Here is a 576,716-nt window from a genome sequence, read left to right on the forward strand (position 1 = left end):
CAATAAACAAACAATGCAACACATGTACACTACAGTCAAAAGGGATTATTGCTAAAAGCGACATAAACATCAACTCACTCACGAACGTGATATAAAGTTTATGATAAACAACTTTGCTCTCAAGGTAGGGGTTCTGGCAACTAGGTGTAAGAGCCCGTCACTAAAATTTTCACGGTTCGAGGATTTTCAATTCAAAGCATATCGTGTTATAGATTTCATTTAAACCCCACCTCCAACAAAATAACTGAATATTGTTTTACGCCACTTTATTCCATCAATATCACGGCGGGGGACACCAGAAATGGGCTTCACACATTGTACCCATGTGGGGAATCGAACCCGGTCTTTGGCGAGACAAGCGAACACTTTAATTACTTGGGTACCCAGCGCTCCTTTTACATTCATCCATGAGTCATCACCGAAATAGTGTTACATGTTTTAGGATATGTTTGAAGTAAAAGTAAACTATTCTATCTAAGATGTATAATTGTACAACCTACTTGGCCAAAGTACCTCGTTTTCATTTTACTAATCTGAGCAGAAATTCTGTAAGCAATAAGAAGAGATCATCATTGATATTCATTGAGATGCCTAAATACCTCACCCCGTAATTTTACAAAGATTGTATCTGTCAGGAAATCCAGCATGTTACGTCTTTTTTCAGTAAACTTTACGTGCCAGTTGCTTTCATTCTGACAAATTGTCCTGAACCTCTAAAGATGGACGTGTAACTATAACACTGCAAAAGAAGGATATTTAACTGCACCACGTTTCTTATATAGAACGACTTGGATTAAAGGATGTTGTTGGTGGTAAATGAAAATGTTGGTGATTCTCAGTGTTTGCCCTTAACCCAGAAAAGCTGCAGGCCCTAAGGACCCAGAACCATAAAAGGTTATAGGTCCTGATCAGAATGTGTAGGCTCTATATTTTAATATAGAAACAATACTTATAGTTATTGGGTGAAAAAAAGGTCGGCCTTAAGACCTGCAGAAAACAAAAGGTGTGGGTGGATCCGAGTGTTTCAGAGGGCTTCGGGTCTAAGGAAGAAACGTAATTTCGAGTGCTGGTGATTCTTGAAATCGGAAATATTGCTGATCATGGAGGGGAACTGATTTTTGTCAGAGAATATTAACGTCAGTTAGGTATAAACTCCCTTAAAACATTTCTATTCAAGAACCTGCTGTCTCTTACTGATTTACTGGAGTATGTTTCTGGTTTAGCCAAACGTTTTAAAGCAATATAAATAAGTATACTCTCTAGTGGATGCTGAGGTCTCTTACTGTTTGTATAGACCAATCCATGAACAAATAGTAGACTTTGTATTTAGATATAGTGCAGCTTTCTTCTTTCCTTGTGCGATAAAGAGAGGCACATAAAGTCTTCCTAACGATTAGTATCGTGTGGCCTTCGTCCTTTAAACATATTTATTCACAAGAAGTGAACGGATTGGAAGGGGAGAGGGGGAGAGACATGATCTTCAAATTTTCCAATTCTGATTACCATCTCCTTGACATTTACATATAAACTTACTAAAACAGTAAATATGAGAGAGAGAGGGGGGGGATATATAGACAGAGAGTGGTGTCACCTGTTATATTGCTCTCTCTCTCTCATATTTACTGTTTTAGTAAGTTTGTATGTAAATGTCAAGGAGATGGTAATCAGAATTGGAAAATCTGAAGAATACGTATCTCCCCCTCTCCCCTTCCAATCCGTTCACTTCTTGTGAATATATATATGCTTCTAAGCCATGGTGAGACACTATTCTTGTACAGCAGTTTATCTGGAACATAACACAGCAGATGAGCAAACTGGGCTTCCATACACTGTACCCTTGTCAGGAATTAAATGTATGATGAGCAAGTGGTTGAGTTTGGCGAGGGAGTGCACTAAATTATCGTCGTCCTCAAATATATATTCATTTTCTATAACCGCAAGACAGAGAAAATGAAGCCTTTGTGTCTTCTTATCATCAGTTGACTTGTTTGGGAAGCCAGACTCAGTACATTGAGTGGGATGTTCGTTAGGTAGAACACTGCTGAAGTCTTCTTATTTTGCCATTCCATCCATATTGCTGGACTTTGTACAACAGTTCAATCAAAACATTTTCTCTGAGCATCAAATAATAATTTTTAAAGTTATATTATTTTCTGGAAAAACAACAACACCAAAGTAGCATAACATATTTATTAACAAAATACAAGCAAGTGTAAATTCAAACATAAAATCATATATGAAATATAAACATAACAACAGATTCAATCATTGTCCTGGTTTAAAACAATTCAATAGATAATGCGTTGAATGAAGTTTCATGAAGAAGTCAAATGGTCACTAGGTGCATCTCAAACCTGACCACCAAAGCTAGAGACTCCAGTTTCCTAATCAGTTAGGACAGAAGCAAGGAATAGATGAAGATGTCACAAGAAGAATAAAAAGCCTCTAAATCCTAAAATAATCAAAAAAAAGTAAAAAAACATTAAGTAAAAAAGAATCGCCAAAGAAACCATAAGTAATATTCTCCATTATATATATATATATATATTAATATTTTCTCGTATTCTCACATTAAGCAGCATCCACCATTCACTAATCATGTCACAAAATACAAGGAACATATGAGTTGAGTTTCACTCAACATTTCAAGGGAGGTAAGGTAGCCTAGCGGTTAAAGCTTTCGTTTGTCACACCAAAGGCCAGGGTTCGATTCCCCACGAGTACAATGTGTGAAGCCCATTTCTGGTGTCCCCCGCCCTGATTCTGCTGGAATATTGCTAAAAGCGGCATAACACTATATTCACTCACTCACTCAACATTCAAAATTTCATCAAAATTGTAATAAAAAAGGCTGAGTATTTGCCATAGTTGACGGCTATTATGCATCAGAGATTCCTTTCTTTCAGAGTATTGCCTTGTTTCATTTGAGAATGACACACATGATACTAACACAGTGGTCAAATTCAATGGAGCATGAGTACATATATGTGCATGCACAATATGTCATTGTCATGTATCACCAATGTAATCACAGTCAACAGGAATTTGACACGCAAGCATAGGTTGCTAGTGTGCCCAAGGGAGGCAACTCTATTCTTCCTATAATCTTTAGAACAAAGTCTAGTGTAATCATTGGTGGGTAAAAAAACTAATTAAAAATTGCACAAAAATGATTATGTATGTTGTTCCTGCTACCAAGTGCACCGTACCTAATTGTATTATATTTACACCGATCCTTCATGTGAATCCATTGCATATGTCTTAAGAGTAAACACCAACGACAACACGTATTGCCAGTATAGGAAAGATAGCCCGTCCCAACGTCCGAGACGGGTGAATTTTGTGGAGGACGGGTTAAAAATAAATCTAGTCCGTCCTCATGTCGGGTCAGTTTTAGAAAACCAATGACATATATATAATGATTATAACCTTTTTGAATATTTACTGCCGAGGGATACTAGAATAATAAAACAGATAAATTGCGCATGTAAATGATATCTTACAATAAAACAAACCAGTTTTAAGTCTTGAAATGGTGTTTTATTTATATTTGGAGGACAGGCTAGATTTTGGCAGGACTGGTAAAAAATTTGACCAGCCAGTCCTGTGGACAGGCTAGATTTTCTACATCTTTCCTACACTGGTATTGCCAAGGTTTTTTAGTATGTAAACCATGATAAAAGTCTGAATGTCAAGTTCAGGGCTTGAACTCCTCAGTAGATGCAAGCTGTTTCTTTTTGATTGACTGCCACAGCCAGTCAGGGGTCACGACCTTGGCCTTGCTACTACCGGTTCTAATCTGGAATGGAAACCCACAAGTGAGAGGTTGGGAACATTTAGAGCAATGAACATTATGATTATCTCATTAGTCCACATGTAGACCACATTAGACTGGGGAATGTGTGAGTGGACAGGGTGGAATCTTATATGCCAGGCTAGAAAAAACAGTGGTTGTCAGAAAGGGAAGATGTCAATATTTCAGGTTTACAATGATATAGTTTCCAGGCTAATGTCATTATATCTCATTATATACTTTCTAAGTTTGTTGGAATGATGACATAGGCTCTATAAATTGTGTTAGTGAGTGAGTTAGCAATATTTCAACAATATCAAGGTGGGGGACCCCAGAAAAGGGCTTAACACATTGTGCCCATGTGGGGAATCAAATTCCTGTTTTCCTCATCACGAGCGAACGCTTTAACCACTAGGCTACCCCACTGCCCCTATAGGCTCTATATATTGCATGAGATTGCCTCTGGTTCTTCAGGTGATTTCACAGTGTCTTGTGTTAGTTATAATCATACAGACACATTGACTTACCTTTCCTTTAGAAGAGACAATATGTGTAGCTGATCCCTTGCTGGTCTCGTCCAAAACTTCCCCGTCAAAACTAACGACAGTTAAGGTATCCTCAAAATCAACAGAACAACATGTTCCAGGAAAATATAATCTGAATCAGGACATGTATGTTTAATGTGGGTCGAAATATTACATGTGCTTCTGTTCTACTAACTACAGTAATGATTTAATGTTTATACAAAGGCAGGGTGTTACCTTGACCAACAAAATTAGGGGTACATTGGTCCATAGGAGCCCCACTTACTAATTTCAAGGGACCTTACATGAAATACATGGGGTCCTGTAGCGTGATGTAGCAGACTGTACTGTAAGATTTAATGATTACTGTAATTACAAGAACTTTATATTATTTGAACAATGAATATTATCATGCATCCCATGGGACACAGTATAATAATAATAATAATAATAATAATAATATTCTCGGAAAGTTCTTGGTGGGTTCGACTAGGCAGCGTTTTTCTGGGAGAAGTCCCATTCGCTGTCTGGGCTGCGTGTAGAGGGGGCAAGGGCCCTGAGCTGATGATGAGCCTTACCTGCCTGACTGTGCCAGGATCACCCGAACCCTCTCTGCTGCATATTATCTTTAATCTGTAAAACATAATAATAATAATAATAGTGCATTTATATAGCGCTATTTCCAAACATAAGGATGCTCAAAGCACACAAACATGGTTTGATATTATCAAACAGGGAAAGCTTGGCGGAAGTGGAAAGTTTTTAGTAAGGATTTAAAGGATGACAACGTTTGAGAGTCTTTGAGTTCTTGGGGCAGATTATTCCACTCAATTACGTATTTTTCTGCATTTATTCTATACATTTGTGCATATTGGACGCACATTTCTGCGTCATGTAAAACCCTACAAAGGTCATTCACAGAGGAGAGTACATTGAACCTGCCATCATTATAACCATCTTTTTCACTAGCTTTCGAAAATAAGTCACTTCTCCACCAGCATCAGGAACAGTGTTCGAACCCGTAAAGACCTGACTCTGAAGTAAAGGATACTCTATTATATACTGCTTGAGCTCTGAAGTAAAGGATACTCTATTATATACTGCTTGAGCTCTGAAGTAAAGGATACTCTATTATATACTGCTTGAGCTCTGAAGTAAAGGATACTCTATAATATACTGCTTGAGCTCTGAAGTAAAGGATACTCTATTATATACTGCTTGAGCTCTGAAGTAAAGGATACTCTATTATATACTGCTTGAGCTCTGAAGTAAAGGATACTCTATAATATACTGCTTGAGCTCTGAAGTAAAGGATACTCTATTATATACTGCTTGAGCTCTGAAGTAAAGGATGCTCTATTATATACTGCTTGAGCTCTGAAGTAAAGGATGCTCTATTATATACTGCTTGAGCTCTGAAGTAAAGGATGCTCTATTATATACTGCTTGAGCTCTGAAGTAAAGGATGCTCTATTATATACTGCTTGAGCTCTGAAGTAAAAGGATGCTCTATTATATACTGCTTGAGCTCTGAAGTAAAGGATACTCTATTATATACTGCTTGAGCTCTGAAGTAAAGGATACTCTATTATATATACTGCTTGAGCTCTGAAGTAAAGGATACTCTATTATATACTGCTTGAGCTCTGAAGTAAAGGATGCTCTATTATATACTGCTTGAGCTCTGAAGTAAAGGATACTCTATTATATACTGCTTGAGCTCTGAAGTAAAGGATACTCTATTATATACTGCTTGAGCTCTGAAGTAAAGGATACTCTATTATATACTGCTTGAGCTCTGAAGTAAAGGATACTCTATTATATACTGCTTGAGCTCTGAAGTAAAGGATACTCTATTATATACTGCTTGAGCTCCTGGAACTTGTCTGTGGTTACAGGCAGGAATATCTTGCAGTCTGTGAAGATGTTGGACATGGAAGGGCAGGCTGATGGTGCTGTCTTGCACTGAAATACAGTGGACATGAGGATTGACTTCTCATCAGACACGAGGGATCAGTCTAGAGGCAAAACGTTTCTATGCTGAACAGTGAGTGAGTGAGTTTAATTTTACACCACTTTTAGCAATATTCCAGCAATATCACAGTAGGGGGACACCAGAAATGGGCTCTGCTGAACAGAAAGAAACAGCAGTTCTTTCATTCATTCATCGCTATATGGTGTGCACATGGTTTTGCAAATCACATGCTACATCCTACAGTCATGCAGGGAAATGAATCAATGTCTTCAATATTATTGACTTTGCATCTGTAGTTTGCAGACATCTACATACAGGTATGTACACAGACACACACATACACACCCACACCAATACATTTTCTTTCTGTTGGCGTATGAGCACAAACATTATTTATTGTGAAGATTTTAATCTTTACTGCAAATTTAATGGAAATCATTTTACATGATGAGTCAATGCTCTAACTATTGGCTATCCCAGTGCCCCTTTTACATTCAGCCATGGGTCATCACTGATTCAGGATCTCTGGCCGAGACAGGAGCAGATCAGACATCAGAGACTAAAATCCGCCATGGAAAAGTATGGACTATTCGACCTGGTTGAGTGGATGGTGGCAGTTGGATGAGGAAGTGTTACGCCATGCGAACATCAGAGACCCAGATAAGCTGCGTATCCGGGTAAAATACGCATTGAAAATTCCCATTTACGCATTGAAAAATAATTGTTGCGTACCAATTACGCATTTAAAATGTTAGATACGCAAACAGTTTAAAACAAATGCGTACGGGATATATTTATAAAAATCGCTTGCGTAATGAAAATGACATCGATTGCTATCAAGTTGTACTGTTAGTATAGGGCAAGTGTTGTACTGTCAGTATAGGATGCATGATTTCCTTTATATTTAAGTTGGTTTTGATTAGGTATGACATAAGGCAGAACATACCTGCTTAGTAAACTTACTCAATGACGTAACCTTTAGGTGAGTAAAGTGACTGAAATACGCACATATTTGAAAGCAGTGGGTAACGGAAATTGAAATACCCACTCAACATTCATAATACCCACTCCAAAATAATACAGTGGGTACAGTACCCACATGAGCTAAATCTTATCTGGAGCTCTGCGAACATACAGACCATTCATCCCAGGTGAGTCATTATCTACTGAATGAGACTTTGTATGTGATTACATGTCCACAATTACATACAGATGTAAGACACCATGTAGCTTCCTCCATCACATTCGTCTGATACCTAGTTTCTGGGTCATAACTATTACTGGATTAAATGGTCAGTAGTTTGGTCACCTTTTTGGAAGGAGTTGTCTGCCCTTCATCCCTCTGTCGGTCTCTTGACCGGTGTTTTCTTCTTGGAGACGCCAACATCCACGCTGTCACTACTGCCACTGCTGCCTTGCTTTGCGCCATCACTTTTACTGTGATCGTGTCCAGTCTTTTTGTCAGTCTTCTCCTTCAATCAGTAGAAAAGTAGGTATGAGCCACAAGAAAAGGGAGACTGACAATATAGGACGTATGGGAAACTGATGTTGGAAGTATGGGAGACTGACAACATGGGAAGTATGGGAGACTGACAACATGGGAAGTACAGGAGACTGACAACATGGGAAGTATGGGAGACTGACAACATGGGAAGTAAGGAGACTGACAACATGGGAAGTATGGGAGACTGACAACATGGGAAGTACAGGAGACTGACAACATGGGAAGTACAGGAGACTGACAACATGGGAAGTATGGGAGACTGACAACATGGGAAGTATGGGAGACTGACAACATGGGAAGTATGGGAGACTGACAACATGGGAAGTACAGGAGACTGACAACATGGGAAGTATGGGAGACTGACAACATGGGACTGACAACATGGCTGGTACATGGGAGACTGACAACATGGGAAGCAGGGAGACTGACAACATGGGAAGTACAGGAGACTGACAACATGGGAAGTATGGGAGACTGACAACATGGGAAGTATGGGAGACTGACAACATGGGAAGTATGGGAGACTGACAACATGGGAAGTATGGGAGACTGACAACATGGGAAGTATGGGAGACTGACAACATGGGAAGACAACATGGGAAGTATGGGAGACTGACAAACATGGGAGACTGACAACATGGGAAGACTGACAACATGGGAAGTATGGGAGACTGACAACATGGGAAGTATGGGAGACTGACAACATGGGAGAAATATGGGAGACTGACAACATGGGAAGTATGGGAGACTGACAACATGGGGTATGGAGACTGACAACATGGGAAGATGGAGACTGACAACATGGGAAGTATGGGAGACTGACAACATGGGAAGTATGGGAGACTGACAACATGGGAAGTATGGGAGACTGACAACATGGGAACTGAATATGGGAGACTGACAACATGGGAAGTACAGGAGACTGACAACATGGGAAGTATGGGAGACTGACAACATGGGAAGTATGGGAGACTGACAACATGGGAATGGAGACTGACAACATGGGAAGTATGGGAGACTGACAACATGGGAAGTAAGGAACTGACAACATGGGAGACTGACAACATGGGAGTATGGGAGACTGACAACATGGAGAGTATGGGAGACAACATGGGAAGTATGGGAGACTGACAACATGGGAAGTATGGGAGACTGACAACATGGGAAGTATGGGAGACTGACAACATAGGGGAAGTATAGGAGACTGACAACATGGGAAGTATGGGAGACTGACAACATGGGAAGCATGGGAGACTGACAACATGGGAAGACATGGAGGGAGACAACATGGGAAGTATGGGAGACTGACAACATGGGAAGTATGGGAGACTGACAACATAGGAAGTATGGGAGACTGACAACATGGGAAGTACAGGAGACTGACAACATGGGAAGCATGGAGACTGACAACATGGGAAGTATGGGAGACTGACAACATGGGAAGACTGACAACATGGGAGACTGACTGACAACATAGGAAGTATATAGGAGACTGACAACATGGGAAGTATATGGGAGACTGACAACATGGGAAGTATGGGAGACTGACAACATGGGAAGTACAGGAGACTGACAACATGGGAAGTATGGGAGACTGACAACATGGGAAGTATGGAGACTGACAACATAGGGATGGGAGACTGACAACATGGGAAGTATGGGAGACTGACAACATGGGAAGTATGGGAGACTGACAACATGGGAAGTACAGGAGACTGACAACATGGGAAGTATGGGAGACTGACAACATGGGAAGTATGGGAGACTGACAACATGGGAAGTATGGGAGACTGACAACATGGGAAGTATGGGGAGACTGACAACACAGGAAGTATGGGAGACTGACAACATGGGAAGTATGGGAGACTGACAACATGGGAAGTATGGAGACTGACAACATAGGAAGTATGGGGACTGACAACAGGGGAAGTACAGGAGACTGACAACATGGAAGTATGGGAGACTGACAACATGGGAAGTATGGGAGACTGACAACATGGGAAGTATGGGAGACTGACAACATGGGAACATGGAGACTGACAACATGGATAGGAGAAGTATGGAGACTGACAACATAGGAAGTATGGAGACTGACAACATAGGAAGCATGGAGGAGACTGACAACATAGGAAGTATGGGAGACTGGACAACATGGGAAGTATGGGAGACTGACAACATGGGAGACTGACAATGGGGAGTACAGGAGGACTGACAACATAGGAAACATGGGAGACTGACAACATGAGGAAGTATGGGAGACTGACAACATAGGAAGTATGGGAGACTGACAACATAGGAAGTATGGGAGGAGGAGAAGGAAACATGGGAGACTGGACACCTATGGAACAGGAGACTGACAACATGGAAGTACAGGAGATGGTAAAGGAGACGGACAACATAGCAGAAGTATGGGAGACTGACAACATGGGAAGTATGGGAGACATGGGACAACATGGAAGTACAACAGGAGACTGACAACATGGGGAGTACAGGAGACTGACAACATAGGAAGTATGGGAGACTGACAACATAGGAAGTATGGAGACTGACAACATAGGGAAGTATGGGGAGACTGACAACATGGGAAGTATGGGAGACTGACAACATAGGAAGGATGGAGACTGACAACATAGGAAGTAGGAGACTGACAACATAGGAAGTACAGGAGACTGACAACATAGGAAGTACAGGAGACTGACAACATGGGAAGGAATGGGAGACTGACAACATGGGAAGTATGGGAGACTGACAACATAGGAAGTATGGGAGACTGACAACATGGGAATATGGGGACTGACAACATGGGACATCTGGGAACTGACAACATGGGAAGTATGGGAGACTGACAACATGGAAAGAAGAATGGGGAGACTGACAACATGGGAAGTATGGAGACTGACAACATGGGAAGTATGGAGACTGACAACATGGGAAGTATGGGAGACTGACAAATGGGAAGTATGGGATGGAAACATGGGAGATGGGAGACTGACAACATGGGAAGTACAGGGAGACTGACAACATGGGAAGTATGGAGACTGACAACATGGGAAGTATGGGAGACTGACAACATGGGAAGTATGGGAGACTGACAACATAGGAAGTATGGGAGACTGACAACATGGGAATATGGAGACTGACAACATGGGAAGTGGAGACTGACAACAGGAAGTATGGAGACTGACAACATGGGAAGTATGGGAGACTGACAACATGGGAAGTACAGGAGACTGACAACATGGGAAGTATATGGAGACTGACAACATAGGAAGTATGAGGAGACATGAAATTATGGGAACACCAACATGGGAAGTATGGGAGACTGACAACATGGGAAGTATGGGGAGACTGACAACATGGGAAGTACAGGAGACTGACAACATGGGAAGTATGGGAGACTGACAACATGGGAATACAGGAGACTGACAACATGGGAAATATGGGAGACTGACAACATGGGAAGATGGGGAGACAACATGGGAAGTATGGGAGACTGACAACATGGGAAGTATGGGAATATGGGAGACTGACAACATGGGAAGTACAGGAGACTGACAACATGGAAATATGGGAGACTGACAACATGGGAAGTATGGGAGACTGACAACATGGGAAATATAGGATGGGGAGACTGACAACATGAGAAGTACATGGGAGACTGACAACATGGGAAGTATGGGAGACTGACAACATGGGACAGGGAGACTGGAGACTGAAAACATGGGAAGTATGGGAGACTGACAACATGGGAGAGTACAGGGAGACTGACAACATGGGAAATATGGGAGACTGGACAACATGGGAAGTATGGGAGACTGACAACATGGGAAATATGGGAGACTGACAACATGGGAAGTATGGGAGACTGACAACATGGGAAGTACAGGAGACTGACAACATGGGAAGTATGGGAGACTGACAACATGGGAAGTATGGGAGACTGACAACATGGGAAATATGGGAGACTGACAACATGGGAAGTATGGGAGACTGACAACATGGGAAATATGGGAGACTGACAACATGGGAAGTATGGGAGACTGACAACATGGGAAATATGGGAGACTGACAACATGGGAAGTATGGGAGACTGACAACATGGGAAATATGGGAGACTGACAACATGGGAAGTATGGGAGACTGACAACATGGGAAATATGGGAGACTGACAACATGGGAACATGGGAGACTGACAACATAATAAGTGTGAGAAAACAACAATGTTTGAAATATTGTAATGAGTGACCGTCTCACCTTCTTCTCCATGCCTGGCATGTGATGTAATGTGTTAGACTGAACCCTCTCCACGACGTCCTTCAGGTTTTGAGAGACCTGGAATGCTTCGTAAGCATCAGGGTGAAGACCTCTTAAACTGTAATCAAAAATAAAAAGAAGACAAAGTCATCAATATCCCCAAGAATGGCAAAATACTCTTCATGATTATGTCTACGAAGTTATGATTATGTCAAATATTTAGGTGTGTATATAGAAATATTTAGGTGTGTATATAGAAAAAGTGGAAGGAGAGTATTGAAAGGTTTTTAAAGTTCTGCTCCAGAAAGCAGCACTATCACCAATTTCAGTCAAACTTGTTGCCATGGAAATGCCAAAAATATTTTATTCAGAATTCCAAAACTACCAAAAGGCACCAGTACACCACCAGACCAATCTATGTGCCAAGTTTGGTGAAGAAACATTGAACGGTTTTAGAGTTCTGCTTCGGAAAAGAGCACTACTACAATTTCAGGCTAAGTCAAACTTGTTGCCATGGAAACGCCAAAAATATTTTATTCAGAATTCCAAAACTACCAAAAGGCACCAGTACACCACCAGATCTATCTATGTGCCAAGTTTGGTGAAGAAATAGTGAACAGTTTTAGAGTTCTGCTCCGGAAAAGAGCACTACCACAATTTCAGGCTAAGTCAAACTTGTTGCCATGGAAACGTCAAAAATATGTTATTCAGAATTCCCAAACTACCAAAAGGCACCAGTACACCACCAGATCTATCTATGTGCCAAGTTTGGTGAAGAAATATTGAACGGTTTTAGAGTTCTGCTCCGGAAAAGAGCACTACCACCAATTTCAGTCTAAGTCGAACTTGTTGCCATGGAAACGCTAAAAATATTTTATTCAGAATTCCAAAACTACCAAAAGGCACCAGTACACCACCAGATCTATCTATGTGCCAAGTTTGGTGAAGAAATATTGAACGGTTTTAGAGTTCTGTTCGAAAAAGACAAATGTGCACGGACGGACGGACTGACGGACTGATCGGACGGACGACGGATCGAGTCCATTTTAATACCCCCGCAAAACAGCGCTATGGGGATAAAAATGATCCCAACTCCTTATGAAACATATCAAAACCTAAGCTAACACTACATTTACAACTTTCTAAATCATTTGGTCAGGATAGATCTGAATTTCTTTCCATTTGAGGCAAATATATACAAGTTTGAATTATTACAAATCTATTATGATAACACCCTGGGCCTTTATGCTTTGCTTTGTGATCACGGCCATCCAATCAAATTTGACTGCTTTTGCATGATTAAAACAAGAGTCATCAGAAGATGACATATCCCCCCCCCCCATCTGACAATTACTTAAAGTCCGAATCGCTTCCATGGAAACCGGAAAAAATAAAAATGCCAAAAGTCTGTGAATAGCAAAAGGCACCACATTAGGTCCTGTTTGATATATCTACAACGTTTTGATGAAAGATATTGAACGGTTTTCGAGTTGTGCTCCGGAAATGAAACCAATCCCTCGTTTTTGAGACTAAGTCCGAATCGTTTCCATGGAAACCAAGAAAAATAAAAATGCCAAAAATCTGCAAATAGCAAAAGGCACCACTTAAGGTTCTGTTTGATATATCTACCAAGTTTTGTTGAAAAATATTTAACGGTTTTTAGTTATGCTCCGGAAACGAAGCCCACCCCTCTTTAAGACTAAGTCCAAAATGTTTCCATGGACACCGAGAAAAATCAAAATGACAATTATCTGTAAATAGCAAAAGGCACCACCTTAGGTTGTGTTTGACATATCTACCAATTTTTGTTGAAAAATATCAAACGGTCTTTGAGTTATGCTCCGGAAACAAAATGATTACGGACGGACGGACGGACAGACAGACAGACAGACGAGGCGCTGACTATATCCCCCCCGCATTATTGAAACAAGCAGCAGTAGTTGTCTCCCCTTGTTGGGCATGTCTCTATACAATTGGGAGTGCGTCAGACCTTCATCTCTATAATACTCGTCACTTCTCTTGATATAATCTTTTCTGCTAAAGTTTCCATTTTGATCATCTTCAGATAAGAGAAAACATAATCGGGCTGGAGGTTCTTGAGAGGCATTTAGAAGTTGGTTGGTTTCAAGTAAAAGGCAAATATTATGGATGACAACTTCTTCTTTATTGTATGTTAGAACGTTTCTGTGTTATTCCTTACCCCTTCGTCAGGTGAATTGTGAATTGTGAATTGTGACAATTCATCTGACAAAGGGGCAAGGAATGGCCCAGAAGCGTTGCGACATACAATAAACAAACAGTTGATATCCATAACATTTGCCTTTCACTATACTAGGGCTTGCTATTTTGATGGGCCATGATTACAAATGAGGCTGGCTGGCTGAGTATGGTTTTACGCCGGTTTTAGCAATATTCCAGCAATATCATGGCGGGGGACACCAGAAATGGGCTTCACAAGTTGTACCCATGTGGGGAATCGAACCCGGGCCTTCGGCGTGATGAGCGAACGCTTTAACCACTAGGCTACCCCACTGCCCCTACAAATGAGGACCTCACCCAGAAGTGTGAGAGTATTGCTTTATGCCACTGTCAGGAACATCACGACAGGAGACACAAGAAACTGGCTTTACACACTGGACCCTTGTGGGAACTGAACCCAGGCCTTTGGCATGACAAGTGATGGCTTTAACCATTACTCCTAATGTTTCAATGAGAGAAAGTGCAAAGTTGATAATAACAGAGATGTTACTTCCAATACAAAGTTTTGCTTGTGAATGGGTCTAGGGTATATATAATGATATACTGTAGACATGATGAACTGGTCAGTCAAGTAGGATATAACTTACATATATTTTGCCTTTGCGTTGATGCCAAGGTCATGTGTGATGAAGCGAACCACCATCATCAGATCATTGCTGGTACATCTGAAACAAACAAGCCCATATTCAACCTCACTGGAATGAATGAAGGCACTGTCTTTTGGGTAACTGTTGGATCTGTGTCTGTTTAGTGAATGTTAAATTTGTGTCTGCTTAGTAAATGTTGGATCAGAGTCTGTTTAGTAAATGTTGGATCAGAGTCTGTTTAGTAAATGTTGGATCAGAGTCAGTTTAGTAAATGTTGGATCAGAGTCTGTTTAGTAATTGTTGGATCAAAGACTGTTCAGAAAACATGGATGACCAGCAATGGTTTGATGCCCATGGGTTTACATCTCCCAAACAATATATCTCAAATCACCTTGCAACAATTTTTGTGAGCATCTTGCATTGTTCACTCTCCTTGGTGACTTGAGACAAAGAAGTCAGGAGGTCGTCTGCCTGAAACACAAGATGACTACAGTCATGCAAAGCTGAGTATAACGACACATTTAAACTTCCATAATTAATGGAGGCTACATAAACAAGAGTCATCAGAAGATGACATATCCCCCCGGCCCCCACATCTTTGAAAGAACAAATCATCTGACAGTTACTTAAAGTCCAGCTTGATTTTAGACTAAGTGCAAATCGTTTCCATGGAAATCATGAAAAAAATAAATGACAAAAATCTGCAAATAGCAAAAGGCACCACTTCAAGATCTGACTCACATATCTGCCAAGTTTTGCTGAAAGATATTAAGAAGTTTTCGCGTTGTGCTCCGGAAACAAAACCTACCCCTCCCTTTTGAGACTAAGTCCGAATTGTTTCCATGGAAACTGAGAAAAAAATAAATCACAAAAATCTGCAAATAGCAAAAGGCACCACTTCAAGATCTGCCTCACATATCTGCCAAGTTTTGCTGAAAGATATTGAGAAGTTTTTGAGTTGTGCTCCGGAAACGAAACCCACCCCTCCTTTTGGGACTAAGTCCGAATCGTTTCCATGGAAACCGGGAAAAATAAAAATGCCAAAAATCTGCAAATAGCAAAAGGCACCACTTAAGGTTCTGTTTGATATATCTACCAAGTTTTGTTGAAATATATTGAACGGTTCTTGAGTTATACTCCGGAAACGAAGCCCACCCTCCCTTTGGGATTAAGTCCGAATCGTTTCCATGAAAATCGGGAAAAATAAATATGCCAAAATTCTGCCAAATAGCAAAAGGCACCACTTTGGCATCTGCCTCACATATCTGCCAAGTTTTGCTGAAAGATATTGAGAAGTTTTCGAGTTGTGCTCCGGAAACGAAGCCCACCCCTCACTTTTGGGACTAAGTCCGAATCGTTTCCATGGAAACCGGGAAAAATAAAAATGCCAAAAATCTGCAAATAGCAAAAGGCACAACTTTACGATCTGTTTGATATATCTAGTAAGTTTTGTTGAAAAATATTATACGGTTTTTGAGTTGTGCTCCGGAAACGAAAGCAATCCTTACTTTTTGAGACTAAGTCCAAAATGTTTCCATGGAAACCAGGAAAAATTAAAATGCCAAAAATCTGCAAATAGCAAAAGGCACCACTTAAGGTTCTGTTTGATATATCTACCAAGTTTTGTTGAAAAATATTGAACGGTTCTTGAGTTCTGCTCCGAAAAAAGCCCACCCCTCACTTTTGGGACTAAGTCCGAATCGTTTCCATGGAAACCGGGATAAAAATAAAAATGCCAAAAATCTGTAAATAGCAAAAGGCACAACTTTAGGATCTGTTTGATATATCTACTAAGTCTTGTTGAAAAATATTGAACCGTTTTTGAGTTATGCTCCGGAAACGAAGCCCACCCTTCTTTAAGACTAAGTCCAAAACGTTTCCATGGACACCGAGAAAAATCAAAATGACAATAATCTGTAAATAGCAAAAGGCACCACCTTAGGTTATGTTTGACATATCTACCAAGTTTTGTTGAAAAATATTGAACGGTCTTTGAGTTATGCTCCGGAAACAAAATGATTACGGACGGACGGACGGACGGACGGACGAGGCGACGACTATATCCCACCGCATTAAATGCCGGTGGGATAATAAAGGGGGATTTGAGTCATTAATGCGAACACCTCGGCTAACAAGGGGAACAAGAGAAATGCACCCTACATGTTAGCAGGGGACATTGAAAATAGCAGAATGTGTGTCAGCCAATCAGAATCTGCCATTCATAGGTCAGGTGAAATAACAGTAATTGATCACCTAGGATGATGAGACTGTAAGACTTCTGTAACCTTCTACCTCACCGGCAGCTTGGGTTGTATATTTCCCAGGGAGCTGAGAAAGATTTTTTCCCATTTTTTCCCACTTTACAACATTAATAATATAGTCATATATATGTGAAGATGTACATATCTTTCCTTTCAATTAATTGGTAAACATACAATACGGATACAGCGGAAACCACCTAAGCAAAGACCGCTTAACTAAACAGACCTGATAAATAAACACTTTTCTTTTGTCCCAGCAAATTTCTTCATTAATTATCACTATTAGAGTCTGGTTAACTAAACTCGGATAAGTAAACAATACCGCTTAACTAAACGTCTTCTCACGGTCCCTGGAAGTAAATTACTTAACAAAAAAGACTGGATAACTAAATTAGCGATCACCACATAATCCGACATGAGGGGCAGTCGTGTCAGTCTCCAGTCAAACAAACATCCTACTTACAGCTCGCTGGCGTCAAGCAGTTGACAATACACTGACAACTGGAGGCCAGCCCTGATATGTTGTTCATTGTTACATATGCGTACATATACATGCATATGGTTGTCATTTGCAGGTTTTTATAAGTTTGGATAAGTAAAATACCTGATAAGTAAACAATATTGGCGAGTCCCTTGAAATTTTACTTATCAGATTTCCACTGTAGGTATTTTAAGTTCACACAGATATGCACATACATCAAGCAGGTTGGCATCAGTAAATCTCTTTCACCATATGTATAGTAGACAAAAGATATTTCAGATTATAAGCATACCACAAACGACATACATTGTTCATATCTAGGAGAATTTAGAACATAGTAGATCATAGTGCATTTAGATTTCAGCTTCAAATAATTTGTGAAAAGATGACCAGAACTAGAAAAACTTGCTAGCATGTTGAAAAGGCTTCATATTTGGAAGCTGAGAAAGAAATTTAATTGTTCATTGATCAATACAAGGTGCTGAGAAACTAGTGCTTTGAGCATGCACCAGGCTTTGCTTTTACATAACACAAACATACTCCATCGTCATGATCAGTAGACTGGCATCTGAAATGAATATGGAAAGGACAGTCCTTAAATTTTCTTGATAAAACACCTTTTTTCATATTCAGAAACAGCAGTAATCTAGAATTACTAAATATCAGAGACTTGCCGAAAGGGTTACACCCATGATTCTGATATGATGGGCACAGGCCCTCGCGTCTTTGTGAGGATTAAAGATTTTGAAAAAATATAAAAAATTTGAGATGACCCCCGACTCGAAATGCCAAACAGTACAATACATGATGACAAGGCCGGACACTTCGGTGTACCCCACCCGCCTGCTTTGCCGATCGCTACGCTACCATCGCATCCACAAATGGATGACGATATGTCCGGACAAAATGGTGGTGTGGTCGAAGCAAGCCCTCTGATTGGTCAACGCTTGCAAATCTGCACATTCTTTGTATATTCGATGGAATTTTTCCTTTCATCGACTGCTTAATGTATAATATTTTTCGAGCAATGACTTCTCAAAAGAAAGTATCAGTTGTAAATGTCACCTTCACAAGCATCAACCAACCAGAGGGCTTGCTTCGACCACACCCCATTTTGTCCGGACATATCGTCATCCATTTGTGTCAAGATCGTTTAGTTGAGGGTCAAACTCGGGTTTCAGTCGACTTGCAGAAGTTACAATAAAGAATTGGTAGGTGTCATGAGTGGTGATCGATAGGCCAATCATCCATGATTATGATTACATTAAGTTTTATTCGATTGCATGCGATGGTAGCGTAGTGATCAGCAATGCAGGCGGGTGGGGTACACCGAAGTGTCCGGCCTTGTCATATTGTATTGTACTGTGAGGCATTTCGAGTCGGGGGTCATCTCAAAATATTATTTTTCTTAATCTTTAACCTCGCAAAGACACGAGGGCCTGTGATGATGGGATGTCTATATTGAAAGCGAGAATATCATATTACATAGCCTTTTCAACCCTGGTTAATAGATCAGTCTCATCTGCTTGGAAAGTATACACAACCAAGCTGCCTGTGAGGCAAGGTTAACAAATGATTACCATCTCATCCCACCGGGTACCCATATACAGCGGTTTGAACAAATATATATTATGAGCAAGTCACTTGTCTTAGGCAACACATCATGTAGGGCTCTCACGAGTCCAAAATTTGGGACTCGAGTACTCGAGGTGTCAGACCCGACTCGGACCAGAGTACCCGACAATTTGGATGCTTATCTGAAACCAACATTCAAGCATACGCGTAGCTGTTCCAACTTCCAATCTATGAATAATGCAACATGTATATGTGAATCCAAACGTTCCTGAATAAAGCAATTGATATTCAATGTCAATGGAAGTATCTATTACCTTTTTATTTGCAAACAGAATGTGAAGGCAACGTAAGTGTCACTGTGACCCAGTTCTACGCGATCAATTATGTGATTAATATTCATGAGCTGGGCGGTGATACCTTTATTACGCCTGTAAATGCTGTAATATGATTGGATGTGTCCGGGAAAAGAAACCAATCAATCTACTTCTCTTTTCTTTTGGTTTTAAGTTTGACTGCGCGCTTTCAAGATTATCTAATATTAATATGTCGTTGCAGTTATGACATATTAGCAACTTTTAAACATTCACCTGGACGATAAGTCACATAATCAATTAACCTTAATCACGGTTTCAAAGCTGGAAGATACATAGATAAAGCAGTCATTGATTGGTACTGCATTAGATACTAGTATCTTGTAAAGATGGATCGACTATGGAACTTAAAGAATATGTAAAACAGGATTGATGTTTATTTGAGACTTCTTATAGTGAAAACGGTTTGGTTTCAAACTAAAGGCTAACCATTTATTAAGTAACACTACGCTGTATTTCTTCTTCCGAAACTCTGCTGAACGGAGATCACGTCAATGTTATTCATTGTGATTAAGATTTTCACTATTAAGGATATAGGTCTCCAAGTGTGAATGTTATTTTGAATGCGTATGTATGTGTTGATTGTTGAATATGTAACACTGAAATACGCTGGATAAGAACGACTGAATATCTATGTAGAAAACAAGTTGTTCAAACATAGGTATAGTGGGCAGGGACAGTGATACAGCCGTGAGTGGCTACGGCTTGTCCACGCGTCCGTAGTTAGGGCAACGGCAGGTACTGTTTTGGGTACTGATATTTTGTTCTCCTTGCAAACTTCATACCTGACTTTATGAGGTAGTTGTGAATTGTCGCTAGTACATGGGACCTGGTAATTTGGGTTCAATGGTTCACAGAAAGCCCTGAAACCCTCCCCTTTAAACAAGACTTAATGGTCGATATCCTTAACGCATAAGCATTGCATTTTTGGCGTAATACCTTCATACCATTTCCTGTCAACAGGCTTGCGACTTTTGCTATCAAACTTACCAAACTGCCCCAGCTTTGCTTGTTCAGCTGTTTTTCTGTCTACAGTGCTTATTGTGGGTGCTTACAGGACAAATGCTTGCGTAACTAAGGGAAACGCCACAAAGACGGCATTTTGTATTTTGGCCACTAAATCAAGATAAAAATGCGCCCAGACATTGGATTTTTCTCTCACGATCATCCATTTTGATTGCATGAGATGTTTAGAGGTATCTCCCCTGCGAGTCCTCGAGTCCTGCTTTACGAGTCTGACTCGCCCTAGGCGAAAGTACCGAAAGTACTCGCGGAGAGCCCTAACATCATGTGGTACATGTGCTTCATTGTTGGGAAGGACTAAAGTCAAGTGGCCATTCTTCAAAAGCCCTATAAAAATAGGAGCAACCCCAACCGATAGTATAACAAGACACAACCTATATTTTCTTGTACATGTATGTCTATTCTTATGAGACAAACTGCCCAGTGCAGTCACCCGTCCAAATCTCCCAGTTTGTCGATCCCTATGCTCTGCATGGATCCAACAACGCTCCAGCACACACTTCCTGTCATGACTCGGCTGATAGAAATGATACAGAATATTTCACTCACCTCTTGTAAGGTAAGGGCACTCTTCTTCAATGGTGTCACTGTTTTGCTTTTATCAAAACACACCCTGACTGTTTCCGACACATCACCCTGTACAGAAACACACCGACTTACAGACACAAGTGAGTGAGTTTAGTTTTAAGCCACTTTTAGCAATATTCCAGCAATTATCATGGCTGGGGACACCAGAAATGGGCTTCACATATTGTACCCATGTGGGGAATCGTACCTGGGTCTTCGGCGTGATGAGCAGATGCTTTAACCACTAGGCTACCCCACTGCCCCCTTACATACACAATGTGCATGGAGTAAAAAATGTAAATAAAGAGTATGGAGTTGTCCTCAATGGTCGACACATTTCAGTGTATACATAATTCCACCATGACACCAAAGAATGTTTGATTCTGATCACACTGACTGGTCAAAATAAGTGTAAACTCAGGTATTTCACTCAATTCAATAATGGATCGTCTGGTCCAGACTCGATTATTTACAGACCCCCGACATATAGCTGGAATATTGCTAAGTGTGGTGTAAAACTGAACTCACTCACTCACTCCACCAACAATCATCGAGTTTATGCTAAACATAATTACATATCAGGTTTGTCCTCTAGGTTTTATGCAATTTGTAATTAACAGTGTCACCATAACTACAACTTTGGTAGCCAATCAATAACTACAGTGAGTGAGTGAGGAAGTATTGCTTAACACCACAAGGACTACAGTTACAGATAACAGTTAACAAGACTACCTCCAATTTCAAACCACAGTAGATAAAAGAACCCTGCTCCTAGCTCCTCCTGGCTGTCCATCACTGAACACACTGAAACTAAATCAAACACTAAAACACATACCTGCTCTAGATCCTCTTCCATTGCTTTAAGATTTGTACCGAATATCTGCAGACAAAATAATTTTGTAAACACGACACTATCGGCCATTATTTACATTGATCCATCATTAAATTTTCTAATTCACTTGGAGTCAGTATCACAATAGTTTTACAAATCATACATGTTTAATCTAACCACAACATTTACAACACATTTAAAAAGATGACTGATCCGAATCGTAAAGAAGAACCACAACAGCTCTGTAAAGGCTCTCTCTTCATATTAAAGGGTCCGGTGTACATAACCTTGTCAAATCTTAAAAACATTTACCAACCTGACTGAATAACTTGATAAGGTCTTTGTCGTTGAGGTTATACACGGTCTTGACAACACCAGGCAACAAGAACTTCATCAACAGATAGACATCGCCCTTGAAGCCAGCTGCAAGTGTTAGGAATTGTAGAGTGAGTGAGTTGAAACTGACAACAAAGCCATGTATAGCAATGGCAATGTGTATTGTAAGTAATTTGTCACCATGAGATATCTCTAATTTATATACATGAAACCTCGGCAAAAATGCTTGGGTCCAAATTAAATTAGGAAGTACCTAATCTATTAATCTAACCTGGCATTTCATTAGTTTTTTCGCCGCTTTAAGCAATATCATGACGGGGACGCCCAAATAGGCTTCAGACATTTTACCCACGTGGGAAATAGAACCCGGGTCTTCCACGTCACGAGCGAACGCTTTAACCACTGGGCTACCCCTTCGTCCCTAACAAGACAGAGCCGACAGTTGGTGAAAATTAGTAACTTGCACACACAAGGTATGTCTACAACATTTGACCATTTGAAAAATTGGTTTTCCTTTACATATTCAGAAAATTTCTGTTAGTTTGTCATGTTTTTTGTCATGCAGTTGAGCTAAAGAAATGCAGGTTTGGTAAAATATAAATTACAAATATATTTACCTGAATGATGAATTAGAAAATAATCAAAACTGATCCACAAAACATGAACCACTTACCTGATAAAAGGTCAAAAACTATACATGATTACCCATCGGTTAATGACATAATTACAAGGGACAAAACAGGAGTGTCTAAACCATAATGTCTTGAGAACAGTTAGGATAATCTGTATCAACTTACTGCCGGCATTTCCCTTCTTGAGGAAGTCCGACACGATGGCCGTCTTGCCAGCACCCGTGTCTTCGTCAGATAACTTTGCACAGAGACAACGGAACTGTCGGAATAAGTTGTCCCACTTCACATTAGCATCTGAAATTTGGTGAGGCATGTCAGTTAGTATCAAAGTTTGTATGAGGAACTGTAGCAAGTGAGTGAGTGGGTGAGTATCAGAGCTTCTGTAAGGAACTGTAGCGAGTGAGTTTCTAAATGAGTGGATGGGTGAGTGAGTGGGTGAGTATCAGAGCTTGTGTAAGGAACTGTTTACAAGAAACAAAAACAGATTCACTGGAGGAACTAGAAATTGATGGCTATGAATTGTATCTTCACCACCGATCAAGATTCATAAGGAAATCTGGTAGTATTGGGTTAGCTGTTAGAAAGTTGTATTCGGACTTCATTTCATGAGTGAATGATGAATGTGAATATGTTATATGGTATACCATATCTAAAGATTTGCTTAACACTGAAAATGATTTGTATTTTGGAATCGTATACTGACCCTCTGAAAGCTCAAAATATGCTACAGAGGATATGTACCCTGTTCTGGAGCAATCAGTTTTACACATGCAAAGTAAAAGTGATTACCTTTTGCTTATGGGAGACTTTAATGCAAGGACAAGTAATCTGAAGGACTTTTGTACTAATGACAAACATATCATTGAAGAACTTGGTATTGATATTGATACAATGAATGATATTTATGAAGCTGAGAATATCCTTTGTACAGCCTGCCTACCTATATTAAAGGTCACATGCAACGTAAAACACAACTTTGCAGATTCTGATTACCTTTCGGTATAGACTTACCGAAACAAATCATCAAAAATGCAAATTCAACTTATAAAGTTGAAAAATAACGCATGATGAAAAAAACCGCGCGAAATCGTTTTGATTTTCGATATTGGAGTCTTGATTCAATCATTTTCAATTCGATTCAATTCTTCATACAAGTAAAAACATCAGATTTCATTTAACTCTCAGAGTCAGGTTTTTTAGCGTGAAATCCATCGTCAACTTGGCGATGTCTACTAACAACAATTCTCGTTGGATAATTAGTTCGATGTCAACCAATCACGTTTTGCCTTTTTTCAGTGCTCGAAACTGCTCGAGTTGGAGTCAAAATTCCGTTCTCGATGTGTGGAAATAATTAAAATAGGTATTCAAATATCGAATCGAAATACATGTAGTCACAATGGTTATCGAAACTCGAAACTGAGGTGTCAGATTCGATGTTCGATGAATCGAACCGAATCGTTGCAGCCCTAGTAATAAGTAGTGAAACATTCAGGGGTTACTAACAAAAACCGCATACTAAACATAGCATAGAGGTGGCCCATGAATAGTGATGTAAACTGTGCATACATTGTGTAAATTAAAACTACATTTTATCATGTCAATCACACAATGTTTATATTGATAATCATAAATAATTCTTCCCATCACCGATATTTTTAAGTATCAATAAAAAATCTCAATAAAAAAACCAAAACAAATGGGTTATCACACAAATATGTCTTGAACCATGAACCATGATATACAACAGGACTCACCCCTAGTGGTGGTCCGATTAATTGAAATAATCGAAGATTGGTCGCAAAAACTAAACAACCAAGCAATCGATCATGTTTTCTCATAATCGAACACAAACAATTTTGGAACACTTGTTTGCATTAACAATATATTGGACAAGGTTGGTTTTGTTTGTTACATTTCATAAGCACTACAAGGTCATTCCAAGTCAGGATTGAACTGGTCTTAAAGAACATACTAGTCATCCTTTAAAGACTTACAATTTTTAAATGCATTTTGTGCAATTTGCAAAAAAACTGAAAGAACTACATGTTTTTTCTTTATTTTTTTTGCATTAACAGACATATAGAAACAAGAGTCATCAGGAGATGACATATCCCCCGCCCCCACATCTTTGAAAGAACAAATCATCTGACAGTTACTTAAAGTCCAGCTTGATTTTAGACTAAGTCCAAATTGTTTCCATGGAAACTGAGAAAATAATAAATCACAAATATCTGCAAATAGCATCTGCCTCACATATCTGCCAAGTTTTGCTGAAAGATATTAAGAAGTTTTCGAGTTGTGCTCCGAAAAGAAGCCCACCCTCACTTTTGGGACTAAGTCTGAATCGTTTCCATGGAAACCGGGAAAAATAAAAATGCCAAAATCTGCAAATAGCAAAAGGCACAACTTTAGGATCTGTTTGATATATCTACTATGTTTTGTTGAACAATATTGAACGGTTCTTGAGTTATGCTCCAGAAATGAAAGCAATCCTTACTTTTTTGAGACTAAGTCCAAAATGTTTCCATGGAAACCGGGAAAAATAAAATGACAAAAATCTGCAAATACCAAAAGGCACCACTCAAGGTTCTGTTTCATATATCTACCAAGTTTTGTTGAACAATATTGAATAGTTCTTGAGTTATGCTCCGAAAAAAGCCCACCCTCACTTTTGGGACTAAGTCCGAATCGTTTCCATGGAAACCGGGAAAAATAAAAATGCCAAAAATCTGTAAGTAGCAAAAGGCACCACTTTGGGATCTGCCTCACATATCTGCCAAGTTTTGCTGAAAGACATTGAGAAGTTTTCGAGTTGTGCTCCGGAAACGAAGCCCACCCCTCACTTTTGAGACTAAGTCTGAATCGTTTCCATGGAAACCGGGAAAAAATAAAAATGCCAAAAATCTGCAAATAGCAAAAGGCACCACTTTAGGATCTGTTTGATATATCTACCAAGTTTTGTTGAGAAATACTGAACGGTTCTTGAGTTATGCTCCGGAAACGAAAGCAATCCTTACTTTTTGAGACTAAGTCCAAAATGTTTCCATGGAAACTGGGAAAAATAAAAATGCCAAAAATCTGCAAATAGCAAAAGGCACCACTTTAGGATCTGTTTGATATATCTACCAAGTTTTGTTGAGAAATACTGAACGGTTCTTGAGTTATGCTCCGGAAACGAAAGCAATCCTTACTTTTTGAGACTAAGTCCAAAATGTTTCCATGGAAACTGGGAAAAATAAAAATGACAAAAATCTGCAAATACCAAAAGGCACCACTCAAGGTTCTGTTTCATATATCTACCAAGTTTTGTTGAACAATATTGAACGGTTCTTGAGTTATGCTCCGGAAACGAAGCCCACCCCTCACTTTTGGGACTAAGTCCGAATCGTTTCCATGGAAACCGGGAAAAATAAAAATGCCAAAAATCTGTAAATAGCAAAAGGCACCACTTTAGGATCTGTTTGATATATCTACCAAGTTTTGTTGAGAAATACTGAACGGTTCTTGAGTTATGCTCTCGAAACGGCTTCCACCCTTCTTTAAGACTAAGTCCAAAACGTTTCCATGGAAACCGAGAAAAATAAAAATGACAATAATCTGTAAATAGCAAAAGGCACCACCTTAGGTTATGTTTGACATATCTACCAATTTTGGTTAAAAAATATCGAACGGTCTTTGAGTTATGCTCCGGAAACAAAATGATTACTGACGGGTGAATGACGGACGGACAGACCGGATTTAGGCGACGATTATATCCCACCGCGATTACATGCGGTGGGAAAAAATTGATAAATGACGCTAACCAATTATTTTCGATGACTGGTCGCTTGTAACGAATCAATCATCAATTATGAGATTTTAACCAATTCCCAACACTACTCACCATTAATGAGTTCCAGAATGGTCTTCTTATCTTCCTGTTTTAAGTTATCGAACCCATAGCTGATATCATCGGGAGACTTGATCTTCATGTCCTTTGGTTTGTCCTGGTCGAACTTCTTAAACATGCACACAGCATGGTAATAATATATCAAGTTATCCCACCCCCGATTATCTTCATCATAATGGTTGGGAATAGACTGACCTATTCGTAATGCTTTCTTGTCAATATACTTGCGGCAATGTCGACAAATTGATCGAGCAGATAATGCATAGCTGACATTGAAACCAAGTTCAGTCATGGTGAAGTCAGAACAGAATATCAAAACTTCATCTGTGTCTAGGTGAAATGAGACGAACGGTTTCAGTACAGGTTTATTGCTGCTGAATCTGAAATTGAAAACTGATGCATGGTCCAAGCAACATGGCAGGATTCTGCTGTGAAGGTTGCTGTGACTCAGACGATGAAACGGATCATGGATTGTCTTCTGATCATTCACTCAGTCTTCATCTGAAAAAAGGGAAAAAAGAGAAACTGATATTTGCTGGATATTTTTATGGAACTGAGCCCTATGTAAACCTTTGGGTGAGTGAGTGAGATCGGTTTTACACCGCTTTTAGCAATATTCCAGCAATATCACGGCGGGGGACACCAGAAATGAGCTTCACACATTGTACCCATGTGGGGAATTGAACCCGGGTCTTCGGCGTGACGAGCGAATGCTTTAACCATCAGGCTACTCCACCGCCCCTAAACCTTTGGGAGGATGGGTGGCACAGTGCTATAAGGTGCAGCTATACACAGTGTCAACTGTTGAGGCCAGAAACCTAGAGTCATGGGTTCCAATACCTGTTCATTCCACTCGTTTCCAGGTCTGTGAGCACCATACCATGTTCAAGTGTTGAATATGTAAGACCTTCACTACTCTGGGGCAGCCGTTGGGTAGCCTAATAGTTAAAGCGTCCGCTCGTCACACTGAAGACCTGGGTTGGATTCCCCACATGGACACAATGTGTGAAGCCAATTTCTGATGTCCCCCTGCCATGATATTGCTGGAATATTGCTAAAAGTTGCATAAACCCATACTCACTCACTACTCCTCACTTTCCTCCCGGGGCGGTGGGGTAGCCTAGTGGTTAAAGCGTTGGCTCGTCACGCCGAAGACCCAGGTTCGAATCCCCACATGGGTACAGTGTGTGAAGCCCATTTCTGGTGTCCCCCGCCGTGATGTTGCTGGAATATTGCTAAAAGCGGCGTAAAACCAAACTCAGTCAGTCAGTCACTGACTTTCCTCCTACACAAAGTGAGTATGATTTACGCCACTTTTACTGATTGACTCGTACTAGATGAGCCTGCGCTGTACACGTGTTTGTGACAAGTAGGCGGGGCTGGGAATCTAGACGAATACTCTTGGTTGCTACAGGTAGACTGGAGATTAAGCACATGCAATACATGCTGACCGTGGCGTGAACTGAATACCGCTTCTGTTTAACACGTGTCTCGTACAGCAGTGATTGAGTTCAGCAAGTCACCATCTCAACGCTGTTGCAATATAATGATTACTCCCTTATGAGTATTTTTGTGAATGCAAGGACTGCTCCCGGCATCCGGGTAGTTGTACCATCATGGCTGACTAAAGTGCAAGCATGGATTGCTTTGTTGTGTTATCATTTAGGTTTGGGTAACTTAACAGGATATTGGTGTATGAAACAGACGCGAGTCAATTTTTGAATGTTTGCAGATTTTAATTAATTTAACATGTCCAAGTTAGGGAAGCATGGGCAAATTGTACACATACTTAGTATGAGATAACAATCAAAACATGATTCACACGAAATTGAACTTTTCAAGTTTTAGACAACAACCTGTTTCCCTCATTTTTCACATGGAATGTTCTGGAACGCGTTCCCATATCTGCAAATTGGGGTCATTTGTCAGGTCGTGGCTCATCAAATAGTAGTACATCAGTAGCAACATATTGGGCTGAATATATATAATTTTGATAGTAACAAAAAATCCTTTTAAAATTGAAAAGGAGCCCCAGTAAGTTGGGAGATCCTGAACCTGAGACAATCGAGACTTGCTTCATTTACACCTTTAGCATTGAAGGGAGGGCTAGGCAGTAGGGTACATAATGCGGTTCAGGGACTGTGAGACAGACTAACCTCTTTAGAAGCACAATCGTGAACCTGCGTCGTCAGGAACAAGAGCTTGAATCTATGGGGGTTTCAGTGGGGGGATTCGTTAGGTACGCACCGCCGATAGTTTTACAGCAGCAGTATACTTATCTTAATTCATATACCTATCAACCCAGAAATGATTTATCTGTCCACCTACCCAACTGTCATGTGTTTGTTTTGCGTACTTACGAAGAAAAGCAGTCCTAAAATCACTTCGAGATCAACATTTTGTAGTCTAAGAATGTACTTGTTTACATACTCTGCGCATGCGCCAATAATCCTATTTCATTCAGAAAGAAGTACAGCGGTACGTGTGCGCTTCGATTTGCAAGTCTGGGGTTACCCATGTCCCCTGCATGCCAACACTTTGATGGGGCATAGATTCGATTAAATATGAGGAGGCATGGGTTTGTTTAAAGTTGATGCTACGGAAGAACACAATATTTTAGACAGGTAGTCTGGAGTATGACGTACGTGTCAAATGTATACACCGGCCCACTGGTACTTGTGGCACGAGACATCGTTACTATAGGAACAGGTTCGATTGCACAAGAGAACGGTCACTGCATGACATTTGAGATCTCACCTCAAGCAGGCCTGGTTCGTTGAGAATACTGCATCGGTGAATCGTCTTAAACGTCTATCACATACCATGTCTGTCAATGATTTCATCAGGTCGACCAATCAAAACGCTGATACTAGCATATTTCCGCGTTTGAACACGACCACGCCCTCCGTGAAATAGCAGCTTCGTTGTTGAAACGACACAGCGAATCCGCTGGAACTTCTTTGAGTGCCATTTTAGAAGTTGGGAAGTACAATATAGACAGTTAAACCTAATGGGTAACAACCTAGGGGTTTAGGATCACCAGCTTCAATAGGATTCATTAGGGACCGTTCATAATTTATGGCTAGAGGGGGTGATGATGATTTTTATGGAGAAGCATGTACAATGTGAATGACACCCCCTAAAATTTATGTACAAATAAGTACACCCCCCTGCATGTCATGTACAAAATCACCCCTAATTTCATAGCATAATTTTAAACATATTTTGTGTACAAAACTGATGACACACAACCCACCCACCCTAGCTCCCCAGAACAAAATGGTCGGGACCCCCTTAAAATCATCATCACCCCCATAGTCATAAATTATGAACGGTCCTTTATAGACAAACTTTAGGGATAACAACTTCTTCTTGTACCGTTGTCAATCACTCACGAAATAAAGAAGTGACAACGGTACAAGTCTGTATCGAAACGTCGTACTCACAAAATAAAAAAATTGTTATTGTTTGTCCACAGGTCCACAGTAAATCCGATAGTTCTAAGCAAACAATCTCAAACCGCTAGTTACAAGGTGTCATGGCCATCAGAATCTCAGGACAACTCTGATTAAGGTCCAAATCAGGAAAGCATTATTATTAGATCTCCTAAATACGTAGTAATTTCTTTCCGTACATGTGGTCGTTTTTGCGCATGTGCAATGCATTTCACCAGGGAAACAACACATGTAATGAATTTCACCAGGGAAAGTATATAACAGTAATGAAATTCCTGACGTTTCCGATCATAGCAATACAGTATCATTGGGAGACTAGTAGTGCTTGCGTTTTGTTTACAGTAATTAAACCCCTACAGGGCAATTTGTTTACCCCTGCAGTGTCTCAAAGTTGACAAGCCCTCCGTTCCTCCGCGATGTCGGTTTAGGCTAATTGTTGTTTAACGCCACATTTAACAATATTCCGGCGGTCTGTAAATAATCGAGCTTCGACCAGATAACCCAGTGATCAACATCAGCGTCGATCAACGCAATTGGGATACGATAACATGTTACGATCATAGATTTAAATCGCTATTATTGGTTTGTATTACAAGGGGGTACGCGCAGTAGTTGTAACAGTGAAACAATTAAATGCACGTGCGGTACGTGTTGAGCGTTAACTTAGACTACCGAGAAATCAACCGTTCTTGTTCTCGGAGTTGCATACCCCATTGAAATACAATCCAATAATAGCGATTTGAAACTATGATCGTTTGTTAAACACCTTTTATCCTAAGTTGAATAAAATTCTGAGATTTTAACGTTCAGTTGGCAAGGTAAAGTTATGTGGATTCGCAATCTTAATTTCACTTTATTTGATTTACTTTTTAGTTAAAAGTGAAATTCATCGGTACGTTTTCACTGCAAACAGACTATAGTCGCCTCTTACTACAAGCATGGGCTGTTGAAGATTAATTCCAGCCCAATGTTAACGGGTTACAAATATTAAATGTGACGTGACGTATTCCATTCGTGAATACCGTTACTTCTAAACTTGACCTATAATTCATTAGTTATTAATGTTTTTGTCCTTTTCGTATTTAATCTCTGGGTTTAGATTTGAATGAAAGGTTTATCTACTTAAATGGGTTAGTTTCATATAACTGTTTTAATCTTTCATAACGGAAATTTCAAAATCGAGACTTACAAGAATGTCGACTGCTTATTATTTTCATCATCTATAAATTGAATATATTTGAATATGTAATAGAACAGCGCCTTTTTCGACAAACAATTGTAGCGGATTTCTGTTATCACAACCATAAAATTTATTTTCAGGACCTTAGTATGTAGAAAACATACTCTGCATGTACAATCAATGTCATTCACTGAAGCTCCCAATATATCGGAATACCGGTGAGGTGAAATTGGGTTTAACGTCGTGCTTGAGAATATTTCGCTCATATGACGACGTGCATGCGTGTGTATGTGTATGTGCGCCTGCTTGTACTAGCCCAAACTTAAGCTGGTTTTATAGTGCTAGCCCACTGAGATACCACAGTGAAGCATGAATACACCACTCAGACACATTATACTGACTCCGAGCCGACCAGTCCTTGTTGTACCCATTAATGCCGAGCGCCAGGCCAACAAGTACCATATTTTAACGTCTTTTGGTATGACGCGGTCGGGGATCGAACCCGCGACCTTCCGCTCTCCGGGCGGACGCTCTAACCGCTCCACCAAGGAGGCGGTCTCAGAATACCGGTGCCAGAATCGCAATATATACTGCAAAACAGTTTTTTGCCTTAAACATGATATTGGTTCATCTTGGCCTTCAAGGAACTCTTCTTTAGAAAGGATAAGTTAAGAAAACACACACACACACGCGCGCGCGCACGCACGCACACACACACACACACCACTTGTCACTAGCCTTATATATCCTGATCAAGATACTAAAGTTGAAAGAGTATATAACATTCACATCATCATGTATTCTTGAGGGCGATGGGCTAGCCTAATGGTTAAAGCCTTCGCTGGTCACACAGAAGACCCGCTTCCATTCCCCACATGGGTACTATGTGTGAAGCCCATTTCTGAAGTCCCCGCTGTGATATTGCTAAAAGCAGCGTAAAACCCAACTCACTCACTCCTTCATGTATTCTGTCAGATAACAGTTGTTCTCTTAAGGTGAGTTTGGTTTAACAGCATTTCAGTTATATCAGGGCCGGTCAGCTTTATGTAGAACCGACCAAACTGATGTCCCAGAAATCCTTGACACACTTGCAATGGTTTGGCGCGGTGGGCGAACTGGCTAAAGCGCCAGGCTAGTGATCCAGCGAGCTTGAGGTGACGGGATCGAGCCCACCTGTGACCGGGTGTAAAAAACCTTGGAGTCAACTTTGTGTGCAGACTCTTTCAGTGTTGTCACAACCCCTAGTGTACAGTACACAACCCTGTGCACTTAAAAGAACCCATGAATCCGTTGGTATATGACCAGATGGTGGCCACATGAATACGTGCACACACCTATTTGTGGGTACAGCAACGTGCAGTGAACTTGGACAAAGTACTGTGACTGTGTCCCAGTCCACCCAGCTGTGAATGGGTACCCCGTAAAGATGGGAATGCCACAATAACTCGGTGCACCTAGTGGCTGCAAGAGTTGTATACTCCCCAAGGAGTTGAGATTGACAATACGATGTGCCGTTGACATCCAGTGAAGAGGGAAAAACAAAGCGCCTTTGAGCAGCTGAGTTGAGCTGGATATCGGCGCTATACAAATGTTAGCATGTATGTATGTATGAGGAAGAAAGAATCAATCAGGGCAAATCTAGATGAAACCATGATCATTGACCTCTGGTGTACTCAAGGGACACAACTCTTCACAGCTGCAACACATTTCACAGGACCACCCCTGTACCTAAAACCTAATGCTCATGTCAGTAATATATTCCACTGAAAGTTGAATTGGTACTTGTTTTAAGAGTTTACCATATCCTGTCAAGTCTGAAGATATCCCAACAGATTACACTTGATCCTCTTGAGTTCAGGAGGTGTCATGAATCATACTCTTGTCCCAGATAAGGACAAACTTTATGGATGAACAGTTTCTTTATCTGGAGAGAGTGAGTTTAGTTTTAGGCCGCACTCAGCAATATTCCAGCTATATAGCCGCGGTCTGTAAATCATCGAGTCTGGACCAGACAATCCAGTGATCAACAGCATGAGCATCGATCTGCACAACTGGGAACCGATGACATGTGTCAACCAAGTCAGCGAGCCTGACCACCCGATGCCGTTAGGCGCTTCCTCGGCAAGCATGGGTTACTGAAGATCAATATTCTAACCTGGATCTTCACGGGTATTCTTTATTGGGAGATGCGATGTTTCGATACAGATTCTTGTATCGTTGTCAAGCAAAAGATTATCGAAAACATCGCATCTCCAAATAAAGAAGTTGTTTATCCATAAAGTTTGCCCTTATCTGATTCACCAGCTTCTAAATATGCCACTCAAAGAAGATACTATTGTCTCATTTAACCATCATTACCAGGTAGCAACTCCCAGACAGTTTGTGTTGTATTCTCCCAAGGAAGTTGAGAAAGAAGTTTGCGTGCACAGCTTGCCTCAACAGATGCACCATGGCCATTACAAACATCCATACATCAGCACAAAAAAACAATGTCATTACAAGCAACAAACACAGAATTATTCAACATATTTATTAATAACACCGACAAAATACAAGCATATTTAACATGAAAATATCAGTATGAAATATAAGCACAACAACAGATTTAATCATTCTCCTGTTTGAAAAAAACCTGATTAAGTAGATCATGTCATGAACTGGTCAAATGGATTTTCATGAAAGAGTAAAATGATCGCAATAGCTTGCACTGGATTACACTTGCATCTAAAAAAGACAATGCTCAACTAAGTTCAACACATAATACTGTAAGCTAGACAATACTTATGAAACTAAGGCAGGGAGTAGCTTCTGCTATGAACACATCAATACTGAATCATAAATCTCTACATGTCTCGTTCATAGTTACAGTCCTTCTAGTTCAAGTGAGAACGATGAAAGATTAAATAAACTATAGGGATATGTGCACATAAATAAGACACATGGTGGTGAAACCTCTGTACCCAACAGGATCTGAAATCTGACGTTTTATGAGTGAGTTTAGGTTTACTGTCTGTAAATAATCAAGTCTGGACCAGACAATCCAGGGAACAACAGCATGAACATCAATCTACCCAATTGGGATACAATGACATGTGTCAACCCAGTCAGCAAGCCGGACCACCCGATCCCGCTAGTCGCCTCTTATGACAAGCATGGGTTACCGAAGATCAATTCTAACCCTGACCTTCACGGGTGACATTTTATGATCGATTACGGAAAAAGTTGTTCAAAAAGCACCAGTCATTTGTCACTCCATCTGTGTGGAGTGTGAATATAGAACAACATTGCATGATGGTTTGACCATGTGACTTATTTATGTTTTGAGCACATATCCCTATTTCGAGTTATTTAATCATTCATCTTCTCATTTTGGGACTGGTCAACCTATTGAATCTCTTGTAGATTGCATTGTAATGTGTGACCATGCAATCAGTGACATTCTGTTACTGTGGCCTGTAAATAATGAAATTGGACCAGATGAACCAGTGATGAATAGTATGAGCAAGGTTCTCTGGTGTGAGGGTATGATGACATACAGTCAACCAAGTGCTGGAGTCTGGATCCCACCCATCAAGTTGCCTGGCATGTAAAGTGTATGTTGCTAGACTCATTAAAACCCCTGTATTTCCAAGACATGTGCTTATCTTCAAAGGAAGCCTGATGTCATGCAGTTGGATTTATGGATTACGCAGCAAAAACTTTATTGATCATTCAGACATCCTGATGTAATGTTTTTGCGTGTTTGCAAAAGGAAAAGAGAGAGAATGAGAGAGAGATGGAGAGAGAAAAGAGAGAAAGAATGAGAAAGAGAATGAGAGAAAAAAGAGAGAGTGAGTGAGTGAGTTTGATTTTACGCCGCTTTTAGCAATATTCCAGCAATATCACGGCGGGGGACACCAGAAATGGGCTTCAAACATTTTACCCATGTGGGGAATCGAACCCGGGCCTTCGGCGGGACGAGCGAAATGCAATGCTTTACCCACTAGGCTACCCCAATCACCAAAAAAAAGAGAGAGAGAGCAGGGAGGGAGGGAGAGAGGGAGAGAGAGTGTGGTATTCCATGCTCCAAATGTGAAGAAAATCCAATGCAATCACCAGCTTTTACCATTTTGGTTAAACACACAGTGAGATTGAGTGAGTGAGTGAGTCGGTGCCACTTCAGCTTAATTCCAGGTTTAGTCATCAGGTTGTAAAACATCCAGCGCAGCTGGAATTGCATCTTTTGAAAGTCAGAATCAGTCAATAAGATCATACTCCTTCAACATGCGACACTCAAATTAAATTTTGTACCTTGAAAACCATGTTTGATTACTTATGTTTCTCTAAAACATTTCACAAAAAGCTTATGAAATAGAGCTACTGAGCATATTGAAATCCAAAGATAATCCTTGCTTTCTCTACCTGCTTCTGAGCGATAGTGAGACACTATTCCTGTACAGCAGTATATTTGGAACCTAACAACAGGATGGTGAGAAAACTGGGCTTCCATACATTGTACCCTTGTCAGGAATTAAATGTATGAGTGAGTGGGTTTGGTTTTATGCTGATTTTAGCAAGATTCAGGCAACATCATGGCAGGGAAAAGAAGAAATGAGCTTCACACATTGTACATCGCGGTGATTCGAAACCCAGGCCTCTAGCGTGATGAGCGAACGATTTAACCACTAGACTACCCCATCGCCCCACACACAACAATGATGTTTTGAGTGAGTGAGTGAATTGGGTTTTATGCTGCTTTAATATCATGGAGGAGGGGGGAGGGAGAGAAAACTGGGATTCACACATTTGTACTCATGTACAAAAAATAAGCCAGGAAAAGCTTTAACATCTTGGCTACCCTACTGCCCCCGAAAACTGTATCAAAGACATTAAGGTATGACAAACAATGGAAACAGTGTTCATGATTAGGGCAGCTACAGCTATCATAGTGTCCCTGAACAGGTTTTCTTAAATTATGATTTAAAATGAGGCAACCACAATACATGAAATAACAAGTCCATTCATACTGAAGAAGTTTCAGCTTGGATTCAATTAAACCAAAATTATATATATCCATGTTAAGGCAACTATAGCCAGCATAGTGTCCCTGAATAGGTATTTTTAAACATTGTTTTAAATGAGGCTACAATACTACAACACATGACTAAAAACAGTCCTTAATTAAAGTACTGAAGAAATGAAGGCATGGTTTCGATTTCAAAGTGATAATTATCCATCATGAGGGCTACTACAGTCAGCATACCATCCCTGAACTGGGATCCTAAAATTCCTGCATTGCGGATTCTGACCTGCCATAACAAGTATGAAATGAAATGAAGTATGAAAACAGAAAACGCTATTCATAATTCTGAATTTCAAGTACAGAATTAAGGCACAAAATAAGTCAGGGAGTTGGTCCATCAACAACATACCAACAAAACACTAACGACCATTGCTTCCATAAACAAACAGTTTGGAATGACTGTCCGATAACACATCTGTCAATCTCATAAGGGAATTTGGGTTTACATCCAAATAATACAATATTTTGCCATGAGACTAACAACAGGATTTAATTAGGAATCAACCCAGGTCATGATGGGCAAACACATCACCACTGGGCTAACCATACTGGAAAAAACAGTCATGACATTATTCAACCAGATAGCTATTGTGAAGTGAACAAGAGCAAAACAGAAACTGTACATCAATGACTGAACATGAGGACATACATCACAAATTATACATTGATGTACAGTCCGTTTGAGTCAGAAACGGACCGATGAATTGCAAATTTTATCATTGTACAAAATTGCAACATAAATATAAATAGTACACGTTTATCATTTACTAATACCCAACAGCTTTCTTATATTTGAAAATTTTCCGGACTCCACCAAAAAAGTTCTTTAAGAAACTATCATTAACATTTGACACAGTTCACTATTTGTTACGAGGGAGGAGTGCAGAGAAAGGGACATCCATGTGTTAGAGAAGCATGTGCACAAGTGCGCACCAAGTTATTGATTCATTAGCCTGTGCTGTGCCGTCTCCATCCTTTCTCGCATAAACATGGGTACTATTTATATTTATGTGGCAATTTTGTACAATGATAAAATTTGCAATTCATCGGTCCGTCTCTGACTCAAACGGACTGTAGTAACTTTCAACCTCAATATTTCATATTAAAACCTGTTTTGAGCAGTGTCATTGTAGTCTTATTTCGTTGAAACCAGACAAAGTGATGCTAATTCTGACTAAGTACAGGTGTCAACATACCTAGGATCATACAGACCATAAATGCTGCAGATTTCTGGGGCCCGATCCACAAAGTGTTCACAACATTATGACCTGTCAGAACTCTATAGCTTACTAGTGGTGGTCCTATTAATTGAAATAATCGAAGATTGGTCATAGTGACTAAACGACCAAGCAATCGATCATAATTTCTCATAATCGAACACAAACAATTCTGGAACACTTGTTTTCATTAACAATATTTTTCACAGGGTTGGTTTTGTCTGTTATATTTCGTAAGCACTACAAGCTCGTTTCAAGTCATGATTGAATTTATCTTAAAGATTCCAGGAAATTTATGTTCCTAACATACTAGTCATCCTTTAAAGATATGAAATTTTGCCAAAACACCCCAAAAGAACTACATGTTTTTTTCCCTTATTTTTAAGTGCATTAACAAATTTCATAAATGACGCTAACCAATTATTTTCGATGATTGATCGGTAGTAATGAACCAATCATCAATTATGAGATTTTAACCAATGCCCAACACTATAGTTTACCATAGGCTTACAAACGTCGTAGTGCTACAAACGCAGATCAGGACCCAGGGTCCCGATCCACAAAACGTTCGTAGCGCTACGACATTCATAAGCCTGTGATAAACTATAATGTTACGACAGGTCATAACGTTATGAACGCTTTGAGGATCAGGACCCAGAAGTCTAAATCCATAATGTTCCGAACAGAACCAGATTCCTCCTCAAGTAAATGAGATGGGTTAACTTGCATTGAACTATATTCCAGTTATGTCATGGTATGTAAAGTTTATGTCGGGGAAAAAGACTTAAAATATGAAACTGACCTCTTTGGTGAACACATCAGCAGCTGACAAAACTAGAAAAATAATCAGGGCTAACTGGGATTTGAAAACAAGATCACAGGATTCTGACTTGCCAAAGGGAGACAACTCTGCACAAGTTGTTGTGCCCTGGATAACTGATCCACCCCTGTCTCCAATTCTCCTGAAATATAGGTTGATGTGTGCCAGTGATGATGATTATGATATTTTGATATTTAACGTACGCTTTCAGACATGATGCGTATTTGTGTACTGGTAATGACGTTTGCACGTTTGTGCACAGCCGTGGACCCTCGTTTAGACCAGTGACTCTGCAACATTCCATACCAGAGTTACACAAGTAGCACACATTCCAAAGGCATTCGCTTGTACCAATACATGAATTCTAACATCACAGAACAAAGCAAAGAATGCACAAATATTGGATTTCTTCAGCCCTGTTCGCACAAAGAATGTCAGTTATTCCAATAACTCCAAAACATTAACAGAAATACAAGATCAATTTATGTCAGGTATTTAATACTTATTCTTAAAGTCAAATGGATAATTGTAGAGAAAGTGCAGTTCGCTGGAAATGCCAATCAGAAGGATAAAACAACATGTATATGAAACTATATCTGAAATGTGTTGTCATGATTGCAAACTGAAACAACATTCTTTTCACCATGTAAACACAAAACATTACAATCAAGCTCAACACTTAACTAAGAATGATGCAATGAAACATTTAAGTACAGGTCTCCCACAGATGAGCAAATATATAAATTGTATAAAAATTGATTTCCTTAAATCAATGGGGCCATGTCAAAAGTTCATTTCAGAAACCATACAATGGTATAACTGAGTTATATGCTGGACAAAAAAGTTAGGTATCATGAATATTTTGGGGATTATTTTTGTGAGTGAGTAAATATACTTAGTTCCAAAAGAAACGCGACATGTCCATTTGAAATGAGAACTGTTATCCCACATAAGTGCTTCCAGCCACTATATGCTTTACACAGAACGCGCCAAAGAAAGATGAAAGACAACAGCAACGACAGTGGATTTAAGATCGGATGAAATTTTTATTGTGCCCAACCTATAGAGTCTGCATTAGACACGTTTAGAAGCTTAAGCTGATATTCGATGTTATCAGTACCTGGTATGACCACCATTATTGTTTATCACATGAGTACACCGTCTTCCCATGGACATGAACAAACGTCGAATGAAAGCTCGGGGAGTGTTATTGTACTCATTCAACACTGCATTCTCCAACTGCCGCCGATTTTGTGGAGGAACTGGTCTTTGACAAAGGCCAGAGATGTTCCACTGGATTCAAATCAGGACTAAGAGGTGGCCAAACCATTGTCTGGATGTGGTGATTGGCCAGAAATTGTCCTGTGATAAAGGCGGTGTGGGGGCGGGCATTATCGTGTTGGAACTGCAACTGTGGTCTGGGTCTAAAGAACAGGAAGGTAACAGGCCTTAAAACTTAGCGTCGTGCAGTTACATCCCGTCCACGACCTTGACCATTGTTTTGGAAGATTACAGCTGGCACAAGCCTTCCCCAGCTTATTCCACACCACATCATAAGGGATGGCCCACCTCAGCGGTCACTTTCCAGGACACATGGGTCTCTGAAATGTTCATTTCGTCGATGCCATACGCTCACTCTCCCATCTGCAACGTGGACACAAAAACGTGGACACAAAAACGACACTCGTCTGGGAAAACAGAGTTCTGCCACTGTGCATATCTCCAATGCTGATGTTGGAGAGCCCATGCTAAGTGCAGATGATGGTGACATGGCGTCAAAAGCGGTCCAACATAGGGTCTCCTACAGTGTAGCCGGTGTGCTCTCACACGTCGACGCAGAGTGTTTCCTGAAATTGGTCTGTTGTGAATCCCAATTGTCTGACATGCTGTAACAATTGCTGGAAGAAAACGGTTGCGAAGATGTGACGTTACAATGTAACGGTCTTGCTTGTGTGACGCCACTCTGACCTGCAATCTCTCACCGAATTGGTTTGATTTGGGCGCTCAATCAGTCGGTAAATTGTCGTCCGATGTACTCCCATATGTTGTGCAACGCTGACAACACTGGAACCAGCATCAATCATCCCAAGACCACGCAGACGTGCTTCATTGCTCAAACGTGGCATATAGTTTTCTGAACCATTCAGAAAAAGAACACAACAGAAACTACCGTGGCATGTTTTCAAGGGTTCTTTCTCTCGTTTTTCTTGAAGAAAGTGTCGTATCATTAAATTCACATGCACAAAACGTCAGGGCATGCGCTTATGTGATTCGTTTCTGTTGTTATTTCCCATAAAAATATTCAATAATTAGATTCAATCATTACGGCTAATCTGACGTTAAAAGTCTTGTTTCAGAAGTTTAATTTCGAAAATTGTTTTCAAAGAACATTTAACATGCACATTCGTTATGATTGTGAAGTAGATAAGACAATTATGGAAATTTCAAAAACAAACATGAATGTCGCGTTTCTTTTGGAACTAAGTATATAATTTAAGCCTCCTTTTGTAATATTCCAGCAGTATCATGGCAAGAGACACCAAAAATGGGCTTCACACATTGTGCCCATATGGGGAATCAAGGCGAACACTTTAACCACCAGGATACTCCACCGACACAAGTATCTTAAAATATATATGGCATATCAAAATATTTACTCTCCCTAACTTTCTCTGCTCAGCATATTTTGTACCTGAACAAATGAGCGAAAATGGACAGAACAGAAGTTCACCTGTTCCTTATACAACAAGAAGTTGAAATGAAGTTTAAACATGGTCCATGTTACTGGTAGGACAGGGTAAATTGATGTGACCTTGAGCAGTTTCAATAGAAAAAACAACAGTTTTCATTCATCAATATATCCAGCCAGCATGCTGAATCTGCAGCGAATGCCGCGTAATTTGAATAATCCTGCTACACAAACAGTTAACAATGAATCAACAATTTAACAGTACATACACTGGTGGGTTCAATCTGATGTACTGTCAGGGTTCTACACAGGTCCCAGGGGTACCAAGGTGGGCGTGTCCAGTACATACACTGGTGGGTTCAATCTGATGTACTGTCAGGGTTCTACACAGGTCCCAGGGGAGGCGTGTCCAGTACATACACTGGTGGGTTCAATCTGATGTACTGTCAGGGTTCTACACAGGTCCCAGGGGTACCAAGGTGGGCGTGTCCAGTACATACACTGGTGGGTTCAATCTGATGTACTGTCAGGGTTCTACACAGGTCCCAGGGGGGCGTGTCCAGTACATACACTGGTGGGTTCAATCTGATGTATTGTCAGGGTTCTACACAGGTCCCAGGGGTACCGAGGTGGGCGTGTCCAGTACATACACTGGTGGGTTCAATCTGATGTACGATCAGGGTTCTACACAGGTCCCAGGGGTACCGAGGTGGGCGTGTCCAGTACATACACTGGTGGGTTCAATCTGATGTACTGTCAGGGTTCTACACAGGTCCCAGGGGTACCGAGGTGGGTGTGTCCAGTACATACACTGGTGGGTTCAATCTGATGTACTGTCAGGGTTCTACACAGGTCCCAGGGGTACCGAGGTGGGTGTCCAGTACATACACTGGTGGGTTCAATCTGATGTACTGTCAGGGTTCTACACAGGTCCCAGGGTACCGAGGTGGGCGTGTCCAGTACATACACTGGTGGGTTCAATCTGATGTACTGTCGGTGGGCGCCAGTGGTCCAGTACATACACTGGTGGGTTCAATCTGATGTACTGTCAGGGTTCTACACAGGTCCCAGGGTGGTCATGTCACCAAGGTGGGCATGTCCAGTACATACACTGGTGGGTTCAATCTGATGTATTTTCAGGGTTCTACACAGGTCCCAGGGGTACCGAGGTGGGCTTGTCCAGTACATATACTGGTGGGTTCAATCTGATGTACTGTCAGGGTTCTACACAGGTCCCAGGGTACCAAGGTGGGCGGTCATGTACATACACTGGTGGGTTCAATCTGATGTACTGTCAGGGTTCTACACAGGTCCCAGGGGTACCAAGGTGGGCGTGTCCAGTACATACACTGGTGGGTTCAATCTGATGTACTGTCAGGGTTCTACACAGGTCCCAGGGGTACCGAGGTGGGCGTGTCCAGTACATACACTGGTGGGTTCAATCTGATGTACTGTCAGGGTTCTACACAGGTCCCAGGGGTACCGAGGTGGGCGTGTCCAGTACATACACTGGTGGGTTCAATCTGATGTACTGTCAGGGTTCTACACATGTCCCAGGGGGACCAAGGTGGGTGTGTCCAACAAATAATATGCTTACATACATGCACATTTGGCACCATCAGCAGTTCAGGTTCAAATAACAAAAGCCGTACAAGTCAATACTGAAGTGAAGGTAAAGTAATAAAATACCAAAATAAAATTTGTCAAAAATAAGAAGCAAAAACAGGGCACACCTTTGGTGAACAGCAGCATGTCAGCCCAATGAACACATGGACATTTAAGGCCTCATGTTATGGAAGTGTGATTAGACAGTGAATCATGAAACATCATTATCTGAACAAGCTTAATGCGATTAATATACAACTGTAAAAAGTTAATGAACCCCTGATATTTCATGACCACAGTTCAGCCGTCATGTCATCACAGACTAACAGCAGTCATGTAAATACAAAATCACAAGAGAAGTGAATCATGATCAAAATTATCCAAATAGATCTATGTAAGGGAGACAACTCTTCAAAACAGCTACAGCAAAATTTGCTTTGAAAATAAAAAAGCTTTAAATCTATTTCCATTATGATTCATATTCTCTCCTGAATTGTTTTTGTTGTTTTTAAAAGGCAAAAATCTGTTTTTATATGGAATTGTCAAATACACGAATAAGGGAAGAAATGCACACTGAGTCAAAATCTTTCCATTCGTAGAGAACAGAGGTGTAAGGGCACTCATTGGAGCTAGGGACTTATTACCGTAAATAAAATATGTTTTTTAATCATTCATAACAATTGTTCAAGATAACAATACTTCACTGATCACACGTGCAATGGTTTGTCAAGGAAAATGTTGTCCTGAAGTGAAAATGACTTATTGAATGAAATATTGCAAATGATGAAAATCTGGGTTATAATAGTGATGAATAAAAAAATATTAAAAATTCACAAATTAATCATCAACAGCCCTTCAATATCAACCTATAAGCATGCTGCACGAACAGACATCTTTTCAACAACACACTTGCTCCACTTAATACAAATGATGAAATTTGGGGGGGGGTCACAATACATAGTGAGTGAGTGAGTATGGTTTTACGTCACTTTAAACAATACTTCAGCAATATCATGTCGGGGGACACTAGAAATGGGCTTCACACAATGTACCCATGTGGTGAATCAAACCTGGGTCTGGGGGTGAATGAGTGGACGCTTTAACCACTAGGCCACCCCACCGCCCCTCACAATACATAGGTCACGATACTGCATGTATCATTTCACATAGGAAACGATACTGTTTCACCTCAATGAAATTTTAGTTGAACCTCATAAGGTCAGATGAATACAAGTAGTAAGAAATGAATATTCAACAGCAATTTATCCCACGATAAGAATGGAGTCAGGTACAGCATCAATTTCCTGATTAATTTTACTGATATCAAACTTGAAGATATATCCAGGAGACCTGACAGTAGCAGTCATCACAAACCATTACATACATAGACTTGTACCCACTGCATTCTTCCATCACCCTGAATACAAACAACCCATTGCTACTTTTAACCATCTAATAAAAACAAGCGTGAGTGAGTGAGGTTTTCAGTTGCTTTTAGCAATATTCCAGCAATGTCATGGCAGGGGGCAACAGAAATGGGCTTCATCCGTTGGTTTCACATTAATTTTCGACTCGCTGTTCAAAGTTGAGTACATCCATCCATTTGCCTATGCTATTCAATAATTGATGTCCGTCCTATTTTGGTGGCAACTGCATCAGAGATGTGGGTTTTTTTAGTTGTGAGAAGGGGATGTGCAGGAAGGAAGGTGGACGGGAGGTGGTGAGATGTGTTCATACAAGAGCTTGTTAACAAACGTAAAGCTATTTATTTAACTAACCCTGGTCCCTTCCATTCATAAATGAAATGAGATCAGTTAAATTCGACATAAAACCATATATCTGTTTTGATTTGTGCTTTCTTTAGAGTGTGTTTACACTATCGGTAAAGCTTACGACCAAACCGGAAGTTGTCCAGTGGATAGTTTTTACACACTCTGCGCATGCCCACACCGAGTCGAAAAATAATGTGAAACCAACGAACACATTCTACCCAAATGGATAGCAAGCAAACGCTTTAACCTCTAGGCTACTCCTAATCAAACAAGAGGGAAACTTGTGCTGAAATTATTTCGTACAAATGGCAGTAGAGTCAAACTTAAGTCTAGAATGTTTGGCCAAGTCTAGTTTGCCTCATACTAACATTAAACTTTCTTTGGGGCTGTTTTTGGGCTGAACTTTATTTGTGAGACTGTCAGTCTACTACAAGCCTTGTTCACCCTCACTTGCACAGGTCATCAGAATCAAACGAGGCTTATTTTACTTAAATAAGTTTGTTCCACAGCTTTACTGACTGACTTGCAATAGACACATGTCAACAGTGACATGGTAGGATGTTCACATTCTAGCCATAGGTATTGTTATTCTCATATTACTGGAGTATTGCTAATAGCGGTGTAAAACCCAACTCACTCTCACTAACGGGTGATAGAGGAATACAGTGTGTACAAACCTGTGAAGTACTTATGATTGTGGAGATGTCAGTATCTCTTCAATGCATCTACATCTACAAGGAAGGTTACAAATTCATCATTAACAATAGATTAAGCATCAAAGGAAATCCTCCTCTTTTTTAAAAATCCTGTATTTATATATTATGGTTCTAAAAAATAAATAAATTGACATCAGAAAGGTTTTGTATTTCTGGAGAAAAAGAAAGAGTCAACATCCTTGTTTATCTAGTGTTCTATGCATCTCAACTGTATTATCCTATGTTAGGGAATTGGTTTTATTACTGCTTGGAGTGGTATTCCAGTTATACCATGGCAAGCCATATGATATGGTAGTTAGCCTGAAGTGATGCAGGTCAGTGGCCGTATGCATATGTCGGGCGTAAATTCTAGTCCGGGCGTAAGTAAAATGTGCACCTGGGCGTAACATTAAGCCGGTATGCATATCTTAGATGTAGCTAAAGTTACACCAGTTGCGAGCGCTCTATATTTACGCCATCTACCCAGCAGGCGTAAGCCAGGTGTAGCCCTGTAATGGTGGCAGTTGTGGAAATGAACTGGTAAATTGTCCGGATACATTTGGACACAGATGATGCTTATGTAATAGAAAAAGTGTTGATTGTGTGCAATATTTAGTTAAAATCAGGTACTTGAGTCCAATTTTTGTTTACCCGTTAGACCCCAAGTTCTTCATGTAACTGAATCTGTCCCAGTACACCACCACTGATAGCTGCAGAAATTGACCGGCAGATATACAAATAGTCTTCAGGCAGCCAGTATAAACAATGTAAATGGCACACAGAAATCATGAAAACAATATGCTTGAACTATAAAAATAACGTCAAAGGCATGACAACAATCTGAGACAGTTGATATCAATCTAAGCAACCCTGATATCGATCTAACAGTCTAAGACACGCTGGTATCAATCTGAGACGCTGTTATATAAATCTAAGACACAATGGTAACAATCAGAGATACATTGATATCTGTCACTCAATCAAAGATAGTCATATCTATCTAAGAGACAATCATATAAATCTAAGACACTATAGCAATGTAAGACACAATATGACATTAATCTAAGACACAATGACATCTAAGACACAATGACATCATAGACACAATGTGATCAAAGACACAATGGTATTCAGCTTGAATGATGAAGCAGTATTATGCAACAATAAAAGCACCTTTCTACACACACTGATCTCTATTTTACAATGAAACTACTACTATTTTTTTAAGTAGGTTTACACAGAAATAACTGAATTTGACAAAACAAGACTATTACTGAAATATTTACCAAATTACTAACAATAAAAAACATTTTCATTCTCATTAATGCTGTTTTCCTCTTTTCCCTACTTTCATTAGTATTTTCCACAGAACTGTTTCTGTAAAGTTTCCTTTCAGGTTCCCTGGAACCATGGTAACACATTGAAATATGTACACTCATCTAAGTAACAAAAAACATGGTGGGGAAACTTATATCATCACATCCAACCTCGACAAAAACATCTCATAGTTACTTCCCCTTTGACTCTGGAGGTATTACTCAAAGCATATTTGACTATAGTTGTGCAGAAAACAGTCTCAGTAGCAGGTATCTAAGAGCAGATAACTCTAATCACCATCTCATCTCACTGGCCAAGAGAGTACTGTTATTATAACTGAGGCAATTTTTCAAGAGTTCAAAGGGGAGGCACTTAAGAAATACAACACATACAAAAGTCCAATGTATGAGGACATTTCACCTGAATCAAATTTATCACAATCTAAGTAAAATGAATTTTAAAGCTATACAATGCAATTAAATACATCATTTTGAACATACATCTTCCAACAATAAGTGATTCTTCTGAAAACAGGATATATGTGATGTAGTACCCATGAAACCATAGCAACACAGAGATGCAGCTGATCCATGTATACAAGAGCTCTCATAGCCAAGAGGTGTCTATAAATAGCAATGTTTCGGTGCCATAGCTATTCAAAGTTTAGAAGAAAAATGAGCTGACACATGTATGCTAATAATGTAAGATTTATTGTTGATTTATTTCTCAAAAATTGATAACCAGGTTGCATTTTGTAATATTGGTTGCCCCAGTGCATGTAACAAAGCCCTAAATCAAGCCCTGTGGTAGTCAATACCAATGTGATTGCAGTGTTTAAATTAAGTAAAGGGAGCCTAAAGGGATCCTCCCTATTTCTAGCACTGAATAATGATATGAGTAGTATCTACCGGACAACTAATATTGCTATACCTTGAAGGTCTATTGCACGACTTAGTACATGCATACAGAGTAAAGTATTTTCTGCTGACTCTGTTGCAATTCAAAGAATGTCAATAAAAAGTAAAGAATCATCTAGAATGCCAAAGAACCATTAAACATTTCTTGGGCTACTACTGGTATCAAGCTACACATTCAACACACTGTATTTGAGTATTTAGCATCAACTGGTCCAGTTTGTCTAAAGTACATTGACAATAGTCATTAGACATTCCTCAAACATCTGAAGGGATGTGATCAACCAAGTCTCATAACCATGTTGAGATCTTATATCTGAGTCTGATCCTGAGATCCAAAGTCTTAAGTCATGATCCTGAGATCCTAAGTCTTAAGTCATGATCCTGAGATCCTAAGTCTTAAGTCATGATCCTGAGATCCTAAGTCTTAAGTCATGATCCTGAGATCCTAAGTCTTCAGTCATGATCCTGAGATCCTAAGTCTTCAGTCATGATCCTGAGATCCTAAGTCTTAAGTCATGATCCTGAGATCCTAAGTCTTAAGTCATGATCCTGAGATCCTAAGTCTTCAGTCATGATCCTGAGATCCTAAGTCTTAAGTCATGATCCTGAGATCCTAAGTCTTAAGTCATGATCCTGAGATCCTAAGTCTTAAGTCATGATCCTGAGATCCTAAGTCTTAAGTCATGATCCTGAGATCCTAAGTCTTAAGTCATGATCCTGAGATCCTAAGTCTTCAGTCATGATCCTGAGATCCTAAGTCTTCAGTCATGATCCTGAGATCCTAAGTCTTCAGTCATGATCCTGAGATCCTAAGTCTTAAGTCATGATCCTGAGATCCTAAGTCTTCAGTCATGATCTCCAGTCCTGAGAAATGGACAAGCAAGGTGTCTACTGGGCATCATATCCATGGTATGTCTTACTGACAGAGTATAGTTAAGTACATTTGCAGAAAGGGGTGTAGATACTTAGATTGATTGAGTCTAGACCAGACAATCCAGTATTCAGCAAAAGGAGCATCTGTAAATAATCAAGTCTGACCAGACAATCCAGTGATCATGTGTTAACCAAGTGGGCTAGATGGCATGTGTTAACCAATCCAGCTAGTCTGACCACCTGATCCGCCTTTCACGACAAGCATGGGTTACTAAAGATCAACATTCTAACCCAGACCTTCACAGATTGGAGTAATAATGAAGTAACACTATAAACATAACTGCAGCCACAGAATTTGGCAGCATAGAATTATTCCTTGGAAAAGTGGAGCAGTGTAAACAGAAGTGTTACTCATTACATTGAAGTGAAGATTTAAGAAACTTAAGACCAATCAATATCAGGTCATGACCAGAACTGTCCATTTTCAAATGTTTCAGACTGTCTATATGGTTATCTCCATGGCATGTCAATGGTCAGATCTAGAATAATGCCTACCCTTGCAATATCAACATTAGAACTTGACAAAAGCAACAGAACTTGTTTCTACTGTAAGAAATCCAGCAACATTCACCAACCATTCATAATTAGACAGTAACCATGGAAACAGGCAGTAAACAATGTTAATAATTGTTGAGTATTTATGGACTTTGCTCAAAAGCAACAAGTATATGTTTGAAAAATGAAAATGATTGACTGAACTTCGATTGAAGATTATCTGTGAAGTATATGTGCATCTGTGACCTTTTGCTATCTGATCTCCTCAACATTGGTCCTTTGAACTCTGTGAACTATCCACAACCGCAGTGAAACTGCTTTGTTGAGTCTTTGATGTCGTCATAGCGACAACCGGCACACACAGTATGGAACCATTTGTCACAGTCATCACACTGGACCTGTAAAGGAAAACAGAGAAGGAAAGTGAGGCAATATTGTATGGTACTTTAAACTGTATTGGATGAACATGCTCCAATTTGGGGATTGATGAACCTAAACTCGTGCACTGTCTGGAACTGACAGACCACCTGCTCTGAAGTCTTCGATTGACGGACAAATGACTGTTGTCCTGTATGGAACTGACCACCTACCCTGATGGTCTTGGATCGATGGACAACCTACTATTGTCCTGTCTGGGACTACAGTCCGAGGTGGACCTCTTAGATGTAACCTATCTGGAATCAATAGATCACCTTCCCTGCCCGAGATTGCTGGACCACCTTCCCTGCCCTGCCCGAGATTGCTGGACCACCTTCCCTGCCCTGCCCGAGATTGCTGGACCACCTTCCCTGCCCTGCCCGAGATTGCTGGACCACCTTCCCTGCCCCGCCTGAGATTGCTGGACCACCTTCCTTGCCCTGCCCAAGATTGCTGGACCACCTTCCCTGCCCTGCCCGAGATTGCTGGACCACCTTCCCTGCCCTGCCCGAGATTGCTGGACCACCTTCCCTGCCCTGCCCGAGATTGCTGGACCACCTTCCCTGCCCTGCCCAAAATTGCTGGACCACCTTCCCTGCCCCACCTGCTGGACCCTGCCCTGCCCGAGATTGCTGGACCACCTTCCCTGCCCCCGAGATTGCTGGACCACCTTCCCTGCCCTGCCCGAGATTGCTGGACCACCTTCCCTCCCTGCCCTGCCCGAGATTGCTGGACCACCTTCCCTGCCCTGCCCAAGATTGATGGACCACCTTCCCTGCCCTGCCCGAGATTGATGGACCACCTTCCCTGCCCTGCCTGAGATTGCTGGACCACCCTGCCCTACCTGAGATTGCTGGACCACATTCCCTGCCCTGCCTGAGATTGCTGGACCACATTCCCTGCCCTGCCTGAGATTGATGGACCACATTCCCTGCCCTGCCCGAGATTGCTGGACCACATTCCCTGCCCTGCCTGAGTGATGGACCACCTTCTCTGCCCTGTCTGAGATTGATGGACCACCTTCTCTGCCCTGTCTGAGATTGATGAACCACCTTCCTGCCCTGTCTGAGATTGATGGACCACCTTCCCTGCCCTGTCTGAGATTGATGGACCACCTTCCCTGCCCTGTCTGAGATTGATGGACCACATTCCCTGCCCTGCCTGAGATTGCTGGACCACATTCCCTGCCCTGCCTGAGATTGATGGACCACCTTCTCTGCCCTGTGCCTGAGACTGATGAACCACCTTCCCTGCCCTGTCTGAGATTGATGAACCACCTTCCCTGCCCTGTCTGAGATTGATGAACCATCTTCCCTGCCCTGCTCGAGATTGATGAACCATCTTCCCTGCCCTGCTCGAGATTGATGAACCACCTCCCTGCCCTGCCCAAGATTGATGGACCACCTACCCATTGTACCCTGCGGTCAGTTGGCTTGCTGCAGTCCTGGGCTGCACAGGTCTCTTCCTCATACCACTCCACACCTTCCTCCAGCTTCTCATCATTCTTCATCCTCATCCGTGTCCTCTTGGTGCGGGGTGCAAAACGCCTGGCTGAAAAGACAACACAGATATCTCTGTAAGGTCATGTTGAATCTACAACCGACTAAATACTTACTGAGCTTTCAAACAGCATTGGATAGGTATTGAAAGCCATGAAACACAAGGATGGTGAAATGGAATTCTGCTATGACCTACATGGCAAGTTAGTGGTCAATATAGCATTATTTTGCCAGAAATTCTAAATATTAAATTCCTATTTTTTTTAATTCTGAGATTTTCTCACTAGTCATATACAAACAAGCAATAATACTATTTCTAATTCATATCTTGAGGTTGATTAATAAACACGAATCAGAACACTAGTATTTATTCCAAAAACAATATTTTATCAATTCCTCATTTTAAGCATTGAATGGTTCAGCCTTGTTCATACTTAAAATTCAATATATCAATTTCTGAGTCAATATGGGTGCTTTTATCGATGCATATACAGTGTAATTAGTGTTATAATTGAATGGTATTTCACCATGTGGTGACACTTTTAAGTTTCAATATTGATACTCAAGTTACCAATCAATGACTTAATTCATTCTCTTTGATGATTGAATACCTGAATGGCAGTGTAGAGTGATCGTATCGTTCAGCTTTGTATCACATTGCTTCACATCACATCACATCCTATTGTGTACAGTATCATGACCTCAGTGTGGACATATGCATAATATCTCAGGGTTTTTAAAAGCCCAGATACAAGTGAGTGAGCATGTTCAGTTTTATGCTGCTTTGAGCAATATTCCAACAATATCATGGCAGGGGACACCAGAAATGGGCTTCACATTTTGTACGCATGTGGGGAATCAAACCCAGGTCTTCGGCGTCTTACAAGCAAACGCTTTAGCCACTTGGCTACCCCACCGCCCCAGCCTAAATATGAAGACCTAGGAACCAGGGAAATAGGTAAAGCACAAAAAGTATTTTGGGGGATAAAAATATCATTTACACTTATCCAGACTCATACTTATCGCTATGGCACATGAGTCAGGAAAAGGTAAAATAATAGAAGTGGCCTGGTTCACAATCGCATCAGAGTGGATTTATGTTTTCCCTGAACTTATACCATGAGTACTGTGTAATATTGATGCATACCTTTTCTCCTCTTGTTGGGGTTGGAACCTGACTGATTGCTGGTCCTTGTGTCGGAGGATTTGCCTGGAATACGGGAACATATCACATCACAGGAATATCACAGAAATAACACGGAATACCATGTGTATATCACATGACTATAACATGAATATCACAATCCGTAAGGCAGACATGTCATTTGTCAAACTGTCAACAATGTTCTACATGTATGCTGGGAATATGATAGTGAGCTATATCAGGATCAATAAATGACACAATACAACATTCAAGAAGCATGTCCATAATTGTTCTTCTGTACGTTTTGTGAGTGGGTGAGTTTAGTTTTACGACATTTTTTAACCAATATTCCAGCAGTATTAAAGTGGGGACACCAGAAATGGGCTTCACATAATGTACCCATGTGGGGAATCGAACCCGGGTCTTCGGCGTGACGAGTGAACGCTTTAACCACTAGGCTACCCCACCGCCCAGCAAGTTGTGAATATTCTTATAAACCAGTCCTCGTTTTATGTCCGAAATGTGCCAGGGCAGGGTAACAAGTTTTAATGTATATTGGTATGACATGTCCAAGGATCGAACGCCGCAACAACAATCTGCTCTGCAGTGAGATGCTCTATCACAGCACAAGGAAAAGATGGCTGTACATTAGTAAAGTATTTTCAAGTTGTCAGACAAAGAACAGTATAACTGCTAATATTAGTGAGTGTTATAAACCATTTACAACCAAAAATCATTCATATGGTGAAACCAAACACTGAAGACATTCAGGGTGAATTGGGATTCAAACCCAATACCAGAGACCTCTGGCTCACAGGGAATGGAAGCAGGGACATCAGCTGCAACTCAAGAGTATTGTAGCATTCGTCATATATCTATTTGGCATCTGCAATCAGTGTACTTAGGCATCTCCAATACCGAGCAACTACTCCACGCTATAAGTCATTGCACAATGAAATATGTTATTGAGAATAAATAATCATCTTTTACCATGTTTACTCTGCCATTTGCTCCTTTTGGGTCATCTTCCAAACCAAAGAACCCGATTATAACGGTCTTCATACAATGTCATGTTAAATGACCACTATGCAGGTTTAGGTCCTATTTTCCCCACTAATCTAAGCGTCACACCACATTATATTGTGAAATGTTTCTGTATTGTAAATATTGTTAGGCAGGAATACAGCCATTGGTGAAAACCAAGAACTTATCTTGGATTTCAAAACTTGAGTGAGTGAGTGAGTTTAGTTTTACGCTGCTTTTAGCAATATTCCAGCCATATCAAGGCGGGGGGACACCAGAAATGGGCTTCACAAATTGTACCCATGTGGGGAATCGAACCCGGGTCTTCGGCATGATGAGTGAACTCTTTAACCACTAGGCTATCCCACTGCCCCTTCAAAACTTGAACTATCATCAATCAGGCATTTGATAACATAATCATTTTGTTCAAATTTGGGATTTTGTTCAAGGCGTATTTCCTAAGAATTCAAATATATCCAAAGGATTCTTTCAATGCAAAAATGTAAAATTTAGTACCAATGCCTTTTCTTGAATGGTGCTTATCAAGGGTAGTTCCTGTCATGTAACCATATTTGCATACATGTTGGACAGTGATATGAGATTGTTCATCGCATTGACAAAACAATTATTTAATGAACATGTATAAAACTTTACCCTAGAGTGACTGAAATCAAATTTTGGAATGTAAATATTGAATAGTAACAGCATTCCAAGTTCCCAGAATTCCTGCCCTGACTTAGACAATCTGCCTGATAACATGGCTGATTTATTGTGTTGAACAGAAACAATGCATCATACAGATCAATAATGACTGAAAATATGCTATACATGTACTTTGACATTTAACAACATCGACTGACCTTAATGTAAATGGTACAAAATGAGTGTTTTTGCTCGTGTCAGTCATCTCAATAACTGTGTTAATTACCCCATTCTTATAAATATAATAGTATTATTACTTCCGTTCAACCTTGATATTTGAAGGGTGATTTTCGTAAAATATCATATTCCAAATTATTTGAACGAATTGAATTTAAATTGATGACTGCACTTTTGAAACACTATATTTCTAATTAATCACAGCATTATAGCATGGACAACTGTGAGTGAGTGAGTGAATTGGGTTTTACGCCGTTTTTAGCAATATTCCAGCAATATCACGGCAGGGGGTTGGACAACTGTGAAGATCAAATGGTCTTCAGCAAGCCATGCTTATCGTAAGTGGCGACAAATTGGATTGGGTGGCTGGGCTTACTAACTTGGTTTGCACTTGTTATTGTATCCCAATAGCGTAGATCAATCACGACATCAATCACTGGATTGTCTGGACCATGGCGTCCATTAAGATGCTTCTTATTTGTTGTTTATACACCATACTCAACAATTCTCTAGCTAAATGACTGTGGTTTCCAAATAATTATGTCTGGACCAGACAATCGAGTGATCAACAGCATGAGAGTCGATCTAATTGGGATACGATGACGTGTCGACTTTCAGCGACCCTGACCACCCGATCCCGTTAGTCGCCTCTTACGACAAGCATGGGTTACTTAAGACTGATCATAACCTGGATCTTCACAGGTAAGATGCCTCTTATAACCAGCAGAGGTTGCTAAGGACCAGATCTAATCTGGAATCTCAGGGGTGGAAATAACTTTAAAATTGATAGTGTACTCCGGTACAGTGGCACATGTAAAGTCACTTGCCCTGATAATTTTTTCACTATACCGACTGTTTTCTTGCTGATTTTTTAAATAAACAATATTATTAACATTGGAAAGTCAGCTGGACACCGGTACAGTGTGATATACAAATTTGCTAGCCCAACAGATAAAAACACTGGACTCAGACGTCGGGCAATGGGTTATTTCCACCCCTGAATCTCACTCGTTGCCAGGGATCAATTCTAAGAACAGCACTGGTTGCTAATAGGGACCAAATCTAATCTTGATTCTCTGCACTGAGTGAGTGAGTGAGTTTAGTTTTACGCCGCACTCAGCAATATTCCAGCTATATGGCGGCAGTCTGTAAATAATCTGATCAGGACCAGACAATCCAGGAATCAACAGCATGAACATCAATCTACGCAATTTGGATACGATGACATGTGTCAACCCAGTCAGCGAACCTGACCACCCTATCCCGTTAGTTGCCTCTTACGACAAGCATGGGTTACTGAAGATCAATTCTAACCCGTATCTTCACGGGTTCTCTGCATTGAGACCAGAATTTGTTGCTGAGACCAATTCTAACCTGGAACCTCCTTGTGTATCTCATGTCAACAGTGAACATGGTGAACGGCAATAACATTCCAAAACCGGCATCTATTTATTTTAGATTATTTTGCAGTAAAATAATGTTAATGTATTTATTAGTTAATGCTCTGTATTGTTTTGCTTGATAAATAACTCTGTACACAGGAATATTCAAGTTATATGAACACAGCCTGAAAGCTTCAGTCAGGACCAGAAATTCCAGTGATTGATACTGTAGACAACCAAGTCCATGAGCGGCGCCACTTGATCCTTAAGACGGAAGAGGATATATTCTTCAGGTTTATTTCACTGCACTCAAGAGAATGTTAAAATACCGATAAATGTATTAAAGCAAATACATAACACAAACATATAACCTGTGCTCGTTAGAAACCCTCCTCCATGGGAAGTGTGCAAAACAGGGTCATGGTCGACCAAGTTAAAAAGTGTCAGGGTCATATTCAACAAGGTCAACAAAGTCGAGGTGAATTAAGTGAACATTGTACCGGTCTTATCATCATCTGTACTGAGTGATCTCAACAAACTGGACACTTCTATGTGGAACAACTTGAGATACTGCTCTCCTTCATGGAACAGAAACGAAACCGAAAACAGTAAAGGAGAAAATTAGGGGCTGCTTTCTGGACATCAAGACAGGGAACTTAACCACATGAGAATCAAACTCTGATCTTCTATCTCAAGCAGACAGCTTATCATATTTACTGTTGTCTTTGTATATTCATAACTTTTCTGAGCATACATGACATGTTATATGGATGACAACTTCTTTTTATTCTTTATACGATGTTACAGAGCTGATTCTTGTTCCTTCATCAGGTTAATGCCGATGTATCATGTATTCATGTTCATACAACTTCTAAATGTTTAACCGCCTCCGTGGTGTAGTGGTTAGAGCGTCCATCCAGAGTGCGGAAGGTTGCGGGTTCGATCCACGACCGCGTCATACCAAAAGATGTTAAAATATGGTACTTGTTGGTCCCTGCCTGGCACTCGGCATTAATGGGTACAACAAGGACAGGTCGGCTCGGAGTCAGTATAATGTGTCTGAGTGGGGTATTCATGCTTCACTGCAGCGTGGTATCTCAGTGGGCTAGCACTATAAATCCAGCTTAAGTCTGGGCTAGTACAACCAGCCGCACATACACATACACATACACACGCATGCACGTCGTCATATGACCGAAATATTCTCAAGCACGACGTTAAACCCAATTTCAACTCACCTTTTAAGAACTCCTTTTCGGAGCAAGCATGCACTTAGACAACCTTTAGTACCATTGAAAGTTCTGCCATGTTATGATTGGAAATTAACATTTTTCTTAAGGAATTCAATATACTTGAATATGTAGTCACTCAGTCTGGTCATTTATAAACCCAGGCAGTTGGGCAGCCACATTTCAACAAAATTATACAGCAAGTGCTCAGGAACAAAACTAAACAGTTTGTTATCAAATGGTTCTGTTCATAGGTTCATTAAAAGTGGGGTAGCTCAGTGGTTAAAGTGTTTGCTCGTCACACCAAAGACCCAGGTTCGATTCCCTACATGGGTACATTTCTGGTGTCTCCTGCCATGGTGTCACTGGAATAATGCAAACAGCGGCATAAAATCCAACTCACCACTTATATACCTGTCAACCTGGGTTTTTTTACATACCAGCCAGTAGACATTAAAATAATTCCATAGAATGATGTCCCAGACATTGCACACATTACTTGTGTCCTGGGTCAGTTGGATGTGATCACTGTTCATGGCCAAACCAGCCCTATTGTACTTTATTCACAAAAGAACAACTCAAATATCTGCCTGCACCATGTCTGTAAACAAAACATTGAAAGGAAACAGTATGCATGATGTATTGGGATTTCGATTTGTTTTCTTACATATTCTAAGTAATCCGATATGAAACAATTAGGTTATGGCGTATTTATGTTGACACAGTACACTGATATGTAGTATATCTAGAGGTCTGGACCTGAATCACCAAACTCTAATCTTGTCACTTGACAAACCACTTTGTCAGATCATAGGATAAGATAAGCATACACTTGACAAGTAAGACAAACAGTCAACATATTTTTTAGAGATCTTTAAGAAAGCAGGCAGTGTTTGCCTTTAACAATGAAAAGCTGCCAGCCCTAAGGACCCAGAACCATAAAAAGTTGTGGGGCCTGATCAGAATGTGTAGGTCCTTTATTATAATATGTAAATACTAATTGGGGATGGAAAAGCTGTCAGCCATGAGGACCTGCAAAATCCCCAAAAAAGAAACCCACAAAGGGGAGAAAGAGAGGAGAGAAAAAAAAAAAAGAGACTTGGTTTGCTGTTTATAAAATGATCCTTTATATGCAAAGACTCCTAAGAGTCAAGGGTAATCCCTGCCTGCTGTGACATAAATCAGTGAGTGAGTTTAGTTTTGCGGTGCTTTTAGTTTTAGCAATATTCCAGCAATATCAAAACGGGGTACACCCGAATTGGGCTTCACACATTGTACCCATATGGAGAATCGAACCAAGGTCTTCAGCATAACATGCAAACGGTTTAACCACTAGGCTACCCCACCACCCCAGTCGTTAAAGGAACTTATACCACATCACACGTTGTACCCGGGTCTCAGGCATGACGAGCGAATGCCTAGACCACTAGGCTACCCCACCACCCCGGTCGTTAAAGGAACTTATACCACATCACACGTTGTACCGGGTCTCAGGCATGACGAGCGAATGCCTAGACCACTAGGCTACCCCACCACCCCGGTCGTTAAAGGAACTTATACCACATCACACGCTGTACCCCGGTCTCAGGCATGGCAGTTTAACGCCTAGACCACTAGGCTACCCCACCACCCGGTCGCTAAAGGAACTTATACCACATCACACGTTGTATACAGGTCTCAGGCATGGCGAGCGAATGCCTAGACCACTAGGCTACCCCACCACCCCAGTCGTTAAAGGAACTTATACCACATCACACGTTGTACCCAGGTCTCAGGCATGACGAGCGACGCCTAGACCACTAGGCTACCCCACCACCCCGGTCGTTAAAGGAACTTATACCACATCACGCGTTGTATCCGGGGTCTCATGCATGATGAAAGCGACCCGCCTAGACAGGCATGATTTGTTTACCGCTTCAGACCACTAGGCTACCCCACCACCCCGGGTCGCTAAAGGAACTTATACCACATCACACGTTGTATCCGGGTCTCATGCATGACGAGCGAACGCCTAGACCACTAGGCTACCCCACCACCCCGGTCGTTAAAGGAACTTATACCACATCACACGTTGTACCTGGGTCTCAGGCATGACGAGCGAACGCCTAGACCACTAGGCTACCCCATCACCCCGTGACATGAATGAGCTGGAATGTGAAGCACACACATTCTGAGGGTCCCTATTTGGTGGGTAATTGATAGAAATATACTTACTATCGCTGTCCTCGCTGAACATAGAGTTTGTTTCACCATCATGGTCCTTCCTGCAATGAAAAGGACTTGTCACTTAGAGGACAAAACTTATTGTGGACTATCAAAATTGTCTTTACAATTGTAACATATGTTATATAAGGGATTACATTATTTTTTACTGTTTTTGGTTGAATAGGGTTTATTCCTATCAGATTTGAATCTACGATAAACGCTGACTCTTGTATCATCAATATATACAGGGATGAGAATGAAGTTTTGAGAAAAACTCTGAAAACTAGCCGAAGCTCCGGATATTTAGGCATTTTAGACCTTTAAAACTGGCTCAGAAATGACAATATCATGAACACAGCAACCATTCAAAAACTTTAAATCTGCTGAAGCACATTCATACAATTGCAACGGATTTAGAAGATTCACAAAAATGACCCTTGGCCTTATGAAATTCCTGGAATTCCGCGGATCCACGGAAAATTCTCATCCTTGTATATAGGACAAGGACCTTTGATCCGCCCATAATCCAGAGGGAACGTTTATGACATAATTATGAGGATCTATTAATACACAAGAACTTTACTTCTCTCACTCATCGGCCTCTGTAAATTTGACATAAAAAGTATGACAATAGTGTTTTACTACTTGGCAATCCTATTGGTTAATTCTATCTTCTGAATCAGATCCTTGGTTCCAAAGGGTTTATTTCTATCAGATTTGAATCTTCGATCCATGCTGAATCTTTTATTATCAATATACAGTACAAGGACACTTTGATCTTCACAGTGACTTCCTTGCTTATCTTCAGAAAAGGCAGAATCTTTGGATGGTGAACTAAACTCCTGAACAAGAAACACTCCCTGCCCAGTTTGCAAGTAACGAATGCTATTTGGTGAATAGGTCCCGAGTCTATATCCAAATTCAGCGCAGGGTTTTACATGACGCATGATTCCTGCGTATTTGACACAACAATTTTCTAAAAGACTCTCAAAATATTATCATAAGAGTCAAGCTTGACGCAAGTTTTATGAGTGACCCTATGAATTCAGTTCAATAAATCGATTTGATAAGAAAACAATGATAGCATTCGTTTTATTGCAAACTGTGTTGAAAATGCTGGTGATATTAACAGAAAGTACGGGAGTGGATAAATATAGAGCCATGCTAGAATGTGGTAAAGATACCAGCCAATAGCATTTGAGTATGTCATTCACTATATTTAGACAGCCAATAGACTCCCAGATATTGAAAATGACTCCCAAACATAAATACTGTGAGTCAGCATGACTCCCATTTTTTACAAAGTCTGTGTAAAACCCTGTCAGCGTCAACATTAAGGGAAGACATGTTACCACAAGGTCATGATACAAATAGTATCAAGATATGCATGTCTCTTAATAGTCTTATTTATGTCAAATTGTGTGGAAACGTCTTGACTATAAGTATTTCAGAGCAGGTTCTAAAGGATAAACTGTTCGATGCAGTTATGTTTTTCAATATTTGACCGGCCAAAACACTGAGGTAGGTAGGTGGGTTACTGAAGTGTTGCAAGTAAATTATCTTATAAAGTGTATATCGTGTCGGCTGCCAGGGATTTACTGAACGCAAATTCCTGCATCCTATACTCATAAAATTGACAACGGACGTAACAAAATTTATTAGCGTGTCCACAGGGACGCAGAAAATGTCCAAATAATGTTTGTAACAATTCGATCAAGTAACAATAAGTTATCACTGAGTTTGCTACTAGCTGGGTTATGGTATCATTTGCAATTTTATTACTGTAACAATGTCATGATCACAATACACAATACAATAACAGTAACTGAATTACAACAATATTACAACATAGTATAAATAATAATATTTAAGTGCCTGGGACCCCCATTTTGTAGTCCAGGACCCTTGAAAAATAAGAGTATGAGTCCTAGGGACCCTCAAATACAGGACTCAAGGTAAAGCCCTGGGCTACCTACCTGAAGTGAGAGTTCTGTACACCATCAGTGAAATACGGCTGTCCAAAGCCAAGAGTGTGATTGTTTGTTGGGTTGTCAAATGACTCATCTTGTTGATGAGTGACCGGATCGTCAGATTGGTCAAAGGACGACTCTCCAACAGGACTAGGAGCGGAGCTGTCTTTCATGGTTTCATCGTTACTATCGGACATAATACTCCAAATATTGCGACCACCTTTGACGTCCCCATCACACTCATCATAACTACTGGAACTCTTAGCACTATTAGGTCGGGAATTGCACATCCGTTTCGGATTTGTTGGCCCCTTTGTTTCACATGGTTCAAAACTCGTAACGCCCTGTTTGCATGGTGACACATCTGTCTTTGACACAGGCACCTCAAAGCCATTTTCATTTTCACTTTTGTTTAACTCACAGTCGTCACTGAAATTTGATTTCTTTTGGAATGTATCAAGTTCTTCTTGAATGTCTGTAACGAAATCTTTAGGACTGTCCAAATTGTCATCTTGACTAGATGCTTCTCCTGAATTTCCATTGGTTAACACAGGACTTTTGCACTGATTTGATTGGTCGACTTCACATACATTACCACAGTTACCCACAAAACATTCAGCGTGACTTTCGATTGAATTTGCTGCTCCTTGAACCTCCACTTCTTCCACGAAATGTGGCACTTCAGGTGTCGGTGGACTCTTCTGCACATGACACAAGTTTTGGTTTGGACAAACAGAACTTATATTTTTCAATCTACCCCTTTCTAAATCATTTTCCTCCCTACAAATGACAGGCATTTGTGGGCTGGCTGGCAGTGTGTGTTCCTGAATAGTAGGAGATCTAGACGTCCGTAAAGCACCCTGTTTGTCCACTGTGTCACAACATTCGCTGCGGTCGTACTCCGGCGAAGACGGCAGTTTGCGGGTGCCACAACACGTCCTAGTTTGGTGGTATTCCACACTGTCCAGACCCTGCTGTTTGGTGAGCTCATTGCGCTTCTGGAACTTCTCAAACTACAAACAGATGGAATGAAAGACATTAGTTAACTGTTGTCTAAAGTAGTGGTGGTCCGATTAATTGTAATAATCGAAGATTGGTCTCAGTGACTAAACGACCAAGCAATCGATCATGTTTTCTCATAATCGAACACAAACAATTCTAGAACACTTGTTTTCATTAACAGTATTTTTCACTAGGTTGGTTTTGTCTGTTACATTTCATAAGCACTACAAGCTCGTTCCAAGTCATGATTGAATTTACATGTATCTTAAAGACTTAGAAATTTATGTTCCTCCATACTAGTCATCCTTTAAAGATGTGAAATTTTGCCCAAAAACCCCAAGAACTATTTTTTTCCTTATTTTTGTGTGCATAAATGATGCTAACCAATTATTTTCGATGATTGATCGGTTGTAATGAACCAATCATCAATTATGAGATTTTAACCAATTCCCAACACTAGTCTAAAGGTGCCGCACAAAACAGGGGTGTGGTCGAAGCAAGCCCTCTGATTGGTCGATGCTTGTAAATTCTGCACATTTTTCATAAATTCGCGGGGAATTTTTAATTTCAACGCCTGCTTGACTTGGAGGCAATGTAAGAAATATTTTCCAGCAATGGCTTCTCAAAAGAAAGCATCAGCTGTAAATGTCTCCTTAACAAGCGTCGACCAACCAGAGGGCTTGCTTCGACCACACCCCATATTGTGCAGGCTTATCCATTTGTGACTAGATCGTTTAGTTGAGGGTCAAAATCAGCTTTCAATCAGCTTGCAGAAATAACAAGAATCGGTAGGTATCGAGTGGTGATCGATAGTGTTTGAAATTCACAATCCCCTAAATTTGCAAGTTTAAATCAATATGGTTATGAATTTACTTTCATGATCAATTTTACACTGCGATTTAATAAAACGAAACTAAGCCTCAAGCATATCAATTGGTCTTGTTCTCAATAAATTATAAGCAATACTTTGAAAGATTAAATATTGTTATGAATAACTCATAACCTGAAACAGGAAATTCTAAATATCTCAATAATTTGCTGTCAAATTGAATATAAGCCTCTGAGATATGTGATCATATGGCACTTAAAGAGCATGATAACATTTAATATCTGTATCAATGTGTATGGTATGACCTCTATTAAAATAATTGTACAAGTCAGCATTTCAGTTATACAACGATTGATCGGGACTCAAAATTCTGTCAGAAATAAGAAAAAAAAGGAAGTATTTCTTGTTTAACACAGCTTTTTGCAATCCTCCGGCAACATTAGGGCTTGGGACACCACAAATGGTATTCGCACGAAGTACAAATTTCAGGATTTGAACCTAGAACTGAGAGGATGAAGAGCAAAACAATTTCAACACTAGGCCACCTCACCACAAACCAGAAAACTTGGGAATATATTCTGATAACCTCTTTGAGTGGCATTTTAGAAGTTAGGAGTCAGAGAGCAGAGGCCCAGATAAGCTGCGTATCCGGGTACAATACACATAGAATAACGCACTGAAAAATAATTGTTGCGTACCAATAATGCATTCAAAATGTTAGATACTCAGAAAGTTTAAAACAAATGCATAGGGAATATATTTATAAACATCGCTTGCGTAATGAAAAAGACATCGATTGCTATCAAGTTGTACTGTTAGTATAGGAGAAGTGTTGTACTGTCAGTATAGGATGAGTGATTTTTATGAAATCATTTCCATTATAATTTATATTTAAGTTGGTTTTGATTACCGCCTCGTTTTCCATTGACTGCTAGTTTACGGTAACATCGGTAAAAATGTGTGAATTTAAATGGCTTCCGTATTTTACCCCATTCCATGTGAGTACAACTTCTGCTTACCACGTTCATGAGGGTCCGTATAACCTTAGTGTTGATTATATATATTTTACATAAAAACTGTAATTAAAATTACATAATGCTAGGTTATATTTCTCTGGGTTAAATAATAGTACTCAGTATTATATTTTACTGATGACTGCGTCAAAATTCGTCCCGTTATATTATTGTGCATGTTTGAACTTGAACGCCGGGAAAGGTGCACAGCTGATTGCTATTCCCGGCTCAGATACACACGGTATTCTTTATCCCTGCAAATAATACAATGCCCAACAAAAACAACTTAGAACTTAAAAGGTAAATAATCTTGTCTAGTGAAGTTAAATTGCAAATTTGACGTCTCTACTGACAAAGTCGTCTTCTGTTGTTTGTTCATGCGAAGTGATACGATATTGTTTTCTTACCCCTGGAAAAAAGTTTGACGAAAGCGCAACCCATGGATAAGACGACCCCTTTCTACAGACAGCTTTTTTTGGTCCTCAGACTTTGGCTTATAGACGGTAATATACAGTAGGTATGACATAAGGCAGAACATACCTGCTTAGTAAACTTACTCAATGGCATATACTTAGGTGAGTAAAATGACTGAAATACGCACATATTTGAAAGCAGTGGGTAACAGAAAAAGAAATACCCACTCAACATTCATAATACCCACTCCAAAAAAATACAGTGGGTACAGTACCCACATGAGCTAAATCTTATCTGGAGCTCTGAGATAGTACATCGAAGCATCGTGCTCTAGAATAAAAGAAGTTGTCATCCATATATACTTGTTCTATCTATATTCTGATACACTTAAACATACAAACAAGCTGATTCGGCCATTTGAGGATTTGAACCTGGAGCTTGGAAGACGAAGATCAGAAAGATTTCAACACGAGGGCACCTCATCACATAAAACCATAAAACTTGACACTGTACATACTGATACACTTAAATATACAAGCTAATCTGACATCCTAGGGACCGATCCACATGACTTTCGTAGCACTATGCCATTCATAAACCTATAATACAGTATAGTGTTACAATAGGTTGTAACGTTACGAACACTTTGTGGATCGAAACCCGGCATGTTTTTCTCACCACAAACTGGAACTCCGAGTGAGGCTGGCGGGAATACTGGCCCGGCTCAATCTTGTAACCATTTGTGTGTCCGAACGTGATCTTGTCACCCTCAGTAAGAATACTTGATCCCTTGATCTATGAAACAGAAACGTGTGTGTAACAAACTGTTTTATAACTGATTCTACTGGATTGGTTCCGCAAAATTTCTGGCCAATCAACAGCACCAACAAACAGCCTATCATGAAATTGTTCAAGAAACAAATTTCATAGACCTGAGAAAGTTGATGAAGCAAATCGTTACCGTGACACTGTTTATAACACTGCTACAATTATCTACATGAATGATGAAACAAGCCCTTTCCTTCATATCACAAGCAATTACTTACCTTAACATTGATGCTGAAACAAAAAACGTGGAAATAGACATCATGGATGAAACCAGCACTTAATCACCTTGACATCGTGGATGAAACAAGCACTTAATCACCTTGACATCATGGATGAAACCAGCCCTTAATCACCTTGACATTATGGATGAAACCAGCACTTAATCACCTTGACATCGTGGATGAAACAAGCACTTAATCACCTTGACATCATGGATGAAACCAGCACTTAATCACCTTGACATTATGGACGAAACCAGCACTTAATCACCTTGACATCATGGATGAATCCAGCCCTTAATCACCTTGACATCGTGGATGAAACCAGCAATTAATTAATTGACAACATGCATAAAGCCATCACTGAACCTGACATCATTTATGAAACCCCAAAATCACCATGAGATTATCGATGAAAACAGCACATAATACTAAACATACTCAATGAAACAGCACTCACCCTGACATCGTTGATGAAGGTTCCGTTCAAACCCTTTTCCTGAAGGAAGAACACATCACTTCCGCCCTCTCTCGTTTCACCTATTATAACAGCATGATGGCGGGAAATGAAGTTCTTCAGTATTTTAGAATCCAAGAAGAAATCATTATTGGGACTTCTACCGAAAGTGTTGATGCCGATCTTTAACCTGAAAAAACAGAAAGGAAGTGTTGACCCTGATCTTTAACCATGAAAAATAACAAAGTGATTAAAATATTTTGACGGACACTTATTAAAATAACAATCAAGGCAATTAAAATGGTTTTAACATTGACACCAGATAAATAATTAACTGTAAGGAAAATCCAGTGAATGTCCAGTGTACATTGAATGATTAGTATTTCTAATATAACCTCTGGATTCATAATTATTTTCACAATTTTCAGGTTTAGATTACCGTAGATAAGCCGACCCCATATATAAGCTGAACCCCTATCTTGACCCTTAAAATCAGTGTCAAAATGGCATGTTTCATACATAAGCCGATCCCCCGAGATGGGGTCCTAATCACAGCAAACAGAGACCACAGACAACTGGCAGTTACCGATAATTCAGTCCGCATTATTCAAAGAATTCACAATCATATTGCGTCTACTCACGCCTCGAAATGAAGTGTAGTTTACAGAATGGATAATATATTTTGTTTCGTTAAATATCCTACTTATTGTAGTTGGACGATCACATGTCAACAAACTGGCTTGCTTATTCTACCCTATTCCATGTGCGTACAACTTCCGCTTACCACATTCGTGAGGGTAAGTTTTTCGGTAATCATTTTTTAAAACAATTTCTATCAAGAATCATGTTCCTTGTTAGCTTATACTAGTAACACTGTTATTATAAATATATAAACTTGAATGTACGCCATGAAGACTGAATATGTTTATCACCAGGTATACTCAAATAAGCTTGCATGTTTGCCATAAACATCCTTTACTACTAATCATGATTTTTATTTGAACTTGAAAAATCGATAGCAGAGTTGACTGCCTGCAGCAGGCCACATTAATGAGTGAGTGAGTTTAGTTTTAAGCTGCTTATTGCAATATAACAGGAATATCACAGCAGGGGACACCAGAGATGGGATTCACACATTGTACCCATATGGGGGATTGAACCCAGGCCTTCGACGTAACAAGTGAACTCTTAACCACTAGACCACCCCATCGCCATTCATGAACAGTTGGTGGTGGTGGTGGAATTGGGTTTAACGTCGTGCTTGAGAATATTTCGCTCATATGACGACGTGCATGCGTGTGTATGTGTATGTGCGGCTGCTTTTATTAGCCCAGACTGAAGCTGGTTTTATAGTGCTAGCTCACTGAGATACCATGCCACAGTGAAGCATGAATACCCCACTCAGACTCAGTATACTGACTCCCGAGCCGACCAGTCCTTGTTGTACCCATTAATGCCGAGCGCCAGGCAGGGACCAACAAGTACCATATTTTAACGTCTTTTGGTATGACGCGGTCAGGGATCGAACCCACGACCTTCCGCACTCCGGGCGGACGCTCTCACCGCTACACCACGGAAGCGGTCTCATGAACAGATGGACAGAACAAACTGTTTAGTTTTGGTTCAGAGCACTCGTGTATATATTAGTCGAAATGTGTACAAGGCGCATGCTTATGACAGACTGACATATAATAAACTGTTTTTCTGTCCTGAACATTTGTCGTAAATTTTAGTTTGAATGAGAAATCAACGACAACAAGCCATTGGACATCTAGATGCTGGTCAACATTCTTGAGTCATTGCTAATGACTTCAATTGCAGCGTACAAACAATAGAATGTCTTAGACAGTGATACAACACCACCAACAGCACTGATGACCGACCACGTAGTGGTCGCCCCCCGTGTAACAACACTTCGCCAGGACTGTCATATCGTCCACCAACACCTCTCGCTAACCTAGCCATAGCTGCTGTGTTCAGAAAACAAGTGAACAATGCGCATCTTGATTTCAATGTTGTGTTTGTGCGAACTCTTGCCTTTCCACAAACAAAAACATTCTAGCCTCAATCTCAAACAATACTTCGTAGGGCAAAACAGGCTATACGACCACGATTAAATGTTGTCCTCAAACTTGACATAAGTTGTATATTAAAAAATACGAAGTTCAAATATTCCATGGATATTTAAATGTCACTTCCAAATTACATCATTTCTTTTACTAATCAGCAGGGATTTACCTTGACTGCTTCACTGAGGGTCCCTGGGACTCATACTCATAATTTTCAGGGGTCCTGGACAACAAAATGGGGGCCCCAGACACTTAAATATTATTATTAATACTGTTATTGTATTATCCTCACATGAATTGTTTCTGCAATTAAATTGCAAATGATACCATAACCCAGCTAGTAACAAACTCAGTGATAACGTATTGTAACTTGATTGGAATTTTTACAAAAAGTATTTGGACGTTTCTGCGTCCCTGTGGATGCACTAATAAATTTTGTTGCGTCAATTCTCAATTTTTAAGCATATAGGACGCAGGAATTCGCGTCCTGTAAATCCCTGCTTTCAGTATACTTTTTGCACGAAATTCTCAATCATCATCAATGTTCCGGCTATTGATTTGTTCAAGTTATTGCTATCAACCAATCTAAGTTTAACTCACATGACTGGCTAATTAACAGATGAAAGGTTATCTAATGGTACTATGCAACCAAATTTAGAATTATCTTTCAAGAACATTGCAATGTAACCATGGTAACAGGAAACTAAGTCTTGCCAGTTTTCATCTTATTCAAAATTGATACGGAATTTATATATTCACCATGACAACTGTTGACACATCATTTACTATCAGTAGTGAATAAATGGTCTTCATCATCCAATACTGGTTTCTAGAGGACATATCGCTTGTACAAGATCAAGCGATAACTCCTAGGAGTAGGAGATATAATTTTGGTAAGTTTTGAGCTAATTGCTGATTGGTCAACATTTTTGGACTACTTTCATGTCCCTTAGCTGTAAGCAAAGATGGCCACCGCAAATAAGTCATTTTTGTTCTTGATTTGTTCTAATGACGTAAAAGTTAACTAAAATGCTACGAAGAAATGGGGAAACTTATGCATTGCAGAATTCAAAGCAATACATGTAAGCCCTACATTTTTATGTGCTTGTTTTCTAAGACGTAATGGTGTCACTCTATCCCTCTTCCATCACTCTTGTTCACTTGGATGTATTCATATGCAAGTCTTCAAGTGAACTTGTTACAGGTGACGTTTTGTTTTTAAATTCTCTTGAAAGACAAATTAAGTGAGTGAGAGTGAGTTTAGTTTTATGTGACACTCAGCAATATTCCTGTTATAAGATGGCAGTCTGTAAATAATCAAGTCTGGACCTGACAATCCAGTGATCAACAGCATGAGCATCGATCTGCTCAATTGGGAACCGATGACAGGTGTCAACCAAGTCAGCAAGCCTGACCACCCGATCCCGTTAGTCGCCTCTTACGACAAGCATGGGTTACTGAAGATCAATATTCTAACTCGGACCTTCATGGGTCAAAAGACAAATTAAGTATGATGTTGGATGATAAATAGAATCTCACCCTTGTGTCTTGTGATATCAAATATATCACCACTCGTTGACAAGAGTGAGAAAACTAAGGCTTGGATGGGATTCTCTATACTGTATATACCACATGTGTTTTATCATGTGTTATAAACACCCCATATATTTACACACCTTCGTAGACATCCGGCACTTGGATGTTGCTATGGTCCCACGTCTTTATGAAAAAAGACACAGAAATGAAGCTCCGAGATGTTTTCCTTTCTCTAACATAAGTTTCTCAAATCTGAATTCATAATTTCAGTGAACTAATGTATAGTTCGGCAAAGGTTTGATATTGGGAACAACAATATACTAGTATTTTCCAAACATTGTGATACGTACTCATTACTGTTTCAGATTGTGATATACCTGTTATATTGCACACCTTGATTTGTTAGGATTAAACTCCCCTACAATTAAGTAAACATGACACTCTTTAATGTTATACTTCAACATTTAAGCTACTTGTCTAAATGTCCAAGATATTTTTATGGATTAAACTTCTTTATAATTTCCCTCACGACGTTTTGAGACCATTCCAGGTCCCTTCATCAGGTGAACTGACAGTTGGGACTATGACGTCGTCACTATGACATCATAACTGAGTTATGACGTCACAATGCAAGTGACATCACAGTACACAAGGGTGAGAGACATCATACTTGTCTAAAGCCGAAATCTAGTAGTATTACCCGATTATACTTGGCACAGACTGATAAACAACAAGACTATATTAGTGAAAGATCGTGATATAAATTTAACGACCAGATTTGACTTGCATTGGGTCCATTGTTGACATCAAAAACTAATTGCACAATACAAAACCAGGTTGCACCCTGCTTCCATAAAATGTAATGACATCAAGCCCATCGACATGAACCCATAACACAGGGAATATTAACAGAGAATGCCAAGCAGTGAGTGTAATCCATTTTTAGCAATATTCCCACATTATCACTTTGGGTACACCAAAAACTGGGCTATACACATTGTACCCAAGTGGGGAATTGAACCCAGCTCTTCAGCATGACATCAAGCCCACCCAGAATGACAAGGACTGACTGAGTGAGTGAGTGAGTGAGTTTGGTTTTACGACGCTTTTAGCAATATTCCAGCAACAATACGGCGGGGGACACCAGAAATGGGCTTCACACAATGTACCCATGTGGGGATTCCAACCCGGGTCTTCGGCGTGACGAGACAACGCTTTAACCACTAGGCTACCCCACTGCCCCAGCATCATAATTAACATTGGAAAGTCAACTGGACACCGGTGCAGCGTGATATACAAATTTGCTTGCCTGACAGAAAAAACACTGGACTGGGACGCCGGGCAATGCGTTATTTCCACCCCTGCAGTACCCTTTAAATATGTAATCCTGGACTATACAATCCAGTGACTGACATCATGAGCATCCAAATACACAATTGGGAGAAGATGACCTGCATCATATAAGTCAGCGAGCCCGACCACCCAAACCCATTAGTTGCCTCTTATGACAAGCATGGGTTGCTGAAGACCAATTCTATACCAGATCTTCACAGATCCAGTTATAAATCATTTTCCATCAGTTATGGTATTCTCTAACATGCTTCTGTTGTATCATCCATGTGAGCGAGAATGGTTTTACGCCGCTTTTAGCAATATTCCAGCTACATCACGACAGGAGACACCAGAAAAGGGCTTCACATATTGTACCCATGTGGAGAATCAAACTCGGGCCTTTGACGTGACGAGCGAACACTTTAACCACTGGGCTACCCACCACCCCTCATCTATGTGAAGCCTCAGTAAAGCTAGTATATATACCCAATATATATGAAACTTTCTTTTCACCAAGAGGTTGCCTAACATATCAGTAAACAAAATGTCAAATGCAGATATATTCGAAATACAGACCTTGATGCAAATATACAAAATGCAGCCCTAGTCTAGAATGTGTGACAAGTCTAGATTACCAGTTTCAGAAAATGAAATTTTTATATTTTATTATATTTTAATTTTTATGAACATAATTTAGAACTTTTTTTTTTTTTTTTTTTTTTTTTTTTTCAGAGACACTGGTTCTTGAGCCTTACTGATAAGATTATCTCAAACGTTTCCACAGCCACATTTATCATGGATATAATGATGCTATCCAGCTTGTGATTAATATTTTACACTTAACATTCAGCATGTGTAATGATTTTATCTCAAACTTTCAACTTTTTCTCAAATTCAGGAACAAGGCTATGGTGCTACATGGCTGCTAGTTAGAGATGATCGATAAGATTAAAGGCCAGGGTTTAAACCTATACACAAATGGGGTTTGGTCATGCAGTAGTCTAGTACTGGTACATTCAGTGAGTGAGTGAGTGAGTTTAGTTTTACGCCGCTTTTAGCAATATTCCAGCAATATCACGGCGGGGGACACCAGAAATGGGCTTCACACATTGTGCCCATGTGGGGAATCGAACCCGGGTCTTCGGCGTGACGAGCGAACGCTTTAACCACTAGGCTACCCCACTGCCCTGTACATTCAGTGAAAAATCACAAAATTGACCTACTGGTTCGTGATGATAGCAAGCCATAGTATAAATAGTGAGTGAGTGAGTTTAGTTTTACGCCGCACTCAGCAATATCATAGTATAAAGAAGTATGTTATGAAGACTCACTGCTAAAAGTATCAATGCAGGGAACCAACAAAACATACGTTTTGAAACTATATTTCTCTTTTGAAATTCAGATTTGAATTTCCCACCATCAGTCAGAGGAGGTACATTTCCATAACAAGACTGACTGACTGAGTTTGGTTTTACGCCGCTTTTAGCAATATTCCAGCAACATCACGGCGGGGGACACCAGAAATGGGCTTCACACATTGTGCCCATGTGGGGATTCGAACCCGGGTCTTCGGCGTGACGAGCCAACGCTTTAACCATTAGGCTACCCCACCGCCCCCGTTTGTACAAAGAAGCCTGCTGCTGGAGGAGAAGCTTCTTCAGGGTTTCATGTACTGAGGGAAACAAATAAGGGAACACCACGTCATAGCAGTGTTCCTTTCATTTTATTCTCAGATTTCCTCCAACAGCGCTATTCAAAGCTGGTGAAGGAAACTGGAAAATATTAAAGGAACGTGTGTTGCTATATTTGCTTCTCTCAGTATACTTCATTTTTTTCCCCAAGGCAGGCAATGGCCATCTCACCACTCCCCTGACTCCCTGCTATGCAGAGCGCCTCCGTGGTGTAGTGGTTAGAGCGTCCGCTTGGAGAACGGAAGGTCGCGGGTTTGATCACCAACCGCGTCATACCAAAAGACGTTTAAATATGGTACTTGTTGGTCCCTGCCTGGCGCTCGGCATTAATGGGTACAACAAGGACTGGTCGGCTCGGAGTCAGTATAATGTGTCTGAGTGGGGTATTCATGCTTCACTGCGGCATGGTATCTCAGTGGGCTAGCACTACAAAACCAGCTTAAATCTGGGCTAGTAGTACAAGCAGCCGCACATACACATACACACGCATGCACGTCGTCATATGAGCGAAATATTCTCAAGCACGACGTTAAACCCAATTTCACCTCACCTCACCTCACCCTCCTGTGCAGAGTTAAGGTTGTACACTGAGTATAGTCTCAAGTTCTCCCAGGTATTCTGTGAATCTATGTTGTGTAAAAGTCAGGCAAGACAGGAGAACATCTGAGGACCATTGTGTGAACTATATTCAACATGCTGAAATCTTCAAAGTGTCGCTGTGACCTTGACAAGTACCTGAAGGTCACCAAAATCAACTGGGCCCTGCGTCTTCCCTAGATGAAGCTTGGTGTCAAATACAGAGAAAATCTTGAGATATCTTGCTGACAAGGGTAAAAGGTCAAAGTCCCCTTGTGACCTTGAAATGAAGGTCAAGGTCACCAAACCTGACTGGGACCTTTTGCATACTGTGATGAACCTAGGTACCAATATGAAAAGAATCTAGTCAACAGTTCTTAAGATACTTCAATTCGTACGTACGGACAGAGCCTAATACTATATCTCCCAGTTCGCTCTAAACCTGCAGCGGGGGATAAAAATAAATGGACGTGAACAACACACCGGACTTGTAATTGAATACCAATCTCAAGCACCATCGGGGTGGTGGGGTAGCCTAATGGTTAAAGCGTTGGCTCGTCACGCCGAAGACCCGGGTTCGAATCCCCACATGGGTACAACGTGTGAAGCCCATTTCTGGTGTCCCCTGCCGTGATGTTGCTGGAATATTGCTAAAAGCGGCGTAAAACCAAACTAAGTCAGTCAGTCAAGCACCATCATCCCCAGACGAGGGGAGTGGCTAGGTGAAGTGGCTGAGACAGAAGGGTACCACACCCTGAGACTTCCGTTGACAGATGACTTCAACATACTGAACATTTAATTTTCACAAGAAGGGGTGAACACTTTAACTAGTTAAATTTAGTTCTGTTTCACGGTAAACATTTGTTGTACTAAGTTATGTATAATAACATATAAACTCACAAGATCACAGTAATCACAGATCACTCTGTAGAAAACGCCACAATTTTGGAAAAAGCATAATAATATTAGGCTCAAACTTTTAGTTTTAATTGCAGGCATTTCTGTGTACAAGGTATAAATGGATGACAAATGCTGTACAACTTGACAATGTAGGCAGAAAAAAGGCTACAAACAATCCATCTGCAGGGATAATTTTGGACCGTGCATTGAAAACATCAGGGAGCCCTATTGTGTGTATTAATCGCAAATGGTGCAATGAAAATTAACACGCTGGCCTCACTGGCCTAAATATAAATCATATTCACATTGGTAGTGTTCATGAATGATATTTCAAAGTAACAGGACGTTGGGCCCTGTAAGTTTCAGATGTCTGTCCGACACACTGAAAATTCACAGGACCTATAGTATAAAAATTAAACACACATTTCAGATTAAACATTTCTTGTAATTGGCATTGAAATTATTAACAAGCGTAAACTTCATAAACAGCAAACAAGTGTCACTTATAACAACTTCATTCAAAGTGACATATTCAGTCAAACACTGGGGCTGGCGAATTGTAGACTTCCATCTGATCGCTGGTTAATCTGTCAGATTTGTATGCGGGTCTGATGCTATTTGTGAACACTGTTACTATAATCATGTTTATGTTGTACTGATGTGACAGGAAGTACAGACTACTCAACAATTTCCTTCTTCTTTACTTTAGCTTTGGTGTGGATAAACGAAATGTAATTCAATCTTCCGGTACATTCATCAGATAAAATCCAAACTGATCCCTCCATCAAATTATTCAGTTTCCTAAATACATTGTACACTCATGTTCAACTATAGTTTTAGTACACAACATCTAATATATGACTTATGAGAATTGGAGAATTTTGTAAAAAATTATGACGAAAATAGTATAAAAATGATATTTATTCACTTTTTTCCCCAAAATTATGGAAAACATAAAATATCTGATAGGCCTCTCGAACTTTATTTAATTAGAATGCTATAAGCTACAATCATGCCAAATTTCATGCTTGTAACACAAAGTGCACAATTCAGTGAAAAAATTGCACTTATCCGCTGGGCTATAGTCCAATTTCTGGTAGTCGATATTTTATCTCACCAATGAGACAAAGAACGTACACAATTCAACATCTTGGTGCACACCTTCCAAAGGTTTTAGGGGCGGTGGGGTAGCCTAATGGTTAAAGCGTTGGCTCGTCACGTCGAAGACCCGGGTTCGAATTCCACATGGGCACAATGTGTGAAACATTTTCTGGTGTCCCCCGCCGTGATGTTGCTGGAATATTGCTAAAAGCGGCGTAAAACCAAACTCAGTCAGTCCAAAGGTTTTATGTGAAGCACTACTGTGCTTCTAGTATGCACAAATAGAGAGAATGGACTCAGAAAACCCAACACACCATGTCCAGAGAGACGTTAAAAAAACCCAGAACGTACCAACAACACATAAAGACTAGTTATCAGTGTCTGTTATTTCCCCCATCAGTCATCATGTCCACTGTCCACATGGTCATCAATTCATTCCGGGCTCTGAAGTAATTACAGTACAACCAGAAATTATTGAGAATTTAAGATTGTAATTTTTTTTTTCACTCATTACTCACGTATTAAATGTGAATATTAGCAGAACATAACTCCAGATTCAAAGACAGGTGAACAGTTAGTATTTTGTCAAGTCACCATGGGCAGCAATGCAGGCTTCAATGCGGCGGGGCATACTACTTGATCAAAGAAGTTAGAAAGTCGTGGTCCATGCTGTCCCAATATCGGAACACCTCTTCTTTCATTTCAGCAATATTTGTCAGATTTTTCTTATTGACACTTTCTTTCATAAGTCGCCAAACATTTTCTATTGGATTTAGGTCAGGGTTATAGCTTGGCCAATCTAATAATGTCATATTTTGGGTCCGAAAACAGGCCTGTGAATGCTTTGAACGATGTTTTGGGTCGTTGTCCTGCTGGAAAATCCAAACATTTCCATAGAACACGTGAGCAGATGGAAGTAAATGTCCCTCGAGAATATCTGTGTACCGCTCACTGTTCATATTCCCTTCAAATACACAGAGGGGCGTTGCCCCTAACACAGATATGCCACCCCACACGTTAAATTTCGGACTGTACTTTGGGTGCTGGTACAAAGGTTTTTCAGTTTGTTTGGTCCAGAATTTCAGTGTATTAGGAAACAGCCACACAGAACTTTCATCTGAGAAAATCACATTGACCCAGTTAAAATTTCTATGCTGTAAACACCAGTTCAACCTTCGCTCCTTTTGTTCAGGTTTCATGATCGGTGATGGAATTCCTCGACTTTTCTGCCAACCCATTGCATGCAGCTCAGTTCTAATTGTCTCCTTACAGACAGTCACAGTTCCTCTATCAATCATATCCAGCCTTAAGTTTTCTAAACTCCTTCATTTGTTTTTAGAAACAAGAATACCAAGCCACCTCCTGTCACCGACAGTCAATTTTCTGGGCCTACCTGCGCCTCCCTGGTGCTCAATGCCATATCCATTTGCAATATTTTTCAAAACACGATAAACAGTGGACAAAGGGATGCCTGTTCTACTTGAAATCACTTTAGCTGATCTGATGTCCTTGTTATAATACTCTAAAATCAACTTCCTCTTTTCTAAATCATCCATACTGAGGATCACTGAAAATGTCGTCTGCTAGCAAAGTAAACGAAGGGGGATAACTCTTCACAAACTGATGAAAAAGGGTTAACAGAGTTGTCTCTCTTGAATGAAACCAAGCACTTGATACCTGGTCACGGTTGTTTATACTAGAAATCCAATTAAACATATTCCTAAAATTCTCAATAATTTCTGGTGATACTATTTCTGAATGTACTCTACACTACACCATTTCGATACTTTACCCTCATAGTACAAGCACCCGTGAAGGTCCCGGTTAGAATATTGATCTTCAGTAACCCATGCTTGTCGTACCGGAATTTCCCGTATTTCTTTAAGCCCACTCCAAATTATGCCCATGGGCTTAAAAATGGGATATTTTCCCGTTATTAAGCCCACGGGCCTAAATTAAGATTTCAAATTTTATTGTTTAGAGTGACGTCCCTTTGCAAAAGCACATGGCGAACGTCAGCTTATATAACGTTTGTAGTGCAGTTAGAGGTTTTCAGTGTACAGAACGTTTTGGAGTCCCAAGAGAGGTCAGGTACTCTACACTCAAATAGACAATATCAATCCATATGACTAATGGGATCAGGTGGTCAGGCTTGCCGACTTGGTTGACATGATTCATCGGTTGCCAATTGTGCAGATCGATGCTCCTGCTGTTGATCACTGGATTGTCTGGTTCAGGCTCGATTATTTACAGACCGTCGCCATATAGCTGGAATATTGCTGAGTGCAGCATAAAACTAAACTCACTCACTCACATTACCAGCAAGGACAGGACCAATAAAATTTATTGCAGGGAACCTCTCTAATAGATGGCGGTTGTCATAATCGTGCTACTCTCAGGACAACTAACAAAATAGTACTAACGGTAGTTTTGGCTTTTGTAAATCAAGGTAAAACCTTGCCGTTGTTTTTTCTTTGGTAGACCCCATTACGGTTGTAAGCTGTAGACGTAACAGGCAATGTTTCGATGACAAAAAATCAATAACCGGATGAAATCATTGATCATGTCACAATCATCAACTGATACATTGTAATGATGTAGAACAGCAGCAGAGGTGTTTCTTTACTCTGTCAGATCACCATGGTTACATCTGATTCAGGCATTAATTACCAACACTAATGAATCCTGCAACCAGAGTTTACATTACCATCGACGATATTTCTCGCCAGCTACATTTATCATGGTCATCATAGTTATATTCAAACTCATTCACTTTTTTTATTCAGAGGGTAGCCTCATGGTTAAAGTGTTTGCTTGTCAAGCCGAAGACTCGGGTTCGATTCCCAAAATGGGTACAATGTCTGAAGCCCATTTCTGGTGTCCTCCACCGTGATATTGCTGGAGTATTGCTAAAAGCGACGTAAAACTAAACCCACTCACTCGACTTGTTTTACCATTCAAATGGCAACGTACAACCAACCATGTACCTAGATAATTCAAGGCATATTATCACACAATAAAACCCACTGAACAGAGACTCACATATGAATAATGTATCCAATTCAATGTTTCACTTGCAGCAACACATGCTGGCCAACACTGAATAGACTGCAAAGATTCACTTGTGGATGCATGTTTTAGAATGTATCGAAGCAGTCATTGCAGCTAAGCCATATCTATTTGCTTTGTGAAAATTTGATGCCTGTATGTTTTTACCTGTATATTTGTAAGTAAACAAATCAATACTTAATGGGTTATGTAGACTTACACAAATGCCACGGTAATAATTAATAGTCAAAATGAAAATTTCTTAAAATATAAATAACTGACTGGCATCCTTTGTGCTGTCCGCATATCTAGACTTGACTCTTTAAAGGATACAATTCAGGGCTCGATTTAGTGCTTTGTTATTTGCACTGGTGCAACCCAATATTACAAAGTGCAACCTAGTTATTCGTCTAACTTGCACCAGGTGCAAGTCAATGTTTGAATGGGTAAACTTCTGAATAAAACATGTAAATAATTCAATAGCATATTTCTTTACATATTGCATTAAAAGCAGTGCAAATGGAATTTAGCTGGTGCAACTAGGTTTGTATTTTAGGTTGCACCTGGTGCAAGTAGGTTAGCATCTCATAAATCGAGCCCTGCAATTACTATACATCCATGGGCTTAGCATTCAGTACAGCCTTGGAGCAAGGCTAGTGGTCCACTTATCTAGACTTGCCTCTTTAAGGGTAGATGTACTATACACCCATGGGTTCAGCATTTAGTACAGCCTTGGAGCAAGGCTATGGGTTATGAACTAATGGCAATGCATTCAATGTAGGTTGTGAAGATCACTGCTTGTTTGGGGCTCTGCAATATGATGGCAGTTTACTTCCTTACTTACCATGCTTACCATGATTCATTTAAATTGGATCTGACCAGTTCAAACTATTCAAAACTTATTTTTGCATTCCATCAAACAGCTTCTCGCAGGCACTCTCAGTCTCACAGCATAACATGGGCTTGGCCATTTTGAATGCCAGTGTGCATGACAGCAAATTCCCTTGTGGCTGATAACATAGTTTGTGGGTTCGTCTATGGGTCCTCTACAGATGACTGACTGACTGAGTTTGGTTTTACGCCGCTTTTAGCAATATTCAAGCAACATCTTATGGGGAAACCAGAAATGGCTTCACATATTGTACCCATGTGGGAAGAACCCGGGTTCAATTTCCCACAAGGGTACAAAGTACAGATGAAGCTGAACTATTCTTACAACGGTGGCGATATGGTTAAACCATCACGATACTACAAAGACCCGGGTTCAATTTCCACAAGGGTACAAAGTAGTGCTGGTATTGGCATACAACTTGCGATATGATACATCACGATACTACAATTTTAATCACGATGATATATTGCCAAAGTATTGTGCACTGAAGCTGCGATACGATACGAATCCCGATATGAAGGAGGCGATACAAATCACGATACTAAGATCTTTAATTCTAACACCAACTATAAAACACCTTAAGATCATAACAAACAATTTTAAAGTATTTCGTCAAATTCTGCCATCGTATCTCAATGTTCATTCAGAAACAAGATAATTAAGTTTATACACGGACTTTGTGAATGTGAATTTCTGAGAAAACGTTTACTTATGAAGGGAAAATAAGTAAGCACATATTTTTTATGATCAAACAAAAGGTTTTTTTCTTGAAAGATATCGTGATTCGCAATATTCAAAGTTAAACATCAATGTATCGTGGCCCATTTGAAGCATCGTATCGTGATATACGACAATGTAAAACTTTGTATCAATTCACTATATAGGCGGCCCATGGATCGATGCGTCTGGTGTCTCCCACCTGGAATATTGCTAAAAGTGACGTAAATCATACTCACTCACTCACTCATTCTTCTTGCATTCATGATTATGATGATAGTGCCCAGGAAATCCAGCTCTCACATTTACTGGTTTACATGTTTACTGAGTTATTAAACAATATATTGAAATGATTGTTGTAATGGTAATAGTCAACACTCACATTCAATCTGACAGTAAAGTGGTCACTGGTTATTGTCACTCTGGATAACAACACTGTCAGCACAGTCAAAACATGTGAAAGCATGTAATTACGACTTGCAGTGGTACCGGTATACTGACTGATACATCTCAATACCCCTTTCGAACTATACGTATTGCAAAGGGTTTCTTTCTCAGTACCGGTATATTGGGTAATAAAAAATATATGAAGCTTTGTGATTATCTGTATAGTTTAAGTTAAAATCTATACACACTTTCATTCACACTGAAGCATTCCATTGTAATTACATGTATTTGCCAAAAACAGCATTCTTTAATACAATAATTTTTTATTAAAAGAAGAATCAAAATCTGAATTCGAGATTTCTGTTATCAATATCACAAACATAACATATATTTTAAGGACTTTCGTATTGAGAAAATAGGCTCTGCATGTACAATCATTGTCACTCACTGTCAAACACTAAAGCTCCCAAAACATCGCAATACATATTGGAATACAGGTACCAGAATCAAAATATATTGCAATCCAATTTCTTTGCCAACACCCAGCCGTTTATCATGTTATTGTTTTACTGAATACAATGATTAATACATCAACTACTGACATATTATATTCATTATTCAGTATTCCATGGTGGATTCGTTGGAGCGGCAGTGACACAGCATATGCACAGGAGACTTACCAAGGTATCAAATGAGCAGTAGAGGTTGTAACATGTACGCTAGACGGTCCCCCATTACCTGTGTTCACGGATAGCGTCTGACCCTCTGACAAATCCAGCAGATTCGCCAACGGTCCGATAGAAGAGTACAACCCGCTGGGCCCAGTGTCTGGCAGCATATTTCACAAAGATTTTGACTGAACTTGCTGTTTATAAATCTTATGTTTGTTAATAATTTCAATGCCAATTATAAGAAATGTTAGATCTGAAATGTGTGTTTAATTTATTCTATGGGTCCTGTGAATTTTCAATGGGTCAGACAGACATCTGAAACTTAGCGGACCCAATGTCCTGTTACTTTGAAACACCATTTGCCTGAGAACACTGCATGACTGCCCGACCACAGTACAAGTGACTGCCTGAGAGTGGGATCACTCACAATTGGCGCATGACTGTTGTTGACCACGGACAAGGACATTCTGCATGTCACACAAAAACATATTTTCAGAAACTGTCTAAAAGTGTTATTTATGAAAATGATTAATCACAATTGGCTACAGTCATTGATAGTTGTTCAAGTTATTGAATGAGATGAAAACCAAAAGAGTTCATTACAACCAATCCATCATCAAAAAAATGAAATAGTCTGGTTATGTTTGTTTGTAAAAACAAAAGAAAATGTGCTATTCTGGAAAATTGCACATCTTTAAAGGAAAATATTGTTAATGCAAACAAGTGTTCCAAAATTGCTTGTGTTCGATTATGAGAAAACATGATTGATTGCTTGGTCATTTTGTCATTGTGACCAAACTTAAATTATTTCAATTAATCGGACCACCACTAGTTGTATCACACGAACGCTTCTTGACTGAGAATATTTCCAAAGGAAAAACCAGATGTGGCCAAAGGTCATTATATTGTTTTCAATTGCGATTACAGGTATAAAGGTTCTTTCTATTGGCTCTGTTATCAAATCAAAACCATCACATTAGATATAACTGCATCAACACGAATCAGGATAAATTCCAATTTGGAAATGATTAGTCGAATTTGCGGCTGAAACAAGGTCTGTTTTCAGGCTCTGATGAAGATTAGAGACATCGCTGTGTAATCCAGTGGCTTAAAATACCAGGATACTGACAAACGTAGGAATTTATCTAGAATTACACATAAACCACAAAATAATAGTCATGTTCAAAATTGGGATTTTTAAAAGATTGTTAAACATTGTTTAAGTTCTTATTTTACAGAATTCTGAGGAAGGCCAATTTGAACATATTTTGCAATTACATGCACTGCAGTAACCTACACATCACAATCTCTTCCTAGTCATTCCTCCTGTATCATATCAATGACAGAGACTACTTCTACATGCAATAAATGTAGCTATTTGTTTATATACAGTCAAATCCCGATGAGTCGAATGCCGGTGTCTCGAATATTATGCATAACTCGAAGTACCTGTCGGTCCCGACCATTCCCTGTTATAGTTGTCATCATTTGAATACCGGTTACACGAATTCGTCTCATAAATACACATGATGACTAGAGAAGGAAATTTGGTCCCATGAGATTCAAACAACAGCAATCTTGTATACATAAGCCGAAGTCAGTCAATGAGAAGTTGATTGGTGTAGCAAACTGATCCAATTAACAAACCAGCGCCATTGACGGGTGAGTTCAAAAGGCAGATTAGTGATTTTACGGAAATCACTGTCTGTGCTTATCAGACTGGAACTGATAAGGTGCCCCTATTAGTGATATGGAAATCATTAGATAAACAAATGCTTAGGCGGAGGAATTAGGACTGGATCATCATTTTTTCTACCCTCATAGACATACCTATGTCTCGAATACATCGATAAGTCGAATATATTACTTGGTCCCCAGTGATTCGACTCATCGGGATTTGACTGTATTAGCAAAACTTGGGATATTATTAATTCCATTTGGGGAATTATAATGGCATCTTAGAGGCTGGCCTCTGAGCAGGTTTTTATTAAATTCTTGTAAAGCTCAGGCTCAGGGTGACACAGGTCATCGTATCCCAATTGGGTAGATCGATGCTCAAGTTGTTACTTCAGTCTAGGGTTGGCTAAGAAGATTTCTAATTGGAAACATTGACGATAGGAAAAATATTAATGATTATCGATATGCAAATAGTGTCATCGATAATATTGTACGAAACCTTTTGTGATAGAATAAATACACAAAGTTAGGTTTTTAATCATGGACTGCTTCTAAATTATGTTCACCATGCATAAATATGTCACCTTTCAACATTGGTGTGAAATGTAATCATTTCTTTCAGACATTTTTTGCTCCAAGTTACTTCTCTGATAATTACCGATAACTGATCGATATTACGACTGAGTTAACAATTATTAATTACTATTATGTATATTGATATCCAGCTCTACTTCAGTCACTGATGCATAGCCTAGTACATTTGTGGGGTGTTATAAGCATTGCTAATTAACATGATTAAGTTGATACACTAAGACTGAATCACTGATTTGAAACACATGATACACAACAAGCGGCTGATTTAAAGGGGCACTGATCCAGAGCAATTTCCGTGGACTGGTTGTTGCTTTTGTTATTGTCTTTCTCCCGTGAGTACCCAGATGAAATCCCAAAATTATTGACTGGTTCGTTACCTCTGCTGCGCCACTCTCATGCGTAATCGATAGTATAAGTATAGACTGATCAGCAAAGATGAAATCTGTTTTACTCGATAATATTTCAATCTTCATAATTTTGATACCAAATGGTAACATTTTGAAGTTTAACCATCTGCCAGTGGTAAAAAATGTTAGGACTGAAAAATAACGAAGTCAATGTAGGTCTTTATATTTTGTCTTATAATCCTAATTAGTTTATCATCATATTGGTATGCATTTTGAAACTTAATAAAATGCACACAATCTGCTAATACTTTATTTAATTCATAACATGACTGTAATATCTAGACATATTATAGATTGCCAACGTGAATCATATTTCACACACACGCCCTAAGTGCGACTTAGTGTATGTTGTCTGTCTCATTACACTTCACTGCGAACAAAATTATTCTGTTGAATGCAATAACAAATGAATAAAAACAAAATGCAAATATTAAAATTAAAACAGACTTAAGTTATAGCAACAATATCAGGCTATTACCTCGTTAAAGGAATGTATCCATCAATATCCACATAAGAAAGGAACGAAATGCCTCAATCAATCAGCATATTGGAGGTTAATCCTTTGAAGGTAGGACGTTGTTTTTTACAAAGACACTTTAGGACAAGGTGTATGAAGTATAGATTAGTAAGTCTACAAACACAAACACTACCTTTGACAAATCCTCTGTGCAAGATAAAAGCAATTAATTAATCAGTGTGTTATCGGTTAATCCTTTGATCAATGTTTGTTTTTGTAACTCAGCTGATAATTCCTCTTGCTGCACTCCCATGTGCATATAACATAACATGTAATCCACTTGCCACATCAAACCTGAATTTATAATGTTGAGTATTTACTCAAGACACGAAATGCCAAATTGGAACCTTTGTCGGGTAATCTGAGTTTTGTTATCACTAATTATACCTGTTATAAATTATAAACTGACCATCAAATGAATGATGACAAACAACAAGTGTAGGTTTACCACCAAACAAGGGGTACAGCACAAGAGTAGTAATTGCTGTATTGCATGCAAGTTTGTGTGCCTGAATAAACAACAACTTATGTCCGACACTGATTTGAGGATGCGAGCGGAACTTCATGCTTGCATAAGAAATACATATACAATTGTAATTGCTGTGTACTTAGCTAAAAACTGTATATACCTACTTACCTAAGTAAATTTTCATATTTTTTTAGCAATGGCAAAGTTTACGGATTCAAATACATCAAAAGTGTGTTTTTAATATCATAACATAGGTAATAGACATAATATTTTTACATAACATGATTAAATATCAAGGTAAAAAGCATTCTGATCAGATGGTCATGACAATATTTGGACCAGTCATTATACCATCTAAGCATTAGAAAACCTGAAAATGCCTACACTACTGGGATACTACAATCAGACAAGAACTGATATTTTCAAATAACAGCATCTGATGGGCATCCACACTTCCTAATGTCCAAATGTTTAGGTTCAAGAAATTCTGCTATGGTGGACAGTAGCCCAGTCCCCGTGTCTGTCATGGTCGAGGGAGCAGGTAGTCACCACTGCCTCAGGCAGAATAGAAACCATTATTAGTCATCCCAAACTGTTAACATGCTGTTCCTCATTGTAAATAATGGAAAGATTTACGCCTGTAACCCCCGTTTTTTTATCATTCTATGCCTAAGAATAGATGGGGGTTTTAAATAAAAAGCCTCACCCTAAACAAAAACCTCAAAATCCAAACTAGGTTTATTTGACAAACTAACGAAACAAGAAAAATACGATCCAGTTTACACACTATATTTGATCTGTGTCAGACTTGTTATTTGATACCACTGGTTTGCAACATCAATTGTGCAAAACATGCGATAAATGGATTTAGGTCTATCTCATAAATTGTTAATCACATGTGATGCAAAACCAAATGACAGCTGAGCGACACGTGTATCTACCATGTTTGACCAAACGTATCATACAAATGAAGTTGCAGGCTGCCTTCTCAGCTTCAAATGCGTTATTTTGTCTGCAAAAATACTTCCAAACTCAAACAACGTGTTGTCGACACGTGTTCATACACCATGCAAAACTATACACACAATAACAACTCAGGTGGAAGGCCGTTCAGCCACACGGAAGCAAATAATGTAACGTCTTACTGTGTCTAAAATACTTACTTCATGATATTAAGTACATTCCGACACGTTGCAGCAGGGCCTACCCTGCGTATCTGCCAAGTTTCACCTTCCTTCGGGTCCATTTGGGGGGTCTGTGGCCGAATTATTGACCATGACCCGAGGACTTTGAAATTGCCGCGAAAATGGCGGCCACGAAATTCCGAACAAATGTGACGCTTTTGACAGCTCGTTTTTTGCCGTCCTTGTACGGGTTCGCGGAAAACACCGGACGGTGCCGAACATTCACGAATGTATGGGGAGCGGTTATTGAAATGAAAAGGTTGAGCAGATATTTCATTAAAACTGCACGTTTTATGTATTACGGAACACTATCGTTATATAAGAAATGGTTAATCTCTTTGTATCTCTTTGCTATGCAATGATAGTGAGATAAAACTTTAGATGGGGGGAATGAAATATTGCAGGTACTGCACACTCAATGTAGGATGAGGAAATGAATGGCGACCAAAACAGAAACACAGATGTCATTTGACAGTGTCAACAGCGAACGTTCCACGATTAATATGCCAGGTCAACTTCCAATGTATAACGGAAATAACAGAATAGATCACAACAAAAGTCGGTACCCTCACTGCATCGTGTGGACACCGATACCTTGTTTAACGTAAGTGAAATAATAACAAACACCGTCAAGCACAATACATCTTGCCAAATCATGGCCAGATTATTTTTTTCTTGTACTTTTATAATTGTTAAGCAATTAATCGCTCGTGATTTCACAAACAAAAAAGTTGCAAGCAAACCGAGTTACAACCTAAAGATGCCCTTTGTGTAGATTATTCTGTAGGTGGACATTTAGTTAAGGCCGTTGTTGGCACACCTAGCATGTATCCATACGCTTTAGAGCATACAATAGAAGTACACGTACGTACATACTGAATCTGAGAACTAACCCTGGGCACTTACATGTAGCAAGCCGCCACATACCTGGAATACTGCTGAGTGCGGCGTAAAACTGAACTCACTACATGTAGCAAACTTCATACATAGGTCCAAGTGTGAACCATGCTGTCAGGTTCATGTGGATCGTTTTCTTTTAGTTTCATGTAGGCTATGTATGGTGGGCATTCTTTCATAAACAATGTTTGGAATTGAACTGTAATGTTGTAAAAGTCTCAGCAGAATTTATTAGAATATTACTGGGTACTTTTAAGTGCACAGGTTATGTTTCATGGTTTGGAGATTGTGGGTACTTTCTAGTATACTCGAGAATATATGGGTACATGGCAGTATACAATGTGTCAACAACGACCATTATCATGATTATATGCTCTGATTACCAGCTGATTCTTAATTCCATAAACATACCTCTCTTTCCTTGCTGCTGCCATCACTGTTTTCACTACCAGTGGGCTGATATTGATATGAGAGAATTTGTATAAGGTCATTGAGTGAAAAATTGACGTTTTCATCATTCACATTCTCTGGTAATGCCATGGTGGATACTGCTAATGTAACAAACACTACCCAGAAACTCTGTTTATAGTTTTTGTTACTATCATTGACTTTGTTCCTATTATTGAACAGTTTGTTGTTTCCTTTTCTTTCAGGTGGCTTTTCCCATTCATTGGACACATGGGAATTGCAACGACATCCGGTGTCATTCGAGACTTTGGTGGACCATATTATGTTGCAGTATGTATCTCAAAGGAGATTTACGTCTTGAGGTTGATAGCCTTTAGTGTTTTATTCCTAAAGTGCAGGAATTACCTTTGGTTGTATCAGTGTGTTGCTCATGCTTAGTTTGAATAGGTTTTTTACATATAATAATAATAATAATAATATACAATTATAGACTCTTGTAGAGGTCGATATCGGTTTTTATTGACCTGAGTAAAACAATATCAACCGAGCTTGTGAGGTCGATATTGTTTTACTCAGGTCAATAAAACCGATATCGACTCTCTACAAGAGTCTATAATTGTTTTATTATATAATGAAAGAGAAACGGGTTTTACATAAACTTTTAATGCACACACTGTGCCATCTATCCGAGTGATCTGATTGGCTGAAAAGCGGGGGAAGCCCCTTCTTACGGGATTCCTTGTCTATTTTTAGTAACCCAAGTCAATATCGTAATTTATCAGAAAACTCAAGTCAATATCGTGTTTTGTAGTCAATCATGTGACGGTATTTTGACCAATCGTGGTACAGGAAAAATACTACCTATATAATAATAGTGGGTATTTGTAACCGCGCCTATATCCGTGCATTCAATGCTCGCTCAAGGCGCTACAAAAGGAGTAAGTCTATGTACGATGTTGACACGAGATTACAAATAGTTGTAGTTAAAAGGGAAGAAAAGATCTAAGAGAAGGCTCTGGAGAAGTAATAGGTTTTTAGAAGGGACTTGAAAGAGTTCAGTGATTTGGCACATTTGATGTCAACTGGCAGTGAATTCCAAAGCAATGCTGCAGTGTAGGCAAAGGTCCTCTGACCATAGGAGACAAGTCTGACTTTAGGGACTGTAAGTAAGTGCTGATTTACAGATCTTAGACATCTTGCAGGGGTGTACAGTGTAAGGAGTTCAGACAGATACTCTGGAGCCTGAAAGTGGAGACATTTATACACAAGGCACAGGATCTTGAAGTTGATGCGGTATTTAACAGGGAGCCAATGCAGGAAAATGAGTGATGGACTGATGTGATCACGCTTAGATTTCAGACATACAATACGAGCAGCAGTATTTTGAATTGCTTGGAATTTCTGTACTCTGTACTTATTTACTCACAAGCAATTAATTATCTAACATAGATAATTACTCTGATATTTTTCAAGATATCAAATTGTAAAGCTTTCCACTTCAGTTGTAATTGCAGTGAATGTTTGAAGAGAATACTATAGCTAAGATGTGGGACATTTCCACAAGAATTTTGAAAAGTTTGCTTATATTTTTACAGGAAGATGAAATGGCATTTGGTAACCCAACAAGGTATGTATGTTCATATTGAACTGTGTTGCACTGTCTAAAAACATAACAGTGTAAATGTGTGTTGTTTTGTTGTTTTACTGCTGGTCTATGTGACAGCAGTCTTTAAGGAATATTGCCTGGTTTTGCTGAGGTTTAGAGTGATGTAAGGGGGATAACTCTCATTCCTGGTAGTGATTCTATAGTTACATGTGAAACAAATCAATGTTATTGTCAGTTGTAAGCATTGTATAGTTATGTAAAGTATGGTATAGTACAGTATGCTAGCTTTGTGTCAAAATGATGTCTCAATTATATTAATGGATGCTAACAAATAATATCATTTACTTGAAGGATCAGCTTTAGTTTTAATTCATTTCTTCAAACAATAGATAACTTTGCTTGTATTTGGTTTGCAGCTTAAGTTTGAACAAGTACAGTCAACTCTCGTTAATCCGACACTTGTGGTTGCAGAGAAATATGTCGGATTAACGAAAATGTCGGATTAATGAAAATGTCGGATTAATGTATTTGTGTGAAAATATCAATGTTTACTAAATGTCATGATCGTCATACTGTTGCATGCATATCAGAAATGGTAAGGCACACGCTAATTATCACTCATGTGTGATTGTTTGTATACGGTCGGATATACGGTCGGATCATCCGACCGGCTGTGTTGATTGTCGGATTAACAAATGTTTTTACACTGTATTTACAATAATCAGCTGCTAGATTGGTGTGTCGGAGTCGGAATGCGAGAATGTCGGATTAACGAGAGTAATTATCACTGTTTTAAATGGTTCCCTAATTTTTTGTCGGATTAACGTGATTGTCGGATTAATGAGTGTCGGATTAACGAGAGCTGACTGTACTATTATGGCAGTTCAGTCGTCATTGCTTCAAACAATAGATAACTTTGCTTGTAATTTGTAAGCACCTTAATTTTAAACAAGTACTGTTTTGGCAGTTCATTGAACAGTGAGAAGGACCATGCCTCTTGAAAACTGCTTTGGTGTGGAATAAAGATTTAGTCCATGATTCATTACAGGTACTGGCAGTTAGAACTGGAAAAGGTTCGAGGCGGCAAGGAGTCCTGGGACAAGGCTGTTGCTGACGCATCTGAAGAGTATAAACACAGAATGGTGAGATTTTATCTCATGTAGCCAGCACTGACTATTGTCGTGGTGTGGGTCTGTAAGGTAGCCTTGTGCCATGTGTCATGGCTTTTTCTCAAATTTCTCCCCTTGTGACCTATGAATATCTGGGTTAGAATTAGTCTTCAGTAACCCATGCTTGTCGTAAGAGGCGGCTAACGGGATCGGGTGGTCAGGCTTGCTGACTTGGTTGACACATGTCATCGGTTCCCTATTGCGTAGATTGATGCTCATACTGTTGATCACTGGATTGTCTGGTCCACACTCGATTATTTGCAGACCTCCGCCATATAGCTGGAATATTGCTGACTGTGGTGTAAAACTAAACTCACTCTCAACACCAAGCATCTGTAGATCTTTGGATGCATGCAACTGGGAACAGTAAGTGTAGAACTATTGTGTGTAATAACCTTTCGTCTGTCTGTCCGTCCATAATCATTTTGTTTCCGGAGCATAACTCAAAAAACGTTCAATATTTTTCAACAAAACTTGGTAGATATATCAAACAGAACCTCAAGTGGTGCCTTTTGGTGTTTACAGATGTTTGGCATTTTTATTTTTCTTGGTTTCCATGGAAACGATTTGACTTAGTCTCAAAAGGAGGGGTGACCTTTGTTTCCAGAGCACAACTCGAAAACCATTCGATATCTTTCTTCAAGACTTGGTAGATATATCAAACATAAGCTCAAGTGGTGCCTTTTGCTATTTACAGAGTTTTGGCATTTTTATTTTTCTTGGTTTCCATGGAAAAGTTTCGGACTTAGTCTCAAAAAGGAGGGATTGGTTTCATTTCCGGAGCACAACTCAAAAACCGTTAAATATTTTTCAACAAAACTTGGTAGATATATCTAACAGAACCTAAAGTGGTGCCTTTTGCTGTTTACAGTAGTGGTGGTCCGATTAATTGAAATAATCGAAGATTGGTTGCAGTGACGAAACGACCAAGCAATCGATCATGTTTTCTCATAATCGAACACAAACAATTCTGGAACACTTTTTGCATTAACAATATTTTTCACACGGTTGGTTTTATCAGTTACATTCCATGAGTACTACAAGCTCGTTCCAAGTCATGCTTGAATTTATCTTAAAGACCCCAAGAAAGTTATGTTCCTAACATACTAGTTATCTGTTCAAGATTTGAAATTTGCCCAAAAAACCCCCAAAGAACTACATGTTATTTCTTTATGTTTTTGTGCATTAACAAAAATAACCAAGACAAATTCATAAATGACGCTAACCAATTATTTTCGATGATTGATCGGTTGTAATGGAGCAATCATCAATTATGAGATTTTAACCAATTCCTGGCACTACAAACATTTTTTTCATTTTTATTTTTCTTGGTTTCCATGGAAATGAGTTGAAGTTCATCTCAATGTGCAAATTTATCAATGCTGATTGATCAGTTGAAACCAGTTACCATATGACACAACAGTGCTTCATTGTTGAAAAAAACATATGCTATGACATTCATTGTTCATGACATCACAAATTGATCATATCACATGTCTGAAAAATGAAGCTTTGCTGTAGGGTTGAGATAAGAGAGATAATTCTTTATTGTTATTTGTTTTAATAGTCTTTATTCTTAGAGAAGTGAAAAGAAGTTTTTAAATTTCAGTGAACAATATCTTGAATAACCTACTCAAAACCGTAAATTACAGAATATCTGTCCCTCTTCAAAGAGGGATTGGGTAATCAGGCTTGCTGACTTTGTTGACACATGTCATCGGTTCCTTATTGCGTAGATTGATGCTCATACTGTTGATCACTGGATTGTCTGGTCCACACTCGATTATTTACAGACTGGAATATTGCTCGATTATTTACAAAAAGCTGGAATATTGCTGAGTGTGGTGTAAAACTAAACTCACTCACTCACACACTCACACACTCACACACTCACACACTCACTCTCAACACCAAGCATCTGTAGATCTTTGGATGCATGCAACTGGGAACAGGAAGGTTAGAACTATTGTGTGTAATAACCTTTCCTTTTTTATCCCCCCGGCATGTAATGCGGGGGGATATAGTCGTCGCATCGTCTGTTGGTCGGTCCATCCGTCCGTCCATAATCATTTTGTTTCCGGAGCATAACTCAAAAAACGTTCAATATTTTTCAACAAAACTTAGTAGATATATCAAACAGAACTTAAAGTGGTGCCTTTTGCTGTCTGGAAGTCCTTCACCAAAGGATAGGATTGAACACCATCCTTTTAGTCAGGACAGTGAGTGAGAGAGTGAGTTTAGTTTTATGCTACATTTAGCAATATTCCAGCAATAGGGCGGGGGACACCAGAAATGATCTACACACATTATACCCGTATTGGGAATAAACCCGGTCTTCAGCATGACTAGCAAACGCTTTAACCACAAGGCTACCCCACCACCCCAGTCAGGGCAGACAATCCTCATAGCTTATCTAACATATAGGAGTACATTGATGGCAGGTGCTCCAGATAAGGGCCGTATCAGTGTATGTACGGATATAAAATAAGCACGATATGGTAGGAAATAATTTAGAAAACATAGCAGATGGTGTACGGTCTTAGAATCATTTACAGACGTATTTATCTGAAAAGTATTGTTTTATTGTTTATTGACCTGTTTACACAAGACTAGCAATGTTGTGGTGCATAAGTGAAACACAGATTACTGATACTCCATTAAACTCCATTAAATTCCATTCAGTATCTTAAATGTACTCTTATTGTTTTCCATTGCTGGGGTACATTTGTGTGGCATTGGATGCTAGCAACAAACCCACACAGGTGTGAACTGTGCTCACCACAGCGCTACAAGTAACAGATATATATAGAGGTGTTCTCAACACTTTGTTCAGGCTCGAATTAACTTTTGCCAACTCTATTTTCAGCATAACCTATGTTGTGACAACTGTCATTCTCACGTTGCCATGGCGTTAGATCTGATGAATTATGGGAACAGTCATTCCTGGAACATGATCAAGCTGTGTTTTTTGATGTTGTGTAAGGGGAAGTTTGTCAGGTATGTTTGTACCCAGTGGTGTTGTTCATATGACAAATGATCTGTACGGTGGTCGTTATGTTTAGACATTCTTTAAACAGTTTGCTAAAGTGTGAAATCCTTTAAGTTTGCTCTTACAATGGACATATGGATTTACTGGAAGAGGTGACAATCAAAATTATTTTAAGAAAAACTCATGTATAAAATAATCATTATGATAATAATAATGTGTATATTTATAATGCACCCGAAATTCTCACTCATAATGTTGTTCACTGGTCTATATGGTCCAGGCATAACTATTTACATGCTCTCATAATTTGAGCAGTGAAGTCGTATTTCACACCATGCTTGACGATTTGCGACCCGTGAAGATCCGGGGTAGAATAGGTCTTCAGCAACCCATGTGCTTGCCATAAAAGGTGACTATGCTTGTCGTAAGAGGCGACTAACGGGATTGGGTGGTCAGGCTCCCTGACTAGGTTGACACATGTCATCGTGTCCCAATTGCGTAGATTGATGTTCATGCTGTTGATCCCTGGATTGTCTGGTCCAGACTCGATTATTTACAGACCGCCGCCATATAGCTGGGATATTGCTGAGTGCGGCGTAAAACTAAACTCACTCACTCACTCACTCACTCACTCACCCTCACGCCACCATCATACAGCTGAAGTATTGCTGAATTTGGTGTCAATAAGACAATATCTTTAATATTACACTTGACGTGTCTTTGATTCCAGTGTCGCAGGCTTCCTGAAGACGTGGCTTCCTTTCTTGGTGATTGCAACAGTCATCCTTATCGCAGTGCTGGCCACACAGATCTCCAACTCTGACATGTGATCTTCAACTATGACACGTGATCTTCAACCTGGACACGTGATCTTCAACTCGGACACGTGATCCCTAACTTTAATGTGATCGACTCACCCAGAACAACATGGAGGAACACATAGATTCTGCCTTGATACTGTTATCTGGGGCACAGTTACCGGTTTGTGTCTCAAATATGGATACAGCTCTTTAGAAAACAGAGGGATGCAATTTTTTACATTTCTTATGTTTCACATATTGCATTTCTGCTACTTGCTCTCGATGCTGAGTGCAAACAAAATTGTTTCATGTTCTTTCATTCATGTTCCTGGATTCATAAAATCTCACCCAAACACAACCCATTCATAATGGCCCCTTCTTACAAGTGAGCAACTCAATTCTCGATGAGCCCTGTTCCTTTCCAAATGCGGTTATTCTATGATGAGTGAAAACATAGTTTTTAGAGAGAGTATCTATTAGTCTTAGAAATAAGTAATTAAGTAATGAGTTTACAGTCCTTTTAGCTCAGTATAAGTTTAGAAAGGGAGTGTTAATGCCCATCTCTTTTTCTCATCTCCGACCTCATTTTCAATCCTACCCCACTGGATCCACCAAAAAGTTGTAGAAGCCACTATGGGACACTCCAGGTCAAAGTTCACACTGCTTGTGTACATTGGGAGCTGTAGTTTTGTTGCCATTGTGTATCTTCGTCAAGGTCAGTGTCAGGTATCAGGGCGGTGGGTCTTAGTGGTTGAAAGTTCAGGTCAAAGTTCCACATGTGTACATTGGGTGGAGCCCATTTTTTGTTGCCATTATGTATCTTTGTCGTAAAACCAAACTCAGTCAGTGTCAGATATCAGAAGCTTTGTCTCAATGAAGAGATTTTGTACTTTATCACCTTTCAATTGTTAGTAGTATGAAGAGAAGCTGTTTATTTTCAGTTGATCATTGACCAGGTCCGTGTAAACTTTGGCACCTTAAAGGCAGAGTGTGGATCACTCTGTCTGCTTGGGTCTGATGTCCGTTACAGGTCTGATGCACACAACCGACTTGATGTCTACAGATCCTCTATGTTTGCAGACTAGACTCACTCATGAATGACTCTTATTTCATGTGTATACATGTGATTAATAACCAGTACAGTTATATGAAGGGAATAACGCTTTACACAAAGGCACAGACAAGCAAACATACAGCCTCAGACACAACCAGAGACTCAGATGTGTGATGGATGTACAGAGTTACAGACACAGACAGACACAAACAAGCGTTTGCACGCACGCACGCACGCACACATGCATGCACACACACACATAGAGAACCTCAGGTGCGTGATGAATGCAAACACAGCTACGGACACACATAGATTCACACACGCATTCACACCCACATATGCACCCAGACACAGACTTGCATGCACACTTAACACACACATGCACAGGCTCAGACAATATGTGTTTTCAAATGGTCGACCTCTCAACAGATATTGGTCTATTTCTGTAATTGTATTTTACACTCGTCAACATTCAGACAGGAATTTATGCTGATAAATCACTGAAGACAAGTTGTTAATAATTCAGTCATGCCATTTACAATTTCATGAGGCTGGAGAACTTGCTGGTCCAAGCGGACTGTAGCCTGTGTTTATTTTAGCTCATATATGTACGGTTAAACAGTTGAGACCATCTTCGTTTATCCAGGGTGTTTTATCTCCATTCAGTATCCATTAATACCCTGGACCGCTGACCAACATAGCCTCATTTCCACCTCCATTGACCTGTAACTGAACACAGAATTTTTCATGCACACAGGAGCAATTTGATTGGACAATTGTTTTAATGGCATTGTATAAATTCTTATATCAATATGTACTTGGACCATAATGCAACATCATGTATTATTCAGAGCACTGAGTTTTAGTTTTTATTGTAGATCAAAGGACAGAATGAACAAAACATGTTTTTGTTTCCATCCACATAGCTTGCCATGCCTGGGCTCTCAGCCTACTGACTCAGCAAGATGGAGTTACTTTTAACATCTTGTCATTGAAACTTACAATTAACTTGAGATTACATTGTTACTGTTATGGAGTCAAAGTGATATTTTACTGCTGGCGCAGTAGTGACAGGGGCTGTATGTTTGGGTGGAAAATATCAGGATGTAAATGTTTGACGGCAAGCACGGCTAACATTAAACACCGAGTGATTGGCTGTATTGCTGTGAAGCATGTCTACTGAACACAACAGTAAACAGTCATTTTTAATGTGTATTTGACCCATAACGGTTCTTCAGTATAGTGTTTTAATTCAACATTTATATACATGAGTATTTATTATACTGATAACAGTGTATGAAATAAGGCTCGTCCGCCTGCCTGAGACGGGTTAGAGATTTCTGATGGACAGTCTAGTTTTACAGCTAGCCAGCCTGATGGTCTGGTAAAAATTTAGATGTTATATACATCTGAGTCATATCTTGGTGTCTGGTCTGGTTAAATCCATTTTGGACTGGTAACATTTACCAGTTACCAGCCCTCATGTCTGGCTGGGGTTTTGACTTATTTCATACACTGCTGATAATTACAACATTTTAAGATTTGGGGGCACAAGATTAAAATGCCTATGGGAAAATATCAACGACTGAGTATATATAATCTTAAGTATGATATTACAGCCTCACTCTGTCTATAGGTCATTACATTACGATTAAGAGAAAATGGTGTTGATTCTTTGACAGTTTTCTTCATTGCCTAGAATTAATATTAGGAAAATAACGGACAAATTTCTAATGTTTTGGTTATATGCTGTGTGTGTATCAGATCCTAACTGCAAACTTCAACTGTGTGTTATTAATCCATGTATTTTTTGTGTCTTTAGCATATGGAAAGATTTTATCATGATCATAATTAATTGAATCTTATTTAAGTACTATGTGTCAGATGTTATTATTTAATGTTAATTTATGATTGTGTGTGGCAAATATTCTTTCTACAATAAAAACTTCCACTTGATGAAAGTGAATATGTTATCAGGTTTGTCTTAAATGTATGTATTCTTTCACTCATTTATGATCTGCTAGATCCAGGTTTTCTAACACACAATCAGGAGGCATAAATGGTCTGGTAGATTTACCGTTTCTTTCCTTACTGAATGTTTGTAAATAAAGTGTTACCAGATGAATATATGCCAAGTAAGATTTTTATTAACACTGTTTTTTGCCAACCCAGACAGAAGGCAATTTCAGTTAGTTGGTTGGTTTGGTGTTTAACACCGCTCTCAGCAATATTCCAGCTATATGGCAGCGGCCTGTAAAAAATCAAGCCTGGACCAGACAATCCAGTGATCAACATCATGAGCATCATACTACGCAATTGGGATACCATGACATGTGTCAACTAGCGAGCCACCCAATCCCATTAGTCGCCTGTTATGACAAGCAGGGTTGGTGAAGACCAATTCTAACCCTGATCTTCACTCATCCAATTTCATTTACCTCAGTTGTCTTGTACAACAGTATTATTCACTGTTATTAGTTACACAGGGGTTTTGCTTTTCAGTATGGCTAAGTCTAAATGTTGGTTTCTTTGTTTGTTGTTAAAAGCCACATTCCACATGCAATATTCCAGCTATATGGCATTGGTCATAATCGAGACTGGACCAGACAATCCTGTGATCAACAACATGAGCATCGATTTACTGAAGCCTAATTTTAACCAGGATTTTCACAATTCTCTGTATCAAGAGCCAGCATCACCTCCCCACATTCAGCTAACACCATGGATGTTGTAGTACATGCTGTTCTGAAAAAACAACCTAAGGTGAAGGTGACTCCCATACCTTAACATAGATTTACCTTATCATAGATTTATTTAGATCTTGGCCCTAAAGTTGTTTTGTACAGCACCATGTTAAAGAATGGGAGTCACCTTAGCACTAAGATCACTCTGTACAAGGTCACCCTGATATTTTGTAGTGATGTTTATGATGTAAAGCAGCTTTCAACCAAACTCACTCACTCACACACTCACTGTGAAAGGAATGAGCACTCTTTTTTCCCCTGTACTGTACTGGACTGCTTCCATGATGTAAAGGTTATAGCGTCCGCCTGGAGAGCGAAAGGTCGAGGGTTTGATCCCGACCACTTCATACCAAAAGACGTTAAAATATGGTACTTGTTGGTCCCTGCCTGGCGTTCGGCATTAATGGGTACAACAAGGACAGGTCGGCTCGGAGTCAGTATAATGTGTCTGAGTGGGGTATTCATGCTTCACTGCAGCATGGTATCTCAGTGGGCTAGCACTATAAAACCAGCTTAAGTCTGGGCTAGTACAAGCAGCCGCACATACACATACACACGCGCATGCACGTCGTCATATGAGCGAAATATTCTCAAGCACGACGTTAAACCCAATTTCACCTCACCTCACCTGCACAGTACTGCATCTGTACTGACAGCATGAGACTATGATTTTACTGCCGCTTCTTGCGCTTTCATATTTTGTGAAGCTTTCTTAAAAGTACCGTAGACGTGACAAACTGTACCTGTCTAACATTTTCCAGTCAAATTGAGAAGTGTGGGTGAGGATAAGTTTACACCGCTGTTAGCAGTATTCCAGCAGTATCGCAAGCACCAGAAATGAGCTACTTCGTAGGGAACTGAGCATCTTTGATGAAATGTGTTAGGCTACCCAGAAGACCGTAGGGCTTGTAGAAACTGAACATTATCATGATGTGAGGAGCGACGCTTATAAACATAGGCTACCCACCGTTCCTGCTGCTCTTGAAAGTCAAACTATTACATGAAAATAGTCTGTTAACTTACCGAAACGTCTCAAGAGTTCTGAAATGCCAATATTTACTGTGTTGTGGTTGTTCTATCCTAGCTGCTCCCCGTGTTCCGTTGCTTCACTTGCCCCCGTATGTTGAGTCATTGTTTGAATTTGTTGTTTGTTTTAAAGTAAATGAGTGTTTTTACGCTGCCTTTAGCAATATTCCATCAATATCACGTTGGAGGACACCAGTAATGGGCTTCACACATTGTACCCATGTTGGGATTCGACCCGGCTACCAACCGCCACAACTTCACCAAAAGCATCACATTCATTATGAATAAGCATCTTCACGCGGACGACTAAGTGAGTGAGTGAGTTTAGTTTTACGCCGCATTCAGCAATATTCCAGCTATATGGCGGCGGTCTGTAAATAATCGAGTCTGGACCAGACAATCCAGTGATCAACAGCATGAGCATCGATCTGCGCAATTGGGAACCGATGACATGTGTCAACCAAGTCAGCGAGCCTGACCACCCGATCCCGTTAGTCGCCTCTTACGACAAGCATAGTCGCCTTTTGTGGCAAGCATGGGTTGCTGAAGACTTATTCTACCCCTGATCTTCACGCGGACGACTAAGGCCTGTCACGTGATGCTCGATATTTGAATAAGTTAACTGTTTTATTAGTTCCAATGAATTTGTGCATTTTCGAGTCATTAACAAAGGAATAAGTTCAATGTGTATCAGAAAAAATTAAAAGTGTATATTACCGTTGTAGGTGTGTGCACAAAATGGTGAGGATGTTATGAGGAGGGAACGTGCTCTAATAGAGAGGACGGGTAGGATACTTGCTCAGGGTACATGTGTTAGTTGCTCCAAGTGAGCTGCGACCCGAGATTCAAACACACAATCATAGGTTTCTAACGTACCCAAGGGATGTAACTCTCTTAATGCTCAAAACAATCACCTATGTGAATTCAACAAATCTCGGCACCTCATGTACTCGCCCCTTTCCGTAACCTGCAAGAAGCGCTATTCGGCTTGTCCCGGAATAAAACGAGTTGGTCACGAATGGGTTGCTATTAGCAACGACGAACAGGAGAATCTTGGTCCCGATCCAAAAAGCGTTCGTAACGTTACGACCTGTCGTAACTATGCAGTTTATCATAGGCTTACGAATGTGGATCAAGACCCAGGTGCATTGTTACGATGTGTGGCCCGCGGCCCGTCCGGAAAACGTGATCTCAGAGCTACAATTGGCGACAGTTCATATTTGGAAAGATGCGTAAATCATTGTTCATGCTATCTGTCACTGGTTTGCGTAACGGGAACACTATCCATGGGCCACGTGCCACAGCTGAAGTATCCCTGACTGTGGCGACATTGTGAGCGTCTTAAGTCCATACAACGTTCAATGAACCTTGAAAGTATTTATAAATAGGAATTACTCATTTCAAATTCAAATTCAAATTCGAGGAACGGGTGGTCAGGCTCGGCTGTTTGCGTGTTACGGTTTGGGTTGGTGCTTATAATATTAATCGGTGGTTCATTGGTTTTGATTCGAATTTATGGTCTGTTTCTGAGATCGGCGTTTAACAGCAAACCAACAGAAGCATTTAATAGTCACATGACCGTTACATAAAACTTTATATTAACTGACTAGTAGGAAACAATCTCAAATATATACATCAATCAGACTAGGCTATTTATAGTCTGGACTACTTATAATTAAGAAAACAGACATCTATTATGCAATGTTTGTCGAGTTGAACAGGTTTGGACCTGAGCGGTGATAATACTATCACGATAACATATAGCTACCCCGACTTGTACAATACATTGATCGTACTTGTGGACAGCTTCTACCCTGGACATATTTCAGTACATATATTTGGTAGTATCACGACTACATACTGTGAGGACCCTGGTAAATCTCAACTGACCGTCGACGAAGTTCGACCGAATGGTCAGGCTCGGCGACTCGGTTATTGAGATTCGGCGACTCGGTTATCCAGCCTCGGCGTCACGAAGGCCTGTAATGGTAACGGCGGGGGATGTTGTTCAATATATCACTCACTAGTTTATCTGGCTAGGACATTGCATACGTGTCCATGAGATTTATTATGACGAATGGAAGACCTTGCTCAATTTCAAACCTAATCCTGGAAATAGTTGTGTGTTACCTCGGTCTTTGAAGTGCGAACTATATATAATGATGTTTGGTTTCTTAGTGATGCAACCGCCTCCGGGGTGTAGTGGTTAGAGCGTCTGCCCGGAGAGCGGAAGGTCGCGGGTTCGATCCCCGACCGCGTCATACCAAAAGACGTTAAAATATGATACTTGTTGGCGCTGCCTGGCGCTCGGCATTAATGGGTACAACAAGGACTGGTCGGCTCGGAGTCAGTATAATGTGTCTGAGTGGGGTATTCATGCTTCACTGGGGCATGGTATCTCTGTGAGCTAGCACTATAAAACCAGCTTCAGTCTGGGCTAGTACAAGCAGCCGCACATACACACGCATGCACGTCGTCATATGAGCGAAATATTCTCAAGCACGACGCTAAAACCCAATTTCACCTCACCATCTTAGTGACGCTGTAGATCTGAACCTTTATCATGCAATGCTGACTCTGCAACAGATCATTTACAAAATACATTTTCTCATGTTTGACATCTGGCAGACTTTAAATAAACTGCAGTGATGTATTGACTGTATGTACGCATCTGCACTTATTCACGATATTAACAAAATAATGTGAACGAACTGTGAGTGAGCGAGTTTGGTTTTACGCCGCTTTAAGCAATATTCCAGTAATATCACGGCGGAGGACAATAGAAATAGGCTTCACGCAATGTACCCATGTGGGGAATTGAACCCGGGTCTTCAGCGTGACGAGCGGACGCTGTAATCGCTGGGCTAACCCCACCGTCCAAACGAACTGTGTTTGAGGCATCTTTGAACAGTATTTCAATTATATCACAGCATGTTAGGCCGATGTGGAGATAATTGTCTTGAGGCAACGTAATGTATGCAAATCAGTGAAGTATTGAATCAAGGTTAAGTCGAATCCACGATCAGCGGATCCTGGGACAACAAAGGGACCAAAATTGAATGGCGCGTTTGTAATTCTAGGCAGTTTTATCGGCATTTCTTCACCATGCTGCAGTCGCTTTTAGCTAGATAACTGTGTGAGAATCTACACCGAAAACGTCGCCATATGCAGTAAGGAAGTAGTTGTTTCCATCAAGCTGTATGCTTCGTTAATTATTGGCAGGACTGAACCATTTGGCTCATATAAGCACTTAATTCGGAAAAAACAAGATTTGGGCTTGTCTGTCCCACCACAGGCAAACTGTAGCGCAACAGACAAGAACTGTATTTTTGTCCTCGTAGCTGTAAAAAAAAAGAAATAAAACATAGTCTTTAAAGAAGCAAGTATAGATTTTCCAATGTTACTTTTCTGAAACTGCCATCTTGCTGCGTCTGCCTTAATATTTAAATGAAGAGAAATGCTGTAGAGTTTATGTATATTAAAGATAAAAAAATGCACAATATAATCTATCTCTCTTATCACAACTGGTTTCACTAATATGTGGTTCTAATTATCACTGACTTCAATTATTTGGTAATATATTATATGTATGTTATGTTAGCCAACCTGTCTTTCACCTGACAAACTGGTAATTAAGTAGGCCTGAAATGTTGCCTATGTATTATAAATAAGTTATTATCCATAATAATACTCCTTGTCATAATCTTACTGGTGGGTATGTAAGGCTGAATTGACCTCCGAAACAGCGTAAATGTTGAAACAAACCATAGATTAATATTGGATGGCAACGCAAACAAACTTGACAGGTACCCTGACGTCAATGGGCCAATCAACCAATCATGTGTCTCGTTATAACAGGCTTAGGCCCGCAGCATGGCGACGATTGTTGTATCAACAGATCCAAAACAACGTGGTGTCAATAGAGTATTTTGCATCCTTGCCAGACATTTAAACAATGAAGTTATGATTGCTATGTGCAATGAAGTGTTACGACGGGGAACGCAAGAGTCTTACCAAAGGCATGCAATGGATTTCGATGCAAACGTTTGCGACTAGACCGGCCGAATGTTTTGACATTTCTATGCGTATGGGCACACATCGTGTTCATGCACGTCGTAACTGAAGGCCGGACAAATGTCACATATGTGTCAGTGGTTGTGGTTTTTTAATGAATAGTTACTGAAGAGGATTGATCGTCGAAGTGTATATCTTCGTCGATCATCGTCTGAGGATTTGTCAAGATGAGGTGACAATTAAAAAGTGAAATTGTTTCAGTGTCTATCCGTCCACTCGTGGAGCTATATGTGATATACCAAGCCTCCGCCTCTACACATGGTTTACATGCAACACCGTCCACTAAAGTGATTCACTGGAATATACAACTATATAACCTGTGATATACATCTGTTTTGTTGTTTGTTTTGTTTTAATTTACCATGGCAACCACAACATTAACTAGATTGCCACAACCGCCCCCTAAACTAACAGGTGGTAAGAGGGGGCCGTCGCTCTCAAGCGATGAAGATGACTCGTTGGACAGTCCACGGAATTCAAGAAATCCACAGAGTCCGCGACAGTTGCATCCAAGTTTGTCTCAACCCCTCCTGAACACTGCTCAGACAGTCAGTCCCCCACAGTTACCGTCCACCACGCCCCCCTCCCCACAAGTCTACCCCAGAGTCCAACAAGCCCATCAGTGTCGACCTATGGATGTGAACATGACCATGACTACGAAAATGTGGCATCCCCGAACAGCAGCACAGCAAGTGGGCCGATATATGTGCGACCACCGGGGTTTAAACACCATGCTCAAGCTATTGAAGCTAAGTCTCGGTATAAGAAAAAGAAAACAACAACGCTATTGTCGTTACGTGATGGATTAAAAAAACGGGAGCAAACCCCTCCGAAGTATAGAGCGAAGAGAGGTATGTGTGAACTGAAATTTTTAATCATTAAATAATTAATAACATTATCTTACAGGAATAAAGTTCAAATACACTAATACAGAGGTGAAGTGATTGATACAACTCAGTGTGTTTGCACTTCATGGTTACATGGGCGGTGGGGTAGCCTGGTGGTTAAAGCGTTCGCTCGTCCGGGTTCGATTTCCCACATGGGTACAATGTGTGAAGCCCATTTCTAGTGTCCCTCGCTGTGATATTGCTGCAATATTGCTAAAAGCGACACAAAACCATACTCAGTCACTCGCTCACTCAATGCATTGCACATGTGTTTGGGTCATTAACAATGCATTCATGACAATTTTATATATTGATAGTTTTATATCGATATTAAGAGTGACCATCAATATATTTGACAGGTGTCCTACAACAAAGCATACATTTATCACCACCATTAGTTAATACTTTGCCATTCAATATCAGCCAGAATACTGTCATACATGCTGGGCTGTAAGCATGATAATAACAGTTATACCCCCTGTTAAATCTGCATCAGAACACCACACGATCCATTAAAGCAATGACATGACTCCTGTGTTCGACATGTCTATAGTCTGGTTTGCAGTGAAAACGTACCGATGAATTTCACTTTAAACAAAAAAGTAAATCAAATAAAGTAAAATTAAGATTGCCAATCCTCATAATTTTACCTTGCCAATTGAACATATATATTTCTGAATTTTATTCAACTTAGGATAAAAGTTGTTTAACAGATGATCATAGATTCAAATCGCTATTATTGGTTTGTATTACAAGGGAGTAAACGCAGTAATTGGAACAGTGATACAAATGCACACATGCAGTATGTGATGAGTGTTAACTTAGACCAACCCTACTTCTTTTCGGTGTTTCATTTAATGTGCATACACCCTTGTAATACAAACCAATAATAGTGATTTGAAACTATGATCATTTGTTAAACAACTTTTATCCTAAGTTGAATAAAATTCTGAGATTTAAATGTTCAATTAGCAAGGTAAAATCATGAGGATTCGTACTTCTAATTTCACTTTATTTGATTTATGTTTTTGCTTAAAGTGAAATTCATCGGTACGTATTCACTGCAAACAGACTATAATAAAGATGGTGAATTGCTAATCATACATAATGAATAAATTGTGTATTGAATGAAGTATTTACAAAATCGTGTTATTAGTTTTCAATGGTTTTAGAGGTAGCCCAGTGATTAAATTAAATTGTTCATTTGTCTTGTCAAAGACTAGGGTTTGATTCCCTGCATGGCTGCAAAGTGTGAAACCAAGCCATGATATTGTAGGAATTTTGCTAAAGGTATCGTGAAACACAACTCACTCACTCACTCAAATAATTGTGGAAATAACTTTTGAGTCTTCTTCCCAAACTTGGCTCTCAAGATAATGTTTACTTCTTTTAGTGTTTGGGGCGGTGGGGTAGCCTAATGGTTAAAGCGTTGGCTCGTCACGCCAAAGACCGGGTTGAATCCCCACATGGGTACAATGTGTGAAGCCCATTTCTGGTGTCCCCCGCTGTGATGTTGCTGGAATATTGCTAAAAGCGGTGTAAAACCAAACTCAGTCAGTCTTTTAGTGTTTTACGGACCATTATCAGCTGATCTTACTTTACTGAATACAAGAGTGAGTGAGTATGTTTTTTACGCTGCTTCTAGCATCATTCAAGCAATATCATGGTGGGGGACACCAGAAATGTGCTTCACGCATTGTACCCATGTGGGGAATTGAACTCTGGCGTGACGAGCCAAAGATCAGAAGACTCAAGGTTTGCACTAATTGCTAAAGTTGCAAACTTATCCTAATGACATCTTTAAAAAACCCTTACCTGCACCCTGTCTTTGTGCCTAAACAATGTTATAATGTTATAGACCAAGTGGATATCTCACGGAAATGTTCACTACATATTGTCAGCATGTTGTCAATCTGATTGGGATGTTGTCAGTTCATCGGGGACACCAGTGGCACAGCGGTCCAAGGTGTTGCCTTGTGTTGTGCAGATCAGTATGTCCTGACATGTATGATTATGAGTGAGTGAGTATTGTTTTCTGCTGCTTTTAGCAATATTCCAGCAATATCACGGCTGGGGACACCAGAAATGGGCTTCACACATTGTACCCATGTGGGGAATTGAACCCAGGTCTTCAGTGTGACGAGCCAACGCTTTAACCACAAGGCTACCCTACCGGCCCTGTATGATTATGGGGTTGAATCCTGGTTCATACTATGTATGTGTTCAGGTTTGTTATCTTTATACCTTTGTCTGCCTTGCAGACCCTGAAACAAATACATGTATAGCCAATACAGCAGTGTTCACGAATGCTGTTTTAAAGTAACAGGACATTGGGTCCTGTAAGTTTCAGATGTCTGTCTGACCCATTCAAAATTCACAGGACCCATAGAATAAAATTAAACACACATTTCATATTCAACATTTCTTATAATTGGCATTGAAATTTTTAACAAACGTAAGATTTATAAAGGGCAAACAAGTGTCACATGTCACATATAACAACTTCAGTCAAAGTCATTGTGAAATATACAGTCTGACATTAGGGCCGGCGGGTTGAAGACTTCTATCGGACTGTTGGCAAATCTGCCGGATTTGTCAGAGGGTCAGGCATGCTATTCGTGAACACTGAATACAGCCCATGCAAGTCTAGAAAATGTGGCAAGTCTACATTACTTAAGAAAGCCATCTGGCTCCTTTTGTTAAGTTTTATGAAGATCAGTTTGGAACATTTTTTGGTGTAAGATATGTTCATTTCTAAACTAGGCGTTAGTCTACACTACACAAATACTAGTTGGTTAACCAAAGTGGCAACAGTGTGAAACAACCATCATGCTGACCTACCATAAGCTGACATACCATGATACAAAGGGGGAGTGGGTAGCCTACTGGTTAAAGCGTTGGCTCGTCCGTCAAAGACCCGGTTCGATTCCCCACATGGGTACAATGTGTGAAGCCCATTTCTGGTGTCCACAGCCATTGATATTGCTGGAATATTGTTTAAAAGTGGCGTTAAACCATACTCACTCACTCACTCAACCATCAAATCATGAAGAACAAAAGGATACACTCCTAAGCGTCATGTTATTTACAATAAAGAAGTGGACATCCATAAACCTTGCTTTTCTTACCATGATACAGATGAAATACCATGCATGTGCCAAACACTTTGATCCTACCAATCCCACATGGTTCTTAGGTACATTTTAAGTACATTTGTGTGTTATCACACAGTATTCTATTACCCAGGTCCCATTCCACAGAGCGATCTTAATGTAACTGACTGACTGAGTTTGGTTTTACGTCACTTTTAGCAATATTCCAGCAACATCACGGCGGGGGACACCAGAAATGGGCTTCCACATGTACCTATAATGGAGATTGAACCGGGTCTTCAATGCTGCCAACTTTAACCTTTAGGCTAACCCACGCCCGATCTTAATGTAAGGTTATCGTAGCTCTCATACTTTGACAGTGGCTTACGATAGTATTAACAGTATGATCGCTTTGTGGAAGGGGGCCCCAATCTCGCAAGACCATGCAGGTAATGGGGTTCCCAGTTGTCTTCAGAGCCACAATTCATTTTATCTTACCTCACACATAAATGTCGCTTTCTGATTGGCTGAGCGCTCTTCTATTATTTTCAATGTACCCCGCTGTCAATGGCAACTCATTTGGTACTTCGTGGTAGTAATTCTTTATCTCTAAAAACATTGAATCATGTATGATGTACGGAAATTACTGATGTTTTGCGAATGCAAATCGATGGAAGGGAGATCACTCTAAATCTGTTTTTCTTGTCAGCAAAATCATAAACAAACATCGAGGGTACATCAACCCTTCGGCCCCGAGGGACCAGTGAACAACTTATAATGCCCCCCAACAGTATGTCAGAAACATATGATTTTTTATTGGAATCTTTGTTTGCCTTCATTATGGTTTGAGATTTGTTCAAAGCAACATTCAAACCAATTCACTCACTACCAGAACTGACAAATTTTTACTTGACCTGAGCTTTGGACTATTGGCCAAAGTTGTACATTGAAAGAAGTGTAAAATCCGACTCACTCACTTAATCAAAACAGCTGTGTGGTAAGCCACTATTTCTTAAATCCAAAGAATACTGGACTCTTTGAGAAGTGTGAGGGATACAACGTTTCAGAGTATATTTTTACTCTCTTTATGAAACGCCATATCTCTCAAAATAACGCCTCCGTGGTGTAGTGGTTAGAGAGTCCGCCCGGAGAGCGGAAGGTCGTGGGTTGAATCCCTGGTTCATACTATGTATGTGTTTAGGTTTGTTATCTACAGACCCTGAAACAAATATATGTATAGCCAATACAGCAGTGTTCACGAATGCTGTTTTAAAGTAACAGGACATTGGGTCCTGTAAGTTTCAGATGTCTGTCTGACCCATTCAAAATTCACAGGACCCATAGAATAAAATTAAACACACATTTCATATTCAACATTTCTTATAATTGGCATTGAAATTTTTAACAAACGTAAGATTTATAAAGGGCAAACAAGTGTCACATGTCACATATAACAACTTCAGTCAAAGTCATTGTGAAATATACAGTCTGACATTAGGGCCGGCGGGTTGAAGACTTCTATCGGACTGTTGGCAAATCTGCCGGATTTGTCAGAGGGTCAGACGCTATTCGTGAACACTGAATACAGCCCATGCAAGTCTAGAAAATGTGGCAAGTCTACATTACTTAAGAAAGCCATCTGGCTCCTTTTTGTTAAGTTTTATGAAGATCAGTTTGGAACATTTTTTTGGTGTAAGATATGTTCATTTCTAAACTAGACGTTAGTCTACACTACACAAATACTAGTTGGTTAACCAAAGTGGCAACAGTGTGAAACAACTATCTGACATACCATGATACAAAGGGGGAGTGGTTAGCCTACTGGTTAAAGCGTTGGCTCGTCACGTCAAAGACCCCGGTTCGATTCCCCACATGGGTACAATGTGTGAAGCCCATTTCTGGTGTCCACAGCCGTGATATTGCTGGAATATTGCTAAAAGTGGCGTTAAACCATACTCACTCACTCACTCAACCATCAAATCATGAAGGAGCAAGGATACACTCCTAAACGTCATGTTATTTACAATAAAGAAGTGGACATCCATAAACCTTGCTTTTCTTACCATGATACAGATGAAATACCATGCATGTGCCAAACACTTTGATCCTACCAATCCCACATGGTTCTTAGGTACATTTTAAGTACATTTGTGTGTTATCACACAGTATTCTATTACCCAGGTCCCATTCCACAGAGCGATCTTAATGTAACTGACTGACTGAGTTTGGTTTTACGCCACTTTTAGCAATATTCCAGCAACATCACGGCGGGGGACACCAGAAATGGGCTTCACACATTGTACCCATGTGGGGATTCGAACCCGGGTCTTCGGCCTGACGAGCCAACGCTTTAACCTTTAGGCTACCCCACCGCCCCCGATCTTAATGTAAGGTTATCGTAGCTCTCATACTTTGACAGTGGCTTACGATAGTATTAACGGTATGATCGCTTTGTGGAAGGGGGCCCCAATCTCGCAAGACCATGCAGGTAATGGGGTTCCCAGTTGTCTTCAGAGCCACAATTCATTTTATCTTACCTCACACATAAATGTCGCTTTCTGATTGGCTGAGCGCTCTTCTATTATTTTCAATGTACCCCGCTGTCAATGGCAACTCATTTGGTACTTCGTGGTAGTAATTCTTTATCTCTAAAAACATTGAATCATGTATGATGTACGGAAATTACTGATGTTTTGCGAATGCAAATCGATGGAAGGGAGATCACTCTAAATCTGTTTTTCTTGTCAGCAAAATCATAAACAAACATCGTTTGGTAAGGGTACATCAACCCTTCGGGGCCCATGGGTTGGGACTCAGATGAACAACTTATAATGCCCCAACAGTATGTCAGAAACATATGATTTTTTTATTGGAATCTTTGTTTGCCCTCATTATGGTTCGAGATTTGTGGAGCACCAGTAGAGGGCTTTTAACTAACAGGGATCGGTGGTCAGACTCTCGCTGACTTGGTTGACACATTTCAGACATCAAAGACCAGTATCACTTCAGTCTTTCCATCCACGACACAGCAAGATATACTTGAATACTGTTCAAAGCAACATTCAAACCAATTCACTCACTACCAGAACTGACAAATTTTTACTTGACCTGAGCTTTGGACTATTGGCCAAAGTTGTACATTGAAAGAAGTGTAAAATCCGACTCACTCACTTGATCAAAACAGCTGTGTGGTAAGCCACTATTTGTTAAATCCAAAGAATACTGGACTCTTTGAGAAGTGTGAGGGATACAACGTTTCAGAGTATATTTTTACTCTCTTTATGAAACGCCATATATCTCTCAAAATAAAGAGGGGGTGGTGTAGTGGTTAGCCTAATGGCGGAAGGTCGTGGGTTGGATCCCCGGCCGCATCATCATACCAAAAGCCGTTAAAATATGGTACTTGTTGATTCCTGCCACATAGGCATTAATGTGTAAAGCCCATTTCTCGGCTCAGTCAGTATAATGTGTCTGAGTGGGGTATTCATGCTTGATGTTGCATGGAATATTGGGCTAGCACTATAAAACCAGCTTCAAAAGCTAGTACAAAACCATAACTCAGTGACGTTAAACCCATTTCACCTCACCTCAAAATAAAGAAGTTGACATCCATAAATTATCGCCTTTCAAAAACCACTGAAATACAACTTGAGATACTTCAATTATTTTATATGTTGTTTTTGTAATAGACAAGATGAATATTATGACAACAACCGACTAATTGTTTGATTGTCATTCTAGAAGTTGATGAGTCAAATTGAAACATACAACTTTATGGATGACAACTTCTTGTTGATTGCTGCAGATGAGTGCATAGACGACGTTTCTATATAGATTCAGCTAAAATCATTCTGATGTACACTTACAGTGTTTGAAATTGAGTCTAAAGGAAGAGGTCGTCATGTTAACCCTGAAGTAGAATGTTCAAGAGCTAGGATCTGTAGATTCAGTTACCTGTGATACTTCAAGGACCCTAGAACCCCACGACCCCCTTAATCTCAAACAACACTCATTAGTCTCACCTGAGTTAATTGCCAGCTGATTGTAAATTGATCTGCTGTTTACCTTTGTAATCTGTTGTATGTACAGGTTAAGTACTTAAGTGGACTACCATTTAACTACATGGAATAAAATCCACAAGAACTGGGTGTAACAGGACGAGGGCTAGTATAACACTTTGTTGCTTTCATTATTGTTTATTGTGAGTTACACCACAACGCTTGGTATGAATGTTCATAATCAATAAATGGGGCGGTAATTCCCAGGGTAATGAATCTCTTGATTATCAGTTTTGTGAATGAGTGGTAATCAGAAAATCCCTATATCAGCATGAGTCAGCAAAATTCATTTATAACCATGAGTCCTTAAAGGTCATCATGGACATATATCAGTATTAGTCTATAAAAGTCATATAACACCTCATCCCATTAGTATGACAAGCATGGGTTGCTGAAGACCATTTGTAACCCGGATCTTCACGGGTGACAGCATAAATTAATGATATTCAAATATCAGAATGATTCAGTAAATGTCATGCATCATCAATAGTCATTCAAAGTCATAGGAACATATATAGGTTTTGGTTGATAAAAGTCATATATGAGCATATATAGGTTTTGGTTGATAGAAGTCATGTGAGAATATATCAGCATTGGTTGATAAAAGTCATATGAACATATATAGGTGTTGGTTGATAAAAGTCATATATGAGCATATATAGGTTTTGGTTGATAAAAGTCATATATGAACATATATAGGTGTTGGTTGATAAAAGTCATATGTGAGCATATATAGGTATTGGTTGATAAAAGTCATATGAACATATATAGGTGTTGGTTGATAAAAGTCATATGTGAGCATATATAGGTATTGGTTGATAAAAGTCATATGAACATATATAGGTGTTGGTTGATAAAAGTCATATGTGAGCATATATAGGTATTGGTTGATAAAAGTCATATGAACATATATAGGTGTTGGTTGATAAAAGTCATATGAACATATATAGGTGTTGGTTGATAAAAGTCATATGAACATATATAGGTGTTGGTTGATAAAGGTCATATGTGAGCATATATAGGTATTGGTTGATAAAAGTCATTCATCAGCATTGGTTGATAAAAGTCATATGAACATATATAGGTGTTGGTTGATAAAAGTCATTCATACATGAGCATATATCAGCATTGGTTGATAAAAGTCATATGAACATATATAGGTGTTGGTTGATAAAAGTCATTCATACATGAGCATATATCAGCATTGGTTGATAAAAGTCATATATGAGTGTATATAGGTGTTGGTTGATAAAGGTCATATGTGAGCATATATAGGTGTTGGTTGATCAAAGTCATTCATACATGAGCATATATCAGCATTGGTTGATAAAAGTCATATAACAGTATCTATCAGCATTGCTTGATGAAAGTCCCATATCACTATAAGTTGATAAAGCCGCTACAATGTGATGCGTACTTTGAAAGTCATGGTTGTTAGGGACTCGCTTTATGTTAATTTCAGTAAGAAAATGTGGGAAACAAGATCTAAGCCAAGAAAATATGGTTTAAGTAATTTAAACCTCCTTTTTCCCCTGCAAACTCAAGTATTGTGCTATGTCTTTTATAATTACACGGAGACAGTACAGCGCAAGTCCAGTCTCTAATGACAACATCTAACAGTGACACAGAGAATCTGTACAAGATGATGTTATTGAGTATTAGGCAATATTGGAGATATTTTAGAGTAATGGTAAAATTTATGTTTTGTACATAAAAATAGTTAAAACAAATAGTCCTCAATCCTTTTACTTGAAAATTCAAGCAGCTGAATGAACCTATGATTTGTTCAATTTTAAGCATCAAACTCTTGTTTGGGAAACCAGCAGATTTTTCAAATTTCAAAAATTCAAGACTTAAAACCATCAAAACATCTAAATTGAAAATGCTACCTTTTTATACAATCTGAATAAATGCATCAGTTTAACATAACCTTCTGAATTGAAAGTGCCAAGACTGAAAATTGCAAAACAAGTTTGATCATTTATATTTATTTTGTGTGAAACAGACAGGTAGAAAGTGAGCTATTTGACCTCAGCTGGATAATACAAATCCTTTATGATATGAGATAAGTGGTGGTGATCCCCCTTGAAGCTATTCTCTGCAACAAAGAACCATAAACCCAGGCCCAAGTGGCAGCTGAAGGCTGTGATGACACACATACAGATAAATACATGGTAATCTGTCAATCAATGACATTACATGGTCGTCTATTGCCAGTGTTTGGAGAGCTCGGCAGCAATGTCACTCCAAGGTTTTGCTGCTAATTACAGGGCTTTTTGCAAATCGATGGTGTTACGTGCCATTGTATATGTGTATATAATGTTTTTCCAGTTCACTCATGTACCACTGTTGGTGGAAGTTGAGAAAATAAAAACCTTCGAACCTTCGAACCTACAACAATTGACAGTCCCCGATATATTTCTTATCATTTGTTGAGATTATGAAATGGTCGCTATCAAAAATTATTCTAATTTTTCTGAATTATGTAAAACATGTAAGGATATATGTAAAAGTTGGAATCTATGTAGAATTCCTGGAGGTTGTCGAAAATTTACGGAATCTATTTAGAAAGTAGAATTATTTAGAAATTTATTTATATGGTAGCTTATTGTTGTAGTGAGTGAGTGAGTGAGATGTACGCCGCTTTTAGCAATATTCCTGCAATATCAGGACAGGGGACACCAGAAATGGGCTTCACACATTGTACCCATGTAGGGAATCAAACTTGGATCACCAGCATGACAAGCGAACACTGTAATCACTAGGCTACCACACCGCCCTCCATTTGGTTGTAGATGGAAGTAGATCTGGGTGGTACATAGTGGTAAATATTTCAGTGTTAATAGAGTTGCACCATAGTCTGTCTCACAGTGCGTGAACCGCATTATTTCTTGTTTTGGATGGGGCGGTGGGGTAGCCTAATGGTTAAAGCCTCCCTGCAATGCTGCAGACCCGGGTTGAATCCCACATGGGTAAATGAATTTCTGGTGCAAGATCTGGAATATTTTCCTCAGTCAGTTGCAGGAGCCCTAAATGAAGCAAGTCTAGATTTCCTCAGGTTCAGGATCTCCCATCTTACTGGGGCTCCTTTTCAATTTAAAGGAATTGTTTGTTTCTACGAAAATAATACATTTTCAGGAACTAAGCGTTAGTCTATGTTGCATCACTTCAGTGCTTGGACACCCAAAGACTCACTACAACCATGGACCCATGAAGATCCAGGGTAGAATAGGTCTTCAGCAACCCATGCTTGCCACAAAAGGCCACTATGCTTGTCGTAAGAGGCGACTAACGGGATTGTGTGGTCAGACTCGCTGACTTGGTTGACATATGTCATCATATCCCAATTGCACAGATCGATGCTCATGCTGTTGATCACTGGATTGTCTGGTCCAGACTTCGATTATTTACAGACCGCCGCCATATAGCTGGAATATTGCTGAATGTGGCGTAAAACTAAACTTACTCACTCACTACAACCATGACCTTGATCAATGACCTTCATCACTCTTACTGACATGTCATCATATAACTGACTCCAGTGACAAATCATGGCTTTATTTTGTATTGATGACATGCAAAGAGTTGACCATGATTCAGGACTTACTGGAACTGCTCAAAGACTGGTACTTCAATTTACCTGCAAAGGTCAGTCAAAAGTCCCAAATCGTAATTGAACGTTTCCCCATTACTATCATTATCAGAGGCTGGTGCTAAAATTTTCCCAATATTTACCCTTTTAAGGTCAGTCAAAAGTTCCAAGTCGTAACTAAACATCTCCCAATTTCATATAGTTATGACTAATATGTTGACCTGGTCGAGGTGACTTGTATTTCATTGATAACAGGACCAGTAGTCAGATGGAGGCTGCATACATTCATGCCATTGCATCAAATACGATGTTGGCATACCTGAACCTAAAAATATCCAAGTTTTGAACAAAAAATATTGTCCCAGTTTCCCTGCCTGGAGTACTTGTGTGGGAATGTAAGATAAACTCCAGCATGCTATGATATAACTGAGATAGAGCTCAGTGTGGTATACTCCATTTAGTGTAGTTGTTTATCACCACTTTGACACGCAATCTTTAATACATTGTATACAACACTTCCTTGTAGAGAGCCTCACCAATGGGGAGATATTTAATGTTAAACGGATTGGATACTTAAATATATATCCAACTGTATCTATACATATAAACATTTTTCCATGAATATAAAAGATATTTCTAATTTACTAATTTTATCAATTTATCATTATTCCATTATGTAAGAATGGTCATTAAACAGTTATGACAATTATACGGATACTTCTCTCTCTAGTATTCTTGGTAAAGCTTTAATGGCTGTTATCAACAACAGATTAACACAGTGGTCAAACATGATATTTTATACCTGATTCGCAAGTGCGATTTCGCAACGACTACTCAACTTTCGATAACATATTTACCTTGTATGCAGTCACTGAAAAATATTTATCCTTCAACAAACGAAAGTTGTATGTAGTTTTTTAAATTTCAAAAAGGGGTTTGATTGAGTAGATAAAGTTAAAATGGGGAAATATTTGAGAAATCGGGGTTTTAAGGGGAAAATGTATGTTTTTATACAGTCAATGTATTCCAATGTTAAACAATGTGTCTGTTGTGGAGATGTAGTTTGTAACTTTTATGATTGCCCTGTGGGCTTATGTCAAGAATGTGTTTTAAGTCCAGTACCTTTCTCACTGTCGATTAATGAGTTATGTGTTGGCATAATGTAATCTGGTTTAACATGACATTCAACTTTTATCCGATCTAATAGAATTTTTCATGTTTGAATCCTCTGTCATAGATTTTGTGCATGCCCAAGAGATGCAAATATGCTCCATAAATTATGTCACCTTAGATAACTGGACTACCAGTGTGGCTTTCCTGATTAGGAACAAAACATTCGCAACTATTTTACCAGAATCAAGGCATTTCTAGATATATTCACATCAGTTTTGATTTTTTTGGATGATTCATATGCTGAATAGTGTTTATCAGTAGGTAAACAATGGAAGTAAGACGCAGATGGATGAATAATTGAGCTGCGATGTTTGGGCGTGGCCTGATCGGTTGTAGTTGTTCCCACTTATAGTACAGTCACTGCTGTAGGCAGCTGATGTAGGATGTATTGATCGTGGCTTCAAAACACTTACAGGAATGTCAGCCGCTAATGATTAATTCTGTCCATAAAGAGTTGTGGTATGCAACATTACCTCCCAGTGGAGTTATCTCCCTTATAGGTGCTTTGTCTTGATGCTAATTTATTGAACATTCATACCAAGCACCTGTCTCCAAATGTAGTCTATTTCATCAGGTTTTTTTGCAAGTGACTGGTTCGCACCAAGAATTCCAAACTGAAAAAACACTAGTGGATAAGAAGGAAATTTCATTGTGGTTTATATAGGTCACCTATAACTTCAGGTCTTCCAGCCTTGTTCGATAGTTTTCTTTAACACGTTGACTGCCTTTGACGAGTATACTCGTAGTATCAATTCTGGACGAATTTGCCTCTACGAGTTATCTCGTAGTGGCAAGATGGTATTTTGAAACAAGTTTCACGTGTTGGCAAAATAGTCACAAGAAACAAACGTCTCCTGGCGTTCTTTGTTACCGTCAGGAGACGATTGCTACTTGTGCCTGTTTTGCCAACATGTGAAGCTTGTTTCAAAATACCATTGATGTAGCTACTAGATAACTCGTAGAGATTTATTTATAGACATTTATACTACGAGTAAACTCAGGTGGCAGTCAACATGTTAACTCACATTGAAGTAAAGTCTTCGCATTGAACCCTCCAAGGTTGCTGCGTATTGTAGAGTTTGTTTTCTTTGTTGTTTAATTCCACACTCAGCAATATTCCAGCAATGTGATGGTGGTCTGGCAAAGATTGAGTCAGGACTGGACGATCCAGTGATTGATATGATGAGCTATGATGACATGCATCAACCAAGTCAGCGAGCCTGACCACCCGATCCTGTTAATCTCTTCTTATGACAAGCATGGGTTGCTGAAGAACAATTGTACAAACTGACTGACTGAGTTTGGTTTTACACCGCTTTTAGCAATATTCCAGCAACATCACGGCAGGGAACACCAGAAATGGGCTTCACACATTGTACCCATGTGGGGATTCGAACCCGGGTCTTCGGCGTGACGAGCCAACGCTTTAACCACTAGGCTACCCCACCACCCAGAACAATTGTAACCCTGATGATAATGTATTATACAGAGTATGCATATCTGATAACTGTTGCAATACTGTTTTAATTTAGATACAAAACTTGAAATGCCCACAAAGTTGGCCACCCCTAACTGATAGTGCAGGACAGTAGACCTGTATCCATCTGGGATATAAAGCTTGAGTCTGGTTTTGAGCTTACTAGCAACATGTAACTTGACCAAGTTGGTTCAGCTGAAACTAGTAATGAGTACCCTGTTCTGTTGTTTGTGAGCACTGTTGCTTGAAGGGTAGTTAAATAAATCTTGTGTCACTACGGTCAATGTTAAAACATGGATTAGGAGCAGTATTTTCAAACATATACTTGTTTTAAGAACCAACTATCGTAGTGTGTGAATCTCCTAAACAAGTATGCTTCTATTACCATGAAGGGTTGGTACCGGTAGTGAGAATTCGGTAGAGGAACATAATCGCTTTTTCAATGCCATTAAGATCGGGGTTAGAATGGTTCTTCAGCAACTCATGCTGAATCTTAAGAGGGGACTAACATGATAATGTGGTCAGACATGCTAACTTGATGAATGTCACATCTCAGCTGTGTAGATCAATGCTGATCATGTCAATCACTGGATTGTCTGGTCCATTACTTACCGACCACAGTTACATATACATGTAGCTGGGCCCCCCCCCACCCCCCAAAAAAAACCCAAAAAAAACCAACAACCTTTTGTACCACATCAAGCTTACATGCTGTGATTGTGGGGGTAGGACTGAAATACTTCTCAATAGAGATGTTAAATCAGCTCGCCTATCCCTTATACAAACACTATAATCTACTGAAAATTATGAAGAGAAAAATTTGAAATATGTTTTTTAGCCTGAAATGAAGGAACACGCCGTTCTCCTTGGAATGGAGGAATGAAAACCAATTATATTTAATGGCATGTGGTATATGTCTAGTGAAATATATATTTATTTCATACATTATTTCAAATATCAACTGGGCGGTGGGGTAGCCTAGTGGTTAAAGCGTTGGCTCATCACGCCGAAGACCCGGGTTCGAATCCCCACATGGGTACAATGTGTGAAGCCTATTTCTGGTGTCCCCTGCCGTGATGTTGCTGGAATATTGCTAAAAGCGGCGTAAAACCAAACTCAGTCAGTCAGTCAAATATCAACCTGGTTGGCCCAGACTCACGGGTGTATATGTCATTATATCGCTCTATGTGTATCACTGGCTCTGAAAACACTAATGCAGGTTACAGTGACATTGTTCTGATACAGATTAAATATTTATGTGGAGTTGACATTTGTAGACTCTATCCATACCTATTGATTATTGATCATCCCAGAGTGATGTCCTTGTCTTAGCAGAGCAAGTCATGTCTCAAGAGTGGTGTTGTGCAGGCAGATCAGTCATATATGCATTGTGCATGAATATGTGTGTGCATGCAGGTATGTGTGTGCTGCTGAGATCATGCAAGTATGCATTATACATACAGTTAAATGTTGAAATTAATGCATGTATTGCACATGCAAGTATGCTTAAGATTATGCATGTATGCATTGTATATGTAGGGGTATGCTAAATACATGTCATCGTGCATGCAGGTGTATGCTAAAGATCATGCAGGTGTATGCTAAAGATCATGCAAGTGTATGCTAAAGATCATGCAGGTGTATGCTAAAGATCATGCAGGTGTATGCTAAAGATCATGCAGGTGTATGCTAAAGTGCACTTGTATGCTAAAGTGCATGTATGCATTGTATATGCAGGTGTATGCTAAAGATCATGCAGGTGTATGCTAAGATCATGCAGGTGTATGCTAAAGATCATGCAGGTGTATGCTAAAGATCATGCAGGTGTATGCTAAAGATCATGCAGGTGTATGCTAAAGATCATGCAGGTGTATGCTAAAGATCATGCAGGTGTATGCTAAAGATCATGCAGGTGTATGCTAAAGATCATGCAGGTGTATGCTAAAGATCATGCAGGTGTATGCTAAAGATCATGCAGGTGTATGCTAAAGATCATGCAGGTGTATGCTAAAGATCATGCAGGTGTATGCTAAAGATCATGCAGGTGTATGCTAAAGATCATGCAGGTGTATGCTAAAGATCATGCAGGTGTATGCTAAAGATCATGCAGGTGTATGCTAAAGATCATGCAGGTGTATGCTAAAGATCATGCAGGTGTATGCTAAAGATCATGCAGGTGTATGCTAAAGATCATGCAGGTGTATGCTAAAGATCATGCAGGTGTATGCTAAAGATCATGCAGGTGTATGCTAAAGATCATGCAAGTGTATGCAGGTGTATGCTAAAGATCATGCAGGTGTATGCTAAAGATCATGCAGGTGTATGCTAAAGATCATGCAGGTGTATGCTAAAGATCATGCAGGTGTATGCTAAAGATCATGCAGGTGTATGCTAAAGATCATGCAGCTAAAGTGTATGCTAAAGATCATGCAGGTGTATGCTAAAGATCATGCAGGTGTATGCTAAAGATCATGCAGGTGTATGCTAAAGATCATGCAGGTGTATGCTAAAGATCATGCAGGTGTATGCTAAAGATCATGCAGGTGTATGCTAAAGATCATGCAGGTGTATGCTAAAGATCATGCAGGTGTATGCTAAAGATCATGCAGGTGTATGCTAAAAGATGCATCATGCAGGTGTATGCTAAAGATCATGCAGGTGTATGCTAAAGATCATGCAGGTGTATATGCATGCAGGTAAAAGATATCCTTAAGATCATGCATGTATAAGATCATGCATGTATGCATTATACATGCAGAGGTATGCTAAGGATCATGCATGTATTATAGCATTGTACCTGTGGGTGTATGATTATGAAGTATCATGCATATTGTCGTACATGCAGGTGTATACTAAAGAAAATACATGTTTAAGATTTCATGCATACATGATCATGCATACATGCATTGTACCTGCAGGTTTATGCTAAAAACCATGCATGTGTACAAGCAGGTGTGTACTAAAGATAGTGCTATATGTGTTGTACATACAGGTATATGTTGATAACAAGTGCATCACAGTTGATCAATTTAATTGTGTCACACATACACACTTTGTCAAGCGTAGCTTATATTCATTAGGAACTTTATTGCATGATCAGTATACCGAAAGTAAACCTATTACAAACTATTCAGAACAGGCTATATTTAACAAACTTATGAAAATAGTTTATTTACAACAAATTTACACGATTACTTAGCGAAAATTGAGAAAACACAAAATCTTGTAAAACTGTCTCCATCACTACTGGAGTGAGTTTAGTTTTACGCCGCTTTTAGCAATATTCCAGCTATATCACGGCGGGGGACACCAGAAATGGGCTTCACATATTGTACCCATGTGGGGAATCGAACCCGGGTCTTCGGTGTGACGAACGAACGCTTTAACCACTAGGCTACCCCACCCCTGTACAGTCAGTGTTGTCAGTGTCGTCAGTTGTACAACTATTTCTGTTTTGTTTAGATCCACTCCCGATGAGATGTCGAGCATTGCCGCAGTCCTTCTGGCAGCAGCCCAACGTTCCTCACCAGGTGTCGCCGGGAACAATGTTCCCCGTTCTCCCTCCACTCATGAATGGGGGAACGGAAGAAGACATTACAGGTGAGAACATAAAACTGGCTATTTTGATGAATCAATAAGTTCACGTTCAAAATATGTGTTTGTATATGATGTGAGCTTAGGACTACATCCACCTATGTGTTGCCCAGAGTAGTGTCCCTTCACTGTGACAGAATCAGCTCATCATGGGTTCAAATGCTAGGTTCATCCAGAATATGATCCCTGATCTGTCAGTACCACAATGGAGTGGAATGGAGAATGGAAGATTTGTGAATTGATCCTCTTGGAAAAAATGTTTAAAAATGGTACTTGTTGTTACTGTGCCTGCTGTTGTTCAGCTCAGAGTCAGCATGCTATATGAGGGTATCCATGTCAAACTGTGACAGCCGTGCCCTGTTGTTCAGCTCCAGCAGATCAGGGTCTAGATGGCAGATTTTCGAAGCTCTCTTAGCGCTAAGATAGTCATAAGTTAATTTTAGTTAGAGCTTCGAAAATCTAGGCCCTGGGTTAGACGGGTGAAAATAACCCATTGCCCGGCATCCCAGTGCAGTGTTTTTTTCTGTCGGGCAAGCACGCTGTACCAGTGTCCAGTTGACTTTCCAACGTTAATTATGTTGCTTATTTAAAACATCAAAAAGAAAACCAGCCGGTATACAATGTAGTGGAAAAATGATATTTTATTATGATAATTTTATTTTTACAGTTATTTCCACCCCTGGTTAGAATTGATCTTCAGTAACCCATGCTTGTCTTTAGAGGCGAATAACAGGATTCGGTGGTCAGGCTTGTTGAATTGGTTGACCATGTCATTGTACAGATCGATGCTCATCAGGTGTTGATCACTCGACTGTCTGGTCCAGACTTGATTATTTACAGACCGCCGCCATATAGCTACAAACCAAGTCAAACTGCGGCATGGTTTCCCAGTAGGTTATCGCTATGAAACTATGTCCTTTATCATAAAGCAGCGTTAAGCTTAACTCACAGTACAAAAGACAAAGTAATGTGCCCTTTTTCTAAAGCAAGTCTCTGATTGACATAGCCTATGAAATCACATCTGACAGAACGGCTTGATTATTCCTTCACATCATGGGGACAACTACATTAATTCAATAACGTTTATAAATCATTGAACACAAATATGGTCCTTTTTGTAATTGAAAACTGAATTTCGTAGAACTATGTCTGTCATGCTGGAAACAAAGCAAGATCTTTGTGCAGAAATAACATTCCATATGATGAATTAGGTCATTAATGCGCAAATATTAAAAACGAATACTATCATTAATTACTTAGGGAAATGAATTATGGGTGTGTCCACTTAATATTCAGTGGATTGGGAGGACATTTTTTTAGAAAGAATAATTTTTTCAGTCTCTTCTTCAAAACATGTAATATTTTTCCATGACAGCCAGACACATGTATTTTCAGCTATAACACTAGTTTCAAGGACATCAAGTGTCTAAGGCCTGTAGGGCTGCCTATTGATATAGATAATAAAGATTAAATATCGATTGTTTTTCGATAGATATCGGAGACCAAACTTTGAGCAAGAAATGCCAACACTTTCAGAAATAAATCAACGTATTTCACATCACTAATGAATTTTGAAATATTTTGGTTTGTATTACTAAAATCACGCCCTGAACATAATTTCGAAACAGCCCATGAATATACTTTGTGTGATGTGTGTGTAACTTAAAACTATATTTTATCACAGTAGTTAATATACGATATTATCAGTGACACAACTTTCATATCTATGATCGTTAATAGTTTTTCCCATTGACGATAAATCTGATTACCGATCATTTTAACCATCATTTTGTGTCCGTTTGTCTCACAGTCCCTGAACCATATTATTGTTCCTTCTGTCCATTATAACCTTCCTGCAATGCTGAAGCCCTAAATGAAGTAAGTCTAGATTTTCCCAGGTTTATGTCCCATGTCACTGGGACTCCTTTTCAATTTTTATGGATTTGTTTTGTTTGTATCAACATTATATATATTCAGAGACTCAATATAGAATTAAATATCACAGTAATAACTGTTTTTGAACATTTTGTGGAACAGATTTATAAAGTTCCGTATGAAATTCCCCCTCAAAACCAAGCAGCATAATATTCTTCCCTCTGGGATAATTCAACACCAAGCAGTGAGCTTTGTGGGGGGTGGGATATGGATTTCATAAAGGATTAAGTTTTTGGAAACTCTCCAGCAAGCTCTAGAATCACTTGGCTGCGAGGTGCTGTTTTGTCTGCAACAGGGCCGTCCTAGACATTCCTGAAGAGTGTGTACCAGTTATAATGATCATGCTACTCTGTGATGGTCGGTCAGTCTTCTGTGTCAAGAGATTAGAACAATGATAGCCTGGCACCATGTAAACAAAGCGATACTAGCACTACGTCATTCATAATCCTGGAATAAAGTATAATGTTAGGATAGCTTGTAACTTCGAGTCGAGAATGATTTGGCAAATCTTGATTGCCACAGCTGCTGAAAATACAACTGTTCCGGGGTCCTTTGGATTTTTTATTTATATATTTATAGATACATGTATATTTCTAGATAAGATTACTATATTTCTCAGACTAAATGTCAGGTTATGAATGTAACTGAATATCAAACATGACTGGGAGGTTGAATAGCCTAGTGGTTGAAGCGTTGGCCTGACAAGCCTTTTACAAGGCTGGATTTTTTCATAGAGACAATTTAGAACCTTTTTCTGAATGCACATTTACTTCAATGGGCAAATGGGCGGTGGGGTAGCCTAGTGGTTAAAGCGTTCGCTCGTCACAGTGAAGATCTGGGTTCGATTCCCCACATGTCAGGTGCTAATGCCCATTGTTAATATTTCATCAGCCTCGGCTCTAGGGCAGATATGGGATTCTTGGATGATATTTAGAGAACTTCTATATAATAAACAGTGTCGTGTCGTGACCATTTCTTTGAGATATGTATGACAAGTGTATTGAGATATCAAGATAGGTAGCATAGTGTGACGAGTGTATCGAGGTAAATATTGTATAAAATAGGTGTAATGATATAAATAATATGATCAGTGACTATCAAGCTAAATAAGATGATATTGTGTTGAGATAAATATTGTGAGATGGCCTGTGTATTGAGATAAATATTGTGGCATGGCCGGTGTATTGAGATAAATATTGTGGCATGGCCTGTGTATTGAGATAAATATTGTGGCATGGCCTGTGTATTGAGATAAATATTGTGGCATGGCCGGTGTATTGAGATAAATATTGTGGCATGGCCGATGTATTGAGATAAATATTGTGACATGGCCTGTGTATTGAGATAAATAGTGTGTCATGGCCCATGTATTGAGATAAGTATTGTGGCATGGCCCGTGTATTGACATAAATATTGTGGCATGGCCCGTGTATTGAGAAATATTGTGTGGCATGGCCCGTGTATTGAGATAAATATTGTGGCATGGCCCGTGTATTGAGATAAATATTGTGTCATGGCCCATGTATTGAGATAAATATTGTGGCATGGCCCATGTATTGAGATAAATATTGTGGCATGGCCCGTGTATTGAGATAAATATTGTGGCATGGCCCGTGTATTGAGATAAATATTGTGTCATGGCCCGTGCATTGCAATAAATATTGTGGCATGGCCCATGTATTGAGATAAATATTGTGACATGGCCTGTGTATTGCGATAAATATTGTGACATAAAGTATCATAAAGTGACAAGTATATTGAGATAAATACCATATTGTGACAAGTGTATCTAGATAAGTACTGTAACATGACAAGTGTATCGAGATAAGTACCGTAACGTGACAAGTGTATCGAGATAAGTACCGTAACGTGACAAGTGTATCGAGATAAGTACCGTAACGTAACAGGTGTATGGAGATAAGTACCGTAACGTAACAAGTACCGTAACGTAACAAGTGTATGGAGATAAGTACCGTAACAGGTGTATGGAGATAAGTACCGCAACGTAACAAGTGTATGGAGATAAGTACCGTAACGTAACAAGTGTATGGAGATAAGTACCGTAACGTAACAAGTGTATGGAGATAAGTACCGTAACGTAACAGGTGTATGGAGATAAGTACCATAACGTAACAGGTGTATCGAGATAAGTACCGTAACGTAACAGGTGTATGGAGATAAGTACCGTAACGTGACAAGTGTATCGAGATAAGTACCGTAACGTAACAAGTGTATCGAGATAAGTACCGTAACGTAACAGGTGTATGGAGATAAGTACCGCAACGTAACAGGTGTATGGAGATAAGTACCGTAACGTAACAGGTGTATCGAGATAAGTACCGTAACGTAACAGGTGTATGGAGATAAGTACCGTAACGTGACAAGTGTATCGGAGATAAGTACCGCGAACGTAACAAGTGTATGGAGATAAGTACCGTAACGGACAAGCGTAACAGGGTGTATGAGATAAGTGAACCGTAGCGTAGACAAGTGTATCGCAAGATAAGTATCGAGATAAGTACCGTAACGTGACAAGTGTATGGAGATAAGTACCGTAATGTGACAAGTGTATCGAGATAAGTACCGCGAACGCAACAGGTGTATGGAGATAAGTACCGTAACGTAACAAGTGTATGGAGATAAGTACCGCAACGTGACAAGTGTATCGAGATAAGTACCGTAACGTGACAAGTGTATGGAGAAAAGTACCGTAATGTGACAAGTGTATGGAGATAAGTACCGTAACGTAACAGGTGTATGGAGATAAGTACCGTAACGTGACAAGTGTATCGAGATAAGTACCGTAATGTGACAAGTGTATGGAGATAAGTACCGTAACGTGACAAGTGTATGGAGATAAGTACTGTAATGTGACAAGTGTATCGAGATAAGTACCGTAACATGATAAGTGTATCAAGAAAAGTACCGTAGCATGACAAGTGTATCGAGATAAGTACTGTAATGTGACAAGTGTATCGAGATAAGTACCGTAACATGATAAGTGTATCAAGAAAAGTACCGTAGCATGACAAGTGTATCGAGATAAGTACTGTAATGTGACAAGTGTATCGAGATAAGTACCGTAATGTGACAAGTGTATGGAGATAAGTACCGTAACATGATAAGTGTATCGAGATAAGTACCGTAACATGACAAGTGTATGGAGATATTAATGTCATGGTTGTTCATATTGTTGTACCATTAGCAAGAATTCAGTTGACTGAGGTGTTACACATTAGCCAAACAAACAAATCCTGGTCATCTGGTATGTTTGCTTTCCGTTCCACCATCACATCAACAACTCTGGAACCACTCTAATCCTGTAAGCTGAGGTTGGAAATAACTCTTAGAGCTGGTCTTTTCTATAATCTCCTTACATGCTTCATCCATGTCGGTTGTGAGCTGATTATAATAACCTCCTCCCTGGTACATGATTAACTATTGATCTGATGTGATTGGGATCAATTGATTGAAATAATCACCATTGATTTCGGCCAAACAATTTAGACTCCGATCCAGCAAGGTGACGGTGCTAACTGGGAATATATGAGTCTGTGAGCCATTATACTGGGGAATAAAGGAGTTGGCTGCATGTGTTATGTGTCGTATCATCATCAATTTCTGATTGTAATTCGACCATATGTGAGTTGATAAGAAAATAATTTTTCTCACAATTGTGTGTGAAATTGTATTGGGTAATTGTTCAGATTAGCATATATTGCCTTGCTACCATTGGCTTCTATTATATTGATACAGAAAATACCACTGGGGCCTGTAGAATTGAACAGTCTCTCAATATGCGATCAGGTTTCCATAATGGTTTTCCAAATCTTTGTCACATTTAAAATATATCTTTTCAGGATTAAGTCATGAATTCATCCAGCTTACACAAAGCTGAAACTTTTCCAGTAGACTTCTTTAGTAATGGTATATATATAAGATAATAACCAGACATTCAAATGTCATTACATGTACATTTGTGGACAGTCTGGCCATAAACCTGTGCAATAAATACTCAACTTTGCCATGCTTAACAAGTTCCTTATCTGAGCACACTAGTTTGTCACTTGCTTGAGTTCGTCACGATATGGCTGAGATATTGCCGATGTGACGTTAAATATTAACTCACTCACTCACTTGCTTGACAACGATATTAGAATCTATGTTGAAACGTCGCCTATACAGAATAAAGAAGTTGTATATCCATACAATTAATCCTCATTCTTCATCTACCCTGCGTCTAGAATGCCAATCAAAGAAGACACCAATTCCAGTTCAGCATCAAATGTCAGTAAAAAACAACTTTATGTTGTTACCTTCAGCAAGTCACCATGTTAAAAACACAGCAATAAATATTTAAAACAGATTCAGTTTTATTGCTAAATGGATTATATTAAAAAAACCATAAATCTTACACCATATCATCTAATCACAAGGGCCAGATCTCAAAACTACATATTCTCTATAAGCGGCTGACCAAACAACTGAGTCAGGTTTGGTAAAGTGGAACCTCCAGAGCTGATTGTCACATTGAAAACAGTGGCCCAAACTTGTCAGCATCTGTATTCACTCTGCAGAGTTGCTTCCCCTGGGTCCACCAGAATCATATAACCATGGGTATGAATACTGAAGACCGGGTTTGATTCCCTTCATGGGTACAATGTGTGAAGCCCATTTCTGATGTCCCCCTCCGTCATATTGCAGGAATATAGCTAAAAGTGGCATAAAACTAAAACTCACTCACTCAAAACCATGGAAAACCTAACTCAGTCATTAGTACGGGATGTGCTCCAGGATGTTGACATGTGTTAACACCATCAAGGAATGTTTGTGTTAGACTGTTTTATACACACTCATTAAATTGGTATTATGTTGAATAGATTGATAAAAAAATTGAAATTAGAGATTTTTCATATACAACATAATTTTAAATGTAATTCTTATCAATGTCATTATTTATTAATATAACTCACCTTGATGATTGACAGATACATTTTGTAAAATTTATTTTATTTTATGGTTAAATGGTTACATTAAATAGCTCCACAAGGTACTGCTGTACAGCAGTTAACATGGCTAATCTTCAAAGTGTATTTCTACTGCAAAGGCCATTTTGAATACATGTTTGAAGTTACACAAATTAAATCTAAGATCTGGGAATTGTTTAGCCACAGACCACAGTACAGGTTTTGATCATAATCAATTCGGGGCGGCTGGGTAGCCTAATGGTTAAAGCGCTATTCGTCACGCTGAAGACCTCAGTCGAATCCCAACATGGGTACAATGTGTGAAGCCCATTTCTGGTGTACATGTTTGAAGTTATGCTGGAATATTAAGAAAAGAATTGTAAAACCAAACTCAGTCAGTCATAATCAATTCAGGAGTATTGTAAAACAAATATTGTGCACTGTTTGTGTGGCTGATGGAAACGGAAGCAATTTCACTGATGGCATAATGGCAGTATGTAGATAGGACTGGATGGTTTTCAAGTGTACCAAACGACAGGGATTTATTTTCATAGGTATATTCATCCTTCAGCTTTAGCATATTATTCCACCCACAGTTGGTTGGCCTCTTCCTTTTCATTGAAATCAATTATGCCTTTTGCCATTTCTGAATTTACAGGATTTATTTAATGTGCTGTCCATTAAATATGGTCATGTTTATTTTCTATTTGTTTGTTTTTGTGGCAGTCCATTTGTCACTGGTTTGACATATAATACACTCTTGCTGAACAAATATGACTCTTAAGTATCCCTATACTCACCACAGACTTATTTAACCGTGCGCGATCGTGTCTTTCACACTGTAATACAGGAATTATGACCTGTGCATTATGACAGTTATGTCATCACCTCTGGTGCTATATATAGATACTGCAGACACCCTGGATGTTATGTGAGACACTCCAATACCACACGTCCACCGTGGAAATATAGTGTTGATCTACCTGTGGGGCATGGGATTAATATCTTTAAATATATGTATGTTGCTCAATATTTATAGATATGTTATCATATGTGTTTTTACCACTAAGTCTGAGTTTACTCTGAGAGTGAATTTAGTGTTCATGTTTTAGTACCCTGTCAGTGTCAGATTGCCCAGACATGTCCATGTTTAATATTGGCCTAAAATGGAACAGACAAAAATATAAAAATATCATTGCACAAAATTACCGAAAAGTTAGACATGAAACCCGGGACGGTTCGGGTTAGAATTGGTCTTCAGCAACCCATGCTTGTAAGAGGCGACTAACGGGATCGGGTGGTCAGACTTGCTGACTTGGTTCACACATGTCATCGTATCCCAACTGCGTAGATCGATGCTCATGGTGTTGATCACTGGATTGTTTGGTCCAGACTCAAATATTTATAGACTGCTGTCATATAGCTGGAATATTGCTGAGTGTGGAGTAAAACTAAACTCACTCACTCAGACGTGATGAAAATTCTGATGCAATCCCTTTTGAGTAACACCATACTTTCCATGTATTTTCAAGTGAAGGATTGAGGAGCCTTTGCATGTGTTTGTGACAGATGATATGGGCATGTGGACTGGGTGTTTGCCACTGTTATAAAGTCAGAGAATCACTCAAATCAGTGGTTCCAGAAGTAGAACCAAAGAAGTCTCATGGTTTTGATTACAGGATCACTGTCATGAAAATATTAACCCTGTGGGGGAGTGAGTGAGTGAGTGAGTGTGGTTTTATGCCACTTTTAGCAATTTTCAAGCAATATCATGGCAGGGGACACTGGAATAGGGCTTCACACATTGTACCCATGTGTGGAATCAAACCCGGTCTTTGGTGTGACTAGCTAACACTGAACCACTGGGCTACCCCACCACCCCAACTGTTGAGAACAAAAGGCTTTCAACACCACTGGGCAGAACTGAACTTTTATTCAAGCGAAAGTGTGAGATGGCTATGGTTGAAATGGTGTTTGAGTGGTTTAAACCAATAAACCTTTAAACCCACCTCACACTCTTAATACCAAAGACAACTGAAGCTGAACAACCTGCGTGGAAGTACACGGCTTCCAGAAACACATGTCGACCAACTCTTGAATGCACTCGCCCTATGTTTACATAAACAGTCAGCAGATTGCCAGGCTATGAAAGAATGTCCCTCATTGATACAAGTAGTTCAAGTATTGATCACTGATTGGCCACGATCTATATCTCAAATATGTAAATCGATTCCGTATTGAATGCTGCCTGGTCTCCAGAAGCTTGTTCTGTTTATAGCCATTTACTCATAGCTTATGTCATGTGGACATTCCGTGGTGGGCAGCGAGCCAGGTGTGACTTGCATATCGGCAGGTGTGTAGGATCTGTGACACACGTAGACAATCCACTGATAAGGGACCATTAGTCTTTGGCGGAAAGGGTGGGGATGTTGACGAGACTTGGGAAGCTGAGATAACTATTACTACTCACAGTGCATCAAGACACATACATATACTACTCACACTTTGCTAAGGATCACAAATATTCCCAGCTTTACTTAAACGTAGATTCATAATTTGAAATTGTATCAATTTAAAACTGGATAAATAATAACATGGTAACCCCTCTCTAGGCAAACAGTCACATTAATCTAACCTTATGCACTTGATACATGAGTAAACATAAAAGTGGTTTTATGGCACCAATCTACCATTTTGCAAATCATGGAACGAGTCACTGACAAGTACAGAACACCTGTCAATAGCAGGTATGGGTTCCACAAGATGAAATGACACACTGAAACCTAGGATCCATACTTACAATAAGCTTAGGTACTTAAACCAAATTTGACCCCACATCATAGTTTTCTGTTGAATCCTTGATTTGATCCGTTGCAAAGTGTGAATAGTATATCTTATGGGTAAAACAAGACCATTAGTCTTTGTAGGAAAGGGTGGGGATGTTGAAAAGGACTGGGTAAGCTGAAATCTGTTAGTTAGTGCATCAAGACACATACAAAACTGTCTTTAGGGGAATAGTGTAGGGAGGATTGGGGTGTAGGATTTCTCAGTCAGTGCATCGTGACACAAAATTTCTCTGAAACATTATTTTGTACACGTAAGATATTTTTCAAGACATTCATTTGTGCAGTTGATGGTATATTATAGTGATTACAAATGAGGACTCACTCACTCACTCACTCACTCACTCACTCACTCACTCACTCACTCACTCACAGAAAATGTAATCACAATGACACTTTCTCACTGTCACAGTCCAGCTACTATTGATGTTATGTTTGATAGTGTTCTCATTCCGATGATTAATTCCATTGTGATATTTCCATTTGTTTTTCTTGTCCATCTGTTAATCTATTAATCATGATTCCAGCGGTCATTACTGTCTCTGGGTGGGAGCTTCTTGTTGACAGGGATTTATGATTCCAACATTGAGCTAACTTGCCGCTTCTGACTCGATGAATTGATCGGACACGATGAATAATGAATAGCTGGAGGTCATGTGACCCATTCAGTAGAGATCAATAGCCAGCAGTTACCTAGGGAAAATATGTATAGTCTGTTTGGTATAACATACCGGGTAGATGGCTGTCAGTCTGTTTGGTGTAACATACCGGGTAGATGGCTGTGAGTCTGTTTGGTATAACATACCGGGTAGATGGCTGTGAGTCTGTTTGGTATAACATACCGGGTAGATGGCTGTGAGTCTGTTTGGTGTAACATACCGGGTAGATGGCTGTGAGTCTGTTTGGTATAACATACCGGGTAGATGGCTGTCAGTCTGTTTGGTATAACATAGTCCGGGTAGATGTTTGGTATAACATACCGGTAGTGGCTGTGAGTCTGTTTGGTATAACATACCAGGTAACATACCGGGTAGATGGCTGTGAGTCTGTTTGGTATAACATACCGATGGTAGATGGCTGTGAGTCTGTTTGGTATAACATATACCGGGTAGATGGCTGTGAGTCTGTTTGGTATAACATACCAGGTAGATGGTAGATGGCTGTGAGTCTGTTTGGTATAACATACCGGGGTAGATCTCAGTCTGTTTGGTATAACATACAGTCTGTTTGGTATAACATACCGGGTAGATGGGTAGATGGCTGTCAGTCTGTTTGGTATAACATACCGGGTAGATGGCTGTGAGTCTGTTTGGTATAACATACCGGGTAGATGGCTGTGAGTCTGTTTGGTATAACATACCGGGTAGATGGCTGTGAGTCTGTTTGGTATAACATACCGGGTAGATGGCTGTCAGTCTGTTTGGTATAACGGGTAGATACGGGTAGATGGCAGTCTGTTTGGGTTTGGTATAACATACCGGGTAGATGGCTGTCAGTCTGTTTGGTATAACATACGGGTAGATGGCTGTGTCTGTTTGGTATCTGTTTGGTATAACATACCGGGTAGATGGCTGTCAGTCTGTTTGGTATAACATACCGGGTAGATGGCTGTCAGTCTGTTTGGTATAACATACCGGGTAGATGGCTGTCAGTCTGTTTGGTTTGATATAGCAGGTATATTAGCCTGTAAGAGTCAGTTATAATTAACTATCAGTTATGATAAAATTCATCATAATATAGTGGTACACATGTCAAGGTTAGGAAGCTCTTTGTGATATGGTGTTGACAGCGTGGTACCACGGCATTCGTGGGGTTCAAGATACATTTTAAAATATTATTTGCTTTCACCAACATAGATGGACAGTTCATAGGTTATGGCTTTTTGTGATGATGATGTTTATGTAGTAGCATGTACAATGTGAATGACCCCCTAAAAGAGCACATTTTAAAATAGTACCCCACATGTCATGTACAAAGTCAACCCCCCCCCTTCCCATATTTTAAAGCATTATTTTTAAATGTTTTTATGTACAAAATTTATGTAGTAGCATGTAAATGTGTATGAAAATTACCTGATCCCCCTACCTCCCGAGAACAAAATGGGTGACCCCCCGTTAACATCATCATCTCACTGTCTCATTGTATTCTTAATAAGTGTTATGTCATTGTACTGTGATGTCATTGTACTGTGATGTCACAGTGATATTAGAGGGCAGTCAGGCCTAGAGCTTAGATATGTGAAGATGTCTGAATTTCTGGATGTATTGTTTATATTTTAAACACTTAGTTGAAATAGGTCTGACTTTGCTATAATATATTGATTATCTAACTTTATTTCACACAAACATAACACAAACTGACTCCTGTTGTTTCTGACAGAGATGCGTCCGGTCACACCGCCTGAGGAACGAACAGAGGTTGAAGACAAGGAACAGAAGAAGCCACCTCGGGCTCCTGACCGCAAGGTTACAGTGACAAATACAGATTTACTTTTCCGACTTTTTGATGGAGTTGGTGAGGAGGTGACAAAGAAACCTGTCGGAAGTCTGAAACGGGGAAGGTCAGTGTCCATGCAATTGTTCCGAGAACAGTAGGGACAAACCAACTGATATTGTTCACTGGAGGCCTGTTTGTTTTTATGAAAAACATATGTTGTCCCAGAAAATACTTTAAATGAAAAATATATGAAACAAATTCTCATCCAGGTAGATCTCATTATAGGTCATTATAATTACCAATATCTGGCACCAGGAGCCATCTAATATATATGTTGAGACTTCAGGCCTTGGTAGGGCATAATATAGGTAATAGTATTTACCAATATCTTGCACCAGGTGGGAATTCCTAGTTTATATTGTGGGTCCTAGTATTTACTGACATCTTGTGCATTGAACCATGTGTGAATCTAATAAATATGTTATACCTTCAGGCCCTGGTAGGTAATTTTATTGGTCATAGAATTTACCGATATTTCATTCCAGGAACCATTATGGAATCTGATACATGTGTTGAAACATCAGGCACTGGTAGGTCATATTGTAGGTCATTGTATATACCAATATCTTGCGCCTTGAACCATGTGTGAATCTAATACATATTTTCAAAGTTCAGGCCCTGGTAGGTTTTATTGTAGGTCATAGCATATAACAATATTTTGCTCTTGGAGCCCTGCTGGAATCTAATACATATGTTCTGACTTCAGGCCAAAGAAGCTGATGCCAAAGAGCAACACCAAGGGCTTGCTGTCGGGGAACGATCCCTACCTTGTGGATGCCATGACAGAAAAACTTTTCCCCAATCTTTCTTTGGAGGGTCGACATGGTGCCCAATTGGGCAACACGTCATTACAGCTGATTACAGTGCGAGGGGACGGAGACAAGAGTGTCACGTTACCTGCCCTCAGTTTCGATCAGAATTATTCACAGATGTTATCCGAACTGGTCATGCATATCTAGCATGGAGACATGTTGTGTTTGTGATTGTGCCAACATTTGGAGTTTCTAGACTGTTTGTAAACAGCGTGATGGTGTGAAATTGTTGTACTGAACGTGAATCTGGAGGTGTTGGAAGTTGAGAGATGGATCCGACAAACGATGTGACTATATGCCAAGGGAGATAACCTCAGATGCCTACAAGGGAGATGTCTTTAGAGGTCAAGAAAGATCAAAAGGTCAAACTGCAATTGAAGGGTGAAGGTCAGTTGGCTGCAAGGCAGGGGAATTAACCAATGTTATAATCAAGGGAGGTAACCTCAGCAGACTTCAAGGCGACAACCCATGTCAAAAATGGATTGAAAGTCAAACTGACACCAAGGGAGGTAAATGTCATTCCCACATAAACAATATCTCCGGACAAGAAATGACCGATGAGATGGCAGAGGTTTGAAGATAAATTAATACTTGCATCCTTATTATCCATGATCCTCAGGAGAAAAGAATCTAGACTGTGGGTTTATATTTGTCGAGAAGACAGATTCACACCAAGCTCAGAATGAATAATGAACTGATTTGAAATGATTTGTTGAATTTGATGAAATATGACAAAGAGAAAATGTTATCTTGAAATAATTCCAGGTATTAATGATGTTATGATTTGTTACCCACATGTGATATAGTTGTTGACAATTGTGATGGGGTCGTCACAGACTGAGAAAGACACACTATGTGTGCCGGTTATGTGTTTACCACAGTTCTTAAGCTAACAATTGTGTGAAAGTGTGTTTTGTTGACTATTTACGGTGTTTGTCAGTAGCTCTCCATCATCCATGACCATTCCCATCTTGTTTAGCAATTGTTCGATTTACAGCTGTAATTTTAAAGAAGGAGGGTTCTTTGAATTAAATATTAATTTGGACAAAAGTAATCTTTTAAGTAGTTGCACGAAAGTTATGAAAAATTTATATAATGATTCAATGGTAATGTTTTGAATTTTTGCATCATATGCAACTTTTATCTTTATTGAAACTTGACAGAATTTTGTGCAATTTTATATTAATCTGTAAATCAAGTAATATGATATCATGCACCATCTACATTGCACCTGTTTACACCTTTCACATGTTTACTGATTCACAACTATTTTTAAGCATCAAATAATCCCTTTTAAAGATGTTAAGCCACACTAATTTTTTTTCATTTTGTTAAGGTTTTCTCTACCAAGCTCCAAATAATTAGGGGTAACATATTCAGGTAGGATTGAGTGTTAATTTCCTCTAAAGTGTCAATCAAAACAAGAAAACAAACTGAATGATGTAAATATGATAATGTTTTCCTTCAGACATATATTGCAATTACATATCTGGTGGGTTTTTTTTCAGTTTATGAAAATTATAGGGCAGGGTCACCTTAAAACTGACAAAAGAATTGGTCCAGGATGTAAGGTAGTTAAAATTTGATTCTATACTTGATAAGGGCCAGATTTCAGTAACACTAAGCCCAGTATCAGGTCGATTCTAAATTTTTGACTGCATATATTCTATTCAGTTTATGAATCATTACTTTCATGTCATCAGCCCTAATTCAGCATGTTTACCATAATTCTAGCAGTATGTTGAAAATATCAGTTGTTTTGTATATGCAATATATCAGTCTAGTTGTTGCTACTTCCGTCCAGGTTTATCATCAAATTTGTACTTCGTGTAATTTATACTGCTTCATGTTTGATTGTGTGTTGGTAAACAGTTATCAAGTTCTTTAAATTATCTGGGACTCTAATATTTACACATGTGATTTTTATCTTGTTGCTATGGTAACCTACCTCTCTTGAAAATATGTCTCATATGTAAATCTAGTTTGGGATCGAATCCTCTGAAATAATGTATATGTGTATGACAAATGTGTTGGAGAACAATCATGATTTTCAAGCTGGTTAAAATTTCCCAATGGGGTTTCTTCATATTTTCATTACCGCCGCCATATAGCTGGGATATTGTTGAGTGCGGTGTAAAACTAAACTCACTCACTCATATTTTCATTCCGTCTTCTTAAACTTTATTTGCCATACAACATTATTTGGGGGTTTCATCCGCAGTATCTGTGATAAATCTGATCGTATCATTGGTCATAATGTTTATACTGTATAAATCCGTCCTGCATCATGCCATCAAGAGTTGTCTCCCTTACCTGTTCAGAAGAATAGTCACTAATCGGACACAAGTTGTCAAACTCTCCACTCTGTAACCATGGAAAGTACACAAAATTAAAGTTTAAAATATGGATACCTCAGATTCAATAGCGATCTCATTTTCAGTTACCTGAGATTTTCGAACTGTCTTTCACGGACAGATTACCTATTTCGAGGTCCACTTGAGGTCAGCTTGCCTGCTTACTCTGAAACATTTCACTTCAGCTGGTTTAGACAATAACCAGTACTACCTCTGGTGTTTACTGAAACCATTCAGAAGTTTCAAGATTCATCTTTTCGGGTTAAAATGTTGACAATTTTCGCCTGCTGTATATTTTTATAGCTCAATATATTATGGACTATTGGGTCAAAATTTGTCCTGAATATGAGGCGCATTATGATTACTTACAGACGAGTATATCTGTTGATCAGAGACACTAATTTGGGCTGAGTGGTTAAGCAGTAAATATGGTATGAAAATGTAAAATATGGTATGGGAATATAAATATAATATGGGCAATTTGAGCTGGTAAACAAATATAAATATGGTTTGGGAAATTTAAGTTGGTTAAAAAAAATATCAATATGGTATGGGAAATTTGAGTTGGTAAGAAAATATAAATATGGTATGGGAAATTTAAGTTGGTAAGAAAATATCAATATGGTATGGGAAATTTAAGTTGGTAATAAAAATATCAATATGGTATGGGATATTTGAGTTGGTAAGAAAATATAAATATGGTATGGGAAATTCAAGTTGGTAAGGAAAATATAAATGTGGTATGGGACATTTAAGTTGGTAAGGAATTTAAATGGGACAATATTATGGGAATATGGTATGGTATGGAAAAAACATGGTTTGGGAGTTTAAATGTGGTATGGGACATTTAAGTTATATTATGGGAATATAGATATGGTATGGAAAAAAACATGGTTTGGGAATTTAAATGTGGTATGGGACATTTAAGTTATATTATGGGAATATAGATATGGTATGGAAAAAAACATGGTTTGGGAGTTTGAATATTGTATGGGAATTTGTGTTTTGTCTGGAAATATAAATATGATACAGCTTAGAGCAATGTTCAGATGTATGTATAAAAGCATCAAAGCTGAGGTAAAATGTTTCAGGACTAGTGGCATGTTTGAGGTAATCTATAATGTCACTCACATGAACAGGTGCCCTCTTGTCTTCTGTGAAGTGAAGAAAGAGAGTATTTATGTTCACCGAAATTTCCTTAATAACATCAATTGTTGAATTGTTGGATTTAGCTTTGTTTTTAAATTATTGTTTGTGGAGAATATTTCTCTGGTCATTTTAAAGTTCATAATACATTTTTTGTATATATTTTAATTTGAGCACAATTTATATCCTATAGTGCTACCTGCATATATGCTGTGTGTATTTGTGATGTTTATGCAGTTTAGTAGGACGTCATAATCATTAAACAAATTTGCTCAAATGTGATTGCTATCTTCCCTTTTAACATCCATTTCATGCCTAGTAAACAATAGTTTGAAAAATGCTATATTTTGAATATGCAAAGAAAATTAAGATTGTTTAATTACATAATATAATCTGGCATGTCTATACATCATATGCTGAACAGAAAATGTTAGGGATCATGAAACATGTACCATACACATTTAAAGAAATTCATCTTCACAACTAGGGGCGGTGGGGTAGCCTAATGGTTAAAGCGTTCGCTCGTTACGCCAAAGACCCGGTTGAATCCCCACATGGGTATAATGTGTGAAGCCCATTTCTGGTGTCCCCCGCCGTGATGTTGCTGGAATATTGCTAAAAGCGGCGTAAAACCAAACTCAGTCAGTCAGTCTTCACAACTAAAGCGTATCCCCAAATCGTGATCCCTATATTCTTTGTTCTGTATAGAATGTGTATCTATGTAGCTGTCACTTTACTTAATATAAACATATTCTGCTGGGCATATCACACTGAATTCATAATTATTATTTTTTACTCATAAGTGTTGCTTCATAATAACAAGAATGCATCTTCAAGTGACATGTTTTTTAAATGTAGGTATGCTAATTTTTGAATGACACTTTTTGTGTTTCATTTTTCAGAATGATAGATGTGTTCATTTTTCTATGATCATTGTTGATATAGAATCAGATTCATCATTCATCTATTTCTTATTTCAATCAAATCTGATCCATTACTGCGATGCAATACCTCTCTGCATGATGTGACAAATTATTTCTTGAAGTCCATGTTAGGGGAACATTATCTTGTTAACTAAAGGCTTGATTCATAATTATTGATTTATAAAAATAAGAATACATCTTGGAATGAGTGATCAAAGTATCAAAAGCAACATATCTAAAAAATGAACTCAAACAGCAAGTCCAAATGTAAATAATAAAGGTAGTACCATGAAAATTGTATATATGCTGTCGTTTCCGGGCAAAAAGATGGTACCTGCACCTAAGAAGATACCTTTGAAAAAATATTGGGGTATATTTGTGAAATTAGGTGTGAAAGAATCATTTGGAAAGCTGACAACTGATTGGCTCGAGATCCCATGTATCGTTCATTTAAATTGGGAGGTCAAAGGTTGCTCATGCTTCATCTGATAGGACATTTTATGGAAGGGTTGTTAGGTTTTAAAACAGAGGTATTGTATCGGAATAAAAGATTTGATTTAATGAGATTGATCCCTCTCCGTCCAAGTTGTGTAGTCAGATTTTGCCGTGTTTTTGAACCAGGTTAGGAGGACCATTTTTTATATTTAATTTTTACACTTATTTATTTGCTTGGTTTTTGTTTCTACAAAGAATGCCATCATGACTGTTGAAAACCTTTGTTTTACTAAGACTGTTGATGCTGCCTGTTAGCTGATTTCATACAAAACAAGGTTTATACGAACAAGGTGTTTGAAAATGCGATGTTTGTCATTACTATGAAATGGACTATTAATATTTAGCATATGGAATTTGTTGCATTATCATTTCAGTTTAAGCAATATACAACTCAAAACTAGTTGAGAACAGTTTTTTTATGTGATTATAGTTAGCCTATACCAGGTGCTCTCTGAGCATATGGAATATTCTATTTCAGTGATTGAAATGTCATTTATCTTCAGCAAATCTTTTGGTTTGAGGTCACTGATATCTCCTTGGATCATCACTGTGTGAAAACAATCACAACTTGTGGCATGTGGCTCAAAGTTGTGTTCTTTGCACAGTGTGCTATTGCTTGAATACTAGTATTCCATGCTTAGAATATTTGTCTTGCAGACAAAGTATGTCTTATTGTTGAGCTTTGAAGTCCAGGGTGAACTATGAACTCTGAACTGCAAGGCCCTGTGGTCTAATCCATCAAAATGTGCTGTTTTCTAAACAAGGCCAGGATCCATTAAATCCGAGTTTGAATCCAAATTTTCCTGATCATGGTTTGTCTGCACCAGTGCTCATGGATTTCCATAGAGTTAAATGTCCACCACAAGTCTTACTTCAGACTACTCCTGTGTGTTTTCAGGGGAATAGTATAGCCTTGGCAACATGGTGGTTGCAATAGGTAACCACATGGATTGTGTGGTAAGACTGTGACTTGGTCAATAGTGTGTAACTGTACACTAGTGGTCTGCCTGTTGCCTACAGTATTGGTCACCGGATTGTCTGGTCCAGAATCGATTATATACATGTTCGTCATGTGGCTGGAATATTGCTGATTGCGGCTTTAAACAAGAAACATTAGACACTGGTCCAAGTATAAAAGTCCATAAAGTAACACTAAGATCTGCTGGAGTCCTAGGAGATTATTTTCAGACCATTTTCATATAGCTGAGTGCGTTAAACGCGAAACATACAAAGTATCCTCTAACATTAGGCCAGCATGGTTTGAAATAACTGAAAGATGCTCTAAGCAGCTGTAATGCTAGCCTTGCTCCAAGGCTGTACTGAAGGCTAAGCCCATGGATGAAAAGTAATTCCATCCTTAGGCAAGTCTAGATAAGCACAGTGCAAGCAAGTCAGTCTGTTAGAGGGATATTAATATTTTTTAGAAATTATCGTTTAAACTATTAATTATTACCTTAGAGACTTGTGCAAGTCTACTGTAATCCCGTCTTGATCAATCCAGACTAGGTTTGATGCATGTCAAGTCACCTGTTATTCTGATAGGAAAAAGGTAAAATGTTCTGGTGTATTATTTTGTTCCTGTTCTTCAGTAACTTTTTAATACATTGTGTAGTTCATTTTTATTACTGTCAGGACTTGAATACATATTGTTGGCAAATAAACGTTAAGCAACAGTAAAAGAGTTTTCATCAACCCGGTTCGTGGGCACAATGAGTGCTGGAATATTGCTAAAGCTGCGTAAAACTAAACTCAGTCAATTCAACTATTTAATATTAATTATAATAATAATATCAATTGCAAATAACAACATTCACGATTGCTATTAGTTGCAGTAGTTGTTCTGCTTTTGAAGACTGACAAGTTTGCTGATATTGTGTCATAGTACAGTCAGTTAATGGCAAAGAATGAAATCAGGCTGAAAAAAATAAACAGAATCTCAAAGAGTTTGGTGTGCTTTGTTATTTATGAGTGAGTGTGTAGTCATAGTGAGTGAGTTTAGTTTTACTCCGCACTCAGCAATATTCCAGCTATATGGCGGGTGTGTAGTCATAATGATACATACTAACTCTTGCTTGGTTGAGATCGACATAGTGAGTGAGTGAGTTTAGTTTCACACACTTTTATCAATTTTCTAGCAACATCACGGCAGGGGACACTAGAAATGGGCTTCACACATTGTACCCATGTGGGGAATCAAACCCGGGTCTTCAGCATGACGAGCGAACACCTTAACCACTAGGCCCACCCCCATCACCCCAGAGATCCACATAAGCTGCCTTGGCCTTCGATAAGAGCGGAGATGAGTGAAGTTGGGTTTTATGTCACGTGTAAGGTTGTATTGCATTATATACATGAGTGTGGAGTCGGTGAGTGTCTGCTTGTATTAGCTCCGGCTCATGATGGATTTGTTCTTTGTGAGATACCATGCCACAAATTAACAAAGACACAGTATTATGAGTGAGTGAGTTTGCTTTTACGCCGCTTTTTTTAAGCAATATTCCAGCAATATCACGGCAGGGGGAGGCCAGAAATGGGCTTCACGCAATGTACCCATGTGGGGAATCGAACCAGGACCTGCAGCATGACAACACGCTTTAACCAGTGGGCTACCGCACCGCCCCCACAGTATAATGACACTAGTCCTAAGTTACCCTCATAGGCAGTTTTGTGCCACATTTTCTCTCGTGATATTACACGGCCAGTTATCAAACTACTAATCTTCCACACTCCAGTGTTCCAAGCTCAGCTATCTGGTGAAGTATATAACCTTTATTATCATACATACCCTGAACCCATTATACCATATTAGCTTTGTTCTCTCCTAGAGCAAGGGTACTGGTACTTAATTACCGGTAGCACAGAAGTTCTCTTGCTCGTGAGAGCAATTTGATTGGTCAGTTATTATAGTGTCATATCAACTGAAGGTTTGACAGCAAATGCACCTACAAGCTATGGATTACCTGTGCTCTGATTAAATGTTTTGTAAATTCCCAACCTTCCTAAGGAACTTAACATTAATTCACAATTTGACAAATATTCTGTAATTCCCAGATGCAAGTTATTAATGATAATTTACCCATAGTATTTTACTCTAAAACGTATGGGGAAGTGTAGACAGGAGGTCAAGCTGACCTGTTGTCAGAAACACATCACATTATATTGTTTATGATGTCATAAACAATGGATGACTTCAACTCTTCACAAACAATGGAACAACTGGAATGGATTAGCCAATCAGCAGTTTGAATTACTGAATATTACTTCAGCTATATCCAATGCTCCAGTGGATAATATTGGAAATACAATAAATTGATTATATAACAGGATATATTGTTCATGACTTCTGTGTATTTCATTCTGGTGAGTGAGTGAGTGAGTTTATTGCTGCTTGGAACAATATTCTTGTTATATCATCAGCAAGTGGAAATCCTCATGTGATACCGTTCTGTCTTATCACCCCTGAGCACAAGTTAGTGCTGAAGGACCTTGATAGACAATCAGGGCAAACTGAATTAAAACTCACAGTCGCAAGTTAAATTTTTTTCTTGTATGTTAACATTTTTGGCCAATAAAAACATTAGGATTTTATTTTTTTGAGTGGGGAAAATTAAATGTTTTTTTCTTATTCTTGAAAAAATATGAAAATATGACAGGCGGATCCATAAAACAAGAAATAAAAATGGTCTGGCCTCAGTATGAAATCCAAATAGATTCCTTGAAGAATTTATGTTAATTCTTGGTTGATCTTACGGGGGCCCAGTCGGCTTAGACACATCAACTCGCTGTGCAGAAACACCAGAAGATTGTTTTTTTGCCCCATATACACTTCATAAATTGCCAAAAGTAACATACTTTGAGTATTTAGAAGGAATATCACTTTGACTGGTGATTTCATTTTTATTTTATTTTCCCTCCTGCCTTGGAGGACAAAAATCTGTAAAACAAGAAATAAAATTGGTCTGGCCTGATCAAATCTCATAGTATTACAAACAGAAACTTATTTTGACATTTTATTTTCATAGATTTATAGATCAACATATACAAAAATCCATATTTACAAAACTAATTAAAATCACATGTTGCGTGGTGTTGTGTGAACAGGTATATAACAATTTCTCCACAAGTCTAGGACACCACTCACACTGCTTCCCCAAGCTTAAAACAGTAAATTCTAAAACTGACTAGAACATATGACGTACAATATAAACATCCAGTGTTCTACATCATATGTAACAAATCTTTGTTTAATACTTCTAAAACAGCTTGAGATAAATCAAGGGAAGGGTTCGACACTTCAGCTTCTTTATCAGACAAAATGTCCGTTAACAGTTAATGGGACGAGTATTTAAAATCTGATCTGTAATGACAACCTTAGAAACGTTTGACACATAAACACTTTTATCCTGCCCAAAAGAAGTTAAGGACCACCAATTCCCAGTTTTAATAGCTTTAATAGTTTTTATATTTCATGGTCTGAAAGTTTATCTTTAGCAAAATGAAAGAATCTGAGGTTTATGTCATGAAAGATTGACTTTAGTAATATGGATGAATTGGTGGTCCTGAGCATATTTTTAGCAATAGAGGACCAAAATGTCTGAAAACATCATTCAGTTTTAGTAAATGTTCTTTGGAAGCTGTGATTTATCTTTAGCAGTGATCATGTTGCCTACTTAAGACTTAAACCATATCGAACCCCAAAGAAGGGGTATTTAAAATAAACAATAAAAGTGAATGCTATCAGTATTAATAAAACATATTTATATGATTTTTGTGAGGATAAAAGAATTGCAGGAAAACCTGTGTGTCTGATAAAATTGCATGACTGTGTAGGTGCCCTTATCTTAAGGGTCCAGAATACCAATTCCAGACAAGGTGTATAACTGTTATATCAACTGAAAATTCTTGTTTCAAAATGATGATATATCTCATAAACACACTTTCACTGTGTAATGGTGTCACATCAAAGTAACAAATCTGTTTCAGGAACCAACAATTCTCACTGTAGAAACAGTTTTGACGTAATTAACAAACATGATAATAAACAACCAAATTATCCTAACGAGGACAGCACTATATCCTATTCTTGTCATTCCTTGAAGAAAATACAACTAGCTGTCAGGTATTTCTTCTTCATAACCATCTAAATTGCACTTAACATTGAAATAACTCGACGCAACATTAAATGGTACAGATTCTTTGCTTACAGTTAAACGCATGCTCTTTTCAAACTCCCAGTTATAAAATGCCAGATCACAGTGTAAAATAAACAAATAAATAGATCTGCATCCATCCTTACAAATATGTACACATTATAAAGACAATCTACGAAGAGGTGTGCAATGTTAACATCTCAGTTTCATCATTCCAAAATAGTGAGTGAATATGGTTTTATGCCACTTTTAGCAATATTTCACCAATATCATGGCAGGGGGACACCAGAAATAGGCTTCATACTTTGTACCCATGTGGGAAATCGAACCCTGGTCTTTGGTGTGACAAGCAAACGCTTTAACCACTATGCTACCCAACAGCTCCACTCATTACAAAATGAGATTACAGCAAGACCAAAACCATTATTTGTAGAATTTAAGATTTTTGATAATTTTGAGTTAAATATTTATATTTCTGAACACTGGATTTTGAATATTTTGAGCTAAATATTTATTAACACTGGAAAGTAGCCGGAACTGGCAAACGCTTGTCGTAAAATGTATAATTTGTTAACGTACCATATACTTCACAATTAACTGTTTCATGCTGAAACGAAAGCTACCTGGTGTTAGTTCCTTTGCAATGAAAAGTGTTATTCTATTTTACTGTCCTATATTGGAGTTGAAAATATGATCCATAAACGACTAACGCTAAAAACAGTTGCCATGTTTACTGCATGACCAGATAATTGACATCCTGCATGAAGACAGTAATATTTACAGGATTTCTTACGCTGTATCCAAGTTCTTCCGAGAACTACATGAGCTGTTTGCTAGAATTAATACCTTGATTGTCTTAGCAGTAAGTCTGTCCCCAGTCTATCTGAATTATACATTATCCTCTGAGTGACTTAAAAACACACTTATTAATACCTAAGATACGAACATATTCATCCTTGTATACATTAGTACAGTAATCATATATCTATAAAATGTTACCCCAAAACTGATTAGGATACCTAATAAAACTATAACCATCCATGCTTTTTAGGAATACTTGATAAGATTATAGATTTTGATGAGCAAAAAATGGTTCAGAATATCAAAACAATGTCCACTTGTTCTCAGAGCGAGAATGCCAAAATGTGTCAAATGTATGGTATCTCACAATGACTGACTGAGTTTGGTTTTACGCCGCGTTTAGCAATATTCCAGCAACATCACGGCGGGGGACACCAGAAATGTACTTCACACATTGTACCCATGTGGGGATTCGAACCCAGGTCTTCGGCGTGACGAGCCAACGCTTTAACCATTAGGCTACCCCACCGCCCCATCTCACAATGAAAAGACTCAACACTCATACTGAGTGAAGGTTGTGTTGTGCTGTGAAGAAAGCTTTGGTTAAACAGCCAATAGGAACACTGAAAATATTACAATATTTTCAATAACAAGTGCTGAGTGTTTTGATGCCTTTCAATAGTACTGTTAAAATTTATGTGAGCAGGCCATAATAAATTAAATAGTCTTTTTTGACATTTACCCTCGTTTACAATTTCACCAACCCAATATTAGAAAATGTTAAACATTGTGTACTGTTTTCAGTGAAGAGAAAATAAAAACTATTTCTTTTCTTTTTTTCATTAAAAAATAAAAAATAATACAGTTAAAATGTTACTTTCTTTTCAACACCAAATCTTCCAAATCTATAAACAACAAAAATATTAATACTTCTGAAGGCAACATCATGAGAAAGTAGAAATACAGTGTACATCTTCTTTTAAAAATGATATTAACCTTGATAACCAATAGAAACTCTCCTTTGGTGCTATCTCCCACACGACTGTCTTCAGTGGTATCAAAGTGCACTGACGTCACAAAACAGTAAATGTCAATTTGAAATTATTTCTACTTTACTCTCATTGAGAAAATATATCCTCATTTGTACTGAATATCAATAAGTTGAGCAGTGTTAATAAATAATTAATTTTTTTCATTTTGAAAACTTGTGGACACAATTGTTTACATGTCTGCATGCTGGTCTAAATAACCATAATTCTGTATATGCTGTAGTTTGAGGTACATGAGCAGCTTGTATAGTGATATTAAAGCTAGTCTAAACCCATACAGTGTGACTATGGTTTAACAAATGGCCTCTGTCATCAGTCCCTCCTCCACGTTTAAAGTAGTGCTCCACTGTTTCACGTCTACTACGACCAATCAAGTCCTATCACAACATCATCAACAACACGTACTGGTCTCCAGACTCTCTCGAAAATCTTGCGGACGAATCTTTTCATCCTCCGAAAATCTCAAATAGAACTGTCATGGTCACCATGACAACACCACTTGGAACATCTCATCACAGCATCCACCTGACATCCCTTAACCAACAATGGACTAGAGTTAAAAGCACTTTTCATATCACACTGATGGTTGACAGGGAACCTAGAGTTATTTCCCTTGGGCAGTTGAAGCTTTCACCCCTTAGGACTATTCCATTTCAAAACACATCTTGAATCAGATCCAAATCCAAACCAGAATGGATTCATCCATATCCATCAACCACATGATAATATTGACATGTATCACATGGTGTACTACCACCCCTACTGTGTAGTGGAACAGCCCAAGCAAGCACTGAGCATCATGGGAAGCATCTGAAGGAATACTGGTGTTATCTCACACTGTGGTAGAGTCTGGCTCCACTATTGAGTCTAGTGAGTGATTGTGCTGGATTGGGATAGGATCCGAGATTTTAATCCCTCGTCGGGATTTTGGTGTAACGTCCGAGTCAAATGTCATGCGTAAATCATCCTTTATTTTCCTCCCAAAAGCTCGTCCCAATGAACCCTGAAAACAGAAACATAAATATAGTCCTTTTTTGCTATTTGAAGTCGGCAGAACATACACACCATTGTCAACAAACTGTGATATATTCAAAATATATTCACATCTTCCAAGTGAAAAAAATGTCAACACAGGAATTGTGCAATGGATTAGAAAAGTAAGATTTGGTTGGAGTGAGTGAGGCAGATAAGTTTTATGCCACTTTTTCACAAACTACAGTCACACTATAAATGGGCACCAAGACCAGGCCTCAAACAATGAAATACAATCAACTTTATAACATAACAATTTACTAGTTGTAAACAAAACTAGTTGTTGTCTCCAAACTATAACATATTTCAGTATCCAGGTTAGGGGTGGGTATCGCAGAGAATATTCATATTGCGATATATTGCGATGCGAAAGCATGTATTGCGATATGCATTGCAATATATTGCATGAAGTATTTTTAAACAAAAAACTACAAATCGAGTTACTGCTTGATTTATAGAGCAAAAACACAACAAAATCACTATGCTTGATTAAGCTTTAATAACAAATTTTAATCATGATAAAATAAAAATGTGAATAATATTTGGCACAAATGAAACAAGGAAATATCCGAAGATTTCCGAGTGTTACGACGTTTTCCTAATGCATGTCAAAATACCGGTTTTCGATCAGCGTATCGCAATACGTATCGTTTTCATGTCTGAACCGGTAAATACCGGTAAACCGGTTATATTGCGCAGCCCTAATCCAGGTAGATCCAAGTGAGAATAGGTCTTCAGTAACCCATGCTTGTCATAAAAGCGACTAACGGATTGGGTGGTCAGGCTTGCTGGCTTGGTTGACACGTCGTCATATCCCAATTGCGTAGATTGATGCTCATGGCGTTGATCACTGGATTGTCTGGTCCAGACTCGATCATTTACAGTCGCTGCCATATAGCTGGAATATTGCTGAGTGCAGCGTAAAACAACAAAGAAAGAAAGAAACAAACAAACAGTATCCAGGTAACAGTTTATCCTTCTACTTACCCTAAAACTGAGTCTGCTTTTTGGTCCACCATCGTCCAGTGATGCACTTCGGTAGGACCGGATGAAGGACCGCCCAACGGACCCTGTCCCGTTGATGCGCATCTTGGTGTTGTTGTTGGGGGTGTCAAGGGCAGCTCTGTCGACAGCAGACACAGAATTATACATCCATGTCATCACATTATCAAGGTTGACAGTATGGAACAGGCATATTTTGTGTATTATCATGTTGTAGGTTGTGCATGTGTGACTAACGGGATCGGGTGGTCAGGCTTGTTGACTTGGTTGACACATGTCATCGTATCCCAATTGCGTAGATTGATGTTCATGCTGTTGATCACTGGATTGTCTAGTCCAGACTCAATTATTTACAGACCGCCGCCATATAGCTGGTATATTGCTGAGTGAGTCGTAAAACTAAACTCACTCACTCACTTATGCATGCATGTGTGTGCATTCATGTGCATGCCTGTGCAAATGTGTCTGTTTGGGGGTGTGCTTCGATAAGTGGGTCACCCATCCCAACCACATGTAGAGGTGCATAAGAATTAACAGTATTCACTCCTAGGTGTCATGGACACCTTTGCTGCACCCGAATCCATGTTGTGAGAAAAACAAGCACTCGGAAATTTCATTCTGAGCCACGTTCTCAGACAAGCAGGATTCCTTTTGTGAGTGTGTTTAGTTCACAGTGGCAGTTGATATCAAGAAAAAGCATATTCTACCAGACATCTTTATGACCAAGAAGTCATGAAAACCCTCATTTTCATTACCACTGTTATCATATTACAAACTACAACTGAAAGGACGCAACTACATGGCAAACAAAAACACTATCTAGCATGAAACTATCAGAATGTTCTGAACCAAACTGGAGGAATCCAAGTTGGCTGACATCAAGGCATGCAGGTAATACACAACACTTCCAAGCATGCTACCTAGCCTTCCTACATCACTTGGGGTGTGGGGTAGCCTAGTGGTTAAAGCATTTGCTCATCACACCGAAGATCTGGGTTCAATTCTCCACATGGTTACAATGTGTGAAGCCCTATTCTGGTGTCCCCCGCCCTGATATTGCTGAAATATTGCTAAAATTGGCGTAAAACTAACCTCACTCACTCCTACATCACTGTAGGATGTCAAGAAATATCACTGATAGTGGACTGAGCTTTCAAGAAAGATATTGTGATACAAAGACCCCAATCTGCCTTCTAGGCGGTTTGTGCGTCCAACGTTATAAAACAACATAGATTGTAAATGGTGAAATCTAGAGCAATTTGGAACAAGAATTATGACTTTATCTGACACATTACTTGTTGATTTTTAAGGTAGAATCATGAATGAATGTTGTCAAATTAACTACATGAATGAAGCAAACTCACTGCCACCATGTATCATTACTGCATATTTTTCAGAACTCGCAAATCAAAACTTGAAAGCAGAGACACACTCAAGGATATTGTTCTGAATATTTTGCTCCTATTGATTGCCATACTTGGTACATACAATTTGTGATTGCCATACATACAATTTGTGGTTGCCATACCCAGTAAATAAAATTTGTGATTGCCATACATATGATTTGTGATTGCCATACCCAGAACATACAATTTGTGATTGCTATACAAACGATCTGATGGATTAATAAGTCCTTATACTGACTGAATGAAAATACATTATATACCATGTTACTGACACCACTCAGTTATCAGGATTACAATATTCACTGCCATGCATGACAATTCCAGTGATTGTCAGATACGGGATATACATCTCCTTGTCACACACCTTAGTATTTGCACCAGTGTTAAAAACTCATAACACAGTTGGTTAACTCACACAAAACACATCTTCATACTTATCACACACTTTTAACAACCAAAGTTAGAATGTAGGTGAACAATCCCTTGGTGAGTATACCCAAGCGATACGAGACTTATTCCCTGATCAACCATATACAACAGGGAATTGCAGGTTTAGAGCACAACATGCACTGAAGGATGATATAAGGATGAACAGAAGGATGAACAAAAGGATGAACTGAAGGATGAACTGAAAAATGAACAAGGCCCATGCAATACATAACTAGGGATGGACAATAAGAATTGGTACCTCAACAATTTCAGCCCAGCTAAGTAAGACCTGTCATTCAATTAGTGGGGAGAGAAGAAACAACATGTTAATCTCAAGTGAACTAATCTAGCATATCAGAATCGGATCATCCTCGACTCACAGGGTACTTTTACATCCATGTCATACAGCTTGGATCATATACCGTTATTTATAAGTCTTTTTCAATATGGAACCAAACATAAACGCAACCAGTAGGTAACCATCTTGCACATATTTAGTCTTTATCATCGGCATTACAGCAAAATTAAATGTCCTTTTTTCTAATTTAAATCTAAATTGTGAAATTAATATTCTTACCTGAATAGAAAAGCTACTTAAATTTAATGCCAAAGAGAATAATCTTAAAGAGCATACTGATTGGAAAGCATATTGGGTTAAATGCGTCTTGTACAAAATTTCAGTATCATCATGTTAAGTTAAGGAAAAGCCAAAAGTGATGCCTATCTTAGCCCCATACCATCTTACTAAGACCAACAGGCTCCCCTCTGGTTCTGACAAATAAAAGATCATAATAAGAATTTCAAGCCGACAATCATAAGATCCTGGCTCGCCCAAGGGCCATAACTCTGTATATATTATATTATATAATCCAAGAGAAAGCAACCAGACCATGGATGTAAAATGCCCTGAAAATATTACCAGGGTCCCATTCCACAAAGCGATCTTAGCGCTAAGACCATCGTAACTCTGGAACACTCTTAAGACAGTCACATCACTAAGATGGCTTTGGAACCTAGGACCCTGGTCAATGTCACTCTATTGTGACAATGTCACCACCATCATATGGACAAGCAGTTAATACATCTAACTGTTTGATCAGCATTCTAGAAGTTGGTGAGTCAATAATGAAGCATACATCTTTATGGATAACAACTTCTTGTTTATTGCATACAGCGATGTTTCGATGTAGATTCTTATCAAGCTAAGCTAAGGTGTAATGGTGTAAGAATTGATACCGAAATGTCGCTCTATATAATAAACAAGAAGTTGCTATCCATAAAGTTGTATGTTTCATTCCTAGATAATATATCTGTTAAAACAGTAATATTGATAAGGCAAGAAACATTTTAGGATAACAGACATGCTGAAAAACAGATATTATTTGCTAGAAGAGAAAAGGAAAGTTAATAACAGTTAATTAAAAGACTTGAGTTTCCAAATGAACAAATTATCTTTAAGTTCAAAATTATCCGAGATAGGCAGGAACAGCCACCCATGGCTATTGAGAGAAATTTGAGTAATTGTAATTTTTTCAAACAATCTGTGAAATTGTAGCTGAAATTATTAACTGAGCTCAAGGTGCCTTGCTGTGTTTTTCTGTAAACTAAAATGAAACCTAACAAATGAATAGCATAACAAAACACTGAAGCCATGAGAAGTCTTCAATAAAGAACCCAAGTTCGTTGCCAAACACTACACTTAGTTTGGATACATTTCTACAGAAAGTCACAGAGAGGCATCAGGATCTCTAATTGATAATTACTTTTACAGGTAATGTTCAAACACCAATCACAGAGAGGCACAGGATCTCAGGGTAATGTTCAAACACCAATTTCACATCTGTAGAACCGTAAACAGAACTGTAAACAGAACCCTCAGCTTTAGAGCTCTAAGAGTCTTGAGTGCTGTACACACCTAGCTGGCTTGATGACGGCTTCCAACTCCGTGGCGATGTGTCTACGAAGGTATGACTTGGACAGAGGGATGCCAAGGGCTGTTGCGAGGGTGTCTGCAGTAAACGATGGCTCCAGCACCATTAGAGCTCCATGAACGCCACTCTCCCTCAGGTTCTGGACATACTCCTGAAAACAGCATCAGTGAAACCTGGGTTGATACATGTTTTATACCACATGTTTCAAACCACCTCATGCAGGTCTGTAAATAATCAGGTCTAGAGGCATAATAATTGCTTCTTCTTTTTTTGTTAATGGTTTTCCAGCTGTGTCTTGGAACTTACCCCAAGTTCTACTGATTTTATCTACTTAATGGCCTTTTACTTACCCCAGGTTCTACTGATTTTATCTACTTCAAGTGAGTGAGTGAGTATGGTTTTATGACACTTTTAGCAATATTCCAGCAATATCATGGCGGGGGGACACCCGAAATGGGCTTCACACATTATAACCATGTGGGGAATTGAACCTGGTTCTTCGGTGTAACGAGCCAACACTTTAACCACTAGGCTACCCCACCGACCCTATCTACTTCAAGATCTTTTACTTACCCCAAGTTCTATGGATCTTATCCACTTCAAGACATTGTCACTTATCCCAAGTTCTATGGATCTTATCCACTTCCTGACCTTGTGCTTACCCCAAGTTCTATGGATCTTATCCACTTCATGACCTTGTAATTACCCCAAGTTCTATGGATCTTATCCACTTCATGACCTTGTATGCTTACCCCAAGTTCTATGGATCTTATCCACTTCATGACCTTGTGCTTACCCCAAGTTCTATGGATCTTATCCACTTCATGACCTTATACCTACCCCAAGTTCTATGGATCTTATCCACTTCATGACCTTGTGCTTACCCCAAGTTCTATGGATCTTATCCACTTCATGACCTTATACTTACCCCAAGTTCTATGGATCTTATCCACTTCATGACCTTGTACTTACCCCAAGTTCTATGGATCTTATCCACTTCATGACCAAGTTTATCTTACACTTCATGACCTTGTACTTACCCAAGTTCTATGGATCTTATCCACTTCATGACCTTATAGCTTACCCCAAGTTCTATGGATCTTATCCACTTCATGACCTTGTACTTACCCCAAGTTCTATGGATCTTATCCACTTCATGACCTTATACCTACCCCAAGTTCTATGGATCTTATCCACTTCATGACCTTGTACTTACCCCAAGTTCTATGGATCTTATCCACTTCATGACCCTGTCGTTGGACCACACAAGGGGATCTGTGTTGTTGTCTTCACACTGGGTCCGCCTCTCTGTTAACAACTGAAACACAACATCAAGGATAAGTGAGGGGTTTAATGCCACTTACATTTGAACAATATTTCAATTATACAACGGCATGTCAAAAGCGAGATGTATACAATACTTGGAAAACTCACTAGCACAGATATGGTTCTGAGAAACCAAAGATCATTATAGGGAAGCATGATGTATTTGGAGTAATGACCAGTAGATCCTGGCACAGATAAGGGACACAACTCTTCATCATGAATTGAGAGGTCTGATACTAATTTCTCTTATTTTCATGAATTAGGTGTTATCAAAGCAACAGGTTTTTTTTTACTGCAATTGCATCTTGAATATTCACTAATTAATATGTGACAAAAATTTAAACAGAATTAAAACAAAATTAAAATCACAAACATGATAACAAATAATTAAAATATTGATAATAAACATGTATGTTGCAGCGGCATGCACTTGTCGACACAAACCTCTTTATCAAAATTGAGCAGCCGTAGTAATTCCACGGCGTGTAGAATACTGGCTTGGTGAAACTTGCGATGGACATTAAAATGTTTTTCGAGGTCTTTCTTGGACAGCTGGTTGAGAAGTCTGCCGTCTGCTAACTGGGATTCAAACACGGCCGCATGTTGGGGAAGACCCAGGTCGGGTATCCACCGGTGAGACACCCACGTGTGGTCAATGTTTGCTGCCTTCGAATATTTTCTGTGGACAGAAATACATTCAACATTAGCTGATAAAATGGTTGTGATGAAACACATACATTCGATTATTTTTTTGATTTGAGATTTGAACTCGATTATTTGGCGTGATGAGCAAACACCTTAACCACTAGGCTAGCCACTGCCTCTGATCTTACTGTCAACAAAGGAACTTTTATACACAAACCAGTGTTAGTTTGGTTCTTGTCTAATACCAAACCAGCTATAATGGTGGCTGGGTAATATTCAAGACAAACCAATGATTGTTATTTTAACGATCCACAATGTCAGTGTACAATGTCAGACAATCGGCAAAGTGGCAGTTTGTTTGTTTGTTGTTTAACGCAGCACTCAGCATTAATCCAGCTTTATAGCGGCAGTCTGGACCATACAATCCTATGATCAACATCATGAGCACTGATCTACTTAGTTGGGATATGATGACATGTGTCGACCAAGTCAGCCAATCCTGTTGGTCACCTCTCACGTCAAGTATGGGTTGCCGAAGAATAACTCATAGGTTTGACTGATTCTAAACCTGAATTCCATAGGGAATGTCTTAAGTGTAATAGGGTCAGCAAAGAACTTGTAGTGACTTACATCTCCCCTGGGTCCCGCTGTTCCTCGATGGCTAGTCGCAGCTTCCGTCGGTGTATACTGTTGGTGATGCCGAGGGCAGCGTCCAGGTCAGAGTCACTCAGCCCTAGAAGTACCTACAGCAGAGAGGGAGGATAGTCAGCATTCATTTGTTTCTCGTTTAAACCTCTACTTTGCAATATTCCTGCCACATGGTGATTATAACACCCTCATCATTGATTATTTGTTGTTTAAACCCTCTCAGCAAAGTTAGAGTTGACCACTGACATGGTGACATAATGACTTGCATAAACCAAAGTATAGGTTGCTGATCTTTGCATACCCCCTTATCCAGGAAGTTCTAACACAATTAGGTTGCATAAAAATAATCTTGGTCAAATAATTCCTTGACATTGACTCATGCATTGGGACAGTGACAAAAATCGTAGACTGAAGAAATCCTTTCATTCAGTCTTATGAAGCAAGCACCTGTTCATGGTGGTGTTAGAATCTACATGGAAATGTTGCTATAATCATAACTTAGTACCTGATCATACACAGTACCTTTAATCAATTACACAGCCAATTGTGAAAGGCCACTCAAAGATCTTACTTGACAGTGGCCTCAAAGTTATGAATCAGATAAGTTGGTGATAGGGTACAATGATGTGTAATCAAGAAACCATTGAGCCCTACCACCAAACAAATTAAGTCACCTCTTACAACCAGCAAAGGTCCACAAGGGACCTACACGAACGATGAAGTCCACCTACCTTCCCACTCTTGATATTCTCGGCGCACATTTTCCCATACATAGGCATAGACAGTGAGATCTCGAGCCAGGCCAGCACCTGATTGGCCTTCCAGTTGGTCATGTGGACTCCCTTGAGTCCGTTCACCAAGGCCAGCTTCTCCTGATAGTTGTCGGGGCTCAAAAGGGCAAGCTTCGGGTGACCTGGGTCTGTACGCCAAAACAATTGACAGTTGATAAAAAACTGCTCTCATCTTGCATTTACCATCCATTCTTAAATGAATGAGTAGAGTGAGTGAGTGAGTTTGGTTTTACGCCGCTTTTAGCAATATTCCAGCAACATCACGACAGGGGTCACCAGAAATGGGCTTCACACATTGTACCCATGTAGGGATTCGACCCCGGGTCTTCGGCGGGACGAGCGAACACTTTAACCATTAGGCTACCTCACTTCCCCAATGAATGAGTAGAACATGTGTGAAGAAATGATCAGACGTTAAAGAGCATGTGATTCTTTTGTATGGCTAGCTAATCTGTCAGGGCGAGACAGCTTAGATCAGACAGATCAGAGTGAGAATGGTTTTACGCTGGTTTTAGCAATATTCGAATATCACAGCGGGGGGACACCAGAATAGCGCTTCACACATTGTACACATGTGGGGAATTGAACCTGGGTCTTCAGCATAAGGAGTGAACGCTTTAACCATTCAGGTACCCACATCCCTGGAAAGTATCTCAGAAAAGTTTCATTTCAGAGACTAAATGTTAATCTATGATCCTACCATCGAAGGTCTCTCCATGCGGCAGCGCGATGGACCTGCGTAGTCTCCCCTTGCTGAACATACGAGTCAAGGAGCCAAACACTGGGATCCGGTGCCTCTTCTTGGTGTCGTGTTCCCGGGAGCTCGTGACTTGTGTTGAGCTGCTTGTTGGGGTTGGTGAATGAGTTGACACTCAAGTCATGACTAGGGGTGCTTGTCTTTACTGAAAACATCACAGATTTGTATCTATTTAATGGTGCTTCATGTTGCTGGAGAGATGCTTAATGGATGTGCTTGTCTTAACTGAAAACATGCCAATTTTCACTTACATATTTGTGCTTCAAGTCAGTAGAGGAATGACTGACTGACTGACTGAGTTTGGTTTTACGTCGCTTTTAGCAATATTCCAGCAACATCACGGCAGGGGACACCAGAAATGGGCTTCACACATTGTACCCATGTGGGGAATCGAATCCGGGTCTTCGGCTTGACGTGTCAACGCTTTAACCACTAGGCTACCCCACCGCCCCCAGAAGAGGAATAAAACATGACGTGTTGTCACTTCATGTTGCCTTGGAACAAAGTCACATCAAGTTGTATACAGAATTATTGGGAAAAACCCCACACCTTGACAGGGCTGTTTGTCATAATCTAATCTTCATGTGTGTTCTCTTATCACTGAAATGCAAGCCATCCAGACAAAACAACAACTAAATAATTAGGACAGTTTTAGGAAGATTTTCTGACATTTAGTTCTGAAAGTGTAGTCAAATGCTTGATATGAAATACCATAGACTTGTCCTACATGACACAAGCTGAACTAACCTGAGAAGCTATCATCCCGGGACGCGTCGGACTGAGACATGGTTTCATATGGCGGCAGCTCCTCGCTAGCGATGGTGCTGGCAACGCTGTGGGTGGTGTGATCAGCCTCGGAAGCACTGGAAGACTTGTTGGGGTCAACAGGATTGGTCTTCAACTGTAGAAGATAGTGAGTGAATGTAGCATTATAACAGCTATATTCCACCACTGAAAAACACTTTCCCAGAGTCAGCAAGGTTCCATAAAGAGCCTTACGTCTTTTCCTCCATGCTTCATAGGTTACATAAGTGGTGACTGAATTAGATCAAGATCGGTCCTGACTTGAGTTGGAAATTACAGTGGAAACCTGATAAGTAAAATTTCAAGGGACTCGCCAAAATTGTTTACTTATCAGGTATTTTACTTATCCAAACTTATAAAAACCTGCAAATGACAACCGTATGCATGTATATGTATGCATATGTAACAATGAACAACTTATCAGGGCTGGCAGTGTATTGTCAACTGCTTGACGCCAGCGAGCTGTAAGTAGGATGTTTGTTTGACTGGAGACTGACATGACTGCCCCTCATGTCGGATTATGTGGTGATCGCTAATTTAGTTATCCAGTCTCTTTTGTTAAGTAATTTACTTCCATGGACCATGAGAAGACGTTTAGTTAAGCGGTATTGTTTACTTATCCGAGTTTAGTTAACCGAACTCTAATAGTGATAATTAATGAAGAAAGTTGCCGGGACCAAAGAAAAGTGTTTACTTATCAGGTCTGTTTAGTTAAGCGGTCTTTACTTAGGCGGTTTCCACTGTATGTTACTGTTTTCTGATACAAAGGGTGATTAAGTTGGGTTTATCCCTGTTTTGGACAGTATTTCGGTTGCATCACTGGGTGTCCCTTTGATGTGGGATAAAATTTGAAGAGAAGTGATAGACGTTTACCACTGGGATAAACCCAACTGGAATGGGTATGCTGCAAACCTAGAAAAAAGATGGGGTTGGAGGAAGAGAAATACATGATTTGAACCAAATCACAGACTTCTTCTCCGCATATGCTCTGAACTGGAATGAGGTCTTAACTCTTAACCCGTATAGAACTCGAGTGTGGGCGGTGTACCTCTGCTAGTTCCACCTCCAGCTTCTTGAGAGCCTGGTCTTTGTTGTCGCACTGAGACCGCAGGTTGACTGCACGCTCCGCCGCCTCCTGGGCCTTCTTGATGATCCGCCACTTCTCACGCTCACATTCCTCCTTCTCCATGGCAAGCTGGTGGCCAACACATTAGAGATTTATCATTAATTTAACTCGTACCTTCAACTTTTTCAATATTTTATTACTACTTATTACATGCAGACAACCAACGGAACAGAACAAAAAGGGTAGTTTCCAATTCAGGAATTCTGCTTTACTAGTCTAGGGTTTTGATTTTGATACAAAAAATCCTTACATGTACTCATTCCAAATTATTTTGCATCACTGCAAAATTTCTTCTTAGCATTCATGAACTACAACAATTCGTGTCCTAAAGAGTAGTCGGTTGTGATGTGAGACCCTGAGGCATCAACTTGGATCCTCAAATGAGTTATTTTATTGTTTTTAAATCAAAATGAATATGACAATTGTCGACATATAAAGTAAACTATTTGTCCACTAAGAGGAGATGGCTGCCCCACCTGTTTGATGGTCTGATCACTCTCGTGGACGCGCTGCTCATAGTTGCGGATGAAGTCCCTCAACTCGGACTCCTTGTCCTCCAGCGTTGTGTACAGCTGTTTCATCTGATTCAGCAGGTCAAGCTTCTCCCCCTTCAGCCTCTTCCGGTCTGCCTTCATCGCTGAAACATGACAGTAACATGTGTCAATAACCTTGTCACTGAAACACGATATGCCTGCCACTGTATAACAGCTATTATCATATACCTATGAATAATATGGACAATTTGCACATACAATACTGGCTGTTGGCATATGTCCATATTCACCACCCGGGGCGAAAATGCATATCAGTCCTTGGGTCGAAAATCCATATCAGCCGTACTGCCTGGATACTAAACTGGTACGGAATAAATACATGCAAACACTCGAAACTTCAATAGATGGTGCCTAGTTTATTTTAGAGTTACATCCCTTGCGTCGTCTGCTCGAGTTGCTGTCCATCAGGAAATGGTGTAAGTATGAGTTCTAACCTTGGTGACGATGTTTTGGCTGCTCATGCCGGAAGAATCATGGAGTTAGACGAAATTGTAAATAATAAAAACACAGATGACATCAGGACTACAGGACAATATTTACAGATGTGATAAAAATGTAATTTTTCAAGTAAAATTGATATTTTTATACAGTATCCTGACTCATGATCTTTTGCTTATCTCCCTTTCCTTTTCGAATGGTAGTGTAATAACCTCTCAGAAACACCTGTGGTGTTAAATCACCAGTCAGTAAACAGCATTTATAGCAGTGGCACAACAAACATTACAAACGTCAACTTAAAAACAAGAAACCCCTATTGAGATTCCTCATCAAAGATGGGAAGCAGTAGGAAACAAAGGGACATAACTCTGTCTCCCTTAATCAGCAAAGCAGCAGCTCCATGTGCAGAGCAGATATCTGCAAGAACTTGGAACAACCTGTCTTCAGAAAGTGTGTTATTTCAGTCAGCCACATACCAGGCAGCTCTCTGGCACTGTTTAGTACACATGTTTACCACCGGAATATCTTATTGGTGAATAATGGAAAGCGGCACTGCAGTAATCACTGTTACTTTTTGTCACGTTTATTGAGTTAGAAGGGAACAGGAAACACTGAAAGGAAATTATTTCGTGGAATTCAAAAAGAAATATTTATCAGTGCAGAAAGTTGAGATCTTTATGCAATAAAAATGAGCTAATTGTTAGACCATATACGTTTCTGATATATTTGCTGCTTTTATTCAATTATTTTCTTTTGAAATGAGTTGTGTCAGTTTCATACAGTTTCAGACCATATATGTGCCATCTAATAGGGAATATCAGGTACATCTTATTACAGAGAATGAGCTATATACACCTTGCAACAAGGGATGTTACATACGTACAACCCTACTAGGGAATACGATGTACATATACACCCTCTACTATGGAATAACATATATAGCCAGTATATTGACACCTCATATACAAGATGAGACCCAAGTTGCACAAATTTATTCTCAGCCATTGACCTGGTGAGTATTTCCACAGATGAGGCAAATTGAATGTCTGTCCTGGAAGAGGAATCTGATGTTTATTTACAACAGATAGAATCTGTTGGCTCATGTGCTGACATTTTCTGAGGTGAAATAAAACAACCTTCAACACACAGCCCCATCTGTGGTCCAAGATCACCTTACAAGGGCCACAACTCCGTCTCTCCTGGGAATCCAGTCTATTAGTAGGAAATGGAAGATGTTTTTTGTATCTTTCAGAAGGACGAGACAGAGGAAGTTAAAGTCAGGTAATAAAGGGAGAGAAATTCGGTTCAGTCTACTCTGGGAGAGATTGTAAGATTGTAAAATGTCTGGAAGCAATTGGGTTGACCATATCTGCCTCTGTTGGTAGGAGGTGACTGAAAACAGATTCCTTAACTGGTCTTCATTGATGGCTGTAAGCTCTGAGACAATTATCATAAAGGATTCAATGTAAGTGTTTACAAAAATGCACAGTCATATTTTGTTCCACTTGCTCATGGCTGACACATTGTCCATGTTATTTAGGCAATGACTTCTTCCATTGTGTAAATATGAAATCATGTTATGTAGTCACTTGATTCTTTCATCGTGTAAGTGTAAAAGTGGGAAGTACTAACCTCCAAAACCCTGTTGACTCATTAAGTGTGTAAATCTAAAGGACGTAACCTATGTTTCAAAGGGGAGACAACTTAACCGTGAGCACTACAAAAGCTTTATATGACAGTATTAAAGTATTATACAAACTTTTGGGTCAAATGCATGAACAACGCGAGACAAATCATCATGAACAACATCGTTGGCCCTGTTGATGTCTGTTTACACAACTTTCATATCAAAGGGGAGACAACCCATCTTGAACTTCTTCCATGACCCTGCTGAAATATCAGTTGTGTAAACAAAGGGAGACAACTTTCATTTCAAAGGGGAGACAACTCACCTTGAAGTGCTTCCTTGGCCCTGTTGACTTCCTGGCGAGTCTGAATGAGCTCCAACTTGAGTTCCCCATAGCTTGGTTGATCACTGCTGACAGCCTTGGCCAGCTTCAGTTCCTGGACCTCACGTGTGAGCGACTTGACCGAGGCCTCCAGGCGGAGGTTCTCTTCCTTCATCTTTGTCAACTCATTCTCCTCGTCGGACTTGTGCCGTAGGCAGTCTAGGATGACAGATACACATGTAGTTATTCACGGTGGCTAACTTGTCAGAAGTGGTTTGTGGTTTTAGAAACATCAATCATTTGAGGTTGGTAGTGAGTTGGTAACTAGGACTGCATGGTGGTATACCATGGTGCATGGTGGAATATGGTACAATATTTTCTGTTTTCTGCTGGACTCACAACAACAAAATACAACCAAATGTGTTGTCATTTTATGCGTTTTACCTAAATTTACACAGAAATTCATTCACAAATAATGTTTTCCTAAGAAATTGATGAAGTGATATTCTTTCTCATCGCGACCAAGCTCGGAATAGTACCAGGGTCTTATGGACATTGTCACAACAAATCAACAATTTGACCACCAGCCTAGTCTTCATTTCATCAAATAGTATTTCTTCATCTTGACATGATAGTACAGTGAAACATTCTGCACCATGGTTTAATCTCCTCAACTACTGACTAAATTCAATATCACTATAGATTCAGTAATCTTGAGGGCCTTAAGTTATTACTGAGATAATGAAGTGTTTTTGCCCAATGTCCTTATTGTCAAGAATGCACAACTCATCACAACCCTCCTTTAAATTGGAAATGATGACATCAGACAGTTTAGTTTGAAATATTGACAGATTTCCCTTTTTCAGACTAAGGCAGCTTTCATGCATATGGAACTAGGGAGTCCCTGGAAGATGAGGTAAGTTTTTAATAAAATTTTCCACATAAAATGTATACGACAATATGATGCTAACAGCTTTATAGCGGTTTTAATATATGTCCTGCACCCTTCTGGCACTGATTCCAGATCCAGTATCATCCCAGCATCTTTCGGTTACAGGATCATTCTGTCAGTATAAAGCCCCGGATTTGTCACACGTGATCATACTTACTGTCACTCTCTGATTGCGTTGCCTTCTCCACCTTGAGATCGTTGGTGAGCGTGATCTGTGACAGCCTCTTGTTGGTATCCGCCAGCTCTGCGCGTAGTACGTTCACTTCCTGATTGGCTGCTTGGATTGATCCGTCAATCTTCACTGCAAGTTGCCGATTATCATCAACCATTTTCCGAAATTTTGACTGAGCATCTATAAGCAGTCCACGGATCAAAACCATGGAGGATTTGAGTGTTTCTCGTTCCCGTGGCGACAGGTCCTTTTCAAGGTCAAGGTCGACATTATTCTGTGCGAAGATGTATTGCACGATCTGGTCATTCAGTGAGTCCAAAGATTGAATGGCTGCAAAGAAAAACACCAAATTAAATTGATGCTGAATGAAATCTATGTGCGAATTTACACACCAATCAAAACAGGGTATAACATTACATTTCAGGGAACTGTCACTTTCAGAAAACCAGATCTGCCATATTTCCTGCCATGGGCATTCCTACAAACACATTACAGCATGAGATACAGGTTTGGGAAAATCAATCCTTTTAGCCATATGACATGTAATCTGTAGAAGTGTCAAAACATGATGGCTATGCAGATATCAGGCAAACATGGAATATGTACTCAATGCAAGGATCGATTATAGCCTGTTTAACTTGTATTGCATTAAGGGGAGTGCAATACGACTGGTATATTGGAATACGGTCGTATCGCAATACCACCAATGTCAATATTTTCTAATACAGTCACAAACAAATTTATTACAATTGTATGAGTTATATCATGAGGCATTTAGATGGACTGAGTTCTGAACATACTTATAAAAAATTGACAAATGACAACTTGCTGTATGCTTTAGTCGAAATGCATATTATAAACTAGATATAGGTTTGATTTGGTTTGGTTGTTGTTTAACGCCGCACTCAGCAATATTCCAGCTATATGGCGGCTGTCTGTAAATAATATGTGCTATTTTGACCAACTCATGTTAATATCCCAACACGAGCTGAATTCGACGTTCTGGTGATTTCGACGATTGGATTGCTCGCGCTATATCGGGTGAGAACGTGTGCGATCGAGTGCACAAACGGTTTCACTGGTAGGGCGGGTGCCCAGTCGCTGTCGTGAGAAGTTTTATTGACAATGGAAATCGGGAAGTAAAGTTATTCAAAAGCAAACAAACATCAATATTATTTACCCGAGATCGTTAATACCACTTCAGATGCAAAATCAGTTGCCTTTATAACAAAAAATAGCAAGCGAAAATTCAGTAAGATCAGTCGTCTGCTGGTGACAGGCAATATATAAATAGGAAGCCACGTGATCACAACACTCCCTCGCAGTGCAAAGCAAAAAGTATGGCTCATCGTCGAAAACCCATACAAAATACCCGGATGTTACGAGCGGCCACTGTTTAGCCGATACGATGTCATCAATGCTATTTCTGTAGGAAACACTTGATATTTTTGTGTGAAATAGATGAATATATCCTTTATCACTCGAGGTTAGTAAAATAAAAACTTTAAATGATATTACAGATAAAATTACGTTTTTGTCTTACATCGTCGAAAACCCCTGACACCAGGATATATATACCAAAAGAAATAAATTTAGGATCATGAAAATTTTATGAATGAAGACTTAGTGTCTAAGAATATGTATGGTATAATGTAACTATTTAATGATGATCAACTTTTTTTCAGTATATGACAGAATACACTTGTTTGAGATTCACACAACCCAGGCCACATTAAAACACTTTTCATGTGCACTGAGAGCCACCATTACTACTGTGTGTTAATCCTTCGATACACCTGTCTCCTGCATTCAAATAACACACCTGTGCTTGTCTGCCATGAATAACAGTCATTGCAGATAATCCTTTATTTCCATATTAGACATTATCTTTAAGGATAACCCACATTTATTATCTATACATCTCTCTAATCCTTCCACACATTTCCTCAAGACATAAACTGAATAACTCTAAATAAACTGTCAATCAACAAATCTATATATCTTCCTGTAGGAGTCAGCTTGACCTAAGGAAGGTCAAGGCCGCCATTAAAGTCCTCTCAGCATAAGCTGCTGGCAAATTTAGTTGCCCGATCACATGATTCAATACACACGGAAACATGCATGAAACATGTTTGTTTTGAAACCTTTTGATGATTTCGTTCATTATGATAATATATCACTCCACTTTTGAATGTAATACACCAAAATGATCACCATGTCAAATGTTTTTCATTTAAATAAACATATCTGATAATCCCTCTCAAACTTTGAGTAGTACCAAACTTTGTTATAGTAACAATCAATATCTGTATTATTTACCGGGCGGTGGGGTAGCCTAGTGGTTAAAGCGTTGGCTCGTCACGGCGAAGACCCGGGTTCGATTCCCCACATGGGTACAATGTGTTAAGCCCATTTCTGGTGTCCCCCGCCGTGATATTGCTGGAATATTGCTAAAAGCGGCGTAAAACTAAACTCACTCACTCACTCACTGTATTATTTACCACTGTCATAGATCCAAGGGGATCCAAGAGTCTTGCTGTTGGATTTTAAGGTCCCCTTAAACTAAATAATGATTTATTCAGTTTGATTGGTATTTTAGAAGTTGATGAAGGTATAAGAATCTATACCAAAATGTTGCATCACAATATAACAAAGAAGTTGCTATCCATATAGTATCATACCTTTTTTAAATATTGTTTCTAAAATCTGGCAATGGGCATCATGTCTTATTTTGAACTTGATAACTCACTTATTGTGTTATTTTTGTTACAAATAAAACCAAATAAAGTCAAGGTATCACAATCCTAATATTAAAACAGATCTAATCAACAATAGCAGCCTTACTCAAAGGCCATCAAGTGATGTTGATTTTTTAATATAAGGTAGTATGAAAATGTTTAAACAAATATGATAAATATTTGGGATGGTAAATCTGGGTAATATTGCATTCTTTTCAACCCTTGATGTTGAAACACATTTTATCACACTTTATTTGTTGCTATTGTCCAGGGGTTCAAAAATCCCATCGCCCGACGCCCGGGACAAGTCAGTTTTCATTTCGGGCAATCAAATAGTGGTATCTTACTTGTCCGTGGGCTACTAGATAATTTCCACTTATGGTTTCAAACTGCAAGTAAACTTTTATTCAATTTCATATCTGCTCAAAATGTAGCTATTAAATTTCGCAAATGATGATAAAGTAGAGTTATCTTTCTTTGCTATTTATCACTTTTCAATAAATAGTCCAGTAAACATTAACATCAAATACCATGTTGATTTCTTCTTTCATAATTACATCATCATAATTATGTCATAAAATCAGGGCAAGTGGAAAATTAGTCAGGGCAAGTGGAAAATTAGTCAGGACACGTTACTTTCTTATAGTCACTTGCCCTGTGGCAAGTTGCTTTTAAATTTTTTTTTGAACCCCTGTTGTCAAACAAGAGTTGAGGGAGAGGCTGCTGTAGAGAATCATATTTCAGAAAAGTTAAAAATGTCCATCACAACAATCCACATTTTAACATGTTCCACAGTAGACACTTCCCTCAAACCAAACCCGAGCCACAATCTTCACATCTAAGTTTATATTTTCATACAATTTTTGCCATACAAAGCTCAAGGTTTGAATACAGAAATATTTATACATTAATCCACCTTGTTGACAAATCCACAGCGGCATGATCCTTGGTTAAACACAACACGGAGTCTTAACCTATCAAATATGTGGCCTTGACCTTCACCTCCTGTCAAAACAATCGGAATCTACACATGTTCATACTACAGAAATAGAGCATTTACAAGATAGTGATACTCTGCATGTAACAATTGCAGCTGGTTGTATATCTCAAAACACTGCTCCTTAAACAACGATCTTGATGACATGAGTTAGAGAGCCAGATAGCTATGGACGATCCCACATAAATCCAGGGTGTTAAAGCCAATTAGTGGTCTTATTTGAGAGGGTTTTTGGAATAATACCATAACAGTATTTCTGTTACTTCACAGAGTGTTGGCTAAATGGAAAAGTACGTAGTTTAATGCCTTTTTAGTAATATTCAAGCCATATCACATCTGGGGACACAAGAAATGGGCTTTACATGATGTAATCACGTGTGTAAGTAAACCCGGACCAATGGTACGACAAGCACATGGCCACTAGGCTATCTCACTAACCTCTTATCATTAGAGACCCGTGAAGATCCGGGTTAGAATTAACCTTCAGTAACCCATGCTTGTTGTACGAGGCGACTAACAGGATTGGGTGGTCACGCTCGCTGACTTGGTTGACACATGTCATTGTATCCCAATTGCGTAGATCTATGCTCATGCTCTTGATCACTTGACTGTCTGGCCCAGGCTCGATTATTTACAGATTGCTACCATATAGCTGGAATATTGCTGAGTGTGGCGTAAAACTAAACTCACTCACTCACTCTTATCATTTGAAAATATCAGAGGTAAACATGAATCACAGACACTTCACACCCAAGTCACTGTCTATTGTCGACAATTAAGGTGAGGTGAGGTGAAATTGGGTTAAACATCATGCTTGAGAATATTTCGCTCATATGACAACGTGCATGTGTGTATGTGTATGTGCGGCTGCTTGTACTAACCCAGACTGAAGCTGGTTTTATAGTGCTAGCCCACTGAGATACCATGCCGCAGTGAAGCATGAATACCGAGTCGACAATTAAGGGGTGAAGTTTGGTTTTAAGCAATATTCCAGCAATATTACAGTGGGGCACATCAGAAATAGGCTTCATGCATTGTACCCATTTGAGGAATCGAACCAAGCCATCAGTCTGACAAGCCAACACCTTAACCACTAGACTACCCTACCATCCCCACAGTTGAGAACAAAGGCCTTCAACACCACTGGACAGAACACCATTCCTCAAACAGAGACGAATTGGAATTATTTTGACAAAGCCCTTTAGGGTGAGTGAGTGAGATTGGTTTAACATTTATCCAGTTATATCATGGTGTGTCAGCTGCATGTGGGTGGAAAGCTAGAGGTGATCCAGGTCCCCCATGTTTAGCACTTCGCCAAAAGCCCCCATTAGTCTGATGAGATATTTCATCATGCTTCCAAACACTGAATGCTGAAAATTGCAAAATGTCATGAAACATTGCTGGTATTATATACAATGTCATCTGTATAATGCTACCCTCTATATACCATCCATTCAAGCGCACACTTGCCATGTCTTGAGTCAATAATGTTGATTACAATCCCTCCTAAAATGATTGATTTACTTGTCAAAAAGTTCACACTCACTCAGAAAATGATCCACAGAACAACCTTTGGTATTTGTACTTTGGTTCTTACTTTTTGAAAGGAAAGTGTGGCGCTGCCAAGAGATTAAAGAGTTTTATTCTCCATGTGATATTGCCAGAATATTGCTGAAGGCAATGTCAAACAATACTTTCTCAAAACTACACTCAAAAGGGAACTGACAATGGTTGGTGGTTTAAACTTCATTTTATCAAAATATCATCTTGACGAATTCTACTCAAACAGAATTCATCCAAACACTTCAAAACCTTAGATTTATCTAGACCTGCTCAAAAGCTGATATACAGACCCAAGTCTGCATCCACGGTCATTGAAAATTCTAAAATTGAGCGAAACATTTCCCACTCCATGTTGTTGTAGCTGTAACAAAGGATAACTAATGTCAAGGCTTTGTAGAGATGACTTGCATTTCACCAATAACAAGGCCATTAACAACCATCAAAGACTCTTTAATGCTTGTTTTTACACTATTGCATGGCAAGCAATGTAAAAAAAACTCACTTAAGAAAAAAGGAACTCTTTACAAACATCACAGGTATGATTTTTCGCAATTTGTCTGCCAGGAGCACTTAGTCTGGTATCCTTAATAAACCCCTGAGAACTATATATTAACACACTGAAGCAACAAAAATCATCATCCGGCACTAATATCCAGACTCTAATGATGAAAACATCGTATTATTGACCATGAGTAGCAACATCAATTTTTGAGAACTGGCAGAATCCATCCTAACAAACACCAGATCTCCATCAATTTCATAAAATGTCATGGAAAACCATCAAGTCTTGATACATATCGCTCCTCCCATCCATCACCCAGCAGGATGCTGCCAGTTGGGCAATATCAGTCCGTAATGCCCGAGCAGAGGCGTGATAACTACAGAACTAGACAAATATCAACTCCTATCACTTCAATTGATACCTGTTTTCAGGATTCAATGTATGATGGACATTTTGCAGATAATTCTGTAAAGTAATCTGGTCCAAGAATAGCAACATTCAAGAGAAACTAGTGACATATCCTTTTGGATTTGTTACCTGGTCACTTTCCCTGAGATTGATGCAAACTATTGTTTTGACTATTAGGTAGGTTCAAGAAAGACTACTAACATTTCTTTGTGGAACACTTACTGGTCCATAAGTCTGACATTGTAAAACTGAAGAAGGACTAGAAAGTAGTGAGAACTACCACTTTTTCCATTAGTATATATAGGTTGATGGCAACTGTAGCCCATCAAATGTACTGACTAAGCTAAAATGAATTTTTCATGCTTTGATTTAGATTATACATTCGTACACATACATGGTAGGATGTTTTTAAAACTTTCCATAATGCAACCTAACATTGCATTATTCAACTTCAACCTTTATTACATAATGCATAGTGTTACAAATGAGTTAAACCTATCTGATAAACATGCAAATGAGGTCCTCCAGGAGGAACTGTTTTAATCTCCATACATCAATACAATGCCTGCTTGCTCAATAACCTAACAAATAACATTCCCAATAATCTTAAACTGGGGTTTCCGAATCAGTAGCCAGAATTTTATACTCCAAACGCACGATAAATAAACTACATGAACATACTTGCATAAAACTTTCTATGTGTCTGCTATTATAATTCAGTCTGGGAAAGCAAACCTTCGAAAGACAGGATTACACCCTGCTGGCATATTTTGCTGGCTCAGCATATTTTCCCACCACCACCACCAGACTTAACATACTAGCTTCCCTGTGGGCATGATATGGTTATTATTTGAACGCAATTGTAAAGGTGTGCTTCAACTTTCTATACAAACACTGTGCCTAAGAGATTTTTTTAACACTTACCTTGCCAGAAACCTGTCACCATCCAAGTGGAAAACATGAATCATCGCAACAAAACAAGGACAACTGCGGTATCAATTCCACAAACCTTCAGTGTCGTTTCTGTCATATTTATCGGATCACAGTCAGTAATTGTTGTCACTCCTTGACACAAACTGTTGTTAAAAGCTAGGAATTATCTACATCGAGCGTAATTGAGCGTTATATGGTTATTTCTCTGTTGACAGTGTCAGCTGACTCATGCAAGGATATATATCAAGGTATAGTGTATAATCATAGTGTATATAGAGGATACTAAACGACCTTCTGTGTAATACCATTTTTATTAAAGGAGTTAAAGATTTGGTATCAAACGAGCGAAAGCGAGTTTGATGCTAAATCTTTCACGAGTTTGATAAAAATGGTATTTCACAGAAGCGAGTTTAGTATTCTATTTATTACTCTCCAACATAAATTGATAGAAACTGCATATGTAGTGTGATGACTTTTAGCTTTCCGCGAGTCAAACAAGGTCTAATACCATTGTGACAGAGGTATTAGCATTGTGACGTCATAACTGTAAACCATTATGACGTCATACGTCTGGCATATTACACTAGTGTAATATTGACGTAAAAATATTACACTGCAGTATCTTCCACGGGCGAGTAATAAGTTGCAGTAATCACTTTCTGAGACTACGGCTAGCAAACTCTGAAGATGACTTGCTTCAACCTGTTTATTTGTTGTATAATATAGTGATCTAGCAAGTATATATGGAGACTGAAATCATAGTGTATATCAGTAATTACTTTCAGAGAATAGAGTTAGCAAAGTGAAGATGTTAAAGCTGACTTATTTGAGCCTGTTTGTAGCTGTAAACGGCAATATTCCAGCAACAAGACAGCAGTCAGGAGTGAGTGAGTGAGTTAGTGAGTTAGGTTTTACACTGAATTTAGCAATATTCAAGCAATATCACGACAGGGGACACCAGAAATGGACTTCACACATTGTGTCCATGTGGGGAATTGAACGTGGGTCTTCAACGAAATGAGAAAACACCTTAGCCACTAGGCTGCCTCACTGCCCCCAGTCAGGTGTGAACCAGACAAACCAGTGATTGATATATTCAGCAATGCTCCATGTCATCTGTTAAAATGATCCAACTACACACACAGTCCCTTACCCATACACTTTCCCTTCTGCCCAGCCCATATGTAATGCTGTAGCCCAAATACTACATACAGGTTCTGATTCCAATTCTCATCTCATTTGAGCTCTTTTCAATATCATTTTTAACTTCCATTAAAATAAATTTTCAGAGGCAGAATACTTAATCAGCCAAGTCATTAAGCCTGATGACATATCCACCCATTCGACCAACTCCACACAAACAGGTTACTGGATGTAAAAAAAACCCACCACAACAACAACCCCAAACAAAACAAAATACTTTCAAAACCCACAAGGTTCAGATGCATGGATTATCAACAGTTCTAACTACAAACAGATTACTGACAAAGTCTGCATAATTACAACAACCTATCTTCAAAACATGTGACCACAGATCAAAGCTACTATTGCAAACTATCAAAGTAAAGAATGTTTTTACTTGTTAGAATGAGACACCCTGGGGGCAAGTGGCTGACTGTTTCCTAGCGGGACATATCCAAACTGTTGTCCTTCAGCTTAAGCTAGGCTGTTAATATATGAAGTGTTCACAAGTACACAGTCCAGTGGATAACTCAGTTTATGACATGAGCATACACCATTGGGCACCGTGACACAGATAAAGGCTGGAGTTATTGCTTTATAGCTCTTATACAATACATGTTGTATATAGACATATATACACTGCCTGTAGTCTATGCTACAGAGATACTGATATATCATAGGAATTAGACTTTAAAGAACTGAATTCACACTGAACATGATACAATGCCAATATTCAAGCAATGTGTCAGGTAGATTGAAGGTAAAGGTAAAGGTAGGTTAAATCCTTCTGTCATAATGTCTGTAGGAACAGACAATCGATCAATGCCATACATTGAGTCTACTGCTTTCTGTGTAAAACACTGAGTCCATAATTTGGTGTTACTGACTGACTGACTGAGTTTGGTTTTACGCCGCTTTTAGCAATATTCCAGCAACATCACGGCGGGGCACACCAGAAATGGGCTTCACACATTGTACCCATGTGGGGATTCAAACCCGGTCTTTGCATATGTGACGTCATATGAGCGAAACGCTTTAACCACTAGGCTACCCCATTTCACCCGCCCCTAATTTGGTGTTAAATAGTTAGTCTATTGAAGACATGAAATTCAGTCAGTCAGGCCTTGTATCATCCTGTGACAAACATACAAGCCGTTCAACATTCTGTGTCAAATGATGAATCTTTGAGCCTTTATTGCTCGTGTGTTCAAACCAACACACCACCCTCCCAGTTTCACCTAAAAGTACCAAAATCCATTTACATCATAACCCTGAATGTTATTGACCAACTGAAACATGTACAATGACTCCACAATTCTAAAGCTGCCCCACAGATCTACATTCTGTAGTATTTTCTTTATAACCCTGTGGTCTACTCCAGCAGCCCTTGTGTTGAAACGTACAAATATTGACATGTCTCTTAACTCCTTCACAGACAGGTCATGCGTGCCAAAATGTTTTGGCCAGGGCTCTAGCTGACTGCTGAAATAACAAAATTTGTGGTTCTCTTGCTTTTATCCTACTATCCCTCCACCCCTTTGACCCTCTCACAACACCCCATGATACCTGAAGCAAGGACTAGGGCACAAGGAGCCTCTGTTGTAGTGGCAGCGAGAGTAAATAGTTAGCTGTGACTGTCATAGACTAACATATAGCCTGTGATATCGTTTAGTACACAACACATTTCTGTTATTTTGATTTGTGGAATTTAGCTAGCTAGAAGTTATCTTGACTGCGCTTGATCACTGTTGGACGGTTACATCATAATCTAGACTGGGTATTATCTTAACGTAGACAGGTTAGATAACAATCTTGTCTGGGATTTGTTATAGCCTTGATAGGGTTTTATCGTAACAGACAGGGTTTGATTACAATATGGTCTAGTTTGATCATCATCGGGACAGGATTTGATCACAATATAGTCTGGATTTGATCACAATATGGTCTGGATTTGATCATCATCTAGTCTGGATTTGATCACAATATGGTCTGGATTTGATCATCATCGGGACAGGATTTGATCACAATATAGTCTGGATTTGATCATCATCTAGTCAGGGTTTGATGACAGTGTAGTCTGGATTTGATCATCTGACAGGATTTGATCACAATATAGCCTGGATTTGATCATCACTTACACAGGGTGTGTTCATCAGACTTGCCTCTTATAAGGATATAATTACTATATATACTCCTGAATTTGTCATTTAGGACAGCCTTGGAGCAGGGCTATTTGCATAACGACAGATGAAGAAAATCATGTGCATTCTTTTTCTGAATATTTAATCAAATGTACCGTACACTGTCCAAACAAACATGCTTTAGCTGAAATGCTTAGCTACAATGAGTTTTGTTTAGAAAAAAATAATATGCTAATTTGAAACAAATTAGATGACAATCTAATAAATTACTTATGTAACTACCTCAAGCTTCACAATATGCTAATTTTGAAAAATTAGATGACAATCTAATAAATTACTTATGCAACTATGTCACTTTAATGTTAACTGTCCAGCTTTAATTCATATGTGCTATTGAACTAAGTATGCATATTTACGATCAGTTACAGAATTTACTGAAAAATCCCCCCAAATGCGTCACAGAGTTTTCATCAATATACTTCGATAGGCCTGTAATTGACCTCGACTGGTTGAGAATAAACAAACTAAATCCACAAAGGTGGGTCAGGGTGACCTAATGATTTCTAATATTATGTCTGCATCGACTGCATTGAGAGCATGATTTCCTCTCACCGATGTCTCCAAGGTTAAAGCAACCTGGAGCGCTGTTTCACACAACCCAGTAACAAGCCCCAAGTGGTAGTTGATACGATTTCATTATCAGCATAAGCCTTCTTTATACCACAAGTATCTGGATGTATTCCTGGGCTTCACATAAACATTGTTGCCATCTTAAGGTTATTGACTGGGGTTAATGGAGTATATTTTACGGGTGAGAAATGGGCGTGTGTACCTATTTCATTGTTTCACCCACCTGTTGAACGTTGTACACAGCTGAGTTTGATATCTTGAAGGAATATCAATCAAAGTTACTCAGCTCCATTTACTGGGATTTTAACACTGAAGTTAACTGTTTGGATGAAGTTTTATCTTGTTTATAACACATCATTTGTGATGACAATAGTGTATTAAACTATAAAACATTTTGCAAGGTTGTACATTTCAGATTTACTGAAATTTTTGCAAGATCGATATAACCTGGGCCAATACCATGACTGACTGACTGACGGAGTTTGGTTTTATACCGGTTTTATAAGAACCGGGTCTTCGTGACGAGCCAGCGCTTTAACCATTAGGCTATAAATTGTGAGAACCAAGCATGAAGGGAGACAACTATATAAAGGTCCTAATTTATTTACATGGACTCACATTGTACAGACATGGAAAGACCCTACTATCAATGGCGTAGTCTCCAAATGCCTACAGTGACAAAAGCCTACAGTGTAGAATAAACAAAGTAATGCACCAGTGATTTCAAGCAACCCTATCAATACCAAACAGTAAATTACATGTTTCATGCCAATGCTATTAGAGGGGAGTTTAGTTTTACGCCGCACTCAGCAATATTCCAGCTATATGGTGGCAGTAATGCTATTAGAACAAATAAAACGAAACTGATAATGCAACTCTGCTAAAACTGCTATTATTAAAACATATGCAGCATTCCATAATTATTGCAATATCAATATATATCAATAAGTCATCATGTCACTCACGTTATGGGTTCAAATCTATTATTTTACATATAAATAAACACAAAAATCATACAGACCAATGGACATGCATATTCCAATTTTCTATTGTCCAAGTGAAAAGCCACCATATTGCTGAAATATTGATAAAAGAGACGAAAAACGTTATTTATTCACTCACTCCAAGTGAAGAATAGACCATCCCTCATGGTAGGTCTGGTGAGCGTCTTAAATGCTAATGATTGGTCATTTAACGCTATCATCCGCCTCAGATTAAGTGGAATATATATTTCAGTGGGGATGATATAACTGTCTCCTTACAAATGTGTTTAGGAGACACAATGAAATGCTAGAAGGGTATTAAACACAGTAGTAGTGATGGTGTTACATACATCTTAACCTTGTGATAGATTGGTTTACCGACATTAGTTCTACGTCCACAAGCCCAAACCTGTATATTTTGGAAACATTTTTATATTGTCACCTAGCATATGGATTAGTATAAGCTAGTCTAACTAAAACAGAACTGGCAATAATGTCTGACTACAAATGTATATACCTCTCACCTGTAAGAAACAGGAGACATTTTGTATGTGACAGGTTTCTATCAACAAACTTCAAGCTATGTGTAAACTGAACTTATTAACACTGAATTTCCTGATGTAAAAATGCTATGAAAGTCTTCAGGTATAATTAGTATCCTTGATTTCCGATCATGATTAAGGGAACTTTGAAAAAAAAAAAGTGAGAGAGTGAATATGGTTTTACACCGCTTTTAGCAATATTCCTGCAATATCGACAGGGAACACCAGAAATGGGCTTCACATATTGTACACATGTGGGGAATCGAAAGTGTGACGAGCGAACGCATTAACCACAAGGCTACCCCACCGCCCTTCAAATGCAAGGATACACTGCTAGATTTTAACAAGTCTCAACAATTGATCATGTCCAATACTGAGAAGATATTATTAACATATAAGTATTGACGTACAAATGGAAATGATATGTAATTTTACCTTTGGAATATACAAGATATCTGGAAGAAATAACAGTAACTCCTCGGCCATTCAGTGAGTATAGCTACTGAACCCGTCTGAATATACGTGCAACGCCTCAGATGTTAAACTCTGACTGCCTATTGTTGAATAACTTTCCAATCTTGCACTGTGAGTCATTATCTTCCTATTGTCATAGTACCTACTCAAGCTGAGGAAATGATAGGCTTGTCGCAGTAATTTGGATATTTACAAACTGTTTGAGTTGACTAAATAGGCTGGGAACAATTATCATATGGCAGTTGTTGTATTGAACAGACATCACTGTGATGTTTGATCTTGAGCAGGTGTTTAGTATAAACTCAGGGTCTCAGATAAGTCGAACTATTTTTGGAAAATAGGCTTATAGTTATCCATGAAGATATTTTGCAGTTTTGGGGATTATTTGTGATAAAAAGGATAATTTTCTATTTGGCTGTGGTACAGAAAAATCTTACAAAAGTTGCTAATATCATGAAAGTATCATTTGTGTTTAGTAATATCAAACCTGTCCCATAGCCAGAGTGAGTGAGTGAGTGAGTGAGTTTAGTTTTATGCCTCACTCAGCAATATTACAGCTATATGAAGGCGGTCTGTAAATAATCGAGTCTGGAACAGACAATCCAGTGATCAACAGCATGAGCATCGATCTGTGCAATTGGGAACCGATGTGTGAACCAAGCCAGTGAGCCTGACCACGCGATCCCGTTAGTCACCTCTTACGACAAGCATGGGTTACTGAAGGCTCATTCTAAACCCGGACCTTCGCGGTGGTGGAAATAACCCATTGCCCGACGTCGGAGTCCAGTGTTTTTTTCTGTCGGGCAAGCAAATTCATATATCACACTGTACCGGCATCCTGTTGACTTTTCAATGTTAATAATGTTGTTTATTTAAAAAATTCAACAAGAAAAATGGCCGGTATAGTGGAAAACTTATCAGGGCAAGTGATGTCACATGTGCCGGAGTACATTAGCAATTTTACAGTTATTACCACCCCTGTGAGTGAGTGAGTGAGTGAGTGAGTGAGTGAGTGAGTGAGTGAGTGAGTGAGTGAGTGAGTGAGTGAGTGAGTGAGTGAGTGAGTGTTATTTTAGGCTTCGTCACCATAATTCATCTTGACCAGACAAACCAATAACTGATACAACACATCTCCACTTTTGTTTGGGATGTTTTGTTAATCTGATTTTATCAAATTTCTTTTAAACTGATTCTCATATTATGCAATGTATATAGTTAATAGAATAACATATATGATTCATTGATTCTGACAAATGAAGCCATGGTTGATTTACGGATATCAACTGTCAATACCTTATGTTTTCAGTTATTCTAATAGAAATCTTACTGGGCAAATTTGTACAGAAACACATTTCTTACCTAATTCAAGATCCATGTTGTCTTCAGTGTTCAGACTAATCCGGCAGCAAACTGTCTCAAACACACTGCAGCTAAACCAATTCTATAGATGACAACTTGTCACCATTCGCGATATAAGGATCTGACATCACAAACCCATCCTTTCTTTCTGTGTCAAACTCAGCAACACTCATCAGAAATATTCACAACTTGTTTCCTTCCAGCTGACGATATGACAACAGCACTGAGTCTCTGATTAAATGTTAATGTCTTCTCAACACATTAGACTTGTGATGGGGTCATGTATATCCACAATGATTTCTCCCTGTAGACAATATCAAATTGTACTATTTTGAGTACCACACGTCTGCTGATCATTCCAGTGTAATATAGCAGACAAGTGTCAGTGAAAAGTCATGTATATCAACAAAGATTCCTCCCAATGGACTTCAGAGAAATGGTACTATTTTCAGTACAACACGTCTGCTGATCATTCCAGCGTAATATAGCAGACAAGATTCAGTGAAAAGTCATGTATATCAACAAAGATTGCTCCCAATGGACTTCAGAGAAATGCTACTATTTTGAGTACAAGACGTCTGCTTTGTGTCTGCTGATCAAGCAAATCTGTTGTGACAGTTAAGACTCACTGGAGCTCTTGTATATCCACGTTGTTTTTCTCCCGATTTTGTGTTTTATTCCAAATTGATTGATTTTCTAGCTATGCGTTTGTTTAATGAGTTCAGTCAGTTGTGCCTGTCATCTACTGAGAGTCTGTCATGGCAGATGGACTCCTGTCCCACACTAAGACTCTGTGCACCTTCTGACATCTGACATTTCACTGACCATCATCCTGTCAGGATCTCCACAGGAAGCTGGCGACATGATCAAGTTGTATCTTCCGTATTTCCCACACTCCCTCTCACTACAGTCAGTGCCTAAAGTCCAAAGCTCAAGACTGAAATGTCTGATAAATATAAAACGTCAATACCGGTCTTGGCTAATGACAGTCTATTTCCAAACACCAAGCTAATCTGAAAGTCATGACATTAATTTCTGGATAATTTCCCAACACTTTCAGTCGCACAAACTACACCATACAGTTTCTGGTAGGTATAAAATACCTTGAGTTTCTCATTCAAGTATTTTATCTTGGTTGGAAAGACAGACAGTTGTGAATCCTTAACAAAATCAGACAGATCCACCTAAATCTTATTCGAACATATACATCCTCCTTGTGGACAACTTTTCATACCTTGGTCATACATACAATAATGCTGTGGTATCTGTTGGGTGTTCTACTTTCAATATCAATGATGACACAATCTCTTATCTGGTGATAGCAGTGTGAGAATTCTCCAGAAGTCACTGCTTTGCAAGTTCAACAAGAACAAAAAAAATCCTGGCGTGATATTTGAGTGCACTCAACCATCAACAAAACACCAGTTGGATGCAAATCATGATGCAGTCAAGGTAATTGATGATGAGGAAACGGAAGAATTTGAACTGTCCAGTCTCCTTAGGGCTGAAGCAGGACTAGATCCTCCCCTGCATTCTTCAGCGTGATTTAAACCAGACGTCACAATTAGCAGGACGCAGAATACATTGTCCATCACTTTCACAAGTCTTCACCAGGGAGTCTAATCCTTAGATGACTGGGCAGTAAGTCTGGCAACAGCTTCAAGTATCATAGAATGTCAGGTCTCAATTACAGAGGAAAGCTTACCCAATAACATCCACATCCACCAGAAACAGGAGAACTGTGATGTTTCAATTACAGAATGGAAGACCTCCTTAATGATCCAGAATCACTGTTAAATATCCATAATCCAAGAACTCTCTGAACTTCTGCACACTGTAACAAGATACTGTTGGATGTCCATGTCGAACTGGACAATCACATTAGTGCACACTGAAGGTATGTCAGTAGGTAGCTTGATTTCTGCTGTACTGTTCGATGTCCCCAGGAACCTTGACAGAGCAATACCATATGAATGGTGAGAACTTGTGGTCTAGTGCAGTTACCTTGCCTACGACACAGCACAGAAAGATACCCCCAGAAATGGCAGTCCTTGAGCTCGAGGTACTGTTAAGTTCCCCATCCAGGTGTGTCCAGCGTCTCCCTCCGTCTGAGTGTCAGGTGGACGAGCAGGTCGACAGACTATTCAGCTAATGAAGCAGAAACTACCTGCTGGCTGTCACAATAGCCCCAAGCAGATGTTTACAATAGCCACTGGCTAGCAGACTCACTAAACTAGCTGCAGGCTGTACTAACAGTGCACACTATCCATCTGGTCTAGGATTGTGCAACAACACACTCTCATCTGTAGTGAGCTGGGCAAGGAATGAGCAGGTAAAGGCTTAGACTTTCACTCAGATCAGGCTGAAACATCTCAGTGAGAGTTTGAAAGAAACATAAATTTTCAGAAGTCCGAAAAAATGGTCTGGTACTGCTAAGTTGTCATTTTGTAGAAAGGTCATCTGCTAGGAAATTTTGCAACTCCTTCTTGAAGTTTCTTAGTCTCTGACGAGTGGGCCTATGTTAATTTCTAACCCTGTTGGATCTCCAGAATGACCTTGAAACATGGTTCTGTGCTTGATGTGTCCGTTCTGACAGAAAGTCGTCTGTATAGATGGACTAGACCTTCACAGTCTGTATTGTGTATGAGTTGGAGTACAGTCTGATTCATGAGGTGAATCTCGTGGGTGACTGAACCTGCTGACTCAGGCAGCTGATCATATCAAAGCCTAAGGCATGATGGCTGCACAGACACAATGGCAACAGTGACAAATCACAAGTGACATCTAGAATACCATGTATTTGCAGATGATCAAGCTGAAAAAACCTTAATCACAATTGTGCAGGTAGATTCTCCAAGGCAAGTAAATCCTCCTACAGCACAGTATACAATGACTTGCTCAAGGCACTGGGTAACTCATAAAACCAACCCGATAAACTGATCGTCATAAATCCTTTTCACATACAATCAGAATATCTTCAATATGCTGACTGTAGTATCAAACTCTTTCAAGTGCACATTGTAAGCATAAAATGAATTTCTCTCACACACATTTTAAACATCAACCTTTTAAAGTTTTCAACCTTTATGCTGGTAGAATTTAGGGTCTGTTCAACAGGTGCTTGTTACCTGCTAAATATGATGATAGTAATCCACTGACATATTAATAAATATATCTGCCTTTATATGAATCCAAGTTGAGGTATCATCCAGATTGTATTTGGGGATTATCAAGATTTCCAATTACAGAAAATGTATCCATCTTCGACAAACCGACTTCAGCCTTGTTTACCATGTAACTCTGATGGTCATAATCCACAGATCTCCAATTAACAGAATAGACACATCACCCTCCCTGCCTGGCTTGCGTTCAGCCTACAGTATGGCTCAGTAGGACAAGTAAACCAGGTCTAGCAAGGCACGTCCACCACACCCAGGAAGCCACACACCTTAGATCAGGATAATTTGCTTGAAGTCATCCAGCTACAGGAGCATCTACTCCATCATGGCCTCTACCATCTCCCAATATGGTGTCACTTCATCATCTGGACTGAAGATGGTTGACATGTACACCTTGTACGTACACATCCATACAGGATATACTTCATGCTACCTCCAGGGCGATCAGAATTAGCTATCTTTGTAACATCACTGGTAACAAATTACGTATCCGGCTTCATTTAAAACACATGCTCAGTGAGAATGTACTGTTAATAGTGTATCATGGCTTCAACTCACATTCAAATTAATTTCATCTCATCAACATAAAAAATTTTTTCTTGGAAATGATGCCAAGTCTGGCTCCATGTTGAAGAGAACAGATTAATCCAGCTACCCGAAACTCATTAACATCAAATGTTAATTTCCAAAAGGAATTTGAAGATACGATTTGTTAATGTTTATCTCCCTGTTCAATTGTGCATATATACATATCTCTCCAAAAAACATTTTGGAGCACCTTGAAATATAATGTATAACCACTTTTGCCTCCTGGAAAGCATTTGTACAGATCAAAGCAATCTCGTCTGCACTGACGTAAGACTCAACAATTGTTCAGGACTGCACGCTTATCAGACACCACCGATTGAAGTCAAAACATAAACCTGCTGTAACTTTGTCTCAGAGCAACACAAGAAGGTTTGTAAAGGCAACAAAATACTGCAGCTGCATTTCGCTACATTATGTCTGTGGGTAGATAACCTCTGAGGTCTTAAATTAATTACCCTGCCCAGTTTGCAACAGTTTGGCTGATTATAGCTGTGGTGATAGGCATCTGAAAAATCTGTTGATAATGTTCCATCTTGTCTTAGCTTCCCCTTCGGTGGGTTGTTATTGTAAATGACGAACACCTGATCCGGATCACACACCATGCGTTTCCACTAGAACTGACAGCAAGATATATTATAAATTTTGCACTAAAGGAAACTGGGTATAGATAACTTTAGATGTGGAGCATAAGAGAACAACAAATCTCAATTAGACAAAGACTTTTTACCAGAAATACGGCAAACTTATTTTAATCTATATCTATCTATCCACACACACACATGCACACACACACGTACACAGACAGACACACAAGTAAAATGCGATTGGAGCTGAATACAATTAATTTCTGCAGCTAAGGCAATGTAGACTTGCAAAATGCACAAAAAATACACATAAAAAACAAACAATAAGATTTGAGATAATTTTAACCTATCCTTTAGGAGACAGAGTACATCACAATTCTGTACATTTCATTTATATCACACAAATCTCTCTCAATAAAGTATGTGTCTTGCTGTTGCAAGATTCTTAATCAGATGAAAATATTCCTGATATTTAAACCAAAGAAAAGAAAGTCTATTCACGCGTCCTTTCAAAAAATTGCCAGACCCTTCAATGAGTAGTTTGACGGATAATACTGTCAACGATCAAGCTAGTTAAACAGCACCATTGACACCATCAACATCAAAGCCTAATTTACATTTAAAAACATTTTCTGCAGAAAGCTGGACTATTTCTCCAATTTGCATGAGAACAGGTGAAAGAATTATTACCAGACATGCCTCTGCATTGATTTCTGTTCTGAACAGGCAGATGGACAGGTGTTGAACTGGTATTAATTTACCCCCTATTGTGCTCTGCCCATTGGCTGGGGAAGCTGGTGGATATTGGTCAATAACACCTAGGCTGCTCTTATCCCAAGTGATATAACTGACCACTGACCCCTGACCAATTGAGCTACTGAATAGGGAGTTACGGGTCATTATGCACTACCTGATGTAATTGGTAATCATTGGAGTTGAATAACATTTCATTATGAACTTGATCGACAAGGTAACCTTATGCTGAGGCGTCTGTTACATACCTGGATGTTGTTAAGACTTAGGTAAGGTATCAAGCCTTCAGGCTTACATGGCTATTTCTGTAACATTAAGACTACCAGATTACAGCATACACATGAAAACAGTCACATGCTTATATTAAATCATAATCCAAGGTTTAAAAACAGTTTATTTATACAGCTAAATATTAGACTCTGCGACTTTACCTGCTTGTACAGAAAACAGATTTCAGTACAATTTGTGTTGGTTTAGTAACATCACATTCTCCTTGTCAACAAAGACTAAAATATACTGAAAATAAAGCCAAAATGCATATTGGGGCCAGTGAACTCCAGTTTGGGGCATCAAGAGCATTAGGCATTGGGCATTTTCAAATTTTTCTTGCCATTTTGAGTTTTTTCTTGCATTCTTTTTTGGTATTTTTTATCTACACAAAACAAAGGAAGGGTAAATAATATAAAATTTAATGTCATGGACATGCATTATTCAAGTTGTACCTTGTGAGTCCCACTTGCCATTGAAACTAAGACCTTAAAAGCTAATGCATCCAGAATGCTCTTAATTCAAAGAGAAGTGAAAAAGTTTAGCTTGTTATATTTTCTAAATTAGACTGATTTCAACATCTTGAATACTAATTTCTATCCAATCAACATTTCCAAAACTTTTTGTCACAGATATCTGTGACAACGTATTAGTTTGAAAATGTGATTGATTACATTTCAAGAATGGTTTTTGTAGCTCTAATGAGTGTTCATTCATGAAGAGCAATATTAGATATCAATATGCAAAGGCTTCAACTAACCAAGATGCATAATTACACTGTTCATTATTGTATTCCCACATTAGTTCCAGCTATGATGGACAGCTGTGCCATACTGATTCCGACTAATTGGAAGTCTGAATGAGCAACGGCTGTTATTGTTGTGGGTCATCTAACCACAAACATGTCTAATCCAAACAAATTATGCAACTAATTGCCTCCTGTATGCTGTGTATCTGCTATACAAAACTGGACTTGTTAATTACAGCCTTAGGTATCAAAGAGTCTCAGTTTGTCCACCCCTATCATATCTGAATCAGAGTGAGTGAGGGAGTTTGGTTTTACAACGCTTTTAGCAATATTCCAGCAATATCACGGTGAATGTGGGGAATCAAACCCAGGTCTTCGGCATACCGAGTGAACACTTTAACCACTAGACTACACCAAACCCATCTGGGTTAGAATTGGTCTTCAGCTAACCCATGGTTATCATGAGAAGTGATATACAGGATGGATCCATTGGTCAGGTGAGGTGATTTGAAATTGGGTTTAACGTCGTGCTTGAGAATATTTCGCTCATATGACGACGTGCATGCGTGTGTATGTGTATGTGCGGCTGCTTGTACTAGTCCAGACTTAAGCTGGTTTTATAGTGCTAGCCCACTGAGATACCATACCGCAGTGAAGCATGAATACTCCACTCAGACACATTTATACTGACTCCGAGCCGACCAGTCCTTGTTGTACCCATTAATGTCAAGCGCCAGGCAGGGACCAACAAGTACCATATTTTAACGTCTTTTGGTTTGACGCGGTCGGGGATCGAACCCGCGACCTTCCGCTCTCCGGGTGGACGCTCTAACCACTACACCACGGACGCGGTCTCCATTGGTCAGGCTCTCTGACTTGGATGCATGTCGTATCCCAGTTGTGTGATGCTCATCATGTCAATCGATGGGTTTTCTATGGTCACACAGTTTCTCCTTATTCACACTACATTGTCATGTCCCCTGCCAAAGTTATGCTATAAGCAGGTTAATCATTATCACCCAGCCAGGGAGTGAGTATGGTTTTATATATCCCAGCAATATCTTGGAAGGGAACATAAACATAAATAAGGTCAACATAATATAACAATATCATTAATTGTTAAATTTTCTTTTCTGCCAACATGAACAGGCTTGAAGTCATTCTTTGATAAATTAACTTATATTGAAAATGTGCTCAGGTAGGAATTCTGTTTGTCCTTTTTGATGATATTACCTGTTTCCTGATGCAAAGGCTAGACTAAAGGTTGTATGAGTCATATCGGGACTGGAATACTAACATACAGATGAAATGTTGGCTCCCTATGAATTTGATTGTCTCTCTTTCATAAAATCTGTTTGTTTATTTGTTTGCTTGTTGTTAAACACTGAACACGACAATATTCCAGCCATGCAACTGCAACCGGTAACCAATTAAGCCTGGATCAGACAAACAAGTGATTATATCGTAAGCCATGGTCCATACTGCCATGGTACAATAACACTCGTATCAACCAAGACACCAAGTGTGACTGAGAACACTGAAAACGCTTGTGGGCAATGTTTGAGTAATTTTGCAACATTACCAGGATGAACACCATGTCCCGAATAACTCATGAAGGACCATTTGTCCCCTGGATTGGGGACGAAACCAGACAAGAAAGGACCCACACATTCACAATTACACACATTTTTAATATAAAACATAGATGACATGTTCCCCCTATCAATGTAGAGTATAATGTTTCTTAGTTTACTCATTATTATTCCATTAATTGCAATACAGTCATAAAAATATATAATATATAAAAGCATCATGTCATGAAAATGTTCCACACAAACACTCGTGACAAAACAGGAAAAACAAGGTAATGTTATCTAATAATAAAAATAATACTATCCAATATTTCCATGAGGAAATCTCTCCTCTGCAAGTGCCAAAGTCATTAATATTCACATAGCTGTCATGATATAGATATTCCCATATGATTACATCTGTTATCCCACATATTTCTATGCAATATACTGCAACACTTACCTAATTATCAAACAGAACAAATGTTATCCCACAGAGACACAGTGAATATCTGGTGAAAAAATTCCAGACCAGTCGGTCACATGGGTGTCCATCTTCGGTCCGACATTCCAGAACAAAGCATGTTGTCGGCCGACTCAATATTGTGTTGGCTCACTGCCGTTATGTCAATCACTTGAGGACTCAGAGCAGTCTCCTACAGCATGAAGCTTAGCTACAGCACTGTCATTGCTACAGACTAGGAAACCGTGGTGACAATGTTACCAAAAATGTAACAATGTTGCATAATAGTCTCACTCCTATGAGACTAAATCTAATGTTGCAGACTCCCATAATTTTGATTGAGTCATGCAACTGGGTAATTAGTGTCAATAAACTAATGACACACCTATATTGCTGAAAGATCTCATTTAAAATTGATGGATTGGGTCTTCAGGGCATATATGCATAATGCAGGAAAGATGACTACACAAAAATAGTTCGGTTGCATACAAACAATCCTTCACTATCGATTTAGGTATATGATGTCCACTTTTTGCATATTTCAGCCATATCATGTTATGGGGCCACAGAAGGGGACTTCAATCACTGTACCCATGTGAAGAATCGAACCCAAGCATTAAAGGTCACTGGCAAACACTTAACCACCAGGCCAGCCTGCCACCCTTCATTGATAAAACTCTTAAATGAAATTGATGAGGCAATAAAATCTGTTTGACTTGCAAATTAAGACAACAGACTTCACAACAAACAACCACCAAAGACTGAACATCAAACAATATCTTTGTTAAAACACACACGATTTGGTGGGGACCTCATAAATTAAAAAATAATTTCATGGCGAAAACGAGAAATATAAAACAAGCATTACCTTCAAAATATCACATCCAAGCAGCTGACATTCACATCATGACCTAAACTTCATCCAAGGTCTAAGACGATCCATTCCAAAATATTCAACAAGACCAAATTCCTGCGACAGAAGAAATCTTCACCAAGACCCTCCTCCAACAAGACTACATGTCCTCACTGTAACACCAACTTGCTCCATGTCCTCATTATAAGGCTACAATTAGGCAATGTCCAGTGCAGCTCTTGGATGATATCATCCAATGCCTTCTAATAACATGGAACTGGTGCTGCCCGCATGCCGACACATTATCCGAAAGTCAGCCTTGGTTCCTTTGACCCTCAATCAATACTGGATTCCCGAAACCGAATCTCAACTCTGGACCAATGGTCTGATTTTTTTCTTCATTTGAACATGGATTATACCAAGAGTTCAAATTTAAGGAAAATTAATTTCCTTAAAACAGATAAACACTTAATGTTTTGGATTGAAATTATTGAAATTTTGATCTTTTTAATGAATTTGGTTACGTTTTACAGAAAAAGGATGTTATAAAAAAAATATAATACAAAATTAGCAGAATATGAATATATCATCTCAGAAGTATGTTGAAATTGTAGTTTCTGTAGTAGCTGAGATTTTAACAAAATGTAGCCAACAAAACAAACTAATTGTCACATAGTTTGTGGTATTTTATTGAATTCTTGACTTTTGTACTCAATACATTAAAATTACCTGACAAAGTTAATATGGCAAGCATCCATTCACAACCAAACTTCACCAAAATTCAACATGAAATATTCTGACCACAAAATATTTCAATAAGAAAGAGTTGTAATTCTGCAATATTCAATTTGCAGAATATTAAATGCAATATAAAAAGAAGATAATTATGAGCTCTTATGGCTTCTCCAAACGGGTCCATCAATTCGTAACTAGCTCGTCATCGGGGCTGCACTCAACATGCCGTTCTAACCTAATTCAAGACAAAAATCGAGCAATGTTTCTCTAATTTATTTGAAGACACGGTTAACAAAGAAGAGTCCCCTTATAGCGAAGGCCACTGGTTGAGTTGGTATAATGAAGGACCTAATATTTGAGTGGACATGCGCTACAATTGATTTTCCTCAGGACAAATTCCGTTAGATGTCTCTCGAGGAATCCAATGCTCGGCTTACGTCAGCTTTGCAATCTTGATGTCACGGCAAATTGTCTTCTCTCTTGTGGCATCTGAATGCTACTATTTGTTGATTATCTTCCATGCACTGTCAAATTGAACCGTCACGAACACATGCAAGCTATAGGTATTGTGCGGACACGGCACTAATTTACCTAGGCGAAGACCAAGAGCTCCCCAGGGTGTTTTGATAAACAAAGAAAGCACACAGAGCATTACACTGCTGTTAGAAGTCGGAGTCTGAAAACAGGATTTCCGTTCTCGGTGAAATCTATGCAATGATTCATACTTACTGACAGCCAGTGGCAACTGCAGGGAGATTGTTCTCATTTAAAAAAACAAACACTATCAACAATAAAAGGCAAATTTACAAATGAAGGAGGGTTTTTGAAAGGGTAGCGGAATGATGAAGTCCACACATTATAGCCACAATTCAATCTTAAAAATGGTCCACACTTTCTGAGGGATAAGAATTCTGGACACTTTTTACTTAATAACCAAGATCAGAAGACTCAGTGTACAAGCTTTGACAGAACAAAAATATACAATAAGGCCTAATTGTTCATCTGTAGATGTATGGTGTGATGTTCACAATGCTGAATCTTTGCCATGTGTGTGTGCTTTTATGAATGCATCGCCTGTTCTGGTGCCATAGGAACTATTGCTGAAATATTGCTGATGTGATGTTTAACACTGACTAACCGAGCATAATATATTATTTAGAGCTGTGACGATATATCGTAGTATCAATAATCGTGATACTTTATCTGACGATACATATGTCGATACTATTTTCGTATCTTGATATGTATCTTTGACGTTAGAATTACTATTTTTCACTAGATATTGACAAGTATGTCAAAATTTATACTGTTACTGGCTATCAAAATATGCTTTTTTTTAAAGGAAATAACTAAAGATAGCATATCGTGATATGCATCGAATCGAATCGTATTGTTCCAAGATATGGCGATATGTATCGTATCGTGAAATTTCTGTATCGTCACACCTCTAATATTATCATTATAGGATACCAATATTTTATATAGCGCACATACCCACGCAACTAGTACATGCTCAAGGCCATGAAATATTCAGTATTGCATTATGAAAGAAAGAAACAGGTGTTCCTTAAGTTTCTTTGTGTAGTATACATTAATCTCAGACAAAAGAACACTTATCTTACTACCATAGAGGACTGATAATACAATATTCATTCATGACATTTGGGAATAGCTGTTTCTTACCTGTCAGGTAAATTAATAATTTTAATGATAAAGTCACAGCTCTAGTAATTGCAATAGTAATTGCTGTTCTGTCGCATAATAGAACACTACTCACTGGTGATAGGCATACCCTAGTCTTACATCTTGTCTTGGAAATATCTCACAGAAAAACATTTTAATAATCTAAATACAATAGAATAAATGGGGCCAAGAGACTTTCTTTATTTTCAGAAACTGAGTGAATGAGTGAGTGAGTTTAGATTTACGCTGCACTCAGCAATATTCCAGCTATATGGCGCCTCTCTGTAATAATCGAGTCTGGACCAGACAATCCAGTGATCAACAGCATGAGCATCGATCCGCGCAACTGGGAACCGATGACATGTGTCAACCAAGTCAGCGAGCCTGACCGCCCGATCCCGTTAGTCGCCTCTTACGACAAGCATGGGTTACTGAAGGTCAATGTTCTAACCCGGACCTTCACAGGTTTTTCAACTGCATTAATCTCAATTTTCCAAAATGTTATAGACTTTCTCGGATGTATTTGGTTTAGAGGCTGTATGATATATTAAAGTCTCACTGGACTACTAGCTTGACCAAACAAGGGTCATCAGGAGATGACAAATCCCGCTGGTCCCCATAAATTTGAAAATTTTGTTGAAAGATATTGAACAGGGGGGTGTTCCGGCACACTGAACTACTAACTTGACAAAAAAAATGTTCCTTTCCCTATAAAAAGGTGCCTTTACTTTTATGTTTTTGTTCTTAATGCAGTGGTGTTAATAAAAAGAGTCTGGGCCAGGCAATCCAGTGATTGATACAATGAACACCGATCCACATAGTGTAGGTATTATAACCTGAAACTGAATTCATTTCATGGCTTATTCTTTTGGTTGCTTTTTGTTGAATGTCACACTGAACAATCCTGCTTCATGACGGCAGTCTGTAAATAATCAAGTTTGGACGAGACATTCAACATAATCGATCTATGCAATTGGGAAACGATAACATGTCTGAACCATGTCAGTCAGCCTGACCACCTGATCCTGTTAGTCATCTCTTACTACAAGCATGGATTGTGAAGACCAATTCTGGATCTCCACAGGTTTCATATCTTACAACAAGCATGGGTTGTGCAGACCAATTCTGGATCTCCACAGGTTTCATATCTTACAACAAGCATGGGTTGTGCAGACCAATTCTGGATCTCCACAGATTTCATATCTTACAACAAGCATGGGTTGCTGGGACGTTATTCTAACCTTGAATCCCCAAGCAGTCTCTGATACAATGATGCCCATGTACAACTACAAATGAAATCTATTTTTATTAGTGCTTGTCAATAAGGAGAAAATTTAGAACCACTTTTCAAACAACCACATGGGTGAGTGAGTGAGTGAGTGAGTGAGTGAGTGAGTGAGTGAGTGAGTGAGTGAGTGAGTGAGTGAGTGAGTGAGTGAGTGAGTGAGTGAGTGAGTGAGTGAGTGAGTGAGTGTAGTTGTACGCTGCTGTTAGCAATATTCCATCCATATCACAGTAGAGGACACCAGAAACACATTGTTGCATATTTGCTGTTCGTTCTTTGCCAGAATTGCTGAAAATTTGCTGATGCAGCAAACTTCAACAATTCTGCAACACAATGGCACCAGACAACACATGATATGGTAAATGTATGACTTCTTGTACGTCATGCCACCTGTTCCTGAACAACAAGGGCCAGGAATATGGGACACAATCATGGACAACTTGGTGTATGGTTATAACATCTGTCAAACATGTAGGTAAATTTATTAGGCCAACATCTGCTCAATGGTTTGCTTAATATATTATTCAAACGGCATATGGTAACACTGACACACAGGTTCTGAATCAGATTACCATCTCAAATCTATAACACAACACACAAAAGTCAAGCAGATATTCAGAAACAAATGTTAGAAATTTGATTAAGAGGTATCAAATCTATCTTTTTTCTGCAACTTCAGCAACAAGTCTTAAGCCGCCAAAAATATGGTGACACTTTTGAGTCATATTAGGTGTCAAAGCTTTAATTTTGGCCAGTAGTCTGGATTGTCAATGGTTAATCTTGGTCCTTCTAACATTGAAAACATTTGTAATCTTCTGAGCATGTGCAGTGACATGAACTCAGTAAAATTCTCTGTATTCAAGGGAAGTATCACAGGTTCTCAACACATGACCCCACCGTTGTTTGGTCTCAGACCCGTGAAGATCCGGAGTAGAATTGGTCTTCAGTAACCCTTCGTAGAGGCGACTATCGGGTTCAGGTGGTCAGGCTTGGTGGCTTGGCTGACACATGTCATCGTATCCCATTTGCGTAGAATGATGCTCAAAATGTTGATCACTGGACAGCCGCCATATAGCTGGAATATTGCTGAGTGCGGCATTTAACAACCAACCAACCAATGTTTGGTCTCGAAAGTTGACAGACCCATATATATCCCATGACATTCATTCATTACCTGAGTTGCAGTATATGCTGTTCCTATATAGGTAATCATATAGGTGTTCCCTTTCTCTGCAGTCTGGCCACAAAAATCATACAGGTATTCTTTAATATCGCACATAAACTAACTAAAATTAACTAAATTAATGTTGGCATTTATGTCCACCCAGGTAGTTTCAAGCACCCTTCCCAAAACATTCTTTGTAATATTTCAGTGACAGAAAAGTCTTACTGGATGAAAGATTTTCCAAATTAAATCAGCCAATCTGTTCTTTTTTTAAACGATGAAATGGTCACTTAGGGCCCCTGATCCAACATTGACATTCTAAAGTGCAACATACAAAATGCCCAAACCTTGGTCAAACACTGAAGAAAAGGATAGAAAGGGTTGTTAACCAGGTCTATTTTCTCTCCGTGCCTATTCCGGGATAGGGTACCAAAGGTCCATTAGCCAGTCGTGATTAATCGCTCATCTACGGGACTCAAATCGGACCTCAGCAGGGCGCACTCAAGGTGAATGTCAGGGAAAAGCTGTCATAATTTGTAAAGTCACACACTGGGAGGTCCCCAAACATGGAAAGCCTTCAAAGAAGCACAGACGATATGAGTCAACACAGCAAAGCTCACCTGTGTGATACGAGTCATATAGCATAGCTCACCTGTGTGATACGAGTCAGTATAGCTTAGCTTACCTCCAATACACAGACACAGAGCATAGGTAACCGGTGATATACAAGTCAGTACAGCTGAGCTCAAACGTGATACAGGTCAGTATAGCACAGCTCACTTCATAAAAACACCCCAGAAATATCTGGACTTTCATTGACTTTAAGGTGAACATCACATCAGGTGAATCTTCTAACATAATACTTAACATCACACTGAGTGAAGCACCACCTTGCTTATCGATGATCTCCTGTATGATCTTCCCGAAAAATTCAAAATTAAATTACTCGCATATATATGTACCCAACACTACATCTGAAGTATTGTAATCCTGGTCTTCTGAGGAAATGTTGCATGTCAAACAAACTATGTATGAGACAGTGTGAAATTTTAATCCTATGTTAAAGCAACAAGAGTAAGGATATGATTCCCATCCCTACCTCATATTACTCCCACCCCATCCGACATGACTCCCTCCCCCACCTGATATCACTTCACCCCCACCTGACATCATTCCCACCCCTAGCATATATCACTCCACCCCACACCTGACATCACTTCCACCCCCACCTGACATCACTCCCACCCTTACCTGATATCACTCCCACCCTTACCTGATATCACTCCCACCCTTACCTGATATCACTATCAACCCAACCTTCAATGATTTCTTTTCCCACCTGATATCACTCCCCTCCAAATATAACATCACTCCCACCTCCACCTGATATGACCCTATCAACCCCCACCCTCTACCCAACATAACAAACCACATCCACCTCTAATCAACATCCACCTCAACCTCACCCCACCTGAATTCACTTTTAACCCCATCAATAAAATATTCACAAGGACCTCAATGACAAACCTGCACTGTCACAAAGTGCACTGCTTTTTACCCAAGAGCCCTGTACAGGGATAAGTGCATGATCTCTAACCCCCAGGGGAGGGCCCCGAACCTGGATTAAATCCACTGCACCTGAGCAGTTGAAAAGAAGAATGTCAAATACAAAGGTTAACATTACATGTAGTCTTTGACTTGGACAGAGATTACGTTTATTGAACGGAGATATATCTTCCTGCAATAAAAGAAACTCATTTGATTAAGTAGTTCACCTAATTGCTATATTATCACTGCTAAACACACAGTACTTTCGGATGGTTTTATTATCTATATTTTGCAAAATTGTAAGAATGGAAGTCATATGAAACTGTGATAGCGGTGGTCCTGTGCACAGAGCTCAGGCCACGAATCAGTTGAAGTTAAGCAACGGAGAGCTCAAACAGTCCCTGGATGGGTAACCGTTGTTTGGCAGCTTGACTCCTGAGAGTTTCTAGGACTTCAGTCCTGCCCCACAACGAAGGACTTGTGATACATGTGGTCTCACCTTAGGCAAGAGAGTATGTTCAATATTGCCTCTGTTCACCCAGCAGAAAATGGGTACCCGGTTGGATAAAATCGTGTGACTATAACATTCTAGCGCCTAACAGGCAGCTTGGGTTATCCGGGGTAATAATAATCGGCTTCTGATTAAGTGCTGCGAGCAATCACTTGGTGTTTGGAGACTGTGCGCTATAGAAGATGACTTATTATTATTAACGGTAAATGATATGATTCTTGACGCATGTAATTGTACCCCAGTAATTAGTTGATGCTCGTAATGTCAATCCCAATATTGTTAGGTACAGACAACCAAGATATAGCTTATATTGCCCAGTGTGGTGTTAAAAAAATACAAGCAAGATTATGACAACAGGCCATAATCAAAATAAGATTTGAAAAACTCGTACCAAGTACACATACTCCAACCTCAGTTGCCCCGGACCTCTGTGACCCCAAGTACCCAAATTTGTACAAGATAAATTGGTTTTAAAATAGTAGCATATCTCAGCACAATGTCAATATATGTCAAGTATGTCAATACCATGGAGTGAGACTGCAAGATTATGTATAATGCTATCTGCCTTGATAAGAAATGCTGTGCCAGCACATTGAAGCAAGAAGTCATCAGCATCTGTCCAGGTGTGAATCTTCTCACCTGTGTGACAATCTAGGTAGGGTGACCACTGGACCACTGGACCACAGGTGTGGTGGACATAAACCCCTCTCGGTTTCAGGAATAACATGTTTCAATCCCAAATACACAGTACTTCTAACATTTTAGTTTATTCATATAAAGGTATCCTTATGCCAAATAGATATCTGGATTTTCAGGGGAGTTCTGTTTTTCATCCAGGGCTCATTTGTTAAAAAACCCCACACACAGCAATATTATATGTTATGAAAGTGGTTTGTAGATAATCAAATTTGGACCAGACAATCAACTGATTAATATTATTAGCATTAGCGTGTGGGTATGACATAATCAAGTCTCCATCTAAAAACCGGCAGCATTCACTAGCCTTGGATGACAAGAAAGGTTGCTAGGCACCTATTCTAATCCTAACTCCATCTCACTTTTTTGTTGTTGTCAGTTTGTTGTTTAACACTGCAGTCAGCAATATTTCTGATTTATGTTAAAGTAATCGAAGCAGGGTTCGATTTAAGAGATGTTAACCTACTTGCACCAGGTGCAACCTAAGATAAAACCTAGTTGCACCAGCCAAATTCCAGTTGCACTGCTTTTACTGCAATATGTAATGAAAGAAATATGCTATTGAATTATTTAGATGTTTATTCAGAAGTTTACCCACTCAAAAATTGACCTGCACCTGGTGGAAGTTAGACTCATAACTAGGTTGCACGTTGTAGTATTATGTTGCACCAGTGCAAGTAACAAAACACCTAATCGAGCCCTGCAAAGTCAGGACCTGACAATCAAGTGATTGACATCATGAGCATCAATCTACACAATTGGGATATGATGACATGCATCAACCAAGTGAGCGAGTCTGACCACCTGTAGTCACCTATTATGACACATATCAGTTGCTGAAAACCAATTCTAACCCGGATCTTCACATGTCTGTCTTCACCAAAAATGAATTTCTTTGCCAGGTGAGCAATCAGCCCTGTTTCTAGTGGTGGTACCCCTCTGTCCACACCTGAGTGTGACCATTTAGACCTTGTGGTACCTGCCTCCACAAATACTGACCGCCATCGAAATACCTGACACAGCCTCTAGACCTCTTTAGACCTGACTTGATAACTCACAAACATCATGTCCGCTTTGTACAAACACAGTGTCACCTGAGGCCCTCAAAATTTAATTATCACTGTTTCATACCTGCATATGTCCCTACCAAACAACCTGGACCTGTCTGTTGCACTTGGCAAAATTTCAGCCATACCACAACAGAAATTAGAAATTCCATACCACCTACAAAATTTACAAAACTCGACTCTCTGGTGGCCCGTAAATTGACCATCTTCTTTTGTGGTATGACTTCTCCGCTTCTCACAGATTTGCCACCGTTTAAGCCTCAACAAGGAGTTGTGTGTGGCTAGACTGTACCCTATTAGTAGGCTGATTAACCGTCAACACCAGAGAGCGACAATTTCACCACCCATTGTGTGCATCACGTTCAGATTGCTGACCACCGTCTGACCAAGCCACAGATTACCACCAGTTTCCAAGAATAACATCAGGCTTAACTTCAGCTTCAACATTCTCAAACAGCTATATCTAGCTAGGAAATGTCTGAAAATGACACAATTATAAATAATATAGCTATTATTTATATAGCGCCTGTTCCAACAAATTGCTCAGAGGTACTCAGGCAGAGCAATGTCAAAAGGCTGTGTTTCTAGCATTCACTTGAACTGGTTTAGTTCAAGCATGTCCTGGATGGTGTTTGTGAAAACGCACCACAGTTGTGACTGAGTGAGTGAGTTTAGTTTTATGCCGCTTTCAGCATTATTCCAGCAACATCACGGCGGGGGACACCAGAAGTGGGCTTCACACATTGTGCCCATGTGGGGAATCGAACCCGGGTCTTCGGCATGACGAGCGAACGCCTTAACCACTAGGTTACCCCACCGCCCCTGTTCCACAGTATGGGTCCTGCTTTGGAAGGACCCACTGATCTGTCACCATAGGATTGCAAATCAAAGTATTTTTGAGTACTTTCCTCTTCATTTTAGTGTTTGTTTGATAGTCTAATGCAGTTCAGCTAAAATCCATCCAGTAATGATAGCAACTTCATAGACTGACCTAGACAAACAAGCGATCAATATGATGAACATTTGCTTATAATGAAATAATCAAACATGGCACAGAGACTGACCACATGATCCAGCTCACTCACCTTGGATAAGATTCTGTGGTCCTTTAATATGTTTGAATTTATTGTCTTGCGATGTTTCAATGATCTTTTATAATAAAAAAATTAAAGTTAACTTTTTCTTACCATGTGATAATACATGTGTCAAACTGATCCGAAAATGGCACAGTTTGGCTGTTTGAAAATTTATTGCCCTAAAAAAACTAAAACACGCAATCTTGTCAAAGTAAGCGAGTGAGTTGATTTTAAGACTGCTTGGAACAGTTCAAACTTTAGTGACCGACTGACTGAGTTTGGTTTTACGCTGCTTTTAGCAATATTCCAGCAACATCACGGCGGGGAACACCAGAAATGGGCTTCACACATTGTACCCATGTGGGGATTCGAACCCGGGTCTTCGGCGTGACGAGCCAACGCTTTAACACATAGGCTACCCCACCGCCCCTCAAACTTTAGTGAAACCCCCGAGCATGATGTTGAAATGCTGAGCTACCTAATCACGGCAAAATGGGTCTTCAGCTTCAATCTAGGTTTAGGGCTTGCTAAAGGGATACAACTCAGCAATCCGGATTGCAGGACAAAAGATGACCAGGCCATTTGTTAAAGAAGAGCTTATTTTAGTGTGTGTGTTTTTAAAAAAATTAATTCAGATACATTTTATCCACTATTCAGTGTTCACACTTTTTTTAGGGATATGTGTTTTTCATGTTTTCACTTTGGACAATTGATCTGAAAGACTGAAACTTCATGCCTGCATAAAACAAAACGAACTCCACTGACTTTCATCATAAGTGTTATCGATTTCCTGGTACGCTATCTCACATTAATAATTCAGAATATGTTTCCTTTATCTAAAGGTGGGTAATGGAACTTCACACTGCGGTGTAACCAGCTCTCACACCTCTACATCAGACATTGATTACCGGTAACTGCACCATTTACTATCAACTGCATTGAAGGGCATACATTTCCAAAACCCAACTTGGAACATTTAAAAAAATTAAAAAATAGCAGAAAAAGCTTCTGTCCATAAATAGCAATGGAGAACACTCTGAGAAAGGATTAAGACAGTATTCAGTCAATCGCCAAAACGTTTTGAGCCTACCAGCTTGTACATCGTGTTCGCGAGATTTCTGTGTTATGATCAGGATACTTATTAGACTCAACAGATTCACTCAACTTTAGGCTTTGGACTGACTGACTGAGTTTGGTTTTACGCTGCTTTTAGCAATATTCCAGCAACATCATGGTGGGGGACACCTGAAATGGGCTTCACACATTGTGCCCATGTGGGGATTCGAACCTGGGTCTTCAGTGTGACGAGCCAACGCTTTAACCATTAGGCTACCCCACCGCCCCCTTTGGACTTATGGCTAAAGTCAAAGACTGAGTATTTGGCTAGGAGTACATGGTCACAGTGACCCTGCTCTTTGATTCATCAGGAACTGAATCTAGACACCAAGAACATTTTCATCCAGTAACATTTACGTTGTAACACAAACCCATTGCTTTTAGGCTTCATTTTTAACATTTGGAAGCACAAAAGAAAAAAGCTTCTTTGTTTATCCTGAATCCCCATTCTATTCTATTCTCCATTCTGATAAATACCCTAGATACAAATATATCCAACACACCCATGCAAGTCTATATGTGGCAAGCGCAAATTACTCCAGTATCAGAAAATGAAGAAAGTCTCTCGGCAACCTTTTATTGTATTTGACTACAGCAGTTTATTAACTGTTTAGTCTGTAAAATACGTTAATTTCAGAAAGTAGCTATTAGTCTAGGTTTGTATAATTTGAAACATCTTGGAGGTTACTGCTGTATATCGCCACTATTCAAACTGTAAGATGTTCATAGTTAATTTCAATCACTTTAATCTCTTTTGTTAAAAATACTTTTCCTGAAACCAATTAGTTTGTTTGAATCTTGCAAGACGTTGATCAGATCCCGACTCTGTCTACAGAAACTCAGTATCAATCATACTTCCTAACAACAGCCAATATCTACACAATGTCCACGACTCAAACAATCCCCAGGATATTCCCATCTTGATCAAACACCATTTGAAATTTAAATTTGAACACTGAGGCTTTGTTGCAGACATGGCTGCCATATTGGGAAAGGGGGAAGGCTGTAGCGTCTCTTTTGAACGTCATTACCATCGATAGACAACAACTTCCTCAAGGAAAAAATCGAGCTGTTTGCCGAGTTGAGGTAACGCTTTATCTAACGTGTTGAAATCAATTCAACCAACATAAACATGTGTACATGCACTACATTCATGTAGGTCCTTGTCCTCTACCCAGTGGAAACTCTCTGTACCTCTAGCAAGGCGATTCCGAATTGTAATGTCACTACGAGTTAAGAGTGAGTCAAGATGTGTATTCACATCAGCAATATTTCAGACATATTGTGTTGTAGCAAATGTTATAGCTGAATAACTTGGAGACTTAATATAATTTTTTATTTTGTTGCATTTTTCAACATTTTATACAAACAGTTAACAATGATATTCCAGTATACATGATGAACAATCAAATAGTTTTAGCCGAATAAATCATGACATGACGACCAAAACTTGTAGAAAGCATTGATATTACAACTAATTATTGACGAACACTTTGTTAGCATATAATATTCGAACAGTTTATGTTGAAAAACTTGAAAAGAAGGCATAAAAAGTTTCTGTATTACAAAAAACCCACTAAACTATCCATCACAAAAAGCATCAACATTTATCAGGGATTTACCTTGAGTCCTTTATTTGAAGGTCCTTGGGACTCATACTCTTAATATTCAGGGGTCCTGGAGTACAAAATGGGGGGTCCCAGACTCTTAAATATTATCATTAATACTATGTTGTAATATTGTTGTAATTCAGTTAGTTATTGTATTGTGTATCAAGATCACCACATTGTTACAGCAATAAAATTGAAAAAAGATATCATAACCCGGCTCATAGCAAACTCAGTGATAACTTATTGTTCTTGATTAGAATTTTTGCAAAAGGTATTTGGACGTTTTCTGTGTCCCTGTGGACGCGCTCATAAATTTTGTTGCGTCCATTGTCAATTTTTATGCGTATAGGACGCTGGAATTCGCGTCCTGCCAATAATGTACAAACACATCCTCTGCAAACAGTAATATCTTACTTAAGATCTGATGTGATAAATCATTATCTTCCTAACCTTTACAAAAGAGATGACATGTATTTCAGGACACCTGGCTTCAAAATATCCCAAACATATTCCTTTTTTTTCAAAAGTGAAAAATAGTTAACACAATTGAATTCCTTTATAACATTTATTAAATCCAAATCCTTCAACAAAATGTGATGAACAACAGTGATTACTTTCCGTCTGTTATTTTTGTCATTGAAAGAAAACACAACTTTCAATCAGTTCAGTTGCCATCAGAGACTAAATTTAACATGGTAAAAATAGTTTCTTAACCTTACATCTGCATTTAGGGCAACCAAACTTTTGATCAATCTTATTCCCTTTATAGATTTTGATAAATGTTCAAAAAATAACCTGAAATGATTTTTATCTCATTTTTTTCATGGGAGTGCATACTGCTTTGTGAACCTCAGTGGCGACAGTGTATCACAGTTGACTCCGCCCACTGAAACCAGAGAATACCACCACACTGTTGGTTGGGACAGGGTATAATACAGTTATGGCACAGCTGGCAGTTAACCTATCAGAGAGGCAGTGTCACTGGGAATATTCCTGCAATCATGTCACATGTTAAAGTGTTGATGCACACAGAGATATCCCACTATTTTAGAGCGAGCGAGTGAGTGAGTGAGTGAGTGAGTGAGGTGGCTTATAACTGCTGACAAATCCAACCATAGATTCCAGCATGGCTAAGGGACACAACTCTACACAGAGAATGGTGACACTTTTCGCCAATTCCCCATCGGCATGAAAGTGAGAGTGTTAAAGACCACACTATCGCTTTTACAATAAACTGATAAAGTTTACAATAAGTCCTTCTTTAACTTTCAAGAAATTTTTAAATGGGCAGAGTCACTGTTGAAATAAGCAAGGCATTAGACATTCATGAATGCAACTGTTTGACTTCAAATACTTTCAGGAAGATCTATGTGCAGTCATACAACTTTGAACTGTACACTGAGTGAGTGAGTGAGTTTGGTTTTACGCCGCTTTTAGCAATATTCCAGCAATATCACGGCAGGGGACACCAGAAATGGGCTTAACACATTGTACCCATGTGGGGAATCGAACCCGGGTCTTCGGCGTGACGAGCGAACGCTTTAACCACTAGGCTACCCCACCGCCCCTTGAACTGTACAGAAGAATTGTTTGCTGATCTGTGAAGAGAGATTCCAATTTGCAATTCTGCAGCCAAGCCTCTCAATACACAAAGCCACGAATGTAAAATTCAGCCATTTGCAAAAACACTGAATTCCATTCACCTTTGAATTACAACCTATTGTCAGTGCAAGGGAAAGTTATTCCCATAACAAGACGATATCGGCTACAGTGAGTGAGTTTAGTGTTACGCCGCTTTAGCAATATTCCAGCAATATCACGGCGGGGGACACCAGAAATAGGCATCACTTATTGTACCCATGTGGGGAATTGAACCCGGGTCTTCGGCATGACAACCAAACACTTTAACCACTAGGCTACCCCACCGTCCCTTATCGGCTACAGAATAACAGAAACATCCAGCAAGTTTTCCATCAACTAGCGGATAGGCCAACATTTCTTACATATAATGAATGCCACTTGGAGAAAGACAGAAGACAGTACAATCTGAAGAGAGGACCCATGTTTACAACCACTGTCCATAACTTTCAAACTGACACCACAAACATCTGTCAGTCTGCTCTGTCTACAGTTTCTTTAGGCACCAGGGCCTAGATTTTCGAAGCTCTCTTAGCGCTAAGATAGTGCTACACATTAACATAGACTTACGACTATCTTAACGGTAAGAGAGCTTCGAAAATCTAGGCCCAGTGGTTTAGGTGCCATATCTGGAGTTCATGATAAAACTGGTCCTTCAAGAGCGAAGTTAGCATCTGAGATCCCATGGATACATTTCTGGCATCTCCATGCTATGATGTGCAAAGGGGCAATGGGTTCGTCTAGTAGTAATAGATTTCGTCTACAGGTCCTCATTTCCCTGCCTGAGCCCATTTATGGTTTCACTCAGCTGGTTCTTAATAGATGGAAATGTACACTTTTCTTCTTTTGTGAAAAATAAAATGCTATAAACACAATTCTTCCCAACCTCTGTTCAATGCTTTGTGATGGTGCTTAAACAATGTACTTGAGAACATGGCAAATATATTATAATTACATGTGGCATACATCCAGACTTTCTTGTCATCTACTTCTCAATGTCATACATTCTCTAGTTCCTTTAGTGTAAGAAAAAATGTTTCCCACCTGATAAGTAAATTTCAGGCATAGAAATTGGAAGCTACACTGACGACAGTCTAAAGCCTTTTTTTCTAAACACAAGTCTATTTACCAAGTTGGTGATGTCAAAATTTGTATAGAGACTTGCTCAACCAACTCATGAATGAATTGACTCAGGTAAATATGTATCAGGAAATCTCTGCCCCATGTGAAAGGGGGGTGCTCGGAGGCAATGAACTGGCACACCAGGACCCTGTGACACACCAGTCTTGAAATACAAAACCAACATGAGACAACAATTCTGATTCAGGGCCATGCTGATGTACTATAGAGCCAAGATAAGGGAACTGACAAAAAATAACACTGATCATATCTTAACTTTTTTCAACCCAAAACTTGAAGGTTGAAATAAAACTGCAGAGTGTTTATAACAGGCAATGCTGTTGTGTGGATACTTTGAAGAGGTTTTGACTGGCTTCAAGAGTATCACATATCCAATAGTTATTCAGTACAGTCCTGATGATGTGGTAAATATACTGGGAATAGCGAATCATATTGTGTCTACAGGATCTATAACTGCTGCAACAGTGGTGTATATATGTGTTATATCTATACTTGGTCTGTACAGGCTCCATGACTCCTGGAATGGTGATGGATATTACATACATATGTATGTCAATAACTCCTACGATTCTGGTGTGTGTGTGTGTGTGTGTGTGAGTGTGTGTGTTTTGAGTGGTGTATACATGTGTATGTATACATGTTCTATAACTCCCAGAATGGGAATGTATATAACACATATATACATGTCTAAGAAATGTGGTATATATATGTATGAATGGTCTATATTTTAGAATAGTCAGGTGCATAATACTGTATATTATGTATACATGGTGTGTAACTCAAGGAACAACGGTGTATAACGTTCTATACTCAGTATTCCATTCAGTGGTGAGTTTCTCAAGCACCCAAGAGCCTTCCTTAATAACCATGGTCCGATTTCAAGTGGCACTCATGTGCTTATGTCCAAAGCCAATGATGGTGTATCTGATCTGTGGGACGTTACACCTGGCATTTCACACATGGTATCATTACGGACCCACAATGGCAGGAAACTCAGCTCTTGACCTTTATCTACACATGCAACACACAGATTAGGGAGGAAGCGTGTAGCTCCACAAAGATCAGTCTAAGTTAAGGTACACCACTTGAGCACAGTGGTTGGTATTTCAGCTGGTCAGGTAAATCCTGGGTTCTGTTTTCAGCAATTTATGATGTGATATGGCTTGTTCCTTCATATTTCAAAACTTGACTGGATGTACTGTTGCAATATGATTGGTGTATCAAGTATATGTACTATTGTGAGATGAGTTTACTAGACCAAATAGATCTTTACTAGACTCAAGCTTTGGACAAGTGGTTAAAAGTCACAGATTGAAGACATGATAGTCTGCCTCACAGTCCCTGAACTGCATTATTTCCCTACGGTCTAGCCCCCAGCAATGCTCAAGTCCTAAATGAAGCAAATCAAGATTTCCTCATGTTCAGGGCCCCGTTTCACAAAGCTATCGTAGCGCTACGACTGTCGTAACTGTAACATAAACTTACGACAGTCGTAGCGCTAAGATTGCTTTGTGAAACGGGGACCAGGATCTCCAACCTTACTAGGGCTCCTTATTCGATCCAAATAGGATTATTTGTTACATATATTCAGAGACTAAGTGTTAGTCTTAAGAAGTGACATTTATGGCATATTTTATTTGTATTAGAATTTACCTTATGGTAGATCTGGTTGTCAAAACTTTACAATGACAGATACTTGTAGAGTTTATAAAACCTTACACCTCCCATCCAATCCCACCCCACTTCATCCCATCCCTTCACTCACTGTCCTTAGACAGACCTTCACTTTTGACCCTGGCTTCTACAATGGCCAAGTGTACATAACAAAGCCATTTAGTTCCCAGACAAAACAATCACTTCCATTCAGCAATAAAGTTTTCCTGGCTACAAAACCTTTCTGATATCATCTGTAAGGAAAGATATGACCTAGCCATCAATCAAGCTGATAAAATGAATACCCTAGGCTCAACAGTACACCCTTGTCACACACCACTGTCTTTTTTTTCAAATATAATCTATCACAGTCTCTGGTATAGTTTAGTGCAATTTCCCTTCAGGCTTATCTAGGTTTAAAGCTCTACCATAAAGCACTAAACAGCATCCGGTGGGTTCACTGAAAAGTATTGGTATTTTTAAGGCAGACATAATAATGTCAATTTAAAGGTCATCATCAAGTGTTCAAAAGGCTTCCAGACCCAAATTGTCATGTGATATGCACATAGCATAAGTCATTTAGTTTCATTCATGAAAATGGAAACATACTTCTAGTGTTGTTTAACACATTTATTTCCATAAACAATTGTTGTCATGTGACTTATGAACAATGCAGATGAACAGTGTCTGTTGGGCTTGCACAAGTCTCCAAGGTAATAATAAATAGTTTAAATGACAATTTCTAAAAAATCCCTCTAACAGACTAGCATCCTTGTACTGTCCACGTATCTAGACTTGCCTCTGTAAAGGATAGAATTACTCTACATTGATGGGCTTAGCATTTAGTACAGCCTTGCAGCAAGGCTAAGTGTGTGTCAGTCTGAGACTTTAGGGGGGCGGTGGGGTAGCCTAGTGTTTAAAAATATTTACCTACTAGTGTTTAAAAATATTTATCAAGCATTAGGTAAAAAACTTAACTTGGAGCCCTACAACCTACTTGAACCTGACACAAAAAAAGTTTATGATCTGTAATAAATTTTAATACCTGCCACATTAACTATTTTTATAGATTACACATACACTACATCAATTCATAACTTCCCAAACGGATTTGATATATGAAAGTATACACTTGAAAAATTGATATTCAATTGAGTAAGATAATCAGGTGGTACAAAAACTTACATAAGCATATTGTAGCGCTGAAAATGAATCCACCATGACAACACAATTACAAAACACTTACATGTAAAATCAATAATTTTATATCATGAAACAGGTATCAATCTAGCCTTGATTACAAACGCGATGCCAGACGTGGCACTTGTTAGCCTGGAATGGAAATAGATGACTTGATTCTAAGGTGCCAGCGATCGAGGCGATCTGTCTCCGAATGGCAGGGTATTTACTCCTACTTAAGTCAATCTCATCATGGTGGGTATCTGATAGGACCATGCTGACGGTAAATAAGAACATAATTTGTCACCACTGACACAGAGGGTGTGTAAATATGCTGCGATCTCTTAAGGCACTGACTCCCACAAGTTCTTGAGTGAGTGGATATGGGTGATTGAAATTGCCAAGGAGTGAGGGAGTGAGGGTCCCTCCAAAGTCTGTGAGAGTGATGAACGAGTGTCTCTCAGTGAGTGAAAAATTTGTCTGTGGGTAAGAGATGTAGAATGCATCGAATGTGATTGATTGGAAGTGTTCAAAGGTGAATGTGTGAGAGTTAGAAGTGAAATGTGTGAATATGAACTGTTTAACTAGAGATTGTGTGGGGAACCGGGTAGGATGTCAGTGCTAAATCGCCCCCAGTGAGTGAGTGAATGAGTGAGTTTTAAGCTGCTTAAGCAATATTCCTGCAATATCACGGCAGGGACACCAGAAATATGCTTCACACATTGTACCAATGTGGGAAATCGAACCCAGGCCTTCGGCATTGCAAGCGAACACTTTAACCACTAAGCTACCCCACCGCCCCAGTGCAAAAGAATACCCAGTCTAGACTATCAGAAATAAATTCCGTTGGGTGGAAAAGGGAAAATAGCTCTGAAAATTATATGAATGGATCACTCCATATCTGTGATGACACCAGGTGTTCGCAAACAGTAATGAATGTATGCCATTTTAAGCAATATTCCAGCAACATCACATCTGGTAACACCAGAAATAGGCTCCATGAGGAAAACATGCTGACCTATGAATTTCAATACTTAACTCTTGAGGGCAGTGGCGTAGCCTAGTGGTTAAAGTGTAAGCTCGTCATGCTAAAGACTTGGGTTCGATCCCTCATATCGGTACAATGTGTGAAGCCTATTTCTGTTGTCCCTGACATGATATTGCTGGGATATTGCAAAAAGCATTGTAAAACAAATTCACTCACTCTTAACTCTTGAAGCATGCTTAACAACTGCTACAAAGATTGTAATATCAGAGAATTTGAGGATCATTTTACAAAATGAATATTTTTCTTGAAACCACATGTAATAACCAAACAAATTAAATGTATGATTAAAGAATGTAAGGATGACACCTTTCAGGTAACCACTGTCTGAGCAATCAAGTGTTTAGTGATCACAGGATTCAATTTGTGAAACGAAGACAGCACCATTTGGGCATTAAACAGCCACACAAAAACTACATTCATCAAACGTCATTTCAAATCAACTGGCATTTCTTTTCCACAGACTTCATGCATTGTACAAAATGTACAATAAAGCGGAGGATTGTCTGAGCAGAAGATAAGGGGGTGGAAGTAAAGATCAGGACTAGGCAACAGCAAACAGACTTGCACCATCGTAAACCAGCTTACCACCTCGAGACCTGCAGCTGCTGAGTTCATGCTAGACATGATTATCATAAATGCAAATAAAAATCCGGCCTTGAATATCTTTCAACGTAATTCAAATACCGATCAATCAATCCAACTGCAGATCAAATTAATATTTGGAACGCTGAACAATTTACTTCACGTCAATTCTGCCGAGACACGTACAAAAGACTTTGACGAGAGCAGATGCAGAATATGACAGATTTTAACAACAGATCTGAACATATGCATGGACAAGACACAGGCTTGGTCGCATCACTCTCCATGCTACAAGTGAAGGACTGTGAAAACATAATGCCCGAACAAACGATCGTTGCCTCTGTCACCCCATCATCCAGCCACAAGATCAGTTCTCATATTTCAACACCCAAAATACCTCTGATTGCACCTCTTCATTCCTCCCTGCATTGATCAAACGTGGTAAATCCACATCCTTATTTGGAACAAGATATTGATGATGCGAGTGTTATGCAATGCTTGATATATATTTTATTGCAAGATTGGTAAATATCAAAGTGCAAACTAGCTCAAGACAAGCAGCATGAATCAAATTTAGAATGACTGCACACTGCCAGATTATTTTGAGTGAGTGAGTATAGTTTTACGCCGCTTTTAGCAATATTCCAGCAATATCACGGCGGGGTACACCAGAAATGGGCTTCACACATTGTGCCCATGTGGGGAATCGAACCAGGGTCTTCTGCGTGACGAGCCAATGCTTTAACCACTAGGCTACCCCACAGCCCCCCAGATTATTTGAAAGTGGTAAATATTTTTCATAACACTGGTAGACAATAAACAGGTAATAAATAGGAAATAATTATGTTATTACTATACAGCAATGAAATTCAAACAAGAGATGAGGCTTCATAAATTTTGATTACCTAGACAGCCTTGACTGCAGGTAAACATCATAAAGTTGTCCACAGAGTAACATGATTTTATCATTCACAACCAAATATGGCAAAAGAACTCCTGGGGTATAATGTCTCGTGCACTGTTAGAACAGGACAACTGACCAATACACACACCAGTTAGAACACTCGTCAAAGCACAACCCAGACCTATGTACAACCTATAGAGATCCTGCCAATATGAAATAAAAAGTTCCTAACATTTTTTTTACTGCAAAGATTATTTGCTCCTGAATTGAAAACCTATAACCATATTTAACACTGGAAGTATTTCCATAATCACCCTATGTGTTCATATGCTTATGTTTACATTGTATATATTTTCACTTTTACATGCATCAATAGTTGGTACTTTATATTTTATACTTTTATTATGATAACAAATATATTAATGCCTACTGCAAAATAGAATGCTCAACTCAATATACAGCTTGAAATTAAGAAAAGATTACAAATGCCGGAAAAAAGGCTGAACATTTTAAAATTTCAATTCCTGATAAACAAAGAGTACCTCTAATGCATAAAATATTTTGTATCAAAAATGAAAGAAATGCTCAAAATCAAATATATTCAGTATGGTTGTATAGCTGTATATATCAATCCAGTGGTCCCTGAGGGCTCAGCATACAGGTAGTTTAACGGAAGTACTATCAATCACCTTATTTTACCTGCAATCAAGCAACATCAAAGAAACACAGGTGATAATCCTACCTGAGATAGCTACTTTGTTTTGTCTATCACATGCATCACTGAACTTGTGATGAAAGGCCACTGTCTCCACGTTACCCTCCATGCTCGTGTAAATCAAAGGGCCACTGCAAAGTCCCTTCTCCATCGTACTGCAGTATCACTTGGATCACTCGACCATTATCCACATTTGATTTAACACAGATAACATGTGACTGTCCCCGGTATTATCTACTCAGCTTGTATTGCATGGCAATGTCACTCTGCAGGACACCGCTTGCGGTCAGCGGTGGGTTGTTATGATCCGTAACGTCCACCGTGGGTTATACGACATTGGAGACACAGAAGACACGTCCCGAACTACACATCAAAGTTGTCCGTCTAAACCACCTGGCTATCAGCTTGCCATTGACAGTACACCTTAGCTCATTAACATACTGCATGCTGATTGGTCTAGGGGTTCACACACAGTGACACGATTGGTGGAGGTCAGAGGTCAGTAGCAGGCTGGCGGCATGTACACACAAAAGACAGACAGAAAACATTCACCTAAGACTGGTACAAACAGTTTTGTAGAAGGGGTGGGATTCGTACGCGTTACTATTGATTTTTGGGTCGCTATTAGACAAAGAGGTACAGTAGCAGACAGTAGCTGTCAACATGAGCTGATTTCATGAATTACCCGGTAAAGAGGCCCACTGGATCCCATTACGAAGCAGAGGAGATGATCACTGCATCTCACTCCCACTGCCATGTCAATTAGGCAAATGAGATTTCAATGCATTGAGTCAACTGAAAATCTTTCACTGCATCAGTTTTTCAAAAACCTGAATCCGACTATTTAGTTCTGAGCATGTTCCGACACATGTATTTCAGGGATGACTAAGCACAAACAAAAAGGCTAATCGTGGAATCATGTTGAAATCACATACAGTGAAACCCTGTTAAAGCGGACAGTAGCTTCATGTGAATTTTCCAGATCAACTAATTTCCAAATACCGAGCTAGCTGAGTGGGTTAGATGACTGACTGTGGGCTGGCGATGACGTCTGACTCTGAGAGTGTGGGTTCTAATATCGACTGGAACTCAACTCAACAAAAGAGCTTGAATCTGTTCTTCACTGAGAATGTGTAGTCCCAAATATAACGTGTTTCAGAAATAATGGGTATAAAGAATAGTAAATTATATGTATATGTGTCGATGTTTCAGACTGTACCTGTGTAAAGACAAGGTTCTGGGAACAACAGGGTCCATACTAACAAGATTTTCAATGTACAGGTGGGGCTGTGGGGTAGCCCTGTGGTTAAAGCGTTCACTCATCAGGCCGAAGACCCGGGTTTGATTCCTCTCATGGGTACAGTGTGTGAAGCCCATTTCTGGTGACCCCCAACCGTGATATTGCTGGAATATTGCTAAAAGCGGCTTAAAACACAACTCACTCACTCACCAATGTACAGGTATTTTAGTGCTTCACAATCACTGTCTCATCTTAAGTAAATATGCTAAATCAGCAGATTTCTTACTGCCCTTATATAACAGGCCTCAAGCACTTTTCTAGTCTGGACTGTCACATATGGTAGGATAATACAGTTATATCAACTCAAAAGTATATATAATTTGTAAATTGTTGAATAACAAAATTAGATCCTCTCTGTGTAGAGATACCCAAATTTTATCTCCAAATAATCAACTTACTACTAAGCAGAAAACTGAATCTTCAGCTTTCTTATTATGCATTTCAACCAAGGAAATCTTAGTGAGTGAGTGAGTGAGTGAGTGAGTGAGTGAGTGAGTGAGTGAGTGAGTGAGTGAGTGAGTGAGTGAGTGAGTGAGTGAGTGAGTGAGTGAGTTTAGTTTTATGATGCTTTTAACAATATTCCAGCAATATCAAGGTTAGGGACACCAGAAATGGGCTTCACGCATTGGACCCATGTTGGGAATCGAACCCAGGTCTTCAGCATGACGAACAAGCGAACGCTTTAACCACTAGGCTACCATGGTAATCTGAACAAATGTAAATATTTCTGTGGTAGTGAGATATATTAAAATACATATTGATGCAGTATGAACATAAATATTTTCATTTATACATCAGTATTATGGGTTAAATGATAATATCCCTACTTCTAAACATAAGATATTTTTACCAAGGTTGAAAATGTCAACTAAAAATGCAAATCAGCAGGAATAAGAACAGGAAATTGCTTCCTTCATACATTTGACCTCTACTGAAAGTTCACAGTCGGAGCACAACATTAACATAGCACAATAAATTTTGGAAATCAATAGATCTTGTATATTGTGCCAGTCAGCTGGGTGCCAAGATAAATGAATATTTAAATTGTATATCAGACTGGACAATAACATAACACAGAAACCATACTTGTGAATACTAGGGGAGTTAAGGTAGCAATAACCTTAGGTAGTCTTTCCTCTGAGGTTAGTGGTGAGTTGTGAACCTTCTTCTCAGGAACATAAGACCCAAGCAGTGAGTAAGTGAGTGAGTTAAGGAGACCTGCATGTGTGAGTGATGAGTGAGTGAGTGAGTTTGGTTTTACGCCACTTTTAGCAATATTCCAGCAATATCACGGCGGGGGATACCAGAAATGGGCTTTACACATTTTGCCCATGTGGGGAATCGAACCTGGGTCTTCGGCATGATGAGCGAATGCTTTACCACTAGGCTACCCCACCGCCCTGTGTGAGTGATGAAGTGAGCAGGTAGGTCTTGGGTGGAAGAGCAAGTGAGTTAGTGAGTGAACCTTTCTCCAAGAAACTCCATCAGTGGGTGAGTGAGTCAGTGTGTGTCTGCCTGAGTGAGTGGATGAGTGAGTGGGTAGGTCTTTGGTGAGTGAGTGAATGAGTGAGGCTTATCCCTGGTTGGATGGTTGGTGAGGAGAGGTGAAATTGGTTTTAACGTCGTGCTTGAGAATATTTCGCTCATATGACGACATGCATGCGTGTGTAGGTGTATGTGAGGCTACTTGTACTAGCCCAGACTTAAGCTGGTTTTATAGTGCTAGCTCACAGAGATACTATGTTGCAGTTAAGCATGAATACCCCACTTAGACACATTATACTGACTTTGAGCCGACCAGGCCTTGTTGTACCCATTAATGCCGAGCACCAGGCACCATATTTAACGTCTTTTGGTATGACGTGGTCGGGGATCGAACCCGCGACCTTCCGCTCTCCCCGGGCAGAGACTCTAACTACTCCACACGGAGGCGGTCCTTGGATGGTTGGAGGGGAACAAATAAAATAGTAGGAGTGAGTTAGGTTTTATGCCGTTTTTAACAATATTCCAGCAATATCACAGCGGAGGACACCAGAAATGGGCTTCAAGCATTGTGCCCATGTGGGGAATCGAACCCAGGTCTTTGGCATGTCAAGCGAACGCCTTCATCACTCCTAAAATAGTAGGAACAAGATGGTCAAGGAAATGATACTTAGTTGGATTTTATTTTGCTTTTAGCAACATTCCAGAAAGATCCAATGAGAAAAAAACAGTATATAGATTCATATATTGGACCCTTGTCAGGAATCCAACCCAGTCTTTGACAGGACAATCAACCACTTTAACCACTAAGCTATCACACTGCCCATGAAGGGTCTAGGAGTCAAACTGTAAAAATACTGAAACAAGAAAGTGTGGTTTTCAAGATAATAAATTTCTTTGGCAAATTTTCAAATGTTTGACATTCAGTTTTGTCAGGTTACCAAGATGAAGGTTCCTGATCTTAAACACCCTAAGAAGTCATTATATATAAACAAATCAAAAGACACGACAGATTAACTTCAATTATAAGAAGGATTAAGACTGGTAATTTGAAAGAATCGGATTCTCTCTAATTTTCTTTGGGTCAGGTTAAATCCGCTAACCTTCTTAAGAGTGTCAGATACAGCAAGCTGTCCCTCACACAAACTGGCTCCCAATCCCTGCCATTGAAACCCTAATCAGTTTTGTGTTAATGTCAGTCAAGCACATTAAAATATCGACCCAGCGTCATCTACCTGTTGCGACACGGAAATCAGTGAAATTAGACACAACACAAAAGAACCTCCCGATCAATCATGCACAAAAAACCCTATTAACAATACCAGGGGTTGTGGCTGTTACAAAGAGTGCTTGGAGTCGGTGAAGCGTGAACGAGACTGTTCAAATGTTTATTCACAGACTTATAGGCTGAACGCTGTTGTTGCAATTGTACAGCTACACTGCCCATATTATTAGAGATCTACAAAAGATAGGCTCTTACCTCCAGTGACTATTAACAGGCTGGGTGGGTACAGTGGAGGAAGGTGAAATGTTTCGGAGGTGGAAACTCATTTTCTCTCTAAGTTAATATTCAGGGTGCAACACACCAGGAAACAGGATCACAAACATTTATTTCAAATGTTATGAAAGTGGACAAAGGACACCATCTAGTAAGCACATGGTGTAATACAGGGAATGGAGCACAACAGTGTTTGTCGTTAATAACACTGCACTCAGCAATATTCAATCTGCATGGCGGCAGTCTGGAGTGAGTGAGTGAGTGAGTGAGTGAGTGAGTGAGTGAGTCTTGAATGACAAATAGGACATTTCAAATGTTTATCTAAACTTGCTTGGAGAATAATATTTGGTGCAAAGTAATTCTCAAATTGAGAAAGAACAACTTTCCCAACTGGTGCCTAAATAGTCTTAACTAATGTAGAAGCTGTACCACTTCCTGAGTATCACTGATAACAGGTTAAAACTCCACTGCCAATACTGACTGACTTTGGTTTTACGCCGCTTTAAGCAATATTCCAGCAACATCACGGCGGGGGACACCAGAAATGGGCGTCACACATTGTACCCAAGTGGGGATTCGAACCCGGGTCTTCGGCGTGACGAGCCAACGCTTTCCACTGCCAATAATTTACTAAGGAATCATATATAAATCCTTAATGCCATAACTTTCCATATTCAACAAAAGACCCAGCAAACATTCTTAATCCCATCCCCCTTTGCAAATTGTGTCACCTGATGTTTACACCTGTAAGCAGGTAAACAGCCACTGCCCCTTATAATTACTGCTTGTCATTGACCACACCTGCAAACTCTTCCCGTCCATGACAAGCTGTGGTTACAGGGGAGTGAGGGGGGCACTTCACTCCCCCAGCCTCTGCCATGACAAATGTGTCACCACACTTCACGCTATGCTATCTAATCTCAAGTGAGAAATTTGTACTCTCGCCTCCAACCTGTTAACAAGGGAGATAATTATGTAATACCTGATTACACTTCAGTTGCCTGTTCAAGCAGTGGCTGACAGCCGCTGACTGACGCAGATTGATTTTGTCTGTCAAATCTGTATCTAACCTTTGACCTTGACTTTACATCTCCATCATCAGGCTAAACAAGATTTTGTCATTATGAATATGACTTTCAATTATGTTTAACAGACAGATATTCTGACAATGAAGTGACAAAGCATTGTACCTGTGAACCTTGTGAACCTTGGAATCTGTAAAACTTGGAATATGTGAATCATAGAATCTTTAAATCTGTGACTCATTGAATCTACAAACTTTTTGATCTTTGAATCTGAAAACTTTAGAATCTACCAATCTTTTAATCTTTGAAACTTGAAACTTGCAAACCTTGGAATCTGCGTCCCCTTCGAGAAAACAAGAAACCACAATCTTCAATCAGGATCAGGATCCTGTCAGTTTAGAGGATTGAAGCAGACGGACATCACTGATTTTTTTAACCACAACCATCCATAACCTTCGTCTTTCAAATGTTTCAGCAGACAATTGGGCATCAACAATCTCAAATTTAATTATGGCTTTGGTGACCATGTAGCTTCAGCAAAAACATACCACATACATCCAGTAGTGCCTGTAGTTAAAATCCACAACTCATTAATGAACAGAAATAAGATGTCTCTCTTCAACAAGGTATCCCTGACAGTTTTTAGAGAGAATGGAGTACACAAGAAAATGAAAAGCACTCAGATCAGTCTTTTTGGCAAAACATCAGCTCAGTGTGACCACAGTTCCAATCCAACTGATCACCACTGATCAATACATCTTCTGATCTCTGATCTTCAACAACGTATCCAAAAGAAACCGTTCACAAGAAAAGTTACTGGGTCACTTTCGCAGGCAAAACATCAGCTCAAAGTGTTCATACACACTAAGTTCGACATTAGAATCTGTAGTTTCTTTCCATGAGTGGCCTTGCTTACATCCACCTGATCTGTGACCAGTAAGATCTTCACATGACCATGTTCACAAAGCAGGACACCAACACGCAGTTCCCTTCCAAGTTCTCTTTATGACTGGCTTGGATTAATTCTACCTCAACTTGTGACCTGTGAACTGTATACAAGACCAGCCACCACAAAGCAGTACCAAGGCAGACGGACAATACTCTGCTGTTCCACTCCAACTTTTTGCAGCAACCATGCAACTACTGAACCATCAACCACATAATCTGATAATTTTGTCCAACAGAGTTTCCAAGACTACCGTTCTTTCACAGAAACCATGACACAGGAATAATAAAGATCCATCCAAAGTGGTCGTCAGGACCACTGGAGAGTCTCAGCTGAACAAATCTTTTGACACATCAAGTTTCATCTCGTCTGTTGTTCAGTGAGCAGAAAACATGGCCAGGTTGAATAGAGGGACACAGGTGATTGTGGTCAATGACAAGGTAAAGCTGGAACCACAACCCTGTAATCACTGTGGTCAAGAGGCTAGAAACTTTCAATGCTATCAGATAACACAGGTTACTGCCCTCCTTACAGGCTCACATCTTCACAAAGCTTCTCATCAAATCATCGTTTAAGATTACAAGGTTCTAAGAATTTATGGATCAAAGTCAGTGCTACTGTGGCCAGGTGGTCCTACGATTGAGTGAGTGAGTGAGTGAGATTTATAGACACATCAGCAATATTTCAGCTATGTAATAAGCTGAAGAAAATATAAATTCATAATAAACGCAATTATAAAATCCTGTCAACATAGGACAGTAAAATAACTAGATTATCACAGATAGAGCTTTAAATCTAGTATGTATCTCTAAAGAGTGAGTGAGTGAACTGTTGGTCAGCTGAGTGAGTGAGTGAGTGAATAAGGTTTTATACCATGATAGTATATGAGGTCAGTACATTAGGCTACCAATATATCCTAGCATGGGGACAAAAAATGCATGACAAGGAAAGAAAAGAAAAATATTTCACATCAAGATTATACTTACATCTCATATTAAACATAAAAGGAAATATTCTTTATTTTCATTAATATTCATGATAATCTTTGAATCTACAGCATAAAAATGTGTATTTAAAAATCCCCAACACAGATCTGAAACAAAATATACACTTTGTGCAGAATTTAAATTTCTACATAGGAAATAGAAACCATTGAGCATGATTTAGATTAATCTAAAAAGAATTCATGGAATTTTGAGGAACTATTTTCCCTCTTTTCAAACTATCACATTTCCTTTGTTCTGATGTTATCATTTCAATGCAACTCAACATCTGATCCTCTAAACTTAAATATCAGAAGTCTGTTGTAAATTTTATGATGCGAAAGTTTACTCTTCTTTTACAAGTTACTATAAGCCATCATCTTTTTGTTTCAATTATACTTTTATCATCGGTCAAATAGCGTCAACACTTTCACCAAATTCCAAATTATTTGACAAGAGTGCTCCAAACGCGTTCAAATTGCTGTAAATTCAAATTGTCTGTCCTTAACCTAATATTAAAACAGAGTTCGATGCCACTCAAGGCCAATTGTGGTCACGTGACGTGCTACACCGCGGGATTACCTGAGTCCAACAGGTGTACACAAACCCCTGACAAACACAAAACTTCCTTCGAGACCAGGAGAGTTCTCTTCATCAAACATGGCGTGTTTGGGCTCCACTTTTTGCTGTTTGAACCTCTCCGCGAGACACAGCATCTCTGTCTTCAACCGTCAGGGTACACAATCCATCTTTGTATTTTTATGTTCAAATTGAGAAACCTGAGGTTTAACAGCTGCATGTGACAAACGACTTACATTCACTTATCCATGTTTCCTAAACTAACATTTGCATCAGAATTATCAAAAATCGGTTAAGTTCTCCCATATTTAACAATGGACCCTAACCACGAAAATCACATTTCAACCAATTGCTTCAGACACTGGAAGTTACCATGGTTACAAACATCAAAACTAATTCACTTGGAATCAAACCTGGAAAGAGTGAGTGTGAGAGTGGGCCTGGGCCTCCTTTCATAAAGCACCAAGGTGACCTTAAGTCCCTAAGGTAACCTTAGTGCAATGTTAAAGAATGGGAGTTAAGGTCAACCTTAGTAAAGGTTGCTTCGTGAAAGGATGATAATTTCTCAGAAAAAAAGTTAAAAAAATAAAACCACCACAAGTAGTCCTCCATCTGCTTGGTCTAGTGAGTGAGTGAGTGAGAGGTTGAGTGAGTGGTTGAGTGGTTGAGTGAGTGAGTGAGTGAGTGAGTGAGTGGTTTTATACTGCTTTTTAGCAACAGACTTGGCATCTAATACACTTGATTATTGAAGATGAAGAAGACATCATTGTTGTAGCCAGTGCAGGCCATAGTGAAGGCAAACCAAAGACTGAGCTGAAAATAATCTCACCATATCTAAAGATTCCTCCAACCATGGACATCACAAGGGTGGTTTACTTTACACACTGAAGGGGAATTGCAGTAGAAGAGCCAATGACAGGTGCTATCTGCAGCCATCCAGGCACAAACTTTATCAATGGCAAATAGAAGGATTAAGCTTGATGAAATCTCTCCCGATCTCCCTGAATGCATTGCTGTGTGTACAAAGTTGGCCAACACTTTGAAGATTCACAGGAGTCTAACAGGTGATTGAATGAGATAACATGGGTAATTAACTCACTTAATTGGGGCGATAACCGTAATTAACCAACTGTCCTTAAAGTAGCAACCTTAGATGTATATCTGATCCAAATGGGGGTTTCAAATTTACTTTGAAGTAAGATTCAAGCATCAGAAGGAAAGTTCACGGAACTGATCATTCACAGAAAGCGCCACAATTGAAAGAAATTGAGACTGTGTTAAATGTTTTAAGGTGAATCAGTAGGAATGATAAAGATAGCTCGGCTATTTTTGGAAATGGATCCATTGGGTCTTACAGAACGTCCAGCCACATTTATCACCTCAGATCATTGTAGCAATGTGAGGATTCCGGTTTAGAATGGGACGTCAGTAGTCATCCTACTGTTTGGTGAATAACATTTAGAAGTGATAAACATTAAGGAAACATATATGGACATCCATTCCTCTAACGTGAGTGTTTGGGTGAGTATGGTTTTACCCCGCTTTTGGCAATATTCCAGCAATATCATGTTTGGGACACCAGGAATGGTCTTCACACATTGTACCCATGTGGGGAATTGAACCCGGGCCTTTGGTGCGACAAGCAAACGCTTTAACCACTAAGGTACCAAACCACCCCTGAAGCATGAGGAGCATGACATTTGGGAGGATATTCTTACTCCTTCATCTGGGGAATGAAACCTTTAAGAGTTTAAATTATAATTTTGTTGTATAGCCTGTGGACACATAATATTTTCTTGTTTTTCTTGATGTTTTGGTTGTTGAAAATTCCTGGCTGAACAGAAAATCAAATGGTCATGGAGGAATACATACAAGGAAATAGTTTGACGTGAGTACAAGGTAATCCTTTAGAGTGAGTGAGTGAGTGAGTATGAGCTTAGGTTCACGCCACTTTTAGCAATATTGCAGCAATACACCAGAAATGGGCTTCACATATTGTACCCACGTTGGGAATCGATACCGGGTCTTCAGAGTGATGAGCGAACACTTTAACCACTAGGCTACCCCACTGCCCCGTAATCCTTTAGAACAATGCCTACTTCAGGAGCAGTGTTTGTTTGACTTTCCCCTGCACTTACCCTTCCCCTGCTTTAGGAGCATGTGCTAAACACGTTGCTGTTGTGTGCACAAACAGGCCACGGTGTATATATTACAGAGCAAACACCCATCATGCACTGTAATCTACCATGTCAACAGGCAAATCGGGCAGTTCAAGGAAGAGAAGCACTTCTTGACTATGTCAATATTTCCCTTGCTTCGCTGTACTTTATAGGAAGCGATCAGGACAATTTGTAAAACTACCAGAGTGAGTGAGTGAGTTTAGTTTTACGCTGGTCTGTAAAGAATTGAGGCTGGACCAAACATTCCAGTGATCAACAGCATTGATCTATGCAATTGGGATAAATGCTAACCCGAACTTCAAGTGAGTGAGTGAGTGAGTGAGGTGAGGTGAGGTGAGGTGAGGTGAGGTGAGGTGAAATTGTACTTTCAAATCCATAACCTCACCATGGTAAATACAGTGAATTTCAGGCTTGTTTGGGGAGACAGGTCTTAGTATATATTTTTTGTTTACATATGGAATTAAGGACCTAATATTTAACATTGGGGTCATGACAAGCCCCCCTTTAACTTTCATGCCTAACAAATACATTTAAAAAGCTGGATTATTAGTATACCCCTTCCGACCTAAAACCTTACAGTGATGTCTTCCAGCAGCTTTACATTCATGGTACAAGCACCTGTTGTGTCTGGACTAGACTAAGGCTTAGTCTCTGAATATATATAATTTTGATAGTAACAAACAAGCCCATTTATATTGAAAAGGAGCCCCAGGGAGACCAGAGATTCTGAACCTGAGGAAATCTAGACTTGCTTTATTTAGGGCTTTAGTACTGCAGAGAGGGCTTGGCAGTAGGGAAATTAATGTGGTTCAGGGACTGTGAGACAGACTATGTCTGGACTAACACCTACCCTTTCAGTCTCCATGTAACAAGGAACTTCTCCTTTGAAGTCATAACATCATATAAGGAAACATTGGTCCTCACAGTTTGTCTCAAGAGTGTGATCACCGAATTCCGAATTCCGGGATGTCCCAACTGTGGTTTTGACATAAGGCTACAAGTGTGTACAGACAGCATCAAGCCTACTTGCTCCCATATGACGTACTGGTGATGCCCATCAGCTCCCATGTGACGTATTGGCAATAAGTACTTGCCCACAATTAGCATTTCTGTGGGAGTAGAGTCTCTGTATGTACAGAACCTGTGTGAATATTATTGGACCATAAACCTACATGACACAAATCCTCATAGAATGGAAACCATAAAAGTGCCTGTTGTGGTTTTGTTTACGCAGATGCCTGGAAATAAATTCCATGGATTGTTGGGAGGTAATTACGTTGGACAAAGTATGTGCCAGTATTTTCGAGTTGTAGAACAGGTGCCCTTGGAAAAGAGACACCACTGCCTAAGTTACAGTCAGTCATATGAAATGATTCACACTTTTCATGCTGTATACATCAACACAACATAAATGACAATCGAACAGCATTCTGAAATTGTAAATAAGCAATAGAATGGGTGAGTGAGGTTGGAAGAAATGGAGTTTAACTTAGGCTTCTGAAGTGAGAAGTATGCACATTGGGGATGAACTGGATTCAAATCCATGGTCACAGGGTTCCTACATGTCAAAGGACCACAAGAGTGAGTGAGTGAGTTTAGTTTTACGCCGCATTCAGCAATATTCCAGCTAATATTATGGCAGCGGTCTGTAAATAATTGAGTCTGGACCAGACAATCAAGTGATCAACAGCATGAGCATCTATTTGCGCAATTGGGAACACGATGACATGTGTCAACCAAGTCAGCGAGCCTGACCACCCGATCCCGTTAGTCGCCTCTTACGACAAGCATGGGTTACTGAAGGCTCATTCTAACCTGGACCTTCACAGGTAGGACCACAAGAGTGAATCATAATCAGACTGGACTTGATCCCACCATAAGTGGATCCTGGTACGACAAGGGGATGAAATAAATATACATCTTGTGTGTTGTATCACTGTTAGAAGGAATAACGGACCACCTATCTCCTGTATCATTGACTGGGCAGAAGCAAATCTTACTTCATAACACTCAAGTAGCAATTCATGTTACACATTGCAGCCCTCACAAATATACAAAATATAGTAAGATTTGAGCATCCACAAATATAGTCAGATTTAAGCCCACAATATAGTCCAATATAACCAAACAAAATTCGCAGATTTCACCCCACAAATGCAATGTACTCAGATTTGAGCCCCTAAAAATATTGTCATTTGAGCCCTTAAAAATATTGTGATTTGAGCCCCTAAAAATATTGTAATTTGAGCCCCTAAAAATATTGTGATTTGAGCCCCTAAAACGAAGGATTACAAGAACAATGTTATAGAAAGACATGTACAGTGACATCGTGGATCACAAGAATGATGCTATGTGATGTCATCTATATAGTGAATAAATAAATTGTAAACATGCACATTCAGTACTTTAAAATATCATGGACTGCTCTGTATCATATTTTATCAATATATCTGCAAAAAAAGGAAATTACCGGAAAAAAATAATGTTTATCACACAACATCAATTATTTTTTTGTCATCTGATATCAATATCAACATTTTATAAAAAGAAAAATACTTTTTAAAACAACATGTACAAAGCTGGTTTATTCCGAATCTGAAAATGACAAGATTACTGTTCGAGATCTTCTCATTGAGATTTTCAAAGGGCAGAAAAGTGCCAAAAGTCACATTCAATTATTCCAGTATTTAAGCTCTCAAAATCTGGGAAACAATTTTATTACATTAGAATAATTGGATGTGAAATTTCAGCTGTGAGAGAGCCTAGTCTTGTCTCAGGGACGCCATTGTGACAGACTTGTCATAACGGATGAGCCCACCCCTAGGGCAGGCACAACTAGGAGGAGGGTGACGATAATTTTCAATCATCACTAATTTTTTCAAACCTAGTATTGATGTGAAACCATTCAAGTCTGGGATTATACATTTTGCAGGTCTTTTCCTCTGTCAATTATTCAAACTTAATTAAGCATTAACTGGCATATTCTGTACAATTGTTCATTTCAGCATTTAACAAAAAAAAAGATTACAAAATTCTTTTTCACCACCGTGGGAAAAACGGAAATATGGGAGAAAATTCACTTTTGATACTAATGCAATTAAAAATTTCTCTCATTCTGTTCATTACGTGACTGAGTGATGTGAAGCGAGCACCCCTAGGGGCCCCAGGGGTACGGGGAGTGTGTCATCTTTCTGGGCCTTTGTTGGGGCAGATACACTTACAGGTCAAAGGGTGAGATCATGAAACTAACTTACATATAAGTTGCATATTTTTGTACAAATTTGTCATTAATCTTCAAAATGTTTAAATGAAAGTTTTTAATAGTGTATATCTATGAACACGAAAGTGTCAACTAAACTACTGGTTCTTTTGACAGTAGAAATAGATGAGCAATGTCATCTGCTTATTAACGAAAAGAAATGGTCAGTCAATAGTCTATACCCGTATTCATACGTCATACATACAAGTTCCCAAATTCCACCTAGTTTCGTATGGGAAAAGGGCTTTCTCCTATGTTGCACCAACTCTTTGGAACTCTTTACCTTTAGAAATCAAACTATGTGAATCTCTCTCAACCTTCAAGTCAAAAGTTAAAACTCACCTGTTTCAAAGTGCCTATGACTGACTCTTTTACTCAATTCTTTTCAGCACATTGAGCATTCATAAGTGTGTGGACATTTGCGCTTTATAAGTGACATTATTATTATTATTTATTATATGGCACTGGTGTTGAGAACATTCTAATTTTTTGTTAACTGTATCACTGTACACATAAAAAAGTGGTAAGACAGATTCTTTTTTGTTAAATTTAGAGAGCAGCTTGTGAAAGTGACTAAGCAAGATTCTTGTTATCACAAATAGTACTTTGTCGGAGTGAGTGAGTGAGTGAGTGAGGTTTAACACCACTTTGAACAGTATGTTACTTTTAACGTAGCATGCCTGTTTAAAATTGAAAGATTTAGAGGTGAGGTGAGGTAAGGTGAGGTGAAATTGGGTTTAACGTCGTGCTTGAGAATATTTTCCTCATATGACGACGTACATGCATGCGGCAGCTTGTACTAGCCCAGGCTGAAGCTGGTTTTATAGTGCTAGCCCACTGAGATACCATGCCGCAGTGAAGCATGAATACCCCACTTACACACATTATACTGACTCGAGGCGACCAGTCCTTGTTGTACCCATTAATGCCGACCAACAAGTACCATATTTTAACGTCTTTTGGTATGACGCGGTCGGGGATCGAACCCACAACCTTCCACTCTCCGGGCGAACGCTCTAACCACTACACCACGGAGGCGGTGAAAGATTTAGCAGCAGAGGGAGAATTGTTTTGAGCATTCATTTTAATAGACTGACTGAGTTTAGTTTTACGCCGCTTTTAGCAATATTCCAGCAATATCACGGCGGGGGACACCAGAAATGGGCTTAACACATTGTGCCCATGTGGGGAATCGAACCCGGGTCTTCGGCGTGACGAGACAACGCTTTAACCACTAGGCTAACCCACCGACCCCTCATTTTATAAAAAAAGGAACAGCAATGCATTTACAGTGAATATATCAGGCTTTAATATCAGGGCAGTATGTACCATGTTAAACAGTGCTCAAGACTTTCCTCTTGAAAAGTATCCTCAGGGTTATGTTTTTGTTTTTGTATCTTATACAGGAAGTCTTCAAATTAGTGAGTGAGTGAGTGAGTGAGTGAGTGACGTCACTTTTAGCAATATTCCAGCAATATCAGAGCGGGGGACACCAGAAATGGGCTTCACACAATGCACTCATGTGGGGAATCTAACTTGGGTCTTCAGCGTGACGAGTGGACACTTTAACCATTAGCCTACCCAACCAACCCCCTTCAAATCAAAATTGAAGCACTAGTAAATTGATCCTCAAGGTAAAAGACTTTATGACCATGCTCACACAGTGAGTGCTGAGAAAATAGATGACATATGTTAGTGGGAAATACAGTCTTATTTGGCATGGGAGTCTTTAGGATGAGGAGAATTGACTGATGGATAGACAGGATCAACTTCTGTAAGTGGGTGGCACTACTGATGGCATTACAGGAAGCCGGTGTATACAGCCTATATCTCACAGATGCTATGGAGCTCCTTGAGTTATCATCCCTGTCCAGTTATCAGGGTAATCACCTTGGCCAATGACCACAGAGGCTGCTCCTGTTCTGGTGTCTAGGGGATGTAGTATGTATGTAAAATTGGGCCATCACTGGGGATTATCAGTATTCTGACACGAGCAGTACTTCAATACACAGCTGACACTTGGATGTAAGAATATGCTGACACATCTTAATACACAGCTTACTTCAAGACAAACTATGTTGATGTGAGACATATCATAGTACACAGCTTATACTGTAGACTCCCACAAGTCTCTATGGGATAAATTAATAGCTTAAATGATAATTTCTGAAAAATAATAAATAACAGACTGGGGTCCTTAGTGCAGTTTGCTTATCTAGACTTGCATTTTAAAGGATAGAGTTATTATACATCCATGGGCTCAGCATTCAGACTACAGCCTTGGAGCAAGGCTACCTACACTGGAGAAGTAACAATACGATGAGCAGATATGAGGCATATCATATCATAGCTAGTACAAAGCTGTAGCAAACCCTAGAGATGTAATGATATATTGATATGAGGCTATTGTATAGTACACAGCTATAGCTAACACCGGAGATAAAGCACTATGCTGATAAGAGTCATATCATAGCACACAGCTATAGCTAACACTGGAGATAAAGTACTATACTGATACGAGTCATATCATAGCACACAGCTATAGCTAACACTGGAGATAAAGCACTATACTGATACAAGTCATATCATAGCACACAGCTATAGCTAACACTGGAGATAAAGCACTATGCTGATACGAGTCATAGCGCACTACACAGCTATAGCTAACACTGGAGATAAAGCACTATTCTGATACGAGTCATATCGTACAATGTGTAACACAGCTATAGCTAACACTGGAGATAAAGTACTATTCTGATACGAGTGAGTCATGGAGATCAGCACAGTAGCGTAGCACACAGCTATAGCTAACACTGGAGATAAAGCACTATTCTGATACGAGTCATATCGTAGCTACACAGCTATAGCTAACACTGGAGATAAAGCACTATGCTGATACGAGTCATATCATAGCACACAGCTATAGCTAACACTGGAGATAAAGCACTATGCTGATACGAGTCATATCATAGCACACAGCTATAGCTAACACTGGAGATAAAGCACTATGCTGATACGAGTCATATCGTAGCACACACAGCTAGCTCATAACACTGGATCATATGCTATGCTGATACGAGTCATATCATACACAGCTATAGCTAACACTGGAGATAAAGTACTATTCTGACAGCTATAGCTAACACTGGAGATAAAGCACTATGCTGATACGAGTCATAGTACACAGCTATAGCTAACACTGGAGATAAAGCACTATGCTGATACGAGTCATATCATAGTACACAGCTATAGCTAACACTGGAGATAAAGCACTATGCTGATACGAGTCATATCATAGTACACAGCTATCAGTCATATCTGATACGAGTCATATAGCACACAGCTATAGCTAACACTGGAGATAAAGCACTATGCTGATAAGAGTCATATCATAGTACACAGCTATAGCTAACACTGGAGATAAAACACTATGTTGATATGATGTACATCATCCTTACTAAACTGCATAAGACATCATAGAAACTATTCCACACCATGAAAGTTGATGCTGTAGGATATGACTCACTCAGATGTAAATACATATATATGACATTTTCAGTTTGCAAATCAAATCAACTCTTTTTTCACTAGGAAGCTGAGCTTATGGCAATCCACCTGTTCTCACGATATACTTAATATGATGCAGAAGGACCTTGCAGTCATGCAGGTACACATGATTTAATTGAATGCCTGGTGCAACAGGTTCATGTCCTTATCATATCCTAATTCCTTGTGCTTTGTACATAGGGGTTGGGATTTAGTTTGGAGGCTGCAATATTTTTACTCTGTTACAGCCACAAAACATGCTATTTTGTATTAAATGTTTGAGTCGAATATTTTTTACAAAAAACATCTTGCAACATTTTTTGTGTGTGGCATACAATTTTTTGTTCTTCTTTTTTTTTTTAACAGTCTGAAGCATAGCTATTTTTTCAAGCATCTTCTTGTACAATTTTTTTTCAATCAAATCCCAGGACCCAAAAATATTGAATGACTGACCACTAACACTAACAGCACTTAATTCCCTTTGGATTGAAAAGCAGATGGTTGTGCTTTTATCCAAATAATTTTCTCATTCATCCGTAAATTTTTCCAGAGATCAACGCTATCCTGATACACCCATGGGACTACCAAGTCCATCAAGGGAAGAGGAATGAAATTTACATGCAACAATTTCATTATTCCAGAAGTCAGTGTTTGATAAAGAATCAGTTCTTATTAGAGAGATGCACAAATGTGTACTTGTTACTAAAAGAATTATGACTTAATAATATTATACGACATTGGTTCTGGAACTGTATGGCGCAATAACAAGGTCTGTGGGTCTTCAACCATTGGTCTGTATATCCTGCCTCCACCGATGCAGAGCGAAGTAACTAGGTCGTAAAGTAACTGTACATTGAACACTCACAAATCCACCAACTCACTCACTCACTCATGGCCAGAAGCAGGAAATACTACTCATAACCAGCCTGAACCTTAAAAACCTGTGGACCTGCCAAAGAATCATAGATTTGCTCTTGAAGTCACAGGTATCCTTATTTTAGCATGTGTGAGCGGGACACTACAAATATAATACTTCTATTTCTTTGATAGCACCCAAACAGGTGCTTCCAAACAACCATCTTGGCACACATATATGAATGATATCAAATAACCACCTGGGGCAGTACAGTTTCTGCTACCAGCCCATATCATGCATATTCAACTTCTCTGTGACTTAGAGCCCTTCACCAGGGAACCACATAGATATCAAATAACCCACCTGGGGCAGTACAGTTTCTGCTACCAGCCCATATCATGCATATTCAACTTCTCTGTGACTTAGAGCCCTTCACCAGGGAACCATATAGACAGTGTTTTATAAGGTAAGTAATATCAGCTGAGTGCAGGGACCTCACCCGTCAGTCTTCAAAGTGCCTCACGCCTACCCTGGGAATTATCAAGATGATAAAAAATCTCCTTCAGTGATAGTAAAGTCAAGATGTTCCATAAGCGATTCACCTGTCCAATGTCAGAGGCACTGAGATTTATCCTACAACATGAGTGAGTGAGTGAGTGAGCGTTTTTCAACTTTTTCGCAGTTTCATCATTGTGTCAGCTAATTAAAGAACAAGAGCAAGGGTACTTTGGTGAAACTGAGCACCTATATGATGTAGTAATCACACTGACCCTTTAACAAATATATCCAATACATCCCATGCAAGTCTAGAATATTTGGCCAGTCTAGATGACCACTGAAAATGAAGAAAGAGTCTGAGCTCCTGTTTATTATATTTTATGAAGAGAGTTATGAAGCCATTTTTTATGCAAAATATGTTCATTACAGGGAAGAGATGTTTGTCTACCATCTGACCCTGACTAACTAGAAACATAATGGGGATAACCAGGACTTGAACCTACAGTCATAGGTTCCTGGCATGCCAAAGGGAAGCAATTCTGCAGGGCAAATTAGGGCATCTTTGATAATAGTTATAACTAATGGTTTCAGAGGCTGACTTTGCAGATTATGATTTGTATTTCACTGAAAACATGACCATAAAGAATAGGCTGAAATGTGTAGTTTCATGTTCTAGCATTAAATACATCACAAGAATATAATGTTAAAATACCCCTTAAAATATATATAATAAATATATGAAATAATTTGATTTTGTTTAGTAATTCAATGATAAACAATATAACAAGTTTCTCCCAATTTTCTTGTCCCAATAAAATACACTGGAATCCAAGAAAACAAAACAAACCATTGAACAAATACATAAAAACACTGCATACTCATCTGTCGAGGTAAATGTCATGGGCAATAGATATACCATCAAAACCATCTATGTACATAACAAGGAGTCATAAAGTAAGTCTCAGTGTCATCAACATATTTACCTGGGAACTGTACGTATCTATGGTAACAGCAGCTCAAATGTACCTACCAGACTTGAAGCTAGACAATGCTATGATTCCACCTTCAGTGGCCATTATGTATTTACATTTAACATTGCGTGAGGTGTGATATAAAAGTGTCGTAACACTGTGTTGTCATGTGGTGTAAATATATCCTGTATACCCAGGATGTGTGACATCACAATGCTATCTCTGAATGGACTCAATGACCTTACATTTCCATTGATAAAAAACACGGTAAAGATCTTATACTGACCATCCTACCTAGAAAATGTTTAACCTTTTCTGTTTTGACTTTACCTGAATGATATATTTGAGGGAATCCTGTTACAAAGAAATGCCTAGTTTTTCATGAATTTTCAAACTTACAGGGAAGTTAGAAAGTGGGACAAGGTTACGAATCTGTAACAAAAAACTTGATTATATTGTACATGGCGTCATTTGGTCTAAGTTCTATGTCATCTGGGGTGGTTGGTGTAGCCTAGTGGTTAAAGCATTCGCTCGTCACGCCGAAGACCCACATGGGTACAATGTGAGAAGCCCATTTCTGGTGTCCCCGCCTGATATTGCTGGAATATTACTAAAAGTGGCGTAAAACCATACTCACTCACTCACTTTATATCATCTGGTCTAGTTGTAGGAATATCCAGCTTAATGTAAAGTGCCATCAGTCACACGTCTTTACTCACATTATCTTTTGCAAACTCCGTCAGGGCTCGGAAAACTTTGCAGGGTTTGAAATACCCCATATATTAGTGTGCCATGGCACAGTAAATATTGAAATGGCACGGCTGAAAAATGTTCTCTGTGCCCTTTTGACACATCTTTTCTAGACACATAACTCACATTCAGTCATTTAATCCCCAAAACAATTTTTTTGTCCAAACTAAATAATACCATACATATTTGAATGCTCATAAACCCATTTCTTTATTTAACAATAAATTTCAAATGATTATCATCATTGTCATTTATTCTAAAAACATGTGGGCATACTTGATTTCTGAAAGGCACACCTAAAATATTTGTCTGGTGCCCTTAGGCACACTTAGAAAAAAAAAAGTATTTCTATCCCTGCTTTGTAAACATTCCTGATTAAGAGGTTATTTCTTATGTCACCTTTCCTATATTTTCACATCTGTACTTGAAGTCTTTGCTTAAGATCCCTTTTAATTTCTACACATTCACAAAAGAATAATAACAGGCTGTAATTAATTACTTTGAGGTTACCCGAAATACTCCTCTGATCGCTTCATCTCGCGCCCAAGGCAGGCCCTTTGTTTTAGCCAGCCAGACGAGCAGCAAGTTGTTTGACCGCAGAGCGCATTGTTTTTGTCCAGCTCTAATTAGCCAACTTATGTACGAGTAAGTACACTCCCTTCGCTTATGAATTGTGTTGTTATGCTACATCAGTATATTTGTCTGTGGTACCGCCCACTGGCAAAGTTTAATTGATCAGAAATTTGATTGTATGAGTGATTGTGATTATCTCGTAGCCATCCATGTATAACTCGTTATGGGGAAAATGTTTCATTTTTTTAAATGTACTGTCATCAATGTTTATAGAGTAGAACTGTAACTTGAAAGCATGTTTTTGCTCAATGGTTGTGTGAGAACGAATAGTGTATAAAATGCTGTTTGTATTAAGTGATCCACTAATTAGTGACAATTTTAGGTTGTACTGTTATTTTATTTGTCACTCCCCGTAAGCAGTTATCTCCCTTGCTCACTGCCATTCTACAGTTTCCGTGAACTGTAATTATTCACTCCAACTCCATTGTTTTGATTTGTTCCAACTTGTTAGTTTCAAAACCGCGTGTTAGAGGGAGCACTTAGATTAGCCTCAAGTGTGATAATGTTTGTAGAAAAGTATGCAATTCATCATTATTATCGCCACGATGTGTTTGCATGAAATTGTTAGTTTACTCATTGTATTGTAGTCACATCCTACTAGGCAAGGAAGCCCCGTCCGGTTGTGGACAGATGTACCCAAGGTAGTTGGGGGTGAGTTTATATACCTCAACTGGAAAACGGTGTAAAGTTTCATTTATTTTTCATGTTAGTTATTGTATGTTATTAGTTAGATTAACTTGTGTAAAACTATTAAATAAGAGGTGGCATACCCAATGGGTCTGGTATCTTTGCTGGGAGTTATGCAAGTGCTATTGTAGTCTATCGTACAGACCCTGAAGCAAATATATCCAAGAAAGCCCACGCAAGTCTAGAAAATGTGGCAAGTCTAGATTTCCTCAGCTTCAGGGCTCCTTTTCATTACATTTTTTTTTTTTACTATGAACTTTTTTCATTAAAATATGTTCATTTCAGAGACTAGTTGTTAGTCTAGTGCTATTGGTACAGTTGACTTTGTATGTAAAAGATGCTTTCTTCCATGTGAATGTTTATATTGTACTTTTATGCACAGTGCTAATCTAAAATAATTTACTATATATATTACACAATCGGATATTATGTATGATAACCGATACTTTCAGACATACGTGATTCTTATACCAATGTGTAATATGGGATTACGATGTACAAGTTTCATCAGTTACAGGCCATCCATGATGTTACCAAGTATATAGAATGTTTTTGTTTTGTTTAGGTCTACTGTCTTCAGTATAAATAAAATACATGGACACAGAAAAAGGCTCTGTTCTGCTTTTTACATTAACAAAAATATTAAACATAAAAAATATAGAGCTATTGCAAAATAAGGTCAGCTTAACTGACCACAATCCCTACATTTATACAAAAGTTAATCTTCAGTACTATAAAAACCTCGTGAACAGCTGATGAAGATTAACAGCTGATCACATTTCTAGTGATCAATAACAGACTTAATCCATGGTCTACTGTCCCTTAATCCAGGATCAGCCAGAGAACTACTCAAGTAAGGGTCATATGAGCATTAAGTATAAAGTTTCATGTATATCTTCAGGAACATTCTCTGTGTGGGGTGAAGACGGGACTCACACAGATCACACACGAGACCCCCAGGGGCTAGGGAATGGCGGAAACGGATTGGGAAAGTTTTTTACACCTTTAATACATGCAGATTTTGTTTTGCTAAGATGGTATCATGGCTGCTCTGAAGGAGAAAGTACTTTAGTGCACAATAAATGAGAAGAAACGGCAATAGGCACGGAATAGAGCGCTATATCAGGTTCAGGGTCGACTTGAGTTGACGGGTTAGTGTCTCTTAATCTTTTCCCTTTTTCATGACTAATTTCGGAGAACTAAAACAGCTGTAAATCAATCTAAATTATTTCCTCGTATACAAATAGAAGTTGAGTTAAATCAAAGGTAATCAAACAATTTGATCCAAATAAGGCTGGCATACATACTTACAGTTGCAAGATGCAATAACTACAGGTTTTGCCTTCAATTCAGTTTATATTTAGTCCTTAAGCAAGACCACTGAGTAAGACTACCCAAAAAAGTTTGAGAAATATCCCCAAATTTTTGGACTATAGAAATAGTACAGTCTATTAGGCTGTCTGACATTTCAGAATGCACAAAGTGGGTAGGTCAGTTTAAATTCTTGGGGCATCAATTTGTATACTTTGCATTCCACATAAATATGTTATTTTGTTTGTAGTTTAACACCAAACTAAGCCATATTCCAGCAGTCTATAAAACAATTCTGGACCAGACAATCCAGTGATTAGCATCATAAGCATCAAGCTACACAGCTATGGTATGATGACTCGCATCAACCATGTCAGCTTTACCTACAACTATGCAGCAATGGCTAAATTAACTAACACTATTATTCAGTTGTCAAAGACAGGAAAGACATTATTTTTCAATATACTTTCATAGTTGTAATACATATTTTAAAAGATAATAAAACCTGAAATAAATGAGTAATAAGGTTGTTTTTTTTTCATTTTGACTAAACAGCATGGTGATATTTTTTAAGAGGAACACATCTGAATTCATTTCAGTACTGAGAATATTTGTATAAAGACTGTAAATGTATACTTCTTAAATCAGCAAATGTGTATCAAGTTAACTTAATGTGTTTAGGAGATAACTTTGCACCCCATCTTGCTAATTACCAGTGCATTTAAAGGAAAATGAATGCTATCAGGCTAATGCTTATGAATTCTTGTAACTATCATTTTAAGTTAAAACTACACATATGAGAGTTAGAGTAAAATCTTTTGAAAGTCTTTGTGACAATCAAATATAGAGTTATTCATTCTACTGGAGTTGCATGACCCACAACTTTCCTATGAGGACTCTTCCATGACCATAACAATACATTAATTGCATCACAATGCTTTGCAGACCATTGTGATGTCATGGTAACCGATGATCTCACAATTAAATGACATCACTAATCCCTGTCATTGACAATGGTTAGCTGTCCTTTTCACAACCAAGGCAGTAACTTATTCCTGTTTACAAACTACTAAGAAAAACAATTTTGAATAACAAACAGAATCACTCTTGTGTCCATGGATATAAAAGTTAAAACTCCTTGTCATGCCTTGAATTTTTTTATCAACTCATATACATGTACTGTATTTCCTCTAATGAGCGCCTGGGTAGTCTGTGGTACAGACCTTCAATATAGTACATCAAGTGTGGCAAGTCTAGATTTCCTATACAAAGAAGAAAACAATTACTCCTTTTTCATTAATTTTTTTTTAAACCTATGAACACAGTAAATTATTCATTTCAGGAATACCAGCCTGGGCAACAACAATACATTACAGTTAATAAGTTATATATACAAAGAAACAATTACTTAATCAGTTTCAAACATGACAGGAATACCAATATCGACAATACAACAGATTTAAATCAGTTTCAAGAAATTACTTCCACACAAATTAATTAGTCGTGCAGCAAATCCCACCACCAACTTTCTCTGATGTGGGTTACCAGCTTCTATGGGACATGTTCCATGTGCAAGTTTTCATGCGCCAACACAGGAAATGCTGTCAGCACCGGAGGGACATTTAAGTCACAATATTACCACCGGCCCCACAATCACTTGATTCATCAACCATCAAGATCCCCTGCCCGGCAGTAAGACCTCTCACGATTCGACTCCACCATCCCCCTCTCTGTTGATGTTTTGCTGCTCACAGATAAACACGTCTCCCAGAGAGCTGGAATCATGCCTATTAAACAGCCACCTGTAGGAAGGCTTCTCCTCACTGTGACTCTGTCCAAAGTACCCAGTCAGATGTGGCAAAATATTTATATTATTGATATATAGATAGATCTTGGGTCAAAGATGAATGGTATTGCAAGACCTTCGAATCCTGTGGATGATGTAATGTACATTAACAGTTCTAAAATAGTTAAACACTCAGTTGTGAAATCTTGCACCATTACTGGGGAATATCTACATTTGAGGTGAGGGCACCTGTTATCATGGACACAAGAGTCCCATTTAAAATAAACAAGACAACACTGTATGTTTGTTTATCTGGGATTTTAATCTCTCAAATAACATCTTTGTAAATTCTTAAAGGAATATCAATACCTTAAATAGTCAAATATTGTGTTATAAAATTACCAATTTAATTAGTACAAGTAATATTTAATGAATTAAACCTCCTTTCTTAAACACAATTTAACTGAAATACGGAATGCTTCAACAGAAATGACATCTGGTTGTCACCATTGAAGGGAGATAACTTGTGTCAAGCTCATTGACATGCTACATGAAATTTAACCTGTGAACATAGCAGGTTTCTCAAGTTCAAATCCCCTTAGAAGGACATTACATTCCCAGTTCAAATTCTTTTGCCTTTTTTTTAATTATGCCTCCATATGTTGCTCCCAAAGATATATTTTATGATAACTGTCCTGTCTTCAATACTCGATCTATATATCAGATTTATTCTGGCAAGCATTAAGAGATCTAAGCTGTTCCCCTGTCATAATAAATTATGTTATCTTAAAACCCTTGAAACTTTGCATTTTAATTACTTACTGGGTAAGATATAACCAAGTTCATAAAAAATGTAAGTGCATTAACTCTAATTGCAGGAATCCAGTGTATATTTTAGGTCATGCAGAAAACATTTTAAGTTTTTGTTTTGATGCAAGGTTGGAATTATTCACAATACAAATAAAAATGTCTTAGCTGAAAAAAGCTGATATCAATCTAGAATAAAGATATTTCCAATGACTGGTGATACAACTGAAATACTGAACTCTGATTATGTTATAATTCAACATTATATTCTGATTAGCTTGGCATTTTGTATATATACTTTAAATTATTTGTTGTTATATGCTTGTATTGGCTCTTTGAATGCAAGACAAATTTCCCTTGCCGGACAATAAAGTTATCTTATCTTATATTGGTCAAAATGGTGTAAACCTAATTCCCTCAAGGAGAGACAGACAGACTCAGTGACAGACTGATTCACTGACAAACAATATTCAGTTCAAACCTTGCATTCGAGCAACAATCATAAAAATGATGGCACAGTCAAGGGACAAAACTCTGCAAATTACAGCGCCAATGGTGTCCACACAATAACTGAAGCTGATATTAGCATGTACATGTTGTAATTAGTGTGATGTGTGTCTACTTAATCCAAAGTATTCTCACACCAAATTCCATATGAAACTTACCATGTCTTACTGAAATAAATTTGACAAGTTTAGCCATGACATCATACAGTGTCATTTAATACCAAGGGTCATCGTATAAACATGATAAAGGTCAAATTATCTGACAGACACACCAAGAGCAATTTAATAAACTGCAAATGACATGCAACATTTGCACTGGTTTCCATGCCAACTGTCCAGAAACATAAATTCTGTAACCACAAATAACTGAAGGAAGCATCTTTCTGCAACTCACAGAGACAATTGCATTAGCTGTCTATCTTCAAAGGTCTGTGACGGATAGCATGCCCACAAATCGTAGCGGTTACTTCAACATCTCTCTCTCTCTCTCTCTCTCACTCCCTCTCTCTTCTCTCTCTTTCTCTCCCTCCCTCCCTTTCTCTCTCCTCTCCCTCCCTCTCACTTTCTCTCTCCTCTTTCCCTCTTCTCTCTTTCCCTACCTCTCTCTCTCTCCTTCCCTCTCTCTCCTCTCTTTCTGTCTCTCTCCTATCTCATTCTCTCTCTCTCCTCTCTGTCTCTCTCTCATTTGTACGTTGCAACGCACCCGTGAAGGTCCGGGCTTAAGTTGCAACTAACAGGTTTGGTGGTCAGGATCGCTCAGATTTGGTTGACACATGTCATTCTATCTCAACTGCGAAGATCGTTGCTCATGATGTTGATCACTGGATTGTCTAGTGCAGACCTAATTATTTACAGACCACTGCCATACAGTTGGAATATCGCTGAGTGTGGTGTAAAACTAAACTCACTCTGAAATTTATGCTTTGGTGTGATAAAAAAGATACGCTAACATGCTCATAAAATAGCCAGTCAACTTGATCAGTCATCATCCACATTTATTAAAGAATTGTTTCCAAAGCAAAGATACTTGATGGATATAAAAAATTAAAAGACTATTACCAAGTGATCAAACTTTTAAAACTTCATGAAATAAGTTACACAAATAATGAAAAATATTGTTAAGTTTCAACCCACTTGCTCTCTTGCTGGTTGAGGTGGGAAATGACAGACAAACAAACAATATTGATGAATTCAAGTTATATCTTTGCAAAGTTGCTTTAAAAATATACTATTTATTTATTATTTATTATTGGATATTTATATAGTCCACATATCCATATATACTACTCAAAACAAGTTATAAATGTTGCAGAACATGCACAGGCAGTGTGTTGCATTACCCACCAGCCACAACAAATGAATCAATTTGAAAATAATTTCGGTGTTGTTAATTTCTTTTGAGCAGTATATTTCCGTAGGAGTGAGTGAGTTTTAGTTTTATGCCGCTTTTAGCAATATTCCAGCAATATCATGGCGGGGGACACCAGAAATGGGCTTCACACATTGTACCCATGTGGGGAATCGAACCTGGGTATTCAGCCTGACGAGCGAACGCTTTAACCACTAGGCTACCCCACCGCCGCTTTCCGTAGGAAATTAATCACTGAAATAATCACAAATTCTGATAGAAATCTACTTTCAGTCATCAATTTGGGTGGAAAACAGGGTGCAGGTTGTGAATCCAGCTTTTAAGCTACTAACGCATTATCACCTCTACGTCTAAAAGAGAATTTGAAAGTTTTGTTAATGCAACAACAAGTTCAAGGGTGGCCCTGAGTGCATTCCACAAGGTGATCTTATGCTATGGCTCTCGTAAGGCTATGTTAAAGGTAGGGGATACATGATCCCCTACAACAATTGCTTTGAAAATGAGTACAGGGGTTTAAGTTGCTGTACTTAGCTCTACAGAGTTTCTTATAGGCACATAGCTATGATTGTGAGTTTGAATCCCAGATTTATTTGAGGTTCTTTCTAGGTATTGTCAGTATAACGTCAGCAGAACACCATTGCTCTGCGAGCTTCACAATAAATGCGGCAATAAACCCAACTCACTCACTCACTCACTCACTATGAATTTGTGGTTACTCAATAAGCCTTTAGCAGTAATTAGAGCATGGTAATTGCTTGAGTGATTGACAAAATTATCAGTTAATTGAGTAATCTTGACATTCAACACAATCCTTGACTGAAAGTATTTCTGATCAATAAAGCAATTACGAGTATGAAGTTTGCAGTCTCACAGTTAAAAGCACATTTCACATCCAGCGAAAAAACGTAAAAATCATTCGGTCATAACTGCAGCTTAATGACAAGTGGGTCTATCACGCAACTATGTCTCATGTATAACATTTTGAAGTGTAAAGGATGCCTAACATGTTAATGGCTGGTTGATTGGTTTGTAGTTAAATGCCGCACTCAGCAATATTCCAGCAATATGGCGATGGTCAGTAAATAGTCAAGTCTGGACCAGACAATCCAGTGATCAGCATCATGAGCATCGATCTACGCAACTGGGATACGATGACATGTGTCAACCAAGTCAGCGAGCCTGACCATCCGATCCCGTTAGTCACCTCTTACGACAAGCATGGGCTACTGAAGACTAATTGTAACCCGGATCTTCATGGGTAATATGTTAATAACAAAGCATTAATTCCATTTATAGACCCCACTGATCTGGCAATAAAGTCATGCAACAGGTACAGACTATTCAAATGGTATCTGAATCTGACAGAGAGATTTGACATTTTTAACAGTTTTTTTCCGCGAGTCAGAGCTTTGTTTTCATGAGTCAGAAACTAATGACTATTATTGTGGCCCTTGCAACAGTTTTCAGTTCACACAGAACATAACATTCCACTGGTCAGCTAACAGCACCTTCTATACATTTTTTAAAATTCAGACTCACAAACCACGTGGGAACAGTCTCAAATACTCATCAAGTTTATTATTATTTGAAGCTTACCACAATAGGGGGTTTATGCGCTACACCCAGATATTAAATTTTCAAGATTAGACTCATAGTGACAAAAAACATAATGTACCAAAAGCCTATTTGTCTCCCTTCGCCACCATCTTTGACGATTTGTATGCTGTTTCTAGACGCTATGATTGCCGTTTTGGGATGCTGTGAATGCCAGTTTATACCCTCAGCAACCGTTCTCGCTCGCTCTTGCAGCTGATAAGCGAGTATTGTTTCCATTTCAAACGATTAGTCTTCCATTACAGATGTATTGTTTCGGTTTTAGAGGATATTGTTGCAGTTTTGGAAGTATATTTTCCTATTTTGGTGATTTTTGTTCTGTTTTGGTGTGTATGAGTTCATGTCCAAGATATTTTTATGGATTAAACGTCGTGTGAGAAATTAAAAAAGAAGTTTAATCAATAAAAATATCTTGGACATCAATGTACAACTTCTAAATGCCACTGAAAGACATTATATGAGTTCAGTTTTGATGATTTGTTTACCGTTTGTATGGTAGGCCTGTTATTCAGGCACGGGAACACAGCAGTTTTCCCCAGTACTCCCTAAAACCTGTTGTCCATTCCCTGTTCGGCTCTGGCCACCTACCAGTGAGTATCGTGTTACAAAGGTGAGGGGGTCTTTCATCTCTACATACCTAGATGAACAAGAATGAGAGTGTGATTCTACCAGCTTCTGTGTTTATTGACATTGTGTGTCCACCATTCTCTGGCATTATACATCACCATGAAAGCTTCATTTCATGAAGGAAGGGCACCTGCTGATGTCAGTGCAGATTTTTCACACATAAAACACTGGACGTGTAACAGAAATGGGGTTTAGTGATGTATTGAGCTGCAACAATAACCAAAATACAAATTCCAATTTCAATATGGCTGTCATTGAGTCAGTAAATGAAACAGTATTATCAGGTGTTTGCACTCCTCTGATGCAGAATCAAGTGGATCAAATACCTTTGGACATGAAATCCCTCTCAGAATAAATCTGCGCATCAAACTGGATACAACCAAATGATGTTTCCCATTATGCGTGTTTGCATTGGGAAAATCTAAGGGTGTAAGGTGTTATGCTGCTTTTAGCAATATCACAGCAGGGGGGACACTAGAAATGGTTTTCACCGATTTTACACATGTGGCAAATCGGACCTTGGTTTTCAGCATGACAAGCAAATGCTCTGATCACTAGGCTACCATACCACCCCTGCTGGATCTGTATAGAGTCGTTATACAAATATGAAATATCTAGAACTCTTTACACTCTGAACTATGGGTAATGCGACAATAAACACCACTCACTCACTATGAATTTGTGGTTACTTAATAAGCAGGTTCCTCCTGAATGTAGACATCTAAAGGTGGCTGAGTCCCCCCCCCAAACAACCAAAACAAATAAAAATAAATAAAAAACAACATCAAACCACAGTAGAAAGCGAAGAGCCTAATGGTGGTAATGGCAGACTAGAGTGAGTGAGTGAGTTAAAATTTAACGTCACATGGGCAATATTTCAGCCATATCGTGACGAGACTAGAGGACATGCAAAGGGCACAAAGACTTGCCTAGAGACAAACAGGGCACAGGATCCATACACGTCTCTATATCTTGTCAGTCGTATCCCCAAACATTGGCCGCAACGTTGATCGCGGAGACACCTTGGATGAGTGGCTGTGATTGGCAGCTTGACTCCTGAGAGTTTCTACGACTTTTGTTCTCTCCCACAATGAAGGACATGTGATACATGTAGTCTCACCTTAGGCAACTGAGTTTGTTAAACATTTCCTCTGATCACCCAGCAGAAAATGGGTACCCGGTGAGAGTCAAGTGACTATTAACCTTCTAGCGCCTCACAGGTAGCTTGCGTTAATCGGGGTAATAATAATCACATTCTGATAACAGCGTCCAGTGAGCAACTAGTCAGATGGATACTAGGCGCTATATAAAATAATTATTATCATTATTATTATTAATATGCCATAAAAGTCGGTTATGTAGCATTGCATATATCAACATCAATTGGGAAACCTTTAATTAAACACTGAATTTTTAATAACATTTGCAGCTGACTTGGGGCCAAATATCGGCTTTTGAACAGGTCTAAATAAATCCCAGGGTAAGAGAGTGGTTGAAAGTTGGTTCTATTGTGACGAAACTGCTGAATCATCAATTTACCAGGCTGTCATATACCTGAAATGTTGCTGATGTTGACATAAAAGATACATCCATATTCTTAAACAATGACTCAGTTCATTCCCTGATGCCTCAGCAAGTCACAATGCAGTACATATATACTACTCAAAAAATATTAGGAACATCCTACCTTTCTTAGCCTTGCTCCAAGGCTGTACTGCATGCTAAGCCCATGGATGTATAATTCTAGCCTTCCAAGAGTGAGTGAGTATGGTTTTGCGCCGCTTTTAGCAATATTCCAGCAATATCACAGCGGGCGACACCAGAAATGGGCTTCACACATTATACCCACGTGGGGAATCGAACCCGGGTCTTTGGCGTGACGAGTGAACGCTTTAACCACCAGGTTACCCCGCCGCCCCTATCCTTCAAAGAGGCAAGTCCAGATAAGCGGACCACTAGCCTTGCTCCAAGGCTGTACTGCATGCTAATACCATGGATGTTTAATTCTATCCTTTAAAGAGGCCAACCTAAGGATGCCAGTCTGTTTGAGGGACGATGTGTTAAATTTTTTTATATTGTTTAGAAATTATCATTTCAACTATTAATCATTACCTTTAAGACTTGTGCAAGTCTAAACCTTTTTGTATGGCTCCAGTATATTTGTGGGTAGTGCAATCCAGCCTTCCAATGGTGGGTTTTCTTAACATGTTTTGAGCAGAATATATCAAAACTATATTTATTGAGCGGGAATTTACTGCTGCATCATCATTATTTAAACTGTTCGCAATGAGAAATGAAGCATGAATTACAATACCAATTTCAATAATTTCAAACGTAATGAAATTTTCATTGTTAAAGATTAGTCATATTGATCAGTGGCAACATTTTGTACTCCAAGTTCAATAGAATGGTGCTTTGCACTCATCAAGTACGCAATGCCGTGTATTTTCAGAGGTTGCACTGTGGTAAAAGGTCAGAATTGGTAGACTCCAATGAACCATTTGAAGATACCAAGGCTAAACAGTGTTCTGCAACAATAGACACAAACTGTCTACAAAGTCCACAGATAAACAGCGCTGCAGTGAGTTGCCAGGTACTGGCTACAAACATCCCACTGCATCAGTGATCAAAGTGACCACATTGAGGGGCCATCTCAAAACCACTCCACTCATTTATCTCAATCAGAAATCTGTAAAACTAAATGATGTAAAAAACATACTTGTCACTGAAATACTGAACAAATCCAAACATCAGTAATATTTTCTGTTAGATTTCCTATATGCTTTTTTGATAATTTCTTTTTAAAATGGATCCAAAAATGCTTGAGATGGTCCTTTCTGACAAACAAAGCATCCATTAATTCGTATCAACATGATCAATGATAAAGATAACATGATTATTCCCCTGCAATAACATGTTGCAGGTCAGTGCTACAGGCAACACCTGTGTCCAGGTCAACACATGGCCCCATTGATGCTTTCTATAAGGATAGAAATGGAGTGAGTGAGTGAGTGAGTGAGTGGGTGGGTGGGCGGGCAGGGCAGAGTGAGTGAGTGAATGGTTGGTGGTGAGTGGTTGAGTGTAGTGAGTGAGTGAGTGAGTGAGTGAGTGGGTGAGTGAGTGAGTGAGTGGTGAGTGAGTGAGTGAGTGAGTGAGTGAGTGAGTGAGTGAGTGAGTGAGTGAGTGGTGAGTGAGTGAATGGTTGGTTGGGTAGTGAGTGAGTGAGTGAGTGGCATGCTTGGTGGCTGCATTGAGTGGGTGGTTGAGTGGGTGGTTGAGTGAGTGGTTGAGTGAGTGGTTGGTTGGGTAGTGAGTGAGTGAGTGAGGTTTCTGTCTCAAGTTCTGAATATCTACTCACAACAGGACTCCTTTACAATTTAGAATGAATTTCTTGTTTCTCTCAAAAACATATATTTTCAGAGCCCATACAATATGTGTATTATCACATGATACCAACCACTAGTATAAATGGTCTAGTAGATATGATTAATAATAGGCCTGTAGGAATATCATGCATGGAAGTTTAAACAAAAGACCAACCCACCTTTAGAGACCTGTTCTAATCAATGTGTAGCCATTCTCCTACGGTAGCCCATTTCTGGTGTCCCCGCGTGATGTTGCTGGAATATTGCTAAAAGCGGCGTTAAAACCAAACTCAGGTCAGGTCCTACAAAGGATTACCCAACACAGTCAGTGCACCAATAAACACACACTTGCTACAGACAGTCAGACAAAGAGTACTTTCTGTGACCTGGTTGACAGACACACCTTAGCAAAGAAAAACGAACAAATTATTCATTAAGTTGATCATAAAAATTAATGATTTATTCTCATTTGTCACGCCTGTGAAAGCTGTGTTGTGTCCCATGATGCAGTTGTTTAAAATAGCAATGTCCGTCGGTAGTGCATTGAACTGTGAAACACCTGAGTTCATTGTCAGAAAAAACAAGAGCTGAATTTGTACATCATTTTCAGGTAGACTGACTGAGTTTGGTTTATGCAGTAGTAATGGTGCTTTTAGCAATATTCCAGCAACATCATCGAGGTTTGGGGACACCAGAAATGGGCTTCACATTGTACCCATGTGGGGATTCGAACCCTTTAACTTGTCTTGATCGAACATGTTGAGAGAACATGAAACTGAAAGCTTTAACCATTAGGCTACCCCACGCCCTATTTTCAGGTAGAGAAGGTGGAAACTGACTTAACTGTGTCAAGTGCATATTATACCTCTACATTACTCTGTAATTAACAATCAACAGTAGTAATGGTGACTTTGTTTGAGGGCGGTGTGGTGGCCTAGTGGTTAAAGCGTTCACTCGTTACGTCAAAGATCCGGGTTTGATTCCCCACATGGGTACAATGTGTGAAGCCCATTTCTGGTGTTCCCCGCCATGATATTGCTGGAATATTGGTAAAATCGGCATAAATCGAAACTTACTTTGTTTGATCGAACATGTTGAGAGAACATGAAAGTGTTGAGAGAATGTGACTGTGTTGAGTGAATATGGTGAATCAAGGGTATGCATTGTTATTGAGGATACAGAAAAGTACACCCAGCAGAATGGATTCAGACAAAAAATAAATCGAACATGTTGAGAGAACATGAAAGTGTTGAGAGAATGGATTCAGAGAAAAAATAAATTGCCTTCTAAATGCCACACAATAACATTCAATGTAACAAATTCTTGTCAAGAAATATAACTGCCCCATAAGTGACTATCGAATGTTACAATACACTACACGACACTGTTTCAATACTTGACACAGACTTCACATTTCCTGTAAGGACCCTTGAAATGAATTATGGGTTTTCCCGGGCTCCCAGTTTTAGAAGATAAAACTCTTGGTACACGTTTATTGCCTTGAATTTGATGTCAAATATTACCATGATTACAAGGCTCAATCATCTCAGTACATGCTATATATTGCAGTGTTCACGAATAGCATCGGACCCTCTGACAAATCCGACAGATTCGCCAACAGTCCTATAGAAGTCTACAACCCGCCGGCCCCAGTGTCTGACTGTATATTTCACAATGACTTTCACTGAAGTTGTTATATGTGACATGTTTCACTTGTTTGCTGTCATAAATCTTATGTTTGTTAATAATTTCAATGCCAATTATATGAAATGTTAAATCTGAAATGAGTGTTTCATTATATTCTATGGGTCCTGTGAATTTTCAATGTTTCAGACAGACATCTGAAACTTACAGGACCCAATGTCCTGTTACTTTTAAACACCATTCGTGAAGACTGTATTGTTGCAGTAAAGAAAAGTATCAGTAACTGCTTCAAGACAAGGTTATTCCCTGAAAGTAGAAGCCAAACATTCTTTTGTCAAATAACTCAACAATAATGTCAGCATCCAGTGATAATAACTTTCTTCTGTGATAAAACTTAAGATAAAACTTAAGAAACAAAATTTCTTATCTAGTATTTTTCTGAAACAAATACTAATATGTACATATGAAATCAGGGTTTTACAGGACGCATGATTCCTGCGTATTGGACGCAGAAAATTGATGAAGTACCTCTAAATTAAAATCCAGTGAGTTCTTTTGGACGCAATATAATTTCTTTCTAGGAAAGAACTTTCTGAGTTTGTAATGATATCCCATATTAAAATATAAACATTCTTTTTACAATCATTATGCTAATGACATTGAAAGTAGCACATATTATGACATAATCAAATGGGAAGCATCCATGATCATTGATTTCATGCAAATTGATGACTCTCAATTTTGGAAATGGACTCTCAGAATACATATGCCCTGAGTCCCCAGGACTCCCAGTTTCAAAGAGCTATGTAAAACCCTGTGAAATATCTGAACGTAGACAGTGAGGATAGTCAAATTACTAATTAGACACATAAAAGCTGTATTTATACATATGCAAATAACAAAAAATACATGAAGGAAATTAAAAAGCAATGGATGCACTACAGCAGAAGAAGAGAAATAAGAAGGCTGCTCTACGAGGCATTGGTAGAAACAATAGTTTCACATTACAATGGGTAGTTAAAAGTTGCATATTTCCAATACCATGATAATATGACATACCCCTACAAACTGGCACAGGTAAGAATTCAAGAGAACATCTTCCTTAGTTTCTAAATGAAAGTTACAGATGTGGCAAGAGATGAAACTACCGCATCGTATTATAGAGACGACTTGGTCAGGGAGTACTCCTAAAAGGGCTATTTAGTTTGATTAATCTTTAGCAAACATGCTTGTTGTGAGAGATGTGTGAGTGAGTATGGTTTTACACCGCTTTTAGCAATATTCCATCAATATCACGACAGGAGACACCAGGGCTTCACACATTGCACCCACGTGGGGAATCGAACCAGGGTCTTCAGCATGATGAGCGAACGCCTTAACCACTAGGCTACCCCACCGCCCCGTGAGAGATGATAAATGGGATAAGTTGCTTCATAATATTATTAAATGGACTGATGCTTGTGATGTTGATCATTGGATTGTTTGGTCCAGACTTGATTATTTACAGACTGCTGTCATACAGCTGGAATATTGCTGAGTGTGGCATGAAACAATAAACAAACAAAATACCACAGCAGGTCATAATGACCTCCCTGAGCCTTGATCACAGCAACAGGATGTGATGGTAATTATGGAATATAATGAAGGTTATTAATTCCTAATAATTTTTTAGGGACATAAATGATTCATTTTTCAAAACTCATTCTGGTCAGGGGTGGAAATAACTTTAAAATTGCTAGTGTACTCCGGAACAGTGGCACATGTAAAATCACTTGCCCTGATAATTTTTCCACTATACCATCCGTTTCCTTGTTGATTTTTTAAAATAAACAACATAAATCACATTGGAAAGTCAACTGGACACCGGTACAGTGTAATATGCAAATTTTCTTGCCCGACAAAAAACACACACCGAAACTCGGACGTCGGGCAATGGGTTATTTCCACCCCTGCTGGTGCAGTACAGTCAATGGATACATATTCTATTCAGGTGGGTACAATGTGTGAAACCCATTTCTGCTGTCCCCCGCCAGATATTGCTGGAATATTGCTAAAAGCAGCGTAAAACCCAACTCACTTGCTTACTCTATTCACAGAGCAATTACAGAGCACAAGATGTCAGTGATGAGAGTCTGACAATACTATTGACGACATAGGTCTAGACTTAATCTCCTTAACAACAGCAGGAGATGATGACGTACAAAACACAGGACAATGCCAGACCTCCACAACAATCAATACACACTGTTTCCTCAGGAACAGCCATAGATGTAATTTATGACATATTGACCAAAATATAGGAATTGAATCAATGTATTAGCAACATCTGCATTGGCTACGACCATGAAATGACTGGTCATTAAATAAAGGGTTTACTTTATGGATTCTTGGGAAGAAAATACCTAACAAGTCCAGGCCTTCAACATTTGCTCATTTGGTGCCATAATACATTTTCTTAAAAAAATTGTAAAATGTGTGAAGCCCATTTCCCATTTCTGCTGTCCCTCCCTGTGATATTGCTGGAATATTGCTAAAACAGTAAAAGTGGCTGGAAACCATACTCACTCACTCACTCACAACAGATCACGCTTTGACAATAAATACAGGAAATCTTCTTCCTTAGTACTTCCTGGTAGGCTATTTGTTAGATTTATGAACACTGAACGACCAGAATCTGAATTGTACAGTCACGTCCTCCATAAAATATACAATAAGAATGCTGACTGTCCCATTTCCAACTACAAGCCAATGACAGTACTGTTTCTAGTGTATGAATCTGAATAATGCATCTGCAGCTAGTGTATAACATGTGTATCTACTGTCTGCTAATAGTATAACATGTCAGTTTCAAGCTAAAGAATATTTAAGTCCTGTGACTGTCACTTGACTTCATTTTAAGTTTGAATGCTTGGATTTTTATTGGCAACGGTTACTAGGTACCCTCACAACCTGCCCCAATCATGGTAATTCCAGTCTCCATGATGCCCTGCCTGGCACTGAGAGGGCGGCACTGTCTGGACCAGTATCTGTGTCATATTCTGTCACACGGAACCCCCATGTCCCATTAGGTCGCTGCGACCTGTAACCCCTAATCATGTAACTTTGTCAGAATGATGACTCAGTAGCCGGTGCTTATTAGGGGGAGGGAAGGGGGGAGTTCACAATGCCTTTCTTCTCATTATCATTTCACTTAGCCTAGACTTACTTTAGTCTGTCATTCAGACCAGGAAACAAATACAGTCAATTTTGTTCATTACGAACATGCTTATAACGAACTGAAAGATATAACAATCTGTTTCTGTTTTCTAGCCACTAGCAGTACATTTAATCGAAATGCATATAACAAGCTACAGTTATAATGATCTAAAATTGGTGGTTTCTTTGAGTTTGTTATGATTGTATTTTACTATATGTCTAATAAAAGCCTCTGCAAGTCCATAATATTTGCAAACATAGATGAGCGACATTTTTTATCTCCTTTTCATAATATATTATTTTGGCAATTTAAGAAGTCCTTCTTTATATAATACGGTGACTAGATGATAGCTGAAGACAAATATCAGAAATATAGTTATGCATTTAAGTGGTCTTTGACCTTAAGCCTAGGCTGACGACCTTGTTTAGCAAAATTCTGTTTGGTCTTACTTTAGTGAGTGAGTGAGTATTGTTTTATGCCGCTTTTAGCAATATTCCAGCAAATATCATGACAGGGGACACCAGAAATGGGCTTCAAACATTCTACCCATGTGGGGAATCGAACCCATGCCTTCAGCATGACAAACAAACGCTTTAAGCACTAGGCTACCCCACCACCCTGGTCTTACTTTAATAAGCTCATCCAACAATAGTACATATAACACTAACTCCTACAAAAATGATGCTATGAGCCATGTTGTCTCAAAGGTATTGGCACAGACTGTTACAGGTTAAATAGAATCATTCTGTGAGGATCCTCAAGTCTCAATAGAGCCCTCAACTTGCTCAAGTTGAAGCTTGAGCTGTAAAACTGGTGAGAGTGGAATGATACAGACTGTTTTATTCAATGTATTCTCCCAGGTTGTAACAGATACTATACTCAACTCTACTACTCAGATGTTGTCTTGTTTAAACATCAACAGATTGCTATAATATATCCCTGCGAGTGTTACCATAGAAACATGATAGTACTTATCTTGGGAGTCCAAATAAAGAGCCCTTGGCAAGCAAACTGGCAAAAAATTGTTGTTTTGTTCAAAATTGGGACTTTTTAAAGTTCATATTTTCTAAACTTCAGAGACATTTATACATTGAATTTTAACACTACATTCAATTCACCAATATTAAAGTTCTTGTTTTCCAGAATTCAAAGGAATTTTTATAATGAATACATTGCATTCAATGTTCAACAAAGCGTTAAAGCTTCTTCCTCTATATCAGCCCTGTCACCAGGTTATATAAGACACCTCTACACAGCAACAAAATTAGATACAAAACCATAACATTATTTACAAATACAACAGCATGAAAAGGGAAATGTTTAATTTTATTTTGGGAATTTTTACTGACATCTGCAGACATGGGGCCACATATCGGCCTTGGAGGTCGCTGAGGTCTAAATATATCCCTGATATGAGACTGATAAATAGCCGTTTCATTGTCAGGCACTTGTATACAGGTGAATTATAAGGTAAGTGAATGCTTTAGGAGTTGAGATATGAGTTCAACATTGACTCAAGACTATTACAGAGTACAGCACTCATTGTTTTTTGGTTGTTTTTTAAAAAAACAACAACAACCCAAAACACAGCTCAGCTTTGTGAAAGGATGCGAATTATGCATGCCATAATGAATTTTTATCTCTTTTAAAAATTCAAATAAAGTACCATGTCAACAAATGAAATCATGAACAAATGAAAATTAATCATGTCATTACACTGTCTGGTTATAGAAAGTACTCATTATGATTTTAATATATTCTATTAATTAATAGTGATGTGTGTGTATGGCTGCTTAGTCCAGGGGCAATGGGGTAGCCTAGTGCTTAAAACGAGTGAGTGAGTGAGTTTAGTTTTACGCCGCACTCAGCAATATTCCAGCTACATGGCAGTGATCTTTAAATAATCGAGTCTGGACCAAACAATCCAGTGATCAACAGCATGAGCACTGATCTGCGCAATTGGGATACGATGACATGTGTCTACAAAGTCAGCAAGCCTGACCACCCGACCCCGTTAGTCGCCTCTTACGACAAGCAAGGGTTTCTGAAGACCAATTCTAACCCGGTCCTTCACGGGTCGGTAACAAGGAGGAACATCTTTCGATGTGATATGGTGAATCTTCTGCATTCCAGGCAAACTCTTTATTCACTCGACCATGAAGATCGTTTGAAGGTTTAATTGAACAGATCAAGCGCTACAGTAAACTACTACTACAAACTCAAAGGGACAACTAATTTTAGTTCGTAATATGCATTTTAACTAAAACGTACAGGCAGTGACTGTGATAAAAACACAGTTTGTTACATCTGTCAGTTCGTTATAAGCATAGACTAATGCTTACTCTCTGAATATATATAATTTTGATTGTAACAAATAAACCCATTTAAATTGAAAAGGAACCCCAGGGAGACCAGAGATTCAGACCTGTATAAATCTAGACTTGCTTCATTTAGACCTTTTAGTATTGCAGGGAGGGCTAGGCTGTAGGGAAAATAATTTGGTTCAGGGACTGTGAGACAGACTAGTATTAAGCATAGTTTATTGTATTTTGTTGATCACAGTTACCAGGCAACTGTACCCGTTCTACACTGGTTTCCTCAAAACAGGCATAATGTACCAAGAAAACATGAACAGTCACGCAAGTTTTTATCTTTGTGTGGGGTACTTATAAAGATTACAGACTGATCTGTCAGGGGTGTTTATTGTGGCCGAGCACTCAATATGGCAGTACTGTTGTTGGAGAAGGCATCACTACCAATGACCTTTGACATGCTGTGATACGCCAGATATCAAAGGTCAATGAACTAATGGTCTGTTTTCATATCATTTTGAAAATATTGACATACCATGCCAAACAAACGCTTGAAAAATAGCTTTGTCTATATGACAACTTTGTCATGGCACAGGTTTCAATTTTCATTGTCATTCAGGTAGAGGTTAGATGTCTGGCTGTTGACGTTTTCCAATTTATTTTTCTCTGTGGTTCCTGTGGTTTAGAAGGAGGGGGGTAGCCTAGTGGTTAAAGCATTCACTTGTCACGCTGAAGACCTGGGTTCGATTCCCATATGGGTACAATGTGTGAAGCCCGTTTCTGGTGTCCCCCGCCGTGATATTGCTGGAATATTGCTAAAAGTGGCGTAAACCTAAACTCACTCACTCACTCGCCCCTGTGAAGTAAAATGCTAATTAATGATACCATGACATTTTGGTTCATATTTGGGGACTGATCTCAACCTACTCATGCTCCGATATCTTGTGGTATCTAATCGAAAAAAAAAATAATTATTATAATGAAATGTTTTATAGATCATAAGGAATTAATCCAGGTTTCAAAGTTCACTTAGAGTAAAAATCATTCCTTTGCTTAAATTGGTTATTATAATACAAGTCACTTCTTCAAAGCCATACTATTCCATAACATTTTCAAAGCAGTGATTTTTATAATTTATCATCCAAAACTGTGTTCAACAGGAGATATCGCTTGTGTAAGATCATATGATATCTCCTAGGAGATATCGTTTTGACAGTAGATTTGTACAATGCCCTGACAATGCTATGATGTCATCAACTTGATGACGTCACAATGCTATGACATCGCTGCACTGCAAGTCTAATGGTAGTACAGTGTTGAGAGATGTACATTTTTCATTGAAAACTAATGAAGAATGATTTTTGATGATAAATACAATCTCACCCTCGTGTCTACTGATATCAATTATATCAACACTCGTTGATAAAGGTAAAAATATCCTCGGCAAGCCTCGGATATTTGTAACTTTAAAAACTCGTGTTGATATAATTGATATCAGTAGACACTTGGGTGAGATTCTCTATATATACATATATAGGGAAATTTACAGTTCCAAATTTTGGTATTTCTGCAGAGTTTCGGGCAAATCCTCTGAGCAGTTCTAGATACATTACAAATCATGAATAGACATTTGGAATGAGATAACACAAACAAAAAACATGCTGTTTTCCTGAACATAACTAAAGTAAATTCATATAATCAAACACACCATGCTCTACTAACAAATAACTGAACAAAATAGGGCAAATAGCTAAATCCGTCTTTCCAATCTGCATCCAGCAGTGATTACCACTTCTACTAGGGTGTTTACATACAAGCAGTTTGTAATCTACAGCCACCTAGGGGTAACGACCTTACATTCATCACAGGTAATGAAAACAAGACATTTTTTTCAAGAAATATTTACACCGTGTAGAGGTATTTAGTGCATCACAGCTCAGCGACCGAACGCTACACGGTTTTCGCATTCCAGTGTACGGTCTTGTTATCCGTAGCTGTGTAACAGGGATTAATGAGTAGTGAGTTAATCTTGGCCCAAGGACTTTTCTTTACATTTTTCATCATACTTATTTCTTGAAAGGAGACAAACATGACAGGTTTGTTTTTGCACCAGTACTCTTACACAGAAAAACACAGAAGTAAATTATAAAAAGTAGACATTTCGACTTGCTCGGAGGACACAGATTGGATAACCGATTGCTTTGGGTCAAGAGGAAGGCATCATTTATCCAGCATGTGACAGAATTTTTCCTTTTCTCATTTTTCTTGACAAACACGTTTAAATAATCACTACATAATGATTAAAACACACACCAAAAACATAAAACAAGGCATCTTAGGTCAACCAAATTTATGCATGAAAGGTAGGTCAGACTTGTTGTTTCTTCCTTCTATTCTTTGGAAAGACAATAACAGTATGAACCTGTGACAGCAGACTTAATGTGTTTAACAATGTCCTGCACAGAATCCTGGACAGTTATCCATGATATAGCCTATCGTATGTAGCTACAATGTGTCACTCTGATAGTTATGTATTATGGCAGTCAGTGCCCAATTTTTTAAGTCTAACACTAGTAACAGCCTCAAATTTTCTCACTAAGGATAATTTTTCGGACATTTTCATGTTCTTATATTTCAAGTTAATAGCCGTTTCCATGACAGAACTTAATCTTGTTAGATTCTGACTTCAGGCTGGTGGATCAAGCCATAGGCTGTTACTTTCTGAAATTTTCTCTTGGGATAATTTTTGGTAGAGTTTCATGCTATCATAGTGACCAAATTTAATCATGTTAGATTCTGGTTTCAGACTAGTAGATCAAGCCACGGAGTGTTATCGTACCATGATATATAATGACCATACTGCTGCATATATGCTCATAATATCAACCACTTGCCTAGACTCAAGTATTTGCAGACTGATGTCATTATTGCTGAGTATGGCATTGAATAAATGACCCAGAGTGATATATAAGCATATAGCATAAGCAGCAACATGTTTTATACCATATCACTGATGACGTATCACATATCGCACATGTATAAATGCTATATCACATATCATATTTGTGGGGGTTTACTGCTTTCGTTACACATACAAAGTGTGAATGGACAAAAGTGTTCTCTATGCAAGTCCTTGGGGAATAAATAACTGTTGGGCTGTTTGAGTCATCCAAATGATAATTTTAGATTGCCTATCAAATGTAACTGACATTTCTATTTTGGTTGTTAATACAAAGTTCAAAGTGTGATTTGTTAACTTGTAACTTTAATTCTTTCAATTTAAGCTGCTATGATGATGTCATGCTATTGTTGCTGTCAATTATGACCCAGGAATTCACTAGCCATTCTGAACAGAGCACTAACAAATAAAACTGGAGCATCTCTTGCCTGCATATCAGTGTTCACGAATGGTGTTTCAAAGTCACAGGACATTGGGTCCTGTAAGTTTCAGATGTCTGTCTGACCCATTGAAAATGCACAGGACCCATGGAATAAAATTAAACACACATTTCAGATTTAATATTTCTTATAATTGGCATTGAAATTATTAACAAACATAAGATTTATAAACAGCAAACAAGTGTCACATGTCACATAAAACAACTTCAGTCAAAGTCATTGTGAAATATACAGTCAGACACTGGGGCCGCGGGTTGTAGACTTCTGTCTGACCGTTGGCGAATCTGCCGGATTTGTCAGAGGGTCAGACGCTATTCGTGAACACTGGCATATAGGTATAAATTATATATCAACCATACCACAGTTTAAGTCTGAGAAAATACTCAGATACATCCACATTGACAGGTTCTCCTTAGACGTGTAAAGATCTGGGTTGGAATTGATCTTCAGGAACCAATACTTGTTGCAAGAGGCAACTGGTGGTGAAGCACACCGACTTGGTTGATTCAAGTATGGTAGATGAGGTGAGGTGAGGTGAAATTGGGTTTTACGTCATGCTTGAGAATATTTCGCTCATATGACGACGTGCATGCATGTGTATGTGTATGTGTGGCTGCTTGTACTAGCTCAGACTTAAGCTGGTTTTATAGTGCTAGCCCACTGAGATACCATGCCGCAGTGAAGCATGAATACCCCACTCAGACACATTATACTGACTCCGAGCCGACCAGTCCTTGTTGTACCCATTAATGCCGAACGCCAGGCAGGGACCAACAAGTACCATATTTTAACGTCTTTTGCTATGACGCGGTCGGGGATTGAACCCACGACCTTCCGCTCTCCGGGCGGATGCTCTAACCACTACACCACGGAGGCGGTCTATGGTAGATGAATGCTTATAATGTCAACCACTGGTTTACCTGGTTCAGACTCAGTACACACCGTCAGACAGCTAGAATACATAGGAGTATGGCTTTAAGCAACAAACAGACCGACAGTTTTTCATGTATTTTCCATTAATAATGTGCTTATGGTTTCTGACTACATACAATGGCATCAGCACATCAGTAATATCCTTGTACATCGAGGGAAATATACCTGCATGGGGATTGTTGATGGAATAGCAATTCTTAGCATACATTCACATGTTCAGCCTCGACAAAATCTTACAGAAACTCCCCTTGAATCGACCATAGAAACCACCAGGTATAATCTCTCCATCATGTACTACTGATTCAGGCTGGCTATAGATATACTAGTATATCATACAGATCAATAATTGTTAATTAAATATTGATCAATTATTGATAAATATCAGAGAAGTAACTTCTAGCATACATATATATAAATACTAAAGAAAAGAGTATATTTCATATCACTGGTGTTAGTGACACATTAATGCATGGATTACTTTGTGATAATTTAATATTTAAACAAGGCAGTAGCTTTCTGTCTTTCCATGCAACATAAACAAGTCTGTTCACCTTTACTTCATCACAATATTTTACATGTGATATTATCGATGACACAATTTTCACATTGATAATCATAAATATTTCTTGACACCGATAATGACGATTATTGATCTTTTTCTGTATCCAGTAAAGGGAAGCAGTTCTTTGGCACATATTAGCCATGTTAAAGCTGATAACCATGAAATGCCATGATGCAAAAATGTGACACTGGCAAGAGCAACGAGGTAATATAACTCATCAATTCTGACAGCTAAGCCAATTGATTGGTTCTGATCCCTCTCCAGAGCATGGCGGCAACACATTTGGTAACGTCATGGTTGTCAAATGCATGGCAACAGATGTCTCCACATGACAACAATGGTTTGCCACAGGTCCATGGATTGTCATTTTATCAACATATAAACTATACCTTCCTCTGTCAGGAAGCATTATTGATTTTATATGGTTTTTTTGTCATTGTTCTGTGAATCAAGTTTGCATCGAAATACAGAATTTAATTATGTGATCTTTGTAATGTTTATTGAGAATATCTCCTGATCGATGTCTGCGTTATTATGTTACCTGTCTCATTTCAGCTCAATTATACCATACAATTAGTGATGCCGTTACAGGAAGAATTCTGAAATTTGAGAAATTTTCATACACAAGATCACTTGTACACTTGTCCTGGATCAACTGTGACTCGTGAAGATCCGGGTCAGAATTGATCTTCAGTAGCACATGCTTGTCGTAAGAGGCGATTAATGGGATCGGGTGGTCAGGCTCGCTGACTTGGTTGACATATGTCATTGGTTCCCTACTGCGCAGATCGATGCTCATGCTGTTGATCCCTGGATTGTCTGAGCCAGACTCGACCGCCTCCGTGGTATAGAGGTTAGAGCGTCCACCCGGAGAGCCGAATGTTGCGGGTTTGATCCCCGACCGCGTCATACCAAAAGACCTTTAAAATATGGAACTTGTTGGTCCCTGCCTGGCGTTCAGCATTAATGGGTACAACAAGGACTGGTTGGCTTGGAGTCAGTATAATGTGTCTGAATGGGGTATTCATGCTTCACTGCGGCATGGTATCTCAGTGGGCTAGCACTATAAAACCAGCTTCAGTCTGGGCTAGTACAAACAACCGCACCTACACATACACAGGCATGTATGTCGTCATATGAGCTGTATGTTTTCATAATTCTTTAGAGCCTGGAATGATTCATTCATTATATGAACTGGTGTTGCACCCATGTTGGAAATAGAACCTGAGCCTTGAGTATGATAAGCGAACGCCTTAACCGCTAGGCTACCTCACCACCCCTTTAGAAGTGCCCCCTATTAAGATTGAACATTAACATGACAGTCCATATTTTCTTGTGCACATTATACGTTTTACATACGTTAGCCCCATTGACTTTTGAACTGTGAGCAAGTGAGTTTAGTTCTATGTCGCTTTTAACAATATTCCAGCAATACCACAAATGGGCTTCAGACATTTTTTAACTGTAACAATTCAAGTATGTGATGGGCGCTTATTATGGTGAATGTGGTTATTAAAGGCTGGAAATATTTTCTTTGTAATCATAAGTACAAGTCTTTGCCTATATCGTATCACGCAGCTGCGTATCACATATCATCAGCCTCGTATCACACACACCAGATCCTACTGGTTGTATCAATCAGCTAACACCATGGGCACATTACACAAGGACCAAGGCTTGTGAATGAACTGAGCTTTCATTCATCTTAATATTTTATTAACGCTCTTGCTTCCTTGTATCTAGGTTACATGCACTTACAACGTCAACAATCTGTCTTCTGTGCAGGGTTAGAAACTAAGAATGAAAATCAGGGGTTGAAATTATCAGAACCCTACTGTCATAAGTTACATATTTAGGGAGTCCCACGATTAAAACACACACAGAAGACCTCAATGACACAGAATCCCCCCAAAAATTTGAATACAGGCCACTTTGAACTATTAATACATTGTGCACTATTGCCGGAGACAGAAATTGCCAAAGAGTGAGTGAGTGAGTGAGTGAATGAGTCAGCATGGGGGTTACTCTGCTTGTAGCAATATTCAAGTAACATCACAGCAGGGGGACACCAGAAATGGGCTTCACACATTGTACATATGTGGGGAACCGAACCCGGGCCTTTGGTGTGACAAGCAAATGCTTTAACCACTAGCCTACCCCACCGTCCCAAATTGCCAAAGAAAGTGTACTAGTCTTGAAAAGTGAAAATATATAGCAACATCGTGAAAAAATATTTAAAATTATACCAGCCTTTAGGGCACCTTCATCCTAAACAAGACTGACCAAAGCTAACTGAATGGGTGCTAACGTCTATCCCTTAACTGTACAGAAATTGTATATCAACTGAAACTTTAAGTTGAATCTCTTGGTTCTGAAAACAGTCACTTGATTTTATGATTGCCTATCATGAATTATTGAAAAGAGCTAATGTCATGTCTCTTAACTCATCGGCTAAATTTGGCATATGAGATAATTTATTCTAAAATGTGTTCTTGACACTACTGGTTTACACACATTGTGAATAGCAACATGCTTAATGACACAGTTCTGTAACCAGTGTCTCTGGACCAGTTAATCCAGTGATTAACATCATGAGCATCTATCTACACAACTTGATACTATACGGTGCATCAACCAAGTCAACGAGCCTGACTACTAGTGGTGTTCCGATTAATTTAAATAATTGAAGATTGGTCGCAGTGACCAAACGACCAAGCAATCGATCACATTTTCTCATAATCGAACATAAACGATTTTGGAACTACTGTTTTAGTTTTGAAATACTTGACAATGGAACATATCGTTGAAGTTGTCAGGGCCTGAAAACGTGTTTAATTCTTAGAAAACTTACTTCACTAACTGAAAAGCCATGACTGAATATTTCTTGAAGACTCCGGGAAATTTATGTTCAAGATGTATTAGTCATCACTTTAAAGTAGCAAGTTGCATCATGTTATACATATCTGCAATAACAACCTGGATATGAAAATCTGAAAAATGACGCTAACCAACTTTTGTCGATGATTGTTCGTTGGTAATGAAGCAATCATCAATTGTGAGATTTCAACCAATTCCCAACACTACTGACCACATGATGCCATTAGTCATGACTTACAACAAGCATGGGTTGATGAGGACCATTACTAACCTGGAATGTTTACAGGAGGACTCCATTGGTTCAGGAAGAACAGGAAGTCTGACAGTGGACAGAACAAGCTACATGTTGTAGAGTACATCGAACATGACAGCTGCCAGACAGCCATGAATAGCTCAAGGCAGAAGTATGTAACCTATGACTGCTGATATATCATAGGTTTTACATGGCAACATTTGCGAAACATAGTATTGGGATAGGGCACATTTAATAAATGTCCTGTTTCATGTTAGTTTCTTTTAATTGATACACCTGTGGAGTAACATATTGCTTTTTAGTGTGTAAGCTAGGTTTAACAGTAACATTATTCTAGTTAATTCATGGAATTTCATCTCAAGAGAGTGAGTTTAGTTTTATGCCGCTGTTTTAGCAATATTACAGTAACATCACGATAGGGAAATGAGAAATGGGCTTCACACATTGTACCCATATGGGGAATCAAACCTGGGTCTTCGGCGTGACAAGTGAACGCTTTAACCACGAGGCCACCCCATTTCATCTTGATGTGGTGGGAGGACATTGAGAAATGATGCAGGTGTTAGACATTCACCATCTTGGTGAAACCCTCAAGCATGATTATGGTGCTGATCGACTTACAAACATGGTCAGGGGGAACTGGGATTTGAACACATGGTCACAGGTTCACACATCACCAAGGGACTGAACTCTGCACAGCAAATTGCAGTGTGTCAGATGACAAGGCCACCTGTGTCTCCATTATTAAATTTATTACTGGTTTAGTGTTTTAAAATATATCACAGGGATTTAACTAAACTTCAAATCAAGTAAGAAAAACGTAAAAAGTATCCCAATTTTGAACAAAATGACACATTTTCCTGCCAATTTGCTGTCCAATGGCTAGATAAATCTCTCTCCTACAACATGTCCCCACTAGTAAATGTATTCTTGGTTTTGTGTTTCATAAAATATCACAGGGATTTAACTAAATTTCAAATTAAGTGCCCTGGCAGGGATATTGTGAACAATGTAAATAAATACCCCAATTTTGAACAAAATGACACATTTTCCAGCCAATTTGTCCTCCAATGGCTCTGGGAATCCTAAATAAATCCCTCTCCTTGAACATGCATATCAAACAGATTTTTTTAGCTTACGGGAATGCAGCGACTTAGAACAAACTAGATGATGCGAAACATATCTCTTTTTAACATGTCCTAACAATACTGTTACCATGGCTACACAACACATTGACAAGTAAATGGATAGAAGACAATAATTCTTTGTTTTCATGCATATAACCTTGTAAATAACATCATGCATGAATGAAGATCAGACTCAAACATCTGAATTAATAACAGCTCATAGCAATTTAGTTTTTATCGTAGTCATGGTAACATAATGACAATAATTCATAACAGACCTTTGATCATGTTGATATAGGTTTCATTATCAAATAGTGACAAATAGTTTGGGTCAACTGAGATCAAACAGCAAATATCTGGATAGGCACATCAACTACTCCAATCGTCTGAGACTAGTAATAATTTAGACCGATTATTTTTTCCCCTAAAATCTTGTTTGCATAACCACAAGCCCGGAAAGAGTTGCAGACTAGTTGGATATGAGAAACACTGTCTACCTCTGAATAAGCAGTTCAAAGCAGTCAAAACACCTCCACACAAAAAGGTAACACTTTAGAAACATGGCCCTTTTTCACAATATATTAGGATAAGGAACCAGATCAAACCGTCACTAGATTTAGCATAGTTGTTGCAAGGCGTGACAAGGACAGATTGTAGTGTTGTATGTACCTAGTTACTTGATACAAGGTATATATTGTACACAGCAAGTGCTCTGAAACAGGCAACTGTGCTACTGTCCTTTAGAAGCACTAGGTGTCAAACTCGTTGAAAAGCATACAGCTGTATTAGAAATTCAGTACACTGGAGCACTTCTATGCAGCCAGCGACTGGCTTGCTATACCTGTAACATTTCTTTTCGCCCTGTAATATTTACATATAATTTACTCGCTTTAATGAATATTACATTCAAGATCAACGAACAAAATTTTACCAAGACTGACATACACAAGGAACCCTTGTCATACAACTTTGCATAAACCTTTGGCGCTTTGTATATTTACATATGAAGTCAAGGTCTTAAAGTCTAAATCACTACTTGATTGAGAACACAGGTATTAATAATATTCAAAGAAATGACTTAACATTGGAAAATATCTAGTCAATAGATGCAAATGGCTCTGGGTGATGGACGTTTTACAAAATCATCATTCAGGTAGGTTTTGATGAAATATGTCACAAATGTTCCAAACGTTGATGAGTATTCTGTGTAATGATATGATGTAAAATTGACAGCAAAATATTTCACTTCATTTCTACATTCATCACCAACGATATTGACTGATAATCAATAACCCCTATGTAAATTATATATTATAATTACTGCCTGAACATTATGGTGTATAAATCTTATATACACCAGCTGATACTGCTCATATATCGGGTTTATTGTAAGCTGTTCGTTTCACCTTGACAACCGCGAAATGACAAAGTCTGGGGCACTGTTTGGTCTGTTTTGCAAAGAACACCGAGATAAAAGCTTTGTATTTCCCGGCTCGGATAACACACGATACAAATGGTGGACTGTCATGCGAATGGTACATTACCACTGGCATTAAACCGTGGCGTGTGGTATTTGCCTCAGATCCACGGTTCTTTTTCTGTAAATGTCGAAACCACAGAGTATATCATGATACGTCTAGAATCTTCCGACTAAGAATAAGATGAGGCGAACGGGCCGATCAGACGTCAATACAGGTCTCAATTACATATGCTTACCTTTGACTAGGTTGATGCGGTATTCTTTCAATGCCATTATTATAATTTGATGTGCTAACAGAAATGTTGTTGTGTTGTTGTCTTTGAGTGCCACGCCCACGATGCACGTGTTTGTTGTGGCATGATCAAGTCAATCAAACTGGCGCGCGACCACCCGAGGTTTTGTTCATGTCGTCATTCAGTATCCACCCGCTCCAGTGTCGCTCACGATTGTCTGACGAAAATTGCTGTGTAGCTTTATCCAATTCACGAAACACATCCAACGAAAGAAGAATTATTACAAAAGGTACACGAAATCCTGTCTAATCTCCACACATAACGTCTGCTAAGATATCACCCGGTCATCTTGGGCGATCTCATTGTGATAATGGGGGTGACAGGTTGACACACGCCACGGCGTAACAGCTGGAGGACTGTCTCATATCGCACCAAGGGGAGGAAGGAAGACAGGTGCGACGCGGAGCGACAGTAATGTCGTTGTGCGTTATTTACATTCCTGGTATGTGTTTGATTGTTGACATTTTTGTGTTAGTGCGAAAACGACAGGTGAGTTTCGGCCATTGTTTATACACCACAGTGAGTTTAACAACAGGGGATGGACAGGCCATGGCCGCTCGCGCACGAAAGCTCTGCCGGGAGATCAGCTGGTATAACCCCAAGGCCGCTGTCAACGGCTGACAGATTACAACTTTTTTCAATAAAAAATCTACATCGAGACATTGTTTTGTTTTCTCAGTAAAATTGCGTTATTAATCACATTTATCACGCCCCCTATTAAATTAGTTATTTTTCGGTTGATAAATTGACATTTATCACATATCATAATTAATTTAGTTATTGAGTACACACCACAGCTCGTTTTGTGTCATTGACCAACAAGTATATATATTATTTATACATTGGCGGATCCAGAGGGGGGATTCCCATCCCCCCCCCCCCCCTAAAAATTCCTGGATCCGCCCATGTTATGTATTTATAGGAAACGAAATCTTTGAATAAATTACATACTGCTTTCACGTTTCGATTAATCTTATAACATTAGCACAGGGTTGAGCTATTTCAGAGCGCCCACAATAAGTTATTCTACTATTTATATAAATATATCATCTATTTAAGAGGACGCGGTGTGGTGTTATCTGACATATATATTATTGCATGTAAATAATGTACCATACGTAGGCTATGTATTTGTACGTTGCAACGTGTACCTGAATATTTTACAGGTTATGTATTTTTGTTGTGGAGGGTGTGTTTCCTTGTACTTTAGAGTAACCACGCCTACATAGTCCGTCATCCAGATCCTGATACAAATATATCTAATACAGCCATGCAAGTGTACGACATGGGGCATGTCTAGATTTCTACAGTTTCTGAAAATGAAGAAAGTCTCTGGGCCCCATTGTGTTACATTTTACCAAGGTAATGTAAGTACGTATTTCTGTCAAATATATTCATTTCAAACACTAGATGTTTGTCTAACGCCCAAACGCAGTGTATAGATCTTGAAGACATATGCCTAAATGCACTTGAATCACTTGTAAATAGTGGATGATCTACTCAGATGATGAAAATAACATCTCCACATTTTGTGTATTGATCAAGGAAAAACAAGTCTCACATCTTATCCTTTTTTAACAGTTTAAATCATTTATTTAATAGCTCCAATAATTTCCACTCCAAATGCATTTAAAGTTCACATTTAAAAAAACGACATCAGTAGGGCAGTGCGATAACTGCATTTATTCCATGGCGCTCCCAGCACATGGGACCTTCCCACAGACAGGGCACCCATCTACTGACATATACGTGACTTGGCGTAAGTCATACAGGAAATCCATGGCCGACTCGTGTCGTTCGAGGATACGCCGAAAACACAGGTTACGAAATGCAGCTATTAGTGATGAAAGGTAGCTGGGTGGCGCTATAATGATTTTTAAAAGACGCTTCAGTGTTTAACCAACCTCTGTGTATAAAACATGTAAATCAGAGAATAGAACTTGAACTGAGAAAAATGAAACGCGTGATTTCCTTGTTTGCTATTGTTTTACGCCGCAGTCAGCAATGTTCCAGCTATATGACGGCGGTCTGACAATAATGAAGTCTGAACCAGACAATCCAGTGATTTACATCATGAGCAGTGGTATACGATGACACGTCTACCGGCCAGCGAGCCTGATCACCAGTGTATGAAATATGTTTGAAAAATAGCCAGCCCGAATATGATAATTTGTCTATTTAAATGGCAAAATTAAACAAAAAAGCTTCCAAAAGTTGCCAGCCCAGACCAAAAGTTACCAGGTTACGGGTTGTCGGACAGGTCTTATTTCATTCACTGTGATCACACGATCACGTTAGTCGACTCTTTACAAGCATGGGTTGCTGAAGAACAAATCATTACCCTAATATTACGACAAAGTATATTTCTAAATCTGTTAAAGAGCCGAACAGTTTTCACACAGATATAGAACTCTAATCTGTCTCACAGTCACCGAACCACATTATTTTCCCTACTGCCTAGCCCTCCCTACAATGCTGAAGCCCTAAATGAAGCAAGTCTAGATTTCATCAGGCTCAGGAATCTCCCATCTTCTTTTCAGATTAAATGGGATTATTTGTTACTATCAAAATTATATAAATTCAGAGACTAAGCGTTAGTCTAATAAAACTCTTACAGGACAATAACGTGCGTGGTATATGTAACGTAACTTTAATATAAATGTGTCAATCAAACAGCTCCTGCCTATCTGACAGAATTGATTGAGAAATATGAACCTTCTGTAACGTAACTTTTAATCCCGCCTCTGGAAAACAGTTATTAACTCTGTGGAACGAAACAGTTATTAAATAATCATTGACAATGAAATATAATCATCTCTTCCAAAAGTTCTAAAGGATTGATATACCAGTGAAAAAGACTGCAGTGTTTTTAATTTTCAGACCATGCAGACAGTAAGTTTGGAGTTTTGGCGCATAACAAATCTACTGTATTATTATTATTATATTATTATTATCTAGACTTTTAGATTCAGGAAAACTGTCATTAATAATATATGAAATGTCAGGGTCTGTATGACATTTTCAGACACTGCATATTTGACTTGCCAAATATTCTAGACTTTCAGTTACATCAAGTAAACAAATTGTTGAAAAATAGTGTGAGTGAGTTTAGTTTTACGCCACTTTTAGCAATATTCCAGCAATATCACGGCGGCGAACACCAGAAATGGGCTTCACACATTGTACCTATGTGGGGAATCGAACCCGGGTCTTCGGCGTGACGAGCGAACGCTTTAACCACTGGGCTACCCCACCGCCCCGTTCAAACAAAAAAACATTAACGTATACTGTGCCTTGTGCATCATGCGTGATCGTGTTCTTTAGTGTTTTGCGAGTAATACACACGCGTGTGTGTGTGTGTGTGCATGTTTGTGTGTGAAACATCTGGCGTTATATATGACAGAAATCCTATTAAACACGTGATAATATATCATCTGCTATGACTTGAAGCTAGACGATGGACCATTGGGCCTTTAAGTCCTGAATAAATTGTATGTCTGTCTCACTGGCTGCAAATTAAGAATATCAAAAAGGCTTGTAGACACTACAATAGACTTATTATGCTTGGATAAGAATATATGCATGTTTTGCGATGCTGCTTTAAAGTAGTATGAGACTGTCTCCCTTCAATAATGATAGAATCTTCCACTGATATTGACTTGGCGTGGCACCAGAAGCACACAAATATAAATATTGGATATTTTATTGCCAAACTCGAGGGCACATATTAGGATCCTAGCAGGAGCTGACAACATTAGGCCACAGCGCACAGAGGTCCGCGAACTGAAGGCCTGGTTTCCTTGGTAGGCTGCGCTTGCGCTATACGCAGTAACCAGACTGAGCGGTTTATTTGTCACGCCCCGAGTTAGGAACGAAATGTTTTCAGCGATTTGGAAATAAATAGCATCCTGTATCCCACTATGTAGATATTTAAAGGGTCTTAATTACCAATCAGGAAACATCTGTTAAGAATAATCAACAAAACTCCGGGCCCCCTAAGTATGACGTCACTGCGTTGTGTTGGGGCGCAGTGAGTATATTCTCTTGACGTCAGAACTGTTGTATAAGGTTGCTTCAACTTGAAATTAGAGAATGTTTTTACGTTATTATTTTTTTCTTTTTCTGTGCTTGCCGTCTACCTGTATGGATCACGGGTCTGGTTCTAGCAATTTTAGATGTTTAACAAATGTTGTGATTTTGTAAAAGAGAAAATTCCGTCGCTATAGAATGTGATCCTATACTGGTGGATACCAACATCTTATTCCTAGAAATGACTTATCTTATTTAAAACTATTTACTTACAAAATATATAACGATTACTCCAATTGTAGGCCTACAACATGTGAAGCCCATTTCGTGACGATTGTTACAAAAGAAGAAATGGTCAGGTTGTCAGGTTCGATAACTCTGCTAGATCGCTGACCTGTTATCGCACCCGACTACCTTGGACATGATTCATTACAACAGTTACTGGTTTGTCTGGTCCAGACTCGATTATTCATCTCCAGGTCGTCGTGATCTGACTTCGGGGCCCGTCAAGGTCCGGGTTAGAATATTGATCTTCAGTAACCCATGCTTGTCGTAAGAGGCGACTAACGGGATCGGGTGGTCAGGCTCGCTGACTTGGTTGACACATGTCCTCGGTTCCAAATTGCGCAGATCGATGCTCATGCTGTTGATGACTGGATTGTCTGGTCCAGACTCGATTATATACAGACCGCTGCCATATAGCTGGAATATTGCTGAGTGCGGCGTAAAACTAATCTCACTCACTCACTCTGACTCCGGCGTTAGTTAGTGAGTGGTTTCAATCATCCTCGATAATCTCGTTCCGACAAATCTCCGCTAGTACCCTGTATGCATCTACAGCTCGGTCCGATAATTACATTACCTCCCTTTGCTGGGTCCGCCTTTTCACAGTAGCCAATCAGATAAGCCGTTACTTGTGGAAATTTATCGGAACGAATACCCTGCAGATTATCGAGGATGGGTTTCAATCCACGTTGAGCAAAATTCAGTAACATTTAAGGAGAGGGACACCAGAAATGGGATTCACACATCATATACAGGTATGGAGTGAGTGAGTGAGTTGGGTTTTACGCCGCTTTTAGCAATATTCCAGCAATATCACGGCGGGGGACACAAGAAATGGGCTTCACACATTGTACTCCACATGTGGGGAATCGAACCCGGGTCTTCGGCGTGACGAGCCAACTCTTTAACCACAAGGCTACCCCACCGCCCCATATACAGGTTTGGAATCAAACCCGTGGCCTCTGCGTGAAGAGCTAACGCTTTGGCCAATATGCTACCCCATCGTCTCAGACAAACATGATTCCATTGCAACTAAATCTTTCAGAAATGGTTTTAGGTACATTGAAAGTCACTGGTGCATGCATCACACTTGATAAACTGTATGTTATCCTGTACGATAAACGGCACCATGTGTAATAGAGACAAAGGCACATCAACCATCTCATATCTAGCTACGGATTTAGATAAACGGCTGTTTCAAGAATATATTTGAGTCAAGTTATATCGAATTCCATCAGTTCATTTGAAATATTTGCGTTACTTCTCTTTGCACGTGCCATAAATAAATCAATTTATCACTGCAGGAGTTATAAACACCAACTCTTTTATCACAGTCGGTGCACTAGTACAATATATACACCACGTCTTAAACAAGTCACGCGGTAAATTAGCACGTTACCACAATCTTCCTCGAAGACAGCCAATCAAATCATGGCACCATCGTGTCAAGGTTATCAAAAGGGAGATAACTGTAGTTGGTTACGAGACAGCTGTAGATACTCCAACGATGATAGGAAGGCTTTTAAAGATTTTTAAGTGTGGCGGCCATGTGTTGTGGTGGATGTTGTGATGTCAGTAACCTAGTGTTGATGACGTGCATTCCGACAGTATTCGATAAGAATGTATCATGTATCCAAACAACCAAGTTGTAACGCTGGTACACAGCGATCAAGGACGATGTGACAGTAGTACTGGCGGTGGCGGGGTAGTCTGTCTCACAGTCACTGAACCGCATTAGTTTCCCTTCCACCCAGCCCTTTCTGCAATGCTAAAGCCTTAAATGAAAGCAAGTCTAGATTTCCCGAAATTCTGAATTTCCCATCTCACCGGGACTCCTTTTCAATTTAAAAGGGATTATTTGTTTCTATCAAAATAATATACAGTATGTACATTCAGAGACTCAGTGTGGCTGGTTAGCCTAGCTTATGGTTAAAGCGTTCGCTCGTCATGTCGACAACCCAGATGTGTACAACGTAAGAAGCCAATTTCTGGTGTTCACCGCAGTTATTATGCTGGAACATTGCTGAAAGCGGCGTAAACCCTTATCTAGTGACTCATGAGTTGTACTGTGGATAAGGGTGGCCTATCGCACTTAAGGCGACGACATTCGCCATGCAGAGATGCGTCTGTTAGAGTTCATGGTTCTTGGGTTGTCTACACCGTATCCATGCTGGAAGATTTCACCAATATGTTAAATGTCTAAGAGCTGCATCATTTTCTGCTTTTATTCCACACTGAGCTCACACGCCATGTCATTATTGTCTCGACCGCCTCCGTGGTGTAGTGGTTAGAGCGTCCGCCCGGAGAGCGGAAGGTCGCGGGTTTGATCCCCGACCGCGTCATACCAAAGGACGTTAAAATATGGTACTTGTTGGTCCCTGCCTGGCGCTCGGCATTAATGGGTACAACAAGGACTGGTCGGCTCGGAGTCAGTATAATGTGTCTGAGTGGGGTATTACCGCCCGGAGGGGGTATTACCTATTCAAGCATCACTGCGGTATGGTATCTCAGTGGGCTAGCACTATAAAACCAGCTTAAGTCTGGGATAGTACAAGCAGCCGCACATACACATACACACGCATGCACGTCGTCATGTGAGCGAAATATTCTCAAGCACGACGTTAAACCCAATTTCACCTAACCTCACCTCATTATTGTCTCACTCGCTGTACTGTAACAGAAATAACCACTCATCTTACCGAAGGAGGGGAGATAACTCACTATAAATGTCCAGTCTCACTTCGGTAGATGTCACTCACTAACTCAGTTACTCACTGTAACAGAAATCGCATCCGGAAACTATGTAGAGTTGCCTCCCTTAGCCATACCATAACCGTATCCATGTATACGGGTTCGGATCCATGCAATGCGGTTTCACCATAGTGGGAATTCGACAGTTCAACATTCAGTATTAATATATGAAAGCCCAGTATTTCGGAACTTTCCAAAACAGGTAAATCATATTCTAACACAGCTTAACGTTTTCAACTTCCATATGCACTGCCGGAAATAGAAAATGTCTACCCATGTTTGATGGTGTCTAAAACAAACAAGAAATAGTCATTAGATGGTGATGTATTTGATACAGGTTGTGTTTTGAACCTTAAATGACGATTCCACAACGTTTGCAATATTTTGAGTGAGTGAATGAGTTTTAGATTTACGCCTTTTAGCAATATTCCAGCAATATCACGTCGGGGGACACCAGAAATGGGCTTCACATATTGTACCCATGTAGGGAATCGAACCCGCGTCTTCGGCGTGACAAGAGAAAGCTTTATCCACTAAGCTACCCCATCGCCCCTGCAATGTTTTGGTCAATTCGAATTTTCAAGTGTGATTTCTTATGCTCGTCAGTTGATAATGCACTACAAACTTCACTCCGTGTTAGGCATACACATAACCTAACTTCAAAGAATATTAAAACAGGAATGTGGTTATTTTATGTTTTTTCCAAGTATTCCCTGGGTTCCATAAGCTACGACACACCAGTGACCTATGCAACACGATACAGATGCCGCTGCTGCTGCAACAACGGGATTTTCATTAGTAAACTAGACCCTGGCCTGCATATCACCTAAATCTTGACATGTGTCAAAAGCCTCATAGTGGAGCCGTTTTATGGTTTTCGTCGGAGTTTAATGGTCTTCGGTTACTAGGATTGTATGTCCAGGCACGCGAGCTGCTTGGTTGCAATCGGCCATAAATTTAAAAGCGTTGGTAACTTCAACTGGTGCTGCTGATAAAATGCGCAACCGCCTTTCCGCATAAAGGCGTGGCGACTGTGTATGTGCACTGTATTCATCATGATCAATATTTATAATCTAGAAACATATGGAATCAATTGTCCAATTGGATAAGAACAAAAACAGATATCACATTGAATATCGATAAGAAGAAAATCATATTTGGATTTAAGAAATACAGTTCGCTCTACCACCATGTATAGTGTAATAAAACACACTTTCGCCCTGAACTATTATAGTTAAAGTACGAGGATGCTTGCATCTTAGAATCTCTGATAAAAGGAACGATGTCCTTAATCTCCTGATAACAGTTGTCAAATTTACTCTTTTTAAAATACGAATATATACTTGTACACCAAGTTTCGATACGATCAGAAATAAAATAAGTAAAGTTTACAATATCGAGAAAACAGATGCCATCTCTTCTTGTAATTTTACCAAATTTGTTGGATTTTGGTCTGATTGTCACCAATTGTTTGATTAATACTAACGTACAACCGACCCATTTCCCTACAATGTCATTTGTTATAACATGCTTGCCAAACTCTGTATACAAACGCATGGTTATATTTGACTGTTACTTGATGTCACCTAAAAAGATGCTAAAATACCTGTTTATATGATGGCGCTCTGTAAATACAAGAGTCTTGACCATACAACCCAGTGATCAACACCCGGGTTAGAATTGTGTCAACGAGGTCAGTGACCACCCGATCCATGGTAACAAACAACTCTCTTCGCACAACACCATTATGATGTGAATCGAACCAGTGTCTGTGTGTCGAGGAACACTTTTCCCACTATGCTACACCATCGCTTAATTAGACCCTTGAACATCCGGGTTAGAATTGGTCTTCAGCGACCCATGCTTGTCGTACGAGACGACTAACGGGATCCGGTGGTCAGGCTCGCTGACTTGGTTGACACATGTCATCGTATCCCAATTGCGTGGAGTAGATCGATGCTCATGATTGATAGATTGATTCCTGGGTTGTCTGATCCAGATTTGATTATTTACAGACCGACGCCATATAGCTGGAATATTGCTGAGTGCGGCTTAAACGACACCCCCCCAAAAAACCCCAAACAAACAACGCTACTTTATCGCGAACACTTACTCAGAATAGCTGACTGATGATAATTATGAATATGCATTATGTGGCAGCTGACAGAATACGAACAATATTCCACAACATATGCATCGCTGTAAATACACGTTGCCACTCCCCCCAAACATATTGAAGCTTAGAATGTGAATGTCATCTCTCTACACTATCATGGTAGGTGGAAGGTTGGACCAACAAGCCTGATCACACGATCCCGTTAGTCGTCTCGTACGACAAGCATGGGTTGCTGAAGAACAAATCATTACCCTAATATTACGACAAAGCATATCTCTAAATCTGTCAGAGACGAACAATTTTCACACACATATAAAACTCCAATCTGTCTCACAGTCGCTGAGCCACATTATTTTCCATTTTGCTAAGCCGTCTTCAATGCCAAAACTCTAAATGAATCAAGTCTAGATTTTCTAGGTTCAGGTTCTGAATCTCCCATCTCACTGGGTCTCCTTTTCAGTTCAAAAGGAATTGTTTCTTTCTCCCAAAGTTTATATATTCAGGGGCTAGTGTTAGTGTAGGTTGGATTCAGCACCTGAGATAAGGGACCGTTCATAACTTATGGCTGGGGTGGGGGGTTGATGATGATTTTAAGGGGCAACCCATTTTGTTGTGGGGTGGTAGGGGGCATCAATTTTGTACACATGTAGTAGGGGGTCATCAATTTTGTACATAAAAATATGAAAAGACTGCTTACAAAATATTGGAATGGGGAGGGTCATTGATTTTGTACAAGACATACGGGGGGGGGCACATACTTTGTGCATAAATATTAGGGGGGTCAGTCACATTGTACATGCTTCTCCATACAAATCATCATCAACCCCCAACCCCAACCTACCCTAAAAAACGTCCGATTGGCATCAGGATGTTATCAATGGAATGTACTCGTTAGAGCAGCGGAGTCACTGTAGGGTCGTGTTGATGTGGGTGGACATTTTGCACTTTTATCTCTGAATGAAGCCTGAATATTTTTATAGGTGTCAGAAAACACCAGATACCAGAAATGCATTCCTGTCAGGAACCTGGTCTTACTGCACATCACCACTTCCGGTTCATTTTTGCACCACAAAACATATTTCCTATATATATGCAACACTTGGCAAAATAACAAAACGGAAAAGTAACTCACCACTGTTTCCTGATGGTTCCCAAATCGGATCTGAAGTACGTCTGCTGAAATGGATGTTCCAGAATATCTCGGCGGACTCAGCAGACGATCACAACTTAGGTAATCGAGAGACCACTATTAAATGAGTCAGGGGCAAGATATCAGCGGAGAACCTTGTATGATAGTTTCTTTGCAGCACGAATCGTGCCTCTGAATTTATCACAGAGGTAACGGTACAGCATTGGACATAGATACCACCCTACCCCCTTATACCGCTATCCTTACGGGAGGACCCAAAGACGATTGAATTTCAAACTCCCGACACGCCTTAGAAACACGGAAGAGGAAGATGCGATGCCTTTCACCGCTGCATGGAAACTGTGTTGCTACGATAATAAACAAACGATTGACGTGAATAAAACTATTTTTCATGGCCACAAATAGTATGTAAACACAGTGGTTTGTAGACCGGAGCCGTGAAATGAGCTTCGTTCGTTATGAACGTGGCATGAGATGATGTATCTATTAATAAAGAGATCACTGATATTGATGGTTGTGTTTGTGTAAAAGAAAAAACTCGTGTTTAAAAAGGGCGAATACAAAAAGCTTTACTTGTTATTAATTATCATATACAATTTTTTTCGAAAGAAGATAACGATTAAATATTGCCGACGAAAAGTGTGGCCAAGATTTGTTTAAGGAGTGAATTATTTTGTCCCTTGCAGGTTTAAACAGGGCATTGATGAATAAGTTTGAAAATAGCAAGATTCTAGCCGTATGACGACTCGGGTCTGCCAGTAACCGAGTATCGACCTTATACACCGGTGACAGACATCATAAGCACCGTTCTACGTTGTTGTGAAACGATGGCGTGCGTCAAACAAGTCAGCGAGGCTGATCACCCGATTCCGTCAGTAGGTTGTCAAGTGGTATAAGTGTGAATAAATGACGTTTTTGAATGATTTCTTGCCAAATTTTTCATTGACCTTTTCCTAGAACTATTAGGGCGGTGGGGTAGCCTAGCGGTTAAAGTGTCCGAGTTCAATTCCCCAAATGGGTAGAATATATATGTGAAGCCCATTCCTGGCGACCCCGCGATGATATTGCTACTGACAAGCTGCGTAAAACTACGACTCACTCACTCACTCTTCATTTGTTTGGTTATGAAGTGCTGCGGGGCGGTGGGGTAGCCTTCTGGTTAAAGCGTCACGCCGAAGACCCGGGTTCGATTCCCTACATGGGTACAATGTGTGAAGTCCATTTCTGGTGTACCCCGCCGTGGTATTGCTGGAAGATTGCTAAAAACGGCGTAAACCTAAACACACTCACTATGAAGTGCTACACTATGACTTTGCAATTGAGATATCTGATATAAACAAAAACCATGTACAAGCCAATCTGGCCAGCTAAAATGCATCAGCATAACGATTTTTAAAAATACATCGAGGAGACAAATATATTGTATGTACAAAGATTCCATATATATTAGTCTACGTGTCGAAACTCACATTTATAAAACATATAAACCTCCGCCGCGTTACAAGAAGGATGTGTTGCCGTATCTAGTTATCAGTCGTTTGGACTGTGGGGAGAGGGGGGGTCTTGTCTGCCTACACAGATACCAGCAAGACTGGATACTAACAGACTGAGATATAGATTCAGGAACTGTATATAACCCTGATGGAGAGACCTCTCAAGGAACCCAGACGGTGCCACGTGATGGACGTATTCCGAAAGGGGAGATTACTAAATGGATTTGTATCACTTTGGTCCGAATAGAGGTTAACATGGCAACAATACGGTGGATGTTGAATATTTCATGCACAGTAAAATCTGACTAACGCTTCGTCCCCGAAAATATATAATTTTCATAAAAGCAAATTACATTTAAATTGTAACGAGCCCCAGTGAGACGTGGAGCGTCTAGACTTGCTTCATTTAGAGATACGGCTTGACGCTATATGGCTGAAATAAGCGACGGCCGATAACTCACCCCACCTAGAGATACAATCTTACAGTAAGAGCTGGGCGGAAGGGAAAATACCTCAACACTGAGACAGACAAACGGGATGATGGGTCGATATATGGACAGTCCCGGATCTCCTAACGTTTGTTAACTGATTAACGCTGCTCTCAAACTCAGCTATATGAACATATGCCTAAATCTCGTCTGGACCAGACAAACCAGTGATCATGAGCAACCGCCATTTCGGTAGACCATAGGCGGATCCAGAAATTTTCAAAGGGGGTGTGGGTTGGGGTGAGGGTGGGGGTTTCAGGGTTCGAACAACACCACCCACCCACCCTTTGAAATGGTCGGTAGACCATAGGCGGATCCAGAAATTTTCAAAAATGTGTGTGTGTGTGTGTGTGTTTGTTTGTTTTGTTTGTGTGTTTTTGTTTGGGGACTGTGTCCGTTGTTTTTGGGAGAGAGTCCGAACACACACACACACGCACGCACTTATCCGCAACTGTACACGACCACCCGAGGCATTTGTCAGCCTGGAAGGCCCAATTTGTTGTTGTTGTTTTGTTTTTGGGGGGAGTGTGTCCGAACCACTGAAACACACACACAGGCACGCACTTATCCGCCACTGTACACGACCACCCGAGCCATTTGTCAGCCTGGAAGGCCCAATTTGAGCATCTACTCTCACCCAATACTGACACAAGTTAATACCACAAACTGCTAAAGAGACGTATTTACCTGGAATCTCCAGGGGCGTTCATCAAGTGTTTCAATGCAGGGCGATAATCACTTTATTTCGCCTGTTTGCGAAGAATGAAACACGTCCGAAGGTTTATATTCGATTTGATTTCAAACCTGCATTGGGATGATTATACTTGTTATACATATGACTTCTTATGTCCTAAAAATACCGACAGAAAGGTTTTATCCAACTTATAAATCACTCTTGAACTTAATATAATAAGATCCGGGTTAGAATTTGTCAAACAACAAACTTAATGCAAATCATTTTATAGTAATAAAAGACAAAATGATGAACATCTATTCACATAGTTTTCCTTCACGAACACGACCGCCTCCGTGGTGTAGTGGTTAGAGCGTCCGCCCGGAGAGAGGAAGGTCGCGGCTTCGATCCCCGACCGCGTCATAGCAAAAGACGTTAAAATATGGTACTTGGTGGTCCCTGCCTGGCGCTCGGCATTAATGGGTACAACAAGGACTGGTCGGCTCGGAGTCAGTATAATGTGTCTGAGTGGGGTATTCATGCTTCACTGCGGTATGGTATCTCAGTGGGCTAGCACTATAAAACCAGATTAAGTCTTGGCTAGTACAAGCAGCCGCACATACACATACACACGCATGCCCGTCGTCATATGAGCGAAATATTCTCAAGCACGACGTTAACCCCAATTTCACCTCACCTCACCTCCTTCACGAACACAATGCACGGACTGCAGGCACTAATCACGAGTTATGTTTGTTCCCTTCACGAAGCTATATTCGACTGACGGCTTGTCTATTTCGAACATGAGTCACAATTTAAATTTCATGATAAACCACGCTCTCAGCAGCTGCTTCAGAACCATAGAAGCCCATGCGTATTTGTTTGGATAATTTCTGATGTGCGTATTACATTATGTCATTAAAAAATAGACACTGAATATACAGATTTGATAACGATCCATAGTATGCCTTCCAAAGGTCCGTGTACATCTATGACACATCTGAGACGCAACAAATGCGACTTGAAAATCCTTAGTGAGCATCGTTCGATTTTAAGGGTTGGGGGGTTGTGTTTTAAGGTCAGTAAATGTTTTAAAGATTTGGATTTTTACATATTTCGAACACAAACGTGCTTTCTAACGGTGACGTTATTCAAATGATAGTAGATGATAACCTCGTCTTCTGACACCTTTCTGGTATATCGCTAAAAGTGGCGTAAAACTAAACTCACTCGCTGTCATAATGAGTAGTGAGTGAGTGAGTTTAGTTTTACGCCGCACTCAGCAATATTGCAGCCATATGGCGGCGCTCTGTAAATAATCGAGTCTAGACCAGACAATCCAGTGATCAACAGCATGAGAATCGATCTGCGCAATTGGGAACCGAAGACATGTGTCAACCAAGCCAGCGAGCCTGACCAGCCGATCCCGTTAGTCGCCTCTGCATGGGTTACTGCAGGTACATGGGATAAAGAGACTGAGAAAGTCTATGTATCTGAGCGTGCACGGTGGCACATCTTTTAACACTGAAGTCAGCCGCCGTGTTTAGAAGCGTTGTTTATTTGCAGTATGGAATGCGAGGATCTCTCGCCAACACAGTGATGTAAATACGCACGACCACGATGCTCGCACCACGAACCACACTCGGCAGGATGACGGATGTGAGGCTTGTGTTTGTGGCTTGACGTTCAACATAAATATAGCTGCTGATAAGATGGACCTAGATACACTTACACATCTCACCGATAACTGCACCAGGGTATAGAGGTTGTTCAAGATACATTCGTAATGTCAAAAATTCAAAATCTTATTTGAGCGCTATGTCGTTGGACGAGATTTTGGCATACAAGGGCATTTAACTCTGTTCGTGGTCGTCCCTACACAGACAGTTGGAATACCGGACTCCTTGACAATATGGATGTGAGCATATATATACAGTTTTGACAACAATGGACAGGCGAGCACACAACAGTGGACAGATAGAGAAACAATAGCACTTCTTTGTAACAGTGGATGTGATGGCAGACGCGGCCAAGGGGGATGACCAATTAAGGTTCTAAATGTCATATTAATGAAAGTGACAAAGTGGTACAGGGTTGCTGACAAGACAATGTACAGTGTGGTAGTGATAATGATTAAGTATGCAGATTAAATAATTGCAATTAAGTTTCACATGGTTTCGCTACATAGTTTTTTATCTTTAGGAATATTTGAACGATGGCTGTCCTGAATTAGGCGCTATAACAGATGAATGTATGGATGGAAATGATTTACAACCTATACACCAAATACTAATAATGGCATTATTTATTGTCCAATGAAGGACATACATAACATTGACACATGCGAATGCACATTTGTGTAGAGGAAGCCGTTGTAAGGGAAAGGTACAGAAATACGGTTTATGCTAAGACATATTACATAACAAAGAAATTGATAACATAAGATACATAGCACTATATTATTCAGGAACAGGATTTTTTTTGTCAGTGATGGCAAATGTAACTGTTGCAATGTCATAATTGTCTTGTGTTTTTTAATAAAAATAGTTATCTTTTGACATCCTTGAACTTACAAACAAAAAGCAAAAATAAATACAGTTGAATATTTTGCAAGCTGATTGTTAGTGAGTTTCATCAGTTCTCTGTGCCTTCGAAAATCTTAACTTTCTGTAAGGTTATGTATGGGCAGTCCATTGGAATGTGACAGATAACAGGAAACACATCACTGATACAATCTGCCCTCAGAATGGCAGAAAGCTAAACCAGTGCTACTGAGGATTGCCATGTAAACATTTTCACACTCTTGATTACGTTGCTGTCTACAACTGAAAGCATAATTGCAGAGAGTTTGAATTTGTGACAATCTTCGCCATTTTAGGTAGTTGCCAAATTTCTGTGTGGGACTGAATTCTTTTCCCTCTTCTTCAGTATACAGACCAAATTTGTATAGATGGAAAGTTTCCACCAATGTTTCGATTATCACTTGGATAAACTGGTGTAAACACCCTTATGGTAGTAAATATAGTAATACTGCAATAGGAATCCTTGTATAGCCAAGAATCTTTCCAACATAAAATGTCTTCTCCTTGAAAGTGCAAATATATTTTCCAGTTAAAGTATTGTAGACATTGTATTCATTGTTATTTGTTGACAATATTTCTTTTTTAAAGAAATTAATGAAATATTTTCGAGGAATTACCGTTTTTCAACTACAGGATGTTTAGTTCTGATAAACATCTACAATGTCAATGCCTTGATAAAGTTCAGGCAAACCCTTTTTCAAGAATGAATGACCAGTCCTCAACCCATGACACTTGACAGCCATCCAGGATTCAGCACAAATTTCAGTATGGCAAGATATATCGTTCATCGTTTAGATAGTTTGTTTTATAAATATGTCACATGTAACATATTTTGAACTGAAAAGATTTGAAATGACATCAGGAGTCCCATCAGCAAAATATAAACGTGAATACAGTATTGTTGTTTGGTTTTATGTTTTACATAACAAATAGCACAATTACAAAGACAAAACCATCTACCCATTCATGATTTATATACTTGCATTAACTTTCCCTCATAAATATCAAATTTCAGAAATAAAACATAACTATCTGGACTGTAAATGTGTTGGATTATCTTTAAGATTTGCATCTCTATGTATAGATATGAACAATTATTTCCCAAATCTGTAAGGCAAGAAAGACTTATATCTAAGATGAATTAGATAACATATTTATTTATTTATTTATTTATATTATTTTCAATGAAGGAACAGTGGCAATATCCTGTATAAACTACAAATATAATATAGTTACATTATATTTGTAAAGAAATTAGGTATTTCAGCATGTATATGAATTTGCAGTACTTTTTTTAAACCGGTGATTCAAAAGGTATAAATGACAACTGGGAAGAGCCATTAATGGTATATTTCTAAACAGTAATCAGTATTTACTGAAATGGCAAGTGCACATATACTCCAGACTCCAGACTCCACTCCAAGACTCCACTCCAAGGCTCCACTCCAAGACTCCACTCCATGTTTTACAGTATGCCATTTAACTCTTAATACTACAACTGCAACGACAGTTATCCACGAGTGAGTTTGTTTTTTACACCGCTTTTGGCAATACTCCAGCAATATCACGGCTGGGGACACCAGAAATGGGCTTTACACATTGTACCCATGTGGGGAATCAAACCCGGGTCTACGGCGTGAGGAGCCAACGCATTAACCACTAGGCCACCCTTCCGCATCAGTTTCTGAATTAAACGGGTGACATTTTATGTGTAATATGGAAAATAATCGCTTGACAGTGTTCATAATATATATGGTATTACGGACGTATGATTGTGAATTGTCATGTTCCTATTGCACGACGGTCTTAGGAGGGTGACAACACCTTACATCAAGGCTACTACTTAACTTGTTTTGGCATCCAATACAGGACATCTTGAGTTATATTCACCTGTGAAGATCCGGGTTAGAATTGGTCTTCAGTAACCTATGACTTGTCATAGAGGCGACTAACGGGATCGGGTGGTCAGGCTCACTGTCTGGTCCAGCCTCGATTATTTACATACCGCCGCCATATGGCTGGAATATTGCTGAATGCAAATAACGACATGGTATTCGGGAATGAAGTTATTACTTTAAAAATATGTAATAGTCTTAATGAAATCCACTTTATCACACAGATGGGATATCCCTTTGCTTGAAACGAGGTGTCGTATCTTGAACTTTTATGGGATTGTTGTTACCAGAAACAAAGACTTCTTTACCGGACATAGGATTGGTGTTACCAGATACAAATACTTCTTCACCGGACATAGGATTGGTGTTACCAGATACAAAGACTTCTTCACCGGACATAGGATTGGTGTTACCAGAAACAAAGATTTCTTCACCGGACATGGGATTGGTGTTACCAGAAACAAATACTTCTTTACCGGACATGGGATTGGTGTTACCACAAACAAAGACTTCTTCACCGGACATAGGATTGGTGTTACCACAAACAAAGATTTCTTCACCGGACATGGGATTGGTGTTACCAGAAACAAATACTTCTTTACCGGACATGGGATTGGTGTTACCAGAAACAAAGATTTCTTCACCGGACATAGGATTGGTGTTACCAGAAACAAATACTTCTTCACCGGACATACTGGAAAGTTGGTTCCTTGTTTCTAAGAAGTCTCGAAGCAGGAACTGGATATGATTATTCTGTCTGTAACAACAATCCATATGTAATTATATGTAGCCGGAGATGGAATAGGGAAGGTGCTGTCACTTCCGGATCGACGATACTTGACCCTGTGGCCTGCATGCCTTTATGTCTAACCCATGCTGGGATGATATACGCGATATGCGCAAGGAAAACAATGACAGCTCTCGTTATTAGGACAAATACCTGCTTGGTATTACAAGGATCCTGGTTGTTATACACAGTACCACCATACACTCGTGCCATCCAGGAAGCTAGGCCCTGTTTACGGGTGACGGAAGTGCGTGCACCTAAAGTTTCCCTGTGCAAAGAAATATGATGCGGACAAGTTGCAAGTGAGGACTAAAGTGGTTTTTTTCTTATCGCTTACCAATCACGTCATTGTAACGCTGGTAATAGCGTGACTAATTGGTGAGTGACTTAACACCGCTTTGACCTCTATTTCATTTATGCCATGTGTCAGTTGAAGAAAGATTAGACTTAGAAACCGACAAGAAGCCAAGATAGGGTTAGTGAGTGAGTTGGGTTTAACGTAGCTTTGGACAATTATATTAATGTGTCTTACACCATACTCCGGCTCAGCCGTGAAGATCCGGGTTAGAACAACACATGCTTGTCGTAAGAGGTGACTAACGGGATCGGGTGGTCAGGGTCGATGACTTGGTTGGCACATGTCATCGGATGTCACTTGCGTAATTCGATACTCATGCTATTGATCACTGGATTGTCTGGTCCTCACACTATAGACATGCGCCTTATAGCTGGAATACTACTGAGTGCGACGTTAACCAATAAACAAGCATATCCCGGCTCGGGGGTGGTAAACGTCTTACGTATGCTTTATTTCGCGATTTCCTAGCTGTCATCATCATCATCATCACCATCACCACAAAAGCAATCATCACTATCGAAGAAAATGATGCAGCTGTTAGACATTTAACACATCGGTGAAATCTTCCAGCATGGATACGGTGTAGACAACCCAAGAACCATGAACTCTAACAGACGCATCTCTGCATGGCGAATGTCGTCGCCTTAAGTGCGATAGGCCACCCTTATCCACAGTAGTACTCATGAGTCACTAGATATGGTTTTACGCCGCTTTCAGCAATGTCCCAGCATAATAACTGCGGTGAACACCAGAATCTGGCTTCCTACGTTGTACACATCTGGGTTGTCGACATGACGAGCGAACGCTTTAACCATAAGCTGGCCAACCAGCCACACTCTGAATGTACAAATATAATTTTGATAGAAACAAATAAACCCATTTAAATTGAAAATGAGACCCAGTAAGATGGGAGATCCTGAACCTAAGGAAATCTAGACTTGCTTCATTTTGGGCTTCAGCAGGGAGGGCTAGGCATTTGGTAAAATAATGTGGTTCAGGGACTGTGAGACAGACTATGTGGAACGCTGCAGGCGAGTTTACTTCCCCAGAAGCATGTGATGTATTTCACCGGAAGGGATCAGAGTCAACCATCACAATTACCCCGACAACACATGTGTTTATTCCCTGATTCCGACTACCAACGAGCGCGTTACTTTAAAGGTTGAATCGATTTTAGTCTCATTAGAGTGTGGGTGTAAACCGCCTGTGTTGTACTGCCATCAGTTCGCACAAACATGGAAGGATGGGGCTTCTCCTAGCCTTGCTCCAAGTCAAAACCAAGTACAAGACGTGTGCTAGTGCTATCCTTATAATAATCAAGTCCAGATAAGCAGACACTCTGAGGGCATCAGTCTCTTGCATGGACAAATTGTTATTATTTATACAATCTAGAAATTCATACGTAAACCAATAATTATTGTCTTAGAGACTTGTGCATGTCTAGGCTACCTCGAGAGAGGGAGACTGCGTGCAGAGAAGACTTGAAAGCGTTTGATTGATACACCACTAGGAGCAAGATGCTATATCCTTCTTGTGATCTGAACTCCTAAGCTAACTTGATAAACACATACACAACAACACTATGTGTTCGCTGTGTATCTTGCTATATGGCTGGGGGCATATAGGGTTACACTCCGTGTCCGTCCGTCCGTCCGTACGAAACAGGGAATGTACTCTTTCCACTTCTCCACAAAAAACGCTCTGTGGAATTCAATGAACTTATACATGGGCTTTCTTGGGACTCTAATGGTGTGCATCTCCTATTTTGTTTTTGTATTTTATTGGGGTTTTTTTGGTACGTTTTGAGACATTTGAACTTGGGTACATTTTGCTGAATTTCTCTATGATGATAGTGTAATAGAGGATGAAGTCTATCCACTTCTCCACAAAAACTGCTCAACAGAATTGAATGAACTTCTACATGTCTTTCGTAGGGATTCTAAAGGTGTGCATTTCATATTGTTTTATGCAATTCTGAATTTTGTCACTTTTACAGATGGTTGAACTTAGTTGAATTTTGTTCTATTCAGCCTGTTCGTTCCATCCAACAGGGGGGTGTACGTTATCCACTTCTCCTAAAAAAACTAAAAAACCACTGCACAAAACTCATTTAGCTTACATATGTCTTTTATAGAGACTCTAAAGGTGTGCATCTCATATTTTGTTTTTGCATTTTATAGTTTTTCCAATTTGAATGCCGTTTGAACTTACATAAATTTTGTTGAATTTCCCTCTGATGATAGTGAAATAGGGGATTAAGTCTATCCACTTCTCCACAAAAACTGCTCAACAAAATTGATTAAGCTTGTACATGTGTTTCACTGGGACTCGAAAGGTGTGTATCTCATAGTTGCATAGATGTTTATTGAACTTGTTCGTGAATTTTGTTCAATTATTGATCTTTATATGTCTTATGAATGTCAGCTGGGACATCCGTGTCCCTGGATACAATTTTTTCTTGTATCTTGAAGAAACTGAAAGAGACATACACGGATGTTTGACGGGGATAGAAATGACACAACCAGGAAATGATTACACCAACGTGATGTATTAGTGCAGGTATCACAGCAGTGTTTGGACCCTTAGTTTGCAGGGTCTCGGTCACTTTTTCCAGTCTTGTAATGTTTTGATATCGTTTGTGATTTTTAGGAAATTAATGATTTCAAGGGTACTTTTTGTTTTGTCTAGCAAATAATATACGGGGCGGGAAGGTGGGATAGCCCCGTGGTTAAAGCGTTCGTTTGTCTTACCAAGGTTCAGGTTCGATTCTCGACTTTGGCACGTGTAAAGCCAATTTCTATATGACAAGCAACGACTTTGTCACCACACAATGAGATCTTCTTCAATTCAAGATATCTTTAAAACAATTGAAGACATCAGTAATTTCTCAATACATTATATCTTTTTGAGATATCTTTAATATATTTCAAGATATCTATAATTCAATTCAAGATACCAGAAATTGTTTTCAAGATATCATTAATATGTTTCATCATATCCTTAATTCATTTCGCGATATCATGATTTTTATTGCAGATACATATATATTGTATCTATTCGAGATATCTTCAATTTAATTCAAGATATCTCTATTTTCATTCAAAATATCTTTAAAACAATTTAAGATTTCAGGATTTCTTAATAAATGTGAAAACGGCTTGCCATATCGCCGAAAGGACATTATTTGATTGGAATAGCTACAAACTATACAAAGGATAAACATACTCATACTCATACTCATTGTCACCCCCCTCCCCACTCAAACCCCCCACACCCCTCCAATAAAAAAATTGAAGGGGGTGACAACCATTATTGGCATGAGTATATTAAAACAGACACATTTTGAAAGGAGACATCATCAACACGGATGCTTATTGTGTTTGGTTCCTTTGAAACTGTGGCGGCCGGGTTGGGATCATTACGATGTATATTTTATGGATTGCTTTGTGTGGCAGTGTCTATTTAGGGAGTGTACATGTTCCAGGTTTTGGTTGTTGTCTGCTGGTTTTCATTAGCAGACCTGCATAAAATCAGTCAGTTAGAAATGAAAATATTTTACAGAAAAAAAGCTCACAGTAAAAACATATATATATAATGAAATGGAGCCCTGAGATTTTCTTCATGTTCAAAAATCTAGACTTGCCACATTTTCTTGACTTGCGTGGGCTTTCTTGGATATATTTGCTTCAGGGTCTGTATGACAGACTATCAGTCAGTCAGTGTTAGTGGCTGGTGTTCGGGGTTGCCCAGGGCCTCCTTTCACAAAACGCTAAGGTGATCGTAAGTCACTAAGGTGATCGTAAGTCACTAAGGTCACCTTGCTATGGTAAAGAATGGGAGTTAAGGTTAACCTTAGTAAAGGTTGCTTCGTGGAAGGAGACCCCGGAACGTAAAGGTCTTTTACGGCCGCTTCATACACTACTGCCGCATGTAGTAAAATCCTCCTCCGGGCGACGTGAGTCAGTGGTTTCCTGTTAGTGTTACAACAAACCACTGAATCCCATACATGCATGATAGACCATGGAAATATGTTAACGCTGAGGTTGTTTTGAAAGTGTCAGATGTTATAAATGTGTGAGATTTTCCAAACATAACACTTCTCGAATTTACAAAGTCCACATGTTAAGGGTAAGAGTTAAGATTGCTGTAAACACATACATTAAACGCCAAAAGAAACGTTACCCTCCTTCCATTATGAATTACTTAAAAAACTATCAAAGATATGTTAGAAGGTATTAGTTTACAAGAAAGCTTAACAACACAGCGTTATGCAAATCACGAAAAATATTCTCAAATGCATTCATATTTAGGTGAAATGCATCTTTTTCAGAAGAGTTAAATTGTCCTTTTTTCGTCCATGCCGAAATAAACCAATAACAGTGATTTAGATGTCCAAAAGAAATGTTGAAATAAAATTCTGCTTTGAGAGAAAGATAAACCATTTCAAGTCACAATTTTCAACTATTAAAACAAGAAACAGCTTTTGTAGAGTGTGTAAAATTGTAAAAAAACATTTTCTGCTGAGTGAAAACAAGTTAAACGTGTCTTTGATATTGCGAAAAAAGTGTTTAGGAACATCTAAAATTATCTTTGTTAACATTTTTGCTTCCAAAGTAACATTTATCCATTTTCTGTTTACGCATAGTAATATCAATCGCCCAAACACATCAATATTCAGGCAGTATTTGTATCCATTTCACGTGTAGAATGATTCTACAGGGTATGAAGAGAGCCTAGAATACATGATATGATACACAAGTACGAGAAATACGCCACGATCAACAGCTGAAGAGGGAAAGAGCCATTGGGATGGTGCAGATGGGGTCGACATACAATGCTGTTGCCAACGCCCTCGGATGCCACCGTATCACGATTATTAGACTGATTCAGGGCTACAGACAGACTGGGTTCACAGTAGACAGAGCAAGAAGTGGAAGTCCACGCATCACAACGCCAGTTGAAGATAGGTAGCCCCGTCATTAAGGAAGGAGGGTAACGTTTCTTTTGGCGTTTAGTGTATCTAAGTTTAACAATTTATGTTTTCTTTCTTTACACACTTGGAATTCCGGAGTTAGAATATGGTCACATGAAGAAGAATCGCTAATAAGACTGAAAGATGGCAAATATCAAGAGAAACTCTAACTACGTCCTTGACATATATGTTTTACTCTAGGTTTGTTAACTCACAGAAAAACAAAGACTTGAACGTGTGAAAAACACTTACCCGAAAAACTAGAACAGAAATACATAATTTTCTCAGAAGCTGTCACACACAAAACAAATATGTCGGGCATATTTTCGGTGTTTCTAGTAGCAAACATACCCATGTTTGTCAGCTGTGTCTCTTAGAACGCTCACGAGATGGGTTTAACGTCACACTTAATTTATATAACGGCATTTGGTGTATTTTGTGAGAAATCACATAGTGACGCTGTCTGTTGACGTTCATCCCCTCCCTCAACGCCAGAGAAATCTCATAGTGACGCTGTCTGTTGACGTTCATCCCCTCCCTCAACACTAGAGAAATCTCAGAAGTGACGCTGTCTGTTGACGTTCATCCCCTCCCTCAACACCAGAGAAATCACATAGTGACGCAGTCTGTTGACGTTCATCCCCTCCCTCAACACCAGAGAAATCTCATAGTGACGCTGTCTGTTGACGTTCATCCCCTCCCTCAACACCTGAGAAATTACATAGTGACGCTGTCTGTTGACGTTCATCTCCTCCCTCAACACCAGAGAAATCACATAGCGACGCTGTCTGTTGACGTTCATCTCCTACCTCAACACCAGAGAAATCTCACAGTGACGCTGTCTGTTGACGTTCATCCCCTCCCTCAACACCAGAGAAATCACATAGTGACGCTGTCTGTTGACGTTCATCCCCTTCCTCAACGCCAGAGAAATCACATAGTGACGCTGTCTGTTGACGTTCATCCCCTCCCTCAACACTAGAGAAATCTCATAGTGACGCTGTCTGTTGACGTTCATCCCCTCCCTCAACGCCAGAGAAATCACATAGTGACGCTGTTTGTTGACGTTCATCCCCTCCCTCAACACTAGAGAAATCTCATAGTGACGCTGTCTGTTGACGTTCATCCCCTCCCTCAACACCAGAGAAATCACATAGCGACGCTGTCTTTTGACGTTCATCCCCTCCCTCAACACTAGAGAAATCTCATAGTGACGCTGTCTGTTGACGTTCATCCCCTCCCTCAACACCAGAGAAATCACATAGCGACGCTGTCTGTTGACGTTCATCCCCTCCCTCAACACTAGAGAAATCTCATAGTGATGCTGTCTGTTGACGTTAATCCCCTCCCTCAACACCAGAGAAATCTCATAGTGACGCTGTCTGTTGACGTTCATCCCCTCCCTCAACACAAGAGAAATCTCATAGTGATGCTGTCTGTTGACGTTCATCCCCTCCCTCAACACAAGAGAAATCTCATAGTGACGCTGTCTGTTGACGTTCATCCCCTCCCTCAACGCCAGAGAAATCTCATAGTGACGCTGTCTGTTGACGTTCATCCCCTCCCTCAACACAAGAGAAATCTCATAGTGATGCTGTCTGTTGACGTTCATCCCCTCCCTCAACACCAGAGAAATCACATAGTGACGCTGTCTGTTGACGTTCATCCTCTCCCTCAACGCCAGAGAAATCACATTGTGACGCTGTCTGTTGACGTCCATCCCCTCCCTCAACGCCAGAGAAATCACATAGTGACGCTGTCTGTTGACGTTCATCCCCTCCCTCAACGCCTGAGAAATCACATAGTGACGCTGTCTGTTGACGTTCATCCCCTCCCTCAACACCAGAGAAATCACATAGTGACGCTGTCTGTTGACGTTCATCCCCTTCCTCAACACCAGAGAAATCACATAGTGACGCTGTCTGTTGACGTTCATCCCCTCCCTCAACGCTAGAGAAATCTCATAGTGACACTGTCTGTTGACGTTCATCCCCTCCCTCAACACTAGAGAAATCTCATAGTGACGCTGTCTGTTGACGTTGATCCCCTCCCTCGACACTAGAGAAATCTCATAGTGACGCTGTCTGTTGACGTTCACCCCCTCCCTCAACACCAGAGAAATCACATAGTGACGCTGTCTGTTGACGTTCATCCCCTTCCTCAACACCAGAGAAATCACATAGTGACGCTGTCTGTTGACGTTCATCCCCTCCCTCGACACCAGAGAAATCTCATAGTGACGCTGTCTGTTGATGTTCATCCCCTTCCTCAACGCCAGAGAAATCACATAGTGACGCTATATGTTGACGTTCATCCCCTCCCTCAACACCAGAGAATGTACATGTTGCCACATCAAAGAATCAAATCCAGGTACATCTTGGATTCGAACCCATAACCGCGATCTTGGTCTGTCTCACAGTCCATGAACCATATTATTTTCCCTACAGCTTAGCCCTCCCTTCAATGTCGGTTCCCAATTGCGTAGATCGATGCTCATGCTGTTGATCACCGGATTGTCTGGTCCAGACTCGATTATTTACAGACCGCCGACATATAGCTGGAATATTGCTGAGTGCGGTGTAAAACTTTACTCACTCACTCACTCCCTTCAATGCGAAGGCTCTAAATTAATCAAGTCTAGATTTCCTGGGGCTCCTTTTCAATTGAAATGTGTTTATTTGTTACAATCAAAATTATATATATATTCAGAGACTAAGCGTTAGTCAGCCACGGTCTTTACACGGCTCTTGACGGTACTCTTGACACCGTATCCGAGAATGAAATATACTGTTTTCCTAACAACTGACTAGCGATTTTCGCACAGACCGATACCAAACAAGCCATCTTCCAAAATTAGTTTGTTGTCGATAAACCAGACATTACGGTTTTCTAGACAAAAACCTATCTGGCCCAAGCACCCGTTGGCATTGACATTTATAACGAAATTATCACGAGCAACGATAACAGCGCCATCTGTACACAATCAAGGCCGGCACCGGAAGTCCAACACGCCTGGACAATAACAAATAGTTCAGCAAATGTTTTTTGATGGCGGCTGCTGCTGACGGGAGTTCCGACACCTGTAATCCTACACTAAAGTAAGTATACTTATATAAGCTATACTGTATGGTAAAATAAATACTACAGTCTCATGTTAGGTTTCTTTTGGGGGTGAGCGTACACACGATCAAGAACCCACTGTTTCTTTTCTATGGCCCTTGCTTGTGAAAGGCGACAAACGTGATCGGGTGGTCAGGCTCGCTGATTTGGTTGACACATACCATTGTACCCCACCTGCGTAGATCGATGTTCATGTTGTTGATCACTGGATTGTCTGGTCCAGACACGATTATTTATAGACTGACCGCCGCCATATAGCTGGAATATTGCTGAGTGCGGCGTAAAACTAAAATCACTCACTCCTATGAACCTCCATACACTAGATCACGGATCACATGACAGGTGTTAGTGAGGGAATGTGTTTGGGATAACGCCACAGTGTTTGAAATCTTGTCGGCATCATTAAGGACGTACTATATCAAGTAGAATAAATGTTAGTCGTAGACATTTACTACTGTGACGAGAATGTATATAGGAACGTATTGACCAAATGAACCAATGGCGATCCATACGCCAACCAATGGGGAACAATACCTTAACCAAAGGGGATCCATACTTCAACCAATGGGGATCCATACGTCAACCAATGGGGAACATTACCTTAACCAAAGGGGATCCATACTTCAACCAATGGCGATCCATACGCCAACCAATGGGGAACAATACCTTAACCAAAGGGGATCCATACTTCAACCAATGGCGATCCATACGTCAACTAATGGGGAATAATACTTCAGCCAATGGGGAGTAATGTTTCAACCAATTGGTAAAATTACTTCAACCAATGGAGATCCATATTCCCCAATCAATGGGGAATAAAACTTCAACCAATGACACATACTTCAACCAATGAGGAATAATACTACAACCAACGCAATCCATACGTCAACCAATAGGGAAGAATACTTCACCCAATGGCGATCCGTACGTCAACCAATGGGGAATAACACTTCAACCAATGATGATCCATACGTCAACCAATAGGGAATAATACTTCACCCAAGGCGAGCCGTACGTCAACCAATGGGGAATAACACTTCAACCAATGATGATCCATGCGTCAACCAATAGGGAATAATACTTCACCCAAGGCGAGCCGTACGTCAACCAATGGGGAATAACACTTCAACCAATGATGATCCATGCGTCAACCAATAGGGAATAATACTTCAGCCAATGGCGATCCATACTTTTTACCAAAGACGAGCCATGTTTCAAGTCCTGACTCGCATTATTTGTCCTTCCACCCAGTCCTTTCTGCAATGCGAATGCCCTAAATGAAACAAATCTAACTTTTCCTCAGGTTTTGAATCTCCCTTCTCACTTCTAAATGGGCCCCCCTTTCGAAATAAGTGGAGTTCTTTGTTTCTAACATTATACATTATCGGAGACTGAGCGTGACTCGAGGGGTCGATATACGGACCTCTGCAGCACGTCACAACTGCCTCGTCGTTAGCTTGGGTCATGTACATGTTCACTTTCCATAGGTAGCTATAAAAATTATACAAGAAGCGAGTTCAGCATGTTGTACGAGCAATTGTCCCGTTGGTGTCCCGAAGTAACGAGTGAGTGAGTGAGTTTAGTTTTACGCCGCACTCAGCAATATTCCAGCTATATGGCGGCAGTTTGGAAATAATCCAGTCTGGACCAGACAATCCAGTGATCAACAGCATGAGCATCGATCTGCGCAATTGGGAACCGATGACATGTGTCAACCAAGTCAGCGAGCCTGACCACCCGATCCCGTTAGTCGCCTCTTAGGACAAGCATAGTCGCCTTTTACAGCAAGCATGGGTTGGTGAAGACCAATTCTAACCCGGGACCTTCACGGGTACCCGAAGTAACGACCTGACCCTAGCTGGGGTGAGGTGAAACAGTCATTCTTCATCTCTGGATCAAGGCTTCGGTAGCCAAATTAACGTTAACCTTACTATAAACCGACGGGCAAAAGTAACTAACTATACTCTAAAAATTGGGAGTTGACAATAATATTACCAAAAATATCAAAACGCTGCCAATCTGACAACAATATCACCAAAAGACTGCAAACGTAAAGGTATAAAACAAAACAGAAGTACATGTATATGATACCTGTTTTTAAATGTATCTTCATCGAATGGCCATTACTTGTTCAACTACCATCAAATCTGGTCATAGAAATTATATTATTTGAGAAGTGACCCTGGTGCACTGATCGTTACAGGGTGATAGTAAATTAGCATAACATTTTGCTTGAAGTGGCACAGTGATTCCAGACACCTATATGTCCTGGCCACAGTTACCTTGTGGAATCATATACTCATTCTAATAACGATTGTCCCTGAATGGTTGCCATGGCAATGGCGACAAATAAACAAATTTCGACAATATTTGCATAATGAAGAAACTTTTATCAAATGCAGATTCATTTGCACGAATCGGATCATATTATCAGCATTTGTTTATGAATCGCTAACAAATAGTGCACGTGACGACAGCAGGTGTCGCGATAAGGTAATCTTAGGTCCGGACAATGAGATAAGGGGCAGCGAAGCCAGAAGAATGGGAGATAACTCCATGGAATCGACAAGGAAATGGTGAAAGCGTACATGAAAAATCTTCTCAAGAACATTGATGATGAGGGTAGGGAGAAAATGGAAGAAAATGAACGGAGCGTGCGAGGTACCAGAACGAGGCTAACAATTAATTACCCTGATATGGATGACATGCCACGTGATTAACTGTTTTTGTTTTCAACACTGAGCATTTTCCACAAAATACCTGAGTATATGGAAAAATTCTTTGTCTAAATGAGCCACGGCGTTGATGGGGTGTGTAAATGATGGTCTGCGAGACGTTGTCCGTGTGTGTGGTTGTTGATGGTCCGGCGTGCTGACAGCCAGATTGATGGTTGAGCTAACTAGGCAGCACCACGTGTTCAAATCACCTGTCCGTCAACACTCCCTCGTTATAACGCTATTTCCGTACAACGCCTCGCTCTTTACTTGCTGACGATGTTGAGCAATGTACCAGGCTTTTGGTTGTTCCCAAGACCTCATTATCACTTTCACCATCATCAAGGTCATCGTCGTTGTCGTCGATATCATCATCATAGTCACAGTCCAGTCGATTCATCAAGCATCATCATCATTATGGGATAGCCTAGTGGTTAAAGCGTTCACTTGTCACGCAGAAGACCGGGGTTTCGTTCCCAAAATGGGTACAATGTGTGAAGCCCATTTCCGATGTTCGCTGTGATATTGCTGGAATACTGTTAAAAGCGGCGTAAAATTCACTCACCCACTCACTCACTCAGGCTCTCCATCGGCTTAAATTATAACTATCTTTGAACTCACCACTGCTGTCACTATCATCAACATCTTCATCATCGTTGTTGTTGTCGTCATTATCATCATCATCAGGGTCATCCTTGTAAGTCCATCATTACCATCGCCCTATATCACAACTAACATTGAACTCATCATCGCCGAGACTACATCATCCTTATCGTCATCGTCATCGATATCATCAAGTTCATCATCAACATCGATGTCCCCTTGTCAGTCATACAGACCCTGAAGCAAATATATCCAAGAACGCCCACGCAAGTCTAGATTTCCACAGAAAGTCTCAGGGCTCCTTTTCATTATATTTTACTTTTTTCACTGAGCATTTTTTCTGTAAAATATGTTCATTTCAGAGACTAGTTGTCAGTCTACGATTTCCCCGTTCTCCCCATAATCATCACAATAAGAAGAAGCGTAGCCATATAATCTTTACCTATAATTCATCATTTCCGAAACTACCGTCAACATCATCATCGCCATCGTGCCTCTCGTCAGTAAGTTTATATTTTAACCTGTGAAAAATCTTCTTTCAGGGCTTCAACATTCCATAAGGGCTGGGTGAAAGCCTAATAATATGGTTCAGGGACTCTGAGACAGACCTCCCTCCTTCCCGATACACGTGTTTTATAGGACTCGAAAACTCGAAAACGCATGTGGACTTCTTTAGAAATCCTTAGTTGGGGCTGTAATCAGATAAAAATGGCCCTAAATGAGAATATGAAACATCACTCCGATTTCACTAATTGGTTCTGCTCTGCCCTCGTTTCCCTCTGAGTGGGAATTTCAGAGTTTTAATCGCTTGGATTAGGTAATTAGCACGTGTACCAGAGCACACTTTGCTGTTATCTGCCAAGGTCACCGAGACCGTTTAGCTGAAACGAGATAATGAAATTACCCTGTGTTTTGGTATGTCTGATATATGGGACTCGTGCCTGGTAGTCATGGAGGTAAATTCCCACTGTCCGTGAATCATATGTGACCACCCGTACCATTCCGGAACCAGCCGAACCTTCTTGCACGTTACGGAAAGAGGCGAGAGGTCACGGAAACCTTTGAAAAGGAAGTAGACAATTAACGATGCTAACAAACATGGAATGAGTGAATTAGCTGCCGACTTGAACTATATTCAAGTCACATCATAGCATGTCTGTTTGATGTGGGAAGAAATCCCGAAGTGTTGTAGGTATCTGACTTTTATCAATTTGGAGAAATACTCTGGCACTGGTTTGGTGCTGACAAACCATAAAACATGTTCGGAGGGAATCGAGATTCGAACTCATAGTGATCCGAAAACGTCGCTTGATTAGAGAATGCTCTGGTACAACCTTGAAAAGTACATTAACGTTTTACCTATTACGTGTTTTGAGGTGGATTGATATGGTGTTTACCGATTATGTCACAATGCGGGATCGAACCCGGGTTATCGGCTTGTCGAGCGAACGTTTCAAGTTCTGGGCTATCCAACCTCCCCGACAATATACCTAAGTTGAAAAGTAGTTGACAACATAACATGAGAGAGAGAGAGAGAGAGAGAGAGAGAGAGAGAGAGAGAGAGAGAGAGAGAGAGAGAGAGAGAGAGAGAGAGAGAGAGAGAGAGAGAGAGAGAGAGAGAGAGAGAGAGAGAGAGAGAGAGAGAGAGAGAGAGAGATGGATGCTTGGCAAAAATATCTTTCACGAAAATGCTAAAGGTTTGGCCACATGACTAACATAATAAAATACTACCAAAAAAACCCACCCCCAACCCCAAAATAATAATAAATTAAAAATAATAAAGGGTAATAGTTCGTTCTATGGACACGTAGTTTGTTAAAATGAATATTTTGTGCCGCATCTCCCCTCTAGCAAATAAAACGGATGGTCCCTAACCAAACACGGAAACACTCTTATCAGAACCATAATCAAATCGGGATGTCTAACTTAAACATCCGCGTTTCTGTAAATTGAATCTTTAAAAATTGTCGTGAAAAACAGCAGTGCACGTGCCGGAGTGAAAACACGTGTCTGTGAATCCTGGGAGAGTGTATTCCATGACGCATGTGGAGGAAGATGCCGGGTTTTAATTAGTCATGCGACAGTTCCGGGCTCCATGCCCATGTGAGTACTGGGTTATCATATTTGGTGGTGTTCTCGTCGTGGTATGTTTCTGAGTTATTGCACAGACACGAGTGAACCTTCTTTCTTCATCGCTGTGTTTTAGCATCGCTACTTTGCAAATCGTATCGGATCGCTACATCGCACATTGTACATCGCATCGCATCGCATCGCACCGCACAGCAACATTGCACATCGTTTCGCACATCGCATCGCTACGTCGCACATCGCATCGCTTTGCATCGGTACTTAGCACATCGCATTGCTACCTCGCTTTTGCATCGCATGGCATCATCAAATTGCATCGCAACATCGTTTTACTTTGCACATCGCATCGCTACACGGCACCTCGCTACACCGCACCGCAACATCGCATCGCTACACGGCACCTCTCTACACCGCACCGCACCGCAACATCGCATCGCTATACGGCATCTCGCTACACCGCACCGCCACATCGCATCGCTACACCGCACCGCACCGCAACATCGCATCGCTACACGGCAGCTCGCTACACCGGCCCGCACCGCAACATCGCATCGCTACACGGCACCTCGCCACACCGCACCGCACCGCAACATCGCATCGCTACACGGCACCTCGCTACACCGCACCGCACCGCACCGCAACATCGCATAGCTTCACGGCACCTCGCTACACCGGCCCGCACCGCAACATCGCATCGCTACACGGCACCTCGCTACGCCGCACCGCATCGCTACACGGCACCTCGCTACACCGCACCGCAACGTCGCATCGCTACACGGCACCTCGCTACACCGCACCGCACCGCAACATCGCATCGCTACACAGCACCTCGCTACACCGCACCGCACAGCAACATCGCATCGCTACACGGCACCTCGCTACACCGCACTGCACCGCAACATCACATCGCTACTTCGCATATCGCATTGCTACATCGCTTTGCATCGCATTGCATCGCAACATCGCATCGTATGGCATTGTAACATCACATTGCATCGCAACATCGCATCGTATGACATTGTAACATCGCATTGCATCGCAACATCGCATCGTATGGCATTGTAACATCGCATTGCATCGCAACATCGCATCGTATGGCATTGTAACATCGCATTGCATCGCTACATCGCACATGGCATCACAACATCACTTCGCTACCATGCATATCGCACTGCTTCCCAATTTCGCGCATCACATTGCAAAAGCATCATACGTCGCATCGTGCATCGAACTATCGTACATTGCATCGACTGAATGAGGAGTTGCAGGTCAGAATTACAGTTCAGCATGGATTGACGTGAACTGTCAGGTGCGATAATTACAGACAGATTACACTCCGCAAAATAATTTACGCACATACATCTTAGCCAAGTGTTGAGTATTTAATGATGTAAGAATTCATCCCAATTGTATAAGCATTGTTTTTCTGTTGACTTCCTAACTTGCCACCGCCTTTAAAATATGGTTTATACTATCATTTACCCAGCGTTTTAGTCTAGGTTTTATCAGATTGGTTTTGGATTTGGCCGTGTTATAAATATTCCACCAATAAATGTTACTAGGAAAATATTGTTCTCAGGGAATCGAACCAGTAAGCTGGGCCCCGTCTCGCATATCGTTAGCGTGCACGCAAAGGGAGCCGGGAACCAGCTTATCGAACCAGGACCTTCGGAATGACGACCAAACACGTTTACCACAAAGCTATAACAACCCTCTCAGCCGACCAAGCAAGGTGACGAAATGTAAGGTGCTGATATTCTTCACTATATTAAGCATTAATTCAAACCGACACATGCGGAATGGATTCGTAAATTAGATCAATATTCTTCAAACGAAACTATCTTGATATTACTTCAAACGTCTCCCGTCTTCCGGTGATACTCGCCATGTCTGCCTAATGCAACAAGACAGGTACGAAATGAGCTGCTGCAAAGGTACCTTCAAGCTGTTACAGAAATTGTCCACATATACATAGTGATGCGTCGATACGTCTGTCTTAAAGTTCTCTGGCAACAGGGTATCCTACAATCAAGAAAACTAAAGTTGGTGTATTTTTTTATCTAGGCTTGCCTTAGCATCAAATAAATAGAAAAATATAAGGAATTTAATCCATCAATCCACATACATGAATGGAGCGGTGTAAAACTGAAGTATTGAGTCGTGAATCCTGGCGCATCTAAGGGACGCAACTCTACTTCGGTTTATTGTAATGCAACAAAAGGACATAAAGTGTACAGATGATAAATACTGTTCATTTAGAAATAGAAAATAATATTCAGGATATCGACGGACCAGCTGTTTTAGATCACTGATTGATAAAGGCGTGTGTTTAGGAGAGGTAAATAACCGGATGGGATGTAACCGTTTTGAGGGATACCGACAATAATGATGCATTAATAAATATCTAGTCTTCTACTACTAACGGGTGGCGAGGTAGCCTAGTGGGTAACACGTTCGGGCGTCTCACCGAAGGTCCGGGTTCGAGTACCCACATGCATACAAGCCTATATCTTATGTCCCCTGGCCTGATATTGCTAGACTATTATTGCTGAAAGCGCCGTAAAACCTCACTCACCAACTTACAGACAGCCGTCATACTGTTTGAAAAAATTGTGGATGCAGCCTTAAGCAGTGGTAAACATGTCTGCTCGTCACGCCGAAGGCCCGGGTTCGATTTCCCACATGGGCTTCAAGTGTGAAGCGACGTAAACCTTACTAACTCACTCACTCCAGATAAGAGGCAAGATATTCTAGTCTACATGACTGTCGTGTGGGGTGGGGTGGGTGAGGGGGCTAACGGGGGAAGGGGGCGCAATGCTTGGTACCGGTGATCATCGGAACATCGGAATACATACAGACATGTATATATGCAGAGGATGGGAATGTGTTTATGCCTGGCCGACCACGGGAAGTAGAAGCACATGCCTCGGCAGCAGCAGTAACAGCATTACTAATATAGATGCATGTACATCTCCCGAGGACCACATGCCTGGCGTATACTGACTCCCCAGATTCCACCGCACACAGTCACATGGTATTTTATATCACTACGTTTTTTATAGGGGGCGGTCTAGTGGTTGAAGTCTTCACCCAAGGGTACAGTGGGTGGAAGATGTGAGCGTTCTTAGCGTCCCAGGGCTAATGTTACTGGAACTGGGCTAATAGCAGAGCAAAGCCGTTCACAAACATTCGCCTTTACAGGCGCTCGGGGATTCCCGGTTGGAATAGATCCCCAGCTGTCTGTGTTTGTCGTGTAGTCGGTTAAGTTGATCGGGTGGTTTTCTGATCCAGACGTAAATATGTTTGGCCGCTGCCTTTGAATTGGAACGATGCTTAATGCGGCGTAAAACAATATAGAAACACGTGTGTCTACTGATGTATCGAAATTATAGAAACAATGACTGATTGTGAGAAAACATAAAATAACAACTGTTTTATGGTGGATCAAATTCAGATTTTAAATGTTCGTTTTAGCATGGAATGAAGTGAGCAATTCATGAAACGTGAATACTCGTGTAAAAATGTACGTCACCACATGATACGTACATAACCTGTATAGAGGACGGTGTTAATGCAACACTCTCTCTAATCGTGTTTAAAATGCTTTGGGGAAGAATCGGGTTTACGTAGGGTGTGGTAGAGTAGTCAAGTGGGAGATGGACGTGGGTAGTCTGTCTCAAAGTCCCTGAACCATAATTTTCCTACAGCCTAGCCCTCCCTGCAATGCTGAAGCACTAAATGAAGCAAGTCTAGATTCCCCAGGTTGAATCTCTGGTCTCCACGAGGCTCCTTTTAAATTTAAATGGGTTTATTTGTTAGAATCAAATTTATATATATTCAGAAGACTAAGCGTTAGTCTAGGGGGCTGGGTGGACGAGCCAGGTACACCGCAGTGTGTGACGGAAATAGTCGGGTAGGAAACGGAAGGGGGCTGGTTGGAAGGGTGTGAACTACAGCGTGAGATGAGAATAGTCGGTGGGAGACGGGTTAGGTGGAGGTCAGATGGCCTGGGGTGGTGCTGGGTAGATGGATCGGGACAACGGAGCTGCAGGTGCCCTTGTATTGGATGATGAAACCATCAGCTCCACATTCAAGGATACGTGAAATAACTTGCCCAACATTCACCCGTGTTTCCTCAAAGGTGCGCTTTTCTTCCAACTGCTTCTTAATTCCAAACGAGGCTTACGCTATTGTTGTATCTTAGAAGCACCAAAGTTCTATTTTATTACTCTATAACTTAGAGTATTTCATCCAAAATCAAATTCTGTGGTTAAGTACGAACAATACCAATCAATTCAGTTTTAATTATCCATCCCTGAAATTTAGACACAAATGCAGATGAGGCGACCGATACAACTATATCACTCTCGCAGGATTGGTGGGGTAGCCTAGTGGTTAAGGCGTTCGCTCGTCACACCAAAGACCCGGGTTCGATTCCCCATACGGGTACAATGTGTGAAGGCCATTTCTGGTGTCCTCCACCGTGATATTTCTGGAATATTGTTAAAGGGCCGTAAAACTATACTCACTCACTCACTCACTCAAGGGAAACATGCTGAAACCATTTTAATTTTTGATTTCAAGTAAATAACGCTCGTTACACTCTTCACAATTAATTGAAAAAAATTACTTGTAATTCATTTCGTACACCAGGCACCATTTAAACACAAAGTCACAAAAAATACAGCTGTGGAGACCAATGGAGCTATATCACTCACACGAAACCGACTTGATGATCTAAGCCCGTGATCTAAAAACTAAATGAACTTTCTATATGGCAATGAGCTAAAGCACTAGGCTTATATGTACGTGCCTTTCAAGAACCTGTCGTGGTATGTGAAGTGTATATCAGACATTATATCCTGCCCCGTGTGTTTCTGATGTTTATTGATATGCGCCTTCGCACACCACAACGTACAAAATACCTCTCCATTAACCGAATAAGAAAATATACACACTACTACATATCATATAAACCATCTCCGAATGTATTATTGCATACCGACATAGAAACGTTTGGAGTCTGCAGTAATGAGAGCTCCTCCTGCCGGGAGATGTCGGCAGATCACACACAAAAACACAGAGTGTGATAACCTTTGATGTTCACACATGCGTCTTTTGGATATTTTCACAGCTAAACTGGGTCAACTTGACATAAATATAATGGTACCTTGGTGTGAACAATATGTGACGTCATTCATGGTTGTTGACGTCACGAATGCAAAAACGACTTCTGCCATATTTGTTGTTTCTGCACATTTATCATGCCATACATCTTGGGATGTAACAAAACAGTGGTCTGTATTTCTTGAATGTGTTCTGTATACCACGGGGTTTATGTTTCACAGTCGTTCTTACGGCACATACACGCACAATGCATGATAAACTCTAAACAAAACCATTGCCGTTATCTTCCTACCCGACCGAATATTACCAAAATACCATTTTTGTGCCACATCAATTTAATTATTTGTTTGTCAGTTGCTCTGTCCAGGAATTTAGGAACGACATGCTCTTCACACGTTCTTAACCTACTATGCATGATTTCTTTGTTTTTTAACTTATATGATGTAAACATGTCCACCTTTGACCCCAGAGTTGTATGTATATGATGAAGTCATGTTTGAATAAACGGCTTGAATTGAATGGATGTGTCCTTGATCTTCTTTAATGTTCTATGGATAATGTATAATTTGTGACGTAACGTCCAGTTTTGACTTCCTGGTTATAATGCCAGCCAGGAGATAATGACAGTCGGGTTATAATGCTAGTCTCGTTATAATGCCACATGTCCCGCTGGATGATAGGAGGCATTATAACGAGGGAGAACTCCCTTTGTTGTTAAAATGATATGACATTCTGTCCTGACTTAAGTATTGACTAATATATTGTCTTTCAAGCCCGGAAAAAAACCCCGGCGAATTGTTGGTTAAGGACATCGTGTAAAACTGATGGTAACAGGACATATTTTGTCTTTAACAAACATCGACCGCCTCCGTGGTGTAGTGGTTAGACCGTCCGCCCGGAGAGCAGAAGGTCGCGGGTTCAATCCCCGACTGCGTCATACCAAAAGACGTTAAAATATGGTACTTGTTGTTCCCTGCCTGGCGCTCGGCATTAATGGGTACATCAAGGACTGGTCGGCTCGGAATCAGTATAATGTGTCTGAGTGGGGTATTCATGCTTCACTGCGGCATGGTATCACAGTGGGCTAGCACTATAAAACCAGCTTAAGTCTGGGCTAGTACAAGCAACCGCACATACACATACATACGCATGCACGTCGTCATATGAGCGAAATATTCTCAAGCACGACGTTAAACCCAATTCCACCACCACTTTAACAAACATCAGTATTGGGCAAAATCAGTCTCTGTTAATCTTCTCACAAACAACGAGTACACTGCACTTACCTGCTCCTGTCAACCTTGACCCTTCGCATTGTAGGATGACCCTGGAGGTCGGATCCTGACCTTTTCGTCGCCTCCCTGTCCTCAAGGTCACACACATGTCGTTGTAAAGCGCCTCCAGCAGCTTGTACATTGTACACAATCTACTGATGTATATAAGGCTGGCCCTCCACTGGACGTCAACAGCTACTGGTAATCCACGAGTCCCCACGTGACACGAGTCGTCAGCTGCCACATATAGGGGATCAGCAAGACACACAGATGTTGAACTAGACACGACGTCAGGAAGGTTCCTGCTTGAAGGCGAATCTTGTGATTCCACATCGAGATCTGCTTGTTCTTTCGAGTTAGGTTCCTTTTCATGCTGCGTTTCCTTAATAGTTTCTAATCGTGGTAACATTTGTTGAAAATTTTGGATATCGAATGGATTAGTTGAGTCTTTAGTTGGCATTGATAATAGTTCAGTCGCCTGCTGGGCAGTCAGTCTGGTATCAAGGTCAGGGTCAAGGTCAGAGTCAAGGTCAGGGTCAAGGTCAGGGTCAAGATCTGAGGCAAACTCATTCATGCCTTCCAATGTTTCTGTGGGTGAACACGCTTCAGTCGGCTCTCCAAATACATTGTCAAGGTAAAACGCAATGTTAGGAGCTGGTACTTCCTCCTGTACTCCCCAGAAGCTGTGGAGTCTCCACATGTAGAGACAGAGGACACATCAGTTTTGTGAATGTCACTTGCTTCTCCCATGCTCCGACCCTCTGATTCGTCAGGGTCACCGGTCTCACTTCCGGTTAGGCTCGGCGAGAAGCACGGCTCGAACAGGGAGTCAATATAGGTCGTAACAATGTCCAGCTGCTCGTCATTCAAGGCTGAGTCTGTTTCGTGTATTCCTGCAGACAGACATGCTTCCGTGTCCACGATATCATGGCATATTTCAATGTGTAAGGCTTTGCTGGGACCTTTGGTATCTGGAACCGAGTCATCCTTTGAGGATCCGTCAGAGAGACATTTAGTAGAATCAACTGAAGAGTCATTTGTAAAGCCTGCACCTGCATACCTTGCTGATGATGGAGATTTGCTTTCTGTTGCATCCTGCTGTATTGCTTCGTCAGAGGGGCTGATAGTATCTAAAGGCTCACGTGTTAGTCCTTCACAGGTGTCCCTTCCCTGTGGTCGACCATTGATCTCTGTTGGAGAACTACTTACAGTAGAGTTTTCTTTGGCGGCAGAATCATCTGACCTGTCACCAGCTTCAGTACTGCCTCCACCAACACACAACTGATCTATGTCAGAAACTGGGTCATCGTTACTGGCACCAACAGAAACAACTTCCTGTCCCTCGGACGCGCTAGGGACGTCGTTGTGGACACCGTCACTGACAGGCGGTTTTATATGTTCCTTGGTCGCACCTGCCGACTCTGATGGAAGGTAGCAGGGGACAACACTCTCACCTTTGCATGCAGTACTTCCTTGAGCAGCTTCAGCAATGGTATCGTCAGATATCACTGTTACATCCCCACATTCTGTAACAGATGTCCCTGTCAACACACCGTCAGCTGTAACAACATTAACGCTTGAGTCAACGTCAACCCTCAAACCAACAGTTTGCAACACCGCAGGCAATCCAATCGCTGATGACTCTGAACTAATATCCTTTGGTATAACATATGCTAAGTTAGACTCGTCATTGCTATGATTGTATGTTTGAACACATATTCCTAATGACTCCTTCACTAGTGTCTCTGGCTCTATATTCAAACCAGAGCTCACAATATCTTTTCTAACTGATTCTGAAACCGAGTCATTAAATTTCATCACAGGTGATGCTTCCAGACTCACGTGACCTTCACCTTCAGAGGGTAAAGATTTGACTTCCACTGCTTGTATTTGAGTGTATATTTCCTTCTGGACAATGCAGGGTTGAAATGAAACGGGATCCACACTGGACCCGAATTCCTCTTCATCCGAGTGTCTTTCTCCGCGGGATGTGTCAACTGTGGACGATGTTTCAGACTGAGTTGTCCACTCTTTGTTGTCTGATGTTGGTGGACATTGACTGTGTCCTTGTTGGCTGTCTGCAGATGTCTCTTTGCAGATTTCATTTGACTTTGTTGACGTAGTGTCACATTCATCCTGGGATTTACAGCTTGAATTATTTCCATTTGAATCATGACACTGAGTAAGTTGTAGTGTGGAGACGTCATCAGAATATCCACACGGAACTGTCTTGACTGACAGTGTTGCCTGTTCACCCACTGAGTTAGAACCTGTATCAATTTCTAGGTCAACCTGACACAAAGGTAAACTGTTATCATGCTCTGATTTCCCCTTTCCCTTCGCCGTTTGATCGTCTGCTTCAGAGTTTGCTATTCCAGAACTAAAATCAAATTCATCCTCACACTTTACTGGACTTACAGATTCTGAAGATTCGCCGTCAGTGGGAGTCCCTCCTGCAGCGCCAAGTGATTCTGTCAACTCACCATCCACACTAGCAGACGATTTCCGGCGACTCTCCTCGGACGAACTGTTCCGTTTTCCCGCCCTTTTCGCCCGAGTCTTCCTATTCCTCTTGCCAGGCATGTTCTCGAAAATAACCTGTTCGTGTTACAGCAATCTTTCAGACTCAACAGTCAACAGGACATCTTCTCAATACTTTCGAAAGTTGAGTCAAAACTGCACACATCCTACCATCCTACTGTCAGCCTTGACACGACAGTGAAGCGGGTTGTAGCTAGTCTTGCGGGAGTATGCAGGCATATAGAGTATCAGTCCCTCCCGCCACATGTAGGTAACACTTACCTCGAAACGCTGCCTCCGATCTCTACCCCTTCCTCTGTACTTGTGATGGAAGCACGCGTGCGTTAAATGCACATATTCACGATATTTCGTCACCAGTGTTGATTACTGCGGTATATTGCACGCCGGCAGATACAGGAGAAGATATTGAGGGTCTGTGAACACGGAATTTCTCTACAGTTTAATCTCAGCCTGTCTTGTTTCCTGATTAATCCTGGGAGGGCTCTATCGGGCACCTGCTGAAATGAAGCAAAGAATGTCTCTGTATGTATTTACACACCGGAGGAAGATATCTGAAGCTGTGGTAGAATAAAGTCAAACAAACTAACAAAATTAAGAAGCTAACAAGTTATTTAGATATAATCAGAGTCACAGCTTACATGGTGGAGGTTTGTTCCCTCATCTAGGAGATCATAATAACACAGTAAAGTGTTTGGAATCTTTGGCCTAGAATACGACAATTAGAACAGCACATAGAATTCAGAATTCATTTTTACAAACGGCAGCACCAGGCTGGCTGGTTGTCTTGTTGCTTAACGCTGCACCCAGCAATATTCCAGCTATATGGCGGCGGCCTGTAAATAATCAAGTCTGGACCAGACAATCCAGTGATCAATATAATGAACTTGGATCTACGCAATTGGGCTACGAAGGTCAACCAAGTCAGCGTAAGTTGCCTCTTACGACAAGCATGGGTTGCTGAAGATCAATTCTAACCCGGATCTTCACGGTGCTGCAACACTAGGATTACATAGGCCTTGAAGTGGAAATACAATATAATATAGCATGATATAAAATATATATAACACATTTAACTTAATATACTGGACAGAATAAGTTAGGGATATTGGTATTTTTATGATTGATATTTTATCAGTGTGTCAATGAATAAATAGATCATTATTCATAATTTCAAACTTTATATATATGCCTAACTAGCTTTGTCCAGTATAGATCTGTTCTTCCGGTATGTTTAAATTTATATAAATCTGATTTTATTTGGAGGTTGGGGTATGCAGAAAATACCTATAATATGAGTGAATGAGTATCCTTTATGTTTTTGTGTAGCACTATACTCGGCAGTGTTCAAACTATAAGACTAGGCAGTGTTCAAACTATAAGACTCGGCAGTGTTCAAACTATAAGACTAGGCAGTGTTCAAACTATAAGACTAGGCAGTGTTCAAACTATAAGACTAGGCAGTGTTCAAACTATAAGACTCGGCAGTGTTCAAACTATAAGACTAGGCAGTGTTCAAACTATAAGACTAGGCAGTGTTCAAACTATAAGACTAGGCAGTGTTCAAACTATAAGACTCGGCAGTGTTCAAACTATAAGACTCGGCAGTGTTCAAACTATAAGACTCGGCAGTGTTCAAACTATAAGACTAGGCAGTGCTCAAACTGTAAGACCCGGCAGTGCTCAAACTATAAGACAAGGCAGTGTTCAAACTATAAGACGGCGCCGGGTAAAAACGCGCGTCTGGACCACACCGACCAGTAATTCATATCATGAGCATTGATCTACGTAATGGGGATACGATGACATGTGTCAACCAAGTCACCAAGTTTAACCACCCGATCTCGTTAGTCGCCTCTTATCACCAGCTTGAATCTTCACAGGGTCTCACTAATTGTCAATTAATCTCGCATATATGTGTCGCAGTTGACAAATCATCGTTAAAATAAACAACAGCACATAAATTCAAGCACATATGTTAAATATTTTGAGTTTTGTCCATGCTTCAATAGTACTCGTGGTTACCGAGCCTGAAGACCCGACCAAGGACAAGTAGAGGTTGCTGAAGACGAATTCTAACCCCAAGAGTACATATTGTTTTGCTTTGTCACCAGGGTGCCGTTGTATAAAGCAACCTCAGCGCTACGCCAGTCGTACGTCTATGTCAAGGTATTGGAGTTACGATCACCTTAGCGCTACGACTCCCGTGCGTCTATGTTAAGGTACGGTAGTTACGATCACCTTAGCGCTACGACTCCCGTGCGTCTATGTTAAGGTACGGTAGTTACGATCATCTTAGCGCTAAGACTCCCGTGCGTCTATGTTAAGGTACGGTAGTTACGATCACCTTAGCGCTACGGCTCCAGTGCGTCTATGTTAAGGTACGGTAGTTACGATCACCTTAGCGCTACGACTCCCGTGCGTCTATGTTAAGGTACGGTAGTTACGATCACCTTAGCGCTACGACTCCCGTGCGTCTATGTTAAGGTACGGTAGTTACGATCACCTTAGCGCTACGACTCCCGTGCGTCTATGTTAAGGTACGGTAGTTACGATCACCTTAGCGCTACGACTCCCGTGCGTCTATGTTAAGGTACGGTAGTTACGATCACCTTAGCGCTACGACTCCCGTGCGTCTATATTAAGGTACGGTAGTTACGATCACCTTAGCGCTACGACTCCCGTGCGTCTATGTTAAGGTACGGTAGTTACGATCACCTTAGCGCTACGACTCCCGTGCGTCTATATTAAGGTACGGTAGTTACGATCACCTTAGCGCTACGACTCCCGTGCGTCTATATTAAGGTGCGGTAGTTACGATCACCTTAGCGCTAAGATCGTTGAGTACAACTGCACCCAGGACAGTGGTGACATGAGTACAAGGTGATTATTTATGTTTTCCTCCAGTGCCATATCATCATGGCTGCCGTGCGATCCACTCACCACGGGGGCCGCGGTGGGGTGGCCTAGTGGTCAAAGCGTTGGCTCGTCACACCGAAGACCTGGATTCAATTCCCCATATGGGTACAATGTGTGAAGCCCATTTCTGGTGTCCCCCGTCGTGATATTGCTGGAATATTGCTACAAGCGGCGTAAAACTAAACTCACTCACTCCCCACGGATGGTCGACACATAATATAACAGCAGAAAGATACTTAACCTTGAACGTCTATGCGAGTGTAGTTCTGTCTGTATCGTCCATTACCCGCGTGGTAGCCCTGTTTCTAACGGTTTGATCAGACGTACAAGGAAATAATTCCTTAGTTATGAAAAACCGCCAATTCAGTCAGACCTGTGCCAGTATTAAATAACATGCCATCACACGGAAGGAAGTGAGTCGATGTACAGACCACGCACTTAACAATACAGGAACAGAAACTGATGCATTTCCAAAACTAAAGGGACGGTGGGTGAAGTGTTCGCCCATCACGAAGAAGAACCGGGTTTGATTCCCTCACATGGGTACAACATGATCATGTGTGGAATCTCATAAGCAGAAAGCAATTTGTGTGTAAAACTAGCCCACGTACTTATGTCAGTCATGGCTGCTGAATGCTATGCACGTCCTTAGAGCAATATTCATTGCTCACATTTTTGTGGTGTCCCGTGTTTGTTGAAGGTCGATGATTAGTCGTGCGTTCGTAACATAATATGCTTGAAATAACTGTGTTTGGAGACAGGGGTTATGCAAGCTTGCCCTCAGCTACCCCCCAGCCTGCCCTCGACTACACCTTCCTGCGACGACACCTCGACAAAAGGGCAATGTTGCACGCTATGATAATTATGTTGTTGTAGGTATGGCTTTACGCCGAAACATTCCAGCAACATCACACCCGGGACACTAGAAATGGGCTTCACACATTGTACCCATGTGGGGATTCGAACCCGGTCCTTCGGAGAGACCAGCGAATGGTTTGGCCTCTTATCCCTGATTATATGTGACCAACAACGTTCGCATTTTAGGGAAGAAAATATACAGGGACTAGGAAACACAAGAAAGTATACAGGGACTAGGAAACACAAGAAAGTATACAGGGACTAGGAAACACAAGAAAGTATACAGGGACTAGGAAACACAAGAAAGTATACAGGGACTAGGAAACACAAGAAAGTATACAGGGACTAGGAAACACAAGAAAGTATACAGGGACTAGGAAACACAAGAAAGTATACATGGACTAGGAAACACAAGAAAGTATACAGGGACTAGGAAACACAAGAAAGTATACAGGGACTAGGAAACACAAGGATGAGTTACTATGTTCATATCTAGGCACTTGTTCAAACATACTCGGAAATATATGACTGCTACTACTTCGTCCTCTACTACTACTGCTACTACTACTACTACTACGACTACTACTACGTCTTCTACTACTACTACTACTTCTACTATGACTAAGTACTACTACTATTACTACTGCTTCTACTACTATTACTACTACTACTGCTACTACTACTACTACTATTACTAATCCTACTACTACTGTTGCTGCTGCCGCTACTACTACTACTTCTACTACTACTGCCGCTGCATCTACTACTACTACCACTACTGCCGCTGCATCTACTACTACTATTACTACTACTATTACTACCGCTACTACTACTACTACTACTGTTACTACTACTACGACTACTACTTCTACTACTACTACTACTACTACTACTACTACTGCTGCCGCTGCATCTACTACTGCCATCATGATTAATTAACGTGAACACATGACTGACATCAAAGGCAGGACTCAAGCAGGTCCGCATTCATATCACCACCTTGCCCAACAGGTCGTCCGCTCGCTGTAGCACCAACACAGGCATAAACCACTGGATATTCTGCATCGCTCACATTCCAGGCATAATACCACACCATTTTGTGACCTTGGAGTCACTGAATGAATATTGTTTTACACCGCAGTTAGCAATACACAGCTTCAATACTGCGCGATATAATGGAATGTAATTGCTGAATCCTTTCCTGGCACTCTAGTGATTGATAACGAAAGCAACAATACACTTCTTATGGGTAAAATGACACACAATTAGTGACGTCACTGTAATCAGCTTTTCCCATAACCATGGGATACTGGGGAGTTATTCCCATCCCGAACCCACACTGGGTTTAGTAATGGACGACAGAATATAGTTTGTGAATAAAATGGTAAATACACTTTTGACAGTTTGAAATCACATCATTGTAGTGGGTTCAAACCTGGACCAGACAAACGAGTGATCGATAGTGTGATCAGGTATCTACGGTGCTAAGTACGATGAAACATAATCTATGCTTGCCTGGTCAATCCCCATTGTGACCACCTGATCCCCATTTAAACACGTGGGAATGTGATCCTTTGTACAAGACACAAGACACACATCAGGTGGCAGGCAACGCTGGGTGGGTAGGTGGGTAGATGGAAGGGTGACTGTGACGGCAGCTTGGCTCCTCGAGGGTTTCTGGTCATAAGTCCTGTTCCACACTGACAGACATGTTTCCTCAGGAAACAGACTTTGTGTAAAATATTCCTCTTCATCCATCAGTGAATGGGTGCCCGGTAGGATATGATGGTGCTGTGTCCATCTCGCGCCTCATACGGCAGCATGGGTTGCATACTTCCTATGAGCTTGGAATGAAATTCGAATACTCACTGATCTTTCGACCGGGGTAACATTACTGCAACGCCAACAGGAAGCTCTTGAAGGGTTCTGTACAATGGACCTGTGACCTACAGCTCTGAATAACCTAACTAAGAGGGATCTGACGCAGTTTGAATGGACTAAGATCACTTTAAAGATACTCCCACCATGGAATCATACCGGAAGTCCACAGCCATGCAGTGCCTACAGATGTCTATTCCAGTAAAGTATGGACATCTGGTGAAGTCTATAAAACCACGACCACAAACGCGGCCTATGTTGGTTGGTGAGGATGCAAAATGATTTAACGTGTTATTCCCCTGAGGCCCCTGCTGAATATAACACAGATGACCACCCTCACACACATTAATGATAAGTATAATTATAATGATGAGCCAAGAACTCAAGACTAACCACAAAAGCAGATCGGATTCCAGCGATTCGGAAACGGTCTCCACATCCGGACTCCAGTATAACCCTTGGACACAGAGATCATCCCCAGCTCGCTGCTTTAATATATTCCCCTCAAATGGTGATTTGCTGGGTGAACCGGTCCATGTTTTCCTCTTTATCTCCAAATGTGATCCATCACCGTGTCAGATCTGAAAGGAGGTGGTATCGTCTGCTTCTATTTGACAGTATCGTCTGCTTTTTTACACTGTCGTCTGCGACCTACAGCAGTTGACGTCATTACCGGTTAACCAACCATAACAATATGGTCTTGTCTCAACGTGGCCTTTATCGCGTGCTTGGTTAAAAATGGGAGTCCTTGACAATCGCCGTGACCAAGTCCCCGCTTCGCAAACATTATTATAGTTAAATCTAAGTCGTCCGGTAATCTGAGTCTGAGAACCACTAGGAATCGAAATTCTAAAATCGCACTGGAATTCGAATCACGTTCGCACGTGCAAATATACAAATATACAGATATACATAACGTTACCTTATACCCCATAAAATAGACTCGTCTCAAAATAGAAATCGGGGTCAAATGTCAGGTCATGTTTACCTCTAGGTGGTTTTCCGGGAGATGTTTCATTTCTGAGAGGTAGTTTATGACAAGTGGTCGTCACACCAAGAATACGGGTTCTAGTAAGCCTCGCTGTCGGCGGCTCTTCGTTCCGCTCAGTGACTCCGTCCAGTAGAGATTAACAATCCCTTCAAAGAGTTATCCGATGACATACACAAACCTGAAGGTAACAATATAGATACTGTACGCTAAAACCAGGGTACACTTTGACCTCTCACAACGTTCGCGTTTCGTCTCGCGCCAGTGCTACTTTACATTCAGCACATACACCCCGACCTTGTGTTCCCGAGTATCTCGGATACATTGTAGTTAATGGGACAGGAAAGGCAGGGGAATCTCTTTAAATACAGAAGCCTGCCTTTTTTAAATCAGCGGTGGGGTAGCTTCCCAGATAGCATTCAGACATTGGCCCAACGTTGGCAATGGTTTTGCCAACATTGCCAACGTTGGGCCAACGTCCGAATGTTAGGTCTAGGTTAGAGGTTAAAGCGTTCGCTCGTCACCTTCAAGACCCGGGTTCGATTGCCCAAATGGGTACAATTTGTGAAGCCTATTTCTAGTGTCCTCCGCCGTGATATTGTTGGACTATAGCTAACTTTGTTTAGAAAAGGTGCCGAATGTATGTCTGCGTGGGACCCGAGAAGATCCGGGTTAGAACCGGTCTTCAGTAACCCATGCTTGTCGCAAGAGGCGACTAACAGGATCGGGTGGTCAGACTCGCTGACTTGGTTGACACATGTCATCGTATCGCAATTGTGTAGATCGATGCTTATGATGTTGACCACTGGATTGTTTGGTCCAGACTCGATTATTTACAGACCGCCGCCATACAGCTGGAGTACAGCGTTAAACACCAAAAAAAACCAAGCATGTGTGCGCTCCTTAGGTGAAATATAACCCTTGCCGGCATCAATTTATGCCATCACACATAGCTTTTGGAGCTGTGATGCAGTTATCGCTTCTTCCGTCGATTTCCAGACTGGTACCGAGTGAGTGAGTGAGTGAGTTGGGTTTTACGCCGCTTTTAGCAATATTCCAGCAATATCATGGCGGGGGACACCAGAAATGGGCTTCACACATTGGACCCATGTGGGTACTCGAACCCGGGTCTCCGGCGTGACGAGCGAAAACTTTAACCACTAGGCTACCCCACCACCCCTACACTGGTACTGAGGGTCGATTCTCCGTGCAGAGTTATGTCCCTTAGCCGTGTGAGGATAACCATCATTATCCACCGACCTTAATTTTGAGCAGTTCTTTAGTTTGGAGAGGCGGTGGGGTAGCCTAGTGGTTAAAGCGTTGGCTCGTCACGCCGAAAACCCGGGTTCGATTCCCCACATGGGTACAATGTGTGAAACCCATTTCTTGTGTTCCCCCGCCGTGATATTGCGGCGTAAAACCAAACTCACTCACTGACTCTTTAGTTAGGAGTGTTGACAAGCAGATCTCAGTTTGAGTTAACTTTATGCCAATCTTTGAGTAATGTGATTCCAAGATGAAACAGGAACATAATGTTTGATGCACCGAGTAACACAGGAACAGGCCGAGATTCATTTACGCGATAGGAACTCGCTCACGTTTTGCATGTAAACAATCCTTCTATGAATAAACGGTTTGTGCAGGAAAACGATGCTCTGTTCAAGATAACATGCAGTGGTCGGAGGTCGACTGTACCAAACGCGTATTTGTATCAAATTGTTCACGTGAAACTGGTTGACGCGATTCTTGCTGACATGACCTTGACCTCTTAACGTTACGCCTGAAATTGTTTACTCTCACTAAATGTTAAATCTTCAAAACATATCAGTTCAAAATATAACAATAACAATTTCAATTAGTGAAAATATGCGAAAATGTTGTTGACCGAATGAAGTAGAACGCAATACATGCGTCCCTTAGCTCTTTCCTCCTACACCAATGCTTGTCGTAAGAGGCGACTAACGGGGCACTCACCACAGACCCATATGTGCAGAGACTGTTCGCCGCCGGCGACGTCCGGCTACATGCCCCATACTCACAGATCGACGTCAAGGTCTCCAGTGGGCTCAACAACTTCAGAACTAGCGTCATCAGCAGTGGAGGACTGTAGTCTTTTCGGACGAAAGCCGGTATTGTCTTTCTGTGTCAGACGGCAGAGTTAGAGTCTCGAGATGGAGGGGTGAACGCTACACTGATGGTTGCATTGTGGAAAGAGACGCATGGAGAGGTCAAAGCTGCATTGTGGAAAGAGACGCATGGAGAGGTCAAAGCTGCATTGTGGAAAGAGACGCATGGAGAGGTCAAAGCATCATGGTATGGGGTGGGATTGCACTCAACCTGAAACTGGGACCCGTTGTCTTTCAGAACATTGGCCCAGGTCAAGGCAATGGAGTAAACGCTGCTCGATACATTGACCAAGTGTTGAGACCCCACGTAGTGCCACATTTTGCCCGTCACCGGAATCACGTGTTCCAACAGGACAACGCCCGTGGCCACACTGCCAGATTAACAACAAACTTCCTCCAGCAGCACAACGTCCGTACAATACCATGGCCTGCCCTCAGTCCGGACTTAAACCCTATAGAGCACTTGTGGGACGAAATCCAGAGAAGGCTTAACGACATTCAACCAAGGCCGACAACTGCTGCACAACCTACTGCAAATTTTCACAGAGTGTGGAATGACATCCCCATGGCACTCATCAACCGTTTGGTGCATTCCATGTACAGGAGATACATGGCAGTTATCAACGCAAATGGAGGGCATACCAGGGATTGAGTTCCACTCTCTAGATCAAGGACATGCCATCATCACGTGACGCCATCACTAACCAAACTTGTTCTCGGAATGACTCTTTATCATCAGAAAACTGTTCCGTGATTGGCACTCTTAAATACATTCCAAAGCTATCTATACATAACTCAGTTTCCATTCACTATGTGTGCGACGTTTCTTTTGTGGTTCAGTATATTTTCAGTTACTCACATGTCCACCAACATATATATACTCACTCACCCGTAATCCACCTATACTCACTCACTCACCCGTCCACCCACCTATATTCACTCACTCACCCGTCCGCCCACCTATACTCACTCACTCACCCGCCCGCCCACCTATACTCACTCACTCACCCGTCCACCCACCTATACTCACTCACTCACCCGTCCACCCACCTATATTCACTCACTCACCCATCCACCCACCTATAATCACTCACCCGTCCAACCACCTATAATCACTCACTTACCCATCCACCCACCTATATTCACTCACCCGTCCACCAAACTATAATCACTCACTTACCCGTCCACCCACCTATATTCACTCACTCACCCGTCCACCAACCTATATTCACTCACTCACACGTCCACCGATCTATTCTCAATCACTCCCTCCTCAGACTACATACACCTGTGAAGGTCCGGAGAATATTGATCTTCAGTAACCCATGCTTGTCGTAAAAGGCGACTAACGGGATCGGGTGGTCAGACTCGCTGACTTGGTTGACACATGTCATCGGTTCCCAATTGTGCAGATCGATGCTCATGATGTTGATCACTGGATTGTCTGGTCCAGACTCGATTATTTACAGACCGCGGCCATATAGCTGGAATATTGCTGAGTGCGGTGTAAAACTAAACTCAATCACTCCCTCCTCAGACTTCATACATACTCTCAAGGTGAACACTGTCTACTCTCTCTAGTCCCGTGCCTTGTACCAGCTACTACCGTTCCACAGTCAGTCGGAATCCAGGACAAACGAGCAGTGTGCCACAAGTGACCTTGACCTCCTGCCCAGGAAGGTAACGAAGGGTTTATTCTCCGCTGACGATTCCCCTGACATAAAAACGTTTACTTGCGTCACGACCGAGCAGTATTCCAGGTTAACTGTCGGTAGCATTCTGTTACAAATGGGTCTGGTGTTTTACCAACTGTGAATAAAGAGTAGTCTTTCCCGTAGCGTTACGCGCGAGCTTGGCTGCCACATGAGGCTTGAGGTAACGCCTCATCCTAACTCACAATAGGTGGAGATGTTTGTTTTCAGTTGACCGTCAATGTATATGTTATAACGTGTCACCACTCCACTGCATGCCCCTGCTTGTGTGTTACATAGCGACCTCAGTACTTCTAACGTCATTTCTGTGATAACATACAGAATTTTCTGGTTTCGTCTTCTTTTTAGTAGTTCTGCCTGATGATGGACCGAGAACAAACCCTAAAACTAGGTAGTTCTACCTGATGATGGGGCCAGAACAAACCCTGAAACGTTGTACCAAACAATAAAAAGATGATGAAACCCAGAACATTCTCTATGTTCATCAAATAGCATCTACTAAACAGCCAATCAAACATCATCATTCCGTGAGTCCATATAGAGCTAGTGTTGTCTGCTCGTTAGGGTAGCCTAGTGGTTAAAGCGTTCGCTCGTCACGCCGAAGACACGGGTTCGATTCCCATATGGGTTCAGTGTGTGAAGCCCATTTCTGTGTCCCGCGCCATGATATTGCTGGAATATTGCTAAAGCGCTGTAAAACTAAACTCACTCACTCACTCATATTAAATTCTGTATGTCCAGTTTAGTTATTGTGTAATGAAGCACTCCAACTGTATGAAGGCGGTCTCTGGGTGAGTGAATAAGGTTTTTCGTCGCTTTTAGCTATATAATCACGGCGTAAGACACCAGAAATGGGCTTCACAAAGTGTACCCATGTGGGGAATACCGTACCCTTGACGACCGAATGCTTTAACATCTAGGCTACCCCACGGTAGTCTATCAATAATCGAGTCAGGACCAAACAATTTCGTGATTGGCATCAGGAGCATCCATCCATAACTGAGATACGATGATATGCATCAACCACATGAAACAGCCTGGAGACCAGATCCAGTCCTCCTACGACAAGCCTAGGTGCCTGCAGATTCATTCTAACCCGGACCTTCGTGAGTCATGCAGATAAATTGGAAGGATGACTGTGTTGGCTTTTCTATCTTCCAAGGGCGTCCTTGTTACACGCGGTGTCTTCTTTGGCCTAAAATATGTCTCTGTTCAGCCAGCTGTGAATGGGTACCCGGTAGGATGAGATAGTAATGTTACCTACCAACACATCACAGGATGCTTGATGTGTATCCTCCCAAGGGAGATGAGAACGAAATTTGAATACACACTGATCCAGTTACCGCCTAATATCTATGTGGCGCTTTCACTTCACTACTTATCAAAATCGCACTAGTCAAATATTTCCCGGAAGACTATATGTATATATGCAGAATATAGAATTGTCATTGTCAAATATTATATGTCAAATATTTCCCGGAAGACTATATGTATATATGAAGAATATAGAATTGTCATTGTCAAATATTATATGTCAAATATTTCCCGGAAGACTATGTATACATGAAGAATATAGAATTGTCATTGTCAAATATTATATGTCAAATATTTCCCGGAAGACTATATGTATATCTGCAGAATATAGAAATGCCATTATCAAAATACTTTATGTCAAATATTTCCCGGAAGGATATCTGTGTATCTGCAGAATATAGAAATATCATTATCAAAATATTATATGTCAAATATATCCCGAAAGAATATATGTATATCTGCAGAAGACAGAAATGTCATTATCAATTATTATGTGTCAAATATTTCCCAGAAGAATATTTCCAGCCAATAAAACCCCAACAATGTGTATTTTCAGAAATGAAGAAGTGTTTCCGGTTGATAAGGTTCTAAATTCGTACTTCTACAGAAAACGATAAGGGCGAGGATGTGTTTCTCACTAGCCCGGAACGAGCATGTATAAAGTCCCAACATTCAGGTCACACATGAAAGTCCTCGTTATCTGTCGAGCTGATACCACAAGGTGGCGCTGTACGGGCTCGGCATCGTTAAATATGTATCAACTACAAGATGTCAACCCGATTACAATTTATATTTGGAATCTAAAATTAAGAGTAAATCTGTCTAGCGTGCTTTCATATGTCATACGTAATAACCCATGCGAGAGAGTTTGTTATTATATTATACTTATAGGTTAGAGGACAAAAAACGCACAGAGAGAGGAAATCTTTACTATTTGCTTTTGAACTATGGCAGAACAAAGAAATCTTACTATTTATTCAGTTGTCAGCTGCTTAAACGCCATCGTTAGCAAGATGTCAGCAAAATCGCGGCCGGTAACGTTTAGAGTAAGCGTCATACTCTATCCTGGGACTCTTCGAGGACACAGATGAATACTTTAATCACTGGACTACCTATAACACCTCAATCAGTTTGTGAGGTAAGATCTTCACAGCATTCTTCAAGACAACACTGATACAAACATGGTTTTAGAGTTTCGACTTCTTGATATATATAGATGGATGGATAGATAGGGCGAGCAGACGTTCGTGTCAATACCTTGGTGCTATGGGATGGTAAGCCCGCGTTCATCATCACTTAATGCTCTACTATATTACGTCTGACAGTTTGGATTAGCATCGCTAGGTGTTGCGTTGTTTATTTACCGCACGTTTGGTAAACAAACGTGTGCACACATTTCTGTTGTCAGTGGTTACATACCTGTTGTCATTGGTTACCGGAGAACACGTCTACCTGCATCTTCTGTTGTTGGTGATGGGGAATTTCTGCCAGACTAACACTGGAGTGCACATTCTTCCGCGTTTCACAGAAAAAGGATATCCTGATAGCTATTCTCCTCGCGCCATTCTTCGAGAAGTGCTCTTTAACCAGACCAGAACGTAATGGCTTCTATATCACTTAAATATGTCGTGACTTTCCCATTGATGAAGTTCCACAGATTCTGTAAATAATCTTCTATGCAATATCCATACCACAAAACGATAGCTCGTTAAAACAGAGGAATATTCAAGATAAACAGCTCTGAGTTCTGGACATGTGTGACCAGTGAACATATCCTTCCGATGTGAATACTCATCCCCTCATTCCATAGACCTCATGCTACCTGACACACACGCGCACCGGCCGTGCAGCCACGCGGCAGTTTACCATGCCCCAGAGGCTCTCCAGGTGAGTTTCCCGGTGGCGGAGTCGTGGAGGGGGAGACTTTCAGCGTTAACATACCCCCACGCACTACCGTCTCGCTACTCTAACATGGAGCCATATATATACACATGCAAAGAAAAGCTAAAAACGAACGCCAGGTTCTTTAACTTGGATGACTGTCTCAGGAATCAATGCTATGTATAGACGGGTAATCTTGAGAGATAAGTCCCGACCTCCACCTTCCGCCCATCGGAGAACACTACTTTCATTTCATGTCTGAGTGTCCTGTCATATAGCTGAAGTAGGTAGTTTGTCTGCTAACAAAGTGCCCCTGTCACTCAAATCTAAGACCATTTTTTCCATGGAGCAAACCAAAACTAAATATTAATTTTTCTAGTCACCAATGTAAGTGACGTCATGTATATGTTTTCATGACAGAAGATTTTGGATACTCGGAGAATCTTTAGAGTGATTGAGTGAGTTTGGTTTTGCGTCGCTTTCTGCAACAATCCAACAATATCACTGCGGGGGACACCAGAAGTGGGCATCACACATTGTACCCATTTGGGGAATCGAACCCGGGTCGAGCTAACGCCTTAACCACTAGGATACCCTACCGCCCCCAGTACATTGGAAAAGAACTGGGAACAAAATATTTTTTCCGGTTCTTACCCTCGACATGTCGGACTGTCATTCATTCCTTAGCGTGTTCATACCTGACGTCATCGGTGACATCAGACTATCAATCATTCCTTGGTGTGTCATACCTGACGTCATCGGTGACGTCAGACTATCAATCATTCCTGGGGTGTTTATACATGACGTCATCGGTGATGTCAGACTCTCAATCATTCCTTGGGGTGTTTATACCTGACGTCATCGGCGATGTCACACTGTCAATCATTCCTTGGGATGTTTATACCTGACGTCATCGGCGATGTCAGACTATCAATCATACCTTGGGGTGTTCATACCTGACGTCATCGGCGGTGTCAGACTGTCAATAATTCCTTGGCGTGTTCATACCTGACTTCATCGGTGACGTCAGATTATCAATCATTCCTGGGGTGTTTATACCTGACGTCATCGGCGATGTCAGACTATCAATCATACCTTGGGGTGTTCATACCTGACGTCATCGGCGATGTCAGACTATCAATCATACCTTGGGGTGTTCATACCTGACGTCATCGGCCCTGTCAGACTGTCAATCATTCCTTGGCGTGTTCATACCTGACGTCATCGGTGACGTCAGACTATCAATCATTCCTGGGGAGTCATATCTGACGTCATCGGTGACGTCAGACTATCAATCATTCCTTGGGCGTGTTCATACCTGACGTCATCGGCGACGTCAGACTATCAATCATTCCTTGGCGGTGTTCATACCTGACGTCATCGGCGACGTCAGACTGTCAATCATCCCTTGGCGTGTTCATACCTGACGTCATCGGCGACGTCAGACTGTCGATCATTCCATGGGGTGTTTATACCTGACGTCATCGGTGACGTCAGACTATCAATCATTCCTGGGGTGTTCATACCTGACGTCACCGGCGACGTCAGACTATCAATCATTCCTTGGCGTGTTTATACCTGACGTCATCGGCGGTGTCAGACTGTCAATCATCCCTTGGCGTGTTCATACCTGACGTCATCGGCGACGGCAGACTGTCAATCATCCCTTGGCGTGTTCATACCTGACGTCATCGGCGACGTCAGACTGTCGATCATTCCATGGGGTGTTTATACCTGACGTCATCGGCGATGTCACACTGTCAATCATACCTTGGGGTGTTTATACCTGACGTCATCGGCGACGTCAAACTGTCAATCATTCCTTGGGGTGTTTATACCTGACGTCATCGGCGATGTCACACTGTCAATCATTCCATGGCGTGTTCATACCTGACGTCATCGGCGGTGTGACACTGTCAATTATTCCTTGGCATGTTCATACATGACGTCATCGGCGACGTCAAACTGTCGATCATTGATTGGTGTGTCATACCTGACGTCATCGGCGACGTCAGACTGTCAATCATTCCTTGGCGTGTTCATACCTGACGTCATTGGCGACGTCAGACTGTCGATCATTCCTTAGGGTGTTTATACCTGACATCATCGGCGATGTCACACTGTCAATCATTCCATGGCGTGTTCATACCTGACGTGATCCGCGACTGTCAATCATTCATTTGTGTGTCATACTTGACGTCATCGGCGATGTCACACTGTCATTCATTACCTAGCGTGTTCATAACTGACGTCATCGGCGACGTCAGACTATCAATCATTCCTTAGGGTGTTCTTACCTGACGTCACCGGCGATGTCAGACTGTCAATCATTCCTTGGAGTGTTCATACCTAACATCATCGGCGATGTCGACCAGTGGTATTAGTTCTATTATTGCAACCACGACTCACTCGTACATCTGCAGTATATCTATATGTAATCTCCTCAACAGATGTTGGCAAAGAAACACGTTTAGCCACACACAGGCGCATACAAAACTCACATGCATACATGCATGTTTGCATTCACGCACACGCACACGCACACGCAGATGGAATAAAATCGTATCCTGGTGTAGGTACTGTCATGTTCCGTTGGGTGATTCTAAAGTAGAAATGACTCTGAAAATGACCTGTTTATAAACAACTGTGAAGTTTTAACATTAGAACAACTATCCTCTCAGCGCTAAATAACACGAGGCCAGTCATGGTGAAGTGTTACTTGTGAGAAGTATCCCTGAAAAACACACACGTATTCTACGTTTATTTCCCAATGGACAACTTAGAGTCTCATGTGGGTCTATTTTCGACATTTTATCTTATATTTCACATAAAAAGACACCATGGAAACATTTACTTTCCATTTATTAATACCATCAAACTGAGGTATGTTTGTGCTCTAAAAATAATCTCATTTCCCGCCAAACATGCATTCTGATCTCTTGGACGTGTCGTCTGCTTCTCTATTTATGATCAGGCGGAAACGACGATTATCAACTAATCGCAATACACAGCGATTTACCATAAGTTACCAGATACCAACTGAAGAGAGAACCTGGAGCCTGCACTTCCTCCTAGGCTGTACCAGTCGAGGAATAAAGTTCCACTGTCTTGACAGTTGATGGGCACATTGCTGCGAAGAAGTGTTCAGCCTTGCATTTATGAGGAAATGAAAACTTAACATTCATGCCTTGATTTTGTTAGGGGGATTAGCAAGGTATGCAGCAGCAAGGGAGGGCGATTCTGGTTCACAACCTTGGAGAGGACTCTCGTCTTGCCGAGATAACGGTAGATAAATTAAGCCAGTCTGTAGATTAAAACTGAGTCAGAAGTCGAACGCGAATTTTGAGGCCGTTTGTTACGAACAAGTCCTTTACTATGGGGAAGAGGTTGGAGATTTTTCATCCATGACTGTGCTACACAAACACGACTCTCCCTATATGTTCTTATTCCCACACTCACGAATTACCTCTCTGTTTCTAAAAGACCTACCCGTAGCGGTTTGAATTGGTCTTGAGCAACCCATGCTTGTCGTAAGAGGCTACTAACGGGATCGGGTGGTCAGGCTCGCGGACTTGGTTGCATGTCTTAGTTTCCCAACTGCGTAGATCGATGCTCATGATGTTGATTACTGGATTGTCTGGTCCTGACTCGATTATTTACAGACTGCCGCCATATAGCTGGAATATTGCTAACTGGGGCGTTAAACACCAACCAATACGGGCCACATGCTGCAGTGTTTAAACGTCGGCTTGAACCGTATTTCAGTTCTGTCTCGGCGTGCCAGCATGGTGAGGAGGGATGCTGACGCAGGTCGGACACAATTATACTTCGCCATGTTTCTGGGGTGGTGTGGTAGCCTAGTGGTTAAAGCGTTCGCTCGTCACGCCGAAGACCCGGGTTCGATTCCTCACATGGGTACAATGTGTGAAGCCCATTTCTGGTGTCCCCGCCGTGATATTGCTGGAATATTGCTAAAAGCACTACAAGTTTCTGGTTTTTGTACATAGTATTCTAATTTTCACAACAAATCAAAATCTTATGTTTGTCCATTATATTGGGAAAATATTTATGTTCTCAAACTGATCAGGGTAATGTAAATTTGGAAGGGCATGTTTGAAATCTTATAGACGTTTCATGTTTTCATTGCAAAAACAGATTACACGATTGTTTTCAGTTGCCATTACAAATTGCGCGAGGAGGTGTGAACGTACAAAGCGCCCTCTAACGGCACATTGACCCCGCAGGGACCCACAAATTCCGACAAAGGGAATCGACAGCTATTTTCTTCATTTCCAGTAGATAAAAGTAGAGGTCAAAGTAAATAAGAAATTAAAAAGAATTAGCTTTCTTGAACATTCATCCCGCCCTGCTCTCATTGCACGGTCATGACGTGCGGTATTTAAAGGAATTCCTGTCGGACTACTTCCAGTCACTAATCTGAAAACAACACTATATCTAAATCTAAAGACTGTATGGGAAGTAGCCGTATATACCACATGGACAAACAAATATTAAATTTCCATTAAAATAATTTCAGCTGTCTGTGTTCTTTATTCGTCAAGCGAACTACTTGCGGCGGGATCTAGCGGCGAACAGTCAGCAAAATGGTGAGATATCACTACCCCGGTCTGATGCAAGTAAAGGAGTTAGCCCAATAAACACGGGGAATATGAGTGTTATCAACACCGTAACGTGAAATGGAGCTGTAATTTTGAACAACCTGCTATTGTTTTCACTGTTCGTTTGACTACTTGCCCGCATACGTATCACCATACCAGGAATCGGATACTGCTAGTTTGTCTCCTCCGCCTATACAGAAGAAGCCATTCTTGAAATCGTTAAACTAACTGAAAACTGAAAAGCTGTTGTTAATTGAAAAAAAGAAGTCGCGAATATATATGTACTACTGTACGCTCGGTATTTTCATCACTTTCTCTCTCTCTCTCTCTCTCTCTCTCTCTCTCTCTCTCTATATATATATATATATATATATATATATATCCAGTTATGTTTTCTTTCTTAAAGAATCACTATGTTTAGCCTGTAATAGATGAATGTTTTCAGTAGCTAAACCATTGTGATGACGTCATGCATTTGCTCTGGAAGTTGTGAGACAGAAAATCACTGGCCATTCTGAACGTGCAATTTAACAAGTACAACTGAGACAACAGTGGATCATTATTCAATATCATAGAGCAAATATGTATCAACAATAACATGGCCGAAGTCTGTTGAGTGCATATAGAAAATAAACTCGCTACTCCGGGGCTCGTTGATTCTACTTTCGGAATCAACACAATTTCGTTTTTTCTCAATTACGTCATTTTGATTAACCTATACTGACAGGAGAATGGTACAAATGGACAATTAGGATATCTTACAGATTACATGGCTGTTGACTCAACTCGAACCCCCTGAACCCCACCTTGGCTCTGCCATTGCAAAGCATTAGTGAGTGAGTGAGTTTGGTTTCACGCTGCTTTTAGCAATATTCCAGCAACATCACGGCGGGGGACACCAGAATTAGGCTTCACACATTGTACCCATGTGGGGAATCGAACCCGGGTCTTCGGCGTGACGAGCCAACGCTTTACCCACTAGGCTACCCCACCGCCCCTGCAAAGCATTAACTTTAATGTGGTCTTTAGTCATTTTCAAAGAGAGGGGGATGGGTGTGGTAACGCCTAACCCCCCGTCCCTGAATCCGCCACTGATAACAACGCAGAAACAAACGATATAGTATCTAAAATATTAAAGTGATTGACTTAGTTCCATATTACGCCATTTTTGTATTGCGAATAATGGGGCAGTTTTAATTCTAAATATTAAAATTTGGTTTCGAGTGAGACCTCAAGTCCCATGTGACTTTATATCCATTTCACTTTAGTGAATCGGGGGACGATGGGGTAGCCAAATGGTTCAAGAATCCGCTCGTCACGCTGAAGACCCGGGTTCGATTCCCCACATGGGTACAATGTGTGAAACCCATTTCTGGTGTCCCCCGCCGTGATATTTCTGGGATATTACTAAAAGCGGCGTAAAACCATACTCACCCACTCACTAGTGTATCGGGAATTAGGAATAACTGCATGTGTTTATTATTATTATTATTATTATTATTATATTATTATAGGATATTTATATAGCGTACGTATCCACGCACTTATCCCAGTCAGTTACTCTTCTCCCCGGCCTTCAACACCCGGTACTGTGAATCTCACAACTTATTCTTTCACTACAACATTATTGCCCAGCCTTGAATGGCGGTTGGAAGAACATAACAAAAAATGTAAAATTGACACAAATATTAAAATCTGGTAAATAGGTTGGCGATACAGTACTGAAAACAGTAAAGATGCTGACTCAGCAGGTTTCCTCACTCTGTGTTGAATATTTGAGGCATTTTCCTGATGGTCCATGCAAACAGATCCGACAACATCTCCAACTGTAATTACTGAGCTGAAAACCTATACCTATAGATAAATCAGATCGCGTTTCTAAGCACACAAGGCTGTCTGCTAGGCAACCGCTGTACTAAGCTTCAAGACCAAACACCTTACAAACAAGCAGCCAGACCGTCAGTGTTTTAACGTAGGTAAAGGAAAGCATTGTGCACGTAAATAAGGTTCTATTACAGACACCATGACGCTAAACAGAGTCCTCGCAACCGCCATGTTTACCAAACACAGTGCAAGAAGTGGTGTGCAGTGAGATTTGTCTCCCGGCGTTTGAGAAGACTACGACTCTGTTCAAGGCTGTGAAATATTCCTGTGAAATGTTCCTGTGAAATGTTCCTGTGAAATGTTCCTGTGAAATGTTCCTGTGAAATGTTCCTGTGAATTACTGTTAAACAGGTTCTCTGTATTCACAGGGATGTCGGACATTTAATCACAGATCTCGTTTTCATATATATTGTCAAAATATGTATGGAGATATGTATTGAGTTGGTCTTATGTAAATTCCGACATGTCACATCAACCTGTATATGTTCAACGGGGCGCAAAATAATGGACCTCGTCCCGGGTCACTGCGTCACAACCAACTTTATTACGCGTCACACTCGACTTTATCACGCGTCACTGCCTCACATCCGACTTCATCATGAGTCACTGTTTCACATACGACTTCATCATGAGTCACTGCGTCACATACGACTTCATCATGAGTCACTGTCTCACATACGACTTCATCATGAGTCACTGTCTCATATACGACTTCATCATGAGTCACTGTCTCACATACGACTTCATCATGAGTCACTGTCTCATATACGACTTCATCATGAGTCACTGCGTCACATACGACTTCATCATGAGTCACTGTCTCATATATCGACTTCATCATGAGTCACTGTCTCACATCCGACTTCATCATGAGTCACTGTCTCACATACGACTTCATCATGAGTCACTGTCTCACATACGACTTCATCATGAGTCACTGTCTCACATACGACTTCATCATGAGTCACTGTCTCACATCCGACTTTAACATCAGTCGCTGATCCGACTTCATCATAAGTCACTGTCTCACATCCGACTTTATCATGAGTCACTGTCTCACATCCGACTTCATCATGAGTCACTGTCTCACATACGACTTCATCATGAGTCACTGTCCGACTTTATCAGTCATACGACTCACTTCATCATGAGTCACTGTCTCACATACGACTTCATCATGAGTCACTGTCTCACATACGACTTCATCATGAGTCACTGTCTCACATACGACTTCATCATGAGTCACTGTCTCATATACGACTTCATCATGAGTCACTGTCTCACATCCGACTTCATCATGAGTCACTGTCTCACATCCGACTTCATCATGAGTCACTGTCTCACATACGACTTCATCATGAGTCACTGCGTCACATACGACTTCATCATGAGTCACTGTCTCATATACGACTTCATCATGAGTCACTGCGCCACATACGACTTCATCATGAGTCACTGTCTCACATACGACTTCATCATGAGTCACTGTCTCACATACGACTTCATCATGAGTCACTGTCTCACATCCGACTTCATCATGAGTCACTGTCACATGACTTCATCATGAGTCACTGTTTCACATACGACTTCATCATGAGTCATATACTGACTTCATCATGAGTCACTGCGCCACATCTCACATACGTCACTTCATCATGAGTCACTGTCTCACATACGACTTCATCATGAGTCACTGTCTCACATATACGACTTCATCATGAGTCACTGTCTCACATACGACTTCATCATGAGTCACTGTCTTCACATACGACTTCATCATGAGTCACTGTCTCACATACGACTTCATCATGAGTCACTGCGCCACATACGACTTCATCATGAGTCACATACGACTTCATCATGAGTCACTCATATACGACTTCATCATGAGTCACTGTCTCACATCCGACTTTATCATGAGTCACTGTCTCACATCCGACTTCATCATGAGTCACTGCGCCACATACGACTTCATCATGAGTCACTGCGTCACACGCGACATTATCATGTTCCACTACGTTACAGTCGACTTCATCAAGGGTCACTGTATTACAGTTGACTTTATCACACCTTAATGCATTCTACAGGTTTGGTTGCCCTAACGCGCCTTCAACAATAATCACATATGTGAATCTCAATAGACATTTTTTGAACGTTTTTCCCCAAACCTTCCGCAACAAAATCCCCACTTATCAATGAAGATAGTGCACATTATCATGTGTCGAGTATTCCCCGGTAACCCGACCCTGTCGAGTTAACACACACACACGCACTGGCTGCTGCGCGTGCCGCATCGTCATCATGCCCTGTACTGAGGGAGAGGAACAGATTGCCCTTCCACATAACTACGCACGCTTTTTGACAGGAAAAGATATACAGAAAATACAGTGCATTTTTTAAAGCAGATTTTAGAATAAATATTCATCAAGATTTGACTTTTTCAAAAATCTGTTGTTTGCATTTCGTGACCTTAGATTGCATGTTTGCCAAACATAATGTAAATAACGGCTATCTGAGTGCATTGTTTTTGAACACGTATGGGAAATATGCTTCCAGTCAGGTACATACCCTCTAAATGACCGTTGTGCAGAGTTGCGTCCCATAGCCGTGCCAGGATCCGCTGGTCACGGGTTATATCCCAGAATCGCGATGATTAAGATGTTTCTTGTGTGAACACTCTACCCACTCATGCTCGCTGGTTTCACCAAAGTGATACGTTTTTCACCCGGGTCACTATGGGTGTGCCTCCCACGTGATGCTTGCAACTGAAACACTCTCAAGGCTGCATTAAACTGAACTCACTCACTCACAGGCCAAATACTACTCCAACCTTATCTCCGTCTACAACAACTCCTGTGCTACGGCAACTACCGCAACCGCCTGTCAATTATAACACCAGAAAGGTCCACAATTTTGTAAAACCCCATTTACATTAAAACCTAAGACGGTAAATATGCGGGATATGATTTAGTATATATTTGTACAAGGGAAACAACGGGCGGTGGGGTAGCGTCCGCTTTTCAAGCTGAAAACGCGGGTTCCATGCCCCACATGAAATCCATTTCTGGTGTCCCCGCCGTGATATTGCTGGAATATTGCTAAAAGCGGCGTACAACCATACTCACTCACTCACTCACTCAAGAGAAACATGCGGAAACAATCCTCTGTATATTTCAATTTTCGATCCCAAATTAATAACCATCGTAAAACAATAACCATCGTTACACTCTTCACTTTTAATTGAAAAAAGTATTTGTAATTCATTTCGTACACCAGACGCAGGTGAGCAGCTATCTGTTGCTTTAAATATACTGAAGGCAACAAATAAGGGAACATCTGGCGGTACAAGTGCTCGTTTACCCTTTTCCAGGTTTCTTCCTAAGCTTTGCGGGGCGGTGGGGTAGCCTAATGGTTAAAGCGTTCGCTCGTCACGTCGAAGACCCGGGTTCGATTCCCCACATAGGTACAATATGTGAAGCCCATTTCTGGTGTCCCCTGCCGTGATATTGCTGGAATATTGCTAAAAGCGGCGTAAAACTTAACTCACTCACTCACCCTAAGCTTTGCATTACACACTTGGTGAAAATATGAAAATAAAGGAACACTGCGATGAGGTGTTCCCCTATTTGTTTCCCTCAGTATACATGCGTACATATCAGTTGTAAGTAACACGTCGACCTGTCTGTGTATCACACTCCTGGCCGTTACACACGTCCCAACAAGATAGCCCACATATAGTATACCATTCACAGCGTCCATTAATCTCCCCATATCGTGTACTGAAATAGCCCGTACGTGGGAAGTGGTATGGTATAAAAGTGTCGACTACGGATACGGACGGGCTGTTTATGTATTTTTCAGAGAAGGAGGAAGTGGTTGTTTGAAAGTTCTTTGATCGTGCAAATACAGAAACAAATCACTCATGGAGGTTGAACTATTGGTTTAGGTTAATGAGTTCCAGGCCAGATATTGGTGTGATAGTGTTTGAGATTTCTGTGCCATTATCAATTTGTCCATTATCGACATCATTACCACATGCCCGTGTCTGTTCGCATTTGATACCAGTGTTTGAACATGCTTTAGTTCAAGTTATGTGATGTGAGAAGATGGCATGCATGTCTTATAGGTCAACACGACAAATTTTGAATGATCGTGACTTTTATGCTTCGTATTCAGGGGCGGATACAGCTTTTTTGAGAAAATGGGAGGCACCCCTGCAACACCCTCTGGATCCGCCTATGGTATTTAACCCATTGATGTTCTTCATTATGCAGGAAATGGGGTGGGGGCCGTGGTTTGGGGCTGAGGATTGGGGCGGACTGGGATTTGTATTGAGAGACTAGATATTTGCAAAACTAGCTACATTAAAAATGACAGCTATAATTTATGCCCAAAGATACACAAAAAAAAACAACAAAACAACCGCAAAAAATACAAAAAAACCCCCACAAAACAAACAAACAAAAAACATTTTTAAAAAACGAAAAACGAAAAACAAAACGAGCCCGAAAACTACCAAAACAATATAAAATATAAATAAAAAGAACAAAAAAACCTTTCCATAATACAAAAAAAGAGAAACAAATATTAATTCAAACACACAAGAATAAGGCCCAGTCGCCTTTCTCAGGTTCTATGTTTTGTTGACAGTTTCTTGTTCTCATTAATCAAAAGCATGCTTATTTAAAATCAATTTGAGGTGCAATGTCTTCTTTTCGAAATGGGGGCGTGGGGTTGTCTAGTGGTTAAAGCGTTCGCTCGTAACGCCGAAGACACGAGTTTGATTTCCCACATGGGTACACTGTGTGAAGCCCATTTCTGGTGTCCCCACCGTGATATTGCTGGAATGTTGCTAAAAGCGGCGTAAAACCAAATTCAGTCACTCACTGTTTTCGAAATACAATTCCCCCCCCCCCCTCCCCCCAGGATGTCAAATGGTCTGTCTCTTACCATTATACTGAAATGAAAATGAAACTATACTCGCGTGAACAGGTGCTGATGCTGCACGTGCACAGGTGTCCACGCCAGTAAGCGTTCTGTTCAGCATGTGAGCACGTGGTATCGTTTTACCAGTTGATCTACCAGCAGGGGGGCTGTTAGAGGCATCAGTGTAGTGCACGTTGGTGGGAGGGTATCAAGCAATGCTGTTCAGCTGTCGCCGAGGTTGTAACTTTTTTTGTTGAATTATCGTTCGAGGGCGTGTCCCTCGGAGCGTATGCGTGAATTTCGAGATAAACCAGCTGTGTGTTGAAATTTGATGTAATCCCACTGGAGATTAGATACCTCTTGTTGCTACCTTTGAAACCTCTCTCTCAAAGACGCTTGGTTCCCAAACAAAATATGTCGTAGAATCTACTAATCTACAGATGGACGACATCCCATTTTAAAGCACTGTTGGTTTGTCTCCAGTCTACCACGAGGGCAGGTAAGCCTCTCTACCACGAGGGTCGGAAAGCCTCTCTACCACGAGGGGTGGAAAGCCACTCTACCACGAGGGCAGGAAAGCCTCTCTACCAAGAGGGCAGGAAAGCCTCTACCACGAGGGGCGAGGGCAGCAAAGGAGGGCAGAAAGCCTCTCTACCACGAGGGCAGGAAAGCCACTCTCCACGAGGGCAGGAAAGCCACTCTACCACGAGGGCAGGCTGGAAAGCCAAGCATTCAAAGACGGTGGGCAGGATACAGATAGATTTTACCAAAATGTACTAAAGTTCACGAGTGAAAAGGTCATTCTGACTAATGCCATTTGAAAAAACATTTCTTCAGGAAAAAAGACATTCAAAGAAGGGATACAGATATTTTTTACAAAAAGTACTAAAAGTTCAGAAATGTCAAATACATTTCTTAAAAAGACCAAGGATATGTCAAAATACCCTCCAAAGATATATGTTTAAATTCATATATTGCATAGCTGCGCTGTTTGGATTTAGACAAATCACACCTTAGAAATCAACATGACATCTGCCATTGTAGGGGTGACAGGTTTTAGGGTAAGCGACATGCATACGAAACGAATGTATTTTTCCAACAGAAATACCCGGATCTGAGGTATTTTGCGTGAGTGAGTGAGTTTAGTTTTACGCCGCACTCAGCAATATTCCAGTCATATGGCGGCGGTCAGTAAAAAATGGAGTCTCTACCAGACAATCCAGTGATCAACAGCATGAGCAACTGTGAACCGATGACATGTGTCAACCAAGTCAGCGAGCCTGACAACCCGATCCTGGAGGTATTTTGAAGTTGCACTTGTTAAGAAGTTGGTTTCGAAATAATTCCCCAACAGGAATATATATACATATATATATGTGTGTCTCCTCGAACTTCTGGCTTGCTTCTGGTACTCGTGGCTGGTCTTTGCTGCCAAATGCTGTTCATAGTTACGTCACTATCTAAATATTGCATGAACATAGAGTGCAATCTGTACGTATCGTCAACATAAACTTGCTAATGTACTGGTAGAAATGAGCCCGTGAAGTCGGCACCAACATGCGTGACAACACCCGTGAAGATCCGGGTTGGAATTGGTCTTCAGCAACCCATGCTTGTCTCCACCCGTGAAGATCCGGGTTACATTTGGTCTTCAGCAACCCATGCTTGTCTCCATCCGTGAAGATCTGGGTTACTCTTTATTTTCACATGGCTTTGGATTTGTGTGGCTAAATCAAACAGTTGGTAATATCAAATCTATTTCTTAAGCAATTTCGAGAACAATCTGTTAACATGTATTATCAAGAATGGCATTCCTGTCTAGGACAATAGTTCAAGATACCAGTTGTACAGATCACATAAGAGCTTAATTCAACCAGAACTATATCTATCTGTATTGACATACATCTAGAAATATCAGACGCACACTTGTCAATTTCGAATGGGCTTGTTAGGACTTATCAGTAAATAAGGGCAGACTATTTTCAATAGAGAGACGTTTAAGGATATGTCCATTATGTAACTCGGCTATAGAAGATAAAATTCACTTCGCTTTTGTATGCCCACATTATGCTGATTTAAGAAAAAAAAATATATCCCAAATAATTACCTGTTAAAATATCCTAAAATCTGCTTTTGCTTCCATTCTATCTTCCAAAATGAAAATGTAATATGTAATCTTTGCGCTTTATGTAAAACATGCTGTTTCTCCTTAGAAGCAATATCTTATCTGAACTGTAATTTCTTTGTAAAATGTCTGTAACATGATGCTGTATATGTACTTGTATTACTTGTATATGGGCCGGAGGCCTTAAGTACAATAAATATCTTTGACTTGACTTTGACATTTGGTCTTTCAGCAACCCATGCTTGTCTCCCCACCCGTGAAGATCCGGGTTACATTTGGTCTTCAGCAACCCATGCTTGTCTCCACCCGTGAAGATCCGTGTTACATTTGGTCTTCAGCAATCCATGCTTGTCTCCACCCGTGAAGATCCGGGTTACAATTGGTCTTCAGCATCCCATGCTTGTCTCCACCCGTGAAAATCCGGGTTACATTTGGTCTTTCAGCAACCCATGCTTGTCTCCACCCGTGAAGATCCGGGTTACATTTGGTCTTCAGCAATCCATGCTTGTCTCCACCCGTGAAAATCCGGGTTACATTTGGTCTTCAGCAACCCATGCTTGTCTCCACCCGTGAAGATCCGGGTTACGCATTTGGTCTTCAGCAACCCATGCTTGTCTCCACCCGTGAAGATCCGGGTTACATTTGGTCTTCAGCAACCCATGCTTGTCTCCACCCGTGAAAATCCGGGTTACATTTGGTCTTTAGCAACCCATGCTTGTCTCCACCCGTGAAGATCCGGGTTAGAATTGGTCTTCAGCAACCCATGCTGGTCGTAAGAGGCGACTAACAGGATCGGGAGGTCAGGCTCACTGACTTGGTTGACAGTGTGACACATGTCAGCATATCCCAATGGCGCAGATCGATGATCATGCTGTCAGTCACTGGATTGTCTGGTCCAGACATAACAGACAAAACACTGGCAAAGTAAACACCCTGAAGTATCCACTCATCCATTTTCTGCTGCAGACAAGGGAGAGATTGCGCGTTTTGGTGACCGATGACTAAAGGGCTTTCAGACACTGGTTTCAGTGTGTTTACTGATTGGTGTGTGTTCTAAAATTATTTAATTAAGTCATCGTTATATGCTTCAGCGCCCAGGCTGTCGATATTTTGATGATTTCAAAACTCCAAAACATTAGGTGTATCATAGGGATATGCGATACCTTTCTTAACCATACAAGACAAGTGTTCTTCAATTATTCAAGCAATATCTCAACATGAAACGCAAAGAATATACTCACATTATACCACGTTTTCATCGCGGCGAGCGAACGCTTATGTCCAGATCGATATCAACTAATTAGTTTACGTAGACCAGGACACTTGGAGGTGGGATCTGAACACAATGGAAGTATGACTTTGGAGGTAACATCCTAGAGACCATGTCCGTGGGTTATAGTTTATACTAGAGACACTGGAGGTAGAATCTACAGAGGTATAGACTATACCTCGTCTATGGAATCAGACAGACTCGGGGAGATGGACATGGAATCCATAAAAACCTGACATGTGAAAACATTTTACTGCCGCTTCAATTCCCCACTTGGTCCGGGGGGGTTGGTCGTTCGCATGTGCTCAAGATCATAGATTTCTGTCACGTAACGCCCCCTTCCATATTCAACCCAGTCTATAGTCTGTTGCAGTGAAAACGTACCTATGAATTCACTTTAAACAAAAAAGTAAATCAAATAAAGTGAAATTAAGATTGCGAATCCTCATACTTTTACCTTGCCAGTTGAACATTTAAATCTGAGAATTTTATTCAAATAAAAGTTGTAACAAACGATCATAGTTTCAAATCGCCATTATTGGTTTGTATTATAAGTGGGTACGCGCAGTAGTTGGAACAGTGAAACAAATGCACGTGCGGTGCGTGATGAGCGTTAACTTAGACTACCGTAGAAACCAACCCTTCTTGTTCTAGGGGTTTCATTTAATGAGCATACCCCCTGTGATACACTCATTCAGTCACTAGTAACTTTCACAGATGAAATAACGACTATTCCAAACTGGTTTCGATTTATCATTGCATGTCGTAGTCTCGCACACATGATACAGTTAGTGGATAATACCCGAGTAAGGTGCGTTTGTGTCCTCACAGCGAAACGTGTAATTCGCTCAAGGAGAGCACTCGTGTTGTCTTGTGTAGAAGTACCATTGTCTTTTTGAGTAACAGGTTGTCTAACATTTCAAGGGCCTTATATTCACGAAGGGGCACATTGCTGTGTTGCATGAACGCCTATGCTTCTCTGGTGTGTTTTCTCTGTCATTCTGTTCAGGGAATGATTAGCTAGATACTCTTATTTGATGAAACACGTGAAGATCCGGGTTAGAATTGGTCTTGAACAACCATGCTTGTCGAAAGAGGCGACTAACGGGATCAGGTGGTCAGACTCGCTGACTTGGTTGACACATGATCATATCCCAACTGATCGATGCTCATGGTGTCAATCACCGGAATGTCTGGTCCACACTAGAATATTTACAGACCGCCGTCATATTGCTGGAATATTTCTAAAATGGCGTTAATCCCACTTACTCACTCACTCTCACTCACTCATCTGGACTAATGCCTGTTTAATAGTGCTTGGTCTTTGGTACCGTGAGAATCGAACCACCGACCTTGGGTCTCCATACAGACGCTCCATCCACTATACAACGGAGTCTACTAAGTGGGGCTTTGGGGTAGTCTAGTGGTGAAGAAGACCCGGGTTCGATTCTCCGCATGGGTACAATGTGTGAAGCCCATTTCTGGTGTCCCCGCCCTGATGTTGCTGGAATATTGCTAAAAGCGGCGTAAGACTCACACACTCACTCACTTAATACAGACGTTCCTTCTCTCATGATTCTAATTTTATTCGTGTTCGAATTTTAGCATACTGTAATTTGAATCGGGCCCTAAACGAAGCTATTTCAGCGAAATGGCATATCAGAATGGATACATTATAACAGGATTATCAAGGATGGCTAAATTTGGAAATAATCCCTTTTATTCCAAACAAATAACTTTACAGCGGTCTCATTTTCTTTCAGTTATTATTTTATACCTGAAATAATGTTTAGCTGTTATCTTATAAACTGTCCTAGATTGTTTCAGGTTTATACCATTCTGTAATTCGTTTTATTGCCACTTAGGAATATCATTTCATTTGACGGACAAAGGGTTAAATCTTTATGATATATTTAGATAAGAGTTAAGAGCTGAAATAACAACATATCCTGCCCGTGATCACAGTACGCTGAAACTGTTTTACATGCACTTACTCCTTAATTCACCTAGCAGGTCGCCGTTCAATCAATAATAATGTATATCAGTGTTTGTCTTCTTTTTTAAGGAGGGGGCACACCTATCAGGAAAACAGTACTGAAGCTGAAATTAACACTAAGGTGAGATGAGAGTGGTATTAATGTTTTCCTTTGGGCGATATTATCTGCCTGTCGCGTCCTCTCTGTTTGAATATCTTACAATGAAACATCCTCGACTTCGACTGCTAGCGGGATTGGCGGACCAAGGAAATTGGAGTGTATAGGTTTTGTTGCTTCGAGGCGTTTACTTGGGAATGTTTTGAGATAAAATGTTTATAAATGAGCACCGTAACACGCGTCCGATTGGTACATGGTGTCTACCCCTCAGTAGTTGAAGGCTGGGACGTAGATATTTTGTATTACTTAGTTTAAGCAAATCAATGTATTCTAAAAGGCTATCGCCCTCGTACGGGATGACCCGGGTGCGTTTAGGCGACGTGTTTCTAATGTAACGTAAAAATATAAACACGTTTTCATTTGTTTGTGCTCTTGAATACTGTACACTTCAAGCAATATGCATGAAAACGTATCACGGACTTTGTTTGGTTTGTTTGTTGCTAAACGCCGCACTCAGCAATGTTCCAGCTACATGGCAGCGGTTTGTAAATAATCGATTCTGGACTAAACAATCCAGTGATCAACAGCACGAGCATCGATCTGCGTAACTGGGATACAATGAAATGTATCAACCAAGTCAGCGAGCCTGACCACCTAATCCCGTTAGTCGCCTGTTACGCCACATACAGCAAATATGCGTTGCTGAAGACCAATTTTAACCCAATTCAGAGTAACCATTAACGGAATAGGGTTCGAACCTGGATCCCGGATGATGAAGAGACACAACATTAGGCCAACTTGATACTACTGAGAACATATGGATTCCGCACGTGTGAATTACATGTTAAAGAAGCGGTGTTGAGTTACACGTGTGAATATCGGCGGTGCTGTTACACGTGTGGAGGTGCGGGGGTGTGATCCCTGTTGGCTTCAAACCCATTTCACTCACTTATCCGCGGTTTCTAAAGGTAATATACTCTGATTCTAGTATCAACCCAGTGTGCCTTTGTTTGAGTTGTCAGATTTTTTTTGCTTCATACGCTGCACGTATAAGTGCACCCATACTGGAGACCCGTACGTTAAGAATAACATTTCACATTTACCTACGCCCAACCTGTCTAGCTAGATACACAATTACACACGTTGTACAAAAAACACGTAGGAATAAATGTGCTTTTATGATTTCAAAATCCAGTTCGTGTGTGTCAATGCAAAAGAATGCTGATTATGATCCATTAAAATAAGATATAAATGTATAATTAAGTTTCATTCACATGTTCTTAAATAAAACAGTCACAGACATAAAAGTTTAAACCCTGGCAGGTCGATGACTATGTAGAGAATGTTGTTCATTGCAAGTCGGATGTCATTCAGAGCGTCCCTGCCGGTGGTGGATGCTGCCGTACAACCACGCTGTAGATGTCGTCGACAGAGATGACATGTTTAAGTGTCACCCTGTCATCCTGATCTGAGGAAACCAAGTTTTGATGAGCGACAGATACACGAACCTGGCAGTGGTGTGGGGGATCTTGACGTCTAGGTTGAATTGCTCTTGGATATAACCATCATATAATCGTGTCAAAAGATCATAACGTTAAAACGTGTTTGGGTGGGTGGATCTTATTAAACACTGCAATCAACAATATTACAGCTGTGTCATAGTCGAGTATGTCCCCCTGCGACATATGTAGGAGTTCGAATCCCAGATTCGTCCTGAGTATGTTTCGCGGTTTGTCTACACCAGACGGGTTTAACAAAGTTATAAGAATTGCTTCAGTTGGGGCTTTACTCTCTTGTATCATGTTGCTCTCATGTCTCACTTTACATACACACAATGATAAACCTGAAATAATGCTCAAAACGATATTAAACCCAATTCACTCACAGTTTTGGACCAGGGAAACCAGTGACAAATCACGAGCAATCGGGATTCGACAAAAACCCTGTGAGCTGAGTCACAGAACCAGATCATCCGCACATCTCTGATCATGCACACGGCAAGAAACCTGTCTGCATCTGCCCCTGTCTGAATGTCTGTATGTGTCTGTTCCTATTTGTCTGAATGTCTGTATGTGTCTGTTCCTATATGTCTGAATGTCTGTATGTGTCTGTTCCTATATGTCTGAATGTCTGTATGTGTCTGTTCCTATGTGTCTGAATGTCTGTATGTGTCTGTTCCTATATGTCTGAATGTCTGTATGTGTCTGTTCCTATTTGTCTGAATGTCTGTATGAATCTGTCTCTGTGTGTCTGAATGTCTGTATGTGTCTGTTCCTATGTGTCTGAATGTCTGTATGTGTCTGTTCCTATATGTCTGAATGTCTGTATGTGTCTGATCCTATATGTCTGAATGTCTGTATGTGAATGTCTGTATGTGTCTGTTCCTAGATGTCTGTCTGTCTGTGTCTGTTCCTATATGTCTGAATGTCTGTATGTGTCTGTTCTATGTGTCTGAATATGTCTGAATGTCTGTATGTGTCTGTTCCTATATGTCTGAATGTCTGTATGTGTCTGTTCCTATATGTCTGAATGTCTGTATGTGTCTGTTCCTATATGTGTCTGTTCCTATGTCTGAATGTCTGTATGTGTCTGTTCCTATATGTCTGAATGTCTGTATGTGTCTGTTCCTATATGTCTGAATGTCTGTATGTGTCTGTTCCTATGTGTCTGAATGTCTGTATGTGTCTGTTCCTATATGTCTGAATGTCTGTATGTGTCTGTTCCTATGTCTGAATGTCTGTATGTGTCTGTTCCTATGTGTCTGAATGTCTGTATGCGTCTGTTCCTATGTGTCAGAATGTCTGTATGTGTCTGTTCCTATGTTTGAATGTCTGTATGAATGTCTGTGTCTGTGTGTCTGAATGTCTGTTTGAGTCTGTATGTTCGTCTGCGTCTCTTCCTATGTGTCTGAATGTCTGTATGTGTCTGTTCCTTTGTGTCTGTATGTCTGTCTGAATGTCTGTAAGTGTCTGTTCCTATTTGTCTGAATGTCGGTATGTGTCTGTTCCTATTTGAATGTCTGTATGAATCTGTCTCTGTGTTTCCGAATGTCCGTCTGTATCTGTATGCTCGTATTTGACTTCATGTGTGCCCGTATGAATTTGTCCCTGTGTCTACATTCCTGCCTATATCAAACTGCCTCTGTGGTGTAGTGGTTAGAACGTCCGCCCGTCCGATCCCCGACCACGTCATACCAAAAGAAGTTAAATATGGTACTTGTTGGTCCCTGCCTGGAGCTCGGCATAAATGGGTACAACAAGGACTGGTCGGCTCCGAGTCAGTATAATGTGTCTGAGTGGGGTCTTCATGCTTAAACCCGTGAAGATCCGGGGTACAATAGGTCTTCAGCAACCCATGTGCTTGCCACAAAAAGCGACTAGGCTTATCGTAAGAAACGACTAACGGGATCGGGTGGTCAGACTCGCTGACTTGGTTGACACATGTCATTGGTTCCCAGTTGCGCAGATCGATGCTCATGCTGTTGATCACTGGATTGTCTGGTCCAGACTCGATTATTTACAGACCGCCGCCATATGGCTGGAATATTGCTGAGTGCGGCGTAAAACTAAACCTCAATCACTCACTCACTCTTAATTGCGGCATGGTATCTCGGTGAGCTAGCACTATAAAACCAGATTAAGTCTGGGCTAGTACACACAGCCACACACACGCATGCACGTCGTCATATGAGCGAAATATTCTTAAGTACGACGTTAACCCCACTTCACCTGCCTGTATCTATCTAATTCTCTCTTACTGTATTTATATGCAATATACATTTTTAGCTTTTGTGCCCGGCCAGATATACACAATACACAGCACATCTGCCGATGTAATCCAGATGACTATTCATATATCTACTGGTCCACATGTGTCTGTCAATCCGTCATCTCCTGATAACAGGTTGTCCGTTACTTCCGCCCCTGTCTCTCTGTCTTGTCTATTTACATATCCCTCGCTAATACCACCTGTCTCGTCCTTTATCCGCCCCCAATACCGTCTGTCCGTTCAAGTACTTTTCATAAAAGCCATATAACATGTTTTCATGCGACTAAAGTGAATCTGTCAGTCATGTTACATCCTGACAGTTTAACTAGAGTCACGTGACTCACAAGACTTACTTTTAAAAAATCTCCAAACAACAACAAAATATGTTTTTAAACAATCCCTTAAAAAATACAATCCCCAATACATGTTACATGAATGATACAAAGACATGCATGTTTTTTGCTGTTTAATTGTTAGTTTAACGCCACATTCAGCAGCTTTCCATCCATATGGTGACTGTATGTACAGCCTGGTCAAGACAATCCAGTGATCGACGTCATGACCAACAATCCTCGAAGCTGGGACACAGTGACCTAGGCCTACATCAAGCAGTTCATCTTGCCTGACAACCAGATCCTGTTACTCGCATCTTGAGTGAGTGAGTCAATGAGTACGCCGCCTTTAGCAATATTCCAGCAATATCACATCAGAAATGGGTTTTACACATTGTACCCATGTGGGGAATCGAACCCGGGTCCTTGGCGAACGCTTTGCCCACCAGGCTGCCACACCGCCCATGAATATATGATTCTTAACAACTCTTCAAGCATCAATACCCAAACTATACTGAACCACAAAAGAAACGTCGCTTTGCAAAACCAAATGCAAAATGTTGTTCTTGCAAGGTGGTGTTTTTATTATGTTTGTACCGTTTTCTAAACATGTTTTTCAATCCAAATTGACAGTTATTACCAACATCAGTGTTTCTGATGAAAACGCATATCGACCAAACGCACCGAAAAAGGCAGACATGGTAAAAGGTTCCGTACGACATTCGTGAAAATGAAACTGCATGTGCATGTCGTCATAACCCTACCAATGAAAGCGGGTCCCAAGCTCGCCTGAAATCATTTTGGTTTTGACACAACCACCATGCCACGTCTTACGAGAGAACCAAGTCGTGCGACGATTTCAAGTTGTCCAGACTGCACGAAGGGAAGCCAATCATTTTAATGTTCATGTTAGGACAGCAGGAGTGGTATCAGGTCACTAAGAGCATTCAAGACCGTCAACGCAGTGGGCGACCTTCAGTAACATCACAACGTCAAGAATGACAGGCTGTGCGCAACCATCTGCAGGATCGCTTCCCCAGAGCGACGGAAACAGCACGCCAGACCATTTCTGACTCAAAACAGACCCATCAGTGCCGATACAGTGCGTCGACGTTTGCGCTGAAGAAACCTCTGCTGTCACAGATCATATCGTAGTCCTGTCCCCACCGCTCATCACCGCCAAACCGGCCAAAATGGGCAACTCAGCATCGAAATTAAGGTTATCGACAATGGAGAACTGTGCTGTTATCTCATGGAAGCCGATATTGTGTTTCGACAGTCGATGGCAGAGTGAGAGTATGGCGAGGGCGTGGTGAAATGTTTTCCAATGATTGTATTGTTGAAAGAGACTCGTGGGGTGGTCCAAACATCATTGTGTGGGGTGCAATCGGTCTGAACAATTAGTTGACACCGTGGTGTTCCAGAATCTTGGTCCAGGATGAGGAAATGACATGACAGCTGCTCGCTATATTGATTAAATCATAAGACCCCACGTTGTACCACATTTCGGACGTTACAGAAATCACATCTTCCAGCAAGACAACGGTCGTGCCCACACTGCCAGAGCAACATTGGACTTCCTAAGACAACATGGCATCCAAACCCTACAATACCCTGCACTCAGTCCGAATTTAAGTCCAGTAGAACACCTTTGGGACGAGATTCAAAGAAGACTGAATGGCCTCCAACCAAGGCCGACAACTGCGGCTGGACTCGATCAGGCATTTCGCAGAGTATAGACCCAAGTGCGTATGGCCTTCATCCACCGGCTAATTCATTCCATGTACAGACGAGGCAACGATTTCATCGATGCTCATAGAGACCACACGCGCTGCTGACTTAATGGGGTATCTTAATGGTACCATTTTTGGTGATTTGTTTGTGTGAACTCTAAATGTGATTCCCGAAAATGTGTTAACCATAATTGTCCAAGTTTTAACCCAGTCCTCCTATTTGATTGTTAATTAGAGTGAATTAAAGTGTGTGCTTTAAGAAACCCCTATTACTGCGACATTTCTTTTGTGGGTCAGTATATAATAGTAAACTAAAGAGTGAATGGGTATATGGGTATAATTTGAATCCGTATTCAGTTATATTCAAGAAACAAGAACAGCAGAAATTGGCTTCACGCGGTGTTCCCATCTGGAGAATCGAACCCGTGATATCAGCTTTATAACCCAGCTTCCAAACCACCATATATGTTAAGTAAGTGTTTATCCATATCCTACTTTAACAATCAACTTGTCTGGTCAATGATTTTGAGTTTTAGAATTGGAGACGAGCGAATTGTTTCAAGCATTTTCGGGAAACAATTAGAAATCAAGCAGACGACCCCATACTGCCTCGCAATGTCCAGAGAAATCGTGAAGTCACAGAAGAGACATTTTAACAAGAGATCTTCGAGATCTCCTCAGATCAAAGATAACTTCATTGTTACGTTACCCGCAAGATTACCCACCTGGACATTTCCAGCGATTCTAATTGGCACGGGATTCCATGACGTCACATCCGGTGTTTACGGATATCGTCTGTTGTTCTTTTTCCGCTATTCGTTTGGCGCCAGTCGGAACAGGCAGATAAACAACACAGTGCCACATTGTAAACTTCTGATGGACAATACTGAATAGAACAGTCCAATGGACGTGAATGGTGTGAAACACAGCAGAAACAGTGCTGAGATCCTTGATTTATGCCGAAGAGCGCGACCTCTTTTGGACTGTTTGATTTGGACAGACGAAACAAAACGATCTGAGACGAGACGTACGTAACAAAGAAATGAGGTTCTACCCCAAATAAACAGATTTATCGCATTCCTTGAGACGTGTTTAATATAAATACCTCGAGAAAGTGGCTAACGGTGACTGCCAAACGCAAGGGATAGCTGATAATGTTTCGTGATTCGTAGCAAGTCCACATGAGGGTACTAAGCAGAAAGCAAGAGAACTTTTAAAGGAAGTGGGCGGTGGGAAGGGCCAGAGTTGTGGAGGCGGGAGCACATATTTTTTTAAGCCCAAACTGAGTCAAACATGAAGATACCTTTCGTGAGGTAGCACACATGTGATAAAATTATGTAACATTTTCCTGAATTTGTAACACTGGTATGTTCAGCGTTCGGAAATCTTGATTCACTTCTGAAAAAATGACGGAAATCCCCGGATGATTCTCTGCCATTGTGTCGCGAAGACTTGTTGTTCATTATATCAACCACTAGTTTTTCGGACCAAGATTCGATTCTTGTTAAAAATGCCAATAATCCCCAAAATGATTGTACCCTAGAAGACATGTTCATGATATCAATCACGGGCCCTTACTCCAATATCAACAGGCCGCCGTGGCCTAATATGTTATTGACTGTCGCGTAAAACACCCATGAACATCCGAGTTCGAATCTGGCCTTCAGCAACCAGAGCTTGTCATACTTATTGAAAGTGATTTGACACAGCATAAACTCACCTCAGCTCAGTCGAGCAGCAGGTTTCTGTAAATCTGGATTTGGTTTTAATATTGTGAGACTGGCAGACAGAAACATGTTGATATAGCAGAATAGCTGTTTTGTAGTATCACTTGGGACACACACACACACACGCGCACGCACACACACACACACGCGCACACGCACACACACAACCCCCAAAAACTAGCAGTATCTCGAGAGGATATATATGTCTATATACATCAGAAACTAGCAGTATCTCGAGGGGGGTTATATATGTATATATGCATCAGAAGCTGTAGAAGTATATGGCGAGAGGATATATATGTCTATATACATCAGAAACTAGCAGTATCTCTAGGGGATATTTGTATATATGCATCAGAAGCTGTAGAAGTTACAGGCGAGAGGATATATATGTCTATATACATCAGAAACTAGCAGTATCGAGGGGATATATATGTATATATGCATCAGAAGCTGTAGAAGTATATGACGAGAGGATATATATGTCTATATACATCAGAAACTAGCAGTATCTCGAGGGGATATATATGTATATATGCATCAGAAGCTGTAGAAGTATATGGCGAGAGGATATATATGTCTATATACATCAGAAACTAGCAGTATCTCGAGGGGATATATATGTATATATGCATCAGAAGCTGTAGAAGTATATGGCGAGAGGATATATATGTCTATATACATCAGAAACTAGCAGTATTGAGGGGGGTTATATATGTATATATGCATCAGAAGCTGTAGAAAGTATATGGCGAGAGGATATATATGTCTATATACATCACAAACTAGCAGTATCGAGGGGGGTTATATAACTCCACCGTTTGTTATATACACTCCGACGCCGTTGAAACATTGGAAATCTACTCATGGAAACAAATAAGGAAACACATGAAAGTACAAGTGTTCCTTTATGATTTTCCAGGTTTCTTCAAAGGGTATGTATTGCACTGTGAGTGAAATTCTGGAAATAAATAAAGGAACACTTGTAATTCATGTGTTCCCTTATTTCTTTCAATGAGTATATTTCATAATTTCGTTTCGTCTGTGCCAATCACAATACAGCGTAACATATTTCATGAAACCCTCTCTACGTGTACAACATCTTTGACATAAGCTCATAAGTGACTTGTTCCCCGGTAAAGAGATCTCTGATACCTTCTCTGCGGTAGTGTTAATCTTTATTTCATACCTGCCTGGCGGATCTATTTTCTGCAAAACGTTTTGACAAGCGCATACGTATGACATATATTTTTCTCTTGTGTCAAAACGGTTTAATGAATAATATGAATAAAAGGGATGGCATCTTGTACTTGCAAAAGGATTTGACGTTAAGGGCCTATTTATCAACACTTTCCGCTTGATGGGTGTGCAGTTTGATAAATCGGGGCCTTGCATTGATGTTTAATATCGGAGCGCGTGTCTCAAGACCTTAGTTTCTGTATTAGAGGCTGAGCCTTGGCGCCTCCATGTCTCGTGACGTCATATATCACGTGATGTTATGTCATTTATTTTATTGAGGGAAGGTGTCAAAAACGTGCTATAAATTTTCATTGGATGGTATTGATAGCCTGTAGTCGGTCGACCGTACGGCGGTGCTGCTGATGTTGAGGAACAACACCACCAGTATGTTCCGACTGAATAACATATCATGACTATACGGAATGGTCTATATCATGTTTCCAATGATTTCAACCGTGCTTCTTTCCCATTAATTCACGAGCTTAAGGTTTGTGACAAAAAATACACACATAAAGTTTTCGTTATTAAAACACGCTTTCGATGTAAACATATTCAATATTATACATACATAAGCGTATAAAATGTAAACAAATACTCAGTTGATATTAAATAAATGTAGCTAAAGCCCATACAAATTAACCTATTTTAGAATGTAAGTCCTGAAACATATCATACGGCTTTGATAAGAGTGCAAAGCGATTGAATGAAAGACCTTTGGGTTTCTTTTGATGCTTGTACACTCACTGACAAACAAACCAGAGCTGGAAATTAATTGATAGGTTTACACTTACCGCGTCCAGTGCCTGAACGGGAGCAGTTCATTTGTATGACAACCAGTCTGTTTTCTGGAAATGTTTTTGTTTATTTTCTTTAAAAATCCCGACACAAACTCATGTATTTCCATTATTAATGGATTAACTTAAAAAATCCAAAACAACAACAGATAGAAAATCAACGAAGAAAGCAAAAATATCCCTCCCCTACCCTCTTCATAAGACTGACAAACAATGAGAAGACCCCACTAAATATAAAACAAACCAAATTACGTAACAAAATAAAAATCGCAAACAAAAACGTAAAACATGTCAAACTCTCACAGTATCAAATGGTTCGTCCATTACAAAGATAAGAGCCATCTACCTTCAGTTGTTGGTGATCAATAGCCCATTTTTACATTGTATTGTCCAAAATAGTTTTCCACTTTTAAAGATATCAGGGGCGGATACAGCTTTTTGAGAAAGGGGGTGCACACAATCGAGAAAGGAGGGATGCACACTATTGAGAAAGGAGGGATGCACACTATTGAGAAAGGAGGGATGCACACTATTGAGAAAGGAGGGATGCACACTATCGAGAAAAAGGAGGGAGAAAGGAGGGGTGCACACTATTGAGAGAAAGGAGGGATGCACACTATTGAGAAAGGAGGGCTGCACACTATTGAGAAAGGAGGGCTGCACACTATTGAGAAAAAGGGGATGCACACTATTGAGAAAAAGGAGGGCTGCACAAGGAAAGGAGGGATGCACACTATCGAGAAAGGAGGGATGCACACTATTGAGAAAGGAGGGATGCACACTATCGAGAAAGGAGGGATGCACACTATTGAGAAAGGAGGGATGCACACTATCGAGAAAGGAGGGATGCACACTATTGAGAAAGGAGGGGTGCACACTATTGAGAAAAAGGAGGGCTGCACACTATTGAGAAAAAGGGGGGCTGCACACTATTGAGAAAGGAGGGATGCACACTATTGAGAGCACACTATCGAGAAAGGAGGGCTGCACACTATCGAGAAAGAGGGGCTGCACACTATTGAGAAAAGGAGGGCTGCACACTATTGAGAAAAGGAGGGCTGCACACTATTGAGAAAAGGAGGGCTGCACACTATTGAGAAAAGGAGGGCTGCACACTATTGAGAGGAAAAGGAGGGCTGCACACTATTGAGAAAGGAGGGCTGCACACTATTGAGAAAGGAGGGCTGCACACTATTGAGAAAAGAGGGGCTGCACACTATTGAGAAAGGAGGGCTGCACACTATTGAGAAAGGAGGGCTGCACACTATTGAAAGGAGGGCTGCACACTATTGAGAGAAAGGAGGGCTGCACACTATTGAGAAAGGAGGGCTGCACACTATCGAGAAAGGAGGGCTGCACACTATTGAGAAAGGAGGGCTGCACACTATTGAGAAAAAGGGCTGCACACTATTGAGAAAGGAGGGGTGACACTATTGAGAAAGAAGGGCTGCACACTATTGAGAAAGGAGGGCTGCACAAGGAAAGGGATGCACACTATTGAGAAAGGAGGGATGCACACTATTGAGAAAGGAGGGATGCACACTATTGAGAAAGGAGGGATGCACACTATTGAGAAAGGAGGGATGCACACTATTGAGAAAGGAGGGATGCACACTATTGAGAAAGGAGGGATGCACACTATTGAGAAAAGGGGGCTGCACACTATTGAGAAAGGAGGGGTGCACACTATCGAGAAAGGAGGGGTGCACACTATCGAGAAAGGAGGGATGCACACTATTGAGAAAGGAGGGATGCACACTATTGAGAAAGGAGGGATGCACACTACTGACTCGATGACTGGTTATTTAACTACTTGTATTTAGTGTGTATATGTACAATCTTTCTTGTCACTATATGGCTGAATTTGCCGAGGTGACGTTAAATATTAACTCACTCACTCACTCACTCACAAAGATAAGAAGAAGGGAATAAATGAGAGGATTTATAAGGTTTTTACTTAAATCGGCAACGATTGCATATTACATGAAAAAGTGATTTAGTTAATCTAGCCATACCCTGCTGGATTGCCCCCAGCTATACCGCAAATGGCCGTGTAGACTTTGTCAAAAGATTCGTCAATCTAGTTTTAGGATGATATATTGTCCCGGACATTTTCTTCCGTGTGTGGGTTGATTGATGAGGCAAAAACTATTTCTATAAATCCTCCTAATACTGTATATTAATTAGAGGAAATAGATGCCAGAAATTAGGCGCTATTTGACGAAGACATCTTACGTGATTGAAAGTCGACGTCGCGAATCAAGAATGTCGCGTCATGACGTCAAAGAGTTGTCGCCCCTTGGTGTACAAGTATGTACAGATCAAGATTCAAGCTGATTATGAGTCTCGGTTTGTCAGGTCATCAAAATGGTCTGTCCTGTCGGGTGACATACAACAGACAGATTGTTTATTCAAGTCTCGCCTGGTTACAATAGACATTATAAATTCTAAACATACATAAAACAGATAAAATGTAACAAGCCACTCTATGTAAGAGTTATGAAAGACTGTAAAAATATAAAATTAATCACAGAAGCTATTAAATATATCACAGTAGCAAATAAGATACAAAATTCACATATCATATGCAACACTCTGTGTTATAACAGAAATAATGCCATTGCTTGTAGGATCCTTATACTTTTGATTGGTCCGCCTCCGCTAGCAAACCATTTGCCTGGCAATATGGGTATAGATCTGCATTATGACACATGTAACTTCTCGTCAAGCCTCACTATTGTCCACACACGGACGCCATTATATCCACCGAATACTCGTGTCATCGTATCCCAATTACGTAGATCGATGCTCGTGATGTTGATCACTGGATTGTCTGATCTAGACTCGATTATTAACACACCGCCGCCATATAGTTGGAATTTTGCTGAGTGCGGCATAAACTCACTCACTAGTCTAATGAGGGGAATGGGGTGGGTGGGTGTGTATCATGGGGAGAGTGGGTGTGTATCATGGGGTACTGGGGACCTTTTGTTCCCAGGATTCCTCATTATATTCCGCTCAGTACTTCTCAACGGGGACTAGCGTGGGGTACCCGTCACGTTCAGTGTTCAGGGGTACAAGTTAACGTTTGTGCCCAGGACTCACACTAACAAGCTGGGGATCTATTCCACTGAGGATTCGCCATAGGGGACAAGCAGTGGTTATTGATACTGAATTTGCAGTATTACATTAACTGTAATCACTGGATTGTCTGGTCCAGACTCAGTTATTTACAGACCGCCGTCGGCGGTACATATGTATAGCTTGAATATTGCTGAGTGCGCGCTACACAACAACCAACCAACATCATCCACATATTTGTCTTTAATCCTCAATTTTGACGACTTTATTGTGAAGATATAAACGTCACATTCAAATACCTTTACAACGTCAAAACTACGTGCTTCAACATCGGCGATTCCCATTGGCTGAAACTGACGTCTGCCTTGACGAGAGTTTAATGGAATTCTCACAGTAGATATAAAAAAACATGCTGGAATGCCGGATGAAACGTTGATATTACCGCCATGTAATTGATCTGCACGAGCAGAGACAGATTCCGTGAATTGCTGCCTCGTTAGCTTACCTGTGATTAGGGAGATTAGGGACCTTCCGTCATTGGGATTACTGAAGGGGGAGAATGTCAACAACAGCATGGGATGGTTTCGTCATTGGTTTTTAAGAGCGCGCACGTGTGTGCGTGTGCGTGTGCGTGTGCGTGTGCGTGTGGGAGACAGAGAGACTTTGGGTTGACACCGCTTTTAGTGAGTGAGCGAGTTTAGTTTCACGCCGCACTCAGCAATATTCCAGCTCTATGGCGGCGGTCTGTAAATAATCGAGTCTGACCAGACAATCCAGTGACCAACTGCATGAGCATCGATCAACGCAGTTGGGAACCGATGACATGTGTCAACCAAGCCAGCGAACCTGACAACCCGATCCCGCTAGTCGCCTCATACGACAAGCATGGGTTACTGAAGATCAGTTATAATCCGGATCTTCACGGGTTAGACGCCCCTTGGAGCAGTATTCCAGGTATATCGCTCCCTGTCAGCTTGATGCAGGTGTGCAGCCATTAAGTTAGTCTGGTCTCAACCGTGTATCGCTTTGCTGAATCCAAATCAGGCACTAGATGATGACCAACCTAGAATCATTATCGGTACGAACTGGGATTCGAACACACTATTATAGGATCCTGGTACTGCGAACTGTAGCGCTTGTCTACAATGTGCCCAAGTTGTAAACCGATTTTGACTAATTTTAGAAAGCTCTGTCAACGACAAATGTCACTTGTTCAATGTTTTTTGTATATAACATGAGTATTATTAGTGGTATGAATACACAGATTTACCAGTTCTCTCCCTTTGTCGTGCCAGCATCGACCTGATCGGGGCCATAGTTTGCCGTGCTGATGTTTTCACCAAAATGGTCGAGGTCTGAGACCTCCTTGTGAATTTCACCTGTAATGTGTGTAGACACGTCTGATATTCCTGAAATGCTGTCAAAACAGAGTTGTTTCGGAAGACCTAGACTAAGGCTTAGTCTCTGAATATATATAATTTTGATAGTAACAAACAAGCCCATTTATATTGAAAAGGAGCCCTAGGGAGACCAGAGATTCAGAACCTGAGGAAGTCTAGACTTGCTTTATTTAGGGCTTTAGCACTGCAGAGAGGGCTTGGCAGTGGGGAAATGTGAGACAGACTACGGAAGACCCTAAAGCCATGACTTGGCCCTTCCGCCTCTAAAACATTGTTTGACGCACCCATGGGCCTCCCTCGAGCGTTGAACTGATTTTTATGCAGAAACACCCTTTTTGAAACGTAGATTAAATGGTCAAATACATGGTCATTTTGTCTACTTGAATACTCGATCCCCATCATATAGAAAGTCCATTTTCCCTGGGTTTTCGTGGTTGAACTTGTGTCCAGTGACCTATGCCACGCGCGTAGCAAGCCATTTTTTCGTGTAAGCCCGATAGGTTGCAAAGCTTTATATTTAGATAGTATTGAGGGTTTGTCCAACCTATTTAGCAAAAATCATGTGTAAGCCCGGGCTTTTTTCTTATAATGGTAGCTACGTCCCTGTCTGCTCATCGAAAGAGGTGACTAAAATGAACGGGTGACGGTATATAGCAATAGCAAATGATTCATGTCACTAATATGCCAAACCCAGTCTGTTATTGATGGACAGCAGTGATAAAGCTGAATTATTGGTGACTGGGCCGTGTGGTGATGAAGTGCAAAGATGATATCATCATTTCTACAAACTTTTTAATAGTTTTATAGTCATGTCTGATACACACCGCAGTCCATTGGCTGCTGTTGGTTGGTCTGAATGCCGCGACGGTACAATCAGTTTTGGCCTTCCAATCAAATGACACTAACGTGCGAGATAAATTGTACGGGAATTTACTGACAAGAGCGATTCCTTGCAGATACTACGGTAATCGAGAGATAAAAGTTATTATTATATAATTGGTAGCGGGACAGCAAAATCTGTCTATGAGATCAAACCCTATCTTTGTCGAGTGACGATAAACTCATATCACTCCCGAGTGATGATATCGTATATCGCTACGGGTCAAAGTTCAAGGCCACTTCATGGGTCAAGGCCAAAGTGAATCATCCTACAATGACGCGGGACTTGCACGTCATGTCTTCAAATGCCCCCTGATGTTGATTACAAACTTGATAACTGGCAATTGTCTGACCTGAAAGTGTCTTCCCCGACATCCTCTGCCAATTTAATGATCTGTCTACTTCCTACTGTACTGATAGCACCAGTTGAACGTTTACATGCGGGCGATCAGCTGTTTTCAAATGGCGGCCTTTCCTGATTTCTCGACAAGTAATCCTATGTGCTAACAACTGTCGTTCAACGTAATCTCTTTAATTTTTATGGCATCAAATTATATCCTTGCACGTTGGATGAACGAAAAATGAAAAATGTAACGACTGAAGACAATTACCGACGTGGTTAAGGCTACATATTTTGAGATCATAAATCACGCAATGTGAGATTTAATTGTGTCACATGTTTATATATAAATGTCCTTCCTGAAGACATCAAATCTCATCTCGCCAGTCGACGATAGAAACTCCAACAGATGGCGCTGCAGTTCGTGGTGCGGAATTGCTTCCCCTGGAGGTGCCAGGATATGATTGTTTGCATTACCCATGATTCGTATTCACACAGATCCGCTCATGGTTCCTGGTAAACGGCGAGGTCTTTTCCCCCACATTAAACTGACACGCCGAGATACAACGGAACTGGAGTGTTCAAATTGGTGTAAAACCTTGCTCGGACATTCATCATCGGCTGACTTGGTTGACACATGTCATCGGTTTCCAATTACGCAGATCGATGCTCTTGATGGTGATCACTGGATTGTCTGGTCCAGACTCGATTAATTACAGACCGCCGCCATATAGCTGGAATATTGCTGAGTGCGGCGTAAAACTAAACTTACTCACTCACTCGGACATTCATCAGGGTCGCTCGTGAGAGATGCACTCGTGTTCTCTTGTGATGTAATTCGCATGCTTAAACAAGTAACATTTGTAATATTAGTTCTACAGCTCGTTGTTTAAAAGAGGACATCACTGGGTCGCGGCTGTGTGCTACAAACCTATGGCTGTTGGTTCGAATCCCTCTTCACACGAAGAATATTTGTAATGATTGTTAAATGCACCTAAGCGTCATTGTTGACGACATGCAATTATGAAGTCACAATAGATGATGACGTCACAACGTTACTCTGACACTGACTTCGGTGACAGTACATCACTGCCGACAGGCGCAGATCCAGGGCCTAGATTTTCTGAAGCTCTCTTAGCGCTAAGATAGTCGTAAGTTAATGTTGATGTATGGCACTTACGACTAGCTTAGCGCTAAGAGAGCTTCGAAAATCTAGGCCCCGGGTGCCGTTGTACAAAACAACCTTAGCACTAAGGCTACCTTAAGTCTATGTTAAAGTATGGGAGTTACGGTCACCTTAGCGCTAAGATCGCTTTGTACAACGGCACCCAGGTTAGTATTGGTCTTCAGTAATCCATACCTGCCGTAAGAGGCGACTAACGGGATCGGGTGGTCAGGCCAGCTGACTTGGTTGACATGTGTCATCGCTTTCCAACAGCGTAGATCGATGCTCATGCTGTTGATCACTGGATTGTCTGATTATTTCCAGAACAACGTCATGTAGCTGGGAGATTGCTGAGAGCGGCGTGAAACAACATACAACCATCACTGTCACAGGCTCATTTGCATATTACATGACCATACATTTCTCTTGTTTGAATACACACCCGCTTAATCTGGAACCAGAGGCTGGCATCGAACAAGGTGCTGCTGCTACTATCACTACAGCTAGTACAACCACTACAGCTGCTACTGCTGCAACTGTGGAGTCTGCTACTACTACTACTACTACTACTACTACTACTACTACTGACCCGCGAAGGTCCGGGTTAGAATGAACCTTCAATAACCCATGCTTGTCGTAAGAGGCAACTAACGGGATCGGGAGGTCAGGCTCGCTGACTTGGTTGACACATGTCATCGGTTTCCAATTGCGTATATCGATGTTCATGCTGTTGATCACTGGATTGTCTGGTCGATTATTTACAGACTGCCGCCATATAGCTGGCATATTGTTGGGTGCGGCGTAAAACTCAACTCGCTTACTAACTAACTACTACTACTACTACTGCTGCTGCTGCTACTACTACTATTACTACTACTACTGCTACTACATGTTATTTTAAGGGTGTTAGAAATAGCCCATGTCCTAACTCTAGGTATAACGAACAAACTGAAACCCCCTTCGTATACTACTTAAAAGAAGTTAAGGAATATCAGATGACTACATTTAAACCGTCATGGCATAAAACTGGGCATTCTTGATCATGTCACTTAGTCATATGAAGTTGGTCAAATGAAAATATATCACCCCGGGATGGACTAACTTCAGTTATATCGACAAAAGACGAATGTCCTTAAACCTATTTTGAACAGTACACGCAGACAAAGGAAGACTTTTTATGGATGCCAAAAAACGTGTTCTTTATTATGAGGAACACAACGTTCGGAGTATATCCTTACTCGAGCAGGTGAATGAATGATATGAGGCAGAGAGCATATATATGTACATGTAAGAACAACAAAAGTAATAAGATGCTAATCAATGGAAGCCAACAGTTAACTGGCTTTGATGTGTGATTGGCAAAGGGCAAATGGACACCTGTAGACACATTTCAGACAACTACCTTCCGGGATGTTGAGTCCGGATTAAACAGGTTTGGAATAACGAGTGAGTGAACGAGTGAGTTTAGTTATACGCCGAACTCAGCAATATTCCAGGTATGTGGCGGTTGTCTGTAAATAATCGAGTCTGGACCAGACAATCCAGTGATCAACAACATGAGCATCGATCTGCACAATTAGGAACCGATGACATGTGTCAACCAAGTCAGCGAGTCTGACCACCCGATCCCGTTAGTCGCCTCTTACGACAAGCATGGGTTACTGAAGATCAGTTCTAACCCGGCGGATCTTCACGGGTCTCGGAATAACGAGATCTCACTACTTCATATATTAAAGGTGATAACAAGAAACAATGGCAACACAGGTTCAGTTGATTTCAACAGGTATGCGTGCGTGCCTTGACAAACGTAGAGACAGGTTGTGAATTCCGCTTCTGCGCATGCGCTGTACAGCTGTCTCGCCTTGATATCGAGAAATGTGTGAAACAAAAGCACGAGGGGGTACTTGACGTAAACAAACAGATTTTCACAGTAGAAAGGCGACTTGAGACACTTGAAGGGGCTGTAAATCTTTAGTTGGTCTGTGTTTGTATGCATGAAGATCTCCAACACACCAGTATTTGACGATAAGAATCATATCTGGGTAGACGGTTGTCTCGGAAAAGTTTCAACCGGCACCCGGTTCTCTGATCGGGTACGCGCTGTACAGTCAGTGGTGAATTAATGAGCATGGTCTTCCACAGCTCACGATAGAAACCATATCACAGCTCGTTACAGTAAGCATGCATATTATGTCCGTTTTGGGTTTTGGGTTCGAACGCCATTGATCCCGCTGACGCTTTAATCATCATCATCATCATCATCATCATTTAGTTTTTCGTTTTGCGCCGCTTTTAACAATATTCCAGCAATATCACGGCGAGGGACACCAGAAATGGACTTCACACGTTGTACCCATGCGGGGAATCGAACCCGGGCCTTAGTCGTGACGAGCGAACGCTTTAACCACTAGGCTACCCACCGCCCCTATACACCAGCAACCTACATTATTACTGTATACACAGCATATACATGCCTGATGTATCTCTGCCTCTCTGCATGGGGTTCCACCTTTAGGCAGTCTTTATGTCTACACGTATATCTGTATCTTTACCTAAGCCCTGAACTACGTGTTGAAGCACCAGGACACCACCCATGTTCACACTGCGAGAGAAGCCGTCGCGCCTGGATACAGCTCGTTGTACAGACCATTATGACGTAAGGTCAACTGTAACTTGCAAAAGGTGTTGATTATCATTTAATAATAAACTGTCGGCGCCTGTGATCTTGTACTCGAGCATTTTGCGAAAGTTTTTCCCCTCGCTTTGTATTAGGGATTGACGTCTTTTATGTACTGAAAACATTGTACTTAGGTTTGGAATCGAACACGTGCATGACGAGTCATCCTTTAGGCTTCGGTTTTACACAACATTAATTAGTTGCTCTGGTAGATGCATTTACCTCACCGTCATGAACTCCGCTTTAATGGACGTGTGTTGAAAACGCCTGCTTAGCATAGAAGAAACATTAATATTTTTTACTATAGCTAATTTAGAACATGTTGTAATAATCCATCTACACGGGCGTATAAAGTATCGCTGCTAGTCAAAGGATGGAAGATTATGTAAGGAGGTAGTAATATTCCATCTTCACAGGCGTAGAAAGTATCGCCAATGGATGAAAGATTCTGTAAAGGTGAAGTAGGAGTAGTAACTGTCTAGCTGCCTGAGTTCGGGCTTGGACCAGACAAACCAGTGGTGAATAGTGTGAGCATAGATCAATGCAGCTTGTCCTTCACCTTGGTACATGGAAAATATTCTTAAATGAAATAGTTTCTTAGTGCCTCGTTGTTGTTTACGGAATCTTTCCCTTCTCGTGCAGCTCATTTACATTTATTTATATGAACATTTTACCACTGTAGAGTTTAGAGTATTTCTCGTGTCAACTGCGAGAATTCCTTTGAACTCTCGCCAGGGCAGACGACAATTTCAGCCAATGGCTATCATTTGTAAGAGACGTGTACACCATCTCATCCATGTCGTCAACATGTCAGGTTAAAGGCTAACAGGTCGATCTGGGATTAGAACCAGTGATAATCTACAACAACGTCTTATATAGTCTCCCTGTTAGAACTAACGATCTGCACAGCGCTTTCGAGACCTTAAACTACATTTACTAACTCATTATTTCCGTTTTGTAAGGCCAAACGCTTTCTCAGTGCACCGGATTCACATGGAGCGTTACGGCTTTGCGTTAACCTCATCAAGAAACCACATCATCAAGAGGACATATTTTTGTCCGACATGTTTGGTCGATGAGTCTGTTAGCATCTGAACCCATTGGACTTTTGTCGGTCCACAGAAGCCTACCTCAGAGACAGTCAGTGACGGTAGATCGGTATCACAAGAAACGTTTGTAAGACGCTCAATCCTACCCTGTGAAGCCATTGAGATTGGAGTGATACAGGCAGCCATTAGTGATAATGACACGAAAAGGGGAATCTCCGTTCTCAGCGAACCCGTCTTGCCCATGGAGATTGAGACAGTCAGTCGGAGGGTGACAAATCTTAATGAAATCACCGAAACATTGGTTAAGTGTCACCAGGACACGAGACACCCTCTGTACCCGGGCTCACCCAGCCTTTACACGTCTCACGTCGTGCACAGACACATCACAGGTAAACATCAAAGCACGTTACTCACAGCCGCCTTCCACCCGTCACACCTGTCTGTGATTTGTATAATTAGATCTGTGCAGCCTGTGCCACGTCTGACTGGAGATGTGTAAATGTACCCTGTGTTGTTTTGTTGCTGACTTTCATCCCCACATCATCCCCATACCCCTAACACACACCCACACCTCTCTCTCTCTCTCTCTCTCTCTGTAGCTTTATTTATCAAACACAACATTCAAATAATGTAGCTTTATCTAACCAACTCAACATTCAAATATTGTAGCTTTATGTATCCAACACAACATTCAAATAATGTAGCTTGATGTATCCAACAAAACATTCAAATAATGCAGCTTTTTTTAGCCAAAACAGCATTCAAATAATGTAGCTTTATGTATCCAACACAACATTCAAATAATGTAGCTTTATGTATCCAACACAACATTCAAATAATGTAGCTTTTTTTTAGCCAAAACAGCATTCAAATAATGTAGCTTTATGTATCCAACACAACATTCAAATAATGTAGCTTGATGTATCCAACACAACATTCAAATAATGTAGCTTTTTTAGCCAAAACAGCATTCAAATAATGTAGCTTTTTTTAGCCAAAACAGCATTCAAATAATGTAGCTTTATGTATCCAACACAACATTCAAATAATGTAGCTTGATGTATCCAACACAACATTCAAATAATGTAGCTTTTTTTTAGCCAAAACAGCATTCAAATAATGTAGCTTTTTTTATCAAAACAGCATTCAAATAATGTAGCTTTATGTATCCAACACAACATTCAAATAATGTAGCTTTATGTATCCAACACAACATTCAAATAATGTAGCTTTATGTATCCAACACAACATTCAAATAATGTAAGCATTCAAATAATGTAAAACAACATTCAAATAATGTAGCTTGATGTATCCAACACAACATTCAAATAATGTAGCTTTTTTTAGCCAAAACAGCATTCAAATAATGTAGCTTTATGTATCCAACACAACATTCAAATAATGTAGCTTTATGTATCCAACACAACATTCAAATAATGTAGCTTTTTTTAGCCAAAACAACATTCAAATATTGTAGCTTTATGTATCCAACACAACATTCAAATAATGTAGCTTTATGTATCCAACACAACATTCAAATAATGTAGCTTTTTTTAGCCAAAACAGCATTCAAATATTGTAGCTTTATGTATCCAACACAACATTCAAATAATGTAGCTTTTTTTAGCCAAAACAACATTCAAATAATGTAGCTTTGTGTAACCAAAACAACATTCAAATAATGTAGCTTTATGTATCCAACACAACATTCAAATAATGTAGCTTTTTTTTAGCCAAAACAACATTCAAATAATGTAGCTTTTTTTAGCCAAAACAACATTCAAATAATGTAGCTTTGTGTAACCAAAACAACATTCAAATAATGTAGCTTTATTTAGCCAAAACAACATTCAAATAATGTAGCTTTATGTATCCAACACAACATTCAAATATTGTAGCTTTATGTATCCAACACAACATTCAAATAATGTAGCATGACTTAACCAACACAACATTCAAGTAAAGTAGTTGGATTGAACCAACACAACATTCAAGTAATCTAGCATGACTTAACCAACACAACATTCAAGTAATCTAGCATGACTTAACCAACACAACATTCAAGTAAAGTAGTTGGATTGAACCAACACAACATTCAAGTAATCTAGCATGACTTAACCAACACAACATTCAAGTAATCTAGCATGACTAAACCAACACAACATTCAAGTAAAGTAGTTGGATTGAACCAACACAACATTCAAGTAATCTAGCATGACTTAACCGACACTAGAAAGAGATAAACGAGCTTGACACAAACTTCGCCGAATCACCTAGCCTCAACCAATAGAACACTCACAAAATCACCTGGTCTTGATTCAACATAACAACCTCCTCATCAACAAATCAACAAGCACCCACCCCGTTCAAGCACTGGCGTATCTTCTGGAGTTTAAAACACAACCTTTCCTAACCATACACATGTACGACCCTCACATAATCTCACAGAGAACACCAACCAATCGCGTGGGGCGGTGGGGTAGCCTAGTGGTAAAAGTGTTCGCTCGTCACGACAAACCCCGGGTTCGATTCCTCACATGGGTACATTGTGTGGAGCCCATTTCTGGTGTCCCCCGCCGTGATATTGCTGGAATATTGCTAAAAGCGACGTAAAACCCAACTCACTCACTCACCAACCAATCGCCATGGCGATCCAACACACACCATACAACGAGTGTGACTTACTTGACCAGGGTGTCTAGCTCCGAATGAAAGTGTCTCTCGTCGCAGCCCATGGCAGGACTTCAGAAGAGCTCGTTTCTAACCGATAGTTTGTTCAATAGACTTTGCGGCGAGCGTATTGGGGCAATAGAGATATAATGTGTGGGACAAATGGCCATGCTACGTGTATACAGCTTAAGGTATTGCCACTATTGATAACTGGGATTTTAGAACTGGCTTCATGTCGCCAGGGGATTTTATCAGATCCACTTCAAGTGTCCAGTAGGATCAGCGCTTTCATATTCGAAAAGTATAATATTTTATGGATAACAACTTCTTTATTTGTTATGATGAGAGGTTCGGTATAGCTTCTTATACCGTTGTCATCAACTTCTAAAATATCACTCAAACAGATCTTTCATATTCCTTTGTGCCTTTGTGCGAGTGAGTGAGTGATTGGGTGAGTGAGTGAGTGAGTGACTGAGAGAGCGAGTGAGTGAGTGAGTGGGTGAGTGGGTGTGTCATATCGGGAATAGTTCATCCAGTGAAATTATATAAGTTTGATATAAACAAACAACTTGACTGAAATTGAAAAGGAGATCTAGTGAGATTGGAAATTTAGACTTGCTTCATTAAGGGCTCCAGGTTAACAACAAGTGATTGAATGTGGTTTTAAGCCGCTTTCATCAATATTCAGCAATATCGCAGCGGGGGACACCACGAATGGGCTTTAATTATTGTACTCACTTTTGGATTCTATCTCGGGTCTTCAAGGTGACGAACAAACGCTTTAACTACTAGGCTACATCCTACATGCAAGGTGGCATTGAACAACATGTTAGAGTAAGTGAGTGAGTGAGTTTAAGTGAGTGAGTGAGTAGGTGGGTGTTTAATGCTGTCTACGACGCACGCTCCCGCGGGGATGTAAACAACGAAGTAGTGTATCACGCAGGCTATACTTCATTTGACAAACCAGGGAGTCAGTCTCTTTCATATTCGAAAAGTATAATATTTTATGGATAACAACTTCTTTATTTGTTATGATGAGAGGTTCGGTATAGCTTCTTATACCGTTGTCATCAACTTCTAAAATATCTTTGTGCCTCGGTGGGGTAGCCTAGTGGTTAAAGTTTTCGCTCGTCACGCCGAAGACCCGGGTTCGATTCCCCACATGGGTGCAATAAGTGAAGCCCATTACTGGTGTCCCCCGCCGTGATGTTGCTGGAATATTGCTAAAAGCGGCGTAAAACCAAACTCAGTCAGTCAGTCAGTCAGTCAGTATTCCTCCATGTCCATCGTCAAGTGCCCAATACCTAGGCTGCAGGTTACCACACAAAGTCAGGTACATAGCGTACATCAGTAGCTACAGTTTCATGTTTTCAGGGCTGAGTCATAATACGCTAGTCTTTCTCACAGTCCCTGAACCACTATATTTTCCCTACTGCTTATCCCTCCCTGCAATGCTAAAGCCCTAAATGAAGCAAGTCTAGATTTCCCCAGGTTCTCCAACCCCACTGGGGCTCCTTTTCAATTTAAATGGGTTTATTTGTTACTATCATTATTTGTTACATTATACATATTCAGAGACTAAGCAGTTGTCAAAAGATACGGCATAGCGTTAACATTGATAGTCGGGAAACCCGATCGACTGATTGCTAAATACGATTTGTGCTGAGTGTGTGATCTTCTAATGAGGGACTTTCAAATCTATAATTACGACAGTCCACAAAATGTTAAATTAATTAAATATGTTAAAAACAACAAACTCTCTGAACAGTTATTGAGTGACTGTGGTTTTACGCCGCATTGAACAATATTCCAATATTATCAAGCCGGTGGCACCACAAATACGCTTCCAACGTGGGGAATAAAACCCAAATCTTTGGCGTCATGAACGAACGCTTTAACCTCGGGTTTTCCGTAGCCCCCACTCAGAACACACTCAGGGTGACAGTTGATATTTTTGTGTGTGTGAAACCCAACTTGAAGAACATTAAACTGTTTTTTCAGTGACTCTGGATTACCATAAGTACCAAATGACTCTGTTAACATCGGAATTATGAATTTTAACTGCAGCATTCTTAAGTCAAGTCAGGTGAAAAAAACTTCGAATACATTTGTATTTATGTTACACTGGTCATAAAAAGACTCAACGTATAGCAAGACATTCAAATGTAACCCTACAAGCTATTAAACAGGCGTGCTTGAAATCTGGTTGAAAAGCATTACAAAGCAAACTATACAGAACGTTTTTTAACGCAAATTTGTGACTTTTTTATATTTTTTTTCAAACGACAAAAATTTCCAATGTTGCACTTACCGACCTTTAGGTGTTCACAAACTCTGAATGTGGAATCTGTTTGAACGTGATCTTTAGTGATGATTGAGTAACGAGGGCGATCTCCCATTACTTATAGGCAGTTCTCAAGATACATCTTACGACAACTACCGGTTTTATTGGCTGTATTAACCACATATATTACATAGTTGATGGCCATTAGTAGGTTCCCCGCTGTGTATACGTGGCCTGGCGATATTCTTGATTCACTCACGTGAAGCCGATAATTTTCTCCTTATAAAAGAACATTCAATGTCGATATAAATCGCAGGGACCACTTAATGCGAGTTAGCCTCCCGTCGCGGCCTACGCCCTCCTGTGGGGATGGAAAGATAACGCTGGCTCAATTCAAATGACTAGGGTTGGGTATTGCAGAGAATTTTCATATATCGCGATATTTTGCGATGCGAAAGCATATATTGCGATATATTGCAAGATGTTTTTATAACAAAAAAGCCAACAAACTACGTATAATCGAACAAAACACGACAAAATCATTATGCTTGATTAAGCTTTAATAAAAACTTTTAATTTAATTTACTATTGCATATTTTACTTACTGCGTTACTCTTATCAATAGTTCCATCTACCGTGAACTGTTTCAACCCAAAATGCTGCCATACTGACGCATTTGTCCTAGTATTGGCACCACAATAAATTGTTCGTTGTTGGGGTCGCCCTTTTACAACAAACGCATGACTTCCGGTGTGAAAAACGGAAATATCCGAAGATTTCGAGTGTTACGAAGTTTTCCGAATGCATGTCAAAATACCGGATATCGATCAGCGTATCGCAATAGGTATCGTTTTCATTTCTGAACCTGCGACCTACAAATGACATGGGTTTAAAGGCGATCTCAACCCCACTGTTCGTGAGTTTACGTTAGTGACGACATGGCGTAGCTGCGATTACGTAGCGATGGCCCGGATGGACACAATGGTTGCTCCCAATTGCGCAGATCGATGCTCATGCTGTTGATCACTGGCTTGTCTGGTCCAGACTCGATTATTTACAGCCCGCGGCCATATAGCTGGAATATTGCTGACTGCGGCGTAAAAATAAACTCACTCACTCACTCGAGTTACGTCGTATTTGTTACAGGTACGCAAGTCGCAGAGTTGAGGTTACTTTTAAGTGAGTGAGTGGGTATGGTTTTACGCCGCTTTTAGCAATATTCCAGCAATATCACGGCGGGGGACTCTAGAAATGGGCTTCACATTTAGGTTACTTTTAAGGACGTACATGGTTGATGTCGTAACTCCAATCTTTTACATAGACGAATGATGTACATAGCTTTGCGAACACCCAACTTGAGACCGATTTGATGGAACAATTTTTACCAGTGTTATGTCGAAATCTCCAGCTAAACACGTTGGGCGGTTGGGTAGCCTAAACTGCGTCCTCTCTTGGGTACAATGTGTAAAGCCCATTTCTGGTGTCCCCCGTCGTGAATATTGCTAAATGCGGCTCAAAACCATTCTCATACACTCTAGAATTGTGAGAAAAAGGATTGTTTACACAGACGCATTTAATAGATTTTTTTTCAACAATACACTGACTATTTTGTATCGGACGTATTACCATAGAACTGACATCGAAGGTATGGTTTGCAAAACTTGATATAAGAAATACACTTGAAAAAGGGTACAAAAAGCTAGAAACGTCACAAAAACGTTACAAGGCGAGTGAGTGAGTGACGGGCGAGCAAGTAAGTAATTTTACGCTTTGCTTAGCATTATTAAACCATTATCACAGCAGGGAGGGTCGAACCCGTCCTTCAGCTTTAACCACTCGGCTACCCAAACATCCCGCACCATTTTGTAGAATTCGGGGATGTTGTTAATTTCGTTCATGTTTGTAATCCTGTAAGACTAAAACAGAATTATATATCGTGAAAAAGGTTCATTTCTTCATTCATTACAGTTCACATATAATACCCTACTTAATCTAAAATCGCACGGACTTTTTACACGATACACTGATTGACAGATCGCATGTTAACCTTTAAATGCTATTAAGATTGTCTTTTAGTTTGACAAGATTGACATATAGTAGGAAGCAGTCCAGCCTGTCGTCTTTACAGACTTATTGTCAGGAGGGTGGATTAACGCGGATTATCGAGATTAATAGCAACATAACTACAACTCCCACTGACAGTCTGTCAAATGATACTTGTGACAAACACATGACGAGCGTCTGGGTCACCGTGGTGATCTCCATATAAGGGAGTGTGTAATGAAGGTAGCTGTGTGGATGTTGCTGCTGACGTAGTGGTAGATGAGGATGTGGCAGTAAATATGTCGGGAAAAGGAATATGAAACAAAGGAATTACAAACAAATTCAAAACGTTACTAGGCGACAAAATCACGGAAAGCGTGTTAGGGCCATAGTCTAAGAAAGATTAAAGTATCTTCGTAGATGATACTTATAATCTATGTAGATGATACTTATATCTCAGTAGAAGATACGTATATCTACCTAGATGATATCTATATCTCCGTAGATGATACTTTTATCTCCGTAGATGATACTTATATCTCAGTAGAAGATACTTATATCTCTATGTAGAAGATACTTATATCTCAGTAGAAGATATCTATATCTCCGTAGATGATACTTATATCTCCGTAGATGATACTTATGTCTCCGTAGAAGATACGCATATCTACCTAGATGATACTTTTATCTCCGTAGATGATACCTATATCTCCGTAGATGATACTCATATCTCAGTAGAAGATACGTATATCTACGTAGATGATACGTATATGCCCGTGGAAGATACTTATATTTCTGTAGAAAATACTTATATCTACATAGTAGATACATATATCTCTGTAGAAGATACGTATATCTCCGTAGATGATACTTATATCTACGTAGACGGTATTTATATCTCCGTAGATGATACTTTCATGGATGTAAACAGTACTTTCACTGACGTAGGAAATACATATATCTCCGTAGATGATACTTACATCTCCGTAGATGATACGTATATCTACGTAGATATAAGTATCTCCTCGTAGCTACGGAGATGTTAGTATCTTCCACGTATATCTAATTTAGAAGATACGTATATCTCCGTATCAGATACTTAGGTCCGTAGATGTTATATATCTCCGTAGATGATACGTATATTTACGTAGATATAAGTATCTTCTGCGTAGATATACGTATGATCTACGAAGATACTTATATCTACGTAGACGATACTTATATCTACGTAGATGATAGTTATATTTACGTAGGAGATACTTATATCTACGTAGACGATACCTATATCTCCGTAGATGATACTTATATCTACGTAAAAGATACTTATATCTACGTAGATGATATTTATAGCTAAGTAAAAGATACCTATATCTCCGTAGATGAAACTTATATCTACGTAGATGATACTTATATCTCCGTAGATGATACCTATATCTCCGTAGATGATACTTATATCTACGTAGATGATACTTATAGCTAAGTAGTAGATACCTATATCTACGTAGTAGATATTTATATCTCCGTAGATGATACTTTCATGGATGTAAAAAATACTTTCACAGACGTAGGAGATACTTATATCTCCGTAGAAGATGCATATATCTCCGAAGATGATACTTATATCTCCGTAGAAGATACTTATATCTCCGTAGATGATACCTATATCTCCGTCGGAGTTACTTATATCTCCGTAGATGATACTTATATCTACGAAGAAGATATTTATATCTACATAAATGATACTTTCATGGATGTAAAAGTCACTTTCACGGACGTAGGAGATACTTATATCTCCGTAGATGATAAGATACATTCATCTACGTGGAAGATGCTAACATCTCCAGATGTGATATTATAAACGTTACTGAAACCGAGATTATGTGTCGTGAAGTTACGGCCCTAGCTGGGTATAGTTTATTCATATATATGTCTGTCTATGCATCTTGTCGAATGTCGTATAATATATAATATGTATAACATATGCATAGATGTTTTATGCAGCATTGCTACGTATCTAGACTAACGCTTAGTCTCTGAATATATATAATTTTGATGGTAACAAACAAGCCCATTTAAATTGAAAAGGAGCCCCAGTGAGACCAGAGATTCAGAACCTGAGGAAATCTAGAATTGCTTCATTTAGAGCTTTACCATTACAGACAGGGCTTGGCAGTAGGGAAAATAATGTGGTTCAGGGACTACGTATCTATCCAGGCTCGGGTCTGTACTGCTATCGGTTTAAAATGATTTAGTGAGTATCGGTGAGTCAACGCCTTTAGTAACATTCCAGCAATATCACGGCAGTAAGTGAGTGAGTGAGTGAGTTAAGATTTAGAGTCACATCGGCAATATTTCAGCCATATCGTGTCACGGCAGTAGGCTCCACAAATGGGTTTCACACATGTTAGGGAATCGAACCCAGGCCTTCCGTGCGGCGGGCAAACGCTGCAACCTCTAAAGCCACCCAACGCCCCATACTATAAGTCCAGGCGATCTGGATCGCCTGCAGTGTAAAGGGTAACGTCACTAGATCTCGCTGATGTCTACGTTGTGTTTGTTACATTGCTCGTTTCAGACCGGCTCGTGATCACTTGAGGTCAACGTCAAAGAGGTCATTTTCACGTTATTGAAAGAATGCAAATTGCTCGCTTCTACTGACAAATAACCCGCATAACACCGACGAATGTTTTAGAGCCAAAAAAGAAGCATCCATCGGCGAGGATAGACTGTGAGGCGACTGAGCGAAAACAGTCGACATTCTGTCATTCAACACCGTCACATTCTGAATACCTTATCACCTCTTTTGTAGCAGATTCAACGCGTGCCCAAATATCGCGCCGATTCACGCGAGAGTTTGAAATGACGAGACCCTATCGGTCTGTTGGCGGGTCGTGACCTCTCCATTGACAGGAAGTCCCGCGAAATGGCGAACATGCGTGAAGTGGAAACTTGGAAATCTTAACAATTACTTAAAGGCTGTGTGAAAACAAAAGGCTGTGTTTAACGTCTTTAATATTCCGACTATCTGGCTTTAACACGTCCATGGTTGATCTTGACGCCCCGACGTGGATGTATCAAACATGCTAACTGGTGTACAAACAAAGGTGCTTACTTTCATCAGCGCTGGGTGTCACGAAGCATGTATATTGTTTGATGGAGGACGGAGGCTGATTATACACATCCATGACATCGAGACGAACCGGCGGTTGTCTCCCCTTGCCAAACTGCATGCATTTTTGCGTTGATGTCCATTTCCGTTGGGTCTGAGTGAGTGTGTTTAGTTAATCATAGGCGGATCCAGAGGAGGGGTGCAGGGGTGCGCACCCCCCCTTTGGTGCTGAAAGTTTGTTAAATGACCATTGGAACTCGGGTGAAAATGAAATGTGCACCCCTCCTTTTCTCAATAGAGTGCACCCCTCCTTTCTCAAAAAGCTGTATCCGCCCCTGAGTTTTGCGCCGCTTTTAGCAATATTCCAGCAATATTACAGCGAGGGACACCAGAAATGAGCTTCACACATTGTGCCCATTTGGGGAATCGAACCCGGGTCTTCGGCGTGACGGACGAATGCTTTAACCACTAGGTTACCCCACCGCCCCTAAGACACAAGGAGTGAGTGAGGGAGTGAGTATGGTTTTACGCCGCTTTTAGCAATATTCCAGCAATATCACAGCAGGGGACACCAGAAATGAGCTTCACACATTGTACCAATGTGGGGAATCGAACCCGGGTCTCCAGCGTGACGAACGAACGCTTTAACCACTAGGCTACCCCACCGCTCCCAAGACACAAGGAGTGAGTAAATGAGTATGGTTTTACGCCGCTTTTAGCAATATTCCAGCAATATCACAGCGGGGGACACCAGAAATGAGCTTCACACATTGTATCCATGTATGGAATCAAACCCGGGTCTTCAGCGTGACGAGCGGACACATAACCGCGCCTTCTTTGAAATAATATCAGTGCACGTATCTCTTTGAAAATTACTCTGGTAATGGATGACAGTGTTTTTTATCTTAAAAAAACCTCCCTCACCGTTGATTCTAGTTGGCATTTTATCATTGAAACCCATCACGGTGTCAATCATGTGATATATGATATATATACTCCACATGCCTTATCACTTGACACTCTTGATGATTTACATAATAACACGAGATGGAGGTAGATTAAAGCTTCACAGCGACTTGGCATGTATCGTCATTACCGTCTACACAAATATCTCGTCTCGGAAATAATGTTTGTTTACATGGAGAGTTGTAACATTGTGTCATTAAGATATAATGAATATTAGCCATAGACTCACTAAATTTTGCTGCGCGTAGATTATATTCGAAATCTCGACTGGTCTTTTAGAGGTTCGTATTGGCTGTATTGAATATACTTATTTATCTCACGGTCTGTGCGCCAGACAAAGAGGAGAGTTCCTGGAATGCTTCGACAGTCACGGGTGACGTAATTCGTTTTGCAGAGTAGCGTCCCTTTGCTGTTTTGGATCCGCTAGTTCTTGGATGTTGTGCTGTTCAAAACGGCGATAAACTCAAGTCACTTACCAAGCTAGCTGTTCGTAGAAGATTATCCTAGTACTTTATCCCCACATGATTTAACCCTACAGTGTTTCCCTACACGCAGATTTATTCCACATGATCTAATCCCAAGAGGGGCGGTGGGGTAGCCTAGTGGTTTAAGCGTTCGCTCGTCACGCCAAAGACCCGGGTTCAATTTCCCACATGGGTACAATGTGTGAAGCCCATTTTTGGTGTCCCCCGAGGTGATATTGCTGGAATATTGCTAAAAGCGGCGTAAAACCATACTCACTCACTCACTCTAATCCCAAGAGGTTAATCTTACATAATGTAACTCCATATGGTTTAAGTCCACATGGTTGGTTTATCCCAACCTTGTCCCAGCACCCGATTCCGTTAGTCGCCTCTTACGACAAGCATGGTTTATTCTTACCCGGAACTTCACGGGTAGGTTGAAAGTAGGGACAGTGACACTGACTTCAACGTGTCATTACGTAAAGTACATTCCAATGGAGACTTCGATTAGCCCAGCCAGTGTTATACAGGTTTGTGGTTGTTGTTTAAAAGGACGAGTCAACTAGAGGACGAGTGTCTCTTCTCTCACCTCGCGTTCTTCCCCTCCCCCAAATCCCCGTCAATACTTTAACTCCTGTAGTCAACATATCCCTCCCACTCTCGGCTTTCCCTGGGCCTCAACTCAAACCCTTGTAACAGCATCGTTATCACACTTTTAACAAACCAGCATGTGGAGCCGCATGACCAGTGAGTGAGTGAGTGAATAGTTCATCCAGTGAAATTATATAAGTTTGATATAAATATTGACTGAAATTGAAAAGGAGATCCAGTGAGATCGGAAATTTAGACATGCTTCATTAAGGGCTCCAGGTTAACAGCAAGTGATTGAATGTGGTTTTACGCCGCCTTCATCAATATTCAGCAGCAATATCACACGGGGGACACCACGAATGGGCTTCACATATTGTACTCACTTTTGGATTCGATCTCGGGTCTTCAAGGTGAGGAGCAAACGCTTTAACCAGTAGGCTACATCATACATGCAAGGTGGCCGTGAGCAACATGTTAGAGTGAGAGTTAGTGAGTGAGTGAGTGAGTGTTGTTTAACGCCACAATCAGCAGCCAAAGGCTGAGCAGGATTATAAAGAGTCACTGTATATTGTGACAGGGTTTGATGTGCACCTCCACTCCCTCTATATGTCCCTTACCCCCTTCCCTCCTGACACAAAGTAACAATACTATTAATCTCGACATACCACGGCGTCCATATTGACCCTGCGTAAACACTGACCACTCACCTAAGATGGCCTTTACTCCTTTGACCTATGCTGGCCGGTGCGCGCACAAAGAGACGCTGTACAGTTTCACTGGACGAGGCGGTGCAGGTGGCCCAGTCGTCCTGCAACTCGCTACAAGATTGTATATGCTAGACGAGCCATTAATCTGTAGTCGTAGGTTCGAATCCAACTTTCGTTCGGATTATGTGGCTAGGCTTTCCACCATGTTCGTGGAAGTCTCGACTTTAAGTCGGGATTTACACCTAAACTACGCTAAGTTTGTAATCTCATAGCTTACGACCATCTCGGGCCTTAGATCGCTCTGTTTAACGGGGTCCAATGTGACGTTGTACAAAACAACCTCAGACTACGACCGTCGTAAGTCTGTCCCAAGGTATTGGTGATACGGTCACCTTATCGCTACGATTGTCGTAGGTCTATGTTAAGGTATGGGAGTTACGGTCACCTTAGCACTCTGACTGTCGTAAGTCTATGGATGTTACGGTACCTTAGTACGGTAGTCTATGGTAAGGTATGGATGTTACGGTTATCTTAGCGGTCCGACTGCCTAAAATCTATGTTAAGGTATGGGAGTTACAGTCATCTTAGCACTCCGACTGTCGTAAGTCTATGTTAAGGTATGGGTGTTACAGTCATCTTAGCGGTCCGACTGTCGTAAGTCTATGTTAAGGTATAGTAGTTACTGTCATCTTAGCACTCCGACTGTCGTAAGTCTATGTTAAGGTATGGGTGTTACAGTCATCTTAGCAGTCCGACTGTCGTAAGTCTATGTTAAGTTATGGGTGTTACAGTCATCTTAGCGGTCCGACTGTCGTAAGTCTATGTTAAGGTATAGTAGTTACAGTCATCTTAGCGGTCCGACTGTCGTAAGTCTAGGTTAAGGTATAGTAGTTACAGTCATCTTAGCCGTCTGACTGTCGTAAGTCTATGTTAAGGTATGGGTGTTACAGTCATCTTAGCGGTCCGACTGTCGTAAGTATTTGTTAAGGTAAGAGAGTTACGGTCACCTTAGCACTCCGACTGTCGTAAGTCTATGTTAAGGTATGGGTGTTACAGTCATCTTAGCGGTCCGACTGTCGTAAGTATTTGTTAAGGTGTAGTAGTTACAGTCATCTTAGCACTCCGACTGTCGTAAGTCTATGTTAAGGTGTAGTAGTTACAGTCATCTTAGCACTCCGACTGTCGTAAGTCTATGTTAAGGTGTAGTAGTTACAGTCATCTTAGCACTCCGACTGTCGTAAGTCTATGTTAAGGTGTAGTAGTTACAGTCATCTTAGAACTCCGACTGTCGTAAGTCTATGTTAAGGTATAGTAGTTACAGTCATCTTAGCACTCCGACTGTCGTAAGTCTATGTTAAGGTATAGTAGTTACAGTCATCTTAGCACTCCGACTGTCGTAAGTGTTAAGGTATAGTAGTTAAGTCATCTTAGCACTCCGATGTTATGTTAAGGTATAGTAGTTACAGTCATCTTAGCACTCCGACTGTCGTAAGTCTATGTTAAGGTGTAGTAGTTACAGTCATCTTAGCACTCCGACTGTCGTAAGTCTATGTTAAGGTGTAGTATAGTAGTTACAGTCATCTTAGTCGTAAGTCTATGTTGACTGTCGTAAGTCTATGTTAAGTCTATGTTAAGGTATAGTAGTTACAGTCATCTTAGCCCGACCGACTCGACTATGTAAGGTAAGTAGTTACAGTTCTTAGCACTCCGACTGTCGTAAGTCTAGTTAAGGTTACAGTCATCTTAGCGGTCCGACTGTCGTAAGTCTATGTTAAGGTATAGTAGTTACAGTCATCTTAGCACTCCGACTGTCGTAAGTCTATGTTAAGGTATAGTAGTTACAGTCATCTTAGCACTCCGACTGTCGTAAGTCTATGTTAAGGTATAGTAGTTACAGTCATCTTAGCACTCCGACTGTCGTAAGTCTATGTTAAGGTATAGTAGTTACAGTCATCTTAGCACTCCGACTGTCGTAAGTCTATGTTAAGGTATAGTAGTTACAGTCATCTTAGCACTATGTTAAGGTATAGTAGTTCCGACTGTCGTAAGTCTATGTTAAGGTATAGTAGTTACAGTCATCTTAGCACTCCGACTGTCGTAAGTCTATGTTAAGGTATAGTAGTTACAGTCATCTTAGCACTCCGACTGTCGTAAGTCTATGTTAAGGTATAGTAGTTACAGTCATCTTAGCACTCCGACTGTCGTAAGTCTATGTTAAGGTATAGTAGTTACAGTCATCTTAGCACTCCGACTGTCGTAAGTCTATGTTAAGGTATAGTAGTTACAGTTATCTTAGCACTCCGACTGTCGTAAGTCTATGTTAAGGTATAGTAGTTACAGTTATCTTAGCACTCCGACTGTCGTAAGTCTATGTTAAGGTATAGTAGTTACAGTCATCTTAGCACTCCGACTGTCGTAAGTCTATGTTAAGGTATAGTAGTTACAGTCATCTTAGCACTCCGACTGTCGTAAGTCTATGTTAAGGTATAGTAGTTAGGTCATCTTAGCACTCCGACTGTCGTAAGTCTATGTTAAGGTATAGTAGTTACAGTCATCTTAGCACTCCGACTGTCGTAAGTCTATGTTAAGGTATAGTAGTTACAGTCATCTTAGCACTCCGACTGTCGTAAGTCTATGTTAAGGTATAGTAGTTACAGTCATCTTAGCACTCCGACTGTCGTAAGTCTATGTTAAGGTATAGTAGTTACAGTCATCTTAGCACTATATGTTAAGGTTAGCATCTTAGCACTCCGACTGTCGTAAGTCTATGTTAAGGTGTAGTAGTTACGGTCATCTTAGCACTCCGACTGTCGTAAGTCTATGTTAAGGTATAGTAGTTACGGTCATCTTAGCACTCCGACTGTCGTAAGTCTATGTTAAGGTATAGTAGTTACGGTCATCTTAGCACTCCGACTGTCGTAAGTCTATGTTAAGGTATAGTAGTTACAGTCATCTTAGCGCTCCGACTGTCGTAAGTTTATGTTAAGGTATAGTAGTTACAGTCATCTTAGCACTCCGACTGTCGTAAGTCTATGTTAAGGTATAGTAGTTACAGTCATCTTAGCACTCCGACTGTCGTAAGTCTATGTTAAGGTATAGTAGTTACAGTCATCTTAGCACTCCGACTGTCGTAAGTCTATGTTAAGGTATAGTAGTTACAGTCATCTTAGCACTCCGACTGTCGTAAGTCTATGTTAAGGTGTAGTAGTTACAGTCATCTTAGCGGTCCGACTGTCGTAAGTCTATGTTAAGGTGTAGTAGTTACAGTCATCTTAGCACTCCGACTGTCGTAAATCTATGTTAAGGTGTAGTAGTTAAGATGGCTTTGTACAACAACACCCTGGAATGTTGGTCAAAGACCAAGGTTACACGACACCTCGGCTTGTCTCAGTCTTATCAATAATCATAAATAACCAAATCTATAACCAATAATCCTCTATTTCTCTTCATAATATTTTCTCTCCCACTTACTAACCAGATGCATCAATAGCCTAATCTGCCATCAGATATCTCAGTCTATCGTGTTTTCCTAATTCTCCATCCCAAGCGTATCGTAAAACACAGTTGTCTATCGTTTAAAACACCCGCGATAAGAAAACGTTCTCCGCTCCTAACGTGCCTGTATACATCCGGAATCAGCTCGGTTATGAAATTAATAGCCTATATTTCCTAAGATATAGGAAATCATCTACACGGGGTGTCGATAAAAAGGAAAACCCCGGATACCTTATCGTGAGGGTGTTTGATATCGATTGTCTCACGTTCCTGTCTTATCTCAACACCGAATTAGACCTGTGACATGCTACACTTAACAGTTCAACGTCTGAGCATTCAATGTTTCGTCAAATTTTAATTTAAATCCCAGATTTGAAAAATACAGTTGGAAATAGTCTAGAGTTTATTAATAGTCTATAGTTCCGGTACAAACTTATGCTAATAATTCCAATATGTCAAATGCGCCTCCGTGTAATATATATATATGCATCGCGTCCATTTTGAAAACCCGTGTAAATTCATGCATGAGTATTTATGTAAATGTGTGTGCGCGTGTGTGCGCGCACGTGTATGTGAAGTAAATGTATGTATATGAGTATGAGTTAGGTGTTAATTTATGTATACTTTCCCATCACTGTAAATATACTCATTACTCACATATCACGTTTCAATAATATTTATGCACGAGAAGGCCGCACATGTGCATTATCCATTTGTTTCTTAGCAACAAAATAGATTTAAAACAATCCTTGATATTTACATTTTTTACAAATGATTATAATTTCATTTTTCAAAATAATAATTTCATGATAATTGCACCAGAGATTTCCACTTAACTTATATGTATCGTACAAGAATCACACGATTCACGTTAAAAAAAAGTCCGCTGCGCAAAGACAGGCAGTAAACAGTCTCCATATGTTTGAAATGCAGTTCACTACGTTTGAAATGACACACGGGAGAGATTGCAAGCAGAGGAAACTGTCGCAACTCCATGACTTCGAATTTGAGTGTTGATTTTAATACAGAAAAAGAAGGATAAAGTGTGCCCTCAAGTGTAGATCCTACTTGGAACGTTCGGGTAGTGCGTATTTAGACATAATATTTGTACACGAAAAGTGAAAGCCTGTCATGTGGGTGAGAGCCCATCCCTGGAGCTTAACTTCTTACAATATCCAGCACATTGCTAAATTTAAAACTTTAAGCATGAAATCCTGATAACCAGTTTTGTGAACATACTCGTGAAAATATGTTTGTCACCAAAAATGACAGGTGCATTTAGGACACAGAGTCATGACGGAGCCACGTGTTATGGGCATTTCTCGACAGAGAGTATACTGTTCGAATCCAACTCGAGGATCGTAATAGCCACTCCCATGACAAAGTGAAAGTATTTTTAATTACCGTGTAAAATTACGCTACACCTGGCTTGATCTGTTCAGTGAATTCGTGAAAACTTATATACAAACAGCTGTTGCAACAGGCCCCCCATCTTCGTTTTGGTTTCCTAGTATTGTAAATGCAGAATAGCTTTTGGGAAAGAAATATGTCCACACAATCGTAAACATCAAATTACACTACGTGTAACCTGTATGACGAAAACAATTGCTACTAAAATCCTTGCCCTGCAGGTGCGTGGACATATTACTTTCAGGTGGGGAGAAGACGCAGACATCTACCCGACACCTGGTTTCGATCACGTGACCCAACCGGCACTAATTACTCCACTGTACTGTCTTGGATATTTGGCTAATTACCACCTGGAATTCCCAGATCACCGCCAGTGTTTATAACCCAATTAACGCGAAACCACCTTCGAAGGTAGCTTAGTGCTCTGGCGACCCTAGTGATTGGATTCTGTTTCAGCCGTGTGATCCAATGACATTTGACGAGGCTTTCAGCCAATCGGATTACTCGTATCAAGAGACACTGGTAACATTTGTGTTCATCGGAGTGATGGAGTTTATGGGATTACTTCTATCAGGAGCCTTCAGTGTTTTGCTGAAGTGTAAAACAAGCTGATGATTGTTGATTTTACTGCTCAGACATTCCAGCCAGTATTTGTATGGGTTATTGGGGAATGGCCTTTCATCGGGTTGATATTAAATCGATATTAACCTCCAAGTAAATGAGATTGTCCTATTTGGTGTACCTTGTACCTTCCATAACTCACCATAAATCCGTCCTAGATGACGTTTTAGTAGCATCTTTGTCAGAGTTTTTACTTTTCAGTGAAATGTTGAACATCGCGTGTGTTTGATACGTAAACATTCCGCTCAGTAAACCAACTGAGTCCGTTTCAAAAGGCCGTAGGCAGTAAATTTCTGAGAGTGAACTGGAACACAGTTTGTAGCACGATCGACTTAATTGATTGGATGGTTCGATCTTGTGATTTGATTGATGGACATGTTGTTTGTTTGTTGTTTTACGCCGCATTCAGCAACATTCCAGCTATATTGCGGCGGTCTGTAACAAATAATGTCTGGACCTGACACTCCAGTGATCAACAGCATGAGCATCGATCTACGCAACTGGGATACGATGACGTGTGTCAGCCAAGTCAGCGAGTCTGACCAATTGTCATAACAAATAACCAAACAAACTTCCCCAAATTTGGTTGGTTGGTTGGTTTGTTGTTTTATGCCGCACTCAGCAATATTCCAGCTATATGGCGGCGGTCTGTAAATAATCGAATCTGGATCAGACAATCCAGTGATCAACAACATGAGCATCGATCTACGCTACTGGGATTCGATGACATGTTGTCAACCAAGGAAGCGAGCCAGACCACCCGATCCCGTTAGTCGCCTCTAATGACATGTATGGATTGCTGAAGATCAATCTTAACCCATATCTTCACGGGTTGCCCCACAGTCATCAGTGGTAGACGATCATGAGGTTCTGGAATTATATGTGTCTGAATGCGGATTTTAATTCAGTAAATAATCGAATCTGGATCAGACAATCCAGTGATCAACAGCATGAGCATCGATCTACGCTACTGGGATTCGATGACATGTTGTCAACCAAGGAAGCGAGCCAGACCACCCGATCCCGTTAGTCGCCTCTAATGACATGTATGGATTGCTGAAGACCAATTCTAAACTCGGATCTTCACGGGTATTTTTAAAAGTAACGTGTTCTTCCAACGGAATATGTGTCTGAGTGCGGATTGTAAATCTGTAAATAATCGAGTCTGAACCAGACAATCCAATACCAACAGCGCGAGCATCGACATAAGCAATTGGGATACGATGACATGTGTCAAGCAAACGTGTAGTTACGCTGTGACGGTGTGGAGCGGTGCTCACAATATCAACCATTGGATTTGATTTCCTGGCTCTAATGGTTTATAGGTTACCGCCAGGTAGCAGGAACATTGCTGAGTGCGGCCTCATACAAACAAACAAAACATGACCCTTATGACACTCAAAAGAAGTTAAGGATCACCAAATTATTTCACATGACTATGGTCAATTAGTAGTGAGTGAGTGAGTATGGTTTTACGCCGCTTTTAGCAATATTCCAGCAATATCACTGCGGGGGACACTAGAAACTAGGGGTGTAAAGACCATTGTTGCGAAGCTCGTCGCAAAAGTTGTAGTTTTAGACGAAGAAAAAAGGGCCACAAAAGAGTGAGAGAATGATTTAAAATCTAGCGTCGCATCAGTGTTATTTTAGCAGCCGTACAGCCACTCGACAGAAAAGCAGTACTTGATTTAATACAAGAATGGCGAGAGAATGATTTAAAATCTACACAGTGTATGCTGACAACACAGTATAAATATCTACAATAAGATTTTCGTTAAAGACTTTAACTGTTGTCATTCCCAACAAAAAAAAAATAATATAAAGAAGGATAAAATAAAGAAATATATAAACAAATAAATAAAAAACATAAATAAAATATGAAATATATAAAAACAAACACAAACAAACAAATACAACAACAAAACAAAGAAACAAAAATAAAACAAAAACAAAAGTATACACAAAAACCCAAAAAATATAGAACCAACAGATCAAGCAAACAATACAAACGTACGCCGTCTTTATTTGCAGATCATCTTTCTTAACAAGGGCGTCAATGTTATCTCACAAAATACTTTGTGTATGTTCTATATCCGATTGCATCTCGGATATTTTAGTCTCGTTGGATTTGTACTTGGCAGCGAGCGTTTGAATTTAACATGCTTGTTTTTTCATGGCTATGTCTGATTGACATCACGTGACTTCACAACTGGATAGCAATAATGACATCATGGACAAAACGTGGGAAGACAAACAATTACATATAATTGTTCATCTCCTGTCTACAGCGTCGCGTTTGTTTCTATTCATTGACTAGGTATTATGGAGTCACTTATCACTTTCAAATATTTCTCATGTCCAATTTGATATGATTTTAGCTTTTGAGAGGCGACACCACCCTCCGACCCGTCGCTCCTGATCAACTATTCCCGTCACACATTGTGATACACCCGATCCTTCAACACATCTGCCTTCTGTCTCCCACCCGACATCACCTGATACACCCGATCCTTCAACACTATTGCCTTCTGTCTCCCACCGACTATTCCTGTCACACATTGTGATACACCCGATCCTTCAACACATCTGCCTTCTGTCTCCCACCCGTATTCCTGTCACACATTGTGATACACCCGATCCTTCAACACAGCTGCCTTCTGTCTCCCACCCGACTATTCCTGTCACACATTGTGATACACCCGATCCTTCAACACAGCTGCCTTCTGTCTCCCACCCAACTATTCCTGTCACACATTGTGATACACCCGATCCTTCAACACAGCTGCCTTCTGTCTTCTGTCTGTCACCACACCTGATCCTTCAACACAATTGCCTTCTGTCTCCCACCCCTGTCACACATTGTGATACACCCGATCCTTCAACACAACTGCCTTCTGTCTCCCACCCAACTATTCCTGTCACACATTGTGATACACCCGATCCTTCAACACAATTGCCTTCTGTCTCCCACCCAACTATTCCTGTCACACATTGTGATACACCCGATCCTTCAACACAATTGCCTTCTGTCTCCCACCCAACTATTCCTGTCACACACATTTGTGATACACCCGATCCTTCAACACATCTGCCTTCTGTCTCCCACCCGACTATTCCTGTCACACATTGTGATACACCCGATCCTTCAACACATCTGCCTTCTGTCTCCCACCCAACTATTCCTGTCACACATTGTGATACACCCGATCCTTCAACACATCTGCCTTCTGTCTCCCACCCGACTATTCCTGTCACATTGTGATACACCCGATCCTTCAACACCTTCTGTCTGTCCTCCCACCAACTATTCCTGTCACACATTGTGATACACCCGATCCTTCAACACATTGCCTTCTGTCTCCCACCCAACTATTCCTGTCACACATTGTGATACACCTCCACTGTCTCCCACCCAACTATTCCTGTCACACATTGTGATACACCCGATCCTTCAACACATCTGCCTTCTGTCTCCCACCCAACTATTCCTGTCACACATTGTGATACACCCGATCCTTCAACACAGCTGCCTTCTGTCTCCCACCCGACTATTCCTGTCACACATTGTGATACACCCGATCCTTCAACACATCTGCCTTCTGTCTCGTCCCACCCTGACTATTCCTGTCACACATTGTGATACACCCGATCCTTCAACACAGCTGCCTTCTGTCTCCCACCCGACTATTCCTGTCACACATTGTGATACACCCGATCCTTCAACACAGCTGCCTTCTGTCTCCCACCCAACTATTCCTGTCACACATTGTGATACACCCGATCCTTCAACACAGCTGCCTTCTGTCTCCCCACCCGTCACACTATTCCCGTCACACATTTGTGATACACCCGATCCTTCAACACATCTGCCTTCTGTCTCCCACCCGACTATTCCTGTCACACATTTGTGATACACTGCCGATCCTTCAACACATACACCTGATCCTTCAACACAATTGCCTTCTGTCTCCCACCCGACTATTCCTGTCACACATTGTGATACACCCGATCCTTCAACACAATTGCCTTCTGTCTCCCACCCGACTATTCCTGTCACACATTGTGATACACCCGATCCTTCAACACATCTGCCTTCTGTCTCCCACCCGACTATTCCTGTCACACATCGTGATACACCCGATCCTTCAACACAGCTGCCTTCTGTCTCCCACCCGACTATTCCTGTCACACATTGTGATACACCCGATCCTTCAACACATCTGCCTTCTGTCTCCCACCCGACTATTCCTGTCACACATTGTGATACACCCGATCCCCCAAACAACCGATCCCTCCCAACAAATTCCATCTCCCAATATCGAGCGCTTGGTCCTTCCACCCAGGCCACCAACACTACAATTCCTATCACACACCGTAGTGCACCCGGCTACCACAAGCACCTATCGTCTCCCACCCGACTGTTCCTATCACACGCTGTGGAGTACAGGCCCTGATATCATGATAGGCTTGATGTAACCGTTTGTAAATAATCCTCTTACATCAACACTAACATCAATCCATCATAAGCCACCCGGGGCACCGTGGTTCAGACCCCTCTATGCAATACAAATACACCCTCGCTTCCCCGGGGGACATTAAAGAGGAACCCCACGTCCCCCCGGCGTTAAAATGCGGCATTAACCCCGAGATTACAACTAATCTCCAACACCTACCGGTGTGATAGGCTCTACAAGTCACACTTACCTGGCGAATTTATTTAAGCTGACTGGGATTTCTCCCTAAGCTGGGATAATAAATGATATATATTCTAGGGAGGGGTTATATGTCGGGGATAGTACTGCTCACGGTATGTTTTCGTAATCATTTCAAAACACAGAATTTATATAACGGTATAATGTGCTTTTCAAAGGGAATATTTTGTCGGGGTATGTGTTCTTTCCCGTGGGGATTCCTGCTGGAAAGGTCACCGTTGCTGTTGTTTATTACTTGCACCGACTAGTGAAGTAAATGGTGTAATGTGTGGCCACCGACGCAGTCAATCGTTCATCAGCGCATGCATTGACGCATTGACGCACGCGCACGCACACGCACACGTATACCTCAACACATACGCTAATCAAAAGACTGACTGACTGAGTTTGGTTTTACGCCGCTTTTAGCAATATTCCAGCAACATCACGGCGGGGACACCAGAAATGGGCTTCACACATTGTACCCATGTGGAGATTCGAACCCTGGTCTTCGGCGTGACGAGCCAACGCTTTAACCACTAGACTACCCCACCGCCCCGCTAATCAGAAGAAGTTAAAGAACACTCTATTGTTTCACATTATTTCAGTTAATCTGTCAGACAATCGTAATATGAAAGAATCGACTGTCATTAATCTCCTTTTGAGTACAAAAACGTTCAATAGCCAAATTGACGCCCAGGTGACAATTCTAGCTGCAACTAAGTATGTGTTAACTTCAAATAAAACAATATAATTCAATTTACCTGCGACTAGTCCCGTGAAGATACGGGTAAGAGTTAGTCTTCAGCAACCCATGCTTGTCGTAAGAGGCGACTAATGGGATCGAGTGGTTAGGCTCGCCGACTTTGTAGACACGTCATCGCATCCACATTGCGTAGATCGACGCTCAGGCTGTTGATCACTGGATTGTCTGATCCAGACTCGATTATTTACAGGCCGGTGCAATATAGCTGGAATATTGCTGAGAGCGGCATTAAACAACAAACCAACTAACCAACTTGAGTATATATTTTCTTTAGGTTTTTAGAATGACCCTGTGTATGACAAGCACCTAATACGGTATCGGGAATGATATAGTGTCTACTGTAAGGTCGTTAAAGGGGCACTTGCCTCTGGCAAAACTCTCATTGCTATTTATATTAATTTTGGTTCAAGTCATTCGATCACGACACTTTAAATTATATACTGAACATCATTGAAAACGCACGAGTCTGAAATTGGCCATATTTTCATCAAGATGGATTTCAGCCTGACAATGATCAATGAATATAACTAACATGAAGTCGAAGGGCATGTCCAGTCGAAAAAATGCTTTAGAAACAAATTCCTGTCCACAGTATGACTCTTAATTACAAAATGCATCAACATGCAGGCACGCCATGAAAAAAGCGCGAATTTCATTCTGAAATCATACTGACTGTGACATTAAAAGCAGGTGTATGAGAACCGATTCTCATTGCTTCACTAACGATTGTGAAACGAGGACAGAGATGCCGAGGTTAACACCTCACGAAAGAGAACGTGCACTAGGCATGATTCAGGTTGGCACCAGCAGCAGGGATATTGCTCGACAACTTGGACTTGGCCACTCCACCATCGTTAGGCTTCATAGACGACATCAGTAGACAGGCAGCACCCGTGACCTTCAATGACCTTGGCAACAACGTGTTACGACGCTCCATCAGGATTGCCACTGCCGACTGCCAGGACTGCTGCACTAGTTCAAGGTTGACGTGGGGGTCATCAGCGCTGACTCCATGTCCTTACGTTGGACCAATTCTGACTGACAGACACCGTAATGAGCATATACAATGGGCTAGCAGGCATTTTCAATAAAGGTTACAACAATGGCATGGTGTGGTAGTCACTGACGAGTCACGTCTTCATCTACGTAATGCTGACGGCCGATTACGTGTTTGGCGTAGACGTGGTGAACGTTATGCTGATGAGTGTGGGTTCAGACAGACCTATGTGGGTGGTGGGAGTGTCATGGTCTGGGGTGGAATAAATTACAATCACAGGACTGCCTTCATGTCTGTCAAGGGAGAGTTAATGCCCTTTATTACCGTGAGCAGATTCTTCAGAATCCCATCGTATCTGTCTTCAATCACCACCAAGATGTTCATACTTTTCAACAGGACAACGCACGGGCACACACAACAAGATTTTCCATGCAGTATCTGGCCCAGCAACACATCCAGGTTATTTACTGGCCAGCACAGTCGCCAGATGTATTCCCCATGGAGCACTTGTGGGACGAAACTGGTCAAAGTCTTTCGCGGCGACAACAGATGCGAAACATCCGGGAACTTGAGGCTGCACTACTGCAGAAGTGGAATGCCATCCTCAAGAACTCTATTCGGACGCTTATTGACTCAATGAGGAGACGTTGAACTGCATGTGTCAATGCAAATGGCGGTCACACGCGATATTGACTTTTCGATTTGACCCCACGTGTGTTTGATCCTTTCTGACTGTGGAACATTTCAATGAATGAGCGTCTTTTCTGTGTTGTTGATTTTGTCAGTCGTCCATCTGTTATTATCCACTCAAAAAATATCAATTCCTTACACGTGCTTTTAATAATCTGAACTTTTATAAGTGGTGCGTTTTCAATGATGTTCAGTATATAATGTATATCAATCTAACATTTTACGATTGCTAAAATTACACAAGAACAATGTCTTTTACACAGGCCCTGATTACAAATACTACAACTAGACTGAAAGTAGACATTAGACCGTGAAGTGAGTGAGTGAGTGAGTGAGTGAGTGGAGTTTTACACCGCTTTAGTAATATTCACGCAATATCCCAAAGAAGGGCTCTCTAAACTGACTCCATTGTACCCGTGAGGAGAATGGTGAGGTGAGGTGAAATTGGGTTTAACGTCGCGCTGGAGAATATTTCGCTCATATGACGACGTGCATGCGTGTGTATGTGTAGGTGCGGCTGCTTGTACTAGCCCAGACTGAAGCTGGTTTTATAGTGCTAGCCCACTGTGATACCATGCCGCAGTGAAGCATGAATACCCCACTCAGACACATTATACTGACTCCGAGCCGACCAGTCCTTGTTGTACCCATTAATGCCGAGCGCCAGGCAGGGACCAACAAGTACCATATTTTAACGTCTTTTGGTATGACGCGGTCTGGGATCGAACCCGCGACCTTCCGCTCTCCGGGCGGACGCTCTAACCACTACACCAGGGAGGCGGTCTGAGGAGAATGGAAACCAGACTGAACAAACGCTATAGCCACTGTGAAGATCCGGGCTAGAATTAGTCTTTAAAACTAAACTCACTCACTCACTGTAGCCACTGGGCTACCAGCCCCCCTTTTTACACGGTGAAGCAGAGTGCCTCTTTAAGCGCTGCATGGAGGACGTGACCTGTGCCTGATACTGTCTGATAAAACTACCAAAGAAGGAAATATCTTCTATTTCAGTATCAAGCCTGTCTGATAAACTGACGTCATCGTGAAAACGTGCTGCATTATTCACGGAGGTGGAATTTGGGGTATGTAACAATCGATTGAACCAACTGAACGTGTAACTCATCATATCCTGTCTTGGAGATAGGGGTGGGGGTGGGATGGGGAGGAATTAGTTGGCGTCTCTAATTTGTTATAAGAATTCATCTGAGTGAGTGAGTGAAACTTTTATGCCGCTATAAGCCTTATCTCAGCAATACCACGGTGGGGAAACACCAGAAATGAGAGAGAGAGAGAGAGAGAGAGAGAGAGAGAGAGAGAGAGAGAGAGAGAGAGAGAGAGAGAGAGAGAGAGAGAGAGAGAGAGAGAGAGAGAGAGAGAGAGAGAGAGAGAGAGAGAGAGAGAGAGAGAGAGAGAGAGAGAGAGGGGTTGAGTGTTCAAGGGTTAATATTGTGGTGAACATTATTTTTCACATTCAAAGGCGATGTTAGTGTTTCTTTTACAATGAAATATTATATTTAGTTATGGGGCGGTTGAGTGTTGGCTCATATCGCCTAAGGCCTGGGTTCTATTCCCTGCGGATACACTTTGAGCCGCGTTTCTGCTGCTATAAACAGCGAAAAACATATCATCATCTATGTAACACTAAATTCACCCAGAGGTTAAAACCCGTCATTGCCAGTAGCTCCTATATGTTCTTATCAAAGTAAAAGTTCAGTATGCCATTGAAGACGTGTTATATATGGATCATAAATTGGCCACATTAATCATACAACAAAAAGCTCTCCTACTGATGTTTCAAGTCAATTCCCATTTCCGACATTGAATGAAGATGTGAACTATTTATGCAACGACCAATCAGGTGCCGCGGAATTGTGGTAGTTCTCGTTATCACGTAATCACGCGTTGTAACACGAGAACACGATACAATTAGAAGAGAGCAAAAGTAAATGCTATATAAACCCCATATAGGTCATGTCACAGACGGACGTTACATTGAACGTGACATTAATACGTCTTGTGTCTGAGAGGACATGAATTGTATCAGTAATCATATACCTTGAGCAGTGCTTATACTGTTTGGTTGCACACTGCATAGGGATATAAATGTTTAATGGGGAACACCTTTCTCAGTTGTGAGGAGAAGATTGGACTTTTTCATATTTTTCAAAACGAAAAAGTATGCCGGTTGTCAAAATTAAGTACCTACGTCAGATGATGCGGTAAATTTGAAATTTCTATTTTTATTCGAAACATAAGTGAATTGCGCGCAGGATTTGAAGTTATGCACTGATGCCAAAGAAACGGGTTCATTGGTTTAACCCACCAAGGGGATCAAGGTTACTCGTCTGGATTAGGGGTATCAGGTGGGTGTTATGGCTGGGAGATGAAAACGTGAGGGAGTGAGGTGGGTTTTACGCTGCTTTTAGCAATATTCCAGCAATATCACGGCGGGGTACACAAGCAATGGGCGTCACACATTGTACCCATGTGAGGAGTCGAACCCGGGTGCACGGCGCGACGATCCCCAGAAAGACATGCATGTCGTAGGAGGCGATGTGACGGAATGTGTGATGAGGCTCGGTGACGGGGTTGTTGGCGTGTCGTCGTACGCCGACGACGTGGATCTGTGCTCATAATATCAACCACTGGTTAGTCTGGCCCAGACTTGACTATTTACATACCACTCCGGGCGGTGGGGTAGCCCTAGTGGTTAAAGCGTTCGCTCGTCACGCCAAAGACCCGGGTTCGAATCCCCACATGGGTACAAAGTGTAAAACTAATTTCTGGTGTCCCCCGCCGTGATATTGCTGGAATATTGCTAAAATCTGCGTAAAACTTAACTCACATACCCGCCATACAGCTTGATCATTGAGGCGTGCGGCAACACACACTATATTACTTGGGGACACTAGGTCGGAGTATATATGTCATGTTAGATGTCAAGCTGCTTGACAGAGGAGAGGTAAATTTAGCGGAGAACATTATTTTTTTACATTCAAAGGCGTTTCTTTTACAATGAAATTTTATATTGAGTTACGAAGCTGTGCTGAAGTATATATTTCTATCCGTCCATTAGGTTTTAAGGTAAGCCTTGTGGTTTGCTGCATTGGAAGAAGCAGTAGCAATAGCAACAGTAGCAGAAGCAACAGCAGTAGTAGCAGTGACAGTAGCAGTAGTAGCAGCAGTAGGGGCAGGAGTAGCAGCAGCAGTGACAGTAGCAGCAGTAGCAGTAGCAGTAGTAGCAGCAGCAGTGACAGTAGTAGTAGTAGCAGTGATAGTAGCAGTAGGAGTAGGAGTAGCAACAGTGACAGTAGTAGCAGTGACAGTAGTAGCAGCAGTAGCAGTAGCTGTAGTAGTAGTAGTAGTAGTAGTAGTAGTAGTAGCAGTAGATGTAGTAGTAGTAGTAGCTGTAGTAGTAGCAGTGACAGCAGCAGCAGTAGCTGTAGTAGTAGTAGCAATGACAGTGACAGTGGCCGTAGTAGCAGTAGCAGTAGCAGTAGCGGTGACAGCAGCAGCAGCAGTAGCTGTAGTAGTGGCAGTAGCAGTAGCAGTGGTAGTAGTAGTGGCAGTAAAGTAGCAGTGACAGCAGCAGCAGTAGCTGTAGTAGCAGTAGCAGTAGTAGCAGTGACGGTGACAGTAGCAGTAGTAGTAGCAGCAGTGACAGTAGCAGCAGCAGTCGCTGTAGTAGTAGTAGCAGTGACAGTAGCAGTAGATAGTAGCAGCAGTGACAGTAGCAGTGACAGTAGCAGTGAGTAGCAGTGAGCAGCAGCAGCAGTAGTAACAGTGCAGTAGCAGTAGTAGTAGCAGTAGCACAGTAGTAGTAGTAGCAGTGACAGTAGTAGTAGCAGTGACAGTAGTAGTAGCAGTGACAGTAGTAGTAGCAGTGACAGTAGCAGTAGCTGTAGTAGTAGCAGAAGCAGCAGTAGTAGTAGTACAGTTAAACATATATGTGTAGTTAACGTTCACAACAATAAGATGTTACACCATATGCACTGCAAAATATACGCTCGGTTTGTAGATTCTCGATATCATCAGGTGAGGAAGAAAACCAATAACACAGGTAACAGTACAGTGATCGGAACTGTAAGCCACCCTCTATCATCCATCCCCCCGCCCCTCCATGCTAAGTAGGAACGACAGGGGGCAATATTTACCTGTCGTCTACCGTCTCAACAACTCGATACAGTAATCCCATCATCTGAGATAAGGCAGAGTCTCTGCGATCAGGCTTTGATATAAACCTGTGCTTATGTCATGCTCAAAGTAATTTCACACGCTGGCCTAGCCGGGGTGCGTGCTGACCCACAGAGCTCGGGGTGCGACCCCTGGGGGGAAATACGCGCGTTACACTTGAATATATTTTCTCGAATATCACTGTCAAACAGATTTAGGCTGTAATAAAAGAATCAAAAGTTTGAAAACTAAATACATGTACACTGTCGTACAAAAGTAAGTGTTCACTTTACAACAAATCCTTCACTCCATACTGTCTAATGTAAGATTGCGGAGCCGTTCCAACAGTCAACACGAGCACTTCACCTGTTGGTGATACTCATGGACATGTAATATCCCTATGCTACCTGTATCATATACGTAACTATCCAACCATATTTTAACTTCTTGTGGTTGGGTGGTTGGTTTGTTTAACGCCCCACATGAATGAATGAGTGAGTTAGTGAGTCAGTGAGTGAGTGAGTCAGTGAGTGAGTTTAGCTTTACACCGCACCCAGCTATATGGAGGCGGTCTGTAAATAATCGAGGCTGGACCAGACAATCCAGTGATCAACAGCATGAGCTTCGATCTACGTAATTGGGATACGATGACATGTGTCAAGCAAGTCAGCAAGCCTGACATCCCGATTTATAAAGTGGTTGCTCGTCACGCCGAAGACCCGGGTTCGATTCCCGACATGGGTACAGATTTTACGGATTTTCACTAACGTCATCGCATTGACCATACCTCAAGACCTCAGCACATTGACCATACCTGTTCAGCACATTGATATACCTGTTCAGCACATTGACATACCTGTTCAGCACATTGATATACCTGTTCAGCACATTGACCATACCTGTTCAGCACATTGACATACCTATTCAGCACATTGAGCATACCTGTTCAGCACATTGACATACCTGTTCAGCACATTGGCCATACATATTCAGCACATTGACCATACCTGTTCAGCACATTGACATACCTGTTCAGCACATTGACATACGTTCAGTACATTGACATACCTGTTCAGCACATTGACATACCTGTTCAGCACATTGACCATACCTGTTCAGCACATTGACCATACCTGTTCAGCACATTGACATACCTGTTCAGCACATTGACATACGTTCAGCACATTGACATACCTGTTCAGCACATTGACCATACCTGTTCGGCACATTGCCTGTTCAGCACATTGACATTGAGCCATTGATATACCTGTTCAGCACATTGACATACCTGTTCAGCACATTGATATACCTGTTCAGCACATTGATCATACCTGTTCAGCACATTGATCATACCTGTTCAGCACATTGACCATACCTGTTCAGCACATTGATCATACCTGTTCAGCACATTGACATACCTGTTCAGCACATTGACATACCTGTTCAGCACATTGATCATACCTGTTCAGCACATTGATATACCTGTTCAGCACATTGATCATACCTGTTCAGCACATTGATATACCTGTTCAGCACATTGACATACCTATTCAGCACATTGACATACCTGTTCAGCACATTGACATACCTGTTCAGCATTGACATGATCATACCTGTTCAGCACATTGATACCATACCTGTTCAGCACAGCACTGTTGATGATACCTGTTCAGCACATTGACATACCTGTTCAGCACATTGACATACCTGTTCAGCACATTGACCATACCTGACCATACCAGCACATTGACATTGACCTGTTCAGCACATTGACCATACCTGTTCAGCACATTGACATACCTGTTCAGCACATTGACATACCTGTTCAGCACATTGACCATACCTGTTCAGCACATTGACCATACCTGTTCAGCACATTGACCATACCTGTTCAGCACATTGACATACCTGTTCAGCACATTGACCATACCTGTTCAGCATTATTGACCATACGCATTGACATACCTGTTCACATTCATACCTGTTCAGCACATTGACCATACCTGTTCAGCACATACCTGTTCAGCACATTGATATACCTGTTATTGATGGACACCTGTTCAGCACATTGACATACCTGTTCAGCACATTGACCATACCTGTTCAGCACATTGACCATACCTGTTCAGCACATTGATATACCTGTTCAGCACATTGACCATACCTGTTCAGCACATTGACCATACCTGTTCAGCACATTGACCATACCTGTTCAGCACATTGATATACCTGTTCAGCATATTGACATTGACATACCTCAGCACATTTCAGCACATTGATATACCTGTTCAGCACATTGACCATACCTGTTCAGCACATTGACCATACCTGTTCAGCACATTGACCATACCTGTTCAGCACATTTATTGACATACCTGTTCAGCACATTGACATACCTGTTCAGCATATTGACATACCTGTTCAGCACATTGACATACCTATTCAGCATATTGATATACCTGTTCACCACATTGACATACCTGTTCAGCACATTGACCATATCTGTTCAGCACATTGATATACCTATTCAGCATGTTGACATACCTGTTCAGCACAGTGACCATACCTGTTCAGCACATTGACATACCCGCGTCAGCACATTGACATATCTGTTCAGCACCTGATGTAGAACTTGGCCGGATCGTAGAGTCTCCCTTTAAGAAAACAACACCTGGTCGGGTCTTGACTAATTTCACCACGGTGGTCGGTGTTCACGTCGTTAAAGACGTAGACAAGCCATTCACGTCGCTCCAGTGAAACACACCTTCCATGACAATACCACACAGGCTGTGGGAGCATTGATAGAAATTACGTTAAATGCAACAAACAACAGGTGTACTATTGCAGGTGGATCTCAGGTTCCAAATGTGCCATTCTTTAGTTTTACATGATTGTCGGGAAATATGTGTGTTTGCCGTAAGGTAGCTGTCAAATTCCTTTTCTCACAGAATGAACTTCTCTTCTCCCATGATAAAATAAGTCTTTATGTTAATTTCAAAATATACTTTACTACTCATTTATTTTATCTGAAACATTTGCTATATTAACGACAACGACGAAAACAATGATAACAATGACCCTATACAGAAACATTTTCTGGTTATGAAAACACAGAAGAGACATTGTCGCTCTTACAAAACCAAAACCAAATTAACCAAAAGGGAGACAGAGCGACAACGAGAGACGTGGGCAAAATATATGGTTAAATAGATAAGAGATGAATTTATAAATAAACAATCTCTCTTAGGAGATATCCCACTTTTTTAACTCTCTTAGTCTACCGTATTTGAAACACGGATATTCATTTGAAACCGACAGCGTTAGCCGGAGGTTTGAAATGAAATATCCCTGTGCTTCAAAAACTCAATAATATCCGGACATTGGCCAAAACATGATGCTTGTCGACATTGCAAACACAAAATAAACCAAAAGGTCCACACGCGTTTTTTGTCTGCACTCACTGTAAAAAAAGCACCAATATTTTTTTGTACGTATTAATACGCAGCGAATAGTTTTGCAATTCAAAGGAATCGAATACCATTCGATCATGTTTTTCAACCAATCAGATTAAAGAACACAGTGACTTTCGGTTTACAATCTATTTTAACCCGAAATCCCTGCGTATCTAACAACTCGCCATGTTTTCTATGGGTTACCCGTAGCAACAGTGTCGTTTATATGATTGGCCGTTTACGGAGCTGAGTGATAAATAAGATTCGTGACACGAGGTTGTTAATGGCTTCTGTTGATGTCAACAAAGACATATATGAGCTTACTTGTCAGCTTGTCGGGGGAATCACCCAAACAAGACGTGTTTACCGCGACGCGTATAGAAACATACTATTACATAATTGCTATATGTACAACGCTCGGCTACATTAATCACCAGATATGGGCGACCGCGCACGCGCACACAATTATACTCACACGAAAAAGAAACACATAACCTGTAATTGAAATAATAATGAAAATCCGCGGAAAGATTCACACAGTGTGAGCACAATAAGAGTGCAGTCAGAAACAACATTAATTTTTATGCATCTTGACTCCATAACCACCCGCTAACGTTGCCTTTCAAAACACACGTTTTATGAGATGATGTCTATTATAAATTTTCGCGCACTCATATTGAAATACAGAAAACGAAATAATGACGTGGTTTGTCGGAGTGAGTGAGTGAGTTTAGTTTTACGCCGCACTCAGCAATATTCCAGCTATATGGCGGCGGTCTGTAAATAATCGAGTCTGGACCAGACAATCCAGTGATCAACGACATGAGCATCGATCTGCACAATTGGGAACCGATGACATGTGTCAACCAAGTCAGCGAGCCTGACCACTTTTACAAGACCTGTCAATTTATATTTCTTGGATGGGTGTGAGCGGAATATAGACTAGGCTGACACTACAAATCGTTTTAAAGGGTTGTTTTCCTTTACACCTCTGCAAACAAACCGAAAGAAACGTATGTCCTTTTAGCAAGTAATATTACCACATAGTAAGGCTGTAACGATGCATCGAACTATCGATGGATTGTTGAGTCTCCGATAGCAATTAATCGATGGTAGAACCGAAACTATCGATGCGTCGATAGTATGTGTGTGACTATCGATAGTTTAGTAATTGACTTTCATTGGTACATGCGCAGCGGAGTTATCCGCTTTTGTTATCTCTTAAACAAACATGACTGTTTACTTGATCTGGGTTTCAAGTTTCTTGTCAGTTATTAAAAGAGACTGAAACTACTTCAACTTGTTTATATTTCATATAAACTATACATTCATTTGGGAAATGACTTCAAATGAGACAATTCAATAGCATTGCAATAGTTTGTCGCAATAGACTATCGTTATCGCAATAGTATGACTGACTGACTGACTGAGTTTGGTTTTACGCCGCTTTTAGCAATATTCCAGCAACATCACGGCGGGGGACACCAGAAATGGGCTTCACACATTGTGCCCATGTGGGGATTCGAACCCGGGTCTTCGGCGTGACGGGCCAACGCTTTAACCATTAGGCTACCCCACCGCCCGCAATAGTATGAAGCAATAGAATATCGCTACCGCATTAGTTGTTCCCCCCTCAATAGTCACCCCTACCATGTATCCAAATTATAAACGGTCTAGCTTCTGTAGGCTAGCATTTTTAAGATGTGGCTCTTTAAACGTTAAATACAAACATGCAGCCAAATGGTGCAACCCTTCTTTGTCGCTAAATGAAAGATTTGTATACTTTTTAACCGTGTGAAGGATGAAAAAGATTACCAAGCACAATGGTCGCTATATGATGAAACTCGCGTAGATGAAATACCAGAAATATTAAGTAAGCAATTTCAATGAGATCAAGATGTTTCCAGTACCGTCAAAATAAACCTGAGAAAAAACATTTCAAATGTTTTCGCGTCGTCAATACTTAAAACTGTACGAATGCTGTCTGTGAACGGCATTTAGAAGTGACTAGTCGTTCATTAACCTGATGAAAGAGTAACAATATACTCCAAAACGTCGTGTCCATCGTCGTGTTTACCGTAAGGTAGCTGTCAAATTCCTTTTCTCACAGAATGAACTTCTCTTCTCCCATGATAAAATAAGTCTTTATGTTAATTTCAAAATATACTTTACTACTCATTTATTTTATCTGAAACATTTGCTATATTAACGACAACGCCGAAAACAATGATAACAATGACCCTATACAGAAACATTTTCTGGTTATGAAAACCCAGAAGGGACATTGTCGCGTTGTCGCTCTTTCAAAACGAAAACCAAATTAACCAAAGGGAGACAGAGCGACAACGAGAGACGTGGGCAAAATATATGATTAAGTAGATAAGAGATGATTTTATAAATAAACAATTTCTCTCTTTAACCCTCTCTCCCTTCCTCTCTCTCTCTCTCGCTCTCTCTCTCCATGGTAAACATATACTCCAAAACGCCGTGTCCATCAAAATATAGAGGTTGACATCCGTTAATCCTTGCCTTTATTTATGAATTCTGTTTCAACCCGTGGAGTGAGTGAGTGAGTATGGTTTTCCGCCGCTTTTAGCAATATTCTAGCAATATCACGGTGGGGGACACCAGAAATGGGCTTCACACATTGTGCCCATGTGGGGAACCGAACCCGGGTCTTCGGCGTGACGAGCGACCGCTTTCACCATTAGGCTACCCCACCGCCCTTAACACATGGACAATACACAAACACACATATTTCAATGTTTTAACCGTGTGTGTCTTTAGGCATTGCATAAAAGAATCACAGTGCTCTATTCAATAAGTTGCAGAAGTAATTTCATCATTTTGCACGTTTGAGTAATTTCACGCGTGAAAAAAACATCCCTTCGTTCGGTCGTTTAAAATTACCCTCTAATGAGAATCCCGATCGACAGGCTCACATCTATTATATTTTATCATAGCCTCATTTAATATACATTTTAAAACTATCCAGATTGATATTACTCTCTATCAGCTATCAGTTTGAAAGAACAGAGTAATATTCTGGTAAATCACGCACAGTGATACAGAACATACACTTGCTAAATTTTACATTGGATCGTAATGTTTCTAATGAAACATTGCTGGCCAGCTTTTATATATCTGGCCATTCTCGTCAGTAGGGCCACATAAGAACAATTCATTCGGATATTGAAGTTTTCCATAGATGGGTATTTACAGTGATAATTAGGAAGATATTTCTCTCAGATTTTGTAATTTTGGACATTTTAGTAGAAAATGACATTCATCTCCAATACAAGTATTGCATAAAGTACAAATTCTTTGTGATTTTTTTCAATATTTTGACATCTACCTTTTTCTGTTGGTAATCTGCGGTTTGAGGTTCTTATGCTCACAATACATTTCGCTAAAGTATATGGTTACTGTAACAAGCATTCGTCAATACAGTGTTTGTTTTTAAACATATCATAATATGTACCCTTCCTTTCCCGTTTCATTCCATTTTAAGAGTTTGAAAGTTCACAAAGCCTCCAGATCCACAAACACTGCATCACAAACAAAGGTAATTACCGGAAATAGTCACTGCGCTTCACAGCCATTGTCCGGCACACGGGGCTTGTTGGGTTTCGGATTAACGGATAAACTAATAATGTCCTGGTTGATAGATCAGGAGGAACAACCCACTAACGCTCCATGTCACACCGTGACAACCCCCGCACGTCGGAACCAACATGCGTGACAACACGCGCATTTCCGGACCGGTGGGATTGGCTCATTACAGAAAGTAACCCATAACAGGCGACTAACGGGATCGGGTGGTCAGGCTCGCTGACTTGATTGACACATGTCATCGGTTCCCAATTGCGCAGATCGATGCTCATGTTGTTGGTCACTGGATTGTCTGGTCCAGACTCGATTATTTACAGACCGCCGCCATAATAAAGCTGGAATATTGCTGAGTGTGGCGTCAAACTAAACTCACTCACTCACTCGCTGTAGCCACTAGGCTACCAGCCGCCCCTTTTGGTCTATTCCCATTTGTGAGAACTCCCAGTTGTGAGACTCCCAGTTGTGAGACAGTGGAGTAGGTGATTAGGAAAGAAGACACACCTTACACCCCTATCTGATAGAATGGATTAACCCCAGCTAATTATGGATAAGCTATTTAACTGAATCTTGTGGAGGTAACTTAATGAAACTCTAAAAGATAAAGTAATTAACCTACTCAGGTAAATGGCTTTAAAACATAAACACTTTGTGTAGGTAACTTCGTGATCATTTGAAAGAGAAATTAATTTACCTACTCATATTTACGTGTTTGAAAAATCTAGCAATAACTGTTGTAACAATAATTAATCCAAATGTATTTATTAACCTTTGACTGCTCTTTCCGATCACCATTATGGCAGGCCTTCAACAAGTAGAATATATCACCAGTTCACGATATTTTTTTTCAGTATTTCAGTATCTATTGAAAACAATAAATGCTCTTCAAAGAACAATGTCTTCTGTGTTGATTAACTCATTAATGAACTATGCCTCCTGCGGGTACTCCTCAGCAACAGGGCTGTTCCCACTTTCATCGTAGTATACGGGATTAGGGTGTGAGGATGATTGTGGGGTGTACGGAATTAGGGTGTGAGGATGATTGTGAGGTGTACGGGATTAGGGTGAGAGGGTGATTGTGAGGTGTACGGGATTAGGGTGAGAGGGTGATTGTGGGGTGTACGAGATTAGGGTGAGAGGGTGATTGTGAGGTGTACGGGATTAGGGTGAGAGGGTGATTGTGAGGTGTACGGGATTAGGGTGAGAGGGTGATTGTGAGGTGTACGGGATTAGGGTGAGAGGGTGATTGTGTGTACTGGGATTAGGGTGAGAGGGTGATTGTAGGGTGTACAGGATTGAGAGGGTGATTGTGGGGTGTACGAGATTAGGGTGAGAGAGGTGATTGTGGGGTGTACAGGATTAGGGTGTGAGAGGGTGATTGTGGAGGTGTACGGGATTAGGGTGAGAGGGTGATTGTGAGGTGTACGGAATTAGGGTGAGGGAGAGGGTGATTGAGTGGGTGTACGGGATTAGGGTGAGAGGGTGATTGTGAGGTGTACGGGATTAGGGTGAGAGGGTGATTGTGGGGTGTACGAGGATTAGGGTGAGAGGGTGATTGTGGGGTGTACGGAATTAGGGTGAGAGGATGATTGTAGGGTATACGGGATTAGGGTGAGAGGGTGATTGTGGGGTGTACGGAATTAGGGTGAGAGGATGATTGTGGGGTGTACGGGATTAGGGTGAGAGGGTGATTGTAGAGGTATACAGGATTAGGGTGAGAGGGTGATTGTGGGGTGTACGGGATTAGGGTGAGAGGGTGATTGTAGGGTGTACGGATTAGGGGTGAGAGGGTGATTGTGGGGTGTACGGAATTAGGGTGAGAGGATGATTGTAGGAATTAGGGTGGAATTAGGGTGAGAGGGTGATTGGGGTGATTGTGGTAGAGGATGATTAGGGTGAGATGATAGAGTGAGAATTAGGGTGTACAGGAATGTAGGGTGACAGAAGGGGGTTGTGAGGTGTACGAGATTAGAGTGAGAGGGTGATTGTGGGGTGTACGAGATTAGGGTGAGAGGGTGATTGTGGGGTGTACGGAATTAGGGTGAGAGGATGATTGTAGGGTATACGGGATTAGGGTGAGAGGGTGATTGTGAGGTGTACGGGATTAGGGTGAGAGGGTGATTGTGAGGTGTACGGGATTAGGGTGAGAGGGTGTTTGTGAGGTGTACGAGATTCGGGTGTGAGGGTGATTGGGGTATTCGGGATTAGGGTGTGAGGGTGATTGTGGGGTATACGGGATTTTGGTGTGAGGGTGATTGTGGGGTATACGGGATTTTGGTGTGAGGGTGATTGTGGGGTATACGGGATTTTGGTGTGAGGGTGATGGGGGATTCGGATTGAGGTGTGAGATTGTGTTGTCGTCGAAGTTCAGTCATCAGGGTGGGTTAGGTCGGTTGTGGCAAAGTTTTAATGTAAGGGATGTGTGTTGTGATGAGGTTTCTGGTCCACAGTTGGGTGGAGGGACAGTGATGGTTGTACATGAGTCCCCACGTGTGATTGTGCTATAGGCGCCAGATTGTTCCACAATGATCAACAAACCCTCCCCTCGGGGAACATTTCAACAAACATCCTGCAGTCGCAAATTTCATAAGACATATTGTAGCATGAACCCATGTCCTCCTTCGCGTAAACAATAACAATAATGCGTAACCATGACAACCACAAAGTTTATTTACTTTGCGAAATCGTTGCTACCAAATACAAACTCGGTGCAGCGGAATTGCTGAGTCAACAGTTTGCAAACATCTGTAGTATTGACAAAGAAAAGAAAGCTCGTTGGCGTATTACTGACTTCAATGGGGCGGAATTTTCCGCCTCGCAAATTGTTAAACACACATTTCAGTCCTAACACAAAACACACAGGAGATCAAAGCGCCGAAACGCAACCTGTTAGTGATTTCTCAATAGCTGTTATTACGTCACTTGCGCTGATCAGCTGAAAGATTAGTGTCAACAAGTCATCAACAGGTTTGTTTAATTACCGCAGCGTTGATTTTACAATCAACGGGATTATATACACGTATTTAAATGCGTCGTTCAATAGAAGAAATTAACTTACAACACCTTGGATTTAATTTTCACACGTGAGTGGAAATGGCGGAATCTGGTTTGACAGAAAGAATCAGTATCCATTCCATCGATAAAAATAAATTTAAATATCGTTAAAATGCTAACCCTGAATGTATATCAATTTCTATAAAGTTTAGGAATAGGGTTAATGAGGGGGAAAAAGTAAAATGAATGAATGAATGAATGAATGCTGCCTATAATATTAGGTAAGTCTAGATTACTGCAGTTTCAGGGCCGATAAACGTCTCTTGGTTCATTTTAAACCGCCATATAGCTGGAATATTGCTGAGTGCGGCGTAAACTAAACTCACTCACTCACTCTTTCTAAAAAAGTTAAAGATATTGTTTTATTCGTAAGATTTGTTTATTTCAGAGACAAGATGCTAGACTACATGTTCACGTGATAGAATGGAACCTTCAATGATTACTAACGTCCTTGCGGCTGATGACGTTAGGCCTTACACTGTCTATCATCTCACACCACTTTAAGATGGATCAACTCACTTTAGGCATGGAGACAGTTAAGCCAACTTCAACGTTGCAGAATTTAATATTACAACAAAACCGTCTACTTGTCGTGTACATACAGTCTGTATGAAATAATTAAAACTATTAAGCAATGAGTCATATATGTTCTCCCACGGGAGTTTCAAATAAGTGCAATAGCTGTTCACGACGTCGTCTTGCCGCCTAGACACAATGAGGCGTGCCCAAACGTTCCATCAGTAAAACACCCTCCTCTATAATTAGACGCACAATGTTGAAAGGCATCGTACCTACCGCTATATATAAATGTAGAAGGTGTATGTTTACAAACACTATCAAATACCTGATATGAAGTAGTCGGTTGGGAGCATAACTCACGCAGGTAATTTACACATGGGGATGCTGTGTTTTGGGTCCAAGTAAGCAACGACTCCCGGGCTGGGGTAGTGTTGGGGTGGTGGGTTAACGCATTTGTGATGAGCGTGAACATGAGTGGGTGGGTGGATGGATGGATTTTGGGTGGATGGATGGATGGGTTTTGGATGGATGGATGGTGGGGGAGGGTTTGTGGATGGATGGATGGGTGGTGGGGAGGGTTTGTGGATGGATGGTTGGTGGGGAGGGTTTATGGATGGATGGATGGGTGGTGGGGGAAGGTTTGTGGATGGATGGATGGTGGGGGAGGGTTTGGATGGATGGATGGATGGATGGGAATGAATGAATGAATGAATGAATGAATGAATGAATGAATGAATGAATGAATGAATGAATGAATGAATGAATGAATGAATGAATGAATGTGTCACTTGATACGTCAAAGTAAAATGAACAAAATGCGAACAGGGAGACAGCCAGAATTAGGTTCATGTAAGTTTTACACGGTATTCAAAATTACTTAGAACTCTACACGAACATCATTCAGTCTTTATAGTCTCATAAGACACTGACCATTCACAAACTACAGTGTGTATATAGGCTTATATGTGTACCAACATGCTTAAAGTACAAATATGATACATCATTGATAAGCATTGAATATATTGTTAAGATAATATGACTTATACGAAGTAGTACACTGGCCCCAGCAAAATTGTAATAAACAATGTTAGAATCTGACTGACGTGAATTTAGTAAAATCTTACAAGGCTATAAGACCCAGTTATATTTCATGAAATACCCACATGCTTTTTTCATAACAACGTAATGTATAAGGAATTGCAGATGCATAATATTTTTAAAAAATAAAATCGACAGAATTCCACTGATTTAAACAATACGACAATAAAGCTGTCTTGAAACATTTGATCAATCTTAAGAATCCTTCTCGAACCTAACTCAGTATATTTTTATAGACAGGCATGTATCACGATTTTGTAAGTCTTCTAACCCGGACCCGAAACGAGGGGATGATATCCCAGCAGTTGAAATATATACCCCGGAGTGGGTATCTCGTAACACTCTATATATTACTGAGATTTCAAGATCTCGCTTTTGTAAACCCCACAATTACCACTGGGCAATTACCGAAACAAAAGTACGAGTGACCATTCGCAAACCTCCGTAATTTCCAATTAGACAGTTTTCAATTTCCCCACATTCACACCATCACAAAGACCTCGGCACAAGACACGTCAAGTTCACATTTATCAATATCCCATGTTAACTGCATGTCAAACACATCTGGTCAAGCAGACCAAACTATCATTTCGGATATGTACCCATTCAGTAATTAAACTCCAATTAATATTGTTTATTAGCTGTTAGCATGCATGCGAACAACTTGTTGCGGGAGACTCAAGCGAGCGATAGACTAGGCTGAGCAGGCGAGAAGCGGGCCAGGTATAGCGAGCGCCGCCAGTCAGCGTGCACGCTCACTCGAGGCATGAAACTCACTCCAGCTCATGCAGCGCAGGCATGTGTGTACACTCGGCCCAAGCACATGGCATACGCTTAATGAGATTTTTTCTAATTGTGATTTTAAGCTTATTTGGTCTGTGTTTAAGATCGTCGTGTGATTGTCACAATTTCAATCCAAGCCGAATGTCGGGGGTGAACGGATCCTAGCGACTCGTGATAGTCCGACACAGAGCATCGACCACACTCGGATATACAAGGTCTTCATTCGCTGGGGAAATGGATACACGAAGGCTAGGCTCCCAATTCGGGATGTTTATATTTCTGTTATTTGTGACCATACCTGGATTTGATTGTCGAAAATTTAAAAAGTTTCCTTTAATAGAGGATAAAGTGGAACACAAGCAAAGCCGAACTCCAGGTAAGAATTACCTTACGTAGATATCGCACTGGAGTCATTTTGTCAAAATCGGACGGCATGACGTCCTAAATATTTACTCGTGTAACCATAAATATCCAATAGGGTAAACATGTAATTTGATATATTGTTTGCTTAAAAGATTTATAAGTAATGTGTATGCATCGTCCTCGTTTATCAGTGCTGGGGAAGGATGTCAATTTCAACTCGTTGCATTCATGATATCTATTTCATTAAGCTTGTTTACGTACAACTGCCAATGCTTCTATGAAAATATTTTTTCAACCGCTACCACAGATAATTGTCGGGGTGAACGAGCAACAGTTGAACATAGATATAGAATCACAAAGTATCTGTTTGAGTTTTTCCTCTTATCTCCGTCTTGCGACTCGAGTGGAGATTTGGCTAGAGCTATTACAGTTGCAATGTACGGTCGACGTTCTAAACGCCTCGACTGTGATATAGCAAAGCGTCTGTTGATATTTGTGATAGAGGAAGCCGTGAATGGCCGTAGTCATAATATGTCTAGCTCATACAAGTTTTTCTATAGTCGTCGTTCTTCGTATCGCCGCCCTATACGAACCTGCTTTTCAAATGTTAAATCGCTACCCTGTTACTGAACCTTCCATTCATACATTGAACAAATCAGCGGTGTTATTGAACATGTGAATTCCATGCATGGCCTCGCCCGCGTTTCGGTTTGATTCGAGCTTTACATAAAACTGACCTCAGCTGTATTTCAACGTTCCTTTACCGTATTTCAGTTTTGTTAATAAAGTTTTTTAATATTCTTATGAATGAGTTGATATAGATGTGACGATGTTGCCGCATACCTTATTCTGATGTATTTTATTTGAAATAATTTGATTTCGGGTTTTACATTTCGTGAATAGCTTGCTATTGTAGTACTGACATATCGTCGAATGTTGGACTAGGTTGCCTTTGCTACGTGCTGTTTATGCGCTTCTCGGAGCGAGAATCTGATCTGCTGAATATGCCTATTCTTGTCTCATAAAAGCTTTTCTAAATGTAGGCTGTTGGCTTGGGGGGGGACGTTTTACCACTTGGAACAGCGGTGGAGCCCAGCTCTACTTCCCCATGGGACCATGGTGTGTGTCAAGTGCGAATGTTTACCGGTAAGTTCGGGTTTTCATCATCATCATCATCACTTTTGAAAATGTATTTTAGTTTTAAATGTCGATATATTCATACATTCTATATTATGTGGATGAAACAATGCAGAAGCAATGCGTTTTTAATTTACGTATCGCCACCACAATCACGACCACCACCACTGTCGTCGTCATCACCACCACCATTTCTGAAAATGTATTGATCAACACCACCGTCGTCGTTTTCTAAGTTCCTAATCTAATTATCACCACCGTCTTTCCCATCATCATGATCAATCAGTTTTGAAAATGTATTTGTTTTAAATGTCGATATATTACATTCAAACACCTGCCAACGTCGCTGTTTACGCGGATGACACAACGTGTTTTTATCTCGCGTATCACCATCACGACCACCGTCGTCGTGGACGTCATCATCATCATCATCACCATTCTGAAAAATGTATTGATCGACACCGCCGTCGTCGTTTTATTAGTTCCTAATCTAATTAACACCAAGCTCTTTCCCATCATCATCGTCGTCGTCATCATCATTATCATCATCATCATCATCATCAACTTCATCATCATCAACTTTATCATCATCAACTTTATCATCATCAACACCATCGTCGTCGTTTTATTAGTTCCTAATCTAATTATCACCCGGCTCTTTCCCATCATCGTCATCGTCATCATCATCTTCATCATCCTAGTTTCAAAGACACGAGGTTTAACAGCCCGGGCGGCGAGCACACGCCCCACACATAAGATAATCATACATGAGAAACACGCCATAGTTGAAACTGTTCACAAAGGTAAACAACCTTTTTTTTAAAGACTTCTAAGGTTTAGCGGAGAGCGATGATGATGATGTGAGTTTATACCCAGCGAGGCGGAGCCTTGTTGCATTCTGTTGCATTCCCGAACTCCCGACGTACCCACCAGAAACGGGTGGATGACATTGGGATTCTTTTGAGTGATTTTCTCCAAGACTAAGAACTACAAGGGGTCCCCGATTTATGAGGCCCTGACTTGGTCTAGAAGTATATAATAATACTTTAACTAACGTGCGCTATTGGCTTGGGTACAGGGGATAAAAGGATCCTTTCTGTGAAATAGCTCACACTTAACTTCTCCCATCCTACGCGCGATGGAGCGAATTGAAAAGTGTATTAAACTAGCGAGTTTTAAGTAGAGACGGTTTCGACAATAACTATTCCACTGTCATTACACCATAAAGGCCTGATATTGGGGAGACCTGTACCGATTACTTGTCTATGGCTTAGTGGTGAAATAGCATGCTAAACAGTTCTCCATGAGGTGTCTGTGTAATATACGGGAATGCACCTTAGCAGTTGTCGCAAGTTGGCTTTTAAGTCTAATCGCTCAATGCCATCCCAAAGCGCTCTGTTGACAGTTTTGACGGGGTTACGACAAGGTTGTGGTTTACAACCTTCATCCTTCACAGTACTGTGCGGATGGTTTGTTACGCATTATTGTATGTTCGTTATCAAGCATTCCATGTTGCTAGGGACCCTATAAACTATGAATTATGACATTTCTGTTGCACCATCTGTATCCGATACATAATGCAATGTAATCTTTGTTTATGCGTGTCTTTTTAAAAAGAATTCTAAGACTCTCTCCTTGGTCTAGTGAATAGAGCGCCGTCCCGGAGAGCGGAAAGTCGTTAAAAGACGGTACAGTAACGAATGCGCTTGGAACGAAATGAAGGATATAACGAACTGGTCCCTTTTTATACCGGCCATGTGTGTTTTAGTCGAAATGCTTATAACGAAATACGGGTATACCGAAATCAAATTAGTGGTCCATTTGACCTCGTTATAATCGTAGTTTATTGTGCTTGTTTCACCCTGCCTGAGGGGCGGTGGGGTAGCCACGTGGTTAAAGCGTACGCTCTTCACGCCGAAGACCCGGGTTAGATTCCCCATATGGGTACAATGTGTGAAGTCCATTTCTGTTGTCCCCCGCCGTGATATTGCTGGAATATTGCTAAAAGTGGAGTAAAACTAAACTCATTCACTAACCCTGCCTGACGTTCGGCATTAAAGGGGTAAATCATGCCGACCTAAGGACGTTATAAAATGGTACTTTTTGTTAACCTGTTTAGAACCTATCTACGGTCAAGAAAGGACTTGGCAGCTTGGAGTCGGTATAGTTTTTGTCGGGGTATCTATGCGTGTCTTTTTAGAAAGGAAATGCGGCATGACATATCAGTGGGCTTGTTCTCTAAAACCGTAGTTCCTCCGTACTAGTGAGTGAGTTTAGTTTTACGCCGCACTCAGCAATATTCCAGCTATATGGCGGCGGTCTGTAAATAATCGAGTCTGGACCAGACAATCCAGTGATCAACAGCATGAGCATCGATCTGCGTAATTGGGAACCGATGACATATGTCAACCAAGTCAGCGAGCCTGACCACCCGATCCCGTTAGTCGCCTCTTACGACAAGCATAGTCGCCTTTTGTGGCAAGCAAGGGTTGCTGAAGACCTATTCTACCCCGGATCTTCACGGGTCTAGTCCGTACTAAAACGAGCAGCAAGGCACGTCCTTATGAGTTCAATAATCTTTACGTTAGACACCAAACTCCCCATTACGACCATCTTAACACTAGGAGAGCTTAGAAAATCTAGGTCCAGAAATACTAAAAAAAATACCCCTGGACATTTGCGATATAAGTCAGAGAACTTATTTGGGAAATTTTGAAATATATCTATGCTGTTTTACAAACTTTCTACATTGACATTTAATTCGTGACACAAGTTACATCAAGATGTCGTGGTAAGAATTATCCTTGGCATAGCTGGATAGCTAAGATCGCTTCTTACAACCGATCGTACACCTCCGCGATCTAGCTATGTTAACGCTAAGATTCTTTCGTACAAACGCACCCAGCCCGTAGGAAAAATGTTTGGTAACAACTCGGGGACAACTTTGATTACCGTTTGATGGAACCAGGACACTTTTTAAAAATTTGCGTTGCATTATTTGAAAAAGTAGAATTAGATGATTTTCCCTTTGAGCGGCTTAATCTGAAAAGAATAGAAATGTATCCCAGTGTCCAATACACTGAATGCTTTCACGCCATTGGCCACTGTCTCTAACCCACAGAGACTGCCATAAAGCGTTATTCAATGTCGCAACAGTCTGGTGACAAGGCTGATGAGTGTGTACGTTTCACGCCGCCAGTGTAAGGGACGTGGTATTTAGCCCCATCTCCAGACTGTTTGACATTCTCGCACACTCCGTGCTCGGAATGAAGGGGAGTCTTCTGAGGGACTGTCGTCTTGAGACGAACCCCCCCGACAGTCTTTCATATATACCATGGACGCGAATATTGAGGGTGGTGCAAAAAGACATTACTTACTAGAACGATTTTAGATTTGAATAAATTATATACCATGGACGCGAATATTGAGGGTGGTGCAAAAAGACATTACTTACTAGAACGATTTTAGATTTGAATAAATTATATACCATGGACGCGAATATTGAGGGTGGTGCAAAAAGACATTACTTACTAGAACGATTTTAGATTTGAATAAATTATATACCATGGACGCGAATATTGAGGGTGGTGGAATGAAAAAGACATTACTATACTAGAACTGAACCCAGGTATTTTAGATTTAAATAAATTATATACCATGGACGCGAATATTGAGGGTGGTGCAAAAAGACATTACTTACTAGAACGATTTTAGATTTGAATAAATTATATACCATGGACCACCATCCAGATTGTAGGTTAGAACGGATTCCCTGATGTCCGTGAGATATGTGGTTAAGCTTGATTACATAGTTGGCCTATCACCGAACCCGTAAAGATCCGGGTTAGAATTGATGTTCAGTGACCCATGCTTGTCGTAAAAGGCGACTAACAGGATCGGGTGGTCAGGCTCGCTGACTTGGTTGACAGGTCATCATATCTCAGTTGCGTAGAACGATGCTCATGATGTTGATCACTGGATTGTCTAGTCCAGACTGGATTATTTACAGACCGCCGCCATTATGGCGCCATATAGTTGGAATATTGCCGAGTTTGGCGTAAAACTAAACTCACTCACTCACGCGTATCTTTGCAAGACATGTCACAAGATATGAATGATTTGCCTGGTCCAGACTCGATTATTTCCAGAGTGCCTTTCAATTGGCCAGAGTGTTGCTGACTGTGCCGTAAAACAAACAATTAAACACACAGATAAACAAACTAAGTAATTGAAGCGGTCCTCCTTGTATCTGTCTTTCTTGTTACGTGCACTTGTATGTGTCGAACTGTCACTTAACACGAATACCATCTGACCCTTGACAGGTGAGATTGATGCTATAGATGTCTCTCATTATAGTCAGCTGTGATGTGGGTTAGCCCAGTGGTAAAGGTGTTTGTTCGTTCCGGGTTCAAAACCCAACACGGTTAGAACGGATGAAGCCAAAAGTGACCCCAGTCGGGATATTGTTCAATTATTGTTAAAACGGCTGTAAAACTATACCCACGCACTTGATAACATCAAAGGGGCTGTAGGGTAGCCTAGTGGTTAAGCGTTCGCTCGTCACGCCGAAGACTGGTTCGATTCCCCACATGGGTACAATGTGTGAAGCCGATTTCTGGTGTCCCCCGTCGTGATTTTGCTGGAATACTGCTAAAAGCGGCGTAAACTCACTCATTTACTCACTCACTCACTCTAATTAATGGCCACGTTGAAAGCGGCATAAAACAATTCTACCTCCATTATCATTAATTTACTGTTAGAGTTACAGAACAATCTACAGGTCACATTTTTAAAGGGGGTCAAATATCTGACATTTCCCACTGTAAATGAAAGGAAATATTCCCTTGATTGATACTGGCTTTATTAGCTAGGTGCCGGATACCGGGGAATGTGTGCTTTATTCCAACGACAACTTTTACATGTTTAATCCTCGTGTGTGAGCGTTCGGCACGCCTCGGCTCGGGGCGCTACCGGCTCGTGTAAGTTATGTGGATAAGATTATCATTTGAACTGTGATAAAACGTCGGCTGAGGCAATCGGAACGACCATTAGTTGTCATATTCATACCTCGGATTACAAGTCATTGTCTGCCATGTCGAAGCGGTATAACAAGGGATTATCTACTTCGCGGAAAGCGAAAAGAATCGGTAGAGTGGATTAGCGTACACAATTGTCACCCCAGGGGACATCTTTAGGAGGGGACGAACTGGATTAAGGGATTAGAGAGGATTATGATCAAGTGGAGACAATTACTGCAACATTTTTTCGACTTTCACCGCCGTGACCTGCCGCAAAAAGTGAGAACGGAAGATGTGTTTTCTGTTTTTCAATGAATGGCCTCACATGGCTTGAATAAACGTGAGGCGGTGGGGGTAGCCTAGTGGTTAAAGTGTTCGCTCGTCACGTCGAAGACCCGGGTTTGATTCCCCACATGGGTACAATGTGTGAAGCCCATTTCTGGTGACCCCTGCCGTAATATTATTGAAATATTGCTAAAAGCAGCTTAAAACCACCCACTCACTTGAATAAACGTTTTGTCGTGAACTTTGATATTCATAGTGTGGTGTTGGGTGTTTAATTGCATGTTACTTCTCCAGACCAAACACTTTTATCTGTGAAGGGATGGACTTACTTTCAGGACATGAGTATTTCGGGGGTCAGAACAATTTTTTCGGTAAATTTCTCCAACTTACGGCGGAAATTAATGTGCAGTGTGTTTTTTGTTTTGTTTAACGCCGTTGATAATCGATTTCGGGTCAGACAATCCAGTGAATGACATTTCGGGCATGTGTTGAATGCTACAAAATCCAATGACACACAACTAGAGGAGTGTCCGAGCTTGACCACGTTCGTCAGGTCCATTAAGCCGCCCTTTGACGTCTTCAGCGGTCACTATGGATCTGTATTACCAATCAGTGTTCAGGTTGTGTGTGTAATATACCTTCGTTATTATCAAAGTTTCCTGGTATGAGCCTGTCGCATTAACTACCTATTATAACGCAGGTCAAACTACGCACGCACACACGCACAGACAGCCGTAGTATAGCCTCTACTATTTTGAAAATGTAAGATACCACTCACTGTATATATCTACATGTATCTTAAAAATTACAATATTTTCGTAATATAGAATCTCAACTTAATGGATTAATATTTTAAAGACGAACACCATTTACAAAAGCAACAAAATGTGAGTGAAACTGTCTCTCCGTCACTTGAATGTATTGAAAAGAGGGGGTGCTTTCATCAGAGGGGCATTTACACCTAGAGCTCAGGAAGAATCTCGATTATACAGCTCACTGTGTAGGTATGCTTCAGTCAGGTAGTCTGTGAGAGGGGCGGTGGGGTAGCCTAGTGGTTAAAGCGTTCGCTCGTCACGCCCAAGACCAAGGTTCGATTCCCCCATTTGGTACAATGTGTGAAGCCGATTTCTGGTGTCCCCAGCCGTGATGTTGCTGGAATATTGCTAAAAGCGGCGTAAAACCGAAGTCACTCACTCACTCACTGGTCTGTGGTAAAGACCCTGAAGACAATACATCCAAGTCTATCAACGGGAAAGTCATGATTACTACATTTTCAAGAAATTAAGTCTCTGGGCAATTTCCTATTTTATTAAGACAATTCAAGAGCGTTATTTTCTGAAAAAATATTTTCATTTCAATTGGGTAATCCCAGCTCAAGGAACTGGAAAAAGACCACCTTTAAGAGCAAATGACCTTCCTTTTAATGTATGCTTTCACTATTGCTAGATTTCAATAATACGCGTATTCACTTGTACCACTCCCGTGTATGCATATCTACGTCGACCGTGTTGACAGACCTACTCCCCACCACAATGGGAAGATTCCCTGGACAAGTACCCTCGTTGACGCTACTCTTATGTACTGACAACCTCTGACCGCTTATTAATCCAAACCTATTGATCTGGGATCGCCAGAACGCTGTAAGGAGCTGGTATCTTGATCCTTCGACAAGGGACCGTCACTACGTTTACAGAAAACTCCCAACTTGTTTCTTCATTGATAATCAGACATGTCCAGACTTACATAATGGTTCGACCCGTGAAGGTCCGGGTTAGAATATTGGCCTTCAGTAACCCATGCTTGTAAGAGGCGACTGATGGGATCTGGTTGTCAGGCTCGCTGACTTGGTTGACACATGTCATCGGTTCCCAATTGCGCAGATCGATGATCATGTTGTTGATCACTGGATTGTCTGGTCTAGACTCGATTATTTACAGACCGCCGCCATATAGCTGGTATGTTGCTGAGTGCGGCGTAAAACTAAACTCACTTACTCCATAATGGTTCAGTTGTCCGGTGGAGAGTGACTGCTGAAAGTAATGGGGTCAGTGTTTCTGAAAGGCACGTTTTATAACTAGTACGGGGCGTTGGTCAACACATTAGCTTTTGTCATGTGCATATCATGACTGCCTTCAGAATAATAAAGGGGCGGTGGGGTAGCCTAGCGGTTAAAGCATTTGCTCGTCATGCCGAAGACCCGGGTTGCGAATTAAAAGCGTCGTAAACCTAACCACATGGGTTCAATGTGTGAAGCCAATTTCTAAAAGGCGACTAACGGGGTGTCCCCTTGGTCGTGATATTGCTAAACTATTGCTCAAAGCGTCGTAAACCTAACCTCACTCACTTATAACAAGTACAATAGATCGGCGTGTGATTTGAGGCTATAAGTGGCCGAGTCGTCTAAGGCGCTGCATTTCGCTGTGCAGAGTTGCGTCCCTTGGGCACGAAGAAACCTTTGATCGTAGGTTCGAATATCGGTTCCTCGGTACCATGTTTCTATGTTTGTCAGCACCATACTGGGGCGGTGGGGTAGCCTAGTGGTTAAAGCGTTGGCTTGTCACGCCGAAGACCCGGGTTCGAATCCCCACATGGGTACAATGTGTGAAGCCCATTTCTGGTGTCCCCCGCCGTGATGTTGCTGGAATATTGCTAAAAGCGGCGTAAAACCAAACTCACTCAGTCAGTCAGTCAGCACCATACCAGAACCCGCGGCACCACCGAAGTGGTAAATGTGTGTAACCTGCAACACTTCGAGCCTTCCTCCACCAGAAGATTGACACGTTATAAAACCAAACTCCTTCACTCACGAGTAAGTTATTTGTATCGCCGTACAGTGATGGATCCCCGGAGAGGAAGGTGGTGTCCGATCTCCTGTCCTTGCCATACCAGAAACGCGTTAAAAGATGGTAGGTGAGACCGGGGGCAATTGTAACACGGGGCAACTGTAACAAGGGCGACTACTCTAAACGTTTACGCCCAAGCATAGTGTAGATGAGTAGAGTTATTTCCCTTTGCTTTCCTGCGGTACACATTCAGGGTTTTATCAGCTGCTGGCTCATGGCGAGATACCGTTAACAAAAAATCGTTTTTCACATAGATAAGTAAATTTGTCACAAAACGTAATAAAACGTTCTTAATGCAGTAAATGTTGCTTGGTATGAAATTAACTTTTCAAGTGTAAAGTTGAGGTAATACGACATATTTTAAGTAGAAATATTTGAGAATATCAAAGTGGTTAACATGTGACGTGGCATGAAACATGGCTACTACCATCGGGGGCAATTGTAACACTGTGTTACAATTGCTCCCATTCACTTTTCCCTTGTGTTATGATGATGAAGCAAATTATGATGAAGGTTTTATGTTGGTTCTTTTCTAGTTTTATCATAGAAGAACATTTCCAGTTGATAGTATTAGCCCTCGGGTGGTTTTGGTGTAAGTATTTGTTTTATATTTGGGTGGTTGGGTTGCCTAGTGGTTAAAGCGTTCGATCGTCAAGCCGAAGACCCGGGTTCGATTCCCCACATGGGTACAATGTGTGAAGCCCATTTCTTACGGGCTTTTCCATTTCATCTCGTTATGTTTCGCGTCAAAGTTTACTTACCGATTTGTTTATTACGTTTTAACTGGGTTTACAATTTCCCATTAACCTTTACCCGCCGTTTAGCTCAGTTTCGGTGAGCGAGATGGATGGCCTTACTATCTCTTCTACCACATTTCATTCAAGAACAACATTTTAAGGTTTATGATTATTTAATCTACTTTTCAAGGTTTTCATGGCTATTATCAACGCCATATATGGTAACTGTCTCTCGTCAGGCGTACGCTCGTCACGCCGTAGGCCCGGGTTCGACTCCCCACTTGGATACACTGTGTGAAGCCCATGTCTGGTGTCCCCGCCGTGATATTGCTGGAATATTGCTAAAAGCGGCGTAAAACCAAAGTCACTCACTGTCTCCCGTCATCTCGGACGTTCTCCATTGTAAGGGATTGATATAATTACTGCAATACTGCAAGAAGCAGCATAAAAACGCTCAAATTTATTGATAAAATAACATTTTAAAACTGCACTTTTGATATACCAGAAATAATTATACGATTAACTACATCACATATATTGGATCGTTCGACCCTGCCCCGCGTCAGTTTGGAGCCCATGATTGACTCTGACACGTGTAGTAGGTCGAATTTTATTGGCCAATAACTCAGACCGAGTGGACCCTTAGTGCCATCGATATCACCAATATCACCAATTTGTACCCTAATTTGATCTTTTGAAGACGATATCTAATTCAACTCGGGTCACGTGACCCGACCGCGTTGTTAAGTTTGGGATTAGGGCCAACTGACAGTATGGCAATCAGAGCCATTTTGTTTAACAGCACCAATCACGCAAGTTTCTCCATAGTGCGTGCTTTTATTCGAATCTCTTTTCTTCTCGACTGATTTTTACTGGAATCCGCTGTTTTAGGTTTAATCTGCTATCATCTTACAACGGTATTAAGTGGCGCTACCCTCAGTGATTTACTGACCGTCCATGCGGATAACCGATGCTTTGAGAACAAGTGCTCCCCGGGTGGCGTGTCAAATACGGGGTACAAGGAGGGAATGGACTGGGGGTGGCCTTGCTTGGAGGGGATCATTGTTTCATTGTCTTTTCTCTGACAGTCGGATGTCATGAGTGACCCGGTGGTGCGTGTCTCCGCCATTATGTGGAGCGGCGTAATTTGTTGTGCAGAGTTGCACAGTGCGGATTCGCTGTTTTATCAAATTAGTTATGTCATCTTTAGTCTACGTACACATACTTAAAACCAGATGGGTTACGTATCAGACTCCCCTTTCACAGTATTAAACGGTGACAAGACCCCCCGCCATTACGGTATTACACCCGTGACTAGATCTCCCACCCATCACAGTATTACACCCGTGACTAGATCTCCAACCCACCACAGTATTACACCCGTGACTAGATCTCCACCCATCACAGTATTACACCCGTGACTAGATCTCCCGCCCATCACAGTATTACACCCGTGACTAGATCTCCACCCATCACAGTATTACACCCGTGACTAGATCTCCCACCCATCACAGTATTACACCCGTGACTAGATCTCCACCCATCACAGTATTACACCCGTGACTAGATCTCCCACCCATCACAGTATTACACCCGTGACTAGATCTCCACCCATCACAGTATTACACCCGTGACTAGATCTCCCACCCATCACAATATTACACCCGTGACTAGATCTCCACCCATCACGGTATTACACCCGTGACTAGATCTCCCACCCATCACAGTATAACACCCGTGACTAGATCTCCCATCCATCACAGTATTACACCCGTGACTAGATCTCTCACCCATCACAGTATAACACCCGTGACTAGATCTCCACCCATCACAGTATTACACCCGTGACGAGATCTCTCACCCATCACAGTATAACACCCGTGACTAGATCTCTCACCCATCACAGTATAACACCCGTGACTAGATCTCCACCCATCACAGTATAACACCCGTGACTAGATCTCCAACCCACCACGGTATTACACCCGTGACTAGATCTCTCACCCATCACAGTATTACATCCGTGACTAGATCTCCACCCATCACAGTATTACACTCGTTACTAGATCTCCCGCCCATCACGATATTACACCGTGACGATCTCCCACCCATGACTACAGACTAGATCTCCACCCATCACAGTATTACACCCGTGACTAGACTTCCCACCCATCACAGTATTACACCCGTGACTAGATCTCTCACCCATCACAGTATTACATCCGTGACTAGATCTCCAACCATCACAGTATTACACCCGTTACTAGATCTCTCACCCATCACATTATTACACCCGTGACTAGATCTCTCACCCATCACAATATTACACCCGTGACTAGACCTCCCACCCATCACAGTATAACACCCGTGACTAGACCTCCCACCCATCACAGTATAACACCCGTGACTAGATCTCCACCCATCACAGTATAACACCCGTGACTAGATCTCCGCCCATCACAGTATAACACCCGTGACTAGATCTCCAACCCATCACAGTATAACACCCGTGACTAGATCTCCAACCCATCACAGTATAACACCCGTGACTAGATCTCCAACCCATCACAGTATAACACCCGTGACTAGATCTCCAACCCATCACAGTATAACACCCGTGACTAGATCTCCACCCATAACAGTATTACACCCGTGACTAGATCTCCACCCATAACGGTATTACACCCGTGACTAGATCTCCACCCATCACAGTATTACACCCGTTACTAGATCTCCCGCCCATCACAGTATAACACCCGTGACTAGATCTCCCGCCCATCACAGCATAACACCCGTGACTAGATCTCCACCCATCACAATATAACACCCGTGACTAGATCTCCACCCATCACAGTATAACACCCGTGACTAGATCTCCACCCATAACGGTATTACACCCGTGACTAGATCTCCACCCATCACAGTATAACACCCGTGACTAGATCTCCCACCCATCACGGTATTACACCCGTGACTAGATCTCCCGCCCATCACAGTATAACACCCGTGACTAGATCTCCACCCATCACAGTATAACACCCGTGACTAGATCTCCACCCATCACAGTATAACACCCGTGACTAGATCTCCACCCATAACAGTATTACACCCGTGACTAGATCTCCACCCATCAGAGTATAACACCCGTGACTAGATCTCCCACCCATCACGGTATTACACCCGTGACTAGATCTCCACCCATCACAGTATTACACCCGTGACTAGATCTCCACCCATCACAGTATTACACCGTGGGTATATTCCCCCCACACACACACACACACACACACACACACACACACCACCACCACCACAATATCACACCTGTGAGTATATCCTCCACCACCACGGTATCACACGTGTGAGTATACCCCCACCCCACCCCATACTACACCTGAGACAAGATCCCCCACCCAGGTTGACCGAAGCTCGCACGGTACAGCACACTTAGTGACGATGTTCACTCCCATGTATGTCCTCCGTGACCCTCGCCACCGGGCTGTGTTCCGTCTCTCGTAAAACTAAACCCAATCCAGCTCCATGGGATACGGTGACAACGTCCCACACAGGCCCTCTACATTCCAGGAATACATGCAATAGCTCATACTCAGCCTCCACTGCCGAGCGATAACAAACAGCCGTGTTAAACTTTATAAGAAACCACAAAATCCTTAAGGCTTCATGCTTCTGTAATATCAAGCTTCCGCTTTCTAATTGGCAGGATTATAAGTGTAGTCGGTGTTTTCTACATTCAGTTCGACATTGTATAATGATATCGGCGTTTTTCTGTTCTTTTGCTAAATGACAAACTGTGTGCTGTGAAAAATAATGTTTTGCTCATTCCGTCGTCATTCTAACACATTTGTTTTTATCGTGTGCATATCGTGACTATCTTCAGAATAATCAAGGGGCGGTAAGATAGCCTAGTGGTTAACGTTCCTCGTCACGCCGATGACCCGGGTTCAATTCCCCACATGGGCACATTGTCTGAAGCCCGTTTCTGGTTTCCCCGCCGTGATATTGCTGGAATATTGCTAAAAGCGGCAAAAAACCATACTCACTCACCCAGAATAATCGTGACATGGGTATCTGGTTGTCTATACGTGCCCATGTCCGTTAGCTGGCTTGAGTAAAAACATGCTGTATGTGAAATGTGCCTTAAAACCAAACTCACTCACTCACTCCTTTAGCGACTATGTGGTGTTTCTACATCAATAACCTCCTCCAATCAAACGAAAGCATTTGTGGAATGAGTATCGTACTAACACAGCCTCTGTCTTCATTCGCCCAAGGCAAACATATGCCTGGAGAACGTGAACCTCATTCTTATGTCAGCACCAAGTGCTAAGCCAAAGAGTGTACCTCTCGTCGCCCGGGTAACGTTATTCCCGACACCCGACATGATGTTCGTTCCTTAGCTTCACCCGACATTGGGGGCGGTGGGGTGGTCTTGTGGTTAAAGCGTTCACTCGTCACGCCAAAGACCCTGGTTCGATTCCCCAGACAGGTACAATGTGTAAAGCCCATTTCTGGCGTCCCCCGCGGTAATATTGCTGGAATATTGCTAAAAGCGGCATAGAACTAAACTACCGAACCCGACATCGTGTTACTTCCTTCACACAACATCGTGTTCTTCCCGTCATCCGAGATTGTGTTGTGTCCCCGACTGACTGACGTTTTGTTTTACGCCGCTTTTAGCAATATTCCAGCTACATCACCGCGTGGGACACCAGAAATGGGCTTCACACATTGTACCCATGTGGGGATTCGAACCCGGGTCTTCGGCGTGACGAGCCAACGCTTTAACCACTAAGGCTACCCCACGGCCCCTGTGTCCCCGACAATGGGCTCTTGAAGTCACTCGACATTATGTTGCTCCAGAGACTGACACACTCCCAGTGCTGAAATAAGTTCCAAGGAAATATTCTCATGCATGTCAAGCGCAATGGCTACCGACAGGTTGCACTATGTAACCCGACTGACCGTCGCATTCACATTAAAGCTAACATCTGTGCTCATGCTATTAACCACTCGTTTGGAAGGCAGAATCCCGTCACCTTTAGCCGATCACCCCACAACAGAACAATGTTCCCCCAATTTTGATCTACGAGGCAGGAACGCCAACCACCTTGAATTTCCTTCCCCTGGGGAACCACAACTCGCTTCTATCACCCTCTCTCCCCCAGAAGCATTTGCTTCAACCACCCACCCATCCGCTTCAACAAACCCCCGGGGAGACGAACGTCTACGACTATCACCAATTAGCGGGGCACTGACGGAGAAGCAGTAGGGCGCGAGACGTGAACGCTGCTACCTGCCAAAGCCAGCACGTGCCAACAATATATACATGGCCACCGCATACCTCAGTCTGATAGTCCTCAGTCGACATTGAAGGAGCGGGAAGCCGTCACTCGTATCAGGAGCTGGGGATATATCAGATAATCAAATGTGAATACAGTCGACCTACATTTTTGGAATACATTACATTAGCCACTTCGTCTGCATGAGTGAACAACGCATTTGCAATAATCTGATCTCATAACGGTAAATTCAAAACGAGGATCGAGTACTAGACCACGTGACAATACGATATATATCCAAATGGGGTCATTAAGCCTCGGGATATAACAAGAGTGATTTTTCTTGAAAGGCTAGCTTTGACAAATGGGGTGGACACATTTTTTTACATACCCTTCTATTCACAACCAACAGGCACGCCCTATCAGGTTGTTCCACAGGACTATCGTCGTCTTGGGGCGACCCGTGAAGATCCGGGGTAGAATAGGTCTTCAGCAACCCATGTGCTTGCCATAAAAAGGCGACTATCTTGTCGTAAAAGGCGACTAACGGGATCGGGTGGTTAGTTTCGCTGACTTGGTTGACACATGTCATCGGTTCCCAATTGCGCAGATCGATGCTCATGCTGTTGATCACTGGATTGTCTGGTCCAGACTCGATTATTTACAGACCGCCGCCATATAGCTGGAATATTGCTGAGTGCGGCGTAAAACTAAACTCACTCACTCACTCACTCACTCGTCTTGGGGCGATGGGGTAGCGTAGTGGTTAAAGTGTTCGCTCGTCAAGGCGAAGACCCGGGCTCGATTCCCCACATGGGTAAAATGTGTGAAGCGCTTTTCTGGTGTCCCCTGTCGTGATATTGCTGGATTATTGCTAAAAGCGACATAAACCTGAACTCACTCACTCCTTTTGATGTAGGGGCGCGACCAAGCCTCATCGTCCAAGGCGCTGTGGTTCAGAGTTGCGTCGCTTGGCAACGTTAGGAACGAATGATGTTAGGTTTAAAACCCGGTTCACCTAGATTGTTTTAGGTGTGGCAGCACTAAGCCCGAGTATCATGGCGGGCCATGGGTATAAGGTCGGAGGACCATTTCTGGTTTTCCCCGGCGTAATATTTCTTAAATATTGTTGAAAGTGGCGTAAAAGGATAATGACTGTGTTTTCTGGCAGGACGTGCTTACTTAGTCTGTTTTAACCAGATATGGCCCACTGATGAGTACGCACGGTGTAAACAACATTCACACTCTCGAATGTAATGGGGATTTGTTGGGATTCTCTCACACACAGAGAGACAGACAGAATTTTGGATAAAATATATAAATATTCGAACTTCTTAATGCAGAACGCCTTGTTTCCTGACTGGAGTGTTCATTACCAGCACGTGATTATTTCAAACGCGCATGTTCTCAAGGACGCACGCATGCGCTCCTGACACGTGCAGGCAGCTGTTATTTTCACTTTATATACTCATGTGCGAAAATAACAACTTTGACCCGATAAGACTGCATGTTATCTATCACCTCATTTGCTATTGAAAACATTAATTATCTGTATTTATGTTTGCTGTGAAATGTGAAAGGTTAAAACTTCACTTCAACACACCGAACATCCGATTTGGCTAAGAAAAATGTTTGAAGCCATTCTTCACCCTTCCTTATACAACATGGAAGCTTATAGCGGCGTAGGGGCGGTGGGGTAGCCAAGTGGTGAAAGCATTCGCTCTTCACACCGAAGACCTGGGTTCGATTTCCCACATGGGTACAATGCATGAAGCCCATTTCTGGTGTCCCGAGCCGTGAAATTGCTGAAATATTGCTAAAAGCGGTGTAAAACTCACTCATTAAAGCGCCGTAAAATAACACTCCCTCATCTATTCGGTGTCTTTTTTGCAGGTCGAGAGAAAAGGCATTCTCCAGCATCAGGGGCAGATAGTATGTCGGAACATTAAGAATGAATGCCCCAAGCCAATGTGTGATACCCCAGTCCTGCTGCCAGAACGATGCTGCAAAACATGTCCGGGGCAAGGTACGTTATCCCTGTTTAGGGCTGCTGTTCTGTACAGAATGGCCCTAACTGGGTCTGATGTTGTGCTTCCTCCCCGTTCAGCGCCGCTAGACTGTATCATATAGCCCCACTGAGGCTAATGCTATGTTTCAATCATTGGCAGGTTTGGAACTGAAAAGGATGTATAGTATTATTTTAGGGTTTTGAAAATGTGGTGCATGCAGAGTATTTGCATCTAATTCCGAGAATTCGCAGATATGTCTTACATTATCTGGAGTGAGTGAGTGAGTTTAGATTTATGCCGCACTCTGCAATATTACAGCTATATCGCAGCGGTCTGTAAATAATCGAGTCTGAACCAGACAATCAGGTGATCAGCTTCATGAGCATCAATCTACGCAATTGGGATACGATGACATGTGTCAACCAAGTCAACGAGCCTGACCACCCGATCCCGTTAGTCGCCTCTTACGACAAGCATGGGTTACTGAAGATCAATTTAACCCGATCTTCACGGGTGGTTGAAGGGATGAGTAACGGTACCAGCTGATGTCTTTCTTCAATAGACCCGTGAAGATCCGGGGTAGAATAGGTCTTTAGTCACCCATGCTTGCCACAAAAGGCGACTAACGGGATCGGGTGGTCAGGCTCGCTGACTTGGTGGACACATGTCATCGGTTCCCAATTGCGTAGATCGATGCTCATGCTGTTGATCACTGGATTGTCTGGTCCAGACTCGATTATTTACAGACCGCCGCCATATAGCTGGAATATTGCTGAGTGTAGCGTAAAACTAAACTCACTCACTCACTCACTTTCTTTAATAAGCTATCAACAAGTTAACGAATTCTCAAGGCCATGCATTGTATGTATACATACATTGTTCATTCTCATCTATTATTAATTTTTATTCAGATTTTGTTTGCTCTTAAATCAATGACCCGCAAAGATTGTTGGTAAAGCGCGCGAGCATCTGCGCCAGAGGGTTCCCCTGCAAATAGTGAATTGGATGGTCATGGTGACTTGATTAACAGCATGTCATCATACCCCGACTGAACTGAGCGTTGCTCATTATATCAATCACTGGATTGTCTGGTCCAGACCAATTGCACTGTGTAATCGTAAGCTACTGTCATTAAGTAAGGCGCTATGCCCCGAGCTATAGTCTCGTCGAAGTCTCGTCGAAGTCACAAACTTCTGAAGACGCACAGCAGAAAGAAAAGCGTTTGGACTCCATGTAAGAATGAAGGTTCCAGGAACTGATTCTTGTTGTCAGGGGGCGACTGGATGGGTTGGTGGGCGGGTCGCAGGATGGAAGGTCGGGTTCGGAGACTGGTCGATAAGACATAAGATTATATGCAAAAATGAGAATCGGTCTTCAGCAATCCATGCTTGTCGTAAGAGAGGAGACTGAACGGATCCCATGGTCAGGTTCAGAGACTCAATGATTTCGGGGCGGTGGGGTAGCCTGATGGGTAAAGCGTCCGCTCGTCACGCTGAATATCCAGGTTCGATTCCCCACAAAGTCACAATATGTGAAACCCATTTCTGGTGTCCCCCGCCGTGATATTGCTGGAATATTGCTAAAAGCGGCGTAAAGCCCAACTCGCTCACTCACTCACTAAACTGATTTCATGTCATTCTATCGCAATTGCGTGGATTAAATATCAGTCAATCAGTCACTGGATTGTCTGGTCCAGGCTTGTTTATTTTCAATTCTTCCGATTATCTACGCCGAATATAACTGTGGTAAACATTGAAAAACTACCAAATATCGACCTCGGTAGAGCGGAGCTTCAACCTTGATAAAGCCCGATGTTACTTTATCTTCAAGTCGGGATGTTCGACAAGTAGGAAATGTGATTCCATTCTGAAGAAAGTCGATCTGAAACCCGTCCATCAGACTTCCCCGAACCGTCAGCTGTACGTGTTATGGAGACCTGGTTTAATCCACGCATCAAGGACCGCTCGTATTTTACATTACATCAGTAATTCTCACGCCTTAGAAAATCTGCCTCAAGTTTCGCTCTCGACCATGTAACAAGCCTCAACCGGATCCCCTCAGCCGACACCTGTACCGTACTTTTTGACAACCGGCATTTCTAACTTAGTGAAGTTGCAACGTCATTGTCTCAGGGACCAATCTAAAGCATACTTGAGAATTTCTGTCACCGCGGAACAATGATTGGATAAGTTGATATGGAAATACAGGGTCTCTGAAGAGCTTTTCACATCCGTTCGTCAAACATACCCGAGACCACCCACGTGACAATGGCACGGATTTGCTGCTGAGGAGGTCTTACAATGAGAGTTACTCCCCTGGCTATTGGCTTGTCCTTTGTTACACACTCGTTAACTATTGTGTTGTCGACATGCATTTTGGGGCATGATGGATTTACAGCTGAACGATGGTCCTGTTTGGCCTTGAGGGTGGATAGAGGATTAAGGAATTTATTTATATGTAAATAGAGTTTTAATGTTTCCCCAGAACGACTCTCAGTATTGTTGTATTAATACAGGAGGCTTACACTATAATTGCGTCATGTTCGAGTCCCAGTAGGGCGAGATAATGTGTTTCAAAGTTGCAGGACACCCATGAATATCAAATTGTACGTAATTTGTATCCATGACACAAATGATAGTACCCTGACAGCTATTCGTGTTTTATGACGTCTTAACTCGCCCTGAGACGGATGGTAATTTGTAATAGGATTTTTATCAACCTCCTATCCTGAAAGTTAAGTGGATTTATCCTATTCAATGTAGAAGGTGGTTTTATCATATGCGTGCGTTATACAGCGTATCCCCATATCGGTTGAAAGTGGATGTTTACTCTAGAATTGTTTCAGGATTCAGTCATTACTTTTTTCTGCGGTAATGCACGAGCAGGATGCTATGCAGGGGGTGGCGCCATGTTATCAATGTTCCCCCAACATCAATGCGTTTCGCTTCGCACTTACGTATTCCAACCATCCAAGATAAGTTCAGCAGAGCGCGTTATCAACACAGCGGTGTCATCAATTGTAGGTAGTTGTGTGACCGATAGTATCTGGAAAGGGCTGAGCATACTAACGTAACTTAGACGGCATGCTCCTAAGTTAAAGAATAGCAGCACTTTCTATTAGTGTGGGAATTTCTTTGAGAGCATTTCTACCGTATTGTTTGAAAATAGGTGTTACATTGCAGACAATTTATGTGCATATTGCAGACAGTAGTTTCGAGGACCACTACAGCATCAGCGGTAAAACCAAAGGCAAAGAGGTCGCCATTAGCGGAGACGAACATGAAAAACAACACAAAGGAGGTGATAATAGAAACATTTCTCAAATACTTTACCACTCGTAAACTCGAAATCGTTTAACGCCATACATTGCTTAAAACGAGACAGGTTCCCCTCTTGTCTCGAACTATAAATAGCATTAGATGTACCACTCAACTTTTCATAGGGATAGTTTTTCTTATTTCATTGAAAAGACTTTAAAGCATCACTCTTGAACAGTCTTAAAACACATCTAAAGTCTCGTTACTCCTAAAGCCTGAACAAAAGAAACCCCTTAAGGATCGTTACTATATACTCAGCAACAAAAATTAAGGACCACACCAATATTCAATATTGAAGTATTGTATGGATCATGATAACACTGAAGCCCTATAAAAAAGTGTAAACAACGTCTTCATCTCATGCGTAAACTGAGATCTTTTAATGTTAACCCATCTGTGATGTCATCTTTTTATGTAGCATTTATTCAGAGTATTTTAACATTTTCCTTCCATTGTTGGTACGGGTCTCTCTCAGTTCATCTCAAATCTAAAATAGACAAAATTGTTAACACTGCAAGTAAAATCGCTGGAGTCAGATTTGAATGTTTATTATCAATATATGAGCGGCAAATCGTGAATCAAGCTGTCAAAATCATATCTGACCGTACTCACTACTTAAATTCGGAATACAACCTTCTCCCTTCAGGCCACTGATACAAAGTTCCAATTGTGAAAACTAAGAGAGCCCGTACATCCTTTATTCCAAGTACCATATCTCTCTTAAACAAATGTGAAGATGCCTAAATCAAAGAATTTATGTAAATATGTTTGGTATCTCTCTAATGTGTCAGTAGCTCTGCTGATGTAACACAAATTCCTGAAAAGGCATTAAAGTATTATTCTATTCTATTCTATTCTATTCTATATAAACTATTAAATAATTTAATATTGAAGTTTCGGGGGGTCCTAAAACTTTTGTTGAGTATATTTCAATTGTAGTGAATACTGAGCACAAAACTTCCATGACTGTATCATCAAGAACATTCGTGTTATTATACCCTTCAGTATAGGTAAACGTAGTTGTATGAGGGGCGGTGGGGGAGCCTAGTGGTTAAAGCGTTGGCTCGTCACGCCGAAGACCCGGGTTCGAATCCCCACATGGGTACAATGTGTGAAGCCCATTTCTGGTGTACCCTGCCGTGATGTTGCTGGAATATTGCTAAAAGCGGCGTAAAACCAAACTCAGTCAGTCAGTCAGTAGTTGTATGAAGTACCTTAGTGTCCTTATCAACAGTTTAGTAGTATATTTTCGTTTATCTACATGAAGTAAAACATACGAATACAGACTAACTATTATTTGAAATGAGAGATAATTAACCAAGTAGGAGGGACCGAATTTGTTTTCGAATGTTTCAGAATTTATCGCACTGTTGGTTGGTCGCAACGTTCGTGGCACGCCAGTCAAAACGAAGGCCGTCGCCATTGTTCGCATCACCTTGACTAATGGCGAACTCCGGTATGCAGTTAGATACAACAGGTGCGTGTTGAATTCAGCATCTCAACATTCCTCCCTACTAAAATTCCCTTTATTCCTTTCACAAACTCTCGACTTTTCAACTTGTATTTATTTTTGAATGTATATATTTGTAGGGATATATTTTACTGTTTTGCCTCTTACATAAGTTAAAAATTCCTTTTGTTATTTTATCATATAGCCTATTTCTCCTACAATAGGCGTAAATTGAATGTGCATTTTACCTTTCACAATCTTTGGTTGAGGTCTCATCATGAATCAAAGGTATGTTGAATGTTTAGAATTTCGTTTTAAATCTTTATTGTGGCTCCGTGTAATATGAATTCATTTCATTCGTTATGCTCCTTTGGCAAGTTAATATCTGCCTACTATCAAGTGTTTATTGCCTGTTTGTGTCAGACTTGACCGGCCGAAGTTCCTCCAGATTACGGACGCTAATGGCAACGTTCTTGTTGAGACCCCCCTAGTGAAGAGCAAGAAAGGGGAGAGAAAGGTACACTTCATCTTAATAGGTAGTTTGTGTAATATCTCAGTCAAGATAAGTAAGCATGCAGGGCAGAGTGCACACAAGAGAAGAAACAGATCAGAAACGGAGTTTAACATTTACATGATTTTATATATTTTAGTCCCGTTGATATATCTATGGACAGTGTAACAACTGTATAATAATCTCAAGCTTTATGTTGATAATCTGCTGATGAGTGGGCGTTAACCTGGACACCAGGGTCCCGATACACAGCGCGATCGTACTTCTACGTAATTCGTAAGGCTATGACAAACTATACAGTTATGATAGCTCGTAACATTACCAACGCTTTGTGGATCGGGACCCTGGACTCTGATCCACAAAGCTTTGGTACCGTTACGAGCTATCGTAACTATACAGTTTATCAGAGGCTTACGAATGACGTAGCGCTACGAACGCTTTGTGGATCGGCTCCCAGGATCGAACAAAGATTTTAACGATAACGCAATCGTAACTCCCATACTCTATCATGGACTAAAGAGGGGCGGCGGGGTAGCCTAATGGTTAAAGCGTTGGCTTTTCACGCCGAAGACCCGGGTTCGATTCCCCACATGGGCACAATGTGTGAAGCCCATTTCTGGTGTCCCCCGCCGTGATGTTGCTGGAATATTGCTAAAAGCGGCGTAAAACCAAACTCAGTCAGTCAGTCAGTCATGGACTAAAGACGGTCGTAGCGCTATGATGGTTTCGTGCAGTGGGGCTCCGAACACTCTTGATCAAAGCGATTTTAGTGCAACGATCATCTAAACTCCTATAGACCCAATTGACTTAAGATACTATAGGGCTAAGATCGCTTTGTGCAGTGGGGTCCAGGGCCTTGATTTTCGAAGCTCTCTTAGCGCTAAGATAGTCGTAAGTGCCATACATTGACATAAACTTACGACTATCTTAGCGCTAAGAGAGCTTCGAAAATCTAGGCCCTGGACTTAATGTTAACAAATGCCGACTGCCCTCCTCGAAAAATATCATCACTCCGTGATAATGACCATATGATAATCTCCACATGGCCCATATTCCACTCACATATGTAAGACATGGAACCTTGTAGGCTCTGATGCGTTATAGTCGTTAATCACCTGACAAGGCGTGCTATATTACTGACAGCTCTGCGGCGTCTGGCAGAAGATCCCTAGCGTCTACCTGCAGTACTTCCGAGAGAGGCGCTTGTTCGCTGTCATCACGGCAGCCAAACACACCAAGGGCCTGATCGCCGGCCGCGTTGTCCCTCACGAACAAGCTGCGAAAGGTATGTCAGAATGTTTAGTTTTGATTCATTTTTATAAATCATATGTATGTTCTTTACAACGAAACAAACCAGGGAAGATTCTACTGGAATTGGTCTTCAGCAACCCATGCTTGTCGTAAGAGGCGACTGACGGGATCGGATGGTCAGGCTCGATGACTCGGTCATCGTGTCCCAATTGCGTAGATTGGTGCTCATGCTGTTTATCACTGGATTGTTTGGTCCAGACTCGATTATTTACAGACCACCACCATATAGCTGGAATATTGCTGAGTGTGGCGTTAAACAACAAACAAATAGCCAAACATTTGTCGAGTGGCGAAACAAGCGGCTGGTATCGGTATTGCTTGTAAGGGGCGACTAAAATGGGGGTCAGGTGGTCAGACGCTGCGAACTGGCCGTGAATAATCCGGGTATACGTAGTCTTGCACCCATACTTTAGGGGGCGGTGGAGTAGCCTATTGGTTAAAGCGCTCGTTACGCCTAAGGCTCGAGTTCGATTCCCAACATGGGTAAAATGTGTGAAGCTCATTTCTGGTGTCCCATGCCATTGTATTGCTGGAATAGTGCTAAACGCGGCGTAGAAACTAAACTCACTCACTCCATACTTTAGGGAGTTTGTTTCTGAACTGAAAACACTACCATATGTTATTGCGAACACCCCCTGTGGTCCTAATATGGTGGTCTTCCGTTGCTGGTGATCTCAAGACCGTTTATATATTGTGTCGTTTATATATTGTGTCGTTTAATGATAGTGTATTCCAATAATTACTGTGAAACTACTAGTAGTTTTAATTAAAATCTGTGATAGTCTATTTATTGTACTATCTTTCGCTGACATGATTTTATACAGTCTACATTTGTTTATCAACGTTTAGCTTTCTCTCGTCACGATATGACAGTAATATAGCCGGTGTGACGATCAAATTTAACTAACTCACTCACTCCTTTATTCGGGACTTTCAGCTGTATAGTCTGTTAATATAATTTGAATGACAGCGCTCTGGCCGTTGTGTAATGGCGGGAAATGAGCTTATTTGGTTTTTTGGGGGGTGGGGTAGCCTAGTGGTAAAAGCGTTCGCTCGTCCCGCCGAAAACCCTGGTTCGATTCCCCACATGGGTACAATGTGTGAAGCCGATTTCTGGTGTCCCCCGCCGTGATATTGCTGAATATTGCTGAATATTGCTAAGAGCGCGTTAAACTAAACTCACTCACTTATTTCAGTTCAAGCTCAGCTCAATGCTGAAATATTGCCGCGAACACTTGCCCGAGTGTTGATGCGGCGTTCAGCAATATTCAGCAATAGTCAGTAATGCCGATGTACAGCCGTAGCTTGTACTGTTTGTGGGAAAGTGTTCCCCTAATCCAGATTCATGATTGCTTTCTACCTGAAACCGGTTCATTGAATACATTTGCAGTTTGTCTTCTCGGACCACTAACAAATCTTCATAATGCCGAAAGCAAACAAGGTGCGACATTTCATACTTCCTACCCATTAATTTGTTTCGTGCAAAATGGCCTTGGATTGTAAGCGGTATAAAAACATTCCAGACACATTTAAGTGCCTGTCTCTGTGAGCTTTCTTCGGGTCCAGCTATTCTGTGTCAACACTAAATGAACGTGGGACCGGTAGTCCGATCCTTAAGCCCCTTAATAAGAAACCCATCTTCTCAGTGCGACATCTCGGGATGTGATTCGTCACACTCCTCAATAGACGATGACCCTGCCCCCTCCTAAAGATCCCCTCACCCCACACTGCCCCCGGAATCACCCCAGATGAATAGACCCTATTCGTTATAAATGGTATTTATGAAAATACTATTTTTCTTTATTGACATTGTGGAAGCTCTCAACACCGCCAATGTTTACTGTTGTAATTAGCCGCTGTATCGCAATGTACCGACTCCCTCTCGCGCCTCCTTATCTATATCCGGGCATTCAATCACGCGTGACGCTTGAATAGAGCGCCATCTAGCGTCAATGGAGGGAGGGTCCGCAACACCTTGTCAAGTGTACGTCGACTGACTTTCGATGCTGGGTAGAGCTCGCGAAACGTTGAGTAGGAGGTATTGAGAGGAGGAGTTTAAAAGGCCAATACTTGAGTAAAATAAAGCAAAGACTAATTTAAGTCGTTCGAAACTGAGAAACGGTAAAAGATTGTCTGGATTAAGTAATTGAGTTTAATATTCCGTGAACGTTTATGAGCGTGCTGAGGCCGAATTCTTCATGTACCCGCGAGAACAGAGGCAGACGTCAAACCGTTGCGCCGATACGACGCAACACAAAGGACGCACAACCATGTGCTAATGCGCGTCTTCTCGCACTCGCGCGATAAATCGTTTAGGATTTACAGGGTAAATACGTTTCTATGAGAACGTATCCAAGATGGCGGTCCTTTCAAGCGGCGTCCATGGTACCTCCCACGCGTTAACAAACACCGACGTCTAAATTTACCGCTTGTTTCTATTCCAGTTTAAGACATCTTGCTAATTTATACGAATATTTAAATTTGCAGAGACTTTCTCAGTCGTGATGGGGTCACCCAAGGCGGAGGGTATTGGAGGAGTTGCCTCCCTTGAATACGACCATTCCCAGCATCAAGTGAAATATGTCGTCTCGTTTGACGGCATCTTTGAAGAGAAAGGTCAGTTTCAGTTACCTTGCAGCCCTCCTACTGAATGTCACACCTGTGTGTGGCATTAATCCAACACAAATACCTTTCTTTATAAGACAAGGCATACTTACACTTGCGCGACTGGTGTCAACATACCTGAATCTCTAAAGCTCGTATGCACCACAGGCCGTGCTCTAACGGGTACACTATAGACAAACTCCGTGCAGTGTTGCATTCTTTCACCGTGCGAGCCTCCTAGTACAGTAGGGGTGGTGGGTAACATAGTGGTTAAAGCGTTCGCTAGCCACCCAAAAACTCGGGTTCGATTCCCCTTATGGATACACTGTTTGAACCCCATTCCTGGCGTCACCAGACGTAATATTGCAGGACTATGGCTTTGAACGGCGTAAAACTAAACTCACTCACTCTTGGTACAGTGGGTTCAAACATAAACGTCTCCCCGAGAATGTTCCATGGTCCGTCTGCACCAAGATCAGTCAGCAAACGTGACCTGTGTCGCTTTGTAATTTCTCCATTTAACAAACCCTGTGATTTAACTGCAATGCAGTTGAAAACGGTATTAATCACTCCGTCACTCAACCCATCAGCCAACCCATTCTGGTGTCCCCCGCCGTGATATTGCTGGAATATTGACAAAAGCGGCGTAAAACTAAACTCACTTACTCCATCACTCTTCCTTAGAATGGCATCTGTCATTGAAATGGACAAAATCTTTTTTGAAAATTTGATATTTGGGATTACACTTTCATGGAAGTGTATAGATTCTAGTACATTTTTCGGTGGATTAATCCGTGATTCAAACGCACACTTTCAGTAAGGCGCTGTCATTGACCTTTCACAGTCAGCAACCGAGGCTTCCACAAACGGAACTGGTTGCCTTGATTTGGAAATCGGGCTAGCGTAGTGGTTAAAGCGTTTGCTTGTCACGTTGAAGACCCCAGTTCGATTCCCCACACGGGTACAACGTATGGAGCACATTTCCGGTATCCCCGCCGTGGTGCTGCTGGCGTATTGCTAAAGGCAGCGTAAAACCCAACTCACTCACTCACTCACTCACTCTCTTCCTTTGTGTACTTTTGTGTAATTTGGCACAGATCCCTCGACCGAAACCCGTGAAGGTCCGGGTTAGAATAAACCTTCAGTAACCCATGCTTGTCGTAAGAGGCGACTAACGGGATCGGGTGGTCAGGCTCGCTGGCTTGGTTGACACATGTCATCGGTTCCCAAATGCGCAGATGGTGGATGCTCATGCTGTTGATCACTGGATTGTCTGGTCCAGACTAGATTATTTACAGACCGCCGCCATGTAGCTGGAATATTGCTGAGTGCGGCGTAAAACTAAACTCACTCACTCACTCACTCGACCGAAATGTATGGTTAATGCATGTAGGAACATTCGACCACTTTCTGAAAGACATTGTCCATTCACAACTGTCGGCCAAACTGTGTTTGGCGTTATTTCACGACGTCGAGTTGACGTTCCCTGTACAAGCAAGCACTCAGAGCGCTGACCAACCTTCCAGCAAACGATCGTAGCGCTGAGGTGATGGTAACTCAAATACTTTAAAAAGACTTACGACAACCGTAGCGCTACTGTCGCCCTGGAACGGGACCCAGTCACCAAAGGCTGTACAGAATTGCGTCCCTTGGCGTGCTAGGCACCTATGATCGTGGGTTCGACTCCCACGTTTGGCCTGATTTTCTGTTTGTAGGTTTCTCAGCACCATACCCTTGTCTTCCTTCTTTAAGCTCTGATGCAACTGAACTACTGTTATACCGTAAACACCAACCACTCACTATCCTATACAATATGATAACAGCCGTAAACAAATGCTGACCTTTCCAGATTTCAACGGCGAGTACTATGTCACTGTTGAGAAAAACCACAAAATAATCCATCAGTCCATGGGCAGAGTCGGTAGAAAGGTAAGTGTAATGTTATTCACAATCATAATCATCATTATCCATAAACATCTGGGGGCGGTGGGGTAGCCTAGTGGTTAAAGCGTTGGCTCGTCACGCCGGAGACCCGGGTTCGATTACCCACATGGGCAAAATGTGTTAAGCCCATTTCTGGTGTCCCCCGCCGTGATGTTGCTGGAATATTGCTAAAAGCGGCGTAAAACCAAACTCAGTCAGTCAGTGTAACGTAATATAACCCGATATTAAACAGTCACATTATGTTGAATTTAACTCGGTCCTATCTAGCCCAGGTAACCGTGCCCCCTTATCCCTTCCTCCCTTAGGGGGCTGTGGTGTAGCCTGGTGGTTAAAGCGTTTGCTCGTCACGCCGAAGGCCGGGTTCGATTTCCCACATGAACAAAATGTGAAGCCCCTTTCTGGTGTCCTCCGCCGTCATATTGCTGGAATATTGCTGAAAGCGGCGTAAAACCATACTCACGCACAGGTAATCTTCAAGTGCTCCCCTGACGTGTCATCGCTGCTGACCCGTAAAGGTCCGGGTTAGAATGAACCTTCAGTAACCCATGTTTGTCGTAAGAGACGACTAACGGGATCGGGTGGTCAGGCTCGCTGACTTGGTTGACACGTGTCATCGGTTCCCAATTGCGCGGATCGATTTTCATGCTGTTGATCACTGGATTGTCTGGCCCAGACTCGATTATTTACAGAACTCCGCCATATAGCTGGAATATTGCTGAGTGCGGCGTAAAACTAAACACACTCAGTCATGGCTGCAACAGTGCTATATGCCGCGTGAAACATTCTCCTCCTCCTGTAACAAGCGGGTAACCAACACCACGCTGTAGGGAGTTCCCACCATATTGTTCACGTCTCTCGCTGTCTTCTCCTTCAGAGCAACACTCTGTCAGGAACATGGAAGATGACCAAGAAGCGGGAGTCCAAACAGCTGGCACGTGGTCGTCTCGTGCTCCGTGTGACGTCACGAGGTGGAAATACCGTCAGTGGAAATATCCAGCCCAGGCTGACGTGTGAAAGTATGTATAGCGCTGCTCGATTACATCAACGATTAATATATTGTTTCCTGTGCCAGCGTCGTAGGGAGAACTGTTCTCCTGTACACAACGTCAGTAGACCAAGATCAGACTTGGGAACACCCAGTCCTCGGCATCCCATGCTTGTCGCAGAAGCTGTGATCAGCCTTTGAATGGGTTAATGCATGTCATATTCCAGTAGGACAATCACAGGATTGTCTGTTTGGTCCAGACTCGATTATTTACAGACCACGACCATGCAGCTGAAATGTTGCTGAGATCGGCGTTAAACAACAAATAAAGATTTCTGGAACAACCACAATTGCTCCATACTTTTGAATGAGCTGTTTGTTTGACAATCGAGTCTGGACCAGACAATGCAGTGATCAACAGCATGAGCATCGATCTGCGCAATTGGGAACCGATGACATGTGTCAACCCAGTCAGCGAACCTGAGCACCCGATCCCGTTAGTCGCCTCTTACGACAAGCATGGGTTGATGAAGTCAATTTTACCCGGATCCCCACGGGTTTCTACCCAAAAGAAGTCAAGGAACGCCCAGTTCTTTAATATTACTGTAATTAATATTCCATGTCGTGATTATTTTGACCCGTGAAGATCAGGGTGAGAAGTGATATTCAGGAACCCGTGGTTGTTGTAAGAGGCGACTAACGGGATCGGGTGGTCAGGCTCGCGGACTGTGACACATGTCATCGTATCCCAGTTGCGCAGATCGATGTTCATGCTGTTGATCACTGGATTGTCTGGTCCAGACTCGATTATTTACAGACCTCCAATCTATAGCTGGGATATTGCTGAGTGCGACGTAAAACTAAACTCACTCACTCGTAATTAGTTTGTACAGTACTATGAAACAAGGGGGTGTTCCTTACCTTCTTTTAACTAGTATATCACTGCGAGGACAGTATTGCTGTTAAATAACAAGATAAAATAAAAAATGTTGACTGGCCTATGCTGGCTGATAGAACATGAGACCGATGTGACAGTTTAACGTGCTTCTTTGCAGTCTACCAGTCGTTGATGTCGGGGTTCCAATCGGTGAAGCATGCGCCTTCGCCCGCAGCCGGAACTGCCATCTTGGACATCCGCGAGCAAGGCTACATTTCTTACAACATCAGAGTTGTCGGCCTTGACAGCAAGGTGGCGCGCATCCGGCTCGTGGGCGCTCCCAACAAGAAGGGAAAGCGGAAGGTCGTAGCCAATCTTCAGAACACCTTCAAAGAGGATATTAACTCTTTCAGTGGATGGGTGAGTATGACTACTTGGATTAAGTATATCCAAACAGATATTCAGATCGGTATCTTAGTTAAACAAATATCTCACTAAGGGTTTGTTATTAAATAATCAGCGTTGTTTGGATGACCGCGTAATCGTAGTCGTTGTAAGGAGTTCTTACAATCAGGACCCGTGAAGGTCCGGGTTAGACTGAAACTTCAGTAACCCATGCTTGTCGTAAGAGGCGACTAACGGGATCGGGTGGTCAGGCTCGCTGGCTTGGTTGACACATGTCATCGCTTCCCAATCACGCAGATCGATGCTCATGCTGTTGGTCACTGGACTGTCTGGTCCAGACTCGATTATTTACAGACCGCCGCCATATAGCTGGAATATTGCTGAGTGCGGCGTCAAACTAAACTCACTCTTACAATCAGACCAGTCGGGAGATAGCGGATACTGACGTTTAATGTCAGGATCCGCTATCTCCAGACTGGTCGGGTATTGATCCTAAGTGACAGGGCTACCCATCGCAAGTTGTATTAGTCAAAGAAAATTATTGGCATGAAGGCCCCACAGGAAGTGCATGTTTTAGTTGACCGATTTACGGAATGCTGTGGAATAATATTGTAATATAATAACTCGCCATGTCCTTGTGACCATGTATAGATTTACTGATCATGGGAGTATGAAATATTAGCATGAAAATTATTTGTGTCCAGCTGTCATTCTTACAGTTGAAAGTCCTGAACATAACATGGCATAAGACAAAGTAAAGACGTTGTCTTGCTAGACCGTGAGCAAGACGCTAGTTTGCCTTATCCACAGCTAAGAAAATCAGCTCTGTTTGTATTGAAATAGTAGAGGGCCGGTATTGTTAGAAGCGGCAGAAAAGCAGCACCCTCACTCACTAGATTTTGAAAGGTCCATTTCTTGGCCTTGGGAAGGGAAATATGACATTAAATGGTTTAAACGTCATTATTTCCAGGTTGTATTCATTTGGCTTGCATACTGCGCTTTCTGTCGAACCTTTGGGTAAAATATATTTTAAGACAGAATTGGTTAATGAGCTCATTAATCAGCCTTCCTCGTTTAGCAATATTTACTTGGTACCTTTGCCAAGATTTAACAGCTTACATCAGATGTTCAAAATGTATATGCCTCTCCGTTGTTTAAGATGGATCTGCTACCAGACACAACTAAGCAGTCAATACGTAGTTGTTTAACATACGTTCTTATGTGGTATACATTTTCGTAATGGATGGGCGGTGGGGTAGCTCTTCTCTCGTCACACCGAAGACCCGGGTTCGATTCCCCATATGGGTACAATGATTGAAGCCCATTTTGGTGTCACCCGCCGTGATATTGCTAGAATATTGTTAAAAAAGACGTAGAACCATACTCACTCACTTAACTGTATGGACATTCCATAGCTATTTTTTAACATCAGCGTGTTTTGTGGTGCGCTTGGACTGTATCTAATACAATTGTCGTTTGTACTCTTACTTGTAGTTTTTGTCAATGATAATATTTAGAAGGTGATACATCAAATGACTGAATATTTATAATCCACAAATTTACATCTATTCAGATACAGTATGCAAAGGATGACCCAAGACATTTTCCCCTTAATAAGATGTCATTTCCTATTGGCCTCGCGTCCACATATAAGAAGTAACCCCGTCACTCCCTTGTCGCCCAAAATAGGCGTGCGTGAAATGATCCGAGTCCGGTTCACTGACAACTTTCGTGACAGTATATCTCAAACGCCATGTCCATTTTTATACATTATGCAAAACTGACCAAAACTAGCCCGTACATTAGTTGACTTTTGTAATCCAACTGCTTCATTTTATTAATATCCCTTTCCAGGCAAATGGAACGTACAAAAAACTGAAAGCAGACGACATCGACTTGCTCCTGAACAACAAACTCTACATCAATGTCGTCACGTCTGGAAAGAAGTCGAGCAATCTTCGGGGCCGTGTTGCCAGCATCCCCTACCACACCCACTTCCAAGACGTCGGCGTCTACCCCGTCACTCTCGTCCCCGTCACCACCGAGAGCGAGGGTGCGGCTGCGCATGCCTGGCTGTCCATGGATGTCGGCTGCAGCCTACATTATGACGTCATTGTCTCGCAGGCAACCGACGAGACTTTCAGTCTTATGCTTGGTACCTATGGCAACAGTCTCATGAGCACAGCCGTCCTTGGGACATCAGAGAAACAAGAACCGATAACTCTCTTCGAGACTAAAATGGTAAATATTAGCAATTCTTTGCTCCGTTTTGACTTATTGTCCGTGAAGATGCGGGTAAGAACTTCACCAACCCATGCTTGTCGTAAGAGGCGACAGGATCGGGAGGTGAAGCTCGCTGTCATCCTAAACCAATTGCGTAGATCGATGCTTATGCTGTTGATCAATGGATTGTCTGGTCCAGACTCGATTATTTACACACCGACGCCATCTAGCTGGAACATTGGGGTGTTAAACAAAAAACAACAAAAACAAAACAACCCCCAAACAAACAAAAAACAACCCCAAAAAAACACCCAAAAACAACAACAAAGAAACAAAAACAAAAAAACAACTAATAAGAGATAACAAGATGATATCAAGATGGAACTGCTACCATTTGGCACCAAGGTGTGACTCTTCTGACACGGAGACGTGACCAGGCTGATTGACCTATATACATTAACGACAGCACTATATACTTACTTGTCTTGTTTGTTGCTGCAGATAAGCGGCAGCGTCAACAGTGTTCCAGAAGGACTCTTCCGAGATCTGGATGAAGGGAACGCTTTCTTGCAAGTCAATTCCGGAAGTGACATTATTTTGTCTGGAAATGTGAGTACCTGGTTACAACTCCTCTTAAGTATGAGCAGTCGAAGCGGACTGCTCCACAGACTGTTGTACATGTTAGGTCCTGGTTGAATATTGCCAATATGAACAGACAATAATTTGATTTTCATGGCGATAGCTAGTTCTGATTTTAGACAATAGGTTGTTTTCAATTATTCTGGAAAGGAACCCACGATTTTCTTTAAAAGACAGCATGTTTTGAGCATGTCTAGTGAATGATCTATTTGTAATCTGAGAAAAATACAGATTACGATTTCTTGATCACATAGCTGCAATATTGTTGAGTGTGAACAATAAACAAACGTTATTTGGAAATGAAATGTACACTTCAATCCTTAATTGTCGTCACTATCGCCACTAGGTGACGCTGCCTAACACGTGCTGGCAGTACGCCGGCGACATCGACACTGACATTCTGGTCGACGAGCAGCGCGAAGACGACAACGAAGAACTGAAATTCCGCTGCTACTACGAAGGGAAATACTTCGAAAACGGCGACAGCTGGAAGCCTGTTGTGAATGCCACATGCAATAGATGCAGTTGTAACGTAAGTAGCACCGGATGTTCGTGCGGCCCAAGCTCTATACCGCGACAGCCCATTCACGGAACTCTTTTCTTGTCAGATTTAACTACATTGTTATTTCAGCTTTCATGTATTATGAGAATTTAAAGGGGCAGTTGGAAGCTTCTCATGCGAGTGTTATCTCCGACCAATACATTGTAAGAAGCGTACGTAAAATAATTTACGGCAGTGCCTTCACACAATTTACTTCCATGACACCGGCACCTTACATGTCATTTCATTATTGTTTCAAGGGAAATTTTCCAATATTTATGATACTTAGCGGCATCCGCCCGGATGGTTAGCGATACGCGAATGTATCGATACATCGATACATTTTTACTGACGATACGATACGCGATACATGCTTGCGTGTATCGATTCCTATTTTAAAACTTTATCGATTCAATTATACCAGACCGCTCCGATAAATAGATGTAGCTAGCTTTACTTAAAAGATAGGTTGGAAACTAACAGCTTTTCTGATTGGCTAGACTATTTTGATGGACCAGTCAGCGAACGCGTACGTTGCCGGTAAGGTAATGCTATGAAAAGGCGCGATAATTATGTATCGCGATACGTATCGTATCGTGACCTTAAAATCGTGATACGTATCGTATCGTGAGATTGGTGTATCGTGACACCCCTAGTTAGCGATGATATCAGGCTCTTGGGAGGAGCTTACCTGGTAACCGTACTATTCCTTACGTAAACTTACACTTGCAAATACATGTACATATATTTCCTAGTTAATTGGTTACAATTTGCGTCTTCCTTAGGAACAAGGGTGGCCCGGTAGTGTCACACGTGCCAGATACCTCAGGTCATGGGTTTCAGTCCCTGATTCCTTTGTTTCTTGGTTTGTCGGTACCATATCCGTGGCCTTCGCCACAATAGATTACACAAGCCGTGACATAACTGAAATACATTTCAAAACTTCTCAAATGCTTCCTTCCCAAGAATTGGTCTTCAGTAGGGGCGGTGGGGTAGCCTAGTGGTTAAAGCGTTGGCTCGTCACGCCGAAGACCTGGGTTCGAATACCCACATGGGTATAATGTGTGAAGCCCATTTCTGGGAGTCCCCCGCCGTGATGTTGCTGGAATATTGCTAAAAGCGGCGTAAAATCATAGTCAGTCAGTGGTCTTCAGTAACCCATGCTTGTCGTAAGAGGCGACTATTACGAGTGGTCAGGTTGGTTGACTTGGTTGGTACATGTCATCATATCCCAATTGTGTAGATAGATGCTCAAGATATTGACCACTGGTTTGTCTGGTACAGACTCGATTATTTACAGACCGCCGCCATATAGCTGGAATATTGCGGAGTGCGGTTAAACAACAAATCAACTTAATTCTTCCCTTCGGTAACATCGTTTCAATGTTATTCACAGAAACGCACCGTTACCTGCCACCACGTGCTGTGCCCAGCCGTCACGTGCGCCAACCCCGTACAGGGCGAGTGTTGTCCCAGGTGCCCCGATGCCACGGAGCGAGAGACCCGAGTGGAGAATAAGACGTGTCAGCTCGAGGGAGATCACAGACATCACAACATCGGAGACACATGGCACCCCTTTCTACCTCTCTCCGGCTTCACCAAATGCGTTCTCTGCAAGTGTCTGGTAAGTTGGTCGGGTATCTTCAGTTAAATAAAATTGAATCGTGTAAGAGACGTAAAAACTACTACAAATGATCAATTACCTCACAAAAGTAATCGTCACTAAATTATTAACCGTTACAAAGCAGCATTATCCTTTTTTCTGTGGGGGCGGTGGGTTAGCCTAGTGGTTAAAGCGTTCGCTCGTCACGCCGAAGACCCGGGTTCGATTCCCCACGTGGGCACAATGTGTGAAGCCCATTTCTGGTGTCCCCTGCCATGATATTGCTGGAATATTGCAAAAAGCGGCGAAAAACCAAACTCACTCACTCACTCACTCTCTGCGGGGTCGTTATGATTTCAAGCTGCTTCTGGGGAACTGCTCATTGCTCTGAAGCGCCACCACTGAGTTGCTTCCCTTGGCCGTACCGGATCAGCGCTGGCGATGAGATAGCACAGAATTAACTGTTTACTCGTCATGCCGACGGTTCCGGCTCGATGCCCATTTCAGGTGTCCCCTATCCTATCCGAGATTTACCTTGAATATTGCTAAAAGGGGCATAAACCCAAACTCTGACATTTTTATTTATTCATTTTCAAGGTTATGTGTGACTTTTTCTCTGTAGCCGGGAGGTGTACCAAAGTGTGACCGGCTGCCATGCCCGAAACTGGACTGTCCTGCAGACGAGCGGATCAGGACAAACCCCGGCGACTGCTGCCAAGTCTGTGGACGTGAGTATGTTCTGCACTACAGGAATCTTCACTAAAAGGAGCTGCTTCCTTGTTACCTGAACACTGAGGGGCGGCGGGGTAGCCTTGTGGTTAAGGCGTTCGTTCGTCACGCCGAAGGCCCGGGTTCGATTCCCCACATGGGCACAATGTGTGAAGCCCATTTCTGTTGTCCCATGCCGTGATATTTCTGAAATATTGCTAAAAGCCGGGTAAAACAATAACTCGCTCGCTCACTCACTTCCACTTTTTGCAGCAAAGAAGGAAAGAGTCGTGGTACCGGAAGTGAAACCTCTGAAGGACATCAACATGGTGGGTGCGTGCACGTTTATGGACGAGGTATTTGCCGATGGTTCCCGATGGCACCCGAAGATCGCCCCGTTCGGCTACATGAAGTGTGTCGTGTGCCGGTGTAAGACTGGCGTGTACAACTGCGGGCGACAGAAATGTCCCAAGCTCAACTGTAAGAGGAAGATCAGAAAGTCAAACTCCTGCTGTTACAGCTGTGACCGTAAGTATCACCATATACAAGAACACCTTTAGTTTGGTAATCTAGTGTGGGGTAGCCTAGTGGTTAAAGCGTTCGCTCTTCACGCCTAAGGTTCGGGTTCGATTCCAAACATGGGTACAATGTGTGAAGCCCATTTCTGGTGTCCCCCGCCGTGATATTGCTGGAATATTGCTAAAAGCGGCGTAAAACCAAACTCACTCACTGGTAATCTAGTCTGCAGACAAAGTTTTCAAGTTTACCAAAGGGGCTTAATTATAACAAAAACTTGTTACCCTACCTCATGTAAGAATGTCCAGCTCTGATTGGTTCACGTGACCTTGAACAAATTACCATGTGTGTACGGTCGTACACTGCCCAAGCAGGGTATAAATCTTTGCGAGGGAGAATAATTAATTAATACCCCGCCCCATGGAAAAACATGAATCCATAGCAGTCAGTGAACCGTGCAGCAGTGGTTCGAATCGACTAGTCAGTATCATATAAGTAAGATATATGATTGAATTTCAGTTTGTTTCAATGTTATCTTTACATAATGAGAGATTTAAACATTCGCTAAGATAAATTCGTTGTAGCATTATGATTCGGTGGATAAAACACGGGACGCATTAAACACGTATATCCCTCATCACAATGCTACGACTTATATTGTCGAATGTGAAGTCTTTTTTAAGCACTTATGTACATTGCTTCTCATTAAAAGTAGGGCGGTGGGGTAGTCTAATGGTTAAAGCGTCTGCTCGTCACGCTGAAGACCCGTGTTCGATTCCCAACACATGTACGAGAGTACCTTGTGAAGTATGAAGCCCGTTTCTGGTGTCCCCAGCCGTGATATTGCTTGAATATTGTCAAAAGTGGCTTAAAGTCATGCTCACTCACTCGCTTCGAAAGTAAATTATATGACCCTACCTTAAAACAGCCTGAAACCCCCTGTGGGTGGAGCAGAATCGTGCCACCATACCAGATCACCAACTATGTCTTCAGGGCTAGCATTTCGGTAATCCAGCACTAACACCTGAGTCTAATCCCGTTGTTCTCGCGATCTCAGATCACCCGTCCTTGAGTTTCATTGGCTAATTTGATTTGCTACGCAGTCGATAGGACCAATCAGGAAATGTTACATGTTCAACAGACGATATCAACAAAATGGCGGCCAGTGTAATTAATTATAATAGATTCTGCATAAAACTCGTCATAGAAAAATTTGCCAGACACACAAAAGAAAGTCCTAAAAATACTCCTTAATGGAAAGGGTTGGACAAAATGTCTCCATATCTCTCTCCCAAGAGATATAGCTGGAATATTGCTGAGTGCCGCGTAAAGCTAAACTTACTCACTCACTCACTCATGCAGTCATTAACTACATAATTTACTTACATAAATGATATTCGAAACGCGCTGCTTATTCGTAAAACAACATTCATACAATCACGTTTCAATCAACTTTACAACTGATGTCCCGAAGCTGTATATAACCGTCTAGTGTATAACCATCTAGTATATAACCACCTGGTATATAACCTGGTCCTTTGTCTTGTAGCCAATCAGCCAGATGAGGATGAGGAACAGTCCAAGGATGAAGGGATGTGCAACTTCGGTGGCCGGACCTACAGAAACGGAGAAAAATGGCGGCCGAAGACAGCTCCTAACGGCACCGTGCGCTGCGCTGTGTGTAAATGTAAAAACAGCACGGCGAAGTGTAGGATTCGCTGTTCAAAGAAACGATGCGAAAACGATCCCTTCTTGAGAGACCCGTGCTGTCGAGAGTGTCAAGGTATGTTTGTATGCAGGATGTCTGTTTCAATATATGGTCATGTGTTTGTTCTGAATATTTTGGGGGCGTCGGGTTAGCTTAGTAGTTGAAGCGTTCGCTTTTCACAGCGAACACCCGGGTTCGACTCCCCGAGGAGTGTCCTCCACCCTGATATTGCTCGATTACTGCTCAAGCGGCTTAAATCTATATTCACACACATTTAATTCTGTGTCCTATGTGTCGGTGTGTCTGGCCATATGTACCTATACATAGGTTAGAATTGGTCTTCAGAAACCCATGCTTGTCGTAAAAGGCAATTAACAGGATCGGGTGTCAGGCTCGCTGACTTGGTTGACACATGTCATCGTATCCCATTTGCGTTGATTGATGGTCATGCTGTTGATCACTGGATTGTCTGGTCCAGACTCATTATTTACAGATAGCTGGAATACTGCTGAGTAGTGGTGTTCCGATTAATTTAAGTAATCGAAGATTGGTCGCAGTGACAAACGACCAAGCAATCGATCACATTTTCTCAAAATAGAACACAAATGATTTTGGAACTACTGGTTTAATGTTTGAAACACTTGACGACGGAACATATCTTTGATGTTGTCAGGGCCTGAAAATGTGTTTAATCGTTAGAAAACTCACTTGACTAACTGAAAAGTAATGACTGAATATTTCTTGAAGACTCCAGGAAGTTTTTCTTCATGATATATCAGTTATCATATTAAAGTAGCAAGTTGCATCATGTTACCAACCCGAATAGAAAAAATGTGAAAAAGGAAGCTAACCAATTTTTTTCGATGATTGATCGGCTGTAATGAAACAATCATCAATTATGAGATTTTAACCAATTCCCAACACTACTGCTGAGTGCGGCGTAAAACTAAACTCACTGTGACTCACTCCCATACATGCAGAGAACATGACGGTATATGTAGATTAACAATCAGATGGTGTCAATCAATGTTCTGTTTTGTATTTTCAGCACGAAGGAATCGGAGAAAAAACAGTCGTGAAAAATCCTCAAGTAAAGAAAACCGAAACTGATCGGCAAGCTGTTGTGAATGTTTGATCCCAAGGTCCGAGTGTTGTGTGTGGGCGAATGTTTCTTCAGGATGAAAACATGTTTGCGTGAAAGACTACCTAAACCATGTGATACGTTCAAAATGGCGAACAATGCTATTCCGTCTTGATCAGGGACTTCCAAGACCGAGAGAACTGAAGGACAATCGTATGAACTTTGTCCTGAGGACACTTACAACTTGACTGTGTTGCCCTTCATTTGGTGAACGAAAATGGGACGTTTTGATTGGGTAACCATTCACGTTACGAGAACTTGTTTCATGGTCTTTCTTTACAAAGACCTTATTTTCGTGTTGGGACGCGAGATGTGATTAGTGCTATATTCACATTATTCAACACTTCACCTTATTAGTGCTATTGTTTTAAGGTGTTTGTGTTGCGTTTTAACGAGGGACTTACAAACTATACCACGTTACGTGTTTACCGACGTCATCAAACTGAAACTGACTTCACAGCAGGCCATGGCCGCAGGTTTTTGTGACGTCATACCGGAAGTGCTTCCAGCAACCAAAGACTGTTGCTCGTCACGTGATTCACCACGTGTGATTTTTAGTACAGAAAGTTTTAGTATATGTTTTCATGTTGACATCACGATAGTTATTTTCGATTTCATACGTAAATTTATTTAAATTTATTCAAATTCTTCCAGCAACATTTGGATGCTATTTTGTGCATTTATACCTGAACCTTTTCAAATAACGTGATGTTCTGTGCATTTGTTACTTGGTGTAGTCTTTGTGCTCTGTGTATTGTCTTCGTGCTCTGTGTATTGTCTTCGTGCTCTGTGTATTGTCATTAATGTTCTGTGTTCTGTCAATGTGTATTGTCACTCGTGTTCTGTGTATCGTCATCTAGATAGTCGTGTACGTAATTGTTATTTAATTATTTAATATTGGCATACATTTTTATGTGCAATGCAGTTAAATAAGCACACGATTCTAAGTGTTTTAAACGTTAGAACTAGACTGTTGATACGTAGATGTTTCTACTCCATATACGTTCATACTAAACTATCCACAGCTGTACATATATCATTCGTTCTGGTCATTTCACGGCTTTCATACACAGTTTAGCTATTGTCATTGTTGTAAATATTCCCTAAGACCGAAGGTGCTGTATTTGAATTCCGTGTTATATAAAGACATCGAAATCGAATCACGTGTTTTTCGTAAGATTTAGTATGGGTTGTATGTTATAACAGAGACCATATACCTTGGATGATATAGATGAAGGTAAAAACACCGATGTGAGCCTTCGAATCTCGCAGATCTCGCAAAGCCTCCTAATTTGCTCTGAGGCCCGTAACGGTGGCAAGACGTGTTACCAAAATACATTTATAAATGAAAAAAGAACTTATCCTTTCGTCAAAACCTGTGAATTCAGAATGCATATTTGTATCCCTTTTGCAGGTACCGTTTTGTTTGTGGGGTTCCAGTTTGCTCGTTTAACGTTATTTCACACATTACTTAATTCTTTTATAATAAGTGTACCTAAAAGTGTTGTTTGGGGTGGTGGAGTAGACTGATAAGGCATCCGCTCTTCACGCTCAAGACCCTGGTTCGATTCCTCACAAGGGTACAGGGTTTGAAGCCCTTTCTGGTGTCTCCCGCTGGAATATTGCTAAAACGGGCGTGAAACTCACTCACTCACCTACTATGTTTTCAACTTCAGGTGAACTTCAGTGCCCAGTCGCTAATTTCCAATCACGTCACTGATAATCAGAAATTAGTAAAATCTGATGAGTAGAATTAACACTTGTATTCTTTTTGATGTTTTCAATCCAAAATAAATGTGAAAACATAATGCACACATAAATTACATACACATAATGTTTTAACAGAATGAACCGACGATTCATCCATTTTCTGTTGGTTTCTGAATGTAAGGGAGATAACTCCTGCTGTTCTGTCTGGTCGCAAAGCTACTCGATTTGGTTTCGCCCTGAACGTACTGCCGTATATAGAAATAAACTCATTCATTGTCTAACCTATTTACCAATCATTAAAATAACAAATTAAGAAAGCTGTTGTTAACCCTTGTTTGAAAAGGATAAACAGACACTAAATAGAAAGGGACATGTTTACTGGAGAGAAGATCAAACCAAATTGAGTTCAAAGAAAATGATGCATGTTTTATTAAATAACAATACGTTATTAAGACAATGGGCAACGAAAACTCTTTTTCGTTTTGAAGTATTATCTAATATACGAGACGTTACTTTAGATTCAAATATGGAAAAAATAGTATATGCATTGCTGTAAGTACATCAACGAAGCCAAGCACCCTTATTGTATCTGTATTTAGAGAGGTGACTGTGGTTGTACGCCGCTTTTAGCAATATTGCAGCAATGTCACGGCGGGTGACTTCGAACGGATAAAAACGAAATTCTATGATTACTTAATTTTTAGACCGCCTCCGTGGTGTAGTGGTTAGAGCGTCCGCCCGGAGAGTGGAAGGTCGCGGGTTCGATCCCCGACCGCGTCATACCAAAAGACGTTAAAATATGGTACTTGTTGGTCCCTGTCTGGCGCTCGGCATTAATGGGTACAATAAGGACTGGTCGGCTCGGAGTCAGTATGATGTGTCTGAGTGGGGTATTCATGCTTCACTGCGGCATGGTATCTCAGTGGGCTAGCACTATAAAACCAGCTTAAGTCTGGGCTAGTACAAGCAGCTGCACCTACACCTACATACACACGCATGCACGTCGTCATATGAGCGAAATATTCTCAAGCACGACGTAAAACCCAATTTCACCTCACCTCACTTAATTTTTAATATAGTGATTGATACATTTGGACAAGTTTACACCAAGCGTTATCTCGTTTATTAGCTCACTTGCCAAGTGCACGAGACCCTGACTTCAAAGGGAAAATAATCTATTGACAACCGACAAAGAATTTGCTGGCCCAGAAAAGTGCAGCTGTTGGATGGATACATAGCGTGACAGTCACGTATGACGCTACAACTACTTCATTGTAACACAGCAGAGGCGAAGAATCGCCGGAAACAGTCGAGATGTAACGAGAGCCAAACCGGAAATGACAGTCAGCCATTTACTGCAGCATGCTTTGGGTCGGTGTGATGTATTTAGATCTCCGCACGCTATGATTTGCCGCATAACTGATCATATTTGATGTTGACAATGCTGGTGGCATTTTGTACCTTGTCTGTCCTCGGCTGTGAGTCGGGAACATTTGAGTTCGAACTTTGAAAAGAATGATGGCGCAATTTTTAACAAGAGCCATTTGAAACAATGGGACAATTCCATTCATACCCGTGAAGATCCGGGTTAGAATTCGTCTTCTGCAACCCATACTTGTCGCAAAAGGTGACTAACGGGATCGGGTGGTCAGGGTCGCTGACTTGGTTGACATATGTCATCGTATCCCAGTTGCGTGGATCGATACTCATGCTGTTGATCACTGGATTGTCTGGTCCAGACTCGATTATTTACAGACCGCCGCCATATAGCTGGCATATTGCTGAGTGCGGTGTTAAACAACCAACCAACCAACTTCATTCATCCAGCCATTGCATAAGTGGAATAACGGTTACGTGATTTATTCGCGATTTAGTAAAAGAAACCCTTGTAGTAAGAGACACCTGACGGGATTGGGTGATCAAGGCTTGCTGACAACAACAGTAGACCCATCTGTTCTTACTTCAACATAACCAACAAGCCCATCCGGATCGCCCATCACGTTCTGCTGGTCCTTAACGTCATGGTGTTGTTTTGACCAACTGGCTCTCCCGTCAAATAAGCCTGCTGGGACCATCCATATAGTCAGATAAGAACACGACATAACCCATCTCCAAACAGAAGGGACTCAGCGAAGACCCTGGAGACAAAATGGCGCCGAATGACGTCACACGTCTAACGATCGCTGAATGAGGACGTGTGGGATGTCTTAGACCCCTCGTGGCGAACACGCGATATTGTCTGATCATTTAATATCATCCCTGCAGAGTGACTTCAATCCTGATCATATAGTATTCATTGTGACTCCAAAGGAATACTACAAGGGACACTCTCGCGATCTCGACCTTTGGAAACAAGTTAATTCGGCCCTAAGTGAAGAATGCCAGATTTTATCATCGCAAACTTGACAACATTATCCCGTGTTCTCGCGGATCTTGCAGTTTCTTTCCGGTTCATTAGTGCTGAACACGATTTCTCTTTATATATTTCTTTGTGTCTTTTGTCCAACCACCAATATAATTTGGTTTAATTCATTCTACCATATCATATCATATCAGCCATCATGAATATTTTGGAGAGATTTTCACAAGAGTCTGACATTGGCCCTTGTGGTTACTTTCGTCGAGCCGAAAACCGGGTTCTATTCCCCAGCATCACATTGCTGGAATATTGCTAAAAGCGCCGTAAAACAAAACTCATTCACTTTACGAAATCGTGTGATCAGTCGTCACCATAAAGTATATCCCCACACTTTTCACAGTGCCTTACGTCTGTTTTTCAGCATAGAACAATATTTGCAAAATCTTTGGCGTTCGGCAAATATTCTTTCAAAGATCACATCCCTTTATCTACGCCTGTTTGAATCATTACAATGAGTGGTTCTTGTTTTCCGGCAGTATGTTATATTGTTTGATCGGCATTCTAACAAGTAATTAAGCATAAAGAATCTACACTACCTTCAGCTTGAAAACGGTGTAAGATTCTATAGTCTGTTTGCAGTGGAAACGTACCGATGAATTTCACTTTAAACAAAAAGTATATCGAATAAAGTGAAATTAAGATTGTGAATCCTCATAATTTTACTTTGCCAATTGAACCTTTAAATATCGGAATTTTACCCCCTTGTAATACAAACCAATAATAGCGATTTGAATCTATGATCGTTTGTTGAACAACATTTATCCGAAGTTGAATAAAATTCCGATATTTAAATGTTCAATTGGCAAGGTAAAATATGAGGATTCGCCATCTTTAATTTCACTGTATTTGATTTACGTTTTTGTTTAAAGTGAAATTCATCAGTACGTTTTCACTGCAAACAGACTATACACCGAAACGCCGCTCTATGCAATAAGTTGTTATCCATAAATTCGTAGGCTATATATAAATAGTGAGGCTATATTCCCTATGACAACAGAAGGGTCAAGGAAACGGACAAAAGTCTTTCAAATTGATGAGATGGACACAAGTGAAACAACCGAATTCCCTCAGAATATTTCTGAATAGTAGCTTGATGCCAATTGGTATTTGGTTAACTGGAAACCGCCTTGTCATCGACCCAGAAAGAAATTCAAATCACGTCGCCCATGACAACATGCTCCAGGTGTGTTCTCAGAAGATGTTTCCGGTACGCGTGCTGGAGGTACGGTACTGTAGCGGCTTTATATTCAACGCTTGAGTCAGCAACCAGACTGGGGCTGATTAACAGGGTATGTCATGGGGAAATCATGAGAATCGGTTGGTTACGGAACTAGAACCAACGAGCACCGATTATACGATTACATCAAGACATGTTAGTGATTTCTCCGACATTACCCTGTATGGTTGCTTTATAGTTTTTCCATAAATTTGTAAAATAATATAGTCACTTGTTATGTGCACGTCCAGAGTGGCGCTTGAATTCCTGACTCATAATAAACTGCAATAATAATATAATAGCATGGTGTCATCAGAATGGATCAAATGTAGGAGAAGTGATTGTTTACTTGGTGATGCTCAAAATATCATTCGGGGCGGTGGGGTAGCCTAATGGTTAAAGCGTTGGTTCGTCACGCCGAAGACCCGGGTTCGAATCCCCAAATGGGCACAATGTGTGAAGCCCATTTCTGGTGTCCCCCGCCGTGATATTGCTGGAATATTGCTAAAAAAAGCGGCGTAAAACCATACTCACTCACTCACTCAAAATATCATTCACTGAACTGAATGGTCTTAATTTGATGATGTACATCCCGCCGTCATACAGGTTGGTTGTTGTTTAACGCCGCACTCAGTAATATTCCAGCTATATGGCGGCAATCTGCAATTAATCGAATCTGGACCAGACAATCCAGTGATCAGCAGCATGAGCATCGATCTACACAATTAGAATACGATGTGTCAACCAAGCTAGCGAGTCTGACCACCCGATCCCGTTAGTCGCCTCGTACGACAAGCATTGGTTACTGAAGACCAGTTCTAACCCGGATCTCCACGGACAATAAGTCAAAACGGAGCAAAGAATTGCTAATATTTACCATTTTAGTCTCGAAGAGAGTTATCGGTTCTTGTTTCTCTGATGTCCCAAGGACGGCTGTGCTCATGAGATTGTTGCTATAGGTACCAAGCATAAGTGTGATGTTAGTTTAGTTTTGAAGCGAACCAGGCCTACTCGTGACGAAGAAACGCCTTAACCACTAGGCTACCAAAGTACACACATACATAAATCACAAGTAATTTACAAAACATGACAATGCCTCACGGTGAATTTTATTTATTACAAAGTTAGTCATGTACATCAGCATCATACGTTAAGCTGGAAAGAAAAATAAACGATATGGTCTCTGGCCCGAGAAACTGTCTATTTTTCTAATTTTTCCAAATTCTTTTTCATGAGAGATCCTCCTTGGGGTACATATAGCATTAAAATATCCATTTTTTAATCCCTACGACAGTTGTAACTATATTTTTGTCTTGTTCGACCACCCCTACGGAACCCAGAATGGACCCGCCCGCCCAGAACGGGTAACTCTCGGCGCTAACCTCGTACCTCACTTTCCATGCTGTCAAATTTTTTAGTGTGACGTATTGTTATCCAATCTTGTTATTGCATAAAGAACCGAGCATAATGTGCGTATACTATTGTGTTTGTTTTCACTTTTTTACACTTTAGTAAAATCCTACCTGTCTAAATTTTGACAAAAGTGTGCCATGGATAACAGTGCGTCACATGACGCTGAAAATTTGGCGCAGGATCTCGTGATGCCCGAGAAACATTTCCATGTTTAGCCTTTGTTACTGAAAGATTTAGGACCGATGGTGATATCTCTTATATCAACCTAACGCCATCGTCAATATACGACGTTACCGTCAATATACGTCATGATGGATACTGCTTGGTCAAACAAATTGTACATCCATGTTTGATGGTGTCTAAATGTCAAACAAACAAAATATGGCTATTCGGTGATGATGAATATTTGATATATCATCATAGTTTTGGCTGTTTTCAGCCTAGTAATGTTTCGAAAACGTAAACGTATGTAAATATATGGTAAAATCCAGTTTTCAAACGTGTACTTGCTCAGCATTTGAGATAAGTGGTATAAAATCTATTATGATGAATATATATTTCATGAATGTACATTTAATTTACATAGTTTACAGTTGTGAAAAGAATAATGTTTTATACACTGATTAATTTATAACACTTTTGTTATTCCTAAATATATCGTAATAGAAAATGTAAGGATATTCATACTATCATGATAACTATTGCACCAATACCCGTATTAAAATATATAACAAAATAACATAGGATACACTTAGAATATGTGAAAATATACAGTGCTTCGGCAGCCAACACTGATATCTGCTAAGCCGTCGCCTACGTACTGTCTCAGGCCTAGTTTAACCTCATGTTGCCTTCAACGGTCTTAATGGTGCCCTTGAATATTTTGCAAGATTAAATAGTAAAGACAATTATATGAAGCTAACTACGCTTGTTTAAGTATAATAGGATATTTTATCATGACACTCTCAGGAAAAACTGCCAGAACAATATTTTCAATATGGCCGGCGTGGTAGCCATGTTTGAATTCAGATCAGAATTCTGTAAGCAAATTTTACCATATCTAGGATCATAGCACAATTTTACAACCTAATATATTTTGATGAAACTGATATTTTAACATTTTTCAGATTCGACACCTAAACTGCTTGTACATGTAATTGACTGATGTAGAATCCACTCTTGCATGATTTCTCACAAAAGATAGTACGTGTCAAGCAAGTCAGCGAGCCTGACCACCCGATCCCGTGAGTCGCCTCTTACGACAAGCATGGGTTACTGAAGTCCAAATTCTAAGACCTTAGTTGGGGTTTTGATAACGATAATTAACTATGCCTGTGATGATGTCGCGTCTTGTACCTCAGACCCGGAAGGGAACGGACTTGATTCGTGTTCCTTTCGTTCTTGCGGCACGTTCTTGCAAGGGGAGATAATATCGTAGAACAATTTCTTATAGGCTATCTTAAATCTGTTGTTCATGAAACCGTAGATGATGGGATTGCAGCCGCTGTTGGCGTATCCGAGCAGAATAGTGAACATGTCCGATCCTCGTTTGACGCTACTCGGCAGAAACACAGACATAAAAACATTGTTATACAAAATGGCAGCCAGCAGGCCACGAAGACGAAAATTACAACCAACAGAGACATGGCTAACCGGAACTCTTCTTGGCGCCTGCGCGCTGCCTTCTGGGAACGCAATGTTGCTATTTTGGTCCTAGCCTTTGAACCTTCGTCTTCCGGCACCGTTAGGAAGATAGTATTTTGGACAGATGGTTTATCAAGAAGGTTGGACGTCTTGTCTTTCTTGGGTCTTTTCAGTGATGGTGGTTTTGAGTTTGGTGCTGAAGGGAGTTGGGAGGACGAGCTGATACGAGATTTACTGGCACGGAAGATTCTTAAGATCTTGATGTAGCAGAATGTCATAACAGAACAGGGTCCCCCGAAACACAATCCAACCATGAAGAACGTGAATGAAACTGACGTCGGCCAATCACAGAAGCAGAAAGACTGTGTCGGTATGTAATCGTATATTCCCCAGCCAATCAGCGGAGGCAAAGCAAGCAGACCGGAGAAACACCACACACCTGGAATATAGAAGCACATGTTATATATACGATTGGTTAATTAGTTGGTTGGTTTGTTGTTTAACACCGCATTCAGCAATATTCTAGCAATATGGCGGTGGTCCGGAGTCTGCTGTGTGGAGTCTGATCCAGCGATCAACATCATGAGCATCGATCTACGCAGTTGCGATACGATGACATGGATCTTCACGGGACTCTGCGTTATTTTGGACGGAGGCGTGTATGTGTGTGTGTGTGCGTGCGTGCGTGCGTGCGTGCGTATGCGTAACTAACATCTTGTCTCTGAAATGAACATATTTTAGAGAAAAAAACCCAGTTCCTAAATTGTAATACAAATATAATGAAAGGAGACCTGAGACATTCTTTGTTTCCATTTGAAGCTGTCGTAATCCAGACTTATTTGGGTCCGCCACATATTATTTGGATATGTTGAATATAAACAGTTTGTTTCAGGGTCTGTATGACAGGCTATGTGTGTGTGGAAATACAATCAGTGTGTTATATCTGTTCGTTTGCCAGCCAGAGATGATATATGCAATTATATTTTTATATGACAATAAAATGGAACTGAAATAGGAACGTTTATAGAGTTCGTTATTTCCGTAGTCATTTTTAAAGGTACTACCTGTAATCTTACCAATAGTGAGTGAGTATGGTTTTACGCCGTTTTGGCCACTATGCCAGCAATTTAAGAAATAGGCTTTAAACATATCACTCATGTGGCGTGACGAGCGAACGTGTTACCCACTTGGCTAGCCCCACCGTCCTGTTATCAAGCCGACACGACGCGGGGTGGGGGTGGGGGGGTGGTGAGCATGCAGGGGTGTTATCCATCCAGTATGGACGCCGAAAAACACATTTTGTGGTTCAGGAGGGGTTTTCGGGAGAGTGGGTTTGGAATGGGGTTCGGGTTGGGGTTAAACTGAAACTACAGTACAGAATGGGGCTAGTGGCAACGAATGTCAAACCATGGCCACAGCTTTAGTGGGACATTTACAGAGTGATTGGGTGAATATTGTTTTACGCTTCCAGCAATATTACAGCGGGGAACATCAGAAATGAGCTTCACACATTGTGCCCATGTTGGGAATAGAGCCCGGGTCTTCGGCGTGACGAGCGAAAGCTTTAACCACTAGGCTACCCCACCGTCCCGACATTTACAGAACTCTATCATGTAATCATTATACAGGGTTAAAACAAAAAAATAACATTTTAATGTTGTAATATCACTCTCATGCAGCATTGATCAAGGGGAGTGTGAGTCTTTACGGAAAGGGGCGAATGGTCACGAAAGGCGTATCTCAACGATTGAGTGGTATAACGGTCCCTAGTCATTCTCCTCACACAGACGTCCGAACCCTTTACCATTACGAAGCCCATAAGAGCTCTCAAACCTTCACTGAAAGTCCCATGTCGGTAATCATAGGTCGATGGTCAAGTCCACTTATCCTAAATAAGCGATTGCGTGACCGACCTCTCTCTATAAAGATTTTCCCTTAATTTCACCAACGAGAAATACACGTGGATTAATAGAGATAGAATATTCTGTGAGATTGTATTGAGAGCCTGTCAGCAATTGAAGGCAATGTCAAGTGTTGTGCGCGCGTTTATGTTCATTATACGAATTCCTTGATTGAGGGCCGTGAGTGCATATGTTGATATTACTGTTATCGCATTCCTGGGTTCATATAACGCGTGTTGGCCGATTGATTGATTGATTGGTTTTAGTTTCACCTGTAGATCGATTTACTGTCGTCACTTCTTGTTGACGAGATTGTTCTGTCACGGAAGTTATTAATCTGTTGAAGAGTGGACCAATTTTTTTAAAAGGATATCAGCATTTTGTGCATTGGCAATTTGCTTTCAGTCATAATGTAATGTTATTGTTGATATACAGCTCAAAAGATTTAAGGTGAGTGAGTGAGTTTAGTTTTACGCCGCACTCAGCAATGTTCCAGCTATATGGCGGCGGTCTGTATATAATCGAGTCTGGACCAGTCAATCCAGTGATCAACAGCATGAGCATCCAAAAGATTTAAAGAACATCCAATTCTTTCATATTACTATAGTAAGTCGTTCATGCTACATTAACAAAATGATATGATAGAATGAAAGAATCATTCTTTAATTTCTTTTGAGTAGCATGGGCCACTAAATGCGTAAGTCGTAATTTCACTTTGAAATAACCGAGACCCGTGAAGATCCAGGTTAGAAATGGTTTTCAACCCATGATTGTCGTAAGAAGCGACTGACGGGATCGGGTGGTCAGATTCGCTGACTTGGTTGACACACGTAATGATATATCAACTGCGCAGATCGATGCACATGATGTTGATCACTGGATTGTCTGGTCCAGACTTGATTATTTACAGACCTCCGCCATATAGCTGGAATATTGCCGAGTGTGGCGTTAAATAACAAGCAAATTACACTAAATTGAGATAACCGAGATTACCTGGGCTAGATTTGAAACCAGAATATAGGTGTCTGATTATAATGTTTTAATGTTACGTTTTGACATATACGGCTTTTTCATTGGACGAAAGGACGGTCACATGACCTCGAGACAAAGGTTCATAAGCGTAGAGATTGTTCGCGACTCTGTATTTTTAAGTGACCTAAACAATCATGGACAAATTCTCGGTCAAATACCGAATTTAATACAGAAGCATTGTTTCAGATCATTTCGAAATTCCAATCTTGACCTTGTGACCTTGAATAATAATAGCTCCAAACGTGCCTAGAATACAGTGACAGTCATCGACATTGTACAAAATTCAGTGAAGTAACTTCAGCCTCTGTTCGACACCTTTATATTCACCTCTGAATCTGAATGATCGAGGTGGCCATTGATCACTGACACCTTATCGCCACCGATTAATTCACACAGAGATCATATAATATATGCCCTCAGCCGATAACTTCCTAAACTGAGAGAGAGAGAGAGAGAGAGAGAGAGAGAGAGAGAGAGAGAGAGAGAGAGAGAGAGAGAGAGAGAGAGAGAGAGAGAGAGAGAGAGAGAGAGAGAGAGAGAGACTCTCCATCTCCTTAGTCGCCTTTATATACGGCGGCGGTCTGCTAATACTCGGATCTGGACCAGACAATCCAGTGATCAACAGCATGAGCATCGATCTACGCAATCGGGTTGCGATGTCATGTGACAACCAAGTCTGCGAGCCTGACCACCCGATCCCGTTAGTTGCCTCTTACGACAAGCATGGTTTACTGAAGACCAGGATATTCACAGGTATAGATTCTGGAGAAACAAACAACACCCACCTCCGACCATGAAGACGATGTTCCGTGGTGTGTAGATCGCCCTGTACCGATGTGACTGGCATATTTTAATGTACCGGTTGAAGCTGATAATACCGAGAGACATGACGCTACCGACGAAGGTGATCATGTTGGTGAAGCCGGTTGCCGTGCACGTCAGCTTTGAGAAGTACCAATCTCCGTTGAAAATTGTGAATATTGTCACCGGCATATTTATCCCAGAAACCAAGATGTCCGCGAAAGACAAACACAACACGAGATAGTTCGACTCATTCCGTAGGTCACGTGATCTCAGGATTACGATCCAAAGAGAAATATTGCCCAACAAGGCCACAATTAATATTATTATCAGAACACCGCCCTCTATGGCTCTTTCCACCCATGGTATATCCAAGGGGAGATCACTCTGAGGGTCTGTCAAAGCGCTGGCATTGGTCATGACCTCGGCATCATCAGTGTCGTGTATTCTTCCTCTTAGAACAGATCAGCCTGAAATCAGCAAGACGACAGATTACGCATATATTCCCCGTGTACACTCGTCTTAAAAACGCTATTTCACACCACACTGCTCTAAAAATATATAATGTATTTCTCTCAATAATACTAAGCATCAGCTCTCAGAGAAGCTACCATATAATTTATTCCAAGCAATTGTTTACACTCCGTAATATTATATGGCAAGTGTTCTCTGTTTGGAAGTGTTCGAATCGAAGGTTCAATTTTCGATTCCAGCCATGTCGTAAGGGATAATAAGTCTTTTATTACATCAATAGAAAGCTAAATTGAGTGCATATGCCCCAATATATGTAATATAGGCCAAAATATTGTCGAAAATGTGGGACATTTCAGCAGGGGAGGTGAAGTGAGGTGAGGTGAGGTGATGTGAAATAAGGTGACGTGACGTAATGAGAGGTGAGATGAGGTGACGTGACGTAATGTGAAATGAGAGGTGAGGTGAGGTGGCGTGACGTAATGAGAGGTGAGGTGAGGTGACATAATTAGAGGTGAGGTGACGTGACGTAATAAGAGAGGTGATGTGACGTAATGAGAGGTGAGATGACGTAATGAGAGGTGAGGTGACGTAATACGAGGTGAGGTGACGTTATGTGAGGTGAGGTGACGTACTGTGAGGTGACGTAATGAGAGGTGAGGTGACGTAATGTGAGGTGAGATGACGTAATGTGGGTGAGGTGACGTAATGAGAGGTGAGGCGACGTGACGTAATGAGAGGTGAGGTGACGTAATGAGAGGTGAGGCGACGTGACGTAATATGAGCTGAGGTTGCGTGACGTAATGTGAGGTGACGTAATGAGAGCTGAGGTTATGTAATGAGAGCTGAGGTGATGTAATGTGAGGTGAGGTGGTGTGACGTAATGAGAGGTTAGGTGACGTAATGAGAGCTGAGGTGACGTAATGTGTGGTGAGGTGAGGTAACAAAATGTGAAATGAGGTGAGGTGAGGTAAAATGGGGTCTAACAATGCGTTCGAAATTACTGCAAACACAGTGACGTCCATGGTGTGTGTGTGTGTGTGTGGCGCGCGCGCGCGCGTGCGTGCCTGCATGTGTGTGTGCGTGTGTTTGTGCGTGGATGCGTGTGTATGGCTGCTTGTACTAGTCCGGATCAATGCCCGTGTAATAGTGCTCGCCAGCACAAAAGAACATGCAGCAGTATAATATGATTGCCCAATTCAGACACCAAAACTGACTCCAGGCCAACCAGTCCTTTGCCCTTTAATATTGATTCCCAGGCAGGGCAACAACATGCACCATCACGTAACGTCTGTTGCTATGGTGCAAACGGGAAATGAATCACCAGTCTTCAACTCTCTGTGTAAAGCAGGTCGGAATTACAAGCTGGACAAATCTATAAAGTTCGATAGTTTCTTATCGTCTTTTCTTGTAAAAAGCGTGTCAAACCGAAATATATTGTTCCTTTCAAATCAAAGAAATTTTTTTAAAAACTCCCCAAAACAACACTTCACTTACAAAATTGATAAAAGTAGGTGTAACACAGAGCATTCATCTGTCGATTTTAGAAATAATGCAGTGAGTCGGAAGAATTTACCTTCATCTTAACACCAGCTTTCCCGACATCGGGAAAACAAATGAAAATAGACTCTGGTCAACAGTATGTTTCTCCCAAACCCATGTTCGATCCGTCACAGATCGAAGCTACTGACTTCTTGAAATTATTTTGATATTGTAGGATTTTACTAAAACAATGATATTTTCCCATAGAATTAAACAATACAATATTTTTTCTCAATTTTTACAAAATAATAAAGATATAATCGATGGACAGGCGGTGTTTTCTGAAAACCAAACGTTTTGAGAAGAATATGACTGTCTAGCTCCTCACGTTAAATAAATACTGACTATTTGATTATTAATGATATTTGACTCAAACAGTATTGGATTCTGTTTCCAACATTAATCCCTGACAATATCCGACAAATTGATGTTATTTAAGCGCCATCAATCTGGAATATTGATCCGGATTAAGCTGCATATTCTACTTGACGACATTATATTCATCTGTGGTCTTACTTGCGATTAATAAAATGTCCTTAATATTGACATGGTATTTTCCCCTGTGTTTGCACATGATTTCCCGTTCCGTAATCTGTAATTGACTGCTCAATCCAATATCTAGTTACACCCGCAGATATGAAAACACATCGACATAAGAAAAAATCCAATATTTCTTGATTGCCAATTACATTTGAAACGTTCAACAAATCTCATTGCCTTCCATGGGCACCCACGCCGAAGACCCGGGTTCGATTCCCACATGGGTACAATGTATGAAGCCCATTTCTGGTGTTCCCCGCCGTGATGTTGCTGGAATATTGCTTAAAGCGGCGTTAAGCTAAACTCACTCACTCACTCACTCCATGAGCACCGGCGGGAGCAACTGATTGAGTTCGGTATTTGCCACATTTAACACTAACAGCAAAATTACGACAGGGGACACAAGACATGGGCTTAAAATTGTACTTAAATATACAGAATTGAACCCAGACCTTCGGCGCGAAAGGCGAACACTTTGACCACTAGGCCACCAAGCACCTGTACCAGCCCGATGCGCCAGCTATATGTCTCTCAGTTTCAGAGCAACACTCTCGAACGAAATTATCTCAGGATCAAATCACTGCCCTCTCAGGACCAAAATACACCCTTCAGGATATAATCAGTTTCCCCTAGGACAAATCACTCACCCGGAAAATGCTAAAGAAATATTCTTTTTGGTAAATGATATAACGCAGTATCTATACAGCGATTGCCATAATTCGGCGGTTACTTTTCGCTAGACAATATACATGTACTGGTCTTGGATATTTGAATGGCGGTATGTCTTTTAACTCACTCGATCACTTACTTTGAATGTCGGTGTACACTATGCCTGCAAAACATGACAGAAATGTACGTTGTAGTTTGCGAAGCACACCATGGAATTAGATCAATCAAGGGTCTCACTGACTTGGCGTCGTTGTCTGTCGTTGGAATGGACAACAACACACATGTTGCTGTTGACACAGTTTCAATGTCAGTCGCCCATGCATCATTCTGGTCCATTCCACTCTCCGGCAAATACATATCCGCTCTAGAATGTCAAGAGTAGTATTGGCTGTACTTCAACAGCTGGGCACTCTGCATCCTTATATTGTTGCATTGAGCCTCTGTACCGCTTGGGCGGTGGGGTAGTCTATTGGTTAAAGCGTTGGCTCGTCACGTCGAAGACCCGGGTTCGATTCCCCACATGGGTACAATGTGTGAAGCCCATTCTGGTGTACCCCGCCGTGATATTTCTGGGATATTGCTAAAAGCGGCGTGAAACCAAACTCAAACACTCAATCTGTACCGCTCCCTTGTTTGATAAAGCACGGGGAAGGCAGCTTCCATCACCAAGTACATGGTCAATTCTCGGGGTCGTCAGTACACGTCTATAAAATATGCCACGAATATATAATTCAGCACACAGGTGTCTGTGCCAGGCTGTCTGTCTGAGTTTCTGATCTAGACTTCAATTTCTAATTGTTTGATCCGAAATTCTCTCTTTTCTTTTCATTTATTTTTTCAGCTCCAAATTTTGATTACTAGTATATATCCAATTCTATCGTGGCTGACTAGAACCATAGCCAGTGATCACACTATCGTATAATACTGTCTCTTTTTCGCGATATCAAAGGGCAAAAAGTATTCCAGAAGTTTCCATACATGTTGCATAAACCTTAGTCTCTAAGGTAATTAGTAATAGTTTAAATGAAAAATTCTAAAAAATATAAATAACAGACTGGCGTCCTGTACTGTTCGCTTACCCAGACAAGCCTCTATAAAGGATAGAATTATTATACATGATCCATAAACTTAGCATTCTGTACAGCCTTGGAGCAAGGCTAGATAACCTTATGCTGCCCCAGAAGCTTCAACATTACTCTTAGCTGAAATATCTTTGAATTAATGCAATATCTGTGACAATACCGTATATATCCAAAAAGACATAACCATACAATGAGTGAGTGAGTATGCTTTCACGCCGCTTTTAGCAATGTTCCAGCAACATCACGGCGGGGGACACCAGAAATGGGCTTTACACATTGTACCCATGTGGGGAATCGAACCCGAGTCTTCGACATGACGAGCGAACACTTTACCCACTAGGCTACCCCACCGCCCTAACCATACAATGCATCAAACAGGAAGTATAAGAGGTGCCGTTATTGCGGGGTGTTTTATTCTACAGAGGGGGAGTGTCATGACCCCGGGCGGAGAGATTTGATCTTAGGCAGAAATCCCGCTAGAGTAATGGAGTCCGGGGGAGTGACCCGACCCTCCCACACCGGCGCCGAAGACGACTGTGTCACTCTTACCCTCGGGTACTGACAGTCGACTAATAATGATTGAATGAATGTTGTTTACGCCGCAATCAGCGATACTCCCTTTACTCCATAGCTGCCTGTAAATAACCGAGTGAGGACCATGGTATAATATTATAAGCAGTATCAACCTCTGGTGTGATGACAATCAACCAACGAGTCTGGACAATGGTATAATATTATAAGCAGTATCAACCTCTGGTATGATGACAATCAACCAACGAGTCTGGACTATGGTGTAATATTTAAGCAGTATCAACCTCTGGTATGATGACAATCAACCAACGAGTCTGGACTATGGTGTAATATTATAAGCAGTATCAACCTCTGGTATGATGACATTCAACCAACGAGTCTAGACTATGGTATAATATTATAAGCAGTATCAACCTCTGGTATGATGATATCCGACCAACGAGTCTGGACTATGGTGTAATATTATAAGCAGTATCAACCTCTGGTATGATGACATTCGACCAACGAGTCTGGACTATGGTATAATATTATAAGCAGTATCAACCTCTGGTATGATGACATTCAACCAACGAGTCTGGACTATGGTATACTATTATAAGCAGTATCAACCTCTGGTATGATGACCCTCGACCAACGAGTGAGGACCATGGTATAATATTATAAGCAGTATCAACCTCTGGTATGATGACAATCGGCCAACCAATCAACGGAGCTTGACCATCCGATTTTTAATAAACCCTGGAGTACCGGGAACTAGGTGCCCCATGGGGGCTCCGGGGAATAGAGTATTGGAATACTATACTTGTCTGGGATGATCAGGTGTTTAGATATGACCAGTTGTGTGTCACCGTGTCCCGGGCAGTTGGTCATGCTGTCGACCACTGGTTTGTCTATATCATACAGTGTCACCAGTGTCACTGCGACATAAAACAACACTCACTCACTACCCCGCCCACTCACATGCTGCTTCATAATCAGTGCTTCCAAACACCTTATATAGCTCACAATATATGTGAGGGGCGGTTAGGTGGCCAAGTGATGAAAGTGTTCGCTCGTACCGCCGGAAATATGGGTTCGATTCTGTGTGAAGCCTATTTCGGGTGTCTCGGTTCCAGTGGCTTGGAATATGGTTTAAACATATTTTTATTTCACAAAATCTGAAAACTGGACAGGCGCACAAGCCCAGTGACTTATATAAACACCGCTCCAGAACATAATTCCAATAGCTGGATACATAAATCAAATGATGTAACAACAAAAGAATAGTACTGGGAAAGAATATTGAGACAACATCTTACATTATATCTAATATATGATTGAATATTGCTTAAACTGTGTAGAACCCAACTCACTCACTCACTTTATGTGATGGTGTTCCGTTCAAGGTAGGCAAAAACACTTCACATAACCCCACTCATTATCACCAATCTGAAATACTTCAATATCAAAAAGCCACGTTGAACTCCTCATCCGTAACAACTAATTAAAACCCACAACAATCGGAAACATTTATACTGGAACTATTTCCAGGGAGGTGAGCAGATCGCGAATCGATACGTTTTGGTGTACTTACTTCCGACATGTGAGTGACAAGGGTTAGCTTGAACGCAGCAGTGGCCATGATTTGATTGCGGTAATTGAAGATAATAACAGCCATATTTATGTCAGAGACGTGATTTCCCAGCTATTCAAACGTAGACTGCACAGAACACGACATTGTATACCTTTATTCGCATTGAGATTTTTTACCTGTGATTACTTTCTCGGCTTATTTTGAATTGTAGTCCTGGATTAAGTGTATCGTTGTAATAACCTCTCATGCGAAGCTAGGGAATGGTTTATAATGCAGTTAATTGTTGTATTAAATATCATTACTTGCACGATATCTGCGTTGAGGCATAGTTCGTCTATGAAATTGTTTGGGAACGATACCTGTTGTCATGGTTACGTTTAAGGTATGGCGTTTAATTAACTGTCCCGCGGTTTTGCAACAACACATTGATTTGATTTGAACCATTACATGTGCAATTTCTACCCTGCGTTTAACAATTAAATTGACTTTGAAGAAACTAAGTAAGAATTTGTCAAGTGAAGAGTGATGGACTGGTCTTTCATCTTCATACACCAGACAAACATCTTAACATACGTCAGTGAGTACACCTTACGTTGTAACAGGGATAATCTACACCGTTATATAGTCTCCCTGGTTGTAAGTACACATTTACTCTGAATACAGAGTTCTTTGAGGGAACATTCTGAACGTACACGCGGACGACTCGGAACAAATTCAAGCTGAATATACACGTGAAGTACTTAGAACACACACTGAATATACACGTGAACTACGGAGAACACACTGAATATAGACGTGTACTACGGAGAACACACACTGAATATATACGTGAACTACGAGAACACACACTGAATATAGACGTGAACTACGGAGAACACACTCTGCATATAGACGTGTACTACTGAGAACACACACTGAATATACACGTGAGACGGAGAACACACACTGAATATACACGTGAACTACGGAGAGACTACGGAGAACACACACTGAATATACACGTGAACTACGGAGAACACACACTGAATATGCACGTGAACTACGGAGAACACACACTGAATATGCACGTGAACTACTGAGAACACACACTGAATATACACGTGAACTACGGAGAACACACACTGAATATACACGTGAACTACGGAGAACACACACTGAATATGCACGTGAACTACTGAGAACACACAAAGTATATACACGTGAACTACGGAGAACACATGAACACGTGAACTACGGAGAACACACACTGAATATGCACGTGAACTACGGAGAACACAAACTGAATATGCACGTGAACTACGGAGAAGAACACGTGAACTAAGAGTGAATATACACGTGAACTACGGAGAACACACACTGAATACACACGTGAACTACGGACTACGGAGAACACACTGAATATGCACGTGAACTACGGAGAACACACACTGAATATACACGTGAACTACGGAGAACACACAAAGTATATGCACGTGAACTACGGAGAACACACATGAATATGCACGTGAACTACGGAGAACACACACTGAATATGCACGTGAACTACGGAGACACACACTGAATATGCACGTGAACTACGGAGAACACACACTGAATATACACGTGAACTACGGAGAACACACACTGAATATGCACGTGAACTACGGAGAACACACAAAGTATATACACGTGAACTACGGAGAACACACACTGAATATGCACGTGAACTACGGACACTGAATATACGTGAACTACGGAGAACACACACTGAATATGCACGTGAACTACGGAGAACACACACTGAATATACACGTGAACTACGGAGAACACACACTGAATATACACGTGAACTACGGAGAACACACACTGAATATGCACGTGAACTACGGAGAACACACAAAGTATATACACGTGAACTACGGAGAACACACACTGAATATGCACGTGAACTACGGAGAACACACACTGAATATGCACGTGAACTACGGAGAACACACACTGTATATACACGTGAACTACGGAGAACACACTGAATATGCACGTGAACTACGGAGAACACACACTGAATATGCACGTGAACTACGGAGAACACACACTGAATATGCGTGAACTACGGAGAACACACAAAGCATATATACACGTGAACTACGGAGAACACACACTGAATATGCACGTGAACTACGGAGAACACACACACACTACGGAGAATATACACGTGAACTACGGAGAACACACACTGAATATGCACGTGAACTACGGAGAACACACACTGAATATGCACGTGAACTACGGAGAACACACACTGAATATGCACGTGAACTACGGAGAACACACAAAGTATATACACGTGAACTACGGAGAACACACACTGAATATGCACGTGAACTACGGAGAACACACACTGAATATGCACGTGAACTACGGAGAACACACAAAGTATATACACGTGAACTACGGAGAACACACACTGAATATGCACGTGAACTACGGAGAACACACACTGAATATGCACGTGAACTACGGAGAACACACAAAGTATATACACGTGAACTACGGAGAACACACACTGAATATGCACGTGAACTACGGAGAACACACAAAGTATATACACGTGTACTACTGAGAACATATTCGGTTGACAGATGACTTTTTGAACTCATAACTTGTCCTGTTGCCTACTACAGGTGGGAATAAATCCTGAAGAAAAACTCGTGTTGTTCTATTTAGTAGAATTGAATTTCTGAAATATATTTTTCTTGTGTTTTTATTTGGACTATTCCATTATAATGTGTAGGTAACAGGCAGTAGCTAACCTGTGCATTGAATCGTAAATGTTGTTGTTTAAAGGCGTCTGCGAACTGCCTGTCTGCGTAATGGGAGGACACCACATATTCACTCTGAATATACACGTGTACTACTGAGAACGCACTCTGAATATACACGTGTACTACTGAGAACACACACTGAATATACACGTGTACTACAGAGAACATATTCAATCTGAATACACACCTTTACTACTGAGAACACACACTGAATTTACACGTGTACTGCAGAGAACATATTCACTCTGAATATACACTTGTATTACTGAGTATATAAGCATCAACATGGGGAGTCTTTGCTGCTACAATCCCCGGTGTAATTCATCTACAATGCGTCTGGGAGAGTAGATCATTTATGGGGGAAAACTGCGTGTAAGTGTCCATCAGACATACATATTTCATGCCTCATTCTGAGACAAGTGGGAGCGACGGGTTCCCACATTTCCTCTAATTTCCGGTTGTACGTGACAAAGCGTTATCAACATGCAAGTACACTCGAAGCATTTTCTATTCATGGAACAATTGTTTTATCGAAGGTGTTGTAATAACAACACCCGACACGTTCGGCCATCAGACTCATTTGGAACTGTTTCGTAAGTTTAAATACTTTGCGAGTTGCGAGGTTGTGTAAGATAAACTGACTTAAACGAGTGAAGCAACTTGCTTGTCAGAGAAGTATGTTAGTGAGTGAGTACAGTTTTATGCCGCCCTTTGAAATATTTTGCTGTATCGTATTGGGGGATACCAGAATGGTCTCCAAATATGTGAGGAATAGAACCCGGGGAATCGGCTTTGACGATCGAACACTTTAATCCTCAAGGCTACCCCACCGCCCCTTCTTAATGTGGGCTACATCTTTTAGTGACAGGTCAACAGGTACAAACTTGTTACATTTATATATATATACAAGCTCATTTACCTGTCCAGCAACTTGGTCAATGGGCTCGGTCCGTATTCTTGTTCGAAAATAAATGCTGTGAGATTTTTCTGTTGTTATGCACCCATCCACCCACTCATTCACTCACTCACCCACCGAACCCACCACCCAATCACTCACTCACTCACTCGAATAACCTAACATTTACACAACCGGAAAAATTGTAGTAAACGCACGTATTTGATGAAGTCTTAAGTGAAACAGAAAAAAGGTTATGTATGGTGATGTATTTGTCTAAGATAAATTTTGGACATTAACTTTGCTGTGTTCCGTTAACTGTTTTCTGCCTAGTAAAAGTTTGATAACGTTTGTAATATTTAGGACAAATACAAATGTACAAGTGTCAGTTTAGCTTAGTCATGTCACCGTATCCCAATTGCATAACTTATGATGCCAGTCACTGGATTGTCTGACCTAATCCAGATTATTTACAGACCGCCGCCATAATGATGAAATATTTGTAAGTGAAGTTTAAACAGCAGACAAACCCAACTTATCACATTTTCCTTGTCTACACACTCACTCACTCCTTGTGTATTAGGGGCGGTGGGGTAGTCTAGTGGTTAAAGCGTTCGCTCGTCACGCCGAAGACCCGGGTTCGAGTCACCACATGGGCACAATGTGTGGAACCCATTTCTGGTGTCCCCCGGCGTGATATTGCTGGAATATTGCGACAAGCAGCGTAAAACTATACTCCCTCACTCACTCCTTGTGTCCTTAGGGGCGGTGGGGTAGCCTAGTGGTTAAAGCGTTCGCTCGTCACGCCGAAGACCCGGGTTCGAGTCACCACATGGGTACAATGTGTGAAACCCATTTCTGGTGTCCCCTGCCGTGTTATTGCTGGAATATTGCTAAAAGCAGCGTAAAACTATACTCACTCACTCACTCCTTGTGTCTTAACAACTTTCACAGTCAACCTTCCTAGTTTGGTGAGTGCACATGTACTTACAGCTTTCGTGAGTCAGTATATTCTTACAAAGAATTAACCTTGAGGGCAAAGGGAAAGCATTAAAATACAATAGCAATTAATGTCAGCGCATGCCAATTATCCAAGCTGAGGGAACGCGAGTTTTACAATGTAACATTACCTAAATACATTTAAATGGAAAAAGTAAAAGGATTAAAAAACGTGTAATGACATTTAACTAACATGCTGTTTTCAAACTCTGATGTGACTTTTGTGTCCCTGCTCAGCATCCTTTCTCACAGACATACCAGACTATTGATGTTTTATCAATAGGCGTTAAGTCAATTTAGATTCCTCAGCGATGTATTTGCTTGAGCGGTTTTCATAATAGCATGTTGTGTTTGTTTGATAAGACGGATTTTACTTAAGGAATATTTATTAAGAGTAATCTGTGTAGCCTTGCTAACCTTTCTCCATGAGTGATGAAAAGCAAACACCGCTAAAGGAAATATAAATGATCAAATAAGTAACTACAGTACAACCAGAAATTATTGAGAATTTAAAGATTTTTATTTTTTTTAATTTTTTCACTCATTACTCACGTATTAAATGTGAATATTAGCAGAACATAACTCCAGATTCAAAGACAGGTGAACAGTTAGTATTTTGTCAAGTCACCATGGGCAGCAATGCAGGCTTCAATGCGGCGGGGCATACTACTGATCAAAGAAGTTAGAAAGTCATGAGAGCAGATGGAAGTAAATGTCCCTCGAGAATATCTGTGTACCGCTCACTGTTCATATTCCCTTCAAATACCCAGAGGGGCGTTGCCCCTAACACAGATATGCCACCCCACACGTTAAATTTCGGACTGTACTTTGGGCGCTGATACAAATGTTTTTCTGTTTGTTTGGTCCAAAATTTCAGTGTATTAGGAAACAGCCACACAGAACTTTCACCTGAGAAAATCACATTGTCCCAGTTAAAATTTCTATGCTGTAAGCAGCAGTTCAACCTTCGCTCCTTTTGTTCAGGTTTCATGATCGGTGATGGAATTCCTCGACTTTTGTGCCAACCCATTGCATGCAGCTCAGTTCTAATTGTCTCCTTACAGACAGCCATAGTTCCTCTATCAATCATATCCAGCCTTACGTTTTCTAAACTCCTTTGTTTGTTTTTAGAAACAAGAATACCAAGCCGCCTCCTGTCACCGACAGTCAATTTTCTGGACCTACCTGCGCCTCCCTGGTGCTCAATGCCATATCCATTTGCAATATTTTTCAAAACACGATAAACAGTGGACAAAGGGATGCCTGTTCTACTTGAAATCACTTTAGCTGATCTGATGTCTTTGTTATAATACTCTAAAGTACTTTCTGGTCATACTATATGTGGGGTTACATTATACAGGTATTATTTATTTCTTTGTTTAGCAATTCTTCAGATTGTCTATTAGACACATACTGACACACATATTCGCTTAGTCTCTGAATATATATTTTGATAGTAACAAATAAACCCATTCAAATTGAAAAGGAGCCCCAGCCAGATGGGTGAATCTAGACTTGCTTCATTTAGGGCTTTAGCATTGCCGGGAGGGCTGGGCAGTAAGGAAAATAATATGGTTCAGGGACTGTGAGACAGACTACATTGCAGGGAAGGCTAGGCAGTAAGGAAAATAATGTGGTTCAGGGACTGTGAGACAGACTACATTGCAGGGAGGGCTAGGCTGTAGGGAAAATAATGTGGTTCAGGGACTGTGAGACAGACTACATTGCAGGGAGGGCTAGGCTGTAGGGAAAATAATGTGGTTCAGGGACTGTGAGACAGACTACATTGCAGGGAGGGCTAGGCTGTAGGGAAAATAATGTGGTTCAGGGACTGTGAGACAGACTACATTGCAGGGAGGGCTAGGCTGTAGGGAAAATAATGTGGTTCAGGGACTGTGAGACAGACTACATTGCAGGGAGGGCTAGGCTGTAGGGAAAATAATGTGGTTCAGGGACTGTGAGACAGACTACATTGCAGGGAGGGCTAGGCTGTAGGGAAAATAATGTGGTTCAGGGACTGTGAGACAGACTACATTGCAGGGAGGGCTAGGCTGTAGGGAAAATAATGTGGTTCAGGGACTGTGAGACAGACTACATTGCAGGGAGGGCTAGGCTGTAGGGAAAATAATGTGGTTCAGGGACTGTGAGACAGACTACATAGCAGGGAGGGCTTGGCAGTAAGGAAAATAACGTGGTTCAGGGACTGTGAGACAGACTACATTGCAGGGAGGGCTAGGCTGTAGGGAAAATAATGTGGTTCAGGGACTGTGAGACAGACTACATTGCAGGGAGGGCTAGGCTGTAGGGAAAATAATGTGGTTCAGGGACTGTGAGACAGACTACATTGCAGGGAGGGCTAGGCTGTAGGGAAAATAATGTAGATCAGGGACTGTGAGACAGACTACATTGCAGGGAGGGCTAGGCTGTAGGGAAAATAATGTGGATCAGGGACTGTGAGACAGACTACATTGCAGGGAGGGCTAGGCTGTAGGGAAAATAATGTAGATCAGGGACTGTGAGACAGACTACATTGCAGGGAGGGCTAGGCTGTAGGGAAAATAATGTAGATCAGGGACTGTGAGACAGACTACATTGCAGGGAGGGCTAGGCTGTAGGGAAAATAATGTGTCAGGGACTGTGAGACAGACTACATGGCAGGAGGGCCAGGGCCAGGTAGGGAAAATAATGTGGTTCAGGGACTGTGAGACAGACTACATTGCAGGGAGGGCTAGGCTGTAGGGAAAATAATGTAGATCAGGGACTGTGAGACAGACTACATTGCAGGGAGGGCTAGGCAGTAGGGATAATAATGTAGATCAGGGACTGTGAGACAGACTACATTGCAGGGAGGGCTAGGCTGTAGGGAAAATAATGTGGTTCAGGGACTGTGAGACAGACTACATTGCTGGGAGGGCTAGGCAGTAGGGATAATAATGTAGATCAGGGACTGTGAAGACAGACTACATTGCAGGGAGGGCTAGGCAGTAGGGATAATAATGTAGATCAGGGACTGTGAGACAGACTACATTGCAGGGAGGGCTAGGCAGTGGGGATAATAATGTAGATCAGGGACTGTGAAACAGACTATATTGCAGGGAGGGCTAGGCTGTAGGGAAAATAATGTGGTTCAGGGACTGTGAGACAGACTACATTGCAGGGAGGGCTAGGCAGTAGGTATAATAATGTAGATCAGGGACTGTGAGACAGACTACATTGCAGGGAGGGCTAGGCAGTAGGTATAATAATGTAGATCAGGGACTGTGAAGACAGAATGTTTGATGGTTAGGACCAGATAATCCAGCAAGTGCCATAATAAGCATCGATCTACGCAAATGGGATAACATGACATGCATTAATCAAGACAGCGAGCCTGACCACCTGATCCCGTTAGAGGCCATTTAGGACAAACCCTTACGAAAAGCATGTACTGCTGAAGATCAATACTAACCCAGGTCTTCAAGGAAGTTGTATTATACAAGGCAGATTCTTCAAAGCACCTGTAGCGCTGAACGATATTAAACTGTTCAGATAATTGGTTGGTGACTTCATTGTCCATCAATAATGGTGGATGATGGGACGTTTGTTTTGAAACAGAGCGACTAATTCAGTTCACAATCGTGAAAATGTGATAACCACTGTATAGAACGGCGTTCGGGTTATCCTCTGTTACCTTGTGGCAATACGTATCTACTACCGCCTCCTTGGTGTAATGGTTAGAGCGTCCGCCCGGAGAGCGGAAGGTCGCGGGTTCGATCCCCGACCGCGTCATACCAAAAGACTTTAAAATATGGTACTTGTTGGTCCCTGTCTGGCGCTCGGCATTAATAGGTACAACAAGGACTGGTCGGCTCGGAGTCAGTATAATGTGTCTGAGAGGGGTATTCATGCTTCACTGCGGCATGGTATCTCAGTGGGCTAGCACTATAAAAACAGCTTCAGTCTGGGCTAGTACAAGCAGCCGCACATACACATACACACGCATGCACGTCGTCATATGAGCGAAATATTCTCAAGCACGACGTTAAACCCAATTTCACCTCACCTCACGTATCTACTAGGAACTGGTAAACGGGGCACACGAAGGTTTTGGTGAGGGGAGGTGGGTAGCCTTGTGGTTAAAGTGTTCGCTCGTCACACCGAACACCCGTTCGATTCCGCACATGGGGACAATATCTGGTGTCCCCCGCCGTGATGTTGCTGGAATATTGTTAAAAGCGGCGTAATTCCATACTCACTCACTCACACACGCCATGTTTAATTGTTCTCCCGCCCTCGGGGGTGGTGGGGTAGCCTTGTGGTTAAAGTGTTCGCTCGTCACACCCAACACCCGCTCGATTCCCCACATGGGTTCAATGTGTGAAGCCTATTTCTGGTGTCCCCCGCCCTGATATTGCTGGAATATAGCTAAAACTAAACTCACTCACTCACCCATGTTTCTGTGCTGAACCTACCCACTTGCCAATATATACTGAACACTAAAGGTTGGGAATGTTGAATATTTCAGGGGTTATGTTGCGAAATTATGGGCTCAATTTTCACTACAACAACTATCCCGTCAAAATTGTTAAGATCCCAAACACTTCATTATGTAAATTACAATATAACATTTAGCCTCTGAAAATATACTGGGCAAAAATAGTTAGGGATATATGTAAATTTTGAAATTATGAATAATGATCTCTTTATTCATTGACACACTGATAAAATATCAATCATAAAAATACCAATACCCCTGACTTATTTTGTCCAGTATATATAATTTTGATGGAAACAAAGGATTTGATTCAAATTTAAAAGGAACCCAATGAGATGGGTGATTCAGAGGAATTCCTGAATTACTTCATTTATGGCTTTTGTATTACAGATAGTGAGTGAGTTAATATTTAACGTCACATCGGCAATATGTATTACAGATAAGGCGGGTCGGGTGGGAAACAGCATGGTTCGCGGGTAAGAAAACTTGTTAGGTGAGCTACCGAGCCTTTGGATCTGCCCTATATTCTGTTCACCTGCTGTTGTTCATTTAAAGCATTAACGAGTAGGTTCAGTTGAACTGAGCAGTACCGGGTGCGTTCCGGGTCAGTACAACACGACCAACGTGTATGTCAACACAGTCATGCTAAGTGGAGCAATTACTGGCCGTGTTTATCAATAACATGCACATCTAATGTACTACATACTGAAATATATACTGATCTTTTTATTATGTGGATACTGACGTCAGCACTGTGTTAATACCGGTGTCTATTGTGACGTGAATACTGTTGTCAATACTTGTATGAATACTTTGGTCAATACTTGTGTTAATACTGGTTTAGATACTGATACAAATACTAATGTACATACTGACGTGAGTACTGAAGACAATACTGGTGCCAATACTGCTCCAAATACTCGTGACTACTAATACCAATACTTGTGAGAATCCTGGTGTGAATACTGATGTCAATACTTTTGTGAATACTGGTGCCCGTACTGTTGTGAATAGTGATGTCAATGCTGCTCCCAATAATGGTGTGAATACTAATAAACCTACTTTGGTCAATTCTGTTGTGCATACTGATGTCAATACTTTTGTGAATACTGGTGCCAGTACTGTTGTGAATAGTGATGTCAATGCTGCTCCCAATAATGGTGTGAATACTAATACCAATACCTGTGTCAATACTGGTTTGGATACTGATGCAATACTAATGTATGAAATCAAAGAATTTATGTAAATATGTTTGGTATCTCTCTAATGTGTCAGTAGCTCTGCTGATGTAACACAAATTCCTGAAAAGGCATGCCCCAAAGTATTATTCTATTCTATGATGCTACTAATGTACATATCTCTCTAATGTGACGATAGTACTGAAGACAAGAGTGGTGTATAATGATATGATATGAACTGAGTTTGGTTTACGCCGCTTTTAGCAATATTCCAGCAACATCACGGCGGGGACACCAGAAATGGGCTTCAAACTGGTACCCATAAATCGTAAGTGTGAATGCCCACAACAACACCGCCGCGAATATGGATGTGAATGCCCACAACAACACTGCCGCGAATATGGATGTGAATACTGAGTGTGAATGCCGATGTCAATACTGTTGTTAATACTGATGAATACTGAAAATGGATGGAAGAAAACGTAATTGACTAATGCGTGAACTGGCGTTTATGAATATGGCGTTTATACCGATATTGATAATATGGATAGTAGATACTGATATGGATAGTAGATACTGATATGGATAGTAGATACTGATATGGATAGTAGATACTGATATGGATAGTAGATACTGATATGGATAGTAGATACTGATATGTAGATACTGATATGATATGAATCCTGGAATACTGGTGGCAGTACTGGAACAGATGCTGGTACAAGTCAAAACATTGATTACACAACAGTCTCGTTTCCTGCTGACTGGGTTCCGTCCTATTGCGCTACTTAGTACAATAACCAGTCCAGAATTTTGAGACCATTTCATTTAACTGGATACATAAATATTAATCAGTATTATTTGATACATCTAAGCACTTGTTTATTGCAACACTATGCTCCTTATAATTCTTGCAAACATGTCGCGCAGCGTGCGCTGTCGTACAGCGAGCACTGACAAACAGAAACCTGGAAATCGTGGAAATCTCACAACGAGGCTCTGCCGCTAGAAAAGTTTGGCGGTCTGGTACAGACTTGATATTATATCAATCACATTGTGCGTTACTGAAATACATGGAATAAGAGTAAAAAACACATAACAGGTGTAACCTATGAGCCAGATACATTGTGAATCATTTTACGACCTCATCAAACTGGGGCAGTCTGTGACGTCTTAGTTAAGGTCATCCTGCCTACACCTCGCCATAAAATATAGAAATACGATGTTATTAAAGTTTAAAATAAAACTTCATTTGTAAATACCATTTTCTTATAAATCAAAGAATTGGAATTCAGTGTAACCATAGTTGTTTGTGATGTCTATTTTCACTTTCACACGAGAAAATTCGGATCGGCTGAAAAGTAGGTCATTGTCTGAATAGGTTAATGAGACTCATGTTTCAGTTTGTTAACAATGACGTAAGTTAATAGTTTTGCAAATACAGGGTGAAATGCCGAATATCTCTAAACCAGGAACACTATCATAGCCTTGCGAACGATAGAGTTGTGTTTGTCTGCTATTGTTTAACGCAGCTCTCAGCAATATTCCAGCTATATGGCGACGGTCTGGAAATAATCGAGTCTGGACCAGACAATCCAGTGATCAGCATGGGCATGGATCTACACGAGCGATAGAGCCTCTTGCATGTAAATCAAAGAGAATACTTTGATTTAAATCAGGCCAAAGAATGGAAGGACAGAGTCAGTTTGGCTTAATAGTATCTTAGTGTTTGAGACGCCGGTCCCACGAGTATACCGCTTTAAGGAAACTCACGGTACCGACAAACCTTGAAACATTATCGACCACGATCACAGGTTTCCTGTACACCGGTGATCTTAGACCACTGGGTCGGTCACTCCGCTTAAAATCAAACAAAATACTACTACGAGAGCAACACAATACAAATGTCAACGCGGTTATTAATAATATGTTCAGTTATGTAGAAGATGTTTGCTCTCACGTGAAAGAAGTAGTATTTACTCAAATCACAATGGAAAGACGGATGTTACACGGCTGTGATACATAACAGTTTACAACATCCAACGATCGAAGAGCGAGTCAGTGAACTGAGACCTAGCATCGTGTCGACAGTTTCTCAGTAACATAGTATTGAAGCTACATCGTCCAACCATTAAATTCATAAGCAGAACAATAAACAATAAGGTTAAGGTCATAGAAAACTAGGAAACAAACCATATAGGCTATGTGAAACGTATCAACCACATAAAGGCGAGAATTTATGGATGTCAACTTCTTCATCCGGTGAATAAAAGATGTCAATGTCTTCACCAGGTGAATAAAAGATGTCAACTTCTTCATCCGGTGAATAAAAGACTAGGAAACAAACAGCTATATATGAACAGAGAGTAAGAATATTCTCCGAAACGTCGTGTCGATCAAAATAAAGAAGCTGACATCCATAAATTCTCGTCTTTATGTGTATCAATTGCCGTTCAAAGACTACATCAATCACATGCTATTTCAACGCATTCTTAATCAACATACAAACCAAATTCTAAGAACTGAGTTAAGAAACATCCATACAGATTCAACATTCGGTGAAGAAACGCCCCAAAGGATCTACGAAACGCCACGGAAACATGTTTCCTCGGGGCATGACTGAGAAAGAAAGTCAAGATACTCACAGTAGCGACGCGGCTAGTGAATACAGCGATCCAGTAGTAGAGGTCGCGGCCGCGCCGTGCACAACGTACACTGCTGTCATTGGACACAGCGTCGACAGTAGTGAGGGCGACCCTGTCACGCTACGCCTGACAGTTCGGGTTCAGCTGCTATCCATCCTATTACATACTTCTAATACCTGCGGTCTATATTAGACGATGTCAGTGACAAAGCTGTACGTGATGCGTGACCTACTGGTGTGACACAAATCGGCCTGTAGCAAGATATCTTGATCACTATAATAGTTTGGTGATGTGAGACTTTTACAGCCATTAACAGACAGATACGCCTGGTTTCGTCGTTTGCTTGATTTATTAATCCTGTTTGTGTCTTTCATTTGTATTGATCGAGGTCTGTGGAAAATATTTTTTATTTCCATCGGATCGTGAGAATATGTTGTTGACATCTGTGGGAGTTGAGATTGAGTTTGAGATTAGGGAATGTAATTGTCTAATTCATATGGCAAATAATATGCCTCTATAATCATTCTGGACGTTTTCATGAGATTTGATATATATTTCATATATATCTACTTTTGTAATCTGTTTTATAACCCGATTTAGTTTACAGACATATGAATCGTTTATGAAGGTCACATTTAACTTTTCAATATATTTGACAAACCAATATATAATGTAAGCTATTCTCCGTGTTAATAAACTTGACATATATATTTGTCGAATGATATTGCTATTACAATTACCGAGTAGGTCTTAAGATATCTGACATTTAATTTCGTGCTGTTTCACAAAGCTTTAATGTAATACTACATGTTAAGAAATTCGACATTTCACAATCTAATTCACAAATCAATACGGCGTTGTCTATTATATGTCGGTATATCTACATCCACTTTTGTAATCGATTTTACAGACCGAAACTTTTAGTAATTTAAGTGTGCGTATTTCCAGGTCTTGAGACATCCATTATGACTTTCATTTCTGCAATGGATTTCACCGAAATGGTCGTAAAATTAATTCATAAATCCGTTCTATTCTGGCTAACAAACTGTCCTAACAATTCATGTTTACCTGTTTCAATATCTGATGAATAAGGTTATATTTTGAAAATTGATGGACGGAACTAACCCTCTTTATAATTCAGGGGGCAGTGGGGTAGCCTAGTGGTTAAAGCGTTCGCTCTTCACGCCTAAGGCTCGGGTTCGATTCCAAACATGGGTACAATGTGTGAAGACCATTTTTGGTCGATGTTGATGGAATATTGCTAAAAGCGGCGTAAAACCATACTCACTCACTATCTCACTCACTCACTAATATCCAGCTGTTCGCATTTAAACGTAGGTGGACATTAAAGCCAAGTCAAAACATTGATTACACAACAGTCTCGTTTCCTGATGACTGGGTTCCGTCCTGGTGCGCAACGTAGTACAATAACGTAGTCCAGAATTTTGAGACCAGTTCATTCAAGAGGATATATAAATATTAATCAGGATTATTTGATACATCTAAGCACTTATGTATTGCAACACTACGCTCCTTCTAATACTTGCAAACACGTCGTGCAGCGTGCTCTGTCGTACAGCGTGCTCTGACAAACGGAAATCTGGAAATCGTGGAAATCTCAAAACGAGGTTCTGCCGCTAGAAAAGTTTGGCGGTCTGGTACGTTGATATTATATCAATCACATTGTGCGTTACCAAACTACACTGAATAAGCACAAAGAACACATAACAGGTGTAACCAGTGAGTCAGATGAATTATGAATCATTTTACGACCTCATCAAACAGGGGCAGTCTGTGATGTCTTAGTTAAGGTCATGCTGCCTACACCTCATTATAAAATATAGAAATCGATGTTATTAAAGTTTAAAATTAAAATTCATTTGTAAATACCATTTTCTAATGACACAAGGAATTGGAATTCAGTGTAACCATAGTTGTTTGTGGTGTCTATTTTTACTTTCACAAGAGAAATTTCGGATCGGCTGAAAAGTAGGTCATTGTCTGAATAGGTTAATGAGACTCATGTTTCGGTTTGTGTATGTGTTGAAATACTTAATTGTTCATTACTAGAGCATTATTTAATTTACACAGACACCAGGAGGTCATATTCAAACAAATTGCCCCAATTCCATCAAGCGTCTCATTTAGGAAACAACCGCTATAACCGCAGTTACCCGTTATTACGATGAAATAACATTGTTCTCAGCACTGCAGAGGAATCACAGGACAGTAAACCTATCGTCGCTCTAAGTACTTGTCTTTGATGTTACCAAATTAAAATCACGACGGATATAATGCCATACGGAACTCGAGAATTCTGATTAATATAAATGCAGTCCTACTTACCTAAATATCAGAAAAACGTATACAAGTTCTCTATGTTATCCTTAGTAATAGTATCCATAATCTCCACGACAGATGCATGAACAGATGCCGATATCCATTGAATGTTTAGTGTTGTATCTGAGTATACTTTAAGCAGTATGTAGACCAGCAAACGTGGTTGGAATCCAATAATTGTTACTCATTGTGTGTGGTGATATCGAGCCAAATCCTGGACCAGTCCATTAATTCCAGTATAGGTAATAATAAACACAATATTTCATTTAAACAGTAGAAGTCAGACATAAATTAACCAAAATTCCTGAAAACATTTCTGAATTTGATGACCTATGTCTCACTGAGAAACATTTTGATGCATCTGTTAATGAAATCATCGGATAAATAGTTTGTGTGCCCCAGTTAGAAGGGACAGGAATTGATTTAGTGTGGCCTTGCGGTCCGAACAGAGAACACAATCATTAAATAATGTAGATTCGTTTACATCCACCTTAAAAGGGGTTGGTGGCATAGCCTAGTGGTTAAGGCGTTGGCTCGTCACGCCGAAGGCCCGGGTTTGATTCTCCACATAGTTACAATGTGTGAAGCCCATTTCTGGTGCCCCCCCGCTGTGATATTGCTAAAAGCGTCGTAACCAAACTCACTCACAGTACCTCAAAGAGCTTGTTACTGTGCGTTACACCACCCGGCACCCCTATATCATATTGGTTTTGACCACTCATTAGAATCAACGATTGACTTTTCATCAAATGTGGTTCTTGCTGGAGACCTAAAGATTATTGACTGTCACTGTCCACAACCTTCACTATATAATGGTGGGTACTAGTGTTTGGAATTGGTTAAAATCTCCTAATTGATGATTGCTTCATTACAACCGATCAATCATCGAAAATAATTGGTTAGCGTCGTTTATGAATTTGTCCTGGTTATTTTTGTTAATGCACAAAAACATAAAGAAAAAACATGTAGATCTTTGGGGTTTTTTGGGCAAATTTCACATCTTGAAAGGATAACTAGTATGTTAGGAACATAACTTTCTTGGGGTCTTTAAGATAAATTCAATCATGACTTGGAACGAGCTTGTAGTACTCATGGAATGTAACAGATAAAACCACCGTGTGAAAAATATTGTTAATGAAAACAAGTGTTCCAGAATTGTTTGTGTTCGATTATGAGAAAACATGATCGATTGCTTGGTCGTTTCGTCACTGCGACCAATCTTCGATTATTTCAATTAATCGGACCACCACTAGTGGGTACAGATGATGTTATCGAACACACAACACTGATTACACCAAACCCCAACTACCCTGATTGACCCTATTGTTATACGCCTGAAACCCGTCTCAGCGTAGACTCACGCTTAGTCTATGAATATATATATATATATAATTTTGATAGAAACAAACAATTCCTTTTATATTGAAAAGGAGCCCCAGTTAGATGGGAGAATCAGACTTGCTTCATATAGGGCTGTAGCATTGCAGGGAGGGCTATGCATTAGGGGAAATAATGTGGTTCAGGGACTGTGAGACAAACCAGACAAACTAGTCTTGGCGCTATGATGATCGTGAGCCTACTTTAAAGTATGGGTTCTACAATCACCTTGGCGCCTTCGCTTTGTGGGACGGGGCCTGGGTTTGCGAAACCGCGGAAGTCGGCGTTTAGGGCTTGAATATCAGTTACATCAAGTGTTTTCTGTTACTCTTTCCATTTGTATCGACCAAAGGCTGTAGCGCAAACAGGGTTGCGCAACACAGTGAAACATTTGCGCAACCCTATTTGCGCTACAGTTTGCTTCGCTCGCATATAGGTAGACTGGTAATTTTCTCTTCGTTGCGCAACCCTATTTGCGCTACAGTTTGCCTGTGTATCTGGACCAGGCAATCCAGTGACCAACAACATGGTCATCGATCTACGCAACTGGGATACGGTGACATGTGTCAACAAAGTCAGTGAGCCTGACCACCGATCCCGTTAGTCGCCTCTTACGTCAAACATGGGTTGCTGAAGATCAATTCTAGCCCGGATCTTCAAGGGTCAATAAACGATGTGAAGCTGTGTAATGAAGCAATAGTCTCGGGACATGTAGTAGCCAGAGGTCACACAGTATTTTATGTCTGTTTTTTTGTACATTTCCCCACCGCACGCCGGTGACACGGAAACGTGGAGCACGTTCATCAATCACTGCCAGACTACGGAGTACATCACTAGCCATGCGTGTGTCGACGTCGATAGATCACTAATCATTGATCCACTCCCGATGTCAACATAACTACTTCATGTTCTGGTCGCAATTACCTTCGTTATTGTTTGTTGAATGGCGACTCGAGCCATCATGCGGTAAGCTTGGTTACGTCTTCGCGCAAACGGGTCTAGCTTGCGAAAACAATGGTCAACCAATTGTTTGATTTTGTTTGTTTTTTGTTTGTTTAACATCACAGTCTGCAATATTCCGCCGCCATATTGCTGGGATATTGCTGAGTGCGGCGTTAAACAACAAACAAACCAAACCAAAACCGTACATAATCGAGTCTGAATCGGACAATCCAGTGATCGACACAACGAGCATCTATCCTTGTATTTGGGATACGGTCAAGACATGCATCAACCAGGTCAGCGATCCTGACCACCCTATCGTCTCCTAAGGACCAGCAAAGGTTGCTGAAGACTAATTCTAACGGTCTCCACGAAGTCCCATTCGGTATAGTGGTAAGCTAGTGTATGGTCAGGGGGCGGTGGGGTAGCCTAGTGGTTAAAGTGTTCGCTCGTCATGCCGAAGATCCGGGTTCGATTCCCCACATGGGTACATTGTGTGAAGCCAATTTCTAATGTCCCTCGTCGTGATATTGCTGGAATATTGCTAAAAGCGGCGTAAAACTAAACTCACTCACTGTATTGTACAGATTGTAGTCAACCTGAGACTGACATACATCACCGTCATCATCCTCACCATCATCCTCTCCATCATCCTCAAAGAAAGAAACATAAATAGCAGTTCATGATAATTATGTTAACTAAAAAAAATAATCAAGTTTTCGTTCAGGTGTCTAAAATTCACAGTGAGAAAACTAGCTTAATCATTATGCTAATCATTCATGAAAATAATATGTTTTCTCACTTTCTAGAGGTTATGTTGTTTACAAAATCTCATGGTCGCGTTCCATTCAAGAAATAAATCACTTGATTAATACATTATCAGAGGCACGATGCATGGGGAAGTGACGGCATCCGCAGTAGCACGGCCGTTCAATACGACAATGAGAGGAGTTCTAGTGGTGATATAAGCTTCGTTATGTGAACCAGCCCACGTGGTCTTGACTGTGATCAGTAAGTAGTCATTAAATCCTTCGTGTCTCTCTTTGGTGAATAGTTGGGTGTTATATTATATATCATCTACGCATTGGGACACGCCTACATGCATCGACCAGGTCACTGAGTCTGGCAACACGACCCCGTTAGTAGCCTCTTCGGGCAAACGAGTTGTTGGGTTGATAAGACAAATTGTAATTTAGATCTTCACGGGTCAAACGGAAGATGTTCCTTGGTTACCATCACCAGTACATTAAGTTATTCAGTTCTTTATTAATTGAGGGCCTCGGGGATAGCCCAGTGGTTAAAGTGTTCGCTGGTTGCCGAAGATCCGGGTTCGATTCTCCACATGGGTACATTGTGTGAAGCCAATTTCTGGTGTCCTCTGTCGTGATATTACTTGGAATATTGCTAAAAGCGGCGTAAACTAAACTCACTCACTGTATTGTACAGATTGTAGTCAACCTGAGACTGACATACATCACCGTCATCATCCTCACCATCATCCTCTCCATCATCCTCAAAGAAAGAAACATAAATAGCAGTTCATGATAATTATGTTAACTAAAAAAATAATCAAGTTTTCGTTCAGGTGTCTAAAATTCACAGTGAAAACTAGCTTAATCATTATGCTAATCATTCATGAAAATAATATGTTTTCTCACTTTCTAGAGGTTATGTTGTTTACAAAATCTCATGGTTGCGTTCCATTCAGGAAATAAATCACTTGATTAATACATTATCAGAGGCACGATGCATGGGGAAGTGACGGCATCCGCAGTAGCACGGCCGTTCAATACGACAATGAGAGGAGTTCTAGTGGTGATATAAGCTTCGTTATGTGAACCAGCCCACGTGGTCTTGACTGTGATCAGTAAGTAGTCATTAAATCCTTCGTGTCTCTCTTTGGTGAATAGTTGGGTGTTATATTATATATCATCTACGCATTGGGACACGCCTACATGCATCGACCAGGTCACTGAGTCTGGCAACACGACCCCGTTAGTAGCCTCTTCGGGCAAACGAGTTGTTGGGTTGATAAGACAAATTGTAATTTAGATCTTCACGGGTCAAACGGAAGATGTTCCTTGGTTACCATCACCAGTACATTAAGTTATTCAGTTCTTTATTAATTGAGGGCCTGGGGATAGCCCAGTGGTTAAAGTGTTCGCTGGTTACGTTGAGGATCCGGGTTCGATTCTCCACAAGGGTACAATGTGTGAAGCCCATTTCTGGTGTCCTCTGTCGTGATATTACTTGAATATTGCTAAAAGCGGTGTAAAAAAATTTTTTTAAACTAATTTTTATATTCTTATTACAAGATAGATCGGTGTAAAATAATACAATGTCCTCACTTGATAATTTGAAGTTATGCATTTCAACGGTTGAATCCCATTTCGCCAACATCCCATTTCGCCAACATCCCATTTTGCCTACAGAAAACATGTAGGCGAACAGGGAAAAGAAAATACACCCCTATTGTGAGAATGGACTTGACCTAGTGGAATTAAGGAAGGTCAGTTTCACAATGTATGTTTTTAAAGGGAGTCACCTTATAATCAGTGTTTATATAAGCAATTGGCAAGGATTTAAGCTATGAAGGTCAAAAGTATCTGTGAAATACTTACAACAGTTTGTGATTGTAAAGAAATATTTATCCTTTTCTTGCACATGAGTAAAAGGGATTGCGTGCATAGTTTTAAATAGCTATTTAATATAAGATTAAAAGATCAAAGTTAAATATACAGTACAACCAGAAATTATTGAGAATTTAAGATTGCAATTTTTAAATGTGAATATTAGCAGAACATAACTCCAGATTCAAAGACAGGTGAACAGTTAGTATTTTGTCAAGTCACCATGGGCAGCAATGAAGGCTTCAATGCGGCGGGGCATACTACTGATCAAAGAAGTTAGAAAGTCGTGGTCTATGCTGTCCCAATATCGGACCACCTCTTCTTTCATTTCAGCAATATTTGTCAGATTTTTCTTATTGACACTTTCCTTCATAAGTCCCCAAACATTTTCTATTGGATTTAGGTCAGGGCTATAGCTTGGCCAATCTAATAATGTCACATTTTGGGTCCGAAACCAGGCCTGTGAATGCTTTAAACGATGTTTTGGGTCGTTGTCCTGCTGGAAAATCCAAACATTTCCATAGAACACGTGAGCAGATGGAAGTAAATATCCCCTCGAGAATATCTGTGTACCGCTCACTGTTCATATTCCCTTCAAATACACAGAGGGGCGTTGCCCCTAACACAGATATGCCACCCCACACGTTAAATTTCGGACTGTACTTTGGGCGCTGATACAAAGAGTTTTCAGTTTGTTTGGTCCAGAATTTCAGTGTATTAGGAAACAGCCACACAGAACTTTCATCTGAGAAAATCACATTGTCCCAGTTAAAATGTCTATGCTGTAAGCACCAATTCAACCTTCGCTCCTTTTGTTCAGGTTTCATGATCGGTGATGGAATTCCTCGACTTTTGTGCCAACCCATTGCATGCAGCTCAGTTCTAATTGTCTCCTTACAGACAGCCACAGTTCCTCTATCAATCATATCCAGCCTTAAGTTTTCTAAACTCCTTCGTTTGTTTTTAGAAACAAGAATATCAAGCCGCCTCCTGTCACCGACAGTCAATTCTGGGCCTACCTGCGCCTCCCTGGTGCTCAATGCCATATCCATTTGCAATATTTTTCAAAACACGATAAACAGTGGACAAAGAGATGCCTGTTCTACTTGAAATCACTTTAGCTGATCTGATGTCCTTCTTATAATATTCTAAAGTCAACTTCCTCTTCTCTAAATCATCCATACTGAGGATCACTGAAAATGTCGTCTGCTAGCAAGTAAACAAAGGGGGATAACTCTTCACAAACTAATGAAAAGGATTAACGGAGTTGTCTCTCTTGAATGAAACCAAACACTTGATAACTGGTCAAGGTTACTTATACCAGAAATCGAATTAAACATATTCCTAAAATTCTCAATAATTTCTGGTCATTCTATAATTAAGTACTTTGTTTAAAATTGGGATAGGATGATATCATACTGGATCCGGTTGTATCATTGCTTCATTAACTAATGTCAACATTAAACCCTAATGATACATTAAATCCTTAATGCATCATTAGTTAATGGCATCATTAAAAACGGTTGTATCAAACACTTATTAGCGTATCATTATCTAATGACGTCCTAATGTAAATATTTTCATTAAATCCGGGGATTCCCCTATTTTTTCCCACAATTCCGCGCTGTAAACATGTAAGTGTTACTCTCGGTCGTCTGTCAAAATGGCATCTTTAGGGCTAAACCCCTCGGAACAAAAACAAAAATTTCGACTGCTGTGAAGAAACACGTCTAAATAATTCTGAAACGTCGCCGATAAACCTAGAATCGGTTGGGATGTTTTGGAAAATACACGAACACGAACGCCGAAGTGAGCTTTACGCCATATTGGATAGTGTTTACAAAATCAAGTTTCGCTAAGGCCAGTCATAGGACGCCTATTACATCATGTATATTTCATATTCAGTTGTGACAAATGCATCGCTGACTTCCTCATACATTTTAGAATCAAATTCCAAATGGTCTTTGTCACTAAAACCAAGTGTCTAAGAAAAAGCGAAACATATTGGGTGTGAAAACGGGACGTTGTGCTCATTACACAGCGCTTGCTAGAAATATAAACAAAGCAAAAATCAGATTTTATACTGTGCAGCATTTTCACAATTTTTTAGACATCAGTTTGTCTACTCGTAGCATGCATGAGGTCAATATTTTTAGAAAATGCACCGAAAGAGTATCGTAGCAAGAACTAGAAAACTTAAAACAGATACAATACTGAAATTTGATATATTCATACAAAAGTTCTGTGCAGCGTGATGTATAAAATGGGAAAGTCAAAAGGCTGGAAAGTCAGCGAAAATGGCTGAGTCCAGAATCAGTTGGATCACCCAGTTCATCGACTACGTCACCAGCACCGGGGTTGACTTTGATGCAAGATTTCCACTGCGTCTCTGGAATCAACACGACAACACTGGCCCCAGAACAACCAATCATAATGGTCTGAAAAAACTTGTGAGAAAGTACCATCCTAACATCAAACCGAAACATGAGTCTCATTAACCTATTCAGACAATGACCTACTTTTCAGCCGATCCGAATTTTCTCTTGTGAAAGTGAAAATAGACATCACAAATAACTATGGTTACACTGAATTCCAATTTCTTGTTTCATAAGAAAATGGTATTTACAAATGAATTTTAATTTTAAATTTTAATAACATCGTATGTCCATATTTTATGGCGAGGTTTAGGCAGCATGACCTCAGCTAAGACGTCACAGACTGCCCCAGTTTGATGAGGTCATAAAATGATTCACAATGCATCTGGCTCACTGGTTACACCTGTTATGTGTTCTGTGCGGTTATTCAGTGTAGTTTTGTAACGCACAATGTGATTGATATAATATCAAGTCTGTACCAGAACGCCAAACTTTTCTAGCGGGAGAGCCTCGTTTTGAGATTTCCACGATTTCCAGGTTTCTGTTTGTCAGTGCTCGCTGTACGACAGCGCACGCTGCGCGACATGTTTGCAAGAATTATAAGGAGCATAGTGTTGCAATAAACAAGTGCTTAGATGTATCAAATAATACTGACTAATAATTATGTATCGAGTTAAATGAATTGGTCTCAAAATTCTGGACTGGTTATTGTACTAAGTTGCGCAAAGTTATAGAAAGTTATGGGTCTAAAGCGATGTCGTCTTTCTTTCAGTGTGCTATAATTAGTTTCCCTTTATATTTCATCGTGACTAGTGCCACGAACCGCACCGCTTATAGTTCTTAAGGCGTCTAACTGTAAATTTTCCAGTAAAATCGCCTGTCCAATCGTACAATTATCCCATATATGACAGCAGTAATCAAAAAGTGGTGAGATAAAGGAGTTCTATAAAGTATTAAGCGTTTTCCGAGATAAACGATATTTCAAGCTTCTCAGACAATTGATCATTGGACTAATTTTCTTTATCATGTGCTTTCCAAGAACAATCGCTTTGAAGTGTTATACCTAAGTGTTTATGGTTATCCACTTCTTTAATAATTTCACCATTCATTAATAAGTTCGGTCTGACAGGGATTTGCGTTTTTCGAGTGAATGTTATACTCTCAGTCTTACTAGCTAAAGCTAACTTGCCACTTTTTAGCCCAATATGAAATTTTTGCCAAATCATTGTTTATAATTGCGGCTGCTGTAATATGAGCATCTATTATAGCATACATCGATGTATCATCCGCAAAAAGGCGGATGTTACTATCTTTACCATCCACAATGTCATTAATATAGATGATGAACAAAAGCGGTCCTAAAACGGAACCTTGGGGCACGCCAGATTCCACAAATTTAATATCTAAACTATATCCATTTATTACCACTCTCTGCATTCTACTATCTAGATAACTTTCAAACCATTCCAAGAGTTCACCCCTTATACCGTAAGCATGAAGTTTATGAATAATGCCCCTACGCCAAACTCGGTCAAAGGCTTTACTTATATCGCAAAATACGGCTCTAATTTCCTTTCCTTGATCTACTGCACCTGCGATGAAGTTATAAAGATAAGTTAATTGATTTACTGTAGAATCGCCAGCTATAAATCCAGATTGCAAGTTTGACAGAATATTGTTATCTCTAAAGAAGTTGAAGACGTATTTAAAAACGCATTTTTCAAAAACCTTAGCGACACAGCTAGTTAGCGCAACTGGCCTATAGTTTGAACAGTCGTGCTCATCGCCTTTCTTATGAAGCGAAATTACCATTTAGGAATTCATAACAGCTATCAAGAAGATTGAATCCACCAACAAGATCACTCGCCTTCAGATTGATCATGGTTCAACAACTCGGCCACGCTCACGAGCTTACAGAGATCTTGCAACTTGAAAGTGGCAGAAGATCGCCTATTCAGTTCCTGGATGCAGCAGGTCACTAAATGTGTGCAATGTCCTAGTTGACAGCCAGTGTCATTATTGATTATTGTATTGTCATTTGCTATAAATAAAAATATGAAAGAAAAACTTCTTTTATTTTAATGCAAAAAGCCATGTTGTCTGGATGTGCTACTAATCAAATTAAATAAAAAAAACTAAGGGAGATTTGATTTTATATCTGAAGGGGGTTAACTTATTACTTATGCATGAAATAACAGTCACCAGACCATAAATTGTTCTTTTAAGACTGTAGGCGAAATGGGATGTAGGCGAAATGGGAACATGCCCTTTTCAACAGTTGGTGACAGATTTTATGTTGACATTAAGATAGAGTGAGTAATTTCAGGTGTGGTGGGCCGTTTTGTTAAAAGGTGGTGACAAATTTCTTAAACGTAGGAACCCGTGAAGATCCAGGTTAGAATTGGTCTTCAGTAACCCATGCTTGTCGTAAGAGGCGGCTAACAGGATCGGGTGCTCAGTCTCACTGACTTGCTTGACACATGTCATCGTATCCCAATTGCGTAGATCAATGCTCATGCTGTTGATCACTGGATTGTCTGGTGCAGATTCGATTACTTACAGATGTAGATGGAATATTGCTGAGTGTGGCGTTAAACTACAACCGACCAACCTTAAACGTAGCACATCCTTGTCTGACCATCGATGTTTGGAATGTCAACAGTTATGTTGATCGGTTTACAAGTTGACAATCTTAAAATTATCCATTGACAGATGTATTCCCATATCGTAAGCATCCTATTCTCACTTTAAGGATATGACAATGGGGGAAGATTCAAATACCTTTAATACCTTACCTATAATTACATTTAGAGAACTCAGACGTATAAATACTTACTAAAAAATGGACTTTTCTGTCTGTCTATCTATCTGTCCGCACACAGTGTGTTTCAATACCAGATGGTCAACTAACAAATTTGTTTGTTGAAGAATTATCGCCTTCTTACAATGTACAATGCATTGTGATTATATTGTCCTCCTGAGAGGGTACGTAAGTCCCAGAACATTTCCAGTCAATTTAAGTGTACCAGGTTTTTAATCGTAGTATTTTTGTGTTTTTAATGTATGGCTAAATCTGAGCATCAACGCAAATGGCTGAAGGGATGGTGTAAATCCAGCTAGGGTCCATGCAGGTAGCAAAAGCACTGTATGTCCCCATGGGCTTTAGTATGGTGATCTACCTTCAGTTGTTGGCGATCTATAGCCCGTTTTTATATTGTATTGTTTTCGTAATTAAAATAGTTTTACATGTTCATGCTAGTTTTAGAATCCATCTGTGATACTCTAGTTATTTTACAGTCCTTCGATGACAGGGTTTTATATATTATATGTATGTATTATAAATTTAGAACTAGTTTTAGTCACGATATGGCTGAAATATTGCCGATGTGACTTTAAATCTTAACTCACTCACTCACTCACTCATTGTGATAACCGGCATCCCTTCTGATGGTCTCTCTGTCGGTTCATACACTCCTTGAGGGGCGGTGGGGTAGCCTAGTGGTTAAAGCGTTCGCTCGTCACGCCGAAGACCCGGGTTCGATTCCCCACATGGGCAGAATGTGTGAAGCTCATTTCAGGTGTCCCCCGCCGTGATATTGCTGGAATATTGCTAAAAGCGGCGTAAAACCAAACTCACTCACTCACTCATACACTCCTTGACAAGCTGCAATCTACCTATCTACTGCACCAATCCAGCAATGGTCAGGCAGGCATAATACCTATATGTTGTGTAGAGCAAACGGGGGTGACATATCGCATCATTCGTCATGGTCGACTAATCTCGTGACACCATAGATCACGATCTCTTAAAACGACTCAAATTGTAGCCAGCTTGTGCGAATAATGAGTGAAGAGGTTTTATTCTTATCTTGGGGTCATTGTCAATCACGTATTATTGGAATGTGTGCTCTGATAATACTCATTTACTAGTAAGATGTGGTGTTCTACAGGGTTATGTGCTAGGACATGTGTTGTTTACTATGTACCCGTCACACAACACTTAAATTCGCAGCATTCTATAGAAAATGGTCAATCTATGATGATGTATTAAAGAATAATATATAATATGAACATAGGGAAAAATGAACAAAGTTTAGAAATATTTGTCACGTTATATGTTTCTGGAACTTGTAAATATTACAGCCGAGACAAACCAAACACGTTCCACTGTCTTAAACCTGCTAACGGTCACATTGATAAGGAGCATCGGGCATAATCCACGTCCAGTATTTATGAACATGGGGAAAATGAAAGAAGTTTAGAAATATTTTCCCTTGTAAATAATAATAATATTTTGAAAAACGAATCAATATTCTGCTTATTTATATCACTGTTATAGATTTATAGATATATCTTTATGTATTCTCTGGGAATAAGATAAAATACAACACGTTAATATGTTTCATCATCATCTGCTGACGACACACAGGTGAATGAATGAGTGAGTGAATAAGGTTTTAGCAATATTCCAGTAATATCACACCAGAGGGGGACACCAGAAATGGGCTTCACACATTGTACCCATGTAAGGAATCGAACCCGGGTCTTCAGCGTGACGAGCGAACGCTTTAACCACAAGGCTACCCCATCGCCCCACACACACAGGTGAAGGATAGGGCCAGTTAGGACGGACCCAGGAATCATTGTACATCTATGGAATCCTAGAAGGGACATTGTTGTGTTGTCGCCCTCTTAAGGACAAGGAAGGGCAAAATTAACCAAAGCGCGACAATGCAACGACGCGACAATGTCCATTCCAGGATTCCATACACATCTGACTGCTTATAACATCCTGGCTGGCAGTAAATATAATGAAGTATATCAGAAAGAGGTAAGGATTGTTGGAACGATGCGACAGTTATCCATCAGATTCTATCTTGATAGCTGGAACACAACTCACAAATCGTTTCAAGAATCTTGGTTTCAATTAGGCCAGAAGCTCTTTAAGGACATTATAGAAGTGACAGAAACCGTTTCCGCAATCTTATATGATATCTCTACTAACACCAGAGTTCATTGTACGATTCAGGCTGAATCTGATTCAAGCTGCATTTGTGTATACATGTATAGAGGATACTAAACGACCTTAGGTGTAATACCATTTATATTAAACGAGTTAATGATTTGGTATCAAACGAGCGAATGCGAGTTTGATGCTAAATCTTTCACGAGTTTAATAAAAATGGTATTTCACGGAAGCGAGTTTAGTGTTCTGTTTATTACTCTCCAACATATATTGATAGAAACTGCCTACAGTGTGATGACTCTCATATCAATTTTCCGCGAGTCAAGCAAGGTGTAATAATACCATTACGACAGAGGCATTAGCTTTGTGACGTCATAACTGTAACCATTATGACGTCATATGTCTAGCGGTATTACACTAGTGTACTATTGCCGTAAGGATTTTACACTGCAGTATCTTCCACGGACGAGTAATAAATAGAGGATATTATATGAGTGCCCATGGCATACTATGTTTACGACACGGGTGCCTAAATGTTGGTATTTCCCGCGCGAGAGCTAGGGATATACCGATATTTAGGCACGAGTGTCGTAAGCATAGTATGATGTGGGCACGAATATAATATTCTGTTTATTACCGAAGTCGTCAAATTGAGGAAAATAAACCGAAATCTACTTTCAAGCATAGTCAGGCCTCCCGCCTTCGCAGCATGTAGAACGCAACGTCACAGATGAAACGTGACGTCATAGCATTGTTCATGACGTCATGTCACCATGACAAAGTAATATTTTGCCCTAGGGCATCGTATGAAAAATATGAACCCCGATATTTTCGCCCTCGTAGGTAATAAAAATCAATGTCAAACAGTAACTGTGATGTCCCCCATGTGTTTGCAAAGAGTGAGCGTATCATCTTCCGACTTCTACGGTGGCACCCGTCACAAACCCCAGCAAAGCTATATACAGTATACCCTGGTTATAATGCCAACGGGGCGGTGGGGTAGCCTAGTGGTTAAAGCGTTGGCTCGTCACGCAGAAGACCCCGGTTCGAATCCCCACATGGGTACATTGTGTGAAGCCCATTTCTGGTGTTCCCCGCCGTGATGTTGCTGGAATATTGCTCAAAGCGGTGTAAAACCAAACTCAGTCAGTATAATGCCACCGTTTGTCCATGAGAAAATATGGCATTATATCCAGGGTAGCATTGTAACCAGGTGGGAGACTTAGGGGATCTGTGCAATCAACAAGGCGATTGACCTGATGTCTCCTGTAATGATCTAGCATCTGGCTGCAGGTGAATTCTTGTTGTAGGTGGCAGGAAGTGTATTGTCACATGTGCTATCCTATCTGGGATTACAAGACTTCTTAAAGCATTAATGAGTTTGGTCAGTTAAATTGAGTTATGTCAGTTAACCAATTAAGGTATGTATACTACATGCAGCCAGTGTTATTGGCATTATAACCAGGGGAAAATAACTTTTGTTCCCCAAACCATTGGCATATGGCATTATATCCAGGGTGGCAGTATAACCAGGGTATTATATAGACAGGAAATCAGTTCTGGCAAAAACATGGCATTATATCCAGTGTGGCAGTATGACCAGGGTATTATATAGACAGGAAATCAGTTCTGGCAAAAACATGGCATTATATCCAGGGTGGCAGTATAACCAGGGTATTATATAGACAGGAAATCCGTTCTGGCAAAAACATGGCATTATATCCAGGGTGGCAGTATAACCAGGGTATTATATAGACAGGAAATCCGTTCTGGCAAAAACATGGCATTATATCCAGGGTGGCAGTATAACCAGGGTATTATATAGACAGGAAATCCGTTCTGGCAAAAACATGGCATTATATCCAGGGTGGCAGTATAACCAGGGTATTATATAGACAGGAAATCCGTTCTGGCAAAAACATGGCATTATATCCAGGGTGGCAGTATAACCAGGGTATTATATAGACAGGAAATCCGTTCTGGCAAAAACATGGCATTATATCCAGGGTGGCAGTATAACCAGGGGCGTTATAACCAGGGTGCACTGTATATTGTTCATAATTTCGAAATCGAAGATTGCGTTAACATGCACATATTTAAGAGTAAATAGATTCTTTTTTCAATGGATAAATACACCAATACGACTGATCATGTTTTGCTATTTTCACCATTGTTGTGAAAGGTAATAATGCACGTTTGGATTGTGAATTGTATTACGTTTTGACAACTAGAATAAAAGGGTTACATTAAGACACTCGTTCCATCACGCATAAGTCACATGGCCTGTCATAGGCGTCTCCCGAACGGGTCGCGTTAAAATGCGATCTCCTCCTTTCGTATTACTCATGTGGTCCTGGTTAGATCTGCCTGACGTCAACTCCTGTAACACATTGCTAAAACGCGGTAACTATGTTAAAATTTGATCAGTATGTCTTCATAAAACAGCGGATCATCATTATTCGGTTCAAATAGGTTTACTACTGCAAGCTTATATTTGTCGACGGTTAGTTCAAATATAATCACACGTCTTCATCATGGATATTTACGTTTTCTGAGTTAAACATCGAACCATATTGTGATATTCGTCGAGTAAAATGATGACGCTGATGACAATGATGATCAATAGTGCATTGATAGTGCGCACTATTGACAGAGCTATACACTATATATATTGCCTAGTAGTGCTCCGATTTATTTGAGGGGCGGTGGGGTAGCCTAGTGGTTAAAGCGTTGGCTCGTCACGCAGAAGACCCGGGTTCGATTCCCCACATGGGCACAATGTGTTAAGCCCATTTCTGGTGTCCCCCGCCGTGATATTGCTGGAATATTGCTAAAAGCGGCGTAAAACTAAACTCAGTCAGTCAGTCCGATTTATTTGAAATAATCGAAGATTGGTCGCAGTGGCCAAACGACCAAGCAATTTATCACATTTTATCACAATCGAACACAAATGATCCTGGAACTACTGTTTTAGTGTTTGAAACACTTGACGATGGAACATGTCTTAGAAGTTGTCAGGGCCGGAAATCGTGTTAATGTCTTAGAAGACTCACTTCACTGAAAAGTCATGACTGAATATTTCTTGAAGACTCAGGGAAGTTTATGTTCATGATATATTAGTCATCACTTAGTAGCAAGTTGAATCAATTTACGCGAGTTTCTAAATAAAACAAAAACAACAATAGAGAACCATGTTATACCTATCTGCAATAACAACCTAAATAGGAAAATATGAAAATTGACGCTAACCAGTTTTTTTCGATGATTGCTCAATCATTAATTGTGAGATTTCAACCAATTCCCAACACTATTATTGCCCCGGCCAATGGATCATCGTGTACTCAGTTTCATTCTCAGCTCCCAAAGAGCAACAAATGAAAATACAATGAAAAGAAAAATGAAAAGAAAAACACACCATTTGTATCTGTATCAACCCACGGATATTAGTATTCTCGGACTGTGCCAAGACATTCATTTGGAGCCAATAGAATAGCAGACAGGATATTTGACGTGGGTGTGCAATACTACTCACTGTTAACTCCGCCAGACATCCAACCAGACACAATGATACAGGATGACAGATACTATACACGGAAGTATACTGATTAATCCATAGACAATGAACAGGAGAGACTCAGCACACAAAGCACGCTGTGGATACAGGTACATATCGACCCCATTGGAACTACCGTATTCCCTCGGTGCTTGCATTTATATACTATTTACAAAAGTAGGGGACATTCCAGTTCGGGGTGATATTGTTTGGGAACCAAGTGAGTTGAGTTTTACGCCACACTCAGCAATATTCCAGCTATATGGCAGCGGTCTGTATATAATCGAGTTTGGACCTATCCAGTTATCAACAGCATGAGCATCGATCTGCACAATTGGGAACCGATGACATGTGTCAACCAAGCCAGCGAGCCTGACCACTCGATCCCGTTAGTCGCCTCTTACGACAAGCATGGGTTACTGAAGGTTCATTCTAACCCGGACCTTCACGAGTCCATCCCGGAGGAGGAATGAGACCCCGGCCATGTTCTCGTACACATCGTGGAAAATGCCTGCCCGAAATTGGCGTCTTTGCACGAAATTCATAACACTTTGTGTATGGAATACACATTTTTAATTCCTCATACAATCATACAACTTGGTTCCAGAATAACAGGTCATTCCGGCTACAAAGAATATGGCACAGGTATATTGCACAATACGTTTGTTTCATCGTTCTTCGTATGTCGATTGTCTGTAACTAATCTGAACCAGGGAATCCAGTGATGGACATCGTGAGCATCGACTTCCGTAACTGGGATGTGATGGCTTGCATCAATCAGTAGGCGATCCTGACCACCCGATCCCTTTAGTTTCCCTCATTCAAACATATTTCGCTTTCTTGAGCTGATCAAGCAGATTAAGAAGCCTGAATCTGCCAAGATGCGCCAAATCGAGTTCAGTGCTGCCATCCAAGGAAAACAGACTCGTCCGATTGTGGGACCAGCTTGAAGCAGGCCAGAAAAACTCTGTTCAATTTCTGGATGCTGTTGTCTGCCTCTAACCAACTGACCTTTAATTGCGAACTGTGGTGTTAATGATACCATTTAAGTGTATAGATTATGTATGTATACTATGCTGAAGACAGAATTTTTACAAAGGTATTACAAAGGTAGTTGGTGGAGTTTATGTGTACAGATTATGTATGTATACCATGCTCAAGACATATCATGAAAGTTCCCTGATGTGAAGCTGTAATTTTGTTTCTTGGATCATTTCACAGTTTACAAAGGTATTACAAAGGTAGTTGGTGGTGCAGTCAACCATACCATATGTTGTTTTAACCCGTATAGCTAGTGGGACGTATGACTAATGGGTGGACATCACGACAAGCATTGGTTGCTGAAGACAAGTTATGACCCGGATGTTCGAGGCTTTATTCCGTAACTAGCTAGGCACAACTTGGTTTGAGGCAAGTGACGCTGCATATTCGGGAGTAAAGTGGTCTAATACGAGGCGATTTTACTTACCGTTTTTAGGCACTACGCATACAATAAGACCCAGTTACAATAAATTATGAGTAGATTCAAAGACTAAATAGTACATATATCACAAGTAACTACATTATCTTATGCATTATATCCATTCATATTTTGCACTTTTCCCGAGAGTTCCATTTCCAAACTACACACACCATGGCTTATGTCCCTTGCCAATTGATGTCACTTGTGCCAATTGATAAAGGAATGACGTCATTAGAACTTATAACACCAATTTCACGTGGTACAGGTAGAGGTGTGTGGTTCTGCACTGTGGTTAGGTCGCGATATATAAAACGTACACATTGTACACAATATGGTACAACTGTATAAAGTGTAAATTGTAAATCATTCAGCTTGGGCCAGTTGCCTTTCCAACATTATCTTCTTTATGAAAATTCAAAACATTACGCACTGTATCTACCTTGCCATCGTTAAATCGTAAAATATATGTCCCTCCTCTCGAAAAGAATCGAAAAAATCTCCAAATACGTCACCAACATAAATGCACTTCGCAGTTTTGAATACTGAATTTTGAATTGGGAAATTCCCTCTTCTGTAAATGCTTATCATTGATCTTTTTATTCATCAAATCAGAAAATATCATTTTGAAACGTTGTCGATGACACCAGAATCGCTAAGGATGTTTTGGAAAACACAAAACACGAACGCCGAAGCGAGCTTTCCGCCTTATTACAGAATGTTTATAAGTTCACCTTACACGCATGTCAGTTATGTTACGCCTATTACATTACGAACAATACAAACTCAGCTTCCATTCCATTGAGTCCCTGAATTCCTAATACATTTTATAATAAAATGACGAAATGGTTTTTGTCTCCAATGGAAAACGTTTTGGTGAAATCAACGAAACACATCACGTCTGAAACTGAACGCCGTGTAAACAAATTACAGAATGTATCATGTTGTTATTAGGATGTGTTTTTGTTAATTGTAATGTCACATTGATTAACTTTTAGTTATTTTGGGTCAGAAAAGTTTAAAGCGCTGAATGTGGATTTGAACACACCCCTTGAGCTTAGGCTGTGTAATTTCACCTGTTAAGAGTGGGCTGGGAAGTTACCTCCCCTTTGTTTTGCTTCCGGCTTCCGGTCGGATTGTGGAAACAGTGAGTAATTTCTAGATGGTCGCAGTGTGGCATGCTTTTTGTTAGAAGTCAATAGAACTGTATAATAGGTATATAATGGATGGTTGCTGGGATGTATAAGGGGGCTACTTTGGATTTACGCTCATCTGTCTGCTAACATCGATGTTTCAAGAGGCCTCGTCTACGTTGAACATTCAACAGCTGTCAACAATCTTCAATCAGTACATCTGTTTTTACTGGGAATATCAATACAATAAAAAGCGGTAACTGAAGACGATAAGTGATGTCCCCTCTCGGTCACCATACAAGTAATTTGTAGTCTATTGCGCAGTGTGTATGCCTGACCACGAGAGTGGTATTGCAGCTACACATTGCCATTTGCCATGATTGCTGTGCCCAGAAGAGACATCCTAACATCTACGAGAGACGGAAGCGACCCTGGGTCATTTGGGAGGACAATGAGCAGCTCCTCCCAGGAAACGTATATTATTCAACATCGCTGGAAGATCCGTGTTCTGAAGAAAATCTTATGAATCATCTAATGAGAACCCAGCTCATGTGTCCGCGATGACGTGGCTCGCCTGAATGAAATGAAACATGATCTGCCTGCTTTGCACAAAATGAGATCACATGTATTCATATTTAAATGTGAACCAATATTATAGAATAGAAACATTTAAACATAGCGACATTGAGATAACAGGATATAGAAATGAATATACAGTGTCATTTAGAAAATGGTTGAATTTGACGTATGGTTGGTTGGTTTGTTATTTAACGCCCATCTGAAATATTCCAGCTATATGGCGGCGGTCTGGAAAATAATTGAATCTGGACCAGATAACCCAATGATCAGCATCATGCGCATCGATCTGCGCAATTGGGAACCGATGACATGTGTCAACCAAGTCAACCTGACCACCCGATCCCGTTAGTCGCCTTTTACGACAAGCATGGGTTATTTAAGACCAATTCTAACCCGGATCTTCACGGGTCGATTATGTACGGAATGTCGCCACATGAAGTTTGCTGTACATGTATTACCCGGTAAAGTACAGATTCTTGAAGTTTATGGGGTGAGTCCCATCCGTGATTCGAACGCATACATTTAGATGTCAGGACCAAGGTTTCACTTCGAGACAACTGTTAAAGTTCGACACAACGGTTTTTACTGTATTTACTTTACTTGGTGTGGAATGTTTTAAGATTTAATAAAGTATTTAATACCAAAAATACATGTATGTATTATTTTACTATGGCTTCAATGGAAAACATCTTTTTCATTTTTTTGACAATTAAGTTTAACGATTAAACGAGCAAAGGCACATATACTGTTAAACCTTAATTCTACCATGACTTCAATTAATACTGGATTGTGATTGGTTTAATTAAAGTCATTCAGAGATACATAATCACGTTACACAGTTCTCTGATTTTCCGCGCGCAGTTATACATGGTTTATGGTGATGCACTATTTTCGTTTGCCCACCAACATGGCGGACACCAAACAAACTACCGACACATCGATAGATTACGGCGAATTTGCTGTCGGAAATTACACATATTTCACTGAAGATGGATTTAGCGACGATGAACTCGGTGCTATTTAAACTTTAGCTGAATACTGTACGATTGAACACAATCTTGATATCTTAAGTTACATGATGTGTAAAATTAATTGTTAATGCTAAAGGATTCTTTGACCTAAGTACTTGAAATTATACGCGCATTCTGATTGGTTTGTTGTATTTTCATTCAACAGGTTCTGCAATTTGCGGAAAGGGGCGTGTGGAGACGAATGGGAGGGTCCAGTCCCCGTAAGTCTTTGTACAGAGTTGCATCCTTTGAGCACACCCGGAACGTGGGTCGTGGGTTCGAATCTCGGTTCTTTCCGATTATGTTTCGAGGTTTGTCAGCACCATTCCCGAGCTAGTGTCTTTAGCTGAAGCGGCAAACGCCTGAGTGTTGCGCCACAAGAGGCTGGCACGTCGCGATAGAACTGGGCTACTGAGCGGAGTCAAACTCAGTTCACTCACTAACTCATACACACGTACGTAGACATACATACGAACGCACGCACGCACGCACGCACGCACGCACGCACGCACACACACATACATACATACATACATACATACATACATACATACATACATACATACATACAGTCAGAGCTCCAGATAAGATTAAGCTCATGTGGGTACTGTACCCACTGTATTCTTTTGGAGTGGGTATTATGAATTTTGAGTGGGTATTTCATTTTCCGTTACCCACTGATTTTAAATATGTGCGTATTTCACATATTTCACGTATTTCAGTCCTTTTACTCACCTAAGTATTATGTCATTGAGTAAGTTTACTAAGCAGGTATGTTCTGCCTTAAGTCATACCGAAGCAAAACCGACTTAAATATAATGGAAATGATTTCATAAAAAATCACTCATCCTATACTGACAGTACAATACTTGTCCTATACTAACAGTACAACTTGATAGCAATCGATGTCTTTTTCATTACGCAAGCGATTTTTATAAATAGAGAGAGAGAGAGTCTTTATTTCCTCCAGTAGTTACCGAAGATTACAAACAAAAACATCATATTATTACAACACGTACATGAATATTACAATTGGATGTTTAGAGATATATGTACAGAAATTTATGACATGAAAAGAATCATTCTGTATAACAGTTCACAAGGTGAGGTTTCAGGTCATATACATACAAAGAAAAGCGTAACAGTATGGTTTCCCATAGTGTTGAATCTATAGAGTTATAAAAGTCGTTTTCAGCTCCGAAGAGAAATGACAACATATCTTGTTCACCTTGCATTTCAAAATATTACGTAAGTTTCACATCAAGTTTATCAATTAAGTATGCAAAGAAATCATTTCGTTGTTGTATTAAGTTTTCACAGTGGAGAATCATATGGAAATCATAGTCAAATGTTTGTTTATTACAAAGAGCACACTCTTTTGAGATTTTACCTCTTGATAATATTTTGACACAAAATTGCAAGGAAGATTTTTAATTAGGGTGTTTATATGCCAGTTGCCAGAAAGTATGATAAGAGAGTGTAGTATGAGTTATTGCGTAAAATGACATGTTTGAACGATAGAGAGTTTGTGATCGCCATAATTGTTCTTCATAACTATGTACAGTAGCATTTACAATTCTTCTCCATACCTGTTTTGGAGGAAATATGCCTTGAGCAATATAATTGTCAACGTAATTGGTACGCAACAATGATTTTTCGATGCGTAATTGGAAATTTTATATGCGTATTTTACCCGGATACGCAGCTTATCTGGGCCTCTGTCATACATACATACATACATACACTATGCATGACATTATATAAGACCGCCTCCGTGGTGTAGTGGTAAGAGCGTCCGCCCGGAAAGCGGAAGGTCGCGGGTTCGATCCCCGACCGCGTCATACCAAAAGACGTTAAAATATGGTACTTGTTGGTCCCTGCCTGGCGCTCGGCATTAATGGGTACAACAAGGACTGGTCGGCTCGGAGTCAGTATAATGTGTCTGAGTGGGGTATTCATGTTTCACTGCGGCATGGTATCTCAGTGGACTAGCACTATAAAACCAGCTTCAGTCTGGGCTGGTACAAGCAGCCGCACATACACATACACACGCATGCACGTCGTCATATGAGCGAAATATTCTCAAGCACGACGTTAAACCCAATTTCACCTCATCTCACCTCACATTATATAAAGATATGAAACCACACAGATACCGGTAATGAAGGACGTTCACACACCTTCTGCTGTCTATACACCGCTATGCGCAAAGCCACATTCCCCATGGGTATTGACAGGGAGACCTGTATTCAAAACCAGTTTCTGTAATTGCTCAATCATCGTTTTATCAGATCAATGGACAACCGCGAATACAATAGTTCGTCTTGTTGAAATCAATCCATGGGCCATAAATATATAATTATTTTGTATCGTAGACAATGTGTGATTCTGACTGACTAAGTATGCATGACGCGATTAATAGGTTGGGACTTCATTAGTGATGTTTGCAGGCTGTTTGTTGCCCAGTTCAGGAATGCTGCTATTATGAACTAATTGATGACCTGGAATATGGCCTCTAGATTGCCCTGCGGAGTTTTCGGGAGTTAAAGCTCTTCAGCATCTCTTGTTGTTCGCCCATGGAAATACGGGGGGAAAAGCCCCAGGACCTCATGTTTGTCTCCCCGAAGAACATCCAGGGCAAAATGTGTCCCTCAGTATGGCATGTGTGTCTCCCTGAAGAAGATTCAGAAAAAGAGGTCCCCAATACATCATTCTTGTCTCCCCGCACAAAATGGGTAAAAAGGACCCCCCAAGTACATCGTTTTTGTGTCCCTGTAGAAGATTTAGGACAAAGAAGGACCCCCCAAGTACATCGTTTTTGTCTCCCCGTAGAAGATTTAGGGCAAAGAAGGACCCACGTACATCGTTTTTGTCTCCCCGTAGAAGATTTAGGGCAAAAAAGGACCCACGTACATCGTTTTTGTCTCCCTGTAAAAGATTTAGGGGGAAAAAGGACCCACGTACATCGTTTTTGTCTCTCCGTAGAAGATTTAAGGCAAAAACAGGACCCCAGTTACATTGTTTTTGTCTCCCCGTAGGAGATTTAGGGCAAGAAAGGACCCAAAGTACATCGTGTTTGTCTCCCCGTAGGTGATTTAGGGCAAGAAAGGACCCAAAGTACATCGTTTTTTGTCTCACCGTAGAAGATTCAGGGCAAAAAAGGACCAGAGTACATCGTTTTTGTCTCCCCGTAGAAGATTTAGGGCAAGAAAGGACCAGAGTACATCGTTTTTGTCTCCCCGTAGAAGATTTAGGGCAAAGAAGGACCGGAGTACATCGTTTTTGTCTCCCCGTAGAAGATGTAGGGCAAAAAAGGACCCAAAGTACATCGTGTTTGTCTCCCCGTAGGTGATTTAGGGCAAGAAAGGACCAAGAGTACATCGTTTCTGTCTCCCCGTAGAAGATTTAGGCCAAAGAAGGACCAGAGTACATCGTTTTGTCTCCCCGTAGAAGATTTAGGGCACTTAGATTTAAGATATTTCAGGGCCAGACACGCCCCAGTGACTCATGCATGCATTCTTTGTTGACGGGTAATGGTGACATCTCCGCTCGGTACGGCATTGTTTCAACATTTAGTGATGTGGCTGACAGGATATTATTTGATGTCTGTAAGTCGGAGAGAACGACTAACCGTTGACTATAGCGGTGTAGCGAATCAAATCGGTAACAAAAGGAAACATCAGAATAATATTGCCACTGTTCGCCCAATTAGATATACACGTATTTTCGTTGTGTCATTTCATCGGGAAGGTACTCCTTTTGACATGATAGACAGAAACACCCATGTTACCTGGGAAGTCAATGAATAACAACATAGAAATATCCCCTGGGGGTGGGGTAGGATTGGGTGAGGAATACAGGTGAGTGGATGAGATTGGGGGTGGGGTTGTATAGCATTGTCAGGTGGTGTTTTTGGTGTATTGGGCCTGAATGACGTCGGACTGACAGGCGATACTGAAAACATGTTTGATATTTTACATTAAGACATATGTCTTCTTAATATCTGATCTGGGATAGGGGAATATTGAATATAATTACGCTGAAACAGCCTCGTGTGAACTGAGCTGCATGTGGAGGGTTAATAAGACACCGGAAATGACGTCATCGGTTCTATAGTAGTCACTATAGATGCAATTTCAGTATGTTACGTCAAAATAAAAATAGCTTGGAATAGACTACATATATGTGTTTAACAGCATTATCCGGGTCAGATAAGATACTATTTTATCTATTCTATGCCGTATTTAGTCAATGAGACGTTAGGTTAAATACATGTCGGAATCATGTTGACGCCGGTTCATATGTTCTTTACAACTACGAAAACCAGGTTTCCATCCATTCGACGCCAGGATATCAAGTATGTCCGTTTCCTGCAACTATTCTGTTTGAATAACAGTTATCTGAGGTTCGATAAGGTTATTTGATACTTAGTCAATAGTTAATAGTTTCGAAATCGAAACAGCAACTTGCCTATTCCTGAAGTTTAGGAACCGTTCATAATTTATCGCAATGTGGGGTGATCATTTTTTACAAAATCTCTCTCTCTCGTCGATCTCTCTCTCTCTCCCTCTCTCGTCGATCTCTCTCTCTCCGTCTCTCTCTCTCCCTCTCCCTCCCTCTCTCTCCTTCTCTCTCTCTCCCTCTCTCCCTCCCTCTCTCTCTCTCCCTCTCTCTCTCTCTCTCACACACACACACACACACACACCGGGGAAATACGGTACAAAGGGTTTGCGCTGTGATAGCTGCAAAAAGGCGGTAACTTTATACATTTATATTTTTATCCTCGTCTACAATTTCTTTTGTGTTTTTTCCTACATTACATAAAAATGTTCGGTTTGGAATTTGAAGTCGGCCATAAAGGACGGTCTTCAACATTACTTTAAAGTTTAAAGAGCGGAACTAGAAAGCTATTGTTGTGACCTAATTCAATTGTGTAGAATATACAGTGATCGGTTTACATCAGTATTGTTTGTTTGTTGTTTATTTAATGCCGGACTCAGCAATATTCCAGCGACAGTCTGAAACTGATCGAGTCTGGACCAGACAATCCTGTGATCAACATGATGAACATCGATCTACGCAGTTGTGGGACGGTGACATGAGCCAACCAAGTGAGCGAGCCGGATCATTGAGCATGGGTTGCTGGAGACCATTTCTAACCCGGATCTCCACGAGCTAACATCCGTATAATTTACTAGGGCTCTGCATTGGCAAATAAATTGTATTCCAATATAATGCGATTCAAGTACACGAATGCGATATATTGCAAGCTGGGGTGTTTGTCAATGAATGATCCTGTTTTCTACATATTAAGACACTAAAAATATATGTTAAGTTTCGAACAACTTCAAACATAGGTTGGATAGTTAGGGATTTGTTTTCTCATAGTATGCACAGGATTACATTTTGTCAATGAATACGAAAGAAAACATCAGTTGTGAAAGAAACTGTGTGTGGATCTTAACTAGTGAGTGGGTGAGTATAGTTACACGTTGTTTTTAGCAATACTCCAGCAATATCACGGCGGGGGACACCAGAAATGGGCTTCACACATTGTACCCATGTGGGAATTTGAAACAGGGTCTTCTGCATGACGAGCGAACGCTTTAACCACTAGGCTACTCCAGGGCCCCTAAGATCTTAACTAGCGAGAGAGTTTAGTTTTACGCTGCACCCAGCAATATTCCAGCTATATGGAAATAATCCAGTCTAGACCAGACAATCCAATGATCAACAGCATGAGCATCTATCTACGCAATTGGGAACCGATGACATGTGTCAACCAAGTCAGCTCAGCCTGACCACCGGATCTCTCTTACGACAAGCATGGGTTACTGAATATCAATTCTAACCCGGATCTTCACGGGTGAGATCTTAACTAAAACCATATAAATAAAGATAATAACAAAACTTCTGATATTCTTTTACCTATTAAACCGGTTCCCCAAAATAAATTGCTATAGGTATTGTTTTAAAATGATAATACCGGCAATACCCCGCAGTCCTATACATAACATACATTCGTTATTCTCCACACATAAAACTGACGTGCTCTTTTCCATTTACGTGATATAAAAGATCAAGGCTAACGTTACCTTTTTGGTTGGGTTTCATCAAATATTGTCTTCAAATGTCCAGGACGGATAGGTCTCTGGTTAGGCGTCGTCCTTTTAACACATGCAGGTTCCGACTATACGCGTTGTGTTTCAAACACGTGGTTTGTCCGCGATATTTGTACTTCCTGGTGTAGGAAGTTCGGGGAAAACAGACAGGGGTTGATTAACCCTTTCAGTGCCAAAGACGTGGACATGGCGGTAGACATCCTCTTTCATTTCAGATTTTTCCAGTTCAGTTTTACATTAAACTTCAAGAAAGTGGGGCGATGGGGTAGCCTAGTGCATGGTTAAAGCGTTCGCTCGTCACGCCGAAGACCCGGGTTCGATTCCCCAAATGGGTACAATCAGTAACACCCATTCCTGGTGTCCCCCATCGTGATATTGCTGGAATATTGCTATAAAGCGGCTTAAAACTAAACGCACTCACTCGCATTGTACCGATTTTCCAGTAAATCTCTGCGGCTTGGTATCTCAGTGGGCTAGCACTATAAAACCAGCTTCAGCCTGGGCTAGTACAAGCAGCCGCACCTACACATACACACGCATGCACGTCGTCATATGAGCGAAATATTCTCGAGCGCGACGTTAAAACCCAATTTCACCTCACCTCACCTTCCAGTAATTCTTACTTGTTTTTTTGTTGTTGTAGGTATTCGATGTACGTAGAGAACCCTTTTACCGCTGGTGTATCACAGTGCTTGGAGACGGGAGATTCCGATTCATGTAACGCGTAGAAACTCAATTAATAAGGTTTAAATAACCTCCATAAACCCAACATCTAGCTTGTAATACAGGAAGTAAACGCGTCGATGGTTAAGTGACGCTAGTTGTATGAGCGTGTCGCCTTTCGCTGGACCTCGTGCAAGTATTTCCTGCATTACCGAAGATTATGGAGTGAGTGAGTTGGCTTCTACGTCGCTTGAACAGTCGAATGACAGTTTGCGAGTTTAATGCGGGAGGAGAGCAAATAGTACAGATGTGGATCTTACGACTGGTTTGTTGTAACTTTATACTGGTGTGTGAGAGAGAGAGAGAGAGAGAGAGAGAGAGAGAGAGAGAGAGAGAGAGAGAGAGAGAGAGAGAGAGAGAGAGAGAGAGAGAGAGAGAGAGAGAGAGAGAGAGAGAGAGAGAGAGAGAGAGAGAGAGAGAGAGAGAGAGAGAGAGAGAGAGAGAGAGAGAGAGAGAGAGAGAGAGAGAGAGAGAGAGAGAGAGAGAGAGAGAGAGAGAAAAACAGAGAGAAAATCAGAAAGATTCAGAGCGAAAGTGAGAGACAGACAGACAGAGAGAGAAGCACACACACATTGACTCGGACACAACCCGAGAGTACGATAAACACACACAGAGAGTCAGACCGAGAAAGCGATAGACACGGAAATAGACGGAGGATGGCGCCTTTAATTTGACAATATTACATTAAAACACACAACGCATATTTCATTAAACGTGTTAACTTGGTAACATATTTCAACATGACTCTTCAGCTTAAACTCGAATCTGTGAGTTTGGCCAACGCCCGATTTGAAATGTCGTCTAGTTATACAATTGCGCGTTTGCTCAATGTGGAAGGACGGCTGTGGTATTGATAAACCCAGTAGGGCGGTGGTGGGGTAGCCCAGTGGTTAAAGCGTTAGCACGTCACGCCGCAGAACCAGTTCGATTCTCCAGAGGGAATAATCTGTAAACCCCATTGCTGGGTATCATCTAAAGGTTTTCTTCTTTATCCATTGAAATTAATAACTAAAAGGAGGTTGTCGAACAAAAATATCGGACACAAAATATTTACGTAAATTACTACTCCAGTAGTGATAATTGCAATAATTGCTGCCTCGCCACTTTGATTAAGGTTGAGAGGACATTGAGTTATCCAAATAGTGTGCGTGGTGCATTCTTGTGTGTTCTCTCTCGAACTTTGTTTAACGGAGTTATCTCTCTTAGATCTTGCAACCGCTTTGTTCAGCTTAACTCTCTCACTACCGCTTGAAGCTTTGTTCACTACCAAACTCTTTAGCTCTCACTACCTCCTTGTTTAGCTCTCACTACCACCTTGTTTATCTCTCTTAGCTCTCATTACCTCCTTGTTTAGCTCTCTTAGTTCTCACTACCTCCTTGTTTAGCTCTCTTAGTTCTCACTACTTGTTTAGCTATCTAAATCTTACTACCTCCTTGTTTAGCTCCCTTTGTTCTCACTACCTCCTTGTTTAGCTCTCTTAGTTCTCACTACCTCCTTGTTTAGCTATCTTAAATCTTACTACCTCCTTGTTTAGCTCCCTTAGTTCTCACTACCTCCTTGTTTAGCTCTTAGTTCTCACTACCTCCTTGTTTAGCTATCTTAAATCTTACTACCTCCTTGTTTAGCTCTCTTAGTTCTCACTACCTCCTTGTTTAGCTCTCTTAGTTCTCACTACCTCCTTGTTTAGCTCTCTTGGTTCTCACAACCTCCTTGTTTAGCTCTCTTAGTTCTCACTACTTGTTTAGCTATCTTAAATCTTACTGCCTCCAGTGTTCAACAGCATATAATATGACATGTGTCAAACAAGACAGCAAGCCTGATATTCATGGGTACAACCCGAACGGAAACATGTTAAGCATTGAATTCCCTTAATCAGAGCAAAATGCAAGGATGTAGAGCTGCAGCAGCCTGAATCCATCTCCAGACATGACTGTTTTGTTGAACATGGTGACCAGTGGCATAGTTGTACAAGGTGCAGCAAATAGCTGACCAGAGTTGCCTCCCTTTGGAACACAAGACACCTATGGCTGCCTGTGAAACATTGATCAACTCTTCATGCGAGTTACAAAATCAAAAATCATTGCAACTTTGAAGCTTAACAATATGATAACAAAGCACCACATTGCACTTTAGATTTTATTCACTAGTATGTGAACAGGAAGTATTTGACACGTATTTCATACATATACTCTGGCTGTCAAACACATAATACCCTATGTACAATGGAGTGGACCCAAGTGATTCGAACATACAGCATATACAGTGATGACCAAAGTCAGTTTAATGGCAGCTAACTTCTTCAGTTATCTCCACCATGAAAGAAAGATCAACATTTCACTTGTTTAACTGTGAGCAAACATCACTTCTTTCACAGTGAAATATACAAGATATGATCAATGTGGACAAATCTGATACTTGCAAGTGTGGATATTGTCAAAACTCCTATATAATCTACATGAGATATACCACGGATGAATCTTGGCTAAAAATTGAAGAAAATATCTGATTTGAAAAAAATGAACTGGACATTTTGACATATCCTTACTAATACATGTACTTGGACTTGGACAATTCAAGGTTTTATTAAACCAGACAATGCCCATGCATGGTATATATCCTATAATGCTTGAATACTTGAATTATCTTTCAGCTGATCATGAGCAACAAACCTACCTTGCTTATCAAACCACATCATAAGGCAACAATATTATCAATACAACTCTCCACCCAGTAGTAAATGGGTACCCGGCAGGACAAGATGGAAACAGGAATGCAAACCTCCTAGCCAATCATGCAGCTTTGGGAATAATCGACACACTGTTCTGTGTGTGTAGTCTTAGTTATGAGACGGCAGTTATCACATTTATCACACACTGTGAAAATATATATTTAGAATTAATGTTCTTCGACACCTATGTCATATCCAGAGCACTTATCACGACATGTACTTCGGATAACAAGCGATAGTTCATAAATAGCAATATTTCCCAACGAGTGAACTGTGTAATGTACAAGTATGTCAGCGTCTATATACATCTCACAATGATGATGATGGCATCAGATACTGCCCACGGAATCAGTCGTCTTCAAGATCGAGATCTTCATCTAGATTCACATCCTGGAACAAAGGAAACAAACAGTAAGTGAGTTTTGTTTTATGCCACTTTAGCAATATTGTAAGAATATCAGGGTGGATGTTTAATTGGCATTTAAGAAGATGCCATTTGACTGACTGACTGACTGAGTTTGGTTTTACGCCGCTTTTAGCAATATTCCAGCAACATCACGGTGGGGGACACCAGAAATGGGCTTCACACATTGTACCCATGTGGGGAATCGAACCCGGGTCTTCGGCGTGACGAGCCAATGCTTTAACCACTAGGCTACCCCACCGCCCCAGATGCCATTTGATGAACATAGAGATGAACATAGAGGAAAGTCTCTATGTTCATCAATATCACGGTGGGTACACAAGAAATGGGCTTCACACATTGTACCCATGTAGGGAATCAAACCGGGTCTTCGCCGTTACCAGCCAACACTTTAACCACTAGGCTATCCCACTGCCCGAAACAAACATAAGTGAACCCATTTAGCTGTAAGTGAAATGTGATGGATGGTCGCCACAACTGTTGACCGGATACTTCTATCTGTGTGCAGGATACTTATCATAGATGTTTATAACTTTCATGAAACAAGGATAAAAATGAGTTTGACTGGAACACAATCATAGCAGATCCTGGACAACAAAGGGATACAATGAATGAATGAGTTTGGTTTTACGCCGTTTTAAGCAATATTCCAGCAATATCACGTGGGGGGACCACCAGAAATGGGCTTCACACATTGTACCATGTAGGGAATCGAAACCCTAGTCTTTGGCATTACGAGCGAACACTTTAACCACTAGGCTACCCCATCACCCTACAATGGGATACAACTGTACACAATCGCTAAATCCTTAGTCGTTCATGCAATCAAACATTGTATTTGTTTTAATGAAAAAAAATAATCAAGGGTAAAGTCATCATGCTCAATTACTAAAGTAACTATGACTATTTGTCTGGGTCCCATTCCACAAAGTGACCTGGGCCCGGTTGTTCAATACTCGGTTATCTTAACCGCCGGTTAACTCCTAACGGCCGGTTAAATCCTTAACCGGCCGTTAGGTAACCGAACGTTAAATATGCGTTGTTCAAAACATGGTTAGTCATGCCGTTAGCTAACGTCGCCGTCAAAGTTTAATAGTGTGGTTAACGTCACTGGTTAGCTTTCATATATCCCACAATTCCGTTTTCTGTTTACTTCCGGATTACCAAAAATGGAATCGCGAAATGTCGCCTGCACCCCAAGGAAAAAGAGAAGTCGAAATTTCTCTGCTGACGATGAGAATGTAATCCAGTCAATGCTTGAGACCAACTCTATAGTTTATCATAGGCATGCGAATGTCATAGCGCTACGAACGCTTGTATTGGAACACAAGGTTCCAGACGTTTGCATATATATTTCAAAGACATATGATCCCAGCTCTGTGTGGGACTTACTTCAATTCCGACAACAGAAAAGACATTTTAATGAGAAACTATAGCACAGCTATAGATAAAATGTTATGAATCCATGAAAATACATGTAATATTAATAGTAGAAGCATGTTTTCAGTGGATAGAATATTTACAAATATTACACACAGGAGTTACGCTTAGACGGCTACAGTCTTCATGAATCTTTGAATTCCCACAAGACCTATCGCTCACTTTTCACTCCTTAAATTGTCATGACTCTATGGCCGAGTCGTGAAGATGCTATCAATATCATTTATTAATTATTTGCCAAGTCTGTCAAAAATTGTAATGTATGAACACACATTGCCAAATCTTTTAACATCAAACAATAGAGATGTTGTGCCAATAATACCATTGGCTTTTATCTGAAATATGCATTCAATGCCAATAGAAACTTAATATGTTACTAGCACCACGTGCAAGTAATCAAACTGTCATTGTACTATAGGCCCCATGGCCAACACTGCTGAATAATATCGATCTATTATTCGACTATACTGTTGACAGGAATCTCATGAATAAAACTGTGCAATATCGTCATTATCTGAACGCCTTCACAGACGCATATTCTGGAAAGATGTCTTGAAAAAGATGAAACTGCGTCTAATTTATAGATGAACATAATTTCCTCGATACTCATTAATCAGATGAACCTTCAATTAGTTCAATTCACAAGTGACTGCAGAAAATGCATAATTCTTTTTAATGACTTCAAGGTCGGAAAACATGTATCATATTTCATAAGAGAACGCTGTAGTAGATGAACATAAATTCCTCGATAATCATTGATCAGATGAACCTCCATTTAGTTCAATTCAATTCCTTATATAAAATACATCCGTGTATAACATTAGCATTCAGATATTGTTATAAAATAAGTTTAAAATTCCAAACATTATCGTGTAAAATGACAAGAGATAGTGTTGTGTACGCTGTGACAAAAATGTTTCGATATTCAAATATAACATTTAATCAAAGTGACTACGAAGTAGGCCTGCATATCACTCACAACTCACAACGTTTCGCGAAGGCCGGTATTGAGACGCCAATTACACATATTTCATATTCAGTGGCGACAAATGCATCACTGAATTCTAAGGCTGGGACGGGTACTACGGTACTCGAATCTGGGTCGGGTACAGCTGGAATCGAGTCCTATTTCTAGGAATCGGGTACCCGAGGAGGAGGAGAGCTCTGTAATGACAAGGGCAGACAATAGCTTGTCTTTTTCGTTTTGACGTAACACACATTTACATCATTGAGTGAGTGAGTGAGTGAGTTTAGTTTTACGCCGCACTCAGCAATATTCCAGCTATATGGCAGCGGTCTGTAAATAATCGAGTCTGGACGAGACAACCCAGTGATCAACAACATGAGCATCGATGTGTGCAATTAATGGGGATACGATGACGTGGCAACCAAGTCAGCGAGTCTGACCACCCGATCCCGTTAGTCGCCTCTTACGACAAGCATGGGTTACTGAAGATCAATATTCTAACCCGGAAATTCACGGGTTTTTACATCATTGGTATTGTCCGATTAATAGAGCATAGTTTTAATGACTGTAATTTATCTGTGCATGTGCAGTGAGTAGTTAAGTTACAGTAGCAGCAGGAACGAAACGTTCGTTGTTATAACGAGGAGTGTAAGTAATGGTGTTACTCTCTATATTGGTTAAACAGACGTAAATTCAATAGCTTGAGGTCTTATCACCACTTTTTCAAGTTTTCTATAATAGTCTCTGTCAAATCGTGATTGAATATTCAGAGGTTGACCCGAATGTATTTCTTACATTTCCGGGTACTCGATTCTGATTCGGGTAAGTACATGCGGGTACTCGATTCCATTTTTTCCTACTTGTCCCAGCCCTACTGAATTCCTCATACATTTTAGAATCTAATTACAACTGGTCTTTGTCACAAATACCAAGTGTCTAGATAAACTGAAACGAATGATATTGGGGGTGGAAACAAATGCTGTGCTTGAAAGACAACACCTGTTTGAAATGTAAACAAAGAAAATTTCAGACTTTATACTGTGTAGCATTTTCTCAATTTTTCAGACACCCATTTGCATGGAAAGAGCATAGTAGCAAGAAATAGGAAATTAAAAATAGATACAATACAGGAATGTGATGTGTTTATAGGAAACTGTCAAAAACACGTAAAATTACGCAGAACGATAACGGTAATAATCGGCATTTCTGTCCGCTTCTGCTCTTTCTTAAAATGAAAACGATAAAAACATGTAACAATACACAGATAGTCAGAATCATTCTGATTACTTACATCTCATATTTATGTACAAACGATCCCTGAATCAAGGGCAGGGTCCTCGCAAAACCCATGTCAGCCACCATTATTTAAGAAATCTCAACGGTAGTGATGTCATTCGTCAACATTGTTGTACATATTTGGCAATTTCTCTGAGGTGAAGGTCGGTAGAATAAGAGTATACACAATCACCATATCCCGCCGATTACACTTTCAGTATCATAATGTATTCATTAGGATATTTTTCATGAAACTAATTTAATTATCTACATTTAGTCTTGTTCAATATCATACAATACATTGGGTATAGGGTAATACGTGTTTGATTCTTTGAAAGTGTTTGTTTGAATAATATTTACAGAAGAAATTCACACATTTAGTGTAGTAAAACATATATAAACCTTTACACAAGTGTTAAAAGATGAAACGTAGGCATCATGTTCTTGTACAACATGTATGTTAGTTCCTATGAAGTGAATATATAGTTACAGTTTCGTATGTAACTCTTCGTCAGAATAATTTCCAGTATCGAAGTCCAGTCCACGATACACCTTATCCTTTCTTTGCTGAACTGGCCTCATGAAAGCAGTGTTAGCCATGGACGCCATTTGCGAGTTAACCACACTTAAAAAGTTAGCGGCGGTCCTTAGGTGTGTTAACTTTACGTCACGTTAACAACCTGTTTAAAGTTAACAGAGTTTTGAACAACAACATAACCCTCTGTTATTAGTTAACGGTCGGTTAAATGTACTTAACGACTGGTTAAAAGATAACCGAGTTTTGAACACTATGGCTATCATAAGCCCGTGTTAAAGGTATGAAAGTTGTTATCATCTCAGAGCTAAGGTCTCTTAGTGGAACCGACCTCAGGCCTAAATGTTATGATCTGCACCATAGTGAACCCAGCACAGTTCTACACACACGATTGTTAGTCTAGCCCATGCTTGTGTCAATATAGGTCTTGTTTGCTTGTGAGTGAGTGAGTTTGGTTTTACGCCGCTTTTAGCAATATTCCAGCAATATCACGGCGGGGGACACCAGAAATGGGCTTAACACATTGTGCCCATGTGGGGTTGTTTGTTTGTTGTTCAATGGTGCACTATTGCAGCTTTATGACAGTGGTCTGTAAATAATCAAGTGAGGACCAGACAATCCAGTGATTGATATCATGAGCAACAATCTACCCTTTTGGGATACAATGACATGTCTACCAGTCAAAGAACCACCCGATTCCATTAGGCGCCTCTTATGACAAGCATGGGATACTGAAGACCAATACTAACCTGTGTCAATACAGAATAGCAATACAATCATAATATATCGCAATCAAAGTAAGGGTATTTCTAAAACACCTATTGACCTAATTTAATTATCACCACTGTCCTTCCGTTTAAGAATTTCTACAGTCAGTTAGAATTTTTCTGCAGCGAAATCTTCCTGGAGCAGCCCCAAACATCATTGGTAGCAACTTACATCAAAAGTCTGCTTGCTGTAACATATCTGATCATGCCCTTCTTCACATCTCAACAACATCTCGCCAAAATCACTTGGCGGCATACGGAGGCAAGGTGGGGGATTTTATAGCACTTCATGCGGATTAGTTTGGACAAGGCTGCTGACAAAGTACCCTGTTCTATGTAATACATGCTCTCGGTGGGGATTATTTCATTTTTTGGGTAAACTGAGCACAATGCATTAGCTGAGTTTCAGTCAATGGAGCTAAAACTTTCGGACAGGGGAAAACAGCCCAATATGAAGTTTACTCTCAGTGAAATCATCAACTGGTGGTGATCCAACACTCTCCTCAAAATGCCAACTTACATGTTCTATTCATATTAATCACATTACACAATCATATTTTCTTTTCAGCAATAAGAAGTTATATAAGTTATATACCTCTGAATGACTTAATTAACCAATCACAATCCAGTATTTACTTTCATGGTAGAATTCAGTTTAATCACCGATTATCAGCTGCAGAAAAGACCTGAATGGAGTGGACAAACCCAGGAACATAATTATGATGAATCTGTGATTTGAAACCAGTCACTGCTTCCTGTCACATGGAAGGGACACAACTTTGCATAGGAGGTTAGGTGAAATTGGGCTTAACGTCGTGCTTGAGAATATTTCGCTCATATGACGACGTGCATGCGTTTGTATGTGTAGGTGCGGCTGTTTGTACTAGCCCAGACTGAAGATGGTTTTATAGTGCTAGCCCACTGAGATACCATGCCCCGCAGTGAAGCATGAATACCCCACTCAGACACATTATACTGACTCCGAGCCGACCAGTCCTTGATGTACCCATTAATGCCAAGCGCCAGGCAGGGACCAACAAGTACCATATTTTAACGTCTTTTGGTATGACGTGGTCGGGGATAGAACCCGCGACCTTCCGCTCTCCAGGCGGACGCTCTAGCCACTACACCACGGAGGCGGTCACTTTGCATAGGAATATGTGTTGCCTGACATGCACGCTTCTCCCTTCCCGTGGCTATTTTATATGAATGTTATCCCCACAGCTTGGACAATGAAACTTCACTCACACCAATCTACTGACGATACAAGAATCAATGAGTAACATCATGAATACCAGTCACTTCATCGTGTTCATGATGCAGCAGCATGAAGTCACATTGTCGAACCGTTCAGGTTTCCTGGGTCACAGACCAATGGTCACAACAAAGAACCAAACAAAGTGTCCCAAATTTGGTTGGTTGGTCGTTTAATGCCGCACTCAGCAATATTCCAGCTATATGGCGGCGGTCTGTAAATAATTGAATCTGGACCACACAATCCAGTGATCAACAGCATGAGCACTGATCTATGCATTTGGGATACGATGACATCTGTCAACCAAGTCAGCGAGTCTGATTACCCGATCTCACTTTTACGACAAGTATGTTCCCAAATTTGGTAATGATATAGAGGAATGAATGAAAGTTGGTAACATAAATTCTGAAAATGTGCTATTGCTATTTATTTATCTCCACCAACCTAACCCAACTAGTCATCCTTGACAGAGGGTGAAATGCACAGATACAAATGAAGGCTATCGATCCCATCAAGAGGAAAAGCATGGCTAACATATGCCTAATAAGCTAGTTTCGAAAAACTGGAAACACCCAACACCCACAAAACAGACTAAAAGGTCACCATCCCAACACTGATACAGACGGTATAGACACATAAAGATGAGAAAATATATGACTTTAATCATCTCCTGATGGAAGCCATGTTTCAAATGTTAGAGTCTACTCTACTGCCTATTGCAACAATCAGATGCCGGGCCATTCCATGTTAGAGTGAAGGGTAAAACTCATTGAAAACTCAAATTCATAATCCTTAAAATCAAACAACGATCACTGAATACATTATATACAAACTTTATATAATCATAGAACATGTCCTATGAGAAGCTGAAAAGGATGCTTCTAAGCTTAGCAATGTTTACAGTTGATCAAATCTCCAAGTGAGAATGAGATACGCCCACTGTTGTATGAATACTCCAAAACACAGGAATTTGACCAAAATCTTGCTTTTTCGAATGGATAACTTCAAATTAATGTCCTGTACGTTTCTGGACAATGAATGAGATAACCTCCGTTCATAAATCTGCTGAATTTTAATTTCCAATGAGTTGTTCCCAGTGAAGTAAGGGGCAAATACTGATGGCGCTTTGTAAATCTTACCGGTACCTCAGCTTCATCATCAACATCATCATCATCATCATTCAAAACATCCTAGAAAATAACCAACATGTAGTTTAGCCGTAAAAAAATAAAAAAACGCATTTAGTGATCAACTCATTTTAAGAAATCCTACATGCATGTCTTTAGGAGATAATGGCTTGAACATCTTTACTCTGCTGGCTGTTCTGTTCACCTCCCTCTCATCATTGTATTCATTTAACCCCACACCCTGAACAAAAATAATTCAGGGGTCATGAATATTGTGGGGATAAATTTATAGAATTGTGGGCTTGGTCTTCAATACAAAAAAAATATCCCTCTAAATACTCATGATCCATAACTTTTCTTGTTCAGTATATATAAAAGTTTGAAAGCAACAATATCTGACAAAGTACCAGCCATGGACAGAGTTCAATCAAATGATGAAGAAAGAGCAATGTGATGTTGGTGGTTAACCTCGACCCCATGAAACCATCCACTGCAAACCTTGGTTTCAATCAATGTTCAGCAGATCCTTCGACAAATAAAGGATGTAACTCAGATGTCAGCAGAGCGTAAAATGACTGGCCAAGTGCACGTACAAATGGAACCCCTGTAATAGTGTAATAGTTGTCATATTATACCGCTAATGGGACTTACAGAAGTATCAATGTTATCATCTATTTTGATATTTTCGAGGTCCAGCTCCAGTTCTTTCTCTAGATCAGCTACAGTCTGTGAGGCAGACTTGGCCTCGGGGGGTGGGGTGGCTGCCTTGGGGGTGGGTTTGCTGACTGGAGGGGGCGAGGAAACCTGCAACAGATAAATGCATCATACCCTTAAAAATACATCCACACATTGGAGAGAGATTATGATATCAATATCATCAGGATGACATTAAACTTTATGAATTGAGTGAATATTGTTTTATGTTTAAAATATCAGAGTATATTGAGCAGGTGTTTGCAAGGTTTGACAGGGACACCTTCGAAAAGAAGGCGTCTGCAAAACTTGTCAGTGTCACCATCGAGAAGCATGTGTCTCAAAGGCTTGACAGGGATGCCTTACAGAAGCATGTGCCTTAAGGGCTTGACAGGGGACACCTTCCGAGAGAAACAGGTGATAGGGATGCCTCAGAGGCTTGACAGGGACACCTTCGAGAAGAATGTCTGAAAAGCTTGACAGGGACGCCATTGAAAAGGTGTCTTAAAGCTTGACAGGACGCCTTTCAGAGAAGCATCTGAAAAGCTTGACAGGGATACCTTCAAGGGCATGTGTCTGCAAGGCTTGACAGGGGCCTCGAGAAAAGTAGGCATCTGAAAAGCTTGACAGGATACCTTCAAGAGAGGCATGTGTCTGCAAGGCTTGTGCCTTCGAAAAGTAGGTGTCTGCAAAGCTTGACAGGGGACATCTTGAAGCATGTCTGCAAGGTTTGAAAAGCATGTGTGAAAAGTAGGTGTCTGAAAAGCTTGACAGGGAGGCCATCGACAGGGACACCTTCAAAAGGCGACAGATGTCTTGAAAACAGGTGACTGAGAGGAGGCGACAGGGACACTTTAGAGGAGCATGTGTCTGCAAAGGCTTGATAGGGATGCCTCAGAGAAGCATGGTCTGCAAGACTTGACAGGGATGCCTTCGAAAAGTAGGCGTCTGAAAAGCTTGACAGGGACGCCATCGAGAAGCTGTGTCTGCAAAGCTTGACAGGGACGCCTTTGAAAAGTAGGCGTCTGAAAAGCTTGACAGGGATACCTTCAAGAAGCATGTGTCTGCAAGGCTTGACAGGGACGCCTTCGAAAAGTAGGTGTCAGTAAGGCTTGACAGGGATACCTTCAAGAAGCATGTGTCTACAAGGTTTGACAGAGACGCATTCGAAAAGTAGGTGTCTGAAAAGCTTGACAGGGAGGCCATCGAGAAGCATGTGTCTGCAAGGCTTGACAGGGATATTGTTGAAGTCAGTGCAATATATGACAGGAGCACATTAAGACACAGGTATACTCACAGGCTTTTGTGTTTGTTCTGATTGTTGTGGCTCGTCCAAGGATGTGTCATCTCCATCTATTGGTGCTGCATATACAAAGTCCCCAGACTCCTCTGCCTGCCTCATCTCCTCCAGGGGGTTCCGCTCTGTGTTGGCCTGGAGGCATGAGGAACATTTCTATGTCACTAGAGCTTAGCGAGATACTGGGTAAGGCTGATTTACTCGTATTCAAGGTACAGTTGACATACTGGTATGCTAAATAAGGTTGACTGACTGGTATGCAAGGTAAGGTTGGTTGACCGACTGGTTCTAAAATCAAATTACAGGTATGCAAGGTAAATGGCATTGTGTATTTAAGACTGACTTACAGGTATGAAAGGTAAGGTTGACAAACTGGTATACAAGAAGGGTCACTTACTCGTATCCTGAGTCAAACTGTATTAATTACAGGTGAGGTGAGGTGAGGTGAAATTGGGTTTTACGTCGTGCTCGAGAATATTTCGCTCATATGACGACGTGCATGCGTTAGTATGTGTATGTGCGGCTGCTTGTACTAGCCCAGACTGAAGCTGGTTTTATAGTGCTAACCCACTGAGATACCATGCCGCAGTGAAGCATGAATACCCCACTCAGACACATTATACTGACTCCGAGCCGACCAGTCCTTGTTGTACCCATTAATGCCAGGAGCCAGGCAGGGACCAACAAGTACCATATTTTAACATCTTTTGGTATGACGCGCGGGTCGGGGATCGAACCCACCGACCTTCCGGGCATTGTGGACGCTTCTACACCACCACTACACCACGGAGGCGGTCATTAATTACAGGTATGCAAGGTAAGACTGAATTACATTGCAAGGTATGCCAGGTACTTACTGGTATGCTTGGGAATGCCGAAGCTGGGGGTAGGCGTCGCCGCTGGCTCTGCATGAACTGTTCTGCCCTGAAGGCTTCCTTGAGTCCTGGGAACAGGTTCTCGTACTCTGTTGGGTCAGCCAGTGAATCTGCAGCCTTCTTGCTGACTGTGGCCAGACTCCCCCGCCACAACGACACAACTCTGGAAACAGGAAACATGTACAAGGCAGTGAGCTACTGAACGAACAACACCTCATCATGTTTGCTAAAAGATATGCATGTGATCAGAATTCCATCCATCCATCCACACTTCATCCAACCTCCCCCCACCCACCCAACCAACCATGCATCCAACCTCCCCCACCCAACCAACCATGCATCCATCCAACCAACCAACCATGCATCCCCACCCACCCAACCAACATTAATCCATCCAACCATGTATCCATCCATCTCCCCACCCAACCATGTATCCATCTGTCCGTCCATCCACCCAACCTTGTGTCCATCCATCCATCTACCCACCCATCCATCTACCCACCCATCCATCCATCCGTCCACCCACCTATCCATCCGTCCACCAATCCATCCATCGTATTTGGTTTCATGCCACTCTAAGCAATATTCCAGTGATATCACGTCAGGTAACCTGAAATGGGCTTCACCCATTGAACCCATGTGGGGAATACAACCTGGTGTTGGCAACCAGACTAGGCCTATGTTTAATGTCTCCCAATCACAGCCAAGGTGAAATCATTCACAACATGTCTCCTATTCATACTGACCTTGACACTTGACTTGGGAGATATGTTCGGGCAAAGAACGCTGCCTCAGGTAATCTGCCTGTTGAGACCAGAACCTCGAGACAATCTTCAAGCCTGTGAAGAAAACATTGGGAAAACCACTGAAAACCACTCCATTCATACAAGATGTAACATTTATAGTGAAATCAGTTACAGGAAATGTTACAAGCATGTCAGTGATGGAATGATGATGTGTGACAGTGTAACAGTGTGACAGTGTAACAGAATGGAATTCTTGTCAAAACCAAATCTTCCTTAAGTGGCATTTAGAAGCTGGTATGATGAAGTTACTACATCCCCACGGCTTACGATCAACTAATCAAGCCTAATCAAGACTAACCCCCCCTTTGTCTACTGGCTTCAATCATTTCTTATCACAACAAGTCTCATGTCAACACACCGTACATCAACCTCTTCTATTGTATAAACCAATACCCGCCATGTATATATTTCTCCTTGTGCAAATGTTGTGTATCATTTGCTTGATAACGGTGTTAGGATCTACACCGAAACGTTGCAACTACTACTGCAACAAGAAGTTGTCTATCCATAAAAGTGTTCCACTTCAAAGCCAAATCCATGTAACCAAAGTTATCACCATGCCCAAATGACTCACCTTCCTAAAGAAAAGTAGGACAAGAAAGCTACGTTGTTCTGTCCAGACTTGGCTGCGGTCTCTCCGAGTCGAGCGACCATCTCGGAGTTGCCCGCAGAGCTGGCGAGCAGCAGCAGACCCCCGAAGTCCTGCGCCTGGTGGAGACACTCCTGGGCCAGGCCGAACTCACACTTCCTAATGGCCAGCTCAGACAGCTGCTTCCATTTCTGTTCAGACTGCGACACAAGAAAAAAATGGTCACCATGGTTACAGGAGACAAGGTTTGAATACAGGAGACAAGGTTTGAATCGAGGTTCATTGTGTTTACAAGAGACATGGTTTGAATATCCTGGGTAACTGGAGACCTAGTTTGAATCAAGGGTTACCATGGTTACAAGACAAATTTGAATCCAAGGTATCAGGAGACAAGTTTGTCAAGGTTGATGACCCTTACACACATTCATCATTATGTCTCCAAAATGTATGTCCAAGGTTATTTTGTTTGTTCCTATGCAGCACTTATAAATATGGGCATTAATAATAATGTTCCTCTGGGAAACATCACAAAGTTCCAAGAAACGTATGTCCATATTGAAAACTTGCAATACATGCATGATATACTGATGGTAGGTTCCAAGGCAGGCCTATAATGACATGACAATGTAATGAGCCTTTGCTGTTACAAGCTCAGTCTCCCTCACCTCCATCTCCTTGGCAAGGGTGTATGCGATCTTCAAGTCTCCCAAACCGATGGCCAACTCAAACTTGTGTTCGGGGTCACACGTCACTGCCAGAGCCTGTGACTTGAAGCCCTGAAATGGTACAGAGGCCAACATGTCATTCAATTATCACAGTGCATATATATATGTATATCATTTTTAGATTTTAACTCATAGTCATAATTCATCATAATCATTCTGGACACAACTATTATTGGTTGTTTTTTGTTTAACACTGCACATAGCAATATTCCAGCTATACGGCTTAATAATGCAAGTCTCCACCAGACAATCCAGTGATCATGAGCATCGATCTACGCAATTGGGATATGATGACATAGGCACACAACCAGGGATGGAAATAACCCCTGCCCGACGCCCGAGTCCAGTGTTTTTTTCTGTCGGGCAACCAAATTTGTATATCCTACTGTACCGGTGTCCAGTTGACTTTCCAATATTAATTATATTATTTATTTAAAAAATCAACAAGAAAACGGCCGGTATAGTGGAAAAATTATCAGGGCAAGTGATTTTACATGTGCCACTGTACCGGAGTACACTAGCAACTTTAAAGTTATTTCCACCCCTGACAACTATGCATAGTTTTTAGGCATCACCATGATGTCAAGTCTAACTGAACTAACTAATTAAATCCACAAGGTTAAACGAACATCTAATGAAAATGATGTCTAGAGTTATGTACAGGATAGATGACTCAAAACTTTTGGGCCCGCATTTTATTCAGCTTTTTAAATGATTACGGAATAGTGACATCACTATTGCCTTTACCAAGCCTGCCAAGAATAAAGAGTCAATAAATTGCATGTACTCTGTCACACAAGAAGACAACCCACTTGTTTTTCGAGGAAGTGAGAGACCCTGGTTCTCTGTTCACGGGGCACAGTGGGCAGGACCTTGTCTGCCGTCTCGAAGTCTCGCCGCATCACCGCGGTCTGGTACTCCAGCACGGACACCAGCAGGGAGTAACTGACGATATTCAGCTCCTTGTCTCCCAGGTACAGGCGGTTGTCTTTGGGGATGTATCCGAGCAGGTACATCACCCTGGAACACAACGTCACCGAGATGGTGAGTGTTAATTCTATAATCGTCATTCTAGTGAGGGAGTGAGTTTAGTTTTACCCAGCTTTTAACAATATCCCAGCAATATCACAGCAGGGGACACTAGAAATGGGCGTCACACATTGTACCCATGTGAGAATCAAACCCGGATCTTTGGCCAACAGGCTAACGCTTTAACCACTAGGCTACCCCACTGCCCTGGCATGTAAACACTACACTCTTCCATCAGACATAAATTCAAATGGACTCTTGCCATGTGGTAGCTATTTTTATCCATTATATCCACAGCAACAAATGTTATATCTGAGGCTACATTTTCCTAATAAAGTACAAACTCTAAAACTTTCTTGGGTTGAGTCGAATCTGGAATTCAAATCCAAACTGTCAAGAGTGAGGAACATAAATGCCAGTGCACAAAGTCATTTCTGAGTGGGTTAGTGGTTTCATGTACTCACACCTGTCTAAGTGGGCAATGGTCACAATTTCTCCGCCAACGTAGTAGTTGAGTCTGTTGGCGCCGTTGGTGTAGATGAAGCAATGTCGCCAACCCACAACCCTGTCTTCACCGTCTCCTCAATCTCACCCATAACCTGGCAAAATCATTACTGTGTTATAACCAATAATTAAAAAATACAATAAAATAAAACACAATATGTTAGTGAACTGATACAGAAATATTTATTATTATTTATTACTATATTATCGAACAAAGTAGCAAATTATAGTCACTGAACTTTTTTCCAAGAAAGGGGAGACAACTCTGCTAAGTGACATGTCCTAACGCTGTGTACCTCGAAGGCCTCCTCAATGCCGCCCTCGTTGATTCCCTCCTTGGTGTCCCTAGCTCGGCTCAGCGGCTTCCTGGCTGTACTTGAGGATGAAGAAAGACTCATCCGTGGCAATACACACCAACTCTCCGTTCTCACTCCAGAATATCTGCAACATAAAATAAGTCTGTAAGTTCATATATCACAAATAAAACCCCATAGCTTGCTTAGAGAAGCTAATACTTTAGTTCTCCCAACTAAAACCTCGCTCAAATTGGAATGTTTTGTGGATATGCTTTGTTGTAAAGACTGAGCACATGGGTAAAAATATCCATGATCCTTAAGTGTTTTTATCAATATAGTTACTGAAAAGATGGCTTCCTTGATGGTCACTGGTCACCAGACAAGTAACTATCCATCCTCGAGGACATTTTCATTTTTCACTGCCTCCAAACAAGAAGAGTGAGTTTGATTTTACGCAACTTTTAGCAACATTCCAGCAACATCACGGCGGGGGACACCAGAAATGGGCTTCACACATTGTACCCAAGTGGGATTCAAACCCGGATCTTTGGCCAACAGGCTAACGCTTTAACCACTAGGCTACCCCACTGCCCTGGCATGTAAACACTACACTCTTCCATCAGACATAAATTCAAATGGACTCTTGCCATGTGGTAGCTATTTTTATCCATTATATCCACAGCAACAAATGTTATATCTGAGGCTACATTTTCCTAATAAAGTACAAACTCTAAAACTTTCTTGGGTTGAGTCGAATCTGGAATTCAAATCCAAACTGTCAAGAGTGAGGAACATAAATGCCAGTGCACAAAGTCATTTCTGAGTGGGTTAGTGGTTTCATGTACTCACCTGTCTAAGTGGGCAATGGTCACAATTTCTCCGCCAACGTAGTAGTTGAGTCTGTTGACGCCGTTGGTGTAGATGAAGCAATCGCCAACCCACAACCCTGTCTTCACCGTCTCCTCAATCTCACCCATAACCTGGCAAAATCATTACTGTGTTATAACCAATAATTAAAAAAATACAATAAAATAAAACACAATATGTTAGTGAACTGATACAGAAATATTTATTATTATTTATTACTATATTATCGAACAAAGTAGCAAATTATAGTCACTGAACGTTTCCAAGAAAGGGGAGACAACTCTGCTAAGTGACATGTCCTAACGCTGTGTACCTCGAAGGCCTCCTCAATGCCGTCCTCGTTGATTCCCTCCTTGGTGTCCCTAGCTCGCTCAACGGCTTCCTGACTGTACTTGAGGATGAAGAAAGACTCATCCGTGGCAATACACACCAACTCTCCGTTCTCACTCCAGAATATCTGCAACATAAAATAAGTCTGTAAGTTCATATATCACAAATAACACCCCATAGCTTGCTTAGAGGAGCTAATACTTTAGTTCTCCCAACTAAAACCTCGCTCAAATTGGAATGTTTTGTGGATATGCTTTGTTGTAAAGACTGAGCACATGGGTAAAAATATCCATGATCCTTAAGTGTTTTTATCAATATAGTTACTGAAAAGATGGCTTCCTTGATGGTCACTGGTCACCAGACAAGTAACTATCCATCCTCGAGGACATTTTCATTTTTCACTGCCTCCAAACAAGAAGAGTGAGGGAAAGAGTTTGATTTTACGCAACTTTTTAGCAACATTCCAGCAACATCACGGCGGGGGACACCAGAAATGGGCTTCACACATTGTACCCAAGTGGGGATTCAAACCCGGGTCTTCGCGTGACGAGCCAACGCTTTACCCACTAGGCTACCCCACCACCCCCCCAAACAAGAAGAATTGAGAAATAATGTAAGAGACTGAAACAATAAAAAATACATAGCATGTACAAAGTGTTACAAAACTCGGAACAACTAGGATATGAAAGAGGACTCACATGTCTGGGGGTGATCTCGATCCTCCGAATAAGTTCAGTGCTGTCCCACTCGTAGAAGGCAAGACCACTGACAGACCGGACTCCCAACATGCAACCACCAAATATACCTGCCAATATAGAGGTCATTGTATAATTGTTCCTTAAAATTTGTTTCATCGGGTCAAATGATTCAAGGCTTTACGAAAACGTCAAAACAATTTATGGTAGATGGAAAGATGTTCCCAGATCTGGTGCATCAGTGACAGAGACAATGTCCAGTTCAGTTTTCCTATTTGACCTTACATGAAACACATTAACTTGACTTTGCATGTGTTTGTGACATGACGGGTGAGATATGATCACCTTCTCACAATCAACTGGTACAAGCACTACTTTACGCTCATTCTCATCACATGGATATGACACAGTCGGAATCATACTTATGACTCCCATATCTTATGATTATTGAAGTAACTTTGTTGCTTTTTTAAGAAGATGAGTATATGAAGACATAAAGGGCCATACACACCTTCGGCTCCAAAGTCTGGCTTGAAAGATTTCTGTTCTTTAAAGTTCTTGAAAATTTTGACAGAGGTTCCGCCGTCTCGGATTGCATACACAGAAGAGTCATTGCTCCACACAAACTCCTGGGCTGAGCCGAAACTCTTGTTCCGCAGTGCCATGGCGGTGTAAATGATGTACTCTCCGTCTCCGCACACAACAACAAACCTAAAACGTAGAACACGACTGAGTCAGTCCTAACGTGTTATATTTGGCATTACACTTTTTTAGTAAAGTACAGATTTTAGTACTTTTGTCAGGTTGGGTCCCATCCGAGGATTCGAACCCACACCCTCAGAGTCAGGCACCTAATCATCAGCACACAAAGTTAGCTGTCTAACCCACTCAGCCACCGCTACTTCCACAGAGTCAGTCCCATACTAAAACTGCAGAGACACATGTGAATCAATCATATACCTAAAATGAAGAAAGATGAGCCAACCGTGTACATAAAATGCAGCTAAAGGCCTAAAAAAAACCCAAAAGATGTGAGTCAATCATATACCGACACTGGAAACACAGGTGAGGCAATCATATACCTAAAATGAAGAAAGATGTAATCAATCATATGCCTAAAATGAAGAAAGATGAGCCAACCGTGTACATAAAATGCAGCTAAAGGCCTAAAAAAAACCCAAAAGATGTGAGTCAATCATATACCGACACTGAAACACAGGTGAGGCAATCATATACCTAAAATGAAGAAAGATGTAATCAATCATATGCCTAAAATGAAGAAAGATGAGCCAACTGTGTACATAAAATGCAGCTAAAGGCTTAAAAAAACCCAAAAACAGGTGAGGCAATCATATACCTAAAATGTTGATAAAGATGTGCATGTTATGTAACTAAAATGTAGAGAAAGCAGAGAATCAGTCCCATACCTCCTCACATGTTTAAAGACTGAAGTTAATCACACACCTCAAATGGACAGTGAGTGAGTGAGTGAGTGAGTGAGTGAGTGAGTGAGTGAGTGAGTGAGTGAGTGAGTGAGTGAGTGAGTGAGTGAGTGAGTGAGTGAGTGAGTGAGTGAGTGAGGCTGTCTTCTTTCAAGTGTTTACAATTCAAATAGACATAATTCTGGAGAAACTGGAATTTGGATCCATAATGGTATGTAAACCTTCTCAGCGAATTGTGACACCACAGACAACCAGACCAAGTGAATTTTGACTTATTTCACACCACTATCATATACAATGTGAAAATCTTCTCAAGTCTTGCAAAAATATTTGCCATTTTTTTAGTTGAAACTATGAAAGATGAATGAGTGAGTGAGTTTAGTTATACGCCACACCCTGCTATATGGCGGCGGTCTGTAAATAATCGAGTCTGGACCAGACAATCCAGTGATCAACAGCATGAGCATCGATCTATGCAAATGGGATACAATGACATGTGTCAACTAAATCAGCGAGCCTGACCACCCGATCCAATTAGTAGCCTCTTACGACAAGTATGGGTTACTGAAGATCAATATTCTAACCCGGATCTTCACAAGTAGTTGATTGATGAGGCAATATTAGTTTCCCAAAAGGTGAATGCACATTCATATATTTCTTAAATTTAAATAATATCATTACATAATTTTGCTTCCACTGGATGCTATTCTCACTCCAGCTACTAATTGTTTGTACCCACAGTATTTTTCAGCTTCCTTGTAACCTCACTTAATAAACAAGCTTTGGTGGTGAATGGGTGCAGATTATTTATCCTATTGTAACAGATGTAATACACTATATCATGGATGTAGGCAACAATTGGAATACACTAAAACTATGTCTGATGTTTTCCTTACAGAAGCACCCTAGTTTTAAGTTTAAAACTGAAAACCCATTTGGATCTCTTTGAGATAAACCTGAGGCTGTTGGTGGAATCACACCATTACTTGAGTAAGCCAAAAAACACCTGTATATCATCTCACAATGACAGGACGATATATAAGCTATCATCCATCTCATTCTGACTGACTGACTGAGTTTGGTTTTACGACGCTTTTAGCAATATTCCAGCAACATCACGGCGGGGGACACCAGAAATGGGCTTCACACATTTTACCCATGTGGGGATTCGAACCCGGGTCTTCGGCATGACGAGCCAACGCTTTAACCACTAGACTACCCCAGCACCCCCATCATCCCATTATGAGTACTGTTACTAATTACTTTGGATATTCTTTAATTCTGCTTGATATCAGATTATCACATATCTTACCACCATCCCAATATAATAAATATCATAAATCCATTCACCACCTAAGACAAGATATGATTATATTGTAATTTTACAGCTGAGTTATTTATTGCTGAGTTCTGTTTGTGAACAGAAAGTGACTAAAGTGAAACCTGGATCTATTGTACAAAACAATCACAGCGCTTTAATTTTTGTAATGCCCAAAGAATTTCTTATAAGTTTTCATTTTTGGCCAATAAAAATAGCGGGGAAAACTTATTTTTTTTTTTTTTTCTTATTTTTGAAAAAATATGACCGGCGGATCCGTAAAACAAGAAATAAAATTGGTCTGGCCGAAACTATAAGTACAAATTTTAGTAATTTAGGGTTGAGTCCCGTTCGGGATAGTAACCCACACTCTCAGAGTCAGACATCTAAATGCCAGCTCATAAATGGCTCCCATCCTTCAGCAAAGACCTACTACACTCGTAGTGCTATGATCGCTTGTGAAACCTGGCCGACATTCTCTCAGCTGCTTATATACTGTATGCAGCAGTGAGCGAAATAGTTTCCAAATTTTGCTAGCCAGTCGGGCCACCTATGCCTGAAAGTTACTAGCCCACAAAATAATTCATGAGACCGAGGTTTTAAAGTAGACCTGGGTTTCATCATTAATCTTCTGATATGATGAACATTTTATCAGGACATAATCTTGATGGTCTAAAAGTGTATTATAACTTAACAAGCTGGAGAGAGTGATATATTTACAAGATGACCCCATGAAAATTCACGAGCCAGTCGCACCAGTGACTGTGGAGATTTACTGGCCTGACTGGATTTTTACTAGCCACAGGCTAGCGGGCCAGTGGCTATTTCACACACTGGAACAGAGTGAGGAAGGCAAACCAGTGGTTGATACCATGACCAACGATCCATACAGTGGAAGGATAATGATCTTGACAACAACTATCTATATTTAGGTTGTTGCCAAACAATCCAGTGATTGACATCATGAACAACTGGATGCCAATGACCAGCATCTGAAAGGTCAGTATGCCAGATGATCTGATCCCGTTTGGCGTCTCTTGTGACAGCATGGGTAAATAAAGACCAATTCTAACCCAGTTCATTAAGGGTTTCTTTCAACAGTTATTGACTACAATCACCCTGTTCTCAGTATTTTCAGATCTAAGTGTGTGCAACTATTACACATATCCAGCCACCATCTAACGAATGGATTCAATAGACAAACAAAACACATCACAGAAAACAGTTTATTAACAAATGTCTCCCATGGGGATAACGTGTAGAAAATTCTTAGATCAGCCTTCATGGTGATTGTAATGGCTTTGCCAGCTGCCCAAACGATTCAACATGGACAACACAATTCAGGCAAGAATGTTCACCAGAACAATGAGCATTATAAGGAATTAATCTCATTAACAATCACTGCATACTGGTGCTACCACGGGAGGTAACTCATTACAGCACATTAACATAAACAGTGCTTTGGAATCAGCATCGATGAATTTTATACTGACTGGACATATTTCTGATGAGTTCCCCTGGCCTGTGTGTTCCAGATTAAACACAGGTATCCAAGATTAAAGCTAGACTCGAATCCTAGCCCATTTCTTTTATAAATTACTAAGTTAATGCACAATCTTTGATTAAAGTCCAATATTGAAAATTAAAAATCAGCTCAAAATGTTATTATGGTTTCAAAATGCTCAAAACAGAGACTTCTGGAAAGTTTTTCACTTCAGTTTAATTACACCAGATTTATCTTGTGATACTGCTAACCACATGCACAATGTGTAAAGTACCTGCATAGTGTTGCACAAAACACATTGAAATCAATTCTTTTATTTCAATACACAAAATTATTCACTTCACAGATGTCTTACTGATAACCCTAACAAACTGACATCAGTGACATTGTTCACTTAGCCCCGCCCATTCAATTATTGACCAATCAGGAAAGCGTAGTCTGTTTGTGGGTGTGTCCTTATTTTGTTTAATGAAAACATAAACATAGTTAGCCAATCAAAACCCATGGAATCAGTTGGAATTCATTTATCATTGATCACACTGACATGTTAATTTGGGGCATACAAAGAGATCATCAGATTGACTCATATGCAGCATGTGAGACATTTCAATCATAGACTGAAGACAGACATAGTGTGTGATCAACCGAACAGATCAACAATATGATTTCACATGCGTTAAGCATCCATATCAAATGGTCAGTACATGCAAATTGGAGTTATGTGAGTTGACATCATGCTGACATGGTAACCATGGTAACATTATAGGCCTAGCCAGAGCTTGCACTAGGTTGCTCCTCTGGAGTAGCACCGCCGATAGCTTCACTGAAAGATTAATTGAACTAACAGAAACTACAGCATGCAAAATGTACTGAAATGAAGAAATGATTAATATGATTGGTCTGCATGCTGAATTGTAAAGTAAAAATATACAAGAAAATCAGAAAATCATATCACTAGTGGACAAGAACCAAACTCACAAGAACAAACATTTGAATACATTTTGAAGGACACAATTCTGATTGGAACTGCAATGGTTTTGCATGCATGTTTGTTGTTTCATACCCGTGAAGATCCGAGTTAGAACTGATCTGGGTATGGCTTTACGCCGCTTTTAACAATATTCCAGCAATGTCACAGCAGGGGACACCAGAAATGGGCTTCACACATTTAACCCATGTGGGGAATCCAACCAGGGCCTTCGGTGTGAAGAGCAAAAGCTTTAACCACTAGGCTACCCCACCGTCCCGGGATGAGATGAAGTGATATATCCTAGGACATATTCTTAAAATGAAATTGCATCACAATGATTTGCAGACAATTGTTACATCATCTGTAACCATGACATCACAATCATGAGACATCACTATTTTCTCTGCAACTGAAGCTGGTTGGACGTTCTCTGCTCAAGGCACTGTCTATTACTGTTAAAGATTGAAACATTTTAAATAATGACCTCAAATGATAAATGGAATCTCACCCTCATGTCTTTCAAATTAATATCAAGTATATCAACAGCTCATATTGGTTAGGATGGCCCAAAATGATCTTCCACAAGTCTTTTTTTCACACACACTCACCTTCCATTAGGGTTGTGTTGGATGGTCTGGGGGTAGATTTCACAGCTTCCCATATCCTTCACTGCTAGGGGGAGACGCTCTCCGTCATGGATATCCTGGTCAGAGATGGCTTTGATGTTGGCTTGTTGCACCTCTGCATGCTTGGCCCAGATGATCTTCCCGCTGGCATCCATGGACATTGCTGGCTCCTCCCGCCCCAGCTGGAACACAAACAAGGATGTCAGGCAAATGTTGTCATACTGATGTAAACAGACAAGTGGACAAGTTGTCATATTGAGGTTATACAGGCAAGATACAGGTTGTCATATTGAGGTCATACAGGTAAGATACAGGTAGTCATACTGAGGTATACAGACAAGTGGACAGGTTGTCATATTGAGGTCATACAGGTTGTCATATTGAGGTCATACTGGTAAGATACAGGATGTCATATTGAGGTCATACAGGTAAGATACAGGTCAGATATAGGTTGTCATATTGAGGTTATGCAGGTAAGATATAGGTTGTCATATTGAGGTTATACAGGTAAGATATAGGTTGTCATATTGAGGTTATACAGGCAAGATACAGGTTGTCATATTGAGGTCATACTGGTAAGATACAGGTTGTCATGCAGGTAAGATACAGGATGTCATATTGAGGTCATACAGGTCAGATACAGGTTGTCATACTGAGGTATACAGACAAGTGGACAAGTTGTCATATTGAGGTCATACAGGTTGTCATATTGAGGTCATACTGGTAAGATACAGGATGTCATATTGAGGTCATACAGGTTGTCATATTGAGGTCATACAGGTAAGATACAGGTCAGATATAGGTTGTCATATTGAGGTTATGCAGGTAAGATATAGGTTGTCATATTGAGGTCATACAGGTAAGATACAGGTTGTCATGTTGAGGACATACTGGTAAGATACAGGTTGTCATGCAGGTAAGATACAGGATGTCATATTGAGATCATACAGTTAAAATACAGGTTGTCATATTGAGGTCATGCAGGTAAGATACAGGTTGTCATATTGAGGTCATACAGGTTGTCATATTGAGGTCATACAGGTAAGATACAGGTTGTCATACAGGTAAGAAACAGGTTGTCATATTGACGTCATACGGTTAAGATATAGGTTGTCAAACTAAGGTCATGCAGGTTGTCATATTGAGGTCATACAGGTTGTCATATTGAGGTCATTCAGGTAAGATACAGGTTGTCATACTGATGTCATACAGGTAAGATACAGGTTGTCACATTGAGGTCATACAGGTTGTCATATTGCGGAGGCAGACTGACCTTGATGATGATACTGCCTTCATCATATCCAAGGGCAACGTTGTTGGAGCCCTTCTGACAGCTGATTGTCCAAACCCTCTCAAGTCCATAGTTGAGGGTGCTCTCAAGACGGTAGGTGTTGGCGTGCCAGATTCGCACTGTACCTGAAACCATCAATCACTTCGTCATCTCACCCAATCCTTTCAAATAATGACTTATCACTCAAAAGATGTTAAGGAACATGGTTGTTTCCAAAACTATAGTTATAGTCAGAGAGGATAACTCACCATCTTCTGAGCCAGTAAGGATGATGGGCAGCTCTGGATGGAAGGCGACAGCGGAGATGTTCTGTGCGTGGCCTTCTAATGTCTGTACACAGGTCTTGTTCTGAAGATCAGGAGGAATAAATGAAAAATGTTTATAAACCATGCTCCTGAAAACACACAAAATCTCACTTGCGGGTGTCATGGAGTATTTGAAGCCCAGAAATATAATTTAAAATACATTTCTCTTATCACAGATTTTGGACTAGTCGCTAATGCCACAGACTGACACTAGTGACAGTTCATACCTGGTAATCCCAGATCTTCACAAGTCTGTCATCAGCTCCAGAGATAAGGTATGGCTTATCTCCCCCTGTGTAGTAGTCCAGACAGTTGACCCCCTTTTCATGACCCTCCAGGGTGAAGTTAGGGTTTGAGGAACCGAGCTGCCACACCTGAAACGGACACACCATCATAAACACAAGGGATCAACACCAACCAAGTAATCAAGCTGGTATCTTATGACCCATAAGATCACTGAACTAATTATAACCTGTATGTTCACAGTTGCCTTGCTATGCATTCTCATATGTCTCAACACACAGACACATTATTTTAAAAAAACTTTGTTTGTTGTCTAATGCTCAGCAATATTCCAACTATATGATAATCAAGTCTGGACCTGACAATCCAGTGATGGACAGAATGAGCATCAATCAAAACAACTGATCCGAAGACATATGATATGACTGTGATGTGTAGCCGCCTATTACGACAAGCATGAGTTGCTGAATACCAGTTCTAACACGGATCTTCACAGGTCTCTTAAAAATCAAACAATGTAGAAATCTGTATAAATCTTCCTCACCTTGACTGTTCTGTCAAGGGACGCACTGGCAAACTGGTTGTTGTCTTTAGGGTTGATGACGATCTGCATGACGTAATGGGTGTGTCCCTCAAACACCTGAGTACACACCCATTTCTTGTCCCAGTCCCACAACTTGATAAGCATGTCATCTGAAACGAGAACAGTGTTATTAAAATACAGATCAGGAAATAAATAATGGATATTAATCAGACAAGAAAGACAACCCTGCCATTTTCTAACTCAAAATCTATAAACAAATATTAGTAAATGTTACATTAAACCCATAAATGTCAACCAAGTCAGCGATCCTGACCACCTGATCCTGTATTCCATCTTTTACAAAAAGCATGGTTTGCTGAAGACCAATTCGAACAAGGATCTATATGGGTATAAACCATTATGGACTACGTGAAGGCGAATTATACCATTTGTACATCAGTTTACAAGAATTATTGCCCACAGATACACAAGCATACTCACCACTGCTGGTGAGGATGTAGGGCTGTGTGGGGTGAACTGCTATAGCACGGAGGTAGTCGGAGTGGGCTTCGAATTGATGCACTCTCTCCAGAGTGTTGTAGTTGAACACACGGATGTGCATGTCATCCTAGGGGGAAAAAAATCATGAAATAATTTGCAGCTGAACCAATGCTTGCCTGCTCAATGACATGTCTGTAAAAGTGTGACATAAGCTTACTTCATTTATTTCCATTAACTAAGGTGTAATGGTATCAGTTATCTCCCCTTTAAATGGGAGATTGCTCCGTGGGTTTGGCTCCCTTCTGGGTCTAGATATAGTTGGATAATGTTTAACATATACTTATAATTAAACTAATTATTAACTCATAGAATTGATAGGGCCAAAGAAAAAAAATGTTGTGGTTTCGAATACAGCTCTTTAAAATTTAGGGTAGGTAGGTAGGAATCATTTTTTTTGCATGTTTTCTAGAAGTAACTTACAAACCAATAACACATTTATCAATGTGTAATTGTTTATTTAATCAAGCTTGCCGTCATCATGTCAACTTTCTATATCAGAATGACTGATGTCCGTCAGTGCCGAGAAAAAACAGTGTCATCTGAAGGCTGATTTTATTTATACCGCTTAAAAATAGGGTCGGCACCAGAATTCAAGGGTCGGTCGGGTAAATGGAACCACAACAATTTTTGTTTTAGGCCTAAACCTGGGGAAATTTGAGCAACCACACTAAGTGAGCAGAATATCAAATCAAGACTGCTAATTGGTCTGATTGTAGTCACATATTCTATCCCTATTCATGAGCCCTGTTATGGTCTTACTAATTCAGTATATTTTCAGATCAACAGATTTTGATGGTCACATGATAGTGCTGATACTTACAGAACCAGTGATGACCCAGTTCTTCCTGGCCACAAACCTGGCGGTCCTGACTGGCAGATCACAGACTTCAAATGATTTGATAAGTTGCTGAAAGTAAACAGTTTTCTTAATACTCAGTATACGTTGGTATCTACACACATCAGGCAATGCGGGCAAAAAGCAATAACATGAGGTGGCTGACGTTCTTGTAATGCGTTTGCAGATAGACGATCATCCGAGAACATGAAGTAATCACAGTTATACGTTTCAACATTGTATGGCAGTCAAATTTCGAGTAGTAAGCAACAAGTGCAGGAAATAGTAGTGCTGGATTAGATTAAAAAAAATCAAATTACTCAGTATCTTTTGGTATCCATAAATCCAGACTTGCTTCTTAATGTAAACTTTATACATTTGTTGGTTTTAAGGCCACTTTGAACATCAATATTATGCTGACATGCTCAAAAGCACAACTGGGATCTACCATGATTGTAACTGAGGACCACTGGTTTAAACCCAGCAATTTGTGGCATATTTACTGACATTGCTGAAAAAGTTTGTTTGTGAACACGTATGATAAATTCCTTTTTTATATTACATTTGCTCATTTCAATGCAGAGCTACGCTTGGGTCATTGAGTTATGTACTCGCTTGTGTTCATCTCAATTGGGTATCCTAATGTTCCTTTGAGTAACCAAATAAATTGTACCCACCTCACTCCAATTCAATTGGGTATTTTGCCATTTTCCATTAATTGTAACATGTAAACAGTTTAAATGTTGGTTTACCTGTTTGTTATTTATATATGATCTGTTATATGAGAAACGATAAGAAAGACTGCAAGTTGCCAAGTCCAGGTGTTGAAATAGAAGCTCTCAATATACCACAGTTATTTTATCTATTTTTGTCTGTACGCATGTAATATCAAATCTATTGAGTATTTACAAAAATTGAAGCATACTGTATATGACCGTCTATAAGACGACCCCATGGATAAGACGACCCCCAAACTTGACCCTTAAAATCAGTGTCAAAATGGTATGTTTCGTGCATAAGTCGATCCCCCGCGATGGGGTCCTAATAGCGGCAAACACAGACCACAGACAACTGGCAGTTACCAATAATTATAACTTTGGTCCACATTATTCAAAGAATTCACTGTCATATATATTGTGTCTACTCACGGATAGAAACAAAGTGTAGTTGACAGAAAATGCATAATATATTTTGCTTTTCTAAATATCATATTTATTGTAGCAACAAACTGGCTTGCTTATTTTACCCCATTCAACAATCACGAACTGATTACCGCCTCGTTTTCCATTGACTGCTAGTTTACGGTAACATCGGTAAAAATGTGTGAATTTAAATGGCTTCCTACCCCATTCCATGTGCTTACCACGTTCATGAGGGTCCGTATAACCTTAGTGTTGATTATATATATTTTACATAAAAACTGTAAATAAAATTACACAATGCTAGGATATATTTCTTTGGGTTAATTAATAGTATTCTGTATTATATTTTACTGACGACTGCGTCAGAATTCATCCCGTTATATTATTGTGCATGTTTGAACTTGTTCGCCGGGAAACGTGTGCACAGCTGATTGCTATTTCCGGCTCAAACACACACGGTAATCTTAATTAATTCATAGAGCAAAATCTGTAACTAAAATTACACAATGCTAGGATATATTTCTTTGGGTTAAATAATGGTATTCTGTATTATATTTTACTGATGACTGCATCAGAATTCGTCCCGTTATATTATTGTGCATGTTTGAACTTGTTCACCGGGAAACGTGTGCACAGCTGATTGCTATTTCCGGCTTTGTGTAAGAGACAAATACGCACGGTAATCTTAATCCCTGCAAATAATACAATGCCCAGCAAAAACAACTTATAACTTAAAAGGTAAATAATCTTGTCTAGTGATGTTTAATTGCAAATTTGACGTCTCTACTGACAAAGTCGTCTTCTGTTGTTTGTTCATGCGAAGTGATACGATGTTGTTTTCTTACCCCTGGAAAAAAGTTTGACGAAAGCGTAACCCATGGATAAGACGACCCCCTTCTACAGACTGCTTTTTTGGTCCTCAAAATTCGGCTTATAGACGGACATATACGGTACTTGTATGCAATAGACTTAATAGGAATTGAGTTTTCACATAAACATTGCGTAATTTACGCAGATACGCAGCTTATCTGTGCCTCTGTCAATGTCTTCCTCATGAAAACTAGACTTAGTGACATACCTGTGATTCATAGTTCCACACATGAACATTTCCATTGTATAAACTTGCTAACATCCACTGCTCTGAGGGATGAAGGTCAACACATTTCACCCGATCAGATCGAGCAGACAACTTCCGCTTGATGTCAAGACGTAAAGGCTGAAATGTAATGGTGTAACAATAAATGAGCATGATACATTACTCTTCAACATTGTTCTGGCTGTAAGAATGAAGAAAAACAGTATTTATTTTGACCTGAAAAAAAGAGACTCAGGTTTGGTAAACAATAGAAAATTAGTGGTTGATCAGTGTAAATTTCTCCATATAATTATAAAGCCACTGGATGATCTCTGTGTAAGGTCAAAGAATCTTTGGCTTTCAGTCAATTTGCAAGTAACATATAGCATTATTGTATGATAGGCACTGCGGCAAAATTAACCGAGGACAAACCAATGCAATCTCTTGTTGGTAGGAATGAAAACAATCATTAACTGAATTAATTTCTGCACTGCAATTTACTGACTTTACAATTATCTGCAACAATGCACAAGCATCATATTGTCTCTACACACTGCACATCTAGTAACACATCTTCTATGTCAACGTACACATGTTGTAGTTGTAACAGTTAGAGCTACTTGAAATGCAAGTCTGCACATTTGAGCCTGTCAGTTGAAGACCATGCAAAATATGACTGCAAATCATCTCCATGACAGCCCGTGAACTAACAGATATGAAGACAGCAATGGGTGTGATTTTTTGTATGGATCATATGTACAGTGTGCTAGCACACATCACTAACAGCCATAACATTATCGTGACAAATATTGAGCTCAGTGTAATGGTGACAGTATGGGTTTGATCAAGCCCAACACAATTACACAAACGATTGAATTAGGGATAGTTTTACACTATAAACCACGTTTTCTGGAATGAAAATAACGTAAGCCAAAATCCACTGAACATTTTGTGTAATGTATTTAGATACACGATCTCAATGATACATCTCAATGCTTTTCAGCAAAGCAAAACTACCACGTTACTGTTATTTCCTAGACTGTATACAAACTACCGGCACTTCAGAAACAGCTGCTATAGATGACAAATTACAACAATACTTACCATAACGTTACTTTAGTGAGTACAAGTACAAATCAATCTGTAAACTATGATTATATACGACTGTATAATCTTATCTTACCATGCTTCTGTCAAATGTAACTACTTATATCTTGCAGAGCTGGATCAGAATACGTGGCTGACGATCTGCGCATGAGCGAGCGGAAACGCAAGTGCTTCTCGCAGAATCTCGTTAAACGAGAACACAACAGTAATGGCCGCCAATTTCTCTGTGCATGCACAGACACCTTTACTCTAGATTGTACACATGAACATGCTGAAACCAAAATGCGAAGTCTGATCAAGCCATGTACATTTAAGGACAATATTCATAACTGATTGTAAAAGAAGCTTCTTTTGATAGAAGTTAGTATTGACATTTCTGCACAATATTCGACTTGTTGCCAGGGAAGCTTTCAGTAGGATGATTTCGTGGATTTGAGACTTCAGGATATACACCATTACAGAAACCCAGTGATATATCATCAACATTCCAGGTTGTGTCCGACTTACGGTTTTATTCATGCTGAGGACATAAAGAAACTTCTCCAATTTGAAACGCTTCCACAACGACAATCATGAGGGTGTCTGGTCTGGTTCCAGCACGTTTTCTAACTCTTATTGCTCATCTGATAATTGTCATCGTCATATTTTGGTCCAAAGTAAGTATATGAGTGCTAGCTTTTTTCTGATTTTTATCATAAGTGTACTTGAATAACCGAAGGGGCAAAGGGATCAATTTGGGCTGACCTACCCTAAATTGCTAAAACGCTGGCAAGGCCCTGAAGTGGCAAGAGCAAGATTGAAGTGAACAGTAAAGCATGTACGGCTGTAGGTGAATTCGTAGACCAGACTGGTTCGTAGACGTGGAAATCCGGTGGATTCGTAGACGGATTGAGCGGTGGGTTCGTAGACGTTATTAAAATGGGAAAAGTTCAACCTCAATGATGATGAAAACTGACGAAAAGTGTTTGCATTTTGTGAAATAAATAAAATATATCAGGTAAGTATGATCGGCGGTGAAAATATGCTTAAAATAATAAAATATGCTTCACAGCGGTCCACGTCCGACAAATTCCGACAAATCATAGGCCGCTAATATATTAAATTCAGTTGTGTAAAATTAAAAGATATGTATTAGGTAAGTATCGTCATTCAACGTTCAACTACGCAGACCAGCAGAGAAGTAGCAGAAAACACTTCTTAAGAAAACACTTACATCTCCTACAAAGAGTATTTCGCAATCAAAACAACTCACCACTTCCTAAGTAACATTCACAACAACTCAGTGAAACCTGTTAATCCTCCCACAACAATGAAAACAGTCGGGAAATTATGATGAGTAGACTAATTTTGTCTGATCAATTATTGATACACGTCTACGAAATCACCGTCTACGAACCAGTCTGAGTTACGAATCCACCGCGTCTACGAACTGGTTCAGTCTACGAAATCACCGTATCCCATATTATGGTATGCCTAGTTGGATACAGTTGAACCTGTAAATCAATTGTTAATGCAAACTCTCAAAATGATTGCGAAATGGATGTCATTGAGTATCAGTTCAGTAAACATGATCTAATGGTAAGGTAGCTTATTCTCATAAATTCTTACTGTAGTGCCATCAGCGATTCAGAAGTTTTGTCAATGCAGATAATTTTACATGGAATAGAATGTTCAGATTAACAGGATTTAACCACAACATGCTATGCGATCATTTTCAGTATCATGAATATGTTTCATCTATTTTTTTTAATGAACATGATGTATGTTTTAAATAGGATGAAAATGTCAAGATGTGTCTTCCTGAGTCCTATACACAAGCACAATATGATTTCAAGGATACACAGTGAGTACAATACCTCAGTAACTGTTCACAGTTAGTTTTTTAATTAGTTTACCTGATTGGCTGATCATCTCTAAGAAAGATTGATAAGCTTAAATAATGAAACTTACTGTGAAACATGTTTGTGTGTAGTTTACTGCTACACCACTAGCCTTTGTAGTTGTACATTGTACTAGCCACTTGCTGTCAGAATAGAACGTAGACAGAGCCAATGGTACCTCAAGGTCTAGTAGAATGTCAGGGATTTTAGTGGGTGGCTGTTTGTAGGTTAAGTTGCCTCCCTAGCTAGCATTAACATCAGGCTGCTTCCCAATGTTTGGCAACTTCTTTACCATCCCGGTAACATTTCTGCCACTTGTGTACAAAAAAATCTGTGTCAAAACGTATGAGATTTTCCGTCTAACCCCAAATGCAGTGAAATTTATGATATTGTGAATGTCCTTGTTAACGCCATTAGAGTGAATTGGGAAAGAGATTTACAACTAATATACCCAAGATGAATTTACATTTGGTTGTTAAGTCAGATTCGATCAAGAATGTAAACTAACTGAATATCACCCTACTTTCCCCTTTCGTTATAACTATACAGAGCACACTACTGTTGAAATGAAATAAAGATTTGAATTAGCTGGGGGTTGAGTACAGCCATCTAGGCAGATATAAGTTGTTTGTGAAAATAGCAATCAGGCAGTTGGAGTTCCATGCATATGATCCATGGTAATGTTGGTCGTGGCCACCTACTCACCTAGCACTGTGAGGAGTTGTGACTGGTGGCAGTGACAGTATGGAGAGTTCCAGGAATGCCTGTCACTGTGAGGAGTTTGCATGAATTGCTGGATAAACCCCTGAATTATTACAGACTTCATGTGTTTGTTAAATGTTGTACATGTATCTGATGCAACAGAATATTACAATTTTCCACTGATTGTTATTTTTCATTCATGAAATAAATTTCAGGTTTCTTATAAATTCATGTTGACTTGATGCATGATGTATGCACAATACTGTTCACTGTTGACCCCTTGGTGTCTTTTCCACCTAATCTTGTTCATGTTTACTGTTTAACAGGTTGATCATTGGCTTGTCGGTCACTCTTGGGTTGTTCGCAGTCGAACTGATTGGTTTTATCGGAGGAATCACAATGTTCATGCCATTCCAGAGTTTACTGTGTATCCTTTGTTTCGGTATTGTCACATTTTCACCTACAAAAGCCATGCTGACTTCAGATAGCAGTTTGATAGCAGTTGAATGGTTTGTATTATAAATGCTAGCTAGCACAATGGCCTCGGCTAAGAGTGCATCTATTTACCCAGTGAGCATATTATGATCGTGTTTGCACAAGAAGACAAAATTAGTAATTTAACCAAATTAAGGGTAGAGAATCTCACTTAAGTGCCTTTTAAAATCAAATATATTAACACACATCTACAATATTTTATAACTATGAGACTTGTCGAGAAATTGTGACCTATCATGGATGAGTGTTGATATATTTGGTAACAAAAGGCGGGAGGGTTAATATAATATCTGTCATCCAACTCATCCTTCCTATTGTCCCAGTTTGTAAACATTGATCATGGTGATAAGCATCATCTTGGGTGCAACATGTACAGTCAGCCTGCTTCTGTGGCAGAGATAAGCAATGTAATTTGATTGTCCATGGTAACCGATGACATCACAATTGTCTGCAAAGCATGGTGATGCAATTGTCCTTGGAGACATGTGTATTGTTTGATCTTACCAGAGTGATATCTCACTTGGAAGCAAGTTTTGGATGATGAATTCTGATATCCATGTTTGACTTCCTTAAGTGGCATGTAGAAGCTGGTATGACGAAGAGGAACGCTTTTTATGGATAGACAGCTTCTTTACTGCAGTGGATGCAATGTTCCATATAAGTGTTCCTCCTAATCCTTGTTTGTTTCATCATACACAATGATATAGGTTGTTTCTATTGTTGTGTCACAATGAAGTTATTATGCCTTGACGATTGTGCCCAGCAACGTGTGCTCACGGCGGAGCTGCTGTGGCGTTGTCCTACTTCCTTTTCGACGCCTGGCCATGTGACTGGTATTGGTACATCTTTGGATTCTGCAGCGCATTCCCAGGATTGACAGAAATCATTACCATCATTGGTGTGTTAGCATTTAAAAAAGGATACTGAGCCCTAGCATAGATACTATCATGTGAAATCCTATAAGGGTGTTAGATTGTTACGATTATATATTGACAGAGCAGGATAATTTTTGTCTGTGATAAGGCAATACTCCTGTTTTTGATCATCTTTTCAAGAGTAAGTGTAATCATTGTCAGTTGTTTATGGGGTTTATACACAACTTATACAAACCAGTATTGACAACAGTGTATACCACACAGACTATTGGTTCGTATCATGTGATAGGCCAGGTATTATACTCTGTTTACAGAAATCTGTTTTAGATAAGGTTTTGAATTCTTGTACATTAGCTTTAGCTTCAACTATATGATATATTTGATTAGGAATTTCTTATTGTACACTTTGATATTCATGTACATGTATATGTCGTTAAACTTGGAAGAAGATAAATCTAAATTACGAGTACATTATATATTTCTCCACCAGACACATATCACATTAAAGGTGATTTTTGCCATAATAGTTTGATTGCATACATACTGTTTTAGCACTGCATAATGTCATATTTGACTTAGGTATGAATCGAGAGATTTGAAACAAGTTGTGATATTGGACAATTTTGTGCCTTTAAATAATTTAGACTCTTATTTTTTGTCTTATATTGCAAAGTTTGTAAGTTAAAAGTTATTAAACTGCCTTGTGTACTTATAACAAGTGTACTTACATGTCCGTCCTTATAATGTTGATCATTATTCAATGTGCTACATTTTGGTGTCACAACCTATTCTGATGTTTGTATGCTATGAAAGTAAAATAAAATATTTTTTATGAATTTTAGATATTTTTGGGGTATTACTTTTTACTGGTTGTAACTGTCAAATCCAAGATGATGTGAAGTGGCATTAAATGTTGCAGTCAAGATTATTGTATGTGTCTAGTGACAGGCATGTGTGCAAGCAGCATGCCTGCGTGTACTACCCGAGTATTAAGATGGTTATATATAATTAGCCTTCTGACATACCATCCCACAATAACCTGAAGAACCGGGTTAGAATTGATCTTAAGTAACCCATGCTTGTGGTAAGAGGCAAGTATTGTACGGAATTGGACGGTCAGGCTTGCTGACTTGGTTGACACACATCATTGTATCCCAATTGAGTAGATCAATGCTCTGGATTGTCTGGTCCAGATCTGATTATTTCCAGACTGCCGCCAGATAGCTGAAATATTGCTGAGTGCGATGTTAAACTGAACTCACTCACTATTGCCATCCCACAATCAGACGTGATGCTACTGACACACAGTATACAGACTCCAAGCAGTCCTTGACTTTATATTGTTGAGTAGTCTAGTGGTTAAAGTGTTAAACTGAACTCACGGTTCGAATCCCCACATGGGTACAATGAGTGAAGCCCATTTCTGGTATCCCCCGCCGTGATATTGCTGGAATATTGCTAAAAGCGGCCTAAAACCAAACTCAGTCAGCTGTTTCATTCACTTTATACCAAGCTCCATACAGGTTCTGTGAAGTAATGCTTTCCCATTTATACTGTGTGGCCACTATAGGAGAAGGAAATTCTATTCAAAGCATATCAAAATATAACAGTTACTAGGCATATTCATTTATATGCTGTCCTCTGTTATAAACACTGAGAAAATATTAATCATGTAAAGGTTCCTTCTTAGTAAAGGGTGCTTTTGCAAATAACATACATTTTGGTTTTTGAGTTGGGCTTGCAGTGGATAATAATCTTTAATTTTACTTTAAACAGTTTTTTAACATTTAGCATCTAGAACAACTAGTACTCTGCACTTCCGGAATAAAATCATGGATGAACGGCCAAACACTAGAGCTCAATGATGAAAAAAACAGGTTCTACTTGTTGGCAGAAAGCATCACCTAACTGATCTCAGAAATGAAGTTATAATTGGTTCAGCACAAGTGTCTACATCGAGACTTGTGAAAGACCTCGGAGTTCGGATTGACGCAGACCTTTCAATGTAGGAGCAAGTCAACAGGATATGCAAATCATGTTACTTTCATCTTAAATCCATAGGAAACATCAGGAAGTACATCACAGCGGAATGTGCCCACATCCTAGTCAGATGTCTTGTGCTATCCAGACTAGACTACTGCAATGGACTGTTGATTGGCCTCAGCAAACACAATATCTCAAGACTACAGAAAGTACAGAATACAGCTGCAAGAATTATTTCTTTTAAGACTAAATCTGATCACATCTCTCCTGTTCTCAAATCCTTACATTGGCTGCCTATTCAACAGAGAATCAACTTCAAACTTCTCTGCATCACTTTCAGCTGTCTCCACAATCAAGCTCCAGACTATCTCACTAAACTCATCACAGAATACATTCCATCAAGATCACTCCGGTCCCAGAATCAGCACCTACTACAAGTTCCCAAATTCCACCTAGTTTCGTACGGGAAAAGGGCTTTCTCCTATGTTGCACCAACTCTTTGAACTCTTTACCTTTAGAAATCAAATTATGTGAATCTCTCTCAACCTTCAAGTCAAAAGTTAAAACTCACCTGTTTCAAAGTGCCTATGGCTGACTCTTTTACTCAATTCTTTTCAGCGCATTGAGCATTCATAACTGTGTGGACATTTGCGCTTTATAAGTGACATTATTATTTTTATTATTATTAGTGAAAACCTGCCAACATGTAATGTGACAAGGCATCACAACCCTTGTTAAAATATCACAGCATAGAGACATTTTAGACTGACTCCAAAACTCATCCAACAAATCAACCAAGGGCACACACCTCTGTTCTGGGATGTATAACAGCACAAAGTTGACATGAAATTCACCGTTTTATTCAACAGAATCATCTACAGAAACAAAAGATGTAAAAATATATACTCATTTCTTTCTGTATGAAATAAAGTTGATGAACAATGAGTGATACCATCTCCACTTAAGTTGGTTTACAATCATTTTCACATTCATTTGGTGCAGAAACCATTGGTATTGAAAATGCCTCAAATCTCTATTCGGCCTTATACATTTTTGAGTGAGTTTTTACGCCGCTTTTAACAATATTTGATAAATTTTGTGTCACCAGCATGTGTCATAAGCATATTATCAATATTTGGTTTGGTGCCATATGAATGGATATTAATCACCGGTCAAGATTTATCTGAGACTGGACCTGGTTACTTTCATGCTTGTAGTCTCTTTATTTGTAGTTAGAGTAAAAAATGCCCTGTTTGATTGAAAGACAAAGATATGTTTGTATATTTTTAATACCTTCTATTTCAAGGGGTAGTTGTAGCCTTGATTCAGCTGGGAGTGAGCTGGGACTAACGCCGCTTTGAACAGTATTCCAGTTATATCACGGCCGACAGTTTAATGTAGGTGGAGAGTACGAAGTGATACAGTCTTAGCTGTTCATCACTATACTGAAACAGACAAGCATGGCTATGGAGCTGACAAACCTAGAAACAGAACCTGGGAGAACTGATTTGTACCCAAGTGTATAGGTTTCTAGAGTGCTAAAGGGACACAACTCTGTAATGCCAACTGCAGTGTCTTAGAAGATGGGCCAGTGTTCTCTTCAATGCAACTGTGGAAACATTTAGTTACTATGTTCTGCATCATGTCAGGTTAACCATGAAATTATCACTATGAAGATGTCGGTCTGAACAAATACAAACTGACCTGCATGCACTTTGTAAGTACTATTTCTAAATCACATTTGAAAATTTGATTATTTCAGGCTATAAATCACTAAGTTTTCAAGAAAAGTAAAGATGACTTCAGACACAAGCCTGTCTTTTATAGTCAAACCAATTGGTCTTGTGTGTTAAGGCTCCTGGGAGAATTGTCACACAGGTAATGTGGAGGTTACCGTAACAGAGCACCTGTGCAGGATGTCCCACAGGTCGTTCACATGTAACCACCAAATTTTTTTCATATTGATTCAAAGCATATAATCCACACAAAGATTTACAATTAAAAACATATATCAATGCTTGAAAAACTAAGGGAATATTATAGTCACCAAAAATGTTTATACACCAACAAGGCTATTGCTTTCATCATGGACATATGACTGCCAGTGTCAATAAATGTTATTTTACAAAAACAACCATTCACGTTGGCTGGTGATGGGTCCATAGTCCATCCATCCATAACACTACTTCATAACTGTAAAAATAATGCCACCACTATTATACTGGGACTAGGAATACATGGTAACTGAAATGAAAATGTCTTGAAATTCTGCATGGCTGGAATTCCACTCAATTTCATTCCCGTGTTTTAGTTGACATTAACATTTGTGCTGAACATGACCCATTTCCATCACTTCAAGGGTTTGTATCACCTTCATTCCTCCATCACCATAAATACATTCAGCCTCCTGACAATGGAGTTACTATTTGTAACCAATCAAACATTGATCTGTCTCCGAGAAAACGGTGGTCCCTCTGACAAAATATGCACTACTTTTTCATGCGATATATGCTGCAATTTTGCTGCCATCTACTTGACACATTGCTGCAACATAAATGAGTTTTACATCACTTTTAACAAAATTCCAGCAATATCTTTGCAGGGAACAGCATAAATAGGATTCACACATTGGGGAATTGAACCCATGTCTTCAGTAAGATGAGAGAACACTTTGACCACTCAGCTACGCCACTGCTCCTCAACATATGCGAGGCTGCTTTTAACAGTTACATAGGTTTTGTTACCTTAAGATGGGGGGTAAGCTGTAAGTGTGGGTCTCAGATGTTAACCACTTTGGTGAAACATCTAGACAAGGGTGTGGTGCAGGCAAACCTTGACACACAATCTGGGTGAAAGAGGATTCAAACCAACATTCACAGAATCAGCTCGGCACTTTTCACAATAATCATGCACAGAGTGGGCCTCATTTGACTTCCATGACTTGCACAGCCTATTTCTATGCTTGAGTCACAAATACATACTGTAAAGGCCATATTTGTTCATGGGTGGTAGAGGAACTGTATACAAACCCCTGATGTACTTGAAACGAACACAAACACATATCAAAACACTTCTCTTGAAATTATCTAACTCATGAAGGATTACATACTGGTGGTAATAAACAATCCAAAGAGGTATCTATAGTGCAAAGTTTCTGTTGTGTTAATAACAAAACACTCCAGTCCAGAATTGTAAGTATGGTTTAACATGATAGGAATGTTCGACTTAATGACTTGCAAACAATTTCATGGCAAATGCAATAACAGTTGAATCTTTAGATATTATTGTCTGATATGCATGATCTGTCAATTTCGCAAATGAAAACACATTATCACAAGAGCCCCTTTGTCCTACTAGAAACAGCAAATGTAAACGCTACAGAAAACCCTCTCATCCTACCGGGTACCCATTCACTGCTGAGTAATCAAAAGCATATTTTGGACAGAAGCATTCTGTGTAGACTGTTTCTGTATGGGGCATGTCCAAAGTTCTTGAAACTCTCAGAAGTGAAGCCTGACAAATACAGACACTTATCCTGATTCTGTGTGACTGACTTCACTTCATCTCTAACCTATTTGCAGAACACATGACCACAACCTATTGAAAGTGAACAAGGAAACAGATTTTTCAGAGCAACAATGTAGAACATCTAACAAGGTAGACCATGTTTAAACATAACAAAAGAATTTCAAAAACCCAAGTCCCAAACATATTCTCCTTACAGTAAACAAGTTATTAATCCTCCCCCATTTCTTAAATCCTACAGATTAAGAATAACCCTTGTCGTGCAGGGTCCTTTATCCTGCTGAAACATCATATAGTCCTAGCATGGGTATGTGGAGTTAAACTTTATATCATCCTACATTGTCAAGCTGTATGGCCTATAAGGCTCATCTGATAAAGGCTAAAGTTAACAGCAGGTCTGGTTCCACAAAACGATCATAGTGCCAAGTCAGTTATTACTCAATGTTAAAGTATGAGACTTACAATCACCTTTGAACTAAAATCGCTTATTGAAACATGCCCTGAAAACTTGTATTTCCAAGAGTGAAAAAATTGCTATCTAAAATGCCATTTCCCGTGATCTTCATGCTATGACTGTCGTAACTACAAACAGAGACTTCCGATTGCAAGGTGAAATGGCTCCGAGACACTAAAGATGCTCTCACGATGCTAACGTTTGTGATGTGCCAATGTCAACGTAAGAATAGCTTTGCTGTACATGATAGCATGCTTACAGGCATTATACCTAAACAGAGAAAAGTGTAGAGTTAGTATATACAATGAGCGGCAGTACACACCTTCTCGAGGACAAAACACAAGATACACTGATGGTATGGGCATCCTCAATTATCCAGGATACCAATTCTCAGTTTTATCACTGATAATTCCAATGACCTTTGGGTCCACTTTGGATCTAACTTATCACAGAATTGCATGTGATCTTGAAATCAATAACAAATCAAAATGAGGTCTTTGGATGGCATTTAGAAGTGATACAAATAAGGCAGATAGTTTTTTATTGATGTCAACTTCTTTATTATGAGGACACAAAGTTTCAGAGTATAGGTCCGTCTCCTATTCTCGCGGGTTTCCTATTCTCGCGGTAAACACGTTTTCTGCCGAAATCGCTGATGCGCGACACTTAGCGGTTGTTTACATCACCGACTGGTAACTAGGAAGTGGACCAAGTCTGTGAGTGATCAAAATCTTGCAGTGTCACGAATATTGGGGAGTTTATACCAACTTGGACATATCATTACTTTTTCCCGCCCTTTCCGGCAGGATTGCTCTTACATACACTCAATAACGTTAATTCCTGGTAATACTGCGAGAAGCCTCGTTTCGTCAATGGCGGATGGCATTGTTTATCACCGGGCTCACGAGTGGTACTTCACCACGAGTGGTACTTCACCTGATGGATCTGCCAGCTGATACATGTAGATGTTAGAGGAGAAGGCCCTTCATTTAAAAACAACATGCAGTAATACGATAAGAATTGTTTGTGTTATTTTTTCAGCCGATATCCTTAATAAGTACTGCGAGAATAGGAAACGCCTTCCTATATCTCTACCCCTACATCACCAAACGTTTCATCACCTATTATATTCAAATTAGAAGACTGTTGTCATGAACATTTTGTCTACCACTGTGGGGAAACCAAATAGACATGTGTGGTAGTGATGAACCCAGAAACATAATTATGATTAATCTGTGACTTGAATCAGCAGTCACAGGTTTCTGTCTCATCAAAGGGGCACAACTCTGAATAGGCAACTGTCATGCTCTTGATGACGCTTACCACATTGGTGAAATCCATGAGCATGGGTATAGTGGTGACAGATCTAGAAACATTATCAGGGCAAATTGGGATTCGAACCCATAATCACAGGTTTCTGGCATGCCTAAGGGACACAACTCTCCTCACCTGTGCCCTTGGTAGGTATCCAGCTACGTCATCTACTGGTCAGGTACGGATCCAGACGGTGTGCAACCCCCCTCTCCCCCGAAACTTTTTCCTGAGGAGCATTTCCCCATAATCTTTGGACTTCATGATATATGTGTGCAAACCCCCACCCTCCTCTCAAAAATCCAGGATTCGCTCCTGCTGGTAGTACTCTTATGGTTTCAGTCATGAAACGAGTTTTAATTTGATCAGACAACTCAGACTCATGTTTTGTCACTCAAACTGATACAAAGTTGGCGATCAGTTTTTTGGTTATTTATCACAAAAGAACTGAGAATCACACACTGGATAATTGAAAATAAGTACATAAAGACATCTACGTCAAACATTTATACACAATATTGCAAATTACTGTGTTGAACCCACCATTATTCTGGTGTTTGTAATACGAGATTCAGCGCTGCCTTACTACAGTGATATGCATCATAATCTAGGAAGTCAGGTTGACTAAACATTTCGGTTATTAGGTTTGAGGAAATACACAAAAGTAAACATATGATGTGCATTGCAATACTACATTCACAATCCATTACTTCAGAATGAATTCCTTTTTTTGATACATCATACATGAAAAGCTGACATCTATTAAAAAAACCCAACCTACTAATGTCTTGAGTCTTGTAACCTCTAACAGTGTTTTACAAGACACAGAAATACTGACTGAATTTAGTTTTACGCCGCTTTTAGCAATATTCCAGCAATATCACGGCGGGGGACACCAGAAATGGGCTTCACATATTGTGCCCATGTGGGGAATCGAACCCGGGTCTTTGGCGTGACAAGCCAATGCTTTAACCACTAGGCTACCCCACCGCCCGACACAGAAATAAGTGTCCAGTACCCACAGAAGTAAAGAAACATATCTTCATCTCTTAAGAATGCATAATACTGCTTATAGTGGCAAATTCTTGACAAGAAATATATGGTTCTTGATATAATCTTCTGCATTAAATTTGAAGCTTTATTTCTCTACAGGACCCTTATATTTCCTGTGAGAACCATGAACTTAGCTAATGGGAGTCATCTCGACACGTGGTATCGCAGATCATGATAAAACCCTGTTCTAGTCAACAGTTACATGATCGATCTAACATTAGACTGATATGATAAAATCACAGGGCAAACAGTATCAGTTGATAAACATTAACTTAATGTTGATATTCAAAAATTTACAAAAAGGACACATATTGAAAAACTATGAATCTTAACATCATGATCATGTAAAGTTGAACAGAACTTGATCTTGCAATTACCAAATGCAATGGTGACTCGTTCATTCATTCTTAATTACTTACCTTCTTAGTTTGTGAAACAACTTTTATCCTAAGTTAAATAAAATTCTGAGACATAAATGTTCAATTGGCAAGGTAAAATTATGAGGATTCGCAATCTTAATTTCACTTTATGTGATTTACTGTTTTGCTTCAAGTTAAATTCATTGGTATGTTTTCACTGCAAACAGACTATAATCATGTTGTACTGGTGATTAGTTGCCTGACTCTGAGGGTGTGGGTTTGAATCCCGGATGGGACTCAACCCAACAAAAGTACTAGAATCTGTACTTTACAAAGAAAGTGTAATCCCAAATATAACATATGTTATATAATCATGTTAATGTCCAGATTCTATCTATCTTTTCACTTGCATCTGCCTTCAACACAATAGCAGCACCCAGTCAAATGATTGGATGATTGAGGGTACTTATGCTTTGTAAAGCTTGCATCTGACCAAAATCTTTATGGTAGTTGTCATAGTGCTTACGAACAGGATCATCTTTTGTTACATGATTGTAATAAACTGTGCATAACCTTGTAAGTCCAGGTAAAACATAACTTGGGAATTCCAACCTAGTCAGTTAACTAATTGTTTGATCGACATTCTAGAAGTTGCTGAGTCAAAAATGAAGCATACAACTTTATTGATGATAACGTCTTTGTTATTGCATAGAGCGATGTTTCAATGTAGATTCTTATACCGTTATCAAGCTGACTTTTAGCTTGACAATGGTGTAAGAATCTACGTCGAAATGTTGCTCTATGCAATAAACAAGAAGTTGTCATCCATAAAGTTGCATGCTTCATTTTAGTCAGTTACCTCCCTTGCTTCAGGTGGATGTCCTAATTGTACCTCACCAGAGGACATATCAGTACATGGCCTCTGTTCTCACTCTGCATAATACCCAGGCCCCTGTTTAACAAAGCAAACTTGGTGCTACAACAAACTTAGCACTACATAGGCCCATGTTAAAGTATGGGAGTTACCTTAGCACTACAGCAAACTTAGCACTACATAGGCCCATGTTAAAGTATGGGAGTTACCTTAGAGCTACAGCAAACTTAGCACTACATAAGCCCATGTTAAAGTATGGGAGTTACCTTAGCACTACAACAAACTTAGCACTACATAGGCCCATGTTAAAGTATGGGAGTTACCTTAGCGCTACAGCAAACTTAGCACTACATAGGCCCATGTTAAAGTATGGGAGTTACCTTAGCGCTACAGCAAACTTAGCACTACATAGGCCCATGTTAAAGTATGGGAGTTACCTTAGCGCTACAGCAAACTTAGCACTACATAGGCCCATGTTAAAGTATGGGAGTTACCTTACCTTAGCTACAGCAAACTTAGCACTACATAGGCCCATGTTAAAGTATGGGAGTTACCTTAGCACAGTTACAGCAAACTTAGCACTACATAGGCCCATGTTAAAGTATGGGAGTTACCTTAGCACTACAACAAACTTAGCACTACATAGGCCCATGTTAAAGTATGGGAGTTACCTTAGCACTACAGCAAACTTAGCACTACATAGGCCCATGTTAAAGTATGGGAGTTACCTTAGCACTACAGCAAACTTAGCACTACATAGGCCCATGTTAAAGTATGGGAGTTACCTTAGCACTACAGCAAACTTAGCACTACATAGGCCCATGTTAAAGTATGGGAGTTACCTTATCGCTACAGCAAACTTAGCACTACATAGGCCCATGTTAAAGTATGGGAGTTACCTTAGCGCTAAGATTGCTTTGTGAAACGAAGCGCAGGCAATCCTCCTGTAACTGATCCTGAGAAAGCAGACATTCTTTTCAAACAATAATCAACTAGTATTACTATTTCCACATTTTTTCTACATGCCCCTGAAACTCTAACAACGTAAAACATATCTTAACATCAGGGAACAACAGATTGAATTCATTGTACATTAATCTTATAAAGTCAATGAAGCCTCCTTAATAACTGATTAATGTTGAAGTAAAAATTTTCATTTCAAATATATTAAAATTCTGCACATTCAACAGTATGAGTACATCTTTCCCCCACTAAACCAACCCCTACAACATGCCAAATATAACACAAAACTATTGTTTTACACAAAATCATATTTGTTTATTTCAACTGACCCAAATCACTGGTGAGCAAAACTCTGTCAGTCATTAAATAAAGCAAGTGTGGTCTGAGTAAACATGGTGAAGACTCCCCAAACCAGAGGTGGACAATTTGCTCACAGAGCAATATCTTTTTTATACAACATGTGGTGTAGAATAATGCATAATGGGGAAGGGATGACCAAACTGACAGGTCAAGCATGTTAAACACTGGTTATCCCAAATTTATGGTGTCTCTTTGGAACCGGCAAAGTATATTTTGTGCCACAGTGTACTGCGGAAAAGTTGACAATTATTACAAAGATTTACCCAAAGACATCTTATTGTACTGGCATCAGACAAAGCATGTTAGATATGAGTTTCTCTCTGTGTTCATACAGTACAACCAGAAATTATTGAGAATTTAAGATTGTAATTTGTAAAAGAAATTTCACTCATTACTCACTTATTAAATGTGAATATTAGCAGAACATAACTCCAGATTCAAAGACAGGTGAACAGTTAGTATTTTGTCAAGTCACCATGGGCAGCAATGCAGGCTTCAATGCGGCAGGGCATACTACTGATCAAAGAAGTTAGAAAGTTGTGGTCCATGCTGTCCCAATATCGGACCACCTCTTCTTTCATTTCAGCAATATTTGTCAGATTTTTCTTATTGACACTTTCCTTCATAAGTCCCCAAACATTTTCTATTGCTTTTAGGTCAGGGCTATAAACTTCCTCTTCTCTAAATCATCCATACGGAGTATCACTGAAAATGCTGTCTGCTAGCAAGTAAATATAGGGGCATAACTTCACAAACTAATGAAAAATGATTAACGGAGTTGTCTCTCTTGAATGAAACCAAGCACTTGATAGCTGGTCAAGGTTGTTTATACTAGATATCCAATTAAACATATTCCTAAAATTCTCAATAATTTCTGGTCATACTATAATTGCTGCTGTTTTTGCTTCCTTTGTGGTTTATCTGGACAACATAAATGTGTAAGCTTGCATTTTCATTAAAAATAAACTTACTGAAGTTGCAAGTTTATTGTTTGAATGATATGATAAAGATAACTTTCATATTTATCAACAGCAGGATTAGACCTTTCAAATGGTGTATAACATGTAGTAGCAATAATGTTTTACAAGCTAATGCTTTCCTTTATAAACATAGGTTTCATTAATGACCTCAGAGTCTCTGGGAACCGGTGTCTTGGCAGTAAAAGCTTCTGGTTGGGTGGTATTGAAAGAGTGAACTTGATTGGATAGCTATTTATAGCATTATGCAGTGAGAATTGGGATCAAAACAAGCCAACTGCAGAGAATTAGTCCAGGGTAGTTTTCATAACAGAATGGTGATACATTAACCCATCAAGAATGTCCATCAAGAATGCTCCAAAGCTGTGCAAGTGATCCAGGGCTCCAGATAAGGGTCGTATCGGCGTATGTACGGATAAAAAATATGCATGATACAGTAGGAAATAATTTAGGAAACATACCAGATACGCACCACATCAATGGTGTACGGTCTTAGAATCATTTACAGACGTGTTTATCTGAAAAAGTATTGTTTTATTGTTCATTGACCTGTTGTGGTGCATATATGAAACGAAACACAAGACTACTGATTCTCTTTTCCATTCAGCACTCTAAATGTACTCTTAAGGTTTTCCGGTACTCCTATATTGAACAAATAAAGAATATACATATTCTTGATGTTGAGAAATTATCTGGAGCCCTGTGATCTGTGGAAGAGTTAGATTTTGACCCTGCATTTAGCAACTATCTAGCTTCTTAGGCACTTTGGGGCATTAAACAGGTTATTTTCATTCATAGCTTCTTAAAATATCATCCAAGAAACAACAGCTGGCTCACGGCCCTACAATACATTTATACCTTTTAACTATAAAAAGCTGGCTATTTTAAGCCAGTTTGTGGCAAGTGTCAGCAGAAATGTTCTTCAAGAGTGAGTGAATTAGCTTTACTCCGCACTCAGCAATATTACTCGCTGCTATAGGGAAGCAGTCTGGACCAGACAATCCAGTGATTACCAGCGAGCATCAATCTACGAAATTGGGATAAGATGACGTGTCAACCAAGTCAGCAAGCCTGACCACCCTATCCCATTAGTCGCCTGTTACGACAAGCATGGGTTACTGAAGATCAATTCTTACCCGGATCTTCATGGGTCTCTCTTTCTTGAAGGGTGGGAGGAATATGCTTAAAATGTTAACATAGAGTATTTGCTTGCAGGTTTTTGGAGCTCACTCCTGCATCAGACACGTTAAAGCTTGATCTTTCTTTCACAAATAAATGATACAGAAGTGGTCAGTTGGGGTTTGGCGAAGCCTTGAGTTAGTATTGCTTTATGCTGCTTTAGCTTAGGCTTCACATGCTGTATAGACATGGGGGAATCTACCCTGACTTTAGGTTTAATGAGTGAACGCTTTAGGCTACCCCACAACCCCAATGCAGCTGTGTAGGGGGATTCAGTGATAGCACAGAAGGAAAGATAAAAGTGAAGGTTTTTATGATTACCACATTATTAAACCCTTGTAACTGTGGTATGACAAACCAAGAATCTAAATCAGCACAGTGATAATTCAAAACCACTCTCAGGAGATCCTGACACAACTAAGGGATGTAACTCTGGCTGAAAGATCATGGCACTTGTTGATGGAACTACCATGCCAAAACTAAGGAAAGATTTTTAATGCCAACATTGGTTACCATGGTCACAGAATGAATTTATGCTAATGGAGACATGGGGTGATCTCTTCTTAGATTAATAATGACAAAATCGATGAAACTGATAGAGAGCCTCCAGCGGCTGTAATTATTTCTGTGAAATGAAATCATGCTGCTTCTGTCGAACACATCAAGCTGATGTGATGACCAAGCTCCTTTCATCATATAGAAATTCAAATTACATGACACAAGTCCGCACATTCCTCTGTGTGACTTGAGGAAAAACAAGAATGAAGTCCAAAGTTTTCTTACTAGGAAATAAAAAATCATTTTGTCAAAACCCATTCAAGTATATCACAAACTTTATACATAAGAGAGAGTGCATTTGGCAGGTTGTACAAATATTCCTTCAGATCTTAACTGCAACAGACTTTTAAGGCAATGAAAATGACTTTGCGATAAGGGCAGCTAGTGCTGTGTCCACATGCCCCCCAGCGAGTCGAAGTTCTTCTAACACAGCATGACGAGTGAAGCCACGTGACATTAGGCGTTGGACAACCTCCTCTGGGAATGACGGTAGTGACTGAGCAGGCGCAGCACTGGAGCTACCAGACTTGCTGTCCTTCGTACCACTTGTTGATGGTGTGGGTTTGCTGCCTGATGCTGAAGCAAACACAATACAATAATCATTAGATTGTCATCCCACCCACCACACCACATGCAAAGTGAAAGACCTAGGAGTAATGCGGCCTTCACACGGCAAACTAAAGTTTGACAACGCATGTTGCTGAAATTTTAAAAGTTGTCACATGTTGTCTAACTGTCGTGTCATTTGAGTGCCTCGTCTCTATCGGTGTGGTCGCATGACAACATCCTTGACTGCGTTTGATTGTTTCTGAACGACATGAGTTTGACAACACTTAGCACGTCAAGCTCGAGTTTGACAACACTGAAAGTTGGATGGAAAAGTTGGTGAGAATAGGGACCGATCCTATTTCTCGACAACAGTTTAACAACTCTGAAACTGGTGTTGGTGGCGAGTTGTTGGAATGTTCACACTCTCAAACTCGAGTTTGTGTTGCAATAGTTGATCACAATAGACTATCGCTATCTCAATAGTATGTTACAATAGTCTATCGCTATCGCAATAGTTGTTTCCCCCTCAATAGTCACCCCAACACACAATCATTAGGTGCTGGTGTGACCAAGGGATATAACTCTGCATAGCAAATTGTGGCACTTCAAATGATTAGACCTCCCATCTCCCTCAATATTCCCAAGATGAAAATATCGCAGAATATACAGGACCTCTTACTTCCGCACCTCATTTATGAACACTGTGTTACACCTTCATCGTTTTATTGTCCCTTATGTGACATCAGATGAAGAAAATCTCAAAGTGGGTTTCCTTCTTACTTTACTTGATGAAATATGCTTCGCTTCACGTGAATAATCATATCCATTGAAAGACAATGTACACAAACGTCTGGACCAGTTGTTTTAAAAGAAAAAGGGCCTACACAAATATGAAATAAGGTCCAACAAAGGGGAGACAACCTACCTGCTTCAGCTGCTGACTTAGCCAGAGCCTGTGCTAGCTGTTCTTCTTCTTTGTCAACACTTGGCTGGTTACTGAGGTTGAGACGTGCATGCTCTGGGAGGTCCCCCTCAGCCAGGAACTGTGTTTCAGTGCCCGTTGTTCCAATGATTAACCTGTTCTTCTTTAAGTCGATACAGCACTGAAAGATACACAGTCAGGATGAAATATAATACTGATCATGTGACCTTGTATCCCTAACTGGCGTACATTGTGAGTAGAAACAATAGCTAGAATACAGTTATCGATTATTGTATGAGAGCAGCGTTCGAAATTAAGGTCGGTCCTCGGGCCCGAAGCCGACTGAAAACCACTTGGACCCACAGCTTTTGTTTTCTGCAGGTCCTTATGGCCTTGTTTGCTGGTGAATACTTACATTGTAGCTAAAATAAATGACCTACACATTCTGATCAGAACTTTTTATGGTTCTGGGTCCTTAGGGCCTGCAGATTTTCAGGGTTAAGGGCAAACACTGTATGAGAGAGATACAAATTTCAAGTATCATTTGATTATTTGATTTTTTCTAAGTAAGTATGATATCTTTTCCACATGTCAATAGCTTATTAATAAACTAGAGACTCAACAGTAAGTACCATTGTTATATCACTGTGAATAAAGAGACCTCAGATATAATGTGACTTCCCTGTAACACTTTTCAAAATCAAAGGTAATTTATAAACCCTGTCTATAAAGCTATCCTGAATGAAGCACATCACCATACTCTAAGCAACATTGGCACAATATTATAGCCATTGTCAATATTTCATAGGTTTGTATACACTATTTTCCTCCTTCACCTGTGAAGACAAATGATCACAACGACACGTGTCTTCATTTAGCATGTTTTGTCATGTTTGAAATGAGAGGGTGAGTATGGTTTTAAGCCACTTTTAGCACTATCACGGTGGGGGACACCAGAAATGGGCTTCACACATTGTACAAATGTGGGGAATCAAACCCGGGTCTTTGGCATGAGGAGCGAACGTTTTAACCACTAGGCTACCCCATCGCTACTGTTTGAAATGAAATCAACAGTTCATGGGTTTAGATACCATATGTTCCACATCACTGGTCAATACATACGACTTGTAAGTGTAAGTGTAAAGTCCGTTTGGCTAAAAAGCGGACCGATGAATTGCAATCTAACTCGAAAAACGGATGGAGACGGCACAGCACGATTAATGAATAAATAACTGTCTGTGAACGTGCTTCTCGAACACCTGGCTGTCCCTTTCTCTGCACTCCTCCCTCGTAACAAATAGTGAACTGTGTCAATATTTTAATGATAGTTTGTTAAACAACTTTATTATTTTTAGGACAAAAATTCTGCAAAAACCTCACAGAGTGGGTATGATGTTTTGATTATGATCAGCGTTTCAATGAGTATTTTATGTTTATTAGTTTTCGAGTTCGATTGCAATTCATCGGTCCGCTTTTGAGCCAAACGGACTATAAGTGAAAGTGTAGTAATTGTGATGAGGGTCTACTTTTAATCAAGTAATGAATCTACTTCACAGCTCTGCATACACTACATTTCCATCATCATCTGTGAACACCTATCTCAGTCGAACGGGTTCAAACAAGACATGACACTGCAATCACTACGCTGACTGACTTACTTGATGGCGTTTGAGCATATCGAGGCCCAGCAACATATCCATAGGCTGGTCCTCTAATATGGAAAACGAGGACTGGAGGTAGTCTGGTCCTATTTGTATCTGACCTGAAACAGCAGTGAATCTGTCACAATCATCTACAAGAAACAGTTCTGAACGGTCTTGTACAATACTTTTCCAATATTGAACAGCAACTCATTTTAATGTTTTGGTCTTAAGACCATAATCCAACAAACCTCAAGTTATTCCAGTCAGTTCACACTCACAATGTTTAGGTCAAAATAAAGATCATGCTCTCAACGCAATCGAATCAGATCTACTCTTAACACAATCCCTATCTGTGGCAAGAGTTAAGGACTATTCTATCATGTCCATAGAAGGTCATTGAGCAGACTCTGAGTGCCCAATCAAAGTGAAAGATGTATGGGTACAATTGCTAACATAAGCTCCTATGGAGGTGTCCTGAGGTCTTCACCCAAAGGTATTATAAGGGAGTAAACAATCTGGACTGAAAGAGATTTACTTCTGTTTGAATTCAGTTTTGTATGTTTCAAAAGCCTCATCTTGTAAAAACATCTTCTTCACTGGTTTTGGCGCAGGAATAAATATGCTGATGATCTTAAATTGAAGATCTGACATGAGAAAAGACTTTGAATGATGTTATCTTCATTGAAATTATTCCATACTAAACACTCCATAAACATGATACATACTCTGTGCCCAACACTTTCATGAACTAATCAAAAGCTTACTCACAATTATTTGACTAGTATATGGATCATGATTAAAAATTGCAGAATGACACCCATGACTCACATAGATGAACTCGTCCAATAATTCTTTGTGTCCCAACGCCCTTGGCGATGCCAGCCCACCTCGTGTCGACCAATCTCATGATGTTACACCTTTCTGCACAGGCCTGGCTCATGATGGTCATCTGGGCACCTGGTGTCAATATTGACAGTATGTAATGTCAATTCTCAATGGTGGAGATACAAGCAGTAGTGGTGATACGATATCATGAGGTCACAATATGACACTTATCCTGATAGTATGGGTGTGATGGTCATCTGGGCACCTGGTGTCTATATTGACAGTATGTAATGTCAATTCACAATGGTGGAGATACAAGCAGTAGTGATGATACGATATCATGAGGTCACAATATGACACTTATCCTGATAGTATGGGTGTGATGGTCATCTGGGCACCTGGTGTCTATATTGACAGTATGTAATGTCAATTCACAATGGTGGAGATACAAGCAGTAGTGGTGATACGATATCATGACGTCACAATATGACACTTATCCTGATAGTATGGGTGTGATGGTCATCTGGGCACCTGGTGTCAATATTGACAGTATGCAATGTCAATTCACAATGGTGGAGATACAAGCAGTAGTGGTGATACGATATCATGAGCGTCACAATATGACACTTATCCTGATAGTATGGGTGTGATGGTCATCTGGGCACCTGGTGTCTATATTGACACTATGTAATGTCAATTCACAATGGTGGAGATACAAGCAGTAGTGGTGATACGATATCATGACGTCACAATATGACACATATCCTGATAGTATGGGTGTGATGGTCATCTGGGCACCTGGTGTCAATATTGTCAATAAGTATTGTCAATTCACTCTGATGGAGATACAGGCAGCAGAGGTGATACAATATTGTGGGGTAATGATAAAACACATATTCTGATACTATGGGTGTGATGTTTATCTCAGTGTGCAAACTTTACGCTGGTCCTATGGTCTCTGGCTAGTAAACATTCATCAGGACCACTAAATGAAAGTTTGCAGTGGTCCTGGTGGCCAGTGAATTTTGCATTGATAGTTATGTTAATCTACGAATGTTATTTTGGACCAGTGAGGTACAGACGGGACCACTAATTATTGTCCACTCACTGGTCTTGTGGTCTAGTGGGAGATTTTGAAAGGTTTCTTTCCCTGTTATCTGGGCACCTGGTGTCTAAATTGTTTCAAGATGCATATCTACCATAACTACAAATCATGTTAAGATTCAGTTATTACCTGAGTCAACGAATGCCTTTACAGCATGTCCATTCACCATACAGTCAACATACAGCATGACAACCTGGCCAAAGCTCTCAGGAGCAAATTCCATAGCAGTTTCCATGTTGGATTCAACATTCTTTAACCTGAAAGATACATCAAGCACTCTTGAACACAAACTTAACTTAACAGTCATATTGTTATATTTTTAGTAATGTCACAGACTTATTGAGAATATTGTGCAGATAATTCCTAATTCTTCACTAGCAATAACCAAATGGAATACGCTTTTCAGGACTGAGAGATCCATGACATACGAGTTCAATCAGGTTTTATGGAGTGAGTGAGTGAGTGAGAGTGAGAGAGAGAGAGAGAGAGTTTTACACTGCTTTTAGCAATAAACTAGGCTACCCCACCACCCCAGGTTTTATGTAACATTCTGTACTTATATAATAATTCACAGGTGGTTGCTCATCAACTGACCTTATTTCCTCTGCAATCTGTCTCTGTGCATCTGCATCAAATGGGTCAGCGGTGGCAAGGCGTATACATTCCTTCTCTTTCTCTTGACGTTCTTTTTGCTGCTTTACAAATACTTCACGAAACTTCTCTGAAATAAACAACAATGATTGTCTGTCCCTCAGATTAGGATAACAAAAGTAAACATACTTAACATATCAATAATATTAAGGAATTGCACAATTGGTCCTCATATATACAGTGTTGAACCATAATATAAGGCACTATAGCTTACCTGTACTATGGAGAAATTATTACAGACATTTTAATACCAGACTGCACTGTGTGTATTTACTCTGACATACTCTTGGTATCTGACAGGAGGCCAAAAGGAGTCACACACAGCGTACACATCTTGTACTGATAGACATCCCCAGTCAGACCCAAGTGTTTCTTGGCGTGTGCCCTCTAGTCTTGACCTACTGACCAAAGTAAATGTGAGCCATCAACTCAAACTTATTATTCAACATACCTGGTTTTCCACTTGCAAGAGCTTCAGCCAGAGGTTGATTTCGTTCTTTGAGTAGCGCCACCTGGTGAGGATTTGAAAGCAGCATCTGGCGGATGAAGTCCGGGTCCTCCATCATGGCAGCTGTTGGGTTCTGGGATTGGGATTGGGATTGGGATTGGGATTGGGATTGGGATTGGGATTGGGTGGGTCTGGGTGCTGCAGCTGGTCCGGCGCCAGGGATGTGAATACTGCCAAAGTCGATCTGCGGCAGAGCTGCAAGGATAATAGAAAGTGAGACAGGTTAGTGACACTGATACTTTAAAGAACATTTACTAGTAGTTACATATATTGGTATGTCAACTTTGCCCCCTGAAGATAAATGTTTCTCATTTCAGACAGCAAGAATGAGGTTAGTTTGGTCACTTTCTTTGTATTATATCTAATATCTAAACATGATAATTGAGCAGTGAGTGTAACACTGCTTGTTACAGCTTTCAGTGTCATGCCCATAATCAGTGATAATGTTACAAATGAAGATTCAGAGGGACCAGAGATTTAAATAGTATGTCCCATAATTTCAAACACTGGTGTTTAACATTCATCATATGACACAAATGGAACAATCATGATTAATAGACTTGATCATGTGTCTTTTCCATAAGAAAGGACATTTATGTCAGAGAAAGCTCTAAGTGATGTATACAACTTTGCTAACAGTAACACCAAGAGAATAAGTATGGTGCAGCAAACCAAGAGGCATTTGGATAAGGCCAAATACAAATAATGAAATTTAGGGTAGGTAGGTAGGATCATTTTTTTTTACATTTTTTTAGAAGTAAAGTACAAACTAAAAAACACATTTATCAATGTGTAATTGTTTATTCAATCAAGCTTGCTGCCATCATGTCGACTTTCTCTATCAGAATGGCCAATGTCTGTCGGTGACGGGAAAAAACAATGGTATGTGAAAGCTTATTTCATTCATACCGCCTAAAACAGACAAAGTCAGCACCAGAATTCAAGGGTCAGTTGGGTAATCGGAACCACAATTTTTTTTTTTAGGCCTCATCATGGATTCGGATCAACGATCACAGGTATCTGGCATGTCTAAAGGATGCAACTCTGTACACCTTAGACAATGGGACCTGATGTGTGCTACAGAAAACAAAACACCACCAAGCCCATCAATATGATCAGACTATTGTGTTAAACTATGTGAGAAATGGGGTGTAACTATAGAAACTGTTTGCCCCCCAGGGTTAGGTTAGGGGCGAACATGTTCCACTGGAGTTAGGGTTTGTGTTAAGAGTTAGAGTTAGGGTAAGGTTTAGGGTTAGGGGCATAGACTCTATTGGTGCTCCGGAAATAGCTCTGATACATTTGTTACCGGAAGGCTACATCATGATGGAAATACCCTTATCTATAAATAAAAATTATTAATGTCTGCAACGTCATGCTCATGACATTATTGACCACTGTCCATGTACATTGATATCACAAATAGCACTCCCCACATCAAAATTTCGTCTGCTACCGTAGTTTATTGGTAACTTTTGACGGACAAGATAAAGGTAAACGGTTTTGAAAATTATTCAGTGAGAAAGACTCAAGAGTGTACCTCCAGCCCCTGCCGACGACTGGCCGGACGCCGCCTGACCTCCAGCTCTCTGTCCACTACGTAACTGCTGTAATAACAGGACATCTCCATTCTTAATTCCGTATTGTTTCAGTGTTTGCTTGTCATCTTGGAGCGGACGTCCATTCCAAAGAATAGCGATTTCGTTAGATGAGATGCCGGTCTCGAATTCACACAAAGCTTTAAAGTTTTCGAGTTCCAAATCCTCACTGACTTCGAGGGTGAAAATGTCGTCAGATAATGAGGTTATTGTCAGTTGCATTGTTTGTGAAGAACCAGAAATACACAGAAATCTCCACCTGCGTTCTCGACACGGTGCCTGTGATCACAATGCACTTCCGGTGTTTACTTTCTGTTTCGCGCATGTCCCGCTAAACTTGAGAATGCTGGGTAACTAAAAAGGGCCCCGAATGGGTTTTACCAAATCTTAATATGCGCGTTGTAGATTATGTTGTCAAACAGGGAAAGATGTTTTCTGTTCCTTATATGAAAATAACAAACACAACCAAACCTCTGTGATGATACTGAACGGGATAAAAATATCAAGGCATAAAAACCCATATATGTTGCACAACTGACTAGTAAAGATACAAGATCTGATTAGCTAATACCAGAGACCATATAATAGATATTATATGGTCTCTGCTAATACATTGTTTTGTAAAACATCTATTTGTTTCTGTGGGTTTTACTGTATTCCATCTAACGCTTTTGATAAGTATACATCGGTCATAAAGTATATAAATATTTTCATCACGGATGTTGTCATTTCCATATTTGCACACGTTGAGAGATTTTAGGTGCGCCTCAAGTTTGTATTGGTGATGTTAATGGCAGCAAAGTAAGCCAGCTTTCATTTGAGTCCTGTTTGTCTCAAAGATAGAAAAATCCTTTGGGGCATGCATTTTATTCGATTATGTATATTTTCCACATGTTTGACTCCGCCTTTCAGGCCAGATATTTGTACGTTTTGAAGAAATGAAGATGTCGTTGGTCCCTCAAGTAGTAGCGAGGGTGGTGGGGGTGGTGGGGTGGTGGAGGTGGTGGGTTTAGTCTAGTGGTTAAAGCGTTGGCTCGTCACGCCGAAGACCCAGGTTCGAATCCCCACATGGGTACAATGAGTGAAGCCCATTTCTGGTGTCCCCCGCCGTGATATTGCTGGAATATTGCTAAAAGCGGCGTAAAACCAACGAGGGACGTAGTCTGTCTCATAGTCCCTGAACCGCATTATTTTGCCTTTCTTTGCCCTAAATGAAGCAAGTGTAGATTTCCTCAGGTTCTGAATGTTCCATCTCACTGGGGCTAATTTCAGTTTAAAAGGAATTGTTGGTTTTATCAAATGTTCTGAGATTAAGTGCCGTGATCTCGCAAAATCTCCCGTGAAATTTAATATCTGGTTGAGCTCCAAAACCAGTGGCCGCTAGTGTGAGCGTCGAGTATGACGACACACTGGATCTGTTCTTTCCAGGAAGTGGGGCCGTGGGGTAGCCTAGCTAGTGGTTAAAGCGTTCGCTATCACGCCGACGACACGGGTTCGATTCCCCACATGGGTACAATGTGTGAAGTCCACTTCTGGTGTGCCCCGCCGTGATATTGCTGGAATATTGCTAAAGCGACGTAAAACTATACTCAATCACTCCAGGGGGAGGTGGTCGTTCTGCTTTAAACAGTTGACCTGGTTTTGAACCCGTGCACAACATATCGCAACTCCAGAATGGAATAACATTGAGATCAACCAGGGTACTGCTCTAACCAAATGCGAGGAATATTGTGTGTACAGGCAATGACGCATTAAAGGCGGTCAAAAAGGGAAAAGAACTAATTCCAACCAAATCTACTTTATTTGTAATATTTAATCCAGGTTCTACATATATGAGTTTGGCAACAATAAAGACGTACGGGCGATGGCATCACGTGTTTCTCTGGTTACGGTTACCATGACGAGATGGCACAACCTCACTGCATATCAAGCCTATATCTCCGGCATTAAAGCCGTGTTACTTGCTTGTCCACGTGGTTGTTGGCCGTTCCGCCATGACATGACTCCGTGCTGTGGCTTGTTTCATCGACCAAGTCACCAGACAGGTCAAATGCGGCGTTGATAACTCCATTTTTCAACGCGTTCAGTTCCGACGTTTCCTTTGAGCGTTGACGGTGAACAGAATGTTCGTCGGATGTTTCAGTTCCTTTCTTCCTGTTCTCGACGCCTGTCGTACCAGTCGGTGAGCCATCGGAACCGGAAGTGACCGAAGGGATGACGTCAGTACGGTCCTCCTTGGCCCAGTCCTGTTCCTTTCCGCTGCCAAAGATGAGGAAGAAAACGTCGGACGTCATGACGATACCCGCCGTCAGAAAGAACACCTGCTGCCACTGTTCCCGTGTTCTCTGGAACATTATCATGTGAGTATATGAAGTGTTTTACGTGGCGCCAGCAATATTCCTGCTATAGCACGAGGAGCTGGGGTAGACTAGTGGTTAAATCGTTCGCTCGTCACGCTGCAGACCCGAATACCCACACACGGGTATACAGTGCGAAGCGTATTTCTGGTATCCCCGCCGTGATATTGCCGGAATATTGCTAAATGCGGCGTGAAACTAAACTCACTCACTCAGTATAATACAGCTACGGTGACCTTTAAATACTCGAGTGAGTGAGTGAGTTTAGTTTTACGCCGTGTTTTTGCCATATTCCAGCAATATCACGGCGGGGACACCAGAAATGGGCTTCACACATTGTACCCATGTGGGGAATGGAACCCGGGTCTTTGGCGTGACGAGTGAACGGTTTAGCGAGTAGCGACGCTTTAGGCCACATGACCACCCCAGCACTATCCGATCTTGAATTACTGTAAGATCTGCGTTCTTTTGAATGTTGACTTTTCAGATTCCAGATTAATGTCTCAAGAATTTGAAATGCGACTGGAACAACGTCTCTTACGTCCACAGTCATGGCGGAGATGATGAGGGGCGATATGATGGCGGCACAGCTTCCAATCGTCAGGGTGAAGCCCATCACCTGGCCGGCATACCTAAAATATACCATACCATTACACCTCAAAGTGGAAACATACCACACCGTTATACCTGATACATACCAGAACGTCATACCTGAAACATAACAGAACGTGACACCCGAAACATACCTGATCATTCCTGAAACATACCACACCATTATACCTAAAACCAACACCAACGTCATATTGGAAACATACCAGAACGTCATACATGCAACATTACCAGAAGGTGACACCCGAAACATACCTGAATATCATACCCGAAACATACGTCACCATTATACCTAAAACATACACCCACTATTATACCTGAACAAATTGTGACATTCTCAACTCATTACACCAGTTTATTTCTAAAAGTAAGCGCTTCCAGTGATTATCATCTCTACATATACATGTATATTCAATGCAAGAAAAGATTTATATAACTTGATTTTCTGCGGCAGCTCTTTTCGTTGCTAGGCACAACCAACACCATAACCACATATTTATTATTCAATCATTTTTCTGAGTGTAATCTTGTCTAAATATAATTCTTTTCTTGTCCGTCTATTTCAAATATGTATCCAGCTATATTGGAACCGTGTACTGGAGCGGCGTTTATATAAGCCACTAGGCTTGTTCGCCTATCCAGATTTCTGCATTGACGAAATAAAAATATGTTTAAACCATACCTGAAATAACCTACACCATTATACCTGAAACATTACACCCACCATTATACCTGAAATAACCTACACCATTATACCTGAAACATTCCAAAACGTCATAACTGAAACATTCCAGAGCGTTATACCTGAAACATACCATCCTATCTTTTTTGCACTTTGTGAAACCACGTGATTTTTCCACAAATTGCCCTTTCTCATTCCTTAATATATGTGCGTTATAGAAATCAAACAAATGTGATTAATATTCCTGTTTGTTTGCTCACCTTGGCGCAATATCGAGGTGGTTGACCCTGAAGGAAGCCATGGTGCAGGCTTGTGTAGTCATTGTTAGCACCATGAGCCCTACTGCCAACATTCTCTGGTCAGAGGTCAAGAAGCTGACGCCAATCAGAAACCCTCCCGGCAGATATGTACCTGTACAGTTTATAAACCAGTGACGTCATCGTCTTGTTCTCAGAGAGTAATTGTAAACATTTCTCTCGTGTGGCACATTATATATGTTTCTCTAGTGAGAGACATTGCCAGTATTTCTGTAGTGAAAAACACTTTTGTGTGGCACAATCTAAATATTCCTTTCGTGCGGCACATTCTGAATATTTCTATAGTGGGACGCATTGTCAATATTTTTACAGTGCGGTACATTGTTAGTTTCTATAAGAGGCTCTGAACTTATCAGTCGACGCCGATATGAAATAGAGCATAGTCAGTATATCTGTTGCGTGACACAATGTATCAAAGTTGTGACGTACCAGATTGCCAATATACGTGCTGTGTCGTACATACATGTAAAAAACATACCTTTTGTGTGTTCCATTTACAATCTGCCCATGGTACTACGTATTGACCATATACCTACCTGACCAATATTGTCAGTATAAGTATACCTGACCATATACAGCCATACATCGTTGTGTCGAACTTACACTTGTATCGAAGTATAAGCTTTGTCCCCTCGTATTCCTTATCCACAAATTGTCTTGTGGTTGTGTCGAATTAATGTAGCAGGGCGTGGAGTCATCCCACAGATGACATCCTTACCTTGTTGGTTTGCTGACGGGGTCAACCTCTTTGGTCATGTGGACAATGCGTCTGACTTCGGATTAGAAGGTCCGTGGTTTGAATCCCAGTAAGGGATTTGGAACTTTTATGGCCGCTACACGAATATCGGATAACTCGAAGCATTTATGTGTGTTAACTTCGCCATAACGGTGTTTTACTGTACCAATAGACCCCGTAGATGGCCCCTTTAATTTCGTAAAAACCGTAGTGTAGTGTATATCGAGATACCTGAACACTTGTACAACGTAATTCACTCCCGACCTGTCGAATTTTGAATACAAACCTGTGATTTCCAGATATAAATTTGGGAAAAGAAGAGATCGAGTGTATATATACCTAGTGTCTGGAATATCTTCCTGTTGACCGTCACAGAGAGGGAAGTCTTCTGGAGCACGAGGTCAGCGATGTAGGCGAAAAAGAGGCCGCCGAAGAAACGCCCAATGTACGGGAGAGACGAAAGGAGGCCGTTCTGTAGGGAGCATGTCGGAACCACACACGCTAATTCTAGTTATATAATGAGTGAGTTGGTATAGTTTTGAGCCAGTTTTAGCAATATCCCAGCGATATCATGGCGGGGGACACCAGAAATTGGCTTCGAACCCCGGGTCTTCATCGTGACAAGCGAACGCTTTAACCACTAGGCTACCCCATCGCCCCCAGTTATATAACGGCGTATTACGTACATTGTGACGCCCGATGTGATGGAGATTAGATGTTTGCCACTTCAATGAAACCCAAAAACACAGATCTGGTGCTGACAAACCTCGAAATATAATCAGGACAACCGGAAATTGAACCCATAATCACAGCATTCCTGACCAACTCAGGTAGGTTATTCCGGGACAAGCCGAACAGCTTTTAAATAATCAGTTATCTCCCTTGGTTTGGGATGATGACCTGTTGAGAGTTATTTACCGAAGTAATGTCAAACTTGAGGACATCGCTCATGTACATGGGCAGGAACGTCTGTATCGACGACATGATCCAGGAGTGGGACACGTGATTGACAACCAGGGCCCAGAAAGGCATCGACCGCAACGTCTTCATCCACGGTAGAGGCTGGATAACAACGAGGGTGAGTGAGTATGGTTCAACTCTGCTCGAATCAGTATTATATCAGCTATGTCCGGGTGTACCAGATGAGTGCGGATGTAGTGAGTGAGTGACTTTAGGTTTACGCCGCGTTTAGCAATATTCGTGCAATATCACGGCGGGGGAAAACCAGAAATGGGCTGCGCACATTGTGTCCATGTGGGGAATCGAACCCGGGTCTTCAGCGTGACGAGCGAACGCCTTAACCACTAGGCTACCCCAGTGCGAATGTAAGCTAGGTCGAGGCAGTATGAATAATGTACTGGATCGACAAATTGGGACTTCTGTTAGAAACAATACGTTTTGTCTTGTCAGTGCTGAAGAACTATTAAACCAAACCTGAATTCACATTAACTTTCGATATTTTCAGGAACAGACTGCTGAATTTAAAGAAACCGAGAAATCCCACATGATATATAATTGTCGATTGCTTTGACTAACTAATCGTAACATAGAGACTTTAAAATAGACTTGACCCTTGAATACTGACCTGATTATTTGAGCCTAGAATATTGACGAGGTATCTTGATTCTTTAAAATTGACCATAAAGTTAGTTAAGTTTTGATCACTTACATATTGAATATTGACTTGATAGCTAAAGCTTTGAATATTGAGACTAGACCAAAAACATCTAAACTTGAATATTGACCAAATACATCACAAGTATTTTATCAGTATCCAGTTATAATGCTATAGAACTGATTATTATATAGGTAGTATATTTCCTGTACCACGATTGGTCAAAATACCGTCACATGATTGACTACAAAACACGATATTGACTTGAGTTTTCTGATAAATTACGATATTGACTTGGGTTACTAAAAATAGACAAGGAATCCCGTACTATTGTTTACCCGTACGAAAGGGGCTTCGTAACCCGTTTCTCTTTCATTATATAATAAAACAATTATACTTGTATTATACTCTTGTAGAGGTCGATATCGGTTTTTATTGACCTGAGTAAAACAATATCGACCGAGCTTGCGAGTCTATAATTGTATAATATTGACTAGATAGCCATCCTTGAATATTGACCAAATACGTCTCAAGTATTTAATCAGTATTCAGCAGGACCTGAATATCGACAAGATAGCTAGAGCTTTGAAAATTGACTGCAACGCTTTAACACGGGTACATTGTGCATTGCATGAGAAACATAAAGTACAATAACTAAATTTTATTAACTATTTATCTATTAACTATATACATATCTTTGAGTATTAACTCTACACTTAGAACCTTAACCATTTACCGTCCGAAATACTGGTACACACTGAGAGCTATGTGCTTGAAAGTATCGGCTCTTTCTTATATCGGAAGTCTATGTTAACCGGAGGAGATACGTTGTGTTACGATGACTTTAACACACGATAACAAAATGGTCTAGATTCCACCGAGTGAGTGGGAAATTCTGTGTAGAAGCATTAACCTTCTTTTGGTTGATTTGGTTGGTTGCCATGGTTGGTTTGTTGTTTACCCCTGCACCCAGCAATATTCCAGCTATATGCAACAGGGATACGATGACATGTGTCAACCAAGTAAGCGAGCCTGAACACCCGATCCCGTTAGTGGCCTCGAACAAGCATGGGTTATACTGAATTCAAACCCGGATCTTCACGGGTCTTCTGTTGGTTGAAATCATTTATGCAACATCTACATGTATACTGACCTTAGATGAAGACTTGATGGAGGTCTTGCCGAAATAGATGCGCTGCTTTTCTTCATTGGAGCATCTGGGATGCTGCTCTGGAGAATCGTGGACGAACAACAGCCAGAAGACCATCCAGACCACGCCCACACCAGCTGACACAGAAGGAAGAGACCTCGCATGGCTTATTGTTAAAATTCATCGACGAAATTAATCGCATTGAATTGGTTTCTGTCCAAGGGTTCGTACTGCTCATGACCTATGACCTTTCCAGGGTGCTGTCAGCACGCAGGCAGTGAGAGATCCCTGTTTTCACCAACGGGACACGTGAAGGTCCGGGTTAGAATTGGTCTTCATGCAGAAACCCATGCTTATCGTGAGGCGACTACTGGGATCGGGTGGTCAGGCTCGTTGGCTTGGTTGATGCATGTCATCGTAACCCAATTGCGTAGGTCGATGCTCATGATGTTGATCACTGGATTGTCTGATCCAGACTCGATTATTTACAGACCGCCACCATATAGCTGGAATATTGCTGAGTGCGGCGTAAAACTCAACTAAACTCACTCATTTACCGACTGTCGTTATATAGCTGGAATAGCAACTTTCACCAAACTTGCTCGTTTGTTTGAATGCTTTTGCTTTGTATAACGCCCGAATTCCAACTATATTGACGCGTGTAAACAATTTGAGTCTGGACCAGACATTACAGTATCCTATCTAAGCTGTAGCCTCACCAGTGACCAACTATCACCTTAGACGGATCTTACGATATGCAAAGGTTGCTATAGACCAATTCTAACCCGGATCTTCAAAGAACACCTATGAGCAAAATGTCCATAAACTGCGTTATTTCGGGTTTGTTCCCCACATCAAGCTGACCCAGTGTTGTAGCAGTATCACCGGAATACAATGGCGTTGTACCAGACTCACACACTTTCAATGAATATGTTAATTTATTCATAATGTAAAAAAGATAATGTCCATGCAAAAATGGTATTTGTGAAAAGATACATAAAAGTGTGAGTTTGAATTCAAGCCAAATACAATAATTCAGTTGTAACAGACATTTTTTCAGATTTAACGGGTCGATGGGTAGCCTTGTGATTGAAGCTTTCGCTCATCACGCCAAAGACCCGGGTTCGATTCCCCGTATGGGTACAATGTGTGAAGCCACTTTTGGTGTCCCTCGCCGTGATATTGCTGGAGTATTGCTAAAAGAGCCGTACAACCATACTCAGTTACATCAGATTTAACTTACCATACGCGTAGAAGGGAAGAGGCCAGCCTTCATCGAATGGTATCTGGCATAAGAATCCGGAGACGGCAGTGGCCATGATACTTCCGACGTTCACTCCTGCAGGACATCACAGCAAAGTTTTGTTTGTTTGTTTGTTTGTTTATTGTTTAGCAGGGCGGTGGGGTGGCCTAGTGGTTAAAGCGTTGGCTCGTCACGCCGAAGACCCGGGTTCGAATCCCCACATGGGTACAATGTGTGAAGCGCATTTCTGGTGCTCCCCGCCGTGATGGTGCTGGAATATTGCTAAAAGCGGCGTAAAACCAAACTCAGTCAGTATTGTTTAGCACATGATTGCGCTGAGCTACTTCGTATCCTTGTCAAACGTGCAAAATATGAAATATGCGTCCTCTAGAGTTGTTAGTGTTGTGGTTTTTTATAAGAATTTACAGGATAAAGGCCACTTTTGTAAAGGGGCGGTGGGGTAGCCTAATGGTTAAAGCGTTTGCTCGTCACGCCGAAGACCCGGGTTCGAATCCCCACATGGGTACAATGTGTGAAGCCCATTTCTGGTGTCCCCCGCCGTGATGTTGCTGGAATATTGCTAAAAGCGGCGTAAAACCAAACTCAGTCAGTCGACTTTTTTACGATGGCATCTCCATAAACAGAGTCGCTTAATATTATTATTTATTAGGTGCTATGAGAAGAGTGAGTGAGTGAGTTTAGTTTTACGCCTCACTCAGCAATATTACAGCTATACAGCGTGGTCTGTAAATAGTCGAGTCTGGACCAGAACATCCAGTGATCAACAGCAGGAGCATCGATCTACGCAACAGGGACACGATGACATGTGTCAACCATGTCAGCGAGCCTGACCACCCGATCCCGTTAGTCGCCTCTTACGACAAGCATGGGTTAGTGAAGACAAAGACTCAAGTGCTAAAAATAAACAAAAGTAAGACAGTACGACATTTTGACCATGTGTGCTTTGAATAAAAAAATTAACTTTTACCAGTGGGCTATAACGCGAAGATGGCCCCTCTCTGATTCCATACAACCAACTAACACTGCAGCTCTCTCAGCTCACAGGCAAACTGTAGCGCAAATAGGGTTGCGCAACAAAGAGAAAATGACCAGTCTTCCTATCATGCGAGCGAGTGAAGACTGGTCATTTTCTCTTTGTTGAGCAACCCTATTTGCGCTACAGTTTGCCTGTGCTCAGGTCAACATACATTTTTTTACTCATGCTACTGTTACCTGAATTTGACGTCGCAGCGAGTTGAGCCTTTTCCGAAAGTGGGGCCCAGTTTGACCATAACACTTGTTGTGACGGCAATAAAACTCCCTGAAAAAAAATAGTACGTAGATTTTGTCACGTTCCTTTGTTGTTTACGCTGCATCCGTAAATGTAAATCTGTCGAGTGAGTGAGTGTTTTACCCCGCTTTTAGAAATAATCCAGCAATATCACGGCGAAAATGACTTAAGACCACATTGAAGATTTTTTTGGCGTTGGCGGAGCCAATGGGGGTTCGGGGGTTTGACACACACACACACAAACCCACCCCCACCCCCTTCAAAATTCTTGGATCCGACCATGTGGTAAGTGGTGGATATCATAGGCTTTTAAAATTCCCATATATATTTGTTTTACGCTATAGTCACAACATTCTAATACATTTCCACCAACGATCCAATAACAATGCAGACAATATTCCAGCAACAGTCTGACAAAACTCCCGCAGCAAGCAACATTGCAGCAACAATCAACCAACATCCCAGCAATAATTTAGCAACATTCCAGCGACACGCACGCACGCACGCACGCGCCCTACCGAGGCGAACCCCATGGCCACCCGCATGGCAACAGCAATGTAGACATTAGTACGGATGCTGATTGGCAGGAGCACCATGACAACCATGGACACCGCCATCGATACAGTAATCATAAGCTTCGGCCCAAATCTAGCTGCAAGGTATCCACCAATCAGAGGCGTCCATAGATACCCGTAGAAGTAACAGGAAAGCACCAACCCTCGGACGTCATCCGGAATATACGGATTCACAACCTGGTGATGGAAAAATGAATATCTACATAATAATAGTGATTGTCTGATTGTCGTAAGATTGTCAAAGAACAGACTTAAAGGGGCATTGATCTAGAGCAATCTCTCTGAACTTCTTGTTGTTTTTGCTATTGTTTTTACACGTTGGTGCCCGGATGTCATGCCAGAATTCTTGACTGGTTCGCGACCTCTGCTGCGCCAACCAGAAGCACTATTGACGGTAAAATGAAATACAGTTTCGTCTTCGAATTAACTGGAAAATGTAATCATCATTACGATCCCCTGCGCTTTGAGCATAATTTCCAAGCATGGAAAAAGCGCAATACAAATCCGCTATCATTATTATCATTAAGAATAAAATGTATACAAACAAGTTTTGACTGATATGTTGACTCTGTTATGGGTCTGGTAAAGATTGAACGGCTTTAGATGAGAAGTTAACAATTCACGTTGGTGTCTTCTTCGAACACCCGGTGTCATAATGTTCACCACTGTTTTGCCTCTTAAGGCTCACCGCTTACGTGTCTTCCTTCTTCCTATCACTGAGACATATAACTGAAATACGGCTCCGTTAAACCCAAATTAAATCGCATATTGAAATGTTTTTATTAAACCTAAAATATTTAAAATACCATTAATTATTGGAAAAACTATAAAAGAGTTTAAAGACACACCGAAAAACATTGTGTATGTTCGTAATAAAACAAAAACTTTCTTACAGCTTTATGTTTATTTTTAGTTTATTATAGTTAAGTTGCGCGGATGCATCGCTCAGGTATTTCTAAATGACAGGAGTTTTTGTAATTAAACCAGCGTAGCCCCACGATCAAGTAATACAGGCACCCAGTCTCTGCTAGTAACGTTACAAGGAGAAACACAGATACGACCTTAAGTTCAAAAGGAACAAATAAGAATATTTAATCAACCAACTTTGGCACTGTCTGCAACGCTGGTAATGGTTGTATTGTATGCATCCGTGATGTTGCTGTCGACTACGTGGCCCGTTTCCATACACACTATGGCGAAGTTGAACGAGTGCCGAAAGGCAAACAGCAGCAATGAGCACCACAATGTCAGGTAACCAGTCTGCCATCGACACGACGTAAACTTAGACAGGCAACCTTCACCCGGTGGCTTGGTGGCCATCTTGGATATGCTGTTGTCATTGTCAATTGTGTCTGAAATCAAACTCGATGATAACCTCTTGGGGATATCACCCACATCTGAACATCCCTTTTTCAACTTGACACCCCAACAGGATTTGGGTTATTATTGTTAATGTTGCATCTATTCGTGGCGAATAAACAAAGAGTAAGTGAGTGTGTTGGGGTTTAACACCGCTTTCAACAGTATTCTAGTGACATAACGTAAGCAGTTTTCCAGTTTTGGGTGAAAGATTAACAATTTACATGGGATTTTATCGAAAACACTAAATTGTCCGCGAAAGTACCGGGACAAATCTAGGGCTGCGCAATATAACCGGTTTACCGGTTCACGCATGAAAACGATACTTATTGCGATACGCTGATCGAAAACCGGTATTTTGACATGCATTCGGAAAACTTCGTAACAATTGGCAATTGTGGTAATGGTGGTGGGAATGATGGTGGTGAAAATTACATTTAACTGGATTGTTGAGTTCGGTTTGAGGTAGTGTTCTTAATTTTTGTTCAAGTGTTTCGCATTGTTTTGGATCTGAATGTTTTGAATATTTACTCATTTATGACCAGTGATCTCTGATATGTCCTGACCAGGTCAAGTTGCTATGTAAAATCTGAGGGGTTTTTTGAGAGTGGAGGAACTAGTTGAAACTAGTAACCACTGTGTTGATGTTAAATTGTTCTTTTCCTTGTTTCATTTGTGCCAAATATTATTTACATTTTTACTTTGTCATGATTAAAAGTATTTATTGAGGTTAATCAAGCATAGCGATTTTGTTGTGATTTGGCTTTATAAGTCAAGCTTTAACTCGATAATAAGTAGGTTTTTTTGTTAAAAAAAAATCTTGCAATATATTGCAATACATATCGCAATATATGCTTTCGCATCGCAACATGAAAATTCTCTGTAATACCCACCCCTAGAAAAATCATTATACCTCAGATTGTTGAAAAGAAAAGAAAATGTCTCCCACAAAAATATATTCCCGAAAGATGTATTTTAAAGCATGTTGTTAGGGCGGAAAGTATTAATTCCATGACACTAAAAGTATCTGGGATTATATACAGATGTACAAAAGAAAGTACACACCTGGTGTTTTTGAGACTATCAAAACAACGTAAATATGTTGCTTAGCAATGTTCCAATTGGGTACGATATCTATGGTGTTATTGCAACACGTACACAATGTTTGTGACTTGAGTCGGAATCAAAACACGTTTCTAAATATTACGCTGCTTTCAGGAAAACATTTTACCAAAGCATCAGGAGTATACTTTCTTTTGTACATCCGTTTAGCTGCAGCTGTAATTAAGGCTCTATACAAAACCATAATCCACCTTTTCTGGCGTTGACATTTAAAATGTAATGAAAAGCGACGTCTCTACGAAACATACATGTTTTAGTAATCATAAAAAAATGTCAACAGTAATTAAGAAATATTATAAATTAAGAATATAATAGAGTATGGCTACGTTCATGGTTACTATTCCTTCGGAATATTACAAGCTGAACTATCTATAGACAATAGAAATGAAAGTCAAATGCGTTTTGACACCGCAGCAGGACACTACCCCAGATAACAGCGTGACGTACCACAAACCATGGCGTGTAATTGCTAATCAGTAGTCACACGAGTGCCTCTGAAGATTATAAAGATGCTTTTCGCACTGTCTGAAAGATTATAAAGATGTCTGTTATTTGACAAACACGAACTGAAAGATAATGAAAGCTTTACACGATTTAGAACATAACAACATAATCTGAAAGATTATAAAGATGCTTACACACCCCATACACACAACATAATCTGAAAGATTATAAAGATTCCACATACACACAACATAATGCTTCCCCATGCTTCCACATACACACAACATAATCTGAAAGATTATAAAGATGCTTCCCCAATACACACAACAGAATTTTACAGACGGCATCAGATCTTTCTGTTACAATCTTATGGAAGAGTTTAGTAAAAGAATGTTTCAAAGATATCATTAAAGATGGTATGCATGGACGGTCAACTTCTTCATGTCACTTGTGGGCGGTGGGCTAGCCTAATGGTTAAAGTGTTCGGGTGAAGACCCGGGGTCGATTCCCCACATGGGTACAGTGTGAGAAGCTTATTTCTGGTGTCTCCCACCTTGATATTGCTGGAATATTGCTGAAAGCGGCGTAAAGCCATACTCACTCACTTATGTCATCTGTAGGCACGGTCTGATGAAGATTATTGACAACCTTGCTATAGTCGTTTAGCGTGACAGATTTATTTATCCAAACCAGTGAGGCTACGGGTCCTCAGTGTACTGCACTTATTGGCAACGATAGTGTGTTATCAGAGACAATATAATTATATGTTTTTTCTGGTGTTATTAAATGTATTTTCTAGCTGATATACCATGGTATATAGACCAGAACATATGTTGTATAACATCAATGTCAACTGAAGTGATTGGAGAGACACAATGTGGATATTGGAGCATAAAGTTGTGTTTTTTAAATCTGTATTAGCCAATCAGTTGTCAGATGAGTGCCTCAGTTTTCGCACTGTCATGTGTTATTTACTAACACAAACTTAATGAAGGCAAACACGTATAGAACATAAGCTGAAAGCTACCATTATCATACACCATAGAATTACAGACTGCAACTGACTATATATTTTGTAATCAGATTGCATTTACATCACAACGATTACAAAATCTTTATTGTTGATCTATACTTCTTTGTCATTATAAGTGACCTCCCCCCCAACATAGATGAAACCATGTGCTATGACTGGGATACACTTCAAAGGGGCGATAAACCAAACTCACTCACTCAATATGCATTCCAAATGTGTTTGACGTTTAATTTAAAGAAAATATTCTGTCCGTGGTATCCGTTATACTGCTAAAAGCGGTGTAAAACCAACCCACTCATTAAAAGATGGAAAACTCGATTGATATGAGCTTGTATTACCAGTTACCGTTTGGCGGTCGTAAGTGACCGACGTCCATTATCTGCATGTCCGGTTCCATGTTTTCCGTGGAGTGATCTCAGCAGCAGCTCTGCAGAAGTTCTGGTCCTCTGTCGTGCTGGAGGACAATCCTCACGTGCCTGTGCATGTCCAGCATCTACGCGATGAATGCATAAGGGTTAACCCTATCTGTTCTAAGGGGCAAAGGGAACTCAGTCGTTTCAGGCGACGGAATGCGCCGTGAGCGTGAGGCGTGCCAGAATCGAGTTGAAATCACAGCTACATCATGCCTGTGAATCTTGGCTCAGACCCGTACTCGTGGGTTTCGCAAAAGTTCAGAAGGTATGACGTCTGGCTTTCTTCTCACATTGTGCTGACATAATGTGTCCCTGAGTCCACTTGCACAAAGCGATCTTAGCGCTGCAACCACCTTAGGCTGGGTTAAAGTATGGGAGTTAGGATTATCGTCGCGCTTAGATCGCTTTGTGCAAGTGGGGCCTGCCCTTCAAAACTCATCAATATATTAGATATCAAGATGTCGTAAACATAGTATGATATGGGCAATAATATATTGTTCTATTTAATACCAAAGTGGTCAAATTGAGGAATATATACCCAAATCTATTTTCAAACATAGGCTGGCTATCCGCCGTCGACGAACGTAGAACGCAACGTCATAGAAAAAACGTGATATCATAGCATTGTTCATGACGTCACGTCACCATGACAAAGTGATGTTTTGCCCTTGGGCATCGTATATTAACCACGTTATTTTTGCCCTCGTAGGTAATAAATAGACCATATGTTTCGAGCGCAGAATGAACCAACTGCTCACAAGCCTGGTACCTTCCAAGCTCCGACCTGAAGAAAGGGCACACCTCCAGCTTTCATGAGCTGATCCTGTCCTCTGTTTCGGGCGCAGCCTCGTGGTTAAAGTGTTCGCTCGTCACGCAGAAGACCCGGGTTCAATTCCCCACATGGGTACAACGTGTGAAGCCCATTTCTGGTGTCCCCCGCCGTGATATTGCTGGAATATTGCTAAAAGTGGCATAAAACTGAAACTCACTCACTCTCTTCCTGGTGATTTGGATGTTCATTGGTTGCTTTGAAAGAACGGCATGCATTACCCGTCCCTTCCACACAAACAGGCACAGAATGGAACCTCTAGCTTGATTCACGTTCTTCTATCTTCAACACTACGGCCGTTGTGGCGTTTTGAGACGTTGTAGGGAGGCATACCACCAGGAGGTGATCCATGCAGCTGAACCCTTGGATAATGTCTCAGGACTGGTGTGGGCCCTGTGGGGTTGTGTTTCGTGAGACTACAGGTTGTGCCACAGGACCACAGGACCAGGGACACTCAACGGTCAACTGTATCAGTGGGTAAGTGAGTTTAGTTTTACGCCGCACTCAGCAATATTACAGCTATATGGCGACGGTCTGTAAATAACCAGACCAAACAATCCAGTGCTCAACATCATGAGCATCGTTCTACGCAATTGGGACATATATCAACCAAGTCAGCGAGCCTGACCACCCGATCCCGTTAGTCACCTCTTACGGCTATTGAAGACCAATTCTAACCCGGAACTTCACGGGTATCGACAAGAAGTACTGGATACCGCCGTCGTGCCACCCCGTTGCCAGTCGTCCGCTATTCATGGAAGACAACGCTAGACCTCACCGTTCTCAAGTCATTGACAATTTGCAGAACAATGCAATCGAAACGTTACCAAAGCCGGTAAGAAGCCCATTTACCGTATTTCATCTAATAAGCCCACTACCCGTGAAGATCCGGGTTAGAATGAACCTTCAGTAACCCATGCTTGTCGTAGGAGGCGACTAACAGGATCGGGTGGTCAGACTCGCTGGCTTGGTTGACACATGTCATCGGTGCCCAATTGCGCATATCGATGCTAATGCTGTTGATCACCGGATTGTCTGGTCCAGACTCGATTATTTACAGACCGCCGCAATAAAGCTGAAATATTGCTGAGTGCGGCGTAAAACTAAACTCACTCACTAATAAGCTGACTTCCAGAACCGGCGCTTATTAGAGGCCCGGTGTTATTGCACTTACTGGGTGTACCATAATTGTCAGTGAGCGTTACGTCAAAGGGATTAGGGACCATTCCTTAATAAATCTATTTAAGATCAAGGGAGAGTAGATTTATAAAAAACGTAACCAGCGCTTATTAGAGGAAATACGGTACCTTATTACCCGCGGAATTTTGTATAGCATGTACAAAAACATCAAGTGAGTTCGTATTTATCATATAAAGTGTGGGTGGTGCTTGATTATTGTTTATTGTTCGAATTCATATTCTTTATTTCCTGCACTGAAACGCCCACAGGCCTGTAGTACAATTATACATATAATTTAGGCAGTAGACACTTCACAGAGTAAATATGTTCGGTGTAAAAAGGCATAATGGATGTACATGGACAATCGTTCATGCTTAGGGCTTATTTAAGTTGGATAACGTGTGCCCAATCCGTTTCTTAATTGAATAAAATATGTTTCAATCAATCGTTCTGTGTGCGGGTGGCTTGAATGGTTTAAAAAAGGTACAAATGTATAGATGTTGTGATGTACAAAATGCTTGGTTCTCAAAGAGCGGCAAGCAGGACAAACACAGAGAAAATGTCTTCTCTTTCAATTATACCCGTGAAGGTCCGGGTTAGAATGAACCTTCAGTAACCCATGCTTGTCGTAAGAGGCGACTAACGGGATCGGGTGGTCGGGCTCGCTGGCTTGGTTGACACAATTGCGCAGATCAATGCTCACCGGATTGTCTGGTCCAGACTCGATTATTTACAGACCGCCGCCATATAGCTGGAATATTGCTGAGTGCGGCGTAAAACTAAACTCACTCACTCACTCTTTCAATTAAGTTTGAATTAAACAGTTTACAGATTCTATTTCATTAGTTTTCATGTGTTTATAGTTCAGACCTCTAGTTCTGGTGCCTACAACATATTGGGTGATAGAAGCACAGCACTTTGAGTGAGTTTAGTTTTATGCTGCTTTTAGCAATATTGAAGCAATATCACAGGCGACACCAGTAATGGGCTTCACACATCGTGCCCATGTGGGGAATCAAACCGGGATTTGGTGAACGCCTTAACAACTAGGCTACCCCTTCTCTCTCACTCACACACACACTGACACACACATTCATGAAGCAAGTCCAGATTCTCCATCTTACTTTGGTTCAATATAAATAGAGTTCTTCTATGAAAAGTGTACATTTTCAGAGACTTAGTGTCTGTGTCAAGTAAAAGAAACAAAGCTACATGAAATACCAATCTGAGATTCAAACCCCTAAACCACAGGATTCTGACATATCTAAGGGAGAAAACTAAGAACACCCCAGAGACTAAGGCCAACCAGCCCCTGGCCAACAATGAAACAAGGACTGACTGACTGAGTTTGGTTTTACGCTGCTTTAAGCAATATTCCAGCAATATCATGGGGGGGGAAACACCAGAAATGGGCTTCACACATTGTGCCCATGTGTGGGGATTCGAACCCGGGTCTTCGGCGTGACAAGCCAACGCTTTAACCATTAAGCTACCCCCACCGCCCATGAAACAAGGAACACTTGTAATATAGAACAAACAAGTTTATGTAGACTTTGTGCAGTCTTACATTGCATAGATACTCATAGCATTGACAATTTTATTGTACATCAATACATACATCTATAAAATGGAAGGTGTTTAAAAAACATAGAACCTTTTTGTCATTTGGCAATACCTGGGAATGTTGATGATAATATACAAATTAACACAAAACAAACATTGGAACCCTTCCATTTGTTTTATGGTTCCCTTTTAGTGGTCATGTTCCAGCTTTTCAGTGGTCTATTCATATACATTTCAGGACTATGTTCCCTTCCATGCCCAATGAAATCACATCTTGTGACTTAGTATGCTTTTACACCCATAGTTTTAATATCAGATTGAGTATGAGAATTTTAATAAATAGCTGGGGTGTCACTTTGCATTTATTCAGGAATACAATGACCTGAAATATAGAGAAGTGGTAAAATGACAGGTAATATGATTTTTTTTAAACTTTAAATAATGCAGAATAACAGAGTCTATATACTATCCACAAAATACTTGTCACAAATGTCAGTGGAATAAAAAAACGTGAGCTTTTGTTTGACTTAACACTGCCTTGAAATGCGTAAGTCTCAGTCAGTCAGCCTTCACAACCATCAGTGAGTTTAACAAGAAAGACTGTGCTGGTGCAGGAAACCTCTTCTAACATGGAAAACCACATGACACAACAGCATATGAGCATTTAGGTGCATCAGGCTGGAAGACTGGCAATCTTGGTAATATCTCACTCATGCTATCAACCACCTGTTTGGCTGTTCAAGATTCAATTACTTAATGATGCGATATAACTGGAATGCTTTCAGGCTGAAAATCTTGGTAATATCTCACTCATGTTATTAACTATCGGTTTGCCTGGTCAAGACTCATTTATTCACAGTATTGCCATATAACTGGAATGCTTTCAGGCTGAAAGACTGGCAATCTTGGTAATATCTCACTCATGCTATCAACCACCTGTTTGGCTGTTCAAGATTCAATTACTTAATGATGCGATATAACTGGAATGCTTTCAGGCTGAAAATCTTGGTAATATCTCACTCATGTTATTAACTATCGGTTTGCCTGGTCAAGACTCATTTATTCACAGTATTGCCATATAACTGGAATGCTTTCAGGCTGAAAGACTGGCAATCTTGGTAATATCTCACTCATACTATCAACCACCTGTTTGCCATTTCAAGATTCAATTACTTAGTGTTGCAATATAACTGGAATGCTTTCAGGCTCAAAGGCTGGCAATCTTGGTAATATCTCACTCATGCTATCAACCACCTGTTTGCCAGTTAAAGAATCAATGACTTAGTGCTGTGATATAGCTGGAATATGTTCAGGCTGAAAGAATGACAATTTTTGGTTTGCCTGGTCAAGGCTCATTTATTTACAGTGTTGCAATATAGCTGGAATGGTTTTAGGCTGACAATCTTGTCATTATCTCATTCATACTATCAACCATTGGTTTGCCTGGCCTGTATTGACAGGGTGCTATAGCAGGAACATTGCCTTAATGGACACATCATGATGAGAAGTTGAGTGATAAATGCTGAATATAGTTAAGATTGGAAACCTGTCACCTTTGGACAGCATAACAACAACATAGCGACTTTGTGTGCTGGCGATTAGGTGCCTGACTCTGAGGGTGTGCGTTCAAATCCCGGATGGGGCTCAACTCAAAAAGTACTAGAATTTGTACTTTACTAAGAAAGTGTAATCCCAAATATAATATATGTTACATTTGACCGCTTTCTAAATGGCATTGTGTAATCATGGTTTAAAAGTAGTTGAGAATACTGAAAAGAATACATTACCAATAGAGTACTAATATTTAAAGCTGGATCACCTCCAGGGGTGGAAATAACCCATTGCCCGACGCCCGAGTCCAGTGTCTTTTTCTGTCGGGCAAGCAAATTTGTATATCACACTGTACCGGTGTCCAGTTGACTTTCCAATGTTAATTATGTTGTTTATGTAAAAAATCAACAAGGAAACAGCCGGTATAGTGGAAAAATTATCAGGGCAAGTGATTTTACATGTGCCACTATACCGGAGTACACTATCAATTTTAAAGTTATTTCCACCCCTGACCTCACTAAATTCACAAGTAAGGTTATGCAGGACAAGGTTATCAATCACAGGCAAATCATCTGTGCTCGTGTGAGTGAGTTAGTTTAGTTTTACGCCGTTTTTAGCAATATCAGGGCTGGGGACACCAGAAAAGGGCTTCACACATTGTACCCATGTGGGGAATCGAGTCCTGGTCTTCGGTGTGATAAACGAAAGCTTTAACCATAAGGCTACCCCACCACCCCAGTCTGTGCTAGAAGGCCCACCAACAATGGTGAACAATTGAGTATGTAGTAATCAGTGAAATGACACCAATTAATTCAGTCACTGTGATAAACCTATCCAAGAGTGCAATGAAAACAGCCTGTAAAATCCCCATGCATGGTAGTCATTGTCAATTGTACATATTCAGGTGGTTTTCCAATCATGGACTACACAATGCTGTACATTGCACTAAAACAATCAAATCTGATATAACTGATTTTTTAGGGGATTTCCATTAAGGTAATTTTCTTTTTTATGACAGGGATTTCAAATTGATAAAGAGTAAAAGTTAACCTTGTAATCTGCATGCAGTAAAGTTTATCTACTAATTCAAAGTAAAAGAGAAGATGTCACTGTACCCCAATTGTGTAGATTGATGCTTATGTTGATCACTGGATTGTCTGGTCCAGACTCGATTATTTACAGACCACCGCCATATAGCTGGAATAGTGCTGAGTGCTGTGTTAAACAACCAATAGAGTTCTTTCTATTTGCAAGCATTGATTACATACAGGATGTGTTCCTTCCAAGGATGTTATATACAATTGTTGGTTATATAACTTGATTTTGAGTGTATTTGCAAACATTGGTTACATATAGGATGTGTTCCTTCCAAGGATGTTTTATACAATGGTTGGTTATATAACTTGATTTTGAGTGTATTTTCAAACATTGGTTACATACAGGATGTGTTCCTTCCAAGGATGTTATATACAATGGTTGGTTATATAACTTGATTTTGAGTGTATTTGCAAACATTGGTTACATACAGGATGTGTTATATAACTCCCAATTTTGAGTGTATTTCCAAGGATGTTCCTTCCAAGGATTTATATACAATGGTTGGTTATATAACTTGATTTTGAGTGTATTTTCAAACATTGGTTTACATACAGGATGATTTTGAGTTCCTTCCAAGGATGTTATACACAATGATTGGTTATATAACTTGATTTTGAGTGTATTTGCAAACATTGATTATATACAGGATGGTTACATACAGGATGATTGTTCCTTCCAAGGATGTTATACAGGACAATGATTGGTTATATAACTTGATTTTGAGTGTATTTGCAAACATTGGTTAACTTGACATACAGGATGTGTTCCTTACAATTGTTGGTTATATAACTTGATGTTATATGTGTTCCTTCCAAGGATGTTCCATAAGCTGGCATACAATGATTGGTTATATAACTTGATTTTGAGTGTATTTGCAAACAGTGGTTACATACAGGATGTGTTCCTTCCAAGGATGTTATATACAATGGTTGGTTATATAACTTGATTTTGAGTGTATTTGCAAACATTGGTTACATACAGGATGTGTTCCTTCCAAGGATGTTATATACAATGGTTGGTTATATAACTTGATTTTGAGTGTATTTGCAAACATTGGTTACATACAGGATGTGTTCCTTCCAAGGATGTTATATACAATTGTTGGTTATATAACTTGATTTTGAGTGTATTTTCAAACATTGGTTACATACAGTATGTGTTCCTTCCAAGGATGTTATACACAATGATTGGTTATATATATTTTGAGTGTACATGTATTTGTAAACATTGGTTTAAGGATGGGTTTGATAACAGGATAATATACACAATGGTTAGTTATCATGTCATATACAAATACGGACTATACCTACTTTGTATATAATATACAATTTGACCCTGAATGTATTTGCAAACATTGGCTACATGTAGGATAGTAGTCATGGTAACCATGGTAACCTAGATTCAATGTATGGTATACATCAGAAATAAATGACCTTCACATTACTGAAAATCTGTGAACTGTCACAAAATATAACAAGTGACTAGTAGTACATGTGATAAAGTCATTAATTTGGTAAAGAGAAAATACCAAATAGTCTTAATTATTTGAAATGTTGAGTTTTGTTTAAATGTGTGATATATACATAGTAGGATCCAGGGTGCTATGTTGGTGGAATTCCTGAAAGTTTATTAAATGACCATTGAAACTCGGGTGAAAATGAAGTGTGCACCCCTCCTTTTCTCAATAGTGTGCACCCCCTTTCTCAAAAGCTGTAGCCCTGTATATATCACTATGTTGGTGGAATTTGGAATGAAATATAGTAAAGAATACTCCAAAAGAAAAAAGGCTGGCCTGTTTGCATTAGGATTTGATATAACCATCCTGCAACTTCCTATCAAATAATCAATTTCAATTATTGTATATTTATTGTCTTATATCAGTGGCAACAGACCAACATGAGAAGGGAAGTAACTCTTACAACACTCAATTTTGTTTCTCTTTATTTACCTATTTAATTTCACCCTTCCATACCTACTTTTGAAAATTATTTCAAACATTTTTTAAGAATTTAACTCAATATTTTAAAGCAATGACAGGATATTTTTTAAAACAAATTTGAAAGAAATTTAAAAAAACTTGAACAATATTAATAACAACTATTATCACCAACAGTATCAAAACTGACACCCACCTGATCTGAAACTTGTCCTTCAAGGGACAGGTGACATGTTCTTGTCGTGCCAACAAATCATGTAAAGACCTTGACCCCAGGAGCTCCAATTAAAAAACAATGACACACCTTCACACCCAGGAGAGGCTGCTTCAAAATTAGGTGCTGACACTCTCACAGCTTAAGAGGCATAAACATACATAATAATGGCTGACATCAAGATAGCGATCACAGTTAACATGTATAAATCCACACTGACTTTTGAACGCACACTCACAGCGAGTCCGAGAAACACTCTGGTATCACAGAACACAAGAGAGATCATTTTATGGTTGATGTTTGTTTTCAAGTTTCTCCAGCTGAAATTGTCAGTTTGGACACTTCTTGAAGGACCTGCTTTCTAGCTCTGTAACAATCTTTGGACAGTCAATCAGAAAAATTATCATAAAAACAGATTCGTTGATGAGCTGCTTTCATTGTCTCTGCACCAAAACATCAGCTGTGAAAATCTTTCGTCATCTCTGGACCACCATTTTCTGAGCTTTAGAGGGTTTTTGAAACTGATGAAGTGATACAGAGTTATCTCACACTCATACAGTTTGTCGTAGAGCTGCTTTGACTGTGTCAACACCAGGCCCTCTGAAGCGGTCCAGATCCCCTTCTACACCCGGAGCACCATCTTTCCACTCCAACTGGACAAGAAGTGACCGTCCAGCTGCCATATCCTCTGGCCTCGGCTGACACAGTCCTTTGGAACATACTACATGCTGCAATAAGTTGGTGTCCATTTTAAGCACAGTAGGAACATCTACGTAGGTACGATACGCAATTTCTTCACTCTTGGCTTCCAAATGTCTTGCAGGTGCTTGTTTTAATCGGGTTATAAATGATTTTAAAAATTTAGACTTAGGTTTTGAAATTAGTACATTTAAATCAACAGAGTAGTTAATGATTCTGTATATTGACCGTCGAAGTGTTGCAATAGAAGTGTATTTTCGAAGATCACTCGGGAACTCTTTTCTCCAAATGGTGTCTGAACGTACAACTATCCCACCATGGCGTAATAACACATAGGCACCATATATCATGTCTCCAATTTCTGGATGCCAGTCGGACATGTGCGTGACAGGTATGAAACTCACATTATGTTTCGATAACTGATCCCATCGACGTCCAGATGGTTTGATTGGCCCATGAATAAACACATGCTGCATTTTTGCAACATAGAGGGCGCTGAGGATACTTGCATATGCAGTGACATCTAAATCTGGAGATGAGGTCACATGTAATATATGACAATGTAAGGGTACAAGTGACGTTTCAACTGCTGATGGATCTATTGGATCTGGTGATCCATAGGTGAGATTTCGCGCAAATTCATAAAACGGCTTTTTCTGATGCCAGATATCGGCAGGAGAGAGTCTGTCAGTGAGTTGAACACAAACAATGCCCCCAGACTTATATTTGTTATATTCTTGAATCGAGGGACAATCAAAGATCTGCGATTCTCGGCCTGATGTCACAACATGGGGCTCTGACGCTGGTAACAGGAACGCTCGTACATGCATAAAGTTTGATGACAGTACCATTTTGAGATAATCTGCTTTTGTGAAGTCAACAACTGCAACTTCATCCGATATGAACACCCCTGCCGGATTAACATAATCCGAAAGAACGAAATCACTTTTATCAAAAAAGGTATGGCCACAGTAACGTGTGTGGGGTAATTTTTTAAAAGACAAAAATGGAATATCACGCTGAATGTCATTAAACCATGTCACATAACCTTTCCTATCTGTGACCGGAAGATGAGTGTAATGAAACACAATCCAATCTGGACGAACCACCTGGACGACACTCAATATACTCAAGTAATGCTTAAACTCGAAGTACCCCTTTCGGCACCACAGGTAATGAACAATGAAGGGAGGGGCACCTGCGATCAGCATCTCGTTAGCATCCCCTTTCAGCGCAGAGTACAACTGTTTTGACTGGGTTGGTAGAGTCTGAAGCAAATACGGGTGTCGCCTTGGGTGAAGCAACTGTAGATTTGGTAAACCAGGAGAGATATCACCGCCAACAAAGCAACGATCAAGTTGATAGTCAGCAACAAGGTTGGGCGTCGTCTCATGATGGTCGGGGTAGGTGGGATCTGAAACATCTTAATGCAGGGTGATTTTGTTAGTACTATGCTCCTGATATAACAAACATCAGCAAAATAAGCAAAATTATTGGTTCATCACAACTGATTTGATAATGATTGATTATTTATGAACCTTTTAAACTTTGTCACAGAAAATAATTCACTAAAATGTTTGATGTGAGTGGATGCATGATTTTGGGTCAACATTGATTGACTGATTGTTTCACAAGATGATTGACTGGTTGGAATGATAGGTGAAATGATGTAGTTTTATATTTGAAGAACACATGGGCACAAAATTTGATGAAAAACATGACATAAATGAAAGATATTAGCTGCTTGATGTGTATCTATTAATGACAGTCCAAGTTACTTTCTTTAATGCCTTCTTCTTAAGACTGAAACTTTAAAATGTCACTTTGGAAGCAAATTTTAGTCAATTATATACTAATTATGACATTATGGGTCCAGATTCTGTAAATATCATAAGTTATCCAAGTATTAAAGTAAGAATCCTTTGTGGTTACCAATTTTAGCAAACCAATGACATATATATAATGATTATAACCTTTTTGAATATTAACTGCCGAAGGTGTTTTATTTATATTTGGAGGACAGGCTAGATTTTTGCAGGACTGGTAAAAAATTTGACCTGCCAGTCCTGTGGACAGGCTAGATTTTCTACATCTTTCCTACACTGTCTTGATGGACCATGGTTATCATTTATATTATTCAAATGTCCTTAGAATATGAATGCTCAATGCCAGTTACAGATTTAGAAAGTTGTCAAATGTAACACGCTATATTTGAGATTACACTTTCTCAGTAAAGTGCTGATTCTAGTACTTTTGTTGGGTTGAGTCCCATCCGGGATTCAAACCCACACCTTCAGAGTCAGGCACCTAATCGTCAGAGCACAAAGTCACACACCTAACCCGCTCAGCCACTGTGGCTTCCACTCAACCCAACAAAAGTACTAGAACCTGTACTTTACTGAGAACGTGTAATCCCAAATATAACGTTTTACAAATGTCCTTAGGTTTTACATATTTAAACACTGTCTACAGTGCATGTTATATAGCTATATATACCTGATTGGATGCTGTGCATAAAGGCTGAAATTGATTGCAATGTTGATTTGCCAAAAGGCAGTAAATTTAATCAAGCGAAGAGGAATTAAAAAGTAATTCCATCTGGCCTTCGTGACAAGAGTGTGAATGCGGATGAGTAATTAAGGTATGTTCACTTGAAAACTTACAATAAAATAAACATCAGAGGCTATTACCATGGTTACAAAAACATAGCGTTTCACATGTTGGGAGCTTAATTCTTTAATAGTAAATTTAATCTACACGAATTTTATGCATTCTGAATTTACAAGAAAACACATTATGTACGCATTATAATATTATCAGTCTAGCAATACAAGTAGTACTGTTATTAAGGTCTTTCTGAATAAAAAAAAGCTGGCATAACGTATTGCAATGATTTATTTTTTATTGAATTACTTAAACTAATTCAAATTTATCAATTACATACTGGACCTTTAATTTTTTTAAAACAACTTTTCATATTAAAAAAATAAATGACATTTACTGGAACGGATCAAGTTATATTGCATTAAGACAGGGCCTTAAGACAGATAGCATTTGCGACACTGAATTAAAAATAAATAATTTACGAAACAGCAGAAATCATCTTGAATACCTGAGCGCGCTACCTGTTGACTCACCTGTATCGTTATATCAGGATTTGGTATGTCGTTTTCTACGTTGTCACTCGCAAATTATTGAGAGTGACCGCGGGCATTTCGCCCATGTACATAACTGTTTCTGCGTGCATCCATTCATCACGACAAATTTCACTAACATTCCAACCTGTCCACTCTCCCCAACCACTAACAGTACTCTCTCCGTCAAAACACGGACATGATGTACACAAGATTTGATGACGTCACATTTTGTGTGGTTAGACTTCAATGGTGCATGCAATCGCAACACTGCCTTAATCAGACCAGGGATAATCTACAACATAGTAGAATATATAGTCTTCCAGATCAGACCTTACAATTATTATGTTGAGTATTTACTGCAGAAATGACAATAGGAACCTTTATCTGTTAATTTAAGTGGTGTTACTACTAATTATACCTGTTATAAATTCATTAACTGATCATCAAGTCAATGATGACAAATAAACAGGTGTAGGTTTATACCACCAACATAGGTTACAGCAAGGGAGTTTTAGTAGCAGGGATAATCTACAGCGTCTTCTATTCACCCTGAGCTATAGTAGTAATCGCTGTATTGCAAACAATGTTTATTGCGTAAGAAACTTAGAGGTCGACTCTGCTTTGGGGACATGAACGGAACTTCTTTGCTGTGCTGTATGCTAAAGTTAAAACCTGTATAAACCAATATACCTGAGTAAATTTTTGGATTTTGCTAGGGATGGCAAAGGGGTTGATTTGGTTTACGGATTCAAATACATCAAGTGTGTCAAGTGTGTCAGG

General features: G+C 40.5%; 12 protein-coding genes and 4 long non-coding RNA genes across 24 annotated transcripts; 6 read left to right on the forward strand and 10 right to left on the reverse strand.

The window, feature by feature from the left end:
• Nucleotides 1-3,643: 3,643 nt before the first annotated feature.
• LOC124280328 (DNA ligase 3-like) lies at nt 3,644-29,724 on the reverse strand. Of its 3 annotated transcripts, none has more exons than XR_006899652.1 (13): nt 29,621-29,724; nt 26,858-27,364; nt 23,140-23,268; nt 22,323-22,429; nt 22,010-22,054; nt 21,157-21,243; nt 15,288-15,367; nt 14,897-14,974; nt 12,051-12,168; nt 7,602-7,764; nt 6,170-6,282; nt 4,321-4,390; nt 3,644-3,799 (listed from the first exon to the last, which is right to left on the reverse strand). XR_006899652.1 is itself a non-coding variant. In XM_046716230.1 (10 exons), exons 2-10 carry the CDS (start codon nt 27,153-27,155, stop codon nt 7,627-7,629), a joined length of 1,080 nt encoding a protein of 359 aa, XP_046572186.1. In that variant the 5' UTR covers nt 27,156-27,364; nt 29,621-29,724; the 3' UTR covers nt 7,440-7,626. The 3 variants fall into 3 exon arrangements, 1 of the variants encoding a protein (XP_046572186.1); XR_006899653.1 differs by having other exon boundaries at nt 3,683-3,799; nt 7,602-7,761; XM_046716230.1 differs by lacking the exons at nt 3,644-3,799; nt 4,321-4,390; nt 6,170-6,282 and having other exon boundaries at nt 7,440-7,764.
• A 12,585-nt stretch (nt 29,725-42,309) lies between these two features.
• Nucleotides 42,310-42,704, forward strand: LOC124280332. Its single transcript, XR_006899655.1, has 3 exons — nt 42,310-42,350; nt 42,456-42,518; nt 42,614-42,704. It is a non-coding gene; the product is annotated as an uncharacterized LOC124280332 (long non-coding RNA).
• A 5,998-nt stretch (nt 42,705-48,702) lies between these two features.
• Nucleotides 48,703-85,450, reverse strand: LOC124280324. Its single transcript, XM_046716219.1, has 8 exons — nt 85,277-85,450; nt 65,533-65,719; nt 64,705-64,821; nt 60,775-61,781; nt 58,808-58,857; nt 52,084-52,146; nt 50,846-50,988; nt 48,703-49,418 (listed from the first exon to the last, which is right to left on the reverse strand). Exons 1-8 carry the CDS (start codon nt 85,357-85,359, stop codon nt 49,314-49,316), a joined length of 1,755 nt encoding a protein of 584 aa, XP_046572175.1. The 5' UTR covers nt 85,360-85,450; the 3' UTR covers nt 48,703-49,313.
• Nucleotides 85,451-85,706: 256 nt separating this feature from the next.
• On the forward strand, nt 85,707-95,869 carry LOC124280333 (transmembrane protein 222-like). Its single transcript, XM_046716234.1, has 8 exons — nt 85,707-85,901; nt 86,848-86,932; nt 88,198-88,229; nt 89,257-89,350; nt 92,244-92,374; nt 93,097-93,892; nt 94,020-94,196; nt 94,230-95,869. The coding sequence occupies exons 1-6, from the start codon at nt 85,735-85,737 to the stop codon at nt 93,194-93,196; spliced, it is 609 nt and encodes a 202-aa protein (XP_046572190.1). The 5' UTR covers nt 85,707-85,734; the 3' UTR covers nt 93,197-93,892; nt 94,020-94,196; nt 94,230-95,869.
• A 6,649-nt stretch (nt 95,870-102,518) lies between these two features.
• LOC124280314 lies at nt 102,519-135,953 on the forward strand (the record flags this gene model as incomplete). Its single annotated transcript, XM_046716213.1, has 4 exons — nt 102,519-102,915; nt 119,806-119,943; nt 132,062-132,242; nt 132,885-135,953. Coding segments are annotated over 4 exons (969 nt in total), but the record flags the coding sequence as incomplete, so codon positions are not given.
• A 9,727-nt stretch (nt 135,954-145,680) lies between these two features.
• LOC124280315 (kazrin-like) lies at nt 145,681-295,620 on the reverse strand. The gene is made up of 16 exons (XM_046716214.1): nt 294,851-295,620; nt 160,856-161,200; nt 159,750-159,965; nt 157,282-157,442; nt 156,728-156,874; nt 155,623-155,776; nt 154,819-155,020; nt 154,752-154,759; nt 154,059-154,246; nt 153,310-153,422; nt 152,479-152,713; nt 151,925-152,026; nt 150,693-150,859; nt 149,037-149,066; nt 146,928-147,063; nt 145,681-145,911 (listed from the first exon to the last, which is right to left on the reverse strand). The coding sequence occupies exons 1-16, from the start codon at nt 295,536-295,538 to the stop codon at nt 145,741-145,743; spliced, it is 3,063 nt and encodes a 1,020-aa protein (XP_046572170.1). The 5' UTR covers nt 295,539-295,620; the 3' UTR covers nt 145,681-145,740.
• On the forward strand, nt 240,059-259,240 carry LOC124280334. Its single transcript, XR_006899656.1, has 4 exons — nt 240,059-240,153; nt 240,448-240,450; nt 257,706-257,716; nt 259,227-259,240. It is a non-coding gene; the product is annotated as an uncharacterized LOC124280334 (long non-coding RNA).
• LOC124280335 lies at nt 277,201-279,128 on the reverse strand. The gene is made up of 3 exons (XR_006899657.1): nt 279,118-279,128; nt 277,981-277,993; nt 277,201-277,404 (listed from the first exon to the last, which is right to left on the reverse strand). It is a non-coding gene; the product is annotated as an uncharacterized LOC124280335 (long non-coding RNA).
• A 30,809-nt stretch (nt 295,621-326,429) lies between the features above and the next one.
• Nucleotides 326,430-342,992, reverse strand: LOC124280318. The gene is made up of 3 exons (XR_006899649.1): nt 342,982-342,992; nt 327,222-327,228; nt 326,430-326,565 (listed from the first exon to the last, which is right to left on the reverse strand). It is a non-coding gene; the product is annotated as an uncharacterized LOC124280318 (long non-coding RNA).
• Nucleotides 342,993-390,289: 47,297 nt separating this feature from the next.
• On the forward strand, nt 390,290-431,281 carry LOC124280336 (chordin-like). The gene is made up of 19 exons (XM_046716235.1): nt 390,290-390,721; nt 391,752-391,854; nt 407,922-408,054; nt 411,242-411,337; nt 412,711-412,831; nt 413,228-413,321; nt 414,459-414,600; nt 417,114-417,242; nt 419,080-419,159; nt 420,049-420,190; nt 421,215-421,456; nt 423,296-423,682; nt 424,166-424,273; nt 424,650-424,835; nt 426,241-426,468; nt 427,070-427,175; nt 427,429-427,683; nt 429,221-429,454; nt 430,428-431,281. The coding sequence occupies exons 2-19, from the start codon at nt 391,825-391,827 to the stop codon at nt 430,487-430,489; spliced, it is 2,775 nt and encodes a 924-aa protein (XP_046572191.1). The 5' UTR covers nt 390,290-390,721; nt 391,752-391,824; the 3' UTR covers nt 430,490-431,281.
• Nucleotides 431,282-436,962: 5,681 nt separating this feature from the next.
• Nucleotides 436,963-490,634, reverse strand: LOC124280337 (melatonin receptor type 1B-A-like). 3 transcript variants are annotated; one of them, XM_046716238.1, is made up of 3 exons: nt 490,522-490,634; nt 442,641-443,128; nt 436,963-439,361 (listed from the first exon to the last, which is right to left on the reverse strand). In XM_046716238.1, the coding sequence occupies exons 2-3, from the start codon at nt 443,074-443,076 to the stop codon at nt 438,751-438,753; spliced, it is 1,047 nt and encodes a 348-aa protein (XP_046572194.1). In that variant the 5' UTR covers nt 443,077-443,128; nt 490,522-490,634; the 3' UTR covers nt 436,963-438,750. The 3 variants fall into 3 exon arrangements, with proteins under 3 accessions (XP_046572194.1, XP_046572193.1, XP_046572192.1); XM_046716237.1 differs by having other exon boundaries at nt 442,641-443,126; nt 490,519-490,634; XM_046716236.1 differs by lacking the exon at nt 490,522-490,634 and adding an exon at nt 462,060-462,217 and having other exon boundaries at nt 442,641-443,126.
• A 2,757-nt stretch (nt 490,635-493,391) lies between these two features.
• On the reverse strand, nt 493,392-523,613 carry LOC124280339 (coatomer subunit beta'-like). 4 transcript variants are annotated; one of them, XM_046716241.1, is made up of 22 exons: nt 523,512-523,613; nt 522,332-522,469; nt 520,097-520,183; nt 519,217-519,343; nt 518,737-518,885; nt 518,177-518,323; nt 517,893-517,992; nt 517,627-517,769; nt 516,336-516,535; nt 511,005-511,204; nt 510,497-510,603; nt 509,782-509,925; nt 509,451-509,581; nt 507,585-507,792; nt 506,713-506,823; nt 506,033-506,247; nt 505,399-505,491; nt 504,635-504,815; nt 503,778-503,912; nt 502,439-502,591; nt 501,806-501,850; nt 493,392-494,387 (listed from the first exon to the last, which is right to left on the reverse strand). In XM_046716241.1, the coding sequence occupies exons 1-22, from the start codon at nt 523,512-523,514 to the stop codon at nt 494,346-494,348; spliced, it is 2,859 nt and encodes a 952-aa protein (XP_046572197.1). In that variant the 5' UTR covers nt 523,515-523,613; the 3' UTR covers nt 493,392-494,345. The 4 variants fall into 4 exon arrangements, with proteins under 4 accessions (XP_046572197.1, XP_046572195.1, XP_046572196.1 ...); XM_046716239.1 differs by having other exon boundaries at nt 501,800-501,850; XM_046716240.1 differs by lacking the exon at nt 523,512-523,613 and adding an exon at nt 523,433-523,509 and having other exon boundaries at nt 501,800-501,850.
• Nucleotides 523,614-523,626: 13 nt separating this feature from the next.
• LOC124280340 (transmembrane protein 107-like) lies at nt 523,627-528,228 on the forward strand. Its single transcript, XM_046716244.1, has 4 exons — nt 523,627-524,091; nt 525,211-525,278; nt 526,344-526,444; nt 527,276-528,228. The coding sequence occupies exons 1-4, from the start codon at nt 524,008-524,010 to the stop codon at nt 527,437-527,439; spliced, it is 417 nt and encodes a 138-aa protein (XP_046572200.1). The 5' UTR covers nt 523,627-524,007; the 3' UTR covers nt 527,440-528,228.
• Nucleotides 528,229-541,012: 12,784 nt separating this feature from the next.
• On the reverse strand, nt 541,013-549,105 carry LOC124280342 (protein DDI1 homolog 2-like). The gene is made up of 8 exons (XM_046716246.1): nt 548,727-549,105; nt 547,130-547,381; nt 546,622-546,748; nt 546,157-546,284; nt 544,926-545,054; nt 544,113-544,216; nt 542,458-542,635; nt 541,013-541,559 (listed from the first exon to the last, which is right to left on the reverse strand). Exons 1-8 carry the CDS (start codon nt 549,004-549,006, stop codon nt 541,330-541,332), a joined length of 1,428 nt encoding a protein of 475 aa, XP_046572202.1. The 5' UTR covers nt 549,007-549,105; the 3' UTR covers nt 541,013-541,329.
• Nucleotides 549,106-550,570: 1,465 nt separating this feature from the next.
• Nucleotides 550,571-563,854, reverse strand: LOC124280341 (sialin-like). Its single transcript, XM_046716245.1, has 11 exons — nt 563,663-563,854; nt 560,464-560,711; nt 559,303-559,536; nt 558,727-558,814; nt 557,494-557,589; nt 556,254-556,387; nt 554,404-554,547; nt 553,825-553,957; nt 552,693-552,843; nt 551,683-551,773; nt 550,571-551,129 (listed from the first exon to the last, which is right to left on the reverse strand). Exons 1-11 carry the CDS (start codon nt 563,712-563,714, stop codon nt 550,731-550,733), a joined length of 1,770 nt encoding a protein of 589 aa, XP_046572201.1. The 5' UTR covers nt 563,715-563,854; the 3' UTR covers nt 550,571-550,730.
• Nucleotides 563,855-571,577: 7,723 nt separating this feature from the next.
• Nucleotides 571,578-576,131, reverse strand: LOC124280343. Of its 2 annotated transcripts, none has more exons than XM_046716248.1 (2): nt 575,937-576,131; nt 571,578-574,213 (listed from the first exon to the last, which is right to left on the reverse strand). In XM_046716248.1, the coding sequence occupies exon 2, from the start codon at nt 574,008-574,010 to the stop codon at nt 572,652-572,654; it is 1,359 nt and encodes a 452-aa protein (XP_046572204.1). In that variant the 5' UTR covers nt 574,011-574,213; nt 575,937-576,131; the 3' UTR covers nt 571,578-572,651. The 2 variants fall into 2 exon arrangements, with proteins under 2 accessions (XP_046572204.1, XP_046572203.1); XM_046716247.1 differs by having other exon boundaries at nt 571,578-574,222.
• Nucleotides 576,132-576,716: the final 585 nt, after the last annotated feature.

Source organism: Haliotis rubra, unplaced genomic scaffold (genome assembly GCF_003918875.1).
Source record: "Haliotis rubra isolate DU_JTF1 unplaced genomic scaffold, ASM391887v1 Scf265, whole genome shotgun sequence".
Classification (NCBI taxonomy): domain Eukaryota; kingdom Metazoa; phylum Mollusca; class Gastropoda; order Lepetellida; family Haliotidae; genus Haliotis; species Haliotis rubra.

Excerpts from the sequence above, each read along its gene's own strand:
- LOC124280343 (XM_046716248.1), bottom strand. The coding sequence starts at position 574,010 with ATGCTGATCGCAGGTGCCCCTCCCTTCATTGTTCATTACCTGTGGTGC.
- LOC124280342 (XM_046716246.1), bottom strand. The coding sequence starts at position 549,006 with ATGCAACTGACAATAACCTCATTATCTGACGACATTTTCACCCTCGAA. Across the intron at positions 546,285-546,621 it reads CAGATTGCAGAGGAAATAAG|GTTAAAGAATGTTGAATCCA; the intron begins GTCAGTTGATGA and ends TGTATCTTTCAG. Across the intron at positions 541,560-542,457 it reads TAAGTCAGCAGCTGAAGCAG|CATCAGGCAGCAAACCCACA; the intron begins GTAGGTTGTCTC and ends TGTTTGCTTCAG.
- LOC124280336 (XM_046716235.1), top strand. The coding sequence starts at position 391,825 with ATGGTGTGTGTCAAGTGCGAATGTTTACCG. Across the intron at positions 414,601-417,113 it reads TCACGAACAAGCTGCGAAAG|AGACTTTCTCAGTCGTGATG; the intron begins GTATGTCAGAAT and ends TTAAATTTGCAG. Across the intron at positions 421,457-423,295 it reads TTAACTCTTTCAGTGGATGG|GCAAATGGAACGTACAAAAA; the intron begins GTGAGTATGACT and ends ATCCCTTTCCAG.
- LOC124280339 (XM_046716239.1), bottom strand. Across the intron at positions 518,886-519,216 it reads CTACATCCTCACCAGCAGTG|ATGACATGCTTATCAAGTTG; the intron begins GTGAGTATGCTT and ends TTCTCGTTTCAG. Across the intron at positions 507,793-509,450 it reads ACCATTGCCCACTTAGACAG|GGTGATGTACCTGCTCGGAT; the intron begins GTGAGTACATGA and ends GTTGTGTTCCAG.
- LOC124280337 (XM_046716238.1), bottom strand. The coding sequence starts at position 443,076 with ATGACCAATGCCAGCGCTTTGACAGACCCTCAGAGTGATCTCCCCTTG. Across the intron at positions 439,362-442,640 it reads CATCGTCTTCATGGTCGGAG|GTGTGTGGTGTTTCTCCGGT; the intron begins GTGGGTGTTGTT and ends TCTATATTCCAG.
- LOC124280315 (XM_046716214.1), bottom strand. The coding sequence starts at position 295,538 with ATGTGGAGACTCCACAGCTTCTGGGGAGTACAGGAGGAAGTACCAGCT. Across the intron at positions 159,966-160,855 it reads AACGCAATCAGAGAGTGACA|ACTGCCTACGGCACAAGTCC; the intron begins GTAAGTATGATC and ends CTGTCATCCTAG. Across the intron at positions 150,860-151,924 it reads TAAGATCCATAGAACTTGGG|GAGTATGTCCAGAACCTGAG; the intron begins GTAAGTACAAGG and ends TGCTGTTTTCAG.
- LOC124280340 (XM_046716244.1), top strand. The coding sequence starts at position 524,008 with ATGAGGGTGTCTGGTCTGGTTCCAGCACGTTTTCTAACTCTTATTGCT. Across the intron at positions 524,092-525,210 it reads TCGTCATATTTTGGTCCAAA|GATGAAAATGTCAAGATGTG; the intron begins GTAAGTATATGA and ends TGTTTTAAATAG. Across the intron at positions 526,445-527,275 it reads GCCATTCCAGAGTTTACTGT|CAACGTGTGCTCACGGCGGA; the intron begins GTATCCTTTGTT and ends GATTGTGCCCAG.
- LOC124280333 (XM_046716234.1), top strand. The coding sequence starts at position 85,735 with ATGGCGACCAAAACAGAAACACAGATGTCATTTGACAGTGTCAACAGC. Across the intron at positions 85,902-86,847 it reads ACACCGATACCTTGTTTAAC|GTGGCTTTTCCCATTCATTG; the intron begins GTAAGTGAAATA and ends CTTTTCTTTCAG. Across the intron at positions 86,933-88,197 it reads GTGGACCATATTATGTTGCA|GAAGATGAAATGGCATTTGG; the intron begins GTATGTATCTCA and ends ATATTTTTACAG.
- LOC124280324 (XM_046716219.1), bottom strand. The coding sequence starts at position 85,359 with ATGGACCCGAAGGAAGGTGAAACTTGGCAGATACGCAGGGTAGGCCCT. Across the intron at positions 64,822-65,532 it reads CCTTCATCAACGATGTCAGG|ATCAAGGGATCAAGTATTCT; the intron begins GTGAGTGCTGTT and ends TCTGTTTCATAG. Across the intron at positions 52,147-58,807 it reads GTTCAGCGAGGACAGCGATA|GCAAATCCTCCGACACAAGG; the intron begins GTAAGTATATTT and ends CCCGTATTCCAG.
- LOC124280341 (XM_046716245.1), bottom strand. The coding sequence starts at position 563,714 with ATGGAACCGGACATGCAGATAATGGACGTCGGTCACTTACGACCGCCA. Across the intron at positions 558,815-559,302 it reads TGGCCATGGGGTTCGCCTCG|GGAGTTTTATTGCCGTCACA; the intron begins GTAGGGCGCGTG and ends ATTTTTTTTCAG. Across the intron at positions 551,130-551,682 it reads TCTCCGCCATGACTGTGGAC|AGAACACGGGAACAGTGGCA; the intron begins GTAAGAGACGTT and ends ATAATGTTCCAG.
- LOC124280328 (XM_046716230.1), bottom strand. The coding sequence starts at position 27,155 with ATGACTGAACTTGGTTTCAATGTCAGCTATGCATTATCTGCTCGATCA. Across the intron at positions 23,269-26,857 it reads CATTCTGGAACTCATTAATG|ATGCTAATGTGAAGTGGGAC; the intron begins GTGAGTAGTGTT and ends ACCAAATTTCAG. Across the intron at positions 14,975-15,287 it reads CTCACAAAAATTGTTGCAAG|ATGTACCAGCAATGATCTGA; the intron begins GTGATTTGAGAT and ends TGTTTGTTTCAG.